At 43.3% G+C, this 576,716-nt stretch overlaps 1 protein-coding gene across 1 annotated transcript; it reads right to left on the bottom strand.

Annotated features, from left to right (window-relative positions):
• Positions 1-151,408: 151,408 nt before the first annotated feature.
• NPEPPS (aminopeptidase puromycin sensitive) lies at positions 151,409-550,161 on the bottom strand. Its single transcript, XM_070944668.1, has 16 exons — positions 550,081-550,161; positions 447,610-447,687; positions 406,370-406,491; positions 405,997-406,104; positions 385,437-385,637; positions 341,145-341,241; positions 341,001-341,034; positions 330,280-330,394; positions 322,697-322,861; positions 322,491-322,595; positions 186,099-186,159; positions 173,100-173,213; positions 167,076-167,135; positions 163,435-163,574; positions 151,490-151,624; positions 151,409-151,414 (listed from the first exon to the last, which is right to left on the bottom strand). Exons 2-16 carry the CDS (start codon positions 447,620-447,622, stop codon positions 151,409-151,411), a joined length of 1,476 nt encoding a protein of 491 aa, XP_070800769.1. The 5' UTR covers positions 447,623-447,687; positions 550,081-550,161.
• Positions 550,162-576,716: the final 26,555 nt, after the last annotated feature.

Below are 576,716 nucleotides of genomic sequence, written 5' to 3'. Positions count from 1 at the left end.
AAATATCCATTTTTTATCTTCCTCATTTTTATACAGTTTTTCATCATATCTCCAACAACTTCCTTTTTTCTCAAAATTAAAATCTATTTCCATCGTAACTTCTGCATGATCAGAATCCTTAAAAATTCCCACATCTATCTTATCCACATTATTCAACAAATCTTTAGAAACTAAGATATAGTCAATTCTTGAATATGTATTATGTATCTTAGAGTAAAAAGTGTACACTCTTTCAGTTCCTTTCACTTCTCTCCAGACATCCACCACACCGTTTTGAAACATCCATTTATTTAAGGTCCCCATTTTATTTGCTCCTCCACAACGAGTGGGGTTAGTACTATCTATTTTATCTCTAATTAAATTAAAATCCCCAGCCACAATTACTTTCCCTACACTTTCGATTTCCAAAATTTTAGTTATTTTTTCAAGAAATTCTTTTTGCTTCTCATTTGGTAAATATAAATTAACCAGTGTCACTTTTTCCTCGTTAATATTTCCCACAATTATTACATATCTTCCTTCTTCATCCACAATTACTTGTTCTTTTTCAAAATATACCCTATCTGATATCAATGTAGCAACTCCTCTAGCTTTTGAAGTTCCAAAAGATTTTTCATAAATTTGCATACCCTTTATATACATACGTTGTCATGGAACAGAACGGTGATATCTATAATCCCTAAACCAGATAAAGACTTTGTTATGATATTTTCAGGATCAGACTCAATAAATGAATTAAGAATTAGATATTCAAATAAAGCACTGTTTATTTACAGAAGGCATTCTATATTCACTGAATAATCACAGATAGAAGCACAGAAGGAATGCATACAGCTCCTTATATATACATGGGGTGGAGCTAGATATGGGAGTGGTTAAATATGAATATATTAAGTAGTGAAGAATAAGTTAACCCCTGATACCCTGGTCATGTACTATTTACATAATGAAGAATAAGGCATTTACTTGTGACAAATCCCCCTCTAAATGCCGATTCGATATATTACAACAATTACATTCAGATTCAGAACAATATAAAACTTGTAATTTAGAAGTCAAGTATTTATGCTGCTTAGAAGGCAAAGGCTTTGTCAATATGTCAGCTATTTGCTCTGATGTTTCGCAATGAACTGCTTTAATAAATCCATCCTGAGATAACTGCCTCACATGTTTGAATTTTATATCTATATGTCTGGACCTTTGTCCAATAGCATCAGATCTAGATATTTCAATAGCAGCCTTGTTATCTTCATGCATGATAAATGGTAATGAAGGTTTCTTCCAAGTGTTTGACAATAAGTCATTAAACCATATGAGGTTATTTGAGGCTTTAGACAGACAAACATATTCTGCCTCAGTCGTTGAGGGGGCTACTAAATCTTGTTTACCAGTGTACCAGTAAACTGGACAATCGTTAAGGAAAAATATATAGCCAGATGTGCTTTTTCTACATGTGGTATCGCCAGCCCAATCCGCATCGGCATAACATGTGAGGATGGGCTCTTTGACATTATTAGGTTCCAATAATAAACAGAAGTCTAAACTATTCTTTAAATATCTTAATATTCTTTTGACAGCTTCCCAATGATATAATAATGGTTTGCTGACGTGCCTAGACAACAAGTTGAGAGGCAAAGCAATATCAGGTCTAGTCCAATTGGAAATATATAGAAGGGAACCGATGACTGATCTGTAAAGTGTATTATCTTTAAATTCAGGGGATGACTCATCTGTGTTCCTCAAAAAATCAGTTTGCATGGGAGTGTCACAGGGCTTAGCATTATTTAAGTTACATTTGTTCAGAAGTTCTATAATCTTATCTCTTTGAGAAAGTTTGAATCCCCTTTTTGTTTTACTGATTTGAACTCCAAGATACTTATTTACCTTACCTAATGATTTCAAAGAGAAATGTTCATTTAGTTTTGTTACAAATGTCTCTCTCCTCTCTTTATGTTTACCTATATACAAAATATCATCCACATAAATTAACACAAATTCTAGAGAATCACCCTCTTTTTTGACAAAGAAACAGTTATCAGCAGTAGTAGCATTGAAATTCATAGTTTTGAGTACTTTGACTAAACATTCATACCATCGTTTGCCAGATTGTTTCAACCCGTATAAACTTTTGTTTAGCAACCACGTTTCATTTTTGTTTGTGTATTGACTATGAGGTGCTCTTACATATATTTCTTTATCTAATTTTGCATGTAGATATGCAGTCTGTATGTCGTATTGGAATACATCAAGGTTAAGTGCTGATGCTATAACCAGAGCTGTTTTAACACTCTCAGTTCTTACTGTGGGAGAGTATGTGTCTGTGTAATCCTCGGGATATTTTTGTGCATAACCTTGTGCAACTAGTCTAGCTTTGTATAAGGTGTTGCCTCCCTCTAAGTTTTTGATTTTATATATCCACCTGGTGCCAATAACAGTTTTATCTTTAGGTGCAGGTGTAGGTGTGAATACATTTAATTCTCGTAAACTATCCATCTCTTTAGTCATGGCTGATTCCCACTTTTTCTTTTCTTCGGGGGGAAGTTTTAACACTTCCTCGTATGTGTTTGGTGTTGATGTTTCTCCATCCATATACATTACATAATCTTTGTATTTGTTTGGCACTTGATTTCTGTTACTTCTAATCGTTCTTTCTGGTTTACTATCATTGTCATGTAAATACCTTGCTTCCTTTTTTGTTAATGAATCTGTCTTTATTTTGTGTTGACTGTTTGTCCATGTTTTGATTTTGTTTTTATGTGAGTTGTGATTGTATTCTTCTCTAGTCCTTTTTTCTTGACGTTTAGTGTCTGGATTAGTGTTTGGGAATATTTCATTAAGATGTATTTTAGACCAGTTGGCCTGTTCATGGAATACAGCCGTTCTGGAAACTATAAATTTGTTATTATTGTCGATAAATCTGTACCCTTTTGTGCCTGTTTCGTATCCCATGAACCTAAGTCTTCTGGATACGTTCTCACCTTTATGTCTCAGTTGCTTAGGTATGTGTACGTCTGCAGTGACTCCAAATATGTGCATGTGTGCTATTTTGGGTTTCCTACTATACATTACTTCATATGGTGTCTTGTTTACAATGCTGGACCAAGTTCTATTTTGTGTATAATTGGAATATTGTAAAGCTTCTGACCAGAATTGTTTACCTAAGCCAGCATCTTCTAATGTGCATCTAATCATGGTTTGTAATGTTGAGTTCTTTCTCTCTACCACTCCATTTTGGAATGCAGAGAAAGGGCTAGATGTGTAATGTAACATCCCTTTGTCTTTTAGCCATTGGGAGAATTCCTTTGACATGAATTCACATCCCCTATCTGTCATAATTTGTTTTATTCTAATATTATGTTGCGTTTCTACACGTTTGTAAAACTCCTTAAATTTCTGAAAAGTTTCATCTTTGTGCTTTAATGTATAGACAAACCCATAACGACTATAGTCATCCACAATGGTTAGAAAATAACGTTTTCTATATGTGATTGATGGTGTTAATGGACCAACTAGATCCATGTGTACCAAGTCAAAAATTTTGTTGGTTGATCTTGTTGACTTTCTGGGTTTGGGACTAGTTTTGAGTTTTGTAGATTTACATACTGAGCATTCCAAATAGTTTTTACAATTTTTTATTTTAACACCTTCAGCATGTTCAGTCATCTTTTGTACTACAGGAAAACTGGCATGTCCTAATTTCCTATGTAAGACATGAGCATACTCATCATGAATTGGTTTACCAATTTTAGGTTTTTTGTCATTGGATGTGTCTTTGTGATTATGAATTATCTCATGTTCCTCATTGTCACTATTACTATTGTCTCCATTATCTATGTCATTGTTATCTTCCATGTTGGAATCAATGTTGTGTAACCATCTCTCTTTTGTCATCAAATAAGGTAGACCTCCTTTGATAACCACAGTACCTATGTTTATTCTGTTTTTCTCTAATGTTGCTCTTCCTTTTGAGAACACAATATTTATGTCAGAATCTCTGCTTAGTTTTATTGCACTAAGTATGTTATGAGGTATTTCAGGTATTAACAATACCCCCTCTATTTTTCCTAGGCCAGGTAAGTTTATATTCCCTCTACCTATGACTTGGACCTTTTCTTGATTAGCTACTTTAATTACAAATTTATCTTCTATAAATGAAGATAATATATTTTTATTATTTGTAGTGTGATTAGTTGCTCCAGAATCGATAAGCCAATCGTTGTTCTCTGGCTGTTGTATGTTAGTGTTGTCATGTTTGTTTAACCCATTCAGTGAACCAGACCTTCTATCCTTTGAATTATCCCTGCCCCCTCTATGTTCTCTATAGTTGGGTGGACTTCTATATCTATGTCTATTAATGGATGACTGTCTGTTGTGGTATCTATTTCTATGGTCTGATTTTTGTCTTTCTCTGAGGAGTTTAGGACAATCTCTCCTATTATGTTCTTTGGATCCACAGTTGTGGCATCCAATTGGTTCATGATATCTTTCTTGAAATGCTACCTTCTTATATTGTTTATGTTCCATGTGATTGTTACAACGACTCCTCCTTGAATTATCTTCAGCTATTAGCTTATTAGATAGATTTTCTATGGATAAATATCCTAAATTGATTGTGTCTAAATGTGATATATAGTTATCCCACGATGGGTCTAGTGAGTTAATGATAACACTCTTCATTGTTTGATCTGAAATTATCTCCCCCCTTAAATGCAGTTCTGCTCTGATTTTGTTTAAAGATATTAAATGTTCACTTATGGTAACCCCTGGCTTTATCCTAGCTGAGAAGAAATCTTTAGACATTCTTGTTGTAGTGGCTACACTTTCACTGTGAAACAATTTAAACATGCATTGAATAATTTCTGAGACAGTCAGATTTTGCTTAATACTGTGGTACATGGCAGGAGATATACTGGAAATTAATAAGAAAAATGCTCTATGGTGTAGGCAGTCCAATTTTAGAGTCCAAGGTCTTTTTGGGGGGTTAGTAATAAAAAATAATAAGTTTTCTTTTAGAAAGACAACCTGGAGCTGCTGACACCATTCTTGCAAATTAATACCATCTATTCTCAGTTTTGGGAAGTCATTGGGCAAATTCCCAATATTGTTGGATCCATTACTTACAACTGGGGGTAGTCCGTGATCTTGTAAATGTTGAAAGTTGCAAAATGGCGTGGGTATGCTTGCAACGAGTCTGAATGGTTCTCTCCGTTCCTCATGTCCTCCGAAGCTGTCTGCGTAGTCTTGCACATGCGCGTTGTTTATTTCGCTCCTGAAGCCATCGTGAGAGGTTCTCGCTGCTGCAGCTCCCCCGCATTGCTCTTCCTCCGAGGAATCGGTCTCCGGCTCGATCTTGGGAGTCCTGGTGGTAGCAGGCGCTCGCTTTCTTTCGTTGAGGACGCTGGTCCCTGGGATCGTCTGTGGTGTGGGATGGTATCTGCAGGGCTCTCTGGGTTCAGGCGTCGGTGCTCTCGTCGTTTGGATAGAAGCGGGTAGATTCTGAGATGTTTGCTTGCTTGCTTGTCTTTTCTTTGTTTTTTGACTGCTGTCTTTCGTTGATTCTTTAGTGATTTTCAATTTTGGTCCAAATGCTGCAAAGAGCGTTTTCATTGCTGACTTTACCCACATATCTATTGAAGTTTCTTCGATTTCTGTGTCTGATTCTTCTGAGGTGTAAATTTTCTCCCTTTCATTTCTTGCATCGAGTAAGGCTTTTCGCGCCAGATATTTTGAATCCTGCTTTCTGATTGGCTCTGCTTCGCTCATCTTAGGGGTCTGTTGAAACCAAGATGGCTGCCATTCGAAATTTTGCGCGGGACTGTTAGTTTTCTTTTTCGCTGTATTTTTATCTGCAGGCAGATCGCTCACCGTTTTTGAGTCTTTAGATTCATCCGTAACGATGTGCTTCTCTCTCGCTGCTCCATTGTTTCTTAATATGTCTTGGAGGTTCGCGATGAGATTTTCATCGTTCTTTTGGCTTTTTAAGAGTTTTAGTATCTCTGACCTGAGTTCGTTGTTTTCTATTTCGTTTTCTTCTTGGTCATCAGTTTCATCCATTATTTCTTCGTTGTCTATAGTGCAGTCTTCAGATTCTCTCGATATTGCATTCGTGGATTCATCGATCATTTCTTGATCTGCTTCCATTTCTTTGCTGTATGCCCTGGTGTTGGGCCTTTCTCTTTTGTTTCTGGAGTTTTCTCTCTCAGACATATTTAAAGTTTTATTGAGTCAATTCAACCATCCTCTGCTACCAGATTGTTACGATATTTTCAGGATCAGACTCAATAAATGAATTAAGAATTAGATATTCAAATAAAGCACTGTTTATTTACAGAAGGCATTCTATATTCACTGAATAATCACAGATAGAAGCACAGAAGGAATGCATACAGCTCCTTATATATACATGGGGTGGAGCTAGATATGGGAGTGGTTAAATATGAATATATTAAGTAGTGAAGAATAAGTTAACCCCTGATACCCTGGTCATGTACTATTTACATAATGAAGAATAAGGCATTTACTTGTGACAGACTTAGAAAGGATTGAGTTCTATAGGCCCATCTCTTTGATTAATCAAGATGCAAAGATATTTACTGCCATTATAAGTAATAGATTAAGTAGATTTATAGATAGATATATAAGTTATAACCAAGTAGGTTTTTTTTTTTTAATAAAAAAGTTTTTATTTTCTGATCAAACAAGTATACAATATAAACAATCATTCATACTATCATCAGAAAAAAAGAAAAAAAAATCAATTTGGTAAACTCAATCTTCAACCCCTCCTCACCACCCCCCACCCCCGACTTCCCAGAACAAAAACAGGGCATAGATTTCACCAAACATTCGCTAAAATAAACTAGCTAACTGCAAGATTTAATAACTCCCAAGACCCCTTAACTCCCCTTTTACAATTTCATCAACCTCCCTTTATATAAACACAAAGTAACATGTAATCCAATAACTCTAAGAATTTTAAAACCATTAACAAATCTTAAACATTCAAACCTAAAAACATTTTTCCCCCTCCTACTTTTCTCAAAGTTCAGATATTTTGAAATCTCATAACAAAAAATAAACCTTAGATATTCACTAATTAAATTTCTACATTTTTATAATTAACCATTAGTACATTAACTAGAAAACCAAAAAAGATTAATCAACCATTAATACATCATATTTAAAAATCAATATTCAACTTTATACTTTTTCCCCCTCAGTAGTTATAACACCTAAAACATAATCAATTTAAACCATGAATAAAACAACTGCAAAGCCAAAAAAAAAAAAAAAAAATCTTCCATTCTTGGTTTCTTATTTTGAAATCTCATAACAAAAAATAAACCTTAGATATTCACTAATTAAATTTCTACATTTTTTAAGTTTCTAAATTTCCCCCCTTCATTATTCCTCCCTCCAATTTTTAAAATTTAAAAGATAATCAACAACATAATTAACCATTAATACATAAACTAAAAAACCAAAAAGGATTAATCAACCATTAGTACATCATATTTAAAAATCAATATTTAACTTTATACTTTTTCCCCCCTCAGTAGTTATAATACCTACAACATAATCATTTTTAACCATGAGTAGAACAACTACAAAGCCAAAAGAAAAGGTTAATCTTCCATTCTTGCTTTCTTTTTATATTTTTTCCAATCTTTCTGCATCCCTCCTACTTCTATTTTGAGGAGGTTTTTCATTTTAATTTGAGGTTGATATAACTGCAAAAATTGTCCCCTTTTTAAAAAAGTTTCCTCTGATTTAGAGCCCCCAAATCGCCTCTTCATGCTTATATAAATCAGTTCATTCCTTCGTCTGTAAAACCAAAGTTTGTCAAGAGTTTGTGAAGAAAAGTTCAATTGTTTCTTTTCTATTAAATGTATAGATGCCACTGACAAGTCTCCTTCATCTTCTGAAACTTCGAAAGTCTGGTCATTTACTACTTTTTTCCAAACCAAGTCATAATTTTGAAGGATTCTATCAATTTTTCCGAAAAGAGCAGAGAGTAAGCTCGAAAATTCTTGAGAAAATTCTTCCACCCTCTCTGCTGCAATATCTCCTGAGTTGTCATCATGCTCCGTAGTTGTTTTGATTTCCTCAGTCATTTCTGTTGTTATCCCTTTAAGAATTGCTATTTGGTTACTTATAGCTGCAGTATGATTATTCATGGCTTCTTTTATAAATTCTGTAAGTTCTGCATCAAAATCCTTACAACTCTGTAAATCAGACAACTGTTTCGTTTCTGACACCTCCAAATAGCATCCAGCACTTTCAAGATCTCCTTTCTTAGAAGCCATTTTATTTTAAAGAAATTTTCTTTCTTCCCACAACCATAAAATCATAAAGTCAGAGCCATCCTTTTGAGCAGCATTCAGCAATTTCTTTATAAACAATCTTTTCCCAAACAGCTCTTCAAAATCTATTCCAGCAACTTAAAGCCAGTCTCTGAGCACGAGTCTATTAGCAAAAACTTTTTCTAACTTTCCCTTTTAAAATCGCAACAAAGAAACGCCATCTTAACTTCCAGCTCAGAAAATCCAATTAGAAACATTGTATCCCCGGAGTTAAGTGTTATACTTGCAAAAAGCTTGTCCTCCTGCTTCTGTTCCGCCTGCTTTTTTGAAATCATTTAATCTTCTGTTTGACAGCAGAAATTGGACGCAACACCTAGCTCTGTAAAAAAAAACAGAGTCCCCCCCGGATCCGGAGCTTCAGTGGGCTGAACGGGGAGCTCTCACCCTCCTAACCCCTGGAATTAATCCAGGGGTTTTCAGGGAGCTCTACCCTCACCCACCTGCTCTCCTCCCCTTCTTTTCCCGAAGGGGAGATTTTCAAGCCGTTTGACAGCTGATTAACGCTGTCAGAACGGCTCAACGGAATCACGGGGGCGGCGGTCTAAAAAGACCGTCAATGGTGCTGCGGAGCCAACCCGGAAGTCCTAACCAAGTAGGTTTTGTGAAGGGTAGATACATGAGTGATATTGTCAGAAGAGTATTAAATATTATAGATGTTGCTGAATATAATGCTGATAAAATAGGTATAATATCATTAGATATTTTTAAAGCTTTTGACTCTGTACAATGGGAAACTATTAAAACAATTGTTGAGGTACTAGGTTTTGGTAATAAGTTTATACATGTTATTTCAAAACTGTATCAAAAAAGTAGTGCAAGAGTGAAGGTGAATGGAAGGCTGACAGAAGAGATAAGATTGGAAGCGGGTACAAGACAAGGATGTCCCCTGTCTCCAACATTATTTTTATTGGTTATGGAAATTTTGACTAAAATGATAGAAAAAGATGAAGAATTGGAAGGGTATAAGGGATATAAGATAAATCTGTATGCGGATGATACTTTGATTATTTTGAAAGATATAGAGAAAGATTTGAAAAAGATACATAAGCATTTGGAAGAATTTGAGGAAATGACAGGTTTGAAAATAAATTGGTCAAAATCTGAATTATTAATGAATAATAATGGTAAGGAGTGGGAGAATATGCAAGAACAACTTGGGATAAGGATTAAAAAAACATTGAAATATTTGGGCATAACACTTTCACTCAAAGTTAAAGAAATGAAAAAATTAAATTATGATGTGGTGATGAATGAAATTGAGAAAAAGATAGATAAATATAAAATGATAAAGTTGTCTTGGTTTGGTAGAATTGCAATGTGTAAGATGATGTTGTTGCCAAAGTTTAATTTTTTATTTGAGATGTTACCGTTAAACTTGACAGAGAAAGATATTGAAGGATATCAGAAGAAATTGGATAAATTTTGCAATGGTGGGAAAAGACCTAGATTAGTGAAGAAAATGTGGTATCAAAATCAAAAGGAAGGTGGATTAGGAATCCCCAAACTACTCAATTATTATTGGGCTTATGCTATTCGGACTGTGGTAAAAATATTTAAAGGTGAAGATAGTCATTGGAGAGATTTAGAATTAAAGGACATCAAGAGATTTGGCTCAACATGGTTTTTAGATAAAGCAAAATCAAAATGTGTAATTAATAGCTATTGGTTAAAGGGACTGAGTAAAATTTGGAACAAATTTGTTAAAATTTTAATTCCAGATATAATTTTCTTAGGGAAGACAATTGAAAATTGGCCGATTAAAACTAATATAAGTCGTGATAGGGTAATGGAAGATGAAAATATACAAACTATAATAGATTGGTTAAAAACTTCAGAAAATGAAAGGAGGAAAAAAGAAATCATTGAAAAATTGGGTTTAGGCTGGTTTGAAAAAATACAGATAGAAAAATGGACTAAGAAGGTAAGGGACAATTGTTCGATAAGTAGAAGTAAAACTGAATTTGAATATTTAGTATTCCAAATTATGAAAGATGAAATTGGGCTAAAGGGACTCGTTAGTAAGATATATAAGATTATAAATTTTGATGGAAAACCACAAAGGGTGATGAAGATGAATTGGGAAAAAGAACTTAATATTAAAATATCAGATTTAGATTGGAACGTGAATTGGAAGAGTAGAATTATGAAGATTTTATCTGTAAGGATTAAAGAGCATAATTATAAGGTTGTTTGGAAATGGTATTTGACTCCATTAAGATTGTCATTGATGGATAAAAAAATTAGTAAACAATGTTGGAGATGTGACATGGAATTAGGGACTTATGAACATATGTGGTACAAATGTGATAAAGTTAAAAAGTTTTGGCAACAATTGGAGGAAATGATATTTGAAATGATGGGGAAAGCAATAATATTGAGACCAGAAACTATATTACTATTGATAATTAAGGAAATAGAACCAACAAAATATGAGAAAGAATTGATTAGAATTATGATTATAATGGGTAGAATTATAATAGCCAGATATTGGAAATTAGATGTGAATTTTAGAATAGAAGAATGGTATTGTGAAATGTGGAAATTAGCTTTAAATGATAAAATGACATGTGATATTAAAATTAGAAATGGTGACTATAAAGAAGATATTTTCTGGAAAATTTGGAAACCATTTGTGGACTATGCGCTGGGAAAATTGGATGCTTCAGTACCTGTACCCCGAGAACGTGGATTTTGGCGATCATGAGGATATATCCGAAGAACCAAATCTTCCTTTCTTATGTATAGCACAGGGTGAAATATTGTATATGTTGTTTGTAATGTTAGTAATTTAAAATATAAAATGAATTAAAAAAAATTAAAAAAAAAAAAAAAGAGAGACGGATGTGAGTCCCTCCTCATGAGATGGGGACCGCAAGGTCAGTTGGCCCTGTTGATTACGTACCTATCTCCCAGCTGCGTATCAACGGCCCTGCCTGGGCTGCTAGATGCCATATCGGGGCTGGTGGTTGAGTTTCCCAGACTCATTGTGCAGGGGGACTTTAACCTACCCTCCCTGGGGGAGGCGTCGGGAGCTGCCCGGGAGTTCATGGCTTCCATGGCAGCCACAGACCTGACCCAGATAATACAGGCCCCGACTCATCTGGGGGGACACACGTCCGATCTAGTTTTTATCTCGGAGCAGTGACGGAGTGAGTTCGGTGGGGGTATGCCAGCTATTTACCCCCTGTTATGGACCGATCACTATCTCCTTAGGCTGGGCTTCCATTATGCCGCCCCCCGCCGCTGGGAGGCGGAACCGACCACCTGGTTCCACCCCAGGCGCCTGATGGACCCTGAGCGGTTCCAGACGGAGCTTGGGACTATAACTCTCTCTCTTTCTCACGCCCTGGTTGAGACTCTGGTGGATGCCTGGGAAAAGGCAGCTGCCGGGGCTCTCGACCGGGTCGTGCCTTTGTGACCTCTGACCTGATGCAGATCCCGGTTGGCCCCTTGGTTTACTGAGGAGCTCCGGGAGATGAAGCGTTGGAGGAGAGGCCTGGAGAGCTGTTGGAGATCCAGCCGTTCCGAGTCTGACCGAACACAGTTGAGATCCTTCACTCGATCTTATCTGGTGGCGATGGAGGCGGCGAAGCGTGTTCACTTCTCTGCCCTCATTGCGTCCACAGATAATCGCCTGGCCACCCTGTTTAGGGTGTCCCGCACCCTTCTGAAACAGGGAGCGGAGGATGACCCTATGTGGGGACAGGCCAAGGAGTATAGTCAACATCTGCGGGACAACATCGCTCAGATTCGGGATGGGTTGGACTCCGACTGGGCAGGGTCGGTCGGGGAGGTGGTGGTGGGACTGGTGATTTGGGATGAGTTCGATCCTGTTACTCCTGAGGAAGTGGACAGGATCATGGGGAAACTGAGTACCACCACGTGTTTGTTGGACCCGTGTCCCTCCTGGCTCGTTTATTTGGCCCGGGAGGTTACACGTGGCTGGATCCAGGCAGTGATTACTGCCTCCTTGGGGGAGGGGAGTTTCCCGGCCGCCTTGAAGGAGGCGGTGGTGAGACCCCTCAAGAAACCTGCCTTGGATCCAGCTATTTTGAATAACTTTCGTCCTGTCTCTAACCTTCGCTTTATTGCGAAGGTTGTTGAGAGCGTGGTGGCACATCAACTCCCGTTGGCCCTGGATGAAACACTATATCTGGACCCATGCCAGTCGGGTTTCAGGCCCAGGTACAGCACGGAGACGGCATTGGTCGCACTGGTGGATGATCTCTGGAGGGCTCGGGACAAGGGATATTCCTCTGTCCTGGTCCTATTAGATCTCTCGGCGGCTTTTGATACCATCGACCATGGCATCCTACTGCGACGCCTTGAGGGGTTGGGAGTGGGAGGCACTGTTCTACGGTGGTTCTCCTCCTACCTCTCCGGGTGTTCGCAAGCGGTGTTGGCGGGGGGACAGAGGTCTGCCCCGAGGCCCCTCACTTGTGGGGTCCCTCAGGGGTCGGTCCTCTCTCCCCTTCTGTTCAACATCTATATGAAGCCGCTGTTCTGTCCCCGTCCCACACATGCACTCCCACAGACGGCCCGGAGTTAATAAGCCACACGACAAAGACTTTGAAGATAAAGCTGGCAGCAACCCAGTGGCTAGCTGCCAATTCAAACTTTACTCACACAAAACAAAGATTAGACTGCAAGCATTCCGATAAAGCAGGCAAAGTTTCAGCAATACAAGGATTAGTCCAAATGCAGTCCGACAAGGCAGGCAGAAGTCCAGTAACGCAGAGATCATGGATTATTTCTAGTTTTTGCTTGTCACAAACTGAACCGGCCACCACACCCACATTTATACCCTGTGGGGTGTGGTCCAGTGACTCAGCTAATCTCTGGCATGCCTTCCCCTCTGCTGCGCACGCTTCTCCCTGCGCCGCTGTCGAGGATCCAGCCAGCACTTATCTCCTTCGTCGCTGTCCACCTGTGGCTGCGGGGACGTACTTGGCTCTGGGCCTATCTCTTGGCCTTCGTGTCCTCCGGAGGCATTGCCAGAGAGGAGGGTCCTGGAGAGGGAGGCCTTGCCAACTCCTCTCCCTCACTCTCAGAGTTTGCATCTGTCGATAGCCCAGGCTCAGGCAACGGAGCCACAACACTAACCCCCACCGCAGGGCCCTTCCCCCACAGCTGATGGTCGGGATGCGGTCGGGACGGGAACTGTTCATGGAAGGCCCGTACCAGGTCAGGGGCATGAACGGAGGAAGCGTCCACCCAAGAGAAATCCTCGGGCCCGTACCCCTTCCAGGCAATCAGGTACTGGAAATGCCCCTTCAGCCAACGGGAGTCCTGGATGCTGTCCACCTCATACATCGTGGAACCGTCCTCGGCGACAGTGGGCGGGGGAGCAGGTATCATCGGGCATCGGAGGTGGCACGGCGGGGCCTCAGGGACCAGAAGGGACCGATGGAAAACAGGGTGGAGCTGCATGGATTGTGGCAGGGTCAACCGGTAGGCCACCAAGGTGATGACTGCCTCGATGGGGAAGGGACCGATAAAACAGTGGTCGAGCTTCTTCACCGGCCGGTCCATGGGGAGGTGTTTCGTGGACAGCTACACCCGATCTCCAACCTCCAGCGGTGGTGTTGCCCGTCGAGAGCGGTCGGCGACCTGTTTATAGTCCTCCTTCGCCTGGTTCAGCTGTCGACGCACCAGCTGCTGCACCGCTTGCAGCTCCGAGAAGAAGTCCTGGGTCTCGGGAACACGGGAATCTGAGATGGACAGAGGGAACAGCCTTGGATGGTATCCCATGTTGGCATGGAACGGGGTCATCTGGGTGGAGGTGTGTTGGGAGTTGTTGAAGGCGAACTCCGCCAGGGGAAGGTACTTGGCCCAGTTGTCCTGCTGCTGATTGACGAAGCAGCGGAGGTACTGCTCCAGGATGCCGATTACCTTCTCCATCCCCCTGTCAGTTTCCGGATGATGCGCTGACAACAGACACACCTGCACCTCCAACGCGGCCATCAGGCTTTTCCAGAAGTGGGCCGTGAATTGAGCCCCGCGGTCCGAAACCACTCTGTCCGGCAGGCCGTGGAGGCGGAAAATGTGTTGCAGGAATAATTGAGCTGTGGTGCGGGCTGATGGCAGTCCACGGCACGGAATGAAGTGTGCCATCTTTGTAAGCATGTCCACCACCATGAGGACAGTGGTGAACGTGGCAGACGGTGGCAGGTCCATCAGGAAGTCCATGGAGATGGCTCCCCAGGGTCTCTCCGGTGTCGGCAGCGGCTGGAGAAGTCCAGGAGGTGGGCCTGACGCGGCTTTGGCCGGTCGGCATGTCACACAGGACGTCACGTACGCGTGCACATCGTGCCATACCCGAGGCCACCAAAACGTCCGCGTCACCAGATTCAGCGTCATAAAGAACCCGAAATGTCCCGCCCCGGGGTTGTCATGGCACTGGTTCATGACGAGGGCTCGGAGCGGACTCGTGGGCACGTACAACCGGCCTCGGTGCTTCAGTAAGCCCAACTCCAAAGTCCATGGGGAGGTGGGGCTGACATCCGCCTTCTGCTGTTGCGACCAGTCGTCCTGGCGCTGCACTTCCTGCACCTGAGCCCGCAAGTCCGTCGGTTCCTGGACCGCGGCAAAGGATTCCACTGGCAGCACCGTCCACGGAGGAAGGGAGTCCTTCGGGCAGAAGTACTCCGGCTTGAGGGACAAGGCATCCGCCCTCAAGTTGTGGCCACTCGGGATATAAGTCACGTGGAAGTTGAACCGGGCGAAAAACAATGACCACCGGATCTGCTGCTGGTTCAACTTCCTAGCGGTCGTGAGGTGCTCCAGGTTCCGATGGTCCGTCCACACCTCCACCTGGTGTCGGGCCCCCTCGAGATGATGCCGCCAAGCCTCAAACACGGCCTTGATAGCCAGCAACTCTTTCTCCCAGATGGTGTAGTTGCGCTCGGAAGGATTGAGTTTCCGGGAGTAATAAGCGCAGGGAAAAAGAGTGCCATCATCCGCCGGGGCCTGTAACAGCACCGCCCCAATCACCACATTGGACGCATCCGTCTCGACCATGAACGGACGATGTGGATTGGGGTGCCTCAGGACAGGTTCCGTGATGAAGGCCTGTTTCAGGACCTCGAAGGCCTGTTGCTGCGGGGGACCCCACTGGAACGGAACCTTCTTCCGAAGGAGCTGGGTCAGCGGCAAGGTCAGGGTGGCGAAGCCCGGGATGAAGGTTTGGTAGTAGTTGGCGAACCCCAACAGACACTGGTTGTCCTTCACCCGAAGAGGGGGTTCCCAACTACGCAAGGCCTCCAACTTGCGCGGGTCCATGGCGATGCCTTCAGGGGAGATGATGTGCCCAAGGAACTATTTATGGGACCACCTACTACCACAATCAACCTCCCACCGGCCGGTACGCTCTCATAGAGAGGGGCTCCTCCGGGTGCCGTCGGCCAAACAGTGTCAACTGGCGGCCCCCAGGGGGAGGGCCTTCTCTGTGGGGGCACCTACTATCTGGAATGAGCTCCCCCCGGAGATACGTAGGATCCCGGATCTGCGCACTTTCTGCCGCGCTCTAAAGACCTTTCTATTTCAGCAAGCCGGCCTGGCCTGACCTTTCCCCCCTTTTAATTTTTAATTTTAAAATTTTTAAATTTAAATTGAAATTTTAAATTTGTTCTAAATTTTTGGGATGTTTTAAATTGTCTTGGGCTCAAATATTTAATTTGTTTTTTTTTTTTAATTGAAAAAGTTTTCAAATACAGATTTTCCCCCCCTTTTTCCCCCCCCCTCTCCCTCCCCCTCCCTAACCCCCCCTCCCCACCCCACCCATCCCCCCCTGTGACTTCTTCATAACAAAAAAAACCTAATTCATAACAGATTACTTACTCCCTCCTCTAGATATTGACCTTTACTTACTAAAAATATTATTAATATTATAACATCCCCCTTTATCCATACATTTCAGAAAAGAGAAAAGAGAAAAGAAAGGAAAAAAAAGGAAAAAAAAAGACATTATACTATGACATTATAAAATAACTTCTCCACTTTAAAACTATACAATAAGTCCTACTTTAACATTTAATCTTCTATGTATATTACTATAACATTTCAAAGCAGCCTTCCCCATCAAATCTAGTTTAACATTTATTCCACTCTATCCATTTCCTCCACTCCCCTAAATATATCACTTAAAAATCCCTTTTCTTAAACTAATCAATCTAGTAACTAGCTTATTCACCCACTATCAAGCAAAATTACCATACACATTTCTTAATATCTTTGATTCACTGCCCACACTACTTAAAAATATATGTCTATATTTTCCATTATATCTAAATAAAAAAAGAAAAGACAATGACTTTAAATTTATAATCCATATAATATCTTCTTTAAGGTCTTTCCACTGGATTGGTAGAACCAACATCCATAATCAGGTAACATAACTTGCTGGTGCAACAGTTTATTCAAGATCTTCAATCATATCTGCCCCCATCAGTAGTAAATATCTTCTTATATATATAAAAGTAAAAACAACCACCCGAGTGACATTATAATTATATTCCATATAGTAATAATTGTGGGTTTCATCAGGATTATTAATTCCCGTCATCGTAGTGGGTAACAACCCGATCTTCTGCATGCCCCAGCATAATTCTCTTGCCTTGTAATTCAAGATAATATAATATATTTATCAACACACAAAAAAAAAAAAATTCCAAAATGGATAATTCAAATCCATCAGTTTAAGGCTCATTTCACGTCCCCAAATTACGGCCATGCAGAGATCTGCCACAATCTTCAGGATGATATTAACCAATACGTTGCCTCTTCTGTGTTTACACATAATCATTCATATTTTAAAGTCACTGGCTTCACTGTTGCCTGATTTAGAAATTTCTATTTTTATGCCACCTATTTCTTTTTTTCTTTACTTTTTGTGGGTTTGGTTTCCATCCTGGTTTCTTTTCTACAAATTGTGTATCATCTGGTTGGATTTTGTTCTGCTTTGTAGATTGGTCTTGTTGGTTTTGTTTTTGTATCTCATATTTCTTTTTTATCCCTTGTATTTCACCTAATTGGTTTCCATGCTTATCCTTGCCTTGATAAGTCATCACCTTAAGGTTAGATGCCACTTCTCTCAGATTTGTAGATAGTCCAGCTGGGGTATCCAATGAGTCCAAAGGCAATTCATCTGGTACAGTCTCTATATTTCGACATTTTACCTTTATTTCCGGCTCCTGCTTATCCTGTATTATACCTGAAGATGTTAAGTTCATTTTCAACCTATTTTGATAAAATTCTTCCGCTCTTTCAACAGTGTTTAGCTGATATCTTTCTCCTTGATATCTAAATATAATACCAACTGGGGCGTCCCACCTGAATGAGATATTTCTCTTTTTTAACTCATTCACCAGAAAACCAAATTTCTTCCTTTCCATCAATATCTTAGGTGGGAGTTCCTTGTAAATCCAAATCTTTCTTCCATGCAATTGCAACTTAGAATTGAAGGACTTTTGCACGATGTTATTCCTAATTTCTTTGTCTGTAAAATAAATCACCACATCTCTAGGCAATTGCCTTTGCTTGGCAATCCAGGAGTTAATTCGATAAACTCTGTCAATCCTACAAAACACTTCATCAGGTTGAACCTTTAGAATCCCAGCTAGAAATTCAGAAGATATTTTCCTTAAATCATCTCTATTATTTTCCTGCAAACCTCTTAATCTTATCGCATATTCTGTGAAATTATATTGTACCATTAAAATCTCTTTTTCAATCTTCTGTTGCAGATTTTCTGCATTACCATACTTTTGATCAGCATTCATTTTAGATTTTTCTTCTAAGCTATTATCCTGAATGTTTATCAAGTCATTTTCAATTTTTTGGATTCTATTGTCCAATTTATCTTGAATTCCTTCCATTTTAGACTCTAGTACATTAGTATTTGTGTCCAACTGCATCATAAATTCTGTAAAACCATTAGCCATTTTTGAGAATTTTTTCTCCAAAGAATCAAACTTAGATTTCACCAATTCTTTAATTTCCTGCTTAAATTTTTCAAATTGCTGATTCACAATCTCCTCCCTTCTTTCAATCTCTTCTATAAAAAATTCTATTATATTAAAATCAGGTTTCTCAGACTGAAGAGTTAAGACTTGTTCCTTTAAGTTGTTGGTGGGGGAATCCCCCCCCCTTCTTGTTTATCTGACTTTATGAGTCTCAGTGCCATGTTTCCGCCCAGGCAGACTTTGTTAAAAAAAAAAGCAAGAAAGACTTCTTTCCAATCAACAACAATATCAGGTCTCCAAGGGAGAGAAAAAGAGAAAAAAACACAGGAGCGAAGTTTTGTCTACAAATGTAGCCAGTGGTATTTATTCCGCTACATTGTAGTAATAAAAAACGGAAGGACTTTCCCTTTCTGCCTCTCCTCCAGCCGACGCCATTTTAAAAGGCTTTTTTTTTCCTCTTTCTTTTCCTCCTCTCTCTTAAGTAATTTCTTTTAAAAAATCAGTAAGATACTTGCGGTTCAGTCTTACAGGTCCAGCTCACATTTTCTTTAAGTAGTCTGTTAAATTTGCAGGCTTGCTTTTGACGCCTGGCTCTGCATCAGCAGAGGTCTCCCAAAGCCCGGAGCAGCGGCTGGGGATACGGGGCATCTCATCCGCTCCGTCCCAAAAGTAAAGAAAAAACTTTTGGGACTCCGCAGAGAGTTCTACCCACCCCTGCCGGCTCTATCTCCGTTTCCTCATGGAAACGGAGTTTTTTCGAGCCGCCATTCCGTTGTGAAGGCGGCTCTGACAGGCGATGGAAGCTGATGATCCCAAAGGAACGTCTGGCAGCGACAAGCAGCAAACCGGAAGTCCAAATATTTAATTTGGTTTTAATTCTGCTCTTAACTTTTGTATCTATGTGTTTTATTTTGTGCCTGTTCACCGCCCTGAGTCCTTCGGGAGTAGGGCAGTATACAAATTTGATCAAATAAATAAATAAAATAAATAAACTCTATGGAAGTCTGGAAGAAGAGACATTTCTCCAACTTCGCATAGAGTTGGTGCTCCCGCAGGCGCTGCAGAACCTGGCAGACATGCTGGATGTGGCTTTCCTGGGACCGGGAATAAATCAAAATGTCATCCAGGTAAATGACCACTAACCGATCCAACATGTCCCGGAACACATCGTTCATCAGATGCTGGAAGACTGCGGGGGCGTTGGTCAACCCGAACGGCATGATGGTATATTTGAAGTGACCGTATCGGGTGCCAAACGCCGTCTTCCACTCGTCCCCCTCTCGCATCCGCACCAGGTTGTAGGCCCCTCGGAGGTTGAGCTTGGTGAAAATCGAGGCCTCCCGCAACCTCTCCATCAGCTCCAGGATGAGCGGCAGGGGGTAGCGATTCCGCACGGTGATTGCGTTTAACCGCCAGTAGTCGCAGCACAGGCGTAAGTCCCCCGTCTTCTTCTTCATGAAGAGGACTGGGGCCAAGAGAGGGGAGGACGAAGGCCGGATGAACCCTCGGGCCAAGTCCCGTAGGGTGGCCAACTCGGGCTCGGACAAGGCATACAGGCGTCCCACGGGCAGTGGTGCGTTGGGCAACAGATCCACCGGACAGTCATAGGGTCGATGCGGGGGTAAGCTGTCCGCCTCCTTTTCGCTGAACACGTCGGCGAAGGGCGTCAGCTCAGGAGGTCGACGAGACTGCAGGCTCGGGAAGGAGATGGCATTCCTCGACCAGGCCACCTGCAGATCGTGGGCCCGAAGCCAGGCCATCCCCAGGACCAGCGGTCACATAAAATTGGATCGCCTCCTCATGGGCCCCAATGGTGAGGTGCAAAGGCTGAGTCGCGAACTTAATGGGCCCCGCTACAAGTTCCCGCCCATCGATAGACTCGACCCTCAACGGAGGGTCCACTGGAACCAATGGGACTGCAAAATGGGCCACAAAGGCCTGGTCTATAAAGTTTGTGGTGGCCCCCGAGTCCACCAGCGCATGTGCCTGAAGACCCTCCGACCGGTTGGCCAACAACACCCAGGTGTCCAGGATCAGGTGTCGAGGGGGCCCAGAGTCCACATCCGCTGAATCAGGCGGGGCATTGATACGTGCCTGGCCTAAGGTTTCCCGCAGGCCGGGCCTGCCCCGTTTCCTGGCTGGTCCCGCCGAGATTCAGGAACAGGCGTGAGTGCCCCACTGCGCTTCCTGGGGCATGAGGCAGTAAAATGTCCAGCCTCCCTGCAATAGAGGCACAATCCCCCTTGGCGTCTCCGCATTCGCTCCTGGGCTGTCAGGCGAGATCGGACTGCTCCCAGCTCCATGGGCTCCTCCGCGGTTGCCACGACACGCGGGGTGACCCGGGACGCTGTCAGTGCGGGACGCGGGTGTGCAGAAACGGTCGGGGGTTTCTGGATGGGCCAGCGGGTCTTGCGCCGTTGGAAGCGGGCGTCGATGCGCAGACACTGCGTTACGAGGGCGTCGAGGGTCTGAGGCGCCTCCACCTGAACCAGCTCGTCCTGCAGGTCGTCAGAGAGGCCATCCTGGAAAGCGTCCCTTAATGCTGCATCATTCCAGGGGGCGCTTCCCTTGACGGAGGTCCTTGAGGCGCCTGGCTGCCGTCTGAGTCTTCAGGGGGTCCTCGTACATCACCCTCAGATGTTGCCAAAAGCCCTGATAATCTGCCAACAAGGGGCTATTCTGCAGCAATAGGGGCGTGGCCCATCGGGCGGCATTGCCAGAGAGGAGGTTAATTACGAATGCCACCCGAGCCCGGTCATCCAGAAAGTCCTCCGGCCTCATAGCCATAAACAGTTGGCATTGTCCCATGAAGGCCGGGAACATCTCCTGCTGCCCAGAGAACTTATCTGGCACATTGATAGGGCATTTCCGACGGGGAGGAGGAGGAGGTGGAGGGACAGCTGCAGGAACATTTCCCAAAGCCAGCTGCGCAGTTAGCTGGCTGACTTGCTGCTGCAGGAGCTGATTATCAGCTTGTAATTGTTGTATTATTTGCTGCAGTTGTGGGTCCATCTTGGTTAGAGATGGGTTAACGTTTGGGGTGACGAGCAAGATGTTCTGTCCCCGTCCCACACCCCCACCCCCACAGACGGCCCGGAGTTAATAAGCCACACGACAAAGTCTTTGAAGATAAAGCTGGCAGCAACCCAGTGGCTAGCTGCCAATTCAGACTTTACTCACACAAAACAAAGATTAGACTGCAAGCATTCCGATAAAGCAGGCAAAAATTCAGTAATACAAGGATTAGTTCAAATGCAGTCCGACAAGGCAGGCCAGTAACACAGAGATCATGGATTATTTCTAGTTTTTGCTCGTCACAAACTGAACTGGCCACCACACCCACATTTATACCCTGTGGGGTGTGGTCCAGTGACTCAGCTAATCTCTGGCACGCCTTCCCTTCTGCTGCGCACGCTTCTCCCTGCGCCGCTGTCGAGGATCCAGCCAGCACTTATCTCCTTCGTCGCTGTCCACCTTTGGCTGCGGGGACGTGCTTGGCTCTGGGCCTATCTCTTGGCCTTCGTTGTCCTCTGGAGGCATTGCCAGAGAGGAGGGTCCTGGAGAGGGAGGCCTTGCCAACTCCTCTCCCTCACTCTCAGAGTCTGCATCTGTCGATAGCCCAGGCTCAGGCAACGGAGCCACAACAGCTGCTGGGGGAGATCATCCGTAGTTTTGGGGTGGGGTATCATCAGTATGCAGATGATACCCAACTTTTTATATCCATCCCGAATCAGCCCAGTGATGCACTCGACGTGATGTCCCGGTGCCTGGAAGCGGTGCAGCTCTGGATGGGGAGGAACAGGTTTCAGCTCAACCCTGCCAAGTCAGAGTGTCTGTGGATACCGGCATCTCGGTTCCAAGGGAATATTCCATCGCTGGTTATAGGGGGTGAGGTGTTGTCCCCTGTTGATAGGGCGCACAACTTAGGCGTCCTCCTGGATTCACGGCTGACTCTGGAAGATCATGTTACAACTGTGACCAGGGGGGCATTTGCCCAGATTCGTCTGGTGCGCCAGTTGCGCCCCTACCTGGACCGTGATGCCTTACGCACAGTCACTCATGCGCTCGTCACCTCCCGGATCGACTACTGCAATGCTCTCTACATGGGGCTACCCCTGAAGACTATTCGGAGGCTTCAGCTGGTGCAGAATGCGGCCGTGCAGGTAGTGATGGGAGTGTCCCGACACTCTCATGTTACACCCCTCCTGCAGGACCTCCATTGGCTACCAGTTGCCCTCCGGGTGAGATTCAAGGTGCTGGTAATCACCTATAAAGCACTACATGGCTTAGGCCCGGGGTATTTGGCGGACCATCTGTGGCCAGCGACAGCTCCCCATCGCCCGGTGCGTTCCCACAGGGAGGGCCTCCTTGGGGTGCTGTCGGCCAGACAATGTTGGCTGGCGACCCCTAGGGAGTGGGCCTTCTCTGTGGGTGCACCTACCCTGTGGAATCAGCTCCCCCCTGGGGCTCCGGGTGGCCCCTGACCTTCACTCTTTCCGCCGTGGCCTGGTGGCTCAGCAGACTGATAGCATTGTGATTAACACCAGCTGTCTGCAATTACTGTAAGTTCGAATCTCACCAGGCTCAAGGTTGACTCAGCCTTCCATCCTTTCTAAGGTAGGTAAATTGAGGACCCAGTTTGTGGGGGCAATAAGCTGACTTTGTATAAATATACAAAAGTATGAAGGCTATTGCTTAACTCATTGTAAGCCCCCCTGAGTCTCCGGAGAAGGGCGGCATATAAATCAAATTTAAAAAAAAAACAAAAAACATAGCTATTTCGCCTGGCCGGCTTGGACTGAAGGGGTTTTAGAGGGGATTTTAATGGTTTTTATAGTTTTATTGGGTATTTTTTTTTTTAAATGAACTTTGTGTGTTTTATTGTTGTGAGCCTCCCTGAGTCCTTTTGGAGATAGGGCGGCATATAAGTCCAAATAATAAATAAATAAATAAACCTCTACGACAGCTTGGTAAAGTTGGGAGTTAGCCACCTTCCCATCATTGGCCCCGTGGCTGTTGGTGTACGCCTTCTGGGACCACCTCCCTTATGTTTCAAAAGGAGTCAGGACCCCTGGGAAGGCACTCCGGTGGGGGAAAGGATGCGGGACCACTGGCAAGGGTGCCAAATGGAACTGACCATCAGCCCTCCTCAGAAAAAGCACGAGGACGTCAAAATCACCCAAAACATTTCCCCTTCCACATACAACCTCTACAGAAACAAGGCCACTTTCTCTGCTGGGCCGCAGCTGCACATCACCAGAAAGAGATTAAACTCCATGAAGGGATCATGTAAAACCCAGTCTGCAGCACCCAAATTCTTGGCTAAGCAGCAACAAAGTGGGCTCAGACTGTACTCCCTTTTCCTTTGGAAATGAGAGCTCCCACTATTTCCTGGAGCCTGGAGTTCCCTTTATCATTGATGTTATTATAATTGGACCATAATCCAATTATAATAACATGGAAAGGACAGAAGAAAAAGTATAGATGGACTTTGAATCAAGCAATTTTAAATGAAAAAGAATTCCAACAATTTATGGAAAAAGAACTCGAGTTGTTTTTCAAAATAAACAAAAAGGAAGACACATCACTTCAGAATGTATGGGATACGATGAAAACATATACAGTATTAGAGGCTTGGCAATAACATATTTGGGAAAAAAGAATAAAAAGAAAAGACAAACACAGAAGAAATTGGAAGAGGAATATAAAAGATTAGAGAAAGAATTACAAAACCCCCCACAAAATGATAAAGCTAAAAAGCAAATGGAATTGAAAAAACATGAAATAAATTTAATGGAACAAGAATTTTTGGCATATAAATTAAGATCAGCCAAACAGATTTTTTTTTGAAAACACAAATAAGCCAGGTAGATGGTTGGCATACAAATTGAAAAAAGAAAAAGAGAAGAAATTAATTAACCAATTACAAGATGAAAAAGGAAGTATATGTTATAGAAATGAAGAAAAGAAAAAAAAATTCAAAATTATTATGAGAGACTATATATTCAAGAGATGATACCAGATGGAAAGATAAAACAATTTCTAGAGAAATCTGATTTACCTAAAATATCTGAACAATATAAGGAAGCTCTAGAAGAAAGAATATCGATGATGGAATTGACAGAAGCGATTAAAAAGCAAAAAAATGGGGAAACACCAGGTTCGGATGGATTACCAACAGAACTATATAAATCATTCCAAGATGTGTTAAGCAATATAATGTTGGAATTATTTAATGAACTTTTAGTGAAGGCAAAGATACCAGATTCATGGACGGAGGCGTATGTCACACTTATACCTAAAGAAGATACAGATTTACAACAAGTCAAAAATTATAGACCAATCTCATTGTTGAACGTGGACTACAATTTTTTGCTTTAATAATGGCAAATAGACTAAAAAGACTGTTAAATGAATTTATTCATATGGATCAAAATGGGTTTTTACCTAAGAGACAAATTAGAGATAATATGAGGATAATTTTGAATACTCTGGAATACTACGAGATACATCCAGAAAAACAAATGGCAATGATGTTTTTAGATGCACAGAAAGCGTTTGACAATGTTAATTGGCAATTTATGATAGAACAATTACAGATGATCGATTTTGGAGAGAGATTTATAAATATGATAAAGACAATTTATAATAAACAATTGGCAAAAATAATGAATGGAGAGATGACAGAAAAAGTTAATATAATGAAAGGTACAAGGCAAGGATGTCTTGTTTTGAATAGAAATATAAGAAGAAATGAAGAAATAAAAGGAATGAAAATTAAGAAAGAAGAATATAAACTACAAGCTTTTGCAGATGACCTAGTTTTTATTCTGGAGGAACCTCAAACAATGGGTCCTAAATTATTAGAACAAATAGAAGAGTATGGAGAGGTTGCAGGTTTAAAAATAAATAAGGAAAAAACAAAGATATTGGTCAAAAATATCACAGAAAAACAGAAAAGAAAACTGACGGAGAAATTAAATATTCAAATTGTGAAGAAAGTAAAATATTTAGGAATATATTTAACCTCAAGTTGTGTAACAATAAAGGAAGATAATCATCATAAATTAAAAAAATTGAGGAAGATTTGGAGAAATGGAAAAATCTACAGTTATCATTAATGGGAGAGATAGCAATAGTAAAGATGAACATATTGCCGAGACTGTTGTTTCTATTTCAAACAATACCAATAAAAGTGGAAAATACATATTTTGAACACCTTAATAAAACAATAAAGAAATTTATATGGCAAGGGAAGAAAGTGAGAATAAACATAAAACTTCTACAGGATGCGACACTACGTGGAGGATTTGGACTACCGAATTGGGAGATATATTATCAGGCAGCAATGTTGACATGGATGAGAGAATGGATTGGACTAAGAAATACAAGACTATTAACTTTGGAAGGACATGATTTACAACTGGGATGGAATGCCTTTTTATGGTATGGCAGAAGCAAGATGCACACTTATTTTCAAAGACATTATGTAAGAAATGTATTATTATCAGTGTGGGAGAAGGTTAGAAATAAATATTATTTGAAAATACCAGAGTGGTTATCGACAATGGAAGCTTTAATACATCCAAATGTTATAAATATTAGAAATATTCTTAGATATAAGGATATTCTAACAGATAAGGGGGAATTGAAAGGGAAACAAGAAATAGAAGAACAAGGGATTGAGTTAGATTGGTATACTCATATGCAAATTCGAACAAGATATGAAAAAGATGCTAAATTATATGGTTTTTATTTAGAAATGATGGAACTGGATAAGATACTCACAGGAACAGAGGAACACATAATTAAAAAAAATTATAACCATTTACTTAATATTGAATTAGAATAAGAACAGGTAAAAGAAACAATGATGGTGTGAGCAAAGAATTTTGGATATACAATTGAGTTAGACAAATGGCAACAGTTATGGGAAAGAAATTATAAATTAACAATGTCCACAGCATATAAGGAGAATCAATATAAAATGTTTTATAGATGGCATATGTCACCTGAAAAATTGGCAAGAATGTTTAAAGATAAATCTGCAAAATGTTGGAAAAGTCATTAGTTACCAGGATCATATTATCATATGTGGTGGACATGTCCAGAAGCGAGAAATTACAGGATGAAAATTAAAACATGGTTAGAAGAAATGATACAACAAAATATAGATTTAAAACCTGAACTGTTCCTATTGGGTATCTTACCAGAGAAATTTAGTAAGGAAAATATATATTTGATTGTACATGTGATAACAGCAGCGAGGATAGTATTTGTGCAAAGATGGAAAGCAGAGAAAATCCCTATGGAGGAAGAAATAATTAAGAAAATATTGGATTGTGCAGAAATGAACAGATTGACTTTGATACTTAAAGAAAGAGAGGAATCGGAATATTTTCAGATATGGGGGCAATTTTATTATTGGTTGGAGAAGAAAAATACATAGAGTAATATGGTAAAGAAAGGGGAGGAATGTCATAAATGAAATAAATATTAAGATATGAGTAAGAATTGAGGAGTAGGGAGAAGACACAAAAGATGTACGCAGATGATACACTGATGGATTGATTATGTATTGTATGTTTGTTTATAAAAATAAAAAACTTTTTTGAAAAAAAAAGGAAAAAGAAACAAGGTCACTTTCTCTGCTGGGCCACAGCTGCACATCACCAAAAAGAGAGGAAAGTCCACAAAGGGATCATGTAAAACCCAGTCTGCAGCACCCAAATTCCCACTTTGGCTAGCAGTAACAAAGTGGGCTCAGACTGTGTTCCCTTTCCCTTTGGAAATGAGAGCTCCTGCTATTTCCTGGCGCTTGGAGTTCCCTTTATCATTGATGAAGTCCAGAGATATGAAGAACCTCTACTCCAGCCACTAACTGGCATGTTTCTGGCAGGGACTTTGGGGGTCTGGAATAATGAATACAGCTGCTTTCATGCTTTCTCCATGAGCATGGCAGTTTGTTTGGAAGAAAATGGGGTCTTCTTCCTGTGTGCGGGGAATGCATATGTATGTTTGCCTTGCTACTGGACTGGGATGTGTACTTTGGTACATCTGTTCCCAAAGATGGGTGTTGTTGCTGGGGAACAGGCTCTCCCAGTCCCGCTCATAGGACATGTGCAGAAAAGAGTGCCAATAGTGATCCTGTTCTGTCCCCGTCTCACACACACACACAAACGGACAGCCGGGGGTTAAATAAACTGGCAGACAACCAATTCTTCCAATAAGACACTTGGCAGCAACCCAGTAGCTGCTTGCCAAGAACTTTTACTCAATAAACAAAATACCCACAGTCAAGAATTATCCAGTTTGTAAAATAAATCCAAGGCTGATAATGTTGTTTCCAAAGATGCAATGTGACTCGATAGTAGTTAGTTTTCTCCATCACAGAGTCTGAATGGCCACCTCACCCCCTTTTATATCCTGTGGGGTGTAGTCCAGTGACGCAGCCTAATCTCTGGCACGCCTTTTCTTCTGTTGCGCGCGCTTATCTCTGCGATGCTGCCGGGGATCCAGCCAAGACTCATTACCCTCATCACTGTCCACCTGTGGCTGCGTGGACATACTTGGCCCTGGCCCTATCTCTTGCCCTTCGGCGGACACCGAAGGCATTGCCAGAGAGGAAGGTCCTGGAGAGGGAGGCCTTGCCAACTCCTCTCCTTCACTCTCGGAATCCTCTCCTGCCGATGACACAGGCTCAGGTAACGGAGCCACAACAGATCCTGCTGTTAGTGATCCTGGGGATAGGTACAGCAGTTGGGACAGGGGTGGGTGGCCTAGCTCACTATACAGTGCAGTTTAAGCAGCTGTCAGAGGAGTTCCAACATAGCCTAGGTCAGATCGCCTGGAGTTTAGTCGAAGTGCAAGACCAGATAGACTCCTTGGCAGCAGTAGTCCTGCAAAATTGACGAGGCCTAGACCTCCTGACAGCTGAGAAAGGTGGTTTGTGTTTGTTTTTAGGGGAGGAATGCTGTTTCTACATTAATAAATCAGGAGTGGTCAGAGAAGCTGAAAAGGACCTGCAAGACAGAGCATCCCAGATTGGACAGAGATTACTGGGGACAGGCCAGTGGTTTTCATGGTTGCCAGGAACAGCCTGGGTCAAACAGCTGTTATTCCTATTGTGTGGGGTAGCAGGATTAGCCTTCATCCCCTGTGTGATACCTCTACTCAGACAACTGGTTATGAGGTCAATAAAGCAAATAAGGATTGAAAAAGAATTGATCGTTTTAGGAGGACCTTTGGGAAGTAGACCTTCCCAAGGTCCTCGAGGGGGGAAAGGATCAGATGATGGAATGTATGTGCAGTTTAACAGAGTTGGAAGGGACCTTATAGGTCATCTAGTCCAACCCCCCGCTGAAGCAGGAGACCCTACACCAGTGATGGCTAACCTTTTTGCCGTCGCGTGCCAAAAGTGGGGGGAGCGCAGGGGGTTTGTGCACGTGTGTGCCCACAACCGTAATTCAATGTGCCCTGTCTCCCTGCACATGTGTGACCCCCTCCCTGTGCTCCCCCCGCTTTTGGCACGCTGGGCCCGATAAGCCCGTTTTTCACCCTCCCCAGGCTCCAGAGGCTTTCTAGGAGCCTGGGGAGGGTGAAAACTGCCTTCCCCATCCCTCCGAAGGCCCTCTAGAGGCTGGAAACAGCCTCTTTCCTGATTTCCAGTGGGCCCGGAAGGGCCGAAAATCAGGTGGCCGGCGTGCACATGCGTGCTGGAGCTGAGCTAGGGCAACACTCGCGTGCCCACAGATACGGCTCCGCGTGCCCACAGATACGGCTCCGCGTGCCACCTGTGGCACCCGTGCCATAGGTTCGCCATCACGGCCCTACACCATTTCTGACAAATGGCAGTCCAATCTTTTCTTTTTTTTTAAAAAAAAGAAGGTTTTTTTATTATTTTTAAAAACATAAACATAAAATACATCTTTCAAGAATGAAGCATTGATCCGGTCATAAATAGGTATAATCGCTTACCCCTCTTTATCTAGCTCTTTCCCAAATCTCCGCCATTACATCTTTTAAAATAAACACCAAAACATAATTTTTTCCCCACAATTATAATATCTTAATCAAAACATTTACCATTCTATTATTTCACCAAAAATCTTAATTTCCAATTAACACAACTCAGTATTTAATTACAATTATTTACCCTAAATTCTATCTATATGTCCATCCCATGACCCATTACATTAACTCTTTAAATCCTAATCTCTTTTAACCAGCACCAATATTTCTTAAACTTATCACATATTATACTCTTCATTGTACACAAAATCATTTCATTATCACACTCTTGTTATCTTCATTTTGTTATTCTTATCAACATAATCACCTTTATTTTTAGCGCTAGTCCCAACATAATCATTTTATTATTACTATCAATTCCACCTTAAATCATATTTGTTTTTACCTTTTTATCTCTTGATCATTTTCTTCTGGCTGTTTTCCAGCATATTCAGTTATTGATTGGCTGATTCCCAGCATAATCTTCTAGTATTTTGGCTGTTTCCCAGCATATTCATACTATTTTGGCTGTTTCCCAGCATGCTCTCCTTTGTTTTACTTTCATATCCAATATACACCTCTCCCTCTATTATTATGAATATTTCCCAACATATATCCATTATTTGTCTATTTCCAACATATTCATTTAACACATTTTTAGTTTTACAATTTATCTCTGTATAATCCCCTCTTTTGTTATACCTTCAATCTAGCTGTTAGTTCTATATATTTAATTTTATTATCATTCTCAGCTTTGTTTACAATTTAACATTGAGGCTTAGTTCTTACATTAAACATCACCACATATAGATCAATAAAATTTATTGGATTTTTCTCATATTCATATACAATCTTATTCACCTATAAGAAACTCCTTTTTATCAATACATTTCATCTTTACTACATTTTTTTATTTTAATCACATTATTTTATTTTCCATCATTATATCTCTTTAGACACCTTCTTTTATAATTAATAATCAAAACAATACAATACATTTATTAATCAAACTATTTTTGTATTCTTCTTTCCAGCCGTGTGTATTTTGTTTCTCCATTTCCTTGTCTAGCAATTTATAATCCATGTCAATTTCAATGTTCTCAAAATGGTTTCTTCATATATCAATTAAGTCTTTTTATTACTTCAGTTCTCTGCAAAGTGTATCAGCTTTCCTTCTTTTGTTCCTGCGCCATTTGACTTCTTTTATTCCTGCGCCAGTTAGTCTCAATTTATAAAAGTTCCATTGTATTTCCTCTTTTTTTCCACCAAAAAGCCATCTGTAGACAAAGGAAAAGCCTCTACCTCCAACCTCTCACGGCTATTATCAGTAATTTCATGCTTCTCCCAAACAAGCGGCAAGTTACAATGTTTCTTTTTAAAATGGAAGGTGTTGCTCTTCAATCCACACTTTCCCTTAGTCATGCCAGTCCCCATTTTGTTGTGATTATATAACAATCCAATTTAGCTCTTTTCTTCTTTTTGGTTTTAAAAGTATTAAATTCCTTTTCTTTTTTCCCTTTTTTCCAAGTCCAATTCTAATTTAAAAGTTTTTTCCAGGCTTTTCAACCTGCCTCAATGTTTAATTGTTCCAATTAATCCATTACCATAGTAATTTTCCCTGCGGGTCTTCTCCTTTTAAAATCACTTTTCAAGATCTTCTAAACCCCTCAAATCCACAGCCGCTGTTTAAGGCTAGGGGTCTTACAAATATCAATTATTGCTCTAGTGTTGTTCCAAGCCTGGGTTGGTGTCACTCACCTGGCTTCAGAGAGCTTCGTTCTTTTTCACTTTCCTCCTGCACATCTCTTGTTTCGGTTTGTCCCAGCTTTGTGGCAGCCGCCATGGCTGCCGCCCCCCGCCGCCGACTCACAGAGGGTTCCCTCCGATCTCCGAGGAACTTGCCTGTTCCTCTCAGTTGTCCGAGGCGCCCCTCTTCTTCCCCCGTCCCTGCAAGACGGGTTCGGTCCACAGACCCATCGGCGGCGATTCAGCAGCCAGTATTTTCGCGGGACTCATCAGAGCCCGCTATTTCCCCGACTGTCTCGCCGCGACGCCAAACCGGAAGTCTCGGCAGTCCAATCTTTTCTTGAAAGTCTCAAGTGATGAAGCTCCCACAACTTCCAAAGGCAAGCTGTTCCATTGGTTGATTGTTCTCACTGTCAGAAAGTTCCTCCTCATTTCTAGGTTGAATCTCTCCTTGGTCAGTTTCCATCCATTATTCCTTGTCTGGCCTTCAGGTGCTTTGGAAAACAGCTTGACCCCCTCCTCTCTGTGGCAGCCCTTCTGGGGCTAATACCTGGCAGGTATTACGGAGACCTGGTTGGGCCAGGAAGGGGGGTCCCCCTCGTCGAGATGTGCCCACCAGGTTTCCTCGCATTCCATCGGCCGAGGTTACAGGGCAGGGGCAGGGGAGTAGCGGTTATTATTAAAGAAGGTCTGAGACCGAGGGAGGCCACTGTTCCTCAGACGGCCATCTGTGAGTCCCTCCTCGTGAAGTGGGGTCATGGGGTTCAGATGGGTTTGCTGATCACGTACCTGGCTCCCTGCCACGTGGCAACAGCCCTGCCCGAGCTACTCAACGTCATCGCCGCGGTGGCGGTTGATACCCCCAGGCTTATGGTCATGGGGGATTTCAACCTGCCGTCCGTGGGTGAGGCGTCTGAGGTGGCTCGGGAGTTCATGGCTTCCATGACAGCCATGGACCTGACCCAGTTAATTTATGGCCCTACCCACACGGGGGGAAACACGCTGGATCTGGCTTTTGTCTCTGGACAGTGGCTGAGTGATCTTGAGATAGGGGATATAGTTACCGAGCCCTTGTCATGGTCAGATCACTCTCTCCTTCATCTCGACCTTCGAACCGCTGCACCCCGCCACAGGGAGGCGGAGCCGGTAAGATGGTTCCGCCCCAGGCGACTGATGGAACCTGATAGGTTCCAGATGGAGCTTGGGCCATTTCCCGAGGCTCTGGCACACGCCTCGACTGGAGACCTAGTGGCCGCCTGGGATAGGGCGGCCGCTGGAGCTCTGGATCGGGTCGTGCCTTTGCGGCCTGTGACCTGGCGCCCATCTCATTTGGCTCCTTGGTTCACTGAGGAGCTGAGGGAGTTGAAGCGCCGGAAAAGACGCCTAGAGAGTAGTTGGAGGGCCAGTCTTTCTGAATCGGACCGGACACTGGTAAGATCCCATATTAGGAATTACCTAGTCGCGATAAAAGCAGAGAAATGTAGTTATTTTGCTGCTCTTATTGTGTCATCAGATAACCGCCCGGCCACCCTGTTTAGAGTGACCCGCTTCCTGCTCCACCAGGAAGCGCGGGAGGACCCCTTGGAGGGTAGAGCCGAGGATTTTGTTCAGTATCTGTATGACAAAATCACTCAGATTCGGGAAGATCTGGACTCCAACTGGGTAGTCTGAGGGGGAGGGACTGGGGCAGGTCTTGAGAATGTTATCTGGGATGAGTTTGATCCTGTGACCCCTGAGGATGTGGACAGGATTCTGGGCAGACTGAACGCGACCACTTGTTTATTGGACCCATGTCCTTCCTGGTTAGTGCTGGCTTCCCGGGAGGTGACACGAGGCTGGCTCCAGGGGATTATAAATGCTTCATTGGGTGAGGGTGACTTCCCCGCTGCCTTGAAAGACGCGGTGGTGAGGCCTCTCCTCAAGAAGCCTTCCCTGGACCCGGCAATGTTGGTTAATTATCGTCCGGTCTCCAACCTTAGTTTTGTGGCGAAGGTTGTCGAGAGTGTGGTTGCGCAACAGCTTCCCCAGCACCTGGATGAGACAACGTATCTGGATCCGTTCCAGTCGGGTTTCAGACCCGGGTACAGCATGGAAACGGCATTGGTCGCGTTGGCTGATGATCTCTGGAGGGCTCGGGACAGGGGGTGCTCCTCTGTCCTGGTCCTGTTAGACCTCTCAGCGGCTTTTGATACCATCGACCATGGTATCATGCTGCACCGGTTGGAAGAGTTAGGGGTGGGAGGCACTGTACTACGGTGGTTCTCCTCCTTTCTCTCCGGCCGGTTGCAGTCTGTGTTGGCAGGGGGGCAGAGGTCGACCCCGAGGCCCCTCATATGTGGGGTGCCACAAGGGTCGGTCCTCTCGCCCCTTTTGTTCAACATTTATGTAAAGCCGCTGGGTGAGATCATCCGTGGTTTCGGGGTGAAGTACCACCAGTACGCTGATGACACCCAGCTGTACATCTCCACCCCGGACCACCCCAACGATGCCCTTGAAGTGATGTCTCGGTGTCTGGAGGCCGTGCGGATCTGGATGGGGAGGAACAGGCTCAGGCTCAACCCATCCAAGACCGACTGGCTGTGGTTTCCGACATCCCGATATAGTCAGTTGACGCCATCGCTGACTATTGGGGGTGAATCGCTGGCCCCCACGGAGAGGGCTTTCAACTTGGGCGTCCTCCTGGACTCACGGCTGTCTTTAGAAGAGCACTTGACGGCCGTGACCGGGAGGATCTTTCATCAGGTTCACCTGATTCACCAGTTGCGTCCCTTTCTGGATCGGGACTCCCTACACACAGTCACTCATGCCCTCGTTACCTCCCGTCTGGACTATTGTAACGCTCTCTACATGGGGCTCCCCTTGAGGAGCAGCCGGAGGCTCCAACTGGAGCAGAGTGCGGCCGCGCGGGTGGTTATGGGAGCAACATGGCGCTCCCGTGTGACACCTCTCCTGCGCGAGCTGCACTGGCTCCCGGTGGTCTTCCGGGTGCGCTTCAAGGTTTTGGTTACCACCTTTAGAGCGCTCCATGGCTTAGGACCTGGCTACCTACGGGACCGCCTACTACCACAAACAGCCTCCCACCGGCCGGTACGCTGTCATAGAGAGGGGCTCCTCCAGGTGCCGTCAGCCAAACAATGTCAACTGGCGGCCCCTAGGGGGAGGGCCTTCTCTGTGGGGGCACCTACTATCTGGAACGAGCTCCCCCCGGAGATACGGAGGATCCCGGATCTGCGCACTTTCCACCGTGCTTTGAAGACACTCCTATTCCAGCAGGCCGGCCTGGCCTAATTTTTTCCCCTTCTTTTAAATTTTTAAACTCAAATTTTAATTCGTTTTAAATTATTGGGAGTTTTAAATTGTCTCGGGCAAAAATTATTTAATTGGGTTTTAATCATGTTTTAACTTTTGTATTTATGTGTTTTATTTCGTGCCTGTTCACCGCCCTGAGTCCTTCGGGAGTAGGGCGGTATACAAATTTAATAAAATGAAAAAAATGAAAATGAAAACGTATTGGAAGATGGCTATCATGTCTCCCCTGGTCCTTCTCGTCACTAAACTAGCCATGCCCAGTTCATGTAACCGTTCTTCATATGTTTTAGTCTCCAGTCCCCTAATCATCCTGGTTGCTCTCCTCTGCACTTTTTCTAGAGTCTCAACATGAGGGCCTGGGGATCAGAGGAAGGGTCATATGTGGAGAAAGGACTCAGGTGTGGATGTAATGGACATGAGAGTGAGGAATATGAATTCTGATAAAAACATTTTTCTCATCTTCATTCTTTGCCTTAAAACAAACAAACAGCTTTGCTCTTTTCTGTCTCTCTATTTCTCTAGAAGGGGGGGGTTGAGGGGGAGGGGGGCTGCCTTGAGACAAAACTCTTCTTTTATTTTTCTCTGCAGAAGGAGGGGGTCGTGGGGGAGTTGCCTTAGACAAAGAATTAAAACTGCTTTTATTCTTCTCTCAAAAGTACGAAGGGGGCAGGGCTGCACAGTTGTAGCTAGCACCTTACCTGTTAGAAAACCACTAGCCAGGATATAAGAAACAAGAATAGCTTGCTTATAAAAAAAAAAACCAAAACCACATAGCTGGCACATGAAACTAGGACACTTTGCAAGATACCCATGACCTGGGGTGAAAAACAGGTGATGCGACATTTAGCTATTTAGCATAGCAAGGGTAAAGGTTTAGGGGGCTGTAATCCAAATAACCAATCAATATTATCTGTTTTGCATGCATTATTAAGGGAAGGGCAAAGGGTTAGATGGGACTGTTAAGGATATTGTTGTGTTACCAACCAGCAGAGTAAGTGCACAGAGAAACGGTACTGAGAGTAATGAATACAATACATACAAACTGGTTTAACAAAGCTTTTACTTTGTAGTGAAAAACAATTGCATAGTCTTTTAGTCAATCCAAGTCTTTAGCCATTCAAATCAGTCTGAAGTTACAGATATCTTCTTACTTACAGCAGTTGGTAATAAACAGCAATTCAATGCTGGTAACAAATCACGATGGTAACAGATCCATCCACTTCTTCACACACGACAGTAACAGTTTCAACCAGCAAGTCAAGCAATGATGAGAGCAGGTCCAACAATGACTATAGCTTGGCTCCCTGCTTATATACAGTTTACACTAGTAATTATCCACTTAAGATAAGTGAAGTCAGCAGTGCAATGACTCAATACAATTATGATAATTGCAGTCAGCATCCAGTCAGCAGTCATTAGTCATTACAATGACTCAGCAGTACAATTACTCAGCATTACATTTAAAGTTATAGCACACATATATTGCCTGGACAACTTGTTAGGTTTATACCATATCCTAACAGGGACCACCCTCTGACTATAAGAATTGCTGTAAGATTGTAATCAGCGCCTTGTTATATTCAACCTCATTTCTGGGCAACAGGAACTCTGAACCACTATATGAGGCTGGACAAGGAAGAAAGAATAAATTTGAGGTGAGATAGGATGAATGTTCTATAGAAAGTAGAAATTTGAATGATAAATTAGAGAAAATATCTGTGTATAAGATACATTTCAGAATTCTGCATTATTTGTTAAATTAGAAATACTGCAACTAAGAAATCCCAGAGCCTAAGCAATAATTATGCTTTATATCCACAACATCTAACATAGTTCTTTACTGACCAGGGTGGTTGACTGATCAACCTTGAAGAAGAGAAAGGCTCAGCCAGTTTTCAAGGGTAGGCAAATATTTGGTAACTTAAAAAATACATCTGGATTTTTTGGGAGGTGCTTTAAGGGTAACAGTAGACCATCAAATAAATGCATCAGCAAATAGAGCCTAGATTTCTGTCACATATTAAGTTTCTCAGGGTTGGAGTCTCCTCCCCCTCCCTTTTTTTCTAGGCTTGTTAACTTATTGTTAAATGACATTTATACACCATTTATTCTCACTTCTTCAGTTCTTAGGATCAGTGGTGGGATTCAATTTTTTTTACTACTGGTTCTGTGGGCATGGCTTGGTGGGTGTGGTGTGGCTTGGTGGGTGTGGCAGGGGAAGGATGCTGTAAAATCTCCATTTCCACCCCACTCCAGGGGAAGGATACTGCAAAATCCCCATTTCCTCCTGATCAGCTGGGACTCGGGAGGCAGAGAATAGATGGGGGCGGGACCAGTCAGAGGAGGTATTTACCGGTTCTCTGAACTACTCAAAATTTCTGCTACCGGTTCTCCAGAACTGGTCAGAACCTGCTGAATACCACCTCTGCTTAGGATCCAAGTCACAAAAAAGTGCCTTGCCTAATTTTAGCATAAGGTATGCTTCAGAATGGTACAACCAGTTTAGAGCAGCATTATTAAGTACTTAACTTAGAACCGTGATGACGAACCTACGGCACGGGTGCCAGAGTTGGCACACAGAGCCCTCTCTGTGGGCACGCACACTGTCGCCAGCTGCTCTTCTAGTTTCCAGCGTGCGCATGCATGCCAGCCAGCTGATCTTCGCACGTGCCGGAGCCCCAGAAACCCGAAGACCATGTGGCCAGTGCACAGCTGCTTCAGGTTTCCGGGGCTCCGGTGCACGCATGCGCATGCCGGAAGCCAGAAGATCAGGTGGCTGACGCGTGCATGCGCACCGGCCAGCTGGCCTCCGAGTTTCCGGGGCTCTGGTGCGCACGTGCACACATGCACACATGTGCGTTCCAGTTTGGGCACTTGGTGCCAAAAAGGTTCGCCATCACTGACTTAGAATGTGCATGTTTCAGAATCATGTGAAAAATGACAGCTGAATAGGAGAGGAAAGAGTTAGACCAATAAAAAAGAACATTTGTAGCTCAGGGTTGAAATGAGGGGTCCTTGGTGCTCTCTGAGCTTGGTTGTTTTGTTGCAGACATTTCATTATCCAAACCAGGTAACATCATCAGTGCTAGTAAGGGAGTGGGGTTTGCTCTCAATTTATATTCTAGTGGCTTGCCCTGTCAGTGTTGGTGGGAGTGGTCACATAGACATAAACCATATCTACATACTATGCAAAAGAGACAATCAACATGCCAAAAAGGGAACAAAAAGACCAAAACACCTCCCCACCAGCAATCAACACCCAGATGATAATAGATTAACTCCAAGGTTAACATCAGACCAACAATCAAGAAGTAAACAATACCCCAAGGAATGAAATCCATTTTCTGTTGGATGACTGCAAAACTTGCAACAAGCAATTACTCTGGTGAGGAGCCAGAATAAATTAGTTATATAGAATATTGCCCTGGAAGACAGCTGGTCTAAACACACTCTGAGATGCTTTTTCAGCGATGTTTTTTTTAATTAGAGGTACACATTTTTTTTAAAGTGTTAAAGGTTAGTTAGTTGACTAAGGGTTATACTTACCAGTAGTTGACTTTAAGTCCCACTGAAATCAATGGCACAGGACAGCCATAGTTTAACTTAGGCACCATTTATTTCAGCAAGATCTGGATATAATTAAAGTTTAAGTTTGAATCCAACCTAAATATCTCATATAGATCCCCTGTAATGAACATGAATTGCATAAAATAAATGCACAAGGACTCCACACACCCCACCCTACACCCCAAAATTAAAAGGGCAAGGATTAATTTTGGATTGTTCTAGTAACAATTCTACTGCAATGGATGTGAGCTGTACAAAAACACTACAATTGCAATGGGCTTAGGTAGAAAATGGCACAGGAAGTCAAATGTGTTTTAACGCTGACTACACTGTCCTTAACTAAACCCAGGTCTATTTCTGAATTTGAAGGGAAACATACCAAAATGCAGCTACAATTAAAAGAGGGAAACTCATGTACCACAATCCATTTCAATTGTTTCATAGCCATGGTCATACATACAAAAAAAAAATCTTATTATGCCAATATACACACACCAAAACCAAGACGCTTTAATTTCACATTGACTTTCCTTTTTATTAATGCCAACTTTTTTGTTTTTCTTTTAAAACATTAGAACAAAAACATGTTTCCAGGGAAGCAGTTTGACAGCTAGGGTCTGATGACCTTCTCCGATTAACAAAGCCACACCAAGTATGAATATTAGAAAAAGGTATTTTAAAAAGGGGAACTGTAAACATTTGTGGGAGGAGTGATGTTGGATATGAAATTGGTAAGCAGGAACATGCTACTCTATTCAGCAACTGATGGCACAAAGCTTAGATTTTTATCATCATGCCAACTAGTGTAAGTTTAAGGCTTCTGAATCAAACCAAACATTACCAAATAAAGTGGAATGGAAAGCTGCAATCACAAGGGGTTACGGCAGGGTTGTCAAACTTGCGGTGTCATGGTGGCATCATGTGACGTATCGGGACTTTTCCCCCCTTCACTAAACCGGGCGGGGCAGAGCCAGCACGTGATGCATCCAGCCTGCAGGCCAAGAGTTTGACACCCCTAGGTTACGGCAGTGTTTTGTTTTTGAAACAGAACACCTTTTTCAAACTACTGGGTTATGCATTCAGTGAGATGAGACTTTACAGTGGCCCAGAAGGATCCAATCACAATATTAAATCTTCCTTGCATGCAGGAGTCAGGTATAAAAAAAGACAGAAGGGGGAATAATTTCTTTTTAATGTGGCTGAGAAACATGTTTCCATACAAATTTGCAATCTCTGATAATATTAGCAAATGAAACAAAAAAGGGGGGAGAGAAAAGACAAGACACAGAATATTTTATTTATCAAAAGATGAGACAAGGGAGCCTTACAAGTCTTGAAAATCTGAACCAAGATCATGTTGTTTCCCAGAACCTTCAGCTAAGAACTACACTTAAAGTTATGCCAATCTGTCTTTCTTAATTGGATGATTCCACACAACTTGCACGTGCTTTTGCTGCCTTTCAGTATGTTTTCAGATGTGCTCAGAGGCAAAACTCACTTCTGCACTTTACTTGCTGTAACATTCAACTTGCCAAGAAAACTCTGGTTTCTGTTTTCCTTTTATTTTTTAGAAAAAAAGGGAAAGGAATGCTTAAAAAAATCATCAGAAGGTGTAAGGGAGGAGTGTATTAAATATTTTGACCACTGACAAGCCTTAAGGACATTTCACAGTTTTGTTATGCTCTATTTTATTACTATTATATTTACAGGGTGGCTGGTTTGTTGTTTCTTTGTTGCTAACTTTTGGTAACATTTTTAATAGAATTTACTACTGAATTTGAGTAGGAGCCAATAAACTACATTCATTGCCCAGTCCCCATTGGTGTGAGAAAAGACTCAACTTTCCTTGGTGCATTATCCAACTGTTGAATAGCAGCCCTTCCTCCTCATGCCGAAGCAGTTGGGCCACAGCAGCTGGGATGTCTGAGGTGGATGAGGATGAGCTCACACAGCAGTTGGTGATGCTTTGCATTGCAGGAGGTACTGGTGGACATTTTCAGCATCACGCTTCAGCCATGCAGCATTCAACAGGATGTTTTCACAGCACTGCTGGATGGTACGCTCAGCTGATGGAGCTGGGTGACTCTCAAAAAAAGCCTAGATGAAATGAAATAACATTCTCTGGGAGTATCACATCTGATGACATTTTCATATGGATGAATCAGTCAGAATATAGGGACTTAATTCCACAACATATAACAATTTGGATGAACACAGACTCTGCAAAAGTCTGCAAAAACAGGCTGCAGTGTTTGGCATTTTGGTGTTAAAGACAGTAGCACATAATCTACCTTGCATTAAGACAAGAATATTTTTTGCAATTATATACTTACAGTCATGTGAACAAGTAAGTACACCCCTTGTAAAGTTTTTCATTTTTAACGCATGTAGACATATTTTATCTTCAAACAATATATCAAAGTGATGTAACTGAACAAAAGAACTATGAAAAACTGACTTTGCAATCATTTATTCAACAAAAAATGAACAGATACCAGTATGCCATTTTCTTCTGTGGAAAAATTAAATGCACCTTTGGCTCCAATACCCGATATTGCCCCCTTTGGAAGAAATGATTTCAAGTAGGTGTTTCTTATAACTGTCTACCAGTCTCTGACACTGATTGGGGTGTATTTTTCCCGTCTTCCATGCAAATTATTTTCAGTTGTGCAAAGTTTGAGGGGCTTTTTTTTGGCATGCACAGCCTGTTTCAAATCACGTAACAGCATCACATCTGGGTTTTGTCTTGGTCTTTGTCTTGGCCATTCTAGAACTCTACATTTTTTTTTCAGCCATTCCTTGGTGGGTTTACTGTAATATTTAATGTCACTGTCATGTTGCAGGGTCCACTTTCACTTGTCCTTCAATCTTCTGAAAGAAGGTCTCACATTAACCTCAAGCCCCTCCAGTACAATGAACAATTATCAGTGGATTCTATGATGATGATCTGCCTAGGCCCTGATGCAGGAAAGCCACCCCAAACAATATTTCCACCACCATGCTTTAACAGTTGGTATCAGGTTCTTCTGGTGAAATGCTATCTTACGTTTTTCCCAAACACATCTGGTAATATGGCCAAATAATTCTATCTTTGCCTCATTTGTCCACAGCGCATTGTTCCGGAAGTCCTGGTCTGCCTAGGTATTAATGAGCAAACTTTAGTCTTGCCCTGATGATCTTTCCGGACAGCAAGGGTTTCTTCCTGGCACATGTAGATATAATTTCTGCAGCTTCTTTCTAATGGTAGACTCATTGACATCATGTTAACTCACTTCAACATCAATAGTAATGAGAGATACTGTAGCTCATGTGATGAAATTTTGGGGTTCTTAGAGACTTCTTGAGGCATCTTGCGTTCTGCTCTCATGCTGACCTTGCTGGGATGGCCTGATCTGGGCAACTGGGCAGTTGTTTGAAATGGTCCCAGTGTAATGACTGATTTTAAATTGTTTGACAATCTTTTTAGATGAACTACAAAATGTAAATTGAGCATTGTATTTGTTATATCCCCTTTATATCTATCAATTTTGTTGAAAAGATTATCAAATATCTGTAAATTGAAATATGTGGAAAAAGTCAAAAATTTTAGTGGGGTGTACTTGCTTTTTCTCATGACCGTACATTGCAAGAATGTGCAGGATTCACCAATTCAGGAACAGAGTGTTCTTGAGAATGTCACAGAATCATGCTGAACCCCTCTACACCATGCCATTCTGGGGGCACTTTGGTGGTTTTCAGAAGAATTCCATGAACCAGAAGGAGACATCTCAAACAAGGTTGGGGAATTTATTTCTGGAAAGTGCTGAACCATGCCCAGAACACCACAGTCTGGAATAGAAGTTTTGTACCAAAAAAAAAAAAAAGGGGGGGGGAAACAGACTTTGTAATTTGGACTGGACTTTAAATTGATTTGGTGTATATAAAGGTAAAAAAGAAGAGGGGAAAAATTAGTAAAGATTGTTAAAGTGGATTGCAAACAAAATGGATACTTTTTTAGGCTGCTGATTGGAATTGTGGATTGTAGAGAGACATCTTCAGGAGAAATAAGATCATTACAACAGTGAATTTTTGTTTTGGAAAAAACCTTGAACTTTGATAGTGATAACAGCTGTGAGAACTTCTAAGGAGGGTTTGTTTGTCTGCAAGCGGCTTGACTTTGATGATTAAGATCATTTACACGGGCCTATCTGGTGGAATTGGCGATGGTGAAACGTCGCTATTTCTCCGATGTCATCGCGTCCGCAGAGAATCGCCTGGCCGCCCTGTTTTGGGTGTCCCGCTCCCTCTTGAATCAGAGAGCAGGGGAAGACCCGATGCAAGGGCGAGCTGAGGAGTTTGGCCAGTATCTCCTGGACAAGATCACTCAGATTCGGGACGGCTTGGACTCTGACTGGACAGGGTCAGATGGTGAGGAAGTGGCGGGTCTTGTGCTTTGGAAAGAGTTCGATCCTGTTACCCCAGACGAAGTGGACAGGATCATGGGGAAGTTGAGTGCGGCCACATGTGTACTGGACCCGTGCCTCTCCTGGCTGGTTTATTCAGCTCGGGAGGTGACATGTGGCTGGATCCAGGCGGTGATAGCTGCTTCTTTAGAGGAGGGTAGCTTTCCTGCCGCCTTGAAGGAGGCGGTGGTGAGGCCCCTCCTCAAGAAGCCTGCCCTGGATCCAGCTGTTTTGAGCAACTTTCATCCGATCTCCAAGCTTCACTTCCTTGCGAAGGTTGTTGAGACTGTGGTGGCACGTCAGCTCCCGGTGGCCCTGGATGAAGCGGAGTACCTTGATCCGTACCAATCGGGTTTCAGGCCTGGATACAGCACAGAGATGGCATTGGTCGCACTGGTGGATGATCTCTGGAGGGCTCGGGACAGAGGTCATTCCTCTGTTCTGGTCCTATTAGATCTTTCAGCGGCTTTCGATACCATCGACCATGGCATCCTGCTGCGGCGCCTCGAGGGGTTGGGAGTGGGAGGCACCATTTTACGGTGGTTCTCCTCTTACCTCTCGGGTCGGACGCAAGCTGTGTTGGCAGGAGGGCAGAGATCGACCATGAGGCCCCTCAACTGTGGGGTGCCTCAGGGGTCGGTTCTCTCACCCCTTCTGTTCAACATTTATATGAAACCGCTGGGGGAGATAATCCGTGGTTTCGGGGTGGGGTGTCATCAGTACGCTGATGATACCCAGCTTTTTATATCCACCCCGAACCAGCCCAGTGATGCCCTCGACGTGATGTCCCGGTGCCTGGAAGTGGTACGGATCTGGATGGGGAGGAACAGGCTTCGGCTCAACCCTGCCAAGACTGAGTGGCTGTGGATACCGGCATCTCGGTTCGAAGGAGAGATTCCATCGCTGGCTATAGGGGGTGAAATTTTGCCCCCTGTAGACAGGGCGCGCAACTTGGGTGTCCTCCTGGATTCACGGCTGAGCTTAGAAGATCATATAACAATCATGACCAGGGGGGCATATGCCCAGATTCGTCTGGTCTGCCAGTTGCGCCCCTATTTGGACCGAGATGCCCTACACACAGTTACTCATGCGCTAGTTACCTCACACATTGACTACTGTAATGCTCTCTACATGGGGCTGCCCTTGAGGACCACTCGGAGGCTTCAACTGGTACAGAATGCAGCCGTGTGGGTTGTGATGGGAGGGTCCCGATACTCCCATGTTACACCCCTCCTGCGCGTCTTGCATTGGTTGCCGGTTGCCCTCCGGGTGAGATTCAAGGTGCTGGTGATGACCTATAAAGCCCTACATGGCTTAGGCCCAGGATATTTAGCAGACCATCTGCTGCCAGCAACAGCTGCCCATCGCCCGGTGCGTTCTCACAGGGAGGGCCTGCTCCGGGTGCCGTCAGCTAGACAGTGTCAGCTGGCGACCCCCAGGGGTAGAGCTTTCTCTGTGGGTGCGCCCACCCTTTGGAATCAACTTCCCCTGGGGCTCTGGTTGGCTCCTGACCTTTGCACCTTCTGCCACGAATTAAAAACATGGTTGTTTACATCGCCCAGCCTGGACTGAGAGGGTTTTTAGATTTGGGGGGTTTTAATATAAATTATATATTATGTATTTTATATTTTTAACTGGTTGTTTTATTGTTGTGAGCCGCCCTGAGTCCTCGGAGATAGGGCGGCATATAAATTTTATTAAATAAATTATTAAATAAATAAATAATAGAATAGTTCTGATCAAGATATTAGAATTCATGTTAAAAAAGTTTTTTTTTATGTTCTGATTTTCAATTTTAAAATATGTAATGGGAAATTGTGAATGGAGTTTTTTCTTTTCTTTCTTTTCTTTTTGTTTAAAAAATGTAAGCAATTGTACCTATCTGTGACCGGATCGAGACTTCGCTCTTGAAAGAGATATTTTATGTTTATGTTGGAAAAAAATAAAAAAAATACTTTTCAAAAAAAAAAATAGAGAGAATAAATACTATGGCAAAAAGGGAATATATAAATTGTGTTGAAATGATTAAAAATTGTTTAAATTCGTGAACCGGCCAATACTCTGTTCAGAAAAAATACATTGTATGTTTGTTTGTGTAAAAAATAAAATAAACTTAAAAAAAAAAAAGATCTGGCCCGCAGGGCTGTCCTAGAAACAGCGAAGGACCGGCCCGCGTTGCCTCTGCTAGAGAAAACGGAGCTCGGGAAGGGAGGCCGTCACAGCTGAAAACAGAGCTCAGGAGCTCCTTTTCACTGGTAGAGTGTTACAGGAGGCCGTCACAGCTGAAAACAGCTCAGGAGCCCGTTTTTGCTGGTAGAGTGCTCGTGCTACCACAGACACCCCCGACATGACTGATGTCGAGCTGGCCATGCCCACCCCAGCCATGCCCACCCTAGCCCCCTGAGGTCAAACACAATCCACCAGTACGCTGATGACACTCAGCTATACATCTCCACCCCCGACCACCCCAATGATGCCCTTAACGTGATGTCCCGGTGTCTGGAGGTCATGTGGATCTGGATGGGGAGAAACAGGCTCAAGTTCAACCCATCCAAGACTGAGTGGCTGTGGCTCCTGGCATCCCGATATAGTCAGTTGGTGCCATCTCTGACTATTGAGGGCTCGCAACTTAGGTGTCCTCCTGGATGCACGGCTGTCCTTAGAAGAACATGTGACGGCCGTGGCCAGGGGGGCTTTTTATCAAGTTCGCCTGATCCGCCAGTTGCGTCCCTTTCTGGATCGGGACTCCCTACGCACAGTCACTCATGCCCTCGTCACTTCCCGCCTGGACTACTGTAATGCTCTCTACATGGGGCTCCCCTTGAAGAGCACCCGGAGGCTCCAACTGGTCCAGAATGCGGCCACGCGGGTGATTATGGGAGCGTCATGGCGCTCCCATGTAACACCTCTCCTGCGCGAGCTGCACTGGCTTCCGGTGATCCTCCGGGTGCGATTCAAGGTATTGGTTACCACCTTCAGAGCACTAAATTGACTTAGGACCTGGGTATTTACAAGACCGCCTTCTGCTACCAATAGCCTCCCACCGGCCAATTCGCTCCCACAGAGAGGGGCTCCTCCGGGTGCCGTCGGCCAAACAATGTTGGCTGGCGACCCCCAGGGGGAGAGTCTTCTCTTATCCTGCCCTCTGGAACGAATTCCCCCCCCCCCCCGAGATGCAGAGGATTCCCGACTTACGCACCTTCCGCCAGGCCCTCAAGACGCTTTTATTCCAACAAGCCGGGCTGGCCTCATTTTTTAAATTTTTAATCGTTAACTTTTAACTTTTAAATGTCCAAAACGGGTAGTTTTATTTTAATTAGATATGGGCCAAATTATTTAATATTTCTTAAATTGTTTTTTAAATTTTATATCTGTGTGTTTTATTTTGACTGTACACTGCCCTGAGTCCTTCTGGGAGAAGGGCGGTATATAAATTAAATAAATAAACCCTGATGTGGCCCTCAATGAAATCGAATTTGACACCCCTGCTCTATTACATTTCATTCTTCTTTTTCAGTTCCACGAAACCATGTTTTAACAGACTAATTGGAAGGACAAGGTGTCCATTATTCAGGAATGTCCACTGATTGAGAAATAGAGCACTGTGGAGATATGTGATGTCATCACAGAAATAATTTATTTTTTATTTTATTTATAGGTTACCAAACTCCCAAATGACTCCAAGTGGCTTACCACTAGGAATAAACATATAAGAATGGAGAAATGATGGGTATTGTCACTTGTGTCATTTTATACCATGTGCATGACACAATTCTTTTTTTTTTTTTTATAAATACTTTATTGATTTTTTCCAAAATATAAAAATAGTATACAATCTCTTTCTTGATCAGAGGTACAGTGTTTATACAATTTGGTACATTGTACGTTGAATAAGATCATCTTTAACTATGCAGTGTTCTATACGATTTAATCCAATTCAAATGTATAGCAAGTCATATCCTATGCTCATACTTTTATTTTATTCTTCAACCAGTTATACCAATTTCCCCATACTTCATAATATTTAGCATTCTCCTCATTTTTTAACTCACTCGTCAATTTTGCCATTTCTGCGCACTCTAGAATTTTGTTTATTAATATTTCTTCTGAGGGTGTAGATTTATTTTTCCAGAGTTTCGCAAAGGCTAATCTAGTCGCTGTTGTAATCTGAATTATGAGTTGCGTTTTGTTGTTATTGAGGCCATCTTCAGTCATACCCAAGAGGAAAGATTCTGGGGATAGGGCTATCTCCTGTCCCGTTATTTCCGAGAGCCAGAGTCGGATTTTTGACCAGAACTTCTTGGTCTCAGGGCAGGTCCACCATAGATGATAGAAGGTGCCGACCGTTTTTTCCACATTTCCAACATATGTCTGGGAGATTTGGGAATATTTTCGCTAACGTAGCCGGGGCAAGGTACCATCTGTGTAACATTTTATAGTGGTTTTCTCTAAATGTTGCCGATTTCGTTATTTTATAGTTCCTATTCCAGGCCGTCTCCCAGTCGTTAAAATTAAGTCTGTATCCTAAATTTTTTTCCCAGATGTTTAGCTGATTTTTTGCTATGGTCTCCGTTCTATCCTCATCTAATAGGAAATTGTAAATTTTTGATAGCATTTTCTTATCTGTTCCCCAAATAATTTTATCAAAATGTCCATGTTTCGCTTCAATAGCAAATTTATCTCTGTCTTTTTGAAATCTGGAATTTATCTGGAGGTAGTTCCACCAATCCAAGTTGAACCCCTGGTCCCTCAATACATCCAGAGGTTTGAGCTTCCCTTCTTCATCCAAGATATCCTTGTATGTGCCCAATTTGTAATCATCTCTCCTATTGGGGGCCACTAAAGCTTCCATAATAGACAACCAGCAAGGTACCTTGGTGTAAACCCTCTGTCTAATTTCCTCCCACGTACGAATAAGTGTCTCCCTAATTTTATGTTTATGAAAGTAAGTTTTCCTCCTATTCTTTGTATCCCACAGGTGAGCATGCCATCCTTCACGGAGATCATGTCCTTCTAGTGTCAAAGTTCTCCCGTCTTGTAGCTTGATCCACTCCTTTATCCAGATTATTTTTGCCGCCTTTTGATATAGTTCCCAATCAGGGAGCCCAAACCCTCCGAGATTTCTTTTCCCTTGAAGTATCTTAAAGGAAATCCTCGATTTCTTGCCCTCCCACAAAAAGTTCCTAATATGTTTGTTCAGGTCCAAGAAGAATTTTTTATCTAGTGATATCGGAATGTTTTGGAATAGAAACAAAATTTTAGGTAGGGTATTCATTTTGATCGCTGCAATTTTGCCAATCAGGGGTAGTTTGAGCCTTTTCCATCTATCAAGGTCTTGGTAGGTTTTCTGCAATAGGGGGGTATAGTTATCGTCTTTTAATGAGGAGAATCTTGCGGTAATCCATATTCCCAAATATTTTGTTTTCTTAACTGTCTGGAGGCCTAATAAATCTTCTAATTCTATTTTTTGTGGATCTGTCATATTTTTCACTATTATTTTAGTTTTGTTCTTATTGATTTTAAGGCCTGCCACTTCTCCATAATCCTGTATTTCCTGCATTAATTTTAAACCAGATTCTAATGGGTCTTCTATTATGAGGGCAACGTCGTCCGCAAAAGCTTGGATTTTGAATGTTTCCTTCCTAATCTTTAAACCTTTAATATCTTTATTAGCTCTAATCTGTCTAAGTAGCACCTCTAGTGCCAAGATATAAAGTAAAGGTGATAGGGGGCATCCCTGCCTCAATCCTTTTTGTATCTGAAATACCTGGGTTCTGTCTCCATTTACTAATATGTTTGCCCTCTGATTTTGGTAAATATTCTCTATCATCTTCCTGAAGTTGGTTCCGAATCCCATTAGGTCAATTTGGTTTATCATAAAGGTCCAATTCAAGTTGTCGAATGCCTTTTGGGCATCGACAAACATTAAGGCCAGCTGTTTTTCAGGGTGTTGTTCGTAATATTCTATAGTATTAAGGACTGTTCTCAAATTATCTCTAATCTGTCTCCCTGGGAGAAAACCATTTTGATCTTTATGTATCCATCGATTTAAAATTTTTTTGAGCCTCTCCGCAATTATATTCATAAATAGTTTGTAATCTGCATTCAGCAATGAGATGGGTCTATAATTTGATATCTGCTTCGGGTCGGCACCTTCTTTCAGAATGAGCGTCAAATACGCTTCCCTCCAAGAGTCTGGGATTGTTATACCAGCAAGAGCATCATTTAGTATTTCTAGCAATTCTAGTTTCAGGACATCATCAAATTTTTGGTATAATTCCCCGGGGAGACCATCTGGGCCAGGGGTTTTGTTCTTCTTTATTTTAGATAGGGCTGTTTTTAGCTCTTCTATAGTAATCTTTTCATTTAACATTTCCTTTTCTTCTTCGGAAATTGGAGGTACATTGGCTTCCACCAGATACTGTTCTACCTTAGTTAACTCAATTCCTTCATTCTTATATAAACATTCATAAAATTTTCTTATGCTTTCTAATTTATCTTCTTCCTTCGTCAGCAGGTTACCCTGAGGGTCTTCTAACACTAATATTTGGTTTTTTTCCTTCTCTTTCTTTAATTTATACGCCAGCCATCTCCCCGACTTGTTAGCATTCTCAAAACAATAATGCTTGGATCTTTTTATTTTTTGCGCCATCTCCTCCTGGTCCAGTAAGTTCAGTTTATGTCTCATCATCAACCACTGTTGTTTAATCGCCTCATCTCCCGGGCGTTGCTGAAGTTCATCATCAACTTGTAATAGTTTTTGGGTGAGTTCTTCTCTAATCTTTCTTTTTCCCTTATTTTTGAAGGCAGTATATGAGATAGCTACCCCTCTCACATAAGCCTTCATGGTGTCCCACACGATTTCTTTAGCTGTCTCTCTATTCCCATTTTCTGTGAAGAAGCGTTTAACTTCTTCATTCAATTTAAGTGAAAACTCTTTTTCATTTAACAAATTAATCTTTAAACTCCATCTCTGGTGTATTTTTTTGGTGTCATGGAGCCAACTAATTTCAAGGAGCTTATGGTCTGCGCAAGTATTCGTGCACATGTTAACCTTTTTAATTTCTAAAGCCAATTTTCTGGTAGCCCAAACCATATCTATTCTGGACCAAGATCTCTGTGGCATTGAATAGAAGGTAAATTGTCTATCCTGGGGGTGTAAAATACGCCACATGTCTGCTAAATTTATCTCGTCCACCAAATCAAAAAAGGGCTTTGGTAAGGGAGATCTTTTATTTTTTTTAGTTATGTCACTCTTATAATCATACTTTGGATCCACAATTCCATTAAAATCTCCTAGCATACATATTTCAATGTGTGCCCATTTTGCCAGCTGTTCGTGGAGTTTCCAGTAAAATTTCCCTTGTTTTTTATTCGGGGCATAGACCCCTACCAATAACACCTTAGAGTTACCTCTCGTTATTTCTACTATAAGTATTCTCCCTTTTTCATCTTTGTATTTGCATTCTGCCTCTATTCCTTTCTTAACATAGATAGCTACCCCCCTTTTTCTTTTGTCGGCTAGTGAAGAAAATACATTACCAAATTTAGTATAGTTTAAGTGGTTGGCTTCATCTTTTTTTATATGGACCTCTTGGATACAGATTATGTCGGGGTTTTGTTTCACCAATTTTGACAATATTATCCTTCTTTTTTTATGATCATTTAAACCATTCACGTTCAACGATATGATCTTAGTATCGTTCATTCCTATAATTAATTTCTAGTCTCTTGTACTTATTTACCCTTTAAAGTTACTGCTCTCACTGGTCTAGATTTTTTCCCCCCTTTTTCTTCTGTGTCTTCCTTTTTCTTCTCCTCTTCTTCTATGTCTTCCCTTGTGATTTGTTCTTGGGAGGTCTCTTCTTCTGTATTTGCTATCTCATTTTCCTCCTTACTGGTTTGTTCCTCTTCTCCTCCCCTTAGTTGGTCTAGGAAGTCTTGAGCATCGCTTAAACAGTCAATTCTGAGTTTCCTCCCTTGCCAAGAGATTAACATTCCTTCTGGCAAAAGCCACCTAAATATTATGCTTCTCCTGTTTAATTGGTTTGTCAAGAATCTATAGTTTTTCCTCCTTTCCCTCACTCTCCTTGGAATTTGTTTCAGAATGTTGAGTTCTTTTCCCCCATAAATAATTTTTTCCTCCCGGGCTATATTGTACAGAATGTCTCTAACTTTTTTTCTAGCAAAGTGAACATGGACCTCTCTAGGGAGCCTATTTCTTCTTACGTAATTCGTTTGAACTCTGTACACCTCGTCAATCTCTCGAATTATGTCCTGCTTGTCTTGCTGAAGGGTCTCTGCGATCAGCCCAGCCATCTTATCTCCTAAGTCTTCTTCCTTATCTTCCACGATGTTTTGGAATCGCAGGTAAAACGAGGCCTTGTCCATCTCAAGATGAATCAAGGCGTCTTCTGTTTCTTTATTCTGTGCCGACAGCGTTTGGTCCACTATATCCAGTTTTTTCTCGTTTTTTTCAATCCTTTGTTCTGCTTTTTGGATTCTATTTTCATTGCTGGCAATAGCTGTTTGAATCTCATTCATTTTGGAATCCAGAGCTTGGATGTCTGATTTTAGTTCAGAGTGACTGTTCAAAAGTTTCTCTTGCATCGCAAGCATAGTTTCTTGTATTGATAGCAGAGACGATTGTACCGTTTGCAACGTAGGGGTTACAGGGGGTTTGTCTGTTTTCTGGAGACCTTCTACTGATTTCTGAATGGCTGGGGAAGACATTGCCAAAGTGGGGATAGATGGCACTTTTTTACCGGTTTTAGCAATTGTTGATGTCAAACTTGCCATTTCTTTCAGAACCGATTTTTGATCTCTTATTATCTCCTCTATCTTTCTCCAAATTATCATCCAGTGGCACTTGCCACGTTTTCTAGCTTCTATATTAGTTCTCAATACGCTCTCAATAAATTTCAATTAATGCTTGATTTCTAAATTTCTAACTTGCTATAGTAGGATAAGTAAACGTTTCCAGCAAGCAACAATCACTGATTATATAAGTCTTCTCTAATTAAGTTAAGCAATAATAACAATAAGTTAGTTAATTAATAAATTCTAAATTCAAATCTTAATATAAATATATATATACAGTATTAATATAAATAAGTTGCTAAGTGCTACCAATAGATATAATTATGCTATATTAAGTAAGTTAATAACAATGAATTGATAGGTTAATAGGTTTTAAATTCAGACCTCAATAAAAAGTTTTGATATAAATAAATTATTATTAGTATAGTATACAATATAGTAAGTTAATTAATTAAATACAAATCTAGGTTCTTATTTGTAATCAGTGCTTAATACCTTAATACCTAAATTTTGTATATCTATATTTGTATATTTCTATGTTCTTAACAATCAACTAGTCTAATTGATGACAGTTATATAAAAACCAGAGTTTAAATATTAAAGACACAGATACTCAAAAGGAGGATGGGGGAGAGTACATATAAGTGTAAGTATAGATTATAAATCTTCAGCTCGCCACTCTGGTGGGCTCCAATGCACCTCGATGGTAAGTCTCTCTGCTAGAACGTCTTCTTGTTCGTCCTCTGCTGTTTCTCTCTTCCGGCTCAATGGGCGCACTTCCTGTTTCGCCGAAGGTCTCAATAGGCTAATCACTCGTGCTTCCTCTCCACTCGTTCAGCAGACACAAAACCAACCACCCCAATAAACTTTTCTTTCTTTCTCTTCCCTCTCACCGCATCTGCCGGGACTCTTTAGAAACGCAATCCACTCCCTCCGCTTCACTCATCCGCTCGTCAGCTTGTCGGGCTTCCGCGGTTGCAATCTGCTCTATCTTCTCCGTCGCCGCCTCTCACCAATCTGAGCACTCCTCTCCCGACTCCACCGAACTCCTCTCTCAGCACACAATCACTTCAGGTATAGGGAAAAGAGTTTTAAATCTGCCACGGAACCTCTGATCTTCTTCTTAGCTTCCCGTCTTCCGGTTGGTGACTTGCAGCGACAGGGTGTTGAGTGAGTGCTCGCTGCTCCTCAACACCCCTTTTCACCGTGTTTTGGGGATCCCTTGGGGGGTGCAGGACCCGGAGAGTCCTGCGGACGAAAGAGGAAGCCAGGCGAGTGGGAACATGGGGTGCGACCACCTCTCGCTGGACCAGGCGGCTCTGTCAATCCAACGCGGTGAGCCAGCCACTGATGGCGGGCTTGAAGTTGCAAAAGTGCATGACACAATTCATTCAAATTGTCATTTGGTCATTTGTTTAATGGCTTCATTATGCAAATGAGGTAAGTGTCCATTGCATCAAGGTCCAGTAAAATGAGGTGTTGCTGTAATTTGTTCCTCTATAATCCCAGGAAAGCTATCTATTATTCTACTTTTTAAAAAAAAAAACATACTCCATTTCTACTTCTCCAAGTGCCCAGTTTACATACAGAATATGAAACAAGAGTTTAATAATTACACTGAGGCTCATTCAGCTACATTTTGAGGCAAAATGTACTTTGGATACTGTTTGTCCTCCAAATATTGCTAAATTCCAACTTGCAGCATCCTTCGTCACTGGCCACAGTGTAGGAATACTAGTAGCTGTAGTTCTGATACTTTGGACTACAACTCTCATACATCCTTGCTAGCCTGGTCAGGGATAATAGAAATTGTAGAACACCTATGGTAATACCATCAGATTGTCTATCCCTACAGTTTATTCTTGGAAGACATCTTGAATTTACTGGACTTATACAACAGGAAAACAGAAGTTAATAAGCAAGACAATTTTCTATAGCTACTTACTTAGGTATTTAGTCCAGAAACTATTACAGAACACCAACAATCAATTTATAGTCTTTGACTTAATTGCCCACTAAATGTGATCCATCTGGTAATTCTGTAGGATGATGGGACAAAAATGTACTGAGTCAGAGAACATAGTGCTGGTGTGTCAGGGACTAGAACACCCTCACCCCAATTCCCCCTTTCATTGAGGATGGTCCAACAGAGGAAAAGGAAAGAATCATCCCAATCATTGGCATGTAATCTTACCTTAACTTCTGTAGCCATTTTGTCAATTGCAAATCCATCGACTGACAACTGAAAATAGGAGCATAGAGCATTATAGATTAGGTGTGGATTTAAAAAAAGCTTTATTGTTTCAATACTGCCATAGCCAAGACTTTTTGTGCACACCTTTATTAGCCTGGATATTAAGAAACCCCCCTGGGGATTCTCCTCCTCCTCAAGGCAATCCAGTCTCTGATCCAAGTTAAGACAGCTGCCTGATGATAAAGCTCCCATTTAGGTAGGCCAAATCCTCCCCTGGAAGGGGATTCTTGAAGCATTTTCAATTTAATCCTTGGTTTTTTATTCTGCCATACAAATCTATGTATACACTGATCTAAAGAATGAAAAAAATTTGTATCTACTAAAACTGGGGCTGTCTGAAAGAGAAAAATCCATTTAGGCAGGATATACGTCTTAACTACTGCAATTCTACCTAATAATGATAGCTGTAAACTTTTCCATCCTTCCAACATTTCTTTAGTTTGACTAAGTAGTTTTTGGTAGTTGTCTTCTTTAATGGTCGAGCATTTAGATGAAAGCCAAATTCCTAAGTATTTTAGTTTTTTGACTATCTGGATCCCTAGTTCTTCCTCTAACTGCGCTTTTTGATTCTTCGTCATATTTTTAATTAGGATCTTGGTTTTATCTTTATTTAATTTAAATCCCGCTACTTTCCCGTAAGCCTCCAATTCCTGTAGCAGGATTGGTCCCGATTCCAAAGGTTCTTCCAAGACAAATATCAAGTCGTCCGCAAAGGCTTGGAGCTTAAACTCTTCCCCTCTGTTTCTTAGCCCTCTAATTCCTTGATTTCTTCTGACCTCATTCAATAATAACTCTAGGGTTAAAATAAATAAAAGTGGAGATAATGGACATCCCTGTCTAGTACCTTTACTTATATCAATTTTTTCAGACTCCTCCCCATTAATAAGTATTTTCGCTGTCTGTTTTGCGTATATTGTCCGGATTGCCCTGGTAAATCTTTCCCCGAATTCCATTTCGCTCAACTGTGCAAAGAGAAATTTCCAGCTCACTCTGTCAAAGGCTTTTTGTGCATCCACGGAGACCAGGGCCACCTGTTTATCAGAATTACACTCATAATATTCTAATATATTCATTATAGTTCTCACGTTATCTTTCAATTGTCTATGAGGTAGGAAGCCATTCTGGTCTCCGTGGATGTACTCATTCAGGAAAATTTTTAGTCTCTTCGCTAAAATCGCAGAGAATAATTTATAATCGGAATTAAGCAGGGAAATCGGTCTGTAATTTTTAATCAGAAGCGGATCAGTGCCTTCCTTCGGAATTAGTGTGATATATGCTTCAGACCAGGAGGGTGGCATTTGACCAAAGACCAGAACCTCATTAAATACTTGAGTCAAAAATTCCCCCAAAGTCTCAAGGAGGGCCTTATAAATTTCTACTGGCAGACCATCCGTACCTGGGGTCTTTCCCCCCTTTTGTTCCCTTAATACTAACTCTACTTCCTTCAAGGTAATCTCTGCATTCAATATTTCTCTCATTGGGGGTGGGACCTTCCGGGGATCCGCTCTAGCCAAATACTCTCTAATCTCCTGGTCCTGTTCATCTCCAGCTGAATACAAAGCAGTAAAATATTCTTGTATTATTTTTCCTTTCCCTTCCTTATCCGAAACACATCTTCCCCTTTGGTCCTTCAAACAAACTATCCTATTTCTCTCCTGTTGCTTCTTCAGTCTATAAGTAAGCCATTTTCCTGCTTTATTTGCATGCTCAAAATGCCTTTGTTTTGCCCATCTAATTTTAGTAGCCAATTCTTCCTGATCTAATAGGTTTAACTGGTGTCGGGTTATTTTCTTCTTCTCAACTAGTTTTAAGTTCCCTGGGTCTGTCTGCAACCTCGCTTCCACTTTCTCCAATTCACACCTCAATTTACTCCGTTTCAGTCTTTGGGTCTTCCTCTTTCCAATTATATGAGATGATACTACTCCCCTGATCACCTCCTTCGCCGTATCCCAGATAATCTGTGGACTAGTATCCTCTTTCCTATTGACCCTAAAGAAAAAAACCATCTCCTCTTTTAGCTTTTGGAGTAAATCTTTGTCTTTTAATACTCCTACATCCATCTTCCATCTCTTTATTCTGCGGGCTCCTCTCCATACTATTTTCAACGGGTTATGGTCTGCCCAGTCATTAACCTCAATTGCCACATCTAACACCTGGTCACATAATCCTACAGTCATCCAGGCCATATCTAATCTGGACCAGGAATGATGTCTGGGGGAGAAATAAGTACCCTGTTTCTTTCCCGGATTTCTATCCCTCCATATATCTCTCAACCCTGTTACCTCTCTAATCTGTTTACAAATTTTTGGCAGAGGTTTCCTCCTCTTTTTCCCGGCTTTACCTCTCTCTGGTATATAATCCAAGTTTGGGTCTATAACCGCATTAAAATCCCCGAGCAAACAAATATTGGCATAGTTAACCTCTAATAGCTTCTGATATAATTTCCTGTAGAAGTTTACTTGGCATCCATTTGGGGCATAAATTCCAACCAACAAACATTTCCTTTGGTCCATTGTTACCTCTACCATCAGGACTCTACCTTTTTTCCCGGCATAAATTAATTTAGATTCTAAGTGTCCTTTTACATATATCACTACTCCCTTCTTTTTTTGATCTGCCAGGGAGGCATACAAATTTCCCAGTCTTTTATTCTCCAGTATCGCTTTCTGGTCTCCTTTTATATGAACCTCCTGCAGGCATATCATATCATAATTTCCTTTTACCAACCGGTTAAACACTCTCTTTCTCTTACATGGATTATTTAAACCATTAATATTAGCTGAAAATAAAGATACCCCCACCTTTCCCTTTATCATCCTCCTTACTACTTACTTATTACTTGCTCTCTGTTTTGTTTTTAGTCTGTCGGGTTCTCCTTGGGGAAAGGGGTTCTTTCCTTCCACCAACTCCTTCCCTCTCTATCTTTCTCTCCTTCCCATCTGTTCGTTCCTTAAATTCTTCATCCTCCTGTAGGTCTTCTAAGCTTCCATTTTCCGCTTCCCCCTCAGTCTCCAATTCATTCGCCTTAAAGTTTAGTTCATAGAAATCTCGTGCATCTCTCAAGTTCTCAATTTTAATCCTCTTATCTCGCAAAGTTATTAGTAAACCTTCCGGTATCAACCATCTATATAGAATTGCATTTTTCCTTAATTGCATCGTCAAAAATTGGTATCTTCGCCGCTGCTCTCTAACTTTCCTAGGGATTTGCTTTAAAATCATAATTTGTTGTCCTTTATATGATATCACCTGGTCCCTTGCCTTCCTATAAACTTCCTCCCGTATATCCTTCTTACAAAATCGAATATGAATTTCTTGAGGCAAATTATGTCGCTTTGCATATCCCGTAAATACCCTATAGGCCTCATCAATGTCTTTCATTATTAACTCCTTATCTTTTTCCAAGATTTCAGTTAAAATACTTCCAACTACTTCTCTCACACATTCTTCTTTATCTTGAACCACATTCTGCATTCTTAGGAAAAAGGAGGAGCGTTCCATCTGTAAGAAAATTATTTCTTCTTCCATAATCCTCGTAGTTGCGGCCTGTTCACGTTCCAGTCCTGCCAAGCGTTCTTCATATCTGTTAGTACGGGCTTCCACTTCGTGAAGTCTTCCCTCTTGTTTAACCATTACCTCTCGCACTTCTGTCAATTGTTCATTTAATATTTTAATGTCTCCCCGCACCGCTCCCATTTCACTTCTCAAATTCATCGTTAAGTCCTCAAAATTTTTCATCATTACCTCTTGCATCGTCTGCATCATTCCCTGTAAATTCTGTAATGAGGGGGACTTTCCCAATGTATTTGCATCTTCTATAGGTTTAGATGACATTTGGGATGATAATACCGGCGATGATGCCGAGGGGGGCAGTAAAACTTTCTTGTTCCCTTTAGTAACGGTTGTAACTGCTGCAATGGACATCTCTCCTTGAGGTCCTCCTTGATTTTTATTTGGAGACCAAAAATTCTTCCAACCCAGCATACACACTAAGTTCTCTCCACTTTTCTGCTTACTTAATTTTCTCTTCCTCAAATTCTCTATTTATCAATTAATTTAAATCAGCTAAGTATATAGATATATTAATTATTTTCTACTGTAACAATAGTAAATCTTATTTAAGTTTCTATTCAGCCTGATATATCACTCAGGCCTGATCAGTAAATAAAGGTTGAAGAAAGGAGGGAGAGTACTGTCAAAGATTAACCAAAAAGGGGAGGAAAGAGGAAATGAGGAGGACCAAATCTTTAGATTTTAAATTTCCTCTAAGTACAGCACGAAGTTTCTTTTGGGGTTTCCAAGTCTGCCACTAGATGGAGTTGCTGATCTTATATTGCCGACAGTTCCAAGCAAAGACGTTTTCAGCTACAAACATAGAGTACCAGAAAGCTAGTGATTCAGCTTAATAAGGGAGATTATTGATAGTTTGTCCCGGATTTATAAGTTTATGATAGAAAAAGAAAAGTCCACAGCCAAATCCAATAATCCAATCAAGGAGATAGCAGATGCAAAGGAGAGAAAATTTACACTCTGTTACCAGCTCTTCCCCTATTAAATAGGCAGATTTCTTCACTGTCCGGGTTACTCTCACTCAGCCGCTGATCAAGTGAGGCTGTTTCGCCTCGCAGCTTGTCCCGGCAGTTAGAGCTTCACCCTCTCTCTCTCCACGTTCCTCACCTCCGAGTTCAAAAATCAGAGTTCTCCAATTCTCCAGCTCTCTGCAATCGGCTTCCTATCCAACACGATGAGTCATTCCTTTGGGGCCGCCATTCCTCGGCGCCCTCTCCTTGACTTCAGAGACCGAAGGAGGATCAAGCCTTCAGCGCGCGGGATCGCCACATCCACGCGCGCCCTGCACTCCTCACTCTCCCCGCTCCCTCCAGGGGCGGTTTCGGCAGAAAAAGAAGCCGTCTGAGTCAGGGAAAAGAAGATCAGGTCAGGAGTACTTTTCCTATCCTTCTTCTTCTTATGGTGACTTCTTGAGGAGGAGGAGAATCCTTAGCTTGGAAGGCCACAATTTGCAACAGGGGTGGCACTATTATCTGAGTCAGGAAAGGCCCAAAAAACATAAATATTTTATGGACCACTTTATTCGAAAGGTTTTGATGACCATATGGGATCGAATAAGAAATAAATTTTACCTGATGACTCCGATTTGGCTTTCCCCTTTAGAGGCAATGACACACCCGACTCTTTACAACAGAAATAAACCACTAATCTACCAAGCTCTGTTGGATCCTTCAGGCAAAGTAAAATCTCGAAATATGCTGGGGGAATTAGGCTATGAGCTAGATTGGTGGTCATACAATCAGATCCAATCCAGGACAGCTCAGGATAAAAATAAAGGAGGAATTTATAATTCTCTACAGGAACTTGATAAGATCTTGTTGGGGAAGGATGAGAAGGTATTATCCAAACTCTATCAATTCCTCTTAATGGACTGGATTGGAGAGGAGGTCATCAAAGACTCAATGATTGCCTGGGGGAGAAATTTGGGATACTCGATTGAACTTGAAAAATGGGAAGAAATCTGGGGGACAACCTTAAAATTAACAATGTCAGTTTCCTATAAGGAAAATATATACAAAATGCTATATAGATGGCACCTGCCCCCGGCTAGATTATCGAAGATGTTCCCGGGGACCTCTCCGGTTTGCTGGAAATGCAACGCCGCTATGGGAACTTACTTTCATAGTTGGTGGACCTGTCCCCGAGCAAAAGAATATTGGGTTAGAATTCAAAAATGGATTTTAGAAATCATAGGATGTAGAATAGATTTGAACCCGGAAACGTTTTTACTAGGCATGAAACCAGAGAATTTAAACAAATCTAATTGGTATCTCGCTCTCCACATCATCATTGCAGCCAGGATCTCGTTCGCGCAAGAATGGAAATCTAAAAATATCCCATCGGAGGCTACGTTAATTGCAAAGATCATGGACTGTGCAGAAGCAGACAAGCTTACTGGACTTTTGCGAGATAGACAAGAATCGGGGTTATATAGGAGCTGGGACAGATGGTATGCTTGGCTGCAAAAAAAGAAATCTTAAGAAGAACGAAAATATTAACCTTAATGTGAACGTGGGTAAATACTTCCAGGAGTACTGCATGATGATTGAGAATTTTTTTTCTGGTTAAACCTTCCTTTCTTTTGATGAGTTAGCTTAATGGAAGTTTGTACTTTCTCCAGGCGAAAATTGATACTTTAAAACTCTATATGTATTATATTACTCTCTGCAATTCTATCCATATTATTATATTTTTTTCTGTATTTTTTAATAATTTTCAATAAAAAATTAAAAAAAAAAAAAAAAAAAAACCCCTGGTAGCGATTGTATAGTTCCTCCCAGTTGTCTCTGACGAACTTCCAGGCAGCCTTTCTGCCATACTTGCTGCCTCCTGCAACTCCACCAATGACAGATACTGTGTCTTGGGGACGTATCTCTTCCTGCCAATGGAATAAGAAATGTAGTTAGTCAAGCTGATTTGAATCTATAAAATAAATGTCACATATAATCACCCAAGAGATACCTTTATTTTGTAAGTTTTTGCATCCATCAGACATGCTTTAACGATTTAGAGTGGAAGATTTCAGGCTTTGCAGCTTCATGGAACTTGTTGTATAATGATCAGTAGCTGGACTTACCATGAAGTACCATACTGACCAACAAAAGGTGCATTTGATTTAAAAAAGGATTAATTCCACTTCTTCTAGCCAGAAGACAGGGTTGAAGATTTATTCCTGTTTCATAGAGGATGTTCCTTCCTTTCAGTAACATGCACTGAGTAAGGCTGAAATTCTTTTGAGTAATTCATTGTAACAACAACAACAAAACCTTTACTGCTAGCAAGAAACAGGAAAATGGAAAAACAATATATAACAGTTGGCAAATATAGTACAGCAGTTAATGATTTGATTCCTAATTCTTTGAACTGTCTTGATTCTGTCTCCTTGTACAATGGAAACATTAGGCCCATTTTTCGGTGACCATAAAGATACTTCATTGTTAAATTCAACTACCATTCTCAGTTAACTGAAGATGGAGCTAACCAGAAAGGAGTATATTTCAGAGGTATTCCCAGGAGACAACTTGTAGTAAACAATATCTTGTAGTACCATGGACCTGAAGGCTGCCTCTACAGCAGTAAACTTATCTGATAATGCTTATTTAACATATCTGATTCTGCCCAGGTTGCCACCCTTTAAGTTTCTATTAGTGGAAGCCCCACATCAGAGCTATTGATATAGCTGAACTTCTGAAAGAATGAGCACTGATGCTAGAAGAGAGCTGTTTCTTGCTAAGTATGCCAACCTGTGATGGTGGATTATGTTATTTGTCATCCCATGTTAAAGATGTTCAAGGATCGAGCCCAATAACTCCATTACACAGGTATTCATTCAATCAGCAATCTTTATTCACAACGTGTCTCATCCTTACAGGTGCTGTTCTGGAACTGGCTCTGGACCGCATGGTTGGACCTTAAGTACCCCTGGGGCGGAGCTAAGGTAAGGAGGGGTCAATGGGTTAGGGTGGACCCTGGGAGTCAACCTGGCCAGCCCCCCTGCCTCCAGGCCTGGGCATGAGGTCAGGCATTTATTCGTGACAAAACCCCCTCTAAATGCCTGACCTGTGTGATTATGGATTGTGTGCACACAAGGGATTGTTTTTGAGAGGACGCCCAGTTTGGATGTTAGATATGTATGCTGTTTATTTTGTAAAGGTTTTGTTAGTATGTCAGCTGTCTGTTCTTCGGTATCACAGTGTATGACTTCTATGAACCCAATGTTGGAAAATTGCCTGACATGTTTGTGTTTTATGTCGATGTGTCTCGACCTCTGGCCCACTGCATCAGCTTTCGATATTTCAATGGCAGCTTTATTGTCCTCGTGAATAGTGATTGGGTAGGTAGGTTCGACCCAAACATTGGTGAGTAGGTCGTCAAACCAGACCAGGTTGTTGGCGGCTTTGGATAGGCATATGTATTCGGCCTCTGTCGTAGAGGTGGCTACCAGGTTCTGTTTACCTGTGTACCAATGTACTGGGCTGTTGTTGAGGAAGAACACGTAGCCTGATGTGCTCTTCCTACTTTTCACGTCCCCAGCCCAATCAGCATCAGCGTAGCAGGTTAGTGTGGGTCTTGTGGACATTTCAGGCTCCAGAGATAGGTAGGCATCGGCACTGTGCTTCAGATACCTCAGTACACTCTTGATAGCCTCCCAATGGTACACGGTGGGGTTACCTACGTGTCGGGATAATAGGTTAACTGGCAAGGCGATGTCGGGCCTTATCCAGTTCGCGATATACAGTAGTGACCCTATGGTGGATCTATAAAGTGTATTGTCCTTGAATGCTTCCGCTTCATTATACATATCCTTTAAAAAGTCCGGTTGCATTGGTGTCTCACAAGTTTTGGCATTAACCATGTTGCATTTCTGTAGGAGTTCCAATATTTTGTCCTTCTGTGAGAGCTGGAAGCCTTTGTCAGTTTTCGTGATCTGTACCCCCAAGTATTTGTCGACCTTACCTAATATTTTTAGTGAGAAGTGTTTCCCCAACTCATCAGCGAAATTATTGCATTTGCTAACCTGGTCACTGATGTACAATATATCGTCCACATATATCAGAACATATTCAATGGAGTTATTTACCTTCTTAATGAAGAAGCAATTGTCCGCTGAGGTGGCTGAGAACCCCATAGATCTCAAGATTTTGGACAAGCTCTCATACCAACGCTTCCCTGACTGTTTCAGTCCGTACAGGCTTCTGTTTAAAATCCAGGTTTCTCCCTTTGTTGTGATTTTGCTGGGGTGGGGGGGGGCCCTTACATAAATCTCCTTATCGAGCTCAGCGTGTAGGTAGGCGGTCTGTACATAGAATTGATGGACTTCTAGGCCTAGTAAAGATGCTATCACCAGGGCGCATTTCACACTCTCGGCCCTGACGGTGGGGGAATATGTCTCTGTGTAGTCCTCTGGGTACTTTTGAGCGAACCCTTGCGCTACTAGTCTGGCCTTGTATAAGACTTTGTTATCCTCCAATGTCTTAATTTTGTAGACCCACCTGGTGCCTATGGGTGTCTTATCCTTTGGGACTTCGGAAGGGGTGTATACTTTTAGCTCCCTTAGACTATTCATCTCCCGTTCCATGGCCTGTTCCCATTTAGCCCTTTCCTCCTCTGGTAACCTTAACATGTCATCGTATGTGTTGGGGGTTAGTTGATTAGTGTGCATAGATAGGACATAGTCCTCTAGTTTTTTTGGTGCTTTACCCCTGTTTGCCCTAATTGGTCTGGCTGGTGGTGTCTCAGTGTCATGCAGGTATCTGGTCTCCTTCTCTGTGAGTGAGTCCAGCTTAATGTTGGGGTGGTTCTCCTTCCACTCTCTGACCTGTATCTCCTGTCTCTTTGGTTTGGCCTTTCCCTGCTCTACGTTCCCTTCTGTGGTGTGTTCTGTCTCTTCTAGGCTGTCTTTGGGTCTATCCTTATTGGAGAACACCTCATTGAGGTGTATTTTGGACCAGTTGGCGTTCTCATGGAAAACAGCCATTCGGGATATTATGAATTTGTTGTTACTATCTATGAACCTGAATCCCTTTGTCCCCGGTTCATATCCCATAAACCTCAATCTCCTGGATACTTTGTCGCCCTTGCGTCGTAATTGCCTGGGGATGTGTACATCAGCTGTAACCCCAAATACATGTAGGTGTGCTACCTGTGGCTTTCTCTGGTACATTAACTCATATGGAGTTTTGTTTAGCACACTGGACCACAGTCTGTTTAATGTATAATTTGAGTATATGAGCGCTTCTGACCAGAAGTGTTGCCCTAACCCCATATCCTCTAGTGCGCACCTCATCATGGTTTGCAGTGTTCCATTTTTTCGTTCTACGACGCCATTCTGGAAGGCGGAGAACGGAGAAGAAGTGTAGTGTAATACCCCGCGTGTTTTCAACCAGTGTGAGAAGTCGCTTGACAGAAATTCAGACCCACGGTCTGTCATTATCTGTTTGATCTTAGTGTTATGTTGTGTTTCTACCCTTGCATAGAACTCTTTGAATTTTTGGAACACTTCATTTTTATGTCTTAGGGTGTATACAAAGCCATAGCGACTGAAGTCGTCAACTATGGTTAGGAAAAACCTTTTTTTGTACTTAATGGATGGTCTTAGTGGCCCCACTAGGTCCATGTGTATGAGTTGAAAGATAGAATCGGTGGTGCGTACCGATTTCTTTGGCCTGGGTTTCGTTTTTAGTTTAGAGCATTTGCAAACAGAACATTCGAGATAGTTCTCACAGTTTTTTATTTTTATGCCTTCGGAGCATTCCATCATTTTTTGTATAACTGGAAAGCTAATATGTCCTAATCTCCTATGCAGTAGGTGTGCACAGTTGTCATGTACTAACTTCCCTACTGATGGTTTCTTCTTGTCAGGTGACTCGTGATCACTTGGGTCGTTGGGTGTGTGTTCGTGGCTAACCCCCTCTGCTTCCTTACTGTGGCTTTCTCTGTCTCCGCTATCTGTGGTGTCTGACTTGACCCTTAGGTTGGCGTTCACCCTTGGGGGGGTGTCTCTATCTGGGTGGAAGTATGGTAGGCCTCCTCTGACTACTGTTCTCCCCACACTTTTGCCTCCTCTGGTTATGTGCACTTCCCCTTTCTTGAATGTTACCTCAACGTTGTTGTCCCTGCTCAGTTTCAGGGTGGCAAGAATGTTGTAGGGTATATTTGGTACGAGTAGCACCCCCTCTATCACTCCTATCCCTGGCACGTACGTGTTCCCCTTCCCTGTCACTTGAACATTATTTTGGTTGGCCACCTTTATTATGAAGCTTTCCTTGGTAAATGAGGTCAGTGATTTTTGGTTGTATGTGGTATGATTGGTGGCCCCTGAGTCTAGGAACCACGTGCCCTCTTTCTTGCCCTGATCAGTGGATTGTTCTTGGTCCCCCAGTCCATACAGCGACCTGGTTTGGCTCTCCCTGGAGCTATCCCTGTAGCCTCTTCTATCCCTGGGGCCGGGGGAATCTCTACGTCTGTGTCTGTTGTCGGGGGAATGCCTGTCAGGGAATCTTGCCCTTTGCTCTGGCCTATCCCTTTGATGTGATCTATCCCTGTCCCTTGCGTTTCTAGGACAGTCCCTCTTATAGTGATTTTTTTGAACCACATGTGAAGCATTCTGTCGCATTGTGGTTCCTACTCTGGGATTCTACCCTCCTTGTTGGCCTCTGTTCCCTGCGGCTTAGTGAGCGGTCCTTCCTTAGACTATCCTCAGCAATGAGTTTGTTGGTTAGTGTCTCTAGTGTGAGTTTTTCTAGGCTGAGATTGTCTATTTGTGTGATGAAGGTGTCCCAGCTGGGGTCCAGGGAATTGACAATGATGCTAATCATGCTTCTCTCACTTATGATTTCCCCCCTTTGTGTTAGTTCAGCCCTGGTGGCATTTAATGATAGTAAGTGTTCACTCATAGAGGCTCCTGCCTTGAGCTTGGCTGAGTAAAACTCCCTAGAAAGCCTGGTGGTAGTTGCTACGCTCTGACTATAGAACAAGCTGTGCATTTTGTGTATTACCTTTGAGGCTGTTAAGTGATGGCTAATGCTAGGGTAAATGCTGGGGGTAATACTGGCAATTACTATGTAGTATGCCTTGTGATGCATACAATCTAAATCAAAAGTCCATGGTTTTTCTGGGGGATCAGTAACTAGAAACAACAAATTTTCTTTTAGGAGGGTGACTTGGAGTTGTTGGTTCTACTCCAACAAATTATCCCCATCTAGCTTCAGTTTGGGAAAGTCACTTGGCAAAGTCCCTGAATTGTAAGTTAAATTACTTACATTGTGTCGCTGTCCATGGTTTTGTGCATATGGAAACTCGCAATAAGGCAGTGGGATGACTGTTGCGAGTCTGTACTGACTTGCTTCTATGTTCTTGTATTGACTTGTCTCTATGTTCCATTCTCTTTCTCTCGTAGGTGGATTCTGCTTATGCCCGGGCTCCATTCTAGTCCAGCAGCCGTGGAGTGAGGAGCTCGTTCCTGTAGCTCCCGGGTGAAGGCCCCATTTGTCCGGATGGGCCTTCGGTTCTTCTTTGGCTGGCCTCGCATGCTCGAAGGGCCTTTGGATTGCTGCCTGGATCCCCGGAAAGCTGTGCGGGTTGGCTGGGAAGATCGGAGGTCCTGTTGGAGCCGCGTGTTGTCCCGGATGGCCCGGCCTGACGTGGAGGCTGTGTCCTGGGGTCGGGCCGAGTCCCCTGCCCGCTGATGGTCCCGTAGGCCTTGGTCCTGGTTGCCGGTCGGGTGAGTAGTCCCATCGCCTTTGGTACTCCATTCCTGGTCCCGGTGCTTCCATGGGTGGGCCCCCTGCGGGTCGCGGCTGGCGTTGGGCCCACATCGCGGTGGTTGGTCCCTCTGGGTGGGCGTCGATGCCGATTCCCCTCAGGTCGGTGGTCCCTCTGGGCCTTCATGGGGTGCCGGAGTATGCGTCCGGTAACTTTATCTTGTCCCTGAAGGCCGCGGTAAGTAGTTTTATTACCCCATTGATCTCAAGCTCGGTAGGCGAGCTCGTGGGTTTTGGTTTTGGGTCGCCCCAATTGTTGTCGTAGTTCTGGGTGGTCGCCTCGGTGTAGGCCCCGATTCCCGCCATGAGATTTAAATCTCGGGAATCCATTAGTGATTGGTCGGCCATCTTTGGTGACGTCACCGTCCAAGATGGCCACTGCGAAAAGGGCGCAAATTCTTTTTCGGCCTTTTCGGTGGGTCTCTGGCAGGGGCAATCGTTTCTTACCGCATCTTCGGTGTTGTAGTCTGGCTCGTCCTCATCTTCCTCACTTGCTGCTTCGCAGTCCTCAACTAGGCTCCGAAGTTCCGTGATGAGGTCTGTGTTGTTCGGGGCTGAGTCTATGAGTTTGAGGAGTTTTCTTTTTAGGTCGTTCTCCTCGCGTGCTGGGCTTTCGGGTTTTTCTCCTTCCTTGCCACATCTGGTGGGGGTGCATGGGTTGGAAAGCCGGTCGCTCGTCTCTGGCGCCTCCCCTTGCATGGTTCCTGTCGATGGCAGCCGTTCTGCCATTTTCTTGGTGAATGCTCTGGTATTCACCCTGTTCATTGTAGTTGTCTGCTTTGAGTTCCTTGGCATATCCTGGAGTGGTTTTGGGCTATTTAACCATCCTCTGCTACCATTTTGTTAAAGATGTTCAAGGATCGAGCCCAATAACTCCATTACACAGGTATTCATTCAATCAGCAATCTTTATTCACAACGTGTCTCATCCTTACAGGTGCTGTTCTGGAACTGGCTCTGGACCGCATGGTTGGACCTTAAGTACCCCTGGGGCAGAGCTAAGGTAAGGAGGGGTCAATGGGTTAGGGTGGACCCTGGGAGTCAACCTAGCCAGCCCCCCTGCCTCCAGGCCTGGGCATGAGGTCAGGCATTTATTCGTGACATCCCAGGCTTCCCTCTTTTGTAGTAGACAAGTTATCAGTCCTCCACTCTCCTAGAGTACATTTCAGGTATAGTCTTAGCAGTGTACAGTATATATACAATTTGTACCAGGTTTGTTCTCCAGGGTGGGAATGGTCTAGCAGAAATTGGGAGACCACGAATTCTGGTGGTCAGTAAAATTAGAACATGGGCATAAGATAAATATTTGACCTTATCACCACACCTTGTCTTGTTGGAATACAAAGAGGTCTTTTCTTACAGCAAGAATATCTGTTCCAAGAGTCCTAAAAATCAATGACAAATTCCATAAAGGGAAATAGAGTATGACCAGGAGTACAAAGACATGTGCCTCTCAGGAAAGAATGTATCTGAGAGTGGCCAGAAGGGGATGCCCCTCACCTAGTCAGGGGTCAGAGCCCAAGGTAGTTGCCTGACTGTATAGTGAGTTTGCTGTTCACTCTCCACTTGCTTGTAGATATTCCAATATTTCAAGGACATCTGCTCATGGTGCCACAAATCTCTATCTTTTATACCACTTGTCAAATCAGTTGATAGGCAGTGGTGGTAGCTGGGCAACTAGAAGCTTATATGGAAGTGGGGTCCTCATTCCATCAGCCTGATGTCTGTTAATTACCTGATTCTTGATCAGCTCAAGGAATGCCAGATTTGCTGGAATCAGCCCTCAATGCAAAGGTTGGGCTACTTTGCTTGGCATTCTTTATGATCTGTCTCCTTTGCTTCCTCACAGGATACAATGACTCCTCCTCATCACTATGTGTGTTAAAATTGAGGAACCCAAGCATGTGATGCTGTTTTGGCCCTTTTCTTTTTCTCTGATGCTGCCTAGCCAGGACCCTCTTTTTCTGCATCTTTGTTTTTCTTATTCCCTTAGGTAGCCTTATTCTTTCTTCTTTCCCATATGTGCATGAAGAGGAACAAAATAGGTTGAAAAGTATGATTTGCATGAGCTTCTGGGAGTAAGGTAACTGGTGTTCCTCTCTTCTTGTTTGCTCTGGAACAGTTTTGGTTCCCTATGAGCTGGTTTATTATTGCACATCACTGAGTTTTGGAGCTTCCTCACTTTGGGAGGTGAAGCGTAAAATAGCTGGAATTCCCATGTTTGTATGAGTATAGTAGACAAAACTGTCTCTTTTCATGGCATTGAACCAACATGCTGAGCCTTGTTAGGTTTCTTTTTTACATCCCCCCTTTTCTATCAGGGATTGAGAGCGTTTTAACAAATTGCATCACTGTTTGGTTTGGTGGCTGCAGTGCCTCAGAGAGAAAGTCCATTCAGAGAGTGGTAAGGACAGTTGAGAAGATTATAGGAAGCTCACTTATTTATTTATTTATTAGTTCAATTAATATGCTGTCCTTCTCCAAAGACTCAGGGTGGCTTACAATGCACTTATAGCAGTGGTTCTCAACCTGTGGGTCGCGACCCCTTTGGGGGTCCAACGACCCTTTCCCAGGGGTCGCCTAAGACCATCGGAAAACCGGTTCTGGGGCCCCACCCACCTCCCGCGTTATTCTTACCTTTTATTTGGCCCCACCCCCAATCTATTGCTGCCTCCTGAGTCCCAGCTGATGGCTAGAGGGAAAAAAATCTGTTTAAACTCTTGCCGCGGGGCTTCAAAGGGCCGCCCTACAGCTGATCAGTGTTAAAAGAAAACAAATGAGTAGACCGGTGTCTGCAAAAATAAATGGGTAGACCCAGTGGTGGGATTCTACTTCGGTAGAACCAGTTATTAAGTACTTAAGTAGTTAAGCCAGTGGTTCCCAAAGTGGGCGGTACCATGCCTTAGGGGGCGGTAAGAGGCAAGGGGGGCGGCAGGGGGGCGCTAGAGGAAAAAGAGGGCGGCAGGGGGGTGCTAAGTGGCAAGGAGGGTGGCCCCCACCCTTTGGCCTGTGCCTCGCAGCAGTTACCTCCTTGCAAGCAAACAGCAAGAAAAAACAACTCCTTTCAGCTTCAGCATAGGCTAATTAGCCCGTTGATTAGATCTGCCTCCCGACTCTCAGCTGATTTGCTCTCAGCTGTTTTGCGCAGGGCTCTGCAGCTTGCTGCAAAGAGCTAAATTGCTGGAGCAGATTTTTTTTTCTCCTTATGCAAATCAAGCTGAAAACAAAACTGGAAGTAAAGCAGGCTTTAGCTGTTACGTTGGAAAATTAGGCAGAGGCAGATTTATTTTCTTTTTCCTCACCAAAAAAGGTAGGTGCGAACAATGGGAAATTTAGGGCAAAAGAGGAGAGTTCAAGATTTTAAAACACACAAAAAAAAGCTGTATTTAACTAGGGAATTGTAATAATTGAGATACTATTAATTGTATATTGTGTTGAAAGCAGAAATGGTTAAGTTGTGGTTTGGAGGAATATATGGGGGAAATTATTTGGTTTATTATTATTGGTAAATATAATTAATTGATTTGTAAGAAATTGGATTGCATGGAAATAATTGGAATATTCATGTTCATATTGATTAATATACAAAAAAGATAGTTATATAACTAATTGATTTATATTAAAATGTTGAATTTGTATTAAACAACTGTAATATTACATAATTAACCAATGTGAGGATGGATTTAAAAATAGATGACAATGGGAAGGGGTATAATATAGAATAGAAGGGAAAAATTGAATTTGATTAAGATTAGAGATGAGGATGAAGGGTAATATTGGTTTTTTAAAAAAATAGATGAGGAATAAATATGGCAAAAAGGAAATAGAGAAATTGTAAATTTAATTGAAATGACTAAACACTGTTTAAATTTGTGAACCAGCCAAATACTCTGTTCAAAGAAAATACATTGTATGTTTGTACGTCTGTTTCTAATTATTGCTATTTATTCATATTTGTTCTCTTTTATTCTTTAAAGTTTAACAATTCATTCTTTATCTTAATATCTTTATATTTGTTTGGGGTTGGCTTTCTTCCCTTTCATCTTTTTTATTGTAGAGCAATCTTTCTCCTCAAACCTACCACCTCTCTCTTTTCTTTCCTTCTTACTTTCTCTTCCCGCCTTCTTCTCCTCCCTACTTCCTATTCCTTTCTCCTTCTCCTCCTCTCTTCCTCCCTCTCTTACCCTCACTCTTACTCTAATTTCCCTTCCCTTCCTTCCTCCCTTCTCTTCCTTCCCTCTTCCATCTCTCTTCTCCTTCCTTCATCCCTCTCTATTGCTGTATTCATTTTCAATTTTATATTTTCCACTATGGAGTCCAGGCAACCCTGGTCTTCCTTTCATTTATCAAGTATATTTCTCAAAATTTCCCCTCATCTTTTTAATTATTAGCAGTATATTTCATCTTATTCCATTTTTTCTATTGAACCCAGTGTAATCATCTTTATCTTTTTTTTCAATTATTTCCTTTTCAATATTATCTCGTTTCTCTTGCTTCTCATTCATCTTTTCTCTTTCTTTTTTTGCAAGCTAACCAATTCTCTGCTTCTTTATTTCCCTTAAATGCCTCCCTTACTTTTTGAAACATCTCCCTTAGTGTCTCAAATTCATCCTCCCAATTCTCCATATTTTCAATTTTAAAAGGCTAGGATTTTTAAGCTTATTCTTTTTATTTACATATGTGGGGGGATGCTTTTCAAGGAGCCACAAAGGGGGCTGAGAGCAGAGTCATTTTAAGACTGGGATTGGTGACTACTGAAATTTAAGTATTCACCATTGGTCTCAGAAATCTTTGATTTGCGAGGACCTGTCAGAAATCACTTTTTTCAGCCTTCTGGGTAGTCCTTTTGTGCATATGGACTACTCAGAGGGCTGAAAAAGTTATTTTTGACTGGTCCTCGCACTTTTGACCAGTCCTCGGACTTACGACTGTCCTCACATTTTACGTTTTTCTCCCTATCTTGTCACCATAGTAAAGAGAAGCAATTGTGAAATGAGTGACATGGTTGTTAAGAAAGCTGCACGGGCATAAATGTGAGGATGGTCATAAGTGTGAGGACCAGTCAAAAGTGCGAGGACTTGTCAGAAATGACTTTTTTCTGCCCTCTGAGTAGTCCCTATACACATAATCATGGCCACCCGGTCACATGACCAGCTAGCAATGCCCACCCAGTCACATGACCTCCAAGCCACGCCTACAAAATAAGCCACGCCCACAGAACCAGTAGTAAAAAATTTTAGAACCCACCCCTGGTTGGGGGTCACCACAACATGAGGAACTGTATTAAAGGGTCGCGGCATTAGGAAGGTTGAGAACCACTGACTTATAGCAATAGCCTTCATTCTTTTGTATATACCTGCTTATTAGGGCTTTTGGCCCCCCATAAGCGGTGTTTCTACAAAGTCAGCTTATTGCCCCCACAATCCGGGTCCTCAATTTACGTACCTCAGAAGGATGGAAGGCTGAGTCAACCTTGAGCCTGGTGAGATTTGAACTCGCACTAATTGCAGGCAGCTGGCAGCTAAGTGCTACATAACAACACTTAGTCCGCTGCACCACCAAGGCTCTTCCCATTATTCAGGATACTGCTTATAAGCACTATATGCTTAGAGCTCGAAGCACTGTTAGAGACCCCACACACCCACTTCACGGTCTGTTTCTGTTGCTCCCCTCTGGGAGGAGGTTTCAAAGTATTTCTAGCAGGACTACCAGATTCTGTAACAGCTTTGTTCCCTATGCCATCTGTCTGGTAAACTCGCAATATTTGTTTCTCTCGCCATGTACATGTATACATCTGAACTAGACTGTGTTGTTTCTCCATGTTACATACAGTAATATATGTGAGTATATGCATAATTTTGTATTTATTTATTTATTTTGACATGTTTATGTAGTGTATATTAGAGGCGAGACCCTTTGAGAGCTGTATGCAATGAAATTTCATTTTAATGTATGCCGATTAGTGTACATTCAAAGTGACAGTAAAGTTATTCTGACTTCTAAGATCACCACACAGTCCCCTGACATACCACCCAATTTGGTGCCTCTTGGTTTCCCCATCACAATTTTAATGATGGAGAAAAGGAAGATCCAATTTGTGTACTCACTATAGTCTTAACAGCTTGAATGCTGATGCACCACCTTTTCTGGCCACTATGGCAATCCTTGCTATTGAAGGTTTCCTGCTGCTGGTGCTGCCTAGTCCTGGTTTGATTGCCAGAAGGCTGCTGAAGTTGGCCTTTCAAGAGGGAAAGAGGCTGCCAATGGGTTGCTGCAATTGATGTTGCCCAGTGTTTAGTCCACAGAAAGATTCAGCCACACCCTGGAAGGCTCGATGCTGGTGTCTTTCTTTTGCTTCAGTGCCTATGAGCATGCACACACAGTTTGTGCTACTGCTGCTGCAAATTCCATGATCGTTAAGCAAATCCAGCTTCCGTAATGGATGTTTTTGCCATGTTTTGCTGTAAATTGGCAAAAAAAGGTTGCAAATTATGATAACATGACCGCAGCATGCTGCAACTGGTCATAAATGTATGCTGGTTGCCAAGTACCCAAATTATGATCATGTGACCGTGGTGTGATGGTCATTAATTGCAGAGTACAGGTCGTAAGTCACTTTTTTTGAGGCTGTTGAAATTTCAAATGGTCATAAGTCAAGGACTACCTCTACATTCTTAGATTGGAGAAAGCCAGAACAATTTTGGATGAGTTCTATTGAGCTATTTAAACATGTTTTTCAACTTTCAACAGCCAAGGAGAAGGATTTGTACACAGTAAATCAAAAGTGGATTGACTGAAAAACAATGATTCTACTAAAACCGTGTTTCCATCCTATACTACATTCTCAATATGTAGCTATAGTAATATATGATGTCATCACCACCACTTTGCAAATTTTCTACCTGCTCACCTACCTCACTATAAATAGCCAATAATTCCAGCAGAAATGGAGGGAAGGAGGATAGCCCTGGTGGCGCAGCAGACTAAAGCACTGTTATTAACATCAGCTGCCTGCAATTACTGCAAGTTCAAATCTCACCAGGCTCAAGGTTGACTCAGCCTTCCATCCTTTCTAAGGTAGGTAAAATGAGGACCCGGATTGTGGGGGCAATAAGCTGACTTTGTATAAATATACAAAAGTATGAAGGCTATTGCTTAATGCATTGTAAGCCGCCCTGAGTCTCCGGAGAAGGGCGGCATATAAATCAAATTTTTTTTAAAAAAAAAACGTCATGGATAACTTCAGGTGCAATATTTCAACAGCTACATGTTACAAATTGAAGGAAGGGAATATGTCTATGTCAGAATATTCATGACTGGGAAGACATGGTAACAAGGTCAGCCAATGAATAGGCATAGCAACTAAGTCAGCCAATTGGGAGCTGAGACAGACTGGAGCCAGGCCGTGTCTTAGTCTGCAGCTTCTGAGTCTTTAAAGAGAAACTGAAACCAGTGAATGTGAACTTGCCTGCTGATCTGCTCTGCTGAATGAAACTGTTCTCTGCTGTTGGTATTGTAAATATATTCTTGTATATAAAGAAGTTAATGAATCCTGCTGAATCAGTTTATCTGTGTGTGCTTCTGGATTTTATTTTTGCAAGAAACTCTGACAGGTTATGGGCCCAGAGCACATAGAAGACTGAATTGTAATTAAGCTGAGGGACTGCCTGTGTTTTAAGGAGAAACCAGACAGAGAGAAAGATTGCAGGATGGCTGCTGTTGAATTTAAGGAGAGCTCCCTGCCTCGTTTGGGACAGAAGAATTATATTATTTGGGCTGAAAAGATGCAATGTTTCCTGAAGGCTAAAGAGCTCTGGGATAGGGTTATAAATCCACCACAGGCATTTGCAGCTGCAGAACAGAGGCAGCATGATAAAGCAATGCCTTATATCATCTTGAGTTTAGAGGATGATCAGTTTATCAATGTAGCTGATTTAAAGACTGCAAAGGAGGTCTGGCTGAAATTGAGAAGTGTGCATGTGAGTGTGTCAGTATGCAATATTGTTCAATTATCAAGAAAATTATACAGAGCCTGTGGGCTTCCGGTCTGGCTTCCGCCACCGCCAGACGGTCCTCTGAGACCGCCAGCCCCGTTGCCTGTAAAGAGCCGCCTTTACATCTGAAAGGCAGCTCGAAAAACTCCATTTCCTGAAGGAAATGTAAGACAGAGCAGGCGAGGGCAGGTAGAGCCCTCTGCAAGGTCCCCAGAGTTCTTTTTTTACTCTTGGGGACGAGCAGGTTGTGGCTCCCTATTTCCGCTCGCCGCTGCTCCGGGCTTCGGGAGAACTCTGCCTTTTTGCAGAGCCAGGCGCTGGGACTGGACCAATCAACGAAATTAACAGATGGTTTAATTAAAGAGGACGAGATTTGGACTTGGGACCCCAAATCGCAAGTATTTTTAATGATTTTACAAGCGTTTTTAAATGAAGGAAAAAAAAGTTTAAAATGGCGACTGCTGAGGCTTGAGAAGAAGAAGAAAGCCGAAAGCGAAAGTCCTTCCATAACAAGCTACAAAGTAGCGGAATAAACAGTGTTGGCTAGAATCTAGAAGAAAAATATCTATTTTAAGTTTCTTTTTTCTTGGAGATTTGTACTTGATCTTGCTTGGGGAAAAGTTTTCTTTCTTTAAAAAGAGTTGTTCCCCCATTTACAATTATGTGAACAAGTTCTGAGCTTACAGACTCAGCAGAATGGCTTTAATTTAAAAGAATTTGTCCTGGAGGAAATGGCAAGATATCACGAGACTGTGAACCAGAAACTTGAAAAATTTAGGCAGGAAATTAAAGAAATGATACAACTAAAGTATGATAATCTGCAACGAAAGATTGTAACAGTGACTAATGCTTTTTCAGAAATTGTTATAAAGATGGATACAAATATCAAGTTATTAGAGTCTAAAATGGAGGAAGTTGATGATAAGATTTATAATTTGGACAATAAAATACAAAGAATTGAAAATGATTTGATAAATATTCAAGACAATAGTTTAGAAGTAAAGTCTAAAAAGGAAGCTGGTCACGAGACTTACAATGCAGAAGATATAAAGCAAGGGATTGAAAAAGAAGTTACAATGATGCAATACAGGCTCACGGAATTTGCGGTTAGAATGAGAGGGTTACAGGAAAATAATAGAGATGATTTAAGAAAAATATCTGCTCAAGTTCTGGCCGGGATTTTAAAGGTTCATCCTGAGGAGGTATTGTCAAGTATTTGCAAGCCATTGGCACATATATCATACAGACACTAGTGGAGGCAGGAAGTGCCCCCACCCCTATGTGGAGAGGAGGGGCTTACACTGAGTATAAAACCCCCTTTAACCTTTCCACCATGCTCTCTTTTACGTTTGTTCTCCATGAGACATGATCTTTGATAGGGGTAGTCACACACGCTGTGTGCCCCCTACCCTAATGGATATTAAGACAGCCTTTGTATATAGTTAATATGTTTTGTTATATGAATAAATACATTTATCACATTTATTCATGCATCTGCCTTTGGACTCTTCTATGCTCCTGGGTGTTTTCTACGATCCCAATTTCCACAGAATGGTAGCAGAGGGAATGGTAGCAGAACTCCACTCCAGGAGCTGTTGAAAAGGCGAGATGCCCTCCAAAATAACCTGTGAGAGAAGCTCCCCTGTTGTGACCAGAGGCCTTCAACGGAGGAGAACTTCACAGCAGCCCCAGTCTGAATCAACGATGGAAAACATTGAAGGGGGTTTCCATCCTGCTACACCCTGGCAGCCAGAGGCCACCCAGATGCAGCAAGAGATCCCAGGGGCCGAGCCAAGCGATGCTGGAGAAGGCTTCTTCAGCACTGACGAAGAGGGGGCAGAAGGACCAGATGAAAGCCTGGACAGGCAAGTGGCTGAGATGTCAGAAGAGGAGTGCAGAGCAGCGCTCGCCTCCCTCCTGAGGACAAGGGCAGCAGCCAGAAAGAGGCCTGAGGAGGCAGCACCAGAGATGCCTGCCATCCCGGTAAGGACTCCCCTGCCTGATCTCTCCAAGATGGCGCCTGCCGCCAGAGAGACTGCCCCCCCACCCAGTTTCCCGCCAAACAAAATGGCCACCAGGCCACTTCCGGAGGCAACTTCCTCCAAGATGGCTGCTCCCCTGGGCACTTTGCCAGAACCACGAGCCAGGCCATCCCCAGCTCCACAGCCCAGGCCTACAACGCCAGCCAGTCAGTTCAGCCTTCCAGGGGCCCAGAAGACCACTCCGAGCCCACAAGGCCCTTGCCAGGCCCCGCCTGCCATGGCAAACATCAAAGAGGCCATAGAGGCCCTGGTCGCTGCCCTGCAACTAATGGAGCAACCACCCACTGGCCCCCCCGAGGTCCCAGACCCAGCTGCCCACTCAAGGAGGGCCCCAAATCCAACCTCCCACCCCCGGAGGAACCCAGATGGACCTGCAGCCTCCCACCCCCCACTGCAGAGGCGCTCACCATTCACTGAATGCTCCAGGGAGGCCCAGGCTGAGGCCTCCGCACCTTTCCGGCCCTGCTGGGATGACCCGGAGCTGCAATCCTGCTCCTCTGATGGAGAAGAGGAGATCCAGAGACATTTCCAGGCCTATCCAGCCCATGGACCTCATCTGATGGGCCTCCAGTCTCCAGAAAGACCTCCAGGCCTTCTTCCCACTCCTCCAAGGCTTCCCCACCACATCGCTGATGTCCGGCCCTATTCTGAGGCTCCAGCCAGACCTGACTTCAGAGCTCAGAGAGGGAGATCGGAGCTCCAACAAGAAAAGGCTTTGGAGCATGCTCCATTTCCTGCACGTGCCCAGTTGCTTCAAACTACAGAAGGACTACAAAAAGGAGCCAGACCTAAGCAATCGATCCCAGGCTTAGGGATCCCAATGCCATTCACATCAGGATCTTTTCAGCCATTTGAACAACTCCCCATGCAGTTTAATGGCAATAATTTTGTAACTTTGCCAAATAATTTTGAAAAATTACATTTAAGTGGTCAGAATTTTAAAAAATGGTGTAAAGAGATTCAGATAATTCTCTTAAGAGAAAATACTCTGGACATGATCAAAAGACCACCCCCTTTACCTTGGAGCCCTGAAATTGAGTTCCTGCATAAAAGAGCTTACACAACCCTGTTAAGTTCTATAGACACAGCTCTGTATGCCAGTCTTTCAGATGGCCTCACAGCTCAGGAAGTTTGGACTGCCCTATATAATTTGTTCCATAGTGACAATATGGCTGCAACCAGCAGATTGTCAAGAATTTTCCACAACTATAAACTCAAACCTGGTGTCAAAATGGGGGAACATTTGGCAACGCTTAAAGCCATGAGGGATGAGCTTATACAGAGGGGGGAGCCTGTTTCTGAATCCACTTTAATTAGTGTGATGTTGAACTCCCTAGACAAATCCTGGAGTCCCTTTATTATTTCTCTAGAAGGGGTTTCTAGGGAACAAAGAAATATAGAATACTTTTCTGGCCGCTTTATTGAGGAAGATTTAAGGCGCAGAGATGAGGAACAACAAGAAATGAAGGAGGCATATCACAGGCCTAGGCCTCAGAGGAGGCGCCAGGACACAAGTGAAAGGATTAATACCCTTCCCACCTGCTTTGACTGTGGTATACAAGGTCACTTTAAAAGGGAGTGCCCTCGCTCTAGGGCCAACACGGCTGGACTTAAGTACAATAAAAATAAAAGAGGCCGTGGAAGAGGGGGAGGTGGTCATAAAGGATACCAATACTGTAGTGTCACTAGTGACAATCACACCTCCCAGGTAAAGGATGCTGAGGGGCTGTGGCTTCTTGATTCAGGTGCATCAACGCATATAGCCAACACGAAGCAACGATTTAAGGTTTTACACCCACTCAAGTCCTCAGTAAAAGTTGCCACTGGGGCCAAGGCAGAGGTAACTGGGGAAGGCGTGATCAATGTGCCTGGTATAGGAGATGTCACAGAGGCACTGTATGTTCCCTCAATCAAGAACAACCTTTTAAGCATCTTAAAATTGACTGAGGATAAAAATGTAAAACTGGTTTTTGAGAAGGGTGGAGGTTATGTTTCCGAAAATGGGAGTGTTGTTGGCGATATTGTAAAAATCAACAATTTGCCTTATTTTTCCCCAAAAGCACAGGTCAAAAGGCACAAGAAACCTAACAAGAGGGCTCAGGGAGCTAACGCCCAGATAGAGCAGAAAGCTTCTGTGCCAGCCCCCAGGTTGTCCAAACTCAAGGACCCTGGACCTAAAACCAATGAAGCTTTTAAACCAGCTCCTAGGACATCCAAAGCCATTAAGGCTGAGCCCATTAAGGTCACAACTCCTCAGCCAACCCTGAGGAACTCTAAGGTGACCATTAATCCAGTGCCTACTCTCATTACTGAACAGACCAAGGCTTGTAATGGTAAGATACATAAGGTTGACAAAGTAAGTATGGGTAAACCTTTACATTTGGATTGTGCTCATATATTACACCGCAGGCTAGGCCATGCCAGCTTCCCGGTTATTAAGAAAATGCAAGATTTCTCTGATGGGCTTAAGATAAAGAATTGTAATACCTATTTGGAATGTGCCATCTGTAAGGCAGCAAAATCTAAAACTGCTGCTATACCTAAGGTCTCTTCCCGTCGTGCAAGGTACCCTTATCAGCTGGTACACATGGATTTGGTTGGTCCTTTTAGACCCTCCCTTGGTAGGGGGCGTTATTTTTTAACGGTAGTAGATGATTACTCTCGTTATGGCCATGTATTTATTTTAAAGGACAAAACTGAAGTCTTTACCAACTTCAAATATCTTTACAACCAGATCCAAACGCAACACAAGGTGTGCATCGCTCAGGTGCAGAGTGATAGGGGGACTGAGTTTACATCCAAGATTTTTGAAAAGTGGATGAAGGAGAGAGGTATCCTCCATTTTAAATCATCCCCTCGAACTCCGTCCGAGAATGGTATTTCAGAAAGGAGAAATGGCGTGCTGCAGAATGTCATGAACTGCCTACTTGCAGATGCTGACATGAGCCAAGTTTTTTGGGCAGAAGCGGTCAAAATGGCTAATTATCTAGTCAACAGGACGTGGAGTAGTGCCATTAACCAAACCCCATACTTCCTGGTCCATGGAAGGAAACCTAGTCTCTCACACTTGAGAATTTTTGGTTCCTATGCCTGGGTCCATATTCCCAAGCACCTCAGAAGAAAGGGGGGCAAGGCATCAAGGAGGCTCAGATTTATAGGTTATGCAACCGGCAGCAAGGCCTCTAGGTTTGTAGACAAAAATAACCTTGTCATTGTCTCTAGATCAGCTTCCTTTGAGGAGGGGTCAAATTGGTCAAAAATTCATTCCAATGAACCCGGTTATTCCCCTATTAGAAGCGACACTGAACAAGCAGCACCACCTGAAGAGGATGAACCAACAAACTCCAAGCAACTGACCAGCGAAGATCCAGATGGTGATGAATCCCTACCTGACTCTGACGATTCAGACAAGGAATCCCTGGGTGACTTCACACCTCCTGCCTCACCTAAACGACCATATCTTCGCAGCGCCTGGGACAGAGGCCCGCCCCATTTTGATTGGAAAGATACTTCCGGCAGCTCCAATTCTGACACCGATGCTCCGGATGACAATGATGATGGTGAGTGGCAACTTCCCAGACGGTCAAAACGCTCCAATAAAGGGGTGCCACCCAAAAGGTTGGACATTGGCTGTGTTGCCTCGGTCAACAGCGTTACCATGGCCCCTAAAACGTACTCAGATGTCCTTCAGCTTCCCGAGGAAGAACAGCGCAGGTGGAGGGTGGCAATGGAGCGGGAAATGGACAGTCTCAAAAAATTGAAAGTCTTCATCCCCATGGAAGTCCCCAAAAAGAGGAAAGCAATTGGCACCCGTTGGGTCTACAAGGTCAAGCCAATGCCCAACAACAAACTCCTCTATAAGGCCCGGCTGGTAGCACAAGGCTACGCACAGCGCTACTTGCAGGACTTTGATGAAACATACTCCCCCACCGTGAGAGCGGAAAGTGTGAGGGCTGCTTTGGTCACCGCAGCAGCACATGGGGAACACATTTTTCAATTTGATGTGCAAACTGCTTATTTACACGCACATCTAAAACAAGAAATTTACGTCAGAGGTGCCCCCGGATTTCAACGGCAGGAAGGCCACACCTGGCTTCTGAAGAAAAGTTTGTACGGCCTCAAACAATCAGGCAGACTGTGGTACAAATGCCTGACCAAAACTCTCAAATCACTGGGTTTCCATCCATCTCCAGCTGATAAATGTACCTTCACAAGGGATACCAAAGGGGGGCTGGAGAAAGTCCTAGTGTATGTCGATGATCTTTTATATATAGGGCCTGACAAGGGGGGAAGTATTATATTTGCCAGGACCCTACAAAAAAAGTTCACTCTAAAGTCTTTAGGATATGTGGACAAGTACCTAGGCGTACAAATCATCACCACACCAAAAGGTTTTGCTCTCTCACAAAAGGAAAAGATAGAGGAACTCTTGGTGAAATGTAAAATGGAAGATAGCAAGCCAACGGCTATCCCAATGCAGACCGACTATTATGGATTGGCACACAAGGATAGCCCAGAGTTCCAAAATAATACTCTATTTAGGTCAGTGATCGGCTCATTACTATATATAAGTAACTGGAGCCGTCCAGATATTGCCCTGGCCGTAAACCTGCTATCTAGACAAGTGGAACATCCTACCCAGTTCCACTGGTTGGCCATTAAAAAGCTATTAAGGTATCTCAAGACCACAGCAGATTACGTGCTTCGCTTGGAACCTGAGAATAGAGACAAGGCCCAATTAAAATGCTTCGCGGATGCGGACTGGGCCGGAGATACCAAGACACGTAGGAGTACTTCGGGCTTCTTGGTACTATTAAATGAGGCACCCATCCATTGGCATGTGGGGCAACAGAAATTTGTTTCGTGCTCCACCGCTGAGGCCGAATATGCATGCTTATCAGAGGCAGGGAACGATCTGATATGGTTTGATGCCTTAATTTCTAGCATCTGGACACCACCGACTTTGCCCATCCAAATTATAGAAGACAACACCGGGGCCATAGGCATTGCCAAAGCATATGCGGTGGGAAAAAGGTCCAGACATATCGATATCCGCTATCAAAATGTTAGGCAACTAGTAGAGATGGGGTTTATATCTTTATCACATTGTCAGACCAAATATCAAACAGCTGATATTTTCACAAAACCTCTACCAGCAGATAGGCACAAAGATCTGTGTAAAAAGTTATGTCTCACAGGGTAAAATCTGTTGTGCATTGCATTTGTATGTTTGCACGCCATTGGCTCGCAAGGAGGGGAACTGTCAAGTATTTGCAAGCCATTGGCACATATATCATACAGACACTAGTGGAGGCAGGAAGTGCCCCCACCCCTATGTGGAGAGGAGGGGCTTACACTGAGTATAAAACCCCCTCTAACCTTTCCACCATGCTCTCTTTTACGTTTGTTCTCCATGAGACATGATCTTTGATAGGGGTAGTCACACACGCTGTGTGCCCCCTACCCTAATGGATATTAAGACAGCCTTTGTATATAGTTAATATGTTTTGTTATATGAATAAATACATTTATCACATTTATTCATGCATCTGCCTTTGGACTCTTCTATGCTCCTGGGTGTTTTCTACGATCCCAATTTCCACAGGTATCTTGTAAGATTGACAAGGCCTATAGAGTAAATTCTTGGATTGCAAAGCAAAGGCAATTGCCTAGAGATGTGGTGATTTACTTCACAGATAAAGAAATAAGAAATGATATTGTGCAAAAATCCTTTAATTCTACTCTACAATTGTATGGAAGAAAGATCTGGATATATAAAGAGTTGCCGCCTAAGATGCTAAAAGATAGAAAGAAATTTGGATTTTTGGTGACTGAACTAAAGAAACAAAATATCTCATTCAGGTGGGACGTTCCAGTTGGTATAATATTGAGATATCAAGGAGAAAGATATCAGCTAAATACTTTTGAAAAAGTGGAAGAATTTTACTACAAGGTTCTCAAAAAGCAAAATCAACAAGAGATAGAAATTCAAGATAAGCAGAAGGAGGTGGAAGTAATGGAAAAACAAAAAGTTACAGAGGTCTTTGTAGATGAGCCGCTTCTGGATTCTCCTTCAGAAGTCTCAGCTGGACTATTTATAAATACAAGAGAGGCGGCTCTGGATTCTAATGTGATGACTTATCAAGTTACAGACCAGCATGGAAATCAATCAGTTGATATAAAACTCATAGAACCAGAATGGAGATTTAAGCCACAAAAGCAAAACCAACAAGATCAAGTTATAGATCAGCATGAAAACCAAACAGTTGATATACAATTTATAGAAAGGAAATCAGGATGGAGATCTAACCCACAAAAAGTCAAGAAAAGAAGAAGCAGGTCTCACAAAAACAAAAACTTTTAAACTAAACAACAGCGTAATGCCAGTTATTTAAGAGATGATTGAATATATGAAAAGATAGTTGAGGCAAAGTATTGGTTTATATTATCCTGAGGAGAGTGACAGACCTCTGCAGTGCTGTACTTTTGGGATGTGAAAAGGGCCTTAAACTGAATGGATTGGAACTATCTTTTTTTTTTGGATTCTTTGATAAATGTACTACGTTTATGCTGAGCTACAAGGCGAGAGAGCTATGGAATTGGGGCACGCAGATGATCTGGCTGTTACCCCATTACGGTGGTTGGAATTAATAATTTGGATGAAAGACACCACTATAGACACTATATGGAATACAAATATAAAGTCACTCGGGTGGTGGTGGTTGTTTTTTTTTTTTAGAAGATATTTATTATTGATGGGGGCAGATGGTAATTGAAGATACCGAACATACTGTTGGAATTAGGATGTGATGTTACCCTAACATGGGTGATGGAGTTAACAATCCAGCTGAAAGACATTACAGAAGATATCATATGGATTACAAGATTAAAGTCTTTTTTAAGAGGATTTTATTTACATAAGGGAATATTTTTTAGTGGTGTGGGCAGAAGAATAAAGATATTAAGAATTATTAAGTATGGTAGTCTTGTAGGAAAGTGGGTGGAGACAGGTTAGCTTATTGATTGTTTAGTTTAAGAAAAGGGATATTATGTTTAGATATGAACATATGTAAAAGATTTGAGTTAAGAGATATAGCGATGGGGGTGAAGGAAATGGGTAGACTATGAATTGAATAAATGTTAAATTAGGATTTATTATATAGTCTTATAGCGGAAGGTTGTTTTGAAATGTTATATTAATATACATAAAAGATTTGATTTAAGAGATATATATAATAATATTATTATGCTAAATTAGGAGTTATTATATAATGTTATAGTAGAATGTTATTTTGAAATGTATAGTATAAGGGGGATATAATAATATTATTAGAAAGAAAGGGTCAGCATATGGGGGATGGAGTAAGGGGATGGTAAAGTATTATATAATCTGTTATGAATTTGGGTTTTATTTTGAAGAAACCACAGGGGGAGGGGAGGGTAAGGGGGGGTTAGGGAGGAGGGGGGAAAAAAGGGGGAAAAATTTGTATTTGAAAAACTTTTTCAATAAAAAAAAAAAAGAAAATTATACAGAGCCTGTTTGCAGCTAGGAGAATCTGTGGAACAGCATTTTGTACAAATGCAAACTTTATTTGTGGAATTGAAACAGCGTGGCATGCAGTTTCCTGAGTCCCAAAAGGTGTTGCTAGTGTTAAACAGTCTTGATGAAACGTGGGACATTGTTTCTGCAGTGTTTGAGTGCAAACCAGAACAGGAATTGTGTTTGAAGGCTTTAAAAGCTTGTTTGATTGCTGAGGAGAACAAACGCCATTATAGAAAAAGCCACGAGGAGAAATCCCTGAGGTGGGGGCCCAAGGAGCAGAGACAGAATGGAAAATTCCACAGACTGGGTATCTGCAGAGACCCTAGCTCAGGGGTCGGCAACCTTAAACACTCAGAGTCACTTGGACCCATTTCCTACAGAAAAAAAACACACCAGGAGCCACAAAACATGGGTGGGCGTGGCCAACTCAATGTCACTCACTCCCACCCAGTCACCCAGTCCCACCCAGCCACGCCTACCCAGCCACAAAACCATTCTCTCCGTCTCACTCCCTATCTCCCCCTCTCCCCCCTTTCTGTATCTCTGTCTGTCCCTCTCCCTATCTTCCCCTCTGTCCCCCCCGTGTCTCTCTCCCTCTGTATCTCTCTCCCTCTCTTCCCCTCTCTCACCTGCTCTCTATGTATCACTCTGTATGTCTCTCTCTCTCTCTCTCTCTCTCTCTCTCTCTCTCTCTCTCTCTCTCTCTCTCTCTGTATGTGTGTGTGTGTGTGTCTCTCTCTCTGCCCTCCTCCCTTCAGGCGACCGTCCTCCTCTTTCCCCCCTCCTCTCGTAACTCCCTGGCTGGGAGGAAAGCACAACAAAGGCGTGCGTGGGATGAGTGGCCGCTCGCTTAAGGACGGTCTTAACAGGACGCGGCTTCTCTCCTGTAGTAATGCTCTGGTCATCGCCTTGCCGTGTCATCGCCCACCCCCGGCAGCTCTTCGGCTGAGCGCAGAGGGAGAGAGAGAGAACACGCATGTGTCTTTCCTGAGGGGGTAACTTTAACTGTGTTGAGGCAATTGAAAAGTTCATGTAGATGTGTAATAGTTGCATATTAGGAAGTCATGTGAATTGGCAAAGCAATATCTTACTCTCTCTCTTATACAACATAAATAGTAATTACCTTGGGGATTTGTATTGCCATTTCAAAGTGAGGAGTTTCCATTCCTGTCCCATCACTGGTTGGCCCTGCCCCTCTTATTTCTTTTTTGGACTCCAGCCCGAAGCGGCAGGAAGCGAAGGCTGCCTTACATGCAAATGTGGCGTGAAGGCAGGTACAGGGCAGCTTCGCTCCTGCACTCTCTGGCGACCCTCCTCCTCTCGTAACCCCCTGGCCAGCTGTGGCTGAGCTCGGAGCATGTGCACGCACGGGGAGACCCTCCTTAAGTGAGCTGCTGCCCACCCCGCGCGCGCCTTTCCTGAGCTTTGGCGCTCGCTTGAGGAGGGTCTCCCCGTGTGTGCGCACACTCCCAGCTCAGCCACAGCCAGCCAGGGGGTCACAGGAGGAGGAGGGGAGGAGAGTGCAGGAGCGAAGCTGCCCTGTACCTGCCTTCACACCACATTTGCATGTAAGGCAGCCTTCGCTTCCTGCTGCTTTGGGCTGGAGTCCAAAAAAGAAATAAGAGGGGCAGGGCCAACCAGTGATAGGACAGGGAGCCGCGGCAGAGGGCCCAAAGAGCCGCTTGTGGCACTGGAGCCGCGGGTTGCTGACCCCTGCCTTAGCTACAGACAAGATGTCTGCAAAGAGATAAGTACCAGCAGAAGAGATCAGATTACAGCCCAGCAACAACGGAGGTGTTTCGTTTGTGGTGAAAAAACACATTTAAAGAAGGACTGCTTGCAAAGACAGGAACTGTTTGCAAGGAAAATTGCAAGATGGACAAGTTTCTGTTGCAAAAGTTAGCTGTTGTAATAGCAGAGACAAATGGCTGATTGACAGTGGGGAAAGTCAAACAATTGTTAACAATTCTAAATTGTTTTACAGGTTGGATTCAGCTGCTGGAAATGCAGTAGCCTTGGTAAATGGCCAGAAGGCTAAAGTCATTGAGGCAGTGTGCAAATTACATATTTGGAAACAAGGTTTAATGATATATTATGTGTGCCTGAAATGGAGCATAATTTGCTGAGTGTCTTTAGTTTAGACAAGCAAGGATCTGAGAACACATTTGCAAATGGGAGGTGTCTCATAAAGACAAATGGGAATGTATGTGCACAGGGCATAAAAGAGGATAATCTTTATGTGTTGCAGGGACAAAAGGTTCAATGTGAACAAACATTTGGAAATGTGGCACAGCACAATTCATGTGTTCATGTGTTCATCTCTTGTACAGAAAGCTTGGCCATGCAAGTTTCAGAGTTTTGCAACAAATGCAACAGTTTGCAGAAGGGTTAAATTTAAAGGGATGTAAGGCATATTTGGATTGTGCAGTATGCAAATCATCAAAGTCCAAAGCATTCCCAGTAAGCAAGAGTAGCACAAGGCAGACAACAGGAGCTCTAGAGTTGGTACATGCAGATTTGGTTGGGCCAATGCAAGCTAGTTTGGGAGGAGCAAAGTATGCACTGGTGATTGTAGATGACTACAGCAGGTTTGGGTTCTGCTATTTACTAAAGAGTAAAACAGAGGTGCTTCAGAAATTTAAGCAATGGGTAAGCTTCGTAGAAAAGAGATATAAACAACAGGTATGTCAGCTGCAGACTGACAGAGGTTCAGAATTCATGTCAGGAAGTTTTCAACAATGGTTGAGACAGTTAGGTATAAAACACAGACACACAAATCCGTAACAGCAGCTGAGAATGGTGTTGTTGAGAGGTGAAATGGAGTCTTACAAACAATGAAGGACTCACTGCTGGAGGATTCTGGTCTGAGCAAGTCATATTGGGGTGAAGCCATGTTGACTGCTAACTATTTAATCAATAGGCTGTGGAGTTCATCAATTAATGATACTCCATATGCAGTGCTATATGGGAGAAAACCATCTCTAGCAGATTTAAGGGTTTCTGGAAGTAATGCGTGGGTGCATATTTCAAAAGCAGTTAGAAGAAAGGGACAACCCAAAGGCTAGAAAGCTCAGGTTTATGGACTATGAACCTGGTTCTAAAAGCTATCACTTTAGTGATGGGAGCAAAAGAATAGTGATTTCCAGGTCTGCTAACTTTGCAGAGCAAAATTGGAACAGAATTGATGCAAATTTTTGGAATGATTCGCTTAGTGACGGTGATCCACTTAGTGTCAGTAACTCACTTAGTGATGGCAATTCACTTAGTGACGGTGTCAGCATTCAGGGAGGAGAAGCTGAAAAAGATATGAAGCAAGAGCCTGTAGTACAGTGGACTAAAGCACTGTTATTAACATCTGCTGCTTGCAATTACTGCAAATTCAAATCTCACCAGGCTCAAGGTTGACTCAGCCTTCCATCCTTTCAAAGGTAGGTAAAATGAGGACCCAGATTGTGGGGGCAATAAACTGACTTTGTATAAATATACAAAAGTATGAAGGCTATTGCTTAATGCATTGTAAGCCGCCCTGAGTCTCCGGAGAAGGGCGGCATATAAATTAAAGCAAAAAAAAAAGAGAGAGAGAGAGGGTTGAAACACAGGAGCAGTCAATGCCACGTAGGTCAGAGCGATGGAACAAGGAGATAGATATTCTGCTAGTAAAGTTAAAGTGTGTAATGTATGGTATGAGCCAAGAAACTATAAGGAAGTATTGGCATTACCTAAAATTGAACAAATAAAATGGAAAGAAGCCATGGACAAGGAAAGAAATCCATGGGTGAACATAACGTGTTCACATCTATGACTTTGCCACAGGGTAGCAAAGCTGTAGGATGCAAGTGGGTATACAAGAAAAAAGTACTACCCAATAATGAGGTACAATATAAAGCAAGGTTAGTGGCACAAGGTTTTTCACAGATGAAAAATGTGCACTATGATGAGGTATTCGCGCCAACTGTAAAGAGTGAAAGCGTAAGACTCCCACTAGTGTTGGCAGCAGCACATGGCCATAAAGTTTGGCATTTTGACATAACTACTGCATTCCTCAATGCAGAATTAAAGGAAGAAATTTACATGGTTCAAGCACCAGGGTATGAAAGTTGAAAGGCCTAACACGGTGTATAAATTGAACAAGGCCATTTATGGGCTGAAGCAGTCAGCCAGGAATCAGAATATATGTCTAGATAAGGCATTGAAGGGTCTTGGGTTCAAGAGTTGCAAGGCTGATGGTTGCATATACACCGGAAAGTTACAAGGTGGGGATTGTCAACTTTAGCATTTGTGGATGATCTTTGTTTCATTGCAAAGGATGTATCACAGTAAAAGGGTTCTCAGGTATTTGCAGGGAACTGTGAATGTGGGTCTTCATATCAGGGGTGAAATCTAAAAATTTTTCCCTACTGGTTCTGTGGGCATGGCTTGGTGGGGGGGTGTCCTGTGACTAAGTGGGCGTGGCCAACTCAATGTCACTCACAGCCACGCCCACTCAGTCACAAGACCCCCCCACCAAGCCACGCCCACAGAACCCGGTAGGAAAACATTTCAAATTTCTATTCTGCCACCCGCTCACCATCCGCTCTCCCTTCGCTTTGGGTCGGCTGGGGCCCAGAGACACACCATTCACTGAAGCCCTGGAGCTGCTGCCTGCTCACCGCCTGCCTCAACCGGGTCGGGGAATGCACCATTCCCCGACTCCAGCCTTGACGCGGAGCCACCGCCCGCTCGCCCTTTGCCACGTGGCATGTCCTACTCCTTACCTTTCTCCCGCGGCTAGCTGCCAGGGAAGGCAAGCGCCCAAAAGTTACCGGAGCTGCTCTCCTTCTTGAATGTGCCATCGCCGCCCTGGTCCACACGCTGGCTGCGCAAGCGCACACCGTTTATTTCATTCATTCATCAGTGGCAGGGTGAGCGGGCGGCGGCTCTGCGGCAAGGCTGGAGTCGGGGAATGGTGCATTCCCTGACCCAGTTGAGACAGGCAGTGAGCAGGGGGCAGCTCCGGGGCTCCGGTGAATGGCGCGTCTCTGGGCCCCAGCCCCCAACCCAAAGCGAAGGGAGAGCGGATGGTGAGAGGGCGGGGCAAGGTCGGAGTCTCTTTCTGGGAGTGTCGCTTCTGCCTGTTGGGCCACTTCCTGAAGCTGGCAGCTCTGTAGCCAGCCGTTTTGCTTTTTCCCTCTTTTTCCTCATGGGAGGCTTGCGTGGTGGCACCAGCAGAAGCACTGCAGGGAAGTGGCCCAACAAGCAGAAGCGCTGCACTCAGAAAGAGAAGGGCAAGAGGGGCCAGTGGGCTGCAGAGGCTAAGGCGGGTGGGCGGAGCCTCCAGCTGCCATCGCTACCGGTTCTCTGAACTACCGGCCATCATCGCTACCCGGATCGGCCGATCCAGTCTGAACCAGGAGCATTTCACCCCTGCTTCAAATGCAGGTAGCTGAAGAATATTAAAGTAATTGAATTTAAAGCTTTGCAACTATCTTCATCTGCTGGTCTTTTATTTGAATCGCACAGACCCGAAGCAGAAAGGCCGAGACAAGTGACTGTCCAGTCTCTTCTTAAAAACCTCCAGTGATGAAGCACCCACAACTTCTGAAGGCAAGCCTTTCCACTGGTTAATTGTCCTCACTGTTAGGAAGTTTCTCCTTCATTCCAGGTTGCTTCTCTCCTTGATTAGTTTCCATCCATTGTTTCTTGTCCTGCCCTCTGGTGCTTTGGAAAATAGATTGACCCCTTCCTCTTTGTGGCAGCCCCTCAAATACTGGAAGACTGCTACCATGTCCACCCTAGTCCTTCTTTTCCCTAACCTGATCTGCTCTGCTGAATGAAACTGTTTTCTGCTGTTGGTATTGTATATATATTCTTGCATATAAAGAAGTTAATGAATCCTGCTGAATCAGTTTATCTGTGTGTGCTTCTGGATTTTATTTTTGCAAGAAACTCTGACAGTCCGTTATATTTGATTCTACCCTATATTGCTCTATAAGGCATGCAATACAGAATTACATACTGACTACTTCCAATAATTGTATCTATTTTTTTCTAATAACATTGTTATAGTCTTGCAATCATTTTACCAGAAAATACTTCATTTTCCAATGATGGCCTAATAATTCCACTGAAGGTACAATTATTATTTCTTTGTTATTTAATTAATGCTGGTCTGTGACCGAAATAAAATTGATTGTTATTTAAAACTGTATCGAGAAGATGGAATTGATTTCACAGTATCTTTAGTCATGGATAAATAAAACTGAGTAACATCCTTGGCAGTAAGCTAACTGCTACTTTTACAAACTTCTCTCAAGCATTTGAATTTATTTTAATGAAACAAGCTATTAGCTCTCAGAGCTTTAGATGAATATATGAAAATGTAATTAGTGTGCAATTTAATTCAGAAGGAAACCAGGACAGTTATTTCATTTTTACAACTCACTTCTGTTATTCTGTCTCATCCACTTTATATACAGGTAGTCCTTGACTTACAATCATTCATTTAGCAACCATTCAAAGTTACAACGGCACTGAAAAAATTAACTTACAACCAGTCCTCACATTTACGACCTTCCCAGCATCCCCACGGTCACGTGACCAAAATTCAGATGCTTGGCAACAGGCATGTATTTACGATGCTTGCAGCATCCTGGGGTCATGTGATTGCCATTTGCAACCTTCCCAGCTGGCTTCTGACAACCAAAGACAATGGGGGAAGCTGGATTCGCTTTACAATTGCATGATTCACTTAATAACTGCTGTGATTCGCTTAACCATGGCAAAAAAGCTGTAAAATCAGGCATGACTTAATTAACCACCTTGCTTAGCAACAGAAATTCTGGTCTCAATTGTGGTCGTTAAATTGAGGACTACCTGTATCAAGCTTACTCTGCATAATTTATTTTGGTCCTGCTAGCTTGCAGATACTGTAGGACCAAGGAACTACAAAGGGCAACTGCAACACCAATTGCTGTTCAATGTATCTCTAGTTTCTTTGATATCAAACCCTGCTGTATGTTAGCTCTAAGGAATATATTATTAAGGGGGAAAAAAGGAAAAGAAAAGCAGTATTCTCAGGATGCTGAAAATGATACTAAATTCCCAATTCCATTCTTATGTTGTTTCCAATGCACAGGATTAGTATGTGGCATCATACTCACTGAAAGTGCAAAAGTAAGAACTTTCTGTATTAACTCTGGCTGAGATATTGCACCAAGTACATGTTCTATTCTGTTCTTCTCTTCCTGCATATCAGCTTGCTTGTGGAGCTTCAGGAAACAAAACAACAATAACAAATGGCAAGTGAAACTAGACCTCTTCCCTGTCATATTCTGTTTTAAACTAGGACCAGACAAGCTAAATTAGAAACCTGCTCAGCTTCTGGGCATATGGCCAATGGGCATTCAACAAAGGAATATTTGCCACTTAGTTTAGTGGGGGTTCAAAATTTGGCCACATTACCGGGTACTGCAGTTGCAAGATTTATTTTACAGCAGAACCAATAGATAGCATATTATCTCTATACCAGGGGTGTCAAACTGAAGGACCGGGGACCGGGGCCGGCCCATGAGGTGCTTAGATCCGGCCCATGGGACCACCTTGGAAACAGTGAAGGACCAGCCCGCAGTGCCTCTGCCAGCGAAAATGACACTCGCGAGGGCCACAGGCAGCCCTCTGAAGCTCCATTTTCGCTGGCAGAGGGTTGCAGGAGGCCGTCGCAGCCGAAAACGGAGCTCGGGAGCCTGTTTTTGCTGGCAGAGTGCTCAGACCACCACAGGTGCCCCCATCATGAGTGACGTCAAGCTGGCCATGCCCATCCTGGCCCCCCGAGGTCAAACACAACCCTGATGCAGCCCTCAATGAAATCGAGTTTGACACCCCTGCTCTATACAATGGCTGTGGTAGCAATTTCCAAATCACCTACATTTATTTCACTAATGACATTTCTTTTCAATTGTGTTCTTTAAATATGCCATTTAGGTTGATACCCTTCTGCAGAACTTAGTACAACCACAAGTCAAGAAAAGATACTCTGTTGTAGGGACACATCTTTCTACCCTTGAATAAATGTGGAAAGCAACTAGTTTGGTTAAGCTGAAAGGAAATGTGTTTTAGAAAAATAATGGGGAACAAAACTTCCAGTACAATAAGATAGGCAAAAATTGTGAAAAGTTGTGATGAAAAGGTGGTCAATCTGCAACCTAAGATCTGCAAAAGGGCTAACAGCGACTCAGTCCTTTTTCCTCACTACAGGTAGTCCTTGACTTACAACAATTTGCTTTGTGACCATTCAAAGTTGCAACAGCACTGAAAAAAGTGATTGATCACTGGTCCTTGCACTTATGACTGTAACAGCATCCCCATGGTCACATGATTAAAATTCGACTGCTTGGCAACTGGCATAGATTACAGCATCCTGGGGTCATGTGATTGCCATTTGCAACCTTCCCAGCCAGCTTCCAACAAGCAGTCAATGGGGGAAGCCAGATTTGCTTAATGACTGTGTGATTCACTTAACAAGTGCAGTGATTCACTTAACAACCATGGCAAAAAAGGTCATAAAATTGGGCGCAACTCACTTAACAACCACCTTGCTTAGCAATGGAAATTCTGGTCCAAATTGTGGTTGTAAGTCGAGGACTACCGGTACCTGTAGTAGGAAAGCAAGCAATTTAATTCTTGCCAGTCAGCTCATCACCTCTGACAATGGAAATCACAATCAGCAGTAGTACACTGGGAGGAAGACAAAGTGCATATTGGGGAGTAAGGAACATATTTAAAAGGAAATATTTTGAAAATGAAAATGCCGGTAGTCAACAGCCATAGCAGTTGAAAGCAATTTCTCAATGGGATGGGATTCACTTAAATCACCTATAATTTCCAATGGCAACAATGTTTCAAAGGGTATCAAATTCAAATTATTGGCAGAAAAAAATAGATGAGATCATGCCATCTTTCAGATACTGTTGAGCTAAAATTCTCACTAGGCAAAACAAAGCTGGAAGTCCAGTATCATCTGAAAGGCCATAGATACCTTTGTTGAAATGGCCAATTTTGTTTTAAAATTTCAATAATGCACATGTGACAATTATATGCTGTGGCTTTTGGGGGTCATTAAGCAAGCCTTATTTAATGTATATAACTGATATATTCCCCATTCTCAAGTACAAATAACAGGGCTAAATATCAAAAAGAGAGAGGGATGGGGGACAGAAACTGAAAAATATTAACTAATATTTTAAATCTATTCCATTGCAATGTGAGGGATCGAAGCATAATTTTAAATCTCTTCCATTGTAATTAATAACATCTGAAACTGAATATTTCTAAGGCTATCTACTGTTCTTCACATGGGAGAGAGAAAATGGAAGGCTTACAGTAATCAAAATTGCAAGACAAGAAATCTGTGGTCATCTTGCACATTGGCACAGCATTCATCTGTATGTGGAGTATATTCTCCATAGATTTTTACATGCCCAGAAATACAAAGTAAACTTACCTTTAGCATAGTATCTAAGGTTATACTGTCACCATGTTTCAAAACAGTTACATATACCTGAAAAGAAAAAAATATTTTAAAGTAAAGAAAGCTATTTTCTGTCAGTTTATTCCTATCACTCAGTGTAAAGTATCCTTCCCTTTACATTTCAGTCTCCAAAAGTTCAACCTGTCTGTACTCCAAGCTGGTCTAAGGAATTAAAACAAAAATATGAAACTATAATACTAGAATTTCTCCTATGTAGGTAGTTTAACTTGTGGTTTTAACTAACATTTTAAGGAAAGGAAATTTCTGGCTATAGGCTAGGGAGAGTTAAGCCCAGGAGTTCATGGCCACCATGGGCCTATCCCGGATCATCCAAGGCCCAACTCAGGATAGTGGTCACACTCTGGATACGATTTTCTTGTCAGAAAAGTGGCAATGGGGATCAGAGTCAGACCATGCCCTGTTGCCTGTGAGATTTTCCAATGCCCCCCCTTTGCAGGGAGGAGAGACCTATTTGAATGGTCCACCCTCGGCAACTAATGGACCTGCTCGGGTTTCAGAAGGACCTGGGGGATATCCCGGGGGTTCTACTGCACCGCCCTGTGGCGGCAACTTGGAATCACAAAGAGGCTGAGGCCCAGGACAGGATTGCACCCATGTCAGTGTCCCACCTCCCCTTTCTAGGGAAGGTGGTGGAAAAAGTGGTTGCCTTGCAGCTCCAGAGGGTCGTGGATGAAACACATTATCTGGACCCCTTTCAGTTGGGTTTCAGGCCAGGTTATGGGATGGAAATTGCATTGGTCGCACTTGTGGATGATTAGAGTGGGATGGGGATAACGCCTCCATCCTTGATCTCCTTGACCTCTCAGCAGCTTTCAATACCATTGACCATGGTATCCTTTTGGGCTGGCTATGGGGAATGGGGATGGGTGGCACAGTATTGCGCCGGTTCAGCTCCTTTCTCCAAGGCTGGTCCCAATTGGTGTTAATAGGGAGCGAGAGGTCCACTCCTCGGCCACTCCTTTGTGGGGTGCCACAGGACTTGGTACTTTCTCCACTCCTTTTTAACATCTACATGAAACTACTGGGTGAGATCATCCAACACCATGGAATGAGTTATCATCAGTATGCTGATGATACACAACTCTACATCTCCATCCCTGGTGATCTACTCAATGCTGTGATGGCCCTTTCTCAATGTCTGATGACTGTAAGGGTCTGGATGGGGGACAACAGGTTTCAGTTGAACCCAGGCAAGACAGAGTGGCTGAGGGTGCAAGGCATCTCTGGATCTGATGGTTTATCATAATTAACTCTGGATGGGGTTGCACTATCCCAGAAAGATCTGGTCCGCAACTTGGGTGTCCTGGACTCACAACTCCTGCTCAAAGAGCAGGTAGTAGTTGTGGCTAGGAGGGCCTTTGGGCAACTTCGTGTGGTGCACCAGTTGCACCCTTACCAGGATCCTGAAGCCCTGCACATGGTCACACATGTCCTAGTCATCTCTTGGCTGAATTAAAGCAATGCGCTCTTCATGGGGCTACCCTTGAAGAGTATTTGGAAGCTGCAGCTGGTGCAGAATGCAGCAGCACCAGTGGTGGGTTCCTCCCGATTTGGCCGAGCTGGTAGCGGTGACGATATGACGTCACTGAACCGGTTCTGCCCCCCCCCGCCCCCTCCTCCCACCCCCCGGGTTATTCTTACCTTTTATTTGGCCCCACCCCCAATCTATTGCTGCCTCCTGAGTCCCAGCTGATGGCTAGAGGGAAAAAAAACTGTTTAAACTCTTGCCACGGGGCTTCAAAGGGCCGCCCTACAGCTGATCAGTGTTAAAAGAAAACAAATGAGTAGACCGGTGCCTGCAAAAATAAATGGGTAGACCCAGTGGTGGGATTCCACTTCCGTAGAACCGGTTGTTAAGTAGTTAAGTAGTTAAGCAGTTCGGAGAACTGGTTGTTAAAAGAAATCTCCTTTTGTTTTTTTCCACTTTACAGGGTTAATCCTGTAAGGATTAATTACAACATTTGGTGTTGTTTCCTAGCCTAATCTTTATTACAGAAACTGCCTTTCCGGCAGTATGCCTAGACTTACTGTCACTTCCGGTTCCGGAGGCTATTTTTTTGCTTGACTTTCTTAAAGGGGAAGGGTTGTTTTAAGCTTTTTACACCGCTGTTGGGAAGAAATACTGCCCTGTTGGAGTTCTTCCAGCCAGGGTGCAATCATCAGCACTTTGAAGAAATAATTGAATCCTTTTGTGCATATGGACTACTCAGAGGGCTGAAAAAGTTATTTTTGACTGGTCCTCGCACTTTTGACCAGTCCTCAAACTTACAACTGTCCTCACATTTCACATTTTTCGCCCTATCTTGTCACCATGGTGAAGAGAAGCAGTTGTGAAATGAGTGACACGATTGTTAAGAATGCTACAATGGGCATAAATGATGACCAGTCATAAGTGCGAAGACCGGTCAAAAGTGCGAGGACCTGTCAGAAATCACTTTTTTCAGCCCTCTGAGTAGTCCCTATACACATAGCTATGGCCACCCGGTCACATGACCAGCTAGCCACGCCCACCCAGTCACATGACCTCCAAGCCATGCCCACAAAATAAGCTACACCCACAGAACCAGCAGTAAAAAAATTTAGAACCCACCCCTGAGCAGCACACACAGTCCTGGGAGTTCCTAGGGCTGGACATATAACACCATTACTCTGCAAGCTGCATTGGTTGCGAGTTTGCTTCCAGATCCAATTCAAGGTATTGGTCATTATCTTTAAAGCTCTATATGGTATGGGTCCAGGATATGTGAGGAGCTGTCTCTCCCCGATGGGACAAGCCCGCCCCATTCATGCCAGCAGAAGAGGCCTGCTACGGATCCTGTCTGCTAAGGAATTGATGCTGTGGCCCCATCCCTGTGGAATATTCTACCAATGGAGGTGAGAACTGGCCCCTCCCTTTTGGCCTTCCAGAAGGGTATTAAAACCTGGCTTTGCCGGTTGGCCTGGGGCTGGAGGTAGCTGATGGGGTAAGATGATCTCATCCCTGTCTCATTCATCTCTTAGTTCTTATAGGCATGGTTTTAGTGCAGATTTCAGTAATATTTTAATGTTGATTCATTTTAATATTTTAACTGTTTTTTAATTCTTTCTATAATTTGTAAGCCACTCAGTCACCTTGTAGGGGAGATGGGTAGCATAGAAATGTAATAAATAAATAAATAAATAAATAAATAAATAAATAAATAAATAAATAAATAAATAAATAAATAATAAATAAATAAATAAATAAATAAATAAATAAATAAATAAATAAAAAGACATTACTGTTCTATCACCAGGAAAGTGCCTGAAGCACAGTAATTACATGTTAATTCAGCCCTACATGAAAGGCAGAATTTGAATCAAGAGGGTTATGTTAAAAAAACTCAGATAACTGCTAAAAACCAAGAAGTTTGAAAGCAACTTACAGAACTCCTCAGATCAGCAGACAGGATGTGCTTCCCTTCCACATGATCTTTAAACCGCCGCCAAGCTTCTTCCAATGTTGCCTTATGTCCAGCTTTTCCAAGCTTGGCCAAAACTAAATCTCTCAGAAGTGCAACTAGATGACCTGATGGAAAACAGTAAGAAATAAGAAAGTTGTGTCTTAAAAAGCTTTATATATACATATACATACATACATAGTATGAATTTACAAGATCACAGAATATGAATTGAAAAGAACTGCTAAGACCTTGAGCATGAAGTCTGTGAAATGTTCTATAAAATATTCAGTCTTTCACTCCTATACTCCCACCAATGCTCTTTCAGCAATTATCATTCTTATTCAACTTCAAAATAAACTTAAAAGCCAGCATCAAAGGTTTAGGTGCCAGATGTGCAAAGAACTTGACATACATATGAAATCCATGACTACTAACAGTACTGATACAGTAGAAGGTAATAGTTGTAGCTTAGGGTTAAACTGTGGGGTCCTTGGTGCTCCCCAAACTTGTTTTCTTGCAGACGTTTCATTACCAACTAGGTAAAAGCACTGACTAGGAGTTATGATGTTACCTTGTTTGGTAATCTGCAAGAAAACAACCAAGCTCAGAGAGCACCAAGGACCCCACTACTGACAGTATGTATGTATGTATGTATGTATGTATGTATGTATGTATGTATGTATCTGTTTGTTTGTTTAATTTATTGGCCACCCATCTTAACACAGGGTAACTCTGGGCGGCTTACAATATTAAAAAGAAAAAACTATACAAATAAAATACTACAAAAATACAATACACAACCCTAGCTAAAAGATGGGGATGGAGCAGGATAAGGGGAGGGGGATCTGTTATTAATCTATCAACCACCCCCAATGTGAAGACTCCCCTTTGGAGCCCCAAGTCAACTGGCAGAGCCAGGTCTTTAAGCTCTTGCAGAAAGTCAGGAGGGTAGGAGCCAACCTCTCTGGGGGGGCAAGATGTTTCAAAGGGCAGGAGCGATGGCAGAGAAGGCCCTTCTCCTGGACCCTACCAGCCAGAATACCCTGGCCAATGGGGCCTGCAGCATGCCTCCTCCTCCAGCATGGGTGGGGTGGGCCAATCCCAGTGAGATGAGACAGTCCCTCAAGTAGCCTGTACCCATGCCATGAAGGGCTTTAAAGCTGATTACCAACACCTTGAATTGCACCTGGAAGCAAATGGGTAGCCAGTGCAGTTCACAGAGCAGTGGGACACCCTTGGGGCAGCAAAAACTGCCCGTGCTGCCACACTCTGCACAAGCTGTAGCTTCCAAAAGCCCTTCAAGTGTAGCCCCATGTAGAGCGCATTGCGACAGTCCAAACGCAAGATGACTAGGACTTGAATGACTAAGCACAGGGACTCCTGATCCAGGAGAGGCAGCAACTGGTGCACAACCTGCACCATTCTCCATTTATCCAAAGCCATTCAGTACTGCCAGGGTTCAGTTGAAGTCTGTTGTCCCTCATCCAGGCCCCCACAGCCTCCAGGCACTGTGAGAGGGCAGCCACAGCATCACTTGGGTCACCTGAATCAGAATAGAGCTGGAAGGGACCTTGGAGGTCTTCTAGTCCAGCCCCCTGCTCAAGCAGGAGACCCTATACCATTTCAGACAAGTTGTCGAGCCCTGGCCGAGACTCGACACACTTGGGGGGGAGGAGAGTGGGGGACGCAGCGGCTACAGCTACCTGTAAAGAAGCTGGGACAGTGGTGGGAGGCCAATTCGGGTGGCGAGTGGATGGCCGGCATAGAGAGGCTGTCAGCAAAGCAGTGGGAGGCCGTTAACGACTGCGGAGAGGTTCCCGGCTCCTAGCATGGTTTGGCAGCTTGTGATGACGTCCCAAAGTGCCAGAGAGCCGCGGAAGGGCGGGAATTGTGAAAGACCCGGTGGACAGCTGATGGGGGGTGGCTTCGAACGCCGGATGCTGGCTAACCAAACTTAAGTGAATAAATAGCACTGAGAGGTGGTTGCTCTCAGCGCTGACTTTGACCCGATTACTCGCCTTGTCCTGCCTGTTGGCTGTGTTCGGCAATTAAAGCTTTCCAACTATCTTTGTCTGCTGGTGTTATGGAATAATAGGACCAAACAACATTCCTGGGTCAGCCAGAGACAGTTTTATTGCGCAAGGTTCAGAGCCAGTTTTGTACCTGAAGCTTTGAACAAGGAGAGAACTCTGATACAACGGTTTTTATACATTTCTAAGACGAAGGATTCAGTGAGATCATACATTTTCCATATATGGTTAACATGAGATCATACATCCGATTTTCCTTATATGGTTACATACATTGGATAATATGTTCATCTAATTACTTAAACCATTAATTTTAGTTTATAAAATTATCTTAGCCACACAACTTTTCTTAAGTGCTTGGAGTTGCTAATGGGAGAGTTACTGCTGTCCTTGGGTAAATTTATTGGATTAAGTAACTCTTTGTAACATATAGGTCTTTGTGTCATTCACAGTGAGGTCACTCAGATGTTTTCCATATGGCGGTCCTTTCGTGACATCTAGGTCTCATCAGAAGATATATTACCACTTAATGAGGTTTAACTGTTTGTTAATGTAATTTCCAACAAGCACTTTTCTATCTTATAATAATGTGAATACAGAGGTTCTCTCAGAGTTCATGTATCTAAGCACGTCTTCCCCTTATAATAATGTGAATAGAGAGGGCCCTTTAGAGCTCATATATCTGACTCTGAAGGCTTCCTTTCTTTTATCCACATTATTCCCCACTTTGAAAGTTTTTCCATGCAGAAACTTTCACCATTCCTTACATGTTCAACTCTTTAGTAAATATCATTCCATTCCTTTGGATAAACAAAGCTAACATATAATATCTAACAAAATATGACTAATCTAGGCAAGAGATAGGTATTTCTTGATCTTCACTCTATTAATCCTTGGAGGTACTCCCTCCATTCTTTTCCAGACTCCATTTCTACATATGTATCTGTTTCAGAGTTTCTATCTTCAAGAAAGCGCTCTGTCAAAACTAATTCCTTCTCAGTCTGTATCTCTTTCATTGCTCTGATAGATAGCTGTTTCAGCACAGGGATTGCACAAGGAATAAAAGCTAGGCCTGCCACAGCCATATCAACAAGAATAACATTTGTTTAATCCAGCCGGATCCAGGCAACCAAGAAAACCACCTGTCAGTTGTTTGTAACCTCTGACTTATCTTGGATGCCCTATCCTACAATTCCTTGGCAATTTCTCTGACCACACCTGATTTATTCATATAGAAACAACAGTCTTCTCCCAGAAATACACACATACCTCCTCTCTCTGCGGTTAGGAGGTCTAAGGCACGTTGATTTTGTAGGACCACTGCTGCCAATGAATCTATCTGGTCTTGGACTTCTACCAGGGTTCCAGCAATTTGGTTCAGGCTTTCTTGGAGCTCCTCTGATAATTGCTGAAACTGTATTACTGAGTGTGTTACCCCACCTATACCTGTTCCCACAGCAGTTCCTATTCCCATGATTACTAATAGTGGGACTAGGATTGGTACCCGTTTCTGAACCTGCCCCATGAGAGGAACAGGGATGGTATGTTCTCCACTGACAACACCTATTTTAGGAAAAAGGTGTACTAGTGTGCATGTTCTGGTCCAATTTGTTGGCAAACATAAATACACATCCTTCCCTCAGAAGAAGAAAAATCCTTTTTCCCTTACACATATGCCTATGTTCATGGAGAAAGCATGGGTCCGATGGTTCTTTTCATTAGTCCAGACCCTCAAAGTCCCCGCCACAAATATTCCAGCCAGTGGCTGTAATGGGACTTCTAGTGAAGGGTCTCTTTATACACAGGGAAGGTGACCCTATGATTTAACAAGGTTTCGACCCAATTCCAGTATCCCTGATATGCAATCTCCTCTTTTCAATTGTTGTAAGGGTCCGTTCTCCTTTTCTATTCCTCCCCTTACTGGGATTGTCAAACTTTTAACCTTAGGTCTAGGGGTTGGTTTAGGACTAAGGTACCCACTCCACCTTCTGATGCCACGTTGTTGGCGGAAGTGGACTTGACCCAAAGTGTCCCCATTCAGTGTCCTGATGCTGCTAGGTCCCCTGGGATTCTTGACATCTTCAAATCCTTCCACAGAGACAAGGGGGATTTCTTGGACACTGACGCAACATTGGGAACTACTGTTCAAGATAGTATCACTCACTAGACCTTTTAGCTAATAGTACCCAAAGCCATAAATAAATCATAATGACGTAATTCCTACACCCACAAGGCCTTAAGAGCGCAAGACCCGTAATTTATAAATTCACCACGTCAGGAAGAGGGTTAGGGATATGCGTAACTTGGGGTAGGGCAATATCAATCGTATTAAAACAATACCAACAGAAGGGCTAAAGTAGCTGTTGCCCAGAGTCCCCACACCCAATCTTCCTCAAGCATGAGTGTCTTTAAGTAGTGCACACTGGATTCTATTACAGTTAATGGATTTTACATTACAAACTACAGTCATGGAATGTTGTCTTCCTCTGTTCCAAGCTTCGGCCGTGCGCGGGGAACCAGCTTCCGGGGTGGTTCAGCAAGGCTGACGATCACCACCGTGCGTTGAGAGTCTGTTGCCGGTAGGACTCAGCAGGGTGTATTCTTCTTGAACTTCAGCACCAATGGCCTGTCAGTTTTTGTTACCTGGTATGTGACCGGATCACTCTGGTCTGCGGGCTTCAGTCTCGTCCAGTGGATCCAGGATCTTCCTTCTAAGGTCTTAAAAGCACAATTACAAAACCAATACATCTGGGAGAGCGCGCAATGGAATCTGATCAGTTGTAGTCCTCTTCAGTTGGGAAACAGCATAGGCAACCACTCAGTCCTAAGAAAGAAAAATACAAAAATAGTCCAGATGATGAAGAACGCTATTCCCACTGGTTACTGCCCACCAGTCCATTGGGTTCTTTGGATCGTCAACTTCAATGGATCTCCTTGGTGAGATTCCACCTTCCACTCCTTTGGGGCTGGCACGGGCCCTTTCACTTGGGGTTTAACTTCCTTCCAGCTCTGGATCAACATCCAATCATCGTGGTGGAATTTATGGACTAGAAACTTCAAAGGTGGTGTTTGAGCTAATAGTCCTTGTTTCCTAAAAACTTTAAAATATCTGGACAGTTTATACACATATTGTTTCAATACTTTGTCTCTGGTTTCCAGGGAATCAATGCATATGCTTCCTGTAGTGAAAACTACTCCAAACAACAGTTCATATGATGATAATCTTTCTAGGTTGGGTAAAACTCTTGACACCACTGTTGCTGTAGCATTACTGCAGAGAAAAGCTTCAACCCACCCTGTGAGGTGGTCCACTATGACCAATAAATATTTTACTCTCCCCACTTTTGGTAATTCTGTAAAATCCACTTGAATACATTGAAATGGCCTTAAAGCTGGTGGTCTCCCACCCATCTGTTGTTTCCTGACAGCTTGTTCATTCACCTTTTTACAAATCAAACATTTGTTTATAATTGATGTTACTAAAGGATATATCCCAATAGAACCATAGCATTTTAAAATTTCATCTACAATAGCTTGAATTCCCCAATGACTCCACCAATATTTTGCCAAATGTATGCACTATCCCAAATGCATACTTGGAATCTGCCTATTTTTCCTTCTAAGATGCATAGAGCACCCCCCCCTTTATTTATTTATTTATTTATTTATTTATTTATTTATTTATTTATTTATTTATTTATGTGCCACCCTTCTCCGGAGACTCAGGGTTACAATGTGTTAAGCAATAGCCTTCATACTTTTGTATATTTTACAAAGTCAGCTTATTGCCCCCACAAACTGGGTCCTCAATTTACCTACCTTAGGAAGGATGGAAGGCTGAGTCAACCTTGAGCCTGGTGAGATTCGAACTTACTAATTACAGACAGCTGGAGTTAATTTACAATGCATTTGTCTACTGAGCTATCCAGGCTCCCTATCCATAGAGCTTAATTTAATGAATACAATTCAAAGGTTTGAGCAGACCAATTTCGAGGCAAACCCCTTGTTTCCAGGATCTCTTTAGTGTGTCCTTTTATAATAGCATATCCGTTTTTCCGTACTCCCTCCTCCACCCTAGAGGAACCATTTATAAAAATTGCTTCTCCTTTCTCCAGGGGGTGTTCCTCCAAATCAGGTCCTATTTTTGTATGTAAATCAATTACTTCAGCACAATAATGTTCTCATCCAAACTGATCCATTGATCTGGTGTTAGCTAAGAACTGTGCTTGATTCAAATTGTGATCTGTAGTTAAAATCAAGTCTGTCTGCTGCATTAAAATTGTTTCATATTTTAGAATTCTGGAATCAGTTAACCACCGCCCCGCTTTTTGCTGAAGGATGGTTCTGACTTGATGTGGGGTGCTTACAATAAGGGCTCCCCAAAGGTCAATTTCCTACTTTCTGAGCCAACACCCTGTAGGAAGTTAGCACCCACCCCTTTCCTGGAGGAGTGAAATATTTTAGGAAATATGAAAAAGGCAGAATATTATATTTCCCTGGGATAAGCATATTTTGAAGCAGCTCCCATCTTCCTGCCCCCACCCATTGTCAATGGGCCATTAAGGCCTGGGCCAGTCTATTCTACATAACAAAGATCTACCTCCTTCAGGCAGAGCCATAGTAGGAATTGCCAAAGTTCCAACAAAGATAGGATTAGCTCTCTACACAATAGCAGCAGAAACTCACCACATGTGACCTGGGAAGCACATGTGACCATCAGCCAGCAAGGCTAGCTAAGACCCCCACCGCCTGGGAGTCTGACAACTAATCAGGATACTCTTTCGGGGCCCCAAGAAATGCAGAGCCAGAGAGAGCATAAAAACCCGAGGATTTACTGTATCTCCCCTTTTTCTGTTCAGGAACTCAAGCCATGTGATCCTGTCCACCATTAAACCATCTTTCCAAGCAGTCTCCATGTCTCCAGTGTCTTTTTCCCCACTTGGAGCAGAACCTAGAAGGATATTTCTTCCAACAACCCTGTTGCGATATTTTCAGGATCAGACTCAATAAATAATTTGAGAATTAAGAGTTCAAATATATCTCTCTTTATTTACATAAGGCATTCTATATTCACTGAATATTCACAGATAGAAGCGAAGAAGGGATGTATGCAGCTCCTTATATATACAATGGGTGGAGCTAGATATGGGAGTGGTGAAGTATGAATACATTAAGAAGTGAAGAATAAGTTAACCCCTGATACCCTGTTCATGTACTATTTACATAATGGAGAATAAGGCATTTACTTGTGACAAATCCCCCTCTAAATGCCGATTCGATATACTACACCAATTACATTCAGATTCAGAACAATATAAAACATATAACTTAGAAGTCAAGTATTTATGTTGCTTAGACGGCAAAGGCTTTGTTAATATGTCAGCTATTTGCTCTGATGTTTCGCAATGAACTGCTTTGATAAATCCATCCTGAGATAACTGTCTCACATGTTTAAATTTTATATCTATATGTCTGGACCTTTGTCCAATAGCATCAGATCTAGATATTTCGATAGCAGCTTTGTTATCTTCATGCATGATAAATGGCAAAGTGGGTTTTTTCCAAATGTCAGAAAGTAAATCATTAAACCATACAAGGTTATTTGCTGCTTTAGATAGACAAACATATTCTGCCTCTGTTGTTGAAGTGGCTACTAAATCTTGTTTGCCAGTGTACCAGTAAACTGGACAACCGTTAAGGAGGAATATATAACCAGATGTACTTTTTCTACATGAAGTATCGCCAGCCCAATCCGCATCGGCGTAACATGTGAGGATGGGCTCCTTGACATTATTAGGTTCCAATAACAAACAAAAGTCTAAACTATTCTTTAAATATCTTAATATTCTTTTGACAGCTTCCCAATGGTATAGTGTTGGTTTGCTGACATGTCTGGACAATAAGTTGAGAGGCAAGGCAATATCAGGTCTAGTCCAATTGGAAATGTAAAGAAGGGAACCTATAATTGACCTATAAAATGTATTATCTTTGAATTCAGGGGATGATTCGTCTGCATTCTTTAGAAAATCAGTTTGCATGGGAGTGTCACAGGGCTTAGCATCACTTAAATTACATTTATTCAAGAGCTCTATGATCTTATCTCTTTGGGAAAGTTTGAATCCCCTTCTGGTTTTACTGATTTGAACACCAAGATACTTATTTACTTTGCCCAAAGATTTCAGTGAGAAATGTTCATTTAGTTTTGTTACAAATGTTTCTCTCCTCTCTTTATGTTTACCTATGTACAAAATATCATCCACATAGATTAATACAAATTCTATGGAATCATCATCCTTTTTTACAAAGAAACAGTTATCAGCAGTAGTGGCACTGAAATCCATAGTTTTAAGTACTTTTACTAAACAATCATACCATCGTTTACCAGATTGTTTCAACCCGTATAAACTTTTGTTTAATAACCAAGTCTCATTTTTGTTTGTGTATTGACTGTGAGGTGCTCTTACATATATTTCCTTATCTAATTTTGCGTGTAAATACGCAGTCTGTATGTCATATTGGAACACATCGAGATTGAGTGCTGATGCTATAACTAGAGCTGTTTTGACACTCTCAGTTCTTACTGTGGGAGAGTATGTGTCTGTATAATCCTCGGGATATTTCTGTGCATAACCTTGTGCAACTAATCTAGCTTTGTATAGGGTATTGCCTCCCTCTAAATTTTTAATTTTATATATCCACCTAGTGCCAATGATGGTTTTGTCCTTTGGTGCAATTGCAGGTGTAAATACATTTAGCCCTCGTAAACTATCCATCTCTTTAGTCATTGCTGATTCCCATTTTTCCTTTTCTTTAGGAGGAAGTTTTAACACTTCCTCATATGTACTAGGTGTTGTTGATTCTCCATCCATATGCATTACATAATCCTTGTATTTGTTTGGCATTTGATTTCTGGTACTTCTGATTGCTTTTTCAGGCTTACTATCATTGTCATGTAAATACCTTGCTTCCTTTTTCGTTAATGAATCTGTCTTTATTTTGTGTTGACTGTTTGTCCATGTTTTGGTTTTGTTTCTATGCATGTTGTTACTGTGTTCTTCTATAGTCCTTCTTCCTTGGATTTTGGTATCTGTGTTGGTGTTTGGGAATATTTCATTAAGATGTATTTTAGACCAGTTGGCCTGTTCATGGAACACAGCCGTTCTGGAAACTATAAATTTGTTATTATTATCGATGAATCTGTATCCTTTTGTACCTGTCTCGTATCCCATAAATCTAAGTCTTCTGGATACGTTTTCTCCTTTTCGCCTCAATTGTTTGGGTATGTGTACGTCTGCAGTGACTCCAAATATGTGCATGTGTGCTAATTTTGGTTTCCTATTATACATTACTTCATATGGTGTCTTATTTACAATGCTGGACCAAGTTCTATTTTGTGTGTAATTGGAATATTGTAGGGCTTCTGACCAGAATTGTTTGCCTAAGCCAGCATCTTCTAATGTGCATCTAATCATGGTTTGTAATGTTGAGTTCTTTCTCTCTACCACTCCGTTCTGGAATGCGGAAAATGGGCTAGATGTGTAATGTAACATTCCTTTGTCCTTTAGCCATTGGGAGAATTCCTTAGACATGAATTCACATCCCCTATCTGTCATGATTTGCTTTATTTTAATATTGTGCTGTGTTTCTATACGTTTGTAAAACTCTTTAAATTTCTGAAAGGTTTCATCTTTATGTTTTAATGTGTAAACAAATCCATAACGACTATAATCATCCACAATGGTTAGAAAGTAACGTTTTTTATAAGTAATTGATGGTGTTAGTGGGCCAACTAGGTCCATGTGTACCAAATCAAAAATTTTGTTGGTTGACCTTGTTGATTTTCTAGGTCTGGGACTAGTTTTAAGCTTTGTAGACTTACATACTGAGCATTCCAAATAGTTTTCACAATTTTTTATTTTAACACCTTCTGCGTGTTCAGTCATCTTTTGTACTACAGGAAAACTGGCATGTCCTAACTTCCTATGTAAAACATGAGCACACTCATCGTGAATTGGCTTACCTATTTTAGGTTTTTTTTCATTATGTGTATCTTTGTGATTATGAGTTACTTTACATTCATCATTGTCACTGTTACTATTGTTTCCATTATCTATTTCAATGCTATCTTCCATATTTGAATCAATGTTGTGTAACCATTTCTCCTTTGTTATTAAATAAGGTAGGCCTCCTTTGATTATTACTGTACCTATATCTATTCTATTTTTCTCTAATGTTGCTTTTCCCTTTGAGAACACAATGTTAATATCAGAATCTCTGCTTAGTTTTATGGCACTAAGTATGTTATGAGGTATTTCAGGTATTAGTAATACCCCCTCTATTTTTCCTAGGCCAGGTAAGGTTACATTCCCTCTACCTATTACTTGGACTTTTTCTTGGTTAGCTACTTTTATTACAAATTTATCCTCTACAAATGAAGACAATATATTTCTATTATTTGTAGTGTGATTAGTTGCTCCAGAATCAATAAGCCAATTATTGTTCTCTGGTTGTTGTATGTTAGTGTTGTCTTGTTTGTTTAGTCCATTCAGTGAACCAGATTTTCTATCCTTTGAATTATCTCTGCCCCCTCTATGTTCTTTATAATTGGGTGGACTTCTATACCTATGTCTATCAATGGAAGACTGTCTGTTGTTGTACTTATTTCTATATTCTGATCTATGTCTTTCTTTTGGAATTTTAGGGCAATCCCTCCTATTATGTTCTTTGGACCCACAATTGTGGCATCTAAATGTTTCATGATATCTTTCTTGAAATGCTACCTTTCTATATAGTTTGTGTTCTATGTGGTTGTTAGAGCGACTCCTCCTTGAATTGTCTTCAGCTATTAACTTATTGGATAGACTTTCTATGGATAAGTATCCTAGATTGATTGTGTCTAAATGTGACATATAATTATCCCATGATGGGTCAAGTGAGTTGATGATAACACTTTTCATCGTTTGATCTGAAATCACCTCCCCCCTTAAATGCAGTTCTGCTCTAATTTTGTTTAAGGATATTAAATGTTCACTTATGGTAACCCCTGGTTTTATCCTAGAAGAGAAGAAATCTTTAGACATTCTTGTGGTAGTAGCTACACTATCACTGTGAAACAAATTGAACATGCATTGAATAATTTCTGAGACAGTCAGATTTTGCTTAATGCTGTGATACATTGCAGGAGATACACTGGAAATTAATAAGAAAAATGCTCTATGGTGTAAGCAATCTAACTTTAGAGTCCAAGGTCTTTTTGGGGGATTAGTGATAAAAAACAGTAAGTTTTCTTTCATAAAGACAACCTGGAGCTGCTGATACCATTCTTGCAAATTAATGCCATCTATTCTCAGCTTTGGGAAGTCACTGGGTAAATTTCCAACATTGTTGGGTCCATTACTTACAACCGGGGGTAGTCCGTGGTCTCGTAAATGCTGGAAGTTACAAAACGGCGTGGGAATGCTCGCAACGAGTCTGCATGATTCTCTCCGCGTCTCATGTCTTCCTGGGCCGTCCGCGTAGTCTTGCGCATGCGCGTTGCTCATTTCGTTCATGGAGTCGTCGCGAGAGGCCCTCGTCGCTGCGGCTCGTTCGCTTTGTTCTTCTTCCGATGAATCGGTCTCCGGCTCGATCTTGGGAGTCCTGGTGGTAGCGGGTGCTCGTTTTCTTCTGTTGAAAGCGCTGGTCCTTGGATCGGTCTGCGGCGTGGGGTGGTATCTGCAAGGCTCTCTGGGTTCAGGTGTCGGTGCTCTCGTCGTCTGGATAGGAGCGGGTAGATTTTGAGGCGTTGGCTTGCTTGCTTGTTTTTTGGCTGATTTTTTAGTAATCTTCAGTTTCGGTCCAAATGCAGCAAAAAGCGTTTTCATTGCTGACTTTATTTGCATGTCTGTTGAATCTTCTTCGTTCTCTGATTCTGATTCTTCTGAGGTATATACTTTTTCTTTTTCACTTTCTTTATCGAGTAATGCCTTTCGCGCCAGAAATTTTGAATCAAGCTTTCTGATTGGCTCTGCTTCGCTCACCTTGGAGGTCTGTTGAAACCAAGATGGCTGCCATTCGAAATTTTGCGCGGGATCGTTGTTTTTCTTCTTCACTGCGTTTTTGTCTGTAAGCATATCACTCACTATTTTTGAATCTTTTGGCTTTTCAGTAGCGATGTGCTTCTCTCTCGCTGCTCCGTTGTTTTTTAGTATATCTTGGAGGTTCGCGATGAGGCTTTCATCGCTCTTTTGGCTTTTTAAAAGTTTTAGTATCTCTGACCTGAGTTCGTTGTTTTCTATTTCGTTTTCCTCTTGGTCATCATTTTCATTTATTATTTCTTCGTCTTCTGTGGTGTATTCTTCAGATTCTCTCGAAATTGCGTTCGTGGACTCATCGATTATTTCTTTATCCGTTTCCATTTCTTTGCTGTATGCCCTGGTGTTGGGCCTATCTCTTTTAGACATATTTAAGTTTTTATTGAGTCAATTCAACCATCCTCTGCTACCAGATTGTTGCGATATTTTCAGGATCAGACTCAATAAATAATTTGAGAATTAAGAGTTCAAATATATCTCTCTTTATTTACATAAGGCATTCTATATTCACTGAATATTCACAGATAGAAGCGAAGAAGGGATGTATGCAGCTCCTTATATATACAATGGGTGGAGCTAGATATGGGAGTGGTGAAGTATGAATACATTAAGAAGTGAAGAATAAGTTAACCCCTGATACCCTGTTCATGTACTATTTACATAATGGAGAATAAGGCATTTACTTGTGACAAACCCCTTGTGCAATTCAATTTTCTGTGTTTACAAAGAGATTGAATGGCTTTTCCAAATTTGGTAAACTTAATACAGGAGCCTTGGTTAAAGCTTGTTTCAAATTTTCAAGGCTTCCTCTTTCGTGTCCCTCCCATTTCAAACTCCAAGGTCCAGATTCAATTAATTTTGCATAGAATTACCTTAATTCTTGCTTGTTTATAGATAGAGGCTGAGACGCCACCCCTTCTATTCTATCAGGAGTGATTTTCCTACTCCTGTTGGAAGGAAAAAAGAAGCCTTTTCCTTTAAGGATTGTTGAAAGGCAGAGCTTCCCCTTCCTGAATTCAAAACTCCCGGCTGGGAGATTACTTCGAAATGATTGGAGGTCAGCTGCTTGAGAGTAGAATCAGTTTATTGTTTCTAGGAAGGCAGGCAAGAAACAAATACAAGCACAGCGTTCCGAGGCTAGCCTGTCTTAACTGTAAGAGTAACCCTTTTTTTTATATCCTAAAACATCTTTTGATTTTCTATGTGACCCTTTAAAGTCTTTTGATTTGGCGTGTGAATTCTTTGATTTGTGTGTGTGATTGTTTTATGGTGTTTAAATCCTGTTTTTGTTTGTGATTAGGTTCTTCTGTCCTGGATCTGGCAAATAAGTAATTGTTTTATAGTCCATTCTCTGTTTTTCCTAGCCCTTTGTAGTTGTTCGTTCCCTATAATTATTCAGTTTGCTATTTCTGTGTTTTAGTGAATATCTCTTTTTTTTTTTTCTCCTCATGTGTTTAAATTACTTTGGCTTGATTTCTTTTCCTTTTTGGGTGTTTGTTTTTCTTTCCTGTGTCCCACATCTGTTTGGATGTTGCAGGCCCCTGTCATTCTTTTTCTTCCTTTGTTGTGGAAAATAAGGTGGCTTCAGCTTCTTAATGGCCCATTGGTAAAGGTGGGGGCTGAAACTGCCTGAGTTTCTGCTTATTTTCTTTAGGGGAATTTCCCTGCTCTTTTAATATTGAGCTTCTCATATCTTCCAACACTCCCTTCACTAATTAAGTGTATTCTAATGCTTTGTCCACTTAATCTGATCTCTGTCAATTAAAAACACCACTTCCTCTTCTTTGGATCGGGCAATCTTTAACGCTGTCTTCCCTGCCCATATCACCACTTCTTCCCATTATCACTTGGTTCCACTCTCACATTCCTTTCTTCCTTCCCCGTCCAAAGGTTATACAACATCCATAACCTTCCAAAAACAAATCACATACCTTCTCCCTTCCATCAATTCTACTTTCTCTAACTCCTTCTTCTTATAAAACATTCAATTCCTCCTACCACTGCCATCCTGATTTCCAAGTCAGCACAAGTCTGTGCAGACCAACTTAAAGGCAACTTTCTGACTTCCACTAAAACTTCCTCTCACCCTTCTACTATTGTAACCCATCTCTGTAACAATTTCTGTTTTTTTTTTAAATTTTTTATTGAAAAAGTTTTCAAATACAATTTTTCCCCCTTTTTTCTCCCCCCCTCCTCCCTAGCTCCCCCTCACCACCCATCCCCCCTGTGACTTCTTCAAAATAAAAACCTAATACATAACAGATTATATAATATTTTACCATCCCCTTACTCCCTCCTCCAAATACTGACCCTTACTTGCTAATGATATTATTAATATTACTTCCCCCTTTTACCATACACTTCAAGATAACATTCTACTATAACATTGTATAATAACTTCTGATTTAGCACAATATTATTATGACTCCCAATTTAGCAATAATCTGCCCTTTTTTCTCCTCCCCCATACTTATGTCTATATATTAATATAACATTTCAGAGCAATCTTAATAAATCCTACCTTAACATTTAATCTTTTGTATATATTAATATAACATTTCAAAGCAGCTTTCACTCTAAATTCTAATTTTACATTTATTCAACTCTATCCATTTCCTCCACTCCCATAAATATATCTCTTAAGCATCCCTTTTCTTAACCTATACAGTCAATAAACTAGCCTGTCTCCACCCACTTTCCTACCAAATTACCATACACAACAATTCTTAATATCTTTCTTCTTCTGCCCACCCTACTAAAAAGATATTCCCTTATATAAATAACATCAATAACTTTAAACTTATAATCCATATAATGTCTTCTTTGATGTCTTTCCACTGGATTGCTGACTCCATCACCCATATTAGGGTAACATAACATCCCGGTTGCAACAGAATATTCAAAATCCTCAGTTATCATCTGCCCCCATCAATAATGAATATCTTCGTATATATAAAAAAAGAAAACAACCACCCGAGTGACTTTATAATTATATTCCATATAATATCTGTAATAGTGGCTTTCTTCAGGATTATTAATTCCCACCGTCATAATGGGGTAACAACCAGATCTTCTGCATGCCCCAACGTAGCTCCCTTGCCTTATAGCTCAGCATAAATATAATAAATTTATCAATGAAAAGAAAACCAAATTAGATAATTCCAATCCAACAGTTTGAGGCCCTTTTCACATCCCAAAAATACGGCATTGCAGAGGTCTGTCACTCTCCTCAGGATAATATTAACCACTACTTCGCCTCAATTATCTTTTCATATATTCAGTCATGTATTTTTTTAAAAAAATAACTGGCTTCACTGTTGCTTAATTTAGAAGTTTTTATTTTTGTGAGACTTGTTTCTTTTTTTCCTTTCTTTTTGTGGGTTTGATCTCCATCCTAATTTCCTTTCTGCAAGTTGTATATCAACTGATCGGTTTTCATTCTGATTTATGACTTGATCTTGTTGGTTTTGCTTTTGTGACTCATATTTCTTTTCTATGAATTGTGTATCAACTAATTGATTTCCATGCTTGTCTGTGACTTGATGAATCATCACGTTAGAATCCGATGCCACTTCTCTCTTATTTATAGATAATCCAGCTGAGGTGTCTGAAGAATCCAAAGGCAATTCATCTACAGAGGCCTCTGTAACTCGATATTTTTCCTTTATTTCCAACTCCTTCTGCTTGTCTTGTGTTGTGCATAAAGATGTTAAGTTCATTTTTAAATTTTTTTGATAAAATTCTTCCGCTTTTTCAACAGTATTTAATTGGTATCTTTCTCCTTGATATCTCAATATTATACCAACTGGAGCATTCCATCTGAATAAGATATTTCGTTTTTTAAGCTCAGTCACCAGAAAACCAAATTTCTTTCTTTCCAATAACATCTTAGGCGGTAGTTCTTTATATATCCAAATCTTTCTTCCAAACAATTGCAAAGTAGAATTAAAATATTTTTGCACAATATTATTTCTTATTTCTTTATCTGTAAAATAAATCACCACATCTCTAGGCAATTGCCTTTGCTTTGCAATCCAGGAGTTTATTCTATAAACTCTATCAATCCTACAAAATACCTCCTCAGGTTGAACCTTTAAAATCCCAGCCAGAACTTCAGAAGATATTTTCCTTAAGTCATCTCTGTTATTTTCCTGTAATCCTCTCAGTCTAATCGCATATTCAGTAAAATTATATTGCATCATTAAAATTTCCTTTTCAATCCGTTGTTGTATGTTTTCTGCATTACAAATCTTTGGATCAGCTTCCATTTTAGGTTTTTCTTCTAAGCTATTGTCTTGAGTGTTTATCAAATCATTTTCAATTTTTTGTATTTTATTGTCCAAATTGTCCTCAATTTCCTCCATTTTAGACTCTAATAAATTAATATTTGTATCCAACTTGATCATAAATTCTGAGAAACCATTAGCCATTTTTGTAATCTTTCGTTGCAAAATATCAAACTTTAATTGCACCACTTCTTTAATTTCCTGGTTAAATTTCTCAAAGTTCTGATTCATAATCTCATCCCTTCTTACAATCTCCTCCAGAAGAAATTCAATTATATTAAAATCAGTTTTCTGAGACTGTAGGTTAAAAACTTGTTCATGTAATTTGTGGATGGGGGAATCCCCCCCCCCCCTGCTTGTTTGTCCGGCTTTGTAAGCCTAAACGCCATATTTCCACACAGACAAACTTTTTTAGAAAAGAAAAGAAAAGCAAAGTAAAAAGAAAAAAGCTTCTTTCCAAACAAGATCAATACCAAATCTCCAGGAAAGAAAACACAAAAGTGGAGCTTTATCTTCAATTGTAGCCAGGAGTATTTATTCCGCTACTTTGTATCTTAATAGGAGACGGAAGGACTTTCCCTTTCAGCCCTTTCTCAAGCCCGGCAGTCGCCATTTTAAAAACTCTTTTTTCCTTCTTCAGTAACTTTTATAAAATAAATAAAAATACTTGCGTTTCAGGGTCACAGGTCCAACTCTCATCCTCTTTAATTGATCTGTTAGTTTTCTTTAATAGGCTTGTTCTTGTCGCCTAGCTCTGCAAAAAGGCAGAGGTCTCCCAAAGTCCGGAGCGGCGGCAGGGGAAATAGGGAGCCTCATCTGCTTCGTCCCCAAAAGTAAAAAAAAAAAACTTTTGGGGCTTCGCAGAGAGCTCTACCTGCCCCCGCCAGCTCTGTCTCACATTTCCTAATGGAAATGGAGTTTTTCGAGCCGCCTTTCGTATGTAAAGGCGGCTCTTTACAGACAATGGGGCTGGCGGTCCCGAGGGACCGTCTGGCAGCGACGAGTAACAAACCGGAAGTCAGTAACAATTTCTAAAAGGGCAACCACTTATGCTGCTAACAAACAAACAAACAAACAAACAAACAAACAAACAAACAAACAAACAAATCTGAAATATATTTGGATCAAACTTTAGCATCAATTCTCTGTCTTTAGTAAAATGCAAGTCAGATTCAAAAAAATCTTACTCAGGGCAGAAAAGAAAATATATCTGTATAGCTTTTATATGCAAATTAAAGAGACCGAAACAGCTGCATGAGCCGATCACCCACATCCCGCTCCTTTCTCAGGCTTATTCAGCAGAGAGAGAGAGAGATGATGAACAGAACAAAAGCCCGTAGCCCACCCTTTTCCTGCTTCTCTCCTCCAAAGGAAGGGGGGAGGGAAAGGAAAAAAATGTTTTACAGCAAGCAGACAAGCCTCACTCCCCCTTCACTCAGCATTCTTCCAACAAAGCAACATTTTCTGCATTTCTCTCTAACCTCCACAACTCACAGACATTTTCCACAAATTTCTACTTACTTCACAATAGCAACAACAAAACCTTGCAACTTACAGTTTCTTTATATGAAAGGGAATCAAAGTACATTCACACCAACTTTTACCCTCAACACACTCACATTCGCGCTGCAATCAAACTGCTTGCATACACCAATCTCACATGCAAAAATCCCACTTCATGCAAACCAATCATTACAATTATTTCAGTGAGCTTTTTCACAAGCCACTATTATTAGAGGATTTCATCTTCCCTGCAGGTTTGGAAATGATTACATACATACACATGCACACATATCATCAAACATTTCCAGACCTGTGGAGGTTGTTTTTTTTTTAACAAAAATCACACCAAATTGATCAAGTCAAATTATCTGAGTCTTCCCATTTAGACAGGCTTTACCTTTTTACTGCCTGCTAAACCCCGGGTGGGAAGAACAGTAAACAATTTCTTCTTTATTCTTAGTTCTTTCTGAGTTCTCTGGATCTTTTAAGAATGGTCAATTTATCAGAATGTTTATTATACTGCAGTATATCATTTCTCCTACTCTGGGGTCCTACTTTTCTCTTTCATCAAACACACTCTCACACATTCCATCTGACATTTCTTAAGCCAAGGAGGAAATGCCTTTTGAGTGATCTACCACTGATCACTAAACGCACTCTTAAAATTGGCTAACTTGCATTGTAACGGTGTCCTGGGGACATTATTACAACCACCCATCCTAACAACACTACCCTTGGCTCACGACGCTGGACGTTCCGACAGTCGTCAATGAGAACCGCAAGGGTTTAACCACCCACACAATCCCACACAATCCTAACAGAGAGACTTGAAATCTCAACAGGAGACTTGAACTCCTCACTAGAGACTTTAGGACGACGCCTTGTCTCCTACGGGGGTGATCAGGCCCCCTCTTCACCACTAAATTGGTGGGTACTTCTTAACAGAGAGACTTGACCTCCCTGACTTATACTTACCTGTAGGCGTTTTCCTTCTTTTTCTTTTTCTTTTTCTTTTTCTTTTTCTTTTTCTTTTTCTTTTTCTTTTTCTTTTTCTTTTTCTTTTTCTTTTTCTTTTTTTTGAGATCTCTGTGTCTGGCTAACCTTTGAGGATCCTTGACTAGTCTGCTCGCCAGCAGGTTCACGGCAGCTCCTCACCGAAAGATTCCGTAGACTTCAATGGAGTCTTTGTGGCCGGCCAGTGAACTTTCCTTGGGGAGGCATCGGTTCCCGCTGGGGCAGGCTGTCTGGCAGAACAAATGTTCTTTGTTCCTTAGTCCCATCTGCCAGGGTGCCATAAATGTTATGGAATAATAGGACCAAACAACATTCCTGGGTCAGCCTGAGACAGTTTTATTGCGCAAGGTTCAGAGCCAGTTTTATACCTGAAGCTTTGAACAAGGAGAGAACTCTGATACAACGGTTTTTATACATTTCTAAGACAAAGGATTCAGTGAGATCATACATTTTCCATATATGGTTAACATGAGATCATACATCTGATTTTCCTTATATGGTTACATACATTGGATAATATGTTCATCTAATTACTTAAACCATTAATTTTAGTTTATAAAATTATCTTAGCCACACAACTTTTCTTAAGTGCTCGGAGTTGCTAATGGGAGAGTTACTGCTGTCCTTGGGTAAATTTATTGGATTAAGTAACTCTTTGTAACATATAGGTCTTTGTGTCATTCACAGTGAGGTCACTCAGATGTTTTCCATATGGTGGTCCTTTCGTGACATCTAGGTCTCATCAGAAGATATATTACCACTTAATGAGGTTTAACTGTTTGTTAATGTAATTTCCAACAAGCACTTTTCTATCTTATAATAATGTGAATACAGAGGTTCTCTCAGAGTTCATGTATCTAAGCACGTCTTCCCCTTATAATAATGTGAATAGAGAGGGCCATTTAGAGCTCATATATCTGACTCTGTAGGCTTCCTTTCTTTTATCCACATTACTGGTCTTTTATTTGAATCACACAGACCCGGAGCAGAAAGGCCGAGACAAGTGACTGTCCAGTCTCTTCTTAAAAACCTCCAGTGATGAAGCACCCACAACTTCTGAAGGCAAGCTTTTCCACTGGTTAATTGTCCTCACTGTTAGGAAGTTTCTCCTTCATTCCAGGTTGCTTCTCTCCTTGATTAGTTTCCATCCATTGTTTCTTGTCTTGCCCTCTGGTGCTTTGGAAAATAGATTGACCCCTTCCTCTTTGTGGCAGCCCCTCAAATACTGGAAGACTGCTACCATGTCCACCCTAGTCCTTCTTTTCCCTAACCCAGGGGTCTGCAACCTTAAACACGCAAAGAGCCATTTGGACCCGTTTCCCACAGAAAACACCTGGAGCCACAAAATCTGGGTGGGCGTGGCCAACTCCACATCACTCACTCCCACCCAGTCACATGAAACACCCCCCCCCCCAGCCATGCCTACCCAGGTTTTGTGGCTCCAGGTATTTTCTTTTCTATGGGAAACAGGTATCTCTTTCTCTCTCTCTCTCTCCCCCTCCCCCATCTCTCCCTCTCTCCCATCTCTCTCCCTCTCTATCTCCCTCTCCTTCCTGTTAGGGAATGGGGTTGAGGGGTACCCCGGACTGTGAACCAGCTCATGAGCAAACACACTGAGACTGAAATAAATCTGACAGAGGCGTCTTGTGTAAAAATATAATTTACTTTAAAACATTTAAAAAGCACTATGTCTTTAAAAAAGCACATTAGTAAAAAAGTCTTATCTTGGTTATGTGAAGCAAGGCTATCTCCCTAGATTCCTCTCCACAATACCGAAACAGTTCACAAGAGAAAAAAGTTAACATGACAATAAGCAGCTTCGGTGTCGATACATCATCGAGGCAGTAGAAGGGCGGCAGCACAAACTTCACAGCTAAAAGTCACCTGAAGTAAAAACAGTTCAAACAGCAAATGTAGCTTGAAGTTTGTGGGAGGAAGAATGTCCAGCAACAGCAGTCCCGATGATAGCTTGCGTGCTTCAAAACAGCAAAAGGCAAGCATCCGTAGGAGCTTCTCTGCAACAGCGTCTGGAGTCCTTATCTGTGCTTCTCCTCCCATCTGCGACCTTGCACTGAGCTCTGCTTGCAGCTTCCAGCAAGAGCTCTTGCATCTAGGCCTAAACAGCGTTAGGCCCAAGTAGCAAGCGAAAAGGTCCTTGCTTATATGGGGGGTTAACCTGCAATTAACTAGGGTGGGGAAGGCTTGCAGGTAATTACAAACAGGAGATGGCTTGATTGAAACCATACTGTTTGTGAGTAGGCAAGTAGCCACAGCAATCCTGGAAACACTCGTGACACCTCCCATCTCTTTCGCTCATCTCTTTCTCCCTCTCTCTTTCTCCCTATCTCCCTCCCTCTCGCTCTCTCATCTCTCTCTTTCTCTCTCTCTCATCTCTCTTTCTCTCTCTCTTCCCCCCCTCTGTCTTTCTCTCTCTCTTTCTCTCTCTCACTCTCTCCCTCCTTTCCTCCCTCCCCGGGCGCCCCCGAAGACACTTGGCAGGCAAAGTACGGGACGACTCCTCCCCCATCACTAAGGCAGTGTCGGCTGAATCCTTGCAAAACTGGGCAAAGGCCAGAGGGGAGCAGACAGAGCCAAATTGAGCCGAATCTGTCTCTTTGTCTCTCTCACTGCCCGACTGCCGCAGGAAACGGCGGGCAGCTACTTCTGGCTTTGTTGGTGCTGGACGCGTGACCTGCTCTCCACCCCGAGAGAGAGAGACCCAGTCTCCCCCATTGTGAAGCACGCTTTCATTGTGCTGCGCAAGGTGCTGCGAGAGCAGCAGGCAGGCCATGGAGGGGATATTGGGTCTTCCCCCTGCTCCACACCAAAAGGAAAGCCAGGCAGTCTTCTCCGAAACCCCCTTACCCTCCCCGTGCTCCCTCCCCCCTTCCCCCTACCCCCCCCCACTCAATTCCACTTCAGGACAGAGGAGCGTGTGCTGGAAACACGTCTTGGGGCGACCCTCCAGTGCTCTACCCGCCAATGGGGGCGCTTCTGCCGGGCCACACCCCACCCCCCCGCTGGGCTTTTGTGCTTGGCGCTCAGCTGGGCAGCACTTCCCCACACCGCCCCCTTCTTTCTCTTGGCCCCGCCGATGAGGGAGGAGGAAGGCCAGGCTTGGGGGATGGCCCCCACCCCGCAAGATCTGCCCCTGCCATTTTCTCCTAGCCCTCTTTGCTGGTGGCAACAGCAAATGTACCAGGTGGAATCCTGTTGCCACGCAAAGGCAAGTACAGGGGCACTTCGCTCCCGCAGTAAGGCGACAGGGCGAGAGCTCTTCCATCCCTCTGCCGCGACAGGGCCACAGGGAGCCGCAGCAGAGGGGTGAAAGAGCTGCATGCGGCTCTAGAGCCGCAGGTTGCAGACACCCGCCCTAACCAAACCCAAATCCTGCAACCGTTCTTCATATGTTTTAGTCTCCAGGCCTTTAACCATCTTAGTTGCTCTTCTTTGCAGTTTTTCCAAAGTCTCAACATTTTTTTGGTAAAGTGACCAAAACTGGATGCAGTATTACAGGCGTGGTGTTATTAAGGCTTTATAAAGCAATACTAATACTTCACATGATTTTGATTCTATGCCTCCGTTTACACAACCAAGGACTCTATTAGTTTTGGCTGCTGCTACACACTGCTGACTCATGTTTAAGTGATCATCTACTAGGACTCCAAGGTCCCCCTCACAGTTACTGTTTTTGAGCCAGGTTTCACCTAATCTGTACTTGTACCTTTGATTTTTCCTGCCCGGGTGTAAAACCTTGCTTTTCTCAACATTAAATTTCATGTTGTTACATAGGGCCCATTGTTCAAGTCTGTCAAGATCTTTTTGGATCCTGAGCTTGTCTTCTGGGGAGTGGCTACTCCTGCCAGCTTCGTTTCATCTGCAAATTTGATGAGTTCCCTTTCTATTCCCTCATCTAAGTCATTTATGAAGATATTGAAAATGTCTATCCCACATTTTTCTAGCTTACTAAGAAGTAGGTTGTGGTCTACTTTGTCAAATGCCTTGCTGAAGTCTAAATATACTATGTCCACAGCATTTTGTTGGTCTACTAATTTAGTCACTTTGTCAAAGAATGAAATAAAATTGGTTTGGCATGATCTGTTTTTAACAAACCCATGCTGGCTACTAGTTATAACTATTTGTTTCTAGATGTTCACAGATCTGTTTTTTTATTATTTTTTCCAGTATCTTCCCAGGTATTGATGTTAGGATGATTGGTCTGTAGTTTCCTGGGTATGGTTTTTTTTCCCTTCCTTTTCTGAAGATGGGTACCACAACAGTTCTTTTCCAATTCTCTGGTAGTTCCCCAGTGCTCCAAGATTTTTGAAACATATGGTACAATGGTTCTGAGATGACATCTGCCAGCTCCTTCAGAACTCTGGGATGTAATCCATCAGGTCCTGGTGATTTATATTCATCAAGGTCAGACAGGTGTTCTCTTACCATTTTCTTGCTTATTTTAATTTTTATTTCTAGTCTGTCTTTTACAGTTGTGTTTTTGGTAGGTTGGGCTATAGTTTGTTTTTGTGTGAAGACTGATGCAAAGAATGAGTTAAGCAGCTCTGCTTTCTCTCTACTGCCTGTTACTTCCTTGCCATCTTCTTGTCATTGGGCTATCTGTTGATATTCTGCCTTAGTTATGTGTCCCTCTTGTCAACTTGCAAAGCATTCCTGACCTCTCAAGTTGCCATAGGCAGGGGGATGGGGAATCGAACATCGCAGCTGCATTGAGGAACTTGCACTTCAGTCAAAACAAAGCACATTCCAGCCAGCGATGTGAAGGTCATATCCATGCAGACCCACAGTGGCCAGAGGGAGGGACCTCTACAACCCACAAAATTTCTTCATTGGAGAATGTGACTGATGACACACCTTGGGGGGGAGGGGGAAACAGGGTCAGAGCCGGGACGCGAATTAAGTAAGGTCAGAGTTGGCTTCACTTGGTCCGTGCCGACATGAAGCTAATAAATAACTTTTGAAGCTTGGCTTGAGGCTCATGATTTAATTAGGGCATCGGTTGGAACCCTGACACCTCTGTATAATCATTGTTTGATTCTGGTTAATCCAGTATGGCTGGTGTTAGGTTCAGCTTGCAGCGTACTCCTAACTTGTTGGTCAGGCAATATCTGTTTCTTTAAGAAACAACTGAGCCATGTAATCAGGGTTTGCTGAACCCTGTAATTAGGCTACAGTGCATAAATAAGCAGCACAGAGAAGCGTTCCTTCTTCCTGGTTCTTCCTGCTTCTTCCGGATTGATACCTGATTGTATCCTGTTGCTTACTGCGTATGGTACTGTATACCAAGAGTTACTAAAGTCTGTTTGCTTTGGTAAGGGAAGATACTTACTGGACTGATATTACTGTTTATGACCTTGGACTGTTTTACTTACATCGAGACTGTTTGTTATCTATAAAAGTATTTTTCTCACACGAGCTGGACGTTTATCTCCTTCCCTGTGTGTTTCTGCTCTGCTCGTTGCACAAGCAACAAATACTTTTTACACACACCCTAACATTGGTTATGGGCCCAGAACGTTCCAGGGCTCTTTAATTTGTTTTTGTGGAAGTGAGAAGTGCAGGCAGTGGGTGTAGTAGTCAAGATGATGGCTTTTGAGCAAGGTACAAGTTATTCTACTATAACCCGGTTGGATGGAACAAACTATGTTACCTGGTCCACAAAATGCTGTCTACTTTTGCGAAAAGAAGGACTGTGGGACATGGTTAATAATCCACCGGACATAACTGCATTGAATGCTGCTGACGAAGAAGATGCCAAAAAGATAGCGAAGTTTCACAGGGACAACGAGCGTGCTTTATGCATCATTGGCCTGACACTGGGAGACCAGCAACTTGTCCATTTCCGGGGCGAAGAGTCTGCTGCGAGGTGTTGGACAAAGCTAAAGAAGCTCTACGTTCGTGACTCTGTGGGTGTCCATATCTACTTGACACGGAAATTATTTCGCTTACATCTTCAGAAAGGAGGAGACATGATGGCTCACCTGGACTCTATGACAGGGCTTTTCCAGGAGCTACATGAGAAAGACCTTGTGTTTACTGAACTGCAGCAAGTTTATATTATTCTTTCATCGTTGGATGACAGTTATGACTCTTTTGTTTCATCATTAGAAGTATTGTCTAGAGATGAACTAACATTGGCCAGTATAACTGGTAGGTTACTGGATGAGGCCAAACGTAGGCAAGAACGAGACCAGTTAAGGATGCAACAGCAACCAAAAGTGGAAGCTGTATATGAGAATGTCAATATTGTTAAACGCTGTTATGCATGTGGGGCTAAGGGGCACATTGCAAAATATTGTAATAATAAGAAAGTATCTACTAGAAACTCTGCTAAACCCAGGAAAGGGTGTAATTTAGCAACCAGTTCATCTAATAATATAAAAGATGATTGGTGGGTGATTGATAGTGGTGCCTCTCAATCAATAACAAAAAACAGAAAACTGTTTCTAAATATGAAGAAAAGTACTAAAAAGGTCAAATTAGCTAATGGCTGGAATGTGACTGTAGCTGGGGAGGGACTTGTTCAATGTTCTATTAGTAAGCACCCTTTACCCATGCTTTATATCCCTAGTTTGAAATATAACCTTTTATCTGTAAAGTCATTACTACATTCTGGGTTTACAGTAACTTTTAAAAACAACAAATGTTTGCTGGAATGTGAAGGCACTGTAGTTACTGCAGAATTAGAAAACGACTTATTTGTTATTAGGGATAAGTCATTACTGTTAGTTCAGTCAAAAGCTAAATTTGGAAATGTAAAGCCTCATGATGAATGCGTACATTTACTACATAGAAGGCTTGGTCATCTGAATTTCAGGTTGTTGAATTTGACTGTTAAGCAGTCTAACGGTATAAAGTTAAGGGCTTGCAGCAAATACCTGAATTGTAATACTTGTAACCAGCATAAAAGTAAAGTTACACCTGCAAACCGCTGCAATGGGTTTAAAACAACTAAACCTTTGGAGGTAGTCTTTTTAGACTTAATAGGGCCAAAGAAACCCAGTTTAGGGGGAGCATGCTATATTTTGAGTATAGTTGATCACTTTACCAGATATGGTTTTTGCTACCTTATGAAGTCCAAAAGTGATACGTTCCAATGTATCACAAACTGGCTTCGTTTTGTTGAAAGGAAGCAGAGGTTTAAGGTGAAATGCATTGTTACTGACAATGGAACTGAGTTTACTAACCATCAGTTGGCTAAGTTTTTGAAGGAAGCTGGGATACAGCATAAACGTTCTGCCCCTTTTCGGCCGGAACATAATGCATATATTGAACGAAGAGGCCAGACCCTACAAGCTATGACTAGGACTATGCTGGCTGATGCTTGTTTACCTGATAAATTGTGGGGAGAAGCAATACTATGTGCCAATCATATTTTAAATAATGTGGTGCACTCCTCTACAGGAAAAATACCTTTTACTTTATGGCACGGGAGGAAGCCTGATTTAAGTTATATACATACTTTTGGTGCACCAGCCTGGGTGCATATACCAGTTAGTCAGAGAAGGAAGGACCAACAGAGAGCAAAGAAAATGATTTTTGTTGGCTATGAGGCTAACCATAGGTCCTATAGGTTCTGGGAAAAAGGAACAACAAAAGTTTTGTGTAGCGCTAGTGCTAAATTCCTAGAACATGAAGGCTGGGACAGGTTAGAAAAAGCAGACTATGGTTTTACAGATGTTGATGTTAAGATGGACCATATTCCTGATGATAGTTCATCTGAGATGGATGAGAAACCATCTATTAAGGTTGAAGAACAGGAACAGGAATTAGGGTTAGGGGAGGATGAACCCAATATACCTGATGTTAGTCCTGTTATGCCTAGACGATCTTCCAGGGACCGGCATCCACCAGATCGCTATAAAGCCACAGTGGTTTGCCAAGTAGATATCGAACCATCCAGTTATCATGATATAAAATTATATCCAGAAAAGGAGCAAAAAGCCTGGCAAGAGGCAATGGATAGAGAAATTAATTCTTTGAAGAGGCTTGGTGTCTATGAAGTTGTAAGAATACCACCAAATGAGAAACTTATAGGCTGTAGGTGGGTCTATAAGGTAAAGAAAAATGTAGATGGGGTAGTAACCCATAAAGCTCGGCTTGTTGCACAAGGGTTCTCACAGACAGATAGAGACTATGATGAGGTTTTTGCTCCAAGTTTACGAGCGAGCACTTTGAGAACGATGCTTGTTTGGGCAGCTAGAAATAAATGCTCTATTACTCATTTAGATGTCGAGACAGCTTACTTGAACGCTCCGTTGAGGCATACAATATATATGAAGAAACCTCCTGGTTATGATACACAGGATAGAACTGAGTGTTGGAGGCTACAAAAAAGCCTATATGGTTTAAGGCAATCAGGTTACGAGTGGAACCAATGTATAGTGCAGGAATTACATAACATTGGGTTCTATGAGGGCGTAGCAGATAAATGTCTGTTTAAAAAAGAACAGGATGGATATGTTTCATTCTTGTTACTCTTTACAGACGACATTGCCATAATTACCAGAACTGACGCTGAGGCCAGAGAGATTATCGGTCAGTTGCAAACAAAATTTAAACTTAGAAATCTAGGACATATACGGCATTATCTAGGGCTGGATATCCTAAAAACATCTAGAGGATTTAAAATATCACAATCTAATAAGATCTGCAAATTGTTGAAAAAATATGGGATGGAATTATGTAAACCTGCCAAGACTCCTATGGCACAGGAATTCCAGCAGGATAGTTTGCAGAGTCCACAGTTCAGTAAAGAACTGTATCAATCATTAATAGGCAGTTTGTCGTATTTGAGCAACTGGACACGGCCTGATATAGCTTTTAGTGTTAATCAACTAGCACAATATAGTTCAGAGCCTACTGATAGGCATTGGCAGGCTGCTAAACGTGTTCTTAGGTATCTTAAAAGAACATTGCATTTTGCTATGTATTTAGAACCAAATGCCAATATGATATTAAAGGCATATGCTGATGCCAGTTTTGCCAGAAAATCTACGTCTGGAATAGCAATCATGTTGGATAACTGCCTGATTGGATGGAAATCAATTCGCCAGAAACACATAAGTTTGTCTACCATGGAAGCGGAGTTTTCTTGTCTATCACTTACATGTACTGAATTGATTTATTATAAACAGTTGATGGAAGATATTGGATTCAAAATGGATTATCCTATTACGGTTTATGAGGATAACCAGGCAGCCATTAAAATGGCAACGAATCTTGCTGTAAAGACAAGGACTAAATACACTGATATACGTTATCTGAATGTTCGGCAATGTGTTAAGGATAACATGATTACATTGGAATATTGCGCATCAGAGGACAATATTGCCGACAATTTTACCAAAGCGCAAGGTGCCATTAAACACACCAATTGTTGTGAAAGATTTGGATTAAGAATCTGAAATGTAACTGATACCACTGTACAATGTATGATTTGGATGTGTATTTTTGTTTCTGTATCTATTGTGTATATTGTCCTGCCCAATGGGGAGAATGTTAGGTTCAGCTTGCAGCGTACTCCTAACTTGTTGGTCAGGCAATATCTGTTTCTTTAAGAAACAACTGAGCCATGTAATCAGGGTTTGCTGAACCCTGTAATTAGGCTACAGTGCATAAATAAGCAGCACAGAGAAGCGTTCCTTCTTCCTGGTTCTTCCTGCTTCTTCCGGATTGATACCTGATTGTATCCTGTTGCTTACTGCGTATGGTACTGTATACCAAGAGTTACTAAAGTCTGTTTGCTTTGGTAAGGGAAGATACTTACTGGACTGATATTACTGTTTATGACCTTGGACTGTTTTACTTACATCGAGACTGTTTGTTATCTATAAAAGTATTTTTCTCACACGAGCTGGACGTTTATCTCCTTCCCTGTGTGTTTCTGCTCTGCTCGTTGCACAAGCAACAAATACTTTTTACACACACCCTAACAGCTGGGATTTGCTGGTTTTTAATAGTCAGCACACTCTACAAGAAGGGTTCTTAGTACAGGTAATGCTCGAGTTACAAATGTAATGGAGCCTGCTGGGTAAGATGCACTGGGCTGGAGAAGTTTATGCTCCAAGCAAAGTTAAACTTTTGAGTACGCAAGCATGTTCCTTGACTTTTCCACCCCTTCCTTCTGGATTGGCGTTTTGAGGACTTAAAAGGGACATGTCAAGCACGGGAAAAACACGGAAGTCCAGGCAGTTCAAATGAATATAAAGGTTTATTGCAAGCTTAAGCTCTCTACAAGAATCTGAACTACTAATGGTCAAAGCAAATAGGTGGTAGATAAGAGTCAATGAAATTCAAGGTGGGCTGGACTTAGATCTCTTGTGGGCATGAAGGGACTAGAGCCGTGATGGTGAACCTATGGCACGGGTGCCACAGCTGGCACGCAGAGCCCTCTCTGCGGGCATGTGAGCCATCGCCCAGCTCAGCTCCACCGCACCTGCGTGTGTGCCTGACACCGGCCAGCTGTTTTCAGGTCTCTGCCGCGCATGCACGGGGGTGGGGCGCATGCGGGAAACACGCATGCATGTGCGGGGGGGATTGTGCATGCATGGGCGGGGGACGGGGAGCACGGGGTGCAGCGAGCCTCCCCGCAGCCTGTTTTTGATCCTAGGAAGCTGCAGGGAGGCCTACTAGGCTCAAAGCAGGACACGGGGGGGGAGGGGAGCGGCATGCCCCCTCACAGCTTGTTTTTGGTTCCAGGAGGCTGCAGGGAGGCCTACTAGGCCCAAAAGGGGCGCAGGGTGTGTGTGGCGTGCCCCTCCGTGGCCCGTTTTTGCACCCAGGAGGCTGAAGTGAAGCCTACTAGGGCCAAAACGGGGCACAGGGGTTCATATGCACATGTGCGGGGGTGGGGAGGCACAAGGGGGGTCATGCATGCATGCACAGGGGTGTGGGGCACTTGGGGCGCGCAGATTGCATTATGGGTGCCGGCACATGGGCATGCTGTTGCGTGCCCACGCGCACACTTTTGGCACACAACAACAAAAAGCTTAGCCATCACTGGACTAGAGACTGATGATGCATTTGACCCCTCCCTCGCGCTTAGCCTGGTCATCTCCTACAGGATGTGCGTTTCTCTCTTCCTCAAACGCTGCAAGTGCCTACCTTCCTTGACGTAAGGAACATGCTCGAGTCTTACCCTGCAAAGCCAGCCTGGCTCCTGTTGCTAGATCACACTGACAATTTTTTGCCACAACCGAGCTGAGAACAGCATACAAAGGCCTTGTTTGGGAATTTTTTTAATACTGCAAAGGGAATACCAGCAGAAACTTATTCTGTTTCGCCCATGTAGGAGTCCCCTCCCTGCAGAGTCTGGCCTCTGGTTTAGAAAAGGTCTTGGTCCAGAAGGTGCCCTTTAAATCCAGATTCTCCACAGAGCGAAGGGAAGCAGCCTGGATCCTCACAAAAGTGAAGGCTCCATTTGCACCGAGAGCAGGAAGAAATGCTGCTCTCTTTCATTTCAGCCAACAGGGCTTTGGGAAGATGCAATAAGAGAAGCCACTAAAACTTGGGGTGTCTCTTTCCCCTCCTTCATCCTGACAATGAAGGGCGTGGACAAAGCCTAAAGTGCACAGCTTCTCTACTCCTACTGCTTAGAAGTGCCAAAGCAAAGAGGGCTTCATGTTACAAGTGTATGCTAAAGCCTTGGGAAGGTTCTGACCAGTTCTGGAGAACCGGTAGCAGAAATTTTGAGTAGTTCGGAGAACCGGTAGTAAAAATTCTGACTGGCCCCACCCCCATCTATTCTCTGCCTCCCAAGTCCCAGCTGATTGGGAGGATATGGGGATTTTGCAGTAACCTTCCCCTGGATTGGGGAAGGAATGGAGATTTTACAGTATCCTTCCCCTGCCAAGCCTACCAAGCCATGCCACGCCCACCAAGCCATGCCATGCCCATCAAGCCATGCCATGCCCACCAAGCCACACCCACAGAACCGGTAGTAAAAAATTTTGAAACCCACCACTGGAAGGAAGGCAAACTTGCTTCTCTCTCCCAAATCTAGCTGTGTACTGTTATACTAATGCCTTCGGAAGAGAGAAAAAGGTTTCAGCTTATAAGAGATAGCTGCTTCTTTTTCCCAAAGTTTAGCTATGTATGTAATGACTTGGGAAGGAAGCTAGGGCTTCGCCAGCATCTCAGAAAAAGATGGCAGCTTCTGGAACTCTGCCACATGGCTCAGCAATGGAGTGGCTTGTCCTCCTTCTATACCCCAACCTCTTGAGCTCTGGAGATCTTGGAAAGGTAAAGTGAGCGATCTGTGATTGGGGTGGTGTGGGGAGGAGGTCTAAGCGGCTGTGGGGACCCCAAATGGTGGGAAGCAGAGTATGGGGTATCTTGGGGTGGGAGGAGACCTTGGGAGGCTGGAGGCAGAGTCAACCCACCTGAGGCACCCCATATTCCACATAACGACCTGTGTATTCATTTAATGAATGCATTGGGGAGTGCAGGGATGGGGGCTCAGTCATTTAACACGATTCACTTAACCTCCTCTTGACATACTAATGTAATTGGTGGGCTCCATTACATTCGTAACTCAAGGATTATCTTTATAAGAGGATCCTCTACTCCTGATTTTAAAATAGGGACAAGGTTTAAAGCAAATTTGGTCATAAACTGTACAGGTTTTTAAAAGTTAACATCTTAATCTTATATTAGGTTTGGAAATGTATGCTAAATTGCCAGTGGGTAACATACAGGAATTGCTAGTAATGTGAATAAAGTAGGAATCATACAGGGTCAGCTACATGAACACTAAAAGACCCTCTCTATTCACATTATTATAAGGGAGAAATGTGCTTGTTTGGAGATTACATTAAAAATCAGCTAAATCCCATTATTGGTAATATATCTCCTGATGAGGCCTAGCTGTCACGGAAGGACAGCCATATGGAAAACATTTAAGGGGCCTCACTGTCAAAGACACCAAGACATATATGTTACAAAGAGTTACTTAAGCCAATAAATTTACCTAAGGACAGCAATAAATCTCCCGTATTAGTAATTACAGGACTAAGGAAGGTTGTCTAGCTAAAGATAATTTTATAAACTAGAAACTAATGGTTTAGTAATTAGGAAGTGTCAATTATCATATAACAAGTGTATGTTAACCATATATGGAAAATGCATGAGCTCACCAATGCATGAGCTCACCAATGCGTGAGCTCACCGAATCCTTTGTCTTGGATATGTATAAAAACAGTTGTATCAGAACTCTTCCTCTGTTCAGAATTTCAGGTACAAATCTGGCTCTGAACCTGCGCAATAAACTGTATCTGGCTGACCCAGGAATGTTTTTCAGTCTTTCATTCCATAACACTAGGTCCATCTACTTTGTCACACCCCATCACTCAGATCTTCTCATTAGGAACCAACTGAAGTTTCTGTATTATCTTTAAAGATAGCTTGGTATAAAATATGTTACAGTATTCCATTCCAGATATCATTAGAAAATGGATACCTAAAGCAAAGTTCACTTCGTCCAGATGGAGCCACAGACTGCATACCAGCCTAAACTCCTGCAACTAATTTAGCTTATCCAAGTACTGTAAACTGCATTGTATTTTTCAAAGGAACTGAAAGCTTATTAAACAGTATTTGTGAATGCCTACCAGAGGAGTTCTGCAAATGACAGTAGCTCAGTGTTGCCTGTTAACATCCACTCAGACAGTTCAAGAACTCTACAGATTCTCCAGACTACATAAATGGAACCCAGAAGTATAGGTGAATAACATACATGTGCTAATAATGCTTCAACTCATGACCCAAGATGACTATCTCTAGCAATGTCATTACTCTGGTGGGGTTTTTTTAACAATTTATTTATACATTTTCATTTAATAGACCTGGTTGTTCTGCAGCCTGGACTGATGGGGTTTTTTTAAATGAATTTTAAATTGTTTTAAATTGGAATTTTAATTTTATATCGTTTTAATGAGGAACTATGCATCTTTTTACTGTTGTGAGCCACCCTGAGCCCTCGGAGATAGGGCGGCATATAAATTGCATAAAATAAATAAATAAAATAAATACATAAGTGCTTTGTGAACAGTGTATTGCCTGGGTCAATTTGCTTACATAATACTTTTCCAGCTCCTAATTTCTACCTTTATTATCCAACCATTTATAAAACTAGTTCCCTGTTCGAAAATACTCTGTATCTTCTTTTTCTTTTATCTTTAATGTCAGTCTGTCCATTTCTGCACTATCTAATATTTTTTTAATTACATCTTCTCTCGGTGTTTCCTCATTTTTCCAGTACTGTGCAAATACAATTCTTGCTGCTGTCAAAACATGTAGTATTAAATACAAATTCCCCTTGTCATACTTTTCTGGTATTATACCTAACAAAAATATTTCTGGTTTATAATTTATATGCAGCTTTAACATTTTTTCCATACTATCATCGTCTCTTTAACCTGTTCATCTTCCATTTTTAAGCTTAACAAAAAGTTATATAGTTTATTAACTTTTCATCTACCCCTAACATTATTTGATTAAATATTGTTTGCTCTTTGTAGAAGCCATATGCCTTAACATCGTTCTCACATCTCGATTGTATTTGCATATGTGGCCACCATGATAGGTCCACATCTTGATTTTGCAACTCCTGTTTAGTTTTAAGTTCCTCTTCCGCATTCAAAATATCTTTATATGTCATGATTTTTTCCAGATTTACTACATTTGGATGTGTAAATGCTTCCATTGTTGAGAGCCAAACTGGTATTTTCATATAAATTTTTGATTTCACCTTTTCCCATACTAAGAGTAGAACATTTCTTATATAATGTCTTTGAATATATCTATGAGTCTTATTTTTATCATACCATAAAAAAGCATGCCATCCTAATTGGAGATCATGACCTTCCAGAAACAGTAATCTTCTGTGTCTAAGAGTTATCCATTCTCTCACCCATGTTAATACAGAAGCTTGATAATAAGGCTCCCAATCTGGTAGTCCAAAGCGCCCATTGTTTTTAGATTCTTGCAACATTTTCAGTCTTATTCTTGCTTTTTTCCCTTGCCAAACGCATTTCAGAATTGTTGCGTTTAGCTCATCAAAGAATTTTTTTCTATTTTTATGGGAATCGTTTGGAATAAAAAAAGGAGCTTTGGCAAAATATTCATTTTTATAGTTGCAATTCTTCCTTACCATTGCTAATTGCAAATTTTTCCATTTCTCCAAATCTGCTTTAATTTGTTGTAGTAGTCTCATATAGTTATCTTCTTTAATTGTTACACATCTTGCTGTTAAATATATTCCCAAGTATTTTACTTTTTTAACTATCTGTAAATCTAATTTTTGTCAATTCTCCTTTCTGTTTTTCTGTGAGGTTTTTAGCTAACATTTTAGTTTTATCTTTGTTTATTTTCAGTCCTGTGACTTTTCCATATTCTTCTATTTTCCCCATTATCTTAGGGCCAATTTCCAGTGGTTCTCCTAAAATAAATACTCATTGGCATCCTTCAGTCTCAAGAGACTATGGTATCATTCTCTGGAAAGAGGTCCTAAAACAGCATCTAGTGTGACTAAAAAGGCCAATTCGAGAGTGGCAATCCCTTCCACACTGAGGGCAGATACATTCTGTCCCCTGCCCAGCCCCCAGATTTCGCTGGTTCCGGGACTGCCTCTTTGCCTCAGCCTGCCGAACAAGTGTCTCTTCGAAAGGCCATGCTACGTCTTTAGCCTCCAAGCTGAATGATCGGAGGTCAAGGTTTCCCAGTTGTTAATGTCCATTCCCAGGGCCTTTAGGTCCCTCTTGCAGATATCCTTATATCGCAGCTGTGGTCTACCTCTGAGGCGCTTTCCCTGCACTAATTCTCCATACAGGAGATCTTTCGGAATCCAACCATCAGCCATTCTCACGACATGCCCCAGCCAGTGTAGATGTTGCTGTTTCAATAGTGTATACATGCTAGAAATTCCAGCACGTTCCAAGATTGCGCTATTTGGAACTTTGTCCTGCCACGTGATGCCAAGAATTCGTCGGAGACAGCGCAAACTTTCTCAGCGCAAAGTTGACAGTTCAACTTTCTCTCCTGCCGTGTGTACAGGGTCCAAGACTCACTGCAGTACAAGAGTGTGCTCAGGACGCAGGCTCTATAGACCTGGATCTTTGTATGTTCCGTCAGCTTCTTATTAAGCCATACTCTCTTTGTAAGTCTGGAAAATGTCGTGGCCGCTTTACCAATATGTTTATTCAGCTCAGTATCTAAAGAGAGAATGTCAGAGTTAGTTGAGCTGAGGTACACAAAGTCATGGACGACCTCCAGTTCTTGTGCAGAGATTGTAATACAGGGAGGTGAATCCACATCCTGACCCATGACTTTGTTTTTTTCAGGCTGATTGTTAGTCCAAAGTCTTGGCAGGCATGGCTAAAACTGTCCATAAGTTGTTGAAGGTCTTCAGCAGAGTGAGCAGTGACAGCAGCATCATCAGCGAAGAGGAAATCCCGTAAGCATTTCAGCTGGACTTTAGACTTTGCTCTCAATCTAGAGAGATTAAAGAGTCTTCCGTCTGATCTGGTCCGGAGGTAAATGCCCTCTGTTGCAGTTCCAAAAGCATGTTTTAGCATGACAGCAAAAAAGATCCCAAATAAAGTTGGTGCGAGGACACAGCCCTGCTTCACTCCACTTTGAATATCAAAGGAATCTGAAGTTAAGCCATCAAAAACTACAGTGCCCTTCATTTCCTCATGAAAGAACGTGATGATGTTGAGGAGCTGAGGTGGACATCTAATCTTGGGGAGAATTTTATAAAGGCCGTCCCTGCTAACCAAGTCAAAGGCCTTCGTAAGATCTATGAAGGCTACGAAAAGTGGCTGTGTTTGTTCCCTGCATTTCTCCTGCAACTGTCTAAGGGAAAATACCATGTCAGTAGTGGACCTGTTGGCTCAAAATACACACTGTGATTCTGGATAGACTCTCTCTGCAAGCACCTGGAGCTTCTTCAGTACGACACAGGCAAGCAGCTTCCCTACAACACTAAGAAGAGAGATGCCACGGTAGTTGTTACAGTCACCCCTGTCACCTTTGTTTTTGTACAGTGTGACGATATTTGCATCCTTCATGTCCTGTGGTACTCCACCTTCCCTCCAACAAAGACAGAAGATTTCATGCAGTTCAGTGGAGATGTTCTCTTTGCAGCACTTCAGAACTTCGGCAGGAATGTTATCTTTCCCGGGTGCCTTGCCAGAGGCAAGGGAGTCCAGGGCCGCATTTAGTTCTTCTAAAATTGGTTCACTGTCAAGCTCCTCCAAGACAGGCAGGCACTCAATGTTATTTAATGCTTCTTCAGTTACCACATTTTCTCTGGAATATAACTCAGAGTAGTGCTGCACCCAGCGTGCCATCTCCTGTGCTCAGTCCTGGATAACCTCACCTGTAGCAGACTTCAGAGGGGCAGATTTCTTCTGTGTTGGACCTAAGGCAAAGACCATAGTAGCAGCAAATTTCTTCTGTGTTGGACCTAACGCAAAGACCATAGTAGCAGCAAAACTCCAGCAGTCGTTGGCCATTTTTGCTCATCTTTCCAACGCCGAACTGACCTAAACAAGTGGGCCAAGAACTATAATCAGCTCCAACTCTGGCATTAAAATCACCAAGGATAAACAGTGGTTCTTTCTCAGGGATTTTCTTGATAGTAGCAGCCAGATCGTCGTAGAATTTGTCTTTGGATTCTACTGAAGATGATAATGTCGGAGCATATGCGCTAATAAGAGTAACCAGCCCTGCTGATGAGTGGAGCTGCAAGGACAGAATTCTTTCACTTCCTGCAGCAGGTGGAGTAATGGATCCTAGTAGGGTGTTTCTGACCGCGAAGCCAACCCCATATTCCCTAGACTCGTTTGATGGTTTTCCCTGCCAGAAGAACGAGAAGTTTTTCTCCTTAATAGATCCCGAGTCTAACAGTCTTGTCTCTTGAAGGGCAATGATGTCCATCTGCAGTCTGCTCAACTCCATGTCAATGGCAGCTGTCTTATGTACGTCATCTATCTCTTGTAAATCATCAGAAAGGCCGGGGGTCATTGTCCGAACATTCCAGGTGCCCAACTTTAGGGCTAAAGTTTTCTTATGTTTGTTGCATGGTGCAAAGTTATCGATCTGCTTGTCGGCTTTGACCCTAAACCCCACGCACCCTGTGAGGTTAACAGACCGTGGCAGGGCAGCACCTTACTAGCTGGGGGCTGCCCAGCTTAAGGCAGGCGGTAGCTGTCCAATGAGGTACAATGACCTCTCCCACCGACGAAAGTGGCCCCTGGCGTCATGCTCTACGCCAATCAAGCAAAGACTTATAACCGGTAACTGCCACTTCCCGTGTTGTTTCAATGCGGTATGCAAAGCTGGAGTGTCCTCTCCAGAGCATGAGGCCTGGGTAGATTAATATGGAGGATAGACTGTTACCCAAGCAGCAGATCCCCCCTCTCCACATCGCTGAAATAGTCCAATGGAATGGCAAAGCTGATACGATTAGTTCCAGCTGCATCGCAGGAGTGACCAGAACGTGATTGTACACAGTCACAAACTGCTTCCGGGACTCCAGCTCCAGATTTTGCCTCGAGATTGACTCCTGAAGTCTTTTCCAGTAGTAGATATAGCCACAAGGCAGTGGAGGTTTGTAATCACAGTTTCCCTTCTCCTAGAAGATGGTTCTGCCGTTTCATCTGCCGTTGGGGCATAAAGCCCTCTTCCGCCTTCAAAACAGTTGACCATCTTCTCCTGTAACCCTTACAAGGTGCTACCAGCCGGGCCAGCTGGACCAAGGGTTTTTTTTAGAGAGGTATTACTCCTCTATCACTCCTCCTCACTCCAGGACTCCTGCTCCAGGTTTTGCCTCGAGGTTGACTCCTGAAGACTTTCCCATAAATGGGTATAGCCACAAGGCAGTGGAGGTTTGAGATCGGAGTTTTCCTTCTCCTACATAAGTTGCCTTCCAAGGCTAGCGGACACCATCTGTTTTTTCCCACGCATACAGCTAACAAGACTTCCCACTTACACTCAATCAAACAGCCACTCTCCCCTCCCCCTAGAAACAAGCAGATTTTATTTATTTATTTATTTATTTTTAAATTTGTATACCGCCCTTCTCCCTGAGGACTCAGGGCAGTGAACAGCCAAGTAAAAGCATAAACTACAAACATTAAAATACAATTAAAAAGATATATATACATTTGGCCCCATGATTAAAAACAATAACAAACAATTAAAAACATTTTAAAAAGTGTTAGGCCAGCCCGGCTTGCTGGAAAAAGAAGGTTTTAAGGGCACGGTGGAAGGCACCGAGGTCTTGGATTCTCCTTATCTCTGGGGGCAGCTGATTCCAGAGGGTAGGTGCCCCCACAGAGAAGGCCCTCCCCCTGGGGGTCACCAGCCTACATTGTTTGGCTGATGGCACCCCGAAGAGGCCCTCTCTGTGGGAGCGCACAGGTCGATGGGAGGCCGTCGGTAGCAGCAGGTGGTCTCGAAGATAACTAGGTCCTATGCCAGATTCATTCATGAGGTGAACTGGAGCACCTTCCTCCCTGCAGTCACATGATTCACTCACTCAAACAGACACCCCCCTTCCCCTTAAAACAAGCAGATTTACCCATGAGGAGAGCTGGAGGACTTTTCTCCCTGCAGTCACATGATTCACTCACTTAGACACTCCCCTTCCCCCTAAAAACAAGCAGATTTACCCATGAGGAGAGCTGGAGAACTTTCCTCCCTGCAGTCACATGATTCACTCACTCAAACAGACACTCCCCTTCCCCCCTAAAACAAGCAGATTTACCCATGAGGAGAGGTGGAGATCATCTGCAAATGATTGTAATTTATATTTTTCCTATTTTATTTCCATACTGTCAACTCATAAAGCATTCCAGGCCTGCTTTTAAGTTGCCATAAGCAGGAGGGGGGAGAACTGACGGAGCTGCTCAGCTGCCTCGACCGAAAGCACATTCCACACATGCCTTTCTCCAGATTGTATCCCAGGTTACCGGGACCAGCTGGAGGGGTGTGGTTTCTACAGCCCGTTGGAGAATGTGATTTATGACACACCCAGGGGGGAGGGGGGAGACAGGGTCATAGGGGGCCATAAATTACGTGGAAGCAGAGCTGACTCCTCTTGGGTAATTGCCGAAATGTTGTTCCTAATAAATAACTGGATTTCTTTTGAAACTTGGCTCGAGGCTCATGAATTAATTAGGGCATCCTTTAGAAACTTCACACATACCTTTTATTTCTAAATCTTGTCTAATATTTCTGTTTAGCACTTCCAATGTTAATATAAATAGTAATGGGGAGAATCGACATTCCTGTCTAGTGCCTTTTTTAATATTAAAATTTTCCGTATAATCCCCATTGACTATTACTTTTGCTGTTTGCCTATGATATATTATCTTAATCAAGTTTAGAAACTTCTTGCCAAAATCCATATATTCTAACTGTTGTATCATGAATTGCCAATTTACATTGTCAAAGGCTTTCTGTGCATCTAAAAAAATCAACGCCATTTGCTTTCCTGAGTGTGCTTCATAATATTGCAACACGTCTAGAATAAATCTTACATTATTTTTAATTTGTCTTTTTGGTAGGAATCCATTTTGATCCGGGTGAATAAATTCATTCAGAAATCTTTTTAATCTCTCTACCATTATTGATGCAAATATTTTATAATCTGCATTTAATAATAATATAAGCCTATAGTTCTTTATCTGTGTCAGATCAGCATCTTCTTTCGGAATTAGAGTAATGTTAGCTTCTATCCAGGTATTTGGTATTTTAGCCTCTAACAAAACCTCATTATAAACCTCTAACATTGACAAAGTCAATGTATCCTGTAGTTGTTTATATACTTCTGCTGGTAGTCAATCTGGGCCTGGGGTCTTGTTGTTTTTTTGCCTCTGTCAGCTCCATCATCGTTATTTTTCATTTAACATATTTTTAATGTTTTCAGTCACTTTTGGTAGTTTGGCTTTTTCCAAGTATTGTATTATCCTTTCCTCTGGGATTTTTTCTTTATCATATAATTTTTTGTAATATTCCTGAATTATTTACTTTTTAATCTCATTTGAAACTGTAGGTTTCCTTTCCCATCTTGTAGTTTACTTATCAGTTTCTTCTCTTTCTCTTTCTTCAATTTATAAGCCAACCATCTTCCTGGTTTGTTGGCATTTTTTTAAAAAAATGTTTTTAATTTTTTAATTGTTTTAATTTTTTGTGCCAATTCTTTTTTTATTAGGTTTAATTTGTGTTTTAATATTTCCATTTTTTTTTAGTTTTCTTTTGTGGATCTTTTTGCAATTCTAATTCAATTTTTTTATATTCTTCTTCTAGTGTCTTTCGATATTCTTTTTTCTTTTTCTTTTTTCTTGCTATGTAGGTTATAGCTAATCCCCTGATATATGCTTTAGTTGTATCCCATAAAATTTGTAATGAAGTAACTTCTTTTTGTTTTCTTTGAAAAAGAATTCCATTTCTTTTACTATTGTTTGCAAAAACTCTTTCTCTTTTAATATGGATTGATTTAATGTCCATCTCAACCTTTTCTTTTCTCCTTTCCAACTAACTTTTATTGGATTATAGTCGGCCCATAAATTAGTTTCTATCTCTATTTCTTGCACATTAGTTCTTAGTTCAGATGACATCCAAACCATGTCAATTCTGGATCATGATTTATGTCTATTTGAGTAAAATGTATATTGATTTTTCCCTGGGTTCATTTCTCTCCATAAGTCCTGTATACAAATTTCTTCTGCCATTTTAAAAAATGCCTTGAGGAGTATATTTCTTGCCTTTTTTCCAGTTGTACTACTTCTGTAGTCTAGTTTTACATCTACTATTGCATTGAAATCTCCTACAACACAAATATTTTTCACCTTTCACCTCATTATGGTTCTTCCTTGCTTCGTCTTTTTGTGAGACAATAGCTTCTTGAATAGATAGAAGCACCGATTGTATTTTTGGGGGGAAGGTATTCGTTTTTTCTTGTTGTAACATTGTGTCTATTGATCTTTGATTTGGTGGGCTGGATGCTGCAGATGCCGGTGTAGAAGATGCTTTCTTTCCAATTTTAGTTAGGTTTGGCACACTCATTCCCCCCACCCTTTTTTTTTCCTTTTATAATTGGTCTACAATCTTTTTCATAATCTTATATTCTTATAGTCTTGCAAATCTGTTCTTACAAATCTATATAATGATCAAGTAATAACATATAATACCTTGCTATCTGTAGTTACTCCGTCTATGCCATGTTACAGTTTATTTCTAAATTTCAACTTTATATAAACTCCAATATTAGAGTATTAAGTCTATTAGGAAAAGAAAAGAAAAGACACTTTGAAATAAGAGATTTTGTAGTCCAATTTTCCCTGTCAGCATTTTGTCCAGATCTGTGTATTTTGTTTTACTTTTCTTCTTTCACCTCTCAAAAATGTTGTATCAAACAATGTTCAAGTTTTTCTTCAAAATAAACAAAAAGGAAGATACAGCAATGCAAAACGTATGGGATACAATGAAAACATATATTAGAGGATTGGCGATAACATATTTGGGAAAAAAATTAAAATAAAAGACAAATGCAGAAGAAATTAGAAGAAAAATATAAAAGACTAGAGAAAGAATTACAAAAAAACCCCCACAAAAAGATGAAGTTAAAAAACAAATGGAATTGAAAAAACATGAATTAAATTTAATTGAACAAGAATTTTTGGCACATAAATTGAGGTCCACCAAAAAGAATTTTTTTGAAAATGCAAATAAACCAGGCAGATAGTTGGCATACAAAATGAAAAAGGGAAAAGAGAAGAAGTTAATTAATCAACTACAAGATGAAAAAGGAAATATATGTTATAGAAATGAAGAAAAGAAAAAATAATTCAAGACTATTATGAGAAATTATACAATCAAGAGAAGATACCTGATGGAAAGATAAAACATTTTTTAGAGAAATCTGATTTACCTAAAATACCTGAACTATATAAGGAAATATTAGAAGAAAGAATATCAATGATGGAATTGACAGAGGCAATTAAAAAACAAAAAAATGGGAAAACACCGGGCCCAGATGGACTACCAGCAGAACTATATAAATCATTCCAAGACATGTTGAGCAGTGTAATGTTGGACTTATCTAATGAATTACTGGTGAAAGGAAAGATTCCAGATTCTTGGACGGAGGCTTATGTCACACTTATACGTAAAGAAGATACAGATTTACTACAAGTTAAAAATTATAGACCGATTTCATTGCTGAATGTGGATTATAAGATTTTTGCTTCAATAGTGGCGAACAGATTAAAAAAACTTTTAAATGAAATAATTCATATGGACCAAAATGGGTTTTTACCTAAGAGACAAATTAGAGACAATATGAGGATAATTTTGAATATTTTGGAGTATTATGAGGTACACTCAGAAAAAGAAATGGCGATGATGTTTCTAGATGCACAGAAAGCGTTTGATAATGTGAATTGGCAATTTATGATAGAACAATTACAGATGATGGAGTTTGGGGAGAGATTCATAAATATGATAAAAAAATGTATAAAAAACAATCAGCAAAAATAATGAATGGAGAGATGACAGAAAAAGTGAATATAATTAAAGACACAAGGCAAGGATGTCCATTATCACCATTGTTATTTGTATTAACATTAGAAGTGTTAAATAGAAACATAAGAAGAAATGAAAATATAAAAGGAATGAAAATTAAGAAAGAAGAATATAAATTACAAGCCTTTGCAGATGACTTAGTTTTTATATTGGAAGAGCCTCAAATAACAGGTGCCAAACTATTAGCACAAATAGAAGAATATGGAGAGATTGCAGGACTAAAAATAAATAAAAATAAATAAAGACAAAACAAAAACATTGGTCAAAAATATAACAGAAAAGAAGAAAAGAGAATTGATGGAAAAACTAAATATTCAAATTGTGAAAAAAACAAAATATTTAGAAATATATTTAACGTCAAGATGTGTAACAATAAAGGAAGATAACTACTATAAACTAAAAAAACAGATTGAGGAAGATTTGGAGAAATGGAAAAATCTACAGTTATCATTAATGGGAAAGATAGCAATAGTAAAGATGAACATATTGCTGAGACAATTGTTTCTATTTCAGACAATACCAACAAAAGTGGAAAATACAAATTTTGAACACCTTAATAAAACAATAAAGAAATTTATATGGCAAGGGAAGAAAGCGAGAATCAACATAAAAATGTTACAAGTTGCAAGACTACGTGGAGGATATGGACTGCCGAATTGGGAACTATATTACCAGGCAGCAGCGTTGACTTGGATGAGAGCATGGATTGGATTGAGAAATACAAGATTATTAATTTTGGAAGGACACGATCTACAATTGGGATGGCATGCCTTTTTATGGTATGGTAGAAGTAGGATGGATACTTATTTTCAAAGACATTATGTAAGAAATGCATTATTATTGGTGTGGGAGAAGGTCAGAAATAAATATTATTTGAAAATACCAACATGGTTATCAACAATGGAAGCGTTAATACATCCAAATATTATCAATATTAGAAATATTCTTAGATATAAAGATATATTAACAGATAAGGGGGAATTGAAGGGGAAACAAGAAATAGAAGAACAAGGGATTGAGTTGGATTGGTATACGCAAATACGAACAAGATATGAAAAGATGCTAAATTATATGGTTTTTATTTAGAAATGACAGAACTGGATAGGATACTCACAGGAACAGATGATAAAATAATTTTAAAAATATACAATTACTTAGTACTGATTTAGAAGAAGAACAAGTAAAAGAAACAATGATAGTTTGGGCAAAATATTTTGGATATTCAATTGAGCTAGATAAATGGCAACAATTATGGGAAAGGAATTACAAATTAACAATGTCCACAGCATATAAAGAAAATCAATATAAAATGTTTTACAGATGGCACATGCCACCTGAAAAACTGGCAAAAAAGTTTAAAGATAAATCAGCTAAATGCTGGAAATGTCATCAGATACCAGGATTGTATTATCATATGTGGTGGACATGTCCAGAAGCAAAAAAACTATTGGATTAAAGTTAAAACATGGTTGGAAGAAATGATACAACAACATATAGATTTAAAACCTGAACTGTTCCTATTGGGAATCCTACCAGAGAAATTTAGTAAAGAAAATATACAGTCAGGTCCAGAAATATTGGGACATCGACACAATTCTAACATCTTTGGCTCTATACACCACCACAATGGAGTTGGAATGAAACAAACACAATGTGCGTTAACTGCAGACTGTCAGCTTTAATTTGAGGGTATGTACATCCAACTCAGGTGAACGGTGTAGGACTTACAGCAGTTTGTATATGTGCCTCCCACTTGTTAAGGGACCAAAAGTAATGGGACAATTGGCTTCTCAGCTGTTCCATGGCCAGGTGTGTGATATTCCGTCATTACCCCAATTACAATGTGAAGATAAAAGGCCCAGAGTTCATTTCAAGTGTGCTATTTGCATTTGGAATCTGTTGCTGTCAACTCTCAAGATGAGATCCAAAGAGCTGTCACTATCAGTGAAGCAAGCCATCATTAGGCTGAAGAAACAAAACAAACCCATCAGAGAGATAGCAAGAACATTAGGCATGGCCAAAACAACTGTTTGAAACATTCTCAAAAAGAAGGAATGCACCGGTGAGCTCAGCAACACCAAAAGACCTGGGAGACCATGGAAAACAAGTGTGGTGGATGACCGAAGAATTCTTTCCCTGGTGAAGAAAACACCCTTCACAACAGTTGGCCAGATCAAGAACACTCTACAGGAGGTAGGTGTATGTGTGTCAAAGTCAACAATCAAGAGAAGACTTCACCAGAATGAATACAGAGGGTTCACCACAAGATGTAAACCATTGGTGAGCTTCAAAAACAGGAAGGCCAGATTATAGTTTGCCAAACAACATCTAACAAAGCCTTCACAGTTCTGGAACAAGATCCTATGGACAGATGAGACCAAGATCAACTTGTACCAGAGTGATGGGAAGAGAAGAGTATGGAGAAGGAAAGGAATTGCTCATGATCCTAAGCATATCACCTCATCAGTGAAGCATGGTGGTGGTAGTGTCATGGCGTGGGCATGTATGGCTGCCAATGGAACTGGTTCTCTTGTATTTATTGATGATGTGACTGCTGACAAAAGCAGCAGGATGAATTCTGAAGTGTTTTGGGCAATATTATCTGCTCACATTCAGCCAAATGCTGCAGAACTCATTGGACGGCACTTCACAGTGCAGATGGACAATGACCCAAAGCATACTGCAAAAGCAACCAAAGAGTTTTTGAAGGGACAGAAGTGGAATGTTATGCAATGGCCAAGTCAATCACCTGACCTGAATCCCATTGAGCATGCATTTCACTTGCTGAAGACAAAACTGAAGGGAAAATGCCCCAAGAACAAGCAGGAACTGAAGACAGTTGCAGTAGAGGCCTGGCAGAGCATCACCAGGGATGAAACCCACTGTCTGGTGATGTCTATGCGTTCCAGACTTCAGGCTGTGATTGACTGCAAAGGATTTGCAACCAAGTATTAAGAAGGGAAAGTTTGATTTATGATTATTATTCTGTCCCATTACTTTTGGTCCCTTAACAAGTGGGAGGCACATATGCAAACTGCTGTAAGTCCTACACCGTTCACCTGAGTTGGATGTACATACCCTCAAATTAAAGCTGACAGTCTGCAGTTAACGCACATTGTATTTGTTTCATTCCAACTCCATTGTTGTGGTGTATAGAGCCAAAGATGTTAGAATTGTGTCGATGTCCCAATATTTCTGGACCTGATTGTATGAATAAACTAAACTAAACTAAACTAAACTAAACTAAAATGGCCCACCAAGTTCCCCAATGTCTCAATAATACAAAAAAGCCAAAGAACCAAAAAGCCAATTTGTTCAGTCTCAAAACAGTTGAAAACAATTCCACAAAGTCAACGATATTTATAATCCACAAAAGTTCAAAGAGCTTCAAAAGGTTCACTGTCCCCCTGTCCCCCAACAAGTAAAATGGCTTTGCCATCTTTTATATTTCCCAAATTCACTTCAATCTGTGTAGTATCTTTTTCCGCCAGTAGGTGTCATCCCAGCTCTCTCTCTTCCATCTTATACAGCGAAAGTTTAGCTTCTGTTTATCAAGTAGTTTACCTTTTTTTCCCCAGGTATTCAAAAAAAAAAATTTTCCAATATAATTTAATTTAATATTCTCCCATTAAAGTTCTAACTCTTTTCTGGATCTGTCATCTGTCTCTTAACATATTAACTCACTGCTTCTTTTTTAGAGGTGGGAATAAAATTCCTTCCTCTCTCCTTTAGAGAGTCTTAATTTTCAAGGAGTTTCTTTATTTGGGAATAAATCTCTAGAGTAGAAATTGGAAAAGTTCTCACCCAGTTCCTGCACGCTGCTCACAAAAAACCCTAGTTCGTGCTTCCTTTTGTCCTGGTTGTCACAGTTTCGGTCAGACCATAATGGCTCTCTTCTTCTGTTGGTTGGGAGGGTACCTTTGGATCCAGTGGGAGGACCACTGTCCCCCCGCGATCGACAAAGGATCCCTCCTTTCTCTGTCACCCATCCAGGGAGTCTTTGGCCCCTTGGGACCTCCTAATGGAAAAGAACCAGCCAGGTTTCGCGGAGCCCCACTAACCCGCAAATGTTTCACCGCGACGCCAACCAGAAGTCCCAATGTCATTACTCTCTTTAATGACTCATCGAATAAAGAGGAGAAACAAGGTTTGGAAGTGGTGCCAAGGAGAATCCCTTTGTTCAATGTTCAGACCCACTCAGGAACAGAACCTGATCTTACCTATTTCTAACCTACAACCCAGATACAGGGTAGACTTCAAAACCTTCAAGCCCACAAGAATGGTATCAATCATCTCAAGCTGGTGGAGCAATTTTAGAATGATACAGAAATGGAACCCTTCATAGCTAGATTTCTTAAGAGTAAAGGTTTAAAGAAACGTTTTTATGAGATCAAGTTGCATTAGGGGCTAATACGTATCTACTACGTTCAGGAAGAGTTCTCTGTCAATTATGCATAAAAGCATTAAATAGAAAACAGTTGCTGAAAATAGCATCTGTTAACAATCTTCTTGTGTTTCTGAATTCTGAATCTCACTCTAGTTTCTCACCAGGATTTCTGAATTTTGGCTTCCCTCCTGATTACTTTTAAGGCTACTCCTTCAAATCTATGGTTCTACCTCTGTTGCTTTGAACGTTGAACAAAGCTTTTTGCCTTCTTCTCATTGTAAAAATCTTCTGAATCCCTAAATTTGCCAGATTTTTGTCTTTACTTGCATCCCTTGAACAGGTCAAGCAATTTCAGACAGAAGTGAAAAAGCATCACCACTTCTTATACTATTGCCCTGGGAACAGTTTTCTGCCTCTTAAATGCAACTTAAGTAATTCATCCACCAATTAATGGCACCAATTCTGCTGAGAAATCTAGAAGTACCATGTGGACTTCAGTATATTCTAAATATTTCCAGTATGTTCAATCTACCTGTACATCACAGCTGGAACAGATGAAATGAAGGTGAAACAAATAACTGCCATAGGTTATGATTAGTAATAGAATCTTACTTTGATTAATTCTATTCATTTTGAGTCTTCTGCCTTACTCCAAACAGAGACCAGGCCCTCAGCAGTTTGACCAGCTAAAAACGCAGAAAAATTCATAACAGACCTCAGAAACCAGTCTCTGAGGGGAAACCATCTACGTTGTTCCCCTATTCCTATACCTAAATATTTTGGAAGTCTAAGTCTCTGACAACAAAAAGGGGCAAGATAAAAATAAAATACTGAAAGGCAAAAGTATTTATAAACCTTCATACCCTCACCAGGCCTGGGATCCCAGCCCAGTTTTTCTCCTATTGGTGAAAAGATATCACAGATGAATGCCTGAATCTCTTCATAGAAGTCTGTGTGGGACAAGAGAGTTGAGAGAATCCCCAGGTTACAGCTCAGGTCGCTCCACACGGTATAGTTGGGCTCATTCACAAATGATTTCATGACTTTTAGAACCTCTACAGTGCTAACAATTCCAGCTCGGGCCTGAGAGAAGAAAAACAAATAAGGTACACTCTAAAGTCAAAATCAAATGTTCAGCCTAACCAAAAAGAAAGCAATCTAGACTTTTCTTCATATGGATAGTAGGAGTAGGAGAACAGTTGGGTCATTGCTATAGGTTATACAGAGTCATGTAGAGTATGTCTAATAAGAGGTAGGGTTGAGGTAAACTAGTAAGTTAGGTGACAATACAGACCTGGAAACTTCTATTTTTTCAGACAAGCCATATATGAAAGTGGTAACTGTTAGAATATGGTGTAAACTTAACAAGTTGTCCAGGCAATATATGTGTTCTATAACTTTAAATGTATTCTGTAACTTTAAGATGTAATGCTGAGTAATTGTACTGCTGAGTCATTGTAATGACTAATGACTGCTGACTGACTGCTGACTGCAATTATCCAAATTGTACTGTTGAGTCATTGCACTGCTGACTCCACTTATCTTAAGTGGATAATTACTAGTGTAAACTGTATATAAGGAGAGAGCCGAGCTATAGTCATTGTTGGTCAGAATTGCTTGACTTGCTGGTTGGAACTGTTACCGTCATGTGTGAAGAAGTGGATGGATCTGCTATCATTGTGATTTGTTACCAGCGTTGAATTGCTGTTTATTAGCTACTGCTGTTTGTTTGGTAAGAAGATATCTGTAACTTCGGACTGATTTGAATGGCTAAAGACTTGAATTGACTAAAAGACTATGCAATTGTTTTTCACTACAAAGTAAAAACTTTGTTAAACCAGTTTGTATGTATTGTATTCATTGCTCTCAGTACCGTTTCTCTGTGCACTTACTCTGCTGGTTGGTAACACAACAATATCCTTAACAGTAACCAACAACAAAAGAATCTTACTGTTTCTATGATTTCAAAATCATAGTGCAAGTGAGGTAGGGGAAGGAATGTACAATTCGGAATATTCTACTTGCCAATCATTTACAGCTACAGGTAATTCTCAAATTATGGCCACAATGAATGCTGGAATTTCAGTTGTAAGTTGTTGTGGTCGTAAGTCAAGGCACCATGTGACCAGACTCAATTTTACTTTTACAATGGTCATGATGCAAGTCTCCACAGTTGTTACATGAATCACATGGTCATTAAGCAAATCATGTGGTTGTTAAGGAAATCCAACATATCCAATGGTGTTTTAGCTGAAAACTGGCAAAAAAACCCATTGCAAGTCACAGTCATGTGATCATGAGATGCTACAACCAGTCATAAATGCAAGTTAGTTGCCAAGTGACCTAAATGTAATCACATGACCACATTGGGGGGGGGGAGGGGGTATTGTAAGTAGCTTTTAAAAATTCTGTCATAACTTCAAATGTTTGTTAAGCAACTGGTTGTAAGTCAAGGACTACCTGCAGTGTATTTGTGGATGTGTACAGTTGATAATGGTTACTGAAGTGGTTCGGGAATAACGAGAGGCACAACCAAGCAAGTGACAACAGCTCTTTAATTTACAGTGAGACTTCAGCAAAAATGTCAAATATCAATACATAACACCCCTCCCTTCCCAGAAGGCACTAACATTTAAATATTTACATAAGTACACACAAAATCTTGCAGGTGCCCAGGCCGAGTTCTCGTCCTAGTTGACCTGCGCAGTTCAGTGTTTGGTGGGGCGTCGAGCTGGTCGGAGGGACTTTTTGTCTCTCCCGGCTCCGCCAATGGAACCTCCTGGATTTTGTCCGGGGCGTGGTTATCCCCGGTTGGGAGTGGCGACTCGCTGGGGCAGCGCTGGAACCAGGGCTTGTCAGCTAAGTATTCTCGCGAACCCGGGCTTGAGTTAGCTGTTTGGGGAAAGTTGTTATAGTTAGGCTCGGAGATATCTAAATTGATGTTTGCTTCGCCGACTACCCTTCTTCTCAGTTGGTCTATGTGGCGCTTCCAGAGTCTGTCTACTCCTACGTCTACCGTATACGATTTCGGGCCTGTTATGCCCACTATGGTTCCTGCAACCCATAGCGGTCCACTGGCATAGTTGCGAGCGAACACCGGGGACCCAACCTGGAACTGTCTTAGTCCAGATGTCTCTCCCCTGAAATTTTCGTGCGAGTAGTTGGGGTGAAGCCTATCTAACACGCACCGGAGCTTCCTGCCCATGAGGAGCTCGGCTGGGCTTCTCCCTGTGGCTGTGCAGGGTGTGGCATGCTGAACAGCTAAGAATTGGTCTATCCTGGCCTGCCAGTCCCCGTTATCAAGTCTGGATAGGGCCTCTTTGGCCGTTCTTACAAAACGTTCGGCCAATCCGTTAGAAGCCGGGTGGAACGGGGCCGATAGGGCATGGCGAATGCCCAGTCCGGCCAAGTAACCCTCGAACAGGGTTGCCGTGAACTGAGGCCCGTTGTCAGATACCAGAGTATCCGGTAGGCCATGTGTGGCGAATAGTTTGCGAAGGGCTTTAATAACTGCCTCGGCTGTGGTAGAGGGCATTAGAATTATTTCGAGCCATTTTGAGAAGGCATCTACTACAATTAAAAACGTTTGCCCATGGAAGGGGCCAGCGAAATCGATATGGATTCTCCCCCATGGCCCTTTTGGTTTCTCCCACTCTCGGATGGGCGCTACCGGGGGATCGGGGCGAGACTCCTGGCAGGGTCTGCACTTCCCCACCCACTCGGAGATAACTTGGTCCATGTTGGGCCACCATACATAGCTGCGGGCTAAACTCTTCATTCTGACAATGCCCGGATGCCCTTCGTGCAGCAATTCTAAAACCCTGGTTCGTAGCTTTGTTGGCACCACCACCCTGTCGCCCCACAACAAACAACCACCTTGCGTAAACAGTTCATTCCGTTTGTTTACAAAACCTTGGTATTCCCCCCCGTCCACCTTGACCGGCCACCCTTTCAGCACCCACCCCATCACAGTGCGAATGATCGGGTCCCTGGCTGAGGCTTTTGCCACTTCGGCAGAGGAAATAGGTCCCAAGGTTACTGAGTCCAGTAGAAGGACGGAGGCCTCTGGTGTTGGATTGGTCAGTAAGTCAGGCAGGGGGCAGCGACTGAGGGCATCCGCGTGACCCAAGGTCCGTCCAGGTCGATGCACAAGTTGATATGAATAGGCCGAAAGAAAAATGGCCCCTCTAGTCAAACGTGGGGAAAGGGCAGCGGGGGTGGGCCTGTCGCCTGCCAAATGTCCTAGCAAAGGCCGGTGATCAGTCACAAGTTCGAATTGCCGGCCATAGAGGTATTTGTGGAACTTTTTAACCCCCGCAATTGCAGCCAGAGCCTCTCTGTCCAACTGACTATAGTTCCGCTCTGCGCTTGACAGGGTGCGAGAGTAAAATGCAATGGGCGCCTCTAGGCCGTTCGGCAGTCTATGGCCTAGGACGGCACCAACTCCTACGGGGGAGGCGTCACAAACTAATACAAGCGGTAGCGCTGCATTGTATTGTATTAGGAAACTGTCTTCTGATAGAAGTTTCTTTACTGCCTCAAAAGCGGCAGCTTGTGGTTTCCCCCAGACCCATGGTACATTCTTCCCCAATAGTTTGTGTAGGGGATCTGCGACGGTAGCTTTGTCTTTCAGGAACATTGAATAAAAATTGAGCAGTCCAAGGAAGGCTTGGAGCTCTGCTTTGGTCTTGGGGGCAGGTGCGCTCCTAATAGCTCTCACCTTGCTTTCGGTAGGGTGGATGCCTGTGCCGTCCACCTTGTACCCCAAAAATTCAACGGAGGGGACAGCGATCATACATTTGTTCTTTTTAAGTTTAAGTCCCTGTCACATGTAAATGTCCCGCTTCCCTAAATCTAGACAGGACGTTCCTTACTCTGTCCCCTAGCTGACGTTCGTCCTGGGCGCTGACTAGAACGTCATCGAAATAGGGCACCACTCCGGGAAGCCTACAGTGGTTTAAAGCACCCTGTTATTAAGACCAGCTGCCTGCAATTTACTGCTGGTTCGAATCTCTCCAAGGCTCAAGGTTGACTCAGCCTTCCATCCTTTCTAAGGTAGGTTAAATGAGGACCCAGTTTGTGGGGGCAATAAGCTGACTTTGTATAAATATACAAAAGTATGAAGGCTATTGCTTAACGCACTGTAAGCCGCCCTGAGTCTCCGGAGAAGGGCGGCATATAAATCAAATAAAAAAAAAAAAAAAAAAAAAAAAAAAAAAAAAAAAAGCCCTTGCAGAAGGCGCTCCATGGTGCTTTGAAATAGGCCGGGTGCGACGCTCACCCCAAACTGGAGCCTGGTGCATTTAAATGCACCCCTATGAGTCACAATCGTTTGCGCCTCTGCCGTGGCATCATCAACTGGTAATTGTTGATAGGCCTGAGCCAAGTCTAATTTAGCAAAAATTTTTCCGGGCCCCAGGGAGTGTAGTAGATGATGCACGATCGGCACCGGATAGGCGCTCGGCTGCAAAGCCTTGTTGATCGTGCACTTGTAGTCAGCGCAGATCCTAATTGAACCATCAGACTTTACTGGGGTCACTATAGGGGTTTCCCACTTTGCATGGTCAACGGGAACCAACACCCCTTGTTTAATTAATTTGTCCAGTTCCGCATCGATCTTCGGTTTCAATGCGAAAGGCACCCGTCTGGCCTTGAGTCTTATTTGGGCTACGTTGGGGTCTAAATTAAGGGAGATAGGGGTCCCCACATACTTGCCCAACGTGTCCCCGAAAACGTCCTGGAACTCGGTCAGGAGACTGTCTTTTAACGATGACTTGAGCATCTGGTGGACGCCGGTGAAGCCCATGCCGAGGGCTCGGAACCACCCCATGCCGAGAAGGCTGGGAAGCTGCTTCGTGACGATGGTCAGCGGCAGGTCTCTTTCGTAGTCTCCGTAGGTGACTCGGAACGTGCCCACGCCTTCGAGGGGGACTCGGTTCCCCTGGTAGTCTAGGATGCGCAGTCTCTGTTTGGAGAGCTGGTCCTTCCGGAACGATGGCAGGAGGGTCTTTAGGGTCGCCCAAGACATTATGGAGAGAGCCGATCCGGTGTCGATCTCCATCGAGCATGGCTTGCCGTTGATTTCGACCACCGTGCTGACTTTGTCCTCGATTTCCGCGCTGGCCTGGTCTATGTGAATGCTGCGGCCATCTCGAGGTTCAAATTCGCGCCGTTTTTTCGCGCCGCCTTCTCTCGTTGGCTGTTTCTGGCGCGCTGATTCTGGTTGGCTGCGGCGCTCACGTGGTTGGTGTTTTCTGGGCAGAATGGCTCTACAGACTCGCGCCAAGTGCCCTTTTTTCTCGCAACGCCTGCAAATCGCCTCCCTGTACTTGCAGGACAGTCTGTCATGGTGCCCTCCACAGCTGGGGCAGCTTCGCCGCGGGCTGCCCATGTCTTTTCTCTGGTGCTCTGTTCGGAAGACGTCCTCATCCGACTCGGACTCCGAGCTGGATCCGGCGTCTTCTCTGTGCACCGGGGCAGACTTGGGGTTATCTTTGCTGGTCAGCGGACGCTGCAGCGTTTCTGCGGCTTTTGTGGAGGCTTCATGAGCCCTGGCCTCGTCTAGGGCTCCAGCAAGCGTCAAATCAGGCTTGGCGAGCAGGCGCCGTTGTAGCCTAATGTCCCGAACGCCACAGATAAGTTGCTCAAGCAACGCATCGTCCAAGTCCCTATAGTCGCAATGAGTTGCGGCTTTTCTCAGGCTGGCCATGTAAGCGCTGACCGGTTCTCCCTCTCGCTGAATGCGCTGTCTGAGTTGGTATCGTTGCACGAACTTGGAGGGCACGGGAGCATAGTGAGCCCGGAGCATGGCCATCAGGGTGTCCCAGGAGACGGTCTGGACCGGAGTTGGCTCACACAGTGACTCTGCCATCTCGAACACGTCGGGTCCACAGTGGCTTAGGAAGAGGGCTCTCTTCCGATTAGCGGAGAGCCCTTGCATGTCGCTGGCTTCGAGCGAGCATTCGAACCTTGTTAGGTACGAGACCCATTTTTCGCGGGTCGGATCAAAAGGCTTGGGCGGAACGTAGGCAGACATGTTCGGTATGTCTCCTGTAGTTCGCCTCGTCGCCTAGCTGAAGCTTGTGTCTCACTGGTTCGCTTCTTGTGCTCTCAATCCCACCTTCGTCGCCAATGAAGTGGTTCGGGAATAACGAGAGGCACAACCAAGCAAGTGACAACAGCTCTTTAATTTACAGTGAGACTTCAGCAAAAACTCAGAGGCTGCAGCCCTCCTTATATACAATCCTGGAGGGACTGTCAGCCAATCAGAAACATAGGCAGGTTTGAAACTCCCGCTCAAAAGTATCAATACATAACAGTTACCTGATAAACTTGAAAGCAATTCAAATCACCTGGGTGATTCAAAAGCTCAAACTGATTGACTGGTACTCTACATTAAATGAATGTATGTCCCAAAAATCCTTCACAAGCAGCTAAGGTTTCAATGTTGCATTACATTTTATCATTACCAATTTTAAATCATTAACATTTGAAGAATACCTACCATCTCTAAAAGAGCCAAATTAACTTTGAGTTGAAATTAACAGCCCTGAAATCAATCTACTCTTTTTCATCAAGGTAGTATAAAACAGAAAGGAAAGTTACTTACATCCTTATTGTGGAAGCCATTCAATTTAATATCCTGATTCTAATAACTTCACTGAAAACATGGGCTGTGAGCATGGTTTGTGAGGAACCTATAATAGTGACAAGATCATGTGTATTCCACACTGAACAAGGGCACAGTTTAGCACTTGGTGTGGAATTCCATACCTGTTCTTAAAAATAAAAAGTTACTAGCACAGCAACTGATGGCTACAAAAACCCAGGTATTGCTCATATGAGATATCAGAACATTACTTCTAAGAATCAAATGATGAAAAATAGTAGTTATAGCAGGAATCAACCTTTCCAAATTATGTAAAGAAAAATTTCTATTCAGCTTGTAGAATGCTTCCCAGGAGTGGTTTGGATCTCCATCTGGTACTTCATTTACTTAATTTATTCACACTTCAGCATGTTTAATATTTAAAGTTATTGACATGAAGTCAGAACCTATTTTACCAGAAAATGGCACTATAGTTAAATGTTTAAGACTGGGACTACAGAACTTTCTTATTACCTAAAATATATGAAGTTCATGAATTGAAAATGCATTGTGCCTCCAAATGTAATGTTTAACTCTTGAAGGAAAAAAAGAGACAAGAGAAAAGGGAAAGGGAAAAGATTAACAAAAAGAAACGCAGGCATCCACTTACCAAGGAAAAGAGATCATTCTGCAGCCCTAGCCTGTCCACGGGGAGTAAGGACAGATCATGGATAGCTGGAAGTAAGCCCTCCAGCATGTCAGGACTGTACTGTGTCCGATAAAATCCTACTGTTCCCAGGTTTAGCTGAAAACATTTGGGGGGGAGGGGACGATTCAGTTAGCAGTTGTAAACACAATGGCATCCACATTAAGCCAAATATACAGAACAGAATAACATGGCAAGGTTTAATAATGCCTAACTGTTCTGTCCTCACTACACGTTAGTCTGTGTGCAGCTTGACATGCAGCTAAACCCACCTATCCTCCAATAAAACAGACGGTGTGTGTAGATCTGGATGCTTTATTGAAAGAATGGGATATGGTGAAACGGGGGAAAATAGGAATACATACAATGAGAACCAAATACAAGATAGGCAGTATTGGGTTACTGCTGAACATAACAATTAATAAATACAAATGATTTAAATCTCACCAGCGATGCTCTGTGTGTGGGATGTGGGTTTGTCCTTGGATGGCCATGTGCCACAGATTAAGATGGATTCTTCTTTGTGCTTCTGCCTTCTCCAAATGCTAAAGGAAATGGAGTCTGGCTTCCCAACATGCACTTGTTTTGAGAGTGTGGGCTGATGGGTAATGGGGTGGGGTCAGCTTCAAACAATATACTTGGCATTTATCTCTCCGGCCACTAGATGGGGCTAGAGAGCAACAACAGTATATAAAGTTTGTATGTTGGGGCATATTTGTTCTTCTGGCCACTAGATGGGGCTAGAGAGGAACAACAGTATGCTGGGGCATGACACTCCCTTCCTGGTATCAACCGATACCACTATTTGAGTTCTGAGATGGTAGCATTAGGGGAGTTGCCATTACTTTTTTGCTGATATGGTTGTCAATGAGGTGGTGCCACTGCAGTTTCTGATGAGGCTTCTGGGAACTTGACAGTGATCTAAGTCCGGAATATAACATCCCATTTCTAGCTTTTCCCTTAGAATTGCTGAGGTCATCTGACATATATCTAGTACCGTTTTGTAGCAATGGGACCTGAGTCATGTCAGAAGTTATCTGGACCGTGACTTGGCTTTGAGGCTGGCACGTCGCTGCTTCTGTTACTGTGAGGCTGCCTTCAGATTCTGCGTTGGATGAAGGATCTCCATTCATGAGATGTTGAACATTCTTCCTTCAGAAAATGTTCCTGCTTGCAAGCCACGTTCATTAGCAGATGCAGATCAGGAGATTTGCCCTTCTGTGAACTGGTCTTTCTTTCTCTGTGTTTGGTTTGGACGGATGAAACTAAATCTTTGGCATATTTGCTGGGGGGACCCGCCTCTGAAACAAGGAAACCAGTTTGTTGTGAGGATGCAACAGTCTCTGATGTATTTGTTCCACACCTTGTGTCAGGATCCTCCTGTGACTGACCGAATGGAAGTTCCTTTTGAATAAATACCATGGAAGACACTGCAGAAGACTGGTTCAATTGCTCTTTGAAGCTTGCTGTTGTTTGTGGTGTGGCTATAGGCTGCTGCGCCGTTTGAGTTATGGTGTTGTCCACAGGTTCTGAGATATGAATGGCATAGATGGACTCTGGAGACTGTGGCAAGGAGCAGGCTACAGCTCATTCTTTGTTGTTAGGTAGGCAGTGTCTCTGTGGTCTGAAGGGAAGAGGGGTGATCCGGTTGTCACTATCTTCTTTGACTAATCCCTGCTCTGTATTTCCTAAAGGGAGTTTGTCCTCAGTAGATGTTGCCACCTGATTGTCATCTTCCATCTTTTGGAAGACTGTGCACCTTAAATGACCTTGGTCACTGTCACAGGCGAGGTTGTCACTAAAGGAGCCTGTGAAGGGACAAGGCAAATGGGTGACATGCGATGATTCCTGTAAGAGGAATTGGTTGTGGCTTGGCTGAAAAATAGAAGTATGTCTGTTCCCTAATGTGCGTGTCAGCATGCTGCTAACAGAAGTTGGTTTGTGCATGCTTCCTAAACAGACATCTCCTATAATGACCCACCCTAGGTCTAATTTCTGAGCGTAGGGAGCATTGTGGGGACCAGTGATCTGAGCTCTTGCCTTGTGGATTCGTAAAATATCTCTCCCTAGGAGCAAGACTATCTGAGCCTGAGGATCGAGCTCTGGTATCAGATGCGCTATGCGGTTCAAATGTGGGTGATGAATCGCTGCATCTGGTGTAGGGATTTCATATCTATGGTCAGGGATCTGGTTGCATTCGATAAGAGTTGGTAAAGTCAGGCATGTTTTCCCATCTACTGACTCGACTTGGTAACCAGATGCTCTTCTCCTCACCATCTCCACAATTCCTGCGCAAGTTTTTAAAAATATGGAGTGCTGGGGCCTTTAATGCCAAAGGCATCAAAGAAGGCTGAGCTGGCTAAAGACCTGTTACTTTGGTCATCTAGAATAGCATAAAGCTTAATGGCTTTGTCTCTTTGGCCTGCTGGGTAGACTCTGACTAAACAGATTTTGGAGCAGGACTTGCCGTCTGCAATCTCTTTGCAGACTTCTGTGCATTTTGTATTGATTTCTGTGGTGGTTGTAGCAGTGTGTTCTTCCTCCCTGCCATGCTCACTGCCACTGTAAGTGTGTTGTAAAGTCCATGGTGCTGGCCCAGGCAAAAAACAAGGACCACCCAATCTGCCACTGACTAAGCTTTCGAGCAGTCTTCAAGTGTTCTAGGTTCCGGCAATCAGTTCGCACCTTGATTTGGTAATGGACTCCTTCCAGATGGTGCTGCTAGACCTCAAAGGCCACCTTCACTGCCAACAATTTTGTCCCAAATAGTGTAATTGCATTCCACAACATTTAACTTGCGCAAATAATACACGCAGGGCAGGGGTGAAATCCAGCAGGTTCTGGAGAACCAGTAGCGGAAATTTTGAGTAGTTCGGAGAACCAGCAAATATCACCTCTGGCTGGCCGCAGAGTGGGGTGGGAATGGAGATTTTGCAATATCCTTCCCCCAGGCGTGGGGAGGGAATGGGGATTTTGCGGTATCTTTCTCCCAGGAGGGGTGGGAATGGAGATTTTGCAGTATCCTTCCTCTGGAGTGGGATGGGAATGGAGATTTTGCAATATCCTTCCCCTGCCACGCGCACCAAGCCACGCCCACAGAACCGGTAGGGAAAAAAATTGGATTTCACCCCTGATGCAGGGGAAGAGCACCGCTCCAACCACAATGTCCAAAGTGTCAGTCTCAATCACAAACGGCCATGATAGGTATGGGTGCTGGAGGATGGTATCTGTTGCAAAGGCCATCTTGAGGGCCACAAAAGCTTCCTGCTCCATTGGGCCCCACATGAACTTTACCCCCTTTCGAAGCAAGCAGGTCAAGGGGGTGGTCAGCACCATGAAGTGTGGAATAAACATCCTATAGTAGTTTGCAAACCCCAATAGCTTTTGCACGTTTTTCACCTGAAACTGGGTGGAAAGGAAAGTTACCTGCTGGGTCAGCTGGGAGTTGTCGGCCCGTAGTTGCTCCATAATGTCCAATAAAAAGGGCACTCCTCCTGGGGAAAATGTGGCTGAGAACTAACTGTGACACATACACACACCATGGGTGTTAGGAGTCTTTATTAAGGCTTCCAAGCCTGAATTAGTATACCCCAGCAATTCCCTTTGCCAGCTCCAGCACACCCCCAATGAGTTCAAATGGCTACTCAAAAGAAACCAGCACCAGTCCACAGCGCAAAGACAAGGCAAGTCCACAAGGCAAGTCCAGAGTTCCAGAGACACGATCCAAAGTTCAAGGCAAGAATCATGATGGCTGAAGAACACACAGCAAGGAAACAAACATGTTGTTCCCTGTATCGTTTCATTCTCCTTCAGCCCATCAAGAGACTCAAGGCTCCTGCCTCGCAAGTACCCTGAAGGACCTTGTGCCCGCCTCCTCTCAGCCCTCAGGATCAGGAGGAGGAGGCAGTTCTTCATCTCCACTGACCAGCTGCAGCTGTGTGCCCTCTCTACCCAAACCCTCTGGGCTTCCCAGCTGCAGCTGTGCCTCTCCTGTCCCTAGCTCAGCCGGCTGCTCGTCTGGTCGCTCCCCTGTGCTCAGCCCCTCCACTCCTGACTCGTAGCCTTCGGTTGCCTCTCCTCCTGACATGCCTGGGACCGGCTCATCCTCCTCTGAACTAGCATCTGGGGAAGCGTCCGGGGGTGTCATCACAGTGGAATTGTTCCAGCAAGAACAAAAGCAAAATGAAGGTTCTTTTATTCGAAGCTGACAATTTTCCAACTAACTCATTGTTATTATTGACAACAACTATGGAAAAGGATGTATATCCTACAAAAGTAAGTGGAGACTATTATTTTTTCAAATTCCTTGACAAAATCAGGAGGCTCTCCAAACCCAAGATCCAATGCAACTCCCTCATGTGGCCTCTCTTTTATCTTAATGAATGAAGAGGAACATTTGCAACTTATTCCTTTTTAACAGAATCTTGTTTATGGCCTATTAACTTTTAGGCCACATCATCCTTTACTGATTCTGTATATGGTTTGTATCTAAAGATAGCTGCTAATATTGAACTATTTAAAATTTATTGTATGTTACATATTTTTTGTGTTTATTTTCTCTGACAAACTTGCAAACTGAGTCAGAGTGGTGGGACTATGATTTGCCAAATTCAGTAAGATTTAAGTTTCAAAATGATCTGGGAAAAACTGAGCCTTAAGCCTACATTCAGGAAATTATCACATGAAGTCACTGGAGAATACTGACATACTGTATGTCCTCCCAGAATTATCTGTGACCTCATCTGTTAATAGAAAGGGACAGTAATATTGAGATGTACAACTAAAGACTCCCAATTTTGATAGCAATTGACATTTCCTTCAGTAACACTGTGACCAGCATCTTATCTATCAAATGTGCCAATAATTGTTTTCCTCTTCCTAACTTGGGTAAACAAAGTGATGATAACTTCTCTTATGCAATCAAAATGATGTGGACTGTAACCTATTTTCCAGACCTGTATCATTTAACCCAAGTGAAGGATACTGGATTACTTAATGTAGCATATCAAAGAAAACAATAGTACTAGAATACAGAACTACTATTGTTAATTGTGTTCGAGGATCGTGCCCAATAACTCCATAGACAAGTTCTTAGTAAATCAATTATTGTTTATTGATCATACATCTTATCGTTACAGGTACAAGTCTGGAACTGCAGCAGGACCGCATGGCTGACCCTTAAGTACCCCCGGGGCGTGGCTAAGGTAAGGAGGGGTTATTGGGCTAGGGTGGACCTTGGGGGCTGGCTTGTCCAGCCCCCCTGCTTCCAGCTCTGGGTCAGAGGCAAGGCATTTATTTATGACAAAACCCCCTCTAAATGCCTGGCCGAGATGTTTTTGCGTGGTGTGTACCTGAGGTGTCCTTTTCAGTAGGACGCCTAATTTTGATGTGAGATACGTGTGTTGTTTATTTTGCAATGGCTTTGTTAGAATGTCTGCTGTCTGCTCTTCCGTGTCACAGTGTATAACCTTCACAAATCCTATGTTCACGAACTGTCTAACGTGCTTGTACTTTATGTCGATATGCCTCGACCTTTGACCCACCGCTTCAGCCTTAGATATTTCCATGGCAGCTTTGTTGTCCTCGTGCATGATGATGGGGTAGCTTGGCTCGGCCCATATGTCAGCGAGCAGGTCATCAAACCAGACCAGGTTGTTGGCGGCTTTGGACAAGCAGATATATTCGGCCTCCGTGGTGGATGTGGCTACCAAGTCTTGCTTGCCTGTATACCAATGAACTGGGCTGTTGTTCAGAAAAAATATGTAACCTGAGGTACTCCTTCTGCACTTTACGTCCCCAGCCCAGTCAGCGTCAGCGTAACACGTGAGTGTGGGTGTTGTGGTGTTCTCGGGCTCTAATGACAGGCAAGCCTCGGAGGTTTGCTTTAGATACCTTAATACCCTTTTGATGGCCTCCCAGTGGTACACAGTGGGCTTACCCACATGTCTTGACAGCAAGTTAACTGGCAGGGCGATGTCTGGCCTGGTCCAGTTTGCAATGTATAGTAGGGAGCCTATGGTGGATCTGTATAATGTGTTGTCCTTGAACGCCTCAGCCTCATTATACATGTCCTTTAAGAAATCTGGTTGCATTGGCGTTTCACACCCCTTGGCGCTTGCCATGTTGCATTTATGAACTAGTTCCAAAATTTTATCCTTCTGTGACAGTTGAAAGCCCTTGCTTGTTTTCGTGATCTGCACCCCCAAGTATTTGTCTACCTTGCCCAATACTTTTAGTGTAAAATGTTTTCCTAGTTCATTGGCGAAGTTATTACATTTGCTGGCTTGATCACCGATATACAATATATCGTCTACGTATATCAAAACATATTCGAGGGAGTTGTCTGACTTCTTGGTGAAGAAGCAGTTGTCGGCTGAAGTGGCTGAGAACCCCATGGATTTTAATGTCTTGGATAGGCACTCATACCAACGTTTCCCTGATTGTTTGAGTCCATACAAGCTTCGGTTTAAAATCCAGGTTTCTCCCTTTTTGGTGCTTTGGCTGGGTGGCGCTCTCACGTATATCTCTTTGTCGAGTTCAGCGTGCAGGTAAGCGGTTTGCACGTCGAACTGGTGCACTTCTAGCCCTAGCAGTGATGCGATTACGAGTGCACACTTCACGCTCTCGGCCCTGACCGTGGGGGAGTACGTTTCCGTGTAGTCATCAGGGTATTTCTGTGCGAACCCCTGTGCCACCAGTCTCGCTTTGTAGAGCGCTTTGTTTCCCTCTAGTGTCTTGACTTTGTAGACCCACCTAGTGCCTATGGTTGTCTTTCCTGTTGGGACTTTGGAGGGAGTGTATACGTTTAGTCCCCTCAGGCTGTCCATTTCCCTTTCCATGGCTTGTTCCCATTTCTCTCTCTCCTCATCCGGTAACCCCAGTACGTCCTCGTATGTGTTGGGGGTTAGTTGGTTAGTGTGTAGGGATAGTATGTAGTCCCCCAACCTTTCTGGCCTTTTGCCCCTGTTTGCCCTGACTGGTCTGTCAGGAGGTGTCTCTGTGTCATGCATGTACCTAGCTTCTTTCTCAGTGAGTGAGTCCACTTTAATGTGCGGGTGGTTTTCCTTCCATCCCTTCACTGGTATTTCCTGCCCCTTGGGTTTGTTCTTTGCCTGTTCAGTGTCCCTTCCTGCTTGGTGTTTTATCTCCGTTTGATCATCCCCTGGTCCGTCCTTGTTAAGGGACACCTCGTTGAGGTGTATTTTGGACCAGTTGGTGTTTTCGTGAAAAACAGCTGTTCGTGATATTACGAAATTGTTGCTGTTGTCTATGAACCTGTATCCCTTCGTCCCCGGCTCATAGCCCATGAACCTCAGCCTCCTGGATACCCTGTCCCCCTTACGCCTGAGTTGCTTGGGGATGTGCACATCTGCTGTGACCCCGAATATGTGTAAGTGTGATACCTGTGGTTTCCTTTGGTACATTAACTCGTATGGAGTTTTATTCAGTACGCTGGACCATAGTCTATTTAGGGTATAATTCGAATAAATGAGTGCTTCAGACCAGAAATGCTGCCCTAGGCCGGCATCATCCAGCGCGCACCTCATCATGGTCTGTAGCGTTCCGTTTTTTCGTTCTGCCACGCCATTTTGAAAGGCGGAAAACGGAGAAGTCGTGTAATGGACCATCCCGCGTGCTTTCAGCCATCGCGAGAAGTCGCTTGATAAGAATTCAGACCCCCGGTCTGTCATTATTTGCCTGATTTTGGTGTTGTGCTGTGTCTCCACCCTCGCATAGAATTCCTTAAATTTTTGGAATACCTCATTTTTGTGTTTCAGGGTGTACACGAAGCCATAGCGGCTGAAGTCATCCACTATGGTCAGGAAGTACCTTTTCCTATACTTGATGGAGGGCCTTAGTGGTCCCACTAGGTCCATATGTACAAGTTGAAAAATCGAATTAGTTGTGCGTACTGATTTTTTGGGTCTTGGTTTGGTTTTTAATTTGGAGCCCTTACAAATAGAACACTCGAGATAGTTCTCACAATCCTTTATTTTTACACCTTCAGAGCATTCCAACATTTTCTGCACTACGGGAAAACTAATGTGTCCTAGTTTTCTGTGTAATAGGTGGGCACAGTTGTCATGCATCGGTTTTCCTATTGCTGGTTTCTCCTTCCTGGGTGCCCCCTGTTCACTGGGTTCATCGGTGGTGTGTGTGTGCTTAACCCCCTCTACTTCCTTACTTGCGTTGTCTGTGCTACTGGGTCTAACCCCTCGGTGATTGTTTACTTCTGGCTGTTTGTCCTTGGTTGGGTGGAAGAATGGTAGTTCCCCACTGACTACTACTTTCCCTATCCTTTTACCCCCTCTGGTTACCTGTGCCTTTCCTTCTTTGAAAGTCACCTCTACATTGTTATCCTTGCTCAGTTTTAGGGTGGCAAGGATATTATATGGTATGTTTGGCACTAGGAGTACTCCCTGTACCTCACCTATTCCTGGCACGTACGCGTTACCTTTGCCGGTTACTTGCACGTTATTCTGGTTAGCCACTTTCACTACGAAGCTTTCTCCTGTAAAGGAGGTTAGTAGATTGCGATCATGTGTGGTGTGGTTTGTGGCTCCTGAGTCCAGTAGCCACGTGCCCTCCTCCTTGTCTTGGCCTATGTGTCGCACTTGGTCCCCTATGCCATACAGTGATCCAGTGTGGCTCTCCCTGGAACTGTCCCTGTGGTCTCTCCTGTCCCTGGGGCTAGGGGAATCCCTACGCCTGTGTCTGGCCTCTGGTGAGCGTCCGCTAGTGTGTCTTGCCCTTTGCTCTGGCCTATCTCTTCTATGTATTCTGTCTCCTGTATTTTTGGGGCAGTCCCTTTTGTAATGGTTTCTTGACCCACATATATAACACTCTGTGTTGCTGTGGCTCCTGCCCTGTGGTTCAACCTTTCTGCTAGGTCTTTGCTCCCTGCGGCTTAGGGAGCGGTCCTTTCTGATGCAGTCCTCTGATATTAGTTTGCTTGTTAGTAAGTCCAGTGAGAGCCTCCCTGTCCCTAGGTTGTCTATCTGCGTAATGAAGGTGTCCCAACTGGGGTCTAGGGAATTTACTATGATACTTATCATGGTCCTCTCGCTTATGACCTCCCCCCTTTGTGTCAGCTGGGCCCTAGTATTATTTAGGGATAGTAAATGCTCGCTCATGGGTGTCCCTGCCTTGAGTTTGGTGGCATAAAATTCCCTGGAGAGCCTGGTGGTGCTGGCAACGCTTTGGCAGTAAAACAATTTGTGCATTCTCTGTATTATTTCTAACGCAGTCAGGTGGTGCCTAATACTGGGGTAAATGCTGGGGGTAATGCTTGCAATTACAATACAGTAAGCTTTGTGATGAATGCAATCTAACTCAAAAGTCCAGGGTTTTTCTGGGGGGTCTGTAACCATAGATAATAGGTCTTCCTTAAGCAGGGTGGCCTGGAGTTGTTGATTCCAGTCCAGGAAATTCTCCCCATCTAGCCTCAGATTGGGAAAGTCACTGGGCAAAGTCCCTGAATTGTAAGTTAAATTACTCACATTATGTCGCTGTCCATGGTTTCTCACGTAAGGATACTCGCAATAAGGCAGAGGGACGACTGTGGCAAGTCTGAACTGACTTGTCTCTATGTGTCTGCGTCGGTGTAGCTCTATGTTCTGTTCTGTTTCTTCTACAGGGGCGTGTTGCGCATGCGTGAGGTTCATTTCTCCCCAGTCGCCATGGAGTGAGGAGCTCGTCCATGCTGCTCCCGGGTGAAGGCCCCAATCTTCCGGATGGGCCTTCAGTTCTTCTCCGGTCGGCCTTGTTTGCTCGGGATCGTCGCGGATCGTCGCCTGGAGTCTCGGGAAGCGGTGAGGATCGCCGGTGGGTGCTGGGAGTCCCGTTGGGGCCGCGAATGGTCCCGGGTGGCCCGGTCTCGTGCGGATGCCGCCTGTGGGTGTCGGGCCGAGCCCCCTGCCCGCCGATGGACGTCCCCTGCCAGCGGATGGCCTCGCGGTCCACGGATCTGGTCCCGGTCGTCGGTCCGGTGAGTAGTCCCATCGCCCTTGGTGTCCCGTTTTTGCGGGTGGGTCCCTTAGGGGCTCTGGGTGGTCCTGGGTCCACGCGATGGTGGCTGCCTTCCCGGGGTGGGCGTCGGCGCCGGCCCACGTCGCGCTGGGGTCCCTTTTGTTTTTCGGCCTGGCACCGGGGTGTACGGTTGGTATTTTCACCTTGTCCCCTAGGGCCGCGGCGATTAGTTCGATGGCTTTATTGACCTCGGGCTCGGTAGGCGAGTCCGTAGGTTTGGGTTTTGGGCTTTTGTGTTTTTTGTGATATTTTTGGTCGGTAGTTTTTGAGTAGGCCCCGATTCCCGCCATGGAATTTAAATCTCGGGAGTCTATTGGTGGATGGTCGGCCATTTTTGATGACGCCGTCTTCCAAGATGGCCGCCGTGAAAAGGGCGCGAAGCCTCCTTCGGCCTTTGCGGTAGGTTTTTGGTGGGGGAAATTTTCCCTTACCGGGTCTCCTTCGCTGTAATCGGATTCGTCCTCATCTTCCTCACTCGCTGCTTCGCAGCCTTTGATCAGGCTTCGGAGTTCCGCGATGAGGTCGTTGTTGCTTTGCGACAAATCTATCAGCTCGAGGAGTTTTCCTTTTAGGTCGTGCGTCTCTTCCTTTGAGGTTTCGTGCTTCGTCCACCCCTCGTTGCTCCTGGCCGGGGTGGATGGGTGGTGGAGTAGGCCGCTCGTCTCGGGTGCCTCTCCTTGCGTGGTTTCGGGTTGAGCAGGTCGTTCTGCCATCTTCTTGGTGAATGCTCTGGTATTCACCCTGTCTGTCGTGGTCCCTTGCATGCTGTGGAGTATCAGGATTGGGCTATCCAACCATCCTCTGCTACCATATTGTTAATTGTGTTCGAGGATCGTGCCCAATAACTCCATAGACAAGTTCTTAGTAAATCAATTATTGTTTATTGATCATACATCTTATCGTTACAGGTACAAGTCTGGAACTGCAGCAGGACCGCATGGCTGACCCTTAAGTACCCCCGGGGCGTGGCTAAGGTAAGGAGGGGTTATTGGGCTAGGGTGGACCTTGGGGGCTGGCTTGTCCAGCCCCCCTGCTTCCAGCTCTGGGTCAGAGGCAAGGCATTTATTTATGACATACTATTACTGTTTTGAAATGGACATATAAATTACTGTATATAGTAGAATAAATTAACTTTTACAAAACTCTAGTTTGAGACTGACTAAACAACAGGCATTGAAAAATCTACTCTTAGAAATCAAATATTGGAAGTGGGGAAGTCAAGGACAATTGTTCAGATTATCAACAATGTGATAATCTCTGACAGAATTACAGCAAGATAATGACTTAATATCAAATTCTTGGAGAAGAACCTTCTTCTGAAAGAAGTTCAGCAATGAAACAAGAGAACTAAGTACTTAGAGATGAATAAAACTGTAAGGAATGCTCACATTTAACTATTTGCAATGGAAAGTCATTTTCATTGAAAAACTGTTAAAACAGGGAACCTTAACTGGATTACCAAGACAAAATCAGCTCCATCATGCATGGTCATTAGGTATCTTTCCTAATACCAATAACAATGAAAATGTTGCAACAGGTTTTCTACAAGATCATAGGAATATTTGAACATCTAATAGTGGGCAAAATAAACTCACATGGGAAGCTTACACTAAAGACATATACAAGTAAATCCTGCTGACATAATTCTGTCTGCAAACTGAATATGAAAGAAACAATTCCAGTGCCCTGGTATTTGGGCGCTTGGGTATTTGGTGGCATTACATTAAGAAAACAAGGCAGATTTGAAAGAAATGTAACTCCATTCTCCTGACTAATCAAGAAGCTGACCACGAAGAGTAACATATTCTATTTTAGGACAGTAGGTTGGACAATCAAAAATATAGTTAGAGAGGAAGATCTCCCTTTTCACAACTACTCACCTTAACCCACTGCTCTGGCTTCACATCTTTCAAAACTAAAGTTAACTCAGGCTTGTCCATTAATACTTCCATTTTGGCATGGGTTGGGTCATCACTTGTACAAATGGTAATGGGAATCATCCATAGAGGGTAATCTTCCCCTATATAAAAGAAGACAAGGATACAAACAAGGCATGATATGGTCCACTGCCCAGTCCCCAAAAACATATTTGACAATTTATAGAGTAAGAAGTAAAATCATAGCTGTTTTCACCCAGCACATTTGTAAAGTGGAAATCCAATCATTCTGCAAAGACAAATTTGTTCAAGGTCTATATTTTTCCTAAAACAATTTGTAATCTAACAATTTAAATTTTATGCAAAGAATGATAACACTGAGGTTGCTTTCTGGATCTAATGGAACTGTATATTAGGGTGACTCAGGCAGTCACCTATAAATCAAATCTGTTATTTAAATGAACACAGATATTTACATATTCACATGAACTATTACTCTTGTTCTCTACAACAAATGAGAAAGAATGTTGTTGTTAGTTGCAAAGTCGTGTCCGACCCATCGCAACCCCATGGACAACATTCCTCCAGGCCTTCCTGTCCTCTACCATCCTCTGGAGTCCATTTAAGCTCACGCCTACTGCTTCAGTGACTCCAGCCAGCCACCTCGTTCTCTGTCGTCCCCTTCTTCTTTTGCCCTCAATCTTTCCCAGCATTAGGCTCTTCTCCAGTGAGTCCTTCCTTCTCATTAGGTGGCCAAAGTATTTGAGTTTCATTGAGAAAGAATAAGTAGGAACAAATTAAAAAAACAAGTAGATAATGTTCTAGAACAGCCATGACATTCTAATAATGTAGGAGTTGTCTGGTATTTCAGTTGTATTCACAACTGGAGCAAAGAAGCAGTATCTCCATATAAAAATGTGCATTTTTCTTTTGATACAGCAGGTGCTACCATAACTAACAAAACATTGCGTATGTTGATCTTCCTTTTCAATAGATGTCCCTTTAAAAATCAATTGAATGAACTGCCTTCAAACTCAAACTCTAATCAAATGCCACTATTTTCATCAGAAGAGTAATTAAAACCCAGCTCCATTCTAGATTGGCAAATTACTGGTTTATTTTTTCATTTTGTGCTTTAATATGAAGCCTATGGTTCAACTTGTTTGTACAAGTCATCTAAGTAATTTGTTTTCAATGCCTTTTCCTCAACTGCAGGTACAGTATTCCATGACTGCATCCTGGATTACATGAGTTGATGCCACTGTTTTGCAATATATATTCCTCCAGAAGGTTCCCTGGCCCTTTCAAACTCTGTGACTAAGTACTCCGTTTTCTATCCACTACATGCCTGACAAGAACCATAAAACTGAAGGTTGGGTGTCTTCAATAATAAACAGAATGATTGCAATGATAAATCTACTTAATATTAGATGTTCATCTACTGTATATCTACTATTCAGTGAAGAAGTATTCATGCCTTCTAGATTTTCTGACTTTTTGCATAACTTGCCAATGAATGTAACTGGAGTTTCATATGAATCCTACTGATACATTAAGGGAACCTGAATGAACAAACGACACCAAAGTTTGGTGCTTTTTTTAATTTATTACATAAACACAGTATAAGCATGCAATGCACTAGTGTGAAAAAGTAACAACCCCCTTAGATTCAGTAACTGCTGAATCTAAGCAACACCTTTGACTGCTATAACTGCTTTCTGTAATTGGTGGTTAGTGTCTCATATCACTTTTTTGGGTTCATTCTACCACAGTGAACTGCTTCAAATTAATAAGGAATTGTTTATTCTGGTCCTGCCACAATATTTCTGTGGGGTTTAGTGTTTAAAAACACTGACTGTGTTTTTTTAAATTCATACTTGCTTGTATGTTTTGAGATTGTTCCCTTGCTACATGAACCACGTGCATTTCTGCTTATGGACAAATAGTCTAATACACTCCTGCAGAATTCAGATAGAAAGCATGATTTTAACAAAATGAGTACCTTGGTTAAGATTTCAAAACTATCACCAGAACTTTAGAAACCATTTTGTAACTTATTTTAGGGAAACAGGCATCAATAATAAATTGTATAATAATATAGGGAGATGTTTCTCTGCTATTTGGGGAGCATATAGATCATAGTCTTTCAAAAATTTGATTAAAATTAAAACGTTATTAAATCAATGTGGAGCTCTCTAAAAATACTATGAAATTTAGCTCTTCAAATCACATTCAATTTCTCATCACATGGATTCTAGATCACACCCTCCCAAAAGAAATTTCTGTAGATTTCTGTCAAAAAAGTTGTTGATACCTATACCAACTTTATAATGAATCAAGGAAACTACAACCCATTACAATTTATAATACAATTTATCCTAGACACTGGGAGACTGTGAGTTCTAATACTGCCTTAAGACACAAAGCCAGCTGGGTGACTTTTGGTCAGTCACTCTCTCTCAACCCTAAGAAGCAGGCAATGGCAAACCACTTCTGAAAACTGCAGGGACTAGCCCGGGCAGTCACCAGCAGTCAACACGTTCAGTCCAATGATTATTTAGAATTTTTCCTTAAAAATAAATAAGTGCCCTCACTTACGCAATTGTTAAATTCTAGGCCTAAGTTATAAGGCTTTGCTGTGTTCTGACTCAACAACAGAAGCAGGTAATTTACTTAATTAATGATATTTTCTTGCATTTTCAAATAGCATTTAATTATTTTATCTATTTATTAAATTTATATGCAACCCATCTTGTAGTTCGAGGTTTAAGTTTTACAATTTGGTCTTGGGCTATAATAAAATGTTCATTCCTGGATACTTCTAGAGGGCAGGGATGATCCAATCAATAGCCCTGTTTAATAAAGTAGTCACAAAACTGTCCCTTCATTTGATTGTATTGACTAAAAGCCAGTTTAGTCTAGTGGTTAAGGGACAAGGATAGAAACCAGGAGACTGTGAGCTCTAGTCCCACCTTAGGCATGAAAGCTGGCCGGGTGACTTTGGGTCAGTCACTCTCTCTTAACCTACAGCATCAGGCTTGGATGACAAGCCAGTCAGTCACTTCCTTTTGTAACCAATGGATCAACACTTGGTTGATCTGAAAAAAAGAGGACATTGCACTTGCAGGAAAATGCTAGAATTTTTTTTAATGTTTGACAGAACAAGGGGAAGCCATTACTTTTTCACACTGGGATATTGTATTTTGGAAGGTTTTACTTATAAATAAATAAAAAGAACCCCAAAGCTCAGTGTTACTCTCTTTAAATATCAGTAGGTTCCACATGAAGTTATAACAACTTTAACTGGTAAAGATATACAAAAATCCCAAAAGGGACAAATGCTTTTTCACAGAACTGTATTTCTACTGCCTTTCACACAGATACCACAAAGAAATATTAATGCTATGTAAAGTCATTTTAAAGAGTGTGCAGGTTTTCTAATTAAAATGTGCAGAATGTAAGATCACACAAAAAACTACAATGAAAAATTAAAATTTCAGACTTAATGGTTTGTTTCAAACACCTGAAACCTAAAAAGGACACCTGCCTGCACAAACTGACAGTGCAAGGGCTGTTTTGTGGAATAGTTGGTGTCACGTACAATATAATACGCTGCTTCCTCCTGCTATTAGCCATTGTCTTACCACTATATGGTCCACTGGCACAGAATTTCTTCTGGACTAGCTTCAGCACTTTGTTATCTTCTTGCTGGAGTAAAGAACAAAAGGCCAAAATAGCAGTGAGAGGCTTGAGAATACTTCTAATTAAGATGGTATATCCAGAGGACTTAATTCCTTGTCCTCACAGTGCATCATAGGTTTGTGAAGTCTGTTTTAACAATTTGCCAAACCACATCTTTTTGCCCACTCCCCATTTTCCCAACTGCCCCATTCTTTCATACCTTTATCTGCTACTCCTAACAGATTGGCCCCAGTCACAGATTAACTTTTCTTATGATACTGTATTACATCACAGTATTGTGGTTGAAATATGATGGCTAGGACTGAGTTATCAGTGGCTACCATTGCAAAGTCAAAGAAAGTCATAATTTGTTGAAATTAAATAATGTATTAATTTGGTCTGATCTATTACAATAATATCCCTAGTGCCGCGTAATGGGGTGAGCTCCTGTTACTTGTCCCAGCTTCTGCTAACCTAGCAGTTCGAAAGCACATAAAAAATGCAAGTAGAAAAATAGGGACCACCTTTGGTGGGAAGGTAACAGCGTTCCGTGTGCCTTTGGCATTTAGTCATGCCGGCCACATGACCACGGAGAGGTCTTCGGACAGTGCTGGCTCTTCGGCTTTGAAACGGAGATGAGCACCGCCCCCTAGAGTCAGGAACGACTAGCACATATGTGTGAGGGGAACCTTTACCTTTATTACAATAAACTGTGGTATTGGCTTAATCTGTTAACAAGATCTCTGTTCCCTAATCAGTCCTCAGATCATGAATTTAAGATAGCATGTGTGAAAAATATTTAAATAGTGATCTGTCAGAACTGCCACCTCACATTCACCTTACACCTTTGCTTTGGTGCCAGTCTGCCATGAGTGACAGGGAAGCCGAACAGGAGGGGGGAGGAGGATCCCACAGTTCACTGTACTGGCAGGAGACTCAAATTCAAGGACAACTGCTCGTGAAGGAATGTAGCCGCATAACAAGGATGACTGTTCTAACAACATCTAGTTTGAATATGATTGGACAATTGACTAACTGGGGGAGAGGATCCTGGGAAGGGGGAATTATGCTTGGGAGTTTGGCGCGCGAACCTTAGATCTGGCTTTGCATTACTGTACTACATTTGATCTTTAGTAAAGACTATCTTTCTCATAAAATGCAGTTGTAGATCATTCTTGCTTAGGGTTCAAGTTGAGGCAGGTGTGACATTAAGCCAGATCTGTGTTATCAATCCACCCGGAGAATTAACCTGCTACAGGGATTGTGCAACCATGCCTTTTCCCAGCAGGGAAAAGGAGGAGATGGAAAAATGGGAAGATGCCACATCGAAGGCAGAGGCAGCGGTGAGAGTCCTGAGCTGGAGGGAGAACTGGAATCTCAGCCAGTTCAGAGGAGAACCCGGTGTGGCCAGGCTGACCCCAGCATGTGGAAGCAACGCTTCTGTCCCGATCCCCTGAAGGGTAGCAGGAGCCCTCCCCAGAGACAGAGTGACCTCAATGATACCTGGGGGTTGGAAAACTGGAAGAACTCCCAGCAGGAGTAACTGTCACCCAAGGGTCTGGACACAGAGAACGGCACCCCAAAGTGCCAATCAAGCTGACGCTGACCAAGAGAGACCTCCAAACTGCGGCCATCGAGCAGGCAGTTGGCTTGTTCAGAGACCAATTTGTGGGACTAAGTCTTCACGATCCAGTGGAGCAACCCATCCAAGCCCCTGACTGGAGACCAGCATGCATTTATATGTGTGTGTGTGTGTTTACTTAGACATCATCCAACTCCAATTGACTCTGGTGGCTCACAGCATAAAAACAAGACAACAAATATACAGTCAGAACTAGAACATAAAACAGTAAACAAGGTGGTAAACTCAGCAAAAACTAGCATATCATATTACCAGCAAAGGTCTCTAACCACCCTAGCCCAAAGCCTGGGAGAACAGCCAAGTCTTTAAGGTCTTCCAGAATGCCACCAAAACCTCAAGGGGAACCTGATCCCAGAGGGCAGGTGCCATGACAGAGAAGGAACACTTCTAGGGTCCTGATAGTAACTGGAGGATCCCTCAAGCAACCAAGCCCTATGCCATAGGTCATAACCAGTACTAACCATGAACCATAAGTAGAAACCCCTTAACATAAATTCAGACAAGCTTCAAATCTCTAGAAAGCATCAGAGGAAATTATTTTTTTGTCTTCAGACATTGGGATTATATATTGGCTGATTTTGTTGTGGCCTGTTGGCTGCCAGCAGAGCTAGCAGCAGAGTCAGACAAGGAGGAGTTGGAGGGAGAGCCTGGGCCGGCTTTCGAGCCTTTGGAAGGCTCTGATAAGGAAACAGCATCAGAGACAAAGGCAGAGCCGGGGCCTTCCGTCTTCCCCCAGGTGGAGAGGCAGCTGTCTTCGGGGCCTGAGCTGAGTGAGGGGGAGGAACAGATGGGGCCCAACCCAGATAGAATTCTTTATTGGCCAAGTATGATTGGACACACAAGGAATTTGTCTTTGGTGCATATGCTCTCAGTGTACATAAAAGAAAAAAAATACATTCATCAAGAATCATAAGATACAACACTTAGTGATAGTCATAGGTTACTAATAAGCAATCAAATCATACTAGGAAACAAATAAAACAAGATAAATCATAAAAATACAAGCAACATGGTTATAATCATAAGTGGGAGGAGATAGGAAGGATAAGAAGAATAATAGCAATACAGTCTTACTAAATAATTTGACAGTGTTGTGGGAATTAGTTGTTTAACAGAGTGATGGCATTCAGGAAAAAAACTGTCCTTGTGTCTAGTTGTTCTGGTGTGCAGTGCCCTATAGCGTCGTTTTGAGGGTAGAAGTTGAAACAATTTATGTCCAGGATGCGAGGGGTCTGTAGATATTTTCACAGCGCTTTTTGACTCGTGCAGTATACAGGTCCTCAATGGAAGGCAGGTTGGTAGCAATTGTTTTTTCTGCAGTTCTAATTATCCTCTGAAGTCTGTGTCTGTCTTGTTTGGTTGCAGAACCAAACCAGACAGTTATAGAGGTACAGATGACAGACTCAATAATTCCTCTGCAGAACTGAATCAGCAGCTCCTTGGGCAGTTTGAGCTTTCTGAGTTGGCGCAGAAAGAACATTCTTTGTTGTGCTTTTTTGATGACGTTTTTGATGTTAGATGTCCATTTTAAGTCTTGAGATATGATGGAACCTAGAAACTTGAAGGTCTCTACTGTTGCAACTGTGTTGTCTAGTATTGTAAGAGGTGGTAGTATAGGAGGGTTTCTCCTAAAATCTACCACCATTTCTACAGTTTTGAGTGTGTTTAGTTCAAGATTGTTCTGGTTGTACCACAAGGCTAGTTGTTCAACCTCCCGTCTGTATGCAGATTCATTGTTGTCTCTAATGAGACCAATCACTGTTGTATCATCTGCAAACTTCAGTACTTTAACAGAGGGATCTTTTGAGATGCAGTCATTGGTGTATAGAGAGAAGTGGAGAGAGCACACAGTGATTTTGCCTAGCTTCACCTGCTGCTTCCTGTCTGTTAGGAAGCTTATGATCCATTTACAAGTGTGGTCAAGTACAGGTAGCTAGCTAGTTTAGTTAGAAGAATATCTGGAATGATGGTACTGAATGCTGAGCTGAAGTCTACAAAGAAGACCCTTGCATAGGTCTTTGGAGATTGAAGATGTTGTAGGATGTATTGCAGAGTCATATTAACAGCATCAACTGTCGATCTATTTGCTCGGTAGGCAAATTGCAAGGGGTCAAGCAGTGGATCCATGATAGTTTTCAGGTGGGCCAGCACTAGCCTTTCAAAAGTTTTCATAACTACAGATGTTAGAGCAACCGGTCTGAAGTCATTCAGTTCCTTGATGGAGGGTTTCTTTGGCACAGGGATGATAGTAGAGCATTTGAAGCATGAAGGAACATAGCACATCTCTAGTGATTTATTAAAGATGCGGGTGAAAATGGGGGCCAGTTGGTCAGCACAAGCTTTTAAGCAAGAAGGAGTTAGATGAGAAGATGTGTGTATGTGCAGAGAGGAAAGGAGAGGAGAGCAAAGGAAAACAATAAACCGGCTCTCAAGGAAAAACAAACATGGACGCTAGCCAGCCCCTCCATTGCTGGGAAATAAATACTAGGGGTTTGGGAGTGGCCGGTTATCATAGACAACTGTTCATTTTTAGGATACAGCAAGCAATTCAGATTTCTAGGCCAGAACCAGGTCTGTTGGGACTAATTACATTTGGTTTTTTGTTTATCCACGTGAATAAAAGACTGTTCCTACCCTGTTTGAAAAGGGGTTTGTGTTTACTCGTGAGTAAGCAGCTTATCATTACTTGCTAAGGCTGGGTCAGAACAGATTTAACAAAGTCAATGTGAAGTAAATGTGTAAGATTTAAGTACAGGTAGTCCTCGACTTGCAACCACAATTGAGCCCAAAATTTATGTTGCTAAGCAAGACATTTGTTAAGTGAGTTTTGCCCCATTTTACAACCTTTCTTGCCACAGTTGTTAAGTGAATCATTGCAATTGTTAAGTTAGTAACATGGTTGTTAAGTGAATCTGTTTCCCCATTGGCTTTGCTTGTCAGGAGGTCGCAAAAGGCGATCACATGATCCTGGAACACTGCAACTGTCATAAATGTGAGTCAGTTGTCAACTGTCTGAATTTTGATCACATGACCATGGGGATGCTGCAACCGTCGTGTGACAAATGGTCATAAGTCACTAAATGAAATGTTGTAAGTCGAGGACTACCTGTATACAAGAAACCAGCTACAAGGTTAATTAGAAAAGAGCTTAGAGATTCTACAAAGCATTTATTTTCTAACTCTGTATTAAGATGGTATTAATTTCACTTTTATGTTTTGTCTTATTTCCATTACTGTTTTCTAAGTCTAAGGGCTTAAAGGCAGGAAAGGAATGTTTCTGTAATATTTATGATGATAGATTAAAATTATAAATACTTATAATATAAATTGTTTCTATATTAAAATACTGGAAATGATATTGCAATATTTCAAGATAAATGTAACTTTCTAATTAAGAAGTGATCCTAGTGGGGCCAAAGGGTTTTAAGATCCATGAATCCATGTAAGTAAGTGCAGCAGACTAAAGCACTGAGATTGGTACACATTGATCTTTGAGAAGTTCAGTTTGCATTTTCAATATACCTAGAGTTTAGGCTATGAAGTTAGCATTGGAACTGTATGGGAGCAATGTTTCGTAAAAGAAGGGAAAACTGAATTTGGCCTTCAGTGATCACTACCTGCATTATCTGTTCACCTTTATTATGGACTAGACCCATGCAAAAATACAAAAATAATACTCAGTTTGTATAAGTCTTATTTGTCTTTTTAAATGCAGGATATATGCAGTCATATAAAATTCCTATCATCTATCTCTACAGAAATTACTCAGGACAGTGTATTCATCACAGTTTAATATCTGAATATATGCTTTATATATATAGCCTACTCACACTGTATGACCAGGAAAGTCATGCTGATTAGAAATATATTTTTTCTACTTTGGTCTCTGTCACATCTAAACTATCACAAAGTTGGTGATGTCTCCAGTCATGTGCTAAATGACACACATGTTTATGAAAATCTGATCAATTTATCAAAACTTACAAATATAAATTCTAAGCACAATTTTAAAGAAAGTAAGTCATAAAAAATCTTCCTCAATCATAATTCAAAAAAGTTAACTATTATTTCTGTATAAATGAACCCTGCATTGCAATAAGCAGAAAAATACAGTGAGGAACTACTGTTTCAAATATCTGCAAAATATGGCTTGCTGATGACTGACCTGAAAGCCATAGGTAAGTACTATTGGTCCAAGTGCTTTTTTTTTTTTTTGCTATGGAAACTGGGATACTGAGTAAACAGAAAATGGAAGCTCTATACCATAATATGCCTGTAATCTTGGAAGATTAAATCATTGGTTTGTATTCTACCTGAACTGAGTTTAAAGTCAGAAATCATATGCCTACCTGCTCCCCTTCCACATACACCAGTGGAAAACCCATTTGCTTGGTCCATGTATTCATCACAATAGCAACAGGTTTACTGCTAGCATGTTCCAGGCTTTCCCAAAGATCTTCTGCAAAAGAGAAAAACCCTCAATCTAAATAACCTGCATTCTAATGCTAAAGAAAATACTTCATACCCGTTTATTTATTTACTGAATTTATACAGCCACTCATTTCAATCATGTGACTCTAGGCAACTCACAATACAACAATCATAATCACAAATAAGAGGAATCAACAGAGCTACAGTTACAGGTAGACCGCATTTAATGAATGATTCAGGCACCAACCATTCAAAGCTATGATGGTGATTAATAGGGCGAGGAGTTCTATGACATGTCATATTTTTTCTGGAACCTTTATTTGAATTTATAAGTAAGTTAAAACATGTTTTAGAGTAATCTGGTGAGAATTAGATGCTTTTTAATTTGCCCGAAAAGTCATATTTTGACTTTTTAAAGGTGTTGTCATATTTCTGCTTAATTTTGGTCTTACTGTGGTCATTGGCAACCCTCCTGATAACCCAGCAAACTTGGGCCAGCAAATAAAGTGAGAATTTGCCTTCCTCCCCCCCTTTTTCGCTCCCCAACTCAGAGGGTGTGTGTGTGTGTGTGTGTGTGTGTGTGTGTGTGTGTGTGTGTGTGTGGAGAGAGAGAGGGGGGGGGAGATGGGAACAAAGGCTTCTCCCCTGACCAGGCCTGAAAAAAGGTGAGAATTTGCCTGTTTTGTTTTCTTTTTCTTATTTACTCCCCAACTCAGGGATGTGTGTGTTCAAGGTGATGGAGTCACATGAGAGCTGCAATCTGATTTCAACATGCCTAAATGTAGATGTTCAGCGAGTGTGAAATTACAGTATCTTGTTCTAGAATTTGGGGAGCAGATTTTCAGCAGCGATGGTGATGTTTTGTTTTGCAAATTGTGTGAAGTTAAGATATCAGCCCCAAAGTGTTTTAATATTCAACAACATTGTTGAACACCACAACACCACAAAACACAAGAGTTGTTTGGAAGTTTCATCAAATACTCAGTCAGAATTTTGTAAGGATCTCTGTACAATGATGGTTACTTCAAATATTCCCTTAAGGAAATTAGGTAGTGGTAGCCTCAGGCATTTTTGGGAGATTCCAAATGAATCAACTCCAAGGAAAAGTTACATCTCTGCCTGCTATGAAGATGTGTTAGGAAAGATAAGATCTGCTGCTGACAACAATAAGATACGAGTTTCAATAGATGAAACAAATGACGTAAACAGAAGATATGTAGCCAATGTTATTGTTGGCACTCTGAAATGTGACAAGCTGGGTGAAGTATTTCTTCTAACGTGAAACTCTACAAAAAGAAAACAATTCCACTATTGCTATGCTCTTTGATGATTCTATGAAACTACTCTGGCTGGATGGTATAAAAGGGGGAAATATCCTTCTCTGTGTAACAGATGCTGCTCCATACATGACTAAAGCAGCCAAGGGACTTTCTTTATCCAAAAATGATCCATATCACATGCCTTGCACATGGTTTACACAGAGTGGCCGAAGAGATTCGAAGCAACTATCCTGATGTAGATAAGATAATTTCGAATGGGAAAAAATGTTTATCAAATTTCCACTTCAAGTATGAAAGTTCAAAGAAATTGCTCCTACTTTAGCTCTCCCTCCCCAACCTGTTGAAACACGTTGAGGGACTTGGCTAAATGCAGCTATGTATTATTTTACAAATTATGCTTCCTTGCAGTGGATAAAGAATTTGACTGTTGTGAATCTCCCTCCATCAAGATTGTGCAAGATTCCTTTTCTGAAACCTTGACTGGAAACTTAGCATGTATAGGTTCTAACTTCAGTGGATTATCAAGACCAATCACCCGCCTTCATAATGTAGGAATGGAACTAAAGTGATGCACTGAACATTGTAAAACAAACTGAGAGTGATTTAAAGCAAGCAAAGGGAAAAGTGGCTGAAAAAAAAGTGATAAATTGCAGAGTGCTGCAATCTAATCTGGGTTATTCAACACTTTGCAAAATACAGGTAGTCCTCGATTTATGACCACAATTGAGCCAAAGATTTCTGTTGTTAAATGAGACATTTGTTAAGTGAGTTTTGCCACATTTTATGACCTTTCTTGCCACAGTTGTTAAGTGAATCACTGCAGTTGATAAATTAGTAACCTGGTTGTTAAGTGAATCTGGCTTCCCCACTGACTTTGCTTGCCAAGAGGTTGCAAAAGGTTATTACATGACCTTGGGACACTGCAACTATCATAAATATGAACCAGTTGCCAAGCATCTGATCACATGATCATGGGGATGCTACAAAGGTTGTAACTGTGAAAAATGGTCATAAGTCACTTGTTTCAGTGCCATTGTAACTTTGAACGGTTACTAAATGAACTGTTGTAAATTGAGGACTAACTGTAAGTAACATTCTAAGTGGACTTGAAGCAAAATTTGAAGACTTCAAGCCAGAATTTTCCCTAGATGAGTTTGCTCTTTCAAACTTGTTCCTATTGTGATGTCAAACAGAGTTTCTCCAGATACAAGAACGCACTGGTGGACAACAGAAGGAGTTTTGTGTTTGATAACCTCAAGATGCACGTGGTCATCCGATGCAATTCTGCTGTTAATGAAAACTAATCCAGGGATGACCACGAAGGAAATGAATAATAAGTTACTCTTTTATAGAAGTATTAAATGTATTAAAAAGCTATGATGTTCTTACTGTTGGAAACTGACCACAAATTGTAATTAGTAGAGACAATGTGTTATGACTTGCTAAAAGCTCCCTTGGAGACAGGAACCTACATCTTGGGCAAACCATTATCAGTAAAAAGGAACATCCGCCCAAGGTGAAGTTAAAAGTAAACATGATAACATAGTTGTTGTTAGGCAGGAAATGTCAAGTTGACCCTTTAAAGTGTAAAACAACTTGAAGAATGATTTAGGAGAATAAAGGGGAGTTGGGAGAGATTCTTAGGCGTGGCGTGCATTGTGTAGGAGTATAAGATGTGTAGCTTGAAAACTGCTTTTTGCACTCTTTGAACTCAATCCATTTGGGAAGGGTCTAAGAGGCCACGCTTGCAACCGCGTTTTATTTTTCTTCATTTTATCTCCAATAAACCTTTGATTTTGTGAACCAGACTTGTTTATGAATTGTGAGGATTAAAATATTTGGGTCTTATATCTCACAATCTTGGCGTTCAACGTGAGGCTCGAGGGCCTCAAGGGGGGGCTTTTCTCAGTAAATTCTGGGGGCGCGCCTGTTGATTTCATCTGCCTAGAGTTATCTGAGACCTAGCTTCCCATTGCGGGCTCCGAGCCAAACTAAATTAACAACTCTGGACTACGAAATCAAAGAAGAAAAAGAAAAGAAAAAGAGAAAGAGAGTCAACAACTGAGGCCCAGGACCAGGTAACCCAGTTGACTGGCCCAGGTAAGAAACTTTTGCCCCGAAGGAGGGAAACACGCAATTGTACCTGGGTGGTCAGGAGAGCGATTTTGGGAGGTTCTGCGATAATGGCAGTGTGTGTGTGTTGGACTGTGTTCTGAGAACACTGGTGAGTCCAAAGCAAGTGCAGACCTGAAAGGTTGCATTTCCTTATGCGGGGGGAAAGGCCAGCCTGAAGGGAAGCGAACTGGTGTTGTGGATTTTGAGTGGTTGTTAAATCGAGAATCTCAGGGAACCATAATCAGGGAAACTCTCAAGAGGATGGGCAATTGTTGTAGTTGTTGTAAACTTAAAGAAAAAAAATTGTAAAGCTAACAAATCCCTTCCAACAGTCTTTTAGGACAGTTACTAAATCAATGGATTGGAGGGAAGAGCCGAGGATTTTGTTCAGTAACTGCATGACAAAATCACTCAGATTAGGGCAGGTCTGGACTCCGACTGGATAGATCCAGCGAGGGTGATGGAGGCAGGTCTTGAGACTGTTATCTGGGATGAGTTTGATCCTGTGACCCCAGATGACGTGGACAGGATTCTGGGTAGATTGAACGCGACCACATGTTTGTTGGACCCGTGCCCCTCCTGGTTAGTGCTGGCTTCCCGGGAGGTGACGCGAGGCTGGCTCCAGGGGATTATAAATGCTTCGTTGGGTGAGGGTGTCTTCCCCGCCGCCCTGAAAGAGGCGGTGGTAAGTGTTATGTCCTTATAAGGACATCCGCCCAGATTGGCTGCCAGCCACCGGGCGGGAAAGTTTGAATCCCTGTCAGGGGCGGTGCGACTGCCGGAGCGAATATAAGGAGAGCTCCGGCAGCGCGGTTTCAGTCTTGTCTTGTCTGTTACTTGTAACTAATAAAGTTACTTAATGTATCGAGCTGGTCACATCTTCATTTCCTGCGCCTGATCCAACACTGGCGACGAAGGACTAGAGAAGAGAACCTGAGCAAGACTCGTGGCACGATCGCCAACCGAGCTGAAGTCACTAAACCACAGCGATCTTCAGAATGGCAACCCCGCAAGCTCCGATTGCCTCGCTGAACCCATTCGACCCGGCACGAGAGAAATGGAGGTCGTACATGGTCCGATTCCGGCAATTCCTGCGAGGGAACGGCTACCAGAACCTCAACGACGAGCGGAAAAGAGCCCTCTTCCTGGCTCACTGCGGATCCGATGTCCTGGAGATGGCAATTGACCTTGTGGCGCCCAGGGACATTGAGGAGATGTCCTGGAATGACCTGCAGGAAGTCCTACAGGAGCACTACGCACCCACAGGCACCCCGATCGCCAACAGGTTCACCTTCCAACAGAGAAACCAGCGGGAAGGTGAATCCATCAAAAAATTCGTGGCAGCGCTCCGCCAAATCGCTGCCAACTGCGAATTCGACAACGTGGATAATGCCATCCGAGACCGCGTTGTTTTCGGAATGCGGGATGTGGGCCTGCAGAAGAAATTCCTGAGCCGAAAGAGGATCCCGCTCAAGGAAGTTCTCGACGAAGCCACAGCGGCCGAAACGTCCGAGAAAGCAGCAGCCGCGATGGTAAAGGCAAGAGGGATCCACAAGATCCACAAGTCCGGCCTGAACTCATCAGATGACTCGACCACACCATCAGAGTCTGATGAGGAAATGGCCGTCCACAAGGTTTCCTGCCCCCCCAGGCGGGAAAACCCTCAACATGGCGACCGGGGAGAACGTTGCGGCAGTTGTAAAGGCGACCACCCCAGGGCAACCTGCAGATGGAGAGACGCAACCTGCCGCCGATGCCTGAAGAGGGGACACATCGCCGAGGCCTGCAGAGCAACAGATCCAGCCCCAGAACCGCCCAGGCCAAGATTCCGCGAGAACCGCAGAGAAACCCAGAGGACATCCAAATGGTCCTCGAACCAGTCCCGGCGCGGAGAAGAAGAATATCCCCACAACAGAGCAGTGCACCAGACCACCATCGCCCACACGAGCGACGAAGGAACCACCAAGTTCCACGTGACACTGTTGGCAGAGGGGTCACCGTGCAAGATGGAAGTAGACTCCGGGTCCACCTACTCCATCATGGACTGGCAGCATCTGCAGCAGCTGAAGCCATCCTGCAAGAAGACCCAGCTGAAACCCCCGAAGTCGAGGCTCGTGGACTTCAGCGGAAATCCCATTGGAGTCCTGGGCAGAACCACCATCCACATCCAATACAAGGACTTCCAAGGAGAGCTGCCCATCACAATCGTGGAGAACAGCCGACCGAACCTGTTAGGAGTGGAGTGGTTTAAGCCACTGGGGCTTTCCATCGAAGGCATCCACCAAATTCAAAGGGATGAACTCGACAACCTCATAGAAGAGTTCAAAGAAGTCTTCGATGGTAAGCTGGGGAAATTTGTGGGAAGGCCAATCTCCTTTAATCTGGACAAGGGAATCACCCCAATTAGACTTAACCCCGCCGGGTTCCGTTTGCCCTGCGGCCGAAAGTAGACAAACAGCTGGATAAGCTGATCGCCCAGGGCGTCCTGGAACCGATCGATCATGCCTCATGGGAGACCCCCATTGTGACCCCACTGAAGCATGATGGGTCTGTGCGCATCTGCGCTGACTACCGTTGTACCATCAACAAGGCGTTGGCACAGAGCGCATACCCAGTCCCAGTAGTGCAACATCTGCTGCATTCCCTGGGATCTGGCTCAATTTTTGCGAAACTGGACCTGGCCCAGGCTTACCAGCAACTGCCAGTGGACGAAAAAACGGCGGAGGCACAAACAATTGTCACGCACAGGGGGGCATTCAAATGCAACCGCCTCCAATTTGGAGTCAGCGCTGCCCCCGGCATTTTCCAATCTATGATGGAACGCCTTCTCCAAGGCGTTCCAGGGGTGGTGCCTTACTTTGACGATGTGCTTATCTCCGGAGACTCACGAGCACAACTCCTTGAAAGGCTCAGGCTTGTCCTGCAGCGATTCAAGGCTAAGGGCTTGAGGGTCAGGCGTGATAAGTGCATCCTAGGAGTACAGGAATATGGGCTATCTCATAGATAGTACTGGCATCCACCCCACCAAATCAAAAGTGAAAGCAATCCATGAAGCTCCAAGCCCAAAAAACAAAACGGAACTTCAGGCATTCCTTGGGTTGCTTAACTTCTATGCCATCTTTCTTAAACAGAAAGCCACAGTTGCTGAGCCACTCCACCGCCTGCTGGGGAAAGCGGCTTCCTGGAAGTGGGGCCCAGAAGAGGAAGCGGCATTCCGAGCCATAAAAGGACTATTAACTTCCAAAAGCGTCCTCATCCAGTACAATGAGACGCTACCCATCAAGCTAACCTGCGACGCGTCGCCCTACGGGGTGGGGGCAGTCCTCAGCCACGAACTACCCAATGGCTCAGAAGCCCCCATAGCATACTTCTCGAAGACCATGTCCGGCGCAGAACGTAACTACAGCCATAATAAATAAATAAATAAATAAATAAATAAATAAATAAATGGGATGATACTAACCTGGCTCCATGGACATGTAGATTAAGAAGGGTTTGGATTTTTAAAAATAGGCCAGTGCCGGCTGGGAGATTCAAGCTATAATCAGAAGGGACAGAACATCCCCAGGACAAAGACAGGTAGTAACAATCCAGTGCTTGAGAAGAAATGGGTGTAACTTTGAGTAAAAGTGAGAAGTTCACTAAAACAATTAGGAAGAATCCCAAATTGTAAATAGACCGGACTAGTCCTTTAGGGAAAAATACTTAAGAGGTTGGGGAAGCCCCTCCATACAGTAAGATGATTCAGAAGATGGGGCTAACCAAAGAAGATATGGTTAGTTTATGCTGTTATGTGTGGTAGGAACATCCAAAAGTAGAAGAAAAGAAATACTGCAGTGTTATAAGATTCTACTTTAAAGATCTATTGTTCTTCCCACCCGGGGTTTAACAGGTAATAAAAAGGTAAAGCCTGTCTAAATGTCAGATAATTTGACTTGATCAATTTGATGTGATTTCTGTTAAAAATTATTAGATGTGCATCTATAATAATAGCGTGTAGAATTGAATGGGATTGAATTGAGTGTGATATGTTTAGCCAGCTGGCCAATTAAGTAAACTTCTCAGCTTGGGCTTGAAGCTGTGGGAAACTGGCAGTAGTTAGGGCCCAAAATCACATTTGATTTTGTGAACCAGACTTGTTTATGAATTGTGAGGATTAAAATATTTGGGTCTTATAACTCACAACCATTTTACTCTCAAAATGTTCGTTTGATTCCTTCAATACTAGTAGCACTTCTGCACTGGAAGTGAAGAAGAATAATCCTTTTAAATTGTGTGTGTGTGTGTATGTGTAAGCAAAGATTTTTAAAAATTGGGTTCTAATTTCAGAAAAAATGTAAAGTCATATTTTTTGCTTAATCGGTCATAGTTAAATGATTTTAAGGTCATAAATGCTTGCATATTTCTAACATTTTAGGTCATAGAAATCCTCGCCCTAGTGATTAAAATTACCTTGCAACCAATGCCTGCATTTGCAACCTTTGCAGCTTCTTGCTCTTAGTCACATGTTGCAATTACAGTCAGTTAGTACATGCTGTCTTGTGCCTGACCCATTTTTCTTTTTTCCCCCTCACACAGTGGAGAGATTACCTAAACAAGTGATCTCCTCCTGAGGTTTCCTCTGCATCACAATGCTTCCACAAAAGATGCTTACAGCAAGTTGACAAGCTCAACTCTGTGACCTGAATTAAAAGTTAGTCCTTGGCTTATGACAATTTGTTCAGATACCGTTTGAAATCACAACAATGCTGAATGGACGTACAACCTGTACTTGTCTATGGAGATTCTTGGTCATCCAGGTCATGGTTGTCTCAAAGGTGCTTTTTCAAAAGGCAACTGGACTTTCTTTGTTTTTCCTTGAAGATGTTTCACTTCTCATCCAAAATGCTTCATCGGTCCTGCCAGAACGGATGAAGCTTTTTGGATGAGAAGCAAAATGTCTTCAAGGAAAAAAGAAAGTTCAGTTGCCTTTTGAAAAAGCACCTTTGAGACAACCTGTACTTATGTCTGCGCCAGTGCCCCACAGTCACATGATCACAATTTGGACTTGGTAATCTACCTGCCCTTTACAACTGACCACAGGGATGCTGCAACTGCCCCCACCTGCCTATCTCCCCCGCATCCTACCCTGCTGGGTCCCTTGGGCCTACTTCCAGGCAAGCTGGGTCCCCACAGTCCTCCTCCCTGCCCTATCATGTCTTGCTCCACTTGCTTCTTTTGAAGATCACCTGTTCTGACCCAGCCTTAGCAGAAACAAGAAACAGACTCCTTGTCATGAAAAACCCCTCTTTATTTACCTCTTGTGAATTGACTGCATTCACCCACCAAAAAGTCCAGGCAATAGTCCTTCAAGGAGTTAACTGCAGTAACAGACCTTATCAGTTCCTTGCGATAATTGCAAGACCATGAGCTCCCAGCCAAAAGGCTGCAAATTAAGTTCTGGCAAGTAGTCTTTGTGGCACGAAACACAATGAGCAAAATCTTCAGAAATACGAACTGTTGTCTCCTACGACAACCACTCCCCTTTTCTTCTATTTATTCCCCAGCCAGGGAGGGGCCATTCAGCGTCCATGTGTGCTTTGCTTCCTGAGTCGACTCCTTGTCCTCCGTTGTTCACCTCTCCTAACTGCTCTGCGCATATGTGCATCTGGAACAGGCCCCAGCTGTTTTTCCTTCTCACTCATATCAGCCTCCAAAGGCAGCTGCTTCTCCGGTGGCTGGGAAATGTCGGACGGCCCTGGCTCTATCTCTGCATCCGATGCAGAGCATCCATCAGAGCTTTCCCCAGACTCCAGAACTGGCCAAAGTTCCTCCCCAACCTCCTCATCGTCCAAGTCTGCCGCCAACTCCGCTGGCAGCTAGCGTGCCACAACAATCACCTTTCCAAAAGAGTGCCCAGCTAATGTGATACACAACCTTTCTGCAGAGCTGCCTCGCACCATTTTGGAAGAGGGTGCTTTTCATGAGATCTCTCAGAAGGGCACAACTGGAAAATTGCATCCTTCTGAGAGAATGCGAGAATGGTGGGTGCTTCCAGAATGACGCAAGGCAGACTCCATAAAAAGGCCTTGGAAAGATAATCTCTGGAAATTGCCTTTCTAAAAAAGCACCCAGCCAATTCACCATGTGGCCTTCCTATAGAGAAGCTGCCTTGTGCCATTCTGGAAGCAGGTGTCATTTCGGAAGTGGCCTCAATTCTTGAAATCTCTCAGTTCCCACTGACTGACCACATCACTTAGCAACGAAGTGGTCACTAATTGAGGACTACCTGTACTTAAATTACAAGATTTAGGCATTTATCATTGCATATTTGTGTTCTATACAAAACCTAATATACTGCTGTTGTTACACACAATATTAAAAACAACAGTGTTTTCACATTATCTACCACTTATCTTATTGAAAGAAATTTATCAAGTACTTAATATAATACAAGACTGGCTTACAAAAATAAAATACCTAGGAATTTGGCTCACCAATAAAGTATCATCCCTTAAAGAAGATAATTATAATAAATTGGCCAAACAAATTCAAAAGGACTTAGAGGCATGGAGTAAATTGAGACTATCACTATTAGGCAAAATCGCTTCAATCAAAATGACAATCTTACCGAAATTATTATATCTATTTAGAACAATACCGATAAACCCAGGAAAATCATATTTTAAAGATCTAGATAAAATGACATTAAAGTATATATGGCAAGGAAAAAGAGCGAGGATTAAACTGAAACACCTGCAAGATACTAGAGAGAGGGGTGGCCTGGGATTACCAGATTGGCAAATTTACTATAATGCAACAGCATTAACTTGGATTAAAGACTGGATAACACTCGAAGATAAACGCACGTTAGCATTAGAAGGATTTGACCTGTCGAAAGGCTGGCACGCATTTCTATGGGAGGAAAAACCCAGGCAACATGAACACTTCAGGAGACATTATATCAGAGGAGCATCGGCAAAAATTTGGACCGAAATAAGGAGAAAACACTACGACAAAATCCCAAAATGGTTATCAACCATGGAGGCCCAAATTTATCCAAACACAATGGATATAGACAAGATGAAAACTTACGATGAACTGTTGAACACAGAGGGAGAAATGAAAACAAGAGAGGAATTGAGACAGCAGGGCACGGACATTGACTGGTGGCCGTATTTACAGATAAAATCAAGATATAAAATTGACATGAAAAAATTTGGAATCCAAAAAGAAAGAAATGAATTAGATAAAATTATAATGCAATCAGACGATAAATTAATAACTAAAATATACAACTATCTATTAAAATACAAATTGGAAGAAGAAGTGGTGAAGGAAAATATGATTACTTGGGCTAAAAATTTTGGATATAATATTAATTTAGAAAATTGGGAGAAAATGTGGAAAGTAAATACTAAACTGACAATGTCCGTGCCCTACAAAGAAAATACATACAAGATGTTCTATAGGTGGCATCTCCCCCCTGCACGTCTGGCAAGGATGTTCCCCAATACTAATCAGAACTGTTGGAAGTGTAGAACACATAAGGGGACCTATTACCACATGTGGTGGTCATGCCCAAAGGTTAAAAAATTTTGGAAAACGATTCAAAATCAGCTGGAAGAAATTACCACCCAGAAAGTGCCCCTTCGACCGGAAACATACTTATTAGGAATACTGACAAAGGACTACAAAAAAGAGACACAATATTTGATAATACACATTCTGACTGCAGCTAGAATTACTTTCGCACAAATGTGGAAACTGGATGATACGTCATCAGAGGAAAAAATAATACAAAAAACAATGGAATGTGCGGAAATGGACAAACTTACCAAAGAAATACAGGGAAAAGAAGACTCAGATTACTACTTAATTTGGCAAAAATGGTACAATTGGTTAGATAAAAAGAACATGAAATAAGGGAATACCACCCAAGGACACAAAAATAAGGAAATAAAATGAAATATTGTTATATAAACATCGTTATATGATGAAGGATAAATATACATAGATACATAGATATATGAATTACCGAAGTAGCTCTATTTTCAAAGCTCAAGCTGTATGACTTGATTTTATTGTATAGTTAATGTATAGTTTGTTTAAATGTGTATGTCTGTATATGTATGTTTGTTTATTATTAATAAAAAATTGAAAAAAAAAAAGACTGGCTTACTTTGAAAAGTATTGAGGAAAGAAAAGGAAAAAGCTCAGATTTCACTATGGTACTCTATGATAGCAGATTACTACTGCACTGCAGTGCTCTAATACACCAAATAAAAGATTGTGGGAAGGGTCAAGTTAATTTAGAACATGGATGTCCAATCTTTTGCCTTGCCTGGGACACACTGAATGAAGAGGATTGTGTTGGGCCGCATATAAAATATATAATATAGTTAATGCAGGGGTGAAATGCTACCGGTTTGGACCGGTTCTGGCGTCTGGGTAGGGAAATTTTTGACTGGCCCCACCCACCTGCCCTCCCCCTCCTCTTACCTCTCCTATATTCTGTTTATTAGCTCAGCTGATTCGCGCGGCAGAGCGATTGCCGCCTCAGCTAAGAAACAGCAAATGAGTCTTAGTCTCATTTTCCCTCAGATACAATAATAAACGGACACTTTTTGCTGCTCCCCCCCCCCCCAGGGAAAGGAATATTAACTTTAATGAGATGTCTGGGTGTTCAGTCAAGAGCAATTATCACCTCCTTAAAATGTTGCAAAGCTGCAAACCACCTTTGAGAAATGGCTGTCCAGTCTTTTCTTAAAAACCTCCAGTGATCAAGCACCCAGAACTTCTGGAGACAAGCAGTTCCACTGGTTAATTGTTCTCACTGTCAGGAAGCTTCTCCTTAGTTTTAGGTTGCTTCTCTCTTTGTTCAGTTTCCATCCATTGCTTCTTGTTTTGCCTTCTGCTTCTTTGGAAAATACATTGCCTCCCCCCCCCTTCTTTCTGGCAGCCCCTTAAAAGCCTGTTGCCTATCAAACTCTTGGGCAAAGCATGTGAGCCATTTCCTCTTTTCAGTGGTCCATGAAAGTACATCTATAGTATGTAGATAATAAAGTCAAAAAAAGGTGAACAACATTTTTACAGAACTATAGATATGTTGAGGCTGGGTGTGACAAGAAATGGCTGGGAGGGGAGGGGCCAGGCGAGGCACCCCTTAACGTGAGTGACATTGAGTTGGCCACGCCCACCTGGTCACATGACCACCAAGCCACGCCCACAGAACCGGTAGGGAAAATGTTTAGATTTCACCACTGAGTTAATGTATATAAATAACAGACTCCCTTTATTTTATATTTTTTATTATCTTGTGGAGCCATATTACTAGCTGTCCAGGGCCACATGCGGCCTGCGGACTATAGGTTGGATATGCCCGATTTAGAGGAAACTACACTGCTGGAAAATTATGTCCCTTGTCTTTTTAGTTAGAGAAATTCAATATGGGATTATTTATAAATGTTATCCTCTTTCATAAATGGAATATTCTGTAGACAAAAGAAAATACAAAACCCACAAGCATCACAAATTACCTGTAGAAGCATTCTTATGCTGAAACTTGGTAAGATATAGGTGCATTCCTTTCCGGAAATCCTATAAAACAAGAATTTCAATAAATACAACATTTTCAAAATTAATGCACTTCTGCTTTAAATAGGAAGATAAGTATCCTCTCCCACAAAATAACTTTAAGAGCAGTTTTCTGGTTAATTGAAATTCAACCTAAGTACTTATTATAATTTTCACTTTGCTGTCAGAATACTTGTAGTACCATTTTGACCTTAATAACAAAACAAAGTTTAGTTCTTACTCTGAAACCCTGAGCCCAAAACAATTCTCAAAAGCCTTGGAGCTAATCCCAGGAAATCACCCAAAATGTTATTAAATTGCAATTCTGAATATGACAGACCAGAAAAAATGTTTAAATACATGACTGGGGAGTAATCATTAACTATATTCAATTTTAATTACATGTAAAAGAAATAAAATTAGTTTTTGCCATGGCCTCAATCCACAGCCCCTTTTTGCCTCCTCCTTCATAGGCCATGTAAAACCTCATTCTGGAAAAGATCTGCAAGATATTAAAAATGTGTAACTAAAAGATGAGTCTGGTTGGAGCACAAATAAGGCACTTAAACAATACTCTAGACCACGGGTGTCAAACTCAAGGCCTGTGGGCCAGATGTGGCCTGCGAGTTAGTTAGATCTGGCCTGTGGGGCCGCCCTGGAAACAGCGAAGAACTGGCCCACGGCGCCTCAGCCCAGGCCAACCGGGTGCTGATCTGCAACCTGGTGGCGGCCATCTGGGCCGGGCTGTGGCCAGCCTTAGATCCTGCAGCATTGCCTTGGCCTTATCCCCTGGGTGTGCGCACAGGAGGCGTCGAGTGCGCACCAAGCCCGGCGTCCCTGGGGACTAGTGTTTTGAGCGGTTCCTTTCGCCCAGGACACCAGCCCTCGTGTGCTTGCCGACTCCTGCATGCACACCCAGGGGGCGGGGCCAAGGCAGCACTGCCGATCTAAGGCTGGCCGCAGCCCAGCCCAGATGGCCACCACCAGGTTGCAGATCAGCGCCGCGGCCGCACCAGCATCTCCATGCCCTGTGTTGAGGGTAAATTGCCCTCTGCAGAGCACAGCGGTATACCATACAGCGTTGCAACACAGATACTTCCAAACTCTGAACGTTTTAGTAAAAAGTATAGTCTTTACTGTGATAGTTCAAACAAAGCTTCTCGTAAACAAAGATAAAGCTTTCAATACAAAACATTGTTGCTTACATTTCTAGTTCCGTAACTCCGACACAATATCTCTCAGCAATAACATCACGAGTAGGAGTGAGCAGTATCAGCAAAGCATAAGCGAGCAAGTGAGAATACTGCTGAGCTTACTGCCTTCCTTATATTTCCGTTTCAACCAATTACTCAATTAGTTACTTTACAGTAGTTAAACTCATAGTACACATTTTTGATATATTATCTACCCAAATGTAGGATACGGATCCAACATTCTCCCCTTTGGGTAGACTGATATATCTACGATCTTAAACCATATTGTTCACATGTATCTATATGCTTTCTACTTCCCTGTGCTTTCGTGAAATGATCTGCCACGTTATCTTCTGAAGCACAATATACAAGCTCAATCATTTTGTTCTTTATACATTCCCTGACATTAAGATATCGAAGATCTGTATGTTTTGTTCTAGTCTTCACGGCTATATTTGTAGCCATTTTTATCGCTGCTTGGTTATCTTCATTGACTATTATAGGATCTTGTATATCTATTCCTATATCTATCATTAGTTGTTTAATACTGATCAAATCTGTACATAATAAAGACAAACAAGAAAACTCCGCCTCCATTGTAGACAGACTCAGATGTTTCTGTGTTATTGAACGCCACCCTATCAAAGATTTTCCCAGAAATATGGCTATTCCTGACGTTGATTTTCTTGTATGAACATCTGTAGCAAAACTAGCATCTGCATAAGCGGTTAAACGCAATTCTTCTGCTGGTTGCAGATATAAAGCATGATGCATGGTGTTTTTTAAATATCTAAGGATACGTTTTGCACCTTGCCAGTGAAATTCTGTAGGTTGCATGTTGTATCTAGCTAACTGATTCATGCTAAAAGCGATATTGGGTCTAGTCCAATTACTAATGTATAATAAGCTGCCAATTAATGATTGATATATCCCTTTATCAAACACTGGACTTTGCACAGCAGTGTTGCAATAGTCTGGAATCATAGGAGTTTTTGTTGGTTTGCACAATTCCATTCTGAATTGTTTCAATAGATTGTTTATTTTATCGGTTTGAGATAGTTTAAATCCTCCCCTAGTTTTTTCAATTCTAACACCTAGGTATTGTTGTATCTCCCCTAGATTTTTAATTCTGACATGAGATGCTAATTCATTAATAATCTTATTGGCCTCTTGCTCATTCTTTGTGATTAAAGCTATATCATCTGTAAATAGAAGTAATAATGATATTGTATTATCTCTTTCCATTTTGAATAAACATGGATCTGCTAATCCTGCCCTAAATCCAATATTATTCAGTGTTTTTACAATGCACTGATTCCATTCATAACCTGACTGCTTCAATCCATACAGGCTTTTCTTTAACAGCCAACAGTCAGTGTCTCCATTTTCATCAAATCCTAATGGTTTCTTTAAATATATTTCATGTTGTAATGGAGCATGAAGATATGTGGTTTCTACATCTAAATGATGCACTAAATATTTATTTCTAGCCGCCCACACCAATGCTGCTCTTAATGTGATAGCTTTCAAGCTTGGAGCAAATACTTCATCATAATCATTGGACGATTGATTAAACCCTTGCGCTACTAGTCTAGCTTTATATATTGGTGTCCCATCTATCCCATTTTTTAGTTTATATATCCATTTGCTACCAATTATATTTTTACCTTTTGGAATTGGTACAGATTCATATACTTTTAGATTCTGTAAAGATTTTAACTCTTTAGTCATTGCACCTTTCCACACTTTCTGATCTTCAATTGGGAATGTGGTTAATTCATTATATGTAGTTGGGACCCTATTTACTTGATAGACTGTTGTTGCTTGATATCTATCAGGTGGTCTCGTCACTCTATTCGACCTTCTTGGGAGTTCAGGACTTACAGATTGCCTTTCTACCTTTACCTCTTCCTGTACTAGCTCTTTTTCCAACTCTTCGCTCTGAGTATCAGGCATTTTATTGTTAATCTGGGTTTCAATAACTAACTCATTTTCAGTATTTAATTTATTCCACCCTATATGTTCCATAAATTTGGCATTTGCACTGCTAACTATAGTTGATGTCCCTTTTTGCCAAAATCTGTAGGATCTGTGATTGGAATTATAACCAACAAATATTAATTGTTGTGCCCTACTCTGGCCCTTACGCCTTAATTGTGCTGGGATATGTACCCATGCGGGTGTTCCAAATGTGTGAATATAGCTCAAATCTGGCTTTCTTCCATGCCATACACTATATGGAATTTTATTAGTGGTTGTATTTATGATGTTATTTAAAATTGTGTTTGCGCACATAATGGCTTCTCCCCATAAATTAGCTGGTAAACCTGCATCAGCTAACATGGATCTCATCATTGCTTGTAGAGTTTGTCCTCTTCTCTCCACATAAGAATTATGTTGTGGCCAATAAGGGGCCGAACATTTATGCTTTATACCAGCATTTTCTAACATTGATTTAAACCTTGTATTGACAAATTCAGTACCATTGTCAGTTACAATGGTAATTATTTTGTGGTTTGTTTTCCTTTCCACAAACTTAATCCATTGAGTAAAATATCGGTAAGTTTCTGCCTTTGTTCTCAATAGATAGCAAAAACCATACCTAGAATAATGATCAACTATACTGAGAATATAACAAGCACCCCCTAAACTAGCTTGCATTGGTCCTATTAAGTCAGCAAATACCACCTCCAGTGGTCTTTTGGTTTTAAACCCATCAAACCTATTAGCAGGAATTGTTCTACTTTTCTGCTCATTACAAACATTGCAATTTAAATACTGGTTACATGGTTTCAGCTTCAACCCATTAACTAATCTAACAGTTTGCTGTAACATTTTAAAGCTGATATGTCCCATTCGTCTGTGCAATAGATGTATACATTCATCATGCGGTTTTACATTTGAATATACAACATTGGTAACATGGTTACTAGATAGTACATATAAACCATCATTCAGTTTCCCAACAATTTTGGTTTCACCTTTTTCAATTAAACAATCATTTTGTCTCAACAATACTGTATATCCCATCTTAACCAATACTCTAACTGAAATTAAATTGAAATTTAGGTTTGGTACATATAACATATGCATTTGTTCCTTTACATATGGACATATTGCCATTCCTTCACCACGTGCCTTTAGCTTCCAGCCATTTGCTAAAGATACCTTATTAGTACTAGGCAACATTTTGACAAAATAGTTTGGTGTTCGGACAAGACATAACGACGCACCACTATCAATAATCCACATATCGTGGTTAATTGGTTTCTTACCAAACATAGTTACATTACATTGTTGTTTATCTTTTATCTTACATTTAACCATGGTTTGTAGTTTTGGTTTTCTGCAAAACTTTGCTATATGACCCTTCTTTCCACAATTAAAACATTGTTTTACAGTATATACATGGTTATTTGCTTTTACATTTACATTAGTTGACTCAGGTTCTTCTCTTAATTGTTTTCTTTCTTCTCTCCTTCTGGCCTCTTCTAGTAATCGTGAAGTTACATTTGCCAAAGTTAGTTCATGTTGTGTGAGAACCTCGAATAATGTTACTATGTCATCGTAACTTTCGTCTAGCGATGATAACAGTACATAAACTTGCTGCTGCTCAGAAAAAACCACTTCTTTTTGATGTAGCTCACTAAAAATAGTTTTTATGCAATTAATGTGTGTTAACATATCACCACCCTTAAGTAGCTTTGTACGAAACAATCTTCGTGTAAGGTTAATTTGTGCTCCTACATTGTCACGAATATAAAGACGTTTCAAATTGTCCCAACATTTTGCAGCAGACTGTTCACCTTCAATATGAACAAGCTGTGTATCGTCTAGAGACAAACCAATAATACACATTGCATTTTCATTCTTCCTCTGGAACTTGGCTATCTTCCTGGCATCCTCGGCATTATCAGCATTCCAGGAGGTAACGTCTGGTGGATTCTGCACTACATCCCATAGCCCTTCATTCCGCAACAGGAGACTGCATTTAGTGGACCAGGATTTGTAGTTGGAGCCATCCAGCCGGGTAACCAACGATAAATTGGGAACTTGACCTTGTGCCATCATCAACAGGATATTAAATACGTATCAGAACGTTTGGAGCAATTACTGTGTGTCGCAGCTTTCTTAATGCTATAACTGGTAAATAAACTGTGGCTCTGGGCCCATAACCAGTGTTGAGGGTAAGTTGCCCTCTGCAGAGCACAGCGGTATACCATACAGCGTTGCAACACAGATACTTCCAAACTCTGAACGTTTTAGTAAAAAGTATAGTCTTTACTGTGATAGTTCAAACAAAGCTTCTCGTAAACAAAGATAAAGCTTTCAATACAAAACATTGTTGCTTACATTTCTAGTTCCGTAACTCCGACACAATATCTCTCAGCAATAACATCACGAGTAGGAGTGAGCAGTATCAGCAAAGCATAAGTGAGCAAGCGAGAATACTGCTGAGCTTACTGCCTTCCTTATATTTCCGTTTCAACCAATTACTCAATTAGTTACTTTACAGTAGTTAAAGTCATAGTACACATTTTTGATATATTATCTACCCAAATGTAGGATACGAATCCAACACCCTGCTTGCTGGCCTTTCACTGGGACAGCCCCGCCCGTGTGTGGGAAAGCCATGCTGCCAATCTCTTCCCCTCCCCTAGTCCCTTCCTGAGTGCGGAGGAAGGAAGGAGATGGGAATGAGACGGAATGGGACCTTTAGGCCATGGGGCTTCTGCCTGCCAGGTGCAATGGGTGATAGGCGATCGCTGGAGTTGTTGGGGGAACGCAGCAGGTGAATGGCGGTGGCATGCAGCTTCTGGCATTGCGGGGGGAGGGGGCAGAAGCAGAACTGCCCTCTCGGCATCAGGCATAGTCAGTGCAAGTGTGGAGGCAATGGAGGGGAGGATGGACAAAAAGGGAAGCCGCTGCTCCGCAGGTTTTTTTTTTTAAGCTGCCAGAGGCTGTGGGCAGAGGCTTCCCATTTTGTTCCCTCCCCCATCATTGCCTCTGCATGGCTCTCCACTCACTTCTCCCAGACCCCCACACGTGTTTGTCTGTGTGTACGTGCGTGGGGGGAGTCAACCAGGGGTGGGTTCTAAATTATTTTACTACTGGTTCTGTGGGCGTGGCTTCTTTTGTGGGCGTGGCTTGGAGGTAATGTGACTGGGTGGGCGTGGCTAGCTGGTCGTGTGACCGGGTGGCCATGGCTATGTGTATAGGGACTACTCAGAGGGCTGAAAAAAGTCATTTCTGACAGGTCCTCGTACTTTTGACTGGTCCTCACACTTATGACCATCCTCACATTTATGCCCATTGCAGCATTCTTAACAACCGTGTCACTCATTTCACAACTGCTTCTCTTCACCATGGTGACAAGATAGGGCAAAAATGTAAAATGTGAGGACAGTCGTAAATTTGAGGACTGGTCAAAAGTGCGAGGACCAGTCAAAAATAACTTTTTCAGCCCTCTGAGTAGTCCATATGCATAAAAGGATACAGCAATAGAGAGGGATGAAGGAAGGGAAGGGAAATTAGAGTAGGAGTGAGGGTAAGAGAGGGAGGAAGAGAGGAGGAGAAAGAGAAAGGAAGAGGTAGTAGGGAGGAGAAGAAGGGGGGAAGAGAAAGTAAGAAGGAAAGAAAAGAGAGAGATGGTAGGTTTGAGGAGAAAGATTGCTGTACAATAAAAAAGATGAAAGGGAAGAAAGCCAACCCCAAACAAATATAAAGATATTAAGATAAAGAATGAATTGTTCTTGTTCTTGTTCTTGTTTCAATAATCCAATAATCAGATAGGGGTATAGAGATGAACGATTTGAAAATAATATCCGTAAATGTTAATGGACTAAATGATTACAAAAAGAGGAAAAGAATATTAACAAAATTAGGTAAACAAAATGTTGATATAATGTGTTTACAAGAGGTGCACATAAAAAAAGAAGAGAGTAAATGTTTAGAATATAAAAAATTCGGTCAAACATTTGATTCGCTGGCAGAGAAAAAGAAGAGCGGGGTGGTAATCTACGTAAAAAAAGGAATTGAAGCAGAACTAAAATTCAAAGATACAAAGGGTAGAAGCCTCATGATTGAAATTAAGAGAGGGAATTCCAAGGTATTGTTAGTGGGCATTTATGCCCCAAATAAAAAACAGGGAGAATTTTTCAAGAAACTCCATGAACAATTAGTGAAAATGGCATATAATGAAATCTGTATGATAGGGGATTTTAATGGCATTGTCGATTCGGAGAAGGACCACAAGAGCAATAAAGTAAAAAAAAATAAAAGGTCAAATTTACCGAGAGCTTTTTTCGAGTTAGTTGATGAACTAGATCTAATTGATATTTGGCGTACCCTGCACCCAAACGATAGGCAATATACCTTCTTTTCAAATGCACAAAAGTCATGGTCCAGAATCGACATGGCTTGGGTCAGTAGGAATCTGGGGTTAGAAATTGGAACAGCTGTAATTAACCCAAACAATTGGGCAGACCATAATCCACTAGAAATTAGATGGAAACCTGTTCAGAGAAAACACCAATGGAGGTGGAGGTTTAATGCTAAATTATTGGGCGATAGAGACTGTATACAAAAATTCAAAGAAGAAATAAACTTCTTTTTCAAGGAAAATGAAAACAAAGGCACATCCCGCGCAATAGTATGGGATACAATGAAGGCCTATCTGAGAGGAGTCGTGATTTCATACACCGCACATAAAAATAAAGAAGAAAGGAAGACCCTGGAAGACTATTTAAATCATATAGGAGAATCAGAAAGAAAACTCCAAGATAACCCAGAAGATGAAGTAGCCAAAGAAAATTGGATGATGTGGAAGCATAAAGTAAATATCATGGAGCAAGAAGAGCTGGCACAAAGAATGAAAAGAACGAAACAATATCTCTTTGAGAATACTAACAAATCGGGCAGGTGGCTGGCCTATAAATTAAAAAAGGAAAATGAAAGGGGAATAATTCATACCTTAGAAGATTCTAAGGGCAAACTATTGACTAATGAGGAAGAAAAACTGGATAGGGTGAGAGAATACTACGAATCCCTATATAAAGAAGAGGAGGTACCGGATGACAAAATAGAACAATATTTGACAAAAGCAGAGCTCCCACAAATAACGGATGATGAGAAAGAAATGCTTAACAGAAAGATTACAATTGAAGAATTAAAAATGGCCCTTTCCAAATTGAAAAATAACAAAGCGCCAGGACTCGACGGATTCCCAGGGGAAATATATAAAAAATTAGAAGAAACACTCCAACCGAAATTAGTAGAAATTTTTAATGATGCACTGTTAGACTATAAAATTCCAGAGTCATGGAAAGAGGCGCATGTTACACTTGTGCCGAAAGAAGGTGCCGACCCAAAACAAATTCAAAATTACGGACCAATTTTGCTCCTAAATACTGACTACAAATTATTCATGGGTATAATGGCAGAAAGAATGAAAAAGATTTTAAATAATTGGATATACAAAGATCAGAACGGATTTCTTCCGGGGAGACAAATTAGGGATAATTTGAGAATCGTGCTAGACACTCTAGAGTACTATGAAGAACACCCCGGAAAACAGATGGCTCTGATCTTTGTCGATGCTCAAAAGGCATTTGACAATCTAAATTGGAAATTTATGACTAAACAAATTGAGATTATGAAATTCAGAACAAATTTTGAAATGATGATTAAATCTATCTATAATAACCAAAAGGCGAGTATCCTGGTGAATGGGGATAGGACCAAAACATTCCAAATTAGTAAGGGAGTAAGGCAAGGTTGTCCCCTATCCCCATTATTGTTTATTTTGGCCCTAGAAGTTCTTCTGCGGAAAATTAGAACTAATGAGGAAATAAAAGGATTGAAGATCAGGAAGGAGATTTACAAGACGCAAGCATTTGCGGACGACGTAGCTCTAATCCTTGAAGACCCCATAGAATCGGGACCAAAAGTATTAGAGGAATTAAGTAAATATGGAGAGGTGGCAGGCTTCATATTGAATAAAACTAAAACCAAAGTATTGATTAAGAACACAACTGAGAGCCAGAAAAACGAGATAGAAGAAGTACTAGGATTACAGGTTGCCAAAAAAATTAAATACCTAGGAATCTGGATTACAGCAAGATGTTCGACCCTGAAAGACGATAATTATACTCCCCTAATTAGAAAAATGAAACAAGACCTAGATAGTTGGAAAAAAATAAGACTATCACTCTTGGGTAAGATAGCCACAATCAAGATGAACATTCTCCCCAGAATATTATTCTTATTCCAAAATATACCGATAAATTTAGATAAAAAATTCTTTCTAGAACTAGACAAAATCATCAGAGAATTTATATGGGAGGGGAAAATACCGAGATTTTCCATTAAAATTTTAAGGGGTAAAAGAGATATAGGGGGATTTGGACTCCCGGATTGGGAAACATACTACAGGGCAGCTAAACTAGTTTGGATAAGAGATTGGATCACCCTGGAAAATGAGAGGATTCTTACCCTAGAAGGCCATGACTTGCAAAAAGGGTGGCATGCCCACATTTGGGACACGGAGAAGAAAAGGAAGACACATTTCCATAGACATAAAATTAGAGACTCCTTGATACAAACATGGATCCAGATTAAGCAAAAATATTATAAAAAAATCCCAAATTGGCTCTCAACGATGGAGGCCCTGACCCACCCCAATAGGTGGGAGAGGGAGAAAATGGGCAGATACAAAGATATTTTAGACGAAGGAGGGAGGCTTAAACCAAATGACACCTTACGAGAGCAAGGAATAATCTTAGTTTGGTGGACCTACTCACAAGTAAAATCCAGATACCAGAGAGACAAAGAACAATACGGTTTAGAACTTGGACCAAACGGATTGGATAAAGTCCTGATGGGAACAAATAAAAAGATTCTGGCAAAACTATACAATTATTTATTAGGCGATGATAAGTTCGAAGATGTCACAAAGAACCAAATAATTGCATGGGAGAAAAATATAGGGCACGATATAAATTTTGGGGAATGGGAGGAGGCATGGAACAGGAATCTTAAATTGACTAGAGTGGTGGCATACAAGGAAAACCATTACAAAATGTTCCATAGATGGTACCTAGCCCCGGCCAGACTAGCAAAGATATATCCCAATATACATCCCAACTGTTGGAAATGTGGCTATGGTCAAGGCACCTTCTTTCACATGTGGTGGACATGCCCGGAAGCGAAAGGATACTGGAATAAAATTAGGAGGTGGTTATTTGAAATAATTGACGAAGATATTGAACTAACACCAGAGATTTTCCTCCTGGGAATAATAAAGAAGCCATATGGAAAGGAAATGACACATTTAATGATCCATAAAATTACAGCCGCCAGATTGGCATACACACAGTACTGGAAAGAGAAAACTCAACCACCAGAAGAGCTTACAATTAAGAAAATACTCGAGTGCGCAGAGATGACTAAATTAACTTATGAATTAAATGATGAGAAGTCAGTTTATTATATGGTGTGGGAAAGGTGGTATAAGTGGTTGCATGATAAAATGAAAGAAAGATCCAAAGGTGTATCAAATATTGGTCAAAAGTGAGTTGAAATATCACCAAGTACTATTTATGTAAAAAGTTAAAACACTGCACATCCGATACTAATTGAAAATGTTATTATACTTATGTGTTTTATGTTTTTGTCTGAATGTTTGTTTTTCCTTTTTGTTTTACTTTTTTTTTGTTTGTAAAAAAAACCTCAATAAAGTTTCTATAAAAAAAAATAATGAATTGTTAATCTTTAAAGAATAAAAGAGAACAAATATGAATAAATAGCAATAATTAGAAACACATGTACAAACATACAATGTATTTTCTTTGAACAGAGTATTTGGCCGGTTCATAAATTTAAACAGTGTTTAGTCATTTCAATTAAATTTACAATTTCTATATTTCCTTTTTGCCATATTTATTTCTCATCTATTTTTTTAAAAAACCAATATTACCCTTCATCCTCATCTCTAATCTTAATCAAATTCAATTTTTCCCTTCTATTCTATATTATACCCCTTCCCATTGTCATCTATTTTTATATCCATCCTCACATTGGTTAATTATGTAATATTACAGTTGTTTAATACAAATTCAACATTTTAATATAAACCAATTAGTTATATAACTATCTTTTTTGTATATTAATCAATATGAACATGAATATTCCAATTATTTTCATGCAATCCAATTTCTTAGAAATCAATTAATTATATTTACCAATAATAATAAACCAAATAATTTCCCCCATATATTCCTCCAAACCACAACTTAACCATTTCTGCTTTCAACACAATATACAATTAATAGTATCTCAATTATTACAATTCCCTAGTTAAATAGAGCTTTTTTTCTTTTGTGTTTTAAAATCTTGAACTCTCATATTTGCCCTAAATTTCCCATTGTTTGCAGTTTTGCACTTACCTTTTTTGGTGAGGAAAAAGATAAAGAAATCTCTCTCTGCCTCATTTTATCACGTTGCAGCAAAGACCCTGCTTTACTTTCAGTTTCATTTTTTCAGCATAGCTAGGGGGAAAAAATCTGCTCCAGCACTCTTTGCAGTTCTGCGCAAAACAGCTGAGAGCAAATCAGCTGAGAGTCGGGAGGCCGATCAAATCAACTTGTGCTAATTAACCTATGCTGAAGCTGAAGCTGTTTTTTCTATTTTTGCAGGCACTGGTCTACTCATTTGTTTTCTTTTAACACTGAACAGCTGTAGGGCCTTTGAAGCCCCGCGGCAAGAGTTTAAACAGTTTTTTTTTCCCTCTAGCCATCAGCTGGGACTCAGGAGGCAGCAATAGATTGGGAGGGGTAAGCCAACAGTGACTGGACCAGGAACCGGTTCGGGGGCGTGGCCAGCCAATCTTATTACCGGTTCTCCGAACTATTAAATTTTTTTACTACCGGTTCTTGAGAACCGGTGTGAACCGGGAGCAACCCACCACTGCCGTGCAGCATTCTTAACAACCATGTCACTCATTTCACAACTGCTTCTCTTCACCATGGTGACAAGTTAGGGCGAAAAACGTAAAATGTGAGGACAGTCGTAAGTTTGAGGACTGGTCAAAAGTGTGAGGACCAGTCAAAAATAACTTTTTCAGCCCTCTGAGTAGTCCATATGCACAAAAGGATTCAATTATTTCTTCAAAGTGCTGATGATTGCACCCTGGCTGGAAGAACTCCAACAGGGCAGTATTTTTTCCCAACAGCGGTGTAGAAAGCTTAAAACAACCCTTCCCCTTTAAGAAAGTCAAGCAAAAAAATAGCCTCCGGAACCGGAAGTGACAGTAAGTCTAGGCATACTGCCGGAGAGGCAGTTTCTGTAATAAAGATTAGGCTAGGAAACAACACCAAATGTTGTAATTAATCCTTACAGGATTAACCCTGTAAAGTGAAAAAAAACAAAAGGAGATTTCTTTTAACAGCCAGTTCTCCGAACTGCTTAACTACTTAACTACTTAACAACCAGTTCTACGGAAGTAGAATCCCACCACTGGGTCTACCCATTTATTTTTGCAGGCACCGGTCTACTCATTTGTTTTCTTTTAACACTGATCAGCTGTAGGGTGGCCCTTTGAAGCCCCATGGCAAGAGTTTAAACAGTTTTTTTCCCTCTAGCCATCAGCTGGGACTCAGGAGGCAGCAATAGATTGGGGGTGGGACCAAATAAAAGGTAAGAATAACCCGGGGGGTGGGAGGGGGGGCAGAACCGGTTCGGTGATGTCATATTGTCACTGCTACCGGCTTGGCCGAACCAGGCTGAACCGGGAGGAACCCACCACTGGAGCCAACCCCCTTGCAGCCCCGTGCTTTGACATTGTTGAGGAAAAGAATGGGAGTAGAGAAGCTGGGATGGGAGCTTCTTACAGCCTTCCCCGGGGCTGGGGGCGGGACCTGGGGGGTCAGGGTGCGATGCGATTGGCGGCAGGTTGGGGGGAATGTGCAGTTCACAGTATCTTGAGCACACACCATTGAAGTGGTAATAGATGAGAAAAAGAAAGCACTCCACAAAAGCAGCTTTCATTAGTTTTTTTTTTTTTTTTTTTTTTAATTTGATTTATATGCCGCCCTTCTCCGGAGACTCAGGGCGGCTTACAATGCGTTAAGCAATAGCCTTCATTCTTTTGTATATTTTATACAAAGTCAGCTTATTGCCCCCATAAACTGGGTCCTCATTTCACCTACCTTAGAAAGGATGGAAGGCTGAGTCAACCTTGAGCCTTGGAGAGATTCGAACCAGCAGAAATTGCAGGCAGCTGTGTTAATAACAGGGTGCACTAAACCCCTGTACTATCAAGGCCTGTACTATCAAGTTTGCAGCCTGCCATTGCAAAAGGTCTCTCTTCAGGGCACAGGGCTGCAAGGCGGGGGGACATCCCCGCGCGCACACACAAACATGTGCGCGGGTCTGGGAGAAGTGAGCTGAGAGCCACGCAGAGACCCGTCAGGTACAGAGGGAACAACAGAGCTGCCAGAGACTCCAGGCAGAGGCTTCCCATTTTGATCCCTTCCCCACCATCATTCCCTGCCACCGATTGCATCACGCCCTGCCCCCCCAGCTCCCCCCCAATGTCCCCAATGAACATTTATGACAAAAAATGGTGGGTAGGCAACGTCATGGAAATTTCGATCGAACAAAATGATGCGTTGGTAACATTTATGCATCCGCGAGGCCCTGCTCATTCATTTTTTTAAAAAAAATATTTGTATTCAACATTTACATCTTTAAAATCTTAGTTACACTTTAACAGAAGTGTAGGGCGGAGGATTTCGGACAATACCTGTATGACAAAATCGCTCAGATCCGGGGGGATTTGGACTCTGACTGGGTAGATCAGGGCAGGGTGATGAGGAACAGTCTTGAGAATGTTATCTGGGAGGAGTTTGATGCTGTGACTCCCGATGATGTGGGCAGGATTTTGGGGAGACTTAGTGCGGCCACATGTTTACTGGACCCGTGTCCCTCCTGGTTGGTACTGGCTTCCCGGGAGGTTACACGAGGCTGGCTCCAGGGCGTCATTAATGCTTCGTTGAGTGAGGGTCACTTCCCCGCTGCCCTGAAAGAGGCGGTGGTGAGGCCTCTCCTCAAGAAGCCGTCCCTGGATCCAGCAATATTGGCTAACTATCGTCCTGTCTCCAACCTTCGCTTCATTGCGAAGGTTGTTGAGAGTGTGGTCGCGCAACAGTTTCCACAATTCCTGGAGGAAACATCCTATCTAGATCCGTTCCAGTCGGGTTTCAGGTCTGGGCACAGCACGGAAACGGCATTGGTCGCGTTGGTGGATGATCTCTGGAGGGCTCGGGACAGGGGTTATTCCTCTGTTCTGGTCCTATTAGATCTCTCAGCGGCTTTTGATACCATCGACCATGGTATCATGCTGCACCGGCTGGAAGAGTTGGGGGTGGGAGGCACTGTGTTGCGGTGGTTCTCCTCCTTTCTCTCCGACCGGTCGCAGTTTGTGTTGGCAGGGGGGCAGAGGTCGACCTCGAGGCCTCTCATTTGTGGAGTGCCGCAGGGATCGGTCCTCTCGCCCCTTCTGTTCAACATTTATGTGAAGCCGCTGGGCGAGATCATCCGTGGCTTTGGGGTGAGATACCACCAGTACGCTGATGACACCCAGCTGTACATCTCCACCCCAGGCCACCCCAACGATGCCCTTGAAGTGATGTCCCAGTGCCTGGAGGCTGTGCGGATCTGGATGGGGAGGAACAGGCTCAGGCTCAACCCTTCCAAGACTGAGTGGCTGTGGCTCCCGGCATCCCGATATAGTCAGTTGACTCCATCACTGACTATTGGGGGCGAGTCTTTGGCCCCCACTGAAGGGGCTCACAATCTGGGAGTCCTCCTGGATAGGCAGCTGTCTTTGGAGGAACATCTGACGGCTGTTACCAGGGGGACCTTTTATCAGGTTCGCCTGATTCGCCAGTTGCGGCCCTTTCTTGATCGGGATTCCTTGTGCACAGTCACTCACGCCCTCGTCACCTCTCGCCTTGACTACTGCAACGCTCTCTACATGGGGCTCCCCTTGAAGAGTACCCGGAGGCTCCAGCTGGTCCAGAATGCAGCAGCGCGGGTAGTGATGGGAGCAACATGGCGCTCCCATGTAACACCGCTCCTGCGCGAGCTGCACTGGCTCCCGGTGGTCTTCCGGGTGCGCTTCAAGGTGTTGGTTATCACCTTTAAAGCGCTCCATGGCATAGGGCCTAGCTATCTCCGAGACCGCCTGCTGCTACTGACGACCTCCCATCGACCCGTGCGCTCCCACAGAGAGGGCCTCCTCAGGGTGCCATCAGCCAAACAATGTAGGCTGGTGGCCCCCAGGGGGAGGGCCTTCTCTGTGGGGGCTCCCACCCTCTGGAATCAGTTGCCCCCGGAGATAAGAAGAATCCAGGACCTCAATGCCTTCCGTCGTTCCCTGAAAACCTACCTTTTTCAGCAAGCTGGGTTGGCTTAAGAAGAAATTTTTAAAATTTTTAAATTCTTTTAATTAGTCTGTGATTCTTAACTTTCGGGTCAAAATTTATATATATTTTTAAATGTTTTAATATTTGTATTCTATGTTTTTTATCTTGGCTGTACACCGCCCTGAGTCCTCAGGGAGAAGGGCGGTATATAAATTGGAAATTAAATTAAATTAAATTAAACAGTTTTCCAGTACCGGCATCTTTAGTAATATCCATTTTATCCTTCGGCCAATTATATACATATTCATTTTGTTTGTTATATACTTATTCATATAGTCACTACATAATATACATACCTACTACACATTAAATATTATCTTTTCATTATAATATTTTCTCTTAACAATCACTATACATTGATTTTAGATTTCTTTTCCAGCCAATTATACCACCTATTCCATGTTTCATAATAAATCGTTTCCTCTCTGTCTTTGAGTTCCATCCTTAACTTATCTGATTCTGCACACTCTAGCACCTTTTTAATAATCATCGTGTTTGAAGGAGCATATTGTTGTTTCCAGTTTTGGGCAAATGAAATTCTGGCCACAGTAATTATGTGGAGTATGAGGTATTGAATATCTTTACTTATTTTCTCTTTTATAATCCCCAAAAGAAATAGTTCTGGTTTCATGTCAATTTTTTGCTCGGTCATTTCCTCCAACCACTTTTTGATTTTTAGTCAGTAATCTCTGGTTTTGGGACATGTCCACCACATGTGGTAGTATGTCCCTTGTTGATGGTTACATTTCCAACAGTGTGTGTGGGTTATTTGGAAACATCTTAGCCAATCTCGCTGGGGTAAATGCCACCTATAAAATATTTTATAGATATTCTCTTTATAGGCGGCCAACGTCATTTTGTAATTTGTTCCCCATAATTTTTTCCAATACTCTAATTCTATATTGTATCCAAAATTTTTCGCCCAAATTATCATTCTTTCTTTCACCGTTTCCTCCTCCATTTTAGATTCATGGCTCTAACAGAGCTTCTCTCACCAGATGTCTCTGGAAGTACTTGTGGGCTTTGTCCTTTCCCTCCCAGATAAAGGCATGCCAACCCCTCTGTAAATTGTGTCCCTCAATCATTAATAATCTTCCATTTTTTAGATTTATTCACTCGTTGAGCCATGATATCCCTGCTGCCTGATAGTAGAGTTCCCAATCTGGGAGGCCAAAGCCACCCTTAGTTCTCAAATCTTGTAGAAGTTTTAGTTTAATTCTGGCCTTTTCCCCCAACCATATAAATTTAAGAATTATTTTGTTCAGTTTTTCAAAAAAAATTTCCCTAATTTAATGGGTACTGTTTGAAATAAATATAAGTTTTTTGGTAGGATATTCATCTTTATAGTAGCAATTCTTCCAATCAATGATATTTGTAGTTTTGCCCAACTCTCTAAATCTTTTTGAATTTGTTGCAATAATTTTAAGTAATGATCTTCCTTTATGGATGACGTTCTAGCTGTTAGCCACATGTCCAGGTACTTTGCTTTTTTCACTACTTGAATTCCTAATTTCTCCTCTAATTTCTTGTTTTGACCCTGCGTTTTGGTAATTATATTTGTTTTATTTTTATTTATTTTTAAGCCAGCAACTATACCAAATTTCTCTATTTCCTGTAATAGCAATTCTCCCGTTTCCAGAGGATCCTCTATTATGAATAGAATAGAATAGAATAGAATAGAATAGAATAGAATAGAATAGAATAGAATAGAATAGAATAGAATAGAATAGGTGCATATGCTCTCAGTGTACATAAAATAAAAGATACGTTCATCAAGAATCATAAGGTACAACACTTAATGATAGTCATAGGTTACAAATAAGCAATCAGGAAACAATATCAATATAAATCGTAAGGATACCAGCAACAAAGTTACAGTCATACAGTCATAAGTGGGAGGAGATGGGTGATGGGAACGATGAGAAGATGAGAAGATTAATAGTAGTGCAGACTTAGTAAATAGTTTGACAGTGTTGAGGGAATTATTTGTTTAGCAGAGTGATGGCGTTCAGGAAAAAACTGTTCTTGTGTCTAGTTGTTCTGGTGTGCAGTGCTCTATAGTGTCGTTTTGAGGGTAGGAGTTGAAACAGTTTATGTCCAGGATGTGAGGGGTCTGAATATTTTCAAAGCCCTCTTTTTGACTCGTGCAGTATACAGGTCCTCAATGGAAGGCAGGTTGGTAGCAATTGTTTTTTCTGCAGTTCTAATTATCCTCTGAAGTCTGTGTCTGTCTTGTTTGGTTGCAGAACCAAACCAGACAGTTATAGAGGTGCAGATGACAGACTCAATAATTCCTCTGTAGAACTGAATCAGCAGCTCCTTGGGCAGTTTGAGCTTTCTGAGTTGGCGCAGAAAGAACATTCTTTGTTGTGCTTTTTTGATGACGTTTTTGATGTTAGCTGTCCATTTTAGATCTTGCGATATGTTAGAACCTAGAAATTTGAAGGTCTCTACTGTTGATACTGTTTTTTTGTTTTTTTTTTTTAAATTTGATTTAAATGCCGCCCTTCTCCGGAGACTCAGGGCGGCTTACAATGCGTTAAGCAATAGCCTTCATTCTTTTGTATATTTTATACAAAGTCAGCTTATTGCCCCCACAAACTGGGTCCTCATTTCACCTACCTTAGAAAGGATGGAAGGCTGAGTCAACCTTGAGCCTTGGAGAGATTTGAACCAGCAGAAATTGCAGGCAGCTGTGTTAATAACAGGGTGCATTAAACCACTGTACTATCAAGGCTCTTAGTCTAGTATTGTGAGAGGTGGAAGTATGGAAGGGTTTCTCCTAAAGTCTACCACCATTTCTACGGTTTTGAGTGTGTTCAGTTCCAGATTGTTCCGGTCGCACCACGAGGCTAGTTGTTCAACCTCCTGTCTGTATGCGGATTCATCATTGTCTTGAATGAGACCGATCACTGTTGTGCCATCTGTGAACTTCAGTAGTTTAACAGATGGATCGTTAGAGATGCAGTCATTGGTATACAGAGAGAAGTGGGGAGAGCACACAGCCTTGGGGTGTGTATAAAAGCCATATCGTCACTGAAGGCCTGTGTTTTATATTCCTCTTTTCTAATTTTTAACCCTTTTATTACCTTATTCTCCCTTACCTGAATCAATAAGACTTCTAATGAAAAAATAAATAGGAGGGGAGATAGTGGACATCCTTGCCTGACCCCTTTATTTATATTGACTTTTTCTGTTAGGTCTCCATTTACCATAATTCTTGCTGTTTGATTTAAATAGATTGCCTTAATCATTTCTATAAATTTCTCGCCAAATTTCATCATAGTCAATTGAGTAATTAGGAACTGCCAATTTAGATTGTCGAATGCCTTCTGTGCATTCACCAATATTAATGCTAGTTGTTTTTCAGGGTGGGCCTCATAATACTTTAATATATTCATTATAATCCTTGTATTGTATTTTATTTGTTGTTTGGGTAAAAACCCATTTTGGTCCAAATGAATAATTTTGTTTAATATTATTTTAAGTCTTTCTGCCATTATTGTCGCTAAGATTTTATAATCGGCATTTAGCAGCGAGATTGGCCTATAGTTTTGGATATGTTGGTTATCTGTATTTTCTTTTGGGATTAATGTTATGTAAGCCTCTGTCCACGAATTTGGCATTTTAGCTCTCTCTAATACCTCGTTGTAAATTTCTAACATTATTTCCTCTAACGGTTCCTGAAATTTTTTATATACTTCCGCCGGAATTCCATCTGGCCCTGGGGTTTTATTATTTTTTTGTTTTTTAATTGCCTCTTTCAACTCTGTTAAGGTGATTTTGTTATTCAACATTTCCCTGTCTTCCTCTAATATATTTGGCAATTTCCTCTCTTGTAAATATTTTTGTAATATTCTCTTTAGCAATATTTTCTTGACAGCATAACTTTTGAAAATAATTTTGAATAATGTTTTTTTTCCTGTCGATCTTGTGATGCAAATTCTCTTGTTCGTCTTGTAATTGTTGTATCAACTTTTTGGCTTTTTCTTTTTTCAATTTATGGGCTAACCATCTACCGGGTTTATTTGCTGTTTCAAAGTAATTTTGTTTTGCCAGTTTTATATTCTGTGTCATTTCCTCCTGTTGTAATATATTAATTTTATGTTTCATTAGATCTCTTTCCTCTATAATTTTCTCATCCTGGGGTTCTTTCTGTAGGGCTATTTCTAATTTTTTGAGTTTCTCCAATATTGACGCTTGTTGTTCCCTTTTCTCTTTGTTTCTCTTCGCCACATACGCTATCGTTATTCCACTCATATATGTTTTGGTGGTGTCCCATAAATTCTGTGGTGTTGTATATTCTTTCCCTTTCTCCTTAAAAAAAATATTTAATTCCCTTTCCATTATTTGTGTATCAGATTTTTCTTTTATAATTCTTTGGTTTAAGGTCCATCTCTTCTTTTTCTCCCTACCTTTCCATTTTATTGTTAAGGGAGTATGGCCCGCCCAAGTATTTGGCAGTATCTCCATCTCTTCTAAATTATTGATCAAATCTGGGTTCATCCAAGCCATATCTATGCGAGACCACGAGTTATGTGGGTGGGAGAAGAAGGTATATTGTTTTTTCTCTTGCTCATTCATTTTATTGGCCTGAAAGACAAGATGTTTGTTGGGTTCCAGAACCACATCTTATTTGTGTGCTTCCAGCACCTTCAGTTACATCGTCAGGTCGACAGTATCAATTCCCAGAAGCAACGCTAAAGAACGTGGTGCGTAAATTCAATAATAAATAAGTGATTGTTGGAATTTGGCAGTTCATACGAACAGTACGGACTTTGGCTTGGGAACCATATAAGATACCCACTTTAGGCTTGGGAACCTAGGATAAGCTGCCCAATTGCCAGCTTGGGAACCGGACAGATACCCACACAAGGCTTTGGAACCTCGAGGAAGAAACCAAACTACAGGCTTGGGATCCTGAACCAAACTGACTCTTACTTATGATGGTCTCAGTGTCCCAGAGTCATGTGATCCCCTTTTGCCACCTGACCAACGAAGTCCACAGGGAAGCTGGATTCATTTAACGACCATGTGACTTACTTAAGAGCTGCAACTATTTGCTTAACAACGGTGGCAAGAAAGGTCGTAAAGTGGGTGAAAGCTCACTGAACAGCTGTCTCGCTTAGCAATGGAGATTCGAGGCTCAATGGTGGACATACAGTAAGTCGAGGGGTACCCTTACTCTTCCCTCAGGGGTGAAATGCTCCCGGTTCGGACCGGCTCGGGCGAGTAGGTAGCGATGGCGGCGGGCAGTTCGGAGAACCGGTAGCAAAAATCCCTGCCCCCGCCCCCCATGCCCAGCTGAGCCCCGCAATCATCAGAGCCTTTTTTCCCTTTTAAATGGCTCTGACCAGCCAAGCTCTGACGATCCCAGCTGAGTTGCCTGCTAATCAGGCAACTCAGCTTGGATCGCCAGAGCCATGTAAAAGAAAAAAAGTTTCTTTTTTTCTCCCCCCCCCCCCAGCCTCCAGCTTGCTTACCTTAGCTGCTGATCGCATGATGATCACAATCCATGCATCAGCAAGCAACTGAATCTCCCTGCCTGCAATCAAGCTCATCGGTAAGCAGCTCTTTCTGCCTGCCTGCCTTCCTGCCTAGATTGTGGACTTCAACTCCCAGCAAAGCTGGCTGAGGAATTCTGGGAGTTGAAGTCCACAAGTCTTAAAGTTGCTAAGGTTGGAGACCCCTGTTCTATTAGGTAAGTTTTTTCCCCCTTTGGGAGCTTTAAAAAAAATAGTTAATTGGGTTTTTTTTTAGTTGTTCTTTTTTTAGACCTAGCCATTTAAAGTTTAGGAAGTTTTAAATTTAGCTGCTTTTATATAAAAATAAAAATAAAATAAAATAAAATAAAATAATATTTGTGCAGCTTTCTGAGATTTAGTGTGTTTCTGTAGTGTTTCACTCTAACTACACAAACACACAAAATCTCACAAAGCTGTATGTGGAATTTTGTGTGCGTAAAGTGTGAAAGTTGGTTTTTTGGGCTTTTTGTGGCTGTGTGAGGTTCCTGCTTGTTGCAGGGGCCATTTTGGGTCTAGCACAGCTGCTTTTACATTGTGGGTGAGCCAGTTGTGTTGTGTTGTGTGTGTGTAAAGTATGAAAGTTGTTTTTTTGGGCTTTTTGTGGCTGTGTGAGGTTCCTGCTTGTTGCGGGGCCGTTTTGAGTCTAGCACAGCTGCTTTTACATTGTGGGTGAGCCAGTTGTGTTGTGTTGTGTTTTGTAGGTTAAAAAAGGGCAAAGAAGTGACATTGACTTGGCCACACCCACCCAGTCACCTTACCACCAAGCCACGCCCACTAATTAAGCCACGCCCACAGAACCAGTAGCAAAAAAAATTAGATTTCACCCCTGCCTTCCCTTATGAGTGTGTCAATCACCGGTAATCCAGCAGGCCTTTGCTATCAAATTCTCAATCTGGTCCACAGTGATTGACATCCACTGTTGGAGGATGGATTGTGTAAAATGCGTCGAAACTCACTTTAACAATGCTCTTGCTTAGCAACCAAAATATTGGGCGCAGTTGTGGTTGTAAGTCGAGGACTATCTCTGCCTTCCTCTGCATGGCAGCCTTGTCCTAGTAAACTCCTTCCCTTTTGTGGGAATTTTCCTCTCCATTAGAGGCACCAAAATAACCCAGATAATATAAGGTCTCCTGCTGGAGCAGGGGGTTGGACTAGATGACCTCCAAAGTCCCTTCCAGCCCTGGATTGCTGTGCTGTTTCAAAGTGTCCTCTGAAGCTGCGTCTAGTGCCAGGGTTTGTGGTTCTTACTTCCTCTCCTTTTTCTCTCCCTCCCTCCCTCCATATCTCATTCAGTTTCTTTCTTTCTTTCTTTCTTTCTTTCTTTCTTTCTTTCTTTCTTTCTTTCTTTCTTTCTTTCTTTCTTTCTTTCTTTCTTTCTATCTTTCTTTCTTTCTCTTTCTTCCTTCCTTCCTTCCTTCCTTCCTTCCTTCCTTCCTTCCTTCCTTCCTTCCTTCCTTCCTTTCTTCCTTTCTCTTCCTTTTCTTTCTTTCCTCCCTTCTCTGTCCCTTCCCTTCCTCCTTCCCCCTCTCCTTCTAAGACTAGGATACCCACCTGAAACAAAAACTCTGTTGGATGAAGCCAGCTTACTTACCACCACCCCCGCTCTTCCCTTCAAATCAAACCCGGGCGGCAGTCGCAGCAACAAACATTGCCCGTTCAGTGTCAGGGAGGCACGATCAGGTACAGGGGAGCTTCCATCACCTCCCCTTCCTTCTCCTAACAAGTGACTGAAGCCGTTTGGCTGCAGCACCTCCTCCAAAGCCCCCCAAACCCTGCGTTCGATCGCACCATGGCTTCTGACAGCCAGCATTGGCAGTTAGCCAGTTTGTCCTATGCGCCCAAAACCCTAAGTGTTGTGGCCCCGCCCTCTGAGCCTGTCCCATCGGAGGAAGAAAGCTCCGAGCATGAGGAAGAGGAGTCAGCCAGGCCTCCCTCTCCAGGCCCCTCCCCTCTGGCATTGTCTCAAGTGCCGGCCGAGGGAGAGGAGACAGCTGATTCGAGTCAAAGTGATAATGACACATCATTCCTGGACGCACGCCTCCGAAGGCGTGATAAACGTTTGCAGCAGCTTGGGAGGCGTGCTAGGGATTAGAACTGAGTCACTGGACCACACCCCAGAGACCACACCCCAGAGACTATATAATAGAGAGTGGTGGTCAAGGATCTTTTGTGACGAACAAAGCAAAACCTTGGACAGTCACTAAAGCCTCGTCCGGAACTGCTGGGAGGAATATTATTTCTGTTTGGACTTTCTTGAACGTTCGTATCTTATCTGTCTGTTTGTGAAAATAAAGTAACTTGGCAGACGGTGTGTCTATCGCTGCCAAGTCGGAGATAAGAACTGGGTGCGTTCCAAAGTGTTTCCTTAACCCTCGACTGGCTGTGTGTGTGTGTGTGGGGACGGGGACAGATCATCTTGTTCGTCACCCCATACTCCATCGTTAACCCACGATGGACCAACAGCTGCAGCAGCAGATACAGCAGATGCTGGAGGCCAATCAGCTTCTGCAACAGCAAGTAGCACAGCTAACTGCCCAACTTGCTTTGGGAAATGCTCCTGCAGCTCCACCTCCTCCCCCTCCCCGTCCGAGATGCCCAGTGAACGTGCCAGATAGGTTTTCTGGGCAGCAGGAGATGTTTCCGGCCTTCTTGGGACAATGCCAACTGTTTATGGCAATGAGGCCGGAGGATTTTCCGGATGACCGGGCTCGGGTGGCATTTGTTATCAGCTCCCTCTCGGGCACTGCCGCCCGATGGGCCACGCCCCTGTTGTTGCAAGATAGCCCCTTGCTCCTGGACTTTCAGGGCTTTTTACAACACCTGCGCACCATGTTTGAGGACCCCCTCTGGGTGCAGACGGCAGCGAGGCGCATCAAGGACCTCCGCCAAGGCAAGCGCCCCCTGCAGGACTATATTGCAGAGTTCCGACTGCTAGGCCAGGATTCGGCTTGGAATGAGGTGGCGCTGATGGACGCCTTCCAGGACGGCCTTTCCGACGAGATGCAGGACGAGCTGGTTCGTGTGGAGGCGCCACCGACCCTCGACGCGCTGGTGACCCAATGCCTGCGTATCGACGCCCGCTTGCAACGGCGACGGCCCCGTCGGGCTCTTCCGGAACCATCGACAGCGTCGGCACCCCCGCGTTTCGCACCGACAGCGCTCCGGACCGCACAGCGTTTTGTGGCGACGGCTGAGGAGCCTATGGAGCTCGGAGCAGCCAGACCTCAACTGACGGCCCAGGAGCGGATGTGGAGACGTCAAGGGGGGTTGTGCCTCTATTGCGGCGAGGCGGGACATTTTGCCGCCTCGTGTCCCCGGAAGCGGAGTGGACCGCTCAGGCCTGTTCCGGAGTCTCGGCGTGACCTGCCGGGAAACGGGCCAGGCCTGGCCTAGGGGAAACTCTGGGTCAGGCACGTGACCATGCCCCGCCGGAGTCGGCGGCTGTGGACTGTGAGCCCCCTCGGCACCTGATTTTGAACACCCGGGTGTTGTTGGCTAACCGGTCGGAGGGGCTCCAAGCGCACACGCTGGTGGACTCGGGGGCCACCACGAACTTTATGGACCAGGCCTTTGTGGCCCATTACAAAGTCCCCTTGGTTCCAGTGGACCCTCCGTTGAGGGTTGAAACTATAGATGGGCGGGAACTCGTGGCGGGGCCCATCAAAACCGCTACCCAGCCCTTGCGCCTCGCCATTGGAAACCACGAGGAGGCAATCCAGTTTTACGTAACGGCGGATCTGCACTTTCCCTTGGTCCTGGGGATGGCCTGGCTTTGGGCGCACGACCCTCAGGTGGCGTGGTCGAGAAACGCCATCTCGTTCCCAAGCCTGCAGTGTGTCGACCACCTTCGCCACACCTGCGCCGGCCAGGATGTCTCTGCCCCAAACGTCTCCTTGCCTCCGGAGCTGACGCCCTTCGCCGACGTGTTCAGCGAGAAGGAGGCGGACCGCTTGCCCCCGCACCGACCCTACGACTGTGCGGTGGACCTAATGCCCAACGCGCCCCTGCCATCGGGACGCCTGTACTCCATGTCGGAGCCCGAGCTGGCCGCCTTGCGGGACTTCCTGGAAAAGAACCTGGCCCGTGGGTTCATCCGGCCTTCGACCTCCCCGCTCTCGGCCCCGGTCCTCTTCGTTAAAAAGAAGACGGGGGACTTGCGCCTGTGTTGCGACTACCGGCGCTTGAATGCCATCACAGTGCGAAATCGCTACCCCCTGCCGCTGATCCCGGAGCTGATGGAGAGGTTGCGGGAGGCCTCGATCTTCACTAAGCTCGATCTCCGAGGGGCTTACAACCTGGTGCGCGTGAGAGAGGGGGACGAGTGGAAGACGGCGTTCGGCACGCGGTACGGACACTTCGAGTATACCGTCATGCCGTTCGGGTTGACCAACGCCCCCGCAGTCTTCCAGCACTTGATGAACGATGTGTTCCGGGACATGCTGGATCGGTTCGTGGTGATCTACTTGGATGACATTTTGATCTATTCCCGGACCCCGGAAAGTCACCTCCAGCATGTCCGCCAGGTCCTGCAGCGCCTGCGGGAGCACCAGCTCTATGCGAAGTTGGAGAAATACTACTTCTTCCAGACTTCCATAGAGTTCCTTGGGCACATCATCACCCCCGAGGGCATCGCGATGGACCCGCACAAGGTGGAGGCCTTGCGCAGTTGGGAACCCCCGCGTCGGGTGAAGGACGTCCAGCGTCTGTTGGGATTCGCCAACTACTATCGGACCTTCATCCCGGCCTTCGCCACCCTGACCTTGCCGTTGACCCAGCTCCTTCGAAAGAAGGTCCCGTTCCAGTGGGGGCCCCCGCAGCAGCAGGCCTTCGAGGTCCTCAAGCAGGCCTTCCTCACGGAGCCAGTCCTGAGGCACCCCAATCCACACCGTCCGTTCGTGGTGGAGACGGACGCGTCCAACGTGGCGATTGGGGCGGTGCTGCTACAGGCTCCGGTGGATGGCAGCACTCTTTTTCCCTGCGCATACTACTCCCGGAAACTCAACCCTTCCGAGCGCAACTACACCATCTGGGAAAAGGAGTTCCTGGCCATCAAGGCCGCGTTCGAGGCTTGGCGACATCACCTCGAGGGGGCCCGACACCAGGTGGAGGTGCGGACGGACCATCGGAACCTGGAGCACCTCACCACGGCACGGAAGTTGAACCAGCGGCAGATCCGGTGGTCGTTGTTTTTCGCCCGGTTCAACTTCCACATCACCTACATTCCGAGCAACCTCAACCAGAGGGCGGACGCGCTATCCCGTAAGCCGGAATACTTTTGCCCCAAGGACTCCCTTCCCCCCCGGACGGTGCTGCCAGCGGACTCCTTGGCCGTGGTCCAGGAACCGGTGGACCTGCGGGCTCAGGTGCTGGAAGCGCAGCGACGGGACGACTGGTCGCAGCAGCGGAGAGCGGATGTCGTCCCCGCGTCCCCATGGACTGTGGAGGAGGGCTTGCTCAGACATCGGGGTCGGCTGTACGTGCCCACGAATCCGCTCCGAGCCCTCGTCATGAACCAGTGTCATGACAACCCCGCGGCGGGGCACTTCGGCTTCTTTAAGACTTTGAACCTGGTGACACGGACTTTTTGGTGGCCTCGGGTACGGCACGACGTGCACGCCTACGTGACGTCCTGTGTGACGTGCCGACAGGCCAAAGCCGCGTCCGGCCCCCCTCCTGGACTCCTCCAGCCGCTGCCGACACCGGAGAGACCGTGGGGAGCCATCTCCATGGACTTCCTGACAGACCTGCCCCTGTCCGCTACGTACACGACCGTCCTCGTGGTGGTGGATGCACTCACGAAGATGGCACATTTCATCCCGTGCCGCGGCCTGCCCTCGGCCCGCACCACGGCTCGCCTGTTCCTGCAACATATCTTCCGCCTCCACGGCCTGCCGGACCGGGTGGTTTCGGACCGCGGGGCCCAGTTCACGGCCCGCTTCTGGAAAAGCCTGATGGCCGCGCTGGAGGTGCAGGTGTGCCTGTCGTCGTCGCACCATCCGGAGACTGACGGGGGCACGGAGAAGGTCATCAGCATACTGGAGCAGTACCTCCGCTGTTTTGTCAACCAGCAGCAGGACAACTGGGCCGAGTACCTTCCCCTGGCGGAGTTCGCCTTTAATAACTCCCAACACACCTCCACCCAGATGACCCCGTTCCATGCCAACGTCGGATACCATCCACGGCTTTTCCCGTTGACCATCATGGACTCCCCTGTTCCCGAGACCCGGGACTTCCTCTCAGAGCTGCAGGCGGTGCAGCAACTGGTGCGGCGGCAGCTGATCCGGGCGAAAGAGGATTATAAACGGTTCGCCGATCGCGCCCGCCGGGCGACGCCACCGCTGGAAGTAGGAGATCGGGTGTGGTTGTCCACGAAACACCTCCCCACGGACCGGCCGGTACGGAAACTGGCCCAACGCTTTATCGGTCCCTTCCCTATCGAGGCGGTCATCAATCCGGTGGCCTACCGGTTGACTCTACCCCGCTCCATGCGGCTCCACCCTGTTTTTCATCGGTCCCTCCTGGTCCCTGAGGCCCCCGCGAGCCATCTCCGCCGCCCGCCGACGCCTGCCCCCCCAGCCGCAGCCGACGAGGACGACGCCTCGACGTACGAGGTGGACAGTATCCGGGACTCCCGTTGGCTGAAGGGGCGCTTCCAATACCTCATCGCCTGGAAGGGGTACGGGCCCGAGGATTTCACCTGGGTGGACGCGTCTGCCGTTCAGGCCCCTGACCTGGTGCGGGCTTTCCACGAACAGTTCCCGTCCCGACCCCATCCCGACCGTCAGACCCGGGGGAAGGGCCCTGCGGTGGGGGATAGTGTTGTGGCCCCGCCCTCTGAGCCTGTCCCATCGGAGGAAGAAAGCTCCGAGCATGAGGAAGAGGAGTCAGCCAGGCCTCCCTCTCCAGGCCCCTCCCCTCTGGCATTGTCTCAAGTGCCGGCCGAGGGAGAGGAGACAGCTGATTCGAGTCAAAGTGATAATGACACATCATTCCTGGACGCACGCCTCCGAAGGCGTGATAAACGTTTGCAGCAGCTTGGGAGGCGTGCTAGGGATTAGAACTGAGTCACTGGACCACACCCCAGAGACCACACCCCAGAGACTATATAATAGAGAGTGGTGGTCAAGGATCTTTTGTGACGAACAAAGCAAAACCTTGGACAGTCACTAAAGCCTCGTCCGGAACTGCTGGGAGGAATATTATTTCTGTTTGGACTTTCTTGAACGTTCATATCTTATCTGTCTGTTTGTGAAAATAAAGTAACTTGGCAGACGGTGTGTCTATCGCTGCCAAGTCGGAGATAAGAACTGGGTGCGTTCCAAAGTGTTTCCTTAACCCTCGACTGGCTGTGTGTGTGTGTGTGGGGACGGGGACAGATCACTAAGATACAAAACCTGCTTTGGCGAATGGGCTGTGCCAAAGGGTTTTGGACAGAGGGACCGGGGCCCATTGGCCAGGGTGAACAGCTAGGGGTAGGTGGGCCAGCCGAGGAGAAAAGCTAGAGGTTAATGCGCAGAGGCAGGACGCTGGTGGAGAAGCAGGCGCAGCCAAGGGTAGGAGCCTAAAAGTCCCATTCCGTTTCCAGTGGGGAAAACAGCACAAAGCAGAGTGGGGGAAAATATTTTCTTTTACTATATTTCCAGTCTGAATTAGACCATGGCAGGGTCCCTACAGGAGAGCCCTTTTAAGTATTATGTATTAATAGAAAAGCAACAAAGTTACCTCTGTTCCTAAATGCTAAAGCTGTTGAACATAACAAACAAAGGAGTTCTGATCAACTATCACAGCCACCATTTTGACAGTTTTGCTGTACTGTTGTCTGTGGACGCCCCCACTAAATGCAAGCATGGGATAAACTGAGCCTGGTTTGTTCTCAGTCTTTTAAGTGGCCACAAACTACTAGCAAAAGTGGCATTTGATCACAGCAAGGAGGCATTGAGAAATGTTTCCCCTTTTGCATTTGAACATCAAGAAGAGACAGGAAAGGAGAAAGGGAAAGAGGAAAGACAAAAAAGGAAAGAGGGGAAGATAGCAAGGAAGAAAAAAGGAAAGAGAGGAAGGAAGAAGAAAGAAAGGAGAATGAAGAGGGAAGGAAAAAGAAGAAAAGGGAGGGAGGAAGGAAGGAAATTATGAGAGGGAGGGAGGGTCTGAGGAAAATCCAACCTTAGCAATTGGCCATCAGCAGCCCTGCTGCCCTTTCGCCATCCCCTTGTCCCCTCTTCCTGACCTCTCATGGTGGTCTCTCATCGTATTGCTGAGGATGCTCTGGTTACAAAGCCGGGTCTCCTTGCATGGAGAGGAAGTGGGACTCCCTCTGACCCACATACTTTGCTCTCCCGCACATACCATGAGCAACCTGGCCAAGGAGAACAAGCACAGCAGAAGCAGCCTCAAGGAGGAGGTAAACGCAGCTGGGTGGCCCCTTGGGGAAGGCTGGGCAGGGCTGGGCACTTGTCCTCCACTGCCCAGGGCTCCAGACAGCCTGCGCCTCCATCCAGGGGTCCTCCGCGTAGCCTGAGAGGGATAGCAAGGGTCCTCTGGTGGGCAAGGGTTTGGCGCTCGCCCTGTTCTCACCTTCCTCTGCTGGAGACAATGGATCCCCCTAGCCCCACCCGGGCTGCCACAGGCACCCCTGGCCACGAGCGATGTCGAGCTGGCCACGCCCACCCTGACCACACCCCCTGTGGTCAACCACAACCTTGATGCGGCCCTCAATGAAATTGAGTTCGACACCTCTGCTCTAGAGACTTGTGTACCTCCTGCTTGCTCTAGCACAGGGGTGTCAAACTTGATTCCATTGAGGGCCGCATCAGGGTTGTGTTTGACCTTGGGGGGGCAGGGGGCGTGGCCAACTCAACATCACTCGTGTCGGTGGTGCCTGTGGCTCTGCCAGTGAAAACGGGCTCCCGAGCTCCATTTTCAGGTGCGACAGCTTCCTGCAACCCTCTGCCAGCAAAAATGGAGCTCGGGAGGGCCACATCAGGGCGGTCCTTCGCTGTTTCCAGGGCAGCCCTGCGGGCCAGATCTAAGCACCCCGTGGGCCGGTTCTGGCCCATGGGCCTTGAGTTTGACACCCCTGCTCTAGCACAGACACCCCATACTGTCTTAAACCTACCCTCAGTCCATTTACACAGGGAAATTTTGCCATTGTATCTTGCTCCACTACAAAAGTGGAGTTTTTCCACTTCTGCTGACATATTCTGAGCAGTTTGCAATTAATTATCCCAGGGTGAGTTTAGAGGTGTTGGCTTGCTACTGGGCGTATACCCTCTCTATTTCCTGGCCAATGGTTTTGGAGGCTTTTAGCTTTTTAGCAGCAGGAAAGTCAAAATTCTCTTACTATGTGAAAAACGCATATCATCTCCATCTTTTGACAATCCATACATGAAAGAAGTGGGGAGACAAAGATTCAGTCTTTTGGGTGCCAGTTTTCCCAGTACAACACCCCCCCCCTTCCCTGCATGGAAGTTCTACTGTATAGCACCTACTGTAAGCTGTAGAGGACTTGTTTTATACATGTCCAGTGGTCACCTGGAGGACCACTGGAAATATCATTTTGACAAGTGTCAGCAGTGAAATGTATCAATAATGGCCTCTGCAACTATAGCAATATGGGCACAAAAGGCATGGGAGTAAGGGGTAGACAGCTTCATTGCAGGTCTGCCAATTGAACTGTTGCAGCCACCAGCCCCACGGCGAAGCCACAAACAGCCTTACAACAGGGTTGTCAGCTGCAACATCTGTGGATGTTCATTTGTCAAGAGATTTTGTAGCTGATCTTGCACTGAGCAGGGGTTGAACTAAATGACTTCTGAGGTCTTTCCAAAACTATATTTCTATGATTCTAAATTTTTGTCAAGATACAGCAGGAAAAAATGTAAATAGTTTAATAATATGTAAGATACAGTATGTAATTGAAATAGCCTTCATATGCTAGTTTGGGTGTCTGCAACCCGCAGCTCCAGAGCCACATGCAGCTCTTTCACCCCTCTGCTGTGGCTCCCTGTGGCCCTGTCGTGGCATAGGGATGAAAGAGCTGTCACCCTGTCATGGTGGTGGTGATGGGCGGAGCCTTAGTGCGGGAGCAAAGCGCCCCTGTAGTTGCCTTTGCGCAGCAACAGGATTCCGCCTTCATCATGGAATTTGTTGTTGCCACTAGCAAATAGGGATGAGAGAGAACAGCGAGGGTGGATCTTGAGGGGTGGGGTCCCCCAAGCCTGGCCTTCCTCCCTCGTAGGTGGGGCCAAAAGAAAGAAGGGGGCAGCGTGGGGAAGCACTCACCTCCCCCGGCCAAGCGCCGAGCACAAAAGCCCAGCGGGAGGGGGCGGCTGGCCTGGCAGAAGCGCCCCCATTGGCGAGTCAAATGGTGGAGAGGCCTGGCCTGGCTCTTGCAGCGGGACACTGTTCAGCACCTCCAGACATGAACTGCCACCTTTGAAAAGCGACACGCATTTGAGGAAGCCGGGCAGCGATGGCTGGGGCCATGGAGGGGGCAGCAGAGACATCAGGGCTGCTCCCCCCGTCCTCAGCAAGCCGGGCCTTGGAGGAGTGCAGAGAGTTGCAGGCCAAGCGCTGGAGGGTCAGAAGGCATGTACCGACGTCGCCCCAACATGTGTTTCCAGCGCATGCTCCTGTGTCCAAAAGTGGGATTGATTGGGGGTAGGGGGAAGGGAGCAGGGAGCAGACAGCGGTGTTTCGGTGGTGGCGTCGCTGCGGCACCCTCGTCGCGATTCTCTTTGTGACCCTGGACGCCTCAGGAATTTTTTGTAGGGGCTAGGGGAGGACGAGGATGACGAGGCGGCTGCGGTCGCAATGGCAGCCGCTGGGACGGAGGTTGGAGTCTGGGGCAGCAGCCTGAAGGCCTTGAGCGAGATGGCGGGGGATATTTTCGGCAGCTTGCTTCCCATCTGGAATTGCCTGGGTGACCGAAGGGTGTCTGGCCCACCTTGGAGGGCCGGCCCCCAGGTGGACCCAGAGTCCTCTGTAGCGAGCTGGAGGAGGCAGAGTTTGGGGACATTGTTGACTGATAGAAGACCTGAGGGTGGGTTGTGGGGACCGGAAGATGACTGTGGGTTTTTTTGCCCCTGGCGCCTTGCTGCCTGTGCCCCCCCATTCCCCCCCTCTTTTGGCCTGGTTCAGGCCTTGTTATGGTCGCTGTCACCCCTGCCTATTCCCGGCCTGCTGAATGGTACCTCCCTTCTTTCGGTTTCATCGTGGCCTCTCCGGACACTGCCGCTGTGCGGTTCCCGTAGACTGACCCCTGTTTTCTGAGCCTGAGGTCTGGTTAATTCTACCTTTCTTCTTAATCCGTATGGAGAGCTGCAACTTGGGATACAAGTTCTGAGGGAGTCGGTTTATGGCTGCCTTTTCACTACCGGCTTCACCAACACTTTGGACTATTCTTGTCGGCCAGCCACCGTGAGAGGGTGATTTGGTCAACTATTCCTGTGTGTCAAAACGCGCGTGTCTCCTCCCACTGCTTTGAGAGGGCAGTGGAGTCCGGTTTACTTGTACCTAAAACTGGCATTTTCTCTCCTCTGGACTTTAAATCACCGAAGTGGTCCCCCTGGCCATAGACTATTTTTCATCCCCCAGTGACCAGATGTATTCGGCGACTGAGCTCCTTGTACTGTGAGATTCCCCCCTCTCGCAGGTCTGGCCCTTTACTCTATCAAGGGCCTACCTTGATGACGGGTTTTGGAACCCTGAGAGGTGGCATGCGGCAAAGAGGAGGCTGCGGGTTTTTTTTTGCTAAATAATTAGTTAAGATTTGAAGGGGTTCCGGGAGGGGGGTGGTTGGTTATATGGATGGACCTGGGGGGGTCCATATAGCTACAGAGCAGCATAGCCTGTCTGACGGTCGTGGCGGGAGGGACGGGGATGGGAGCCTGGATGGGGTACAGGGGGACGAGGGTGAGGGCTATTTAATCAGTACTCTGGGTGTGAGGGGCAGATATGGCGGTAGCAGGGGGCCATATCATGTTTTGGGAGTGCGCACTCACTGTTTGCGAGCAATTGCGCACTCCAGTCCCCAATGCGTCTCTCATTCCCTGGGTTGCACAGATCCTCAGGGCCTGGGCCTCCAGCTGATATTGTGCAATGCCAGGTCTGTGATAAATAAAGCCCCACTCATTTACAACCTTGTTCAAGAGGGGTGTGTGGACCTGGCGGGTATTATGGAGACCTGGTTGGGCTGGGAGGGGGGGTTCCCCTCGTTGAAATGTGCCCACCAGGCTTCCGCGCATTCCATCAGTTGAGGGCTCAGGGTAGGGGCGTGGGGGTGGCGGCTATCATAAAGGAAAGTCTTTGTTCAAGGGAGGCCACTGTACCTCAGATAGCCGGATGTGAGTCCCTCCTTGTGAAGTGGGGTCGTGGGGTGCAGATGGGCTTGCTGATTGCGTAACTGGCTCCCTGCCACGTAGCGTCGGACCTGCCCGAGCTGCTCAACGTAATAGCCGGGGTGGCAGTGGATACCCCCAGACTTATGGTCATGGGGGATTTCAACCTGCCATCTGTTGGTGAAACGTCAGAGGCAGCCCGGGAGTTCATGGCTTCCATGGCGACCATGGACCTGACCCAGTTAGTTCAAGGCCCTACTCACACGGGGGGACACACTCTGGACCTGATTTTTGTCTCTGGTCAGTGGCTAAATGATCTAGAAATAGGGGATATAGCCATCAAGCCCTTGTCATGATCAGATCATTCACTCCTTCGACTAGACTTTCGAGCCGCTACCCTCCGCCGCAGGGAGACGGAACCCACTAGGTTGTTCTGTCAAAGGCACCTGATGGATCCAGATACGTTCCTGACGGAGCTTGGGCCATTCCCTGAGGCTCTGGCTCACAACTCGTCTGAAGACCTGGTGGCCACCTGGGATAGGGCGGCCACTGGAGCTTTGGACCGCGTCGTGCCTTTGCGGCCTCTGACCCGGTGCTGATCCCAATTGGCTCCCTGGTTTTCTGAGGAGCTGAGGGAGATGAAGCACCAGAAAAGACGCCTGGAGAGCGATTGGAGGGCCAGCCATTCCGAATTGGACCGAACACTGGTGAGGTCTCACATTAAGATCTACCTAGTGACGATAAGAGTGGCAAAATCTAATTATTTTTCCGCTCTTGTTGCGTCTGCAGAGAACCGCCCAGCCACCCTGTTTAGGGTGACCCACTCCCTACTTCATTTGGGAGCGTGGGAAGACCCCTTGCAGGGTAGGGCTGAGGATTTTGTGCAATACCTGCATGACTTCCGGCGGTGACCTCAGCATGTTAGGGACGAAGGGAACGGCACTCCTCTCTCGAAGTCCCTAATATCCTTGATTTGAGAGCCAATTTAGGCGCTATCGACCTTGGAGAGGTCGATAGAAGAAAGGGGAACTTCCGAGGACCTCAGGGAGCGCAGCAACCCCCCTGAAGGTTCAGGAAAACCCCCTTAACTCGGATTGAGGAAGAACCAGCCATTCCGGCTGGCCTGAAACGGTGACAGCTGTTTAGAGGGAAGTGAAAATCATATAAAAGAAAGCATCGGTGGAGATCGAAAGAGAGAAGTAGAATCTTAAAAGGTACATTCGTATTTGCAAGCTGCGGGGAGAAAGCAGGCGGAAGGAATCTCCAAGCAAGTGAGAAAAGCGGCGAGTGAAAGTGAGTGGAGGGGAAATCCATCTTGAAAGTGACAGTGCATAATTTGTCAGCAGGCGAAATCGGAAGAAATCCAGAGGATTGGATATTTAAAGAAGAAAAGACAGAGAAACCCCAGCTTATCTGGAACTGAGCGAACGCGGTGGGTATCGGATTTAAAACACTTTCGCTTCGCTGAAAGCTCGGCTTTCAGATTGCAACAGTAGCGGATGTTTAATGTGTATTGTACGCATAAAGAAAGAATGACGGAGAAGCCTCGTTTGGTTGGAACTAAGCGAACGGGGCGAGCACTGGACCTATAAAATTAACTTTTCTTTCGAAGATTTGGACTAAGAATTTTGGAACATTTGGATAACACTTGGACATTTGGAGACTTTGTTACTTTGGGAGGAGACTGCTTTGGACAGTGATTGGATATTTATTGGAACTTTACTGGATATTGACTATTTAACGTAAGGAACTTTGGGATTCGAGACACTCAAAGAAGGAGCGACGGAGAAGATTTCTTTATTTGGAATTAGGAGAGCGGGACGAGCGTTGGACTTATAATATTTTGTTTTTCTGAATGATTGGACATTGGAACACTTGAATAATATTTTTCAATATTGGAAACTTGGATATTTAGAGAACTGGACTGGACTGAAGGACACTTAAACTAGAAGGCACTGGCTGATTGGAAAATCAATAGCATAAAAAATCAGTAATCGAGATCGTCTAACACCAGTGATCAGGAAGTAATATATATATTGTTCTGAATTTTTACTTAAAAGTGGATGGTCTAATTTAATATATATCCTGTGAATTATTAGTTTATTATCTTGTTATCATATGTTTAGAGTTTAAGGATTTAAATTACACTACATTTATTATATCTATATATACTGTACCTATATATTTATACTATAAGAATTAGAAATTAATAGTACTTTATATTTATCTAATTGATATCTATTTAATAACGCAAGAGATATATTAGGTAATTAAATATTTAATAGTAACGATAACTAACTGATGAATTGTTAGAATATTATACTTTCCCCTCACTCCCTCATTTTAATTTTCCTTATTGATATTCTATATTGCTGAAAAATACTGAAAGAATATTGAAAAAAGAAGGATAAAATTTGGGTGGAAACTTGATAAACAGATTTAGAAACAGTGATCAGTATATGAAACTTTGGGAAATAATAAAACGAAGAATACTAATGGCAACCATAAGCTCAGTAACAACTACTAAAACAAGCAAGAAAACACCCTCGAGCCAGATGATACTTATGGCTTCCCCGGCCCAACAAAAGGTAGTTGAACCCACGGAAAAGGACAAGATGAGCCCCGCTCTTAGCATGCAAAATATCCATGCTGCACTAGCAATGATCCAGGAAGGAATGAACAGAATGCAAGAAACGATGGCCCACAATCATGAAGAGACAAGGAAAAACCACAAAGAATTGAGGTTGGATGTGGGTGAAATAAAAGACAATATTAAGAATATGGATGAGAAAATAGAAAAAATTCAACAGAATATAATGGAAAATGAGCAGAGGATCCATAAAGCGGAAGAAAGAATTGAGTACACGGCTAAGAGAATGGAGAGGATGGAACAAGATCAAGGGGCATTTAATAAGGAAACGGAGGATTCATTAACCTATCTTGAAATGGAGAAAGCATCATTTTATTTAAGGTTTCAAAATGTGGAAGAACAAAAGGATGAGGATCTAGGGGATATAATGATTGAGATATTGGCAAAGGTAACCCAAAGAGATAAGGAAGAGCTACAAGGACTTCCGGTTGGCGATCTGCAGCGACATGGTGCTGAGTGAGTGACCACTACTCCTCAACACCATCTGTCACCGTGTTTTGGGGATCCTTTCGGGGGTGCGGGACCTGGAGAGCCCCACGGACAATAGAGAGAGCCGGGTGAGCGAGAAAGCGAAGCGCAAATGCTTCTCACAAGACCGGACAGCTCTGTCAAACCAACGCGTGTGAGTCAGCCATTCAATGGCAGACCTGAAGCTGCGGTAGCCGGCAACAAGATGGGAAGCAAGGAAGATCGGAGGCTGCAGTGTCGAGATTGAAACGCGCTTTCCCTGCCTATGCGAAATCGGACATCAAAAGAAGGGGTCGGTGGAGTCGGGCGTGAAGGGCTCAGAGTGGAAAAGAGCAGCGACTGAGATCAGAGAGCAGATAGAAAGACCACAGAGCTCGACAAGCCGGTGCAGAGAATGAAAGATTGATGACGTGAGACTACCTGCGTAAAAAGAGGTTTGGCGGGCACAGCGAGTAAGAAGAATAAAAGAATCCAGAAGAACTCTTTTTTTCGTTGCCTATAGCAGTAAAACTAGCGGAGGGTGAAGCAAGTTGGAGATTTGACTCTACCTGACTGTACCAGAGAACAGGAAGTGCATAGAGATCTGACAGAGCAACAATTGAAAGGACTGGCATAGAGACAATCTAACAGCGAGAACTACCATAGAGCACTGACTTTGATTAATGAACCTGGGAAAAAGAAAGGCTTGGAGAAGATTGGAGGCTGAGTAATAAAGAACATTACATTTTCTAAAAAGGAAAAAAAAAAAAAAGGAAACCAAGGGGAAGATCTTCAGACTCCTACTGTAATTTTGATATTTTCTTTCTTTTTTTTTTGATAATCCTTTCTTCAATATTCTGACCTTCTATATATTAATATTAATATTAATAAGAACTGTTAACTTTTATATTAATTAAGTTTTCATCTTTTCTCATATATAGTATATATCCCTATACAGCCTATTAGATCTATATTTAACTACTTAACTATTTAACTATATTTACTTGCATTTACAGTACCTACTTATATTAACTTATTTATATATAGCTATATAAGATTTTGAATCTGAAATTAACTTTAAGAATTAAGTTGGACACAGAAAATTAAGTTATAGATTATAATTGTATTTTATTCAGGAAGTAGTGTGATTTAAGTTATTAAGAAAAATTAGATAATCATTGTGTGTTAGGAAGACTTGAATTAATTATTTGCAAGTATAACCAATTTCTATTAACTAATTAATTATTAACTGCTACATTAATTAAGTAGAAACTAACTATAAACTATAAATTAATTTCTATTACTAATACTACAAACTAAGTGATACTTGTCTAAGATATTGATTGGAAGCGACATAGACTGATAGATCGATATTGATTGATAAATAGACCTTACCCATATCTGAAGAATCAGAAAAGGCATTAGCAATATAAAACAACAGATAATATTAGACAAAAAGAGGCGGCAGCCAGTGTATGATAATCTGGAGAAACATTGAGAGAATAATTAGAAAACAAAGAATAATCCTGAAAGAAATGACAAGCATGTCATCAACGATTCTGAAAACAGGAAAAAAGACCCCCTCAAATCCCACCATAACTATGACCTCCCCAGCTACTCAGAAATCAACGGAAGGGCTATCCAAAACAGAAAAATCCATAGCAAGACCAACATTGCAAACCGTGCAATCAACATTGATGCTAATTCAAGAAACTATGATGGCTATGCAGGAAAAAATGTCAAACAATCATACCGAATTAAAAACAGATATTCATGCACTGGACCAGAAGATGAACGAGATTCAAGTCTCAATATTTAACAATGAACAAAGGATCCAGAAGGCGGAACTAAGAATAGAACAAAACGAGAAGAAACTAGATACGGTGGACCAGACGTTGACGATGCAAAACAGGGAACTAGAGGATTCGTTAATTCAATTGGAGATGGACAGGGCGTCATTTTACCTACGTTTCCAAAATGTTGTAGAAGACAAAGAGGAGGACCTGGGAGAGAAGATGGCAGAACTGATTGCGGAAGTACTCCAACAAGACAAGCAAGAGATCATCAGAGAATTGGACGACGTCTACAGAGTACAAACAATTTACGCAAGGAGGAATAGGCTCCCTAGGGAAGTCCACGTCAGGTTCGCGAGAAAAAAAGTGAAAGACATCCTGTACAATATGGCGAGAGAAGGACAAATAACATACAGAGGAAAAGAAGTGATAATTTTAAAACAGGTGCCAAGAAGAGTGAGGGAGGTGAGAAAGGATTATAGATTTCTAGCTGTGCAACTGAATAAAAGGAATATATTATTTAGATGGCTCCTGCCAGAAGGGATGCTAATCATCTGGCAGGGGAGGAAAATAAAAATAGACAGTTTGAGTACAGCGCAAGATTTTCTTGACCAGCTAAGAGGTGCAGAAGAAGAACAAAGCAGCAAAGAGGAAATAGAGGCAACAAATCTAGAAGAGGAAACCTCACACCAATGGAATACCAAGGAAGGAACCGCGGAGGAGAAGAAGATAGAAGAAGAAGCCAAGGGGAAAAAAACAAGACCAGTAAGAGCCGTAAGAACAAACAGAAACTAAGAACCGGACAAGGAAAACAGGAATGAATGATCTGAAACTAATTTCAGTAAATGTTAATGGATTAAATGATCGTAAAAAGAGGAAATTAACACTTACAAAACTAGCAAAAAAATATGTAGATATAATTTGCTTACAAGAGGTCCACATAAAAAAGGATGAGGGTAAATGTCTAGAGTACAAAAAATATGGTAAAACATTCACTTCATTAGCAGGAAAAAAAAAAGAGGGGGGTAGTAATTTATGTTAAAAAAGGAATTGAAGCAGAACTAAAATACAATGATACAAAGGGAAGAACTCTTATGATTGAAGTTACGAGAGGTAATTCCAAAATGTTACTAGTGGGTATTTATGTTCCAAATAAAAAACAGGGAGAATACTTTAAAAAACTTCACGAGCAATTAGGAAAAATGGAATATAACGAAATTTGTATAATAGGTGACTTTAATGGAATTGTGGACTCGGATAAAGACCATAAAAGTAATAAAACCAATAAAAATAAAAGGGCAACTCTACCAAAAGCTTTTTTTGACTTAGCTGAGGAATTGAATCTAATTGACATATGGCGAACCCTACATCCAAGTGATAGACAGTACACATTTTATTCCAACCCGCAAAAGTCATGGTCAAGAATAGACATGGCATGGGTCACCAGGAAGCTTGGATTAGAAATAGCAACAGCAGAAATTACCCCAAATACTTGGGCAGATCATAACCCCCTAGAAATAAAGTGGAAGAGTACAAAGAGAAAGAAACAACAGAGATGGAGGTTCAACGTGAAACTATTGAGTGATAAAGAGTGTGTAGAAAAACTGAAAGAAGAAGTAAAGTCTTTTTTTAAAGAAAACGAAAACCAAGGAACATCCCGTGCAATAGTATGGGATGCAATGAAGGCCTATCTAAGAGGGGTTGTGATATCATATAGTGCGTATAAAAACAAAGAAAAAAGAAAATCCCTGGAAGATCTTTTAAACCACCTAGGAGAAGCAGAAAGAAAACTCCAAGAAAACCCCGGAGATAAAGTAGCAAAAGAAAATTGGCTGATGTGGAGACATAAATTGAATATCTTAGATCAAGAGGAGCTAGCACAAAAAATAAAAAGAACAAAACAATATTATTTTGAGAATGCCAACAAGTCGGGCAGGTGGCTGGCCTATAAATTAAAAAAGGAAAATGAAAAAGGGACAATTCAAATATTAGAAGACGCTGAGGGTAACCTCTTAAATAAAGAAGAAGATAAATTAGAAAGAGCGAGGGAATATTACGAAGCCCTATACAAAGAAGAGGAGGTCTCAGAAGAAAAAGTAGAGCAATACCTGGTAAACGCTGAGCTTCCACAAATAACTGAGGAAGAGAGGGAAATGCTCAATGGAAAGATAACAATTGAAGAACTTAAAACAGCCCTGTCTAAACTCAAAAATAACAAATCGCCAGGCCCGGATGGATTCCCAGGAGAAATATATAAAAAATTAGAAGAAACATTACAACCAAAATTAGTGGAAATTTTCAATGAGGCTTTGATGGGTTCAAAAATCCCAGATTCGTGGAGGGAAGCGCATGTCACACTTCTGCCGAAAGAAGGTGCCGACCTAAAACAAATTCAGAACTACAGGCCAATTTCTCTTCTAAACACTGATTACAAATTATTTATGAGCATAATGGCGGAAAGAACCAAAAAAATATTAAACACTTGGATACACAAAGATCAAAACGGATTCCTCCCGGGGAGGCAAATTAGGGACAATCTGAGAATTGTGTTGGATATCTTAGAATATTATGAAGAACACCCGGAAAAGCAGATGGCCTTAGTCTTTTTGGATGCCCAAAAGGCATTCGATAATTTAAATTGGAATTTCATGACTAAACAAATTAAAATAATGGGATTTGGAACAAATTTTGAAAAGATGATAAAAACTATTTATGATAATCAAAAGGCGAGTATCTTAGTAAATGGAGATAGGACAAGAACATTCCAGATCAGGAAGGGGGTAAGACAAGGATGCCCCCTATCACCGCTATTATTTATTTTGGCCCTAGAAGTCCTGCTATGAAAAATCAGAAATAATGAGGAAATTAAAGGCCTAAAGATTAGGAAAGAGGTTTATAAAACGCAAGCATTTGCGGACGATGTGGCCCTAATATTAGAAGACCCATTAGAATCCGGACAAAAAGTATTAGAGGAATTAGGCAAATACGGAGAGGTGGCAGGCTTCAAATTGAATAAAACCAAAACCAAAATATTAACCAAGAATGTAACTGAGGTGCAGAAGAAAGAGATAGAAGAAACATTGGGATTACAGGTTGTCCAGAAAATAAAATATCTAGGAATCTGGATAACCATAAGGTGTTCATCCCTAAAGGAAGATAATTATACCCCTTTAATTAAAAAAATGAAACAAGATCTGGATAGATGAAAGAAAATTAAATTGTCACTTATAGGCAAGATAGCCGTGATCAAGATGAACATCCTCCCCAGAGTCTTATTCTTATATCAAAATATACCAGTGAATCTAGATAAAAAAAATTTCTCAGAATTAAACAAAAACATTAGGGAATTTGTATGGGAGGGGAAAAAGCCGAGGATCTCACTTAAAATTATACAGGGAAAAAGGAATATGGGAGGATTTGGACTCCCTGATTGGGAAACATATTATAGGGCAGCCAAGCTAGTATGGATAAGGGAGTGGGCCACTCTGGAAAATAAAAGAATTGTAACCTTAGAAGGCCACGACTTACAGAGAGGGTGGCACGCATACCTATGGGACACAGAGAAGAAAAAGAAAACATATTTCCATAGACATAAAATCAGAGACTCTCTAATACAAACATGGACTGGAATCAGGCAGAGATGCTATACCAAAGTCCCAAAATGGCTCTCCACGATGGAGGCTCTGATTTACCCTAATAGGTGGGGAATGGAGAAAATGTGTAGATACAAAGACATTTTAGATGGAGGAGGAAACCTTAAATCAAACGACGCCCTGAGAGATCAAGGTATAAACCTAGACTGGTGGACTTATCTACAAATAAAATCAAGATACCAGAAAGATAAGGATGAATATGGTCTAGAACTAGGATATAACGGACTAGATAAAATTTTGATGGGAACGGAAAAAAAAGTTTTGGCTAAATTATATAATTACTTACCATATTTTCCGGTAAGACGACTGGGCGTATAAGACGACCCCCGAATTTTCCTGTTAAAATATAGGGTTTGGGCTATACTCGCCGTATAAGACTACCCCTCTTCCAACGCACACCAAATAAAAATTAAAAAACATCAACTGGCTCACCCACAATGTAAAAGCAGCTGTGCTAGACCCAAAATGGCCCCTGAAAGAAGCAGGAACCTCACACAGCCACAAAAAGCCCCAAAACCCAACTTTCACACTTTACACACACAAAATTCCACATACAGCTTTGTGAGATTTTGTGTGTTTGTGTAGTTAGAGTGAAACACTACAAAAACACACTAAATCTCAGAAAGCTGCACAAATATTATTTTATTTTATTTTTATTTTTATATCAAAGCTAAATTTAAAACTTCCTAAACTTTAAATGGCTAAGTCTAAAAAAGAACAACTAAAAAAAACCCCAATTAACTATTTTTTTAAAGATCCCAAAGGGGAAAAAAACTTACCCAATAGAACAGGGGTCTCCAACCTTGGCAACTTTAAGACTTGTAGACTTCAACTCCCAGAATTCCTCAGCCAGCTTTGTTTTGCTGGCTGAGGAATTCTGGGAGTTGAAGTCCACAACTCCCTGCCTGCTTGATTGCAGGCAGGGAGTTGCTTGCTGATGGAATGGATTCAGGCAAGCGAAGCAAGGCAAGCGTTGTGACTAGCAGCTAAGGTAAGCAAGCTGGAGGGGGAAAACTTTTTTCCTTCTCCATGGCTCTGGCGATCCCAGCTGAGTTGCCTGATTTGCAGATCGTCAGAGCTTGGATCGCCAGAGCCATGTGAAAGGAAAAAAGTTTTTTCCTTTTACATGGCTCTGGCGATCCCAGCTGAGTTGCCTGATTAGCAGATCGTCAGAGCTTGGATCACCAGAGCCATTTAAGGCTCGTCAGAGCCTTTCGGGCTGGTCTGCCTGGTTACAGGAGAACTACACCCGGCGTATAAGACGACCCCCGACTTTTGAGAAGATTTTCATGTGTTAAAAAGTCATCTTATACGCCGGAAAATACGGTATTAGATGAGGACAGAGCTGAGGACACAGCTAAAAATCAATTGAGAGTATGGGAGAGAAATATTGGACATAGCTTAAACTTTAATGAATGGGAAGAGGCATGGAATAAAAACCACAAATTGACCAGAGCTGCGACGTATAAGGAAAATCAATACAAAATGCTCCACAGGTGGTACCTAGCACCTGCTAGATTAGCAAAGATGTTCCCCAACATGCACCCAAACTGATGGAAATGTAGCTATGGTCAGGGCACCTTCTTTCACATGTGGTGGACATGCCCCGAAGTGAAAAGATATTGGAGTAGAATTCGGAGATGGTTACAAGAAATAATTGGAGAAGATATTGAATTGACACCGGAAATATTTCTCCTGGGAATAGTAAAGAAGGGGTATGGAAAGAAAAAGATTCACCTATTAATACATATAACCACAGCTGCTAGACTGGCATACGCACAATACTGGAAAGAGAAAGCCCTGCCACCAGAAGAACTTATAATTAGGAAAATACTGGAGTGTGCAGAGATGAGTAAACTAACCCATGAAATAAATAATGATGAGAACTCAGATTATTATACTGTGTGGGGAAGGTGGTATGAATGGATGAATGATAAAATCAAAGAAGGAGTAAAAGGTGTGGTAACTAAATAGCAATAAACAGCATAAGTGACACCAGGTACATATCATGTATTCATGTATAAACACTGCATATCCGATGTTAAATAGAATTGTTACTATGTTTTATGTATGTATATAAAGTCAATAAAATATCTATATATATATAAAAAAAGGAAGAGCTACGAAACGGAATAGACGAAATTTATAGAGTCCACACTAACTATGCAAAAAGGAATAAACTACCAAAGGAAATACATATTAGATTTACGAAGAAATCGATAAAAGAAGAGATTTACAGGAAAATGAGAGAAGAGACAAAGATGTACAAAGGAAAAGAAATTTTAACTCTCAAACAAATACCGAGAAGAACAAGAGACCAAAGAAGGAATTATAATTTCTTAACTACGCAGCTGAACAAATTTAAAATAAAATTCCGTTGGCTACTACCGGAAGGATTACTTATCTCTTGGGAGGAAAGAAAGTATAGGATTGATAGTTTAGAAAAGGCTTAAGACTTTTTTGAACAACATTTCATCAGCGAAGAGGAGCAGGAAAGAGGAGAAAAAGTGGAATCCAGGAGACATGAGGCACAGCGGACAGAAAGAGAAGAAGAAGATCAAGAAGATAAAAGAAGAGCAGAGAGAGAAAAAATGGAGAGAGAGGGAGCGAGGGAAAAGACACAAAGAGTTACTAGAAACACAACAAAACTGAAAATAACAAACAGATATACCAATAGAGATGGAAGGAGAATTAAGAATCATTTCAATTAATATAAACGAACTCAATTCACCAATCAAAAGAAAATACATATTTACAAAACTGCAAAAACTTGATATTGACATTATAACATTACAAGAAGTTCATATCAAAAGACAACAACAAAAATTGTTGGAAAATCAAAAATTAGGAAGATTATACACGTCCCTAGGAGACCATAAAAAGAGAGGAGTCGTAATATATGTTAAAAAACATCTAAAAGCGAAACAAATATATACAGATACAGAAGGACGTATTTTAATAATAGAAATACAAACAGAATTGAAGACAATCTTACTAGTATCCATATACGCACCCAATGGAAATCAAAGCAACTTTTTTAAGAAATTGCATGACACAATTAAAGATTTGGAGTATGAAAACATCTGCATTGTCGGGGATTTTAACGCAATCACAAACATACAAGACGACTATCGAAGTAATAAAAGAAGCAAAACCAGAAAGAAAACTCTACCAGATACATTCAAGGACATGGTCGAGGAATTACACCTATATGACGTATGGAGGGAGGCAAACAAACAAGTTAAACAATACACATACTACTCGAGCCCGCATCAGTCATGGTCTAGGATCGACATGGCCTGGATGACGCCAGATCTCAGGAAGGAAATACAAGAGATTGAAATTACACCGAATACTTGGGCCAACCATAATCCCATAAAAATAACGTGGAAAGGGTATAGAAAACAAAAGAGATGGATGATGGACATAGGAATAATAAAGGACAAAGAATATATACAGATGATTGAGAAAGAAGTAAAAATATTCCTTCAAATAAATACAAAAGAACAGACATCGTTACAGAATCTGGGACACAACAAAAGCCTACATAAGAGGACTTACCATAGCGTATGCAGCCAAAAACAATAGAGATAAACAACAAACAAGGAACAACCTAGTGGAAGAACTCAAAACATATGAATTACAGTTGCAGAAATAGCCCGATAATAAAGTAATAAAACAAAAATTAAATTTGGCTAAACATTAACTGAATTTAACTATGCAAGCAGAAATTGTACACAAAATCAAACTGGCAAAGCAGAAATACTTTGAACATGCAAACAAAACAGGACATTGGTTAGCGTATAGATTAAAAAAAGAAAAAGAGAGGAGAATAATATACCAATTACAAGACGAAACAGGACAAAAATACCATTTGAATTCAGATAAAAAACACATAGTCAAGGACTTCTTTCAAAAGCTTTACACCCAAGAGGAAACTCAGGACCAAGATATTAAGGAATACTTAAACAAAACAAATATCTCGAAATTAGAGGAAGCCCACAGAGAGACACTAAACAGATCAATTACAATGACCGAGTTGATGGAAGCACAGAAAAAGCAAAAGAACAACAAAGTGCCAGGCCCAGATGGAATCCCAGCGGAATTTTATAAAAATTGCCAGTGTCTGATAGACGAGTTATTACTCCAGGTCTTTAATGATGCATTGTTAGAAGCAGAAACCCCTAAATCGTGGACGGAAACTATTATCTCACTCATTCATAAGGAAGACACTGAGCCAACACTAGTTAAAAATTACAGGCCAATCTCATTGCTAAACGTGGACTATAAACTGTTCATGACAATCATAGCACAAAGATTGAAAGCAGTCATTCACAAGTACATATACTCTGATCAAAATGGCTTTGTCCCAAGGAGACAGATTAAAAATAACATGAGAACAATCATAAATGTCCTTGAATACTATGAGCAAAGAATTGATAAACAGGTAGCCTTGATTTTTTTAGACGCGCAGAAGACCTTCGATAATTTGAATTGGAACTTTCTTGTATTGCAATTAGAGGCCATGGAATTCAGCGATAAATTTCTAAAAATGATTAGGAAAGTATACTCATCCCAAATAGCAAGAATTACAATTAATGGGGACATGACAGAAAAATTGGATATACAAAAAGGCGTACGGCAAGGGTGTCCATTATCCCCTTTATTGTTCATAATATCATTGGAAGTCCTTTTAAACGAAATACGGAAGGAAGAAGAAATAAAGGGCTTGAGGATACGGAAAGAGGAATATAAATTGCAAGCCTTCGCTGACGACATCGTGTTCATAGTGGAACAACCGGAAACAACAGGAACTAAGTTATTAGCGAAGATAGAAGAATATGGTAGAGTGGCGGGGCTTAAAATTAATAGGCAAAAAAATAAAGTCTTAACAAAAAACTTGACAAAGACACAGGAGGCACAATTAGAGGAAGAATCAGGAATACAAATTGTAAAGTAAGTAAAATACCTAGGAATCTGGCTTACCGCAAAAGCAACAACAATTAGAGAAGATAATTATATTAAATTGATGAAACAAATTAAAAATGATCTGGAAACATGGAATAAATTGCAACTATCATTTTTAGGTAAAATAGCGTCAGCAAAAATGAATATACTACCTAGATTGCTCTACCTCTTTCAAGTGATACCGATTGGCCCAGGAAATAACTTCTTTAAGGAGCTCAATAAAATAATAGCGAAATGTATTTGGCAAGGAAGGAAGGCCAGAATAAAAAATAAAATGCTTACAGGATACCCGTGAAAAGGGAGGCCTTGGTTTACCGGACTGGGAGCTATACTATAAGGCAGCATCGCTTAATTGGATAAGAGAATGGATAGAATTAACAAATAAGAGAATGCTATATCTGGAGAGATTTGATTTGAACCGAGGCTGGCACGCTTTCTTGTAGGAGGGCGCCGACAAGCAACAAAGATACTTCCAACAGCATATTATTAGAGGCTCACTGTATAAAACCTGGCAAGAAATTAACCAAATATAGGGGCCAAATTATTTAATATGTTTTTAAACTGTTTTTAAATTTTATGGATATGTGTGTTTTATTGTGGCTGTGCACCTGAGTCCCTCGGGAGAAGGGCGGTATAAAAATTTAAATAATAAATAAATAAATAAAGGGGGAAGGGTAGGGGGGCTTCTAGGTGGAGAAGCCCAGCTGGCTTTTCTTTTGGTGTGGGGAGGGGGGAAGACCCAATACCTCCTCCATGGCCTGCCCGCTGCTCTCGCAGTGCCTTGCACAGCACAGTGAAAGCATGCTCCACAATGGGGGAGACTGGGTCCCCTCCTCCTCCTGGAGCCCATTACAATGCAGAGCCACAATGCGACCCTGCTCCACTCGCCCCTGGCTACTCTCTCGGGGCGGAGAGCAGGTCGCACATCCAGCATCAACCAAGGCCGGAAGTAGCCACCTGTTTCTGCTGCAGCCGGGCAGAAAGAGAGAGACAGATTTGGCTCGATTCGGCTCTGCCTGCTCCCCTCTCTCTGCCTTTGCCCAGTTTTGCAAGGATTCAGCGGACACTGCCTTGGTGATGGGGAGGTCCCGTACTTTGCCTGCCAAGCAATTGGGGGTGCCCAGAGACTATTTTCCAGCCACTTTGGACCGAGTTGCAGGATGCGTATGCATGCCTGTGTGAGTGTGCTGCTGCTTGGGATGATGCTTCTCTGAAGAGCGTGCGGCGATCTAAGGCGGAAACCTCGTGGTGCTGTGATGTAACAGCCTGACAGTCACTCCTTTTGCAATGCAAGGTTTATTTTTGTATCTTTCCAGTGACAGAGAGAATGTGCCAAAATTTCCTTACAGTTATTCCTTGGGGGTGTGGATTGGGAAGTGGGGGTGGGGGAGAGGGAGGGAGTGGGAAAGAAAAAGGAAAAAAGAGAGAAAGAAAGAAAGAAAGAGAGAGAGAGAGAGATGAGAGAGAGAAAGAAAGAGATGAGAGGGAGATAGAGAGATAGAGGGAGATAGAAAGATGAGCGAGAGAGAGAGATGAGAGAGAGGGAGAGAGAGAGGGAGGGAGAGAGAGATACCCATTTCCCATAGAAAAGAAAACACTGGGAGCCACAAAACCTGGGTAGACGTGGCTGGGGGGGGTGTCATGTGACTGGGAGTGAGTGACATTGAGTTGGCCACGCCCGCCCAGGTTTTGTGCTTCCCAGTGTTTTCTTTTCTGTGGGAAATGGGTCCAAAAGGCTCTTTGAGTGTTTAAGGTTGCAGACCCCTGTGCTAGTTCAATACATTGTATATCAATAAGCCATATTTTAAAGGTCATAAAATAAAAAATGGTATAATAAAGCACACAATAAAAATCTATCTGCCATAAAAAAGAAAATGGCAGATTGTTTGCTGTTGTGAAATTTATATCCCATCTTACTGCTCAGGAACTCATAGCACTCCCTTCTCCTATTTTTCCCTGCCACAACAACCTTGTGAAGTTAAGTTGGACTGAGAGTGTGATAGCCCTAAAGTCACCCAATAAATGTTTGTTGCTAAGGAAGAAGTAGAACTTGGGTATTTACCTTAACCAATACACCATGCTGGCTCTTTTGTCCATATGATGATGCAGTATAGGGTTTTTGAAACTATTTGGGAGGTGTGTAAGGAAGAGTTCATTTGAACATAACCAATTTTTTATCACTTTGATTCTTGATCAGGAGCTGCAGGATTTTTGTTTTTAACTTACATGTTCCACTGCCTGAAAAAGTATGAAACTCCCTGTACATTGTTTCATTCTTATATTATTTAAACAAACTTTTAATGTCTTGGAATATGTAACTCCATTCATAAGTAGAATCCTAGTTAAGAATAACATCTGAGATTCCTAAACTCTGAGAAGTTTTTAAAAAGGACTGAATTTTTAGAGTAATTTGTATAACAATACACGATGACTGGTTGAGAATCTATAGGAGAACAAACCCATCAGGACTAGATTCAGCACTCCATCTGCATTTAAAAGACACAGGCCACTCTTTTGAAGACAGCAAAGTCCATATTTTGGACAGAGAGGATAGCTGGTTTGAAAGAGGGGTTAAAGAGGACATATATGTCAAAATTGAACAGCCCTCTCTCTCAACAGAGGGGGAGGGATACGACATCATCTATCTCCAATCTACAACACACTCCTTTCAACAGTTCCAAGAAGGCTCCACACCAATTTGCCCCAATCAGATGACCCTGATGACACAGATAAACCTCCAGGTGACCTTAATGACCTGCTAAAAGTATGCAAATGACCAGCTGTCTGCAAGGAGTATAAATCCCCACCATCCAGTCAGAGTTGAAGAAGCTTCTTGGTGGAGAAGTGAAATGTCTTCAAAGAAAAAACCACCACCACCACCACCAGCAGAAAGTCCAGTTGCCTCTTGAAAAAAGCACCTTTGGGACAACCATGACCTGGATGACTGAGAATCTCCATAGACAGAAAAGGGAATTAAAAAAGGAGAGAAGAAAAAAGATGTTGACTTCCAACCCTTTCCAACACAGTAAAATACTAATACATTTACAACCTCAACTTTTTACATTACCTAGGATTATTACAAGCCAGTTATATAAGTATATAATTAAACCTTCAAACTAAATTCTGAATTTCATTTTTTTTCTATTTCAAGCAAAAAAACAGGAGCAATATCCCAATAGAAAGAAGACCAAATAAAATCTTAGTTTAAAACAGTTTATATTGCCATCTTAACCAAATCCATTTTTCCCTTGTTGTGGGACGTGATATAGGTTGATAAAATGAGGACCCAGATTGTTGGGGGCAATATGCTGACTCTGTAAAGCGCTTAGAGAGCAGAGGTGGGATTCAACCGGTTCTAGCCTATTCGCTAGAACCAGTAGTTAATTTTCTAAGCAGTTCAGAGAACCGGTTGTTAGAAGAAATCTCCTTTTGTTTTTTTTCCACTTTACAGGGTTAATCCTGTAAGAAAAGCAGGAAATAAACATTCTGGTGTTGTTTCTAGCCTAATCTTTATTGCCCTGCTTACAGAAACTGCTTTAACCCTTATTACATTGCAACAGCTAAAGGTTCTTGGCAGTACACCTAGATTTACTGACTCCCCATGGTTTTGGGTTTTTTTGGGTTTTTTTCCTTTGCTGGTACTTTGCTGGGGCTTGACTTACTTAAAGGGGAAAGCTTTTTACACTGCTGTTGGAAGGAAATACTCCCCTGTTGGAGTTCTTCCAGCCGGGATGCAATGATCAGCACTTTGAAGAAATAATTGAATAACGAAGCAGAAGCTTTTAATGACAAGGAACCAAGATGAGTGACATTTAGCAAGGCTTATTGGCTAGATAGAAAGATTGACATTCAAACGTGAGTTTACATACCCTTTCTGACTTTTGGTCTAAAACTGGTTTTTGGTGAAGTTTAATTCTGTGCTTGGTGATGTTTAATCCTGTGTTTATTGATGGAATAATTTTCCCTATTCAGTTTTGTTTGGAAGGGAAAATGTTAATCTCTGTTCCTGAAAAGAAGCAGCTTCAGAAATCTGGCTAGTTCCTGTGTCTATTTGTTCTGGTAATCGGTTTAACAAGCAACAGCTACTGTGTTTGCTCCTTTGCTTCATTCTAAAGTTAATTGCTTTCTTTGTAGTTAGGCTTATCTCAAGTGTTTACACTTGAGCTTGCCTGGGGTGTGAGCTCTGGCAATGAGCTTGTGTTTTAGTTTTAAAACTAAACTGTTTTAAAACTAAAACTGTTAAAACTGATTTAAACTGTTGTGATTTAATTATTTGTATTGTGTTTCAATTTTTTCCTGCCTCATGGTTTCTTTTTCTATCTGGGGAGGGGGGTCTTCCTTCACTGTTTTAGTGGTTCTTGGCACTGTCCTTTTGGGGTGTACTTCCAAGAGGCAGGATGCACGTATGGCACTTATTTTTTTACTGCCTTTCTGCAGGGCATGTGATCTTTCCTTAAATCTGGATGATTTCTTTAGGATATCTTATTTATTTATTTATTTATTTATTTATTTATTTATTTATTTATATTTAAATTTATATACCGCCCTTCTCCCGAAGGACTCAGGGCAGTGAACAGCCAAAGGTAAAAAACATAAAAATACAAAAATTTAAAAGCAATTTAAAATATATTAAACAATTTGGCCCAACAATTTAAATACCCCATTTAAAATTAAAATTAAAATTAAACAATTAGAAAAGTTAGGCCAGCCCGGCTTGTTGAAATAAAAAGGTCTTGAGGGCCCGACGGAAAATACGTAGATCCGGAATCGTCCATATCTCCAGGGGGAGCTCGTTCTAGAGGGCAGGTGCTCCCACAGAGAAAGCTCTCCCCCTGGGGCCGCCAGTCGACATTGTTTGACCGACGGCACCCCGAGGAGCCCCTCTCTGTGGGAGCGTACTGGTCAGTGGGAGGTTCTCAGTGGCAGAAGGCGGTCTCGTAGATATCCAGGTCCTAAGCCATGGAGTGCTCTAAAGGTGGTAACCAACACCTTGAATCGCACCCGGAGGACCACCGGAAGTCAGTGCAGCTCGCGCAAGAGAGGTGCTCTTCAAGGGGAGCCCCATGTAGAGAGCATTACAGTAGTCCAGGTGGGAAGTGACGAGGGCATGAGTGACCATGCGCAAGGAGTCCCGATCCAGAAAGGGACGCAACTGGCGGATCAGGCGAACCTGATAGAAAGCCCCCCTGGCCACGGCCATCACATGTTCTTCCAGGAGGACACCCAAGTTGTGAGCCCTCTCCGTGGGGGCCAACAACTCACCCCCAATAGTCAGAGATGGCACCAACTGACTATATCGGGACGCCGGGAACCACAGCCACTCGGTCTTGGATGGGTTGAGCTTGAGCCTGTTTCTCCCCATCCAGATCTGCATGGCCTCCAGACACCGGGGCATCACATCAAGGGCATAATTGGGGTGGTCCGGGGTGGAGATGTACAGCTGAGTGTCATCAGCGTACTGATGGAACTTCACCCCGAAACCACGGATGATCTCACCCAGCAGCTTCACATAAATGTTGAACAGAAGGGGTGAGAGGACCGACCCCTGCGGCACCCCACATACAAGGTGCCTCGAGGTTGACCTCTGGCCCCCCATCAACACAAACTGCAACCGGTCAGAGAGAAAGGAGGAGAACCACCGTAGCACGGTGCCCCCCACCCCTAACCCCTCCAACTGGCGCAGCATGATACCATGGTTGATGGTATCAAAAGCCGCTGAGAGGTCTAATAGGACCAGGACAGAGGAACAACCCCTGTCCTGAGCCCTCCAGAGATCATCAACCAATGCGACCAATGCGACCAATGCTGTTTCCGTGCTGTACCTAGGTCTGAAGCCCGACTGGAACGGATCAAGATAAACCGCTTCATCCAGGTACTGGGGGAACTGTCGCGCCACCACACTCTCAACAACCTTCACCACGGACTTCCGGTTGACTCCGCGCGTGTCGCAGACGCTCCTCTGTGGGTGCCCAATCCCCGGCATCGTAAAAGCCGCTAGAACAGCTGAAAAACAGCTGTCTAGCGGCTTGGAAACTTTCTCCCCGGGCAAAGGGGAGAGAGGAGAGCAGACAGGTGAAGGTAGAGCTCCCCAAGTGCCCCAGGAAAAATTCTGGGGCGCGAAGGGTGAGAGCTCCCTAGCAGCCTGTCAATCTGCTCCGGACCTGGGATGACTCTGCTAATTAGCAGAGCAAGACGCCGTGACCACTTCTGCCAATAACAACTGAAGGGAACATTCTAAATTGCTGCAGACAGAACAAGCCAGGAGAAGTCAGACTGCAAGTATTTAAACTTAACTCCAATGTGTATTACCTCCTTCGGAAATAACAATTTAGTAAACTTTAAACAAAATGGCGATTGAGGCTTGAAAGGGCATGGAAAGTGAAAGTTAAAGGAAACTTTCGTTTCGCTGGTAGTCTCTTGCCTGAAAAGAACCTTTGCATTGAGAGAAGGAGGATTTTAAGATATTAATTTAAGATTGGGGGAAAAAAAAACCTTTGACTTTGCTGAACCTTTCTTTTTGGCTGCTGATTAAAATATAAGGATTAATTTAAAGTGAAAAATGGCCTTAAAACCTGTAAAGACTGCCCCTATCAAAGGAACTGGAAGTGCTGGAAGCTCCCCAGCCCACACTTCTAGAATGCAAGCCTCTGTTCCTCCAATAGATCCACAGATTTTAACGCTTGAAATGTTACAAGAAGGTCTAAAAGATACACAGGATAAACTTGCTACTGTGATTAATGAAAAAATACAGTCAATCTCGGGGACTTCCGGTTTGCCTCTTGCCGCCGCCAGACGATCCCTTGGGATCGCCGCCCCATTGCCTGTAAAGAGCCGCCTATACAACTGAAAGGTGGCTCGAAAAAACTCCATTTCCATGTGGAAATGGAGATAGAGCCAGTGGGGGCAGGTAGAGCTCTCTGCATAGCCCCAAAAGTTTTTTTTTTACTTTTGGGGACGAAGCAGATGAAGCTCCCTATTTCCCCCGCCACCGCTCCGGGCTTTGGGAGACCTCTGCCCATGCAGAGCTAGGCGACAAGAACAAGCCTACAAAAATTAACAGAACAATTAAAAAGGATATGAGCTGGACCTGTGACCCTGAATCGCAAGTATTTTATTTATTTTACAACAGTTATTGAAGAAGGAAAGGGAAAAGGAAAAAAATAATTTTTAAAAATGGCGACTGCCGAGGCTTGAGAAGGGGCTGAAAGGGAGAGTCCTTCCGTTTCCTATTAAGATACAAAGTAGCGGAATAAATACTTCTGGCTACACTTAAGATAAAGCTCTATTTTTGTGTTTTTCTCTTCCTGGAGATCTGATATTGATCTTGGTTGGAAAGAAGTTTTTTTTTCTTCTTTGCCTCTCTTTTCTTCTTTTGAAAAATAGTTTGTCTGTGTGGAAATATGGCATTAAAGCTTGCAAAGCCGGACAAACAAGCTGTGAGGGGGGATTCCCCCATTAATAAATTACGTGAACAAGTTTTAAAGCTCCAGTCTCAGAAAACTGATTTTAATATAATTGAATTTCTTTTGGAGGAGATTGTAAGAAGGGATGAGATTGTGAATTAGAACTTTGAAAAATTTAAGCAGGAAATTAAAGAATTAGTGCAATTAAAGTTTGATACTCTGGACCGAAAGATTATAAAAATGGCTAATGGCTTTACAGAATTTATGATCAAGTTGGATGCAAATACTAACTTATTAGAGTCTAAAGTGGAAGAAATTGAGGACAATTTGGACAATAGAATACAAAAAATTGAAAATGATTTGACAAACACTCAAGACAATAGCTCAGAAGAAAAACCTAAAATGGAGGCTGATCAAAAGACTTGTAATGCAGAAAACATGCAACAACGGATTGAAAGAGAAGTTTTAATGATGCAATATAATTTCACTGAATATGCGATTAGACTGAGAGGTTTGCAGGAAAATAACAGAGATGATTTAAGGAAAATATCTTCTGAAATTCTGGCTGGGATCTTAAAGGTTCAACCTGAGGAAGTATTTTGTAGGATCGATAGAGTTTATAGAATAAACTCCTGGATTGCAAAGCAAAGGCAATTGCCTAGAGATGTGGTGATTTATTTTACAGACAAAGAAATTAGAAATAATATTGTGCAAAATTCCTTCAACTCTACTTTGCAATTGTTTGGAAGAAAGATTTGGATTTACAAAGAGCTCCCACCCAAGATGTTATCGGAAAGGAAGAAATTTGGTTTTCTGGTGACTGAGCTAAAAAAAAGAAATATTCCATTCAGGTGGGATGCCCCAGTTGGTATAATATTGAGATATCAAGGAGAAAGATACCAACTAAATACTGTTGAAAAAGCGGAAGAATTTTATCAAAAAATTTTGAAAATGAACTTAACATCTTTAGGCACAATACAGGATAAGCAGAAGGAGTTGGAAATAAAGGGAAAACATCGAATTACGGAGGCTGCGGTGGACAAATTGCCTTTGGATTCTTTAGACACCTCAGCTGGATTATCTACAAATATGAGAGAAGTGGCATCGGACTCTAACGTGATGATTCATCAAGTCACAGACAAGTATGGAGCAAAAAAGAAATATGAGACACAAAAACAAAACCAACAAGATCAAGTTATAAAGCAGAATGAAAACCGATCAGTTGATATACAACTTGTAGAAAGGAAACTAGGATGGAGATCAAACCCACAAAAAGAAAAGAAAAAAAGAAATAGGTCTCACAAAAATAAAAATTTCTAAATTAAGCAACAGTGAAGCCAGTTTTTTTTTAAAAAATGAATGAATATATGAAAAGATAGTTGAGGCGAAGTATTGGTTAATATTATCCTGAGGAGAGTGACAGACCTCTGCAATGCCGTAATTTTAGGATGTGAAAAGAGCCTTAAATTGTTGGATTGGAATTATCTATTTTGGATTTCTTTTTTTTTATTGATAAATATATTATATTTATCTTGAGCTATAAGGCAAGAGAGCTATGCTGGGGCATGCAGAAGATCTGGTTGTTACCCAATATGATAATGGGAATTAATAATCCTGATGAAAGCCACAATTACAACTATATGGAATATAATTATAATGTCACTCGGGTGGTTTTTTTTTTTTTTCTTTTATATACATATGAGGATATTCATTACTGATGGGGGCAGATGATGACGGAGGATTTTGAACAAACTGTTGCACCAGGATGCTATGTTACCCTAATATGGATGATGGACTCAACAATCCAGTGGAAAGACATCAAAGAAGATATTATATGGATTATAAATTTAAAGTCATTGATTTTTTCTATATAATGGAATATATTTTTTTTAGCAGGGCGGGCAGTGGATTAAAGATATTAAGAATTGTTGTGCATGGCAATTTTGTAGGAAAGTGGGTGGAAATAGGTTAGTTTACTGATTGTTTAGTTTAAGAAAAGGGATGTTTAAGTGATATATTTAGGGGAGCGGAGAAAATGGATAGAGTTGAATAAATGTTAAATTAGGATTTATGGGGAAGGCTGCTTTGAAATGTTATATTAATATACACAAAAGATTAAATGTTAAAGTAGGATTTATTATATAGTTTTAAAGTGGAAGGTTGTTTTGAAATGTTGTAATAATATATAGATATAAGTATGGGGGAGGAGAAAAAGGGCAGATTATTGCTAAATTGGGAGTTATAATAATATTATGCTAAATTAGAAGTTATCATACAATGTTATAGTAGAATGTTTTTTTGAAATGTATGGTAAAAGGGGGAAGTAATAATATTAATAATATTATTAGCAAGTAAGGGTCAGTATTTAGAGGAGGGAGTAAGGGGATGGTAAAATATTATATAATCTGTTATGAATTAGGTTTTTGTTGTGAAGAAATCACAGGGGGGATGGGTGGTGAGGGGGGGTTAGGGAGGAGGGGGGAGAAAAATGGGGGAAAATTTGTATTTGAAAACTTTTTCAATAAAAAAAAATACAGTCAATCTCAGATGAGATTTCAGTTCGGAATCAGCAAATTAGGGAAGATATAATAATGGCATTTAAAGGTTTGGCAGGTCACATTGAAATTTTGGATGATAAAGTTGAAGAATTAAAACAATCTACTGAAATTTTGGATAATAAATTAGAAGAGGCTCAGAATAAAATTGAAAGGGCTGAAGTTGATGTAACAATGATTCAATACAGAGATATGGAATTTGCCTTAAGAATAAGAGGAGTGAAGGAGAACAAACAAGATAATTTGAAAGAGATGATGTCAGAGGCATTGGCACAGATGTTGGGGGAGAAGAAAGTTGAGTTAGGCTGGCAGATTGACAAGATATATCGTGTGAATTCGTGGGTGGCCAGACAGAAACATTTACCAAGAGACATTGTAATATATTTTACTACAAGGAGATTGCGTAATGAAATTTTACAAGCTACCTTTTAAAACAAGCTTCAAGTGGAAGGCCAGGAGGTCATGACAATGAAAGAAATCCCCCCCAAAATGCTGAGAGCCAGAAGGGATTATGCCTTTCTGGTGGATGAACTGAGAAATCGCCAAATACAGTATAGATGGGAAGTGCCAGCCGGCCTGGTGGTGAATTATTCGGGAGAGAGCTATCGGCTCAATACAGTATGGAAAGCAAGAGATTTTTATGCCAATGTGTTAAAGGCTGGACTACCAAAATCACCAGAAGTTAAAAGAAAGAAGGAAGTAATGGAGGGAGAGAGAGAAGAGCTGATGACAATAGTCCAAGGGGGAGCTTCAACAAGTCAAGAAGATTTGCTACAAATCCAGATTGCTGTTCAAGACTTGGATTTAATTCATGTATCGGAAGAACCTAAGAATCAAAGACAGACCAGAGCAGCAACAGCTAAACGCAAGGAAGAATTAAGATTGCAACAACTCCAGATAGCAACTCAAGAAACTACAAAAACAGAAGCAGTGGGAGGAGCCAGACCTAAGGGTCAAATGAGGCAAGACCATCAGCAAATGCTCCAAATGCTTCAGAGGCCCAAAGATGGGAACTAGATTTTTAACCTGGAATGTCAATGGTTTGAATTCTCCACAGAAGAGGAGGAAAATATTTCACTATCTTAAGCAATTTAAAAATGATGTAATTTGTCTACAAGAGACTCATATCAGAATACAAGATCACAAATATTTAATAAATACAAGACTAGGCACACATTATGTAGCAGCAGCACCAGAGAAGAAAAATGGTATAGTCATATATTTGAAAAGAGACTTAATTGCCAAACTAATTGAAGCAGTTGATCAAGGAAGATTTTTAGCGATTGAACTTTTAATAAAAGGAGAAAAATTACTTTTAATTGGATTATATGCCCCGAACCAACAACAGGAAAAATTTTATAATCTTTTACATTCAAAATTGATACAATGGGGATACAAAACTTGCATTCTACTTGGGGATTGGAATGGTGTTTTGGATCTTAAAAAGGACAAGAAAGGACCTAAGCAAAATGTTTTAACAAGAGCAAGATTGCCAAAATCGTTTTTTGAAATGATGGATGATTGGGAGTTGAGGGATATTTGGCGTGAAAGAAATCCAGAAGAAAAAGATTTTACCTTTTTTTCGGATAGACACCAATCCTTTTCAAGGATTGATTTTTTTTTTAATTTGATTTATATGCCACCCTTCTCTGGAGACTCAGGGCGGCTTACAATGTGCTCAGCAATAGCCTTCATCCTTTTGTATATTTATACAAAGTCAGCTTATTGCCCCCACAACTGGGTCCTCAATTTACCTACCTTAGAAAGGATGGAAGGCTGAGTCAACCTTGAGCCTTGGCGAGATTCGAACCTGCAGTAATTGCAGGCAGCTGGTCTTAATAACCAGCTTAATAACAGGGTGCCTTAGACCACTGTACTACCAAGGCTACTAATGATCTTTTTTCTAGGGTGAAGAATACGAAGATCTGTTCAAGAACATTGACAGACCATAGTCCAGTTTGGATGGAACTGGAGTATGGAAAGGGACTTAGGAGGTCCTGGAGGTTAAATAATAATTTGTTTAGATATGATGAAAATGTAAAAGAGTGTAAAAAATTTATGAAAGAATTGTTATGAACATGCAAAAGGGTACATCTATGGAAATGGTGTGGGATGCAAGTAAAGCATATATGCGAGGTATTTTGATATATTTGAATAATAAATATAGAAAGAAACAGGGGGAAAAAAGAAAGGAATTAGAAGAAGAGAGTAAAAAAAAAGAATGAGCTCTGATAGCTAGTCCAACCGATAAGAAAATTAAAGAGGCAATTAACTTACTGAAAGGTCAATTTAACATGTTAATAGCAGATCAAGTGGCAACTAATCTACAATATGCTAAACATAATACTTTTTGCAATGCTAATAAACCAGGCAGGTGGTTAGCATATTTGCTAAGGAAAAAGCAGAAATCAAGGACTATAGAGAAAATAAAATACAAGGGTAAAGAGGTTTATGAGCAAGAATTGATTAAAAAAATCTTTTTTAGAGTTTTATTCAAGGTTGTATACTGGTGATAAAATTCAAGATATAGATATAGATAGATATCTGCAGAAAGAGAACATTTACGCAACTTCAAAAGAGCAGAGGAATAGTTTAAATCAATTGATAACTTCCGAGGAAATTTTGCTTGCAATTAAACAGTTGAAAGTGGGTAAAGCCCCTGGGATGGATGGTTTGACAGCTGTTTATTATAAAAATTTACAGGAGGAAATGGTGGAACCATTGAAGGAATTATTTAACAATATACAACAGGGAGGAGAGGTACCTCCAACCTGGAAGATAGGTTTTATTTCTTTGATCCCAAAAGAGGGTCAAGATCATACAGATCCAAAAAACTATAGGCCAATTTCACTTTTAAATACGGAGTATAAGATTTTTGCTAAAATACTAGCAAATAGATTAATGACAGTTATGCAACAAATGATTCATCATGATCAAACTGGTTTCATAAGTGGTAGGCAAATGAAAAGTAATGTAAGACAAATTGTTAACTTACTAGAGTATTTGGGGAGGAACAACCAGGTCCCCGCAGTGCTAATATTTCTTGATGCTGAGAAAGCCTTTGATAGATTGAATTGGTAATTTTTATTGAAATTAACGGAAAGGATGCAATTTGGAGAATATTTTACACAATCTATTAAGGCAATATATCAGAAACAAACAGCACAAATAATAATTAATGGTGGTTTAACAGATATTTTTAATATAGAAAAAGGAACAAGGCAAGGTTGTCCCTTGTCTCCATTATTGTTTATTTTGACGTTGGAAATTTTATTGAGTAAAATACGTGGGACAGATAAAATAAAGGGGATTAAAATTAGACAGCATGAGTATAAATTACAAGCATTTGCGGACGACCTGGTTGTTACCTTAGCCCAACCAGCACAATCGATTACAGCCTTGATGGACATAATTAACCCATATGGACAAGTATCTGGTTTTAAAATAAATGCGGCCAAAACAAAGATAATAGCTAAAAATATGACTAGAAGTCAAAAAGAAGAGATAGAAAGGGTAACAGGATTTGAAATAGTAAAGAAGGTTAAATATCTAGGGGTTTATATTATGACTACAAATATGAAACTATATCAGCATAATTATGAACCGTTGTGGCAAAAAATACAGACAGAGATGGAAAATTGGAAAAAATTACAATTGTCTTTGCTGGGAAGGATAGCTGCAGTAAAATTGAATGTTTTACCAAAGTTTTTATTTTATCTTACCAAGATTTTTATTTCTTTTTCAAATGATACCTATACTTAAAAAAGATGAAAATTTGAAGGAATGGCAGAAGGGTATAAATAACTTTGTTTGGGCAGGGAAGAAACCGCGAGTACAGCAAAAGATAATGCAAGATACACGTGAAAGAGGAGGTCTTAAAATGCCCAATTTAAGATTATATTATGAAACAGCTGCCCTCTCAGCAGTTATTGATTGGATAAATTTAACGGAGGAAAGGATATTAAATATTGAAGGATATGGTCTGGTCTACGGCTGGCATGCTTATTTATTGTATGATAAAAAAGTAGATAAGACTTTTAAAAGTCATATATTAAGGAATGCTTTATTGCGTGTCTGGAAAAAGTATCAATACAAATTAAACGATAAGTTACCAATATTGACAGTACCCAGACACGCGATAGAGAATATAAATGTGGAGCAAAAACAAAATGAGATTACATACAAGGAACTCCTTTATAAAGAAGGAGGCAGATTACAATTAAAATCCATGGAACAATTAAGAGAAGAAGGAATAATTAGAACTTGGTTTCAGTATGGACAGCTGCAGGCCAGATGGAGAGAAGATCAAAAAACTGGTATTTTGCAACAGGATGAGAATTTGATAAAACAAATAAGAGATAAAAGTCAAATGCATATAAAAAGGTTGTATAATGTATTAGTGGAAATAGATTCAGAAACAGAGCTAGTCAAGGATTGTATGATAAAATGGGCACAAAATATAGGAGAACCAATAATGATGGAAACATGGGAAAAGATATGGGTTAGAAATGTAAGATTTACACAAGCCCAAAATTTAAGAGAGAACTTTTATAAAATGTTTTATCGATGGCATTTAGATCCTAAAAAACTAGCCTGTATGTATCCAAATTTACAACCTAAATGTTGGCGATGTGAGTGTCAAGATGCTACGTATTTTCATATATGGTGGACATGTAAAAAAATTAAGGCTTTTTGGATAAAAATATGGTGGATTATTCAAAATATTTTAAAGAAAAAGATTAAATTTACACCACAGTTTTTTTTTGTTGGGAATAGTTACGGATTGTACTGTAATAGAGACTAAGTTGGTTTTAAATTTAATAACAGCAGCTAGGCTACTGGTGGCACAGTATTGGAAGAAGGAAGATCCACCTACTATTGAGGAATGGACATTAAAAGTCGTGCATTTGGCAGAGATGGCAAAAATTTCATCATATCTCAAAGATCACTCAAACAAAAGATATATATCGGAATGGAGAAGATGGATTGACTATATTCAAAACAAGTATCAGACTAAGAAGTTTCATATAGCTTATGAATGAAACATTTCTAATCTTTAGTTTATGTTTATAGTGTTTTGAGTTGTAAGGAGTTAAAGACCTAGGGAGAATTTGAAGTCAACAAACTGTTAGCATATTTTAGTTTTATGTTTGTGAATGCTATACCCTGTGCTTGTTCTGGGAAGTCTAGGGAGGGGGGTGGGGGGGTGGGGGGTGGGCAAGGGGGGGTGGGATGGGGTGAGGTAGGACGGGTGGGAGGGAGGGAGAAAATGTTTGTATCTTCTATAAAACTTTTCAATAAAAAACAAAAAAACAAAAAAACAACCTTCGCCACGAAGCGGAGGTTGGAGACTGGACGATAATTTGCTAAAACAGCCGGGTCCAGGGAGGGCTTCTTGAGGAGGGGCAGGGGTGAAATGCTCCCGGTTCGGACCGGCTCGGGCGAGTAGGTAGCGATGGCGGCGGGCAGTTCGGAGAACCGGTAGCAAAAATCCCTGCCCCCGCCCCCCATGCCCAGCTGAGCCGCGCGATCATCAGAGCCTTTTTTTCCTTTTAAAAGGCTCTGATGAGTTGCTAATCAGGCAACTCAGCTTGGATCGCCAGAGCCATGTAAAAAAAAAAGTTTCTTTTTTTCTCCCCCCCCCACCCCCCCCCCCCCAGCCTCCAGCATGCTTGCCTTAGCTGCTGGTCACAATGCTGTAATACCTGCAATCTATTGCAGCAGCAAGCAACTGAATCTCCCTGCCTGCAATCAAGCTCATCGGTGAGCAGCTCTATCTGCAACTTTAAGACTTGTGGACTTCAACTCCCAGCAAAGCTGGTTGAGGAATTCTGGAAGTTGAAGTCCACAAGTCTTAAAGTTGCCAAGGTTGGAGACCCCTGTTCTATTGGGTAAGTTTTTTTCCCCTTTAGGAGCTTTAAAAAAAATAGTTAATTGGGTTTTTTTTTTTAGTTGTTCTTTTTTAGACCTAGCCATTTAAAGTTTAGGAAGTTTTAAATTTAGCTGCTTTTATATAAAAATAAAAATAAAATAAAATAAAATAATATTTGTGCAGCTTTCTGAGATTTAGTGTGTTTCTGTAGTGTTTCACTCTAATTACACAAACACACAAAATCTCACAAAGCTGTATGTGGAATTTTGTGTGTGTAAAGTGTGAAAGTTGGGTTTTTGGGCTTTTTGTGGCTGTGTGAGGTTCCTGCTTTTTCCAGGGGCCATTTTGGGTCTAGCACAGCTGCTTTTACATTGTGGGTGAGCCAGTTGTGTTGTGTTGTGTTGTTTTGTAGGTTAAAAAAGGGCAAAGAAGTGACATTGACTTGGCCACGCCCACCCAGTCACCTTACCACCAAGCCACGCCCACTAATTAAGCCATGCCCACAGAACCGGTAGCAAAAAAGTTTAGAGTTCACCCCTGAGGAGGGGCCTCACCACCGCCTCTTTCAAGGCAGCAGGAAAGCAACCCTCTCTCAAAGAAGCATTGATAATCCTCTGGAGCCAGCCTCGTGTAACCTCCCGGGAAGCCAGCACCAGCCAGGAGGGACACGGGTCCAATAAACATGTGGCCGCACTGAGTCTACCCAGAATCCTGTTCACGTCTTCAGGGGTCACCGGGTCAAACTCCTCCCAGATAACACTCTCAAGACCTGCCTCCATCACCCCACCTGCATCTACCCAGTCCAAGCCTTCCCGAATCTGAGCGATTTTGTCATGCAGATACTGCACAAAATCCTCAGCCCTGCCCTCCAAGGGGTCCTCCCGCGCTCCCGGATGGAGCAGGGAGCAGGTCACCCTAAACAGGGCGGCCGGGCGGTTATCCGCAGATGTGATAAGAACGGAAAAATAATTAAACTTTGCCGTTTTTATTGCAACTAGGTAGGTCTTAATATAAGACCACACCAGTGTTCGGTTGGATTCAGAAAGGCTAGCCCTCCAACCACTCTCCAGGTGTCTTTTCTGGCGCTTCATCTCCCTCAGCTCCTCGGAGAACCAGGGAGCTAAGTGAGATCAGCGCCGGGTCAGAGGCTGCAAAGGCACGACACGGTCCAAAGCTCCAGCGGCCGCCCTATCCCAGGCGGCCACCAGGTCTTCAGTCGAGTTGTGAGCCAGAGCCTCAGGGAATGGCCCATGCTCCATCCGGAACCTATCAGGATCCATCAGGCGCCTGGGACGGAACCACCTAGTCGGTTCTGCCTCCCTGCGGTGGGGTGTAGCAGTACGGAAGTCAAGTCGAAGGAGAGAATGGTCTGACCATGACAAGGGCTCAATCACTATATCCCCTATATCTAAACCATTCAACCACTGACCAGAGATAAAAACCAAGTCCAGAGTGTGTCCCCCCGTGTGAGTAGGGCCATGAACTAACTGGGTCAGGTCCATGGCCGTCATGGAAGCCATGAACTCCCGAGCCGCCTCAGACGTTTCACCGATGGACGGCAGGTTGAAATCACCCATAACCATAAGTCTGGGGGTATCAACCGCCACCCCCAGCTATCACGTTGAGCAGTTCAGGCAGGGCCGCCGCCATGTGGCAGGGAGCCAGGTATGCGATCAGCAAGCCCATCTGCACCCCACGACCCCACTTCACAAAGAGGGACTCACATCCGGCTATCTGAGGTACAGTGGCCTCCCTAGGACCTAGAGCTTCCTTTATAAGAACCGCTACCCCCCCCGCCCCTCCCCTGAGACCTCAGCTGATGGAATGTGTGGAAAACTGGTAGGCACATTTCAACAAGGGGGACCCCCCTCCTGGCCCAACCAGGTCTCCGTAATACCTGCCAGGTCCGCACCCCCCTCCTGCACAAGATCACAAATGAGGGGGGCTTTATTTACAATGGACCTGGCATTGCACAACATCAGCCAAAGGCCCAGGCCCTGAGGGTCTGAGCAACCTGGGGAACGAGAGACGCATTGGGGGCCGGAGTGCGCAATCGCTCGCAGATAGCGAGTGCACCCTCCCATAACACGATATGGCCCCCTGCTCCCACCATATTTGCCCCTCCCACCCACAGTACCGATGGACCATTAACAGCCATGGACGAGGTTGAGGTGAGTGAGACCAGCTGGCATCTTTAAGTGGTGCAAATGGATCTAAGGATTGCTTCTCCTGGGTGTGCTCTTTCTGGAGAGCTTAAATGACCTCTCTGCTAACTTTATGAGCTTTATGAGCTAGAGTTGGTTGTTGATAGTTATCATTGCTTAGTTAAATAGTTAAAATTTTAACTATTTTAATTCCTCAAGGTGCTCTGGCACCCTGCCTGATTTGTAACTCCTGCTTGCAGGTATTTCTAATCTAATGATTGGTATTTAGGGCAGCTTTTTGCAAGCAACGAAGCTTTTTTGTATTTTTGTACAGGTAATCCTTGATTTACAACAGTTCGTTTAGTGACCATTCAAAGTTACAATGGCACTAAAAAAAGGGACTTAAGACTGTTTTTCACAGTTATGACCGTTGCAGCATCCCCATGGTCACGAGAGGCCAGGCGAGATGAAGCTCCCCTCGACATGAGTGACATTGAGTTGGCCACGCCCACCCAGTCACATGACCACCAAGCCACACCCACCAAGCCACGCCCACAGAACCGGTAGTAAGAAAAATTGAATCCCACCATATCTGAACTGTCATAATTTATATTAACAAAAATCACTATATTCTTTCAAATTCTTTAACCTTAAAGGGAAAACTCTTTTATCTTCATTTTGAGACTCTAAACATTTCTTTAAAAATTTCATCTTTATAACTAAAAACAATTCTAATGCATCTTTTTAAACTTCCTTTTAACATGCATACTTTCAAATTCACTTTCAATAATATTTTGCATACTTTGAGAAATACTAAAGCATTATATACAATATATAAAAAAAGGAAAAGAAAAAAAAAGCAACCCATTTTCAAACCGACTTTATAAGCACAAAACCATGCACTGGAACTTTATTTTAATCAAATATGTCAAACCAACATAAAATCCATCCTAACTCCAAATTAACTTATTAAGTTTAAGTCACTCCCTCCAGTTTGTCCTCCTCATACAATAAAATATTTTTCTTCTTTGGAATGTCTATTAAATGAATATAAACTTCTCTCTCTCTCTTTTTTTTATTTGATTTATATGCCGCCCTTCTCCGAAGACTCAGGGCGGCTTACAATGCGTTAAGCAATAGCCTTCATACTTTTGTATATTTATACAAAGTCAGCTTATTGCCCCCACAATCTGGGTCCTCATTTTACCTACCTTAGAAAGGATGGAAGGCTGAGTCAACCTTGAGCCTGGTGAGATTTGAACTTGCAGTAATTGCAGGCAGCTGATGTTAATAACAGTGCTTTAGTCTGCTGCTGCGCTACCAGGGCTCTTTTGCTCAAGAGTCTATGGAGATTCTCAAAGTGGAGATCCCAAACTTGTTCTCTTGAGGATTGTAAATTTAATTGGAACTCTTCTTTCAATTGTGCTGGGGGGCTTGTAATTAAGCCATCTTCATAGTGGGTACTGTTTTGTGTCAGATTTATATTCCAAAATTACAGTTAAGTCCTTTGCATTGTCAAATGCAGTAGCCTCGGTTTGATAACTTTTAGCACTTAGTTGCATTTCTGAATTACTCATTTTTCTTCCAAATACTTGAATAATTTGTTCCTCTTGCTCCTCTTTTGTGACATCTTTGGAACATAGTTAATCTATAAAGTGAATTGTTTTGTTAAACTACTCCTCCAAAACAATTTTTGCAGATTCTTTCTGTCTTTGATGCCTTTTATGTTGTTTCATCTTCGGTTCTTTAGCTCCTTTTTGTGGTCAAAGAATAAATAGTTTTTTAAAAGGTTTTTGTAGATCAACTGGTCTCTCCTGGCCAAACAGAATCCATTAAAATTGTTAGATTTCAGTCTTCTGTGACTCCTCCCCAAGATGGCTCCTGAAGGGTGAGGGACTTTTTCTTCTCTTACCCACAATCTGTTGTGTTTGCTGCCAGAGCTGGTTCTTTGGAAGCCCTGCCCCCTGGATTTGAATGGGGGCATTTAGGAACCCAAGACGACTTTGTGGACCCACCTGGGAGGGGGAATCTTGAAGATTGTAGCTCCTTGTGTGAGCAGCCAGAAAGTTGCTAAGCGTGCGATCACCGAACCGGTTGTTAAACTGGGAGGATCCCACCACTGGATCTCATCTGGTTTTTTGGGGGAAGATAGATTGGTTTTAGAGATTCGTCTTATTGTATTTAATCAATCAGCAACTGATAAGAGATGGTATTAAGAAAGAAATGTGGATACTTGAGCCGAGACCAATTAGGGTTAATTTTGAGGATAATCTGGGATTGAAGCCATGGTAATTTTTTTTAGAAGTTGAATACAGTAACACTTTGTTAACAGAGGATTTTGGAATTTTAATCTTGTCTCTTATTATGAATACTTTTTATTACTTTTATACTTTTTTTTTTTTTATTGCAAAAGTTTTTCAATTACATTTTCACCCCTTTTTTCACCCCCCCACCTCCCTCCCCAAACTTCCCATCCTCCCTAACCCTCCCTAACCCTCCCCCCCCAGACTTCCCTATTACATACTCATAACTAATAACACTAATATATAAACCTGAACCCATCCCTCCCCCTATATAATTTTTCCTCTTTATCTCTTTACATTAAAATATTTCTAATACATTATTTTCAAATAAAAGCTATTTGATACTTTCTAGTTTGGTATTTGTTCTGAACATATTCTATCCACCTTTTCCATTCCCATTCATAAGTCTCTTGTGAACAATCTTTTAAATACGCTGAAATCTTCGCCATCTCTGCAAAACTGGCCATCTTCAAAGTCCATTCCTCGATAGTAGGCAAAGCTTCATTCTTCCAATATTTACCTATCAACAATCTTGCTGCTGTTATCATATACAATATTAGTTTTATTTCACCCCGTGTAAAACCCTTAACTATACCCAATAAAAACAATTGTGGAGAAAATTGAATTTTTTTCTTCAAAACATTCTGCATGACCCACCAAATTTTTATCCAAAAAGCCTTAACTTTCCTACAGGTCCACCATACATGATAATACGTAGCATCCAAACATTCGCATCTCCAACATTTTGGCTGAACATTAGGGTACATACATGACAACTTTTTAGGATCCAAATGCCATCTATAAAACATTTTATAAAAATTTTCCCTCAAATTCTGCGACTGTGTGAACTTAACATTCTGAACCCAAATTTTTTCCCATGTTTCCAACATCACTGGTTCTTCAAAATTTTGTGCCCACTTAATCATACAATCTTTAACTAATTCAGTTTCTGAGTCCCTTTCTAACAAAACATTATAAAGCCTTTTAATATGCATTGGACCTTTCTCTCTTATATGTCTAACTAATTCTTCCTCATGCAGTATAATACCAGTTTTTTGGTCCTCTTTCCATCTCATTTGTAATTGATTATATTGTAACCAGGTTAAATTAATCCCTTCGTCCAACAGTGTCTGCAATGTCTTCAGCTGCCATCTGCCCGCATCTGTAAAAAGAACCTCTTTGTATAAAAACCCCCCGAGTGACATTATATTTGTATTCCACAAGGTATGACCAAGATCCAGCCATAGCGGTATTTTATAATCCCATTTGAGTCGGTGCTTCTTCCAAACTCTCATCAAAGAATCTCTGAGTATATGACTTTTAAATACTTTATCAACTTTATCATCATAAAATAAGTAAGCATGCCATCCAAATTCAAGATCAAAACTTTCTGCATTCAATATTCCAGCCTTTTTATTTCCAAACCAATCACTTGTTAAAGTTAAAGCTGCTGCATCATAATATAACTGTAGGTTTGGGAGTTTAAGGCCTCCTCTTTCCGGAACATCTTGCATAATTTTCAATTTCACTCTCGGCTTTTTCTCGTTCCAGACAAACTTATTCACACCAGACTGCCAAACTTTCAGTTGTTTATCACTTTTAAGCACCGGAATCATTTGAAACAAAAACAGAAATCTTGGCAAAATATTCATCTTAACTGCTGCTATTCTTCCAAGTAAAGACAGTTGCAGCTTTTTCCAAGTCTCCATGTCTTTCTGAACCTCTCGCCACAACACCTCATAATTATTTTGAAACAATTTCATATTTGATTCTGCAACCTGAACTCCAAGATATTTTACCTTAGGTACAATTTCAAAACCTGCCTTCCTTTCAAGCTCATGTTTACGATCTTGTGTCATATTCTTAACTATCATTTTAGTCTTTTTTGAGTTCAGTTTAAAACCTGAAACTCTACCATAGTCTTGTATAATGTCGTTCATCAGGATTGTTGATTCCATTGGTTGTGATAGGGTAACAACCAGATCATCTGCAAATGCCTTTATTCTATAATCCTCTTGCCTTATCACTATACCTTTCAAAATTTTTGAGTCCCGTATTGTATTTAGCAAGACTTCCAATGTTAAAATAAATAAAAGTGGGGACAACGGACAACCCTGTCTTGTTCCTTTTTCAATTTTAAACTCTGTCGTCAAACTTCCATTAATAATAATCTGTGCTTTTTGCTCTTGATAAATTGCTGAAATCGCCTGTATAAATTGGTCCCCAAAGCCCATCTTTTTTAAAGTCTTTAGTAGAAAGTTCCAATCCACTCTATCAAAGGCCTTCTCCGCATCCAAAAAAACCAGCACTGCAGAAATCTGTTTATTCTTATCAAGATATTCCAATAAGTCTATTACTTGCCTTACATTGTCCTTCATGTATCTGCCCTCAATAAATCCCGCTTGGTCCTCATGAATCACTTTTTGGATTACTGGCATCAACCTGTTGGCTAATACCTTCGCATAAATTTTATAATCTGTGTTCAAAAGAGATATTGGTCTGTAGTTCTCTGGTTTTTTAGGACCAACTTGTTCCTTTGGTATCAAAGATATATAAGCAGTTGTCCAAGATGGGGGTATTTTACCCCCTTGTTGAATATTGCAAAATAAATCTCTAAGTTGTCCCACCATTTCAGCTTGTAAAGTTTTGTAATACACTGCAGTCAAACCATCCGTGCCAGGAGCTTTGGCTGTTTTTAGCTGCTTAATTGCTGCTATTATCTCCTCCTCTGTTATAGGATAATTCATTCTTTCTTTTTGTTGATCAGTAATTTTTGTAACTCTCTTATCCTTTAAATATTTTTCTATAAGTCCATTCTGCACCTCTTCTTTGGCATATAATTTAGTATAATAATCCACAAAAGCTTCTTTAATTAATTTTTGTTGAAAAATTTCTTTCCCTCCAATGTCAATACTATCAATAGTCCGTATACTTTGTTTTTTCCTCAGAGTGTAAGCCAACCATCTGCCCGGTTTATTAGCATTGCAAAATGTATTATGCTTCGCATATTGTAAACTTGTTGCAACTTGTTCCGCCATAAGCATTTGAAATTGGTCTTTCAAAAGTTTTATAGCACTTCGTATTCTTTCATCTGTTGGGTTTTTAATAAGTAACTGTTCTTTATTCTTTATTTCCATTTCCAACTCTAATCTTTTCTTTTGTCGGAACAGTCTATGTTTAGAATTCATGTAGATAAGTACCCCTCTCATATAAGCTTTACTAGCGTCCCAAACAATTTCAATTGGGGTACCTTTATTCAAATTTATTTCAAAAAATTCTTTCAAATGCTTTTTAAGTTCTATTGTATTTTTTTCATATCTAAACAAGTTCTCATTTAATCTCCAAGAACGTCTCTCAACCTTATCCATCTCAATTTCTATCCATACAGGGCTATGGTCAGTCAAAGTTCTTGGAAAAATCTTTGTTCTTTTTGTCTTAACAAGTAGATCATTTGACAACAGGATAAAATCAATCCTAGAAAAAGATCTATGTCTATCGGAAAAAAAAGTGTAATCCAATTCATTTGGATTATGTATTCTCCAAACATCTTTTAGTTCCATATCTTCTTTCATATCAAAAAAGGTCTGCGGTAGTCTAATTCTAGACTTTGCCAAGCTCTTTTTGTCTAATTTAGAATCAATTACTCCATTCCAATCTCCCATCAATAAAATAGATCTATAGTCCCATTGCAATATTTTAGTATGTAACATCTTGTAAAAATAATCCTGTTGTTGGTTGGGAGCATAAATTCCAATCAAAAGAATTTGACCATTTGCTGTGAGCAATTCAATTGCTACAAACCTACCATCTTGATCTACTTCTATAACTTTTGCTGTTAATTTTTTATTTACATAAATAACCACACCATTCTTTTTCTGCGAAGTTGAAGATATATAATGTATTCCTAATTTTGAATTTATCAAATATTTCTGATCTTGAGTTGTAATATGCGTTTCTTGTAAACATATTATATCATTATTAAATTGTTTCAAATATGTAAATAGTTTCTTCCTTTTCTGTGCTGAATTCAACCCATTAACATTCCAAGATAGACACTTAAGGGTCATCAGCCTGTTTCTGGAGCGCAGAGCAAAATATTTGAAGTTCATCCAAGAGCTTCGATCTTGCTCCTCCCATAGCTCCACTCTCTTGTGGGGTACTCTTAGCTGCCTTCTTGTCTTGTCTTTCCTGTTGTTGTTGTTGCTTTTGTTTAAGTAGCTTGGATTGAGCTCTAGTTATACGTTGATCTTTAACTTCAGTCAACTGAATCAAATCCAAAATTGGGGAAGAATCCAGCAAGGGCTCACTCAGAAAACCTCCTTCTGCACCTTGCACATTTTCTAATTCCTGCTTAGACTGTTCTTCCAATTGCCTCTCTTCACTCTCCTTAATCTCCAAAACTGTAGATGTACGTGGAGATGGTGTTCTTTCCTTAAGAATAGTACTATAAAAATGTTGTGCCTTCTCCACGGTATTCAACCGATATCCTTCTCCCTTATATCTAAAAATTATCCCAGCTGGTGCATCCCACCGGAAGGGTATCTGTAAGTCTTTCAATTCCTTAACAAGAAAACCAAATTCCTTTCTAGCTTTCAGCATTTTAGGAGGTAATTCTTTAAAAATTACAAGTCGTGAGCCCCCCACTTGTACAGAGGTGTGAAAAGATTTTTGGAGGATTTCATTTCTAATTTCTCTCTCAGTAAAGTATATGACCACATCTCTAGGCAGTTGTCTTTGTCTGGCCACCCAGGAGTTCACTCTATAGATTTTATCTATTTTATGAAATACCAAATCAGGATTAACTTGTAAAATCTTAGCCAGGGCTTCAGAGCAAACTTGTCTCAAGTCCTGTCTCTCCTCCTCTCGAATTCCCCGAAGCCGTATGGCAAATTCCATCGCCCGGAATTGTATCATGACAATCTCATCTTCAATTCTCTGCATTTTATTGTCAGCTTCTTCAATTTTATAGTCATTATCTTTCATCCTAACATTAACTTCTAATTTGAGTTCTTCAACTTTAAAATCAACTTTCCCAATAAAATTTGCCAGGCCAGACGCCACCTCTGATATTTTTTTGGTCACCATATTTTGATTCTGTTTCACCATATCTTTAACTTCATTAATTTCCTGCAAAAATTCCTCATGTGATTTTTGAAGTTTATGATCTATTTCCTGTTGAGATTCTTGAAATTTTTCATCCAAAGTTTTAGAAATAAATTCTTTTAAATCTCCCACATCAAGTTCTTTTTTCTGAGTTTGTAACTGCTGAGCAGGGGGAAGTTGCGTTTGATGTTTGTGTGTGGGGGATCCCCCCCCTGATGCCTTCCCTTCCTGCTTCTTTGAAGCCATCGTGCCACGTAAGCTAGTTTTTCTAAAGAGGGAAGTTCTTTTTCCTTTCCCTCTTCCACAGAAGCTTCTAAAAAAGTCCCCCAGATTTAATCAAGTAAAACTAAAGTAAAGCAAAGTCAAATTTTAGCAAGAAAAATTTTTTCCTTTAGGTAGAACAACTTTGTAGCAACTTTTCAACTTTGTAGCAAAGCAGAGAGGCTTCGCAAATCACTTTCACTAGCTCGTTAACTCAAGTGCTGGACGCCATATTTTTTCAAATCACTTTCACTCGCTCACTTTCTCTTTGATTTAAAAAGTCAATGAAGCACTAATACTTGCAGTTTTCAGGTTTCTGGATTCAAGTTGATATTTCCGCTATTTGTTAGAATTAGTTCCTCTCACTTTAAAAGTTTGCTGCTATCGGCTTGTTCTGCTGAAGGCAGAATCGTCCCACGCCGCCCGGAGTCTCCGCAGGTTGGGAGGGAGCCGCTCCTGTTTTCACCCCCAGAAGCGATTCCCTGGGGGGGTTACAGGGGCTCAACCTGTACCCTGCTGTCTCTGCTCCTGCAATCTTCAAGATTTCGGAGTTTTCGAGCCGCTCCTCGTTCGCGGGGCGGCTCTACAGGCGGCGGGGCTGGCGGTCTTTAGAAAATCACCGCCGTCGCCGAAGCTCGCAAACCGGAAGTCTTCACTTTTATACTTTTTATTTATTATTTATTTTATTATTATTTTTCCTGTTAACTATTTTGTTATTAATATAGTATATAGATGACAAGCTAACAATTTGTAAACAGATTTAGTAGTTTAGTAGTAAAACTCTTTTGCCTTGTTTTGCAAGGGGTGGGAAACTAACTTTGTTATATTAATCAACATTCAACTAGGGAAGATTCTATGTGTATAGTTAGTCTTTTTTTTCTAATACACTTTTTCTTTTTAATGTTTGTTGTGATGTTTTTCTTGTTTTTTTTTATATTTTGGTGTTTTGGACTTTAACCTTCTTTGAATAAACTAAATATTATATGAAAAAAGGAAGATTTCAGCCTTCCACAACAAGCAGTTCAAAATTGCTTATTATAACTCCCAACATCAAATAAAGGTAGCAAATTCATAAAAATAACAAAACTACAACTTTTTAAATCCTTATGTACCTCCATCAAAATTAAAGAAGGAAAAGTACCCCATGCTTCCTTATTTTAGCTGACATCTGGCAACCCTCCTCCTTGTCATACAACAATAACAATGTCCCCCAAATTATGTAGATCTTCAAAAAGGAGTAAATGAAAAGTGTGGCTGAAAAGAGCCTCTTTTAGCTTAGTAAAGATAATAATCAAATTAAGCGTTTAAGAAGTAAAAGGCATGACTTATTGTCCATTTGAAAAGTAGAGTTCCAAAATGGCTACTTTTTCAACAATGAAGTGTTTGCAGCCCTGTCCCCCAGCTGATTGGCTCACCCAGCTACTTCAGAATACCGTTGTATGGAGGACCTTGTGAGGTTATTCTGGGACTTGCCCTATACCAGGAGAGTCATATAAAGTTCCCTTGTTTGTAAATTGAAAAGAGCGACGCTGGAGGACCAGTAAATCCAAATCCGACCGAACACTTTTAAGAGCCTTTGTTAGGACTTACTTAGTGGCGATACGGGCGGGAAAATGTTCATATTTTTCCGCTCTTATTGCATCCGCTGATTCTCGCCCAGCCGCCCTGTTTAGGGTAACTCGCTCCCTCCTTAATATTGGGGGAATGGAAGAGTCCTTGCAGGGTAGAGCTGAGGAATTTGTACAGTTTCTGTCGGATAAAATCGCCCAGATTCAGATGGACCTGGACTCTGATTGGGCAATACCGACCGAGATGACAGGGGCGGGTCTTAGTCCTATTGTGTGGGAGGAGTTTGAGCCAGTGACTCCTGAGGAAGTGGACAAGACTGTAGGGGCGATGAGTTCCTCCACCTGTTTATTGGACCCGTGCCCCTCCTGGCTGGTTTCGGCCAGCAGGGAGATGACACGAGGCTGGATCCAGGCTTTAGTTAACGCGTCCTTGAGGGAGGGGTCCTTCCCGCAGCCCTTAAAGGAAGCGGTTGTAAGGCCCCTCCTCAAGAAGCCTTCCCTGGATCCAGCAGAATTAAAGAACTTTCGTCCAGTCTCCAACCTACCCTTTTTGGGAAAGGTTGTAGAGAAAGTGGTGGCACTTCAGCTCCTGCGGTCATTGGATGAAACGGATTATCTGGACCCTTTTCAGTCGGGCTTCAGGCCTGGCTACAGCACGGAACCTGCTTTGGTCATACTGATGGATGATGTCTGGCGAGCCCGAGATGGGGGTCATTCCTCCATCTTGGTGCTACTTGACCTCTCAGCGGCTTTCGATACCATTGACCATGGTATCCTTCTGGGACGACTAAGGGAGTTGGGAGTGGGAGGCACCGTGTTACGGTGGTTCTCCTCCTATCTATCTCTCTGGTCGGTCACAGTCGGTGTTGGTGGGAGGACAGAGGTCGACCCCTAGGCCCCTCATTTGCAGGGTGCCTCAGGGCTCAGTCCTCTCTCCCCTCCTATTTAACATCTACATGAAGCCGCTGGGTGAGATCATCCGACGATACGGGGTGAGATATCAGCAATACGCTGATGATACCCAGCTGTATATCTCTACCCCGCGTCAATTCAGTGATGCGGTGGATGTGATGTGCCGGTGCCTAGCTGTGGCTAGGGGGACCTTTGCACAGGTTCACCTGGTGCACCAATTGCGACCCTACTTGGATCAGGAGGCGCTCCTCACAGTCACTCATGCCCTTGTCACCTCACGGTTAGATTATTGCAACGCGCTCTACATGGGGCTACCCTTGAAAAGTGTTCGGAGACTGCAGCTTGTCCAGAACGCAGCCGCGCGAGCTGTTGTGGGTGCACCTAGATATACCTACATTAAACCAATTCTCCGCGAGCTGCACTGGCTCCCTATTGGTCTCCGGGCACAATTCAAGGTGTTGGTTATTACCTTTAAAGCCCTACATGGCTCAGGGCCAGGTTATCTTCAAGACCGCCTTCTACCGCATAGCTCCCAGCGACCGGTAAGACCCCACAGAGTTGGTCTCCTCCGGGTCCCGTCAACTAAACAATGCCGGCTGTCGGGCCCGCAGGGGAGGGCCTTCTCTGTGGCTGCCCCAGCTCTCTGGAACCAGTTACCTCCTGAGGTCCGGACCATCCCCACCCTACTGGCCTTCCGAAAAGCTGTGAAGACCTGGCTTTTCCGGCAGGCCTGGGGCCGTTGATCTCGCTTTGCAATCTGGCAAGATCCGGCCATGAATGGTGTGAATGCGTTCTAAGGTTTTTAATGTTTTTTAATCTTTTAAATGTTTTTAGAATGGTTTTTTAAAAATGTATTGTGAGCCGCCCTGAGTCTCTGGAGAGGGGCGGCATATAAATTTAATAAATAAATAAATAAATAAATAAAAAGCTTCAGTCTGGAAAAGGTTCCCTTTCCCAGAGCTTTCCCATGGAATGGTCAGTCGGCCATCTTCACTGGAAGCTGATTCTGCTTATCTTTAAAGGCTCATAAAATATAGTAGATATAAAAAGTCTACACACCCCTGTTAAAATGCCAGGTTTTTGAGATGTAAAAAAATCAGACCAAGATAAATCATGTCAGATTTTTTCCCACTTTTAATATAGCATATAAACTGTACAATTCAATTGAAAAACAAACTGAAACCTTTCGGGGGGGGGATAAAAAACTTAGAATAACATGGTTGCATAAGTGTGCACACCCTTAAATACTTTGTTGAAGCACCTTTTCATTTTATGACAGCATTCAGTCTTTTGGGGTAGGAGCCTATCAGCATGGCATATCTTTCCTCGGGAATCTTTGCCCACTCTTCCTTGCAAAAGAGCTCCAAATCTGTCAGATTGCAAGGGCATCTCCTGTGCACAGCCCTCTTCAGGTCACCCCATGTATTTTCATTTGGATTCAGGTTTGGACCAGGGGTGGGTTCTAAAATTTTTTACTACCAGTTCTGTGGCTGTGGCTTATTTTGTGGGCATGGCTTGGTGGGGGGTAATGTGACTGGGTGGGCGTGGCCAACTTTTTTTTTTTTACTTTTAAAAGCATTTTTTCTACAACCTTAAGAGGTTGCAGAAAAAAATGCTTTTAAAAGCCTCTGATGATCAGGCAACTCAGCTGGGATCGCCAGAGGCTTTTAAAGGCATTTTTTTTTCTACAACCTCTTCGGCCGAAGAGATTGCAGAAAAAATGCTTTCAGAAGCCTCTGACGATCCCAGCTGAGCTGCGTGATCATCAGAGACTTTTTTTTTTTTACTTTTAAAAGCATTTTTTCGGCCGAAGAGGTTGTAGAAAAAATGCTTTTAAAAGTAAAAAAAAAAAAAGCCTCTGATGAGGTGGGCGGGGTAAGCAAGCAACGATTGGGCCGGGGACCGGTTCAGGGGCATGGCCAGCCAATGTTATTACTGGTTCTCCAAACTACTACAAATTTTTACTACCAGTTCTTGCGAACCGGTGCGAACCGGGAGCAACCCACCACTGGTTTGGACTCTGACTGAGCCATTCCAAAACTTTGATCTTCTGGTAAAGCCATTCTTTTGTTGATTTGGAGGTATGCTTTGTTGTGTTGAAAGGTGAAATTCATCTTCATCTTTGGCATTTTAGCAGAAGCCTGGAAGTTTTGTGCCAAAATTGACTGATATCTGGAACTGTTCATAATTCCCTCCACCTTGACTAAAGCCCCAGTTCCAGCTGCAAAAAGGTGCTCCAAAGCATAGTACTTTTGGTGATGCACAATGTTGTTTTTGCACCAAACATATTCTTTGGAATTATGGCCAAAAAGTTCAACCTTGGTCTCATCAGACCATAAAATATTTTCCTACATGCTTTCCTCAGCCTTGATGTAGGTTTTAGAAAATGTAGCTGGGCTTGGATGCTTTTGTTTGTAAGAAAAGGCTTTCATCTTGCCACCCTACCCCACAGCTCAGACATATGAAGAATACAGGATATTATTGTCACATGTAGTACACAACCAGTACTTGCCAGAAATTCTTGCAGCTCCTTTAAAGTTGCTGTAGGCCTCTTGGCAGCCTCTCAGACCAGTTTTCTTCTTGTTTTTTCATCAATGTTGGAGGGACACCCAGTTCTTAGTAATGTCACTATCGTGCGATATTTTCTCCACTTGTTGAAGACTGTCTTCACTGTGTTCCATGGTATATCCAATGCCTTGGAAATTGTTTTGTACCCCTCTCCTGACTGATATCTTACAACAATGAGATCCCTTTGATGCTTTGTAAGTTCTTTGCAGATCATGTTTTTTTCTGTAAGAGGCAACTGAGTAAATGTCAGAAAAATCCTACCAGCACAGCTGAACTTTATATCTTGATCAGGGCTTGATCAGAGTCACTTTAATTGATGGCAGGTGTGTACTTACTATTAAACATCAGTTTGAATGTGATTGGTTAATTCTGAACATAGCCACATCCCTACTAATAAGAGGGACGCAACCATGTCATTGAAATTTTTATTGTTATTTTCCCCCTTGAAATATTTCAGTTTGGTTTGCAATTGAATTGTACAGTTTAGATGTTATATTAAAGGTGGGGAAAAAAGTATTAAGTGATTTATCTTGGTCTGATTTTTTTGACATATCAAAAACGGGGCATATTAACAAGGGTGTGTAGACTTTTTATATCCACTGTGTCAGTGTTCCAACCGATGCCCTAATAAAAGCAGGAGCCTCAAGCCAGTTTTCAAGAAAAATCCAGTTATTTATTAGGAGCACCATGTTGGCACAGACCTAGTGAAGCCAGCTCTGACCCCACTCAGTTCGCGCCTTGCCTCTGACCCTGTTTCCCCCTCCCTCCAAGGTGTGTCATCAGTCACATTCCCCAACAAAGCAACTTCGTGGGTCGTAGAAGTCACTCCCTCCAGCTGTTACTGGTTTCTGTGGAGATGGCCTTGACTTTGGCTGGCTAGGATGTGCCTTGTTTTGACTGAGGTGCAAATTCCTCAATGCAGCTGTGAGGCTCGATTCCCCATCCCCCTACTTATGGCAACTCGGGAGCAGGTTAGGGAAGCTTCGCGAGTTGACATTCAGCTTCCCTCACTTCCTGAAGGCAACCTGTGGAAAGCAAAAACAGTTTGAGTACAGGAATAAATTTTAGGGGTGTGATCCCCTCCAGGCTTTGTTGGGTTCCTTTCATGGAATTTAGCTATGAGGCGATGAGCTTGGATGTTTCTGCTCTTTACCCAGGATGCCTCTGATAGAGGGTAGCTCTCCCACTTGATTAAGTATTGGAGTTGCCCCCTGTGCCACCTAGAGTCAAGGATGTGTTGCACCTCATAATGGGTTTGGCCCCCTATGACCACTGGGTCTGGGGGCTCATGTAATGGTTTCAGAGTCGACCCGACCATGGGTTTTAAGAGGCTGCTGTGGAATACCAGGTGTATTTTTCCCCAGCAGTTGGGGCAGTTTCAATTGCACCATGACCGGGTTGATAATCTTTACTATTGGGAATGGCCCCATGAATTTAGGTCCCAGCTTCTTGCTGTTGAGTTTCAACCTTAAGTATTTTGTGGAGAGGTAAACCTTCTTCCCCAACTGAAATGGCCATTGTGAGGCCCGGTGTTTGTCTGCCTGTTGGTTATAGGTCTGCACTGCCTTAGCTTGCACTTTCTTGACATTTTCCCATGCCGCTTTTAGTGTTGACAGCCAATCCGTCAAACTGACTGAGGAAGCAGGTTCCCTTGGGTATTCCAGAATTGGGACAAAGTCCATACCGCTTACTACCTTAAATGGGGTCAGTCCCATGCTACTGTGAGCAGAATTATTGTACGCCCAATTGGACTGTTGGTAGTTCACGTAACACCTCAGGTACTGTTCTACCATAGCATTCAGTCTCTCTGCCCCCCTGTTGGTGCTCAGATGAAGGGCCGATCTAAGGCCCTGGGATGACCCAATGGAGCGCAGGAACTCCCTCCAGCACTTAGCTGTGAACTGGACCCCTCTGTCATAGATGAATTTGCGTGGTACTCCATGCAAGCGGTAGATGTGCTTCAGGAAGAGTTTGGCTAACTGGTGGGCTAAGGGCAGTCTGCTGCAAGGTATGAGGTGTGCCTGCTTGGAAAATAAGTCAATTACAGTCCAGATCACCGTGTTCCCCCCACTCTTTGGCAACTCAACTATAAAGTCCATTGCGATTTTCTCCCATGGTCTCGTTGGCTCTGCCATCTGTTGCAGCAATCCGGGGAGTTTTCCTGGTCGTTTCTTCATTGTGGCACAGATGGTGCAGCTTTTCACATAACTGTCCACGTCTTTCTTCATGCCGGGCCACCAGAATTGTCTCTTCACTAAGTGTAAAGTCTTTAGGAATCCAAAGTGACCCACCGATTTGACATCATGGCTTCTCTGGAGGATTGAGGTGCGTAGGGACTCGGGGACGTAGAGTTTCGCCTCCTTCCATGCTAGGTCCTCCCTTTTTGTCAAAATGTGTTGGTTGTCATGGAACCAGGGGTCTGCTCCCAGTTTGGTTTTGAGTTTCACGGTTAAATTATTTGCGGGTTGGCCTTGCCGGTTGCGCCGTTGTCGGCGGGTGGTCACTTGGGCTGCGGCTTGAGTAGGGTGTTGTGACCTAGGCCCAAGTAGATATTACCAGACACAATCAGTCCTAAACAAACATATTTTATTAGAACAGCTGAGAATTACTTCATTCTCAGCTTAGTCTAAATTAATTCCAAAACAAGTCCTTCAGAAAAAGTCCTTTGGCCTTATCACAAACCTTTGTCTTCTTTGGCACCCTGCCAAAGGCTTTTCTTGGCAAAGCCCCACGAAGTTCAGAAACAAGAGACGCCGACAAGAAATGAATGTAGCAACGTTGTTTTTGTACAAAAAGCCCAAGAGCCGTTGCTGCTCTTTTAAGCCTTATGGGAGGGGCCAATCATCTCCTGGCCTTAGTCCCAAGTCATCCTTTTTGCTTTAGCTGCTCTTGCCTTCTGGCAGCTCTTCGCATGTGTGCACTAGGAACAGGCTCCTCCTGTTCCTCTGCCTCTGCTGTCCACCTCTGGAGGCTCCGGAGTCCGCACATCGCTCCCAGATGGCCCTGGCCCCAACTCTGCCTCTGATGCAGAGCCCTCGTCCGGGCCTTCCCCTGACTCCAGGACTGGCCCATTGTCCTCCCCAGTCTCCTTACTGTCCGACTCTGCTGCCAGCTCCGCAGGCTGCTGGTGGACCACAACATGGGGGGATAATGGCGTCTACTACCTCCTCCCGCCCGCATTTGTATTGGGGTATGTGGGAGAGGGCATCCACTAGGAAATTCCTCCCCCTGGGATGTGTTTTAGCATGAAGTCAAATAGGTTGAAGTATTGAGCCCAGTGGACCTGCTTGGGCGACAGTTTCCGCAGGGTCCTAAGGGCCTCCACAGATTCTTGTGGGCAGTCCAGACTTCAAATGGTTTCTCCCCCACTTCCAAGAGGTGGCGCCAGGTTAGTAGTGCCCATCTTACCGCAAAAGCCTCTTTTTCCCATGCGGCCCATTGTCTTTCCGTGTCAGTGAGTTTACGGGAGGTATAGGCGCAAGGTTGTAGTTTTCCCTGGCCATTTCTTTGGAGTAGCACTGCTCCTACCGCCAGGTCACTGGCATCTGCTTGTATAACAAAGGGTTGTTTGGGGTCGACTTCCAGTTTGGCGTCGCAGCGAGACAGTCAGGGAAATAGCGGGCTCTGACGAGTCCCGCAAAAACCCCGGCTGCCAAACCGCCGCCGATGGGTCTTTGGACCAGAACCGTCCTGCAGGGATGGGGAAGAAAGAGGGGCACCTCGGACGACCGAGAGGAACAGGCAAGTTCCTTGGAGGTCAGAAGGAACCCTCTGTGAGTTGGCGGCGGGGGGCAGCAGCCATGGCGGCTGCCACAAAGCTGGGACAACCGGGCTAAGAAAAGTGCTGGAGGAAAGCGGAGTAAAACGGAGCTCTTTGAAGCCGGGTGAGTGACAACAACCCAGGCTTGCAACAACGTTTGGAGCAATATTAATATTTAGAAGACCCCTAGCCTAAAACAGCACCTATGCAACCAAGGGGCTTTGGAAAAATTTTTAAACTGCAACTTTAAAGAGACAAAGACCCGAGAAACAACTAATTTTGGAACAGAACTAAGGGAATTAATCATGGAGATATGGTAAAAAGATTAAATACTTTAAAACTTGAATTGGATTTTAAAAAGGAAAAAAAGAAGATTTGATCCTTTTTAAATTAAAAGAAGAAATAAATTGGATGGTTATATAATAGCAAAATGGAGTCTTGCATGACTAATGGAAAATGTGGATTATAGAGAGACACCATCTGGCCTAAAGAGGAACTTTGTAACTTCTCTTTGTTATGGGAAACTCTGAGCTTTACAGATAAAAGTTACTGGATTTTGTGGAGGAGGTTTTTTTTCCCCCTGTCTGCAGGCAACTTGATTTTGGTGAAAAGAAAAGGAATTTACAATGGAACTCCTATAGCTGAAATAATAATAATTCAAATACTGGCGCAGGAACAGAAGAAGGATTAAGCACATGCTCAAAAGAAAGAGATTTAATACATTATATCTGGAATAAAAATAAGAAAGAGAATTAATCTGATTTATGGAGAACAAAATTAAAAACTTGGAAAATGGAAGGAAATATATGTTTGCAGGCGAGGAAATGAAGATAATGTGATCAAAAATAAAATAAAGTAAAGGTGGATTGTAATAATAAAAGGGAGGTTTCTATAGAAATTAAGAATGTTAAAAGGAATTAATAAATATATGTAAAGGTATGTTTGAAGCAAGAATTATGTTTTAATGTTAAAATGTTAGGAAAAAGAATAAGGATAAATATGATTAAATGAAATTGTTAAAAGGAATTTATAAATATATCTAAAGATATGTTTTAAACAAGAACCATGTCTCAATGTTAAAATGTCATGAATGTCATGAAAAAGGACAAAGATAAATATGATTAAGTGAAAATAAGCAATGCATAGATGGATGGAAACAACAAAGAAAGGATTAAGTAGGGATCAATAGTTAAACCAACTATGAATATGCTGTGTTTAACAGCCAAAAAGTAAAAATAGATATGCTGTGTAACAGCTAGAAAACAAAAATATGCCATGTAACGGCCAAAAAATAAAAATGAATATGCTGTGTTTAACAGCCAAACAAAAATGGGCATGCTGTGTAACAGCCAAAAAATAAAAATGGGTATGCTGTGTTCAACAGCCAAAAACAAAATGGTTACACTGTGTTTAACAGCCAAGAAATAAAAATGATTGGTTTAACAACAAAGATAAAGATAACAATGCTGGGTTTTTTAGCAAAATATAAAATGAGGTGGGATAATTAAAGTGAGGAGGTGTATGTTGAGAGTGACAGTTAAAATAAAATGAAAAAGTTAGGTTTAATAATAGTAATAAAGAGTATAAATTTTGAGTTTAATACTAAAAATAAAATGAGTATTTTGAAATTAAATACTTTAAGAATGTTTATCATTATTGTATGACTTATATTGTTAAAATATATCCATCTAAGCAAATGAAAGAAAAAAATGGAATGATAATTGGTTAGGATTTAAGATTTAAGTAATGGGTTTTTGGGGATAATAGCATAGTTAAATAGACAGATCTGAGGGAAATATTTGTGTAAAATATTAAGTTGTGTTAATTGAAAATTAAGATTTGTTAGTGATTGGTATTAATTTGTGACCGGAGCAAAAGCTTCGTTTTGAAAAGATGTGTTTTATGTTTCTGTTTTAAAAATAATAAAAAACTTTTTATAAAAAAAAAAGGGTTGTTTGGGGTCGGGGTGTTTCAGTACAGGTTCTTTTGCAAAAAAGTTCTTTTAGTGTTTCGAATGCCTTTTGGCAGGTTAGGTCCCACTGTAGGGGTTGTCCCAGGCGGGGCTTCGTCCCTGGGCTCCCTTCTTTAGGAGGTCTGTCATGGGTTTGGCAATATTCGTGAAGGAGGGGATCAATTGCCTGTAAAAGTTTGCGAATCCCAGGAAGCTTTGTAGCTGTCTGTGGGTACGAGGGGGCTGCCACTCTAGGACGGCTTGTACTTTGGGTCCATCTCTATCCCCTCATTTGACAAATTCACATTTTGACAGCTTGACGTACAAGTTTGCCGCTAGGAGCTTTTTCAGTACCTGGTGGACTAGGGGTAATGTGGTCCTCCATGGTTTCAGTGAAGATGAGGATGTTGTCCAGGTAGACGACCCCCTTGTGGAGGTGCTCATGCAGTACCTCCTTTATTAACTGCATAAACACCGCCGGGGGGCCCTGAAGCCCAAAAGGCATTACTTTTTTTAAAAAAAAAAAATTGTAATTTTATTATAACACATATATGACATTCACATTTTACGGCCAAAATATTTAATTATTTTAAACTGCTTTTAAATTTTGTATGTATTGTTTTTTACTTTGGCTGTTCACCGCCCTGAGTCCTATTTTGGAGAAGGGCGGTATAGAAATTTAAACAAATAAATAAATAAAATAAACATAACATACAGCATATAAATATCTTATCATTTTTAAGCATCGTTTCATCATGGTCTTCCTTCTGTTACTTTGTCTTTTTTCCCCTATGTCTTCATTTCATTCCTCTTTCCCCCTGCCCCGTTGTCCTTTTTTTTTCTTCCCCCCTGTAGAGATCTATATATTTTACTTATATCTTTAATATTATACATTTCTACATTCTTGTTATATACATTTTTATTTCACTCCATACATTTGTTATATATATATATCTTATAGTCGTACTCTTCTCTCCTAATAATCTTTATTTTTTATTTCTAGTCTTAAGCCATTTATACCATTTATTCTATATTCTATAATAATCTGTCTCTTCTTTTTCTTTAATTTCTTTTGTTAATCTATCCATCTCAGCACATTCTAAAATCTTATCTATCAATTCTTCCTCATTTGGAGTTCTTTCCTGTTTCCAATTTTTTGCATTTACTATTCGTGCTGCTGTTAAGATGTGTAGCATCAAATATTTTATTTCTTTGGAATATGGTCTTGTAAAGATTCCTAACAAAAATGTTTCTGGTTTCCTTTCTATTTGTTGGTCTGTTATTTGTTCTATCCATTTCTTAATGTTCACCCAAAATTTTTTTGCTGCCAGGCACGTCCACCATAGATGGTAATATGTTCCTTGGGATTTCTTACTTTTCCAACATGTTGCGCTATTGTTCGGGTATATCTTTGCAAGTCTTGTCGGTGACATATGCCATCTATAAAACATCTTCAGCTGATTTTCCTTGTATGCCGTTGATAGTGTTAATTTTGCATTTACTTGCCACATTGTTTCCCACCTCTCCAGATCTGTTGTATAATTAAAATTTTAGAGTTATTTAGTTTCTCCGGTTTTTCGCTTTCTCCAGTTCTTTCCGTCTCATCTCGGGGTCTTAACTGTGTCACTGTTCCTCCTCTGATTCTGCTGACTCACTCCATGGGATCCTCCTTCCCTTGTGCTGATCTCTTTTTCTCTCCCTGTTACGCTTCCCTTTTAGTCTGCCGCCGCTTGTTTGTCCATCTCTTTTGCGCCCTCCTCACTTCGTGCTTCCTTCTTCTGGGTCTATTTCGGTCTGCCACTCAAAACTGCTTAGTTCACTCTTTGCTTCCCTCTATATGGCCACCATCGCTCCTATCCGCCTTAGAGGCTGATTTCCTCTCCACCAGATTTAAAGGGGTTTGTCCTTTTTCCTCTGGTCAATAGCGTAACCGTGTCCTTTTTCCTCCGGTCAATAGCATATCGCCCAGGGGCTTCAGAACTTCCTCTTTTATTTCCCGATCTCTATGGGATCAAGAAAGCCCTAAAAGAGCTTCTGCTACAGAGTTTTTTGGGTTCCAGAAATGGTGCCCCATTTCCTCACCCTCTCCACGATGACGTCACTGCCGGAAGTCAACCAAAAGGCATTACTTTTAATTGGAAGCTCCCTAGGGGGCAGTTGAACACCATTTTCCATTAGTCTCCCTCTCTGATACGGACTTGGTAATATGCTTCTCTGAGGTCTAGTTTAGTAAAGACCTTTCCCGTGGCTAGGTGGGACAGCATGTCCTTCATGAGAGGGAGGGGGTATAGGTTGTGCACACACATTTTACTTATTCCACAGAAGTCTACACATAAGCACATATTACCATCTTTTTTCTCTTTAAATAGGACTGGGGCTGCGACTCGTGGCTTGGTCAGCTCGATGAACCCCCTTGCTAGGTTCTTGTCTATGTATTTGCACATTTCTTGCATTTCCCAGGGTGCCATGGCATACAGTTTGGGTTTGGGAAGCTTGGCCCCGGGGATGATTTCGATGGCACAGTCCGTTGCCCGGGGGGGGGGGGGGAGGTTAGGACATTGCACACAGTTTCGCTGAACACTTCAGCGAGGTCTTGATATTCTCTAGGGATCTGTTCAGCCTCTGGAGTTTGTTCAGAGGTGGCTGCCAGTTGTTCTGGTGGGGCTCTTGGGGGGGGGGCTTCCTGTGTCGGCGATGTCGCTATTTGCACATGTGTGGGGGGGGTTGGGGCCCCCTTGCTATCCTCAGTCTCCGGTTGCCCCCTTGCCACCAGATGGTCAGGCCCCACTTGTCTAGCCAAGAGAGCCCTAGTATGACTGTCTCTGTCATTTTGGGAGCTATTATGAATCGAATTGATTTCCAGTGGTCTGCTAGCTCTAGCCTCACTGGTTCGGTCAGCATGGGCTCCCTCCAGTAGCGACCTGCTCGAACCTAATCGGGTGGGCCAATCTCTTCGCTCTGATCCCCAGTTTCAGGACCGTGGGTAAATTAATCAAACATCTAGTGCAGCCTGAATCTATTAGGGATTCAAAAGTGCCCTGGGTCCCTGTTTTGGGGGCTGTGAGATGTATCGGAAAGACGAAATGGTGGATGGGTTCACTCACCATCGGGTCATTTTCACCCTTGTCCTCACCGTTGTAGGGTTCCGGTGATTGGTCATCATCAGCTGGAGTCCCCCCCCTTTCAGCTGGGTGGGGAGGGACCTCTACAGCCTGGAGGGCTTTTCAGGACTTGTCGGCGGCACACCTGGGGCTTCGTCCCAGTCATGCCCTGGGTGGTGGCTCTGGCTTAGGTTTCAGAGCTGGAGTCATGCAAGCTGATGCAAAGTGGCCTGTCCATCCGCATCTGTAGCATTTCAACTGGCCTCAGGGGAGGGTTGGCCTTGGGGCTGGCTGGGTTACTGCGGCCTCCCATCGGCCGGGTGGTGTGCGATCTGGTTGCCGTCTCTCTCTGGGACCCGGTTGCCTGTGCATGTTGTTGGCACGCAGCGCGCAGTCCACCTTTATGGCTACTCAGAACGATTCAGGGAGTTGGTTTGGAATGTCCCAATAGGCAGTTACTTGGCTAATTTGCTTGTCCAGGCTTTCTCTGAAGAAATGGATTAGTAGCTCCTCCGGCCAGGGCGGTAGCTTTCCCATGACCCTTCTGAATTCACAGATGTGTTCTTTAATGGGTCACCCTCTCTGCTTTAAATTCTAAAACTCATTCTCCGCATATTGACCCTCCCCCATGTCCTCGAATCTGGCTTCTAGTTTTTGCAGGAAATCATTGACATCCTGCAGCTGGGGGGCTCTCCTTCTATGGAGGGCTATTAGCCATTCATTTGCTTCCCCCCCTAATCCCATGGCGATGGCGTTCACCATGGCTCTGTGTGATGGGTAGAGGTGTCCATAATGATCTAGGTGGACACCAGCAGAGTCAAGGAATAGAGCCAGCTGATTTGGGTCCCCATCAAATTTTCCCCTGAATCGAGGCGGTTCGTTCCACACTACCCCACCCTCGTCTTGTTGGGGCCTATCTGCCTGAGCCTGGTGCGCTTGGTGGTCTGCATTGGTTCTAGCTCGTGGATGGGGGGTTCGCCCTGCCTAGGCGGTTTGCTTGTGGCGCGAGGGAGCCACTGGGGGCAGCCTCAGGCTCAGCTTCCTTCTGGTGGGTGGAGAAGGGGGGCTGTGTTCTCGTCTGTGTCTTCATTTTTGGGCGGTTGGGAGCATGTGGGCATCCCGGGGTTGCTCTGAGGTTAGGCTCAGTTTAAACTTTTTTGTTAGTTGCGATGTCGTGTCTGACCCATCGCAACCCCACGGACAACGTTCCTCAAGGCCTTCCTGTCCTCTACCATCCTCTGGAGTCCATTTAAGCTCACGCCTACTGCTTCAGTGACTCCATCCAGCCACCTCGTTCTCTGTCGTCCCCTTCTTCTTTTGTCCTCAATCTTTCCCAGCATTAGGGTCTTCTCCAGTGAGTCCTTCCTTCTCATTAGGTGTTTCATCTTCAGGATCTGGCCTTCTAAAGAGCAGTTTAAACTTAGGGCTGGCTAATTGGAGCTTGGCGGGTTAGATGGGGTGTCTCCTCTCTTCATGAGTATCAACTGCACCCCCCATCTCTTTTCCCCTTTCTTTTGGGTGGCATGATGGCCCCTCATTGCAAAGGGTGGCTCGGTCGAATTCCTCTCTCAATTGCTCTAAGGATTCACCTAGGGGTCCCAGTAAAGTTTTTGGGTTTCTGACGTCTTCCCACTCCTTCATCCACTCCAGTCTTTCTAGCTTGCTTATGGGTTGCCCCAGGCGATGGGATGTTGGATGCTTATCCTACGGTTGAGTAGGTAATATATAGAAAACTATGTTCTGTACCTTTAACTGCTACAAGATGACTAATTGGCTGAGCTAAGCAGACATAAAAGAAGGCAGGAAGTTCATTCACTTCTGCTCCTGCTATTAGAAGGTTGAACTGCTGAAAGGAACTGTGTCTGTGTTACTGAGGAGAAATGGAATTGTAAGCAAACTATGTTTTTGTATTGAACCGTGATTATTTGAAGAAGTGTTATCTTTGTTTTGAGAAGCCAAGTTTGTTTTTTTACTACAAGTAAAGACTGTTTATTTTTCTTTAAATGTTCAGAGTCTGTGAGTATCTGTGTGTTTTGCTAAGCAACGTATCTATTCGCTGTCTGGTCCATTGCACCACTTTGCAGAGGGCAGTTTTACCCTCAACATGGGAGCTAGGGGAGGGGTGTGTAACCTCGACCGCTTTAGGGATTCTCTTCCATCAATACTCATCCCTTTCTGCTTCGGTCGCTGAGGCAGGCATCCCGGTATCTCAGCTTCCGTGGTCAGAGACGGTTGCCATTGAGTTCTGTTTGGGCTGCTGGCTCCTAGAGTTTCCTGGGTGGGCACAGGTTCTGTCTCCTTCTGGGTTGCCAGGAGCAGGCTTTCTTCAGAGATCCCACCCTCTGCCATGGTGGCCTGAGTTTCTCTCCATGCACCCCAAGTATCGGAGAGCAGGTGGAGAGTCTGGGGCTCAGGAATCCCAGTCGTTTTGGTTAGTTTTGGGACAGCAGGCTTGCTGTCAGGGTTCCGACAAATGCCCTAATAAAAGCAGGAGCTTCAAGCCAGTTTTCAAGAAAAATCCAGTTATTTATTAGGAGTGCCATGTCGGCACGGACCTAGTGAAGCCAACTCTGACCCCACTCAGTTCACGCCTTGCCTCTGACCCTGTTTCCCCTTCCCTCCAAGGTGTGTCATCAGTCACATTCCCCAATGAAGCAATTTCGCGGGTCGTAGAAGTCACTCCCTCCGGCCGTTACTGGTTTCTGTGGAGATGGCCTTGATTTTGGCCGGCTAGGATGTGCATTGTTTTGACTGAGGTGCAAATTCCTCGATGCAGCTGTGAGGCTCGATTTCCCATCCCCCTAATTATGGCAACTCGGGAGCAGGTTAGGGAAGCTTCGTGAGTTGACACACTGTATATGCAGACCTACCTCAGAACTGTCACTTACACCGACTGCCTGGAAACAGTATTGTTATAGCAACTAAAAAATGTCTGGAAATCACAAAAAAACTTTGCTATGACCATATTCATGCTCATATTTTCTTCTGATTATCTATTCATGCCCCCCAAAAGGAGTGCTGCTATTTGAAACAATGCAACTTTGCAACAAAGATTTCTTAGTCACACAAGCCAATTATTGAAGAGTGTTTATAGAAGATGACCAGGCTGAGCCTGAGGAAGAGGTTAAAGTTAAAACCATCATAACTCACAAGTCCCTGCATGCCCGCAAGAGATCTAAGTCCAGCACACCTTGAATGTCTTCTTATTCCCACTCATTTCACTTGAACATTAATAGCTCAAATTTTTGTAGACAGTTTAAGCTTGCAATAAATCTGTACACTCATTTGAACTGCCTGAATCTCCTGATTTCCCCAGCGCTTGACATCAATCTGACCTACTCCCCTCACCAAAAATTTTCTCCAGCTCTGGAATACTCTAGCCATGACCTCAGATACCAGAGCTGCAGCAATAGCAAATGAGCCAGAACTCCGCTCCACTGGCAGACACCAAGACAGCATTGAAGACGAAATCAGAAATCTTGCAGGCAATTTTCAACAGATGATACAGCAAATGCAGATCCTGACTCAACAAGGAATTCCTCTGCAACCACAACCACCTGCTTCACCAGCCCAGGCATAACTGCCTGTGCCTGCCATGCTCATCCCCAAGTCTCCTGGCTGCATACCGTAGAGATTCACTGGCGAGTCTGATGAGAACATTCCTAGCACAGTGCAATGTGTTCATCAGCACCTGACCTGGAGAGTTCCTGACAGACAGGTCAAGAGTCTCCTTCATCCTCAAGCTTTTAACTGACTCTTTGGATTATAAATTGGGCGATTTGAAAGTAAAGATTAAAATGAAGAAGCTACCACAACATTTATCATCACCATCAATAACAGCAGCACCAAGCTCCGCAGCACAAAAAGCAGCAGAAACAACAAGACAACAAGACAAAACCAACATGGAATTAAAAAGCATGATACAGGCAATGCATGATGACCTTAAGGAAATGAAAGAGATGATGGGAAAAAATGAACGAAGATTGATAACAGTGGAAGAGAAAACAGCAGCAACAGAGAAAAAGGTGGAGGAGATGGACTATAGGCTCACAACCACAGATAAAAGCCAGGAAAAGACAATTATACAGCTGGAGATGGACAAGGCAGACTTTTACTTAAGATTCCAAAACATAGAGGAAGAAAAAGGAGAGAATCTACCAGAAAAAATTGCTGAAATATTAGCGGAAGTTATGAAAGGAAGTCCAGAAAAGATAATTTTCATTTCATTTTTTTTCATTTTATTAAATTTGTATACCGCCCTACTCCCGAAGGACTCAGGGCGGTGAACAGGCACAAAATAAAACACATAAATACAAAAGTTAAGACATGATTAAAACCCAATTAAATAATTTTTGCCCGAGACAATTTAAAACTCCCAATAATTTAAAACGAATTAAAATTTCAGTTTAAAAATTTTAAAAAGGGGAGAAAATTAGGCCAGGCCGGCCTGCTGGAATAGGAGTGTCTTCAAAGCACGGCGGAAAGTGCGCAGATCCGGGATCCTCCGTATCTCCGGGGGGAGCTCGTTCCAGATAGTAGGTGCCCCCACAGAGAAGGCCCTCCCCCTAGGGGCCGCCAGTCGACATTGTTTGGCTGACGGCACCTGGAGGAGCCCCTCTCTATGAGAGCGTACCGGCCGGTGGGAGGCTGTTTGTGGTAATAATTAACGAGATAGATGAAATTTACAGAGTATATACAAGATATGCGATGAGGAATAATCTACCTAGAGAAATACATGTTAGATTTACCAAAAAAACGCTGAGAACAGAGATTTTGCAACTTATGAGGAACACAACAATACAATATAAAGGTAGAGATATAGTGGCATTGAAACAAGTTCCAAGAAGAGTGAGAGATCTAAGAAAAGAATACCAATTTTTGATGAAACATTTGATTAAAAAAGGAGTGAGTTTTAGATGGTTGATACCAGAAGGTATCTTGGTGAACTTACAAGAACAAAGGCGCAGATTGGATACAGTAGAAAAGGCAGAGCTATTTTATCGGCAATATATAGAACAAGAAGAAGGAGTGAAAGTGAGAGAAGAAGAAGGGGCAAGCTGCCAGGAAGAGAAAAGGGAACAACTAACGGAGACAACCAAGGAACAAGAGGAAAGAGCATTGAGAGAGGGGGCAAGAGTGAAAGAGATAAAACAAAGAGAAACAAGAGTGACTAGATCTACTAAACAAATAAACAAGTAAAAATGGAAGAAGTAGTAAAAGTAATATCAGTGAATATAAACGGACTAAATTCAGTAATAAAAAGAAGAATATTCAACAAATTAGAAAAATTAAAATTAGAGATTATATGTTTACAAGAAGTTCATATTAAGAAACAGCATAAATATCTATTGGAGCAAACGAAATTGGGAATACTATATACAACACTTGCCAGTCAAAGTAAAACAGGGGTAGCATTATACATTAAAAAAACAATTCAATCCAAACAGATTTTTGAAGATGAGGAAGGAAGGATATTAATGGTTGAAATAACTATGAATAAAAAAAACCCATTGTTAGTGGCAATATATGCTCCAAATGATAATCAAGAAGAATATTATGGGAAATTACATAAAAAAATAATAGAATATGAATACAAAGAGATATGTATATTAGGGGATTTCAATGCAATAATAGACAATGAGTTGGACTATAAACCTACAAAATTAAATAAGAAGATAAGAAAAACATTGCCAAAAACTTTTTTCACAATGATAGATGAATTAAGTCTACAAGATGCTTGGAGATGAAGCCACCCAAAAGAAAAGCAGTATACATTCTACTCAAATAGGCATCTGTCGTGGTCAAGAATAGATATGATGTGGATGTCAACAGAATTAATAGCTAAAATACAAGAAATTGATATTGGAACAAATGTATGGGCAGACCACAATCCAATAATAATGACATGGAAAGGAAAAAAAAGAAAAATGAGATGGACATTAAATCAAAAATTATTAAATGAAAAAAATTTCCAACAATATATGGAAAAAAAATTGACTTTCTTTTTTAAAGAGAATAAGAAAGAAGGTACATCTTTACAAAGTGTGTGGGATACCAGTAAAGCATACATTAGAGGATTGGCAATGACATATTTAGGAAAACGAAATAAACAGAACAGACAAATGCAAAAGAATTTAGATGAAGAATATAAGAGATTAGAGATGGAACTACAAAAAAACCCGCACAACAAAAATATTAAAAATTTGTTGGATTTGAAAAAAACATAAGATGAATTTAATGGAAAATGAAGAATTGGCAAATAAAATAAAAGCTACAAAGCAAAACTTTTTTGAAAATGCAAATAAACCAGAATGATGGTTAGCATATAAAATGAAAAAAGAGAAAGGAAAGAAATTAATAAGTCAATTAATAGATCAAGATGGAAAGATATGTTATAGAAGTGAGGAAAAGAAAAGGATAATTGAGAAATACTACAATGGATTGTATCAACAAGAAATAATAGAAGAAGATGAGATAGAACAATATTTGAAAAAAATGGAACTGCCTAGAATCCCGGAAAAGTTCAAAAAACTATTAGAAGAGAGAATATCTATGATGGAATTAATGGAGGGAATTAAAAGACAGAAAAATGGGAAGACACCAGGGCCGGATGGATTACCAGCAGAGGTATATAAAACCCTACAAGATGTACTAAGCAATGTGATGCTGCAAGTATTTAATGAACTACTACTTAAAGCTAAAATTCCAGACTCATGGATGGAGGCATATATAACTTTAATACCTAAAGAAGAGGCAGATCTGCAACAGATAAAGAATTATAGACCGATATCTCTATTAAATGTGGATTATAAGATTTTTGCATCAATCATGGCTGAAAGATTTAAAAAATTATTAAACGAGTTGATACATTTGGATCAAAATGGCTTTTTAACAAAAAGACAAATTTACTTATTTTATTTATTTATTTATAATTAAATTTATATACCGCCCTACTCCCGAAGGACTCAGGGCGGTGAACAGCCAAAAAAATAAAATATACATAATACAAACGTTAAAAACAGTTTAAAATACATTAAATACTTTGGCCAAATTTAAAACACTCCAATTATAAAACCAATTTAAAAACATTTAAAAAGGGAGGTTAGGCCAGACCAGCCTGCTGGAATAGGAGTGTTTTGAGGGCGCGGCGGAAAGTGCGCAGATCCGGGATCCTCCGTATCTCTGGGGGGAGCTTGTTCCAGATGGCGGGTGCCCCCACAGAGAAGGCTCTCCCCCTGGGGGCCGCCAGTCAACATTGTTTGACCGACGGCACTCTGAGAAGACCCTCTCTATGGGAGCGTACTGGTCGGTGAGAGGCTATTGGTGGCAGAAGGCGGTCTCGTAAGTACCCCGGTCCTAAGCCATGGAGCGCTCTAAAGGTGGTAACCAGAACCTTGAAGTGCACCCGGAAGACCACCGGGAGCCAGTGCAGCTCGCGCAGGAGGGGAGTCACATGGGAGCACCACGTTGCTCCCGTAACCACCTGCGCGGCTGCATTCTGGACCAGCTGGAGCCTCTGGGTGCTCCTCAAGGGGAGCCCCATGTAGAGAGCATTACAGTAGTTCAGACAGGAAGTGACGAGGGCATGAGTGACCATGCGTAACGAGTCCCAATCCAGAAAGGGACGCAACTGGCGGATCAGGCGAACCTGATAAAAAGTCCTCCCGGCCACAGCTGTCAAATGCTCTTCTAAAGACAGCCGTGAGTCCAGGAGGACACCCAAGTTGCGAGCCCTCTCCGTGGGGGCCAATGACTCACCCCCAATAGTCAGTGATGGCACCAACTGACTATATCGGGATGTCGGAAACCACAGCCACTCGGTCTTGGATGGGTTGAGCCTGAGTCTGTTTCTCCCCATCCAGATCCGTACAGCCTCCAGGCACCGGGACAAATGACCTGAGGAAGCTGTCGCGCTACAGCAACATATTAGAGTTGCATATTAGAGATAATATGCAAATTATATTAAATACATTAGAATATTATGAATTACACTCAGAGAAACAAATAGCGCTGTTGTTTTTAGATGCACAAAAGGCATTTGATAACGTGAATTGGCAATTTATAATAAAACAGTTGAAAATGATGGATTTAGGAGACAGATTTATAAATATGATCCAAACTATATATAGAGATGGTGAAATGACAGAGAAAATAGATATTAGAAAAGGAACAAGACAAGGATGCCCTTTATCTCCATTATTGTTTATATTGAGATTAGAGGTTTTAAATAGAAAAGTGAGACAGGAAAAGGAAATAAAAGGAATGAGAATCAAAAAAGAAGAATATAAACTACAAGCATTTGCGGATGATTTGGTGTTTATCATGGAAGACCCAATAGAGACAGTGCCAAAATTATTAGAGCAAATAGAAGAATATGGGAAAGTAGCAGGTCTGAAAATCAATAAAGATAAGACAAAAATATTAGTTAAAAATATGAGAGAAAATCAAAAAAAGGAGATGACGGAGAAACTGGACATCCAAATTGTGAAGAAAGTGAAATATTTGGGCATATATCTGACATCAAGATGTGCAACACTCAAGGAAGACAATTATTATAAACTGAAAAAACAAATTGAAACAGACCTGGAGAAATGGAGAACCTTGCAATTATCACTAATGGGAAGAATAGCATTAATAAAAATTAATGTATTACCAAAAATATTATTTTTATTTCAAACTATACCAATAAAACTGGAGAAAAAATACTTTGAAGAGTTGAAAAAAATAACGTGGAAATATGTGTGGCAAGGAAAGAGAGCAAGAATCAACATAAAAATGCTACAAGATGCAAGAATTAGAGGTGGGTTTGGCCTTCCGAATTGGGAATTGTATTATCAAGCGGCAGCATTAACATGGATTAAAGAATGGATTTCATTAAGGAATACAAAAATCAAAAACAGCACCACAAGAAACAGATTAGGAACACAAGTTAAAATAGGGAAGAAAATGGTAAGTGAACACCTGTCTACCCTAGACGAGTTCAAATCACCAGGACCAGATGGATTACACCCCAAGGTTCTGAAGGAACTGGCAGACGAGATCTCAGAACCACTGAACTATATCTTTCAAAGATCCTGGAGCACAGGGGAACTGCCAGAGGATTGGAAAAGAGCTGATGTAGTTCCCATCTTCAAAAAAGGAAAAAAAAATAGATCCAGGAAACTACAGACCTATCAGCCTGACCTCAATACCAGGGAAGATTCTGGAAAAGATAATCAAACAACGAATCAGCGAACACCTAGAAGCAAACCAAGTAATAACCAAAAGCCAACATCGGTTTGTCATAAAGAGATCATGCCAGACTAATCTTATTGCATTCTTTGACAAAGTGACAAAATTAGTGGACCAGAGGAATGCTGTCGATATAATTTACTTGGACTTCAGTAAAGCATTTGATAAAGTAGACCATAACCTACTACTAGATAAAGTAGAAAAATGTGGGTTAGACAGCATCACCACCAGATGGATTCGTAACTGGCTGACCAACTGCACTCAACGTGTAGTCCTCAATGGAACTGAATCTACATGGAGGGAAGTATGCAGTGGAGTGCCCCAGGGCTCTGTTTTAGGCCCAGTGCTCTTCAACATCTTCATCACTGACTTGGACAAGGGGATAGATGGGGAACTCATCAAATTTGCAGATGACACCAAGCTGGCAGGAATAGCCAACACTCCAGAAGATAGGCTCAAGATACAGAAGGATCTTGACAGACTTGAACATTGGGCGCTATCTAACAAAATGAAATTCAACAGTGAAAAAAGCAAGGTTCTACATTTAGGGAAAAAAACCAAAATGCACAGGTACCGTATATGTGGTACCTTGCTCAATAGTAGTAACTGTGAGAGGGATCTTGGAGTCCTAGTGGACAACCATTTAGATATGAGCCAGCAGTGTGCAGCAGCTGCCAAAAAAGCCAACACAGTTCTGGGCTGCATAAACAGAGGGCTAGAATCAAGATCACGTGAAGTGTTAATACCACTTTATAATGCCTTGGTATGGCCACACTTGGAATATTGCATCCAGTTTTGGTCATCACAATGTAAAAAAGATGTTGAGACTCTAGAAAGAGTGCAGAGAAGAGCAACAAAGATGATTAGGGGACTGGAGGCTAAAACATATGAAGAATGGTTGCAGGAACTGGGTATGTCTAGTTTAATGAAGAGAAGGACTAGGGGAGACATGATAGCAGTGTTCCAATATCTCAGGGGTTGCCACAAAGAAGAGGGAGTCAAACTATTCTTCAAAGCACCTGAGGGTAGAACAAGAAGCAATGGGTGGAAACTAATCAAGGAGAGAAGCAATTTAGAACTAAGGAGAAATTTCCTGACAGTTAGAACAATTAATCAGTGGAACAACTTGCCTGCAGAAGTTGTGAATGCCCCAACACTGGAAATTTTTAAGACGATGTTGGATAACCATTTGTCTGAAGTGGTGTAGGGTTTCCTGCCTGGGCAGGGTGTTGGACTAGAAGACCTCCAAGGTCCCTTCCAACTCTGTTATTCTATTCTATTCTATTCTATTCTATTCTATTCTATTCTATTCTATTCTATTCTATTCTATTCTATTCTATTCTATTCTATTCTATTCTATTCTATTCTATTCTATTCTATTCTATTCTACAAGACTATTGACATTGGAGGGTCATGATTTACAACTGGGTTGGCATGCCTTTTTATGGTACAGGAAACAAAGGATACATGGATCTTTCCAAAGACATTATGTAAGAAATGGTTTGTTATCAGTGTGGGAGAGAGTGAAAGAAAAACATTATCTGAATATACCAATGTGGCTTTCTACAATAGAAGCGGTGACATACGCAAATATTGTGAATATGGGGAATATTGTTAGATATAAGGACATCTTGACAGATCGGGGAGAACTGAAATAAAAACAAGAACTAGAGAGTCAAGGGATTGAGATAGATTGGTATACAAGACTGCAAATACAATCAAGATATGAAGCAGATCATAGACAATATGGCTTTAACTTGGGGAAATCAGAACTGGATGAAATATTGACAGGAACAGATGAGAAAATGATTAAGAAATTATATAATTATTTATTGCAGATTAGTCTAGAAGATGAAGAACTAAAAGAAACAATGATAGCATGGGCAAAGAATTTTGGATACACCATAGAATTGGAGAAATGGCAAAAACTTTGGGAAAGAAACTATAAATTAACAATGGCAACAGCTTATAAAGAAAATTTGTATAAAATGTTTTATAGATGGCATATGCCACCAGAAAGATTAGCTAAGATGTTTAAAGATAAATCAGCTAAGTGTTGGAAATGTCACCAGTTACCAGGATCATACTATCATATGTGGTGGTTATGTAAAGAAACAAAACAATATTGGGTGAAAATACAAACATGGTTAGAGGGAATGTTGCAGCAACATATAGAGTTAAAGCCAGAGATAATCTTACTGGGAATTTTACCAGAGAATTACAGTAAAGAAGATACATATTTGATTATTCATATAATAACAGCGGCTAGAATTGTATTTGCACAAAATTGGAAAGCAGATAAAATCCCGTTGGAAGGAGAAATTATAAAGAAAATTTTAGAATGTGCAGAAATGAATAAATTAACATTGAGAATAAAAGATAAAGAGGAGTCGATGTATTTCAAGACATGGGATAAATTTTATGATTGGTTAGAAAGAAAATATGAATAAGGATATAGAGATAAAATAGATAGAGACTAGATGGGAGAAAACAATTAGAAAAATAGATACCCAGATGATGCCAAGTAAAAGGAGAAAAGGGAGGGGGGGTAAAAGGGGAAAAAGTGAGATATTATAAAAATGTACACAAATGATGAAATAAAAATAAATATTAATTGAATAAGAAATTGAAATGGGAATAAAGATAATTAGAAAATTGTGGCTGCTTGAATACCACTTTAGATTGGACTGAAAAGGGAAACAACAAGAGAGAGGGGAAGGAGTAGAGAGAGAGGAAGGGAGGAGAGGAGAGGAGAAAGAAGAAAGGGAAAAGGAGAGGAAGAAAAGGGAGGGGAAAGAGGAGTAGAAGAGAAGGTTAGAAGGGGGAAGAAGAGAGGAGTGGGGGAAGGGAAGGGGAAGTAGGAAAGAGAAGGAGAGGAAGAACGAAGAAAGTAGGAGGAGAAAGAGGAAGGAAGAGAAGGGGAGGAGAAGAAGAAAGGTTGGAGTCAGGGGTGGGTTCTAAATTTTTTTACTACCGTTCTGTGGGCGTGGCTTATTTTGTGGGTGTGGCTTGGAGGTCATGTGACTAGGTGGGCATGGCTAGCTGGTCAGAGTCATTTCTGGAAGGTCCTCGCACTTACGACCAATCCTCGCACTTACGACCCGACTCATTTGTTTGCTTTTAACACTGATCAGCTGTAGGACGGCCCTTTGAAGCCCCGCGGCAAGAGTTTAAACAGTTTTTTTCCCTCTAGTCATCAGCTGGGACTCAGGAGGCAGCAATAGATTGGGGGTGGGACCAAATAAAAGGTAAGAATAACGTGGGGGGTTGGAGGGGTGGGAGGGCGGGGGGGAGAACCGGTTCGGTGACATCATATTGTCACTGCTACCGGCTCGGCCGAACCGGACCGAACCGGGAGGAACCCACCACTGGTTGGAGTAAAGGTAAAGGGTAAAAGAGCAGCCCCAAAAAAGTAAAAATAAAAATGAAAGTTAAAAGATAAGATGAATGAAAAATGATGGATAAATGACTGTACATGTAAATGTGTTTATGAGAAATAAAAATAAAAAACTTTTTTAACAAAAAAAAAGGACAGGATTGCACCTGGGTGGGCGAGTGGGCCAGTCCTCTGATTAGACCTCCGCAATGCTTACAGCCTTATTCAAATAAAAGTGTCAGCGTTCCAGAAAAACCCCAACTCCAAGTAAAGACACGTATGGCTTCCAAAGCTGACAAAAAGAAGGCCATGAATAGTTAACTGCCTTTCACACCAGATATGGCCTTTTGGTATGTGTATAGATAAACACTTCTTTGCCCAGCCAGAAAAATGTGCCTTTGATTTGCAACAACTAGACTTCTTGGGCTACCATATTTGCACAAGAGGCATCCAGATGGACCCACAGAAGGTCATAGCTGTACTTGAGTGGCAAGCCCCTCGCACAGCCAAAGACATCTAATGCTTCCTGTGGCTTTGATAACTTCTACAGGAAATTTATACCAGGATTTGCTCATAAAGCCAAACCACTGACCCAACTGACTAAGAAAGGAGTTATATTTGCTTTTACTCCTACACACCAAACAGCATTCAAAGAGTTACAGCAAAAATTTAAGAGAGAGACCGGCTGACGTCGCAGTTAGACGGTGTGGATCGTGAGGAGACAGCAGTCTCCCCACCCGAAAAAGAGAAAAAGACGGCCATTATGACCAGACCGAGGCTGTGACAGCCGGACCGAAGGAGGAATGAAGAAATGATTCTGTAACAGTGTGGCTGATTGGGGTGAGATTTTTCTAACTTCTGTTGCGGAATTTTCCCCAAAAAACAACTTTTTTTTTTGAAAGTAGGACTCAATAGAGGAGGAGGCAGGGTTTTTCCCCGTTTCCCTAAATGTTGTGGATTTAATAAGACAAACACAACTTTTAGATTAATCAGAGACAGATTTTATATATATATTGCGCAATAGGTTCAAGGCTCTGTACATGAAGCGTTGAACAAAGACAGGAATTAGGTACAATGGTTTTATACCCTTCTAGACAAAGGATTCTTTTGAAGTCAGCAGTTCATATGATCCTATACATTTATCAATTTTAATTGACATTACAGAGTTTCTTTGCAAAACAATCATAATTCTTTTTGTAGATTACTGAAGCATATCTTTTATCTTTTGACGATGGACAACTTTTAACTCATGTGGATCCCCTTGACCTAACCAACCTTTAAGCTGTATGTCATTAGGATGTTCCTTTCTTCTGACAACTTAGAGGCCTCCTAGAGGAACCAAAAGGATTTTGGCTGAGTTTGTACTCTTTCCAGCCGGATGCATTGCTTTTTAGAATAGAGTGAATAGAAAGTTATCCAGTGGTCATCCATCAGAGCCCGCTTCATTACATTATTCCCCCCTCTGAAAGTTTTTCAATGCAGAAACTTTCACTATTCTCATATAAGTTTAACTTCTGAGTATACAAAATTTCAATAAACAAATCTACCATATATAGGGTCTAACAAAAGATAATTAATAAAAGTAAAGGATAGGTAGTTCTTGATTATTTTTCTACTCTCTTGATTCTTGGGGAGATTCTCTACCTTTTTCTACAGGTTCCATTTCCTCATATGGGTCTGCCTCAGAATCTTTATGTTCTTCCACAGGATATGGACCAAGTTGATTAAGAAAACGTTCTATCAAAGCTAGTTCCTTTTCAACTTGAATCTCCTTTTACTGCTCTTATTTATAGATGTTTCAGCATAGGGATTGCACAAGGAATAAAAGCTAGGCCTGCCACAGCCATATTAATTCACCCGGATCCAGACAACCAAGAAAACCACATGTCAGAAGCTTGTAACCTCTGACCTATCTTGGAAGCCCTATCCTGCAATTCCTTGGCAATTTCTCTGACCACACCTGATTTGTTACATGTTCCTGTCCAGTTTGTTGGTAAACACAAATATGCATCCTTTCCACATAAGATTTATGGAAAAGGCATGCACTCAGTAGTTCCTTGCATTAGTCCAGACCCCTAAGTCCCTGCCACAAACATTCCTGCCAGTGGTTGCAATGGGACTTCCAGTGAGAGGTCCTTCTGTTTATCTCTGAGAATTGGTCCTTCAAAAAACATATCGAGAGGTAGTATTTCCAGGTGGAAAAAGGATACACAAATCTAATTTGGACTTCAAGTTGAACCAGAGTGGAAATTCTGAAGGTTGAAATGGTCTTGGACAGATTCCATCCACCCCACTTTCCCTTCTTAAAGTTTATTTCTGGTAGCCTTTGTTCTAACCCAGAGTTGTGGTTTGACAGGAACAGCATGATAAGATGTAGGGCTAGTAGATAAACATAAGCAGCATTTCTGACCTAGGGTAGGGTCATACTGTTTAACAAGATCTTGACTTTATTCCAAAATCTGTGATATATAGTCTCCTCTATGCAATTGTTGTAGAGGCCCATTTTCCTTATCTATTCCCCCCTCAGCTGGGAATGTCAATAGTGCAACCTTAGGTGGTGGAGTTGACTTAGGTCTAAAGTAAGAACCCCGTGCATAGACAATGCGTTTTTGGTGGTAGCGAACTTGACCTAAAGTGTCTCCACTTGGGGAATCAATGTTCATCTTATGTGCACTTGAGAGTCCTAGTGCGAATAATGTCCAAAGCCATAAACAAATCATAATCAACTATGGTGTGAAGCTCACTACGTCAGGGAAAGGGTTAGTGGTGCATGTGGTTTGGGAAACAGGAGTAGCAATAAAAATCCTAGGTCTACCACAAAACCGTTCCTTATATATGTAAAACAAAATTACTAGCAAGATTAGAACAACAAGTACCCACAAAACATACTCCCAAACTTCTAATAACATTAGCATGTGTAAGAAAGTGTTATATTAAAGCTAATAATATGTATATGTACAATGTGAAGGCAGTTGTCCTCTTTACAAATCTTCCGCCGTGCGTAGAGAATCAGCTTCCGGAGTGATTCAGCAAGGCTGATGGTCACCTGGTATCAGTCTCATCCAGTGGATCCAGGATTGTCCTCCTAAGATCTTAAAAACACAATTACAAAACCAATACATCTGGGCGAGTGCGCAAAGGAATCTGAGCAGTTGTAGTCCTTTTCCAGTTGGGAAACAGCATAGGCAACCACTGTGTCACTGCGTTATTTTATTTACCAGCTGAGCCAATTATTTCTGGACTATCTGACCCTCCGTAGCTTGCCAAGAATTGTTATCAGTAAGCTACGTGTTTCCGCATCCACCCACATTCCTTCACTTGCTTCTCACTTCTCTTTCCTTTGTTCTCCTGCCAGCAAGGTCCGGCTTTGGACCGGCAGGAGACCTCGTTTGCCAAAATGTAACAATTAACTTTTCTTAGTTAGTGAGGTGTTTTATTTTCTTTATAACAAATAAATGAGTTTTATTAGAAACCTTCCTCGAGTTTCTTTTCAGATTATTGACAACTTGGATTAAGCCACGACCCATCTCCTCTAAACCAGGGTAATTAGTCCCAGAGCCAAACATGGGATTAATAAACGCCCTGACAACTGCTAGCACGAGGATGGTCTGATTTATGGCTTTTTCCTTGTTTTGTTACTTCTGATAAGAGCGCATAGGCAATTAGTTTTTAGCTACTGAGGTACGCTAATTATATTGCTAAGATGCCGAAACAGAAGAAAAAAGGAAAAATGAAGCACAGAGCTTTATCCTCTTTGGAAGAAGAACAGGAGATAGTAACGCCCTCAAGATTCCAGCCTCTTGCTACGGCTACGCAATTGGAACAAGAAGGTGCCATGGGTGAAGAAGATCTGAAAATGCTTTCGGAAACACATCAAAGGACAGATATCAGAACAGCTGCTTTTGAAGATAATGAACATGAACTGCGACTGAGGTCGGTAGCTTTTTCTTCTCAATTTGCATGCTATGAATCTATTCTACCAGAGCCCACAGATTACGATGTGCATGGTGCCAGGCCAAGAAAGTTTCCACAAATGGCAAAGCTTTTTCACCCCCACGCAGAGAGAGAAGTAATTCATTACTCTTCTCAAAGCCCTGAGCTCACCCAGCGTGAGATGGCCATCAAATCCTATCGTGAGCATGTAAAATATTATGAAAATGAACTGTCTCGATTTAAGAGAGATTTGTTTATGCTTGAGCATGATAAGGAAGAATCCCGTGACTTAAATTTTTTAAAAAGCGCCATATTGCCTTCTTCTCCAGAGCCAAAGACACTCCCCCTGGTGGATTCTGTGTCAGGCCAATTAAGACAGAGAGCACTGCATACGTCACATGAAAGTCTCCCTGATCAAGTTACATATAAACATGCCACGTCTGCAAAGCTGCCCAAAGGTGTAGCACCATCTGCTGGCGAAAGTAATTTACTACAGGAAGCTGAAATGCCACAAGTGTTTCCACAGGCCCAAACTCAAACACCCCCTGGTGGTGATGGTGCCTTTTTAGATGGAACACAGGCAAACTTTATGCAGCAAAGGCAAATGACTGCATCTCCAGCAGGTCATGCCAATATTGCAGCTCAAGCACAAATGGCAACTGGAACACAGCAGATTCCAGTGCATCAGCCACAGCAGCTACAAATGCCTGCATATGTGCCCCAGCCACAAGTGCAAATAGGGCCACCTCCTGGCCCACCTCCAATGGCACAACCAAGACCATTTTTAGGTCCACAACAGGCACAGCAAATACCACAGGCATTTCTGCCAGCACAGCCAGCATACCAAGTGCAGGCTCCTTACCAGGCATTTTCTGTCTCTCCACTAACTGGTGAGTCAAAACTAAAAATGTCAGGACACAATTACAAAGCCTGGGTCAGTGAGATTACACTATTGCTTCTTAGAGAAGGCACGCATTTTATGGTTTTTAACCCTCCTGCACAACCATGGGACTATGCAATAAGAGATTTAGAGATAAGGGCTCGCACAACATTATTGATGTCCATGGATACTGAACTGCAGGTCACTTTTCCACCAAATACAACAGCCCGACAAATTTGGGCTGAATTGGAAAATTGCTACAGGCCTCTCTCAATTGAATCTTCATGTTTACTCATGTCTGAACTCCACGGTTCGAGATTGAAACCTGGTGAACAAATTGGAGGACATTTGACCAAACTGAAAGGTCTGAGAACAGAATTGAGAGAAAGAGGCCATAACATTGAAGATATTCAAATGATCAGCATCATTATTAACTCTTTGAATTATGAATGGAAAGATGCTGTTACAAAAATTAACCAAGTCCCAATTGCTCAACGCACAGTGGACAATGTTTGTAGACTTTTAATTGAAGAAGAGGCATTCATGCTAGCTACTCCACACTTGAGAGGACCACCCGCATCAAGAGCTCCAGCTAGGCGCCCCTTCCGAGGAAGAACCTACACTCCAAGGATGCCAAGATGCTACACCTGCAACCGTGTGGGACATGCCACCCGGGATTGTCCCCAACGAGTTCCAGCTCCCGTCACGTACCAGCCCAGAGGAACAGATTCCAGAGGCAGAGGCAGAGGCGGAAGACAAGGTCGTCGTGGTTCCCAGCGTGATCCACAAACTCCACTCGCCACATTGGCTTTAACCAATGATCCACAACCTCAACCAGAGTACGACAGACGACTCCTGTGGACTTTGGACAGTGGTGCAGCATTGCATGTTACCTACAGAAAGGAACTTTTCACAGAAATGCACGAGCCTGAACCAGAACTACGTGAACTTTATTCTTTTTCAAATCATTCTTGTCAGGTCAAAGGAAAAGGAACTGTTTATGTTGAAGAGCTCGATGCATTCATTCCTGATGTTTATTACATACCAACAGCAACCAGTAATTTGCTTAGTCAGTGTCACTTGTCTAGAATGTTAAAGTTTCAGGTTCACCACCTTGAAAAAGCAAGTTACATAGTTAAAGATGGAGATATTGTTGCTGAAACCATATTAATTGGTGGTGTTTATTACTTAAAGCCAAAGCCTAAACCGCAAACACAGGCAAGTATGCAAACTCCAAAAGGGCAGAGCACAGGCCCAGAGAGAGATGCTCCAGAGAGAGATCCTGTTGCTATTCCAAAGGCTCCTAAAGCCAACAAAAATAGAGTTGGTAAACAGGTTGCTCAGAGCAAGCCTGAGGTTCCGCATAAAAATGTTAATGTTGAGAATTCACTAACAGGTAAACCTTTGCATTCCAGGTGTATCCACAAATGGCATAGAAGATTGGGGCATGCCAGTTTCCGTGTTCTTAGGAAGATGCCGGAGTTCGCAAAAGGTTTGGATCTAAAGGGGTGTAAGGTGTTTTTGGATTGTGCTGTATGCAAGAAGGCCAAATCCAAAGCAGCAGCCATTCCCAAACACGCTACACGCCTGTCAACACGCATTTTTGATTTGGTTCACATTGACATAGTTGGTCCATTCCCGCCATCATTTGGTGGTAGAAAATATTTTCTAACAATTGTTGATAATTACTCTAGATATGGATATGTATATCCTATGAAAGAAAAATCAGAGACCTTTCAGATCTTTAAAGACTTTGCAACCCTTGTTTCTACCCAACACCAAGTTCGCATCGCCAGAATCCAGAGTGATCGTGGTGCCGAATTCATGTCTCAGCGTTTCCAGGACTGGATGCGTAAGAATGGAATTCTTCATCAGACTTCAGCCCCTGACACATCGGCTCACAACGGAGAGGTACTGCAAACCATGATGCGTTGTCTCCTAGAAGACACCAACCTTGATATGATATACTGGGGTGAAGCTATCAAGTATGCAAATTACATTGTCAATCGTACTTGGAGCAGTGTAACAAATCAGACTCCTTTCTTCATGTTGTATGGCTACAAGCCCGATCTTAAAAACATTCATATTTTTGGTTCATATGCTATGGTGAACATTCCCTTAGCTCAAAGAAGAAAAGGAAGTCCAGCAGCAAAGAGACTGAGATTTATGGGTATTGATGATAACTCAAAATGGAGCAAATTTATTGACTCTAAACATGCAATTGTGATTTCCCAATCTGCTAATTTTGAAGAAGACATTGACTGGTCCAGGATTCATTCAAATGATCCTGGAGTTTATTTTCCCAGAGATGATACTGCTGATGCTACGCAGATTGATGATCAAGATTCCACTGATTCTTCTCAACCCGATGTTCCGTCTTCGCAAGCCGCGGATGCTGACGCTAGCGACGAAAGTGAGGACGAGGACGAAGCAGAAGAAGACTGGACAGTTGTCCCGAGACGTTCCAAGAGGGCCACAAAAGGGATCCCTCCACAACGATATTCTTGGCAACTGACAAAAGCACCCTTGCCTTTGATTTGCAATGTTACACTTCCACCTGATAATTTCACACAAATCAAGCAGCTCCCTGATTCAGAGCAAGACAAATGGTATGAAGCAATGCAGGTTGAAATGGACAGTCTAAAGAAACTTAAAGTATTTACACCTGCAAAACCTCCAGCAAACAAAAAGGTCATTGGCACTCGATGGGTCTACAGAATCAAAAAGAAACCAAATGGTGAGTCACTGTACAAAGCCAGACTTGTAGCTCAGGGTTTCGCTCAACGTTATCCTGAGGACTACACAAACACTTACTCACCGACAGTCAGAACTGAGAGTGTAAAAATTGCTTTAGCAACTGCAACTATCCTTGGTTTAGAAGTTTTCCAGTTTGATGTTGACACGGCTTATCTACATGCAGACCTAGATGAAGAGATCTATGTGAGAAGTCCTCCAGGATTCCGACAGCAAGAAGGGGATACCTGGTTCCTAAACAAAAGTCTCTATGGTCTGAAACAATCTGGTTTAATGTGGTATTTATGTCTTACTGACAAACTAAATTCAATGGGCTTTATTAAGTCCGAAACTGATGAGTGCGTGTTCACAAAAAGATCTAACAATGCATATGAGATAGTTCTTGTTTATGTTGATGATATTGTTTATATTGGTCCAAATAAGCAAATGAGTGAAATTTTTGCCAAAGCTTTGCAGAGATACTTCACATTGAAATCATTAGGTCACATTAGCACTTATTTAGGTGTTCAGATTGAAAAGACACAGAAGGGGTTTAGTCTTTCACAAGAAGATAAAATTGAACAAGTTTTGCATCATTGCAACATGAAGGATGCTAACACAACAAAGACACCCATGCAAACAGATTTTCACAACTTGACACAAGAAGAAAGTCCTGAGTTCGAGGATCAAACACTTTATCGTTCAGTCATAGGGTCACTATTGTACATTAGTAGTTGGACCAGACCCGACATTGCACTTAGTGTTAATCTCTTATCTCGACACGTAGGTAAGGCAAAACAGTTTCATTGGACATGTATTAAGAAATTATTGAGATACCTAAAATACACTAAACATTTGAAGTTATTGTTAGAACCAACACATACTGATTATGCAGAATTATGTTGTTATGCAGATTCTGATTGGGCAAGTGATAAGAAATCACGTAAAAGTACTTCAGGTTATATGATGTTCTTAAATGGATGTCCTGTTTATTGGCAAGTACGTAAACAGAATTTTGTTTCTTGTTCATCTACTGAAGCTGAATATGCTTGTGTTTCAGATGCATGTAATTCCCTAACTTGGTTTGATGCTTTAGTCACAGATATCTGGACACACCCGATCCGACCAATCACCGTGATGGAAGACAATGAATCGGTGGTTTATATTTCTGAATCTCATTTTACAGGTTCCAGGTCCAGACACATTGACATTCGTTACCAAAACATAAAGCATTTAGTGAAAAAAGGTTTTGTCAAAATGCAATATGTATCTACACATGATCAAATTGCTGATATGCTCAACAAACCACTTCCAGCAGCTCAACACGAGTATCTGCGTGAGAAGATGTGCCTTATTTGATGATGAACTGATATTCGCTCAACTGGCAAAGAAGGGGAATGTTACTGCGTTATTTTATTTACCAGCTGAGCCAATTATTTCTGGACTATCTGACCCTCCGTAGCTTGCCAAGAATTGTTATCAGTAAGCTACGTGTTTCCGCATCCACCCACATTCCTTCACTTGCTTCTCACTTCTCTTTCCTTTGTTCTCCTGCCAGCAAGGTCCGGCTTTGGACCGGCAGGAGACCTCGTTTGCCAAAATGTAACAATTAACTTTTCTTAGTTAGTGAGGTGTTTTATTTTCTTTATAACAAATAAATGAGTTTTATTAGAAACCTTCCTCGAGTTTCTTTTCAGATTATTGACAACTTGGATTAAGCCACGACCCATCTCCTCTAAACCAGAGTAATTAGTCCCAGAGCCAAACATGGGATTAATAAACGCCCTGACACACTGAATCCTAAGAAAGAAAAAAATACAAAAATAGTCCAGATGATGAAGAATGCTATTCCCACTGGTGGCTGGATCCTTTGGATCATCAACTTCACTGGATTTCCTTGATGAGATTGAGCCCGTTCACTTGGGGTCTAACTTCCGTCCAGTTTGGATTAACATCCAATCATCGTGGTGGAATTTGTGGACTGGAAACTTCAAAGGTGGTGTTTGGGCTAATAGTCCTTGTTTCCTAAAAACTTCAAAATATCTGGACAGGTTATACACATATTGTTTCAATACTTTGTCACTGGTTTCCAAGGAAGTAATGCATATGCTTCCTGTAGTGAAAACTACTCCAAACAACAGTTGATATGATGATAATCTGTCTAGGTTGGGTAAAACTCTTGACACCACTGTTGCTGTAGCATTACTGCAGATAAAAGCTGCAACCCACCCTGTGAGGTGGTTCACTATGACTAATAAATATTTTACACTCCCCACTTTTGGTAATTCTGTAAAATCCACATGAATACATTGAAATGGTCTTAAAGCTGGTGATACATCTTACACATCTGTTGTTTTCTGACAGCATGTTCATTCACCTTTTTACAAACCAAACATTTGTTTATAATTGATGTTACTAAAGGATATATCCCAATACAATCATAGCTTAGTTTAAAAGTTCATGTACAATAGCTTGAAGTCCCCAATGACTCCACCCATATTTTGCCAAATGATGTCCAGAGACTAAGGGTTACAATGCATTAAGCAATAGCCGTCATAAAGTCAGCTTATTGCCCCCCACAAACTGGGTCCTCAATTCACCTACCTTAGAAAGGATGGAAGGCTGAGTCAACCTTGAGCCTGGTGAGATTCGAATTTACAGTAATTGCAGACAGCTGGTGTTAAATTACAATGCATTTATCCACTGAGCTATCCAGGCTCCCTGTCCATAGAGCTTAATTTAATGAATGCAATTCAAAGGTTTGAGCAGACCAATTTCAAGGCAATTTGTCTCCAGGGGGTGTCCCTCCAAATCTGGTCTTGTTTTTGTATGTAAGCCAATTATTTCAACACCATAATGTTTTCATCCAAGGTGATCCATTGATCTGGTGTTGGTTAAGAACTGTGCTTGATTCAAATTGTGATCTGTAGTTTAAAATCAAATCTGTGTTGCATTAAAATTGTTTTATTTTTGTTTAGAATTTTGAATCAGATAACCACCACTGAAGGATAGTTCTGACTTGATGTGGGGTGTTTACAATGAGGGCTCCCCAAAGGTCAATTGCCTACTTTCTAAGCCAACACCCCTCGTGCAATTCAATTTGTATGTGTGTGTGTGTGTGTGTGTGTGTGTGTGTGTGTGAGTGTGTGTGCCTACAAAGAGACCGAATGGCTTTTCCAAATTTGGCAAACCCAATACAGGAGCCCTGGTTAAAGCCTGTTTCAAAATTTTCAAGGCTTCCTCTTTCATGTCCCTCCCATTTCAAACTCCAAGATCCAGATTCAATTAATTTTGCATAGAATTGTCTTAATTCTTGCTTGTTTATAGATGGAGGCGGAGACGCTACCCCTCCTTTCTATCAGGAGTGATTTTTATTTTTTTTTCTGTGGGGGGGAAGTCTTTCCCTTTAAAGATTGCTGAAAGGCAGAGTTTTCCCCGTCCTGAATTCAAAACTCCTGGAATCAGTTTTATTGTTCCTAGTAAGGCAAGCAAGAAACAAACACATCTTTTATTCTTCCTTTTGTTGTGGAAATTAAGGCAGCGTCTCAGTTTCTTAATGGCCCATTGGTAAAGTTGGGGGCTGAACTCTGCCTGAGTTTCTGCCTATTTTCTTTAGGGGAATTTTCTTGTGCTTTTAATATTGAGCTTCTCAAATCTTCCAACACTCCCTTCACTGATTAAGTGTATTCAAATGCTTTGTTCACTTAATCTGATCTCTGTCAACAAAAAACACCTCTCCTCTTCTTTGGATCGGGCAATTTTTAACGCTGTCTTCCCTGCCCAGATCACCACTTCTCTCCTACTTCTTAGCACTTCCACATTTCAATCTGCCAACTTCCATAACTTTCCAAAAACAAATCACATACCTTCTCCTTTCCATCAATTCTACTTTCTCTAACTCCTTCTTATTATAACATTCAATTCCTCCTACCACTGCCATCCTGATTTCCAAGCCAGCACAAGTCTGTGTAGACAAACTTAAAGGCAACTTTCTGACTTCCCTTAAAACTTCCTCTCTTCCTTCAACTACCGTATATCCCTCTATAAACAAATGAGCTCCTCAGCACCAATTATCTAATCTCCCCGCAAACTGAAGTGAACAAAAACAAGCATACTCTCGAGGCAGAATCCAACATTTTAGACAAAAATGCCACTGAATCTCTCCCACCACACATCGCAATTTCCAACTCATCTCTGTGACAATTCCCAAAAAGGGCAGTAACTTGTGCTACTAGCAAACAAACAAATAAACAACAAACAAACATACAAACGAACAAACGTGCCATCTGTTAAGGATGCAGAATGCACGCAGACATAAAAACATTAAGAACAAACAATTAAATGGATCCGGCTCAATTTAAAACCCCAGAAATTTAAAACATCCGATTTAAAATTATGTTGCTAACCCAGCCTGGCGAAACAACAGGATTCTGAGTACAGGTTTAATGAAGCGTTTTTAAACCTCCAAAAATTTCCAGAAAAAATAAAATCAAAATTGTATTCAGAGCAAAAAAAGCTTTCATATGCAAATTAAAGAGACCTAGCAGCAACAGCATTAGCCGATCACCCACTTCCCCCTTCTTTTTCTGGCTGCTCCTCTGAGAGAAAAAAAAATGGTTAAACCGTAGCCCCCCCCCCTTTCGTGCCTCATCTCCCAGGGGAAAAAAGGAGGGGGTGAGAGAAAGGAAAAAAGTTAAAAGGAACTGTTTCTCTCTTACAAAGGAAAAGAGGGGGGGAAGAGGGAAAAAATGTACAGCATGCAAGGAAGCCTCGCTTCTCTCTTCCATTCAGCATTCTTACAACAAAGCAACACAGTATTATTACTATACTAACATTAGTATTTCTCTAATTTCTCACTTTATCAACACACAGGCTTTTCATATTTGTACTGCAATCAACTTCTTGTTTAAACCAATTTCACATACAAAAAATCCCACTTCATGCAAACCAACCATTACAATAATCTCAAATATCTCTCACAGCCTCAAGCACAAATCATCTCACTTTGCTGGCAGCCACATATATCACAATCAATTAAATTCCATTCAAATTTACACACTATCATTATATATATACATATATATTTAACAGAATTCACACCAAATTGATCAAATCATATCTGTTTTCCCATTTAGACAGGCTTCACCTTTTTAACTGCCTGCTAAACCCCGGGAGGGAAGAACAGTAAACTCTGGCTGTTTAAGAATGTCAGTTTATCAGAAAATTTATAACACTGCAATTAGTTCTTCTCTTACCACACATAAGATTACACACAATACTTAGTACTTAATTTCAATACTTAAATACTTAATTCCAGAGACTTCAGCACGCCAACTGGTCTCTCAGGAGATTGATCAGATCTCACTCTTCCACCCTTTTAATGGGTAGGTACCTCTAAACAGAGAGACTTTAACTCTCTGATTTATACTTACCTGTTTTCTTTTCCTCTTTCTTTCTTTCTTTTTTCTTCTTATGTATTTTTGTTGAGTCTCTGTTGTCTGATTAACCTTCAAGGATTCTTGACTGGCCTGTCTCCGTCAGCGGGTTTACGGCACCTCCTCACTGAATCTCCATGGACTTCAAAGGAGTCCTAATGGCCGGCCAGTGGATTTTCCTTGGGGAGGCGTCGATTCCCGCTGAGGCAGGCTGTCTGGTAGAACAAAAGTTCTCTGCCTTGTAGTCCCATCTGCAGGGTGCCATAAATGTTGTGGATTTAATAAGACAAACACAACTTTTAGATTAATCAGAGACAGATTTTATATATATATTGCACAATAGGTTCAAGGCTCTGTACATGAAGCGTTGAACAAAGACAGGAATTAGGTACAATGGTTTTATACCCTTCTAGACAAAGGATTCTTTTGAAGTCAGCAGTTCATATGATCCTATACATTTATCAATTTTAATTGACATTACAGAGTTTCTTTGCAAAACAATCATAATTCTTTTTGTAGATTACTGAAGCATATCTTTTATCTTTTGACGATGGACAACTTTTAACTCATGTGGATCCCCTTGACCTAACCAACCTTTAAGCTGTATGTCATTAGGATGTTCCTTTCTTCTGACAACTTAGAGGCCTCCTAGAGGAACCAAAAGGATTTTGGCTGAGTTTGTACTCTTTCCAGCTGGATGCATTGCTTTTTAGAATAGAGTGAATAGAAAGTTATCCAGTGGTCATCCATCAGAGCCCGCTTCATTACATTAAAAGAATAGCAGCTATTAAGACTTTTCTTATACAAAGAAAATTTGTATAAAATGTTCTACAGGTGGCATCTCCCGCCCACAAGATTAGTGAAAATGAACAGGAACTTATCACCATAATGTTGGAAATGCAATTTAGTGTCAGGATCTTTCTATCACATGTGGTGGTTATGTAAAAAAGCCAGGGAGTTTTGGTGCCAGATTAAGGCATGGTTGGAGGAGATATTAGAACAAAACATAGACCTGAAACCAGAATTATTCCTATTAGGAATTACAAAAGAGAAATATAGCAAAGAACTGATATACTTAATGCTGCATGTGATAACAGCAGCAAGGCTGGTTTATGCGCAATACTGGAAAAAGGAAGAAACACCCCACCCACCCCCCGAAGAAGAAATAATAAAGAAGATCTTGACATGTGCAGAAATGGATAGGCTGACACTAGAACTCAAAAACAAGGACGAGACAGAATACTATAAAATCTGGAATAAAGTGTACCAATGGTTGGAAAGGAGAAAAGGAGTTGGAACAAAAAAGATTTAGGGCTTGTAGAATTAATACTGGATAATATTTAGACAAATATGTAAATGAGGACAAGGGATATTGTCAAGAGTATTGCCAGGATTGCTGTGACTATAAAATTAGTTACAAACTGCAAAGATTCAAACAGGCCAATCTCCGTCTTGCAATTAACTACAAGCCTCCCCTGCCGTAGTTAATTGCTCACTGACTCACTATATAAGTAGGAGCTTGTTGCCTGCCAAAACGATTCAGCAAGCCAAGCCAAGACAGCCGAGAGCCAAGAAGCCCGAAGAAGCCTGGACTCAGAGAGCTGAGTAAAGAGACAGAGCTGGAACAAAGTCACTGCCTGATGCCTGAGCTAGAACTGAAGCTCAGAGCCAGAGAGCCAGAGAGAAAGGAGAAGAGAGCTTGCCTTTGCTGAGCTGAGCATGCAAGCCAGCATATGCCTGCAAGCTAGCATCTGCTGTTGTCTCTGAGCTGTAGTTGCCGCTGCTGCTGCTGCTGCTGAAGCCACGACCAAGAGGAAGAGCTGGAGAATTTCCCTGCTAGAAGTTTCCTGCCAGAAGCTTCAAACCTCAATGCTGATTGGATCAACTCTACAGGTGACTTGATTCACAGAAGCCCTCTACAGGACACTCTCACTCATCACTGCTGAGAAGCCTACGCTGCCGCTTCCCACTGCCTCGATGATATACCGATCCTGAAACTACTTAGTGTTGTATTAGCTTTTGCCTTTCCCTTTGGAAAGGGTTAAGAGGACTGGTTTCAGTATTGCAGGAGAGGAACTTGGAGAGACAGCCTGGCTTCAGCTAATGAAGATAAATGTTAGTTATTGATGTGTTTTAAAGACATTTGTCCTTTTTTTTAATGTTTCTAGTAAAGTATATTTTTACAAGACTCCTCTGTCAGTTTCATTTCAGCCCCAGTGCATTTGCATGTGAACAGGTTCACCGTTTGTTGGGACAAACCTCAATCCCCCATAACAGATATGTATATAAGAACAAAGTAGCAGTGTATGTTAAATAGTAATAATATTTGTTGTTATGTTAAAAATATGTATGGATATGACAAGACCAGGATGGTCACACTGTGTCCAATGTTTTTAATGTTTATTTAATAAAAAACTTTTTTTAAAAAAGACTTTGAGCTACTGACAGATCCGAAAAAGAGAGAAAAGAATTTTTAGAGAGAAGCAATTTTAAAGCTACAGGAAAGACTGGACTGGTTATTCTTAGTCATTTCAATTGATCCAAAAATATTGAAATATATTTTTATTGCTACTTTGACTTGAGGGACTTTTAAAGAAAGATTTTTGGACATTTTGGACATTTTAAAGTTCACAGTAAAATTGGAGAAAGAGAGCAAGTGAAAGAAAATGTGGATGTTTTGACTACCGCAGATAAGCTAGAGACTGAGTCTGATTTGATGTTTGGAGACAGACAGTGAAAACATTGAAATTCTCTGAACCTTTGTGGGCTATAAATATGCTTGCCAGTGTGAAACTGTGAAACAGCTTGGATTTGTTTTGAGACCAAGTGCACAGCCTTTTGATCTGCTAGGCACTGTGGATTACAAAATATTGGGGACTTGGTGGGCCCTTGTGGATTATAAATATTAATTGTCAAAGGAAGAAGAAACAACAGCTGTCTCCAAAGAAGCTTTTTATGTTGCTAATGGACTAGTCTATGGACTGACTTTGTGGATTACAAATGTAAAGGATTGCGAAGCTGGTTGGTGGCTGAAAAAAAAACCCGGGATCTTTGGTTAATTGCTTTGACAACATAAAAAAAAGTGGGGAGTGGAGTGGTCTGAGGATTTTGGATTATTGTTGTTTGCTTTTTAAAATTAATTTAATACAGGTTGAAATGACAAGTATTCCAAATTTAACTAAAATAGGGGGGAAAACCTCATCCACACCATCAGCAGCAGCATCTAGTCCATCAAGCCAAAGATCAATATAAAGTATGTTGCAACAAGAAAAAACGAATACGTTTCAAAAAGAAATGCAAACGATACTTCAATCTACACAATAGGCTATGGCAAAAAACCATAATGAGATGAAAAATGAGGTGGGAGAGATGAAGGAAAAAATACAGAATATGGATGAAAGACTAGAGAGAGGGCGGAGCTGATGTTGTGGCGAAACTGTGCTTTTCACGGGGCTTCGTGCTAAGCCGCCGAACTCCGCCTGCCAGCAGGTCCAATTGGATTCAATTGGACCCAAGCCACCTTGGAAAGGTGGTGAAAACAGAGGGGAAATTTCGTTGATCACAAGGAGTCAGCAAACTCCTTGTTCGATACGGAAAACCCCTCAAACTGGTGGGGGAAAAGACGGACATTAAACTGGCCGGACCGAGGCTGTGACAGCTCTAATGAAAGAGCAATGAAGGAGACAAGTGGATAACAGCGTGGTTGATCTGGGTGAGATACTTCCAACTTCTGTTGAGGAATTTGCCCCAGAAATTAACTTTTTCTTTGAAATGAGACTCTAAAAGGGAGGAGGTGGTCTTTATTCACTCAAGAATGGTGGCGACTAAGCTCATGAGCTGCTGACAGATCCGAAGTAATGAGAACAGAGCGCTTTTAAGAAATAGACTTTTAAGTGGCTGAGACCCTGGGCTGGTTGTTTGTGGACATTTTGCCGGATTTTTAGAGCACATTTAAGACATTTTTCTGAGTATTGAAAACTTTGAAAAGTGAATCTTGGACATTTTTAAAGCTTGCAAAAGTTCTTGAAGTGAAAGCTGTGTGGCAGTGGAGAAACAGAGTAAGGACGCCATCTACTGGTGGAATTTGACATCGGGAGGGAGAAGACCTGGAATTGTCTTGTGAAATGTGAATTGTTTGTGTTTGCCTGGAACTGAACTGATAAGCCTAACTTGTTGCTGACTTGTGGAATTAACACCTGCAAATTGTTTACATTTGACATTTGGAAGACACAGAAAATTTGTGACTGAAACTCTCTGAAGCTGTGTGGATTACAAATACGCTGGGCAGTGTGAAACCTGGATTTATTTTAAAGCTAAGTGGATGGTTTTCTGAATGGCTAGAGAGGGTGACTTATAACTATTGGGGTTTCTGTGGGCCTTGTGGATTATAAATACCATTTGCTATAAGAAGAATAAGTGGATTAAGAAGAAAACTGAAGAAACCCACTGGATTAATTCAGACATAGACTGTGTGGAATTTAAAGTTAAAGAACAGTGAAGTTGGTTGAGGACTTAAAGGGGAAAAAAAGTGGGGTGGGGAGAGCTATTGGTTAATATTAAAAAAGGGGACGAAAAGAGGGTGGAAGAATTGGGAGAATTTAGAATTATTGTTGGGCACTTGCTTCAAAGTTATTGATATACTGATATAGTTTAAAATGTGAAACTCAAGTTTATCTAAATTAGGGGGGAAAATCCCATCAGCACCATCGTCTACACCATCATCAGCAACATCAAGTCAAAGGTCAATAGAAAGTTTGATTCAGCAGGAGAAAATGAATACAATCCAGAAAGACATGCAGGCAATGTTTCAATCACTACAAGAGGCCATAGCCAAGAACCATAATGAAATGAAGAATGAGGTGGGAGAGATGAAGACGGAGATGGGAGAATGAAGGGGACAATGGAAAGCATGGATGAAAAATTGGGGAATTTTCAGCAGATGCTAGCCAAAAATGAAAAATGAATTGATAAAGAAGACAGATATTCAGATAGTTAAGAAAGTAAAATACTTAGGAATTCAATTAACAGCAAGATGTACAACTATTGAAAATAATTATACTAAACTAATGCAACAAATTAAGCTAGATCTGGAGAAGTGGAAAAACAACTATCGATGATAGGAAGAATAGCTACAATAAAAATGAAGATCTTGCCGAGATTATTATTTTTGTTCCAAACAATTCCGATAAAGTTAAAAAAAAATACTTTGAGAAGCTAAATAAAATGATGTTAAAATATATTTGACACGGGAAAAGAGCAAGAATAAGATTGAAAATTGTTGAGGGTAAAACTGCCCTCTGCAAAGTGGTGCAACGGACCAGACAGTGAATAGATACGTTTCTTATCAAAACACACAGATACTCACAGACTCTGAACGTTTATAGAAAAATAAACAGTCTTTACTTGTAGTAAAAACAAACTTGGCTTCTCAAAACAAAGATAACACTTCTTCAAATAATCACAGTTCAACACAAAAACATAGTTTGCTTATAATTCCATTTCTCTTCAGTAACACAGACACAGTTCCTTTCAGCAGTTCAACCTTCTAATAGCAGGAGCAGAAGTGAATGAACTTCCTGCCTTCTTTTATGTCTGCTTAGCACAGCCAATTAGTCATCTTGCAGCAGTTAAAGTTACAGAACATAGTTTTCTATATATTACCTACCCAACCATAGGATAAGCATCCAACATTCTCCCCTTTGGGTAGACTAATATATTTACAATCTAAAACCATACTGTTCACATGTATCTATATGTTTCCTACTTCCCTGTGCTTTTGTGAAATGATCAGCCACATTGTCTTCTGATGCACAATATACAAGTTCTTGTTCATTATACATTCTCTTACATTGAGATACCGAAGATCTGTATGTTTTGTTCTAGTCTTCACAGCTATATTTGTCGCCATTTTTATCGCTGCCTGATTATCTTCGTATACTATTATAGGATCTTGTATATCTATTCCTAAAAGTAGCATCAGCTGCTTAATACTGATCAAATCCGTACATAACAAAGATAAACAAGAAAACTCTGCTTCCATTGTAGACATACTTAAATGCTTCTGTCTTATTGAACGCCACCATATCAAAGATTTCCCCAGAAATACAGCGATTCCTGAGGTTGATTTTCTTGTATTCACATCTGTTGCGAAACTAGCATCCGCATAAGCGGTTACATGCAATTCTTCTGATGGCTGTAGATATAATGCATGATGCATGGTATATTTCAGATATCTAAGAATACGTTTTGCTCCTTGCCAGTGTCTTTCTGTAGGTTCTGTGTTGAATCTAGCTAATTGGTTCACGCTATAAGAAATATCGGGTCTAGACCAATTGCTAATGTATGATAAACTGCCAATCAATGATTGGTATATCCCTTTATCAAACAACGGACTTTTCACATCAGTGTTGCAATAATCTTGAACCATAGGTGTCTTTGATGGTTTACACAATTCCATTCTGAACTGTTTTAATAGATTATTAATTTTATCAGTTTGGGATAATTTAAATCCTCCCCTAGTTTTTTTGATCCTTACACCCCATTTTCAGTACCTAATTTATTCCACCCTACATGCTCCATAAACCTGGCATTTGCACTGTTAACTACCGTTGCTGTTCCTTTTACCCAAAATCTGTAGGACCTGTGGTTTGAATTATAACCAACAAATATTAATTGTTGTGCCCTACTCTGGCCTTTACGCCTTAACTGCGATGGAATATGTACCCATGCAGGTGACCCAAATGTGTGTATGTAGCTCAAATCCGGCTTCCTTCCATGCCATACGGTATATGGAATTTTGTTAGTGGTTGTATTTATGGTGTTGTTTAAGAGTGTATTTGCACACATAATTGCTTCTCCCCATAAATTAGCCGGTAAACCTGCATCAGCTAACATTGATCTCATCATTGCTTGTAGGGTTTGTCCTCTCCTTTTAACATATGAATTACGTTGTGGTCTATATGGAGCTGAACATTTGTGCTTTATACCAGCATTATCTAACATTGATTTAAACCTTGTGTTTACAAACTCAGTACCATTGTCAGTTACAATGGTAACTATTTTTTGATTTGTTTTTCTCTCCACAAACTTAATCCATTGAACAAAATACTGAAAAGTATCTACCTTAGTCTTCAATAGGTAGCAAAAACCATACCTGGAATAATGGTCAACTATACTGAGAACATAGCAAGCACCCCCTAAACTAGCCTTCATTGGCCCTATTAAATCAGCAAATACCACTTCCAGTGGTCTCTTCGTTTTAAACCCGTCAAACCTATTAGCAGGGATTGTTCTACTTTTCTGCTGATTACAAATATTGCAATTTAAATACTGGTTACATGGTTTCAGCTTCAACCCATCAACTAATTTTACAGTTTTCTGTAACATCTTAAAACTGATATGCTCCATACGTCTGTGAAGCAAGTGAACACATTCATCATGTGGTTTGACATTTGAGTATACAACATTTGTAACATGGTTACTAGATAATACATATAAACCATCTTTCAGTTTTCCAATAATCTTGGTTTCACCTTTTTCAATTAAACAATCATTGGTTCTAAACGTTACTGTATATCCTAGCTTAACCAATACTCTAACCGAAATCAAATTAAAGTTTAGATTTGGAACATATAACATATGCATTTTTTCTTTTACATATGGACATATTGCCGTTCCCTCACCACATGCCTTTAGCTTCCACCCATTTGCTAAAGAAACCTTATTATTACTAGGCAACATTTTCACAAAATAGTTTTGTGTTCTGACAATGCATAGCAACGCCCCGCTATCAATAACCCACGAATCGTGGTTAACCGGTTTCTTATCAGACATAGCTACATTACATTGTTTTTTATCTTTAACTATGGTTTTTTGTTTCAGCCTTCTGCAAAACCTGGCTATATGACCCTTCTTGCCACAATTAAAACAATGTTTTACAGCATATACATGGTTATTTGCCTTTACATTTACATTAATCGACTCGGGTTCTTCCCTTAGTTGTTTTCTTTCTTCTCTCCTGGCCTCTTCTAGTAGTCGCGAGGTTACATTGGCCAAAGTTAGTTCCTGCTGTGTGAGAACTTCAAATGATGTTACTACGTCGTCGTAGCTCTCATCTAGCGATGATAACAGTATATAAACCTGTTGCTGCTCGGAAAAAACCACCTCCTTCTGATGTAGCTCTCGAAAAATGCTTTTTATGCAATTCAGGTGTGTTAACATGTCACCACCCTTAAGGAGTAGTGTGCGAAATAACCTTCGTGTAATGTTAATTTGCGCCCCCACAGTGTCACGAACATAAAGACATTTCAAATTGCCCCAGCATCTTGCAGCAGACTGTTCACCCTCGATGTGAACAAGCTGGGTATCGTCTAGAGACAAACCAATAATACACAATGCACTCTCATTCTTCCTCTGGAACTTGGCTATCTTCCTGGCATCCTCGGCATCGTCAGCATTCCAGGAGGTCACATCTGGTGGATTCTGCACTACATCCCATAGCCCTTCTTTGCGCAACAGGAGACTGTACTTGGTGGACCAGGATTTGTAGTTGGTGCCATCCAGCCGGGTAACCAGCGATAAGTTGGGAGCTTGACCTTGTGCCATCCTCACCAGGATATTAAATACGTATCAGAACGTCTGGAGCAATAATGTGTGTCGCAACTCTCTTATTGCTGTAACTGGTACACACACTCTGGTACTGGGCCCATAACCAGTGTTGAGGGTAAAACTGCCCTCTGCAAAGTGGTGCAACGGACCAGACAGAGAATAGATACGTTGCTTAGCAAAACACACAGATACTCACAGACTCTGAACGTTTAAAGAAAAATAAACAGTCTTTACTTGTAGTAAAAACAAACTCTCAAAACAAAGATAACACTTCTTCAAATAATCACAGTTCAACACAAAAACATAGTTTGCTTACAATTCCAGTTCTCCTCAGTAACACAGACACAGTTCCTTTCAGCAGTTCAACCTTCTAATAGCAGGAGCAGAAGTGAATGAACTTCCTGCCTTCTTTTATGTCTGCTTAGCACAGCCAATTAGTCATCTTGTAGCAGTTAAAGTTACAGAACATAGTTTTCTATATATTACCTACCCAACCGTAGGATAAGCATCCAACAAAAATGTTACAAGAATCTAAAAACAAAGGGGGTTTGGGGCTGCCAGACTGGGAGCTATATTACCAGGCCTCTGTACTTACATGGGTGAAAGAATGGATAAATTTGAGGCATAAAAGATTATAAATTTTGGAGGGACATGTTCTTAAATTGGGGTGGCACACCTTTCTATGGTATGGGAAAAACAAAATACCGTATTTTTCAGAGTATAAGATACTCCAGACAATAAGATGCACCTACCTTTTTTGGTGAGGAAAACAAGAAAAAGAAATCTGCCTCTGCCTCCCAGCAATTTTGCCCCATTGCAGCAAACAGCAAATAGCCTGCTTTACTTTCATTTTCGTTTTCAGCATAGCTTGATTAGCACAAGGAAAAAAAATCTGATCCCAGCAATTTACCTCCTTGCAGCAAGCAGCAGAGGCCCTCACAAAACAGCTGAGAGTCGGGAGGCCGATCCAATCAACTTGTGCTAATTAGGCTGTGCTGAAGCTGAAACGAGCTGTTTCTTCTTGCTGCTTGCTGCAAGGAGGTAAATTGCTGGGAGGCAGAGGCCAAAGGGTGGGGGCCAGTGGGTGGGTGGGGCTATATTTGGTGTATAAGCCGCACCTAAATTTTCACCCCCTTTTAGGGGGGGGGGAAAGGTGCATTTTATACTCCGAAAAATACGGTACATAGATATTTCCAAAGATATTATGTCAGAAATGCTTTGTTGTTAGTATGGGGAAAAATCAAAGAAAAACATTATATGAAAATACCAGTCTGGCTCTCCACAATGGAGGCACTGATACATCTGAACGTTGTTAACATAGAAAAAAATTACAATATATAAAGACATTTTGAATGAAAAAGGGGAATTTAAAACTAAGCAGGAATTGAAAAATCAAGGGATTGATTTAGCATGGTGGCCACACATGCAAATACAATCAAGGTATGAGAAAGATGTAAACATGTATGGTTTCTATGAAGAACCAACAGCATTAGATCAGATATTATCAGGGACAGATGAAAAATTAATTTAAAAAAAGTATTGCTATCTATTGAGCATCAAAATGGAAGAAGAACAAGTGAAAGAAACAATGATAGTGTGGGCTAAAAACTTTGGATATATTATAGAGCTAGATAAATGGCAGAAACTGTGGGATAGAAATTATAAATTGACAATGTCAACTGCCTATAAGGAAAATGTATATAAAATGTTTTATAGGTGGCATTTACCACCAGCAAGAATGGCAAAAATGTTTAAAAACATGTCCACCAAATGTTGGAAATGTAATCTGATACCGGGTTCATACTATCATATGTGGTGGACATGTCTAAAGGCAAAAAAATACTGGACAAAAATACATACATGGTTGGAATAAATAGTAAAGCAACATATAGATTTAAAACCAGAAATATTTTTGTTGGGTATTTTACCAGAAAAGTACAATAAAGGGAATACATATTTAATTTTACATGTGTTAACAGCACCGAGAATTGTTTTTGCACAACAGTGGAAAAATGAAAAGATCCCTACAGATGAAACTGTAATCAAAATATATATATTAGAATGCACAGAGATGGATAGATTAACACTCAAAATAAAGGAGAAGGAAGAAACAGAATATTTTTAACATGGGATTTGTTTTACCAATGGTTAGTTAATAGAAACAGAAGTTAGAAACTCAAAAGTTTAAGAGAATGATCAGCTATACAATGAAGGTTTATTAGTATGGATAAGCAAATATTATCATTATGTGATTATCATTAATGCTATGAATATTAGTGTTATTATTATTATTCAAAATTAATTGTACCCATTTTGTTTCTGTTTGTATTTCAGTTATTAAAATACGTCCTTCCGAATCTGTATATATCTGTTTAGCTTTTAAATGGTTTTTGACATAAGTTGCCACTCCTCTCTTCTTATTATCTCCTAGGGATGTGAATAATTTTCCTAATTTTTGTTTCTCCAACAATGTTGCTGTCTTTTAATGTGTACTTCTTGTAAAGTTATCACATCTAAGTCCAATTTTTGCAATTTCGTAAATATATATTTCCTTTTCCTTGGGGAGTTGAGTCCGTTTATATTAATTGATATAATTTTTATTTCTCCTTCCATCTCTATCGAGTTTATCTATTTGTGATTTTCAACTTTGTTGTGTTTCTGGTAACTCTTTGAGTCTTTTCCCTCGCTCCCTCTCTCTCCATTCTTTCTCTCTCCAATCTTTTTGCCTCTTCCTGATCTTTTTCTTCCTTCTCCATCCGCCGTGTCCCGGGTTCCGCTTCTCTCCTTGTCTCCTGTTCCTCTTCCATTGTAAAGTGCTGGTCAAAGAATTCTTGAGCCTTTTCCAGATTATCAATCTTGTACTTTCTTTCATCCCAGGAGATAAGTAGGCCTTCCGGTAGTAGCCAGCGGAATTTTATTTTAAATTTATTTAGCTGGGTGGTCAGGAAATTATAATTTCTTCTTTGATCTCTCGTTCTTCTTGGTATTTGTTTGAGAGTTATGATTTCTCTTCCCTTGTGCATGATTGTCTCTTCCCTCATCTTCCTGTAGATCTCTTCCTTAATAGATTTTTTCGTGAATCTTATGTGAATTTCTTTGGGTAATTTGTTTCTTCTTGCGTAGTTCGTGTACACCCTATATATTTCATCCATTCCATTTCGCAGTTCATCCTTATCCACCTGGGTTGCCTTTGCCAGTATCTCAATCATTATTTCACTTAGATCCTCATCCTTCTGCTCTTCTACATTTTGAAACCGTAAGTAGAATGATGCCTTTTCCATTTCCAGATAGGTTAACGCGTCCTCAGTTTCCTTATTAAATGCCCCTTGATCTTGTTCCATTCTTTCCATTCTGTTGGTCGCATATTCTACTCTTTCTTCCACCTTTTGGATCCTCTGCTCGTTTTCTGTTATGTTTTGCTGAATTTGTTCTATCTTCTCATCCATATTTTTGATGTTATCTTTAATTTCACTCACATCTGACCTCAATTCTTCATGATTTTTCTTGGTCTCTTCATGATTATGTGCCATGGTTTCCTGCATTCTATTCATGCCTTCCTGGATCATTGCTAATGCAGAGTGGATGTTCTGTAGGGCAGGGCTCATCTTCTCCTTTTCTGTGGTTTCAATTACTTTCTGTTGAGCTGGTGAGGTCATAAGTATCATTTGGCCCGATGGTGTTTTCTTACTTATTTTCGCTGTTGTTGTTATACTTGTGGTCGCCATTATTATCTCTTTTTTTATTCTTTCCCAGATTTTCATATACTGGTCAATATTTCTAGGTCTGTTTTAAAATTTCACCCAAATTTATTTTTCGCTTTTTTCCAGGCTCCTTTGTACTTATAAATCAATCAGCATGGGAAGCTAAGTGGGAGGGTCGAGGGAAAAATGTAACGTTCTAGCAATCCATCAGCTAATTCTCCCTGGTATTAAGTATTTGAGTAAGTGGTATATTAGTAAGTAGGGAGTAAGTGCAATATGATTTCTCTCAGAAGGTAAAGGGATGTAGTTAATATAAATGTATCTAATATACTATGGACTAAATCTTTAACACTAACTATATATAGATCAAATTAATATATCACTTAATCTATTAATATACACTTCTTATAAATAAGGTCATACTATGCAATCAAATGTCAAACGTAGATTCCTTAAGCAATTGTCTAAATATTTATCTTACTTATCTAATTTATCCAATTTATTTTAATTTATATAACATACGTATATGGATATACTTTTGTAATTATAATATAGCTATGATAAGTATAATATAATCCGGATCTTTGATTCTAGTTGTATTAAGACAAATTAACAAATCATTGAGATTCTAACTATATAAAGACAAATTAATAGAAATTATATTTAGCTATAATAAAGTCTATATCTCTGATTCTAAATATATAAATATATAAAAACAAATTAATAAGGCAATAATTCACTTAATGGGTACAAGATAAGTATAAGGTAATGTTATGCAGTCATATAAGTATAGATTTCCAAAGCAGTGAGTATATATACACCAAATATTACTTCTTAGTCACTGTTGGTAATTAGTAGTTGGTCTTGGTAGTATCTTGTATTCTGGCAATCTTTATATCAAATATCCAATTATAGTTCAAGTCCACTTCCTTTCAACTGTCAATAGTTTCAATATAATATATCCATGTATTATCCACTTGTTCCGTAATCCTCAGTTCAAGTCCTCACCAGGATAAGCCGTGGCAGAAACAAAAATTATAAATCCAATGTATTTCACGTCTGATCGTACTTTTTCCTCCCTTTACTTTACTTTTTGTCCAATACACACCTATCGTGCGCCAAAAGTATCAAGCGTCTGCTTCCCCAAATAACTCAATCCAATAGCCCCGTTACTTTATTATCCAATTATCCAATTAACTCGATCAATAAACTCGATCCTGTTAAGAAAGCCTTTATCTGGATTGTCCAGGAAGTATCGGCAACAATGTTATAAGTTCTAAGTTGACTGTGTTCTCCCTGCCGTTGCTCAATATGGCTTCACCGTCCTTTCTTCTATGGATATCCGGGGCTCTAAAAGTCCTCCCGTTAAGTCTTTTAAGTTTTCAGAGACCTTCGCTCTCGCAGCTTTTTGTTATGAAGCTCTGGTTATCAATCATACACTTCGTTCAACCGTATTCCCTCTGGATTCTTTCGGATTCCACTGACTACCAGATTACGCGCTGTCACTTTCAATATGGATTCCTCCCCTTCACTCCACTTATCGGTCACCGCTTCTCTTTCTCCTCTTTACTCAAGGGTTCCTTCCGCCCGCTTTCTCCCAACCATTAGAAAATGCAGATATACCTTTTCAATCTTTAATCCTCACTTCTGTTTTCACCAATGCTTTTCTTTTTCAATCTTTGCTTCCCTCTTAACAGCTGTCAGCGTTTCTGGCCAGCCGGATGGCTGGTTCTTCCTCGTTCCAAGTTAGAGGAGTGATCCTGAAGCTTCGGGGGGATTGCCGCCCTCCCCGAGGTCCTCAGAAATTTCCCCTTCTTCTACCGACCTCTACGGGGTCGGTAGCGCCGAAATCAGTGCCCGCAGCGAGGATATTAGGGGCTTTGGAAATGGAGCACCGTTCCTTTCGTCCCTAACACGTTGACGTCACCGCCGGAAGTCCGCCGGAATATTGTTAGCTTCTATCTATGCACCTAATGGAAACCAGAGAGAATTTTACAAGAAACTACATGATACAATTAAAGATTTGGAGTACGAAAATATCTGTGTTGTCGGAGACTTCAACGCAATCGTGAATATACAAGATGACTATCGAAGTAATAAACAAAGTAAGACTCGAAAAAGAATCTTACCGGATACATTTAAGGATATGACTGAAGAATTGCAATTACATGATGGATGGAGAGAGGCCAACAAACAAACCAAACAATATACCTTCTACTCAAACCCACACCAGTCATGGTCTCGGATTGACATGGCCTGGATGACGCCAGACCTCAGGAAGGATCTACAAGACATCGAAATTATACCGAATACATGGGCCGACCATAATCCTATAAAAATAACATGGAGAGGACAGCGAAAGCAGAAGAGGTGGATGATGGACACCGGAATAATAAAAGATAGAGATTATGTGCAGATGATGGAGAACGAATTTAGAATATTTTATCAAATAAACACAAAGGAGCAGACTTCAGTACAGAATCTGTGGGACACTACTAAGGCCTATATAAGAGGCCTCACAATAGCATACACAGCAAAAAAAAATAAAGATAAACAACAAAAGAGGAAAAAATTAATGGAAGAACTCAACATATATGAGTCACAATTACAGAAACAGCCTGACGACAAAACAACAAGGGAAAAATTGAATCGTACTAAACATGAGTTGAACTTAATTACACAAGCAGAAATCGCACAGAAAATGAAAATGGCCAAGCAGAAATACTTTGAATATGCAAACAAAACAGGTCGCTGGCTGGCATACAGACTGAAGAAAGAGAGGGAAAAAAGAATAATATACCAATTGCAGGATGAAACAGGACAACTATATAGTATGAATTTAGATAAAAAATGTATAGTAAGGGAATTCTATCAAAACCTCTACACACAAGAAGAGACTCAAGACCAAGATATTATGGAATACCTACAAAAAGCAAATATCCAGAAATTAGAGGAATCCCACAGAGAAATACTGAATAAACCAATAACAATGATGGAGTTGATGGAAGCCCGAAAGAAACAGAAGAACAACAAAGTCCCAGGTCCGGACGGCATTTCAACGGAATTTTATAAAAACTGCCAGTCTGCAATAGACGAACTACTACTACAAGTTCTCAATGAGGCACTGCTGGAAGCAGAAACACCTAAATCTTGGGCCGAAACAATCATCTCACTCATCCCCAAAGAAGATACGGATCCGACTAAAGTCCAAAATTATAGACCCATCTCGCTGTTAAATGTAGATTATAAACTATTCACGACAATTATAGCACAGAGGCTGAAAACAATTATACATAATTATATACACCCCGACCAAAATGGTTTTGTCCCAAGGAGACAAATAAAAAACAACATGAGGACAATAATAAACGTTCTCGAATACTACGAGCAAAACATCAATAATCAGGTAGCACTAATCTTTCTCGACGCGCAAAAGGCGTTCGACAATTTGAATTGGAAATTCCTTATAGCACAACTGCAGATTATGAATTTTGGCGACAAATTCCTGAAAATGATTAAGTAAATATATTCTTCCCAGACAGCGAGAATTATAATTAATGGAGATATGACCGAAAAAATAAGCATCCAAAAGGGGGTAAGACAAGGATGCCCGATATCGCCTCTACTGTTTATAATCTCACTGGAAGTCCTTCTAAAGGAAGTAAGAAAGGAAGAAGAAATAAAAGGACTGAAGATAAGGAATGAGGAGTATAAACTACAGGCTTTCGCGGATGATGTGGTCTTCATAGTGGAACAACCGGAAGTAGCGGGAGTCAAATTATTAGAGAAGATAGAGGAGTATGGCAAAGTGGTGGGGCTTAAGATCAATAAACAAAAAACCAAAGTCTTGACCAAAAATATGACAATGACACAAGAGGAAAAATTAGAAGAAGAATTAGGAATGCAAATTGCGAAGAAAGTAAAATATTTGGGAATTTGGCTTACTACAAAAGCAACAACTATTAGAGAGGACAATTACATTAAATTGATGAAGCAAATTAGAAAAGACTTGGAAAGATGGAATAAGGTACAACTATCATTTCTTGGCAGAATAGCATCTGTAAAGATGAACATATTACCAAGACTCCTATATCTCTTCCAAGTGATACCAATTGGTCCGGGAAAAGATTTCTTTAAGGATCTCAATAAGACAATAATGAAATACATCTGACAAGGAAAGAAAGCTAGAATTAAAATAAGATGCTTACAGGACACAAAGGAGAAGGGAGGCCTAGGTCTACCAGACTGGGAGCTATATTACAAGGCGGCGGCGTTGAATTGGATCAGAGAATGGATAGATCTATCAAATAGGAGAACGCTATACTTGGAGGGATTTGATCTGAGTCGAGGTTGGCATGCCTTTCTGTGGGAAGGCACAGACAAGCAACATCCGTACTTCCAGAGACATGTAATAAGAGGTGCACTATATAAAACATGGCAAGATATCAGAAGGCAACACTATAGTAAAATCCCACGATGGTTGTCGCCTATGGAGGCGCTAATTTATCCAAACACTATAGAAATAGGAAAGATGCGGAAATATCAAGAATTGTTGAGTAGTGAGGGAGACCTACTTACGAGACAAGAACTGGAAAGACGAGGCATTATGATTGATTGGTGGCCATATCTTCAAATTGAGTCAAAATATACAGCAGACCGGAGACATTATGATTTTCAAAGCCAACCAAGTGAACTAGATAAAATTTTAAAAGGCACAGATGAGAAAATAATATCTAAAATTTATGGATATTTAATAAGGTATAAATTAGAGGAGGAAACAGTGAAAGAAAACATGGTAAGCTGGGCAAGAAATATAGGTCACAATATAGAGTTGGACAGATGGGACAAGCTATGGGCAGAAAATTATAAGATGACACTGTCGATTCCATACAAAGAAAATTTATACAAGATATTTTATAGATGGCACCTTCCTCTGGCACATTTGGCTAAAATGTTTCCAAACACATCACCAATGTGTTGGAAGTGCAAGACACAAATGGGGACATATTACCATCTCTGGTGGTCTTGCAGGAAGGCACAATGCTACTGGCAAGAGATTAAGAGAATAATCGAAGAAACAACGAGGCAAAGTGTAGAAATGAAACCAGAATTCTTTCTATTTGGAATGACTACACCACAGTGTACCAAGGAGATAAAATATCTTACCATCCACATATTGACAGCGGCAGGTATAGTGTACGCTCAGAATTGGAAATCCGAGATAATACCAACAGAAGAAAAAATAATAACAAAAATGAATGAATGCGCAGAGATGGATAGGCTCACAAAAGAGCTCCAAGATAAAGAGAACACTGACTTTTATTTAGTTTGGCAAAAATGGTACACATGGTTAGAAAGAAGGATAGAGCCAACAACATAGGACATTAGGAGAACATAACTCAAGAATTGTAGAAATAGATACATGAGATGAGCCGTAGGATTGTATAAATAAATGGTTAATATGTTTGTAGAAAGATACTGCTGAACTTCTATGAATGTATTAAGGTATAAGCAAGTAAATTTGTAAATAGTATGATTAAGGAAAATTGGTTAAATGGACATTAATCACCGATGCGAAGGTTTTCTAGAAGTTAGTCGATTGACTCTTTGTTAATGTATAAGTGTTTACATGTATTTGTGTTTTACGTTTGTTTATGTTAATAAAATTAAAAAAAAAAATTAATTGTACCCAGACAACACACTGTGCATGTGTCAGCATTTCAGCGCTGACATAGAAAGGGAGATAAGCCCTGGACTTTTGCCTGCTAAATCCCTTTGTAGCTCGGTCTCCGTGGAAATGAAGAGGGGGGGGACATTCCTGTGAAATGACGAGACAAGAAGTCAGGAGAGTGACTTGGAAGATAGCCAATGAGAAGCAGAGAATTGGGGATCGGAAAGGGAGGGACTGGGGGGCAAAAGGTCAGTCTTGTCCGCACGAGTCATGATCCGGTTGCTGTACTCGAATAAAGAGAAGATTTCCTAAAAGATTCGCAGTTTGGAAATTCATTTATTTTGAGATAGCATCGAAGTCTGACAGCATGTAGATATTGAGTTTTTATGTATTCTAAAGAAAAATATATAAATAAAAAAATATATAAAAAAGAGTTAAAGCAATTTTTTGCTTGCCAGCCCCTGCTTCAGCACCCAGACACAGCCAATAGATTTATTGTCCAAACACGCTTCAGATGTAGCAATTGGAGCTGTTCTCTTACAAGAGAGAGGGGGAGACAACAGCCTTCTACCATGCACCTTCTTTTCCATAGCCCTGACACCTCCAGAACGCAATTATGACATCTTTAATAAGGAACTCCTTGCTGTTAAATCAGCATTCCAGCACTGGAGATACTCCCTTGAATTTGCACACTTTCCTATAGAGGTCAACACTGACCACAAAAATCTACACACCCTGAAACAAAACAAGCCACTTTTGCCCAGACAAGTCAGATGGAGCCAATTCTTCACATGTTTTGATTTTTACATTAAGTACATTCCAGGCTCCAAGAACGTAATGCCAGATGCGCTCTCCCGCAAACCAGAATATTTCTTTGTTCAACAGATTCCAAAACCAATAACAATCCTGCAACCTTCCAATTTCCAGCTTCACCAATTACCACCAGCCACTGAGAGGTGGGGAGATGCCCAACTGCACCAGGACTTAATCACCAAGATAAAGGAACTGCAACGAGATCACTTCCCACGGGCCAGGATAGATGACCTCAAAGAGACCCCAGCTAGCAGGCCCTCCGTGGAGCACAGCTGATTTACAGCTGTCCGGTGGGCTTTTTGAAGCCGAAGCAGCCTTGGAGGGGCAGCAGGAGAAGAATGGCGACCTGTCAAACATATACGGGCGGTGGTCCATGTTGGAAGATGGAGAAAGCCTTCACGAGAGTGGACAGGGAAGAAGACAGCCAATAATGGCTGAATCGTAGAGCTGACAGCTGTTTGATGTAAGCGGTGGCAAAGTGGAACAACGGTGGACCAGAACTGGCCGGAATTTAGTTCCAACTTCTGGAAAGTGAGTGGAATGAAAAGGAAGTGATTCTGAGTGAAAACCCAAGTGGATTTAGGAGAAGGGGCTTCAGCCAGAAGGAGGGGGTGGATGTCACTCCCCCCCCCCATTATAGAAACAGCGAGGGAAATTGTGGAGTATTTTTAGGACCCATAAGGATAGAAGACCAAGGGGGAGACAAACTGGCAAGGTGGATCCGGGCTGGAGATTTTCGTGGGACTGCATAAAAGAAGATAGTGTGAAAGCTGGGGAAGATTTGACAAAATGTGGAGACAAAATGGCTTTTTCCTTTCTCTTTGGACACTGACAGTGCATTTTTGGAGCTGAGACTGAGATAAGATACAAGGGAGGCACCTACTGGGCAAAGAGGAGATATATCTGTAGGATTGGAAGGCTGGAGAGAGAAAGTTCTTTTTTGTGTGATTCTAGCTCTGTTTGCTGACTTTTGGACACTTAAGATTTTTGGTGGAGTGACAGCTCATAGCTTTGACTGATGAATTGGGGTTATAAACTGTAGCTGTACCTGATGAACTAAAAAGAGAGACTCTTTGTGGATAGATAAAACAGAACATTTAATTCAAACAGAGGGGCAATTTTGGAAAACTTTTGAACTGAACTACAACAGACACTCTGCTTGTTGAAAGGCACTGGTTGTCAGCTTTGGAAGCCATATTAGGCCAGAAGCTTCCATGCTGCCACCTTCTCATTTGTGGGAAAGTAGGAGGGGGGATTTAGTAGAGGGATTGTCTTTAGACATAATAGCATTTTTCCTGTCGGTCAAGGTCAGGCCGATCCTGCATCTGGAGAAGGAGTGGTTGGAGTGCTGTCTCGGGATGGGATGGATGGTGATTGGAGCATGTGATTGACTGAGGAGTGAGGGGATGGTTTTGGGGGTTTTGATTTACTGAGGGAAAACCCGGACCTCTCAGATTCGGGTTTTCCCAGATGTGCCAGATTACCTATTCTAGTAAATAGAACTTTGAAAAATGCTTGCTTCAGAGTTTTACTTGGAGTTGTGGGGTTTTCTGGAATGCTGACACTGGTGTTCCTATTAGTATTATTACTATCATTAGTACTAGAAGTACAGCCAATACTGTTATTGTATTATTGTGATTACTGTGATTATTACTATTGCTATCATTGTTTATCATTGTTTATATTAAGATTGTAATCTCTAACAGCACTGGTACCACCCTTATTTTTACTATCACTATTATCTTTATTGCTAATTTAACCAGTTAAAGTATATGTAGGCTAATATAGACAACAAAAGAAGTGGTTTAAAGAAAAAGTTGAAGTGAGATAAGTTTGACATTTCGTGGTTACTATTGATAGTCTAAACTGTGTTTGAGTAGTGGAGGGTTATACTGGTGTGAAAAGGAGGTGGGAGTGTTGGACAAAGAATAACTTTGTGGAAAAACTGTTAAATATGACAAGCATTACGAATTTAATGAAGATCGGGACAGGGAGGAGGCCAGCTGCGCAGACATTGTCAGCTACCTCTAGTCCGTCCAACCAGAGATCTATAGAAGATATGGTCCAAAGAGAAAGGTCAAATTTATTTAAAGATCTGCAGGCTATGCTACAATCAATGTAGAAAGCTATGACGAGGAATCATGATGAAATGAAGAAAGAGATAGGAGAGGTAAGAAATGATACAGGAGAACTTAAAGAAAAAATGCAAAAGATGGACGAAAAATTTGAAATGTTTCAACAACAGATTACTAAAAATGAACAGAAACTTCAGGAGATGGAAGAGAGAATGGAGAAAGAAGAAAAAAGAGTGGATGAAATAAGTGAGAAATTAATTCAGGCAAACAGAATTAGAAACTACCGTTATTTTTCTGGAATCTGAGAAAGCAGCACATTATTTATGATTTCAGAATATAAAAGAAGAAAAAGGAGAAGATCTACCAGATATCATGGCAGAGTTAATAGCGAAGGCATTAGGAACAGAGAAGGAGGAGATGTTGACAGAATTAGATGAGACCTACAGAATTCACACAAACTATGCGAGGAGGCACAACCTTCCAAAGGAGGTGCATGTTAGATTCGTGAAGAAATCGATTTGAGATGAAGTGCTACATAGGACAAGAGATGAACCAATAGAATACAGAAGGAAGCAACTAGTAGTCCTCAAACAGGTCCCAAGAAGAGTCAGAGAGATGAGAAGGCCTTATCAATTTTTAACATCATTGTTGACCAAATATAACATCAATTTTAGATGACTGACACCGGAAGGTATAATGGTCTCATGGAGAGAAAAGAGATATAGAGTGGATACTTTGGATAAAGCAGAGGAATTTTACAATCAACATTTTGGTAATGAGGAGGAACCAGAAGAGAGGGAAATAATAGAAGGAGAACTAAGAATACCTGTTGCAGAAGTAACGGAACTACAATCAAAGAAGAGGGAAAAAGAAAAAGGAGAAAGACCAGAGAGTAACGGGGAAAGACTTAAGGAACCGAGAGAGATTAGAACAACAAGGAGTATAAGACCTAGATATAGGTAGAGGAATGCAAGAAGAGCTTAGGATCTTATCAATGAATATTAACGGATTGAATTCCACCTTGAAACGGAAGAAAACCCTTAACAAATTACGAAGATTGAACCTAGATATAATAGCATTACAAGAAACACATATAAAAGAACAACATAAACAAATACTGGAACACCCCAAATTGGAGAAAACATTTGTATCATCATCACAACAAAAGAAGAGAGGGGTAGTGTTATATATTAAGAAGACAATTCTGGCCAAGCAAATTTATAAGAATGAGGAAGGAAGGATTCTGATTGTGGAAATAATATTAAATTGAAAACGGGTTTTATTAGTAGAAATTTATGCTCCAAATGGGGGACAAGAACAATTTTACAAAAAATTACATAATGTTATCCGTGGTATAGAGCGTGAAAACCTCTGCATTTTAGGAGACTTCAACGCAATAATAGATAAAAAATTAGACTACAAAAGCAACAAAGTAAAAAAGGGAACTAGAAGAATTCTACCTAGAAGCTTTTTTAAAATGGTAGAGGAGCTAAATGTAAAGGATATTTGGAGAGAGAGAAATCAGGGAAGGAATCAATATACATACTATTCTAATAGACACAAATCCTGGTCTAGAATTGACATGGTATGGATGTTGATGGAATTAAACTCCGAAGTGAATGAAGTAGAAATAGAAACAAATATCTGGGCAGACCACAATCCAATGAAAGTCAGTTGGAAAGGACAAAAGAAAACCATAAAATGGGCTTTAAATAGATCGATATTAAAGGACGAAGAATTTAGACTGACGATGGAAAAACAAATGGGTTTTTTCTTCAAAGAAAACAAGAAAGAAGATACATCCTTACAAAACCTATGGGATACTGCAGTAAAGAGTCTTCTTGCTGTTTCTCAATTAATTGAATGGAAGCCTCTTCCAGAACCTCTATTTTCGGTATAATAACCTCTGTTTTAGCCACAACAGTGTCTCTTTTATCTTCCAAAGTCGCATTATCCTGATTAATTTCTTCCTCTTTTCCAGCCAGCAAGTCATTATTATTCCCCAATTTAAAATCTTGAATAGTTCTTTTAATTATCTGTCTTATCTCAACAGTAAAAGATTTTAAAAAATCTTTTAAGTCCTTCGCAGTCACCACTTGTAAATTTGCTGACTCATATAATCCGTCTTTAATTTCAGCCATTTTTCAATTGTCTCTTTATGTTTGTATTAATTCGGCTATCAGGTCATTAAATCCAATTATTTTCCACGCAAATTAAGGATATGAGTTAGTTAAAATCAATACCACAGTCTTTTCCATTCCACTTCCACTTTAAATCTTTTTCTTGAATAACCCGATAGCTTTAACAATGTTACTGATGTTAACAAGGACTTTCACTTATAAGTTTCATTTTCACGCCCTAAGGCGCCATCTTTCCCTTTTTAAACGGAGTTAACATACAATACTTACATTTTTAGTCTCCTGGATTAACTCTGCCAGCATCCAAAATCCAAAATCCAAATTCTTTATAATCTTTCTAGTTGCTTTGCTGGTGTGGTCGCGACGCTTCGGTCTGCTTATTTTTAAGCAGACTCGTCCCGGCTCCGGAGCTCTAAAGGGCTTTCAGGGAGCTCTCACCCTGCAAACCCCAGGCTTAAAAAAAAAAAAGCCTGGGGGTCTAGGGGAGCTCTACCCAGACCCTTCTGCTCTTCTCTCCCCCTTTTTCCCTAGGGGAGAGTTTTTAAGCCGCTAGACAGCTGATTTTTGCTGTTCTAGCGGCTATATGGAGTCACGGGGCTGGAGCTCCTAAAAGGAGCTCCGTCGGCGTTTCGCGGAGCCACAGGAAGTCTAAGTACATGTTATAGATCTTCTAGTTTGAGAGATCTGGAAAATAGTATGCTGGTTTAGAAAGCGGTCTCTTGGTTAGAGATCATAGCTTGCAGAGAATACATGAGTATGCTTAGGGTAAAACTGGACTTTGGTTGCACATGTGGCATACTAATCAAAATGTGCCAAAGCCTGACCAGTTTTGCATCCTTACCATTAATGGCAGGGGTGGGTTCTACTTACCTTTACTACCGGTTCGCATCGCGCATGCGCAAATCACCTATGATGACGTCTGGGTCAGTGGGCGGAGCCTCCTACCGGTTTTACTACCGGTTCTTGTGAACCGATCCGAACCGAGGGCAACCCACCACTGATTAATGGGGAATGTGGCATGGATACAACTACAAACTTCGGCAGTGCTTATCTTACTAAAAAGACCAAGAAAAAAGAGCTTTGCTTTACATTCTGCTTGGTAACTCCTACTGGTAGCACCTGAGTTGCTGTTTGAACAACTCCCATTACACACTTGAGAAAAACATCCATAGTTAAATTATATTACATGTGTGTCTTTGTGTATTTACCTCATCCCCAATGTAATCATGTAACATTCGAATTACTGATGCTCCCTTGCTGTAAGAAATTGCATCAAATATTTCATCCACTTCAGATGGATGGCTTACATTGACCTAGATGTGAGAAAAGGAGTAAGTTATACAACAGTTTAGGCTTGCTGAAGAAACATGTGAGACTTTGTAAACTTCCACTAATTATTGTAGGAGGCACTCACTTCAACAGGATGACTGTTGTCTAATGCATCAAGCTCCTGAGCTCTTGTGTAATCAGCAGAAACAAACTGGGACCAGATATCATATTCTGGAAAGCAATGGTCTACACAAAGGTACTCAATCCAGGATGCAAAGCCCTCATTGAGCCACAGATGAGTCCACCATTCCTAAACAGAAGAAAGAAAATTACTGACAGTAAAAATATAGTTTTAGGCTGTATTTTACAGCACAATAATGTTTAGCTATCAAACTCTTGGATATCACATCTTCTCAATGGCTGATAACCCCAGTTCTAAGTCAACATGAAGACTATAACAAAACTCGATACTGATGGCAGATCTGCAATTCTACATCAAAGAGAAAAAACTGCATCCTAAACATAAATATTTTCTCTCTTAAACAGCAAGTTTCCAAACCCTATAAACAGCCTTCTTTGGCTTGTACAATCTACTATTGCTGGGAGAGGTAGGACAAACTTTTTCAATCTTTTTTTGTGGTTTGGGTGGATTAAAGGGTGATAAAGCCCAACTCACCTCACAGGGTTGTTGTGGGGAAAAGAAGAGGAAGGTGCATTGGCTATGCTTGCCCCCGTATTTGCAAACATAATAAAGGCAGGATACAAAGAAACAAAATGAAATAAATTATGAACACTCTTCTTCCATTAATCATCCTCCCTAAATATGGTCCTGTTTTTTTAAGGGAGAATCTAGACTTAAGCTCCCCATTTTAACGAATTCCCTGAGGCCCCCAAACAGGAAAAAGAATCTGAAGCTTTTGGTCCTATAAATGAAGTATTATGGAGCTTTGACTAGCCCACCTTTACCCTACAGCATGAAATAAATAGACAGGGGCCAATGAACTCTCAGAAGCAGCTTAGAAAAAAGCAGCTGATGTATACAAGGCATAAACAAATTGTGTCTTTTCTCCCTTTCTGTGATTTGACCACTGAAGTAATGCTTTGTTTAGTGAGTAAAATTTTATAATTGTAACTAAAAACAATACAAATATAGTCAGTTTTCTTTGTGACAAATAAAATATATTAGCTGTAGGACAGGGGTGTCAAACTGGATTTCTTCGAGGGCCAGATCAGCATTGTAGTTCTCCTCCGTGGGCTGGCGGGGTGGGGGGCGGTGGCGGCAGTGGCAGGGGGGGCGGGACGGATGCTTCCTGCAGCACCCTGCCAGCCAAAATGGGGCATGGGGGGGTCCACACGCGCCCCCCCGGCACCGCGTTTTCACCCTCCATGGCCTCCTGCAGCACTCTGCTGGCTGTTTTTGGGCCCGTTTTCAGCCGGTTCGGTGACGTCATATTGTCACCGCTACCGGCTCGGCCGAACCGGACCGAACCGGGAGGAACCCACCACTGGACTGGCCTAAAGTCACCCAAGTACCTTCCATGGCTGAAGGCAGACTAGAACTTTGGTCTTTTCAGTGTTGGTTCAACACTTTATCACTGTAGCACACTGTTTTATCTTGTCCCTGACCTATAATGAAATAGTGCACATTGCACATTGCATTTACAATGGAAAAATGAAAATGAATTATGCACTGCATGATTTGTGTAATTGTAATATAAAATTAGAGCCTTGGTAGTACAGTGGTCTAAGGCACCCTGTTATTAAACTGGTTATTAAGACCAGCTGCCTGCAATTACTGCAGGTTCGAATCTCGCCAAGGCTCAAGGTTGACTCAGCCTTCCATCCTTTCTAAGGTAGGTAAATTGAGGACCCAGTTGTGGGGGCAATAAGCTGACTTTGTATAAATATACAAAAGGATGAAGGCTATTGCTGAGCACATTGTAAGCCGCTCTGAGTCTCCGGAGAAGGGCGGCATATAAATCAAAAATTTAAAAAAAAATGTGTTATTTAGTGTTGCCATAAAAATACTAGGAAGAACTATCAAGGAGTTTTGTTTGGAATTCCAGAATAGATTTAATTATTTTGCCTGCAATTCTTTTCTCTCCTCTACTGTGAAATGAGCTGATGAACTAATGACTGTGCTCTCTGTTAACATCTCACATTAGCACAGCAGTGATAACACCAGTTCTTCCTGCTCAGGGTATCTGTGTGCCAATTGTTACCAAGTGCAAACATGTAGGAAAAAAGAAGTCATAGTGATAAATGTGAAAAATAAAGAAATGCTTTGGTACAATCAGGACTATTTAAAAAAATGATCAGCTTTCTCCAGGGCCCCTCCCACGTGATAGAAAATCTATTTGGTAAGGTTATGTGGTGTTTTGGAGTTGACAAAAAAGTACTCTGGAGTGCATGGGGTCATGCATATAGGAACTGTCTGCAACTTCTTGCAGCTATATGTGTTCCCCAGGATCATGCAGCTGCATTTTACTGCTACAGAAATTCTGAGAAAGCAACAAATTTAGTTTAAGGAGTTGTAGACAGGCTCTATATGTGCCCCTCCATGTGCTAGAACAGGGGTGTCAAACTGGATTTCTTCAAGGGCCGCATCAGCACTGTAGTTCTCCTCCGTGAGCCGGCAGGGGAGATGGGACAGACGCCTCCTGCAGCACCCTGCCAGCCAAAAACGGGCCACATGGAGGCCTTCCCTCCTGGGAAGGCTGAAAACGGCCCGTTTTCAGCCTTCCCAGCCTCCAGCAGCACTCTGCTGGTCAAAAATGGGCTGCGCGGAAGCCGGTCCATTGATATTTCCAGGCTGGCCCTGTGGGCCGGATTTAAGCACCCTGCGGACTGGATCCGGCCTATGGGCCTTAAGTTTGACACCCCTGTGCTAGAAGTTACTTTTTGCTTTTAAATAGAAAACATTGTGCAATCTTGCTAGTCACACAAAGCTGTTTCTCCCATTTTCTTCACTGTTCTAATGTAAATCAAATGCTAAAAACACATGGTTCATGGTTAATACTTTTCCGTTTCAACAATGACTACAGTACTGTAGTAACTGGTAAGTATGTGACAGCTGAGGAAAGTTGGCCTTATCAGTAACATACAGCAGGCAAAATCCCCCCAAAGCAAATGCTTTGGAAAGAGGTCACATGTCTATTCTATTTGTACAAATTATTTCCAATTTTGTATGTGTCAAAGGGACTGTGGGAGTAAAGGAAGGTCAAGTAAAACATTAAATCTCTTAAGCTCTTATCCTCTGTGGCAAAATGTATACGGCAGCTGAGCTTCTTGTTCTGCGAGACTCCCCCCTCTCGCAGAATTGGCCCTCCACTCTATCGAGGGCCTACCTCGATGACGGATTTTGGAATCCCGAGAGGTGGCATGCGGCGAAGAGGGGGTTGAGGGGTTTTTTAAAATTGTCGTTTGCCAATCTTTTAAGGGGTTTTGGGAGGGGGGAGGGTTGTTTGGCAAAGGATAGGGAGGGTGATTTGTTGGGGAGGGGACCAGGCCCGACACAGGGTCGCGCTAGGGGAGGTGCGGAGCGGGGATCGGAGGGGGTTGGTGTTGGTAGGGAGGAGGGCGATGTCATCAGGACCGTAGGTGGGAGGGGCAGGTATGGTGGGAGCAGGGGGCCATATCATGTTGTGGGGGCACGTATCCGCTGTCTCCAAGCGGTGACATGCTCCGGCCCCCAATGCTCTTCTCGTTCCCTGGGTTGTCCGGAGTCTCAGAGCCTGGGTCTTAGGCTGATGCTGTGCAACGCCAGGTCCGTGGCTAATAAAGCCCCCCTCATTTGTGAGCTGATTCAGGAGGGGGGAGCGGACCTGGCGGGTATTACTGAGACCTGGCTGGGCTTGGAGGGGGGGGTCCCCCTCGTAGAAATGTGCCCACCGGGTTTCCGTGCATTCCATCAGCCGAGGGCCCAGGGTAGGGGTGGCGGGGTGGCGGTTATTATAAAGGAAGGTCTTGATCCTAGGGAGGCCACTGTACCTCAGATAGCCGGTTGTGAGTCTCTCCTTGTGAAGTGGGGCCATGGGAGGCAGATGGGCCTGCTGGTTGCATACCTGGCTCCTTGCTGCGTGGCAGCGACCCTGCCCGAGCTCCTCAATGTTATAGCCGGGGTGGTGGTTGATACCCCCAGGCTTTTAGTCATGGGGGATTTCAACCTGCCGTCCATCGGTGAGGCATCTGAGGTGGCTCGGGAGTTCATGGCTTCCATGACGGCCATGGACCTGACCCAGTTAATTCAGGGCCCCACTCACATAGGAGGAAACACGCTGGACTTGGTTTTCGTCTCTGGTCAGTGGTTGAATGGCTTAGATACAGGGGATATAGTTATCGAACCCTTGTCATGGTCAGACCATTCTCTCCTTAGACTTGATTTCCTGACCGCTATGCCCCACCGCAGGGAGGCGGAACCGATCAGGTGGTTCCGCCCTAGGCACCTGATGGATCCTGATAGGTTCCGAATGGAGCTTGGGCCATTTCCTGAGACTCTGGCGCGCGACTCGACGGAAGACCTGGTGGCCGCCTGGGATAGGGCAGCCGCTGGTGCTTTAGATCGGGTCGTGCCTTTGCGGCCTCTGACCCGGCACCGAATCTTCCCAGCTCCTTGGTTCTCCGAGGAGCTGAGGGGGATGAAACGCCGGAAAAGACGCCTAGAGAGTAGTTGGAGGGCCAGTCGCTCCGAATCTGATCGTACACTAGTGAGGTCTTATATCAGGACCTACTTAGTGGCGATAAAGGCGGCGAAGTGTAATTACTTTTCCGCTCTTATCGCGTCGGCAGAGAATCGCCCAGCTGCCTTGTTTAGGGTGACTCGCTCCCTTCTCCATCTGGGAGCGCGGGAAGACCCCTTGCAAGGTCGTGCTGAGGATTTTGCGCATTATCTGCACAATAAAGTCGCTCAGATTCGGGAAGGCTTGGACTCTGACTGGGTAGGTACAGGCGGGTTGTCCGAGGTCTGTCTTGAGAATGTTATCTGGGATGAGTTTGACCCTGTGACTCCCAAGGACGTGGACAGGATGCTGGGGAGGTTGAACGCAACCACATGTTTATTGGACCCGTGTCCCTCCTGGTTGGTGCTGGCTACCCGGGAGGTTACATGAGGCTGGCTCCAGAGGATTATAAATGCTTCCTTGAGTGAGGGGTTCTTGCCTCCCGCCTTGAAAGAGGCGGTGGTGAGGCCCCTCCTCAAGAAGCCCTCTCTGGACCCAGCTGTTTTAGCAAACTATCGTCCAGTTTCCAACCTTCGCTTCTTGGCGAAGGTTGTTGAGAGTGTGGTTGCGCGACAGCTCCCACAGTACCTGGATGAAACCGTCTATCTAGATCCGTTCCAGTCCGGCTTCAGGCCCGGGTACAGCACGGAAACGGCATCGGTCGCGTTGGTTGATGATCTCTGGAGGGCTCGGGACAGAGATTGTTCCTCTGTTCTGGTCCTATTAGACCTCTCAGCGGCTTTTGATACCATCGACCATGGTATCATGCTGCGCCGGTTGGAGGGGTTGGGAGTGGGAGGCACTGTTTTACGGTGGTTCTCCTCCTATCTCTCCGACCGGTCGCAGTCTGTGTTGGCTGGAGGGCAGAGGTCGACCTCAAGGCACTTGGTTTGTGGGGTGCCACAGGGGTCGGTCCTCTCGCCTCTCCTGTTCAACATTTATGTGAAGCCGCTGGGCGAGATCATCCGTGGTTTTGGGGTGCAGTGCCATCTGTACGCTGATGACACCCAGCTGTACATCTCCACCCCAGACCACCCCAACGATGCCCTTGAAGTGATGTCCCGGTGCCTGGAGGCGGTGCGGGCCTGGATGGGGAGGAACAGGCTCCGACTCAATCCCTCCAAGACTGAGTGGCTGTGGCTGCCGGCGTCCCGATATAGTCAGCTGGTGCCATCGCTGACTATTGGGGGCGAGACATTGGCCCCCACGGAGAGGGCGCGTAACTTGGGTGTCCTCCTGGACGCACGGCTGTCTTTAGAAGAGCATTTGACGGCCGTGGCCAGGGGGGCTTTCTATCAGGTTCGCCTGATACACCAGTTGCGCCCCTTTCTGGATCGGGACTCCCTATGCACGGTCACTCATGCCCTCGTTACTTCCCGCCTCGACTACTGCAACGCTCTCTATATGGGGCTCCCCTTGAGGAGCACTCGGAGGCTCCAACTGGTGCAGAATGAGGCCGCGCGGGTACTTTTGGGGGCGACATGGCGCTCCCACGTGACACCTCTCCTGCGCGAGCTGCATTGGCTTCCGGTGGTCTTCCGAGTGCGCTTCAAGGTGTTGGTTCTCATCTTCAAAGCGCTCCATGGCTTAGGACCCAGCTATTTACGAGACCACCTTCTGCCTCCGATAACCTCCCACCGGCCAACACGCTCCCACAGAGAGGGTCTCCTCAGGGTGCCGTCTGTCAGGCAATGTCGGCTGGCGACCCCCCGGGGAAGAGCCTTCTCTGTGGGGGCACCCGCCCTCTGGAATGAGCTACCCCCAGGGATACGACTAATCCCGGACCTCCGGACCTTCCGCCGGGCCCTGAAAACTTTTTTATTTCAGCAAGCCGGGCTGGGTTAAAAATTTTTAATTGGGTGAATTTTATGGGTAACGGGGTTTTAAATTGGAGAAGCCTAAGATAATTTAATTTTGTTTTAATGTATTTTAATATTCGTATTGTGTGTTTTTAATTCTGGCTGTTCACCGCCCCGAGTCCTTCGGGAGAGGGGGCGGTATAAAAATTTAATAAATAAATAAATAAATAAATAAATAAGCAGTACACAGTGAATGAACATCCAGAAATCACTATGAAATTCATCAATAAGCATCTATTCCACAAGTTACTAGTATTTACTGAATTATCTATAATCAGTCCTGCATCTGTGATTTCATCTGAATACCACAAAAGAAAAGTGTGTAACTTAGTTTCCCTCACAAAACTACTTTATAGATAAAGCAAAAAGCCCATGTGAGCAATGAAGTGGTTCACCACAGAAGCTGGATAAAGCATCAGTTTCTTGCATAGCCCCTCTTCTCCAGATGACCGAAATACAATGAAAAATATACACAAATGGGATTAAAAACTGACTCATACTAATCTGCAACTTTATTTGTACAAATATTTTTATCTTGATGGAACAATGTGAAGGAGTGCTTTGAGTTGCACCAAGCTAGTCTCCTCCATAAATAATAAAAAAATGACTTGCTCCAACTATAAAAGGAGGACAAGTCAATCCAAAGCCTGTAGTAAATTTGGGCAAAAACAGAGGAATGTCTATTAGAAGAGATCAGGTGTATTAAAATGCCCAGCTGATTATTCTAGTAATGCATTACTGGGATAGCTATCACAAATAGAAAATTATCCTGAGTGGATACTTGGATTTAGCTGGGGTGGATAACTCCCAGCCTCCCCACAGCACCCAGCATGAATACAAAATAAACACTAAAGTTGATACATCCAGACAAATTAATACTGACCTCAGATTTCATCTTGATTTTACTGGGGACACTCTGGGTAACATTTACCATTTAATCTACCCTAATGTCTCCATATCTTCAGGCCTGGTTTCTCAGGTGACATAACATGACCTGGGTCTGCCTACACTACTATACAAATGCAGATATGCCCACCCTCAGTAACAAATAAAGGGAGCCTCCAACAATAAAGATTAATGATACCCAGGACTATAGAAGTGGATTTAGCTATAATTTGAGTAATTTTGACTTAAATATACTTCTTAAATACCATAGTTACAAGGTTTCCAAACCACTGGTGAGCAAGTTCATGGCCCACAACAAGGGCTACCCACTGGCGAGACGAAGAACAAGAGTTTTTGGGATCAATCAGTAGTGCAGTTTCCCTGCATAGGAGAAAGAACATAGATGGAACAGTGTGACATCAGAAAAGTGAAATTTAAAAGCTTAGTCAAGTTTGAGAACTCATTTAACCCAAACTCATGTGGAAACAGTAAAATTGTTCTTCCATATCTACCAAGATGCAGCAAGGAGATACATTTTTCAGAGCACTCATAAGAAGAACACATGCACTCCTCAAAAGACAGTTAGTCCATTAAATGACTAGGTAGAAAACTCCCAATTGAGTAAATGTGTGTCTCTATGAAGATAAAAGGTTGCTATGGTTATTTGAATTGTAATACAAGGAAGTTTCTTATGGTCAGTGACCAGTCCAGTTTTAATTATAATAAAACCATTACATTTTTTCAGTGATTTAAGAATTCACTCCAAAATACTTCTATTAAGAACTCCATATCATGATTTCAGCACATTTTATAAACTGACATAAATCAAGAATAAAAGGATGTTTTATGTGGTTCCATAATTCCATACTATTCATAATGAAAACTTTTTTCTCAATTTTCATTTGAAATGATATCTTCACTGCTGTATACAATAGTAACTTATTACCCAAACCTAACAATGTGATCCTCATTGCCTTGCTAAATTTTAAACGCAAGGCAAGGCAGACCTCTAGAGAGTCCTTTATTGCTCTCAATAAATGTTCCAGCAAACGGCCCTCCAACAACCAGTAAGGCTCCACCCCCACGCTAACCTGAAGGCAGCCACCCTCAGTCCCCCAAACAACAGCCCCTATATTACAAATAAAGTCCACAGAGTAGCAGCATGCTCACAGGGCAAGGTCCAGGGTTCCAAGTCCAGTCCACCTGGCTACACAAGTCTACAAGGCAGAGTCCAAGCAGAAGACAAATGGCAGTCCTCAGGGCAAAGACAAGGTACAAGGCAACAGGCAGTTTTAAAGGCAGGGCAGGGCAGGGCAGGGCAGGGCAGGGCAGGGCAGGGCAGGGCAGGGCAGGGCAGGCCCAAGCCAAGGACCAAAAGCATCCAACAAGACAAGGGCAAGGTCCAAGACAAGGCAGAAAGCGGACCTTCTCTTGAGTAGCCTTGCAGCCTTTCTCTGAGCTTGCCTATGCTCCGCTCTCTGTGCCCTTGGATCGAATGGAGGAGGCAGCTGTTTCTCATCAGAGTGGATCTGCTGCCTATCAGCACCACTGCCTGTCAGCAGCCGATCCTACCCTGTGTCTGTGAAAGCAGGCAGCTCTCCATCTGGTCGACCACCTCCCCCAATGCCCGAGGGGCGTGGGATAGCCCATCCGTCCCTTCCTCATACCCATAACCCTGACACCATTACAGGGGCCAACACGAGTACAACATGAAGCCCTTATTGATTCTGGGTGTACAAGGTGTTTGATAAGGCGAACTGTAGCCACCCGTTTGGGTATATGGTATACGGTTACAGTATACGGTATAAACCTCAATAACATTCGAACAGATGGATGGATCTACCTTAGGGGGAGCCCCAGCAACCCAAGTGACAGAATTAGTACAAATGGAGATAGGAGCTCACTCGGAAATTATACGGTTTGTGGTGGTGGACACAATGATCGAACCCGTGATTTTGGGATTGGCTTGGTTGGATAAATGGAAGCCCATGATCTGGTGGGAGGGGGTTTCAGGAAACTCTGTCTGTCGATAGGACCAGATCCGGGTAGCTCACAGAAGGTTCCGAAAGAGCAAGGAGTTTCATTGGGGCTGGATAGCGATATATGTCCCGTTGGAGTACCAGCAGTATATGCAGATCTAGCGGCAGTGTTTGATGAAGGGGAATGTGATACGTTACCACCACACCGTCCCACTGACTGCGCTACTGAACTAATACCTGGGGTAAAGCTGCCAAAACCACGCATGTATGCCATGACCCCACGTGAGGTGGAAGGATTACGTAAATACATTGACAAAAACCTAGCCCGTGGGTTTATACAACCTAGTCGGTCACGTATGGCCGCTCCGGTGTTGTTCCGTGAGAAAAAGGATGGAGGGCTTCGTTTATGTGTGGACTATCGAGGTTTGAACTCAGTAAGCGTAGAACCATTATACCCGTTACCCTTAATGAAGGACCTGTTAGCTGCATTAGCGACCGGAAAGTATTTTACAAAATTGGACTTATGGGAGGCCTACTATAGGGTACGTGTAAAACAAGGAGACGAGTGGAAAACCACCTTTAACTGCCCGTTGGGCAGTTATAAGTTTTGTGTTATGCTGTTTGGATTGCAGGGCGCTCCCGCAGTCTTTATGCAATTGATTAATGAGGCATTACATGATTATCTATACCAAGGGGTTCTAGTGTATCTAGACGATATCTTAATATACACCGAGTCTATGGAGGAACATATTAGTTTAGTCCGTCAGGTATTGGAACGGTTGTTAAAAGCCCGCCTGTATGTTAAGGTGTCCAAGTGCGAATTCCATCGCACAGAACTAGACTATCTCGGATATAGGATATCCAAGGACGGTATAGCGATGGATCCAACAAAAGTAAATACTGTGTTGGAATGGCTGGCCCCTACAACAAGGAAAAAGTTACAAAGCTTCCTTGGGTTCGCCAACTTCTATCGTCAGTTCATCCCAACATTCGCACATATTGCTCTGCTGTTAACAAACCTGCTATGCACAAAAGGGGAGGGGCCTCCGCGACCTGGACGGCGCTTGGATTGGACGATGGAGTGCCAGACAGCTTTTGAAACCCTGAAACATTGTTTTGCTGAGGCACCCGTACTACAACATCCTGATCAATCGAAACCATTCATAGTACAAGTGGATGCAAGTGATGTTGCGGTAGAGGCCGTGTTGTTACAAACCGATGTCCAAGGTCAGTTACACCCGTGTGCGTACACCTCCAAAAAATTCAGTCCCACAGAAAGGGGTTGGGCTATCTGGGAAAAGGAGGCGTTTGCTGTTTGTTGGGCTCTTCTCACCTGGAGGCATCTTTTGGAAGGAGCACAGGTACCATTTGAGGTGTGGACGGATCACCACAACCTTATAGCATTACAAACTCCCAGACGACTGTCTCCTAAACAAGTCCGGTGGGCACATTATTTTCAGCGTTTCCAGTTCACGCTAAAACACATGCCCGGTGGCAAGAACTTCTTGGCCGACGCTCTCTCTTGGATACCTCAATTCCAGAGCAAACGGGATGAGATAGTACAAGCTATGGTGCCCAACGGTGGTAGGACTGCAGCAGCCGTAACCACAGAGACTACAATAGACTGGAAAGAGCAGGTGCAAAGGGAGTTAAACACTGATAGCTGGTTTAAGGAAAACAAACACCTGCTCACGCATAGGGATGGGTTTTCCTGGAAAGGGGACAAAATGTATGTACCGGAAGGGGTCTGGGGCCTGGTGTTACACCGATGCCATGATAATAAATCGGCTGGGCATTACGGTTTCCTTAAAACTCTGCATTTAACACGGCGTCAGTTTTGGTGGCCACATATGAGGAAAGATATAGAAACATACACACAAGACTGTTCCATATGCGCCAAGGCCAAATCCCACCCTGGAAAACCTTTGGGAGTACTACAGACTGTAGCCACACCTACCCAACCGTGGGAGGAGATAGGGATGGACTTTATAGTCGATTTGCCAGACAGCAATGGGAACACGGTTATTTGGACTATTATCGATTTATTTTCTAAACAAGCTCATTTCATTCCATGCCGAGGATTACCCTCAGCTCGTAAGCTATCTAAGCTATTTATACAACACATTTATAGGTTACACGGGGTACCCCGTCGTATTATTTCTGATAGAGGGGTGCAATTTACAGCCCGCTTTTGGAGGAACTTCCTCTCGGCTATTGGATCAACGCAAGGCCTCAGTTCGGCATTCCACCCTAGTACCAATGGGGCTACAGAGAGAGGAAATGCAATGATAGAGCGATACCTTCGTTGCTATGTTTCATATCAACAGACCGATTGGTCTTCACTGCTACTGTTTGCGGAGGTCGCCTATAACAATGCAGTTCATAGCAGTACGGGTCTCACTCCTTTTCGGGTGGCAATGGGACGAGACTTCGTAGCGATACCCGAGTTAGATCAACCACCGACAACATCGCCAATGCCCCATGAGTGGGCCGATAAGATGAATACGGTATGGCCCCAGGTCAGAGAGGCATTAGAAAAAGCAACTCTCGCATATAAAAGCCAGGCGAATAAGAAACGAGCACCGTTTCAACCATTCAAGGTAGGGGACATGGTATTTCTCTCTACCAAATACATCAAATTAAGGCTTCCTAGTAGGAAACTGGGACCAAAATATCTGGGCCCGTTTCCGGTGATACGAATAATAAATCCTGTGACTGTAGTACTAAAGTTACCTCCGTTATTGGGGAAGATCCACCCCGTATTTCATAGTTGTCTTCTCAAACCCGCCAAACATATCCAAGTATTCGACCGTCCTGGTCCGGTAACGGAGGGCCATTATGAGATTGATGAAGTCCTAGATTCTAGATGGACAAGGGGGGTCCTCTCTTACCTTGTTAAATGGAAGGGTTATCCAGTAGAAGAGGCTTCTTGGATACCGCATAGTAATGTAAAAGCAAACCAACTGATTCGACGGTTTCATAGAATGTATCCTCACAAACCACGGTGATCTACTAATACGTGTAACTTATCTCTTACAGAAGGGCACGTGGTGAAAGGGGAGCCGCCTGTCGAGCCTAGCAACCTGCTCGACATCGCTAACGCGTGCTGAAAGCATCGAGGGACATATACATACTTGGTGGTGGTGGCACTGGGTGAAGGCAGCCGTATGCGGGGTGTGGGGTGGTGGTATCGGGTGCGACAGGATTAGGGCCGTTCCGGAGGACACAGCGGCAGCACCTTCCAGAACACGCTGAAGACCAATTACGCCCCTAAAAGAGGGGCGTGGTAATAAACAAGGGCACGGTCTACGCCCCTAAAAGAGGGGCGTGGTAACAAACAAGGGCGCGGTCCTAATGAGTTAATGGAAAGATGGGCTATATAAACGCCCCATTCTTGGTGTAACATAGCACCGATTTCAATCGTGTTTACGAATCACAGTGTGTAGTCGGATGCGGATGCGAATAAACCAGCGTGCCAAAAGTGCTGAATAAGGCTGTAGCTGTGTTTTGATTGCATCTCGCACGGCATTCCTGAGAGCATCATCCTCAGCCCCTGGCCTCTCTAAACATGCCAAAGGAGATGTGCCATCCCTGTTGGACGGTCCAGGTTCCAACTTCTCCTCCTCTGAACCGTGCTCTGATGGGGCCATGACAACATGTGCATGATGACACTGTTATTTTGGTAATAAGACTAGAATAAGTTTTTGTTTTAATTTTTTGTTGTTTTGGAACTAGTAAATACAAAACGGTGATATTATTACCAGCACTGTACCAATGCAGACAGGTGCCAGACTACACTTGCATTTAAAGGTGGGGAAGGTTTGTTTTACACACACACACACACACACACACACACACACACACACACACCTCTATTTTACAAGGCATTTATTCTTTTTTGGTTGTAAAGGCAGGAACTTGTAGCTCAACAATTTTACTATCTGCAGTGTGAACTCTATTGGGCCATTTTTTTTAAAGGCTTGGGGACCAAATGTACTGGGCAGATAGCCAATATGATCTATTATGTAGAGTCTAATTCATGTACCTTTGTAAAGTGTAACAAAATGCAGAGAAAAGGGATAAACAGCCCACAAAATTATTGGAGAATTGTATTGTTGCAAAGAGTTCAACATTTTAAAAATATGTAGATAACAACTAGAACTAAAATATAATTATTATTTCCTTGTTGTTAAAAACCATGACTTTTACTCTTTCTCTTATCTTTTCTTGAGAGAATTCACCCTAAAAGTGATCGCAATTATAAGTAGTCAAGATTTGAAGCTGGAACTGTGATTATACTTAAAGCTGTATACACTTTCATTAAAGAATGCATTCATTTCTAAGAAAAATTATGGAAGAAAATGTCAATTTTCACATCTTATATATACATTCTTAACTGTTGTTAACAGAGCAATATATGTACATTTTATTGAATTCGTGCTTGTGTGCTCCCCATATCTCCTTTGATAATGCCATGAAGAGACTGAAAGCTTTCACTTACAGTGGAACTGTTCTAGCTTCTCCAATGCTAGAAAACAGAACACTCTTAAGACAAAACCAAGCAAAAAGCCTTATGACTTAGTGTGTTTTGTTACTATAGTTTGTAAACCATGTTTTACAGCTGGCATAGTTGAATCCAATCAACTGTGATTTATTCAACAAATCATGGCTGATAGTGCAATTTCACTATACGTGGTCCCTGGAATTTCACCTCCAACAAAAGCTGCCATATTGATGTAGCAGTGGCACAATTTTCATGCATTTGGGGACAGGAAATAGAAAACTGTAATGCAACCTTTGAAATAAACTTAACATAGTTTTTTTAAAAAAATCCTCAAACTTCCCCCCCTTCCCAGAAAAACAAAAATCATCCCTTCCTCCTCACCACTTTGTATCAACTGCAGCCCTTAAGCTCTCACAAAAGGTTACCCACTCCAGCTAAACACAATGACTCTGTACGTCCAATACAGGTAGTCCTAGACTTACAACCATTTGTTTAATGACCATTTAAAGTTATGACAGTGGTGCAAAAAAAATGGCTTATGACTGGTCCTCACATTTATGACTGTTGCAATGTTCCCACAGTCACACAACCAAAATTTGGGCACTTGGCAACTGGCATGTATTTACGGCAGTTGCACCATCCCAGGATCATGTGGTCACCGTTTGCAACCTTCCTAGAGGGGTCTAGAACGACTCACAGCGGCCAGGTTGGCATGGATGGGTGGGCGTAACAGGGTGGGTGTGGCTGGGAGGGCATGGCCAGGTGGGCACAACCAGCTCAGCCCCGCTGACTCGGCACAGCTGGCTCGGCATGGAACAAGTTGCATGGGCTAACTCAACATGCTTGGCACCCTACCAGATCCTCGCCTCCCCAAACTGCAGGCAGCCAAGCCCATGCACACACACACACACACACACACACACACACACACACACACACCATTCCGAGTTTGGGGACTTTTATCCACAGAGGAAGGAGAGGTCGAAGGAGAGGTCCTTCTCCCCAAGCCCAGGCACAATTGGTATCTTGCCACTTTGGATGTGGATAGAAGTCCCCAGCCTTGGAATGGTACATGTGTGTATGTGTGCATGCAGGAGATGTCCTTCTGCCAAAGCCCGGACATCCGAGCATTGGTGCTTCCCTGTCCGGTGCCCCCCCACCACCCCGAGGCAAAGCAGGAGGTAGAGGGCAATGCTGCTGCACATGGAAGTGTGGAGGAAAAAGATCGCAAGAAGCAGTTTCCTCAGAGTCCAACTTCTGCCTTGACAGAGAGGAGGAGGATTGGCAGCTTGCCTTGGGGAGGTCCTTCTCCCCAAGCCCGGGCAAGATTGGCAGTTTGCCAGCTCAGAAGTAGATAAAACTCCCCAAGCTTGGAATGGTGTGTGTGTGTACGTGTGTGTGCGCAGCATGCCAAAAGAGGTGTCTTTCTCCCCTAGCCTGGATAGCCGAGCATTGGCGTTTCCCTGTCCGGTGCCCCCCAGTCCTGCACAAGGGGGATGGCCAGGCCTCTCTAAAGGGAATCCCCATTTCCAAGCATGTGTGGTAAGGATGCTGGCTTGTTGGGGCAGCATTCTAACCTGTCAGTGGACCAAATCAATAGACCAAAACACAGGTTTGCACATGGGCAGGGGAGACTTGCGTGCTGTAGGCTGTTCCCGAGAGGCCAGGAGAGAAGCAAAAGGATGGTCCCAGAGTGACTCCTGCCCCAACAAACCTCCCTCGCACAAAACTGGGATGCCCTGCTCTCGTGCCTCCTCCTCCTCCTCTCTAGAGATCTGTCAAGGCAGAAGTTGAACTAGGAGAACACTGCTTCCTGCAAACTTTTTCCTCCATGCTTCCACGGGCAGCAGTGTCACCCTCCGCCTCCTGCTTTGCCTCGCCAGCCTCCATCACACAGCTCCCCCGCCGCCTCCTCTCCAGAGATCTGTCTAGGCAGAAGTTGGGACTCAGAGGAAACTGCTTCCTGCAAACTTTTCCCTCTGCATTTCCACATGCAGCAGTGCTGCCCTCCGCCTCCTGTTTTGCCTCTGGGGGAACACCAGACAGGGAAACGCCAACGCTCGGATGTCCGGACTTGGAGAGAAGGATGTCTCCTTTGGTGTGCTGCACGCACGCGCACACACCATTCCAAGCTTGGGGACTTTTATCCACATCCGAGCTGGCAAGCTTGGGGAGAAGGACCTCTCCTTCCTCTGTGGATAAAAGTCTCCAAACTCTGAATGGTGTATGTGTGTTCATGCGCAAGCACCTAGAACACCAAAGGAGAGGTCCCAAACGTGGAATGGTGTGTGTGTGTGTGCATGCGCTTGGCTGCCGGCAGTTTGGGGAGGTGAGCTGGTGGGGCACCGAGCTGTCCCCATGTCAAGTTAGCCAGTGCGGCTTGTTCTACACTGACCTGGCTGCACTGAGTCAGTGGGGCCAAGCCTGTGCACCCACCTGGACACACCCACCCAGCACGCTGACCAAGCCACGCCCACCCTGTCATGCCCACATTTTGCAAGACAATGGGCTAAAAGGAATGGGAGGCTGAAAAACAAGACTCTCCATGATAGAAATCACTGTGGAGGCCTGGCAACACAATATACTTCCAAGAAATTGGGTAGCAGCCAAGCCACAATTACTGCTGCCTAACAGAACAATTGGGAAGAGGTTAGCAATGTAATGAAAGTGTCTCTGTACTCTCCTGGCCCAAGGACTAGAGAGGTTAAGCATAGCTGGGAAATTTTGTATGGAATAAGTCTCTGTTCCCCAAATTGTGAATTTGGACACAGTTTATGTGATTGCCTACTATTGATAAGGGATATGACTGGCTTTGCAGATTGGTTAAACTTGTTTTTGGAATAAGGCTGATATGTAACCAAGTTGCTAAATGCTCAACTGTCAGGCGCAAAAGATCAGGACCACACGTGAAGGTCCAATTAAACTAATGTATTGCTACTCAAACCTATGCACAAGAAATCTTCTCAACTAACAGTTAACACCTGCTTGGGGTTAGATGAGGGTCAACAGATTCAAGGTTAGTTGGACTTAGTTCACTTGTGGCAATGTAGGGATTCTAGGCTGATCCCTCTTTTAACTCTGCCTCCAGGTTCTGCCACTCCTCCTCCTCCTTCAACAGAAACTGTGTTTTATTAATAGAAGCCAGAATTTTTAAGCACAGCTTAATGCTTGGCTGCTTCAATAAATCATCATTAGATCTAAACACAGTAGGATAGTTTGCCATGCTATGGTAAAGGCTGATTTAGCAGCCAACACATCCAAGTACACCTAAGCCAGCTATGATTTGGTTTGCTCAGTTTAATATGTAAATATTATGCCCTGGCTCTATCTGCCCAGAAAGAAACAGAAAACAACGCTATTAACTAAAAGTAAACCATGGTGTCAGACTTTGGTGCTAGTGAATGGATGGTGCCAGGGGGACTTACATTTATATATTACACTAATCTTTACACACACGTCACAGATTGCTCCAAAATGATGCGCACATAAGCACACGTCCACTGATCATGCCTTAACTTACATTTCTGAACTACAGGAAGTCCTCGATTTATGACCACAACTGGGACTGGAACCTTGATTGTTCAGCGAAGCGGTTATTGAGACATTGCGTGATTGCTTCATTCAACGACTGCAATCCTGGCACTCACGGTTGCATTCATTAAACTCTGCATCTGAAAATCCTCTGTACTGAAATCCAACCGGGTTTTTCAGCCCCAAAGTGGAAAGGCAAGTTTCTCAACTCTGGGTCTGGAAATCCTGCTTGAATTTTGGCATGGAAGATTTGCAGCACCACAGTGGAGAGACTTGCCTCAACCCCACTGACTTTCTGGGGAAGCCAACAGGGAAGATTGCAAATGGCAATCACTAGATCGTGGAGTGTTTGGCAAAAGGCTGTAAATGTGAATGGGTTGCCAAATCGCAATCATGTGACTGGACTGAGGGGGTGCTACAATGGCTGTACATTCAAACACAGGTTGTAATTCCCTTCATTTAGCACCATCATAACTTCCAATGGTCACTGAACAAATGGTCATAAATCGAGGACTACCTGTAGAATGATATACAGAATCAATAAGCTGGGGTCAAGAATAAGGAGGAAAAAAAGGTAAATAAAATGGAAACAAACACTTAGGTTGTTTTCATGACCATGCTGGAAAAAAAACAAAGAAAGTACATGGCTCTCATGTTTATAGTTGTAATACTATGGTGTAGCAATGGATGTGAAGGTAGTTTAGTTATGTCCAGGCAGATGTTATTAAAATGCAAAAGTATTATGATTCTTGAATCATTATTCATATTTATTTCTGCAATGATCTTCCAAAGGACATACTTGTTCATGCTATCCAAGATGGAACACAGTTCAAGTTAGCTACTTCATGCTAATCATAACAAAACCCAATTCATTCCAACTCTTTACAACTCACTTGATAAATTTGGGGAAATTAATGAACATGGAAACATGAACATAAGAATATGGAAAGAATATAGTATTTTAATATCATACCTATAAGTAACAAGGCCCCAGTTCTCCATGGCACCTTTTAAAATAAATAAAAAGTTTTATTGATATTGATGCACACAACATTCTTCTGAAGTGTATTATAATGTAAAGAAAGCTCAGGACTTCAGAAAAATATAAAGTATTTACCTGCTGCAAAGTCTGCAATAGTTATGAGATCAATTTTTGGGAGAGGGTAAGGAACACTGAAGTAGTCTTTATAAAAAGGCAAGGTTTTAGCAGCAACCTACAGAAATGAAAATATAAAAAATTATAATAATGGCCCGTTTGACTTTATATTACCTGTCTGTTAGTAACTGACCATGATATTGTAATTCAATCTTTACTTCTAGATAGCTTGAAGCATTTTTGAACTTCTAACTAAATAAAGATACCATAACTTAATGATTTACCAAATTATAAGGCATCATAAAATTTATGTCTATTGTATGTATGTATGTATGTAATTAGATTTATATGGCAGCCCATTCACTCTCAGTGATTCTGGGAGGCTTACAAACAATAAAAACCCAATATAAAAAGAATAAAAACAATAACACCCCCACACCAGGGGTGAAATGCTCCCGGTTCAGACCGGATCGCCCGATCCGGTAGTGATGGCGGTGGGTGGTTCGGAGAACCGATAGCAAAAATCCCTGCCCGCCCCCCATGCTCAGCTGAGCCACGCGATCATCAGAGGCTTTTAAAAAAATTTTAAAAGCATTTTTTCTACAACATCTTCGGCCAAAATAAATGCTTTTAAAAGTAAAAAAAAAAAGCCTCTGATGATCGCGCGGCTCAGCTGGGATTGTCAGAGGCTTTTAAAAACATTTTTTCTACAACCTCTTCAGCCGAAGAAGTTGTAGAAAAAATTGTTTTAAAAGTAAAAGAAAAAAAAGTTGGCCAAGCCCACTCAGTCGCATTACCCCACCACCACCAAGCCACGCCCACAGAACTGGTAGTAACAAATTTTATATTTCACCACTGTCCCCCCACACACCCCCGGCGACAACAAGCAATCAAACAAGTCACTTAATGGGCTCCATCCCACTCTGGGTTCCCCAGGCCCGTTGGCAGAACCAGGGCTTCAGGGCTCTGTGAAAGAGTGTGAAAGTAGGGGTCAGTCTAATCTCTGCAGGGATGATGTTCCAAAGGAAGGGAGACACCAAGGGGAAGGTCCTTCTTCTGGGTCCCGCCAGATGTACCTCCTTAGGAGACAGGACCCATAACATTCCCTCCCTTCCCGCTCTGGTGGGACGGGTGGATGTAACTGGGAAGAGACAGTCCTTCAGATAACCTGGCCCCAAGCCATGTAGGGCATTAAAGATGACAACCAGCACCTTGAATTGTACCTGGAAGCAAATTGGCAGCCAATGCAGCTCCCACAGGAGAGGTGACACATGTGCACACTTAGGTATGCACAAAACCATGCGTTTAAGGATGTACCTTAGCTACCTTCTCAAGAAAGTAAAACTCTTGAAGCGGTTTGCATTTCAAAAGTAACTTTTACTGAGAGATAGTGATTTCAGAGAAGTCAGGCGGAGTCTGAAATTTGCACGTGAAGTGTTAGGCTAACTTTCCCCTTCAACCCCCACCCCAATACCCCATGTCCATCGGTAACCAATAAAATGCCGCAAAGGTGTTTTGGAAACTCCGAGGCAGGATGGTGAGAAGAGGTCGTCCTTGGGATGCCGCAACCTTAAATACCAGGCTGGAACCAGTTGAGAGGGAGTCTGTACAGATGACTAGTTCTCCCCCCTCAAACTCCCAAGCAGTTACAGCAAAAGCAAAAGCATACAAAATATTCAACCCACAAAGCCTCCTCCCCTGCTGAGAATGGTAGTGTTCCAACAGGGACCTGACATGCTGCCCCCCTTTGAAGGAGATCCACACCTGGAAGAGAAAAAAAAAAGACAGGGGAAGAGAAGGCAAAGCATAGAAAGGTTACAATTACTTTGGTTTGTCAGGATATTGACCATGAAAATGTTTAAGTAACTTAGGGGCTTTGACATGACATTTATCAACCCACTCATTTTGGGAGCTAGGGAAATCCTTCCATGCCACTAAGTATTGAACCTTTCCCCTGTGTGTGAGTCAAGGATCTCCTTAATTGAAAAATGTTGTTCCCCCTCTATCATAAAAGGTTCAGGAACAGGAGGGGGTGGTGGCCTCAAAGGAGACATGTTTTCAGGTTTTAACAAGCTGCAGTGAAAGACAGGGTGACCTTTTCTTAGCGACTTTGGTAATTCCAGTTCTACAGTAACTGGATTAATGATGTGTTTGATGGGAAAGGGCCTAATTTTTAGAGAGTTGTAAGGATTGGAGGAATCGTGTGGACAAATATACATGATCCCCAATTTTAAACTACTTAGGTTCAACCCTTTTTTTATCAGCCTGGACTTTGTAAGCATTCCTAGCTTCAGCAAGGGCCTTTCGTATAACGGGCCAGGTGTTTTGTAGTTGAGAGATCCACTCTAACAACGATGGAATTACAGGATTTTTTTACTGGCAATTCAGACATAGGTTTAAATTATTGTCCTGTAGCTACTTGGAATGAAGTGAAACCAGTGCTACTGTGCACCGCATTGTTGTAGGCCACCTCACCAAACAGCAGGAGGTCGGTTCAGTTGTCTTGTTGATAGTTGATAAAGCATCTCAGGTACTGTTCCAGAACAGAGTTGGATCATTCAGTTCCGCCGTTAGTCTGGGGATGGTGACTAGAATTTAGTCCTTGCTCAGTTCCAAAAAAATCCCAAAAGGCCCTCCAAAATTTGGAGGTGAATTGGACCCTGTCTGAAATTATTTGCTGCGGAGCACCACGTAATTGATAGATGTGGTGTAGGAACAACTTTTCTAGTCCTTTAGCCGCGGGAATCTTTTGACAAGGGATAAAGTGGACCTGTTTAGAGAAAAGGTCCGTTACAACCCAAATTACTGTGTTCACTGAGCTTTCAGGAAGTTCTGTAATAAAGTCCATACAAATCTCTGTCCAGGGTGCTGAAGGCTCAGCTACCGTTTGGAGGAGGCCTGGTGTCTTCCCTTCACTTTGCTTTGCTGACACACAAATCGGGCAGCTGGAGACATAGCTTTCAATGTCCTTTTTGAGGGAAGGCCACTAAAATTGTCTTTTTATGAGATGTAAAGTTTTTACAAATCCAAAGTGTCCCACCTATTTGGCGTCGTGGCACACTTGCATAACTTTAAGTCTTTGACTGGCAGGCACATACAGCTTGGCCCCTACCCAAGCCAGTCCATCCTGAACGGAACAAACATTTTTATGGGAATTAAACCAGGTGTCATCCTTTAGAGCGACCTTAAAAGCAGCTGCTGTGGCCTCATCCACAGCAGGTTTTTCTTTTCCTTGTGCCCTCGTGGTCACTTGGGCTGCCATCTGGTGCAATGGGAGCGTAGGTTTGACTATTTCTACTTTAGAGCTGTTGTACTGAGGCATCCTTGACAAAACATCAGCCAGGAATTTTTTTTCCTCCTGACAGGTAGTGCAAGGTAAAGTTGAAGCGATGAAAGTATTGGGCCCATCGTGCCTGTTTAGGAGAGTTTCCAAGGGGTTTTCAGGGCTTCCAGGTTTTTGTGATCGGTCCAAACCTGGAAAGGGAAATAACTTCCCTGCAAGAAATGCCTCCAGGAAAGGAGTGCCCATTTAACAGCATAAGATTCTTTTTCCCACACAGTGCAGCGCTGTTCGGTTTCAGTTAATTTTTTAGACGTGTATGGACAAGGCTGTAACTGTCCATTCTCATTCTCTTCCATCAGTGTGGCCCCCACTGCTACATCACTGGCATCTGCTTGGATAACAAATAGATTGTCTGGGTCCGAGTATTTTAGCACTGGCTCAGCAGAGGAGAGCCGTTTGAGTTTTTCAAATGCTGCCTGGCACTCCACAGTCCATTTCAGTGGTTGGCTGGGTCTAGGTTTGTCCCCCGTCCCCCCACCTTTCATGTTCAGGAAGTTCATGATGGGGAGGGCAATTTGTGCAAAAGAAGGAATAAACTGTCTGGAAAAATTAGCGAACCCTAGGAAGCTCTGGAGTTGCTTCCTGGTGCGGGGCAGTGCCCATTCCAACACTGCCCGCACTTTCTCTGGGTCCATTTCGATCCCTTCATGGGAAATTCTATAGCCTAAGTAGTCAATTTTGTCCTGATGAAACTCACGTTTGGATAGTTTAGCATACAATTTAACAGTATGAAGCTTCTGTAGGATAGCCCTAACTAGTTTTACATGTTCAGCTTTTGTTTCTGAGTAAATCAAAATGTCATCAAGATACACCAGCACCCCTTTGTACAGATGTTCATGCAGGACCTCATTTATTAGCTGCATGAATACTGTGGACGCCCCTTGCAGCCCGAACGGGAGCAATCTGAACTGGAACAGCCAAGTGGGCAGTTGAAAGCAGTTTTCCACTCATCTCCTTCTTTGATTCTAACACGGTAGTACGCCTGCTGCAAATCCAACTTTGTGAAAATCCTCCCCTTCACCAAATGGGCCAGTATGTCTTTCATGAGGGGAAGGGAGTACATATTTTCCACGCAAATGGCATTCAGACACCTATAATCTACACAGAGATGCAAAGACCCATCCTTTTTTTTCTTTAAATAGGACTGGGCAGTCATCCGGGACCTAGATGGTTGGATAATCATCTAATTCCCTGGGAGTCGAGTAGAGCTTTGGTTTCGGTAACTTGGCCCCTGGAACAATTTCTATGGCACAGTCCATCAGCCAATGGGAAGAGTTTGTTCGACCCCTTTTCGCTGAAGACATCCCTCAGGTCCCAGTACTCCCTCAGGATGGCCCGTAGGGGTCTCTCTTGCATTGCGGCTCCCACCTCCTGGCATAAGACTCCCTTAGTCAAATGTTCTCGGTTACACTGGGGCTTGCCACCTGGTGAGAATTTTAATAGTCCCTTTCTCCAGTCCACCCTTGGGTTCCACCATTTCAACCAGGCTAGTCCCAGGACAAGGGGCCTCTCCATCCCCGGGGTGCCTATAAAGCTTAAGGTCTCTGAGTGGGCACCCATCTGCATCCCTAAGGGTTTGGTGACGAACATGGCAGGAATGCCTCCCACAACGGAGCCATCAAGCTGGCAAAATGCAATTAGGGTTTTTAGCCTCCTCAGGTGAATCCCCAGTTTCGCCACCAGAGCCGAACTCACCAGGCACCTGGTGCACCCTGAGTCTAGAAGGGTTCTTAAAGAGGCTTTCTGTCCAGTTCCTGGGAGTTGTAATTTTATGGGCATGGTTATGGGTGCAAGGGGGCCACTTACCAAGGGGTGGTCATCCGAATAGCTGTCGGTCAATCCCTGGTCTTCCTCCTCTCATTTGGGGAAGGGAGTGAACTCCACGACCTCCAAGCCTTTTTAAAAAATATTTTATTTTATAACATAAAAAATCCATCTTCAGTTAAACAGTGCGTTGTCTGGGTACAAAATTTTTTAGGAAATAATAATCAAGGTGTTTACAACAATGTTCATTGCATTGGTATTAATTCTATAATTGTTCTGACCCAGCCTTAGCAGAAGCAAGAAACAGACTCCTTGTCACGAAAAACCCCTTTATTTACCTCTTGTGAATTGATTGTATTCACCCACCAAAAAGTCCAGGCAATAGTCCTTCAAGGGGTTAACTGCAGTAACAGACCTTATCAGTTCCTTGCGATAATTGCAAGGCCATGAGCTCCCAGCCAAAAGGCTGCAATTTAAGTTCTGGCAAGCAGTCTTTGTGGCACGAAACACAATGAGCAAAATCTTCAGAAATACAAACTGTTGTCTCCTACAACAACCACTCCCCTTTCCTTCTATTTATTCCCCAGCCAGGGAGGGGCCATTCAGCGTCCATGTGTGCTTTGCTTCCCGAGTCGACTCCTTGTCCTCCATTGTTCACCTTTCCTAACAGCTCTGCGCATACGTGTATCTGGAACAGGCCCCAGCTGTTCTTCCTCCTCACTCAGATCAGCCTCCAAAGGCAGCTGCCTCTCCGGTGGCGGGAAAATGTCAGACGGCCCTGGCTCTATCTCTGCATCCGACGCAGAGCATCCATCAGAGCCTTCCCCAGACTCCAGAACTGCCCCAAATTCCTCCCCAACCTCCTCATCATCTGATTCTGTCGACAGCTCCGCTGGCAGCTGGTGGGCCACAACACTAATAATAATAATATTTACTTATCCATTTTAACAAATCTCCCTTATAACATTAGTCCTTTTCTTATATTTCCATGTTTCTAACTTCTGTTTTTATTAGCTAACCATTGATAAAATAAGTCTCATGTCAAAAAATATTCAGTTTCTTCCTTTTCCTTAATTTTAAGTGATAATTTATCCATTTTTGCACATTCTAATATTTTTTAAATTACATTTTCCTCTTTAGGGAACTCTTCACTTTTCCTTTTTTTTTTTTATAAATAATTTTTATTAAACATTTTTTAAAAAGACTCTTTAACAATTTTTTCTTTCCAACAATTTCGCATCGGTAAAACATTTCTTACTTATCCATTTTTTCTCCCTTATTTCAATGTATTCTTTATACATATAATTCTAATATTAATTTATTTACATATATACATATAAATAACAGTGTACACAATTTCATTTCTACAATCTTCATTTTTTGTTTCCTCTTATTTTATTATTACATTTCTACACCTATATCTTCCTTATTTAATCTTTCCTTGCCTTTTATCTCTTATCAACTATGCGTTGCGTGTCCGTGTGAAAAGGAGAAAGGAGCACGCGTAACCATGGCTTGCTGCAACTTCTTTATTGGCACAATCCTTCACACGCTGCACGGCAAAGCTGACGGTATGCGGATACACAAAGTCGGCGTTGGGAGCGGCTGCCTCCCAACGCCTTTTAAATAGCACGCTAGCGAGGTATTAATGACCACCACCCTTCCGGGTCTACTGCGCATGCGCCGCCGTCCTTGAACCCAGTACAGCGAGAAGGCAGACAATAATCCCTTTCCCCGGCCGCCACCGTGACCGAACACCTATGTTATCTAAAGCACCCCCACCACCGTGTAGCAGTGTAGACAGTCTCCGACACTCCCGTCGCTAAACCCCGCCCCTGGTTGCTGTTGACCGTAGCGGCTGAATCCTCGATCGTAGCAGCGAGGTGAGGTGTCGAGTGGATTGCGACATCTCTCTTGTCTAACCACTCATACCATTTCTCCCACACTATATAATATTCTGTTTCCTCTTTTTCTTGTATCTCCTTTGTAAATTTGTCCATTTCGGCACATTACAAAACTCCCATTTATCTAATTCATTGTTATATCTGATTTTTTTTGCCCAAATTATCATATTTTCTTTAACTACCTCCTCCTCCATTTTACAGTATATCTTAATAAATAATTATAATTTTTTAAAATCAATTTATCTTCTGTGCCTTGAAGAATTTTATCTAATTCGTGTATTTCTCTTTGGAATCCGTATTGTATTAAATCTGTCTTATATCTAGATTGTATTTGCATGTAAGGCCACCAATCAATGTCTGTACCCTGTTCTTTTAATTCTTGCCTTGTTTTCAATTCACCTTGGCTAATTAGTAAATCCTTATATCTTTTAATTTTGTCAATGTCCAGTACATTTGGATAAATTAGTGCCTCCATTGTGTCAGGGTTCCAAGGAACACCCCCAACAAAATAAAGCTCTGAGGCCTGAGGTTCCTCAAAGTTCCAATTTATTAGAGATGTCATGTTGGCACATATGGGAAAACCTGAATCTGAAGCTTCCAGGTTTTCCCCACCCAGCTAAGAGTTCACAGCCCTGCCCCACACCCACAAGTTCATCACATTGTCCAATCAACTCTTCACACTCCACCGGATACAATCTTCAGGCAGTCCCCATCAGACGCAGGCAAAAGTCCTTGAATACGGAATGCTATTATGACTAACTTTCTACTGCTCCAACAGCAACCCCCTCCCAACTTCCCCAGCTAAAATATGTGGCAGTTTAGAAGCAAAAAGAAAATTGTCTTCCAAAACTGACAGGCTTCCCCCCCTCAGGAAATGAATGCATCCTGGGACAAGACTGAAGTCAGGGGTTAACACAATTAGCACATTAACCCCCCCCCCGGAGGACCCTTAGGCTTATCAGGGAATTTATCATGAAACTGCCTAACTAAGGTGTCTGCCTGAACATCCCAACTCTTCACCCACGTGGCTTCAGACAAGGGGTACCCCTTCCAATGAACCAAATATTGTGTCAGGTTTCGATGCTATCTCAAAATAAATGAATTTCCAAACTGCCGATCTTTAAGGAAATTTTCTCTTTATTCGAGCACAGCAATCTGATCCTGACTCTTTCGCGGTCAGTACTGACCTTTGCCCCCAATCCCTCCCTTTCCGATCCCCAATTCTCTGCTTCTCATTGGCTATCTTCCAAGTCACTTTCCTGATTCCTTCTTTGTCAGATCACAGGAATGTCTCCCCCCCTCCCCATCTCCGAGGAGACAGAATCTTCAAAGGGATTTAGCAGGCAAAAGTTCAGGCTTCTCCTCCCTTTATTATATGTCAGTGCTGGGACGCTGACATCCGGCCCCTCTCCCTTCACTCTCCCAGTGAGGCCTGCACAAGACACACAACAAGTTTACTACCTTTACCCCATCCGAGGGTGTGTCCCACCCCCTCCCGGTTTGTCCGGGTGATCTGCATGGAATTTAGCTATAAGGCGGTCAGCTTGGATGTTTGTGCTCTTCACCCAGGAAGCTTCTGACAAGGGGTAACCCTTCCACTTAATTAAGTATTGGAGGCGCCCCCTGTGCCACCTTGAATCAAGAATCTGCTGTACTTCATAGTGGGTGTGGCCTCCAATAATTAAGGGCCCTGGGGGATCACGTGGCACCGGCCTTAAAGTTGACCCTACCACAGGCTTCAGGAGGCTACTGTGAAAAACGGGGTGTATCCTCCCTAGTAACCAGGGCAACTGCAATTGTACTGTAACCGGGTTGATTATTTTTACTATCGGAAATGGTCCTATAAATTTTGGGCCCAGTTTCCTGGTCGGGAGTCTGAGTCTTAAATACTTGGTGGAGAGGTAGACCTTCTCCCCTACTCGGAACGGCCTTTGGGGGGCTCAGTGCTTATCTGCTTGTTTCTTATAAGACCGTGCCGCCTTGTCTTCTTGACATTCTCCCAGGTTTCTCTCAGCATTGCCATCCAGTCGGTCAAACTAACTGAGGAAGGAGGTTCCCTTGGGTACTCTGGCATGGGGACGAAATCCATGCCGCTCACTATCTTAAATGGGGTTAGTGCTGTGCTACTGTGGACAGCATTGTTATATGCGACCTCCACAAACGATAAGAGGTCCGCCCAGTTCGATTGTTGGTAGTCAACGTAGCACCTCAGGTACTGCTCTATCATGGCATTCAATCTCTCCGCCCCCCCATTGGTGCTCGGGTGAAACGCTGAGCTGAGGCCTTGGGATGATCCTATGGATCGAAGGAATTCCCTCCAGAACTTCGCTGTAAACTGGACACCTCGATCGGAGATGATTCTTCTGGGTACTCTGTGCAGGCGGTAGATGTGTTTCACGAACAGTTTGGCCAATTGGCGGGCTGAGGGTAGTCCGCTGCAGGGTATGAAATGTGCCTGTTTGGAGAATAAGTCTATTACAGTCCAGATCACTGTGTTTCCACCGCTCCTCGGCAGTTCGACTATGAAGTCCATAGCAATCTCCTCCCGTGGCCTTGACGGTTCAGCTAGTGGCTGCAGCAGCCCCGGAGGTCTTCCTGGTCCTGCAAATGTCCCCTCTGCAATCTAGAGTCCAAAATCTTCTTCACCTCATAATGAGTCTCACCCTGCACCACAATTGGCTTTGGGGAAGCAGCAGGTTGAGGTCTCAATTTAGATCCCACAGCAGGCTTTAACAGGCTGCAATGGAAAACAGGATGAATTTTTCCCAGTATGCAGGGGAGATTTAACTGTACAGTCACTGGGTTAATCACTTTTACTATGGGGAAGGGACCTAAATATTTCGGTCCTAACGTCTTACTCTTCAACCTCAAACGTAAGTATTTGGTGGAAAGATACATGCGATCTCCCACCTGAAAGGGGGGTTGGAGAGATCAGTGTTTGTCTGGTTGCCTTTTGTATGCTTCGGCTGCTTCATTCAGGGCTTTTTTGGTATTCTCCCAGACTTTCTTTAATGACTCCATCCATTCATTCAGAGTCATGGAAGAAGGCTGTTCTCTCGGCAGTTCTGGCATAGGGACGAATTCCATGCCGCTTGTAATCTGAAAAGGCGTCAGTCCCGTACTACTATGCACTGCATTATTGTAAGCCACTTCTGTGAAAGGAAGCAAGTCAGCCCAATTATCTTGCTGGTAATCTACATAACATCTGATGTACTGTTCCACCATGGCATTAGCACATTCCGCGGCTCCGTTCGTACTCAGATGGAAAGCCGAGCTAAGCCCCTGAGATGACCCAATGGACCTCAGAACTCCCTCCAGAACTTAGCGGTGAACTGAACTCCTCGATCGGAGATCACCCGTCGTGGAACTCCATGCAGCCTGTAGATCTGTTTGACAAACATCTTGGCTAATCTCTTAGCTGAGGGAGGTCCAGAACAAGGAATAAAATGGGCCTGTTTGGAGAACAGGTCTATCACAGTCCATATTACAGTATTTCCGCCACTTTCTGGGAGCTCTACTATAAAGTCTATAGCTATTTCTTCCCATGGGCGGCTGGGCTCAGCTACCTGTTGAAGCAAACCGGGAGGCTTCCCTGGTCTTGTCTTATTGCTGGCACATGTGGCACAACTTTTTACATAGTCCTCCACATCAGCTTTCATCTTTGGCCACCAAAACTGCCGTCTAATCAGATGAAGGGTCTTTAGAAATCCAAAGTGACCAGCCAATCGAGAATCATGGCTATGCTGGAGCACCAGGAGTCTCATGCTGTTGGGGACGTAATTTTTTTTTTTTTTTTATTGAAAAAGTTTTAAAAACAAACATATTTTCCCCACAACCCCCCCAACCCCCCCAACCCCCCCTCCCCCTCCCCGACTTCCCAGAGCAGAACACAAGGTATTTCTATTGATCTTTAACAATAATCTAAATTGCATAACCAATCATTAAACTAACACCCCTATAAGAAAATTTCTTAACCCCCCATATATAAAATCCTATTTCTTAAACATAATACATCTAATATCACTTATATAACACTTATACAAATAAAAAAAAAATCATTCATAAGCTATTTGATATTTTTTGGTCTGATACTTATTTTGTATATAATCAATCCATCTTCTCCAGTCCTATATGTACCTTTCTTGTGTGTGATCCTTCAGATATGCTGAAATTTTAGCCATTTCAGCTAAATTAGTTACTTTCAATATCCAATCTTCAATAGTAGGCAAAAAGTCCTTCTTCCAATGTTGTGCTACCAGCAATCTTGCTGCTGTTATCAAGTTCAAAATCAATTTAGTCTCTGCAACTGTACAGTCCATAGTTATACCCAGTAAGAACAACTGTGGAGTAAATTTCAATCTCTTTTTAAGAATATTCTGCATCACCCACCAAATCTTTATCCAAAATGCTTTGATTTTTCTACAAGTCCACCATATATGATAATAAGTTGCATCATCACAGTCACATCTCCAACATTTAGCTTGCACATTAGAATACATACATGATAATTTTTTAGGATCTAAGTGCCATCTATAAAACATTTTATAAAAATTTTCTCTTAAATTTTGTGCTTGTGTAAATTTCACATTTCTAATCCAAATCTTTTCCCAAGTTTCCATCATTACTGGCTCTTGAAAATTTTGTGCCCATTTAATCATACAGTCTTTAACCAATTCAGTCTCAGAATCTATTTCCAGCAGGGCACTATACAACCTTTTAATATGCATTTGTTTTTGATCTCTAATTTGTTTTACCAAATTCTCCTCATTTTGCACAAAGCCAGTTTTTTGATCTTCCTTCCATCTAGCTTGAAGTTGACCATACTGAAACCATGTATAAATTGTACCTTCTTCTCTCAGTGTATCTAAAGATTTCAAATACATTACCCCCCTTTCCATAATAAGAAGCTCTTTATAAGTAATCACCTCCTGTTTTTGTTCTATACTTATATTTTCTATTGCATGTCTAGGATTTGCCCATAAAGGTATCTTATAATTTAACTTATATTGATATTTTTTCCAAACCCTTAACAAAGCATTTCTTAATATATGAACCTTAAATACTTTATCCACTTTTTTATCATATAACAAATAAGCATGCCATCCATATAACAAATCATAACCTTCTAAATTCAAAATTCTCCCCTCAGTTAAATTAAACCAATCACTGATTTGTGATAAAACCGCTGCTTCATAATATAATCTTAAATTAGGCATTTTAAGACCCCCTCTTTCACGTGTATCTTGTATAATTTTCATTTTTATTCTGGGTTTTTTCCCAGCCCAAATAAAAGTATTAACACCTTTCTGCCATTCTCTCAGATTTTCATCTTTCTTAAGCACAGGTATCATTTGGAACAGAAATAAAAATCTAGGTAAAACATTCATTTTAATTGCTGCAATTCTTCCCAATAAAGACAACTGTAATTTTTTCCAATTTTCCATATCCCTCTGTACCTTCTGCCAAAGTACCTCATAATTGTTTTTATATAATTTTGTATTTGAAGCTGCTATGTATACCCCTAGATATTTAACCTTTTTAACTATTTCAAAATCTGTTAATCTTGCTAGTTTGTCTCTTTCAAATGTAGTCATATTTTTAACTATCATCTTTGTCTTATGTGAATTAACTTTAAATCCTGATACTTTCCCATATTGATCAATTATATCCAATATATATGGAGCCGACTCTATAGGTTGAGATAAAGTAATAACCAAATCATCTGCAAAGGCTCTTAATCTATAATCTTGTTGTCTAATTACAATACCCTTCAATTTTTCTGAATCACGTATCTTATTCAATAGTACCTCCAAAGTCAAAATAAATAATAGTGGGGACAGAGGACACCCCTGTCTTGTTCCTTTCTCAATTTTAAAAGCCTCTGTTAAACCTCCATTAACTATGATTTGTGCTGTTTGCTGCTGGTATATCGCTCTAATTGATTGTGTAAAATATTCCCCAAAGTGCATTTTCTCTATTATTTTAAACAAAAATTGCCAGTTCAAACGATCAAATGCCTTCTCTGCATCCAAAAATATAAACGCTGCAGGGACTTGATTATTTTTTTCCAAATATTCCAGTAAGTTTACAATTTGTCTAACATTGTATCTCATTTGTCTACCTTTTATAAACCCTGATTGATCATTGTGAATTATTTGTTGCATAACTGGCATTAATCTATTAGCTAATATTTTAGCAAAAATCTTATAATCAGTATTCAGAAGTGAAATTGGCCTGAAATTCTCCGGTTTAATGGAATTTTGATCCTCCTTTGGAATTAGTGAAACAAAGGCTGTTTTCCAAGAAGGTGGTACTCCTCCTCCTACTTGTATTTTATTAAATAAAATTTTAAGTGGTTCTAACATTTCGGATTGTAAATGTTTATAATAAACAGCTGTTAGTCCATCTGTTCCCGGAGCCTTACCTATTTTTAATTGTTTAATTGCCCCAACAATTTCCTCAGAAGTTATTGGCTGATTCAATCTCTCTCTCTGTTCCAGCGTTAATTCAGGAATCTCCATCTTTAAATATCTATCAATATCAACATCTTGAATTGCATCTTTAGCATATAATTTTGTATAAAACTCCCAAAAAGCCTTTTTTATTAAATTCTGTTGATAAATCTCTTTACCTCTAAATTCTATCTTGTCTATAATACGTGATTTCTGTTTTTTCCTCATCGTGTAAGCCAACCATCTCCCAGGTTTATTAGCATTACAAAATGTGTTATGTCTGGCATATTGTATGCTGGTTGCTACTTGCCCCGCCATTAACATATTAAATTGCTCTCTTAAAATATTAATCATATCTTTTGCCTTTTTATCTCCCGGGTTAGTTATAAGCAATTGTTCTTTCTTTTTAATTTCCTCCTCTATCTCTTTCCGTCTATTTTGTTGTTTTAATCTATATTTATTATTCAAAAAGATTAATGTTCCTCTCATATAAGCCTTACACGCATCCCATACCATCTCCATCGAAGTTCCTTTGTTCATATTATTAATAAAAAATTCTTTCATTTGTTTTTTAAGCTCACACAAATTATCTTCATATCTGAATAAATTCTCATTTAACCTCCAAGACCTCCTTTCCCCTCTCTCCTGCTCTAGTTCCACCCAAACCGGGCTATGATCAGTTAAAGTTCTTGGACATATCTTCGTACTCTTCACCCTAGAAAAAAGATCGTTTGTAGTTAATATAAAATCAATCCTCGAAAAAGATTGGTGCCTATCTGAAAAAAAAGTAAAATCGCTCTCCAATACGTTCCTTTCTCTCCAAATGTCTCTAAGCTCCATATCCTCCAAAATATCAAAAAAAGATTTAGGCAACTTGGCACGCATGGAGATCTTGGAAAGACTTTTTTTATCTTTCTGGGTATCTAATACCCCATTCCAATCACCCATTAAAAATAAAGATCTATAGTCCCATTGTAATATTTTGGTATGTAAAAGTTTGTAAAATTTATCTTGTTGTTGATTAGGTGCGTATACTCCAATTACAAGCAGCTTCCCACTCTGTGTTGTTAATTCAATTGCAATATATCTACCTTGAGTGTCAGCCTCAATTAAATTGGCCACTAAGCCTCTTTTAACGTATATTACTAGGCCATTTTTCTTTTCTGGTGCTGATGCCACAAAGTGTGTACCTAATTTCGAATTTATCAAGTACTTTTGATCTGAGGATTTGATATGCGTTTCTTGCAAACAAATAACATCGTTCTGAAATTGCTTCAAATAGTGAAATATTTTCTTTCTTTTTTGTGGAGAATTTAAACCGTTAACATTCCAAGATAGAAATTTATTTGCCATCTCTGGGCGTTCCAAGCTTTGAGAGCATCAGCTGAACCTCCTCCGCCATTTTAGACTTCGGCCTAGCTCCTCCCACTGCTTGTGTTTTTTGGGCTTGTTGAGTTGAATCTTGAGGCTGTTGTGCCAAATGTTGTTTATAGGTAGCTCTTGTCAGTCGTTGATCTTTTGGCAGCTGTATCATCGTTAATGACTCAAGGGTTGGTGGTGGACCCCCACTCAATAATGGATCTTCTTCCAGAATAGCTCCTCCAGCTAGTGCTTGAGCATAAGTTTGTGGTTGCCCTCCATCTTTCTCTTGTTGAGTAATTTCCAATTGCTTTTTAGCACCCCCTGGTGAGGGTGGCCTTCCAGCCTTTAAAACATTGGCATAAAAATCTTTTGCCTTTCCAACTGTGTTTAAACGATGTCTTTGCCCAGCGTATGTCACTATTATCCCAAATGGGACATCCCATCTGTACTGGAGTTGCTGGTTTCTTAGTTCATTCACCAAAAAGCCAAACTGCTTTCTGTCTCTTAACATTTTAGGAGGGAGCTCTTTCAGGACCACCAGCTCTTGTCCTTCCACTTTAATCTTATTTCTATAAGACGCTTGCAAGATATCATTTCTAAATCTCCTTGTTGTAAAATAGATCACCACATCTCTTGGTAGCTGCTTTTGTTTTGCCAGCCAGGAATTGACCCTGTAAATTTTGTCCATTTGAATTGCCACGTCTTCTGGCCTTTCTGAAATCAGCTCTGCTAAAGCATTGGAGCAAACATCTTTTAAATTTTCACCACTCTTTTCTTTCAAGCCTCTCAGCCTCAGGGCAAATTCCATTGACCTGTATTGTAACATAACCATCTCATCATCCACTTTCTCTGTCTGTATCATAACCTCTCCTAGTTTAGTTGCAAGCTCCAAGTTGGCATCATCAATTTCCCGCACTCTCTCCTCAATCTTTAACATATGAGTAGCCAATCCTGAAACTGCATAAACAATGTCATCTCTTATTTCATCATGTTTTTCCTCCACCACACTTGTAAGTTTCTTTAACTCCTCTGAAAATTCTTTCATCATTTCTGTCTGATTATTCAGGGCACCCATTATAAATTCTTTAAGGTCTTGTGACTGTGTATCAGCCAGAAGTTGTTGTTTTTGAGTCACTACAGGGGAACCTCCTCCCCCTTTAGAAGTTGGTGGCTTTAGTTGTTTAGCAGCCATTTTATTTTAAAAAAAGTTTTCCTTTTACAGCCAGAAAATCTTATAAACAGTCTTAAAAGGTATATTTCAAAGTTTTTCCAAAATAAACAATCCTCTCTTCAAACTATACTCAATTCCCAGCAGTTTTCTCTTCAGGCAGAGGGCTATTAACAAGCAGTTTCCTTTTAACTTTCACTTTCCCTTCCGCCCATAACAAAGGCTTCCTCACAGCCTCCAGCTCCAGAGAGCTCCGTTTGCAACAATGTATTCACAGAGTTAAGTTCTGTTTCTCTTAAAAAGCTTGCACTCTTGCTTCCGCTCTGTCTGCCTTGTTGGAAATCATTAAAACTCACTGTTTGCCGGCAGAATTGGACGCAGACGTCTTGCTCTGAAGACAGAGGCACCAGCGATCCGGAGCGATGGGAGGGGTGAACTGGGGAGCTCTCACCCTCCGAGTCCCTGGAATTAATCCAGTGACTTTCGGGGAGCTCTACCCACCCCCTCCGACTCTCCTCTCCTTCTTTGCCCGAAGGAGAGTTTTTTCAAACCGCCGGACAGCTGTTTAGCGCTGTCAGGGCGGTTTTAACAGATCGGGTGGCTGGCGGTCTATGGAGACCGTCCTCGACGTCTGGGGATGTAAATTTTTGAACCTTTCCAAGCTAGTCCATCACGGGTCGTCAAAGTGTCTCGATTGTCGGCTAGCCACGGATCAGTAGATAGTGCTGCATTCAAGTCGGCAGTTAGCTTCCCATCGATGGCCTGACTCTGTGTAGTCACTTGTGCCGCACTCTGCATCTCTGGGATAATGGCATGGATGACGTCCTCCCTCTGGCTGTCATATTGGAGTTTCCTTGAGACGGCATCTGCAAGCAGGTTCTTCCCCCTGGGATTGAAATCCCAGCTTGAAATCAAACTGCTTGAAGTACTGCGCCCAGCGAACCTGTTTGGGGGAGAGCCGTTGTGGGGTCTTTAAGGCTTCGAGGTTTTTATGGTCTGACCATACCTCAAAGGGGATCTTGGATCCCTCTAGGAAGTGCCGCCATGATAGAAGAGCCCAATGAACAGCAAAGGCTTCCTTCTCCCATACTGCCCATCTCCGCTTGGTGTCCGTGAGTTTTTTGGACACATACATGCAAGGAAGCAGCCACCCTTGGGGGTCTTCCTGGAGGAGCACTCCTGCCACTGCAACGTCGCTGGCGTCAGCCTGGACAATGAACTGCCTATCTGGTTCTGGGTGCTGAAGGATGGGCTCCTCTGCAAACAGCTGTTTCAATTTTTCAAACGCTTTTTGACAGTTTAGCGTCAAGGCTAACTGCTGCGTCGGCCGCGGCTTTACGGGGGAGGGTCCTATCTTTAGCAATTCGGTAAGCGGCAGGGCCACTTCCACAAAGGCTGGGATGAATTGCCGATAGAAGTTAGCAAACCTCAGGAAACTTTGCAGCAGTTTCCTGGTGTGAGGGGCCTGCCAGTCAAGTACGGCTCGCACTTTCCCGGGATCCATCCCTATGCCTTCGTTCAACACTCAGTAGCCCAGGTAGTCCAGAGAAGTTTTGTGAAACTCACATTTGGACAGCTTCGCATAAAGTTTTGAGGCTAACAGTTTCTTTAGTACTTGTCGGACTAGTTTCACATGTTCTTCTAATGTCTCACTGAATATGAGAATGTTGTCCAAGTAGACTAGAACCCCCTTGCATAAATGTTCATGCAGCACTTCGTTAATCAATTGCATGAATACAGCAGGGGCTCCTTGGAGACCAAAGAGCATGACTTTGAATTGGAAGCTACCTAATGGGCAGTTGAAAGCAGTCTTCCACTCATCCCCTTCCTTTATGTGCACCCTGTAGTAGGCTTCTCTCAAGTCAAGTTTAGTAAACACGTTGCCTTTTGAAAGGTAGTTCAGTAGGTCTTTCATGAGGGGAAGGGGGGAGGGGTTTTCCATGCATACCATATTTATGTCATGGAAATCCACACAGAGTCTCCAACCCCCCCCCCCCCCCATTTTTCTTTTCCTTAAACAGCACTGGGGTGGCTACTCTGGATTTTGCAGGTTGGATGAACCCTCGGGCTAGGTTAGTATCGATGTACTTCCTCAGCTCAGCTTTTGGGGTCATTGAGTACATCTTTGGTTTAGGGAGTTTGGCCCCGGGCTCCATCTCAATTGCACAGTCAGTGTGGCGATGAGGGGGAAGGATATTGCATTCCTCCTCACTGAATGCTTCGGCCAGGTCCCTGTATTCCTTGGGGACCTGGGGAGTCCCAGGTAAGACTTCAATGGCCGTCGTGGCCGCCTCTCATTGGTGGGGCCCCTGAGGGCTCGTCTCAGTGGGTTTGGCTTCAGGAGGGATGGGTGGCAAAGGCCCCACCCCTATTATGACTTTTTGGTAGCCGTCCTCCCATTTAATTGTAGGGGCCCATTTGTCTAGCCAGGCGAGTCCCAGGATGATTGACTCTGCCATTTTTGGGGCTACTATGAATTGAATGAGTTCTGTGTGGATCCCTAGTTCCAATCTGAGAAGCTCAGTGACCCGTGTAGCAGGGGTGCCACCTATTAAGATCCCATCTACTTGCTGAAAGCGTATGGGGCGGCTTAAGAGGTGTGTCGTTATGCCTAGCTGCTCAACAATGGGGGAGCTAATTAAGCAACGGGTGCAGCCGGTGTCTATTATTGCTGCTACCTCTCTATGCATCCCTGTCTCTGGCACTGTCAGCTTGTCTTTGACCGCAAAGGGGTGGATGGTCCCAGTTACCATCGGGTCGTCTTCGCCGCTGCTACTGCTGGCCGGCCCAGGCGGCAAGTCTTTGGTCGAGGTCTCTTCGCTCTCTCCAGGGGGAGGGGAAGTCTTGACTGCCTGCCAGGCAATTCTGCTGGCATCTGGGGGCTTTCGTGGGTCCCTTCTGCCTTGGGCTGACGTGGCGGGGCGCAGTTGTGGAACCGGTGCAGGTGCCAGACACTCCGGAGCTCGATGACCCACTTGTCTGCAATGGTAGCATTTGATTACCCCTGTAGATTGAGCAGGAGGGGTTTCAGTGGGGTTTGTCAGAGGATGACTAGCCAAAGTTCTCCCTGGGGGCCTCTCAGTTGAGGGGTTGTGGCGTGGGTGAACTTCTCTATCAAGAGCTATTGACATGGTATACCAGTCTTGCAGTCGCTCTGGCACCCCCTGGATTCCACAGGCGGTTCTGACTTCTTGATCAATGGCTTCTTTAAAATAATGCAGAAGTATTCTGTCCGGCCAATGTCCAAGCTTCCCCACGACCCGTCTAAAGTCCCATACGGAGTCCTTTATGGGTTGATTTCCTTGACTTGTCACCTTTATCTCGGCTTCACTCTTGTTGATTTGGTCTCGGTCTTCGAATCTGGCCCGGAGCAGCTCAACAAAACCTTCCGCATCATTTAATTCAGCAACCCCGTCATTATGCAGCTGGGCTATCCAGTCAGCAGCATCTCCCTCATTCATCCCCTCTGAGATCGCAGATACCAAGTTGCAATCTGTTTTGTATTGCTTTCCATACTGGTCTATATGAGCCCATACTCGGCTGAGGAAATAGGCCAGTTTTGTAGGCTTACCATCAAACATCGCTCTAAACCGTGGTGGCAGGGCCCTTGCTGGCGGAATCGCCACGGCGACTGGAGGTGGGGCGAATGCCGGCGGCTGAACTGGAACCTGCGGCGGCGACGCTGCTGGCTGTTGGATTAGACCCCACGGCAGTGCTGGGATCGTTGGGGCAAATTGGGCCCATGGTGATCCCGTAAGAGGGGGAGCAGCAGACACTGGCACCCACTGGCACTGGACCCACCCCTGGCTGGGATAGAATCCCCAGCCTGGGGGAATAAATTCTGCAGGGGGTAGCATGAAGGCAGGTTGACGAGGGCTGGATACAGGACAACATCCAGGTGATCGTTCTTTCGGTCCCATCTCTGGAGTTGGATCAGGCTGGCAACTTTTCCCAGAATCCATCTCCCTGGACCGAGCTCCTAGGCTTTGCATCACCTCTGCAGCTTCAAGGGCTCGTACCACACCTTCAGAAGGAGAATACCGGGTCTCGATAAACCTTCCGGTATGTGCTCCCATGGCTCCCTCTGCAATCTTCTCTCTCCCTTCCATCTTCGCTGAGTCTTCGCACCACCCAAGCTTTAGGTTGGTGCTGGGGCTCAGCACCCCATTCAGCCCCCTTTCGGGGTGCCGCTTAGTTTTTTAGCAGATTTGGGTTAATGTCAGGGTTCCAAGGAACACCCCCAACAAATAAAGCTCTGATAAATTGAGTTCCAATTTATTAGAGATGTCATGTTGGCACATATGGGAAAACCTGAATCTGAAAGCTTCCAGGTTTTCCCCACCCAGCTAAGAGCTCACAGCACTGCCCCACACCCACAAGTTCATCACATTGTCCAATCAACTCTTCACACTCCACCGGATACAATCTTCAGGCAGTCTCCATCAGACGCAGGCAAAAGTCCTTGAATACGGAATGTTGTTATGACTAACTTTCTACCGCTCCAACAACAACCCCCTCCCAACTTCCCCAGCTAAAATATGTGGCAGTTTAGAAGCAAAAAGAAAATTGTCTTCCAAAACTGACACATTGTAGATAGCCATTCTGGAATTGTATCGTAATGATTCTTTTTTATCCCTTGCCATGTTTGTAGTAGTGCATCTCTAATTAAGTGTCTCTGAAAGTAACTGTGTTGTCTATTTTTTCCTTCCCATAAAAAAAGCATGCCACCCTCTCTGTAAATCGTGCCCCTCTAATGTTAGGATTCTTTTATTTCTTAATTCCATCCAGTCTTTGATCCAAATAAGTATTGTTGCTTTGTAGTAAATTTCCCAATCTGGGAGTCCAAAAACCTTCTCTTTCCCTACTATTTTGTAATGATTGTATTTTAATTCTTTATTTTTCCCCCTGCCAAATATAGTTCGCTATTAATTTATTTAGATCTTTAAATCATTTTTCCCCTAATTTTATGGGTACTACTTGAAACAAGAATAATATTCGTGGTAAAATATTCATTTTGATCGATGCTATAAGAGGGATAATTGTAATTTTCTCCAAATTTCCAAATCTTTCTTTATCTGTAGTATTAATTTATTATAGTTATCTTCTTTAATTAACGAACATTTATTTGTTAACCATATTCCTAAGTATTTTATTTTTTTAGTTGTTTGGATGCCCATTTTATCTTCTAATTCTTTCTCCTGATTCTTGGTGAGATTTTTCGTTAATGCCTTTGTTTTAAGTTTATTAATTTTAAGTCCCACTAGTTTTCCATATTCTTCTCTTTGTATTATTAATTTGGGTCCTGTCTGTATTGGTTGTTCTAAAATGAAAACCAGATCGCCAGCAAAGGCTTGGACTTTATACTCTTCTTTTTTTGTTTTCAATCCTTTTATTTCATTTTCACTTCTAATTTTAATTAACAATACTTGTAACGTTAAAATAAATAATAGGGGGGATAGGGGACATCCTTGTCTCACTTTTTTTGCTATTGTGAATTGTTCAGTAGTGTCTCCATTTATTATCTTTGCCGTTTGAATTGAGTATATTCTTTCTACCATGTTTACAAATTTATCTCCGAATTTCATATTTTCTAATTGCAAAATAATAAATCTCCAATTTAAGTTATCGAAGGCTTTTTGGGCATCCAAAAGTATTAATGCCACTTGTTTGTCTGGATTTGCCTCATAATATTCTAATACATCTATTATGGTTCTCATGTTGTTTTTTATCTGTCTTTTTGGCAAAAAGGCGTTCTGGTCAGGATGGATATATTCATTTATTACTTTTTTTAATCTTTCCGAAATTTTCAATGTGAATAGTTTATAATCTGCATTTAATAGTGAGATGGGTCTATAGCCGTGATGGCGAACCTATGGCACGCGTGCCACAGGTGGCACCCGGAGCCATATCTGCAGGCACGCGAGCCATTGCCCTAGCTCAGCTCCAGTCAGCTGATTTTTGGCTTTCCATGCAGCCCGTTTTGGATGCCAGGTAAGTACAGGGCTCACAAGGAGGCTCTGGGAGGGCGTTTTTGGCCTCGGGGGGGGGGGGAGGGGATTTTTACCCTCCCCAGGCTCCAAGAAAGCCTCTGGAGCCTGGGGAAGTGTGAAAAATGAGCCTGTCGGGCCCACCAGAAGTTGGGAAATGGGCCGTTTCCAGCCTCCGGAAGGCCTCTGTGGGGCGGGGGAGGCCGTTTTTGCCCTCCCCATGCTCCAGAGGGTTTTTGGAGCCTGGGGAGGGTGAAAAACAGGCCTTCCAGGCCCACCGGAAGTTGGGAAATGAGCCATTTCTGACCTCTGGAAGCTTCAGGGAGGCCTGCTAGGCCCAAAATGGAGCGCAAGGGGGCATTGAATTACACGTGTGGGCACGTGGGCATGAGACCCCCTGCACTGTCCCCCGCTTTTGGCATGCAACGGCAAAAAGGTTAGCCATCACTGGTCTATAGTTTCTGATTTGTTGTTGATCTGTATCTTCTTTTAGGATAAGGGTAATAATGGCTTCTGTCGAAGAGTTAGGTATTCTGGCCTTCATAAGTGCTTCATTAAATATTTCTAACAGAGTTTCATCTAGTGATTCTTGAAATGTCTTATATAATTCTGCCGGGAGTCCATCTGGGCCTGGTGTTTTGTTATTTTGCTGTTTTTTTCTCGCCTCCACTAATTCCGTCATGCTAATTGTCCCATTTAATATCTCCCTTTGTGTCTCCTCTAATTTTGCTATATTCATCTTATCTAAGTATTGTTTAATATCTTCTTCGGGTATATTCTCTTGAGAGTATAAGTTTTGGAAAAAAGTTCTTGCTATATTTTTTTTCTTCTCTTCTATAATGTATCTCTCCTTTCTCATCTTGTAACTGCTCTATTATTTTTTTCTCTTTTTCTTTTTTCAATTTGTATGCTAGCCATTGTCCTGTTTTATTTGCATGTTTGAAGTGGTTTTGCTTTGCTAGTTTAATTTTCTGTGCCATAACAGCTTGTGAAGCCAAGTTTATCTTATGTCTTATTAAATCTCTTATTTCTTTTATTTTTTTATTTTGTGGTTCCTTCTGTAAATCTAGCTCCAATCTTTTGAGTTCTTCTTGCAAATTATCTTCTTGTTGTTTTTTATTTCTTTTCACTGTATATGAAATTGTAAGCCCTCTTATATATGCTTTTGCAGTGTCCCATAAATTTGGGAGAGATGTTTCTTCTTTTGTATTTATCCTAAAATATATGTTCATTTCTTTTTCAATCATTTGTATATATTCTTTCTCTTTTAATATTTCTTTGTTCAGCATCCATCTCTTTCTTTTCTTCTGGCCTTTCCATATCACCATTAATGGGTTATGGTCCGCCCATATGTTTGTCATTATTTCCACTTCTTCTGTTTCCTTTCTGAGTTCTGGCGTCATCCATACCATATCTATCCTAGACCACGATTGGTGTGGATTTGAATAGAATGTATATTGTTTTCTTTTCCTTGTTTATTTCCCTCCGTGTATCGTGTAAGCATAGTTCATGTGTCATTTCGTGAAATGTATCTGGTAAAGTCTTTCTTTGTCTTATTTTTCTTATTGCTTTGATAATCTTTTTAAATATCCATAATCATGATAAAGTCTCCAATTAAGCATATGTTTTCATATTCTAATTCTCTTATTTTGTTGTGTATCTTTCTATAAAATTCTTTTTGATTATCATTTGGTGCATATATTGAGATCAATAATATTGTTTTTTGTTCTGTTTCTATTTCAATCATTAAAATTCTTCCCTCCTGACTTCCGGTGGCACCGTAGGCATTGATGGTCGCTCCCTTCGGAGCTCTAGCCCCACGATCGCGTTAAAGCCGCTAGAACAGCGAAAATCAGCTGTCTAGCGGCTTGGAAACTTTCCCCTCGGGAAAAGGGGGGAAAGAGAGCAGCCAGGTGTGGGTAGAGCTCCCCAAGAGCCCCAGGAGTAATTCTGGGGCTTGAAGGGTGAGAGCTCCCTGGAAGCCCAACAGAGCTCCGGATCCGGGACGCTTCTGCTTTAAGCAGAACAAGACGCCGCGACCACCCCTGCAACAATCTTTCAAAATACTGGATACAAAAGCAGGCAGAGCAAAGGCAGGAGTGATCATAATTGCAAGTACCAAACTTTAACTCTGAATGTGTATTATATACTTCCTTCTGGATTATTAAGGGAAGAAAGAGAAAGGAAATGGCGCTGGAGCTTTAATGGGGCGTGGAAGTGAAAGTTAAGAGCAAAGTATCGTCTAGTGCTGACAGCCCCTGTTTAAAATTATTGGATTTTACTTTAAAAGAATGAAGATTTAAAATTGACTTTAGACGAATCAAAAAATTTACCGAGGACTGGAAATTAACTTGATTTAGTGGACTTATTGTTTTGGCTGTTGCAAAAGTTTAAAATTAAAATTGAAAATTAGAAAATGGCTTCAAGGCAAATAAAAACTGTTGCGGCTAAAAGTGCTGGGGGATCACCAGCCCAACTATCTAAATTGCAATCTTTGTCAGCTCCAATGGAACCACAAATATTAACACTGGAAGCTTTGCAGGAAGCTTTAAAGACACAAGCCTCTGTTTTAGAGGAAAAAATTACTTCTGTCTTTGAAGAAAAAATGTGGGATGTAGCTGAAGAGATGGCAGAAATTAAAGAGGTAATTCAAATTCAAAATAAGGAAATCAGAGAAGATATTGTTTTGGCATTTCAGGGTCTGGCAAGCCATACTGAAGGGCTGGATGAAAGAGTGGAAGAAATTAATCAATCCAATGTGGATTTGGAAAATAAAATGGGCGAGGTCCAGACAAAGATGGAGAGGGCAGACTTAGAAGTGACAATGATACAATATAGGGCGATGGAGTTTGCCTTGAGAGTAAGAGGCCTGAGAGAAAATAATCAAGAGAATTTGCGAGAGATCTTTGCAGAAGCCTTAGCACAGATAATTGGAGAACAAAAGGCAGATCTTGAATGGCAAATTGACAAAATTTATCGTGTTAACTCATGGGTTGCGAGACAGAAACATTTACCAAGAGATATTGTAATCTACTTTACAACAAGGAGGATACGAAATGAAATTTTACAAGCTTCCTACAAAAATAAACTTCAAGTGGCAGGGCAGGAGGTTTTAATATTGAAAGAAATTCCCCCCAAAATGCTGAGAACCAGAAAGGACTATGCTTTTTTGATGGAAGAACTTAGAAATTGCCAGATACAGTACAGATGGGAGGTTCCAGTTGGATTAGTGGTGAATTACTAAGGAGAAAGATATTGCCTCAATACAGTTTGGAAGGCAAGAGACTTTTATACAAATGTATTAAAGGTTGGATGCCCACTGTCCCCAGAAGTTAGAAGAAGAAAGGAAGCAGAGGAGGCAAGAAAGGGGGAGAAAGAAGGAATGCAGGCACAGGCCCAAGGAGGGGTTTTGATTACTCAAGAAGACTTTTTTTTTTAATTTGATTTATATGCCGCACTTCTCCGGAGACTCAGGGCGGCTTACAATGCGTTAAGCAATAGCCTTCATACTTTTGTATATTTATACAAAGTCAGCTTATTGCCCCCACAAACTGGGTCCTCAATTTACCTACCTTAGAAAGGATGGAAGCCTGAGTCAACCTTGAGCCTGGTGAGATTCGAACTTACAGTAATTGCAGACAGCTGGTGTTAATCACAATGCTATTAGTCTGCTGAGCCACCAGGCTCTCGGGCACTGTTCAAGCTCCGGTGTTATTGGAAAAAATAGAGGAACCAAAGGATCAGAGACAGACCCGAGCGGCAACTAAGCGCAGAGAAGAATTAAAGGTGCAGCAAATTCAGATGAAAACTCAAGAAATCACAAAGACAGAAGCAGTGGGAGGAGCAAGGCTGAAGAGGAAAATGCAGGAAGATTTTCAGCTGATGCTCCAAAAGCTTCAGGGTGCCAAGAATGGCAACTAGATTTTTAACTTGGAATGTCAATGGTTTAAATTCACCGCAAAAGAGGAGGTAAATATTTCATTATTTGAAACAGTACAAAAATGAAGTAATTTGTTTGCAAGAGACACATATTAGAATGAAAGATCAAAAATATTTGATAAATGCAAGATTGGGAACACATTTTGTAGCATCTGCACCAGAAAAGAAAAATGGCATAGTTATATACTTAAAAAAAAGACTTAATAGCTAGACTAATTGAAGCAGATGATCAAGGAAGATATATAGCAATTGAAATTTTAATAGAGGAGGAAAAATACTTTTAATTGGAGTATATGCACCTAACCAACAACAAGAAAAATTTTACAAGCTTTTACATACCAAACTAATACAATGGGATTACAAATCGTGTATATTATTGGGTGATTGGAATGGAGTTTTGGATATTAAAAAAGACAAAAAAGGACCTTCGCAAAATATTCTTTTTTAATCATGTTTTGCTGATACACCTCTTTACCTTTATATTCTATTTTCTCTATAGTACGTAGCTTTTGTTTTTTCCTTAACAAATATGCTAACCATCTACCTGGTTTGTTAGCATTACAGAAAGTATTATGTTTAGCATATTGCAGACTAGTTGCAGCCTGATCTGCCATCAACATATTAAATTTTTTTATAAATGGGAGACAAATGAAAAGTAACGTAAGGCAAATAGTTAACATATTGGAATATTTGGGGAAGAACAACCAAGTCCCTGTGGCGCTTATATTTTTGGAAGCGGAGAAGGCATTTGATTGATTGAATTGGAATTTTTTATTGAAAATAATAGAAAAGATGCAGTTTGGAGAGTATTTTACACAATCTATTAAAGCAATATACCAGAAACAAACAGCACAAATAATAATTAATGGTAGTTTAACAGAAACTTTTAATATTGAAAAAGGAACAAGACAAGGATGTCCTTTGTCTCCATTACTGTTTATTTTGACTTTGGATTTTTTGCTGAATAAAATACGTGGTTCAGATAAAGGGAAAGGGAATTAAAATTAGGCATTATGATTATAGATTACGATTGTTTGTAAAAATTGTTTGTAAAATTTTTTTAAAAAACTTTTCAATAAAAAAAAAGAAAACAAATAAAAAAGAAATAAAATTCTTCCCTCCTCATCTGTGTATATTTGTTTCGATTTTAGTTGTTTTTTGATATATACTGCGATTCCTCTTGTGTGTGTGTGTTAATGATGTGTAAAGTTCGCCTATTCTTGGGTATTCTAATAACTTTCTGTGCTGTTTCTTGATGTGTACTTCCTGTAAATTTATAATGTCCATATCTAATTTTTGTAATTTCTTTTTTTTTTTATTTTTATTAATAATAAAAAAAACAAACCAACATAAATACATTAAAACAACATACAAAACGAACAAACATCAATTCAGTCCAATGACTGACTCTTAGAAGTTACTACAACGGTGGGTTATTTTCATATTTCTATTTGTATCTATATCTACATTCACATGTTTACATGGTTATATATGTATATATATAATTGACTCCTTGTTTACTTCTATGCATTTCTATTGAATAGTCGAAAATTATCTTTATATTCTTATTTTTGCCTCCAGCCAGCTGTACCATCTTTGCCATACTAAATAGTAATCAGTATCGTCTTTCTCTTGTATTTCTTTTGTGAGCTTATCCAATTCTGCACATTCTGTAATTTTGGCTATTATTTTGTCTTCTGTAGGTAACTGTTCAGATTTCCAATGTTGGGCAAAGAGTATATGTGCTGCTGTGAGGATATGGATGATCAGATATTTTATTTCTTTGGTATATTGTGCTGTGATTATTCCCAATAAAAAGATTTCCGGCCTCATTTCCAGTTTTTGTTTCGTGATTTCTTCAATCATTGTTTTAATTTGTTGCCAGTATTGTTTTGCCCTTCGGCATGACCACCAGAGATGATAATATGTCCCTTTCTGTGATTTACATTTCCAACACATTGGAGACGTATTTGGGAACATCTTGGCTAGGCGCGCCGGTGGGAGGTGCCATCAGTAGAACATTTTGTAAAGGTTTTCCTTATAGGGTATAGACAATGTCATCTTATAATTTATCTTCCACAAATTTTCCCAACTGTCCAGTTCAATAGTATATCCTATATTTTTGGCCCATGTTATCATATTCTCTTTGACAACCTCCTCTTCTAATTTGTATTTTAGTAGGTACTTATAAATTTTGGTAATCATTTTCTCATCTGTACTTTGTAATATTTTATCCAATTCATTTGGTTCATTTTGGAATCCGAATTGTGCCCGATCAGTTTTGTATCTTGATTCTATTTGCATGTATGGCCACCAATCAATGTCTATACCCTGATTTTGTAATTCTTGTCTTGTTTGTAATTCTCCTTCACTGTTCAGTAGTTCTTTATAAGTCCTCATTTTCTCTATGTCCATGGCATTGGGATATATTAGTGCTTCCATTGTCGATAACCATCATGGAATCTTGGTATAGTGTTTTCTAATCTCTTGCCATGTTTTGTACAATGATTCTCTGATAATATGTTGCTGGAAATATCCATGGTGCTTGTCCTTTCCCTCCCACAAAAAGGCGTGCCATCCGCGTTGTAATTCAAAGCCCTCTAGTAATAGCATTCTTTTATTCTTGAGGTCTATCCAATCCCTTATCTAGTTTAGCGATGCTGCTTTGTAATATAACTCCCAGTCCGGTAGGCCTAAACCTCCTTTTTCCCGAGTATCTTGCATACACTTTATTTTGATTCTGGCCCTTTTCCCATTCCAAATAAATTTTGTTATTATTTTATTAAGGTCCTTAAAAAAGTTCTTTCCTGGGCAGATTGGGGTTACTTGAAAGAGGTAGAGTAATCTAGGCAGTATATTCATTTTTATGGATGCGATTTTCCCTAGAAATGACAGTTGTAATTTGTTCCACGTTTCCAGATCTTTTCTAATTTGTTTCATTAATTTGTTATAATTGTCTTCTCTAATTGTTATTGCTTTAGCAGTAAGCCAGATTCCTAGATACTTTATTCTCTTTACAATTTGTATTCCTAATTTGTCTTCTAGTTTTGTCTCCTGTACCTTTGTCAAATTCTTTGTTAATGCTTTAGTTTTTTGTTTGTTAATTTTAAGCCCTGCAACTCTTCCATATTCCTCTATCTTCGCTAAAAGTTTGGTTCCTGTCAAGTATTTGCAAGCCATTGGCACATATATCATACAGACACTAGTGGAGGCAGAAAGTGCCCCCACCCCTATGTGGAGAGGAGGGGCTTACACTGAGTATAAAACCCCCTCTAACCTTTCCACCAAGCTCTCTTTTTACGTTTGTTCTCCATGAGACATGATCTTTGATAGGGGTAGTCACACACGCTGTGCGCCCCCTATCCTAATGGATATTAAGACAGCCTTTGTATATAGTTAATATGTTTTGTTATATGAATAAATACATTTATCACATTTATTCATGCATCTGCCTTTGGACTCTTCTATGCTCCTGGGTGTTTCTACGATCCCAATTTCCACAGTTCCTGTTATTTCCGGTTGCTCCATTATAAATACCACATCGTCAGCAAAGGCTTGCAATTTGTACTCTTCTTTCCGTGTTCTCAAACCTTTTATTTCCGCATCTTTCCTAACTTCATTTAGTAATATTTCCAATGAAATTATGAACAGTAGTGGGGATAAAGGGCAACCCTGTCTCACACCCTTTTGTATATCCAGATTTTCAGTCATATCTCCATTAATCATAATTTTGGCCGTTTGGAGGGAGTATACTTTTCTAATCATATGTAAAAATTTGACACCGAAGTCCATGGCTTCTAGTTGCAATATGAGGAAATTCCAATTTAGATTGTCAAATGCCTTTTGTGCATCTAAAAAGATTAAGGCTACTTGTTTGTCAACTCTTTTCTCGTAATATTCCAGGACGTTGATAATTGTTCTTATGTTGTTTTTGATCTGTCTTCTTGGGACAAAACCGTTCTGATCTGTATGTATGTATTTATAAATAATTATTTTCAGTCTTTGCGTTATAACCAACATGAAGAGTTTATAGTCTACATTGAGCAATGAGATCGGCCTATAATTTTTAACTTGTGTGGGGTCCGTGTCTTCTTTGGGGATGAGTGTAATAATGGTTTCGGTCCAGGATTTGGGAATTTCTGCTTCTAATAATGCATCATTGAGGACTTGGAGTAACAGTTCATCCATTGCATTTTGACAGTTTTTGTAAAACTCCGTTGGTATTCCGTCCTGGCCTGGAACCTTGTTATTTTTTTGCTTTTTCCTTGCTTCCACCAGCTCAGACATCGTAATTGGTCTATTTAATGCTTCTCTATGGGACTCCTCTAATTTTGTAATGTTTGTTTTACATAAGTATTCCTTAATGTCTTCATCCCGAATCTCTTCTTTCTTGTAGAGACTTTGAAAAAAATCTTTGACTATACGTTTTTTGTCTAGATTGGTATGGTATATTTGTCCTGTTTCATCCTGCAATTGAAATATTGTTCTCCTTTCTTTTTCTTTTTTCAGTTTATACGCTAACCAGCGCCCCGTTTTGTTTGCATGCTCAAAATGTTTCTGTTTTGCTAGCTTGATTTTCTGTGCAATTTCTGTCTGGGTAATCAGATTGATTTTATGTTTAGTAAGATTTAATTTTTCTTTTATTGTTTTGTTGTGGGGCTCCTTCTGCAATTCTAATTCGTATATTCTAAATTGTTCTAACAGCTTATTCCTTGACTGTTGTTTCTCTTTATTTTTTTTTTGCCATATACGCAATTGTAAGACCTCTTATGTATGCTTTAATTGTGTCCCAAAGGTTTTGAAGCGATGTCTGTTCTTTAGTGTTTATTTGTAGGAACATTTTAACCTCTTTCTCAATCATCTGTATGTATTCCTTATCTTTTATTATTCCTGTGTCCACCATCCACCTCCTTTGCTTTCGATGTCCTTTCCATACTATTTTAATGGGGTTATGGTCTGCCCAGGTGTTCACTGCTATTTCGATATCTTTTACCTCCTCTCTGAGGTCTGAAGTCATCCAGGCCATGTCGATCCTAGACCATGACTGGTGTGGGTTCAAGTAATATGTATACTGTTTTGTTTGTGTGTTTGCCTCTCTCCATACGTCATGTAGGTGTAATTCGTTGATCATGTCTTTGAAAGGTTCCGGTAGAATTTTCTTTCTGGTTTTACTTTGTTTGTTATTCCGATAGTCTTTTTCTATGTCCATGATTGCATTGAAGTCTCCTACCATGCAGATAGTTTCGTATTCCAGGTCTTTGATTATATTATGTAGCTTTTTAAAAAAGTCATTTTGGTTTCCGTTGGGTGCATATATAGATATTAATAATATTGTTTTGGATCCTGTTTGTATTTCTATTATTAAGATACGTCCTTCTGTGTCTGCATATATTTGTTTTGTTTTTAGGTATTTCTTTACATATATTACGACTCCTCTCTTTTTTTGGTCTCCTAGAGATGCATATAGTCTTCCTAATCTTTGATTGTCCAATAGTTTTTGATGCTGTCTTTTGATATGTACTTCTTGGAGTGTTATGATATCTATTTCTAGCTTTTGAAGTTTTGTAAATGTCTGTTTTCTTTTGGCTGGTGAATTAAGTCCGTTTATATTGATTGAAATAAGTTGTAGCTCTCTTTCCATCTCTCTTTATTTATCTATTCGTTGTTTTCAGTCTTTTTGTGTTTCTAGTAATTCTTTGCGTCTTTTCCCTCGCTCCCTCTCTCTCCATTCTTTCTCTTTCCAAACTTCTCCCCTCTTCTTGGTCTCTTTCTTCTTTCTCTGTCCGCTGTTCCTCTTGCCTCTTAAGTTCCTCTTCTTCTCTGCTCTCCTGCTCCTCCTCCAGTACGAAGTGTTGGTCGAAGAAATCCTGTGCTTTTCCCAAGTTATCAATTCTATATTTTTTGTCTTCCCAGGAGATTAGTAGACCCTCCGGTATTAGCCAGCGAAACTTTATTTTAAATTTATTCAACTGTGCCGTTAGAAAGTTGTAGTTCCTTCTTTGGTCCCTTGTCCTTTTTGGTATCTGTTTGAGGGTTAAAATTTCTTTTCCCCTATACATAGTTGTATCCTCTCTCATCCTCCTGTAGATCTCTTCTTTTAAAGATTTTTTTGTAAATCTAATGTGTATTTCTTTTGGTAACTTATTTCTCCGGGTGTAGTTCGTGTGAACTCTATAGATTTCATCTATTCCACTTCGTATCTGTTCCTTGTCCCTCTGGGTCACTTCAGAGAGTATCTCAGTCATGATTTCTCCCAAGTCCTCCTCCTTTTGCTCTTCTACGTTCTGAAACCTTAAATAGAAGGATGCCTTTTCCATCTCGAGATATGATAACGAGTCCTCTAGGTCCTTATTTGTGGCTGCTTGGTTATATTCCATCTTCTCCATTCTCTTATCCGTATATTCTATTCTCTCCTCCACCTTATGAATCCTCTGTTCGTTTTCCTCTATTTTCTGTTGTATCTTTCCTATCTTCTTATCCATGTTCCTAATATTATCCTTTATCTCTCCCACATCCGTCCTAAGTTCCTCATGATTTTTCCTTGTCTCCTCATGGTTGTGGGCCATGGTCTCTTGCATTTTATTCATTCCTTCCTGGATCATCGTTAATACGGAATGAATGTTTTGCATACTAAGAGTGGGGGTTGCTTTATCTTTTTCCGTAGTTTCAACTGTTTTTTGTTGTGCTGGAGAGGCCATGAGTATCATCTGGTTTGATGGTATTTTCTTACTTGACTTAGTAATTGTTGCTGAGCCTATAGTTGCCATTAGTATTTCTTTTGTTATCTTCTCCCAGAATTTCATATACTGATTACTATTTGGGCTGTTATATTTCTTTTGGTATTTGTATTCGATTTGTGGCTTTCAGTAATCCCAGGGAGATAAACAGCTAGGATAAGTTTCCTTGTCACACAATCACTATCTATATATAAATTTATCTATAAGTTCTATCTTTCACTTTTCAATGTTTTACGGAGTCCTTCAGTTCTTGATGGCTATTTAGCCTATATTACTCTCTAAACATGGGGGTGAAATATAGAGGGAGGGAGTGAGGGAAAAGTCTAATACTTCAGCAATTCATCAATTAACTGTCCCTATAATTAATTACTTACTATCTTATTTAAATTTATTATTAATTACTATTTATCGATATCAATTACCCTTAATTACAATACTAGATTCACTTAGTCTGTCTAATATAATTTTCCAAAACTAAACATACAAAACAATATGATATTTAACTACCAAGATAAAATATAGAACTAAGATAAGTATAAATATATATTTAAAGTAAATATGAAACTAAGTTAACAGTTATATATGTGGTATATAAGGTTATATATGAGATTTCAAAAACAGTACATTTAATATTAATACTTTTTATGCTTATTAATCACTAATTTGTTATCAGCTTTTAATACAATTAATTATACTTTACAATTGATTCTTCTTCTTCTAGATCACTCTCTTCTTTTTTTTTCAAATTTGTATCCTTCTTATTTATTGTCTATTTACTTCCAAGGTCTAATGTCCCAATACTTTTAAGTTGAGTGTCCAGTGTCCACCAAAACTCCAAAGCGTCCACCTTTCAAAAAGAGGAAAAAAAAAATCCAAGTCCAAATGTCTAAATGCTGTCCAAATTTCGTCCAAATCTCCAAATATCCAAAAGTCCAAAGGAAAATATTCCACTTAGGTTGGTTTGATTTAGCTCCAAAAGCCCCTAGCTTCCACTTTAAACGGAGTTTTTCTGCCAACCCCCCCTCTTCCGGTGTCGGCTGCTTGTTGAGTGCTTCGTTGTCACCTCCACAAAGGGCAAAGTCTGTCAAATTTATCCCTTTCTCTCCTTAACTTCCGTCTCTCCTCTGTAGCAAAACATCCAAAGTCCAAGTTTCTCTGGGATCACTTCCTCCTCCTGGGTTTCCTCTGGATTTCCTCCGATTTCGCCGGTTGTTAATTTGTTCGCTGTCACTGTCAAGATGGAATCCGTCTCCGCTTATTTCTCAGTCGCCGCTTGTTTAGCTATAGTTTGCTTCTTAGTTGGAGTTTTATCTTCTCCCGCTTTCGATCCTCACGTTATGGATTGTAAATATACCTTTTGAACTCTTTTTCTTCCCGATCCTTCCACTGAAGTCTTCTTTATTTGATTTTCGCTTCCCTCTTAGTCAGCTGTCAACGTTTCTGGCCAGCCGGGGTGGCTGGTTTTTCCCTGATCAGGATTAAGGGGGATTTCCTGAACCTTCGGGGGGATTGCTGTCCTCCCCAAGGTCCTTGGAGTTTTCCCTTTTTTCTATTGACCTCTCCGAGGTCAATAGTGCCTAAATCGGCTCCTAAATCGAAGATATTAGGGACTTGGAGAACGGAGACCGTTCCTTTTGTCCCTAACATGCTGATGTCACCGCCAGAAGTCCCTAATTTTTGTAATTTCATGAATGTCTGAGTTCTCTTAGCTGGTGAATTTAGACCATTTATATTTATTGAGATCATTTTTATTTCTTCCTCCATATTCTTTCTTATTTAGTCGTTGTTCTTAATCTTCTTGTATTTCTTGTTTCTCTTTGTATTTTTCCTCTTGCTCCTTCTCTCTCTATTCGTTCCTTTTCCTGTTTCCTCTTTTCTTCCTGTTCCCTGTCGTTCTCCTCCGTTTGGTATTCTTCCTGGCTTTTGCTCACAACTTCATCTCTGCTCTCTTGTTCTTCTTCCAATGCAAAATGATGTTCAAAAAATTCTTGAGCCTTATCTAGTGTACAGGTGAAACTCGAAAAATTAGAATATCGTGCAAAAGTTCATTTATTTCAGTAATGCAACTTAAAAGGTGAAACTAATATATGAGATAGACTCATTACATGCAAAGCAAGATAGTTCAAGCCTTGATTTGTCATAATTTTGATGTTTATGGTTTACAGCTCATGAAAACCCCAAATTCACAATCTCAGAAAATTAGAATATTACATGAAATCAATAAAACAAGGATTGTACATAGAACAATATCGGACCTCTGAAAAGTATAAGCATGCATATGTACTCAGTACTTGGTTTGGGTCCCTTTTGCATCAATTACTGCGTCAATGCGGCGTGGCATGGATGCTATCAGCCTGTGGCACTGCTGAGGTGTTATGGAAGACCAGGATGCTTCAATAGTGGCCTTCAGCTCTTCTGCATTGTTCGGTCTCATGTCTCTCATCTTTCTCTTGCAATGCCCTATAGATTCTCTATGGGGTTCAGGTCAGGCAAGTTTGCTGGCTAATCAAGCACAGTAATCCCATGGTCATTGTACCAGGTTTTGGTACTTTTGACAGTGTGGGCAGGTGCCAAGTCCTGCTGGAAAATGAAGTCAGCATCCCCATAAAGCTCATCTGCGGAAGGAAGCATGAAGTGCTCCAAAATCTCCTGGTAGACGGCTGCATTGACCCTGGACTTAATGAAGCACAGTGGACCAACACCAGCAGATGACATGGCTCCCCAAATCAACACAGACTGTGGAAACTTCACACTGGACTTCAAGCATCTTGCAGTGTGTGCCTCTCCATTCTTCCTCCAGACTCTGGGTCCTTGGTTTCCAAATGAGATGCAAAAGTTGCTCTCATCAGAAAAGAGGACTTTGGACTACTGAGCAACAGACCAGTTCTTTTTTTCTTTAGCCCAGGTAAGATGCTTCTGACGTTGTTTGTTGTTCAGGAGTGGCTTGACAAGAGGAATACGACATTTGAAGCCCATGTCCAGGATCCGTCTGTGTGTGGTGGCTCTTGATGCACTGACTCCAGCCTCAGTCCACTCCTTGTGAAAGTCCCCAACACTTTTGAATGGCCTTTTCCTGACAATCCTCTCCAGGCTGCGGTCATCCCTGCTGCTTGTGCACCTTTTTCTTCCACACTTTTCCCTTCCACATAACTTTCTATTAATGTGCTTTGATACAGCACTTTGGGAGCATCCAACTTCTTTTGCAATTACTTTTTGAAGCTTTCCCTCCTTATGGAGGGTGTCAATGATGGTTTTCTGCACAACTGTCAGGTCAGCAGTCTTTCCCATGATTGTGATTCCTACTGAACCAGACTGAGAGACCATTTAAAGGCTCAGGAACCCTTTGCAGGTGTTATGGCTTAATTCGCTGATTAGAGTGGGACACTTTGAGCCTAGAATATTGAACCTTTTCACAATATTCTAATTTTCTGAGATTGTGAATTTGGGGTTTTCATGAGCTGTAAGCCATAATCATCAAAATTATGACAAATCAAGGCTTGAACTAGCTCGCTTTGCATGTAATGAGTCTATCTCATATATTAGTTTCACCTTTTAAGTTGCATTACTGAAATAAATGAACTTTTGCACGATATTCTAATTTTTCGAGTTTCACCTGTATCTATCTTGAATTTTTTCTCCTGCTAGGAGATCAGGATACCTTCTGGTATTAACCATCAGAACATGACATTATATTTATTTAGTTGTGATGTAAGGAATTGATAGTTTTTTTCTTTGGACTCTCACTCATCTCAGGATTTGTTTAAGGGTTATTATTTCCTTTCCTTTATATAATATTGATTCTTCCCTCATGTTTTAATATATTTCATCTTTTATCTTTCTTTTTTTTGGTAAATCTAACGTGTACTTCTTTCGGCAGCTTATGCCTGCGTGCATAGTTTGTGTGTACTATGTACACTTCGTTGATGTCTCTCTGTATGTCTTGTTTATCTCTTTGTACTGCCTCTGCTAAGATTTCTGGCACAATCTCCCCTAAATCTTCTTTATTTTCTGTAATGTTTTGAAATCTGAGATAGAAGGATGCTTTCTCCATTTCCAGAAACACTATTGATTCTTGTAAGTCTCTATTAGTTGTCATATATTTTTGTTATTGAAATATTGAGTCTCAATATTTCAGCTCCACCATTCGACAATATAGTTGTACCTCCTTTTTGGGGTTTTCTCTCCTACCGATTGCAGTTGTCAGGTTTCGATGTCATCTCAAATAAATTGCACTCCCAAACAATTAATCTTTGCTGAAGTATTCCATTTATTAAGTACGACAGATCTGGCCCCGACTTAGTCGTAGCCGATACTAACCCTCTGACCCCCCAAACCCTTCCCTTTCCGTTCCCCAATTCTCATCTTCTCATTGGCCATCTTCCAAGTCAGTCTCCTCAGCTTCTGACCTCACCCCACAGGAATGTTCCCCCCACCATCCCATCTCCTAGGGGATATTATCTACAGAGAAATAAGTAGGTGAAAAGTCAAGCCTCGTCTTTTTATGGCAGCATCAGAATGCTGACAGCAGTTATGTTGTTTTCTCAATCTTCGCTTCCTACTCCGTGGCTGTCAGTGCTTCGGGCCAGCTGAAATGGTTGGTTTCTTCCCTGCTGGAATCAAGAGGTTTCTCCTGAACCTTCAGGGGAATTGCCTTTCCCCCCGAGGTCCTTGAAGCTCCCCCTTTTTTCTATCAATCTCTCCGGGATTGAAAGTGTCTATTTTAGGCTTCCTGGCTGGGAAATTAGGACTTCATGAATGGAGCCCCGTTCCCTCGCTCCATTCATGCTGACGTCACCGCTGGAAGTTCGATAACTAGCCTCTTCACTTTTCCATTGTTGTGCAAATCTCTCCAAGGCTCAAGGTTGACTCAGCCTTCCATCCTTTCTAAGGTAGATGAAATGAGGACCCAGTTTGTGGGGGCAATAAGCTGACTTTGTATAAAATATACAAAAGAATGAAGGCTATTGCTTAACGCATTGTAAGCCGCCCTGAGTCTCCGGAGAAGGGCGGCATATAAATCAATTTTTTTAAAAAAATAAAATACAATTCTAGCTGCAGTTAGCACATACTGTATGTTAAAAGTCCTTTTCCTTTTCATAGGAGAATTCAGTCCATTTATGTTGATTGACAGCAATTTTATTTCTTCTTCCATCGTTTTACTTATAAATAGGTCTTGTTGTTCTAGTTGTTCTTATTTCTCTCTGTTCTTTTGCCCTTGCTCCTTCTCATTCTGTTCTTTCCTTTTGCTCTATTTCATTTTCCTCTTGTTCTGTTTCCCCCTCCTAATGGTTCCTCTTGTCTTTTATCATCTATTTCCTCTCTTCTTCCTTTTTCCTCATACGACCCAAAATACTGGTAATAAAATTGCTCTGCTTTGTCTATTGTGTCCAATCTGTGTATTTTTTCTATCCAAGTCATCAATATTCCCTCAGGTGTCAACCATCGGAAGTTTACTTCATGTTTAATTAATTGTCTTGTCAGAAATTGATATTGTTTCCTTATGTCTCTTACTCTTCTAGGTATCTGTTTCAGAACGACTATTTCTCTCCATTTGTACTTAATTGGTTCATCTCTTGCTCTTTGAAGTATTTCTGCTCTTATTGCCTTCTTAGAAAATCTCACGTGCACCTCTCTGGGGAGTTTATTCCTTTTCGCGTAGCTTGTATGTATTCTAAATATTTCATCCATCCCAGCAAGCATTTCCAGTTTATTCACCTACAGAGCATCCGCCAGCAACTCTGCCATTTTCTCAGGAAGATCTTCCCCTTTTTCTTCCTCAACATTCTGAAAACTCAGAAAATATTCTGCTTTATCCATCTCCAACATGATTACAGTTCTTTCTAGATCCTACTCTGCCTGCGTAAGTTTATGGTCCATCTCTTCCACTTTTTTCTCTGTTTGTTCTGATTTCTATTTTCTGAATCCGTTGTTCATTTTTAGTTATTAAATTGCTGGATGTTCTCCATTTTATCATCCATCTTTTGCATTCTTTCCTTCATGTCGTCATGGTTCTTTGCTATAGCTTCTTGTAGTAATTGGAACATTAATTTCATTTCTGTTTGGAGGGTATTCAGTTTTTCCTGTTGTAACATGCTATCTAATGATCGTTGACTTGCTGGACTGGATGCTGATGTTGCTGCTGATGGCGTGGACGTGTTTTTTCTCCCTGTTTTGCTTAAATTTGTATTACTTGTCAATTTGGGTTATTTTAGGGAATTTAAAGTATTTAACAGAAATGATCAACAATAAATCAAATAATACACAACAATCTCCAACCAGCTCATCCCCTTATTAAAGAATATACAAAAAACAATCCACTACAAAATCCCCTTTTCTTTTCCCCTCCTCTTGTTCTCAGTCTCCAGGCAATTTCACGCTTTTTGCTCTTGTAATCCACAAAATCAGTTTGTATATAATCCAAGCATTTCTTCAAAAACTGTTCTCTTCTTAATAAATTTGTAATCCACAAAGGCCCACCAAACCCCAATGTTATACCACAAAGGCTTAAAAGTCACCAAAAAGGAGAACTAAAAAATCTTCCACTTAATCTGAAAGCAAATCCCTGTTTCCCAGCTTCAGTTTACTCAGTTTGTTTGAAGTCCATATAGATTCAGAGAGCTACAATGTTTAAAAAGTTACAGTGTTTCCACTCTCTGTTTCTGCAATTCAATATAAAAAATTTGCAGGTGCAAATAGCTTGCCTAGTACTTGCAGCAAACAGTCTAATCAACAGCAGGTGGTCAAGGTCAGTTCACTTAACTTCACTTTCACTTCTGAGTGTCTTTCTCCACCTGTAGATGTCGCTGTTGCTCTATTTCTCTCCTTTTTCTCTCTTTTTAACTCATGTCATATTAGCCAATCCAGAACTTTTTAGGGGTTCCAGGAGTCAAATTTTATATTCCAAAAAGTTTTCAGTTCAGTTAATATTGTTTTTGAAATAACCAGTCCAATTTTCCTAGCTTTGAACTCATTTCTTTCAAACAGTTCTCTTTTCCTTTGTCTGGATCTGTAATCAGCTCTCAAGCTTGCTCACTGCTATTCTTGGGGGGTGAAAAGCAAACAATTCCACCCCCTCCTCTTTGAGTCCCACTTTCACCCAAGCCGAATATTAAGAGGACAAGTTCCACAACAGAAGTAGGAAAATTCTCACCCAGATCAGCCACACTGTTCTTCAGTCTTTAGTTGTTGCTTCTTCGGTCAGGCTGTCACAGCCTCGGTCAGGCACACAATGGCCATCTTTTTCTTCCCACCAGTTTGAGAGCTTCCTCCGGATCGAACAAGGAGTTTGCAATCTCCTTGTGATCAACCAAGTGTCCTCTCTATTTTTGTCAACCCCTCCAGGGTGACTTGGGTCCTGAAAGACCCCCTGGCAGGCAGAATTCGGCAGGCTTCCACGGAGCCCCGTGGATCCACACTGTATAGCCATGACGTCAGCCCTGCCTCCCAACCTCTGAGCCTTTGAGGGCTGTCTCCTTCGCCTGGGGTTGTGGTTTTGCTGCTTTTCCTCCTGGAGCTGTTTCTTCATTCTTGATGGAGTGGTTTTTGCCAGGCACTCTGCTGCTTGATGGCTTTTGTTTCTGTACTTGAAGCAGGCGGAGGAGAGTGGTGGCTGGGCTTGGGTTTTGGCGGTCTCCCACTTTCTCTCCAGGGGTGATCTCTTCCATGCTTTGCCGCTACGATACTTGTTTTGGTTTTGGTCGATATCCACCTCCTCAGCCAGCACACACCAGTCATAGAGATGAGCAGTGGGGGCGGGGGGAGGGCTCACAATGCATGCAGTGTACAGGTCGTCGTTCAGCCCATCCTTGAAGCAACTCACAAGGATGTCCTCTGGCCAGTCGAGGCGACAGGCCAGATCTTGAAACTGCTCAGTGGACTCTGCTGCCAGTCTATGTCCCTGTCTCACGGTTTTGATGCGGTCTTTGGCTTTCCGGTCAGCTAGGGGGTCTTCAAATCACTGTCTTAGGGCAGTCATGAATTGATTGAAATTCCACAGCTCAGGGGCATCAGTGTTGTGGAGGGTTACCATCCACCTGGCTGCGGTTCCCTCTAGTGCCAGAGTAACAACTCTGACCTTAGCCCCCTTGGTATGGGATTTCATTGCCATATTCCTGCATGTAGGTGAGGATCTGGGCTAGGAAAAACCCCAGCTGCTAAGGATCTCCATTGAATTTTACATCGGGGGGGAGCTTCCGTCTGCGAGGAGCTGTGCCGTCTCCCAGCCTCGGGGCATTCCCTGCCCCTGCATTTCTCTGTGGGGTCCCCGCCATTGTTGCTGCTCCTGCCGGGGTGGCCATCACTGCTGCCATGGTGTCCAGAGATGAGGTTTTCCCATCTCCCTCCTCTGGCTGGTTCCGACGCCTGTCGCCCCCTGACATGCGAGCCAGGGCCTCTCATGCCTTCACATTTTGAAAGGCATCCATCATGAATCGCATGGCTTGCTTCATGAGGAGATTGGCATGGTCGGGTTCATCTCCTTCCTCCTCCTTGTCCTCCAGTGCTTCCAGCAACCTTCCATCCTTTCTGGCGACTGCCTTGGGTAAGGGTGACTCCCTTTGTCCTCCCTTCCCAGTTGTCCTTCTTCTCAACGCCTATGGACCATCTAGGCTTGGCTGAGTCTTCTAGACTGGCAGCTTCCTCCATCCATCCAGTGGAGTTCGTGCCTGACTGAGGTTTGGCAGAGGCTTTGCCCCAGCTTTCGGTTTCTTCTTGATTGCTGCCTTGTGTTGTCATTGTTTGCACAGTCCCCATGGTAGGGCAGGTGCCTCTCCAGGTTGACCACTTTGCAGACTCTGCCTAATGCAAGGACGTGCCTCAGCGACCTTCTCAAGAAAGTAAAATTCTTGAACTGGTTTGCATTTCAAAAGGAACTTTTACTGAGAGATAGTGATTGCAGAGAAGTCAGGCAGAGTCTGAAATTCATGTGTGAAGCGTTAGGCTAACTTTCCCCTTCAACCCCCACCAGTCTAATCTCTGCGGGGATGATGTTCCAAAGGAAGGGAGACACCAAGGGGAAGGTCCTTCTTCTGGGTCCTGCCAGATGTACCTCCTTAGGAGACTGTTCTGACCTAGGCTCCCTTAAAAAGCAGGAAGCAGGAATTGGTCCCGGCAAAACCTCTTTCATTTACACGACTGTGAATTACTTTCATTCACAGTCAGCAAGGTTTGTCCAAACAGTTTTTCAAAGGAATAGTATCAACACACCTTATCTCGCTTGGCAAGCTGCCACGTAACTTGTTTCCAAATGCAGAGTAAGGCAAAACGTGGCACAGAGTCTCTTAGAGTCACGAACAGAACTTTTCACTCTTGAAACTACCGAACAAATGAACTGTTTCCTGCAAAAGCCCCCTCCCCGTTCGCTCCTCTTTTGTTTCCTATGGGAGGGGCCAATCATCTCCAAGGTGTGGCTTTACTCCCAAATAGACCCTGCTTTCTGAGTTGTTCTTGTCTTCTGGAAGCTCTGCGCATACGCACACTGAGAACGGGCTCCAGCTGTTCCTCTGCTTCACTGCTGTCTATCTCCCTCTCTGCCTCCAATGCAGAGCCCTCGTCCGAGCTTTCTCCAGCCCCCAGGACTGGCCCATGTTCCTCCCCAACCTCCTCACTGTCTGACTCTGCTGCCAGCTCTGCTGGCCGCCGGCGGGCCACAACAGAGACAGGACCCATAACATTCCCTGCCTCCCTGCTCTGGTGGGTCGGGTGGGTGTAACTGGGAAGAGACAGTCCTTCAGATAACCTGGCCCCAAGCCATGTAGGGCATTAAAGATGACAACCAGCACCTTGAATTGTACCTGGAAGCAAATTGGCAGCAAATGCAGCTCCCACAGGAGAGGTGACACATGTGCACACTTAGGTCTGCACAAAACCATTCGTGTAAGGACGTACCTCAGCTACCTTCTCAAGAAAGTAAAACTCTTGAAGCGGTTTGCACTTCAAAAGGAACTTTTACTGAGAGATAGTGATTGGAGAGAAGTGAGGCAGAGTCTGAAATTTGCGCGTGAAGTGTTAGGCTAACTTTCTCCTTCAACCCCCACCCCAATACCCCATGTCTATCGGTAACCAATAAAATGCCACAAAGTTCTTTTGGAAACTCTAAGGTGGGATGGTGAGAAGAGGTCATCCTTGGGACGCCTCGACCTTGAATACCAGGCTGGAACCGGTTGAGAGGGAGTCTTGTGCAGATAGCTAGTTCTCCCCCCTAAAACTCCCAAGCAGTTACAGCAAAAGCGAAAGCATGCAAAACATTCAACCCACGAAGCCTCCTCTGCCCACTCAGAATGGCAACGTTCTGACAGGGACCTGACAATGCGGGCCGCTGCATTTTGAACCAATTGGAGGTTCCAGATGCTTTTCAAGGGCAGCCCCATATAGAGCGCATTGCAACAGTGAAGATGGGAGGTGACTAGGGCGTGAGTGACTGTGAGCAAGGATTGTTGGTCCAGGAAAAGGCATAACTGGCACACAACCCAGAGTTGCACAAAGGCCCTCCTGGCCACAACTGCCACCTGCTCCTTGAGCAGGAGTCGTGAGCCCAGGAGAACCCCCAGGTTACGCACTGGGTCTGTTTGGGGCAGTGCCACCTGATCCAAAACCAAATTTTCCATTGACCAAGGAACCCCAAACCCAGAGTCACTCAGTCTTGCCAGGGTTCAGTTTTAGCCCGTTGCTCCCCATCCAGTCCTTAACAGCCTCCAAGAACTGCGAGAGGGTGGTCACGGCATTGCTTAACTCACCATGGGCTGAGACATACAGCTGAATATCATCAACATATTGATGATATCTCAGTCCATGGTGGCAGATGATCTCAACCAGTGGTTTCATGTAGATGTTAAACAGAAGCAGAGAAAGTACCGAGCCCTGCGGAACCCCACAAAGCAGTGGACAAGGGCTGGACCTCTCACTTCCTATCAACACCAACTGAGAGCGGCCACAGAGGAAGTAAGTGAACCATGACAACACAGAGCTCCCCACCCCCAACCCCCAAAGCCACTCCAGAATGGTTGATGGTATCGAAGGCCATTTTATAAAAAGGTATCTTTTTATGGGGGGGGGGGATTCTTAAGATATAAGAAGTTCACTACCTAATATCCTATCTCTGAATTTTTTGTGTTCTAGATCCCAGTTCTACCTAAGCACTTGAAACCTGTAACACTGAGGCCCTTAATTTCAGAGTTATGGGAATCATTTTACAGTATTATGAATGAATTGCTCAGTAGAGAGATGGGCATCATACAAATTTAATAAATAAATAAAACCTGACCTCTGTGAGATTAATTTCTATGGCAAAATATACCCTACATTCTGACGAATTGTGGCACATCCCACCATGAAACACACTGGAAGCTGCCCATTTATGTGGTCTGTTTAACTCAATGCTTTTGGCACTGCTTAGTCACAATACTCATGGCTTCAAATAAATTTTTGCCCCAGATTTACCCTAAAATGCCAGAGATTAAGTTTCGGTCCATCGATACGTCATCTATATATTCTACAGTCCATAGTAATGTTTGAGATTGTTAAAATTATCTATATTTTACATATAAGCATGCATTAGAAGTTGAAAGTTAAATGAAATTAAAGTATTTTTAACACTTTGGTTTTGTTTTCCAGCAACTGCCATACAGAAATAGATATAAAGATCTTTAAGCCTATCTTACCTCTAATGCAAACTTCCCTTGTTCTGCTTTGCCAACAGGAGTGTAAACACGGATTAACACACCATCAGTGGTCCTGGTCTCAAGAAAGTCATATTCTCCAACCACAAAAGCAACCAGATACGTTGACATCACAGGAGTACGGGAAAACTTCACTTCTACCAGATTTTCATCATCAGGAGAGGGCCTCCGATCAGTGATATTCTGTCCAACAAATAATGAAGAGGCTCATTATATAGAATGTGAAGCAACACTAGATTTTATAAAGTGGAAATGGTGCATTCTAGCACCAAATTACAATAACTTGGTCTCAACTCTCCCTTATGTTCATCTACTATACGCTTCACCTCCAATCTCATTCTAGGCTACAGTTCCACTTGCTTTCTCTTTTAACTTACAGTAACTTTTTATTTTATTATTATGTATATATTAAAAACAACACAAATTCTGAAAGAAAAAAGTAAGGAAAGTAATCAGTAAATGAAAAACGGTGCAAGGAAAGGAAGGGGATAGGAAAACTTATAAAGAAGCAGTTTTCGATCTTCTTAACAGCAGTTACATGTTCATTTATATTTTACCCCCTTTCTTTAAGGTTGCAACATAATTTCCTTCTTTCCATAGTCCTTGACATACAACCAGTCATTTAACAGCTGCACTTATGACCAGTTGGCAAGTGCTCTGCAGTCATGTGTTGGCCATTTGCAATCTTCTCTGCTGGCTTTCCCAGAAAGTCACTAGTAATGGCAGGGAAAGTTGCAAGCTGCTACCACCTGCCACAAAGCTGAGATTTCCTCCTGTCCTGTCTCAGGCCAAACACATGCACACACCCAAGGGGCAATTGCAAACTTTTACTTATAACATGCAACAAAAAGCCATGTGCCAATGCATGCAAACTAACCCTGTTTTCCACCAGTCTAGCAACTTGCATGAAAAGTTCCAAGACCATGGAGTCAGGCACAAGAGGGGTTAAACGGTCCTGGAGTCCAAGACATGGAAGAGGTTGTCAACCGGTCAGTTCCCAAAAGCACGAAGCAAAGGAGCGAGGCAAGACAAGGCAAGACAAGGCAATGCGACACGAAGCAAGGCAAGGCAAGGCACACAGAGTCAGAGTAACAAACAGTTGTTTCCGACATTAGTCCTAACTCTAAGCTTCTCTTAAGTAAGAACAGCCCAGTGTGTCTCATTTGGGAAGGGGGGCTGCTTCCTCACGAGTAGCCTCGCTGACCTCTGCTGCTGTTCCCTATGCTCTGCTCTATGTGCCCTTGCATCGGGAGGGGGTGGCAGTTCATCTCCCTCATTGCGTAACAGTGGCAGCTGTTCATCTTCCTCATTGCATAATGGCGGCAACTGTTCCCTCTGCCTGCTGGCCGGGCCTACCTCCTCTGCCTGCTCAATCCTCTGCTCAACTGGTGCTGACTGCTCATCTTCCAAGGACATCTCAGGAGATGGCTCACCATCATCGTCAGACTCAGAATCCAAAGCCTCCATGACACCTCCTGTTATGACCCAGGTCGCCTAGGCAGAGGCAGGCATCGATGGAGTAGTTGCTCTGATTAAATGCCACAACAACCGGCCCTACAATGGCCAGTAAGGCTCCACCCTACACTACCCAGAAGGCAGCCACCCTCAGTCCCCCAAACCAAAGCCAGTAAACAACGAAGAAAGTCCAAAGAGAAGGTGCAAGCTCACAGGGCAAGGTCCAGAGTCTGGGTACAAAGGGCAAGGCAAGTCCACAGGGTAAGGCAAGTCCAGAAGGCAAAAGGCAAGTCCACAAGGCAAGGCACAGGCAGAAACATGAGTCAAGGCTGAGTTTTTCTAAAGCTGGGGGAGTGTATGCCAAAGCAATCAATTGTTCCCGACAATCTCCCCCAGCTTCTGCTTAAGTCAACCCATGCCAGGTGTTCCTTATGAGGAGGGGCGAGGCGACCTTCTCTTGAGCAGCCTTGCAGACCTCCTTTGAGCTTGCCTCCGCTCTACTCTCCGTGCCTTTGGATCAAGTGGGGGAGGCAGCTGTTCTTCATCAGAGTGGATCTGCTGCCTCTCAACACCAGTGCCTGTCTGCAGCCAATCCTCCCCCATGTCTTGGAGGGCAGGCAGCTCTCCATCGGGTTAACCACCTCCCCCAATGCCTGAGGGGCCTGGGACAGAACCATCCTCAGCCCCTGGCCTCTCCAAACATTCCAAGGAAACAAGCCATCCCTCTTGGACGGTCCTGGTTCCAACTCCTCCTCCGAACCCAGGCTCTGATGGGGCCATGACACCTCCTGGCAGGCAAGTCTTTGAGAGTGAAAGGGCTGTCTACCAGGAGGGAATCTCAGCCAGGAGGAAATCTCAGCTCCACATGCAGCTGAGATTCCCCTGTCCCCACAGGCAGCCCTTTGAAAAGAAATGAGCTGCCTGCTGAGGGGAGGGAAACTCCTCAAGCAGGCTGCAGAAAAAGTTTCTGCTGTCCTCTGAAAGAGTTCCCCTCCATGCACAGAGGGGAGGGGAAACTCCTCCAAAGGGCTGCAGGAACAGAGTTGGGTTCTTCAGAAGTTCTCTTCCATGCACCGAGGGGAGACTAACTCCTCTGGTGGGGTGGAAAAACAGAGTTCAGATCAGGGGTGAAATTCACTTACCTTCCCTACCGGTTCGCAAATGTGTGCGTGCTCAATTTGCTCGCACACACCACTGCCCGTGCATATGCAAAGCCTTCTGCGCATGCGCATAGGCTTAAAATCGTCACAAAAAAGCGACGTCATGACGTCTGTGCGGGTGGGCGGAGCCTCCCACAGCCACCGCTACCGGTTCGCCCGAGCCGGATAGAACCGGCTGAATTTCACCCCTGGTTCAGATCCTGAAGATCCCAGCTCCATTGCTGCAGCCCACCAGAACAGTTCCCTTCCATGCACAGAGGGGAGCTGAACTGAGCAAGCAGCTATTTCATTCCATCTGTTTAACCCAGGAGATCGCTTAATGGCCACAACTGGGAGTGCTGGGATTGTGGTTGTTGAGCGAAGCAGTCATGTGGACATCTCACTTATGATCACTTGGCTCAATGACTGAGATTCCAGTCACAACTGTGGTCATAAGTCATCAAACCCATAAACCACAAGTTCATTTTTTCTTTTTTCAGCAAAAAGTCCATAAGGGTTTTCCAGTCACTAATAAATGTAGTTTTTGTATTTTTTATAATCAAACCAGTCAATTTTTCCATCTCTGCTAAATTCTGTCATCTTCACCAGTAATTCCTATGTTGGGGTATTTTAAAAGTCTTTCCATTTTTGTGCATATAGTAATCTTGAAGCAGTTACCAAATATGGAAATAATCTTCCATAACTCTTTTCTACTTCTCTGTACGTTAGTCCCAACAAGAAAAGTTCTGGTTTCAATTGAATATTAATCTTTAAAATACTTTGCATCATTGGATATAGCAGAACAACAGAGTTGGAAGGGACCTTGGAAGTCTTCTAGTACAACCTCCTGCTCAGGCAAGAAGCTCTATACCATTTCAAATTGTTGTCCAATCTCTTCTTAAAAACTTCCAGTGTTGGAGCATTCACAACTTCTGGAGGCAAGTTGTTCCACTGATTAATTGTTTGAACTGTCAGGAAATTTCTCCTTAGTTCTAGGTTGCTTCTCTCCTTCCTTGATTAGTTTCCAACCATTGCTTCTTGTCCTGCCCTCAGGTGCTTTGGAGAATAGCTTGACTCCCTCTTCTTTGTGGCAGCCCCTGAGATATTGCAACACTGCTATCATGTCACCCCGGTCCTTCTTTTCATTAAACTAGACATACCCAGTTCCTGCAACCGTTCTTTATATGTTTTATCCTCAAGTCCCCTAATCATCTTTGTTGCTCTTCTCTGCACTCTTTCTAGAGTCTCAACATCTTTTTTATATTGTGGCGACCAAAACTGGATGCAGTATTCTAAGTGTAGTCTTACCAAGGCATTATAAAGTGGTATTAACACTTCACGTGATCTTGATTCTATCCCTGTTTATGCAGCCTAGGACTGCGTTGGCTTTTTTGGCATCTGCAGCACACTGCTAGCTTAAATAAGTGATTGTCCATTAGAACTCCAAGATCCCTCTCACAGTTACTACTATTGAGCCAGGTACCACCTATACTGTACATGTGCATTTGGTTTTTCTTGCCTAAATGTAGAACCTTACTTTTTTCACCATTAAATTTCATTTTGTTAGATAGGGCCCAATGTTCAAAGCTGTCAAGACCCTTCTGTATCTTAAGTAAATTATATCCACAACATTTCTCTGGTTCACTAATTTTGTCACTTTGTCAAAGAATGCAATAAGATTAGTCTGGCATGATCTGTTTTTGACAAACCCATGTTGGCTTTTGGTTATGACTTTGTTTACCTCTAGGTGTTCGCACATTCATTGCTTAATTATCTTTTCCAGAATCTTCCCTGGTATTGAGGTCAGGCTGATAGGTCTGTAGTTTCCTGGATCTATTTTTTCCCTTTTTTGAAGATGGGAACTACATCAGCTCTTTTCCAGTCCTCTGGTATTTCCCCAGTGCTCCCGGATCTTTGAAAGATATAGTTCAGTGGTTTTGAGATCCCATCTGCCAGTTCCTTCAGAACCTTGGGATGTAATCCATCCAGTTCTGGTGCTTTGAACTCATCTAGGGTGGACAGGTGCTCTCTTTACCATTTTCTTGCCTATTTTAACTTCCTAAATTTAACTATTCCTAATCTGTGTTTTACAGTACTGTTTTCTCCTTTTGTGGAAAGACAGAAGCAAAAAATGAGTTAAGCAGTTCTGCTTTCTCCCTGTTGCTTGTCAGCTTCTTCCCATTTTCTCCCATTAATGGACCAATCGTTTCCTTGACTTTTTTTCTTGTTTTTTACATGTTAAAAGAAGCTTTTTTTGTTGTCATTTTGAGCCTTAGCTTTTCTCACTTCATCTTTGCAGGCTCGGGCTGTTTGCTGATATTCTGCCTTAGTCATGTGCCCCTCTTTCCACTTTTTATACTTTTCCTTTTTGTCTTTCAATTTATCAGAGAGTTCTTTGTGCAGCCATGCTGGTTTCTTTTGAGAGCTGTTATTTTTCTTCTTCATTGGCATTGTGCTAGACTGGGCTTTTATAATCTCACTTTTCAAAGTTTCCCAAGCTTCTTGGGTTGTTTTCCCCTTGAGAAATCTCATCCATGGAATCCTTCCCAAGTTCTCTCTAAGTTTATTGAAATTAGCTCTCTTGAAGTCCAAGACTAGTTTGACTTTGTTCTATTGCTTGTGCTTCCATAATGTTGAATTCCAATATTGCATGATTATTCCCCCACAAGGTTCCTACAACCTTTTTTTTAAAAAAAAATTTGATTTATATGCCGCCCTTCTCCGGAGACTCAGGGCGGCTTACAATGCGTTAAGCAATAGCCTTCATACTTTTGTATATTTATACAAAGTCAGCTTATTGCCCCCACAAACTGGGTCCTCATTTTACCTACCTTAGAAAGGATGGGAGGCTGAGTCAACCTTGAGCCTGGTAAGATTCGAACTTACAGTAATTGCAGACAGCTGGTGTTAATCACAATGCTTTTAGTCTGCTGAGCCACCAGGCCCTTAACACCGTCTATAATTTCATCTCTGTTAGTGAGGATTAAGTCCAATATGGCTGATCCCCTAGTTCCCTTCTCTACTTTATGGGAGACAAAGTTGTCTGCTAGGTTTGTCAGGAACCTGTTTGATCTTCCACTTGGTGCAGTTTGTCTCCCAGTTAATGTCAGGGTAGTCCCCCCTTACTATTGTGATGTGCTTCCTCCACACCTTAGTTAACTGACTAGCAAAACATTCATCTATTTCCTCTGTTTGGTTGGGTGGCCTATAGTATACACCTATGGCAATGTTATTTTTCCCTTTTATATTGACCCAAATAGTTTTCATCATTGTTCTGCTCTATTTCTGTAGAGATGTAGTTATTTCTTATATATAGTGCAACTCCACCTCCTCTTCTATTAGTTGTTTTTTAAAATAATTTTAATCCCTCTAGGTGTATATTCTATTCATGGGTTTCATCCCACCAAGTTTCCGTAATGGCAGTAATATCATATCTACCCTCATTACTTGAATTTATAGTTCACCCTGTTTATTCCTCATACTTTCTGTGTTGAATTGTGCATTGATATATTTGAATCAAAAATTTTCTGGCTTTTTTGCAAGTTCACCAGGCTTGATAAAATGATCCTTCATGTTTTCCACTTTTCTAACATAAACTTGAAGTACTTTTATACATTCTAAATAATTTTTCTAGAGGTATATACCAACAGTACACCATTTTACAAAAGTTCTCTTTCAAATTGTAGCATAATGTAAATTTCAGTCCTTTTGGCCACATATATATATATATATATATATATATATATATATATATATATATATATATATATATATCTGATGAGAGCTAAATAGCTTGAAATAGATCTATACTAGTCTCCCTTTATTTCTTTATCAGCAAATATTAATTTGATACAAAATAGTTTGTCATGAAAGCGACTGCCTGAGGGCTCCTGGATTGGAGCTGAAAGGCGAAAGGGAAGCAGTATGCTCCCTCCCATGTTTGGATAGACCAGGTGCTTCGACAGAAAAAACACTTCTGAGGTTTTCGCGGGTGTTTGTATGTAGGTCTTTGGTTATTCAGGTTTTCTCCCGCGTAAAATTGGAGGTGTCTTGGCGACGTTTCGACGAAGTCTCATTCATCATCTTCAGGCAGGTGTTTTCAGCTTCATGCTTCTAGGAGCAATGTGTGATCGCAGCTGTTTCTTCCTTTTAACTGCCAGTGGGGGTGTGAACTGATTGGGTGGGAGCTTGGCTGTGTTCTGATTGGGTGGAGGTGTGTTCTGATTGGTTGGGGGTTTGGCTGTGCTCTGATTGGATGGGGGGTTGACTGCCGTGATCAAAATTTAATCCCCACATGCTTCCAATTGAAATACCACTCCAACTCTGCAGCCACCAAACGCATCCTGAAAAGAACAGAATTGGCCCTAATCAGAAATGAACTTCACACAAAAAGATTCCTCCTAGACCGAATCAACAAAGATCTCCTCACACTTCACCTCAAACTCAGCAACAAGATCCACCCTGCACTTTGGGACAAATCCAAACAACTCGCCGTCTGGAGAGCTGAAACACAGACCACCCTCAAGACAGACACACACACCAACAAACTCCGAAGACTACAAGAACGCCAGAAACAAACCCCTCCCCCCTCACAGCCACACATGAAACAAACAGTGCATAACATCTCAGATAGGATCCTCACCAAAGCCGAAACCAATGTCCTTTCCAAAGGATTCAACTTTGCAATTGCTCCCAAACACATCCCCACTGAAACTATTATATGCGGAGTTGAAACCAGCCTGACCAAAATCAACCCCGACGACGCTAACAGAATCAGACTCGAAATCACCAACATCCTCTGCACCAGCAAGCCACCCAAAAGCAACTTACCCAAAGAGGAACAGAGCACTACTTAACCTGAAAGAAGACACCAGCATAATAATCCTACCAGCACACAAGGGCAACGCCACGGTGGTTATGAACACTGACTACCAAACCAAGTTAAACAACTTACTCCAAGACGCCACATACAAACCCCTAAACACAGATCCCACCACCTACCTGGAAAAAAACACTAGATCCAAAATAAAAGCCTCCCCCATCAGCGAAGAGATCCAGCAAAGAATCATTCCCAGAGAGAAATCATCCAGATGCCCCAAACTCTATGGTCTCCTCAAGATACACAAAGAAGGAACCCCACTTAGACCCATAGTCAGCTCCATAGGCTCACCTCTACAAAACCTAGCCAAATTTCTCGCCAAACAACTACAGCCTGATGCAGAATCCATCACCTCACACGTAAAAAACTCATTCCAGTTCATAGAGATCATAAAGAAACAAAACTTACAGCCCAGCGACCTACTTGTGAGCTTTGATGTCATATCCCTCTTCACCCAAGTGCCAACCAAAGAAGCCTTGACAGCTATCCAAAACAAATATAACCCCCCCAAGCACATCCTAGATCTGACCAACCACTGCCTATCCAACACATACTTTATCTATAACGGACAAAAATACAAACAAATAGAAGGAGCACCCATGGGATCACCCCTCTCACCTGTCATTGCAAACCTCTACATGGAACACTTAGAAACCCAAGCTCTAGAAAAATCTGATCACAAACCCAAACTCTGGCTCAGATACGTAGACGACACCTTCATAATCTGGCCACACGGGAAAGAAAAACTGGACAACTTCCTCACAGACCTCTCTCTCTCTCTCTCTCTCTCTCTCTCTCTCTCTCTCTCTCTCTCTATATATATATATATATATATATATATATATATATATATATATATAGGGCTGAAGAACAACTTAGCTTACATAGGTGGCTAGAAAGAATATGCATATATATATATATATATATATATATATATATATATATATATGTATGTATGTATGTATATGTTTTCTGAGGTTTTCGCGGGTGTTTGTATGTGGGTCTTTGGTTATTCAGGTTTTCTCCCACGTAAAATTGGAAGTGTCTTGGCGACGTTTCGACGAAGTCTCATTCGTCACCTTCAGGCTGGTGTTTTCGGCTTCTTGCTTCTAGGAGCAATGTGTGATCTCAGCTGTTTCTTCCTTTTAACTGCCAGTGGGGGTGTGAACTGATTGGGTGGGAGCTTGGCTGTGTTCTGATTGGTTGGAGGTGTGTTCTGATTGGTTGGGGGCTTGGCTGTGCTCTGATTGGTTGGTGGTGTGTTCTGTTTAGGTGGGGGCTTGGTTGTGCTCGGGTTAGTCTGAGTTGCAGGGGGATTTGAGCTGGTGAGCTGCGTTGCTGTTGTTTGGCTTCGCGTTCATGGTCATGCCACATCTTCATGGTGGGTGTCAGTTTGCTTCATGACCCACACTCACAAAAACCACACAGGATGTCACCACCACACATCCACGCAAAAAACAAACCCAAATCCACACCGATGAGGTACGACCACAAACCAGAAGCCAGACCACAGCTGCATCATTAGCCACTTTAAACCACTCCAATCCATACATGAAGCAAACTGACACCCACCATGAAGATGTGGCACGACTACGAACGCGAAGCCAAACAACAGCAACGCAGCTCACCAGCTCAAATCCCCCTGCAACTCAGAATAACCCGAGCACAACCAAGCCCGCACCTAAACAGAACACACACCCAACCAATCAGAACACAGCCAAGCTCCCACCCAAACAGTTGACACCCCCACTGGCAGTTAAAAGGAAGAAACAGCTGCGATCACACATTGCTCCTAGAAGCAAGTAGCCGAAAACACCAGCCTGAAGATGACGAATGAGACTTCGTCGAAACGTCGCCAAGACACTTCCAATTTTACGTGGGAGAAAACCCGAATAACCAAAGACCCATATATATATATATAAATATATATATATATATATATATATATATATATATATATATATATATATATATATATGCAAGTTTTGGCGTATTCGGGTCTTTTCCCATGTAAGATTGAGAGTATCTTGGCGACGTTTTGACAAGGTCCCATTCGTCATCTTCAGGCTGGTGTCTTCGGTTTCGTGCTTGTGCGAGGAAAGCGTGATTGGAGATGCCGTCTCTCTATAAATACTGGTGGGGAGGTGTGGAGTGCTGGCTTTGTTGTTGTAAGCGGGTTGGTTGCCTGTGTTGTTACATCGATTAGTTGATGGAGTTGATGTTTGCAGATTAGTCGGCTGTTTCGTAACATCCTGTGTGGGTGAGGTCCTAGCTGTGTGCCCTTTAGTCTTTTGTGTTTTAACGACCTGGGTAATGGGTTGTGTGGTAGCATCCTGGGTTCTATTGTTGTGACATCCTGAGTCCTGTGCTGCAACATCCTGAGTAGTTGGCTGTGTTGTAACATCCTGAGTTCTGTGATGTATTGTCTTGAGCATATGGCTGTGATGCAACATCCCGGGCTTTGGTTTGGCTCCGACTCTGAGGTCTTGTCATGTGCTCATGGCGTGTGTTAGTTTGCTTTGTGTGGGGATCGGAGGGGGGCACAGCAGCTGGCGATGCCGCCGTGGTCCGGCCCCTGGACAGTGGTTGCATTTTGTCTATGGGATGGGTTTTTGTTTGAATCTGGTGAGGATGATTGGTGGTGGCATCATATGTTATCCTGGGTCCGGTGTCAATGTTTGTGGCTGGAGCTCATTTGTTGACTAGGGCTAGTTTCCAGATGTCTGGTAGGTGGGAGGTATCGTCACGTTTATTCATGTTATGGGGGTGTTTCTCTATTTTGATGGCTTCCATCTCTTGTTGAAGTGTTCAGTTTTGGAGATTATTTTGGTTCCTTCAAAATCAATTTCATGTCCTGTTGTTTTAAGGTGCTGGAAAAGGGAGGAAGTTTTTTCTTCTTTTCTGACTGCGTTCTTGTGTTCTGCGATGCGTTCTTGTGTTCTTACATGGGAAAAGACCCAAATACGCCAAGACTTGCATACCTGTACCCGTGAAAATCTACGAAAACATATATATATGTTTATATATATGTTTATATACCAACCTAATCCAAAAAGAAACCCCCACTAAAATCCAAGACAGAGAACAAGAAAACGGCAAAGCCCTCCTCCCATACATAAAAGGCACCACAGACAGAATCAGCAAGATCCTCCACAAACACAACATCAAGACAGCATTCTGCACAAACCGAAAAATATCCACCATCCTAAGAAACCCCAAAGACAAAATTGAGTTAGAAAATCAAGGAGTATATGAAATCCCATGCACCGCCTGCCCCACCACATACATCGGACAAACCAACAGAAGAATAAGTGCACGCATTGAAGAACACAAGAATTCAGTCAGAAAAGAGGAACCAACTTCTTCCCTGGTCCAACACCTCAAAGCCACAGGACATGATATTGACTTTAAAAAGACCAGAACTATCGCCAAAACTGAACACTTTAACAACAGAATAATCAGAGAAGCCATCGAGATAGAAAAACGTCCACACAGCATGAATAAACGAGATGATACCTCCCACCTACCAGCCATTTGGAAACCTGCCCTTATTGACAAACGAGTCCATAACACAAAGAATGACACCAGACCTACACTCACAGAAACCACACAGGATGTCACCACCACACATCCACGCAGAAAGCAGACTCAAAACCACACTGATGATGAGGCCCGACCACGGACCAGAAGCCAGACCACAGCTGCATCATTAGCCACTTTAAACCCCTCCAATCCATACATGAAGCAGACTGACACCCACCAGGAAGAGGTGGCACGGCCATGAACATGAAGCCAAACAACAGCAACACAGCTCACCAGCTCAAATCCCCCTGCTACTCAGACTAACCCGAGCACAACCAAGCCCCTACCTAAACAGAACACACACCCATCCAATCAGAGCACAGCCAACCCCCCATCCAATCAGAGCACAGCCAAACCCCCAACCAATCAGAACACACCTCCACCCAATCAGAACACAGCCAAGCTCCCACCCAATCAGTTCACACCCCCACTGGCAGTTAAAAGGAAGAAACAGCTGTGATCACACACATTGCTCCTAGAAGCACGAAGCCAAAAACACCAGCCTGAAGATGACGAATGAGACTTCGTCGAAACGGTGCCAAGACACCTCCAATTTTACGCGGGAGAAAACCCAAATAACCAAAGACCTACATATATATATATATATATATGTCTTTTTCTTTTTCGTAGGCTTTTATGTGCATATTCTTTCTAGCCAGGTTTTACCTACGTAAACTAAGTTGTTTTGCAGCTCTGGTTGTGTGAAATCTCATTCACAAGCTTCAGGGCTTTTTTTCTGTTGACAAAGTGCAACTCTGTGTTGCTCTCTGGGAGACTCAGATAGCTATTTCTGCCTTATAAGGCTTCGTCGGTGAGCCACACCCACTTCTCAGATATTCCCCCTGTAAAGGTATAATGTGTCTTTTTCTTTTTTGTAGGCTTTTATGTGCATATTCTTTCTAGCCAGGTTTTACCTACGTAAACTAAGTTGTTTTGCAGCTCTGGTTGTGTATATATATATGTTTTTTTTCTTTTAGCCAGGTTTTTCCTACATAACCAAGGTTTTTCTGCAGCCCTAGCTCAGTGGAGTCACATTCACTTGATTCTGGGCTTTTTTCCTTCTGGCAGCCTGTTAAGGATGTTCAAGGATCATGCCCAATAACTCCAACACGCAAATATTCTTTGAATCAACAGTCTTTATTTACATGGCATCTTATCATTGCAGGTACATATCTGGAACTGAGACAGGACCGCATGGCTGGACCTTAAGTACCCCCTGGGCGTGGCTAAGGTAAGGAGGGGTCATTGGGTTAGGGTGGACCTTGGGGGTTGGCCTGTCCAGCCCCCCTGCCTCTGCCCCAGGATCTGAGGCAAGGCATTTATCCCTGACAAAACCCCCTCTAAATGCCTGGCCGAGGTGCCCTTGGATTGTATGTACCTGGGATGTTGTTTTTGAGAGGACACCCAATTTTGATGTCAGATATGTATGCTGTTTGTTTTGCAATGGTTTCGTTAAAATGTCTGCTGTCTGTTCTTCTGTATCACAGTGTATAACCCTTATGAATCCTATGCTTGTGAACTGTCTAACGTGTTTACACTTTATGTCAATATGTCTCGACCTCTGGCCAACTGCTTCGGCTTTTGATATTTCCACAGCGGCTTTATTGTCCTCGTGTATGGTAATTGGGTAGTTGGGTTCCGCCCATATGCTTGTGAGCAGGTCATCAAACCAGACCAGGTTGTTGGCAGCTTTGGACAAACATATGTATTCGGCCTCTGTTGTGGATGTGGCTACCAGGTCCTGTTTGCCTGTGTACCAATGTACTGGGCTGTTGTTGAGGAAGAGTATGTAACCTGAAGTGCTCTTCCTACTTTTCACGTCTCCAGCCCAGTCAGCATCAGCGTAGCATGTGAGTGTGGGTCTTGTGGCGTTCTCGGGTTCTAGTGATAGGCAGGCGTCGGCACTATGCTTTAGGTATCTTAATACCCTTTTGATGGCTTCCCAGTGGTATACGGTGGGATTACCTACATGTCGAGATAGCAAGTTAACTGGCAGGGCAATGTCGGGCCTTGTCCAGTTCGCAATGTATAATAGAGAACCTATGGTGGATCTGTATAATGTATTGTCCTTGAACGCCTCAGCCTCATTGTACATGTCCTTTATGAAATCTGGTTGCATTGGTGTCTCACACATTTTGGCGTTTGTCATGTTGCATTTATGTAATAATTCCAATATTTTGTCTTTCTGTGATAGTTGGAAGCCTTTGTCAGTCTTTCTAATTTGTACCCCCAAGTATTTATCCACTTTAACCAATATCTTCAATGAGAAGTGTCTCCCCAGCTCGTTGGCGAAGTCATTGCATTTGCTAGATTGATCGCCGATGTACAGTATGTCGTCCACGTATATTAAGACATATTCGACAGAGTTGCCTACCTTCTTAATGAAGAAGCAGTTGTCGGCTGAGGTGGCTGAGAACCCCATGGATTTCAGAGTCTTGGACAGGCATTCGTACCAGCATTTCCCTGATTGTTTGAGTCCATACAGGCTTCTGTTCAGGACCCAGGTTTCCCCCTTCCTGGTGCTCTGGCTAGGTGGCGCCCTTACATATATCTCCTTGTCGAGCTCAGCGTGCAGGTAGGCAGTTTGTACATCGAATTGGTGTACTTCTAGTCCAAGTAGCGATGCAATCACCAATGCACATTTTACACTTTCCGCCCTGACTGTGGGGGAGTATGTCTCTGTATAATCATCAGGGTATTTTTGGGCGAACCCTTGTGCCACCAATCTGGCTTTGTAGAGGATTTTATTTCCCTCTAATGTTTTAACTTTGTAGACCCACCTGGTGCCTATGGGTGTTTTATCTGCTGGGACTTCGGAGGGGGTGTATACATTTAGTTCCCTTAGGCTGCTCATTTCCCTCTCCATAGCTTGTTCCCATTTTGTTCTCTCTCCCTCTGGTAACTTCAGCACATCCCCATATGTGTTGGGGGTTAATTGGTTAGTGTGTAGAGATAACACGTAGTCCTCTAATTTTTTTGGCGCTTTACCCCTGTTTGCCCTGACTGGCCTGGCAGGGGGTGTCTCGGTGTCATGCAGGTACCTAGCTTCTTTCTCTGTGAGTGAGTCTACTTTAATGCAGGGGTGGTTCTCCTTCCATTCCTTCACTTGCACTTCTTGCCTCTTGGGTTTGCCCCTTTCCTGCTCTGTGACCTTTCCTGTGTTATGCCCTGTCACCTTTTGGTTATCTCCTGGTCCGTCCTTGCTAAGGGACACCTCGTTGAGGTGTATCTTGGACCAGTTGGCATTCTCGTGGAAGACAGCTGTTCGTGATACCACAAATCTGTTATTGCTGTCTATGAATCTGTATCCCTTCGTCCCTGGTTCGTATCCCATGAACCTCAACCTTCTGGATACCTTGTCTCTCTTATGTCTCAATTGCTTGGGGATGTGCACGTCGGCTGTGACCCCGAATATATGTAAGTGTGACACCTGTGGTTTCTTCTGGTACATCAACTCATATGGAGTTTTATTCAGTACACTGGACCACAGCCTGTTTAACGTGTAGTTTGAATAGATGAGTGCTTCTGACCAGAAATGCTGCCCTAAGCCGGCATCCTCTAGTGCGCACCTCATCATGGTCTGTAGGGTTCCATTTTTCCGTTCTGCGACGCCATTTTGGAAGGCAGAGAACGGAGAAGATGTGTAATGGACTATCCCACGTGCCTTCAGCCATCGCGAGAAATCGCTTGACAAAAATTCAGACCCCCTGTCTGTCATTATTTGTCTGATCCTAGTGTTATGTTGTGTTTCCACCCTTGCATAGAATTCTTTAAATTTTTGGAATACCTCATTTTTGTGCTTCAGGGTGTATACGAAGCCATAGCGGCTGAAATCGTCCGCTATGGTTAGGAAGAACCTCTTCCTGTACTTAATGGAGGGCCTTAGTGGCCCCACTAGGTCCATGTGTATGAGTTGGAAAATTGAATTGGTTGTGCGTACTGACTTTTTGGGCCTGGGTTTGGTTCTTAGTTTGGAGCTTTTACAAATAGAACACTCGAGATAATTCTCACAATTTTTTATTTTTACACCTTCGGAGCATTCCATCATTTTCTGTACCACAGGGAAACTGATGTGCCCTAGTCTCCTATGTAACAGGTGTGCACAGTTGTCATGCATTAGCTTCCCTATCGCTGGCTTCTCCTTCCTGGGTGTCCCCTGCTCACTTGAGTCACTAGTGGTGTGTGTGTGACTGACCCCCTCTACTTCCTCACTTGTGTTGTCTGGGTTGTCGGGTTTTGCCCTCCGGTGGTTGTTTACCTTGGGTTGTGTGTCCCTGACTGGGTGGAAAAATGGCAGATCCCCACTGATCACTGTTTTCCCTATGCTTTTGCCCCCTCTAGTTACATGTGCCTTTCCTTCTTTGAATGTCACCTCGACATTGTTGTCCTTGCTCAGTTTTAGTGTGGCAAGGATATTATAGGGTATATTTGGCACTAATAGCACGCCCTGTATTATCCCTATCCCTGGCACGTATGCGTTACCTTTCCCTGTCACTTGCACATTGTTCTGGTTAGCCACTTTTATTATAAAGTTTTCTTTTGTGAATGAGGTCAGTGAATTCCGGTCATATGTGGTGTGGTTTGTGGCTCCCGAGTCCAGTAGCCATGTGCCTTCCTTCCTGTCCTGATCTTTGTGTTGTTCTTGGTCTCCCAGTCCATACAGTGACCCAGTCTGGCTCTCCCTGGAGCTGTCCCTGTAATTTCTTCTGTCCCTAGGGCTAGGGGAGTCTCTGCGCCTGTGCCTGTCCTCTGGTGATCGCCTGTCACTGTATCTCGCCCTTTGTTCTGGTCTGTCCCTCCGGTGTGACCTGTCCCTGTCCCCTGCGTTTCTAGGGCAGTCCCTTTTGTAGTGGTTTTTTAAACCACATATGTAGCACTCTGTGTTACTGTGACTCCTACCCTGTGGCTCAGTCCTTCTGTTGGGTCTCTGCTCCCTATGGCTTAGTGAGCGGTCTTTCCTAATGCTGTCTTCAGCTATGAGTTTGCTTGTTAGTAATTCCAGTGTGAGTTTCCCTGAGCCGAGGTTATCTATCTGTGTGATGAAAGTGTCCCAGCTGGGGTCCAGGGAATTCACAATAATGCTTATCATGGTTCTCTCACTTATGACCTCCCCCCTTTGGGTCAGTTGGGCCCTGGTGGCATTTAAAGACAACAAATGCTCGCTCATTGGGGTCTCTGCCTTGAGTTTGGTGGCATAGAACTCTCTGGATAGTCTAGTGGTGCTTGCTATGCTTTGACAGTAAAATAGTTTGTGCATCCTCTGTATTACCTCTAGAGCAGTTAAGTGGTGGCTAATGCTAGGGTAAATGCTGGGGGTAATGCTAGCAATAACAATATAATAAGCTTTATGGTGAGTGCAATCTAATTCAAAAGTCCAAGGTTTTTCTGGGGGATCAGTGACTAGAGATAATAGGTCTTCCTTCAGCAGGGTGACTTGGAGCTGCTGGTTCCAGTCCAGGAAATTCTCCCCATCTAGTCTTAGTTTGGGAAAGTCACTTGGCAAAGTCCCTGAATTGTAAGTTAAATTACTTACATTGTGTCGCTGTCCATGGTTCCTCACGTAAGGATACTCGCAATAAGGCAGGGGGATGACTGTGGCAAGTCTGAACTGACTTGCTTCTATGTGCTTGCGTCGGTATAGCTCTATGTCTCGCTCCGTTTCTCTTGCAGGGAGGCACTGCACATGCCTGAAGTTCATTCCAGTCCAGCCACCATGGAGTGAGGAGCTCGTCTTGGCAGCTCCCGGGTGAAGGCCCCAATCTTCCGGATGGGCCTTCGGTTCTTCTTTGGCCGGCCTCGCTTGGTCGACGTCGCTGCGGATCGCCGTCTGGAGCCTCGGAAAGCGGTGACGATCGCCGGTGAAGGTCGGAAGTCCCGCTGGGGCCACGAATGGTCCCGGATGGCCCGGCCTCGTGTGGATGTTGCCTCCGGGTGTCGGGCCGAGTCCCCTGCCCGCCGATGGACGTCCCCTGCCTGCGGACGGTCCCGCGGATCCTGGATCTGGTCCCGGTCGTCGATCCGGTGAGTAGTCCCATCGCCCTTGGTGTTCCGTCCCCATGGGTGGGCTTCCTGGGAGTCTTGGGTAGTGTTGGGTCTGCGCGGTGGCGATCTGCTCCCCTGGGTGGGCATCGGCGCTGGTTCCCCTCGCGTTAGTGTCCCCTTTGCGCTTTGGCCTGGCACCGGGGTGTGTGTCCGGTAGCCTCATTTTGTCCCCTAGGGCCGCGGTGATCAGTTCTATTGCTTGGTTGACCTCGGGCTCGGTAGGCGAGCTCATAGGTTTTGGCTTGGGGTTTTCCTGTTCGTCGCGATAGTTTTGAGTGGTTACTTTTGAGTAAGCCCCGATTCCCGCCATGAGATTTAAATCTCGGGAATCTATTGGTGGTTGGTCGGCCATCTTTGGTGATGTCACCTCCCAAGATGGCCGCCACAAAAAGGGCGTGAATTCTTCTTCGGCCTTTTCGGTGGGCTTCTGGTGGGGGCAGTTCTTTCTTACCGCGTCTTCGTCGCTGTAGTCGGACTCGTCTTCATCTTCCTCACTCGCTGCTTCGCAGCCTTTGACCAGGCTTCGGAGTTCCCCGATGAGGTCGGTGTTGCTTTGTGACGAGTCTATTAGCTTCAGGAGTTTTTCTTTTAGATCGTGCTTCTCTCTTGTTGGGCTCTCGAGTTCCTTCCACCCCTCGTCGCATCTGATTGGGGTGCATGGATGGTGGAGTAGGCCGCTCATTTCGGGTGCCTCTCCTTGCGTGGCTTCGGGTTGGGCAGGCCGTTCTGCCATCTTCTTGGTGAATGCCCTGGTATTCACCCTGTCCGTCGTGGTCCTTTGCATGGAGTCCCCTGGCATGTCCTGGAGTATTAAATTTGGGCTATTTAACCATCCTCTGCTACCATATAGTTAAGGATGTTCAAGGATCGTGCCCAATAACTCCAACACGCAAATATTCTTTGAATCAACAGTCTTTATTTACATGGCATCTTATCATTGCAGGTACAGATCTGGAACTGAGACAGGACCGCATGGCTGGACCTTAAGTACCCCCTGGGCGTGGCTAAGGTAAGGAGGGGTCATTGGGTTAGGGTGGACCTTGGGGGTTGGCCTGTCCAGCCCCCCTGCCTCTGCCCCAGGATCTGAGGCAAGGCATTTATCCCTGACACAGCCAGCAAGCCCTTGCTGCCTGGTGAGAGACTTATATAGATCTACTTCTGGCTTGTTAGCCATCATCAGTAAGCCACACCCACATCTCATGTATCCTCCCTGTAAAGGAACAATGTCTATTTTCTTACTTTTCGTAGGATTCTTACTGATGATGGCTAACAAGCCAGAAATAGATCTATATAAGTCTCTCACCAGGCAGCAAGGGCTTGCTGGCTGCCAGAAGGAAAAAAGCCCAGAATTGAGTGGATGTGACTCCACTGAGCTAGGGCTGCAGAAAAATCTTGGTTACGTAGGAAAAACCTGGCTAAAAGAAAAAACACACATAAATCCTACGAAAAGTAAGAATATATATATATATTCGAATCCCCCTGCTACTCAGACTAACCCGAGCACAACCAAGCCCCCACCTAAACAGAACACACACCCAGCCAATCAGAGCACAGCCAACCCCCCATCCAATCAGAGCACAGCCAAACCCCCAACCAATCAGAACACACCTCCTCCCAATCAGAACACAGCCAAGCTCCCACCCAATCAGTTCACACCCCCACTGGCAGTTAAAAGGAAGAAACAGCTGCGATCACACACATTGCTCCTAGAAGCACGAAGCTGAGAACACCAGCCTGAAGATGACGAATGAGACTTCGTCGAAACGTTGCCAAGACACCTCCAATTTTACGCGGGAGAAAACCCGAATAACCAAAGAACTATATATATATATATATAGTTGTTAGTTGCAAAGTTGTGTCCCACCCATCGCGACCCCATGGACAACATTCCTCCAGGCCTTACTGTCCTCTACCATCCTCTGGAGTCCATTTAAGCTCACGCCTACTGCTTCAGTGACTCCATCCAGCCACTTAATTCTCTGTCGTCCCCTTCTTCTTTTGCCCTCAATCTTTCCCAGCATTAGGCTCTTCTCCAATGAGTCCTTCCTTCTCATTAGGTGGCCAGAGTATTTGAGTTTCATCTTTAGGATCTGGCCTTCTAAGGAGCAGTCAGGGTTGATCTCCTCTAGGACTGACCAGTTTTATCGCCTTGTGAAATGAGTGCAATGGTGCGATAGTTTGAACATTCTTTGGCATTGCCTTTCTTTGGAATTGGAACGTAAACTGACCTTTTCCAATCCTGTGGCCACTGTTGAGTTTTCCAAATTTGCTGGCAAATTGTGTGTAGCATATGTGTGTGTGTATAAGACCCTGTCTTATATTTTTTTTAACCCCTAAATAAGTGTTTGGCCTTATTTTCGGGGAGGTCTTCTTATTTTGGGGTGCATGGAGCAAGATGGGGTTCCTCTTGCCATCTTACCTGATTTCCAGCTCTGCATTTAAATATTTTCGGGGAGGGCTTATTTTCAGGGGGAGGCTTATTTTAGTGCATGCGCTCAAAAGCCCGATTGGGCTTATTATCAGGGGATGTCTTATTTTTGGGGAAACAGGGTATATATATGTATATATATATCATCAGCTAGCCATACCCTTCTGGGATTCGAACCTGGGCTTGCTTGCATATTAGGCAGATGTATTAACCTCTAAGCCACAGGTTCTCCTCGCTTTGTCAGCTTGTACCAGGGAAGATTAAATGGGGTTTCTATCTATGGCTAGCTGATGAGAGCTAAATAGCTTGAAATAGATCTATACTAGTCTCCCTTTATTTCTTTATCAGTAAATATAAATTTAACACAAAATAGTTTGTCGTGAAAGCGACTGCCTAAGGGTCCCTGGATTGGGGCTGAAAGGCGAAAAGGAAGCAGTATGCTCCTTCCCATATTTGGGTAGACCATGTTGCTTCGATAGAAAACCCATATATATATATATATATATATATATATATATATATATATATATATATATATATATGCAATTACATGTTCATTATTTGTACGCAGTTCAATTTCAAATTATGACTTGTGCTGTTTAATTCCAAATGTCCAGGTATCTACTTCAAATCATTCTCTTAACTGTGCATATGAAAACCATTGAAAACTAAATCCCTCCGCGGTCAGTTTATCTCTTGATTTCATCTTACATTCTCTATGCTCTTGTTGTAACAATTCTCTATATGTTAACCATCTCTGTTTGCCTGATGTTTCTTTTCTTTAAAATGCTTTTTGTGCTGAGACCCATAAAGTTATTTTGGGGCACAATCTGGGTTAATATCTATTCCATATTCTCAATATAGCACTTCTAACAGTGATTTTTAAAAGCTACATTAACCTTAACATTATCGAACCATAGAAAGCCATGCCATCCAACCCTCAGGTCATGCCTTGCAGTAACTTCTTTCTGTTTGTCAAGCCACTGTAATATGATTTTAAGTTATTAAACTATTTACCATATTTGACAAAGCTACCCTGTCTTTGGGAACCACCAATGAAATATCAAAAGTTGCCTTGATGGCTGGCTCATCCCAGCAAGGAAAGGCCCTGCGAGCATCAGTGGCCTGCAAGAAAGAAAAGAGCAGCATTAAATAGCCAAAAAAGGCTAACTGAGGCATTCTGACAGATCCATATAAGAACTATCATATTCAATATTCAAAAGGATACACGTATATATACAATCAAAAGGGGAAAAAACATATTTTTAGCTTTGTAAAAAAGAAAAGCAGAACTGCAAAATGGAAGAGATTTTTTTTTAAAAAAACCCAGGTTGCTACATCCAATTATTATTAGCAGGCCACATAAATTACAAATCAAAGGATTTCATACCTCAAATTGGGTAACAGCAGCAAACCGAGTATCTCCAGAAGGGGTGATGTATTTACTTCGATAGAATCCTTTCATTTTGTCATTCAGTTCTCCAACAAAATCTATCTTTAATGTTCCCATCCCTGTGTGATTTAAAAAAAGCACACAAGTATATATATTATGATGCCTTACAGAAAAGATGCTAAACCCAGCATATTTAAGCAAAAGTAAAGTAAGAATATGGCAAATTCCAAAAGTATGCAGACTCTGGGGCTCTGAAGATTAGCTTGAATAATTGAGGACTGATAAGGGGCGTACAAAAGAGGAACAAAATGAGGATCAAGGAACAATAAATGAGTAAATGATAGATTTGAAATATTCATGAAAAGAAACTAATTTTAATTCTTTGAATACTTAACTACAAATTCACACACATAAGTTACATGCTTGTATGTTTGGAGTCTTTTAGAACTCACAAAATAGTTTAGTGGGAATGCTGCTCCCCATGTGTACCATATAGCTAGGCACAGCTCTCAGTAATTAGTTCTTAAAACCAACACCACGTACCTAAAGGAAAAATGAGGCCATGCAGAGAAGAAAGGCAGGTTACATAAATTCACAGATTACCATTGAAATAACTGCATTACAGGATAATAACCAGTTCTTTTTGTGGTCTTAATAATTCATATAGATGAATGAAGCTTGTTAAAGCTTTTTACCTGAGGAACAATCTGGTCATCATAAGTTGACTGGAGAGACAGCAGTACCTTTCTAGAAGCAAAAGTCTAGTCTACAGTGTTGAATGAACATACAGCGCTGACCTTAAGTGGTTGCCCAGCCTAACTCCAATATGGAAAGCAGATCAGAAAGGAGCATGGCAGTTTGGCCAAACTTGGGGGAGGGGCAGGCATTATGCTCTTTAGATGGGTTTTACAAGAATACAAACGGTGCTGTCCATTCCCAGTTAAGAAGTGAGAACACAATGAAAAATCACAGAATAAAACAATATTTTCAATGATGTTGAAGGGTTAGAAAAAAGGTGGCATGGGGATTCAAGAGAATGGTCAAGAATGACTTTGGAAGCAACTAAATATCTGAAACATGAGTACTTTGCTCCTATGAAAAGTACAGAAGGGTTTCTTCATAAGGCATTGAGTTTTCCAGCTCACTGAGCCACCATAAAAGTTATCTCCCATGACAGAAGGTGAATCAGGGTGAAGACGTAGGCTAACAGAGTTCAGGTCATACTTTCTAATTTGCTAATTTATTTATTATTATTCAAATTTCTATACCGCCCTTCTCCTTTCGGATTCAGGGCGGTGAACAGCCAAAATAAAAACATAACATTACAGTTAAAAAATAGAGTTAAAATAATTTATAAATTTGGCCCGTAATTTAAAACTTGTCAATTTAAAATCAATATTAAAATTTTAAAACTAACCCTAAAATCAAGACAGACCGGCTAACTGAAAAAAATAAGTTTTTAGGGCCCGACGAAAAGTCCGGAGGTCGGAGATCACTCGTATCTCTGGGGGTAGATTGTTCCATAGGGTAGGTGCCACCACAGAGAAGGCTCTCCTCCTGGGGCTCGCCAGCCGGCATTGTCTGGCCGACGGCACCCTAAGGAGGCCCTCTCTGTGGGAGCGAACCGGCCGGTGGGAGGCTATTGGTGGCAGAAGGCGGTCCCGTAAGTACCCTGGCCCTAAGCCATGGAGCGCTTTAAAGGTGATCACCAACACCTTGAAGCGCACCCGGAAGTCCACCGGAAGCCAATGCAGCTTGCGCAGGAGAGGAGTCACATGGGAGCGCCCCGTCGCTCCCATAATCCCCTGCGCGGCCACATTCTGCACCAGTTGGAGCCTCCGGGTGTACCCCAAGGGGAGCCCCATGTAGAGAGCGTTACAATAGTCCAGACGAGAGGTGACGAGTGCTTGAGTGACCGTGCGTAGGGAGTCCCGGTCCAGAAAGGGGCGCAACTGGCGTATCAGGCGAACCTGACAAAAAGCCCCCCTGGCCATGGCCGTCATATGCCCTTCTAAAGACAGCCGTGCATCCAGGAGGACACCCAAGTTGCGGGCCCTCTCCGTGGGAGCCAATGATTCGCCTCCAATAACCAGCGATGGCGTCAGCTGGCTATACCGGGACGCCGGCAGCCACAGCCACTCGGTCTTGGAAGGGTTGAGTCGAAGCCTGTTTCTCCCCATCCAGACCCGCACGGCCTCCAGGCACTGGGACATCACTTCCAAGGCATCATTGGGATGGTCTGGGGTGGAGATGTACAGCTGAGTATCATCAGCGTACTGATGGAACTCCACCCCAAAACCACGGATGATCTCACCCAGCGGCTTCACATAAATGTTGAACAGGAGGGGTGAGAGGACCGACCCTTGTGGCACCCCACAAACAAGGCGCCTTGGGGTCAACCGCTGCCCCCCTGTCAACACGGATTGCGACCGGTCGGAGAGATAGGAGGAGAACCACCGCAAAACGGTGCCCCCCACTCCCAGTCCCTCCAGCCGGCACAACATGATACCATGGTCGATGGTATCAAAAGCCGCTGAGAGGTCTAATAGGACCAGGATAGAGGAATAACCCCTATCCCGGGCCCTCCAGAGATCATCCACCAATGCGACCAATGCCGTTTCCGTGCTGTACCCAGGTCTGAAGCCGGACTGGAGCGGATCCAGATAGACAGCTTCATCCAGGTACTGGGGAAGCTGTCGCGCCACCACACTCTCAACAACCTTCGCAATAAAGCGAAGGTTGGAGACTGGACGATAGTTAGCCAAAACAGCCGGATCCAGGGATGGCTTCTTGAGGAGAGGCCTCACCACCGCCTCTTTCAAGGCGGCCGGCAGGACACCCTCACTCAAAGAAGCATTGATAATCCCCTGGAGCCAGCCTCGTGTAACCTCCCGGGAAGCCAGCACCAACCAGGAGGGACACGGGTCCAATAAACATGTGGTCGCGTTCAGCCGTCCCAAGATCCTGTCCATGTCCTCGGGAGCCACAGGATCGAACTCCTCCCAGATAACACTCTCAAGGCCTGCCTCAGTCATCTCGTCTGAACTAACCCAGTCGGCGGCCAAGACTTCCCGAATCTGAATGAAGCTCTAATGAAGAGGTTCATGATAGACCTAGCACATCCCTATCCTCGGAATGGGATAGATTGCCCCAGCCATTTCACCCTGGCCATCTCGTCACAGTACAACTCGCCATGGGACAATTCAACATGTGATAACTCAAGAGAGGGACAAGTGAATTGCAGCAGGACTTGTCTTGCTTTAGGTTTGAACCTTTTCAAGTTAGAACTCCTCAAGGCTGGGGTGAGTCAGAGCACTGAGTAACTTGTCCCTCTTGTCCCTCTCTTGAGTTATCCCACATTGAATTGTCTCGTGGCAAGTTGGCCAAGGTGAGTTGTACCGTGGCGAGATGGCCAGGGCGAAATGGCCGGGGCAATCTGTCCCATTCCAAGGATAGAGATGTGCTAGGTCTATCATGAACCTCTTCATTAGCAAAATAGAAAGTATGACCTGATGAAGGGAAAAAAAAGTAGAAGCTTATATCTTTACTGAACAGTGAGCCAATACTTGCCACCTCAGGTGCAAGGAAAGGTCAATTACATGATTGAACTAATTCTGCATGGGATTAATTTGCCGTTTGTAGCTAGTTCCTCAAAAGATTTCCATTTGGCCATGCAGGAAGCTCTTGTGGAAGGTTTCCAAGAAACCAATTTCTGTTTCCATACAGCTACAGATGCAGTTTCGCTGAAAACCAGAAGTGCCAGTTTGGGGCAAAAGCATAATAAAACACAGCCATGTGACCATAAGCATCTCCCATAAATCATGAGGCGGCAAACTGGGAATGCCAGATGCAAAAAAGAAAACATCTCTCACCAACAGTTTGAGAACAAATCTGAAATTTGTTTTAGTAAGATAACAGGCTGTAGCTAAAAAGCCAAATTACTTATATCTCTATAAATCAGGCTGATTTAGCAGATTCCCTTCATCTAAAGACTGATTTTCCCACATTTTGCTATAGTTGATGAAGCAACTGTTCTCATGTCCATTTATCTTTTCTGAAACCTGACAGTTAATTTAACTTGACTCTCCATGTATAACTCTGCTGTTCCTTTTAAGATCTTAAGCAAACTTTTGCTTGCATGATGAATTACTGTAAATTTAGTAATTTATGTACCCTTTTAACTTCTGCCTTTTTTCTCATACAGGCATACATTCACCAATTTTTTCCAATCTGTAGGCCACACTCTTGTTCCATATTTGTTGACACAGAGCTACCACCTTAATTGCCTCAACTATTTAAATAGCTCAACCGAGTTTTCATCCACTGTACTTCCGATACTTTCCAATTTCACAACCAGTCTTCTGCTTTGCAAATGGGATTACGGAAGGATTGAGTATTAAGTATTTTTCCTCATCCTTTTTAGCTTGATGTTGAAAGTTTGCATTCAGTTGTCATGTATCCTTCTTGTTACCCTAGGGTTTGCTTCTTTATTTTTCCCATGCTATCATGCATTAGATATCATCTAATTCTGAAACTCACTTGGAGCTTTTCTTCATTCAAATCTTGAGAATGCTTCTTGTTTTCTTTTTTTAAAAAAACATTTTTATTGAGTTATAAAGTATTGTAAAATACAAAATACAAAAGTAAATAGGAAAGCAGTGGGGAGGAAAAGGGGGAAGAGAAGTGAGGAAAGATAGGGAAAAAAAGAAAAAGAAGCATTGACTTCCAACTCTCTCTATTACAGTAAAATAAGGCATTAACATCAAATCACAACTTTTTGCTTTTCCATAATAGTATGAACAAGTCATTTCTATAAAGATCTATCAGTCTAATCTGTAAAACCCAAAGTCAGAGTTTCATTCTTTTCCACATCAATCACAAAGTTCAGAAGCGGTCTCCATGTGGAAACAAAAGTACTTATGTTCTTTTCTTTAATCAAAATAGTCAATTTTGCCATTTCAGCCAACTCCATTAACTTCTGCAACCATTCTTCCATGGTAGGTATCAAAGTGTCCTTCCATTTTTGTGCATACAATAGTCTTGCTGCTGTCAACATATATAGTAACAAAGTTCCAATTTTTTTCTCCAGTTCTTTTTCCATTAGCCCCCCCCCCCAAAAAAAGTTCTGGTTTCATTTTTATCTCCATTATCAAAATTTTCTCTATTAAAATATGAATCATACTCCAAATTTTTGTTTGCTTTATCACATGTCCACCATAGATGATAAAAAGTCCCTTCTTTACTTTTACACTTCCAACATTCATTTGACATACCTTTATACATCTTAGATAACTTATCTGGTGTTAAATACCAACGATACATCATCTTATAGAAATTTTCTTTTAGATTATAATTTAATGTACATTTTAAACCCTTCGTCCACATATTTTCCCCATTGTTCAAGCAACGCATTATATCCAAAATTCCTTGCCCACTGAATCATACAATGTTTTACATGTTCATTTTCCAAATTCAATTTCAATAACATTTTATAGATTTTAGGAATAATATGTTCATCATTGCCACATAATGAAATTTCCAATTCATTTTTAACAAAGTCAAATCCATAACACTTTTTATCTAGTTTAAACCTTTCTTTCAGTTGTTGATAAGTAAACCAATGGCAAATGTAACCTTCTGATTCAAGTTCTTCCCTCGGCTTTAATATTGGGTCATTGGTGCTTTCCTCTTAAAGCCAAAAGCACAGGATTATGGTCAGGGAAAATTTTAGGCAGAATGTCCACTTTCAGAATTTTATTTGCGAGATTTTTAGATATCCATATCATGTCAATCCTTGAAAAAGATTTATGTCTTTCAGAAAAGAAGGTATATTCTCTGGCATCTGCATTTTTATATCTCCATGAATCTATTAATACTAGATTATCCGTCTTCTCAAAGAAAGTCTTAAATAATTTACCCTGTGAGGGTTTAACCCCTTTGATGGATGTTCTATCCAAAGCTGATGTAGTCACTCCATTCCAATCCCCCAACATAAGCCAGTTTCCATACGAGAAAGGCAGTAACTGATCCATTAAATGATAAAAAAAATTGCTTCTATCATCATTTGTCCTGTACGTGCCCACCACTATTGATTTTATCCCATTAAATTCTATTTCCACTGCTACAAATCTACCATGTTCATCTGCTATAAGTAGCTTTCAATTTCCATTTTGTTTTCCCCTTTATTAACTGGGCCAAGGCCTTCACCATCTTTGAACTGATATCTTCTCCTGGTTGTTCAGGTATTCCATGAAATCTTAATTGAAATTCTTTAATCCAAGCTTCCAGAATTGTTATCTCATCCAGTTCAGCTTCGCATAAGGCATTTGTCTTCGCCAATTCATGCTCCATACCAGGGGTCACCAACCTTTCGGACCTCAGGGACCACTAAATTCATAAATTTAAATCCTGCGGACCAGTAATATGATATGCCTAATGACCGGCTGGGTGGCGTGGCTGGGTGGGCATGGCCAACTCAATGTCACTCATGTCAAGGGGTGCCTCGCCAGCCTCTACTCACCCCTCCCCTCCCAGCCACTCCTTGAGTGCCCGGCCAGGCTCCTTACGGCCCCAACAGGAAGCAGTTGTTGGAGCTAAGCAGCCACCATGAGAAAGAGTTGGCAAAACAGCTCAGTTCAAATTGAATCTGACCGAGAAGGAGGCTCAACAGAAGCACCTCACTGAGGACTACAATCATAGGCTTTCCAAGCAGAGGTAAGACCTGTGGGAATGCAAGGCCAGGTACCGATGCCTGGAGGCTCAGTTGGCTCAGAGGGCCACTGGAACAAGGCCCTCCGGCTCTTCGCCACCAGCGGCACTTCCCTCCAGCCTTCGCCCAAAGCCCCACACCAGGAGGCTGAAGCAGACCCCAAGTCGGAATTTCTGTCCCCCTCCGACCCGCACAAAAAGACTCCGAAGGGGGAGACTCTCTGCAGCAACACAAACATTCATTGCATGTATCTGGCCCAGGGGCCATAGTTTGAAGACTCCTGATTTACTGCAATATAAAAAATGCAAATAATTTTTCTGCAGACCACCAAAATTTTCTCATGGACCACTGGTGGTCCACAAACCACCAGTTGGTGACCGCTGCTCCATACAATCTACTCTGGCTTTCACCTGTTTCATGTCTCCTTTCAGACCTTTAATTTCTTCCTGGAGTTCCCTTATGAGCGAATCAATCTTGGTTTCCAGCTTTAATCTGACATTTTGGATATGCTCTTGCATTTTTAACATGTACTCATCCATAAATGGCTTTAAAAGTTCTGTATCTCCTGATAATTTCTCTGTCTTCTTTCTTGTAGACATTTTTTTGTTTTAAAATTGAAAAAAATAAAAATTATAAGTTACAGATTTATAGGCTTGAAGCCTATATTTCACTGGGTTTAATAAAACTAAGAGTATTCTAAAGGAGAATCAGCAATATTATAGACTTTTGGCTCCCTTTTGTGGTGAATCAGCACTATTATCTGAAAGGGTCTACAACACCCCCCCCCGAGCTTTACAGCACATGACCACAAATGACCAATCAAAAGTTGTTAAAAATGAAAGTGTTCAACCCCCCCCCCAGCAATCTCCGCAATTCATACGAAAAGTTCTTGTTTAGACTCCAAAAGCCAAATCTATTGAGTCAGCTAATAATATAAAATTCACTAAAAAGCTTAAGCCCAAGATTACAAAAATAGTTTCAGAAGGGAAACTCTGATAACAAACCTCCACTGCCTTGTGGCTATATCTACTACTGGAAAAGGCTTCAAGAGTCAACCTCGAGGCAAAATCCGGAGTCCCGAAAGCAGTTCATGACTGTGTACAATCACGTTCTGGTAACTCCTGCGACGCAGCTGGAACTAATCGTATCAGCTCTGCCGTTCCATTGGACTATTTCAGCGATGTGGAGAGGGGGGATCTGCTGCTTGGGTAACAGTCTATCCTCCATACTAATCTACCCAGGCCTCGTGCTCTGGAGAGGACACTCTAGCTTTGCATACAGCATTGAAACAACATGAGAAGTGGCAGTTACCGGTTATAAATCTTTGCTTGATTGGCGTAGAGTGTGACGCCAGGGGCCACTTTCGTCAGTGGGAGAGGTCATTGTACCTCATTGGGCAGCTACCACCCACCTTAAGCTGGGCAGCCCCCAGCCAGTAAGGTGCTGCCCCGCCACGGTCTGTTAACCTCACAGGGTGCGTGGGGTTTAGGGTCAAAGCCGATAAGCAGATGGATAACTTTGCACCATGCAACCAACATATAGCAGCATATATAGCATGCCCAAAATGGTGGCTCCCGACGGAGCTCCGGTTTACTGGGGTAATGTCCCAACTTCTAGGGGGACCCCCGGGGCCAGACTGACTATCTATGGCCCGTGCCCGATGAGAGGAGCATCTTGCCAGTCTTTTGAGAGCATTTCGGCTCTCCGGAAGGTCTTTTGAGAGCACTTCGGCTCTCCAGAACGCATTGAGCAGGAAGGGGTGATGTTGGCGGCGATGCAGGATGGCGGGATCGGCCTGAGGCTCCGTGGCGCCCGATTCTGCGCCCGTCGGCAGCTGCCAGAGTGGCGGCGGTGGCAATGCAGCGGCGGTGCCCATGTGGCACCCTCAGCGGGACTTCGCTGGACCCTGGTGGCAGCAGGGACTGCCTGTGGAGGCCAGTGGTGGCCGGAGTCGGTGCTGAGGAGGTTGATGGCGGCGGCAGTGGCATTGACAGCGGCGTCTGGAATGGCGGCTGCTAAGACAGCGGCAGTGGGAACGGCGGAAGCCAGAAGGCCGTGAGTGAGAGAGCTGGGGCTTGCCTGGCAGATATTCCAGCTGAACTCCCTGGGTGACTGCAGGGTGCTGACCCATTTTATGAGGGTCAGCCTTAGGCCATCCCAGAGCCCACCCCCCCCCCCCCGTTTCAGGATTGGGGGGGCTGAGCCGGAGGTGTTGCGGACTATGGAAGAGCTGAGGGTGGCTTAAGGGGACTGAAAGATGGCTGTGGTGACTACCTTGGGGTGTTTTGCCCCGGATACCTCACTGCTTTGTTCCCCCCCCCTCTTTATGTCATCTCTTCTGCCCCTGTTTTGGCCTGGTGTCAGGCCTTACTGTGATCACCTGCCATCCAGGTTTGTTTCCTGTTTGCCAGAAAAGAGTCCTCCTACTTTTGTGTCATCTTGGTCTCTCGGGCCTTGTCTACTGCGTGGCCACCATGGACTGTCCTTGTTCCTGAATTTAATGACTGGTTTATTCCATCTGTCTTCAGATGCATCTCATGCACCTCAAGATGCATCTTGAGGTGCAAATATTGAAGGAGCCGGACCAAGACTGCTGTCTCTCTTTCCTTATTCAGCCACCATGAGAGGGTGGCTGACGTTTAAATCTGAGTCCGAAACGGCATAAGACTCCTCTCACTGCCGTGAGAGGGCAGTGGAAGTTTAATAACTTGCACCTGAGACTAGCATCTTCTCCTTGGGACTTTAGATCACTGGGATGGACCCCTAGCCATGGACTATACCCAGTTACTGAATGTATTCGTCGGTAGAACTCCTCAAACTGCGAGATTCCCCCCTCTCGCAGGTTTGGCCCTCCACTCTATCAAGGGCCCATCTCGATGATGGGTTTTGGAACCCCGAGAGATGGCACGCAGCAAAGAGGAATTTGAGGGGTTTTTGGCAAGAGGGTGTTAGGGTTTTAAAGAAAAAGGCTTTGTATTCTTTTTTAACCAAGTTATTAGGGGCACCGGGGAGGGGGTGGGGTGTGGGTTTGGGGGGTAACCCACAAGGGATTGGGCTTAGCCCGACAGAGGGCTCTGTGATTGGGGGTGTGGGGTCAGGGGTTGAGGAGGGGGCTAGCTTCCATACGAATGAGGGCTGTTCCATTGGCACTGTGTGTGGGAGGGGCAGATATGGCGGGAGCAGAGGGCCATATCATGTTAGGGGAGTACGCACTCGCTATCTCCGAGCAATTGTATGCTCCGGCCCCCAATGCTCTTCTTGTTCCCTGGGTTGCACAGATCCTCAGGGCCCGGGCCTCCGGTTGATGTTGTGCAACGCCAGGTCCGTGGTAAATAAAGCCCCCCTCATTTGTGATCTCGTTCAGGAGGGGGGAGCGGACCTGGCAGGTATTACAGAGACCTGGTTGGGCCTGGAGGGGGGTCCCCGTCGTTGAAATGTGCCCACCTGGTTTCCGCGCATTCCATTAGCCAAGGTCTCAGGGGAGGGGTGGGGGGTGGCGGTTGTTATCAAGGAAGGTCTTGAACTGAGGGAGACCACTGTGCCTCAGATAGCTGGATGTGAGTCCCTCCTTGTGAAGTGGGGCCGTGGGGGGCAGATGGGCTTGCTGGTCACGTACCTGGCTCCCTGCCACGTGGCGGCGGCCTTGCCTGAGCTGCTCAACGTGATAGCCGAGGTGGCGGTTGATACCCCCAGGCTTATGGTCATGGGGGATTTCAACCTGCCATCTATTGGTGAAATGTCTGAGGCGGCTCGGGAGTTCATGGCTTCCAAGACGGCCATGGACCTGACCCAGTTAGTTCATGGCCCCACTCACACGGGGGGACACACTCTGGACCTGGTTTTTGTCTCTGGCCAGTGGTTGAATGATTTTGATATAGGGGATATTGTGATTGAGCCCTTGTCATGGTCAGATCATTCTCTCCTTAGACTTGACCTTCAAACCGCTACACCCCGCCGCAGGGAGGCGGAACTGATTAGGTGGTTCTGCCCCAGGCGCCTGATGGACCCAGAGAAGTTCCAGATGGAGCTTGGGCCATTCCCTGAGGTTCTGGCTCATGACGCGGCTGAAGACCTGATGGCCGCCTGGGATAGGGCGGCCGCTGAAGCTTTGGACCGTGTCGTGCCTTTGCGGCCTCTGACCCGGTGCCAATCCCAGGTGGCTCCCTGGTTTTCTGAGGAGCTGAGGGAAATGAAGCGCCGGAAAAGATGCCTAGAGAGCAGTTGGAGGGCCAGCCGGTCCGAATCTGACCGAACACTGGTGAGGTCTCATATTAAGACCTACCTAGTGGTGATAAAAGCAGCAAAGTCTGATTACTTTTCCGCTCTTATTGCATCTGCAGATAATCGCCCAGCCGCCCTGTTTAGGGTGACCCGCTCCCTGCTCCATCTTGGAGCGCGGGAAGACCCCTTGGAGGGTAGAGCTGAGGATTTTGTACCATATCTGCATGACAAAATCGCTCAAATTCGGGAAGGCTTGGACTCTGACGGGATAGGTTCAGACGGGGTGATAGAGGAAGGTCTTGAGAATGTTAACTGGGAGGAGTTTGACCCAGTGACTCCTGAAGAAGTGGACAGGATTCTGGGTAGACTTAGCGCGGCCACATGTTTATTGGACCTGTGTCCCTCCTGGTTGGTGCTGGCTTCGCGGGAGGTTACACGAGGCTGGCTCCAGAGGATTATTAACACTTCTTTGAGTGAGGGTTGCTTTCCCGCTGCCTTGAAAGAGGCGGTGGTGAGGCCCCTCCTCAAGAAGCCCTCTCTGGACCTGGCTGCTTTAGTGAATTATCGTCCAGTCTCCAACCTTCGCTTTGTTGCAAAGGTTGTTGAGAATGTGGTGGCGCGACAGTTACCCCAGTACCTGGATGAAGCTGTCTATCTTGATCCGTTCCAGTCGGGTTTCAGACCTGGGTACAGCACGGAAACGGCATTGGTCACATTGGTTGATGATCTCTGGAGGGCTCGGGATAGGGGTTTTTCCTCTATCCTGGTCCTATTAGATCTCTCAGCGGCTTTTTTTTTTTTTATTGAAAAAGTTTTTCAAATACAGATTTTTCCCCCTTTCCCCCCCCTCCTCCCTAACCCCCCCTCCCCCTCCCCTCCCCCTGTGACTTCTTCATAATAAAACCCAAATTCATAACAGATTATATAATACTTTACCATCCACTTACCCCATCCCCCTATGCTGACCCTTTCTTTTTAATAAAATTATCATATCCCCCTTATACTATACTATACTATACATTTCAAAGTGACATTCTATTATAACATTATCTAATAACTCTTAATTTAACATAATAATATTATTATACCTCCCAATTTAACTATTACTGCTCATAAACTACCCTTTTACTACCTCCCATACATATATCTCTTAAGTCAAATCTTTTATATATATTAATATAACATTTGAAAGCAACCTTCCACTATAAAACTATATAATAAATCCTAATTTAACATTTATTCAATTCAGCTACCCATTTCCTTCCCCCCCATCGTTATATCTCTTAACTCAAATCTTTTACATACATTCACATCTAAACATAATATCCCTTTTCTTTAAGCTAAACAATCAGTAACCTAATCTGTCTCCACCCACTTTCCTACAAGACTACCATAGTTAATTGTTCTTAATATCTTTATTCTTCTGCCCACTCCACTAGAAAAAAAATTCCCTTATGTAAATAAAATCCTATAAAGACTTTAAACTTGTAATCCATATAATATCTTCTGTAACGTCTTTCAGCTGGATAATAAACTCCATCACCCATGTTAGGGTAACATCACATCCAAATTCCAACAATATTTTCGGTATCTTCAATTACCATCTGCAATAAGTTATAGACTTATTGGAATATCTTGAGAAGAATAAACAGATCTCTGCAGTGCTGGTTTTTTTGGATGCGGAGAAGGCCTTTGATAGAGTGGACTGGAATTTTCTACTAAAGACTTTAAGAAAAATGGGATTTGGAGACCAATTTATACAGGCGGTCTCAGCAATTTACCAAGAACAAAAGGCACAGATTATTATTAATGGAAGTTTGACATCAGAGTTTAATATTGAAAAAGGGACCAGACAAGGCTGTCCGTTATCCCCATTGTTATTTATTTTAGCATTAGAAGTCTTGTTGAACACAATACGGGATTCGAATAACTTGAAAGGTATAGTGATAAGGCAAGAGGATTACAGAATAAGGGCATTTGCAGATGATTTGGTTGTTACCCTAACACAGCCGATGGAATCAATAATCCAGATGAAAGACATTATACAAGATTATGGTATAGTATCAGGTTTTAGATTGAATCAGAAAAAAACTAAGATGATAGTTAAAAATATGACACAAGATCGACGACATGAACTTCAAAATAAGGCAGGTTTTGAGATTGTACCAAAGGTTAAATATCTAGGAGTTCAGGTTGCAGAATCAAATATTAAATTGTTTCAAAATAACTATGAAGTACTGTGGCGAGTTGTACAGAAAGATATGGAGATGTGGAAAAAACTGCAGCTGTCTTTACTTGGGAGAATAGCAGCAGTTAAGATGAACGTTTTGCCAAGATTTCTTTTTTTGTTTCAAATGATTCCGGTGCTTAAAAGTGATAAACAATTGAAAGCTTGGCAAACTGGAGTGAATAAGTTTGTTTGGAACGAGAAAAAACCGAGAGTGAAATTGAAAATTATGCAAGATGTTCCAGAAAGGGGAGGTCTTAAACTTCCAAACCTACAGTTATATTATGAAGCAGCAGCCTTAACCTCAGCAAGTGATTGGTTTGGAAGGAAAAAGACTGGAATACTGAATATAGAAAGTTTTGACCTTGAATTTGGATGGCATGCTTATTTATTCTATGACAACAAAGTGGATAAAGTATTCAAAAGCCATATACTTAGAGATTCTTTGATGAGAGTTTGGAAGAAGCACCGATTCAAATGGGATTATAAAATACCGCTATGGCTGGATCTTGGTCATATTATGTGGAATATAAATATAATGTCACTCGGGGGGTTTTTATACAAAGAGGTTCTTTTTACAGATGCGGGCAGATGGCAGCTGAAGACTTTACAGACACTGTTGGACGAAGGGATTAATTTAACTTGGTTTCAATATAATCAATTACAATTGAGATGGAAAGAGGACCAAAAAATTGGTATTATGTTGCATGAGGAAGAGCTGGTTAGACATATAAAAGAGAAAGGTCCAATGCATATTAAAAGACTTTATAATGTTTTGTTAGAAAGGGACTTAGAAACTGAACTAGTTAAAGACTGTATGATTAAGTGGGCACAAAATTTTGAAGAACCAGTGATGTTGGAAACATGGGAGAAAATTTGGGTTCAGAATGTTAAATTTACACAGTCGCAGAATTTGAGGGAAAATTTTTACAAAATGTTTTATAGATGGCATTTAGATCCTAAGAAATTGTCGTGTATGTACCCTAATGTTCAGCCAAAATGTTGGAGGTGTGATTGTACAGATGCTACATATTATCATATTTGGTGGACCTGTAAGAAAGTTAAGGCTTTTTGGATAAAAATTTGGTGGGTCATGCAGAATGTTTTGAAGAAAAAAATTCAATTTTCTCCACAATTGTTTCTTTTGGGTATAGTTAAGGGTTCTACAGTGGATGAAACAAAATTGATTTTGTATATGATTACAGCAGCGAGATTGTTGATAGGTAAATATTGGAAAAATGCAGCTTTGCCTACTGTTCAAGAATGGACTTTGAAGATGGCCAGTTTTGCTGAGATGGCGAAGATTTCAGCATATTTAAAAGACCGCTCGCAAGAGACTTATGAATGCGAATGGAAAAAGTGGATAGATTATGTGCAGAACAAATATCAAACTAGGAAGTATCAAATAGCTTTTCACTGAAAGTAGTATTATATTAAGATAGTATTATATTATATTATATTATATTATATTATATTATATTATATTATATTATATTATATTATATTATATTATATTAAGATAGAAATATTTGAACTATCTGAAGATGAAAAATGATATGGGGGTTGGGGGGGGGTTTAGAGTTCAAGGTTTTTTTTTATATAAAGGGGATAATGATGGGGTACATTCTATGGAAGTCCGGGGGGGAGGGGAGGGCTAGGGGGGGCTAGGGAGGGGGGGTTTGGGGAGGTTGGGGTGGGTTAGGGGGGTGAAAATGGGGTGAAAATGTAATGGTAAAACTTTTACAATAAAAAAAAAAAATTACCATCTGCCTCCATCAGTAACAAATATCTTCATATTAAAAAAAACAACAACAACCACCCGAGTGACTTTATATTTATATTCCATATAATGTCTATAGAGGTGTCTTTTGTCCAGATTATTAATTCCAACCACCATAATAGGGTAACAACCAGATCTTCTGCGTGCCCCAATCCAGTAACTCTCTTGCCATATAACTCAGCATAAACGTAATATATTTATCAAGAAATCCAAAAAACAAAAAAAGATATTTCCAATCCATTCAATTTAAGGCCTTTTTCACATCCCAAAAGTTCGGCACTGCAGAGGTCTGTCACTCTCCTCAGGATAAAATAAACCAATACTTTGCCCATTATCTTTTCATATATTCAATCATCTCTTAAATAACTGGCATTACACTGTTGTTTAGTTTAAAAGTTTTTGTTTTTGTGAAACCTGCTTCTTCTTTTCTTGACTTTTTGTGGGTTAGATCTCCATCCTGAATTCCTTTCTGTAGATTGTGTGTCAACTATTTGGTTTTCATACTGATCTATAACTTGATCTTGTTGGTTTTGCTTTTGTGGCTTAAATCTTTCTGGTTCTATAAATTGTATATCAACTGATAGATTTCGATGCTGATTTGTGTCTTGATAAGTCATTACATTAGAATCCGGGACCGCCTCTCTTATATTAAATAGTCCAGCTGAGACCTCTGAGAGAGAATCCAGAAGTGGCTCATCTGTGGAGACCTCTGTAATTTGTTGTTTCTTCATTACTTCCATCTCCTTCTGCTTTTCTTGAGTTTCTATCTCTTGTTGATTTTGCTTTTTAAGGACCTTGTAGTAAAATTCTTCCGCTTTTTCAACAGTATTTAATTGATATCTTTCTCCTTGATATCTCAATATTATACCCACTGGAGCATCCCACCTGAATAAAATATTTTGTTTTCTTAGCTCAGTCACCAAAAGTCCAAATTTCTTTCTATCTCTTAACATCTTAGGCGGCAATTCTTTAAATATCCAAATTTTTCTCCCATACAGTTGTGGAGTAGAATTGAAGGATTTTTGCACAATATCATTTCTTATTTATCTGTAAAGTACATCACCACATCTCTAGGCAATTGCCTTTGCTTTGCAATCCAAGAATTTACTCTATAGGCCTTGTCAATTTTACACGATACCTCCTCAGGATGAACCTTTAAGATCCTAGCCAGAACTTGAGCAGATGTTTTTCTTAAATCATCACAGTTATTTTCCTGTAAACCTCTCATTCTGATCGCAAATTCTATAAGCCTGTATTGCATCATTACAACTTCTCTTTCAATTCCTTGCTTTATATCTTCTGCATTATAAGTCACGTGACCAGCTTCCTTTTTAGACTTTACTTCTAAACTATTGTCTTGAATGTTTGTTAAATCATTTTCAATTCTTTGTATTTTATTATCCAAATTATAAATCTTATCTTCAACTTCCTCCATTTTAGACTCTAGTAATTTAATATTTGTGTCCAACTTTATAACAACTTCTGAAAAACCATTACTCACTGTTACAATCTTTCGTTGCAGATTTGATCTGTCCCCGTACCCACACACACACAAACACAGCCAGTCGAGGGTTAAGGAAACACTTTGGAACGCACCCAGGTCTTATCTCCCACTTGGCAGCGATAGACACACCGTCTGCCAAGTGACTTTATTTTCAAAGTAAAACAGAAAGATAAATACTCAAGAGTCCAAATGTCCGACACTTTAAATCTTTCTCTCAGCAGTTCTGGACGAGGCTTTAGTGACTATCCAGGGTTTGCTTTGTTCGTCACAAGGATCCTTGACCACTACCCTCTATTATATAGTCTCTGGGGTGTGGTCCAGTGACTCAGTTCTAATCCCTAGCACGCCTCCTAAGCTGCTGCAAATGTTTATCACGCCTTCGGAGGCGTGCGTCCAGGAATGATGTTTCTTCATCACTCTGATTCGAATCAGCTGTCTCCTCTCCCTCGGCCGGCACTTGAGACAATGCCAGAGGGGAGGGGCCTGGAGAGGGAGGCCTGGCTGACTCCTCTTCCTCATGCTCGGAGCTTTCTTCCTCCGATGGGACAGGCTCAGAGGGCGGGGCCACAACACTATCCCCCACCGCAGGGCCCTTCCCCCGGGTCTGACGGTCGGGATGGGGTCGGGACGGGAACTGTTCGTGGAAAGCCCGCACCAGGTCAGGGGCCTGAACGGCAGACGCGTCCACCCAGGTGAAATCCTCGGGCCCGTACCCCTTCCAGGCGATGAGGTATTGGAAGCGCCCCTTCAGCCAACGGGAGTCCCGGATACTGTCCACCTCGTACGTCGAGGCATCGTCCTCGTCGGCTGCGGCTGGGGGGGCAGGCGTCGGCGGGCGGCGGAGATGGCTCGCGGGGGCCTCAGGGACCAGGAGGGACCAATGAAAAACAGGGTGGAGCCGCATGGAGCGGGGTAGAGTCAATCGGTAGGCCACCGGATTGATGACCGCCTCGATAGGGAAGGGACCGATAAAACGGTGGGCCAGTTTCCTCACCGGCCGGTCCGTGGGGAGGTGTTTCGTGGACAATCACACCCGATCTCCTACTTCCAGCGGTGGCGTCGCCTGGCGGGCGCGATCGGCGAACCGTTTATAATCCTCTTTCACCCGGATCAGCTGCCGCCGCACCAGTTGCTGCACCGCCTGCAGCTCCGAGAGGAAGTCCCGGGTCTCGGGAACAGGGGAGTCCATGATGGTCAACGGGAAAAGCCGTGGATGGTATCCGACGTTGGCATGGAACGGGGTCATCTGGGTGGAGGTGTGTTGGGAGTTATTAAAAGCGAACTCCGCCAGGGGAAGGTACTCGGCCCAGTTGTCCTGCTGCTGGTTGACAAAACAGCGGAGGTACTGCTCCAGTATGCCGATGACCTTCTCCGTGCCCCCGTCAGTCTCCGGATGGTGCGACGACGACAGGCACACCTGCACCTCCAGTGCGGCCATCAGGCTTTTCCAGAAGCGGGCCATGAACTGGGCCCCGTCGTCCGAAACCACCCGGTCCGGCAGGCCGTGGAGGCGGAAGATATGTTGCAGGAACAGGCGAGCCGTGGTGCGGGCCGAGGGCAGGCCGCGGCACGGGATGAAATGTGCCATCTTCGTGAGCGCATCCACCACCACGAGGACGGTCGTGTACGTAGCGGACAGGGGCAGGTCTGTCAGGAAGTCCATGGAGATGGCTCCCCACGGTCTCTCCGGTGTCGGCAGCAGCTGGAGGAGTCCAGGAGGGGGGCCGGACGTGGCTTTGGCCTGTCGGCACGTCACACAGGACGTCACGTAGGCGTGCACATCATGCCGTACCCGAGGCCACCAAAAAGTCCGCGTCACCAAGTTCAAAGTCTTAAAGAAGCCGAAGTGCCCTGCCGCGGGGTTGTCATGGCACTGGTTCATGACGAGGGCTCGGAGCGTACTCATGGGCATGTACAGCCGACCCCGGTGTCTGAGCAAGCCCTCCTCCACGGTCCATGGGGACGCGGGGCCGACGTCCGCTCTCCGCTGCTGCGACCAGTCGTCCCGTCGCTGCGCTTCCAGCACCTGAGCCCGCAGGTCCAGCGGTTCCTGGACCGCGGCCAAGGAGTCCGCTGGCAGCACCATCCGGGGGGGAAGGGAGTCCTTGGGGCAAAAGTATTCCGGCTTACGGGATAGCGCGTCTGCCCTCTGGTTGAGGTTGCTCGGAATGTAGGTGACGTGGAAGTTGAACCGGGTGAAAAACAACGACCACCGGATCTGCCACTGGTTCAACTTCCGGGCCGTGGTGAGGTGCTCCAGGTTCCGATGGTCCGTCCGCACCTCCACCTGGTGTCGGGCCCCCTCGAGGTGATGTCGCCAAGCCTCGAACGCGGCCTTGATGGCCAGCAACTCCTTTTCCCAGATGGTGTAGTTGCGCTCGGAAGGGTTGAGTTTCCGGGAGTAATATGCGTAGGGAAAAAGAGTGCCGCCATCCACCGGAGCCTGTAGCAGCACCGCCCCAATCGCCACGTTGGACGCGTCCGTCTCCACCACGAACGGACGGTGTGGATTGGGGTGCCTCAGGACTGGCTCCGTGAGGAAGGCCTGCTTGAGGACCTCGAAGGCCTGCTGCTGCGGGGGCCCCCACTGGAACGGGACCTTCTTCCGAAGGAGCTGGGTCAACGGCAAGGTCAGGGTGGCGAAGCCCGGGATGAAGGTCCGATAGTAGTTGGCGAATCCCAACAGACGCTGGACGTCCTTCACCCGACGCGGGGGTTCCCAACTGCGCAAGGCCTCCACCTTGCGCGGGTCCATCGCGATGCCCTCGGGGGTGATGATGTGCCTGAGGAACTGTATGGAAGTCTGGAAGAAGTAGCATTTCTCCAACTTCGCATAGAGCTGGTGCTCCCGCAGGCACTGCAGGACCTGGCGGACATGCTGGAGGTGACTTTCCGGGGTCCGGGAATAGATCAAAATGTCATCCAAGTAGATCACCACGAACCGATCCAGCATGTCCCGGAACACATCGTTCATCAAGTGCTAGAAGACCGCGGGGGCGTTGGTCAATCCGAACGGCATGACGGTATACTCGAAGTGTCCGTACCGAGTGCCGAACGCCATCTTCCACTCGTCCCCCTCTCTCACGCGCACCAGGTTGTAGGCCCCTCGGAGATCGAGCTTAGTGAAGATTGAGGCCTCCCGCAACCTCTCCATCAGCTCCGGGATCAGCGGCAGGGGTTAGCGATTTCGCACTGTGATGGCATTCAAGCGCCGGTAGTCGCAACACAGGCGCAAGTCCCCCGTCTTCTTTTTAACGAAGAGGACCGGGGCCGAGAGTGGGGACGTCGAAGGCCGGATGAACCCACGGGCCAGGTTCTTTTTCAGAAAGTCCCGTAAGGCGGCCAGCTCGGGCTCCGACATGGAGTACAGGCGTCCCAAGGGCAGGGGCGCGTTGGGCATTAGGTCCACCACACAGTCGTAGGGTCGGTGCGGGGGCAAGCGGTCCGCCTCCTTCTCGCTGAACACGTCGGCGAAGGGCGTCAGCTCCGGAGGCAAGGAGACGTTTGGGGCAGAGACCTCCTGGCCGGCGCAGGTGTGGCGAAGGTGGTCGACACACTGCAGGCTCGGGAACGAGATGGCGTTTCTCGACCACGCCACCTGAGGGTCGTATGCCCGAAGCCAGGCCATCCCCAGGACCAAGGGAAAGTGCAGATCCGCCGTTACGTAAAACTGGATCGCCTCCTCGTGGTTCCCAATGGCGAGGCGCAAGGGCTGGGTAGCGGTTTTGATGGGCCCCGCCACGAGTTCCCGCCCATCTATAGTTTCGACCCTCAACGGAGGGTCCACTGGAACCAAGGGGACTTTGTAATGGGCCACAAAGGCCTGGTCCATAAAGTTCGTGGTGGCCCCCGAGTCCACCAGCGCGTGCGCCTGGAGCCCCTCCGACCGGTTAGCCAACAACACCCGGGTGTTCAAAATCAGGTGCCGAGGGGGCTCACAGTCCACAGCCGCCGACTCCGGTGGGGCATGGTCACGTGCCTGACCCAGAGTTTCCCCTAGGCCAGGCCTGGCCCGTTTCCTGGCTGGTCACGCCGAGACTCCGGAACAGGCTTGAGCGGTCCACTCCGTTTCCGGGGACACGAGGCGGGACACGAGGCCTCGCCGCAATAGAGGCACAACCCCCCTTGACGTCTCCGCATCCGCTCCTGGGCCATCAGTTGAGGTCTGGCTGCTCCGAGCTCCATGGGCTCCTCAGCCGTCGCCACAAAACACTGTGCGGTCCGGAGCGCTGTCGGTGCGAAACGCGGGGGTGCCGACGCTGTCGATGGTTCCGGAAGAGCCCGACGGGGCCGTCGCCATTGCAGGCGGGCGTTGATGCGCAGGCATTGGGTCACCAGCGCGTCGAGGGTCGGTGGTGCCTCCACATGAACCAGCTCGTCCTGCATCTCGTCGGAAAGGCCGTCCTGGAAGGCGTCCATCAGCGCCACCTCATTCCAAGCCGAATCCTGGCCTAGCAGTCGGAACTCTGCAATATAGTCCTGCAGGGGGCGCTTGCCTTGGCGGAGGTCCTTGATGCGCCTCGCTGCCATCTGCACCCGGAGGGGATCCTCAAACATGGTGCACAGGTGTTGTAAAAAGCCCTGAAAGTCCAGGGGCAAGGGGCTATCTTGCAACAACAGGGGCGTGGCCCATCGGGCGGCAGTGCCAGAGAGGGAGCTGATAACAAATGCCACCCGAGCCCGATCATCCGGAAAATCCTCCGGCCTCATCGCCATAAACAGTTGGCATTGTCCCAAGAAGGCCGGAAACATCTCCTGCTGCCCAGAAAACCTATCTGGCACGTTCACTGGGCATCTCGGACAGGGAGGGGGAGGAGGTGGAGCTGCAGGAGCATTTCCCAAAGCAAGTTGGGCAGTTAGCTGTGCTACTTGCTGTTGCAGAAGCTGATTGGCCTGCAGTATCTGCTGTAACTGCTGCTGCAGCTGTTGGTCCATCGTGGGTTAACGATGGAGTATGGGGTGACGAACAAGATGATCTGTACCCGTACCCACACACACACAAACACAGCCAGTCGAGGGTTAAGGAAACACTTTGGAACGCACCCAGGTCTTATCTCCCACTTGGCAGCGATAGACACACCGTCTGCCAAGTGACTTTATTTTCAAAGTAAAACAGAAAGATAAATACTCAAGAGTCCAAATGTCCGACACTTTAAATCTTTCTCTCAGCAGTTCTGGACGAGGCTTTAGTGACTATCCAGGGTTTGCTTTGTTCGTCACAAGGATCCTTGACCACTACCCTCTATTATATAGTCTCTGGGGTGTGGTCCAGTGACTCAGTTCTAATCCCTAGCACGCCTCCTAAGCTGCTGCAAATGTTTATCACGCCTTCGGAGGGGTGCGTCCAGGAATGATGTTTCTTCATCACTCTGATTCGAATCAGCTGTCTCCTCTCCCTCGGCCGGCACTTGAGACAATGCCAGAGGGGAGGGGCCTGGAGAGGGAGGCCTGGCTGACTCCTCTTCCTCATGCTCGGAGCTTTCTTCCTCCGATGGGACAGGCTCAGAGGGCGGGGCCACAACAAGATTATCATACTTTAGTTGTATCATTTCTTTAATTTCCTGCCTTAATTTTTCAAATTTCTGGTTCAATGTCTCATAATATTTTGCCATTTCCTCCTGAAGAAATTCTTTTAAGTTAAAACCATTCTGCAGAGTCTGTAGGCTCAAAGCTTGTTCAGACAATTGTAAGTGGGGGAGCACCCCCCCCCCACTGCTTGTCTATCAGGCTTTATAAGTTTTAACGCCATCCTCACTCATCCCCTCGTCACTTCCTGCCTGGACTATTGTAATGCTCTCTACATGGGGCTCCCCCTGAAGAGCACCCGGAGGCTCCAACTGGTCCAGAATGCGGCCGCGCGGGTGGTTATGGGAGCGTCATGGCGCTCCCATGTAACACCTCTTCTGTGCGAGCTGCACTGGCTTCCGGTGGTCCTTCGGGTGCGATTCAAGGTATTGGTTACCACCTTTAGAGCGCTCCATGGCTTAGGACCCGGGTATTTACAAGACCGCCTGCTGCTACCAATAGCCTCCCACCGGCCAACTCCCTCCCACAGAGAGGGGCTCCTCCGGGTGCCATCGGCCAAGCAATGTCGGCTGGCGACCCCCAGGGGGAGAGCCTTTTCTGTGGGGGCTCCTGCCCTCTGGAACGAATTGCCCCCTGAGATGCGGAGGATTCCCAACTTGCGCACCTTCCGCCGGGCCCTAAAGACGCTCTTATTTCAACAAGCCGGGCTGGCCTAATTTTTTAAATTTTATTCTTCTTAAATTATTTAAATTGGGTTGTTTATTTTAATTACGGGCCAAACTAATATTTTTAGACTGTTTTTTAAATTTTATATTTGTGGGTTTTATGCTGGCTGTACACCGCCCTGAGTCCCTTTGGGAGAAGGGCGGTATATAAATTAATTAATTAAATAAATAAATAAGAAAAATTTAGCCCTAAATTTGGGCACCTGGAATGTTTGGACAATGACCCCCGGCCTTTCTGACGATTTACAAGAGATAGATAACGTACATAAGACAGCTGCCATTGACATGGAGTTGAGCAGACTGCAGATGGACATCATTGCCCTTCAAGAGACAAGACTGTTAGACTTGGGATCTATTAAGGAGAAAAACTTCTCGTTCTTCTGGCAGGGAAAACCATCAAACAAGTCTAGGGAATATGGGGTTGGCTTCGCGGTCAGAAACACCCTACTAGGATCCATTACTCCACCTGCTGCAGGAAGTGAAAGAATTCTGTCCTTGCAGCTCCACTCATCAGCAGGGCTGGTTACTCTTATTAGCGCATATGCTCCAACATTATCATCTTCAGTAGAATCCAAAGACAAATTCTACGACGATCTGGCTGCTACTATCAAGAAAATCCCTGAGAAAGAACCACTGTTTATCCTTGGTGATTTTAATGCCAGAGTTGGAGCTGATTATAGTTCTTGGCCCACTTGTTTAGGTCAGTTCAGCATCAGAAAGATGAACAAAAATGGCCAACGACTGCTGGAGTTTTGCTGCTCCTATGGTCTTTGCGTTAGCAATACATACTTTAAAACAAAGCCTCAACACAGAGTCTCTCGGAGACATCCAAGATCGAAGCATTGGCACCAGCTCGACTTGATTCTTACCAGGTGCTCCAACCTCCCCAATATTACAATCACACGCAGCTATCAGGGTGCTGATTGCGATACAGACCACTCCTTGGTGTGCAGCAGAATAAAACTGCAAAGAGATTGCATCACTCGAAAAAGGAAGGAAGACCACAAATTGACATCAACAAGACCCGCAATCAGGGCAAAGTGGAGGAATTTGCACAAGCACTCAAGGAAACTCTCCCAAGCCCGGCTGAAGTAAATGCATCTGAACGATGGGAATATTTCAAGAATGCTGTTTATAACACCGCCTTGTCAATATTTGGTAAGGAGATCAGAAAGACAGCAGATTGGTTTGAAGCCCATTCGGAGGAGTTGACGCCAGCCATCGAGGAAAAAAGGAGAACTCTAATTGCATATAAAGCCTGTTCCAGTGAGCGCAACCTACAGGTTCTGTGAGCTGCTCGTAGCAAAGTCCAACAGACCGCCAGGAGATGTGCTAACGATTATTGGCTGCAGCTTTGCTCTCGGATCCAGATAGCAGCTGACATAGGCAACATCAAGGGGATGTATGATGGCATCAAGCAGGCCTTAGGTCCAACACAGAAGAAATCTGCCCCTCTGAAATCTGCTACAGGTGAGGTTATCCAGGACTGAGCACAGCAGATGGCACGCTGGGTGCAGCACTACTCTGAGTTATATTCCAGAGAAAATGTGGTAACTGAAGAAGCATTAAATAACATTGAGTGCCTGCCTGTCTTGGAGGAGCTTGACAGTGAACCAACTTTAGAAGAACTAAATGCGGCCCTGGACTCCCTTGCCTCTGGCAAGGCACCCAGGAAAGATAACATTCCTGCCGAAGTTCTGAAGTGCTGCAAATAGAACATCTCCACTGAACTGCATGAAATCTTCTGTCTTTGTTGGAGGGAAGGTGGAGTACCACAGGACATGAAGGATGCAAATATCGTCACACTGTACAAGAACAAAGGTGACAGGGGTGACTGTAACAACTACCGTGGCATCTCTCTTCTTAGTGTTGTAGGGAAGCTGCTTGCCTGTGTCGTACTGAAGAGGCTCCAGGTGCTTGCAGAGAGAGTCTATCCAGAATCACAGTGTGGATTTCAAGCCAACAGGTCCACTACTGACATGGTATTTTCCCGTATTGGTTCCACGTATTGGTAAAGCAGCCACCACATTTTCAATACTTACAAAGAGAGTATGGCTTAATAAGAAGCTGACGGAACATAAATTAGCTTTTGTGCATGCCCAAGATGGCGGCTCCTCGCTGAGCTCACAATCTTGGGGGGGTGATGCTTTGGCCTTAGGGGGCTTTGGGGGGGCCAGATTGAACAAGGAGCTCCTACCAGCCATTTGGAGAGTTTTCTCGCTCTCCGGGGACGTTCTGGCTGAGAAGAGGTCGATGCTTGCGGGGGCGATGTGGATGGCGGGCTCAGCTTGAATGGCGGCTGTGACAGACCCTGCATCTGCCGGCGGCTGCCGGAGCAACGATGGCAGTGTTTTGGCAGTGGCGTCACTGTGGCGCCCTCGTCGGGACTCTCTTCGTGACCCTGGAGGCCTCGGGAATTGTTGGGGCTGGGATGAACACGAGGACGAGGACGAGGAGGCTGGTGGTGATGGCGGTGGTGGCAGCGGCGGCGGTCGCAATGGTGGCCACTGGGATGGAGGTTGGAGGCTGGGGCAGCAGCCGGAAGGCCTTGAGCAAGATGGCGGGGATATTTTCGGCAGTGTGTTTTCCACCTGGAATTGCCTGGGCAGGTCTTGAGAATATTATCTGGGAAGAGTTTGATTCTGTGACTCCTGAAGACATGGACAGGATACTGGGCAGACTGAGCGCGGCCACATGTTTATTGGACCCGTCTCCCTCCTGGTTGGTGCTGGCCTCTCAGGAGGTTACACGAGGCTGGCTCCAGGGGATTATAAATGCTTGCTTGAGTGAGGGTGTCTTCCCCGCCACCTTGAAAGAGGCGGTGGTGAGACCTCTCCTCAAGAAGCCTTCCCTGGACCCGGCAGTGTTGGCTAATTATCGTCCAGTCTCCAACCTTCGCTTTGTTGAGAAGGTTGTTGAGAGTGTGGTAGCGCGACAGCTCCCTCAGTACCTGGATGAATTGGCTTATCTGGATCCGTTCCAGTCGGGCTTCAGACCTGGGTACAGCACAGATATGGCATTGGTCGCATTGGTTGATGAAGTCTGGAGGGCTCGGGATAGGGGTTGCTCCTCTGTCCTGGTCCTATTAGACCTCTCAGCGGCTTTTGATACCATCGACCATGGTATCATGCTGCACCGGTTGGAAGAGTTAGGGGTGGGGGGCACAGTGTTGCGGTGGTTCTCCTCCTTTCTCTCCGACCGGTTGCAGTCTGTGTTGGCAGGGGGGCAGAGGTCGACCCAGAGGCCCCTTGTATGTGGGGTGCCACAGGGGTCGGTCCTCTCGCCCCTTCTGTTCAACATTTATGTGAAGCCACTGGGTGAGATCATTCATGGTTTCGGGGTGAAGTACCATCAGTACGCTGATGACACTCAGCTGTACATCTCCACCCCGGATCACCCCAATGATGCCCTTGAAGTGATGTCCCAGTGCCTGGAGGCTGTACGGATCTGGATGGGGAGAAACAGACTCAGGCTCAACCCATCCAAGACCGAGTGGCTGTGGTTTCCGACATCTCGATATAGTCAGTTGGTGCCATCACTGACTATTGGGGGCGAGTCGTTGGCCCCCACAGAGAGGACTCGCAACTTGGGCGTCCTCCTGGACTCACAGCTGTCTTTAGAAGAGCACTTGACGGCTGTGACCGGGAGGACTTTTCATCAGGTTCGCCTGATTCGCCAGTTGCGTCCCTTTCTGGATCGGGACTTGTTAAGTATGGTCACACATGCCCTCGTCACTTCCTGCCTGGACTACTGCAATGCTCTCTACATGGGGCTCCCCTTGAGGAGCACCCAGAGGCTCCAGCTGGTCCAGAATGCAGCCGCGCGGGTGGTTATGGGAGCGACGTGGCGCTCCCATGTGATCCCCCTCCTGCGCGAGCTGCACTGGCTCCCGGTGGTCTTCCGGGTGCGCTTCAAGGTTTTGGTTACCACCTTTAGAGCGCTCCATGGCTTAGGACCGGGGTATCTACGAGACCGCCTTCTGCCACCAGTAGCCTCTCACCGACCAGTATGCTCCCATAGGGAGGGGCTTCTCAGGGTGCCATCGGTCAAACAGTGTCGATTGGCGGACCCCAGGGGGAGAGCCTTCTCTGTGGGGGCACCTGCCATCTGGAACGAGCTCCCCCCGGAGATACGGAGGATCCCGGATCTGCGCGCTTTCCGCCATGCCCTCAAAACATTCCTTTTCCAGCAGGCTGGCCTGGTCTAACTTCTCTTTTAAATTGCTTTTAAATTTTAAATTTGTCTTATAAATTGGGGTGTTTTAAATTTGTTTTCTGGGCCAAAGTATTTAATATGTTTTAAATGGTTTTTTAACATTTGTACTATGTGTATTTTATTTTTTGGCTGTTCACCGCCCTGAGTCCTTCGTGAGTAGGGCGGTATATAAATTTAATAAATAATAATAATAATAATAATAATACAAAGATCCAGGTCTATAGAGCCTGCGTCCTGAGCACACTCTTGTACTGCAGTGAGTCTTGGACCCTCTATGCACAGCAGGAGAGAAAGTTGAACACCTTTCATATGCACTGTCTCTGACGAATTCTTGGCATCACCTGGCAGGACAAAGTTCCAAATAGCGCAGTCTTGGAACGTGCTGGAATTTCTAGTATGTATACACTATTGAAACAGCGACGTCTACACTGGCTGGGGCATGTCGTGAGAATGGCTGATGGTCAGATTCCGAAAGATCTCCTGTATGGAGAATTAGTGCAGGGAAAGCGCCTCAGAGGGAGACCACAGCTGCGATATAAGGATATCTGCAAGAGGGACCTAAAGGCCCTGGGAATAGACATTAACAACTGGGAAACCTTGACCTCCGATTGTTCAGCTTGGAGGCTAAAGACACAGCATGGCCTTCTCCAATTCGAAGAGACACTTGTTTGGCAGGCTGAGGCAAAGAGGCAGTCCCGGAACCAGAGAAATCTGGGGGCTGGGCAGGGGACAGAATGTATCTGCCCTCAGTGTGGAAGGGATTGCCACTCTCAAATTGGCCTTTTTAGTCACACTAGATGCTGTTTTAGGACCTCTTTCCAGAGCACGATACCATAGTCTCTTGAGACTGAAGGATGCCAATGATGAGTTTCAGAAATAGTTTCCACATGCTTCAGTTTCAGATTGTATCAGGCTTCTTATTCTGGCTCAGCTATCTCAGCTCCTCCCTCTCGTCATCTTGAATGATAAAGTCTCAAAAATGATGGAAATTCCACAAAAAAAGGAAACAGCAGATTGCAACTAGAGAAAGCCTCTTTCAGCATGAAAGGTAAATATGCAAAAAAAAACCCTAGTGCCTAAGAAGCGGAGGCACCTTTTATTGTCCGTTAGAATGGCTGATTCTTCCACAGTGAACTTGCTTGGTTGCCCCGCCCCAGCTAGGGACTCACCTGATTACTTCTTTTTCTTCAAGAAGCAGTCTGAGAGCGCCCGGCTTCCCAGGGGAGGCAAAGGGGTCGATTTCCAAAGCCTCCTCCTATACTGGGGGGGGGGGGGGGGGGCTTCTGGATTAGAAAGCACTCTAAGCCTTGAACTGTGGAGAGTCTGTAGGGGAGCTGAAAATCTCCCTGCTGTCAAAGGTGAGGATCCTGCTGGAAGTGTTGTTTTCATGTTGTCTTTTATTCTTTTCCCATAACCCCTCCAATTCACTTTTCCATAAAGCGTTCTAAATCTGTTCCTTATACTGATCTGACTGCATGTTTTCTCAGATCTTATGTCAGTGGCCAGTTCCAGTAGGCCTTGATGCAGGAGGGAGAGGTGGCATCCTTTAGCCCCTCACTTTGTGGAGTGCCTCAGGGATGATCCTGTCCTGTTTGAATTCACAGGGGGAGAGTTGGGTGGCATACAAATTGAATGAATGAATGAATGAATGAATGAATGAATGAATGAATGAATGAATGATCAATCCACCAGTTTGGTTTCCAGTATCATCAATATGGGGATGATACCCATTTGAATAACTTGACTCCAGACCAGCCAAGTGATGCTTACAATATCCTGTCCCAGTGTCTGGAGGCTGTGTGGGTCTGGATGGAAGGAACAGACTCAGGCTCAATCTTGCCAAGATCAATTGGCTGTGAAGTTTTGGATGTCCCAGATCTGGAAATTTTCCATCTTTAGTCTTGTATGAGATTATACTCCCCCATTCAAGAGTGTGTAATCTGGAGGTTTTCTTGGACTCACAGCTGCTGCTTGAAGAGATGGCAGCTGTGGCAAAGAAAGCCTTTGCACAGCTTCATGTGGTGTACCAGCTGCACTCATTCCTGGACTGGGAGGCCCTTCTGACAGTCATTCATGCTCTAATCGCACTCTATGTGGAGTTGCCTTAAAGACCACTCAGAAGCTACAGCTGGTTCAGAATGTAGTGCTGTTGATAGTAATGGACATGCCTATGAGACATCACTGCTCCACAAGCTGTCCTGGTTGCTGGTGAGGTTCCACGTACAATTCAAGATACTAGGTATCAGTCATAAAGCTCTTTGTGGCATAGGACCAGGTTATTTGAGGGAACTGCCTATTTCCCATGATTTCTGTCCACCCCACCCAGTAAGATCAGGCAGAGTTGATGTAGTTCACGTCCCTTTAATCAAGCAATACCACCTATCAGAACACAGGCAGCATGTCTTCTCTGCCATGACACCTGCCCTCTGGAATTATATACCCTCAGATATCCATGTAACTCCTACATTGATGATGTTCTGAAAGTCTTAAAAATGTGGTTTTTCACCATGACCTTGGTATAGGGAACTTGTGAAGTCCTGTTTTTTTTATATGGAATGTGGTTATCCATATTTTCAGTTTTTCTTTTTATTGTTTTTCTGTTTTTAACTATCAGTCAAACTATTATTGCATAAGATATAGTTTTCATGCTTTTCTCATCAAGACCTCACCAAGATAATGGAAAGCTACACTAAAAAAACCCTAGCTTTTTACGACCCTGTAATCCCTTAATTTGGGGTAAAGTCAGGACGACTGGATGGAGCTGACCATTTACTGGCTGAATGCTCTTCCTGACGCCACGCAGTGTTTGCAATTTTTTTCTTTGCGCCCTAGGAGAGAAACATCTGTCACTACCTAGCATTGAACTCTCAACCTTCTGAGTGGGAGGTGAGCGTCTTCACGACTAGGCCACTACGCCACTAATGGAAAACTACACTGATTTTTTATAAGTACTGCTGAAATTCACTAGTATTATCTGAGGAAAGGCTATGCTGCCCCAGAACTATGAATTGCTCATCTCTGGCCTAGATGTTTATTTGACTGATATTAGAATGAAGTCTCAACTTAGATCAACTCTGGCTAATGTTTCCTAGGGAGGAACAGATTGTCTTCTCTCTCTCTCTTTTACCTTCAATGCATAGATTCATAGATGTAAACAAATGAGCTGACAGACCAGATTACCTTTTAATTATTTTTTGTTTCTTCCCATTAAGGTTTCAACTCATTTTCTTATATACCTTTTGCCTATAAATTGGGGGGGTTCTAAAGAAACCAACTTAGATAAGCAAGAATCCATACTAAATTTATTATGAAGCAGCTTTCATAAACTATTTTATTATCTGTTATATAAGTCACCCTTAGACTGCATTCTCCAAATGGTAATGAATTGATAAAACATGATAGATAGTAAACAAAGGACAACCTTTGTTTCTGATAACCATTCTAGCCTTTATTAAATACCTATTCAGTAAATTAACATTAGACCTTTGAAAATTCTGTATTTGAAATATAGAAATGTTCTGTAACATTAGGTAGACAGATATGCTGCTGAATGTCAATTGTCACTGATTATTTTCCAGTGTAAACAGAATCTACTCCAGCTATGAAAATAATGAAAATATTTTAAGCATATGAGGACATTCTTCTAAGAAAATTTAGCTTTTTAAAAAAAAAAAATGTTACAACACAGCTGGCAAAAATACATACACATAGTGATGTGCCATAATACTTTGTGCTAGTCTCATGCCCGCTTCTGACTTCAAAAATTCTAATGGAAAAGTGTCTGCTTTAGATGCAGCAGACAAATGTCAGTCTTAGGAATTCAGAAGCAATCAATGACCTGAGCCTGACTCTCTATCAGCTGTCACAGGAAAAACTGGACTTGAAATCAAATTATGATAGCCCTGATCCCAAGCAGCCACTCAGTCCGAGGGTTCTTGATTTCATAATTATCTAAAATAATCATCTCAAGCCATGCTAAACATCTACTGATCTGGAATTGGATTTATTCATAGGCAGGCTCTCGGGTTCCTGTAAACTTTTCTGAAGCATGTGTGTGACTACACACATACCCATTCTGTCTGTCATTTCTTATAAGCTCCTTGCAACACAAATTAAAACTTTTGAAACCCCCTATCCATCTATGCATGCTTGGCCTGGAACAACTTTGATCTTTGAATCCATCTATTATGACTTAGCTCACTATAGCCTGATCTTTTACTTTTCTACTCAAAAGTTCCACTGACCATAACGCCAACAAATTCACGCTCTCCCATTTTAGATAGAGAGGCCTTTTAAATAAAATGTGCATTTTCGTGTTAAACTCAGTTAACAATCCATGTAATTTAATTTGCTCATTAGACATTCAGACCAAAATGATTTATATTTTTAAAGTGCCAGGCAAACTGCTGGAAGAGGAAACAAATAATCCTTGCTATTCTAAAACTCTACATCACAGGTGTCAAACTCGCGGCATCACGTTGCTGCCACATGACATGTCATGACTTTTTCCCTTCATGGAGCTAGGGTGGGTGTGGGCTGTGCGTGACGCATCCGGCCCATGGGCTGCCAGTTTGACACCCCTACTCTACATGGCACTTCTATGGCAGTGATCTTACTTTCTGATAGGAGCGGTGGTGGCACAGTGGTTAGAATGCAGTATTGCAGGCTAATTCAGCTCACTGCCAGGAGTTTGATCCTCACTGGCTCAAGGTTGACTCAGCCTTCCCTCCTTCTGAGGTTGGTAAAATGAGAACCCAGAGTGTTGGGGGCAATATGCTGACTCTGTAAACCACTCAGAGAGGACTGTAAAGCACTATGAAGCAGTATATAGCAATAGCAATAGCACTTAGACTTATATACTGCTTCACAGTGCTTTACAGCCCTCTCTAAGCAGTTTACAGAGTCAGCATATTGCCCCCAACAATCTGGGTCCTCATTTTACCAACCAAGGCTGAGTCAACCTTGAGCATGGTGAGATTCAAACTGCCAAACTGCTGGCAGCCGGTGATCAGCAGAAGTAGCCTGCAGTACTGCAAACTAACCACTGTGCCACTGCGGCTCTTAATATACCGTACTTTTCGGAGTATAAGACACAGTTTCCCCCAAAAAAGTGGGTGAAAATTGCGGTGCGTTTTATACACCGAATGTTGCTAAAGCCCCACCCACCCACCGGCCCCCACCCTTCGGCCATTTTCGGCCTCTGCACGTCACGTTTTCGGCCTCCGCACACTCCATTTTTGGCCTCTGTGCGACACATTTTCGGCTGGTTCCAGGTGGTGGGGAGCGGCGGCGGCAGCAGAGGCCAAAAACAGAGCATGCGGAGGCCAAAAATGTGACGCACAGAGGCGATGTACTGTGGCGATCCCCGCAGCCTGGAACAGCTGATTGGCGGTATTCCAGGAGGCCGATCCAACCACCAATCAGCTGTTCGTGCTAAATCAGGCTGCAATAACGTGCTGAAGCTTACCAGGCTGTTTGCTGTTTGCTGCAAGATGAATACCAATGGATGCTGGTAGGCAGAGGCAGATTTTTTTTTTTCTTCTTTTCCTCTCCAAAAGCTAATGTGCGTCTTATACTCCGGAGCGTCTTATACTCCGAAAATGGACTTCAAGGGTGGCTGGACTTAGAGGTCTTTTACAGGGGCATAGTGACTCCAAACTGAGGATGCATTTGACCCCACCCTCGGGCTCAGCCTGGTCATCTCCTACAAAAATGCTTGACTAGTTTATAACTTGCTGCTTTATGCAAAGCTAACATATGTTTAGTTTAGAGTTCAGTGTGTTACGCAAACTCTGGCAACTGGATTCAGTAAAAGTGAATTAGAGTTTGTGTGAAGACAAATATATTAAGATTTTTAAAATTCTGGGAACAAAACTAAGTTTAATTTTGCTTCAAATATAAAATATTCTTGGAAATGTAGAGATGGGATGAACTCCCAACACATATCCTAAGTAATCAGGGAAAAGGAAAAGGGGTGTTGGCTTACCTGAGACGCACCTTCTCGTTGAGTGGAGACAGCAGCCAGGCATGGGTTGTTCTCATCTGTTCAGATTGGAGGACTGAATCTGCTAGTTTTTAAGTCCCGCCCTCATTGCTAGGGGCTTCCAGCTTTTGGCAAAGATGAAGATACAGACTCGACGTCTGGGAGAAAAAAGTTAGCAAAGAAAGACCAGATTGACTAACAGCAGGGCTGGCTGCTGTCTCCACTCAACGAGAAGGGTCTCAGGTAAGCCAACGCCCCTTCTCCATATTGGTGGAGACAGCAGCCAGTCATGGGACATACCAAAGCTTACTGTCCCTAACTACGGGCGGGTGCAGTCTGGTCAGAGGACTCCCCACTTTCATGAACCCTCTGCAACACCCATCGGCCAAATGCCGCCTCAGCCAATGCAAATTTGTCTAACTTATAGTGCTAAATAAACAGTGAAGGGGAAGTCCACGTCACCGCCCTGCATATTTCAGTCAATGACGCCTGTGTGGCCCACGCCGCCACCGTGGCCGCACTGCGAGTAGAATGCGCCATCAAACATGAGGGTCTTGGCAAAGAACAGAGCTCATAAGCTTTAGCAATCGCTTGACGAATCCATCTGCCTATGGTAGAAGGAGTCACCATGGCACCCAGTGAAACTGGAAGAAAGGAGATAAACAAAGACTCTGTACGACGTAAAGCAGCCGTTCTTTTAAGGTAAATATGGAGAGCTCTCCAAACGTCTAGAGTATGCCAATGGCGCTCCAAGGTGTGAGCCGGGTGTGAACAAAAATCAGGCAGGATCAATTCTTGCATCCAATGAAAAGGAGTATTAATCTTAGGAATGAAGGGGGGATCGAGCCAAAGGACCACGCGGTCAGCATGAAACACGCAGAAGTCACTCCTTACAGAGAGAGCAGCAATCTCTGAAATACGCCTGGCAGAGGTAATAGCCACCAAAAAGGCAACCTTACATGTTAAGAGGCGAAGGCTAGTAGTCCGCAATGGCTCGTACGGAGCTCCCGTGAGGGAGTTCAGAACAATGGACAGATCCCAGGTGGGGTATCTTGTGTCCCCCTTGTGCAACACGGGGGGACACAAATTAGTGGCCCCTTTCAGAAACCTCCAAATGGTGGGGTGCTGAGATAAGGAAGTAAATGACCCACAAGTCAGCCGCCACTTGCCTCCTAATGGTGTTTGCAAAAGTCCCCTGTCCAGACCGTCCTGCAGAAATTCCAGGATCTGAGCTATCGAGGCCTGGAGTGGAGAACACTCCCTCGGTCACACCAAGTACAAAACGTCCGCCAAGTGGCAGAATAAATGCGTTCCGTAGAAGGCCTTCAAGAAGCTTGAATAGTCCTGATGACTCTGGAGGAAAAATTCGCGCCGCTCAAGCGCCAGGCGGTCAGTTGGAGCCACTGAGGGTCCGGGTGTACCAACGCCCCCTGGCTGAGAGAAGTCATGCCCTGAGGAATCCTCCAGAGTGGGACCACCAACAAGGCCTTGAGATCTGCAAACCAAGGACGCCAAGGCCAATGAGACGCTAGAAGGACAACCTCGGCCCGCTCCTCCAGAATTTTGCACACCACCCTCGGGAGAAGTGGAATAGGTGGAAATGCAGGAGCCCCCGCTCGAGGGGCCGGAAAACGGGCAAAAAAGTGAGGCAGTTGGGCATTCTGTGGGGTCGCAAACAAATCCACCTTTGGGAGACCGAAGTGGTCCACCAGGTCCTTTAAGAGGGAAGGGTGCAGGCACCACTCTGCATGGTTGATGACAGTCCAGCTCAACCAGTCCGCCTGCACGTTGGACACCCCGGATATGTGCTCCGCTGACAATGAACGTAGATGGCGCTCTGCCCAGAGTCCCAGTCTCTTGGCCTCCAGCATGAGACCGGCCGAACTGGTGCCTCCTTGATGGTTGATATGCGCTTTTGTGGCCACATTGTCGGTAAGTACCAACACATGGCTGTCCGTGACCAACTGTCGAAAATGTAGAAGAGCCAGATAAACCGCTCGCAGTTCCAGCCAATTGATGTTTCGTTGCAGATCACGGCCCGACAATCTGCCTTGAGTCATATGAGACTGAAGATGCACCCCCCAACCTAGGAGACTGGCGTCCATCGTCAACACCAGACATTGAGACTCGTGAAACATCCACCCCTGGGAAATTGCCGGAGACCTCCACCAGGTAAGGGATCTGCTGACGCTGGGGGTTATCTGGACTTTGGATGTAGACTTGCTCCTGCCCGCCTTCTGAAAAGGCAAAAGAAACCATTGAAGGTCTCTGGCGTGGAGTCGTGCCCATGGGGTGACATGAATGGTCGAAACCATTTTGCCTAGGAGCGTAGATAACAGTGCTAAGGGAACCTTGCGTTCACTTTGAATCTTACCTATTAATTCTCGAAGGCTTGCCTGCCGTTCCTGAGATAAGTAAACTTTGCCCTCTATAGAATCTATTACCGCCCCAAGATGCACTAAACGGGTCGAAGGATTGAATTGGCTTTTCTCCATGTTAATAGAGAAGCCATGCTCCCTAAGACAAGAAATAGTTACTTGGAGATCCCTGATGGAAAGTAGCCTCGAAGAGGACTGAATTAAAATGTCATCCAAATAACAATGGACACGGATAGGTATGGCTCTAAGGTGGGCAGCCAAGGCCGTGAGCACCTTAGTAAAGGTGCGGGGTGCAGAGGAAAGCCCAAAGGGTAATGCCCGGTACTTATAATAAGTACCTGCATAATAAAATCTAAGAAATCTACGATGAGGAGGAAATATGGGAATATGCAAGTATGCCTCAGTAAGGTCAATAGAAGTGAGGAAGTTGCCCTTTCTAATGCCAGCCAAAATGGATTGCAAAGACTGCATCTTGAATTGTTTATACACAATGTATAGGTTCATCCTTTTGAGGTCAAGAATCGGTCTCCACCCCACCCCACCCCACCCTGAGGACTTTGGAACAAGAAATAAGAGAGAGTAGAAACCGTGCCCTGCCTGATCCTCAGGTACCTTCTGAATAGCTCTAATGTCCAGAAGGTGTTGCATGGCCAAATCCATGAGGATCTTTTTGTGAGGCACTTTAGAGACCGGGCAACGAATAAAGAACCTTGGGGGAGTGGAGAGAAATTCAAGGGATAGACCAGATCTTACCGTATCCCTGACCCAAGTGTCCGATGCAAGTGAATCCCATCAGTCAGCAAAAAGAGCTAAACTGCCCCTGATGGGAGGATGAGACTGGCCTTTAACGTTGGCAGCGGAATGAATGACTTCCTCCCCCTCGAAAGGGCCGTTTGCCCAGGAAGGATCTACCTGGTATCTTCTCTGCCTAGGCCCGAAAGACCCATGGGGATGGGAAGGTCCAGCACCCCAATCTGATTCCCGAAGAGGCAGTCTGCGAAGAAGGGTATTCAGCCTTGCATTGAGAAGAAGGCAGAATCTTCCGCTTGTCTTTTGTCTCCACTAACAAGGGATCCAATGAGGGTCCAAACAATTTCTCCCCCGCAAAGGGAACCGAGGCCAAGTGCCACTTGTGATGGGCGTCTGCCTGCCAATGTCTAAGCCAGACCATGCAACGTGCCGCCACCGCCAAAGCCATAGATTTGGAGGTGAAGCGGGCCGAATTCAGAGGGGCGGCTGCCAAAAATTGTACAGCCGCTATGATCTTATTAAGATCCTGTTGAATCCTGGTGTCATCCGGCGATAATTTGTCCTGAAGTTGGCGCAACCAAAGCAGAGTTGCCCTGTTGAAAAACGATACTGTGGTGGCTGAACGAATAGCCCAAGCTGCTCCCTGGTGCACCCATTGAAGGACCTGGTTGGAACGCCGTTCTTCCGGGTGCAACCCTTCCTCCGAATCGCCCGGAATGGCTGAGTTCAGTAACAAGGCAGCTATTGAAGTATCCACCAATGGCACCTGAAGCAAAGCGGTCAGTTCCGGCGCTACGTTGAAGAAACGCCTGTCTGAAGATGAAGGGGCTGGGGCTGTACCCAGAGAAGACCATTGACGCTGGATCACATCAAGAAATAAGCGAGGCGCTGGAACAGCGTCCACCGGTTTAGTTGGTTCCGAAAGCAGCGGGTTCCGCACCTCGCCAGAGGAAGGAGAAGGCTCATCTCCTGCAGTAGGAGATCCAAGCTGTGCTGCATTCGATGCCTTAAAGAGCAATGACTTGAAAATGGCCGGTGGAAACAGACCAGTGAATGCCAGTTGTTCCGGCGAAATCCCTTCATCATCAGAAAGTTCAGGATCTTGACGGTCAACATCCTCCAGGAGCAATGGTCGACTCTCATGTGAAGGATCTGGGGACTCAGGATCCTGAAGAGACAGTAGATCATCCTGAAATTCGTGACCAGTAGACGCAGAAGCGACTGACATTTTTATTTATTGATTTGATTTGATTTGATTTTTATACCGCCCTTCTCCAACAGGACTCAGGGTGGTGAACAGCCGAGATAAAACATAACATATAAAATTTAAAAACAATTTAAAAGACATTAAATAATTTCGACCCTCAATTAAAAACAACCCAGTTAAAACCAATTTCAAATTAAAACCGAAAGGATGGGATGAAGCCAGCCCGGCCATATGAAAGGGATGTGTTTTCAGGGCCCGACGAAAAGTCTGGAGGTCTGGTATCGTGCGTATCTCTGGGGGTAGGTCGTTCCAGAGGGTAGGTGCCGCCGCAGAGAAGGCACTCCCCCTGGGGGTCACCAGCCAACATTGTCTGGCCGACGGCACCCTGAGGAGGCCCTCTCTTTGTGAGCGAACTGGACGGTGGGAGGCTATAGGCGGCAGAAGGCGGTCTCGTAGATACCCCGGCCCTAAGCCATGGAGCGCTTTAAAGGTGGTCACCAACAGCTTGAAGCGCACCCGGAAGACCACCGGAAGCCAGTGCAGCTCGCACAGGAGAGGTGTCACATGGGAGCGCTCCGTCGCTCCCATAATCCCCCACACGGCCGCATTCTGGACCAACTGGAGCCTCCGGGTGCAGCCCAAGGGGAGCCCCATATAGAGAGCATTGCAGTAGTCCAGGCGGGAAGTGAAGAGTGCCTGAGTGACCGTGCGTAGGGAGTCCCGATCCAGAAAGGGACGCAACTGGCGTATCAGGCGGACCTGATAAAAAGCCCCCCTGGCCACGGCTGTCATATGCTCTTCTAAAGACAGCCGTGAATCCAGAAGGACGCCCAAGTTGCGAGCCCTCTCCGTGGGGGCCAGTGATTCACCCCCAATAACCAGCGATGGCACCAGCTGGCTATATCGGGACGCCGGAAGCCACAGCCACTCGGTCTTGGAAGGGTTGAGTCGGAGCCTGTTTCTCCCCATCCAGGCCCACATGGCCTCCAGTCACCGGGACATCACTTCAAGGGCATCGTTGGGGTGGAGATGTACAGCTGAGTGTCATCAGCGTACTGATGGAACTCCACCCCAAAGCCACGGATGATCTCACCCAGCAGCTTTACATAAATGTTGAACAGAAGGGGCGAGAGGACCGACCCTTGCGGCACCCCACAAACAAGGCGCCTCAGGGTCGACTGCTGCCCCCCTGCCAACACAGATTGCGACCGGTCAGAGAGGTAGGAGGAGAACCACCGCAAAACGGTGCCCCCCCCACCCCCAACCCCTCCAACCGGTGCAACATGATACCATGGTCGATGGTATCAAAAGCCGCTGAGAGATCTAACAGGACCAGGATAGAGGAACAACCCCTATCCCGAGCCCTCCAGAGATCATCCACCAACGCGACCAATGCCGTTTCCATGCTGTGCCCAGGCCTGAAGCCAGACTGGAGTGGATCTAGATAGACAGCTTCATCCAGGTACTGTGGAAGCTGCTGCGCCACCACACTCTCAACAACCTTCGCAATAAAACGAAGGTTGGAGACTGGACGATAGTTAGCCAAAACAGCCGGATCCAGAGAGGGCTTCTTGAGGAGGGGCCTCACCACCGCTTCTTTCCAGGAGGCCGGTAGGATACCCTCGCTCAAAGAAGCGTTAATAATCCTCTGGAGCCAGCCTCGTGTAACCTCCCGGGAAGCCAGCACCAACCAGGAGGGACACGGGTCCAATAAACATGTGGTCGCGTTCAGCCGTCCCAGAATCCTGTCCACGTCCTCAGGAGCCACAGGATCAAACTCCTCCCAGATAACACTCTCAAGACCTGCCTCAATCATCCCGTCTGGATTTACCCAGTCAGAGGCCAGGCCTTCCCAAATCTAAGCGATCTTGTCATACAGATACTGCACAAAATCCTCAGCTCGACCCTGCAAGGGATCATCCCGCGCTCCCAGATGGAGGAGGGAGCGGGTCACCCTAAACAGGGCAGCTGGGAGATTATCTGATGACGCTATAAGGGCGGCAAAATAGCTAGATTTTGCTGCTTTTATCGCCACTAGGTAGGTCTTAATATGAGACCTCACCAGTGTTTGGTCGGATTCGGAACGGCTGGTCCTCCAACCGCTCTCCAGGCGTCTTTTCCGGCGCTTCATCTCCCTCAGCTCCTCGGAGAACCAAGGAGCTAGGTGAAGAATCTCTGTAGAATTGATGGTACCCCGCAGCAAGTGATTGTTGCACGGCAGCGGAAATAAGCTGCTGAATGTTTTCAGGCAAAACAAAGCCGAGATGTTGCCCAGAAGCAGTATTAGAGTCTCCTGGTAAATGAGTAGGAGGCGGTTCAGCCACCTGGAACGGAGCAGAAGTTCTCGCCCCCACAGGAGGAATGGAAGGTGCAATAACCGGTCCCCACAAATTGGCTGTGGAAATAGACAAAGGACAATCTCGTAATGAGACCTGGTCGGTAGTCACACCAGGAGGCTGCTCCTGAGAAGTTGTTCTGGCAGGTGTAATAGACGTTCCCACAGGTCCCAATTCAGAAGCCAGAGGCCTGCTGGCCTTGTCGCAGATCTTCTGCAATGTCTGATGTCTACGCTGCTCATCGCGACTAGAAGTCTTAGGGGGACCGAGGGACTTATGTTGGGAACGTGAGCCCTTACTAGCCGTGGTTTCATGCCGAGGAGCAGAAGTTGGAGGAGGCCCTGAATCAACGGCCACAGAGGCCTTTTCAGCTAGCTTGGCTGCTGCTGCCTTACAGCCATGTTTCGATTTACTCAGCGCCTTAGGTATTATGCTGCGCTCAACCAGAGTAATCCCAGACAAGGGATATTAACAATTCAATTAGAGAAGGCAAACTCTCCCTTATGATGTTTTATTTTTTTTTTGTAATAAAATTCAGCCTCAGCCCAGATGTTCTATTAAACGACTATGAGTGTCCGCTGAAATGATAGCTAGTCGCCTGCCAAGATAATGAGGAAACCAAAGACCAGTAAATTGGCCTGTCCTCCTCAGTCGTTCTTCAAACGACAAACATAAAGAATGGAGCGCGAAGCTCCTGCTGGTATAGCCACCACCTAATCAGGCAGAAAGGCTGAAATGACCGCAAGGCCAGAGCCCCTACTGCTCACAAATGGGGCCGACGATGTCATCCATAAGGCTCTATTAGGGCCGATAAACCAATCCAGCGCTACGTGGATTCAAGAGGCACAGTACTCCGGACGCCTCTGCTGGTAACAAAATGGCGCCCATCAGAAAGTGGAGTGCAAGACTCCTGGAAACGCCCAAACAAAATGGTGATTTGGCGGCAAATGGAGCGCGAAGCTCCTGTTCAAATCATCCGAAATTTGGTCTGGAAAAAAACCCCGGTTGCGGCCACAAACACAGGGAAGTTCTGGGCTATCACCTCTAAGGCAGGCGAACTGGAACGCGAAGCTCCTGTAATCAAATCGCCGAGCGGCGTTGCAGCAAAAACAAAATGGCCACCCGACCAGCCCTCTCTGGAGCGCAAAGCTCCTCCAAGTGCTCAATCAAAGAAAACGGTGCTCAAAGCACCCCAACCACCAGTTCCAGCCCCCCGACGGAGCGTGAGGCTCCTCCGCGACTCCGGAATGCCTGCTATCAATGGAGCGCACTAAACAGATGGTATAGCAACGAAGGGCTGGGACGCCCTGTAAAGGGCAGACAAAATGCGAAGAGCTGCTGCAATTACCAGCTGGTAAAGCAGCAAATCACTCACAAACACAGTTCTAGAAGATAGAAAGTAGAAGAATCCAAATTTGAAGATCGGTCAGAATTTTGAAGACAGATGCTCCCACACATCTGTCCAGTCTGATGGACTGAGTCAAAATCTGGAAGCCCCTAGCAACGAGGGCGGGACTTAAAAACTCTAGCAGACTCAGTCCTCCAATCTGAACAGACGAGAACAACCCATGCCTGGCTGCTATCTTCACCAATACGGAGAAAAACTGTGTTGTGATAACAAGATATATACTTCTTTTATCTCAGATGGGCCCCAACTAACTTCTACACAATTTTACCTTTCTGAAGCATGCTGGGAAAAGAAAGAGTCACTTTCTCATCTTCATTCTGGTAATTGAACCCTGTGGCATGGATTTCTGAAAAAGAAAAAACATTGCTTAAAAACTCTAAGTAGTCATAAGCACTTCCTGTGATATGAGGACTGAAACACACCCAGATCTAGATTAAAGTATTATGCAACTAGTGCATACACAAGTAACCATTTATAATTTAGTTTTAATTTAAATTAATGTTAATCTGATTTACAATTTCAGCATCTTCCAGGGACTAAAACATGACTATTCAACTGTATCCAATTAATTTTATTTCTTTATATGTTGTCTTACTAGATATGCTACTTACAACATCTCATTTTCAAAAGAATACAGGTAGTCCTCGATTTATGACCACAATGGAACCCAAAATTTTTGTTGCTAAGTGAGACATTTGTTAAGTGAATTTTGCCCCATTTTATGACCATTATTGTCACAGTTGTTAAGTGAATCACTGAAGTTGTTTGTAACACGGTTGTTAAATGAATCTGGCTTTCCCATTGACTTTGCTTGTCAGAAGGTTGCAAAAGTTGATCACACGACCCCAAGACACTGCAACCATTATAAATATAAGTCAGTTGCCAAGATCTAGTGAGGAAGCTATTACTAAGTCTAAATTTGTGGCCAGAATGTAGGAAATGAGCAGGCTGAGCCCAAGGGAGGGGTCAAGTGCGTCATCAGTCTTGAGTCCTTTTGTGCCCACAATCGATCTAAGTCCAGCCCACCTTGAATTCCATTAACTGTTATCTACCACCTATTTAGTTTGACTGTTAGTAGTTCAGATTCTTGCAGACAGCATAAACTTGCAATAAACCTTTATATTCATTTGAACTGCCTGGACTTCCTGATCTTCCTGCACTTGACACAGAATTTATAAGCTGTTTTCACTTAGAATAACAGAGTTGGAAGGGACCTTGGAGGTCTTCTAGTCCAACCCCCTGCTTAGGCAGGAAATCCTATACCATTTCAGACAAATGGTTATCCAATCTCTTCTTAAAAACTTCCAGAGTTGCAGCATTTACAACTCATGGAGGCAAGTTGTTCCACCTATTTTCTGTCTTGTTAAAGAGCAACAAGTCACCTGGCTTTTCACCTCACAGTTACTTTAGCTGCCATACGCTGCAGGAGGAACAAGCAAGAGTAACCAGGCATTATACAAAAATGCATCAATAGTAAACCAGAACTCTCCAGAATGTATGTGAATCTGGTTGTGGTAATTCTACAAAGAAAATTTACCAGCTAAAAAAAGCTTGGCTTTAAATGGCAAAATTAAACTCCAGAAAACATCAATTCATTTTGTAATGCTGGCAAAATTTCCAGGGTATAATGGGATGTGAGAATAACCTTGGGAGAAAGGAAGAAGAGCCACAGCCAGGGCAATGATCAGACAAGAGATATCTCAATCCACAGAAGGGAGTAGAGAAAGCATCTCAGAAGGGACCCTCCTTCATTCTTTGGAAAGTAAAGGCAAGGAATGGAAGAAGTACTTTCAGTCTTGCACTATTTCTGTTACTATAACCTTACAAATAAAGGTAGTGTTAGTAGTCATGGTTTTGGTTTCCTGTCTGAACTATTAATTGATTTATCAAATTTATATGACCACCCTCAAGGAATGTGACTCTGGGCAGCATACAACAATCCAGTAAAAACAATAAGATATTCATTAGTTAAAACTATTATATAATAATGAATAAAAAGAATTAAAAAGAATAAAAGCATAACTAAAACAGGAAAGAGAGTAATAGACAGAGGAATGTTAATAATGAGTCTCGTCCTCACAAGTTCACCCATCCCTCAGGGTCCCCAGGCCTGCTGTCTTAATCAAGTCTTGAGGATCCTTTGGAGCTCAGGAGTAATGACACCAACCTTATCTCTGGAGAAAGAATATGGGCACAGCAGAAAAGAACTGCTGGCTAGAGCCTGCCAAATGTAGGTCTCAAGACAAAGAAACCCATAACATACCCATTCTGTGAGATCTGGTGGGACAGGTGGTCCCTCAAATAACCCGGTACCATGCCATGTAGGGCTTTAAAGGTCAACACCAGCACCTTGAATTGGACCTGAAAACAAAGTGGCAACCAATACAGTGCATGCAGCAGAGGTATAACATGTGCACTACCAGAAACACATAACATTTTGTACTAACTGAAGTTTCCAGATACTCTTCAAGGTAAGCCCCATGTAGAGCACATTGCAACAGTCCAAATGGGAGGTGACCAGGGCATGAGTGACTGTGAGTAGGACCCCTTTATCCAAGAATGGGCACAACTGGCATACAATACGAAGTTGTGCAAACGCCCTCCTAGCCATGATTGCCACCTGCTCCTTAAGCAAGGGTCATGAGTCCAGGAAAACCCTCAGATTGCACAAAGGGTCTGTTTGGGGCAGTGCAACCCCATTCAGCACCAAAGATGATAAAGTCCTAGAACCAAAGGACCCCAAAACCAAAAACCACTCAGTCTTGCCAGGGTTCAGTTGAAGCCTGTTGTTCCCCATCCAAACTGTCACAGTCTCTTGATTATTCTCTACCATTTACATGGCATTCAATTGAACAAGGCTCAAAGTGACTATCCATATTTAACAACAAACCAATATAAAATAAAAACCATCAAAATTGGGCAACGATGCCCTGAGGAACAGCTACGACTCCAGTCCATAGGAGATTCCTGAAGAGTGATGCCAGGCAGAACGTACAATGATGTTCGTCCATCGTGTTCAAAGAGGACCTTCACATCTAACAGGTTGTGGGCTGTCCATGATGTGTCCGCAGGTGGCTGGTAAGGCCTATATGGGCACGAAATGTTCTGCCACATGTCGGGCAGACATGTGTGGGCACCATTGTTGCAGCATTCGCAGCTCTGGCTTTGCAGAGTGCTCGCTTCTCTTGTGCTATGGTTGTTCTTCTGTCCTCAGATGTCTGGCAGCCTTGATGGATCAGCATGCGACATGTCGATCGATCTTGTGCCAGGGTTTCTCAGGAGGTGGTGTCGATATCCAGGGACTTGAAGGAGGCTTTCAACGTGTCTTTGTATCGCTTGCTTTGTCCCCTGTGTGATCGCTTTCCTTCAGACAGTTCACCATAGAGAAGCTGTTTAGGGATGCGATGGTCTGGCAACATGGCCTGCCCAGCGTGTCTGGGCTTTCATCAGCAGGGTGTGAACTGATGGCAGGCCTGTTCTGGAGAGGACTTCTGTGTCTGGCACCTTGTCCTGCCACTGGATCCTCAGAATTCTATGGAGCCAGGTCATGTGGAAGTGGTTCAATTGCCTAGCGTGCCTCCTGTATACAGTCCAAGTCTCACTGGCATACATCAGGGTAGTTAGCACTACTGCTCGGTAGACTTTGAGCTTTGTAGCAAGGCTTATTCCACGGCAGTCCCACATGTTAGTTAGTCTGCCAAATGCAGTGCTGTTCTGCCCCAGCTACGGACCCAAAGAACGCAGCACACACAAAGTCTGTACAAACCTTAGTTTACTAAATTAAATCAGTCTTTTTCAAACAAAGGCTGTTAATTAACTTTCTTAACAGCCTACAAGAATCCAAAGAATAAATAATCGTAATCTTACTAGGATTGGCAGAAAGCCCAGAAGCAATTTGCAGGACACTGATAAAAGAACTAAGATCCAGACGTGAAGGAGAGTGAACTAAGTTGTTCCCTGCAAATTGCTTCAGTTGCCGTCCGTCCTTAAATAGGCTAAGGGAGTGGCCAATTAGCCCCAAACCTTACTCTCAAGGAGACCTCCTCCTGAGGAGCCACTCCTGCCTTTTGGCAGCTCTGCGCGCTCGTGCATCGAGAAGAGGCTCCTCCTCTTCTTCCTCTTCACCCATGGAAGCTTCTGGAGGTTCTGAAGGCCCTGGCTGAACCCCTGCCTCTGGCACCACATCTTCTCCAGCCTCCTCATTGTCCGACTCGAGTGCCAGCTGCACAGGCTGCTGGCGCAGCACCACACCAGCCTCCTCGCTGTCGGAATCAGCTACTAGCTGCACAGGCCGTTGATGGGCCACAACAAGTGCTTGCCTTGGCAATTCTGCAGTTGACCTCAATGTCAATTGTCACTGCACAGGAGAGGGTGCTGCCAAGGTATGTAAATTGGTCCACTGCTTGCAGCTTTTGTCCCTTCACTATGATGGTGGGCTCTTGGCGTTGGGCTTTCGGAGCTGGCTGATGCATCACTTTGGTCTTCTTTATGTTGATGAGTAGGCCAAAGTTGTGGCATGTTGCTGCGAATTTGTCCACACTGGCCTGCATTTCCTGCTCTGATCCAGCATTCAGGGCACAGTCATCAGCAGAGAGGAGGTCACATAGCACAATCTCCTTTATCTTGGTGACAGCCTGGAGTCTTTGCAGGTTGAACAGTTTCCCATCGGTCTTGTATCTCAGGCTAACTCCCAAGGAACTATTCTGGAAGGCGTCTGACAGCATGGCTGAAAACATTATGCTGAACAAGGTCGGTGCCAACACACACCCTTGTGTCAACTTGCAAAGCTTTCAAGTTGCCATGAGCAGGAGGGAGGGAGAACTGATAGAGCTGATTGATTTCCCTAACTGAAGTGCATTCCATACATTCTTCCTGACCGCAATCAGAAGGAGGGTGTTGGATTTCACAGCCAGCCAAAGTGGTTAATTGGAGAATGTGATTTATGACATGGCCAGAGAGGAGGGGAGAGACAGGGTCATAGGGGAACGTAAATCTACGTGGGATTAGTTCTAACTGCATCCGAATATTGCCGAAATGGTGCTCCTAATAAAGGACTGTATTTCTTTTGAAGTTCGGCTCATGGCTCATGAATTAATTAGGGCATCTTTCGGAAACTTCACAGACAGTTAACACTAATTTTTTTATTATTATTATTTTTTATAAACAAACATACATATACAAACGTAGACATTAAAACAAACTATACATAAACTAACTATACAGAAAAATCAAGTCTTACAGCTTGAACTTTAAAAGTAGAGCTACTTCGGTAATTATATATCTATGTATCTATGTATATTTATCTTTCATCATGTACCAATATTTATACAACGATATTTCATTTTATTTCCTTATTTTTGTGTCATTGGGTGGTATTCCCTTATTTCATGTTCTTTTTATCTAACCAGTTGTACCATTCCTGCCAAATTAAATAATACTCTGAATCTTCTTTTCCCTGTATCTCTTTGGTAAGTTTGTCCATTTCCGCACATTCCATTGTTTTTTGTATTATTTTTTCCTCTGATGGCGTGTCCTCTAGCTTCCACATTTGTGCGAAAGTGATTCTGGCTGCGGTCAGGATATGTATTATCAAGTATTGTGTCTCTTTTTTATAGTCCTTTGTCAGTATTCCTAGTAGATATGTTTCCGGTCTGAGGGGCACTTTTTGGGTGGTGATTTCTTCCAGCTGATTCTGAATTGTTTTCCAAAATTTTTTGGCCTTTGGGCATGACCACCACATATGGTAGTAGGTCCCCTTCTGTGTTTTACACTTCCAACAGTTCTGATTCGCGTTAGGGAACATCCTTGCCAAGCGTGCGGGGGGAAGATGCCACCTATAAAACATCTTGTATGTATTTTCTTTATAGGGCACGGACATTGTCAGCTTAGTATTTACCTTCCACATTTTCTCCCAATTTTCTAAGTTGATATTATATCCAAAATTTTTAGCCCAAATAATCATATTTTCCTTCACCACTTCTTCTTCCAATTTGTATTTTAATAGATAATTATATATTTTAGTTATTAATTTATTATCTGATTGCATTATGATTTTATCTAATTCATTCCTTTCTTTTTGGATTCCAAATTTTTTTAATGTCGATTTTGTATCTTGATTTTATCTGTAAATACGGCCACCAGTCAATGTCCGTGCCCTGTTGTCTCAGTTCGTCTCTTGTTTTCATTTCTCCCTCGGTGTTCAACAATTCGACATAGGTTTTCATCTTGTCTATATCCATTGTGTTCGGATAAATTTGGGCCTCCATAGTTGATAACCATCTTGGGATTTTATCGTAATGTTTTCTCCTTATTTCGGTCCAAATTTTTGCCAATGCTCCTCTGATATAGTGTCTCCTGAAGTGTTCATGTTGCCTTGGTTTTTCCTCCCATAAGAATGCGTGCCAGCCTTTCGACAGGTCAAATCCTTCTCTCTGTCCATGATTTGGGAGTTTTGGCTTCTAGAATTGCTTCATTCAAGACTTGTAGTAAAACATCACCTATTGGCTGGTGCTCAATTTTGTAAAATTCCGCCGGGATGCCATCTGGACCTGGTGTTTTATTGTTGTTCTGTTTCTTCTTTGCTTCAATTAATTCTGACATCGATATTGGTCTGTTCAAGAGTTCTCTTTGAGTTTCCTTTATTTCCTGAATGTTGGTTTTATTTATATACTCTTTAACTTTTTCCGATTGGACTTCTTCTTGTGTATATAATTCCTGATAGAAGTTCCTTACGATTCACTTTTTTTCCTCATCCATATGCGGCAATTGCCCTTGTTCATCTTGTAGTTGATGTATTAGTCTTTTGTCCTTTTCTTTCTTTAATTTATAGGCCAACCAACGTCCTGTTTTATTTGCGAATTCAAATTGGTTTTGTTTTGCCATCTTGATTTTCCTTGCTATTTCTGTTGTTGTTATTAAGTTTATTTCATGTTTAATAAAGTTTATTTTTTCCTTGATCTCTTTCCTGTCGGGTCTATTCTGTAATTCTGCTTCATGTTTTGCAAGGTCAATCAATAAATTGTTTCTTCTTTGCTGTTTCTCTCTATTTTTCTTCGCCTTAAATGAAATTGTTAGTCCTCTTATATATGCTTTTGTGGTATCCCATAGAACTTGCAATGATGTTTGTTCCCTATTGTTGATTTGGAAGAATATCTTCATCTCTTTCTTTATCATCTCAATGTATTCTTTATCTTTGATGATCTCTCTGTCCATCATCCATCTTCCTCTTTTTTGCTGGCCTTTCCAGACTATTGTTATAGGACTATGGTCTGCCCATACATTCGGTGTAATTTCGATTTCTTTTATGTTTTCTCTTAATTCTGCAGTCATCCAGGCCATGTCTAGCCTGGACCAGGACTGGTGGGGATTTGAGTAATATGTATATTGTTTTTTAGTTTTATTCAATTCTCTCCATGCATCTTTCAGTTGTAACTCTTGAATCATCTCCTTAAAGGTGTCAGGTAGTGTCTTTTTCCTAGATTTTTTTTTTTATTACTTTGGTAATCATAATCCGTATCCACGATTGCATTATAGTCCCCTATTATACATATATGTTCATAATCTAATTCTTTAATTTTATTATGTATTTTTTTGAAGTATTCTTTTTGGTTCCCGTTTGGAGCATATATTGATATCAGTAGCATATTTCGGGCCTCCATCTTAATGTCTATCATTAGTATCCTGCCATCTCCATCTGTGTAGATTTGTTTTGCCTGAATATGGCTTTTAATGTATATTGCAATGCCTCTTTTTTTTTGATCTGATAGTGAGGTGAATACTGTTCCAAGTCTTCTATTTTCTAGTAGCTGTTGATGTTGTTTTTTGATATGTACTTCTTGTAAATTGATAATATCTATATCTAATTTTTGTAGTTTTTTGAAAGTGTGTGTTCTTTTAGTTGGTAGATTAAGGCCATTTATATTGATTGAAATTAATTTCACTTCTCGTCCCATTTCCCTTAATTTTTCTTTGTTAGTCTAAGTCTACTTGTGTTTCTTGTTACCATTTGTGTTTTCCCCCTAGCCCCTTCTCTCTCCATCTTCTCCCTTTCCCTAGACTCCTTCTCTTCCTTTTCTTTTTTTGTTTCCCCTGTGGAGTGTTCCTGATTTGTGTTTTCTGAGTCACGTCTAGTTTCCTGTTCTTCTTCTATTATAAAGTGAGTGTCAAGAAATTCTTGTGCCTTCTCTATCGTGTCGATTTTATATTTTTTGTCGTCCCAAGATATTAGAATTCCCTCTGGCACCAGCCAGCGGAACATTATTTTATGTTGATTCAGTAGGGTTGTCAAGAAATTATAATTTTTTCTGTATTCTCTTATTCTTCTTGGAACTTGTTTTAGGGTTATTATTTCTTTTCCTTTATAACAGGGTTTTCCCTCTCTCATTAATGTGTAGATCTCTTCTTTTACAGTTTTGCGTGCGAATCTAACATGTATTTCTTTTGGTAGTTTGTTCCTACGAACTGCATCCGAATATTGCTGAAATGGTGCTCCTAATAAAGGACTGTATTTCTTTTGAAGTTCGGCTCATGGCTCATGAATTAATTAGGGCATCTTTCGGAAACTTCACAGACAGTTAACACTAATTTTAAAATCTATCAAGATTACCAGGTTTCCTGAATCCTGGACTCTCCAACCGCTCCCCAATGTCTAGGGTGCTGGGAGGGAAAATCAGGCAACCATGGCCAAAGACGGGCTATCTGAAGAGAGCCTAATTGCAGCCAGAGTGCAGCCTCCCTTAGACATCAAAGCTGAAATGCCTGCTCCAGCGGCAGAAGCAAGAAAAGATGAGTATTGGTGGGAGTTAATCCCTAAGGCAGCTGAGGTCGAGTTCCCCTACCCCAATGCCTGAGAAAAGGGGAAGCCCCTGAGCGAGCTGGGAAGAGTGGAATGGAGGTTGGACTGGAAACAAGCCAGGCTCCCAAAGCCCCTGGGGAGTTCCAGAGAGCAGCCGAGGGAGGAATTTGACCAAGCCACCCTTCCCGATGAGGGGCTGTCATGCAGGCCAAAGGAGAGGGGAGGAGCAGTGGATTCCTTTGAAGTGAGGAGAAGCAGACAGGAGCACAGCCCCCCTTCTCCACCCATAAGAAGGAGGCCGCAACCAGTGTCTTTCCCATGCAGCAGGCAGGCTGCCCAGGGCAGACAAACCCCTCTCTCCCTCCAAACTAGAGCTGAGGAAGAGGGCCAGCTACATCAAATGCAAGCATACAGAGGCCAACAGGGGGAGAGAGGAGCAGTGCTGAATGAACTGCCCCAGTTCAGAGGAAAGTTTGATGGGGACTCAGACCAGCTAGCTCTATTCCTTGACTCAGCTGAGATCCACCTAGAATGTTATGGACACCTCTACCCATCCCCCAGAGCCATGGTGAATACCATCGCAGAGGGGCTAGAGGGGGAAGCAAAGGAATGGCTAGCAGCCCTCCACAAGAGGAGAGCCCCCCAGCTGCAAGATGTAGATGACTTCCTACAACTGCTAGAGGCCAGATTCGAGGAGGCAGAGGAAGACCTGTATGCAGAGGATGAGCTCAGCTATCTAAAGCAGAGGGGCCGTCCCATTAAAGAGCACATCCGCGAATTTAGGAGAGTCATTGGGAGGCTACCCCCTTTGCCAGAGCAGTTGCTAGTGCACTTTTTCAGAACAAGCCTGGACAATCAAATTGCCCAGGTAACCACTTACTTGGACATCCCAAACCAGCTCTCTGAGTGGTTCTGAGTAGCAATAAAAGTCGACAGTGGATTGCGCGCCAACAACATGAGAGAGCAACCAGACACAAAAGAGAGGGGGCAACCCGACCTGAAATCAGCCCTCCCTCAAAGCCTGCTGAAGTGCTACAGATGTGGGGGGAAGGGCCACATGGTATCTGTGTGCACGACCCCAGCCCCAAGGCCTACGCCAGAGCTACCACCTAGGGCACGACGAGGCCCCAAACGAGCCACCAACACATCCCGGAGGGCCCTCCAGGCTGAAGAGGTCCCTTCCCACCCAGCCGAAGGGGGAGGAACACCAGGCAACGATGACCAGTTGCCAGAATCCTATGATAGCGAGGACGAGGGCGAAAATGACCCAATGGTAAGGGGACCAGTCCACCCTTTCGTTTTCCCAATACGCCTCACAGCCCCAAAAACAGGGACCCAGGGGGCCTTTCAAGCCCTGATAGACTCAGGCTGCACTAGATGCTTGATCAACCTAACCACAGTCCTGAAACTGGGGATCAGAGCAAAAAGACTGACCCACCCAATCCGGTTCAAACAGGTTGATGGGTCCCTAATGGGGGGAGCCTATGCCACTCAACTGACCAAACCAGTGAGGCTAGAGCTAGCGGATCACTGGGAAGTAATTCGATTCGTAATAACCCCCAAAATGACAGATCCAGTCATACTGGGGCCCTCCTGGCTAGACAAGTGGGGACCGACCATCTGGTGGCAAGGGGGTACCCGCAGACTGAGAATAGCAAGGGGGCCCCAACCCCTCCCACACCAGCGAGCAGAAATACCGCCCATGCAGGGAACCCTCCAAAAGAGCACACCAGAACAACTGGCAGCCACATCCGACAAAACCCCAGAGACTGAACAGATCCCGAGGGAATATCAGGACCTTGCAGAAGTATTTAGCGAGGCCGAGTGCAACGTCCTGCCTCCCCACCGTGAGGCAGATTGCGCCTTCGAAAACATCCCTGGGGCAAAACTACCCAAACCCAAGCTGTATGCCATGACACCTCAGGAAATGCAAGAAATGCGCAACTACATAGACAAAAACCTAGAAAGGGGGTTCATCGAGCCAGCCAAACCATGGATCGCGGCGCCAGTCCTCTTCAAAGAAAAAAAAGATGGGACTATGAGATTGTGTGTCGACTTTCGAGATTTCAATGCAGTGTGTGTACACAACCTATATCCCCTCCCCCTCATGAAGGACATGCTATCTCGCCTGGCCAAAGGAAAAGTCTTCACCTAACTAGACCTCAGAGAAGCATACTACCGAGTACGCATCAGGGAGGGAGATGAGTGGAAAACAGCATTCAACTGCCCCCTAGGGAGCTTCCAATTCAAGGTGATGCCTTTCGGACTGCAGGGAGCCCCAGCAGTGTTCATGCAATTAATAAATTAGGTGCTGCATGAGCACCTCTACAAGGGGGTTCTTGTCTACCTAGATGACATCCTCATTTACACTGAGACCATGGACGACCACATATCCCTTGTCCGCCAGGTACTGGAAAAACTTCTGGCAGCCAACCTGTATGTCAAGCTGTCAAAATGCAAATTCCACCGTGCACGGCTAGACTACTTGGGTTATCGAGTGTCAAATGAGGGAATAGAGATGGATCCAGCCAAAGTGCAAGCCGTCCTAGGCTGGCAACCCCCTCGCACCTGTAGACAGCTACAAAGCTTCCTAGGGTTCGCGAACTTCTACAGGCAATTCATCCCCTCCTTTGCAAAGATTGCCAAACCCATGACGGACCTCCTAAAGACAGGGAGCCCAGGAACAAAACCCCGCCCGGGACAACCTCTACAGTGGGACCTAACCTGCCAAGAGGCATTTGAAACACTAAAAGAAATGTTTGCGAAGGAACCGGTGTTGAAGCATCCTGACCCCGAACAACCCTTTGTCATCCAAGCAGATGCCAGCAAGGTGGCAGTTGGAGCAGTGCTACTCCAAAGAAACAGTCAAGGAAATCTACAACCCTGCGCCTACACCTCCCGCAAGCTCACGGACACAGAGAGACTATGGGCAGCATGGGAAAAGGAGGCATTCGCAGTGAGATGGGCACTGCTAACCTGGCGACACCTGCTGGAAGGGGGCCAGAAACCGTTCGAAGTCTGGACTGACCACAAAAACCTGGAGGCCCTCAGGACCCCGTGAAAACTATCGCCCAAACAAGTCCATTGGGCTCAATACTTCAACCGCTTCGACTTCATGCTAAAGCACATTCCAGGGGGGAGGAACTTTCTAGCCGATGCCCTCTCCCGCATGCCCCAGTACAAATGTGAGCGGGAGCAGGTAGTGGATGCCATCGTTCCCCTTACCCAAATAGCGGGCCAAGTAACCACCAGACGACAATGCCACAACCGGCATGACCGACCAACAAGCGATCTAACAGCAAAACTCAAAACTGAACTGCTGGCAGACCCCTGGTTCCGAGACAATCAACACATTCTGACAAAAAGGGATGACCTCGCATGGAAGGGGACAAAGCTCTATGTCCCGGAATCCCTACTCACCCTGATCCTCCAGAGGAGCCACGACGTTAAACCGGCAGGCCACTTCGGATTCCTAAAGACTTTACACTTAGCGCGGAGGCAGTTCTGGTGGCCCAGCATAAAGAAAGACGTGGACAGTTATGTGAAAATTTGCACCATCTGCGCCATGATGAAGAAGTGACCAGGAAACCCCCCCCGGACTGCTACAATCAGTAGCAGAGCCTACAAGACCATGGGAGGAGATTGCAATGGACTTTATAGTGGAGTTGCCAAAAAGTGGGGGAAACACGGTGATCTGGACTGTAATAGATTTATTTTCCAAACAGGCACACTTCATACCCTGCAGTGGACTACCCTCAGCCCACCAGTTGGCCAAACTGTTCCTGAAACACATCTACCGCCTCCATGGAGTACCAAGAGGAATTATCTCTGACAGAGGGGTCCAGTTCACGGCTAAGTTCTGGAGGGAGTTCCTACGGTCCATTGGGTCATCCCAGGGCTTTAGCTCAGCCTTTCATTCGAGCACCAATGGGGGGGCAGAAAGACTGAATGCCATGGTAGAGCAGTACCTGAGGTGCTACGTGAACTATCAGCAGTCCAATTGGACGGACCTCCTGTCTTTCACTGAGGTCGCGTATAATAATGCTGTTCACAGTAGCATGGGGCTAACCCCATTTAAGGTAGTGAGCGGCATGGACTTTGTCCCAATGCCTGAGTACCCAAGGGAGCCTCTCTCCTCAGTCAGCTTGACCGATTGGATGGCGACACTGAAAGGAACCTGGGAGAATGTCAAGAAAGCGCTAGCTAAAGCAGCACAAACCTATAAGAAACAGGCAGACAAACACTGAGCTCCCCAAAGGCTATTTCAATTGGGGGAGAAAGTTTACCTCTCCACAAAATATTTGAGGTTAAAACTTCCTAGCAAGAAATTGGGACCAAAGTTTATGGAACCATTCCCCATAGTAAAGATAATCAACCCAGTCACAGTGCAATTGAAGTTGCCCCAACTGCTAGGGAAGATACACTCGGTATTCCATAGTAGCCTCTTAAAACCCGTGGTCGGATCGACCCTGAGGCCACTACCCCGTGAGCCCCCAGACCCTGTGGTCATAGGGGGCCAGACCCATTATGAGGTGCAGCAAATCCTCAATTCGAGGTGGCACAGGAGACAACTCCAATATTTAATCAAGTGGAAGGGTTACCCCTTATCAGAGGCATCTTGGGTAAAGCGTTGAAACATCCAGGCTGATCGCCTTATAGCCAAATTTCATGCAGAAAATCCAAACAAGCCAGGTGGGGGGTCACGTCCCTAAACTCTGCATCTGTACTCAAATTGTTTTGCTTTGCACAGGTCGCCCTCGGGAAGTGAGGGGAGCCGAATGTCAACTTGCAAAGCTTTTAAGTTACCATGAGCAGGAGGGAGGGAGAACTGATAGAGCTGATTGATTTCCCTAACTGAAGTGCATTCCATACATTCTTCCTGACCGCAATCAGAAGGAGGGTGTTGGATTTCACAGCCAGCCAAAGTGGTTAATTGGAGAATGTGATTTATGACATGGCCAGAGAGGAGGGGAGAGACAGGGTCATAGGGGGATTAGTTCTAACTATATCCGAATATTGCCGAAATGGTGCTCCTAATAAAGGACTGTATTTCTTTTGAAGTTCGGCTCACGGCTCATGAATTAATTAGGGCATCTTTTGGAAACTTCACACCCTTGCTTGATGCCGTTTGTAACAGGAAAGGCATCTGAAGCTTCTCTGTTGTCCAGAACACGAGCCATCATACTGTCGTGGAACTGACATACCATCAGGATGAATCTATCAGGGCACCCAAACTTCGACATGATGCACCACAGACCTTCGCAACTGACAGTGTCAAAAGCCTTAGTGAGATCCACGAAGGTGGTGTACAATTCACGATTCTGCTCTTGACACTTCTCTTGGAGCTGTCGGGCTGTGAAGATCATGTCCAAAGTGCCACACTCTTTATGGAAACTGCACTGTGTCTCGGGTACTAAACCCTGTTCCAGGTGGTCAGCCAGGCGGTTCAGAAACACTCGTGCAAGGATCTTGCCTGCGATGGAAAGCAGTGATATTCCTCTATGATTATCACAGCCTTGTCGATTCCCTTTCCTCTTGTAGAGGTGTACGATGGAAGCATCTTTCAGTTCCTGAGGAATGGATCCTTGATTCCAGAAAGACTGGAACAGCTGAGTGAGTTTGTCGACAAGCACTGCACCGCCATCCTTATAGACCTCCACTGGGATCACAGACCCTGGGACCTTGCCACTGGACAGCTGGCTGATGGCCTGTAGGGTTTCAGTATTTGATGGTGGGGCGCCCAGGCTGTGGTTGATATCCACCTGGGGCATTCTGTTGATCGCCTCGTTGTTGATAGAAGATGGGTGGTTCAATACGGATTGGAAGTGCTCATCCCATCGCTGTAGAATCAGAGTCTTCTCAGTGATGAGAGTTGCACCATCTGAGTCCAGTAGGGGGGAGCTCGCTGAGGGCTGTACAAGGATCTGAGGGCTTCGTAGAACTGTTTAGCATCATTTCTATCAGCAAACTTCTGAATTTCATCTGCTTTGGTACGCAACCAGGAGTCCTGCATCTTGCGAAGCTTGCTCTGTATGGTCCTGCGAGTGTTGTTGAAGGCATTTTTCTTAGCTGTTGACGACGGGTCATTCTGATAAGCATGGTGAAGGTGGTGCTTTTCAGCAAGTAAGGCCTTGATCTCTTTATCATTTTTGTCAAACCAGTCCTACTGTTTCCTGTGTGAGGGTCCAAGAACCAAGAGGAAACAGCAAGAACATACAATACAGTACTGAACAAAGCAAACAGATTCTTTGACTTGGTAAGACAGCTTTTCATGTTTAATGCTTCCTTAATATTTCCATAGATGGTCATGGAGAAAAATCAACCCACGATTGCTAAAAGTAAAAAATGAGTTCATGGCACATAATCAATAGAAATATTTCCAAGAAAAGAGTTCCCTTTCTATTCTTCCCAAAGAGCTCATAATATACTATAAATCTATATACTACTAAAACTCTGTCTGTTTCTCCTGTTTGTCACCTTCAGTTGGGTAAAATGTTGCACCATAGAGCAACAATTTTTGAATCAAGGTACCTCAAAATGGCTAACTTAAAGATTGTATCCAAAATCCAGGACACATTAGTCCTGTGTAAATGAAATTTCAAGGATCTTTGCACCAGTTGTGGCCATGATTTCAAACTACACTTCCCAGAAACCTGCTAGTTCCATGGTGTAAGGGAAGATGGGAAGGGCATGTCCCCACTTTCTTTTCTGTCTCCTCTGGCCTCTGCACCCAATCAGCTGGAAGCAAGGCACGGCAGACAAGCAGCAATTGGCTGCTTTGGAACCAAGGCCGAAATTTCAAACCTCTTAACGGTGGTAGATGGTGAGGGAAGGACAAGAGAGTGTTTTGGATGTCTCCTGGCAAGGTAGGGATGACTGGGGGGCACCGGTGGTCAATGGGTGAGGCTTTTTCCTCCCTGGAGGGAGAGGGTTCTTGGGGATATGACAGGATAGGGACCAGGGGTGCAGTTTTCATGGTCCATGACTCCCTTTTTTACCCCTCCTCCAAAAAAACTGACAGCCAGTTCTGTGATCAGCCGAGGAGGAGGAGAAGGAGGCAGCTTCACTGGGGCTGTGTTGTGGGTCATGAAGGGAGGGGAAATGGGGCTAGCCTGTATTATATGTGGAAAGAAGGATGACCTAATGGGTCATGGGTTGTCTAGGTTAAAATAGGAACCAATCAAAAAATAGTTAACTGAACTTCTTCCCTGACAAATTACAAGATAACACCATGTCGATAACCGTTTAAAATATGCTGGCCTATTCATTATGCTTACAAGAATTCCAGAGTAAATATAACCTCTAAAAGTACACACATACACACACAAATGGCATTACTGCTATCTGCTTCTATATACAGCAATTTAATAAACAAAAGGTTGCAATGACTAGATGTTAATTTAAAAATCCTTTACATCAGGGGTGTCAAACTCGTGGCCCGCAGGCCGGATGTGTCACATGCTGGCCGTGCCCACCCTCGGTTTAGTGAAGGGGGAAAAAGTCACATGACAATGATACGTCACGTGACAATGTGACGCCACGAGTTTGACACCCCTACCTTACATTATGACATCTTTTTCAGCATATTCTGAATAATGTTAAATTATTACTTTAAAACTACATGTGTAGTTTTTAACAAACCCGTGCTGGGTTTGTGTAGTTTTTAACGGAACTAAATCCACATGTAGGGAGGTGGGAAGTGGGGTACCTCAGGGTTCCATTTTAGGCCCAGTGTCAACCTTGAAGCTGACCTGACCAAGGCCATTTTCAGGCTTCAGTGTTGCCACACTGGAGCTGAGGGATGGGGAGGGGGAATAGTGATAGCTGGGGTTTTGTAGCCAAAACAAAATACTTTCTCCTGGGAACCAAGGACATTCCCACCGGTGACTGGAGAGAGGAGGAGTGAAATTACCAGGCAACCAGAGAGCACCTTGATTGGACCATGTGACTGATTGTTTCGGGAAGGGGAAAAACTTTTAATTTTAATTAGCAATAGCAATAGCACTTAGACTTATATTTTATTTATTTTATCAAATTTATATACCGCCCTACTCCCGAAGGACTCAGGGCGGTGAACAGCCCAAAAAATAAAACACATAAATTACAAAATTTAAAAGACAGTATAAAACCACATTAAATAATTTCGCCCGGGACAAATTAAAACACCCCCAATATTTAAGACAAATTTACAATTTACAATTTAAAAAGTTAAAAAGGGAAAAGTTAGGCCAGGCTGGCCTGTTGAAATAAAAAAGTCTTGAGGGCGCAGTGGAAGGTGCATAGATCCGGGATCCTCCGTATCTCCGGGGGGAGCTCATTCCAGATAGCAGGTGCCCCCACAGAGAAGGCTCTCCCCCTGGGGGCCGCCAGTCGACACTGTTTGGCCGACGGCACCCGGAGGAGCCCCTCTCTATGAGAGCGTACTGGCCGGTGAGAGGCTACTGGTGGCAGAAGGCGGTCCCGTAAATATCCAGGTCCTAAGCCATGGAGCGCTCTAAAGGTGGTAACCAAAACCTTGAAGCGCACCCAGAAGACCACCGGGAGCCAGTGCAGCTCACGTAGGAGAGGTGTTACATGGAAACGCCATGTCGCTCCCATAACCACCCGCGCGGCCGCACTCTGCACCAGTTGGAGCCTCTGGGTGCTCCTCAAGGGGAGCCCCATGTAAACAGCATTGCAGTAGTCCAGGCGGGAAGTGACAAGGGCATGAGTGACCGTGCGTAAGGAGTCCCGATCTAGAAAGGGACGCAACTGGCGAATCAAGCGAACCTGATGAAAAGTCCTCCCGGTCACAGCCGTCAAGTGCTCTTCTAAAGACAGCTGTGAGTCAAGGAGGACGCCCAAGTTGCGAGCCCTCTCTGTGGGGGCCAACGACTCGCCCCCAATAGTCAGTGATGGCGTCAACTGACTATATCGGGATGTCGGAAACCACAGCCACTCGGTCTTGGATGGGTTGAGCTTGAGCCTGTTCCTCCCCATCCAGATCCGTATGGCCTCCAGGCACCGGGACATCACTTCAAGGGCATGGTTGGGGTGATCCGGGGTGGAGATGTACAGCTGGGTGTTGTCAGCGTACTGATGGTACTCTACCCCGAAACCACGGATGATCTCGCCCAGCGGCTTCACATAAATGTTGAACAGGAGGGGCGAGAGGACCGACCCTTGCGGCACCCTGCATATGAGGGGCCTCGGGGTCGACCTCTGTCCCCCTGTCAACACAGACTGCGACCGGTCAGAGAGAAAGGAGGAGAACCACCGCAACACAGTGCCTCCCACCCCTAACTCTTCCAACCGGTGCAGCATGATACCATGGTCGATGGTATCAAAAGCCGCTGAGAGATCTAACAGGACCAGGACAGAGGAGCACCCCCTGTCCCGAGCCCTCCAGAGATCATCAATCAACACGACCAATGCCATTTCCGTGCTGTACCCGGGCCTGAAGCCCGACTGGAACGGATCCAGATACGTCGTTTCATCCAGGTGCTGGGGAAGCTGTCGTGCAACCACACTCTCAACAACCTTCGCTACAAAGCAAAGGTTGGAGACCAGATGATAATTTGCTAACATTGCCGGGTCCAGGGAAGGCTTCTTGAGGAGAGGCCTCACCACCGCCTCTTTCAAGGCGGTGGGAAAGTCACCTTCACCCAATGAAGCAATTATAATCCCCTGGAGCCAGCCTCATGTCACCTCCTGAGAAGCCAGCACCAACCAGGAGGGACACGGGTCCAACAAACAAGTGGTCGCGTTCAGTCTGCCCAGAATCCTGTCCACGTCATCGGGAGTCACAGGGTCAAACTCTTCCCAGATAACATTCTCAAGACCTGCATCCACCATCCCCCCTGAATCTACCCAGTTGGAGTCCAGGTCTTCCTGAATCTGAGTGATTTTGTCATGCAGATACTGTACAAAATCCTCGGCTCTACCCTCCAAGGGGTCCTCCCGCGCTCCCTGGTGGAGCAAGGAGTGGGTCACCCTAAACAGGGCAGCCAGGTGATTATCTGATGACGCAATAAGAGCAGCAAAATAATTACATTTTGCTGCTTTTATCGCCACTAGGTAAGTCTTAATATGAGTTCTTACCAGTGTTCGGTCAGATTCAGAAAGGCTGGCCCTCCAACTGCTCTCCAGGCGTCTTTTCCGGCGCTTCATCTCCCTCAGCTCCTCAGTAAACCAAGGAGCCAGATGAGACCAGCGCTGGGTCAGAGGCCGCAAAGGCACGACCCGATCCAAAGCTCCAGCGGCCGCCCTATCCCAGGCGGCCACTAGGTCTCCAGTCGAGGCGTGAGCCAGAGCCTCAGGGAATGGCCCAAGCTCCGTCTGGAACCTATCAGGCTCCATCAGGCGCCTGGGGCAGAACCATCTCATCGGTTCCGCCTCCCTGTGGCGGGGTGTGGTGGTTTGATGGTTAAGGCGAAGGAGAGAGTGATCCGACCATGACAAGGGCTCAATCGCTATGTCCCCTATCTCGAGATCACTCAGCCACTGTCCAGAGACAAAAACCAGGTCCAGCGTGTTTCCCCCCATGTGAGTAGGGCCATGAATTAGCTGGGTCAGGTCCATAGCTGTCATGGAAGCCATGAACTCCCGAGCCACCTCAGACGTCTCACCTACGGTTGGCAAGTTAAAATCCCCCATGACCATAAGCCTGGGGGTGTCAACTGCCACCACAGCTATAACATTGAGTAGCTTGGGCAGGGCTGCCACCACGTGGCAGGTTGCCAGGTATGTGATCAGCAAACCCATCTGTACCCCATGACCCCACTTCACAATGAGGGACTCACATCTGTTCTGTCCCCGTCTCACACACGCACACAAATAGTCAGCCAGGAGTTAATAAAACCAGCAGTCAGGAATTCCTTTGAGATAACAGAATTGGCAGCAACCCAGTAGCTGCCTGCCAAAAACTTTACTCACAAAGGGAGGTTTTTCTCCTCCGTCTGATAAACCAAAATAAGTCCCCAAAGCCAAAGAATTGTCAAGTCCAGTCCATAATAAATCCAAGGAGGGCATATAACGAAGTTTCAGAAACACAGTATGACTTGCTAGCTTTTCAGTTTTGTCCGTCACAAGGCCTGACTGGCCACCACACCCCCTTTTATCCCCTGTGGGGTGTGGTCCAGTGACTCAGCTTAATCTCTGGCACGTCTCCTTCTCTGCTCCGTGCGCTTGTCTTTCCGACGCTGTCAGGGATCCAGCCAAGACTCATCTCCGTCGCTGTCTAACTGCGGCTGCTCGGAAGTGCCTGGCTACCTGGCCTATCTCTTGGCCTTCAGAGGACACCTGAGGCATTGCCAGAGAGGAGGGTCCTGGAGAGGGAGGCCTTGCCAACTCCTCTCCTTCACTTTCGGAGTCTTCTCCCTCTGATAAGACGGGCTCGGGGGTTGGAGTCACAACAACATCCGGCAGTCTGAGGAACAGTGGCCTCCCTCGGCCTAAGACCTTCTTTAATAACAACCACCACCACCACCCCGCCCCTCCCCTGTGACCTCGGCTGATGGAATGCGCGGAAACCTGGTGGGCACATTTCAACGAGGGGGACCCCCCCTCCTGGCCCAACCAGGTCTCCGTAATGCCCGCCAGGTCCGCTCCCCCCTCCTGAACAAGATCACAAATGAGGGGGGCTTTATTTACCACAGACCTGGTGTTGCACAACATCAGCCAAAGGCCTGGGCCCTGAGGATCTGTGCAACCTGGGGAACGAGTTGAGCATTGGGGGCCGGAGCGTGCCACCGCTCGAAGACAGCGAGCGCGCGCTCCCACAACATGATATGGCCCCCTGCTCCTGCCATATCTGCCCCTCCCACCCACAGTACTGATGGCAAAAACATCATCGGAACAAGCTCTAGCCCCCTCCTCGACCCTGGGTCCCCCAGCCCTCATGCCGCACCCCGCAGCCAGACCTGGCCCTCTCCTCGGTGGGTTATCCCCCACACCCACAACCCTAATTCTAGTCCGACCCTCCCCCCCTGGAACCCCTTAAAAATTTAGCTAAAAATTTATGTAAAAAAACCCTCAACCCCCTCTTCGCAGCACGCCACCTCTCTGGGTTCCAAAACCCATCATCAAGGTAGGCCCTCGATAATGTGGAGGGCCAGACCTGCGAGAGGGGGGAGTCTCGCAGCGCAATTAGTTTGGCGGCTGAGTGGATCCAAAGACCAGAAAAGGTGGAGATGACATCTGGCCAGGGTTCTAAAAAGTCCTGGAAACGGAGAGGCAGGCAAACTCAAAAGTGAGTAAACTGGACTCCACTGTCCTCTCATGACAGTGGGAGGAGTCTCGTGCCATTTCAACAAACTCAGAGGGTGCCCCTCCAAGCCATCCTCTCACAATGGCTAGCCAAGATGGAAGTGGCTATGGAGAGTTCGATAGTCTGTCCTCTCTGGTAGGGAGACGGCAGTAGAAAACCGGATTCCCTCAGAGCCCACATCATAGCTGTCCATTCTCCAAACAATCAGGGGCACTAGTGGAATAGAGCCAGTCCAGAAGGCAGAGTAGCAAACCCGGGGGAAAATAGATGATACACGGAAGGAGATGGCTTGCAAGGCAGAAGGCAGCTGGGGTGATGACCATGATAAGGCCTGCACAGGCCAAAAAAGGGAGGAGAGGGGGAACGGCCTGAGGCAACCAAAAGGCCAACCCTTGGCCGTCCTCCAACCTCTCCAACTCCCCAGGTCTTCCAACGTTTGGTCATTCATACCCCCAGTCTGCAGCCCCAGTCTCAAACGGGGCCTCCAGATTCCTGCAGGAATGGGCCAGCAGAAAATGAGCCAACCCCCTAACAGGTCCAGGCTGTTCCAGAATGGAAGCCAGCAGCCTCTCACCACGTCGTTGGTAGTCGCCGGCTGCCGCCCCCCTCACCTCCACCATCGTCCAGCGACAGTCGACGCCTCCGCAGCCACCGCTGCCGACATCGCCGCTTCCACCAGGGCTCCCACCACACTCTAGAGTCCCTAGGAGCTCCAAAGAAGCCCCAGAGAAGCCAGAGATCCGGGGAAAGCCATTGTGTTGTCACCGCCGCCACCGCAGTGTAGCCGCCGCCGCCCCGACTGCCGCCGGCTCATGGTAGAAGGAGAGGCCGCCGCAAATCAGGCCGCTACTGCCGTCACCCCGCAGCGCCTTCAAATGGCCGTTTCTTCCCAGCCCCGATGTCCCGGAGGGCGAAAAACCCCTCAGGAGGCCGGGAAGAAGTCCCCTTAGTTGGGACTGGGGGCCAGGATGGTCAAATTGGCCCCACGAGCCCCGGAAATTGCCAGAAATCACCCATCCTCCGGGAGCGTCTCAGGCAAGGTCCGCCATCTTGGGCATGCGCAGAAGGTATCTCCTGAATTCAGTGCTTTACAGCCCTCTCTAAGTGGTTTACAGAATCAGCATATTGCCCCCAACAATTTGGGTCCTCATTTTACCCACCTCGGAAGGATGGAAGGCTTAGTCAACCTTGAGCCTGGTGAGATTCAATCTGCCAAACTGTTGGTAGCCAGTGATCAGCAGAAGTAGCCTGCAGTACTGCACTCTAACCACTGTGCCACCGCGGCTCTTAGGTGAAAACCGTGGGAATATTCATGTCAGCCCCGGACCTCCAGACGGGCCGGGGCTGCCATTCAGGAGGGGGAGGAGCGGACACGCGCACCACCCAAGAGACCCGCAGATTGCTTCGCTCTGCCATCCACAGAGCTGCCGCCTGACTAGCAGAACCCTGGCTGTACCCAGCTCAGTGAAAAACAGCTGATTGTTGGAGTGTGGGTGGCAGCAGGAAGCCGGGCAGGATGAGCCGGGATGGGCAGCTAGGGGCATGGCCTGACTACGGAGGCTGTCTAAGCAGTCAATTGGAGTGGGGAGTATACACACAGGGGAGGTGGGGCACAATATAAGGGGCAGGTGAGCTAACCACGGTAGCACAAACTTTGATTCCTTTCAGATGGTCGCTTTGTGCCGGGTCCGCGTTTCCAGATAAACAATCTAACATCAACTTGTGTTTAGTTTATAGTTTATTTGATTTGTATACCGCCCTACTCCCGAAGGACTCAGGGCGGTGAACAGCCAAGCAATAAAATACATAAATATACAAAATTTAAAAACCAGATAAAATCAAATTAAATCATTTTGGCCCGGACAGATTAAAACACCCCAATAATTTAAAAACAGATTAAAATTTACATATTAAAAGAGGGAGGAGTGTCAAGTATTTGCAAGCCATTGGCACATATATCATACAGACACTAGTGGAGGCAGAAAGTGCCCCCACCCCTATGTGGAGAGGAGGGGCTTACACTGAGTATAAAACCCCCTCTAACCTTTCCACCTTGCTCTCTTTTACGTTTGTTCTCCATGAGACATGATCTTTGATAGGGGTAGTCACACACGCTGTGTGCCCCCTATCCTAATGGATATTAAGAAAGCCTTTGTATATAGTTAATATGTTTTGTTATATGAATACATACATTTATCACATTTATTCATGCATCTGCCTTTGGACTCTTCTATGCTCCTGGGTGTTTCTACGATCCCAATTTCCACAAGGAGATTAGGCCAAGCCCGCTTGATGGAATAAAAAGGTCTTCACAGCGCGGCGGAAGGTGCGCAGATCCGGGATCCTCCGTATCTCTGGGGGGAGCTCATTCCAGACGGTAGGTGCCCCCAGAGAGAAGGCTCTCCCCCTAGGGGCCGCCAGCCGACACTGTTTGGCTGACGGCACCCAGAGGAGTCCCTCTCTATGAGAGCGTACTGGCCGGTGGGAGGCTATTGGTGGTAGTAGGCGGTCCCGTAAATATCCAGGTCCTAAGCCATGGAGCGCTTTAAAGGTGGTAACCAAAACCTTGAATCGCACCCGGAAGACCACCGGGAGCCAGTGCAGCTCGCGCAGGAGAGGTGTCACATGGGAGCGCCATGACGCTCCCATTACCACCCGCGCAGCCGCACTCTGCGCCAGTTGGAGCCTCCGGGTGCTCCTCAAGGGGAGCCCCATGTAGAGAGCATTACAATAGTCCAGGCGGGAGGTGACGAGGGCATGAGTGACCGTGCGTAACGAGTCCCGATCCAGAAAGGGACGCAACTGTTGAATCAGGTGAACCTGATAAAAAAATCCTCTCAGTCACGGCCGTCAGGTGCTCTTCTAAAGACAGCCGTGAATCCAGGAGGACGCCCAAGTTGCGAGCCCTCTCCGTGGGGGCCAATGATTCGCCCCCAATAGTCAGTGATGGTGTCAACTGACTATATCGGGACGTCGGAAACCACAGCCACTCGGTCTTGGATGGGTTGAGCCTGAGCCTGTTCCTCCCCATCCAGATCCGTACGGCCTCCAGGCACCGGGACATCACTTCAAGGGCATCATTGGGGTGATCTGAGGTGGAGATGTACAGCTGGGTGTCGTCAGCATACTGATGGTACTCCACCCCAAAACCACAGATGATCTTGCCCAGCGGCTTCACATAAATGTTGAACAGGAGAGGCGAGAGGACCGACCCCTGCGGCACCCCACATATGAGGGGCCTCGGGGTCGACCTCTGTCCCCCTGTCAACACAGACTGCGACCGGTCAGAGAGAAAGGAGGAGAACCACCGCAACACAGTGCCTCCCACCCCTAACTCTTCTAACCGGTGCAGCATGATACCATGGTCGATGGTATCAAAAGCCGCTGAGAGATCTAACAGGACCAGGACAGAGGAGCACCCCCTGTCCCGAGCCCTCCAGAGATCATCAACCAACGCGACCAATGCCGTTTCCGTGCTGTACCCGGGCCTGAAGCCCGACTGGAACGGATCCAGATACGTCGTTTCATCCAGGTGCTGGGGGAGCTGTTGCGCGACCACACTCTCAACAACCTTCGCCACAAAATGAAGGCTGGAGACCGGACGATAATTTACCAAAATTGCCGGGTCCAGGGAAGGCTTCTTGAGGAGAGGCCTCACCACCGCCTCTTTCAAGGTGGCAGGAAAGACATCCTCACCCAACGAAGCATTTATAATCCCCTGGAACCAGCCTCGTGTCACCTCCCGAGAAGCCAGCACTAACCAGGAGGGACACGGGTCCAATAAACAAGTGGTCGCGTTCAGTCTACCCAGAATCCTGTCCACGTCCTCAGGGGTCACAGGATCAAACTCATCCCAGATAACATTCTCAAGACCTGCCCCAGTCCCTCCCCCTGAGACTACCCAGTCAGAGTCCAGATCTTCCCGAATCTGAGTGATTTTGTCATACAGATATTGAACAAAATCCTTGGCTCTACCCTCCAAGGGGTCCTCCTGCGCTTCCTGGTGGAGCAGGGAGCGGGTCACCCTAAACAGGGCGGCCGGGCGATTATCTGATGATGCAATAAGAGCAGCAAAGTAACTACATTTCGCTGCTTTTATCGCCACTAGGTAATTCCTAATATGAGATCTTACCAGTGTCCGGTCAGATTCAGAACGACTGGCCCTCCAACTACTCTCTAGGCATCTTTTCCGGCGCTTCAACTCCCTCAGCTCCTCAGTAAACCAAGGAGCTAAATGAGATCGGCGCCGGGTCAGAGGCCGCAAAGGCACGACCCGGTCCAGAGCTCCAGCGGCCGCCCTATCCCAGGCGGCCACTAGGTCTCCAGTCGAGGCGTGTGCCAGAGCCTCAGGGAATGGCCCAAGCTCCATCTGGAAACTATCAGGTTCCATCAGGCGCCTGGGGCGGAACCATTTTACCGGCTCCGCCTCCCTGCGGCGGGGTGTAGCAGTTCGAAGGTCGAGACGAAGGAGAGAGTGATCAGACCATGACAAGGGCTCGGTGACTATATCCCCTATCTCGAGATCACTCAACCACTGTCCAGAGACAAAAACCAGATCCAGCGTGTTTCCCCCCGTGTGGGTAGGGCCATGAATTAACTGGGTCAGGTCCATAGCTGTCATGGAAGCCATGAACTCCCGAGCCACCTCAGACGCCTCGCCCACGGACGGTAGGTTGAAATCCCCCATGACCATAAGCCTGGGGATATCAACCGCCACCGCGGCGATGACGTCGAGTAGCTCGGGCAGGGCTGCTGCCACGTGGCAGGGAGCCAGGTACGTGATCAGCAAACCCATCTGAACCCCGTGGCCCCATTTCACAAGGAGGGATTCACAGCCGGTCGTCTGAGGGACAGTGGCCTCCCTCAGTTTCAGACCTTCCTTAATGATAACCGCTACCCCCCCCTCCCCTCCCCTGTGACCTCGGCTGATGGAAAGCAAGGAAACCTGGAGGGCACATTTCAATGAGGGGAAACCCCCCCTCCTGGCCCAACCAGGTCTCCGTAACACCTGCCAGGTCCGCACCCCCCTCCTGAATAAGATCACAAATGAGGGGGGCTTTATTTACTACGGACCTGGCATTGCACAGCATCAGCCGAAGGCCCGGGCCCTGAGGGTCTATGCAACCTGGGAGATGGGTGGAGCTTTGGGGGCCGGAGCACGCCATTGCTCGTAAACAGCAAGTGCGCGCTCCCCTAACACGATATGGCCCCCTGCTCCTGCCATATCTACCTCTCCCACCCACAGTATTGATATTCAAAACACTATCCGGATGAACTCTAACCCCCCCCCTCGATCCTGGGCCCACCCCCCCACCATGCTTCGCGGCCAGACCCGACCCCGACCCTCCCCCTTGTGGGTTTTCCCCCAAACCCACAACCTGAGTTCTAATTTGACCCTCCCACTCCCTGAGACCCCTTAAAAATTTAACTAAAAAAATTGATAAAAAAAGCCCTCAACCCCCTAGTTTTCACATGCCACCTCTCTGGGTCCCAAAGCCCATCATTGAGGTGGGCCCTCGATAATGATGAGGGCCACATCTGCGAGAGGGGGGAATCTCGCAGTGCAAGAAGATCCGCAGTCGTATACATCTCCAAGATACAGCGACGGAGGCACGGAGCTCAAACAGGGGACTTCACAAAAGATGTAACACAGCCATTTGTTCATTGATGTACTATTGGTATCTCTACTGTCCTCCCACGACAGTAGGAGGGTCCTGATTATCTCATCCAATGGGAACGGCCTCCGGCCCGCCCTCTCACGGCAGGGCCCCCAAGGGGCCGTAGATTGAAAAAACTTCTCCGACAGACGAGATTCATGATGTAATAGAGGACCCCTCAACAATTGCATCAATTGGCTGACCCATGGTCAGAGGAAGAGTTTATCAGTCTATCAGTCAGTCAGTGAGTCACTTCAGGGGCAAAGATGGGAAATCCTTGGCATAGTCTTATACTCAAGATCACATCCGAGTAAGTCCCGATGAAAAAAGGGGGGGGGGAAGAAAGGAGGGGGAAGAAGGGAAAAGGGGAAGAAAGGGGGGGAGAGAGAGGACTCACTCAGGGCAAATAATGAGTCCATTTAGGCGGACACAGTACCCGGGAGGGGGACTTGGCTGTTGCTGGCTTTTCTTACGCAGGACACCGGAATGTGACAATTCAGAGTCGGTTTTCACCAGCCTGAGCCAATATGATATGTCCAATGAAACTATTCTTCGATGAATCTGCCTGCCTCGGAGTTCTGTTTGCTATGGGCATATTACTTGGAACCCTGACATTAAACCTACTCTCCTAATTTTCAACTCCAACCAGAGCAGCTCTCCAGGGTCCTGAGCCCCGGCTGCTACCCGGTCTACCCTGGGAGCAGGAAGACTCAGGGAAGACGAGATGGAGAAGAGAGGGGGTGAGACTGCTGGAGCCTGCGGTGGGGCCCTGGGGAGCTCAAAGGACCCCTCGGAGACCCAACGGGTGGCAGAGATCACATGACAGGTGGGTGCCCAGCCCAAAGGCCTGTCTCTGGAGACCTGTATCAGGCGCAGTAAGACCTTGGCAGCCGAGGCTCATTCCAGGAGCTGGTGAGGGAGCGTCCCATGACATCAACCAGGGAGTCGAGGACCACGATCCTCAAACGGAGGGTGATGGGACCGCTGGACCCGAGTGACTCCAGAGACTGTAGATACTGGACTGCAGTGCGCAGCCAGACCTTAGAGGAGTTGCCAGAAAGGTTCAACCGGCTGAGCCTTGGCAGCTTGGGATGCTCACAACAGCCTGAACGCACGGGGTTGATCCTGAACCAGACAGACTTTGATGTTTCCTCCCCAGCAGGAACAGTCCACCACTGCAGCATCCCGAACAGCCAGCACTCCGCCTCTTCACCCAGCGCTGTCGAGCTCAGAACTGTTTCTTCCCCAGAGGGACTGAGCTACTGTTGCAGCGTCCCAGGCAACTAGCCCTCTGCCGCTTCCTTCAGTGCAGTCGAGCCTAGGACTGCAGTGGAGCCCACCAAGGCACCAGAGAGAGCCAGCCTGCCCAGCCTGCCCCAGCTTCCACCGAATTGGCAGGTGCCACCCGGCTGGGCCCACAACCCAGGGCATGGCTGGGTCCAAGCCCGGTGGACCCCTGCCCCTGCGCCACCACCGCCAGCCCGGCCTGCTGCTCTGCCATGTTTCAAAGCTACTTTCAACAGAGACCCAGACAAGTTGGCATTCTACCTGAACCGGGCGTGGACCCACATTGATGAGTACGGAGACTACCCCAATGACATAGCAATAATCCAAGCCATCACTGACAACCTAACGGGTGAAGCAGCAGAGTGGGTGCCCCAACTACATGACGAGGACACGCCAGAGTTGGGAAACATCGATGTTTTCCTGCAGGAGCTGAGGGCGAGATTTGAAGGTGAATCCCAAGCCCAGGAAGCTGAGGAGATCAAGGGGATCAAACAGAGGGACCGCCCAGCCAAAGAGTATGTCCAAGAGTTCAGGAGAGTTGCTGGCAAGCTACAGCACTGGCCTGAATGACTCCTGGTCTACTTTTTTAAAGAAGGCTTGGACAAGGAGCTGCTTCACACCTGCGTCTGCTGAGGGGTCCCTGACTGAATCCACAAGTGGTACTGGATGGCAGTGGCCATGGACCTTGAGCTCCACCAACACAAGAAGGCTCAGCCAGCAATCCAGCCCCCACCAAGCAGAAGAGCAGCCGAGGGGAACCCCAGCAATTAAATGATTCCGATGCAGCCAGCAAGGCCACTGAATGGCTGAGTGCCTGGCTCCCTAACCCAAACTCTAACCCACAAGCAAAAGCCTCAGTTGACCAAGCCTAAAAAGGCACCGCGAAAAGCCCCAAAGAAGGGAAAATTTGCCCAAGCCGTCAAGGTCCCCCCTCCCCTCAGCGGAAGCCCAGCTGCTGGCAGCCTACAACAGTGATGACGATCGGTCAAGGATGACTCGATGGTAAGTGAAACCATCCGTTCATTTGCCATTCAGTCGAAGCTAGTGGTACCCAAGACAGGGGCACAGGGGGAGATAGAAGCAATCATAGACATGGGCTGTACCCGTTGTCTGATCAGTCTGCTCACAGTCTTGAAGCTAGGAATTAAGATGAAGCCGCTAGCCAACCCCATATGCTTTGAACAAGTTGATGGGTCGCTTATAGGGGGAGCCCCTGCCACGCTCCTCACTGAACCTGTAAGATTAGAGATGGGCCGGCACTGGGAACTAATCCGGTTCATAGTGGCACAAAAAATGACAGAAGCAGTGATTCTAGCCCTGGCATAGTTGGACAAATAGGACCCCACCATCTCATGGGAAGGTGGCTATAGAAAGCTGAAGCTGGGAATAGGCCCTCTCCCTCCGGCTGGGGGAGGAGCTGTCCAGTGACTGAACAGCACTAAGTGAGGTGATAGAATGCAGCCGCCTCACAGCCACCCCCAAGCACCCCCCAGATCCCCAAGGAATACCAGGACTTGGCCAGGGCGTTCAGCGAGGAGAATTACAACACTACCCCCACCACCACCCAACAGACTGTGCCATAGAAACTGTACCAGGAGCAAAACTGCCCAAGCCAAAGATGTACTCCATGACCCCCAATGAGATGAGAGAACTGAGAGAGTAGATCAACACCAACCTAGCCCGGGGATTCATACAGAGTGGCCACCCCAGTCCTCTTTAAAGAGGAAAAAAGACAGGTTGATGAGGCTCTGTTTTGATTTTAGGGGAATTAACACTGTATGCATGGAGAACACGTACCCACTCCCCCTCATGAAAGACATGCTAGACCACCTAGCCAAGGGGAAGGTGTTCACCAAGCTAGACCTACGAGTGGCATACTACTGGGTGCAAATCAAAGAGGGAGATGAGTGGAAAACCATCTTCAATTGTCCCTTAGGGAGCTTCCAATTCAAAGTAACGCCCTTTGGACTACAGGGAGCCCCTGCAGTCTTTACGCAACAAATAAATGAGGTGCTACATGAGCACCTGTATAAAGGAGTCCTGGTGTACCTGAACAACATTCTCATTTTCACTGAGACCCTAGAAGAGCACGTTAAATTGGTGCGCCAGGTGTTGAAAAAGCTCCTTGCGGCCAAACTACACGTGAAGTTGTGAAAATGCAAATTCCACAAGATGAGCCTGGATTACCTGGGCTACAAAGTGTCAAGCGAGGGTGTAGAAATGGATCCAGCTAAAATTAAAGCAGTCTTAGACTGGCAGCCCCCTCGCACACGAAAACAGCTTCAGAGCTTCTTGGGATTTGCTAACTTCTATAGGAAATTCATTCCCTCCACAGGGTCTGGGCAGGGTCTGACGAGGAGACAGGAGCAAGTCTTGAAGGTAAGTTCTGGGTTGACTTTGACCCTGTATCCGTAGATGAAGTGGACAACATTGTTGGTAGATTGGGGGCCTCCACGTGTTTGTTGGACCCATGTCTGTCCTGGCTTGTTGCGGCAACCAGAGAGGTGACTGGAGACTGGATCCAGGCGATTGTCAATGCTTCGCTGAGGGATGGGGTCCTCCCCTCCACCCTTAAGGAGGCGGTGGTTCGACCCCTTCTCAAGAAGCCTGCCCTCGATCCGGCCTCCTTGAACAACTTTCGTCCCGTCTCCAACCTTCGCCTTATAGCAAAGGTTGTTGAGTCCATGGTGGCAAACCAACTTCCACAATTCCTGGAGGAAACGGATTATCTAGACCCGTACCAATCGGGCTTCAGGTGCGGACACAGCACGGAAACGACATTGGTCGCTCTGGTGAATGATCTCTGTCGGGCCCGGGATGGGGGTTATTCCTCCATCCTGGTCCTACTTGACCTCTCAGTGGCTTTCGATACCATCGACCATGGTATCTTACTGCGACAACTCCGGGGATTAGGGGTGGGGGGCACTGTTTTGCAGTGGTTCTCCTCCTACCTCTCGGGTCGTACCCAGTTTGTCTGAGCGGGGGGACAGAGATCCTCCCCGAAGCCCCTCACTTGTGGGGTGCCTCAGGGGTCGGTTCTCTCCCCCTTGCTCTTTAACATCTATATGAAACCGCTGGGTGAGATCATTCGCAGTTTTGGGGTGAGGTATCATCAGTATGCTGATGATACCCAGCTTTACATCTCCACCCTGGACCAACCTAGAGATGCCCTTTCCATGATGTCTAAGTGCCTGGAGGCGGTACGGGTCTGGATGGGTAGGAACAGGCTCGGACTCAACCCCTCCAAGACAGAGTGGCTGTGGTTGCCGGCATCTCATGGTCCAGTGGCCCCATCACTTTTGATGGGAGGGGAGTTGCTTACTCCCTCTGAAAGGGCTCGCAATCTAGGCGTCCTCCTGGTTTCACGGCTGTCCTTAGTGGACCATCTGACAGCCGTGACCAGAGGGGCTTTTGCACAGGTTTGCCTGGTGTGCCAGTTATGCCCTTTCCTGGACAGGGATGCCCTCCGTACAGTCACCCAAGCTCTTGTTATCTCTCGTTTGGACTACTGCAATGCCCTCTACATGGGGCTGCCCTTGGGGTGCACCTGGAGGCTCCAGCTGGTCCAGAATGCGGCTGCGCGGGTTGTTATGGGAGCTTCCCGTTACTCCCGTGTTACACCTCTCCTGCGCGAGCTGCACTGGTTACCGGTGGTCCTTTGGATCCACTTCAAGGTGCTGGTACTTACCTATAAAGCCCTACATGGCATGGGCCCGGGGTATTTGCAGGATCACCTTCTGCCTGCCTCCCACCGCCCTGTGCACTCACATAGGACTGCCCTCCTCCGGGTGCCTTCGGCCAGACTATCAGCTGGTCGCGCCCAGGATGAGGGCATTCTCTGTGGGCGCACTGACCCTCTGGAATGGGTTACCCACGGGGCTCCGGACGGCCCCTGACCTCCGCTCCTTCCACCGTGACCTGAAGACATGGCTTTTTCAACAAATTTGCTGATCGGATGGTGTGATTTTTAATTGGGAGATTTAAATTGAGTGTTTTGGTAGTTATTTTATTGTTTTTATTGTTTTTAATTTTTGTGAGCCGCCCCAAGTCCTTTGGGAGAAGGGCGGCATATAAGTATAATAAAATAAATAAATAAGAACCTAGAGGCACTTAAGACTCCACAGAAACTCTCCCCAAAGCAAGTTCGTTGGGTGCAGTATTTCAAACAGTTCAATTTTGAGCTAAAATACATCTCTGAGGGGAAAAACCTCCTGGACCATGCCCTGTCATGCAAACCACAATACAATAGTAAACGTGAGGAGGTGGTCCATGCTATGATTCCCCCCTCCCAAACTGCCTCTCAAGCCACAACCAGGGGACAGGCTAAACAATGGAGGACTGCAGACAGAGCAGGGGGGGATTACCCAAAGACTAAGAGACGAACTGCCAGCTGACCCATGGTACAGCGACAACACAGAAGCACTAACCCTGAGAGATAGACTAGCCTGGAAAAGCTCCAAATTGTATGTGCCCAATAGCCTGCAACTCCAAGTACTCCAGCAGAGTCACTATTCTAAGCAGGCAGGGCACTTTGGCTATTTGAAAACTCTGCATCTGGCCAGAAGGCAATTTTGGTGGCCAAAGATGAAAAGGGACATTGAAGACTATGTAAAAAGCTGTGCCACTTGTGCAGCCATGAAGAAAAGGCCAGGGAAACCCCCAGTGTTGCTTCAACAGGTGGCAGATCCGTACCGACCCTGGGAAGAAATTGCCATGGACTTCACTGTCGAGCTCCCTGAGAGTGGAGGGAATACCGTTATTTGGACCGTAATAGACTTGTTCTCAAAGAAAACCCACTTCATAGCTTGCCCAGGGCTCTTGTCAGCAAAAAAGCTGGCCAGACTGTTCATAAGGCAGATTTATAGGTTGCATGGCGCTAAGTTCTGGAGGGAGTTCATTAGGTCCATTGCTTCTTCGCAGGGGCTTAGCTCAGTGTTTAATCAGAGTACCAATGGGACAGTGGAACGTGTGAATGCCATGGTGTAGTAGTATTTGAGGTGTTATGTCAACTACACTGTGTGCACAATTATTAGGCAAGTGAGTATTTTGACCATATCATCATTTTTATGCACATTTCGCACCTCCAAGCTGTATAAACGTGAATGCTTATTGGATATAAGCATATCAGGTGATGTGTATTTGTGTAATGAGGGAGGGTGTGATCTAAGGAAATCAACACCCTATATCAAGGTGTGCATAATTATTAGGCAGCTTCTTTCCTCAGGCAAAAATTCATATGTCCCCTTTTGAAATCCAAATTGTGCCAAATCTGTCTTCTATCTAGATTTTATTTGCATATAGGGCCACCACTGCAGATGGACATCATTGCCCTTCAAGAGACAAGACTGTTAGACTCGGGATCTATTAAAGAGAAAAACTTCTCGTTCTTCTGGCAGGGAAAACCATCAAACGAGTCTAGAGAATATGGGGTTGGCTTCGCGGTCAGAAACACCCTACTAGGATCCATTACTCCACCTGCTGCAGGAAGTGAAAGAATTCTGTCCTTGCAGCTCCACTCATCAGCAGGGCTGGTTAATCTTTTTTTTTAAAAATTAATTATTTACAGATAAAAAAACATATAGTGTAATTTTTGAACAAATATAAGTTATATATGGGTATACAACACAACACATAAAGACAACCACAGAGAAGGACAAACCGGGGGTCGTATCGAACCCCCAAATACTTATTCATAGTTACATCCCGGTAAATACTTTTGTTCAATTAGCGTTGACTATTTTAAATACTAAACGCTATCTCATTATAATTAAATATATATTTAATACTATGTTATTTATTCTATATTTGTCCTCTTCCTTAACCATAAATACCAGCGTTCCCAATTGCTGTAATAGATGGATTCTTTTTTGTATCTTAGGATATACGTTAATTTGTCCAGTTCGGCACAATTCAATATCTTGTGTATTATAAATTGATCTGATGGTGTATTTACATTTTTCCAATGTTGGGCAAGTGCCATTCTCGCAGCTGTTGTAATATGGATGAATAAATGCCAGTCTTGTTTGCCCACGTCTTTTAGTTTGATTCCAAGTAAGTAAAAATCTGGAGTTAGGGGGAAACTTGCACCTATTATCTCATTCAACCATTTTTGAATCTTTTCCCAAAATTTCCTGATCTGAGGGCAGGTCCACCACTGGTGAAAGAAAGTACCCCTGGCCGAATTTCACTTCCAACATTTATCCGAGGATCCAGGGAACATTTTAGCTATCCTATCTGGTGGGAGGTGCCACCTATAGATCATTTTATAAAAGTTCTCCTTAAATGCCGCTGATAATGTCAATTTCATTGATCTATTCCATATTCCCTGCCATTCTTCAAGTTGTATCGGTCTTCCTAAGTTTCTTCCCCAGGCAATCATCGTATCTTTTACTATCTCTTCAGCTGTATAATTTGATAACAAAAGATTATAGGTCTTAGATATAAATTTTGTTTCAACACCCAGAAGGAGTCTATCTAACGGTTGTGTCGTTTGGTAAATACCATACTCTTGTTTGTCTTTTCTGAATCTAGCTTGAATTTGGGCATATGACCACCAATCTATATCTATTCCTTTTACTTGAAGTTCCCTTCTTGATATTAAGTTCCCTCCTCCATCCATCAGGATGTTGTAGGTCCAATTTCTTTTTATATTATAAACCGTTGGGTAGGTTGCTATCTCCAGTGGGACCACCCATTTAGGAACTTGGGTATAAGTTTGTTTCTTCACCTTTTCCCATATTTTTATTAAAATTCTTCTAATATAGTGGTTAGTAAAATATTTAGATTGTTTTCCTTGTTGTGCCCACAAAGCTGAGTGCCAGCCTTGGTGAAGATCAAATCCCTCAAGCGTTAATATGCGTTTTCTTGAAAGGGATACCCAGTTTCTTATCCAAAGAAGGGACGAGGCTTGGTAATATAATTCCCAATTTGGGAGCCCCAAGCCCCCCCTCGTTTTGTGTTCCTGTAACATTTTTCTCTTAATTTGTGGTTTTTTCCCTTGCCAGATAAATTTGCTTATTGCCTGTTCCAATTTTCTAAAGAAATTTTTATCCAAATTTACAGGAGCCGTTTGAAATAGAAAAATCCACCGTGGGAGAATATGGGCTTTGATTGCAGCAACCCTGCCCAAAAGTGAAAGCTGTATATTCTTCCATCTATCTAGGTCCTCTACTGTATCAGCCAATAGTTTGAAGTAATTGGTCTCTTTAATATTAGAGCATTTGTTTGTCATACAAATCCCTAGATATTTTACCTTCTTAGTAAATTTAAGTCCCATAGCTTCCTGCACCTTATTTTTTTGATCCTCTGTTAAATTTTTGGAAATCATTTTAGTTTTATCTTTGTTAATTTTTAATCCCACAACTTCTCCATATTCTTCAATTCTCCTTAGCAGTATCGGACCTGAAGTTAGGGGGCCTTCCAAGATGAACACAAGATCATCAGCGAACGCTTGGAGCTTGTATTCTTCTCCCCTAATCCTCAGGCCTCTAATATCCTTATCTTGCCTGATTATATTGAGAAGTGGTTCCAAAGTTAAAACAAATAATAACGGTGAGAGAGGGCAACCCTGTCTAGTACCTTTGGTGATTTTAATCTCATCGGAGATTGTTCCATTAAATAGCAACCTAGCCGACTGTTTAGTATATATAGCCTGAATTGCATTTATAGATTTAGAGCCAAATTCCATAATTTTTAATTGTTGTGTAATAAAATTCCAATTGACCCTATCAAAGGCCTTTTGGGCGTCTACAAATACCATTGCCATACCTTTGTCTGAGTACCTTTCATAATACTCCATTGCATTTAAAATTACTCTTAGGTTATCTCGAAGTTGTCTATAAGGTAGAAAGCCATTTTGGTCCTGATGGATGAAGTGGGAAAGAAATATTTTGAGTCTTTCTGCTAGTACTGTCGTAAAGATCTTATAATCGACATTTAAGAGCAAGATTGGTCTGTAGTTCTGCAAAGTGAACATCTCCACTGAACTGCATGAAATCTTCTGTCTTTGTTGGAGGGAAGGTGGAGTACCACAGGACATGAAGGATGCAAATATCGTCACACTGTACAAGAACAAAGGTGACAGGGGTGACTGTAACAACTACCGTGGCATCTCTCTTCTTAGTGTTGTAGGGAAGCTGCTTGCCCGTGTCATACTGAAGAGGCTCCAGGTGCTTGCAGAGAGAGTCTATCCAGAATCACAGTGTGTATTTCGAGCCAACAGGTCCACTACTGACATGGTATTTTCCCTTAGACAGTTGCAGGAGAAATGCAGGGAACAAAGACAGCCACTTTTCGTAGCCTTCATAGATCTTACGAAGGCTTTTGACTTGGTTAGCAGGGACGGCCTTTATAAAATTCTCCCCAAGATTGGATGTCCACCTCAGCTCCTCAACATCAGGTCCTTTCATGAGGAAATGAAGGGCACTGTAGTTTTTGATGGCTTAACTTCAGATTCCTTTGATATTTGAAGTGGAGTGAAGCAGGGCTGTGTCCTCGCGCCAACTTTATTCGGGATCTTTTTTGCTGTCACGCTGAAACATGCTTTTGGAACTGCAACAGAGGGTATTTACCTCCAGACCAGATCAGACGGAAAACTCTTTAATCTCTCTAGATTGAGAGCAAAGTCTAAAGTCCAGCTGAAATGCTTACGGGATTTCCTCTTCGCTGATGATGCTGCCGTCACTGCTCACTCTGCTGAAGACCTTCAACAACTTATGGACAGTTTTAGCCATGCCTGCCAAGACTTTGGACTAACAATCAGCCTGAAAAAAACACAAGTCATGAGTCAGGACGTGGATTCACCTCCCTGTATTACAATCTCTGCACAAGAACTGGAGGTCGTCCATGACTTTGTGTACCTCGGCTCAACTATCTCTGACACTCTCTCTTTAGATACTGAGCTGAATAAACGTATTGATAAAGCAGCCACGACTTTTTCCAGACTTACAAAGAGAGTATGGCTTAATAAGAAGCTGATGGAACATACAAAGATCCAGGTCTATAGAGCCTGCGTCCTGAGCACACTATTGTACTGAAGTGAGTCTTGGACCCTTTACGCACGGCAGGAGAGAAAGTTGAACACCTTTCATATGCGCTGTCTCCGACGAATTCTTGGCATCACCTGGCCGGATAAAGTTCCAAATAGCGCAGTCTTGGAACGTGCTGGAATTTCTAGCATGTATACACTATTGAAACAGCGACATCTACACTGGCTGGGGCATGTCGTGAGAATGGCTGATGGTCGGATTCCGAAAGATCTCCTGTGTTAGGAAATGATTATTCAGTCTATCATATTTGAGTAATTGGTCTAGGCCAGATATATCTTACAGTGTAAACCAACTGGCTAGATACAGTATAATGCTGAACCTACTGAACAGCACTGGTAAGCTGCTAAGCGAATACTTAGGTATCTGAAGCAAACAATGTATTATTTGTTATATTTGGAGCCTAGTAGTGACCTAGTTTTAATGGCATATGGTGATGCAAGTTTTGCAACTGATCTACCTACTCGTAAATCAACATCAGGTATCGTGGTAATGTTGGGTAATGCTTTGATAGGATGGAAATCTATTAGGCAAAAGCACATTAGTTTATCAACTATGGAAGCCAAGTTTTCATGTTTATCCTTGATGTGTACTGAATTAGTATGCTATAAACAATTGTTAATGGATATGGGAGTAAATGTGAATGATCCGTTTGTAGTTTACGAAGACAATCAATCTGCAATCAATATGGCTACTAATTTAGGTGTACGAACATGGTCTAAGCATACCGATTTGTGATACTTAAATGTTAGACAGTGTATAGAAAGTAAATTGATTCTGTTGGAGTACTGCATGACTGAACTCGGGACAGGGGTTGCTCCTCTGTTCTGGCCTTGTTAGACCTCTCAGCGGCTTTTGATACCATCGACCATGGTATCATGCTGCACCGGTTGGAAGAGTTGGGGATGGGGGGCACCGTGTTACGGTGGTTCTCCTCCTTTCTCTCAGACTGGTCGCAGTTTGTGTTGGCAGGGGGGCAGAGGTCGACCTCGAGGCCTCTTATATGTGGAGTGCCTCAGGGGTCGGTCCTCTTGCCCCTCCTGTTCAACATTTATGTGAAGCCGCTGGGTGAGATCATCCGTGGCTTTGGGGTGAAGTACCACCAGTACGCTGATGACACCCAGCTGTACATCTCCACCCCAGGCCACCCCAACGATGCCCTTGAAGTGATGTCCCGGTGCCTGGAGGCTGTGCGGATCTGGATGGGGAGAAACAGGCTCAAGCTCAACCCTTCCAAGACTGAGTGGCTGTGGTTCCCGGCATCCCGATATAGTCAGTTGACTCCATCACTGACTATTGGGGGCGAGTCTTTGGCCCCCTCGGAGAGGGCTCGCAATCTGGGAGTCCTCCTGGATACGCAGCTGTCCTTGGAGGAACATCTGACGGCTGTGGCCAGGGGGACTTTTTGTCAGGTTCGCCTGATCCACCAGTTGCGACCCTTTCTTGATCGGGATTCCCTGTGCACAGTCACTCATGCCCTCGTCACCTCTCGCCTGGACTACTGCAACACTCTCTACATGGGACTCCCCTTGAAGGGCACCCGGAGGCTCCAACTGGTCCAGAATGCAGCTGTGCGGGTAGTCACGGGAGCTGCATGGCGCTCCCATATAACACCACTCCTGCGTGAGCTGCACTGGCTCCCAGTGGTCTTCCGGGTGCACTTCAAGGTGTTGGTTATCACCTTTAAAGCGCTCCATGGCATAGGACCTAGTTATCTTCGAGACTGCCTGCTGCTACCGACGGCCTCCCATCGACCTGTGTGCTCCCACAGAGAGGGCCTCCTCGGGGTGCCATCAGCCAAACAATGTAGACTGGTGACCCCCAGGGGGAGGGCCTTCTCTGTGGGGGCACCTACCCTCTGGAATCAGCTGCCCCCAGAGATAAGGAGAATCCAAGACCTCGGTGCCTTCCGCCGTGCCCTTAAAACCTTCTTTTTCCAGCAAGCCGGGCTGGACTAACACTTTTTAAAATGTTTTTAATTGTTTTGTTTATCGTTTTTAATTAATGGGGCCAAATTTATATATGTCTTTTTAATTGTATTTTAATATTTGTACTTGATGTTTTTACTTGGCTGTTCACCGCCCTGAGTCCTCAGGGAGAAGGGCGGTATACAAATTCAAAATAAAATAAATAAAAAATAAATAAACATAATATTGCAGATCATTTCACAAAGGCTCAGGGTGCAGTTAAGCACAAAGTGGTTTAATGATGTAAGGTGTTATATATTGTCCTACCCAAAGGGGAGAATGTTAGGAAATGATTATTACCTACCTTGTTGGGTTGGCAATATATAAACCATCAATATAGCTTTAAGAATGCTGTATTGCATCATACTGTGTCCTGATTGGTTAGCTCTGTAGCCAATCTCCTTAAGAGGGAGCTAGAAACATGGTTTGTTTCTCTTTGCTGTTCTTGTTCTCTGATATCTCTGTATGCTACTGTTTGCAAATCCAGAAGAACTGTTTATTGTGAATGACTATGATGACTGGTAAGAAGACTTTGTTATTGGATTATCCCTGGACTGTCGTTTTTCTATCTCCTGCTTTATATGTGTATGACCTGGACTGTTTATTGGACTGTGCCTTACTATTTCCTGAAAGTAAACACAACTCAGTGTATCTGTGTGTTGACTGTGTTTATTCGTAACTACTCTCAATAGCTTTCATGTGTACACCCTTGCTATTCAAGGGTTACTCTGCGAATTCCTTAACATCCTGTATGGAGAATTAGTGCAAGGAAAGCACCTCAGAGGGAGACCACAGCTGCGATATAAGGATATCTGCAAGAGGGACCTAAAGGCCCTGGGAATGTGTTGTGGCTCTGTTGCCTGAGCCTGGGCTATCGACAGATGCAGACTCTGAAAGTGAGGGAGAGGAGTTGGCAAGGCCTCCCTCTCCAGGACCCTCCTCTCTGGCAATGCCTCTGGAGGACACCGAAGGCCAAACGATAGGCTCAGAGCCAAGCACGTCCCCGCAGCCACAGGTGGACAGCGACGAAGAAGATAAGTGCTGGCTGGACCCTCGGCAGAGGCGCAGGGAGAAGCGTGTGCAGCAGAGGGGAAGGCATGCCAGAGATTAGCTGAGTCACTGGACCACACCCCACAGGGTATAAATGTGGGTGTGGTGGCCGGTTCAGTTTGTGACGAGGAAAAAGTGGAAATAATCCATGATCTCTGCGTTACTGGACTTTGCCTGCTTTATCGGACTGCATTTGGATTAATCCTTGTATTGTTGAAACTCTGCCTGTTTTATCGGAATGCTTGCAGTCTAATCTTTGTTTTGTGTGAGTAAAGTCTGAATTGGCAGCTAGCCACTGGGTTGCTGCCAGCTTTATCTTCAAAGAGTTTTGTCGTGTGGCTTATTAACTCCGGGCCGTCTGTGGGGGTGCGTGTGTGGTACGGGGACAGAACAGAATGGACATTAACAACTGGGAAACCTTGACCTCCGATCATTCAGCTTGGAGGCTAAAGACGCAGCATGGCCTTCTCCAATTCGAAGAGACACTTGTTCGGCAGGCTGAGGCAAAGAGGCAGTCCCGGAACCAGCGAAATCTGGGGGCTGGGCAGGGAATGGAATGTGTCTACCCTCAGTGTGGAAGGGATTGCCACTCTCGAATTGGCCTTTTTGTCACACTAGATGCTGTTTTAGGACCTCTTTCCAGAGCACGATACCATAGTCTCTTGAGACTGAAGGATGCCAAAGATGAGGGCCACCAATCAATGTCTGTACCCGATTCTTTCAATTCCTGTCTTGTTCTTAATTCCCCTTGATTATTCAACATATCTTTCTAAGTTTTCATTTTACCAATATCTAAAGCATTTGGGTAAATTTGTGCCTCCATAGTGGATAACCATTCCGGAATTTTATCATAATGGTTCTTTTTTATCCTCTGCCATGTCTGTAGCAATGCTTCCCTGATCAAATGTCTTTGAAAATATCTGTGCTGTCTACTTTTTCCCTCCCACAGGAAAGCATGCCATCCTCTTTGTAAATCGTACCCCTCTAATGACAATATTCTTTTGTTTTTTAGTTCCATCCAATCCTTAATCCATATCAATGAAGTTGCTTTGTAATAAGTTTCCAGTCTGGGATTGCTAATCCTCCTCTCTCCCTAGTATCTTGTAAATGTTTTATTTTGATCCTTGCTTTCTTGCCCTGCCAAATGTAATTCGTTATCTAGTGGTTGTTGACAAAACTTCTGCCAGGATGCCATCTGGACCTGGAGTTTTATTGTTTTTCTGTTTTTTCCTTGCCTCCATTAATTCAATCATACTAATTGGCCTATTCAATATTTCCCCATGTGTCTCTTCTAATTCCCTTAAATCTGATTTGTTTAAATATTGCTTAATCTTCTTCAAATATCTCCTCTTGCGCATATAACTTTTGAAAAAAAAATTGCTATTTTTTTAATCCTCATTTCTATAATGTGTCTCTCCTTTCTCATCTTGTAATTGGTATATCATTCTTTTCTCTTTTTCTTTTTTCAATTTATACGCCAACCAACGTCCTGTTTTATTCGCATATTCAAAATGGTTTTGCTTTGCTGACTTAATTTTCTGTGCTATCTTTATTTGTGTGGTCAAATTAATTTTATGTTTTATCAAATTTATTTTTCCTTTGGTCGTTTTATTTTGAGGATCCTTCCGTAGGTCAGATTCGCATTCTTTAAGCTCTTTTAGCAGATTGTCTCTGTCACATGTAAATGCCTTATTCTCTAATATGTAAATAGTATATGAACGGGATATCAGGGGTTAATTTATTCTTCACTTCTTAATGTATTCATACTTCACCACTCCCATACCTAGCTCCACCCATTGTATATATAAGGAGCTGCACACACCCATTCCTTGCTTCTATCTGTGAATATTCAGTGAATATAGAATGCCTTGTGTAAATAAAGAGAGATATATTTGAACTCTTAATTCTTAAATGATTTATTGAGTCTGATCCTGAAAATATTGCAACAAGCTGGTAGCAGAGGATGGTTGAATTGACTCAATAAAAACTCAAATATGTCTAAGAGAGATAGGCCCAACACCAGGGCATACAGCAAAGAAATGGAAACGGATCAAGAAATAATCGATGAGTCCACAAATGCGATTTCGAGAGAATCTGAAGAATACACCACTGAAGACGAAGAAATAATAAATGAAAATGATGACCGAGAGGAAAACAAAATAGAAAACAACGAACTCAGGTCAGAGATATTAAAACTGTTAAAAAGCCAGAAGAACGATGAAAGCCTCATCGCGAACCTCCAAGATATGCTGAAAAACAGCGGAGCAGCGAGAGAGAAGCACATCGCTACTGAAAAGCCAAAAGATTCAAAAATAGTGAGTGATACGATTACAGAAAAAAACGCTGTGAAGAAGAAAAACGGTGATCCCGCGCAAAATTTCGAATGGCAGCCATCTTGGTTTCAACAGACCTCCAGGGTGAGCGAAGCAGAGCCAATCAGAAAACTTGATTCAAAATTTCTGGCGCGAAAGACATTACTAGATAATGAAAATGAAAAAGAAAAGTCAAACACCTCAGAAGGATCAGAATCGGAAAGTGAAGGTGATTCAACAGATACACAAATAAAGTCAGCAATGAAAACGCTTTTTGCTGCATTTGGACCGAAACTAAAGATTACCAAAAAATCAACTAGAAAGCAAGCGAGCAAGCCAACGCCTCAAAATCTACCCGCTCCCATCCTGACGACGAGAGCACCGACGCCTGAACCCAGAGAGCCCTGCAGATACCGCCCCACACCGCAGACCGATGCAAGCACCAACGCTCTCAAGAGAAGAAAAAGAACAACCGCCATCGTCAGGACTCCCAAGATCGAGCCGGAGACCGATTCATCTGAGGAGGAGCAGAACGAGCGAGCCGCAACGACGAGAACCTCTCACGACGACTCCAGGAACGAAATGAGCAACGCGCATGCGCAAGACTACGCAGACGGCCCAGGAAGACATGAGTTGCTGAAAGGATCGTGCAGGCTCGTTGCGAGCATTCCCACGCCGTTTTGTAATTTCCAGCATTTACGAGACCACGGACTACCCCCGGTTGTAAGTAATGGACCCAATAATGTCGGAAACTTGCCCAGTGACTTCCCAAAGCTGAGAATAGATGGCATTAATTTACAAGAATGGTATCAGCAGCTCCAGGTTGTCTTTATGAAAGAAAACTTACTGTTTTTTATCACTAATCCCCCAAAAAGACCTTGGACTCTAAAGTTAGACTGCTTACACCATAGAGCATTTTTCTTATTAATTTCTAGTGTATCTCCTGCAATGTATCACAGCATTAAGCAAAATCTGACTGTCTCAGAAATTATTCAATGCATGTTCAATTTATTTCACAGTGATAGTGTAGCTACTACCACGAGAATGTCTAAAGATTTCTTTTCTTCTAGGATAAAAACAGGGGTTTCCATAAGTGAACATTTAATATCTTTAAACAAAATAAGAGCTGAACTGCATTTAAGGGGGGAGGTGATTTCAGACCAAACGATGAAAAGTGTTATCATCAACTCACTTGACCCATCATGGGATAATTATATGTCACATTTAGACACAATCAATCTAGGATACTTATCCATAGAAAGTCTATCCAATAAGTTAATAGCTGAAGACAATTCAAGGAGGAGTCGCTCTAACAACCACATAGAACACAAACCATATAGAAAAGTGGCTTTTCAAGAAAGATATAATGAAACATTTAGATGCCACAACTGTGGATCCAGGGAACACAATAGGAGAGATTGCCCCAAAATTTCAAAAGAAAGACATAGGTCAGAACACAGAAATAAATACAACTATAGACAGTCTTCCATTGATAGACATAGATATAGAAGCCCACCAAATTACAAAGAGCATAGAGGGGGCAGAGATAATTCAAAGGATAGAAAATCTGGTTCACTGAATGGACTAAACAAACAAGACAACACTAACATACAGCAAACTGAGAACAATAATTGGCTTATTGATTCTGGAGCAACTAATCACACCACTAATAATAAAAGTATATTATCTTCATTTGTAGAAGATAAATTTGTAATAAAGGTAGCTAACCAAGAAAAGGTCCAAGTAATAGGTAGAGGGAATGTAACCTTACCTGGCCTAGGAAAAATAGAGGGGGTATTACTAATACCTGAAATACCTCATAACATACTAAGTGCCATAAAACTAAGCAGAGATTCTGATATTAATATTGTGTTTTCAAAAGGAAAAGCGACCTTGGAGAAAAATAAAATAGATATAGGTACAGTAATGATTAAAGGAGGCCTACCTTATTTAATAACAAAGGAGAAATGGTTACACAACATTGATTCAAATATGGAAGATTGTATTGAACTAGATAATGGAAACATTAGTAACAGTGACAATGATGAATGTAAAGTAGCTCATAATCACAAGGATGCACATAATGAAAAAAAACCAAAAATAGGTAAGCCAATTCATGATGAGTGTGCTCATGTTTTACATAGGAAGTTAGGACATGCCAGTTTTCCTGTAGTACAAAAAATGACTGAACACGCAGAAGGTGTTAAAATAAAAAATTGTGAAAACTATTTGGAATGCTCAGTATGTAAGTCTACAAAACTAAAAACTAGTCCCAGGCCTAGAAAATCAACAAGGTCAACCAACAAAATTTTTGATTTAGTACACATGGACCTGGTTGGTCCACTAACTCCATCAATCACTTATAAAAAACGTTACTTCCTAACCATTGTGGATGATTATAGTCGCTATGGATTTGTTTACACATTAAAACACAAAGATGAAACTTTTCAGAAATTTAAAGAATTTTACAAATGCGTAGAAACACAACACAATATCAAAATAAAACAAATCATGACAGATAGGGGATGTGAATTCATGTCTAAGGAATTCTCCCAATGGCTGAAGGACAAAGGAATGTTACATTACACATCTAGCCCATTTTCTGCATTCCAGAACGGAATTGTAGAGAGGAAGAACTCAACATTACAAACCATGATTAGATGCACATTGGAAGATGCTGGCTTAAGCAAACAATTCTGGTCAGAAGCCCTACAATATTCCAATTACACACAAAATAGAACTTGGTCCAGCATTGTAAATAAGACACCATATGAAGTGATGTATAATAGGAAACCAAAATTAGCACACATGCACATATTTGGAGTCACTGCAGACGTACACATACCTAAACAATTAAGAAGAAAGGGAGAATATTATTGATAATAATAACAAATTTATAGTTTCCAGAACAGCTGTGTTCCATGAACAGGCCAACTGGTCTAAAATACATCTTAATGAAATATTCCCAAGTAACAACAAAGATACAAAACCCCAAGAGAAAGGGACTATAGAAAAGCAAAATGACAACAAACATAGAAACAAAACCAAAACATGGACAAATAGTCAACACAAAATAAAGACAGATACACTAACAAAAAAGGAAGCAAGATATTTGCATGATAATAATAGTAAACCTGAAAAAACAATTAGAAACACCAGAAACCAAATGCCAAATAAATACAAAGATTATATAATGCATATGGATGGAGAATCAACAACACCTAATACGTATGAGGAAGTGTTAAAACTTCCTCGTAAAGAAAAAGAAAAATGGGAATTAGCAATGAAGAAAGAAATGGAAAGTTTACAAGGATTAAATGTATTTACACCTGCAGTTGCACCAAAGGACAAAACCATTATTGGCACTAGGTGGATATATAAAATTAAAAATTTAGAGGGAGGCAATAATCTATACAAGGCTAGATTAGTTGCACAGGGTTATGCGCAGAAATATCCGGAGGACTATACTGACACATACTCCCCCACAGTAAGAACTGAGAGTGTCAAAACAGCTCTAGTTGTAGCATCAGCACTCAATCTCGATGTATTCCAATATGACATACAGACTGCGTATTTACACGCAAAACTAGATAAGGAAATATATGTAAGAGCACCTCACAGTCAATACACAAACAAGAATGAGACTTGGTTATTAAACAAGAGTTTATACGGGTTAAAACAATCTGGTAAACGATGGTATGATTGTTTAGTAAAAGTACTTAAAACTATGGATTTCAATGCTACTACTGCTGATAACTGTTTCTTTGTTAAAAAGGGTGATGATTACATAGAATTTGTATTGATCTATGTGGATGACATTTTGTACATAGGTAAACATAAAGAAAGAAGAGAAACATTTGTAACTAAGCTAAATGAACATTTCTCATTGAAATCTTTAGGCAAAGTAAATAAGTATCTTGGTGTTCAAATTAGTAAAACTAAAAGAGGATTCAAACTTACTCAGAGAGATAAGATCATAGAACTCTTGAACAAATGCAATCTAAGCGATGCCAAACCCTGTGACACTCCTATGCAGACAGACTTCCTAAGAAATGCAGATGAATCATCCCCTGAATTCAAAGATAATACATTCTATAGGTCTATCATAGGTTCCCTTCTTTACATTTCCAATTGGACTAGACCTGATATCGCTTTACCCCTCAATTTATTGTCCAGACATGTCAGCAAACCAACAATGTACCATTGGGAAGCTGTTAAAAGGATATTAAGATATTTGAAGAATACCTTAGATTTTTGTTTGATATTAGAGCCTAATAATGTTAAGGAGCCAAACCTCACATGTTACGCAGATGCAGATTGGGCTGGAGACACTTCATGCAGAAAAAGTACATCTGGTTATTTATTCCTCCTTAACGGTTGTCCTGTTTACTGGTACACTGGCAAACAAGATTTAGTGGCCACTTCAACGACAGAAGCAGAATATGTTTGTTTATCTAAAGCAGCAAATAACCTTGTATGGTTTAATGATTTAATTTCTGATATTTGGAAAAAACCTGCCTTACCTTTTGTCATGCATGAAGATAATAAAGCGGCTATCGAAATATCTAGATCTGACGCCATTGGACAGAGGTCCAGACATATAGACATAAAATTTAAACATGTGAGACAGTTATCTCAGGATGGATTTATTAAAGCGGTGCATTGTGAGACATCAGAACAATTAGCTGACATATTAACAAAACCTTTGCCATCTAAGCAACATAAATACTTGACTTCCAAGTTATATGTTTTGTATTGTTCTGAATCTGAATGTAATTGGTGTAGCATATCGAATCGGCATTTAGAGGGGGATTTGTCACATGTAAATGCCTTATTCTCTAATATGTAAATAGTATATGAACGGGATATCAGGGGTTAATTTATTCTTCACTTCTTAATGTATTCATACTTCACCACTCCCATACCTAGCTCCACCCATTGTATATATAAGGAGCTGCACGCACCCATTCCTTGCTTCTATCTGTGAATATTCAGTGAATATAGAATGCCTTGTGTAAATAAAGAGAGATATATTTGAACTCTTAATTCTTAAATGATTTATTGAGTCTGATCCTGAAAATATTGCAACAGTCTCGTTCTTGTTGTTTGTTTTTATTTTTCTTCACCATATACGCAATTGTTAGACCTCTTATGTATGCTTTTGCTGTATCCCATAGATTTTGAAGAGAAATTTCCTCTTTTGTGTTTATCCTGAAAAATATGTTCATTTCTTTTTCAATAATCTGAATGTATTCTTTATCTTTTAATATTTCTTTATTCATCATCCATCTTTTTCTTGTCTGTTGGCCTTTCCATATTACTTTTACTGGGTTATGATCTGCCCACATATTTGTCATTATTTCCACTTCTACATCTTTTCTAAGTTCTGTCGTCATCCATACCATATCTATCCTAGACCATGATTGATGTGGACTAGAATATAATGTATATTGTTTTTTCTCTTTATTTACCTCCCTCCATGTATCTTGAAGACATAATTCCTGTATCATCTCTTGAAATGTATCTGGAAGTGTGTTTTTCTTAGTTTTGTTTTTCTTGTTACTCTGGTAGTCTTTTTTCACATCCGTAATTGCGTTGAAATCACCTATTGTGCAGATGTTTTCATATTCTAATTCTTTTACTTTGTCGTTTATCTTTTTATAAAATTCATTTTTATTATTATTTGGTGCATATCCTGGTGGTAATTTTGGATCTGGTAAACTCAGTGGCTTGTAGCCTGCTAACTCTGGGGGAACTGTCAGCCACTTCAATGTCGGAGGACAGCTCAGAATCTGCCATTTTGACACACACACCTGCCGCAGTATACGGACCAGTCAGGAGTCTTCCGTCAGGATTAGTCCACAAGGACTGTGGATGTCGAGGACAGCTGCAAACTAGGAACCCAGATGACTGAGCCCAGCTCCTCTGCACTGGTCAGACACCCTGATTGAGATGATAATATACGTGAGAGCTAATTAAGCCCTCCTAGCGCCACTGCTGCTGTCTGGAGGCAGCTCTCACTCTGCAACTGCGACAGGAACATGCGAACAGAAGTTGGCCCTCAGCGCTGCCCCAGCATCCAGAGATGCAGGTTGCCACCAAATTGCGGTTTTAATGCCTGCTCAATTCAAAAGTTGTGACTGGAGGCGCGGGAGCGGAGCCCCAACTCCCTCAGCACCACTTCACTGCAGGTCCTTCCCCTCTGGTTAGGCGAGAAGGTGCGAGAAATTCACCCTAGCCACGCCACCTCTGCACATATGACCACCATGTTATCTCAATCCCTTGCTCACTCAGTTCCTGCTTAGTTTTAAGTTCCCCCTTTTCATTTAAAACATCTTTATATCTGGTAACATTCTCTATATCAATCACATTTGGATAGAACAGTGCCTCCATTGTGGAGAGCCAGACTGGTATTTTCCAATAATGTTGTTCTTTAATTTTCTCCCATACTAATAATAATGCATTCCTAACATAGTGTCTTTGGAAATAGCTATGTATTTTGTTTCTTCCATACCATAAAAAAGCATGCCAACCTAATTCAAGATCATGTCCCTCCAAGTTCAATAGTCTTTTGTTCCTCAAGTCAATCCATTCTTTCACCTAAGTAAGTATCAAAGCCTGGTAGTACAATTCCCAATCTGGTAGACCAAAACCACCTCTATTTTTAGAATCTTGCAACATTTTCAAACTTATCCTTGCTTTATTACCTTACCAAATATATTTTAATATTGTTTTATTTAATTCTTCAAAATATTTTTTTCCAGTTTTATTGGTATTGTTTGAAATAAGTATAAACTTGGCAAGATGTTCATTTTCATAGTGGCTACTCTTCCCATCAATGATAATTGTAGATTTTTCCACTTCTCCAAATCCGTTTTAATTTGTTGCACCAATTTATAATAATTATCTTCTTTAATCATTACACACCTTGCTGTTAGTTGAATTCCTAAATATTTAAGTTTCTTGACTATCTGTATACCTATTTTCCTCATTAGTTCTTTTTTCTGTGTCTGTAACATTTTAAACTATTATTTTGGTTTTTTCTTTGTTTATTTTCAGTCCTGCAACTTCATCATATTCTTCTATTTTCCTAATTAATTTAAGTCCATTTTCTTGTGGGTCTTCCAAGATAAAGACCAAATCATCTGCAAATGCCTGTAGTTTATATTGTTCCTTTTTAATTTCCATACCTTTAATTTCTATATCTTGTCTAATATTTCTATTTAACACTTCCAATGTCAATATAAATAGTAAAGGAGATAGTGGACATCCTTGTCTTGTGCCTTTTTTTATATTAAAATTCTCTGTTGTATCTCCATTTACCATCACCTTTGTCATTTGTTTATGATATATTGCCTTTATCATGTTAATAAATCTCTCACCAAAGTCCATAGATTTTAGTTGTAACAGCATAAATCGCCAATTTACGTTGTCAAATGCTTTCTGCGCATCTAAGAAGATCAACGCCATTTGTTTTCCAGGATGTGCTTCATAATATTCCAATGTATTTAAAATCATTCTCATATTGTTTTTAATCTGTCTCTTAGGCAAAAAAACCATTTTGGTCTGGATGTATAAATTCATTTAGAAACCTTTTTAATCTCTCTGCCATTATTGAAGCATCTATTTTATAGTCAGCATCAGTAAAGATATGGGCCTACAGTTTTTTATCTGTGTTAAATCCAAGTCTTCTTTCGGAATCAGAGTAATATTTGCTTCCATCCACGAATTTGGTACCTTTGCTTTAAACAATACTTCATTATAGACTTCCAACATTGATGGGCCTAGAGTATCTTGTAAGCATTTATAAAATTCTGCCGGTAGCCCTGGTGTTTTATTGTTCTTTTGTCTCTTAATCATTTCTGACAATTCCATCATTGATATTCGTTCATTTAACATAGCTTTCACTGTTTCTGGTACTTTAGGTAGTTCCACTTTTTCCAAATATTCTTTAATTTTCTCTTCTGAAACTTTCTCTTGCTCATACAGCTTTTCATAATAATCTTGAATTATTATTTTTTTATCCTCATTCTGGTAATATAAAGTTCCTTTCTCATCTACCAGCCTATGTATCAATTTCTTCTCTTTTTTCTAGCTTTTTTACTTACTTTACTACTTTTGTAGTCCAATTCTGCATCTACAATTGCATTGAAATCTCCTACCACACAAATATTTTCATATTCTACCACCAATAGCCTCCCACCGGCCAGTACGCTCCCATAGAGAGGGGCTCCTCCAGGTGCCGTCGGCCAAACAATGTCAACTGGCGGCCCCTAGGGGGAGAGCCTTCTCTGTGGGGGCACCTATGATCTGGAACGAGCTCCCCCTGGAGATACGGAGGATCCCGGATCTTCGCACCTTCCGTCGCGCACTTAAAACGTTTTTATTTCATCAAGCTGGCCTGGCCTAAATCTTCTCCTTTTTAAATTTAAATTTTAAACATAAATTTTAATTTGTTTAATTATGGGTTATTTTAAAATTCAGCCTAAATTATTTAATTCGTTTTAATTCATTTTAAATTTTGTATTTCTGTGTTTTATTTTCTGGCTGTTCACCGCCCTGAGTCCTTCGGGAGAAGGGCGGTATAGAAATTTAATAAAATAAAATAAATAAATAAAAATATTCCAATTCAATAATTTTCTTATGCAGTTTTTCATAAAATTTTTCTTGTTTATAATTTGGTGCATATATTGCTACCAAAAGTATTTGTTTATAGTTCATTGTTACCTCCACCATCAATATTCTCCCCTCTTCATCTGCATAAATTTGTCTTGCTTTTATTGTTTCTTTAATATATAATACGCCTGTTTTGTTGTTGTCGAGCGTCAAGAAGCACTCGACACCGTGTCCATGCACCAGCAGAACATGGATACCCGGCTGGAAGGGGGGGGCTGAGCCACATGGGTGATGGTGGTGGAATAGGCTTCCGAGTAGGCGTTTATGTGCACGGGTGCCTTAAGGGATCGCGTGGGATTAGCTTACCACTCTGAGAATGCTCTAGAAAAATGACGACATCCCAGTAAGCCCGGAGGAAATGAGGACGTACGAGACCTCCCAGATGAGTGTAAACGGGAAGGCGCTATATAAGAACTCGATTGCAAGGGCGTGACAGCTGCGTCTGATCTGTCCCCGTCCCCACACACACACAACACAGCCAGCCGAGGGTTAAGGAAACACTTTGGAACGCACCCAGTTCTTATCTCCCTCTTGGCAGCGATAGACACACCGTCTGCCAAGGGACTTTATTTTCACAAACAGACAGATAAGATACGAACGTTCAAGAAAGTCCAAACAGAAATAATATTCCTCCCAGCAGTTCCGGACGAGGCTTTAGTGACTGTCCAAGGTTTTGCTTTGTTCGTCACAAGGATCCTTTGACCACTACCCTCTATTATATAGTCTCTGGGGTGTGGTCCAGTGACTCAGTTCTAATCCCTAGCACGCCTCCTAAGCTGCTGCAAACGTTTATCACGCCTTCGGAGGCGTGCGTCCAGGAATGATGTTTCATTATCACTTTGATTCGAATCAGCTGTCTCCTCTCCCTCGACCGGCACTTGAGACAATGCCAGAGGGGAGGGGCCTGGAGAGGGAGGCCTGGCTGACTCCTCTTCCTCATGCTCGGAGCTTTCTTCCTCCGATGGGACAGGCTCAGAGGGCGGGGCCACAACAGCGTCTTTGTTTTGCTATGTTTTGCATTCCGGTTTCTGTAAGAGCTGTTTGCCACGATTAAACGAAGATACTCAAGCCTTGGTAGTACAGGGGTTTAAGGCACCCTGTTATTAAGCTTATTAAGACCAGCTGCCTCCAATTACTGCAGGGTTCGAATCTCGCCAAGGCTCAAGGTTGACTCAGCCTTCCATCCTTTCTAAGGTAGGTGAAATGAGGACCCAGTTTGTGGGGGCAATAAGCTGACTTTGTATAAATATACAAAAGGATGAAGGCTATTGCTGAGCACATTGTAAGCCGCCCTGAGTCTTCGGAGAAGGGCGGCATATAAATCAAATTTTTTTAAAAAAAAAAGCTTGGCTTTAAGCGTATTCTTTGGACGTGGACACAGTCCTAGGGGAGCTGAGAGGAAGACGCAGCTCTCCCTTTTCCCAAGCCGTTTGGAGCCGCCCCGTGAGGGAACGGGATGGCGGAGGGTGTAGCGGGCGACCCGTTGCCGGAGGATACAGCGGAAACCGTGGGCGAGGCAGAGGAGGAGGTCGACGCCGGGATGGACGGGGCGGGCAGCCCGCCGGTGGTGCGGCCGAAACAGCATGAGCCCGGGGTCGATGGCGCCCCCAGTGAACGGAAGGGACGCGAACGCAACGCCCGGGAGACGCCCGGCCCAGAGACAGGTGGGATGCGTCTTCAAACCCCGCCCTATGCCGGTTCCCAGTTCCAGACCTGGAGAGAACGACGGTGGCTGGAAGACGAGGAAGGGGACTGGAGCCACTCCACTGGCCTGGGGGCTTCCACCCTAGAGATCCTGCGCGACCGTTTTGGCGAGGCGAGCTTCCGCGACGCGCCCTCCTGGCAGCCATGGGCGCCCAGCATGGAGGCCGCCACCTCCTGGTCGGGAGGCAGTATGGCGGGTGGGAGTTCTGACAGCAAATTCCGCTTTGCCAGCCCAAAGCTGAAGTTGGAGGGGCGTGAACAAAGCTGGGTGAGTGGAGAGCGGAGACAGGCTGTACATTCATACGGTGGGGGCGAGGGCAGCCACGCGACTCCCGGTGCCGCTACGCAACCCGGGAGAGAGAGGAGAGGAGACCCCGTGAGAGACGCCCCTCGACAGCTACCCGGCACAGAGAGTAGGCCATCGCAACAGCATTACGGAGACCTGCTGCCGGCATGGGGCCACGGTCCCTGGGCACCCCCCCTCCAGCAACATCCCTGGGGATTACCGCCTGTGCAGACTGCATTCGATGGAACTGCAGGAAAGGTGGCACTGTTCTTGAGTCAGGTAATAAGCCATATGGACCTTTATGGCAGATTATATCCTTCGCAGTGGTCCATGGTCGTTGCGGTCACAGCAGTGCTAATGGGGGAGGCAGCCGAATGGGTTGCCGATTTACATAGTGAACACGCCCGCGAGTTAACGGATCTGGGCCTGTTCCTTGAAGCGTTACGCAATAGGTTTGAGGATGAAACTCGGACCCAGGTCATCGAAGGTGAATTAGTCAACCTACGACAGCGTGGTCGCCCTGCCAAGGATTATGTCAAGGAGTTCCGTAACCTGGCAGGGAAACTCCATTCGTGGCCAGAGCGCTTACTTATCCACCAATTCCAGGCAGGGTTGGATAGAGAAATAAAGCAGGCCTGTGTCTACCGGGGTCTAGGCCCGCGATTGTCCGAATGGTACAAGGCAGCGGTGAGCCTAGACGTTGGCTTACGGGAATTCAGGCCTCGGAACACACCACAGCTCCAGTCCTGTCGTGGTCCAGGTGGCAGATCTAGTGACCGCGGGGTGTTTAGAGGAACCCCGGCATTCGGACCGGCCACTACTGAAGCGAACAGATGCCCGTTCCGGTGCTTTCGGTGCAACCAGGAGGGTCATAGAGCTGCGGACTGCCCCGTCGCAGCCCCGCGACTGTCAACTCCCCGGCCACCCGTCCCGACTACCACACCACGTGACCGAACCCTACGAACACCAGAACGCTCTAGGGCGGCCACGCAGATGCCCTCGTTAGAACCGACAACCAGTTCCAGCAATAGCAGGCCAGGTACGGCTCGTGTCCCTGACGCATCCGAAGAAAGCGACAATGGAGACGAGCTTCAGGATCCTATGGTAAGTGACCCTGTACACCCCTTCCTGATACCGGTGACCCTTAGACATCCTGTCACTAAGAAGGAGTGTGAACAAAAAGCCTTAATTGATACAGGCTGCACTCGGTGCCTTATACGGCGCTCGGTAGCTGAGGGCTTGGGCCTTCGGATCCTGACTCTTCGTACCCCCATTAAATTCGAGCAAATGGATGGGTCCATCCTGGGAGGCACACCTACCGCCAATGTTACAGAACCCGTTTTCCTGCAAATAGGAGCCCATCAGGAAATGATCCGGTTCATAGTAGTAACCCAGATGATCGAACCCATCATTCTTGGGCTTGCGTGGTTAGACAGGTGGGAACCACACATTTGGTGGGAGGGGGGTTATCGTAGGCTCAGACTTCCATGTGCAAAAGAGAGGGTGGCTCTCCAGCAAGAGGCAACAAGGCAAGGCACATACCCCCAAGCCTATAACGACCTCGCCCGAGTATTCAGCGAAGAAGAATGTGACATCCTGCCCCCCCATTGGGACACGGATTGTGGTATCGAAATACTCCCCGGAGCCCGGTTGCCAAAACCCCGTATGTACTCGATGACACCACAGGAACTGAAGGAATTGCGAACGTATATAGATAAAAACCTGGCCCGGGGATTTATTCGTCCCAGTCGTTCGCATTTAGCGGCACCCGTCCTCTTTCGGGGTAAGAAGGATGGTGGCTTACGTTTATGTGTTGACTACCGGGGATTGAATGCTGTCTGCGTAGAACCGTTGTACCCCCTGCCGCTGATGACTGATTTGTTGGCTACCCTGGCGTCAGGGAAAATCTTCACGAAATTAGACCTCCGTGAAGCCTATTATCGGGTACGGATATGTCAGGGAGACGAGTGGAAAACCACATTTAACACTCCCCTCAGCAGCTACCAGTTCCTGGTGATGCCCTTCGGTCTCCAAGCAGCACCAGCGGTGTTTATGCAGCTTATAAACGGTATTTTACATGAACACCTATATCGGGGTGTACTAGTCTATCTGGACGACATTTTGATTTACTCTGATACAATGGACGAACACGTCCAGCTGGTTAGACAAGTCCTGACCAAGTTGCTGGATGCACATCTTTTTGTAAAACTCTCAAAATGTGAGTTCCACCGGGAGGAGATCGATTAACTAGGTTTTCGAATTAGTCGTACTGGTATCCAGATGGACCCAAAGAAAGTAGCAGCGGTTTTAGAGTAGAAAGCTCCGCAAACCCGTAGACAATTGCAGAGTTTTTTGGGTTTTGCAAACTTTTATCGACATTTTATTCCGTCCTTTGCAGCAACAGCATTACCATTAATGGAGCTATTGCGAACAAAAGGTGTGGTGGCCCCTGGGAAAAAACCCAGGCCGGGATACAAACTACAATGGTCATCTGAATGCCAATGAGCCTTTGAAAACCTTAAACGGGCTTTTGCCACTGAACCCGTATTGATACACCCTAACACGTCACAACCGTTCATAATATAAGCAGATGCTAGTGACGTGGCAGTAGGAGCTATTCTAATGCAGAAAGATGCAAACGGTATGCTAAGGCCTTGTGCATACACCTCCCGAAAGTTTACAACCGCAGAAAGGAACTGGGCAGTGTGGGAGAAAGAGGCTTATGCCATAAAATGGGCGTTACAAACATGGCGGCACCTACTGGAGGGTAATCCCATGCCGTTCGAGGTTTGGACAGATCACAAGAATCTACAGGCCCTCCAAACGCCTTGCAAACTATCCCCAAAACAGGTGAGGTAGGCACAATATTTCCAGCGGTTCCGTTTTGCCCTTGTATATAAGCCAGCTAGAGGAATGTTTTTAGCGGATGCATTGTCAAGGATGCCGCAATATCATAGTAAACGAGATGAGGGTTTACAAGCAGTGATCTCACCCCTGAAAGCGTACATATTGACAGCCCCGCAGACCGAGGATTGGCTGACGATCTTACGGAAAGCCATTCGGACGGACGCATGGGCACAAAACAATGCGGCGTCCCTAACCCATCGTGATGGCCTAGCATGGTGGGGAGATAAACTGTATATTCCAGCAACATTGAAACAGCGAGTGTTACTCCAGTGCCATGATAGAAAAACCGCCGGACACTTCGGGTTCCTCAAAACCCTACATCTGACGCGCAGACAATTCTGGTGGCCTAAAATGAGGAAAGACATCGACCAATACGTCCGGGGATGCCACACGTGCGCGGTATCCAAACCACAACCAGGGAAGCCACTGGGCTTATTACAAACCGTAGACGAACCAAACAGACCATGGGAGGAAATAGCCATGGATTTCATTGTAGACCTTCCCAGTAGCAGAGGTTATACCGTTATTTGGACAGTAGTCGATCTTTTCTCAAAGCAAGCCCACTTTATTCCATGTAAAGGTTTACCTTTTGCCCGACGCCTGGTACGTTTATTCCTACAACATATTTACCGTTTGCATGGAGTGCCTAAAAGGATAATATCAGACAGAGGGGTACAGTTCACCGCCCGATTCTGGAGAGGTTTCCTTCGTGATATAGGGTCAACCCAGGGCCTTAGTTCACCTTATCACCCTAGTACGAACGGTGTTGCTGAACGCACGAATGCCATGGTAGAACGATACTTACGTTCCTACGTTACCTACCAACAAAACGATTGGGTTGATTACCTTCTATTTGCTGAAACGGCATACAATAACGCAGTACATCGGAGTACGGGATTTACGCCGTTCTGGGTAGTCATGGGGAGGGAATTCCCTGCTATCCCGGAATTAGACCTTTCCCTCCCAAAACCTATGACTCCCAACGACTGGTCTACTAACGTGAATGCTGTGTGGCCTCACGTGAAAACTGCTTTGACACAGGCAGCCAATGAATACAAGCTCCAGGCAGACAAAAGGAGGGCTACATGTCCACCGTTTCAGATCGGAGACCTGGTTTATTTGTTGACAAAATACTTAAAGCTAAGATTACCAAGTAAAAAGCTAGGACCCAAATATATAGGCCCATTTCCTATCACTAGAGTAATTAACCCCGTAACATTCATGCTAAAACTACCCCCCTTATTGGGAAAGACCCATCCGGTATTCCACTCTAGTTTGTTAAAACCAGCCACTACACCCATTACAGCACCAAAACCACCTCCTGGCCCGGTAACCGGCGCCCACTATGAAATACAAGACATCATCGATTCCAAACTACGTAGAGGCCAGTTATACTATTTAGTTCGCTGGACAGGGTATCCTGATAGTGAAGCATCCTGGGTACCTGTAAAAGATATAAATGCCCCAAGATTACTGAGAAAGTTCCACAAAGCAAACCCCCAGAAACCACATCTAGTACCTGACCATTAATATTATCCCTTTTTGTCTCCTCCTCTTAGACGGACGCCTGGTAGGGGGAGCCGCCTGTCGAGCGTCAAGAAGCACTCGACACCATGTCCATGCACCAGCAGAACATGGATACCCGGCTGGAGGGGGGGGGCTGAGCCACATGGGTGATGGTGGTGGAATAGGCTTCCGAGTAGGCGTTTATGTGCACGGGTGCCTTAAGGGATCGCGTGGGATTAGTTTACCACTCTGAGAACGCTCTAGAAAAATGACGACATCCCAGTAAGCCCGGAGGAAATGAGGACGTACGAGACCTCCCAGCTGAGTGTAAACGGGAAGGCGCTATATAAGAACTTGATTGCAGGCTTCCGGTTGGTGATGCGTGGTGTCATGGCGTGGTGAGAGTGCTTTCTCCCTCTCCCACTGCCACCTAACGCACCGTTTTGGAGACCGTTCGAGGCGTGGAAGCTTGGAGGGCTTCGCGGACTATAGTGGGGCTTCGGTGAGTCGAGTGGCGGTATGCAAACCCACCTGGCGCGACCGATTCCCGCTGTCAAACCAACGGGGCGCGTCTGCCCTTTAACGGCAGACCCGAAGCCACGATAGCCAACAAGAGGGGAAGCAAAGATTCCGGGAAGTGAGACAAGAACATCGGTAACCACCTACCCCAGAGCGCGCTAGACATCGGAGGAGCGAATAAAGCACTGCTGGCTGGATCGGAGCGGAAGGGCTCAAAGAGGGAAAAAGCGGCGATTGAAAGAGAGGAGGAGGAGTGACAGCGTGATCGCAGATAGGCCGGCAAGAAGGCAAGAAGGAAGGAAGGGAGATCGGCAAGCGGACCAGCGGCACTAGCCTTTTTTTTGGATTTAATTTGCTGCACAGATCGAGCTTGGAGGACGTGGGGAAGAGATTCTGCTGATTGAGGAGAGCGACCGGAAATTTAGGACCGGAAGTGCAACCATACTTGATACCAACGAGAAGAACAGCGAAAAGCTAGAGAGGAAAGAAGAAGCACCAGGAAGAGAATTAACAGAACAATTAAACTAACTTTTACAAGGAGTTGAAGATTCTGAAGAAGTAAGAAGTAGAAGGGTGCAGTAATTAACGTACTTTACAACAATAAGCTTTAATAAAGGTGGCACTCGAAGGGACTAAGAGGACTAGAATTTAAATTTATATTAATACATTTTGTTATTATTTTAAAAATAGTCTAAAACCACAATATATATATACTTGTTCCTCTTTTTTTTTCTTTTTTTTTTCTCTTCTTTTTCTCTTTATGCATTTAAAGTATGTATAATATTTATATAAGTATTTTAAGGATTCAAAGTATTTAAAGCATATAGAAGTTTAGGGTATCAGAAGTAGTAATATAAAAAAAAAAACGAATTAATTAATATATATAATATATTCTATTAATATATATAAATATTAGCATAGCTATATTAGAACGCACTATTTTTTATTTCTTACTTATTTATCTATTGACTCATTTATATATATACCTATCTAATCATTTACCTATTTACTTATTTATATATCTATCACTTAGTTATTAGCTATTTTTTTTTTCTTCTATGGTTATTGATTGATTATGGTGTCTAAGATTACTAATATTCTTAAGGACAAATTTTTTATAAAACAGTGATTTAATTTATAACACCAATTAATTAAGTGCTTAATGACTGGATATTAAGTATTATTCTAACGATCATATGTATTGGTATTGAAAGGCCTTTAAGATTCGAGAACCCAATTAATTGCTAATTAAGAATTGAGCTAAACTAGAAACGCTGCTTCCAAATAAGGAATAGTTAATAAAGCCAAGTTGTGGGTAGCATAGTGGAGGAAAGGTCAAAACCTCATCTCTACCTGTCTGGTGAATTGGGAATAGCCTCAAAAACTCTTTTCTCCTCAGTATTGTTAACCAAACAAGGGAAGGTAACTAGTGGATGACAGTGTGGAGGAACATAGAAAGGATAGTCAAAGAACAGGCGAAGGTCCTCAGGGAGATGACAAGTTTTGCATCCACTGTGGCGAAAACAGGAAAGAAAATAACTCCTAGCGTTTCAAGCCCTACAATTACAATGTCGTCTCCTGCAACTCAGAAATCGATGGAAGGGCTATCAAAAACGGAGAAGGCATCAGTGATCCCAACAATGCAAGCGATGCAGGCATCACTAGTAACGATTCAAGAAACAATGCTTCTAATGCAAGAAAAAATGACCAACAACCACCAGGAAATCAAAATAGACATACAAGGCATTGACCAGAAAATAGGTGACATACAACAAGCCATTTCAAATAACGAACAGAGAATAGGTAAGATAGAATCTAAAGTCGAACAACAAGAGAAAGACCTAGAAACAGTGGATCAAAAATTAATGGCCCAGAATAGGGATCTGGAGGAAGCGATTATACAATTGGAAATGGACAAGGCCTCTTTCTACTTGCGCTTCCAAAACGTGATAGAGGACAAGGACGAAAATCTAGGCCAAGTAATGGCCGAAATAATAGCGGAGGTGCTCCAACAGGATTCAAATGACATAATAAAAGAGCTGGACGAGGTGTATAGAATACAAACTAACTATGCTAGTCGGAACAATCTACCCAGAGAGGTGCATATAAGGTTCGCACGTAAGAAAGTGAGGGATATCTTTTATAAAATGGTAAAAGAAGAACCGATTAACTACAAGGAAAAAGAGGTGATTGTCTTGAAGCAAGTGCCGAGGAGGGTGAGAGAACAAAGGAGAGACTACAGATTTCTGGCCTCACAGCTAAATAAAAGGAATATACTTTTTAGATGGACCTTGCCGGAGGGGATGCTGATCACCTGGCAAGGAAGGAGGATTAAAATAAACAGCTTGGTGGAGGCACAAGAATTCCTTGACTATCTGAGAGGGTCAGAAGACGAACAAAGTAGTAAAGAGGAACTGGAAGCTGGCACTACAGAAGAAGAACTCACCCAGAAAAGCTCCCAAGAAGAGGCTTTGACGGGGAAAGAGAGTTTAGGCGAGAAAGAAAAGGAAGAGAAAGAAAGAAGAGAAGCAGGAAAGAAACAAAGGCCCCAAAGAGCAGTTCGAGCTAATACTAACATCAAATTTAAGTAAATCAACAGAAAGTAAAAAGAATGGACGACTGGAAAACTATATCAATTAATGTAAACGGACTTAACGATCATAAAAAAAGAAAAATTTTCTTTAACAAATTAGTTATACAAAATGCTGATATTGTATGCCTCCAGGAGGTACATATTAAACAAGAACACATAAAATATTTGGATAATAAAAAACTGGGAAATCTGTATACCTCTTTAGCTACGAAGAAAAAGAGAGGGGTGGTACTATATATTAGAAAGGAGATGAAGACGAAATTGAAGTATGCAGACCCCAAAGGGAGATTACTAATTGTCGAAATCGAGAGAGGCAATACAACAATTTTAATAGTAGCGATCTATGCCCCAAATAAAAATTTGAAAGAGTTTTATAGTAAAACAAGAGATATAATAAGAGGATTGGACAATAATAATGTTTGCATCATTGGAGATTTTAATGGAGTGGTCGATGCGCATAAAGATCACAAAAGACCCAGAGGTCAAAAGAAAATGAGGAAAAATCTACCAAAAACCTTTTTCGACTTAGTCGATGAATTAAATCTTGTGGATATTTGGCGAACACTACACCCCAACAAGAGACAGTATACCTTCTACTCTAATCCCAACAAATCATGGTCCAGAATAGACATGATGTGGGCAAGCAGGAACTTGGGTATGGACATTGAGTCAGTGGAAATTCTACCTAACACCTGGGCAGATCATAATCCACTGGAAATTAGATGGAAGAGTACATATAAGAGAAAAAACACAAGGTGGAGAATGAACACACAATTTTTACGAGACAAAAAAAATATCGACAAAGTCAAGAGGGAATTAGAAATCTTTTTTGAAGAAAATGAAAAAGAACCAACGAACCCGGGGATAATCTGGGATACGATGAAGGCCTATTTAAGAGGCCTAATGATATCTTATGGAGCGTTCAGAAATAAAGAGAGGAGAGAATCTCTAAGAATATTACTAGAAGAACTGGCAAAGGCAGAGAAAGAGGCCCAAATAAACCCTGACAATGAAGTAATAAAAGCAAATTGGATGAATATTCGTCATAAATTAAATATAATGGATCAAGAAAAACTTGCATTTAACATTAAGAGAACAAAACAATATTACTTCGAGAATGCCAACAAGCCAGGAAGGTGGTTATCTTACAGAATTAAAAAGGAGAAAGAGAAAGGAATCATTTTTCAACTTGAAGACACCGAAGGTCATACCACAACTAAGGAAGAAAAAAAATTGGAGATAGCATACAATTTTTATGCGTCTTTATATAAGGAAGAGGATATATCCAAAGAGAAAGTAAAACAATATTTATTGGAGGAGGGAATGCCACAGATTGGAGAGGAGGAAAAAGAAATATTAAATAAAGAGATTACACTAACAGAGGTAAAGACTGCAATTGCCAAACTGAAAAAGAACAAATCCCCGGGCCCGGATGGATTCCCAGGGGAACTATACAAAAATTTAGAATTAGAAGATATCCTACTCCCAAGAATGCTACAAATTTTTAATGAGGCCCTAATGAAAAACAAAATACCAGAATCCTGGAGAGAGGCCTATATTATACTTTTACCAAAAGAGGGATCGAACACCAAATTGATACAGAATTACCGGCCAATTTCACTTCTTAACACGGATTATAAAATATATATGAACATATTAGCGGAAAGACTAAAAAAAATTCTAAATAAGATAATACATAGTGATCAGAATGGATTCCTCCCAGGGAGGCATATAAGGAATAACACTAGGACGATCCTGGATGTGCTAGAATATTATGAGGAACATCCGGAAAAAGAGGTAGCACTAGTCTTTTTAGATGCACAGAAGGCCTTCGACAATTTGAATTGGGAGTTTATAAAGCAACAATTGAACATAATGGGATTTGGACAAAATTTTACAAATACAATAAAGACGATCTATGAGAAACAAAGGGCCAACATTCTAGTAAATGGGGAACTCACCAAAACATTTCAGATCAGTAAAGGAGTAAGACAGGGATGCCCAATGTCACCACTTTTGTACATACTGGCACTAGAAGTGCTATTGAAAAAGATTAGAGAGAGCGGTCAAATTAAAGGGCTCAAAATAAGGAAGGAAATATATAAAGTTCAAGCGTTTGCGGATGACGTCGTCCTAATCATGGAAGAACCGGTTGAAACAGGTACACATATATTGGAAACACTTGATAAATATGGAGAAGTAGCAGGACTTAAATTAAACAAATCTAAAACTAAAATGCTCACTAAAAATATGACGAAAAATCAAAAAGAAGTCCTGGAGGAATCTATGGGAATCCAAATTGCGAAAAAAGTAAAATATTTGGGAGTATGGATCTCAACAAAGTATTCGGCCCTTAAAGAAGACAATTATATACCCCTGGTAAAAAGTATAAAACAAGATTTGGAGAAGTGGGGGAAGTTGCAAATTTCCTTCCTCGGGAGGATAGCGACCATTAAAATGAGTATCCTACCCAAATTGCTGTTCTTGTTTCAAACAGCGCCAATCAAATTGGATAAAAAATTTTTCAATGAACTTAATGCCATTATCAGGAAGTTTATATGGGGAGGGAAAAAACCAAGAATAGCAATCAGGAGTTTACAAGATAAAAAAAATAGGGGAGGGCTAGGATTACCTATTTGGGAAACTTATCACAAGGCAGCAATCCTTGTATGGTTAAAAGAATGGGCGACGTTAGCGAACAAAAGAATTCTAACATTAGAAGGGCATGAGCTTCAGATGGGATGGCATGCCTATCTATGGGAAACCGGGAAAAAAACCAAAACATATTTCAATAAACATAAACTGAGGGACATACTAAAATCTACGTGGGACGAAATAAGACGGAAACATTACACTAAAATTCCCAGCTGGCTCTCAACCATGGAGGCGATAATCTACCCAAACGTTCTGGACTATGGTAAAACTGTAAAATACAAAGAAATTCTAGATGAGGCAGGGAACCTCAAAACATTAGAACAATTAAAAGAACAAGGCATTTGTATTGAATGGTGGACATATGCGCAGATAAAATCAAGACACAAAAAAGATAAAGTACAATATGGCATAGAAATGGGGAGCAAAGATTTTGACAAAATCTGGATGGGTACAGACAATAAATTATTAGCTAAAATATATAACTACTTAGTAGAATATGATCTGATGGAAGAAGTAGTTAAAGGCCCAATGTTAGCATGGGCAAAAAATATTGGGAAAAATATAAATTTGGAAGAATGGGATCAATTATGGAATATTAACATAAAACTCACCAAGGCAACCACTTATAAGGAAAACCAGTACAAGATGATTTATAGGTGGCATCTAGCACCGGCTAGAATTGCTAAGATCTTCCCTAACTCTAACCCAAGGTGTTGGAAGTGTGCACACCAGCAAGGTTCCTTTTACCATTGCTGGTGGACGTGCTCCCAAGCAAAAAAGTACTGGAAGACGATTTGTAATTGGCTCTCAGAAATAATAGGTGAAACTTTCGAATTAGATCCTAAAATACTTCTCCTGGGAATTCTTCAGAAGGAAATGACAAAAAAGAAGAAATATTTGGCATTGCATATAATAACAGCAGCAAGAATTGCCTTCGCCCAACAATGGAAAGAGAAAAAAATCCCGAATGAGGAACAAGTAATCGGCAAAATAATGGAGTGTGCCGAGATGAACAAATTAACATTAGAAATCAATGACAGAGATGATTCGGATTATTACAGCGTATGGGACAAGTGGTACGGGTGGCTAGAGAAGAGGAAATTGAAATAAAAAGGGAAGAGACCAGAACAAGAAATAGTAAAACGAAATAGTAAGAGAAGATGTAGAGAGGATGGTAGGAAAGATAAGATGGCAAGGAGAGGATACTCGGATAAGTAGGAGACAAAAATCTATGTATTCATTAATGTATAGTAGAAGATTATTATAGATACATAATATACGACCTAAATGATATGAGAACACAATTCTCCACTTTTTCTTTATTTACTGCTATGCACTACTATGTATCTGGGCTGGAAAAATCACTCACTTATGTTCAATATGTAATTTGCATTTATTTCTTTTTCCATACTATGTAACCGGATGGAGAAAAAATTGTATTATTATAACTTCTTACAATAAAACACTTAAAAAAAAAAAAAAAAAAAAAGAACTCGATTGCAAGGGCGTGACAGCTGCATCTTTGTTTTGCTATGTTTTGCATTCCGGTTTCTGTTTGCCATGATTAAACGAAGATACACTAGCTTGGCTTTAAGTGTATTCTTTGGACGTGGACACAGTCCTAGGGGAGCCGAGAGTTGTGCTAATGAGGAATATAGTTTCCCAATTTTAGGATATTCCAATAATTTATTGTGTTGTTTTTTGATGTGAACCTCTTGAAGACAAATAAAATCTAATTTTAACTTTCCCTAATTTGTTAAAAGTCCTTTTCCTTTTCATAGGAGAATTCAGTCCATTTATATTAATTGACAGTAGTTTTATTTCATCTTCCATAGTTTTACTTGTAGATAGGTCTTATTGTTCTGGTCACTCTTATTTCTCTGTGTTCTTTTGTCTTTGCACCTTCTCGTTCTGCTCTTTCCTTTAATTCTGTTTTATCTTATTTTTATTGTGCGTTTTCGCCTCCTGATGCTTCTTCTTGTTTCTTGTCATCTATCTCCTCTCTCTTTCTTTTTTCCTCATATGATCCAAATTGCTCATCATAAAATTGCTCTGCTTTCTCTATAGTATCCAATCTATGCATTTGATCCATCCAGGTCACCAGGATTCCCTCAGGTATCAGCCATCTGAAATTTACTTCATGCTTAATTAATTGTTTTGTCAGAAATTGGTATTGTTTTCTTGTGTCTGTTACTCTTCTAGGAACTTGTTTCAGAACTATTATTTCTCTTCCTTTCTATCTCAATGGGATATCTCTTGCTCTTTGAAGTATCTCTGTTCTTAGTGCCTTCTTGGTAAAGCTCACATGTACATGTAGTTTATTTCTTGATGCATATCCTGTGTATACTCTAAATATTTCATCCATCCCAGCAAGCACCCCTTGCTTGTCCCCCTCCACAGCTTCTGCCAACAATTCTGCCATTATCTCTGCAAAGTTTTCCCCTTTTTCTTCCTCAATATTCTGGAATCTGAAGAAGTATTCAGCTTTATCCATCTCCAACATAATTACTGTCCTTTCAAGATTTTTGTCTGCCTGTGTAAGTCTATTATCCATCTCTTCCACTTCTCTGTTTGTTCTGATTTCTCTTCTATTTTCTGCATCCTTTGTTCATTTTTAGTTGTTTGTTGAATGTTCTCCATTTTATCATCCATCTTTTCTATTTTATCATCCATCTTTTCCATTCTTTCATGTCTTCAAAATATTTTGTTGTGGCTTCTTGAAATGTTTGGAACATTAATTTCAACTCTGCTTGCATCGTATTCATCGTGTTCATTTTTTCCTGCTGCAACATGCTATCCAAAGATCTTTAATTTGCTGGACTAAATGCAGCTTCTGCTGCTGCTGAGGACGCTGATGCATTTTTTCCTCCCTACTTTGCTTAGATTTGAGGTACTAGTCATTTCGAGTAGTATTGAGATCCTCAAAAGATTTAAAAGGAATAATCAGCAATAACACAAATAATATTCTAATATTCCCTCAATCCCCCACCAATTTCCACTTAAAGAGAATTTTCACAAATCAAGCCACCACCAAAATCTCCAAATAGTTACAAACTTGCTCTTATGTAGTCCAAAAGAGAGGAAAATAGAAAAAAAAGAAGAAATAAAGTTCCTTGTTAATCTTCAGGTTCTTCAAACCCTAATCCTTTCTTCTCTTGATAGATTTAATAAGTTTGATAAATTTATAATCCACTTAGGCCCACCAGGCTCCAAAATTCAACCATTCAGGTTCATAAATCACCCAAAAGAAAAAAAAGTTCAAACAGGAAGGAAAAAAGAAAGTTCTTTGCTATTTCCCAGCTTCTATTTACTTTATCTGTTTAGTTTTCATCTAAGTTCAAAGAGATACACTGTTTAAAAAGTTACAGTGTTTCATTCTCTGTCTCTGCTGTCTCATATAAACAATTTGCTAGAGCAGGTGCTATTGTAACAAACAAGTTAAACTTCAGTCAAGGTCATACTTTCTGTTGTGGTCCGCCAGCAGCCTGCGGAGCTGGCAGCGGAGTCGGACAGTGAGGAGGCTGGGGAGGAACATGGGCTAGTCCTGGAGTCTGGGGAAGGCTTGGACGAGGGCTCTGCATAGGAGGCAGAGATGGGGCCAGGGCCATCTGGGAGTTATGCACAGACTCCAGAGCCTCCAGAGTCGAACATCAGAGAGGCAGAGGAACAGGAGGAGCCTGTTTCTAGTGCGTGCATGTTCAGAGCTGCCAGAAGGCAAGAACAGTTAAAACTAAAGGGACAACTCAGCAGTAAGGCCTGGAGATGATTGGCCCCTCCCATAAGGCTTAAAAGAGGAGCAAAGGCACGTGGGCCCTTCGCAGGAAAGCAACGTTGTTAATTCTGTTCCCAGGCAGCATCTCTGTTTGATTCTGGACTCCGTGTGGCTTTGCCAAGTAGGTCTTTGGCAGCGTGTCAAGGGAGATAAAGGTTGGTGATTATCCCGAAGGACTTCTCCCGAAGGACTTTTTGCAGTTAATTGGGACTCAGCTGTGAATGAACGTAATCCACAGCTGTTGCAATAAAAGAGGTTTTTGGGACTACTTGTGTGTTTTAATGACTCAGGAAGCCTAGATCACAACACTTTCATTACTTTCACTTCTCTGCAGTTTTCTCCAGTAGATGTCACTGTTGCTCTATTTCTCTCCTTTCTCTTTTGTTAGCTTAAATTGTATAATCTGCCCCAAAGCTTTTTTTAAAGTCCCAGGGGTCCAAGTTTCACATTCCAAAAAGTTTTCAACTTAATCTATCTTGTATTTTAAATCCCCAGTCCGACTTCCTAACTTTTAAATTTCTTCTCTTTTGAAAAAGATTTTCTTTTCTCTGCTTCCAGTTCTATAAATAGCTCACAAATTTGCTCACCACTATTCTTGGGGGTGGAAAGCAAACAATTCCACCTCCTCTTCTTTGAGTCCCACTTTCTCCCAGGTTTATTTTAAAGGGGTAAATTTCACAACAGGAGTTGGAAAAATCTCACCCAGATCGATCAAACTGTTCCTCAAATTCTATGCTTGCTGCATCAGTCGACTGTCACAGCTCCAGTCAGACACACAATGGCTGTCTTTTTCTTCCCGCCGGATTGAGAGCTTCCTCCGCGTCAAACAAGGTCTCCGGCAGGACTCGACACAAGGAGTATGTGGTCTCCTTGTGATCTTCTCTGTCTTCATCACCCCTCCAGGGTGATTTGGGTCCCTCAGAACCTCCTGTCAGGTTGAATTCAGCGCGATCCCACGGAGCCCCGTGGAGATGCGTCATATTGCCACGATGTCAACCTCGCCTTGGGAAAAACTTTTACTTTTAATTAGGTGAAAATTGCGGGAATATTCAGAGTCGGTTTTCACCAGCCTGTGCCAATATATGTCCAATAAAACTATTCTTTGAGGAACCTGCCTGCCTCAGAGTTCTGTTTGCTATGGGTATATTACTTGGAACCCTGACACCCAGTATTCTTCGATATCTTCATAAATGATTCAGATGAGGGAATAGAAGGGGAACTAATCAAATTTGCAGATGACACTACGCTAGCAGAAATAGCCAACACCCCCCAGAAGATAGGCTCAAGAGCCAGAAGGATCTTGACAGACTTGAACACTGGACCCTATCTAACAAAATGAAATTCAATGTGGATAAAAGTAAGATTTTACACTTAGACAAGAAAAAAACATTTGTACAGGTGAAACTTGGCTCAATACCAGTAACTGTGAGAGGGATCTTGGAGTCCTAGTGGACATATAAAAGATGTTGAGACACTGGAAAGAGTACAGAGAAGAGCACCAAGAATGAATACGGGGCTGGAGGTAATAACATAGGAAGAACGGTTACAGGAATTAAGTATGTCTAGTCTAGTGAAAAGAAGGACTAGGGGAGACATGATAGCAGTATTCCAGTATTTGAGGGGCTGCCACAAAGAAGAGGGGGTCAACCTATTTTCCAAAGCACCAGAAGGCAAGACAAGAAACACTGAATAGAAACTAATCAAGGAGAGAAGCAACCTAAAATTAAGGAGAAATTTCCTAATGGTGAGAACAATTAACCAGTGGAATGCCTTGCCTTCAGAAGTTGTGGGTGCCCCATCGCTGGAGGCTTTTAAGAAGAGACTGGACTGCCACTTGTCTGAAGAGTGGAGCTGACAATCTGTCTCAAATATTTCAGTGACTAAAAAATGTACACATGGCAACTAGGAGAATCTTTAAAATGTCTTCATAGTGAGTCTTACTGTAACCAGACTGGAGAAGTGTTAAAAAGCATGTAGCCAATGGCAGGGCCAATGGGAAACTCTACTTCTGTGGCTGCTTCATAACAGTTGGTAATACACAGACACACACACAACAAATGATTTATTGTAGGTTTGTAATAGTCATTCTTTTTTAAAAAAATGCATCTGAACAATCATATTATGATAAGTTTTTCCCCTCTTTTAACACTTATTTCATGAAAAACAAAGTATGAAGGAGCAGGAACAACAAAAGCCATGGAATCCTTATAAATGTTATTGTGCTACTATCCAGAGTCTGGTTAAGTCCAAGAATGACAACACAGCTGCTTTGAAATGCAATCATTTTACTTTTGTAAGGAAAACAATCCATATATTATTCATTCCTGAGAGACAGCAATGTCTTTTTTTGAAATCTAATATATTTCTTATGCATGGACAGGAAGAAGTGCTTTCTCAAACAACAAGGTCTTGGGCCATCTAATGAGGCTGACTGAAAGGAGATTAATAAGAAATGAAAGAAAACATATAATCATACAGCACACAGTTAACTAGTAGAATTCATTAGCATAAGCCATGTTGACTGCCAATGACTCGGATGCCTTTAAAGGGGGATTAAATAATGGATGACAGCTATATTAAGGACATTGTTTCATGAAGATGCCATGTTACTTCCAGGTTGGAAGCAGCAAGCCTCCAAATACCAGTAGCAAGTGAACCCAGAACGAGAGGGTATGTCTCTATCTGATGCTTGCAAGCACCAAGAGGCATCTGGCTGCCCACAGTGAGAAACAAAGTACTGGACTAAGCTGGGTCTTGATATGATTCAATAGGGCTGTTCTTGTGTTCTTATGACAAGGAGTAATAGCATTCCTCACACAACTCCAACTTATATGTCATGCTCTTAACCCTTCCATCTTCCCACAAAAGGTGTAATATTAATGCAATGACTTTTTAATGTTGGTCCAATTCCAATATTGATATTTTCAAAAAGTAAAGCTGGACTATGGTAAGAAGACCATGAGGAGAAGGAAACTAGGGAATCAGAAATTTAAAAAATGACAGAAATACTGTAAGTGGAAAAACAATGTCACAATAGGGTCTCTACCTAAACTTGCCTCCAAGAGAAAAATAATTACAATGTGTAGCGAAGAATAAAATAACATTGTCTGTAACAGTAACTGACATAGCAATTCAGCATCTGGAGGTTAAAAGACATTGTTGATTGCTCAACATAAGATGGATTCACACATCAAACTATGCTATGGTTTGTTGACCATGATTTCCTGAAATTGTAATTGTTTGGTTTTAAAACCAGTTCAACCAATATGGTCCTGAGCTTTCTTTTGCCAATTGGGCCCACAATACTTGCTGAAGTCGTCAATCCATCTTGTTTTAGGTCTCTTTCATGGACACTTTTTATCAAGTGGGATCCATTCTATGACTGCCTTGGTCCACCTGCCATCAGTTCTTTTTGCTATGTGACCAGCCCACTTCCATTTCAATTATTTTACTCTCTTGATGATATCATACACTTTCATTTGTTCTCTAATCCATGTGCAGGTCTTTCTATCTTGTCTTGTAATGCCGAGCATATATCTTTCCATAGCTCTTTGCACCGCTTGTAGCTTTTGTATTGATTGTGAGGTTAGTGTCAACCGTCCCATTGGCATATGCAGCAAAAGAAACTCCTGGGACATTATTTTACCGAGTATAACTTTACTGATAGATCCATATAGGCACAGTAGAAAGCAAAGCCAGTTCTGATTTTTCGCTTGAAAACTGCATAGTTAAAATCCCCTTCCCCCCCCCCCCGGGCCACCCACTGTCCAGTGTCCACCAATCCAGTGCATTCTCTTTGTTTTGAGAAACAGTCTGCTTGGCTCAGAAGGCTCTCATCGTTTGACCTTGAGGTGTCAACATTCTCCCAGGCCACAGACAGTGCACATGAATTCCTCAATTCCTCCCAGACACCCATCATTCCTCACCCCGTTTCTGTTCTCAGCTGTGAGCTAAAGTGTAGAGCGGGTCGGCCTTCACAGGCCGACCTTCCAGAAAAAAGATTAGTCCTACAAAAGAGCAAACATACATGAGGTTACATTACACACAATTTCCTGTTTTGACATCCTACGGGGGCAGGGTCGGATGTTTGGCATGGAACTTGTGAATAAGTCTAGATGCCCTAACATATTTTGCCACCACCCACTCTGCATCTGCTAAAGGGTATCCCTTCCATAATACTAGGTATTGCAACTTCCCTTTGTAGTACCTGGAGTCGAGCATTTCCTTGATCTCAAAATGTTCCTCTCCCTTCACTAGGATGGGAGGGGGAGGTGGCTTCGTAGCAGGTCTTAACACCGAGCTACAGAAAGGTTTCAACAGACTATAATGAAACACTGGATGGATGCGCCTGAGTCTTTTAGGCAGCTCTAATTCCACTGTCACAGGATTTAGGATCTGAACAATTGAGAAGGGTCCTATGTACTTGGGTCCCAGCTTTTTGTGGGGTGGCTTCAGATTCAACCCCTTCATGGATTAATCCCTTGTCGTGGCGAAGAGGCTTGCGTAGCTCAATGAAGCTATGAGCTATGCTGTGCAGGGTCACCCAAGACGGACAGGTCATAGCAGAGAGCTCTGACAAAGCGTGATCCACTGGAGAAGGAAATGGCAACCCACTCCAGTATCTTTGCCATGAAAACCCCATGGACAGTACCAAAAGGCAACAAGATAAGACGCTGGAAGATGAGCCCCTCTGGTCGGAAGGTGTCCAATATGCTACTGGGGAAGAGCAGAGGGCTAGTACTAGTAGCGCCAGAAAGAGTGAAGCGACTGGGCCAAAGCCGAAAGGACGCTCAGCTGTGGATGTATCTGGTGGTGAAAGGAAAGTCCGATGCTGTAAAGATCTATTCTGCATAGGAACCTGGAATGTAAGATCCATGAATCAAGGCAAGCTGGACGTGGTCAAACAAGAGATGACAAGACTGAACATCGACATCTTAGGAATCAGCAAACTAAAATGGACAGTAATGGGTGAATTTAATTCAGATGATCATCAGGTATACTACTGCGGGCAGGAATCCCTCAGAAGAAATGGAGTAGCCTTCATAGTCAATAAAAGAATAGGAAAAGCAATACTGGGATACAATCCCCAAAATGACAGAATGATCTCAGTTCGAATCCAAGGCAAACCATTCAATATCACAGTAGTCCAAGTCTATGCCCCAACCACTGGTGCTGATTTAATTAATAGATTTAAGGAATTAGATCTGATAGACAGAGTGCCTGAAGAACTATGGACGGAGGTTCGCAACATTGTACAAGAGGTAGCAACTAAAACCATCCCAAAGAAAAAGAAAGGCAAGAAAGCAAAATGGTTGTCTGAGGAAGCTTAGCAAATAGCTGAGGAAAGAAGGGAAGTGAAAGGCAAGGGAGAAAGAGAAAGATACACCCAACTGAATGCAGAATTCCAGAGAATAGCTAGAAGTGATAAGAATGCCTTCTTAAATGAACAGTGCAAAGAAATAGAAGAAAACAATAGAATAGGGAGGACAAGAGATCTCTTCAAGAAAATTGGAGATATGAAGGGAACGTTTCATGCAAAGATGGGCATGATAAAGGACCAAAACGGCAGGGACCTAACAGAGGCAGAAGAGATTAAGAAGAGGTGGCAAAATTACACAGAAGAACTATACAAGAACGAGCTTAACCTCCCTGATAGCCACGATGGGGTGGTCACTGACCTCGAGCCAGACATCCTAGAATGTGAAGTCAAATGGGCCTTAGGAAGTTTGAGCATCAACAAAGCTAGTGGAGGCGACAGTATTCCAGCTGAGCTATTCAAAATCTTAAAAGACGATGCAGTAAAAATGCTACACTCAATTTGCCAGCAAATTTGGAAAATTCAACAGTGGCCACAGGATTGGAAAAGGTCAGTTTACATTCCAATGCCAAAGAAAGGCAATGCCAAAAAATGTTCAAACTATCGCACCATTGCACTCATTTCACATGCTGGTAAAGTTATGCTTAAAATCCTACAAGCTAGGCTCCAGCAGTATGTGGATTGAGAACTACCAGAAGTACAGGCAGGATTTCGAAGAGGCAGAGGAACTAGAGATCAAATTGCCAACATACGCTGGATCATGGAGAAAGCTGGGGAGGTCCAGAAAAACATTTACTTCTGCTTCATTGACTATGCTAAAGCCTTTGATTGTGTGGATCACAACAAATTGTAGCAAGTTCTTAAAGAGATGGGAGTACCAGACCATCTTATTTGTCTCTTGAGAAACCTATACGCGGGTCAAGAAGCAACAGTGAGAACTTGGACATGGAACCACTGATTGGTTCAAAATTGGAAAAGGAGTCCGGCAAGGCTGTATACTGTCGCCCTGCCTAATTTAACTTATATGCAGAACACATCATGAGAAAGGCGGGGCTAGATGATTCAAAAATTGGAATTAAGATTGCCGGGAAAAATATCAACAACCTCAGATATTTCATTTCATTTCATTTATTCGAATTTCTATACCGCCCTTCTCCTTTCGGACTCAGGGCGGTGAACAGAGATATGCAGATGATACCACTTTAATGGCAGAAAGTGAAGAGGAACTAAAGAACCTCTTGATGGGGGTGAAGAAGGAGAGTGCAAAAGTTGGCTTGAAACTCAACATTAAGAAAACTAAGATCATGGCATCCGGCCCTCTCAATTCCTGGCAAATAGATGGGGAAGAAATGGAGGTAGTGACAGATTTTATTTTCCTGGGCTCCAAGATCACCGCAGATGGGGACTGCAGCCAAGAAATTAAAAGATGCTTGCTCCTGGGGAGGAAAGCTATGGCAAATCTAGACAGCATACTAAAAAGCAGAGACACCACCCTGCCAACAAAAGTGCATATAGTTTTGGTAGAAAATTTATTCAAGCCATAGAAGCCATATATCACAAACAGCAAAAGTAATGATAAACGGAGAATTGACAGAGTCTATTGAAATAAAAAAAGGAACGAGACAAGGTTGTCCACTGTCACCTCTGTTGTTTGTGTTAACATTAGAAGTGCTAAACAGAAATATTAGAGAAGAAAAAGATATAAAGGGAATGAAAATTCAAAAAGAAGAACAAATTGCAAGCATTTGCAGATGACCTGGTTTTTATTCTGGAAGATCCATTAGAAACAGCAATTAAACTGATGGACAAGATAGGAGAATATGGAAAAGTAGCAGGGTTGAAAATAAATAAAGACAAAACGAAGATTTTGACAAAAAATATGTTAAAAAGAAGAACTGGCGGAAGTATTGAAGATGCAGGTCACAAATAAGGTTAAGTATTTGGGGATATACTTGACAGCAAGATGTAGTACACTCAAAGAGAATAATTATAATAAACTCAAACAACAGATAGTGGCAGACTTGACAAAGTGGGAAAATTTACAACTATCATTAATAGGGAGAATATCAACGATTAAGATGAATATACTACCTAGAATTCTATACTGGTTCCAGACAATTCCAATTAGGTTGGGGAAAGATTATTTTGAAGATTTAGATAAAATAGTGTTGAAATATATTTGGCAGGGGGAAAAAAAGGATAAAATTAAAATTGCTGCAAGATGCTAGAATAAGAGGAGAATTTGGCTTGCCTAATTGGGAATTATACTATCAAGCGACAAATTTGACGTGGATCAAGGAATGGATAATGTTAAGAAATACTAGATTATAGACTCCAGAAGGACATGACTTGTTGGGCTGGCACGCATTTTTATGGTATAAGGGAACAAAAACGCAGGGGTATTTTAGAAGACATTTTATACGAGAGGCCTTGCTATTAAACTGGGAGAAGATTAAAAGACAACATTATTTAAAAATTCCAGTCTGGTTATCAACTATTGAAGCATTCTCATATTCAATAACATTTAGAAAGGAACAAATTGTTAGATATACAGGTGAAACTCAAAAAATTAGAATATCGTGCAAAACTTCATTTATTTCAGTAATGCAACTTAAAAGGTGAAACTAATATATGAGATACAGTAGACTCATTACATGCAATTACTTGCATTACTTGAACTATCTCGCTTTGCATGTAATGAGTCTATCTCATATATTAGTTTCACCTTTTAAGTTGCATTACTGAAATAAATGAACTTTTGCACAATATTCTAATTTTTCGAGTTTCACCTGTAGTGTAGCTTTACAGGCTCAAATCAGGCAGGTCGCTGGCACTTCACCTGTTATGGAACCATCCAACTGAGAAAACGCCATGGGCTGCCTCAGTCTCCTCAGCCTCATCCCTAGCTTCTCTATCACCTGGGGGCTAACCAAGCACCTGCTGCACCCCGAGTCCAGTAGGGCCGTGAGGACCCCCTTCCGAGGACACCAAAATCTCCACCCTGGCTGTCATAGGGATGATGGTGCCTCTTACCATTGGCTCATCTTCCCCCTTGCTGTCTTTTTTGTAGAACACTGGGCCCGGTTTGGTGGGGGTTGGAGTTCCCTCCTCCTCACTGGATTGAGGAGAAAACTCCACAACCTGCTGTCCCTTGCATGTCTTCTCTTTTGGCTTTGTGGAGGGCTTTTTTTTCGGCTGGCACAGAGGTGGAAAAGCTGTGGCTGGGCGCAGCACAAGGCACTAAGCTGCTCAATAGTCCTCCTTTCCACAGTGGAAGAAAGCTCCTGGGCTTTGGCAAAGTTTCCCTCCTTTGATTGGAGGCACACATCCCTTTCCTCCTCTGGGGCCCAGTTGCTTCTCAGGCGCTCGGCAGGGCTGGCTTTCCTGCATAGTGTGGTTCGCAATACTCCATTAGGTCAATCTACACTTCAGTAGACAATCGGTACCATGCCCACAGGTTGTGTGGCACTCCCCGGGGTAGGCAGTTGTGGTATTGCTCTTTGTTTAGTCCTTTCCGAAATTGGTAAATCAGCATGCACTCAGGCCAGTCTCTCAGGTGGCTGGCCAGACTGTAGAAGTCTTGGATGTACTGTCACCAGTCACTTGCCCTGCTTTCGGGTACAGATGCAGGCCTCTGCGTGTTGAGCTGCCATAGGATCTTCAAACTGTTTTTGCAGTGCTTGCATGAAGGCATCCACGTCAGTCAGCTCCAGAGCGCTCTCATCATGCAGAGACACCAACCATCTTGAAGCACTCCCTTCCAGATTGGATATGACGGCATGAACCCTGGCTGCATCGTCTGGGTACATCACTCTGTAGAACTCCATAGTGCCACATCTGAGCCAGGAAATGGACCAGGTGGTCTGGGTATCTATCAAAGTGGACCACCAAGGGCATGGGGCGCTCCTCCCACACCAGGATGTACCCTGGTGGCCAGCCAGCTGCTTTCGCCAGCACCAGCACCAGCCACCGCTGGAACCATCAGGACCATCCACTGCAACGCCGGAGGTGGGGTGGTGGGGCCGGTTGCTGCCTCCATCTACACCATAGCTCCAGCTGTCCCTGTTGACATTGGCATGGTCATTTGCAGGAGAGGGGGAGACAGGGTAGCCACCACCAATGGCGGCTTCACTTCTCCCACCCCAGTTATCGCTGCCGCAGTCCCCGGTGATGAAGCTGGCAAAATCTCCAAATGGCCAACTTCTCTCAGCTGCTCCGTTGATGGGCTGTGGGTAGTGACCAGAAGCTGGTTCATCCCACTCGAATGGGGGGCGGGGGGGCGGACGCGACTCTCAGCAGCAGAAAATGATCAGAGGCACAAAGAAGGCTTGTGCCTGTACTGCAAAGGCCCCAATCACTTAGCCACTAAGTGCCCCACGAAGAAAACTGTGATGACAGGAAACTCCCCACGCCCAATTTAAACGGCTCACCAGGTTGGGCGATTTCACCAGTTAACACCATAGATTACACCAACCTGGCATTTGGTGGTGGCCGTGACTTTTCCCGGAGGTGAGGAAGTTCTCACACAAGCCAACATGAGATAGATCCAGTGGTGGGTTCCAACCGGTGTTACCACCAGTTCTCTTCGCGCACACGCTTGGCTTGCTGAATGCCTGCCAACAAATTAAAATTCAATTTCCTTTATTGTATCACCTTCCGTTGAGATCCGTTAGCCAAGGTATATGTAGTGGTCTACTACATCTAGTTCTTCACCAGATTTAAAAAAAATTCTTTCTTTGGTGAATTTATTAAACATAACCTGGCTCTTTTTCAAGTTTATTTTTAAGCCAAATGGTTCTCCTGCTTTGTGCAGCTCTTGTATGTGTCTTTGTAGATCTTCTGGATCTTGTGAGAAGAGAACATCATCCGCAAATCTTAAGTGATTTAAATAGGCGCCACTGATTTTTATTCCATCTTTTGCCCGGTCTAGTTTGCTAAATACTTCTTCAAGGGAGGCTGAGAAAAGGATAGGTGATATTGTATCACCTTGTCATACACCTTGTTCTATGTTGATTTCCACTTTAAGATATTAAGGCAAATTGTCGCCATTGTTTTTTCATATATATTGATTGTAGTAAGTTTATATAAGCAGTGTCTATGCCTTGGTTGAGCAATGCATTAATTAATGCTTGCTGGAATACTGAGTCAAATGCCTTTTCATAGTCAATGAAAGCCATGCACAGAGGCATGGTGTACTCATTGTGCCTTTCAATGACTTGCTGAATGTCAGGGCGTTTATTAATCCCATGTTTGGCTCTGGGACTAATTACCCTGGTTTAGAGGAGATGGGTCGTGGCTTATCCTTGTTTGCAATAATCTGAAAAGAAACGCGAGAAAGGTTTCTAATAAAACTCATTTATTTGTTATAAAGAAAATAAAACACCTCACTAACTAAGAAAAGTTAATTGTTACATTTTGGCAAGCGAGGTCTCCTGCCGGTCCAAAGCCGGACCTTGCTGGCAGGAGAACAAAGGAAAGAGAGTGAATGAAGAGCAAGTGAAGGAATGTGGGTGGATACGGAAACACGTAGCTTACTGATAAGAAGTTGGCAAAGCTACGGAGAGTCTGACAGTCCAGAAATAATGAAGCTCAGCTGGTAAATAAAATAACGCAGTGACATTCCCCTTCTTTTGCCAGTTGAGCGAATATCAGTACATCATCAAATAAGGCACATCTTCTTGCGCAGATACTTGTGTTGAGCTGCTGGAAGTGGTTTGTTGAGCATATCAGCAATTTGATCATGTGTAGATACATATTGCATTTTGACAAAACCTTTTTTTCACTAAATGCTTTATATTTTGGTAACGAATGTCAATGTGTCTGGACCTAGAACCTGTAAAATGAGATTCAGAAATATAAACCACCGATTCATTGTCTTCCATCACGGTGATCGGTCGGATCGGGTGTGTCCAGATATCTGTGACTAAAGCATCAAACCAAGTTAGAGAATTACATGCATCTGAAACACAAGCATATTCAGCTTCAGTAGATGAACAAGAAACAAAATTCTGTTTACGTACTTGCCAATAAACAGGACATCCATTTAAGAACATCATATAACCTGAAGTACTTTTACGTGATTTCTTATCACTTGCCCAATCAGAATCTGCATAACAACATAATTCTGCATAATCAGTATGTGTTGGTTCTAACAATAACTTCATGTGTTTAGTGTATTTTAGGTATCTCAATAATTTCTTAATACATGTCCAATGAAACTGTTTTGCCTTACCTACGTGTCGAGATAAGAGATTAACACTAAGTGCAATGTCGGGTCTGGTCCAACTACTAATGTACAATAGTGACCCTATGACTGAACGATAAAGTGTTTGATCCTCGAACTCAGGACTTTCTTCTTGTGTCAAGTTGTGAAAATCTGTTTGCATGGGTGTCTTTGTTGTGTTAGCATCCTTCATGTTGCAATGATGCAAAATTTGTTCAATTTTATCTTCTTGTGAAAGACTAAACCCCTTCTGTGTCTTTTCAATCTGAACACCTAAATAAGTGCTAATATGACCTAATGATTTCAATGTGAAGTATCTCTGCAAAGCTTTGGCAAAAATTTCACTCATTTGCTTATTTGGACCAATATAAACAATATCATCAACATAAACAAGAACTATCTCATATGCATTGTTAGATCTTTTTGTGAACACGCACTCATCAGTTTCGGACTTAATAAAGCCCATTGAATTTAGTTTGTCAGTAAGACATAAATACCACATTAAACCAGATTGTTTCAGACCATAGAGACTTTTGTTTAGGAACCAGGTATCCCCTTCTTGCTGTCGGAATCCTGGAGGACTTCTCACGTAGATCTCTTCGTCTAGGTCTGCATGTAGATAAGCCGTGTCAACATCAAACTGGAAAACTTCTAAACCAAGGATAGTTGCAGTTGCTAAAGCAATTTTTACACTCTCAGTTCTGACTGTCGGTGAGTAAGTATTTGTGTAGTCCTCAGGATAACGTTGAGCGAAACCCTGAGCTACGAGTCTGGCTTTGTACAGTGACTCACCATTTGGTTTCTTTTTGATTCTGTAGACCCATCGAGTGCCAATGACCTTTTTGTTTGCTGGAGGTTTTGCAGGTGTAAATACTTTAAGTTTCTTTAGACTGTCCATTTCAACCTGCATTGCATCATACCATTTGTCTTGCTCTGAATCAGGGAGCTGCTTGATTTGTGTGAAATTATCAGGTGGAAGCGTAACATTGCAAATCAAAGGCAAGGGTGCTTTTGTCAGTTGCCAAGAATATCGTTGTGGAGGGATCCCTTTTGTGGCCCTCTTGGAACGTCTCGGAACAACTGTCCAGTCTTCTTCTTCGTCCTCGTCCTCACTTTCGTCGCTAGCGTCAGCATCCGCGGCTTGCGAAGACGGAACATCGGGTTGAGAAGAATCAGTGGAATCTTGATCATCAATCTGCGTGGCATCAGCAGTGTCATCTCTGGGAAAATAAACTCCAGGATCATTGGAATGAATCCTGGACCAGTCAATATCTTCCTCAAAATTAGCAGATTGGGAAATCACAATTACATGTTTAGAGTCAATAAATTTGCTCCACTTTGAATTATCATCAATACCCATAAATCTCAGTCTCTTTGCTGCTGGACTTCCTTTTCTTCTTTGAGCTAAGGGAATGTTCACCATAGCGTATGAACCAAAAATATGGATGTTTTTAAGATCGGGCTTGTAGCCATACAACATGAAGAAAGGAGTCTGATTTGTTACACTGCTCCAAGTACGGTTGACAATGTAATTTGCGTACTTGATAGCTTCACCCCAGTATATCTTACCAAGGTTGGCGTCTTCTAGGAGACAACGCATCATGGTTTGCAGGACCCCTTGTCTTCGTTCTGCGACTCCATTATGAGCCGGTGTGTAAGGAGCCGAAGTCTGATGAATAATTCCATTCTTACGCATCCAGTCCTGGAAACGCTGAGACATGAACTCGGCACCACGATCACTCTGGATTCTGGCGACGCGAACTTGGTGTTGGGTAGAAACAAGGGTTGCAAAGTCTTTAAAGATCTGAAAAGTCTCTGATTTTTCTTTCATAGGATATACATATCCATATCTAGAGTAATTATCAACAATTGTTAGAAAATATTTTCTACCACCAAATGATGGCGGGAATGGACCAACTATGTCAATGTGAACCAAATCAAAAATGCGTGTTGACAGGCGTGTAGCGCGTTTGGGAATGGCTGCTGCTTTGGATTTTGCCTTCTTGCATACAGCACAATCCAAAAACACCTTACACCCCTTTAGATCCAAACCTTTTGCGAACTCCGGCATCTTCCTAAGAACACGGAAACCGGCATGCCCCAATCTTCTATGCCATTTGTGGATACACCTGGAATGCAAAGGTTTACCTGTTAGTGAATTCTCAACATTAACATTTTTATGCGGAACCTCAGGCTTGCTCTGAGCAACCTGTTTACCAATTCTATTTTTGTTGGCTTTAGGAGCCTTAGGAATAGCAACAGGATCTCTCACTGGAGCATCTCTCTCTGGGCCTGTGCTCTGCCTTTTTGGAGTTTGCATACTTGCCTGTGTTTGTGTTTTAGGCTTTGGCTTTAAGTAATAAACACCACCAATTAATATGGTTTCAGCAACAATATCTCCATCTTTAACTATGTAACTTGCTTTTTCAAGGTGGTGAACCTGAAATTTTAACATTCTAGACAAGTGACACTGACTAAGCAAATTACTGGTTGCTGTTGGTATGTAATAAACATCAGGAATGAATGCATCGAGCTCTTCAACATAAACAGTTCCTTTTCCTTTGACCTGACAAGGATGATTGGAAAAAGAATAAAGTTCACGTAGCTCTGGTTCAGGCTCGTGCATTTCTGTGAAAAGTTCCTTTCTGTAGGTAACATGCAATGCTGCACCACTGTCCAAAGTCCACAGGAGTCGTCTGTCGTACTCTGGTTGAGGTTGTGGATCATTGGTTAAAGCCAGTGTGGCGAGTGGAGTTTGTGGATCACGCCGGGGACCACGACGACCTTGTCTTCCGCCTCTGCCTCTGCCTCTGGAGTCTGTTCCTCTGGGCTGGTACGTGACAGGAGCTGGAACTCGTTGGGGACAATCCCGGGTGGCATGTCCCACACGATTGCAGGTGTTGCATCTTGGCATCCTTGGAGCGTAGGTCCTTCCTCGGAAGGGGCGTCTAGCTGGAGCTTTTGATGCGGGTGGTCCTCTCAAATGTGGCGTGGCCAACATGAATGCCTCTTCTTCAATTAAAAGTCTACAGACATTGTCCACTGTGCGTTGAGCAATTGGGACTTGGTTAATTTTTGTAACAGCATCTTTCCATTCATAGTTCAAAGAGTTAATAATGATGCTGATCATTTGAATATCTTCAATGTTATGGCCTCTTTCTCTCAATTCTGTTCTCAGACATTTCAGTTTGGTCAAATGTCCTCCAATTTGTTCACCAGGTTTCAATCTCGAACCATGGAGTTCAGACATGAGTAAACATGAAGATTCAATTGAGATAGGCCTGTAGCAATTTTCCAATTCAGCCCAAATTTGTCGGGCTGTTGTATTTGGTGGAAAAGTGACCTGCAGTTCAGTATCCATGGACATCAATAATGTTGTGCGAGCCCTTATCTCTAAATCTCTTATTGCAAAGTCCCATGGTTGAGCAGGTGGGTTAAATACCATACAATGACTGCCTTCTCTAAGAAGCAATAGTGTAATCTCACTGACCCAGGCTTTGTAATTGTGTCCTGACATTTTTAGTTTTGACTCACCAGTTAGTGGAGAGACAGAGAATGCCTGGTAAGGAGCCTGCACTTGGTATGCTGGCTGTGCTGGCAGAAATGCCTGTGGTATTTGCTGTGCCTGTTGTGGACCTAAAAATGGTCTTGGTTGTGCCATTGGAGGTGGGCCAGGAGGTGGCCCTATTTGCACTTGTGGCTGGGGCACATATGCAGGCATTTGTAGCTGCTGTGGCTGATGCACTGGAATCTGCTGTATTCCAGTTGCCATTTGTGCTTGAGCTGCAATATTGGCATGACCTGCTGGAGATGCAGTCATTTGCCTTTGCTGTGTTCCATCTAAAAAGGCACCATCACCACCAGGGGGTGTTTGAGTTTGGGCCTGTGGAAACACTTGTGGCATTTCAGCTTCCTGTAGTAAATTACTTTTGCCAGCAGATGGTGCTGCACCTTTGGGCAGCTTTGCATACGTGGGATTGTATGCTTTAGAGTAGGAGTGGTTATGTAAGACATGTGTAACTTGATCAGGGAGACTTTCATGTGACGTATGCAGTGCTCTTTGCCTTAATTGGCCTGACACAGGATCCACCAGGGGGAGTGTCTTTGGCTCCGGAGGAGAAGGCAATATGGCGCTTTTTGAAAAATTTAAGTTATTTCCCTTATCTTGCTCAAGCATAGATATAGCCATTTTTGCCTGGGATAGCTGCTGTTCATAGAGTTTTATACGGTCACGATAGGATTTGATGGCCATCTCACGCTGGGTGAGCTCAGGGCTTTGAGAAGAGTAATGAATTATTTCTCTCTCTGCGTGGGAGGAATTTTGCTCAGCAGTGTGCTTCAGCCTTGCATCGAGCATTACAAATTCAGAAGGTTCTGGGAAGACTTTTTCAGAGCTTGGAAGATCAGAAGAAAATGTTACTGACCTCAGTCGTAAATCATCATCTTCAAAAACAGCTTCTGTCTTATCTCCGTCCATTTCTGTTCCCACGGCTTTTTCTTGTTCCAGGCGTGTGGCTGTAGTAAGGGGCTGGAAATCTGAAAATCTCCTGTCTGCCACCTCTTCGTTGGAAAGATCAATCAAATCATTTACGAAGAGTGGTCTTGGTTTCACTTTGCCTTTTTTCTTCTGTTTCGGCATCTTAGCAATATAATTAGCGTACCTCAGTAGCTAAAAACTAATTGCCTATGCGCTCTTATCAGAAGTAACAAAAACAAGGAAAAAGCCATAAATCAGACCATCCTCGTGCTACCAGAATGTCAGGGCGTTTATTAATCCCATGTTTGGCTCTGGGACTAATTACCCTGGTTTAGAGGAGATGGGTCGTGGCTTATCCTTGTTTGCAATAATCTGAAAAGAAACGCGAGAAAGGTTTCTAATAAAACTCATTTATTTGTTATAAAGAAAATAAAACACCTCACTAACTAAGAAAAGTTAATTGTTACATTTTGGCAAGCGAGGTCTCCTGCCGGTCCAAAGCCGGACCTTGCTGGCAGGAGAACAAAGGAAAGAGAGTGAATGAAGAGCAAGTGAAGGAATGTGGGTGGATACGGAAACACGTAGCTTACTGATAAGAAGTTGGCAAAGCTACGGAGAGTCTGACAGTCCAGAAATAATGAAGCTCAGCTGGTAAATAAAATAACGCAGTGACACTGAACAACCTGGATGTGATCCTGTAGCCACTTCTGAACCCTGCCTGCTCCTTTGGCTATGCATCATTTAATGTTCTCAATATTCTTTTTGCTATTATCTTGGTGAAAACCTTGTAGATGCCTGAAAGAAGGCTTATTGTGTTGTGGCTCCATTACCTGAGCCTGTGTCATCGACAGGAGAGGACTCCGAGAGTGAAGGAGAGGAGTTGGCAAGGCTTCCCTCTCCAGGATCCTCCTCTTTGGCAATGCCTTCGGCGTCCGCCGAAGGGCAAGAGATAGGGCCGGGGCCAAGCACGTCCACGCAGCCACAGATGGACAGTGATGAGAGTAATGAGTCTTGGCTGGATCCACGCCAGCGTCGCAGAGATAAGCGCGTGCAACAGAAGAAAAGGCGTGCCCGAGATTAGGCTGAGTCACTGGACCACACCCCACAGGGTATAAAAGGGAGTGTGGTGGCCAGTCAAACCTTGTGACGAACAAAGCTGAAAGCTTCCACGCCATTCTGCATTGCCGGACTTTTGCTATAGACTTTGCTGGATTATCTTTGGACTTGATTGACTCTGTAATTATTGAGCTTTTTACTTTGATGTACCAGAAGCGGAGAGAAGTTATCTCTTTCCTTTGTAGTAATAAACTCTTGGCAGGCAGCCACTAGGTTGCTGCCAAGTTCCGTTATCATAAGGAAAAGGATTTTGTCGGCTGGTTTGGTCTTTAACTCTTGGACGTCTGTTGGTGTGTGTGCATGTGAGACGGGGACAGAACATATTGGGTGATAGTTCTTTAAATCATCTTGGGGCCCTTTCTTGTGTATAAGAATCACTTCAGCATTTTTCCATGCATCAGGTATTTTTTCTTCTCTGGGGCATCTTGAGTATAGTTTTGCTAGTATCTTGTGTAAACTGTGACCACCAGCTTTCAGCATTTCAACTGTAACAGTCATTTCCTGAAGCTTTGCCATTTTTCATTAATTTTATGGCACTTGATACTTCCTCCATTAGGATATCTGGCATTTCCTCTTTCGTGTTGTTACTTTTGAGTGACCTTGAACTTTGTATAGCTCTGAACAGAATTTTCCAATTATTTCTAACATTTCCTGTCTTGTTCTACAATCTTCACGTTTTAATGCAACAACCTTCTTTCTATAACCTTTCTTTTTTTATAAGCTTGCATTTTGCTCTAGTAATCCCTTTGTTTTCTTCAATTGCCTTTTTTACAAGCTTCATGTTAAACTGACGTGTTTCTTCTTGGATATGTTTTCTTATGGTCTTGCAAAGTTCAACGTACTCCAGTTTATTAGTGAAACTTCCGGTATTCTTCATTGTACATTGTTTTTTCATTAAATCAATAGTTTCATCATAGAGTTTTGACCGTACAAAGTGTTTTTCTGGTGATGTTATAGATGTAGCAGATTCAAGGATGTTTTTGACTATTTTTTCATTTTGGTCCGTAATTTTCATCTCTTCCAAATCTTGCAATAGAGCAAAGAAATTTCACAGATTAATCTGAAAATTGCTATTCTCCTCTAATAGCTTATCACTCTTTATTTTTGTTTTTTGTGACACCTTTTTCATTTTCGTACACTCTTTTCGACCGTTTATCTTCACTTTAGCTCGTACCATTCTATGGTCAATTCCCATGTTAAAACGATTGATGACAGTACAATTACAGAATATGGTTTTATCATTTGACATGACGTAGTCAATTTCGCTTGTGTACCCAGATGGACTCTTCCATGTCCATTTTCTGTTAGCTTTTTTCTTGTAAAATGAGTTCATGATATAAAGTTCCTGTCCTTCAGCAAAATCTACTAGTCTGTCACGTCTATTATCTTGTTCACCACTTCCATACGGGCCAGTCACTTTTTTTCCAGGTATTGTTCTTCCTATTCTTGCATTAAAGTCACCCATTAGTATTTTGTGTCAGCATTTTTCTTTGTCTTGAAGGTGGGCCACATCATTGTAAAACTCTTTGACCTCATCATCACTATAGCTTATTGTTGGTGCGTAAGATTGGAAGATTTGAAGCTTGTATTGTTTGTTCAATTGAATGATGCACTGGGCTACTGTCTGATATACTTTCAAACTTTACTACAAAGTCTTTCAGCTTTTGGTTGATGAGAAAACCAACTCAGGAGTGATAATTTATACAGTGGATATAAAAGGTCTACACATCCTTGTTAAAATGCCAGCTTTTTGAGATGCAAAAAAAATCAGAACAAGATAAATCACTTCAATTTTTCTCCACCTTTAATATAACATATAAGCCGTACAATTCAATTGAAAAACACAAATCTTTGGTGGGAGGGATAAAAACAAAAAAAATCCAATAACATGGCTGCGTCCCTCTTATTAGTAGGGATGTGGCTATGTTCAGAATTAACCAATCACATTGAAATTGATGTTTAATAGTAAGTACACACCTGCCATCAATTAAAGTGACTCTGATCAAGCCCTGATCAAGATATAAAGTTCAGCTGTGCTAGTAGGATTTTTCTGACATTTACTCAGTTGCCTCTTACAGAAAAAAACATCGTCTTCAAAGAGCTTACAAAGCAGCAAAAGGATCTCATTGTTGGAAGGTATCAGTCAAGAGAGGGGTACAAAACAATTTCCAAAGCATTGGATATACCATGAAACACAGTGAAGACAGTCATCAACAAGTGGAGAAAATATGGCATGATAGTGATATTACCAAAAACTGGATGTTCCCTCCAACATTGATGAAAAAACAAGAAGAAAACTGGTTTGAGAGGCTGCCAAGAGGCCTACATCAACTTTAAAGGAGCTGCAGGAATTTTTATTTTTTATTTTATTTTTTTTATTTTATTTTGAATTTGTATACCGCCCTTCTCCCTGAGGACTCAGGGCGGTGAACAGCCAAGTAAAAACATCAAGTACAAATATTAAAATACAGTTAAAATATACATATATAAATTTGGCCCCATTAATTAAAAACAATAAACAAAACACTTAAAAACACTTAAAAAAATTAGGCCAGCCCGGCTTGCTGGAAAAGGAAGGTTTTAAGGGCACGGTGGAAGGCACCGAGGTCTTGGATTCTCCTTATCTCTGGAGGCAATTGATTCCAGAGGGTAGGTGCCCCCACAGAGAAGGCCCTCCCCCTGGGGGTCACCAGCCTGCACTGTTTGGCTGATGGCACCCCGAGGAGGCCCTCTCTGTGGGAGCGCACGGGTCGATGGGAGATTGTCGGTGGCAGCAGGCGGTCTCGAAGATAGCTAGGCCCTATGCCATGGAGCGCTTTAAAGGTGATAACCAACACCTTGAAGCGCACCCGGAAGACCACTGGGAGCCAGTGCAGCTCGCGCAGGAGCGGTGTTACATGGGAGCGCCAGGCTGCTCCCGTCACTACCCGCGCTGCTGCATTCTGGACCAGTTGGAGCCTCCGGGTGCTCCTCAAGGGGAGCCCCATGTAGAGAGCGTTGCAGTAGTCAAGGCGAGAGGTGACGAGGGCATGAGTGACTGTGCACAGGGAATCCCGATCAAGAAAGGGCCGCAACTGGCGGATCAGGCGAACCTGACAAAAGGTCCCCCTGGTTACAGCTGTCAGATGTTCCTCCAAGGACAGCTGCCTATCCAGGAGGACTCCCAGATTGCGAGCCCTCTCTGTGGGGGCCAACGACTCGCCCCCAATAGTCAGTGATGGAGTCAACTGACTATATCGGGATGCCGGGAGCCACAGCCACTCAGACTTGGAAGGGTTGAGCCTGAGCCTGTTCCTCCCCATCCAGATCCGCACAGCCTCCAGGCACTGGGACATCACTTCAAGGGCATCGTTGGGGTGGCCTGGGGTGGAGATGTACAGCTGGGTGTCATCAGCGTACTGGTGGTATCTCACCCCAAAGCCACGGATGATCTCGCCCAGCGGCTTCACATAAATGTTGAACAGGAGGGGCGAGAGGACCGACCCCTGAGGCACTCCACATATAAGAGGCCTTGAGGTCGACCTCTGCCTACCTGCCAACACGAACTGCGACCGGTCGGAGAGAAAGGAGGAGAACCACCGTAATACGGTGCCCCCCATCCCCAACTCTTCCAGCCGGTGCAGCATGATACCATGGTCGATGGTATCAAAAGCCGCTGAGAGGTCTAACAGGACCAGAACAGAGGAACAACCCCTGTCCCGAGCCCTCCAGAGATCATCAACCAACGCGACCAATGCCGTTTCCGTGCTGTGTCCAGGCCTGAAACCCAACTGGAACGGATCTAGATAGGATGTTTCCTCCAAGAATTGTGGAAACTGTCGCGCGACCACACTCTCAACAACCTTCGCCAGGAAGCGAAGGTTGGAGACAGGACGATAGTTGGCCAATATTGCCGGATCCAGGGACGGCTTCTTGAGGAGAGGCCTCACCACCGCTTCTTTCAAAGCGGCGGGGAAGTGACCCTCACTCAACGAAGCGTTGATAACACCCTGGAGCCAGCCTCGTGTAACCTCCCGGGAGGCCAGTACCAACCAGGAGGGACACGGGTCCAGTAAACATGTGGCCGCACTAAGTCTCCCCAGAATCCTGTCCACATCATCCGGAGTCACAGCATCAAACTCCTCCCAGGTAACATTCTCAAGACTATTCCTCGTCACCTTGCCCTGATCTACCCAGTCAGAGTCCAAATCCCCCCGGATCTGAGCGATTTTGTCATACAGGTATTGTCCGAAATCCTCCGCCCTGCCTTCCAAGGGATCCTCCCGCGCTCCCGGATGGAGCAGGGAGCGGGTTACCCTGAACAGGGCGGCCGGACGATTCCCTGATGACGCAATAGAGGCGGAAAAGTAGTTAAACTTTGCCGTCTTTATCGCCACTAGGTAGGTCTTAATATGCGACCTTACCAGTGTTCGGTCAGATTCAGCGAGACTGGCCCTCCAACCACTCTCTAGGCGTCTTTTCCGGCGTTTCATCTCCCTCAGCTCCTCGGTGAACCAAGGAGCCGCGAGGGATCGACACCGGGTCAGAGGCCGCAAAGGCACGACTCGATCCAAGGCCCCACCAGCCGCCCGATCCCAGGCAGCTACCAGGTCCTCGGCCGAGTCGTGTGCCAGATCTTCAGGAATTGGCCCAAGCTCCGTCTGGAACCTATCAGGATCCATCAGGTGCCTGGGGCGGATCCATCTAATTGGGTCCGCCTCCCTGCGGCGGGGTGTAGCGGTTCGAAGGTCCAGACGAAGGAGTGAGTGATCTGACCATGACAAGGGTTTCATGTCTATATCCCGTATAATAAGACCACTCAACCACTGGCCAGAGACAAAAATCAGGTCCAGCGTGTGTCCCCCCCTGTGAGTGGGGCCATGAACTAACTGGGTCAGGTCCATGGCCGTCATGGAAGCCATGAACTCCCGAGCCATCTCTGACGTTTCACCAACGGACGGCAGATTGAAATCACCCATGACCATAAGCCTGGGTGTATCAACTGCCACCGTGGCTATCACGTCGAGTAGCTCGGGCAGGGCCGTTGCCACGCGGCAGGGAGCCAGGTACGTAAGCAGCAAGCCCATCTGAACCCCATGACCCCATCTCACAAAGAGGGACTCACACCCGGCAATCTGTGGCACAGTGGTCTCCCTCGGACCCAGACCTTCGTTAATAATAACCGCCACCCCCCCCGCCCCTCCCCTGGGCCCTCGGCTGATGGAATGCTCTGAAGCCTGGTGGACACATCTCAACCAGAGGGACCCCTCCCTCCGGGCCCAACCAGGTCTCCGTAATACCCGCCAGGTCCGCTCCCCCCTCTTGAATAAGATTGTAAATGAGGGGGCCCTTATTTACCACAGACCTGGCGTTGCACAGCATCAGCCGGAGGCCCAGGTCCTGAGTATCTGAGCCACCTAGTATCCGAGGGGAGCCTTGAGGACCGGGGCGTGCAATCGCTCTCAAGTAGCGAGTGCGCACCCCCGGCACAAGATAAGGTCCTCTGCTCCCGCCATATCTGCCCCTCCCATCCACCGTGCTGATGACATCCCCAATCCCTCGTCCTGCGCCCTCCAGACCGTTACCCTGTGCCAGGCTGGGCCCTGACCTAGGTGGATTACCCCCCCCATCCCCTTTGGTCGCCCTCCCAGTTCCCCTTAAAAGATTATTAAAAACCCTAATTAAAAAACCCCTCAATCCCCGCTTTAAAACATGCCACCTCTCGGGGCTCCAAAGCCCGTCCTTAAGGTAGGCCTTCGATAGAGTGGAAGGCCATCGCCGCGAGAGGGGGGCATCTCGCAGCGCAAGCAAATCTGCCGAGGTATAAGCCATACAAGTATGATGAGATGGAAAAGGGGAACCTTGGATGTCAGCGAAATTTAAAGATAGTCATTGAGGTGAGAGATGGCAAAAGAGGCTGGCCAGGATGAAGCTGGGGCCCCTTCACTCTCTCACAGTGATGGGGCGACCAGATCAGATGGTTGCAGTGCAGGCGGATGGCCACAGCCGTTCTCTCACCGCGGCTGGATGTAAAAGGCCAACAATAGTCACTTTCTCCCTGCAGATGGAGCAGCAGTCCTTGACCTGGACTCTCAGCTTCTCCCTCCAGCCTGCAATCTCTCCTCCCCCGAGCCAAGGCCTAAAGGTGGAAATCGGGCGGCAGGAATAAACTAGCCAGCAGCAGGAGGAGATAGAGAACAAACATAAAAATCCAGGAGGGTGATAATAAAGTCCCAGAGTCAGTAGTGATGGAAAAATGGGCCGACCTAATAGAGAGTCCAGGTAGCAACGGGGGGGAGGCCATTTTCATAGGGGGGGGCGAATCCAAGGGGGAAACCAGATGGTAATTGGAATCCCCCTCTATCACTCCCCAACTCCCTTCGATGTTCCGGGCCAAATCCCCCCAATAGTCCTGCCAATTTTCTCCGAGCAAATTCTGCCACGATCTTCCCAGGTCTCGGTCCATGTAGGGGGTTTTCAGGCGCAGCTGACCGCTGGGCCATACACCCCGGGCCTCAAATCTGGGCTAAATAACTGTTTAAAGCGGCCAACAGGCCTCCGAGCCTCCGGGTGCGGGTCCATCGCCTTCCCGCCTTCCCGCACATTTCTGGCAAGTACTGGTTGTGTACTACATGTGACAACAATATCCTGTATTCTTCGTACTGTGGGGTAGGGTGGCAAGATGGAAGCCTTTTCTTACAAACAAAAACATCCAAGCCCAGCTACATTTTCCAAAACCTACATCAAGACTGAGAAAAGCATGGCAGGCATCGTTGACGGTCTCTTTAGACCGCCAGCCCCGCGATCTCGTAAAAGCCATTTTGACAGCGCTAATCAGCTGTCTGACGGCTTAAAAACCTCTCCATCGGGAGAAGAAGGAGAGGAGAGCCGGTGGGTGCGAGTAGAGCTCCCCGAAAGTCCTCTGGAAGGACTCCAGAGGCTCGGAGGGTGAGAGCTCCTTGGTCAGCCCACTAAGAAGCTCCGGATCCGGGACAACTCTGTTTTAAACAGAGCCAGACGCCGCGTCCGATCCTGCTGTCAGAAGTGAGTTTGATTGAATTCAAGCGCAGGCAGAGCGGAAACAGGAGAACAAGCTTTAAAAGTAACTGTGCTTAACTCCGGATTTACATTGTTTCTAACTGAATCTCTTTGAGCTGGAGGCTGAAGATGGCGCCTTTGTTATGGGTGTGAAAGTGAAAGTTAGAAATGAAAGTGTTTATTGAGAACTTTGCACCTTGAGAGTGGATTAAAGCTGCTGGGAATTGAGAGCTTGTGGAGAAAAGACTATTTTGCTTGATAAATCATAGATTATAAATTACAAGCTTTTGAAAACTGCTCAAGGGATTTTGTGGCTGTGAAAGGAAAAAAGATTTTTTTTTAAAAAAGATGGCTTCTAAACAAGTTAAGCCAGGAGCTCCTAGAGGCGGAGGGAGTTCCCCAGTAGTGTCAGTAGTGACACAGAAAGCACAACTTCCGGCTGATTCACAGAGCCAGGAGGCTTCTTTTAATGAACTTAAAGAATTTATAAAGGAAGCCATGAATAACCAAGCTGCAGCTATGAATAACCTAACAGTAATTATGGAAGGGAAATTAAAGAAATTTGAGGAGGATATAAAGTCAATTAAAGAAGTTGTTGCAGTAAAGCATGATGAAATAAGAGATGATATTGTTTTTGCAGTCTCAGGATTGTCAAAACTTATTATCCAGGTGGAAGAGAGAGTGGAAGAAATTAATGAAGCCAATCTGAACCTGGAAAACAAAGTAGGAGACATTATGACTAAAACAGAGAAGGCGGATGATGAACTGGTAATGTTACAATACAGATCTATGGAATTTGCTCTGAGACTGAGAGGGTTAAAAGAAAAGAGCCAGGAAAACCTAAAGGACATTTGTGCAGAAGCAATTGCAGGGCTAATTAAAGAAAGTCCAGATGATGTGGCAAGTCGAATTGATAAAATCTACAGGGTTAATTCTTGGGTGGCAAGATAAAGGCAGTTACCAAGAGATGTGGTGATTTATTTTACAACCAGGAGGATCAGAAATGACATTTTACAAGCTTCTTACAAGGATAAGGTTCAAGTGGCTGGACAAGAAGTGGTGGTTCTGAAAGAGATCCCTACAAAAATGCTAAGAAGCAGAAAGGATTTTGGCTTTTTGGTAAATGAACTGAGAAACCAACAAGTGCAGTACAGATGGGATGTGCCAATTGGACTAATAGTGAATTATAGTGGAGAAAGATACCAGTTAAATACAGTTTGGAAGGCAAAAGATTTTTATGTCAATGTTTTAAAGGCTGGACATCCACCCTCACCAGGAGGGGGTAGAAAGAAAATGGAGATGTTACAACAAGAAAAAGATGGAAAGCAGATACAAACCTATGCTGAAGTTGCAGCTGGAGGAACCACCATGGAAGAAGATTTGGATCTTGGGGGCCCACCCCTAACTCTGGAGCCACTTAAGAAGGAAGAGCCAAGAGAACGACTGACCCGAGCAACTTATAAACGTCAAGAACAACAACTAAAAGTGCAACAACCTCAAGATTTACCTCAAGAAGTTCAAAAAACAGAAGCGGGGGGGGGGGGGGGGCTAGGCCGAAGAGTAAGGTGGAGGAGGATGTTCAGCTGATGCTCTTAAAGCTTCGAAAGGCCAAAGATGGTAACTAAACTCCTATCTTGGAATGTAAATGGTTTAAATTCACCACAAAAAAGAAAGAAAGTTTTTCATTATTTGAAACTATTCAAGAATGATGTTATTTGTCTGCAAGAAACACATATTAGATTCTCAGACCAAAAATATTTGATAAATTCAAGATTAGGTACACACTTTGTGGCATCAGCGCCAGAGAAGAAAAATGGGCTAGTTATATATGTAAAGAAAGGATTATCAGCTAATTTAATTGAGGCAGATATTCAAGGAAGATATATTGCAATTGAATTATTGACTCAGACTGGAAAAATGCTTTTAATTGGAATATATGCCCCAAATCAACAACAAGATAAGTTTTATAAATTTTTACACACTAAAATAATACAATGGGACTATAAGTCTTTTATCTTAATGGGTGATGGGAATGGAGTAATAGATACACAGAAAGATAAAAAAACTTTATCAAAGATTTCAACACATGCGAAATTACCTAAATCCTTTTTTGATATGATGGAAGATATGGAATTGAGAGACATTTGGAGAGAACGTAATGTTGAGGAGAGAGACTTTACATTTTTTTCCGATAGACATCAATCCTTTTCTAGGATTGATTTCATACTAATTACAAATGATTTTATTTCTAGGGTGAAGAAGACGAAGATATGTCCAAGAACTTTAACTGATCATAGTCCGGTTTGGGTGGAACTGGAACAGGAGAGGGGAGAAAGGAGGTCTTGGAGGCTAAATGAAAATTTATTTAGATATGAAGAAAATGTGAATGAGCTTAAAAAACAAATGAAAGAATTTTTTGCCAATAATATGCATAAGGGTACTTCTATGGAAATAGTTTGTGATGCAAGTAAGGCTTATATGAGGGGAACTTTAATATATATGAATAATAAACATAGATTAAAACAACAAAAGAAGCGGAAAGAGATAGAGGAGGAAATAAAAAAGAAAGAACAATTACTCATACTTAATCCAGGAGATAAGAAAGTAAAAGAAACAATAAACATATTACGAGAGCAATTTAATATGTTAATAGCTGATCAAGTGGCAACTAGTTTACAATATGCTAAACACAATACATTTTGTAATGCTAATAAACCAGGCAGGTGGTTGGCCTATGTGTTGAGGAAAAAACAGAAATCACGAGTTATTGGTAACATAGAATTTAGAGGTAAGGAAGTTTATCAACAGAATATGATCAAAAAGGCTTTCTTAGAATGTTATACAAAGTTATATGCTAGAGATTCAATACAAGGTATAGATATAGATAGATACCTAAAGGAAGAGAATATTCCTGAATTAACGTTAGAACAGAGGGAAGGGCTGAATCAGCCAATAACCTCTGAGGAGATTATTGCAGCAATTAAACAGGTAAAAACAGGTAAAGCTCCGGGAACAGATGGATTAACAGCTGTTTATTACAAGAATTTACAGTTTGAAATGGTAGAACCGCTTAGAGCATTATTTTGTAAAATTCAATCGGGGGAGGAGTTCCACCCTCTTGGAGAACAGCTTTTGTGTCACTGATCCCGAAGGAAGATCAAAACTGTACCAAACCTGAAAACTTTAGGCCAATATCACTTTTGAACACTGACTACAAAGTTTTTGCCAAGATATTAGCGAATAGGTTAATGCCAGTTATGCAACAAACAATTCATAATGACCAATCAGGTTATATAAAAGGGAGGCAAATGAAATATAATGTTAGACAAATTGTAAATTTATTGGAATATTTGGAAAAAAACAACCAGGTCCCTGCAGCATTTATATTTTTGGATGCAGAGAAGGCATTTGATCGATTGAATTGGCAATTTTTGTTTAAGATAATAGAAAAAATGCATTTTGGAGAGTATTTTACACAATCAATTAGAGCAATATATCAGGAGCAAACAGCACAAATAATAGTTAATGGAGGTTTAACAGATGCTTTTAAAATTGAGAAAGGAACAAGGCAGGGCTGTCCTTTGTCTCCATTGTTGTTTATTTTAACTTTAGAAGTTTTGTTGAATAAGATACGTGACTCTGATAAAATAAAAGGAATTGTAATTAGACAGTAAGATTATAGATTAAGAGCGTTTGCAGATGACTTGGTTGTTACTTTATCTCAACCTATAGAATCGGCTCCACATATGTTGGACATAATAGGCCAATATGGTAAGGTGTCCAGATTTAAAGTAAATCAACATAAAACAAAGATGATAACTAAAAGTATGTCCATATCTCAAAGAGAGGATTTAGGAAGGATAACGGGGTTTGAAATAGTTAAAAAGGTTAAATATCTAGGAGTATATATTGCAGCTTCAAATACGAAATTATTTAAAAACAATTATGAAGTTCTTTGGCAAAAAGTGCAGAAAGAAATGGAAAATTGGAAAAAAGCTACAATTATCTCTACTGGGAAGGATAGCAGTAATAAAAATGAATGTATTACCTAGGTTTTTATTTTTGTTTCAAATGATATCAGTGCTTAAGAAAGATGGAAATTTGAGGGAGTGGCAAAAAGGGGTTAATACCTTTATTTGGGGCAGGAAGAAACCAAGAGTGAAACTGAAAATTATACAGGATGTATGTGAGAGAGGAGGTCTTAAAATGCCTAATTTAAGATTGTACTATGAAGCAGCTGTTTTATCACAAATTAGCGATTGGTTTAATTTAACTGAAGATAGGACGTTAAATATGGAAGGTTATGATTTGTTATATGGATGGCATGCTTTGTTATATGAAAAAAAAGTGGATAAAGTGTTTAAGGGTCATATACTTAGAAATGCGTTGCTGAGGGTTTGGAAAAAATATCAATATAAGTTAAACTACAAGATACCTATATGGGCAAATCCCAGACATGCAATAGAAAATATAAGTATAGAACAAAAAATGGAGGTGATTACTTATAAAGAGCTTCTTTTTATGGAAAGGGGTAAACTGCAATTGAAATCTTTATTTTTTTTTATTGCAAAAGTTTTACAATTACATTTTCACCCCATTTCCCCCCCCAGCCCATCCCAAACACCCCAACCTAACCCTCCCTAACCCCCCCTAACCCTCCCCTCCCCCCCGGACTTCCACAGAGTATGCTCCCATCAAAAACCCCCTTTATATAAAACTTGAACCCCTCCATCCCCCATATAATTTTTCATCTTCACAAAATTCAAGTATTTCTATCTTAATATAATACTATCAATGAAAAGCTATTTGATACTTCCTAGTTTGATATTTGTTCTGCACATAATCTATCCACTTTTTCCATTCCCATTCATAAGTCTCTTGTGAACGATCTTTTAGGTATGCTGAGATCTTCGCCATCTCTGCAAAACTGGCCATCTTCAAAGTCCATTCCTCGATAGTGGGCAAAGCTTCATTTTTCCAGTATTTACCTATCAATAATCTCGCTGCTGTTATCATATACAATATCAACTTTGTTTCACCCAATGTAAAACCCTTAACTATACCCAATAAAAACAATTGTGGAGAAAATTGAATTTTTTTCTTCAAAACATTCTGCATAACCCACCAAATTTTTATCCAAAAAGCAATTGAAATCTTTAAATGTATTGAAAGAAGAAGGGATAATTTATACTTGGTTTCAGTATGGTCAGCTTCAAGCTAGATGGAGGGAAGATCAAAAAATTGGTGTCATGCAAAATGAGGAAAACCTGGTAAAACAGATTAGAGATCAAAGTCAGATGCATATTAAAAGGTTGTATAACGCTTTATTGGAAGTAGATTCAGAAACGGAATTGGTTAAGGATTGTATGATAAAATGGGCACAAAACTTTCAGGAACCAGTGATGATGGAAACGTGGGAAAAGATTTGGGTTAGAAATGTTAAATTTACGCAAGCACAAAATTTGAGAGAGAATTTTTATAAAATGTTTTATAGATGGCACTTAGATCCTAAAAAATTATCATGTATGTATCCAAATTTGCAAGCTAAATGTTGGAGATGTGAATGTGATGATGCAACTTATTATCATATATGGTGGACTTGTAAGAAAATCAAGGCATTTTGGATAAAAATTTGGTGGGTGATGCAGAATATTCTGAAAAAAAGGTTGAAATTTACTCCTCAATTGTTTTTATTGGGTATAACGACAGATTGTACAGCATTAGAGACTAAACTGATTTTGAACTTAATATCAGCAGCTAGGCTGTTGGTAGCGCAATACTGGAAGAAGGACTCTTTGCCTACTATTGAAGAATGGACATCGAAAGTAGCGAATTTAGCGGAAATGGCAAAAATTTCAGCATATCTGAAGGACTATACACAAGAAAGATACATATCAGAATGGAGAAGATGGGTTGATTATATTCAAAATAAGTATCAGACAAGAAAATATCAAATAGTTTATGAATGAATGTTAAACTTTATTTTAGAAGTATTATGTTATCCATAGTGGAGTTAAGGTTTCGGTGGGGATTAGGTAGTTTAAGAATAGTTAGGCTAATTTAGCTTATGATTGTTAATTGAAATACCCTGTATTTTGCTCTGGGAAGTCTGGGGGGGAGGGGGGAGGGAAAAAGGGTGGGGGGAATACTGGGGGGGGGGAATTTTCTTTGTAAAACTTTTCAATTAAAAAAAAAAAGACTGAGAAAAGCATGTGGGAAAATATGTTATGGTCTGATGAGACCAAGGTTGAACTTTTTGGCCATAATTCCAAAGAATATGTTTGGTGCAAAAACAACACTGTGGCATCACCAGAAGTACTATGCTTTGGGGCAGCTTTTTGCAGCTGGAATTGGGGTTTTAGTCAAGTGGAGGGAATTTATGAACAGTTCCAGATATCAGTCAATTTTGGCACAAAACCTTCAGGCCTCTGCTAAAATGCTAAAGATGAATTTCACCTGTGAACACAACAGCAAACCAAAGCATACCTCCAAATCAGGGGTGAAATGCTCCCGGTTTGGACCGGCTCGGGCAAATAAGTAGCGGAGATTGAGGCTAGTTCGCCGAACTGGGAGTAATGGCTGGCTGGCCATGCCCCCGAACCGGTCCATGGCCCGCAGTCCTGCCATGCTTGCCTGCCTTCCATGCTGCCTTCCTGGCGTCCTGGTGGCCAGCTTGCGAAGGCAGGCAAGCAGAAGCCCACGTGGAAGGCAGGCAAGCATGGCAGGGCTCTGGGGAAGGAGCTAGCAGCTTACTCGCCCCCCCACCCCACTCAAGCAGTGGCTTCCCTGCTCAGCCCCAACAAGCTATGCATCCATAGCAATGGGGTGGTTTTGTTCGCCGCGGTGGTGCTTCGGGAGGGCAGGTGGACATATTCATTATAGTTGTCAGCTGCAGACATCTGCCTGCCCTCCCGAAGCACCACCGTGGCGAACAAAACCACCCCATTGCGCCACGCCTCCTCCTGCAGCCAAACGCACCCAGTCGTCTGTGCCCTTTCCTCAAACGGGCTGTGCATGGGGTGCTTGGAGAGAGAACGAGCAAGAGAGCTCTCCAACCTCTGTTTGTGTGTATGTGTGTGTATTTGTGAGGGAGGGAGCGATCTGAAGCCGAGGCACCCAAACTTCTGGCACCGGCGGGGGCGGCTTCTGAGCAGCCCTGAGTCAGCCAGCTCCACCTGACCTACTCCCTGAGTCTCGCCGTTCTCCTCGCCCCCCCCCCCCACCCCACTCAAGCAGCGGCAGACTCTGCGGGACAACAGGACCTCTCATTTTTCCCACAGCACGGTGTACGCTTGCTACCTCTGCTTGTCTGCTTGCAAGCGATGATCTTCTCTGCTTCTCTCGGGATGCTGGTGCGGGCACCATGGATGCATAGCTTGTTGGGGCTGAGCAGGGAAGCCGTTGCTTGAGTGTGGGGGGGGGGGGGCGAGGAGAACAGCGAGACTCAGGGAGTAGGTCAGGTGGATCTGGCTGACTCAGGGCTGCTCAGAACCTGCGCCTGCCGCTGCCAGAAGTTTGGGTGCCTCGGCTTCAGATCGCTCGCTCCCTCCCTCCCTCACACACACACACACACAAACACAAAAACAGAGGTTGGAGAGCTGTCTTGCTTGCTCTCTCTCCAAGTGCCCCATGCACAGCCCGTTTGAGGAAAGGGCACAGATGGCTGGGCGCATTTGGCTGCAGGAGGAGGCCCAGGTCGAAGGCGGCTTTTTCAGCAGCATCCCTCTCCCCTCTTTGGATCGCCCTGTAAGGGGGAGGCTCTGCCTTTGCAGAAACGGGGTGGGCGGTTTGTACGGAGGATTGGCCAGGTGGGATGCGCGGCCCTCCAGGATGAAGAGCAGGGCAAGAGAAGGCTCCGAGGTTCGCCTGGGCAGTCAAGCCAGAGGGAAACTCAAAGTGTTGGGGGCTTCAGAAAGGCAGAATGTGCTTTTGTGCAGCTCCTGGCTTCTGTGGCTCTAACAGTGAGTGACGTGAGTGACGTCAAACTGGCCACGCCCACCCAGTCACATGACCACCAAGCCATGCCTACCAAGCCACGCCCACAGAACCGGTAGCAAAAGAATTTAGATTTCACCCCTGCTCCAAATCAACAAAAGAATGGCTTTACCAGAAGATCAAAGTTTTGAAATGGCTCAGCTAGAGCCCAAACCTGAATCCAATTGAAAATACATGGGGTGACCTGAAGAGGGCTGTGCACAGGAGATGCCCTCGCAATCTGACAGATTTGGAACTCTTTTGCAAGGAAGAGTGGGCAAAGATTCCCGAGGAAAGATGTGCCATGCTGAAAGGCTCCTACCCCAAAAGACTGAATGCTGTCATAAAATCAAAAGGTGCTTCAACAAAGTATTAGTTTAAGGTTTTGCTCACTTATGCAACCATGTTATTTTAAGGTTTTTTTATTTTCTGAAGAAAGTGCTGATATAGAGTTCATAAGAACAAACATTCTGGATATATGAAGTCCCACTTCCAGTTCATAATACCTTAAACTTAAAATTTAACTAGATAAGAATAAAAGACCTCCAAACTTCTGAAAACAAAATCAATGAACAAAGTGAGCTCTATGAAGTATACCGTACTTTTCAGAGTGTAAGACGCACTTTCCCCACTCCCCCAAAAGAGGGTGGAAATGTTGGTGCATCTTATACACCGAATACAGCCATTTTTGACCTCCCGAAACCCCACCCCACGCGTCCCGTTTTCAACAAAAACAGGCCCATTTTTCACAAAAATGGGCTGTGCAGAGGGTTTGGGAGGCCTGCAGAGTGCTCCTGGGGGCTGGCGAGGGCAAAAAGGCAACATGTGGGGGGGTTGGGAGGCCGAAAATTGGCCCATTTTTCACAAAAACGGGGGCGATTTTGCCCTCCCCAGACCCCAGGAGCACTCTGCAGGCCTCCCAAACCCTCTGCAGGTCCCATTTTTGCGAAAAAACGGCCTCGTTTCCCCAAAAAACAGTTTTTGGCCTCCCAAACCCCACCCCACGTCATGTTTTTGCCCTCCCCAGCCCCCAGAAGCACTCTGCAGGCCTCCCAAACCCTCTGCGCATCTTGTTTTTGAAAAAAATGGGCCTGTTTTTGGCAAAAACGGGACGCACAGAGGGTTTGGGAGGCCTGCAGAGTGCTCCTCGGGGCCAGGGAGGGCAAAAACTTTTTTTTTCTTGTTTACCTCTTCAAAATCTTGGTGCGTCTTATACTCCGGTGCGTCTTATAGTCCGAACAATACTGTAGTTATTTAACAAATTTATATGGCTGCTCAACTTACACATGGAGCCTTTGGTTAATTTGGTTATCAACTCTTACCCTGAATGTTAAATGGTAAAACTATTATTGATGTTCATGTGATACCTCTTCGAAACGCCAAAAAAATGACTCTTGGTATTCTCAAGTGGGATACTGATGCAGCTAAAACAAGATCAGCAGATTTTAAATGATTCTTGATATAAAATTACAAACTGAATATAGCAAGATTCACATAGAGCTCAACTGGGGAACAGCAGATTTTATTTTAAAAAAGCATTATGCCCAATTCACAAACAATAAATTTACACTATTGCAGTTTAATATTTTGCCATCAGCAGTGGTCTGGGGTAAATACTGCAAAATCCCCTATGCTGAAAGGCTTTGTCCTTGTAAAGATAGGAGCGGTGAATCACGTCCTGCTTTACTGTCATATTTACTGAGTTAGATGTCAGCTCTGGTGGGCCAGCCGGCCTGGAGCTGCCATTCGGAGGGAGCCACGCGTCCAACGTCCAGCACAGTCACCATCCCACCAAGCCCAGCCGAAACATTGCCACGACATCAGGAGATGTAAACTCTGTGGCCACGCCGAACCCCTCCTGTGTCAGAAGCAACCGGAATCCGACCGGCCCGAGAAACCCTGCCGAACTGCCGGGATGCCACGTGGTTGCTAAACAGCTGACGGGCATGGCGATGACATTACTCAGGACAGCAGAGAGGGCCGAAAGAGGCCTGAAGGGCAGTGGGTGGGGGCTGGAGGAGGGAGAACCCAGCCGATTAGATAGGAGGTTTTGGCAAGCAGGCAAGCTGGGGGTGTAACTATTATGCTGGCTTAATGCCGAGAGCAATTACTCTGGGACACGTGGGAGGAAAGACGTGCGTGATTGGGTGATGAGAGGGGTGGTGTTTATTGTATAAAAGGTGGCATGGAGCATGGGCATGTAGCCCTAACAAAAGATTCAACAGAGATTGTCAGTACGTGCCAGGAAGTTAATAAAACAAGGCAGCAACTGACCAGGTTTGTGTCCTTTCTTTTGCATTCTGTTTGGAACCTGACATTAGAATGAGTTACTAATACTTTGTAGCCATTTCCAGGTTGGACAAGATTCTACATGCAGGTTTTTTTGGTGGATAAAGATCCCAAGATAACGCTTGCTGTTGCAAAGTGTATATTAGCAGCCTGTAGAATGTATGTGTTGCTGATGGTAATAGACTAAGAACTATTATAGGCCTTTTTACCATGCATGCTACATTGTACTTTGTAATATACAACACATTTTCTTTCATGCCAGGCGTGTCCAATCTGTGGCCCCTGGACAGCTAGTAATGCCACCCCACAAGATTGTTAAAAAAAAAAATTAAAAATAAAGGAAGCTTGTTATTTATATACATTAACTATATTATATATTTTATATGCGGCCCAACACAATTCCTGTTCACTCAATGTGGTCCAGGAAAGCCAAACGGTTGCACACCCATGTTTTATGCAATTTGGGCCTATGACCTATAATGAAGTTTCAGTGATTGAAGGATTGTCATATTACAGGATAAAAATGGTAAGTTCCTTCTTAACCATATTTTCTTTTTATTAATAGATTTTGCCATCAAGTCTTATTACTTCAACACATATTTAAAAGCTCACTACATTCTTATTTTTAATATCTACAATGCAGCAAAATGTTGCTATTCAAAATGTAGCAGATAGGCTATCTAATGTGAAATAAAGCTGAAAATGCTTACTGCAAATTAAAAGTATTATTAGAGTGATGTTATGTTTGATGACAGAACATGCCGAAGCTGCATCAATATTCCATCCTACTGTAGGAAGTTAGCACCCACCCCTTTCCTGGAAGAGTGAAATATTTTAGGAAATATGAAAAAGGCAGAATATTATATTTCCCTGGATGAGAAATATGAGAAGCATATTTTACAGACAAAGCAGCTCCCACCTTCCTGCCCCCCACCCTTTGTCAATGGGCCATTAAGGCCTGGGCCAGTCTATTCTACATAACAAAGATCTGCCTCCTTCAGGCAGAGCCATAGTAGGAATTGCCAAAGATGGGATTAGCCCTCTACACAATAGCAGCAGAAACTCACCACATGTGACCTGGGAAGCACATGTGACCATCAGCCAGCAAGGCCCCCACCCCCTGGGAGTCTGACAACCAATCAGGATACTCTTTTGGGGTCCCAAGAAATGCAGAGCCAGAGAGAGCATAAAAACCCGAAGATTTACTGTATCAGCCCTTTTTCTGTTCAGGAACTCAAGCCATGTGATCCTGTCCACCATTAAACCATCTTTCCAAGCAGTCTCCATGTTTCCAGTGTCTGTTTTCCCCACTTGGAGCAGAACCTAGAAGGATGTTTCTTCCAACACTACCTTCATCTCCTTCTGGTGCATAGGAAGCTGTAATAATATCAATGTCAGCACAATTCAACACTATCTGGTTGGTCACCTGCTTCACCTGCAAGAGAGAAATTTACCTTTATTACTGTTAATGTTAAATATGATGCAAACAAAGATCAATAACAAATTGGAAAACAGTTGAACCTTGCCTAGTATCTTCAATGCAAATGGAAAAGCAAAGATTAATATTACTATATTTTGCATTTCACAGTACAGTAATAATTGATTATATCCTACAAGAGGAATAAGAATGAGGAATAAGAATGAGATTGCAACATCATAATGAACATGTCATGGTGATGGATCTAGCCCAATAACTCACAAGATGAATTCTCTTTCTTAATTAAATTCCTTTATTGTAGGCCTAGATAAATCCTAGGCCTTATGGAGCCAGAGGTCACTGACCTTGGACCTTTCTCTTTCAGGTACACATCTGGAACACACAGAATGCCTCGTGGAGGAGGGGCTAGGAGGTAAGGAGTGGTTATGGGAGTGATGGGATATGTGGTTAGTTAACCCTTACAGAGCTGTGTGCCCATGGTGACAATACAGTTAGGCATTTACCATGACAAAACCCCCTCTAAATGTCTAACTGGGTACAGGTATACAATGGTTACATACATATAAGTTATATACATGTATATGCGTAGGTTACATATGAACACATATTTTTGACATGAGGTATGTATGTTGCTTATGTGGTAAGGGCTTTGTGAGTATGTCTGTGGTTTGCTCCTCAGTATCGCAGTATACGGCCTTAATGAAACCTATCTCTGAGAACTGCCTGACGTGTTTGCATTTGATATCAATGTGCCTTGTCCGTTGACCTACGGCATCGGCTCTTGATATTTCTATTGCTGCTTTGTTATCTTCATGAATGATTATTGGGTATGAAGGTTCAGTCCAAATACTGTTGAGCAGGTCGTCGAACCATACCAGGTTGTTTGCGGCCTTGGATAGGCAAACGAATTCCGCTTCAGTGGTTGAGGTGGCTACCAGTTTCTGCTTCCCTGTATACCAATGAATGGGGCAGTTGTTAAGCAGTAGTACATAGCCAGAAGTGCTTTTCCTGCTTTTTATGTCCCCAGCCCAATCAGCGTCAGTGTAACAGGTCAGCTTTGGTCTTTCAGATATTTCTGGTTCGAGGCAGAGCTGTGCATTTATGCTGAATTTTAGGTACCTAAGCAGTCTTTTGATGGCGTTCCAGTGGGATATGGTAGGTTTGCTTACGTGCCTGGACAGTAAATTGACGGCTAAGGCGATGTCGGGTCTGGTCCAGTTGGCTATATACAGCAGAGACCCTATAGTGGACCTGTACAACTTATTGTCAGTGAAGGGTTCTGATTCATCGTACATACTCTTCAGGAACTCTGGCTGCATGGGAGTTTCACTGGGTTTCGCCTCAGACATGTTGCACTTTGATAGTAACTCGATGATTTTTTCTTTTTGGGAAAGTCGGAACCCTTTGTCAGTTTTTATCACGTGAACTCCTAGATACTTATCGATTTTGCCTAGCGATTTCAAGGAGAAGTGGCTCCCCAGTTCAGTGGCGAATTTGTCACATCTGTCCTTATGTTTGCCTATGTACAAAATATCGTCCACATAAATGAGTACGCCTTCGAATGAGTTATTTTCCTTTTTCGTAAAAAGGCATTTGTCGGCTGAGGTGGCTTCAAAACCCATGGATCTGAGGGCCTTGGCTAGGCAATCGTACCACCTCTTGCCCGACTGTTTAAGTCCATATAGACTTTTATTCAGCAGCCAAGTCTTGTTCTCCCCTTCGTTATATCCGGGTGCTTTGACGTATATCTCTTTATCCAATTCGGCGTGAAGGTACGCAGTCTGTACATCGAATTGGAACACTTCAAGCCCCAGGATGGTGGCCACCACCAGGGCACTTTTGACACTTTCAGCCCTGACAGTAGGTGAGTAGGTGTCGGTGTAGTCTTCAGGGTATCTCTGGGCGAAACCCTGTGCCACCAGTCTCACCTTGTACAGGGCCTTGTTTTCCTCTAGTGTCTTGACCCTGAACACCCATTTGGTTCCTATCGGCTTTTTGTTTTCTGGAACTTGAGCGGGCGAATACACTTGCAGGTTCCTGAGGCTCTCCATCTCTCTCTCCATGGCTGATATCCATTTTTCTCTCTCTTCCTGGGGAAGGCCAAGTATGTCCTCATATGAATTGGGTGTGGTGTGGTTGTTGTGGATGGTCATGATGTAATCTTCTAGTTTCTTTGGTAGTTTGTTCCTGTTCTCTCTGATTGGTCTACTGGGGGGTGGTTCGGTCTCTTGCATGTGGTCTGCTTCTTTGTTTGTTAGGCTATCTAGCTTCAGAGAGGGATGCCCTTCTTTCCATTCTTTGATGTTTATTTTGTGGTGGTTGGTTTTGTGTGCTTCCACCTTCTCTCCCCCCTGACCATGCTCAAGCTTGTTTCTATTGGCGAGGGTGTCGTTGGAGTGGACCCTTGACCAGTTTGTGTGTTCGTGAAAATTAGCAGACCTGGATACGACAAACCTGTTGTTGTTGTCGGTGAACCTGTAGTCGTTAGTGCCTGGTTCGTAACCCACGAACCTTAGCCTCTTTGATATTTTTTCTCCCTTCTTTCTCAGTTGCCTGGGGATGTGGACATCAGCTGGGGCACCGAATATGTGTAGGTGTGCTATGTTGGGCTTTCTCTTGTATAGCATCTCGTATGGGGTCTTGTTGATGGAGCTTGACCACAGTCTATTTAGAGTGTAATTGGAGTAGTGCAATGCCTCTGACCAAAAATGCTGCCCCATCCCAGCATCCTCCAAGGCGCACCTCATCATCATTTGTAGCACCCCGTTTTTTCTCTCTACGACCCCGTTCTGAAAGGGCGAGAACAGCGAGGTGTAATGCGCTATGCCCTGCACCCTCAGCCACCTTGTGAATTCCTTAGCCATGAACTCCGAACCCCTGTCTGTCATTATTTGTCTTATTTTCATATTGTGTTGCATTTCTATCCTTTTGTGGAATTCCTTGAACCTTTGGAACACCTCGTTTTTGTGTCTGAGGGAGTAGACATACCCATATCTGGTAAAATCATCCACAATGGTGAGGAAGAATTGTTTCCTATGCCTGATAGATGGCTTCAATGGCCCTACCAAGTCCATATGCACTAATTGAAAGGGGGACCTGGTGGTTCATTCTGATCTTTTGGGTATGGCTTTAACCCTAATCTTTGAACGCTTACATATTGAACACTCCAAGTAATTTTCGCAGTTCTTTACTTTGAGGCCTTCGGTACACTCGGGCATTCTTTTTACAATAGGAAAGCTAATGTGTCCCAGCCTTCTGTGTAGGAGGTGAGCGCAGTTATCGTGCATTGGTTTCCCAATGGATACAGAATTATTAGCATTTTGCTTACGTTTGGTTACCCCCTGCTGTACCCCCTCTGTTTCTGAGTCTCCATCTGCCTCATGGTTTGCACTAGTGTTAATGCTTCCTTCCTCTCTTATGTTGGGTGTGAAGTAGGGTAGGCCCTCTTGCATGGTTACCTTTCCTATCTCCTCCCCTTGCTTAATCATGCAGGCCTTTCCATCCCTAAACACTACTTCTATGCTTGTGTTCTGTGTCAGCTTGGTAATGGCCAGTACGTTGTGGGGTATCCCTGGCACGTACAGTACCCCCTCTATTCTTCCTATTTGTGGGATGTATGTGTTTCCCCTTCCTACTACTTGAACTTTGCTTTGGTTTGCTACCTTTAATTCGAAGTCTGCTTCTGTGAGTGAGTCTAGAAGTTTTGGGTTGCAAGTTGTGTGATTGAACTCGCAATAAGGCTTTGGGATGTCTGTTGCTAGTCTGTATTTACTTGTCTCTATGTAACTTGCTTCTCTTGTTACAGGCGGCAACTGGGCATGCACGAAGCTCATTTCGCACCGGAGTCCGTCGAGTGAAGGTCCTGCTGCTGGAGCTCCCAGGCCTAGGCCTAGGCCTGTCGGGGGAAGGCTGGACTCACCCCCGGTGAGTCCGGAGTCTCCTCTGGATGGTGGAAGCCATTGCAGGACGGCTGGATCTCCGGCGAAGAAGGGAAAAAGATGAGGAGGCGAAGCGGTCGCAAGTTGAGGACTTCTGTGGATCGGCGGCGCAGCGGCGGTGGAGGTCGTAGGTCGGGGATCTCCTGTGCTCGGCAGCGCGGCGGCGGGGGCGGGTCCTGCATTGTGTTCATCGGTCCCCAGTCGTGCGAAGAGGCCTGGCGGAGGTCGTGGGATGGGTGAGTAGCCGGTTCTTCTCCTTGCCCTTGGGTCTCGCGTAGTTGGTGCTGCGGGTAGTGGGTTCGAATCCTGTGGTTGATCGTTCCTGCAGGTAGCCGGGTTCTGGTGCTTGTTGTTGGTGCGCGTGGTTTCTCTGGGTGGCTGTGGTTCAGTCGCCCGGTCGTTGTTGGTTGTCCTGATGTCTTTTTGGCTTCCAGGATTTCTTTTTTGGCTTTTGTTTGCTGCGGGAGGCTCGAAAGCGGAGCCAAACGCGGCGGTGAGGGTTTTGATTGCTTTTTGCACCTCAAGATCGGTAGGTGATTTTTTGTAGGGTTGTGCATGCTCTTCGTGGTCACTTTGTGGGTGCCCCTCGTCTGTTTCGGGGGTCGGGCTTTTTTGCGCCAGGGAATTCAAATCCTGGCTTCCCATTGGTTGGGGGCCATCCCAAGATGGCCGCCGGGAAGAAGGTGCGAAAATGGGTTCGGCCAGCTCGAAGTCATCGGACTGGTATGGCCTACCCCTTTCTGGTGGTATTTCTTCCTCAGATGTCTTTGGGGCCTTGATCGCTGCTCCTTGCTGCTCGAGTAGGCTTTGGAGATCCGCGATGAGGTTTTCCTCATCGTTGCTTGCTTCCATCAGTTTCAGGATGGAGAGTTTAAACCTGTTTATTTTCTGTGTCGTTTTTTCTTCTAGGCTGGTGGTCTTTTCGGGTGACCTCTCCTCATCAGATTGTGAGTCCAGACTGGAGTCATGTTCACTCTCAGCTGGCGTTTCCTCTGCTGTGGTGCCCTTGGATGCCAGTTGTGCAGCCATCTTTTTGGTGAGTGCTCTTGTCTGTACTCTGTTTGTTTCTTCAGGGCAAACATTGGGTTCAGTCATCATTTGGAGCTATGGGCAACCGTCCTCTGCTACCATTTTGTCATGGTGATGGATCTAGCCCAATAACTCACAAGACGAATTCTCTTTCTTAATTAAATTCCTTTATTGTAGGCCTAGATAAATCCTAGGCCTTATGGAGCCAGAGGTCACTGACCTTGGACCTTTCTCTTTCAGGTACACATCTGGAACACACAGAATGCCTCGTGGTGTGAGCTTTTATACCCAGGAGGAGGGGCTGGGAGGTAAGGAGTGGTTATGGGAGTGATGGGATATGTGGTTAGTTAACCCTTACAGAGCTGTGTGCCCATGGTGGCAATACAGTTAGGCATTTACCATGACAGAACAGCTTGCTCAAGTACTGTAACCTTTGCATATCTAACTTGTAGCAGACTCACTGTCATGTTATTTTAAAGCAGATGCAAATAGGACAAAGTAGACAACTTTTGTTTGCCTGGGTCTGTATTTTTTTATTTTTGGCTTACAAGGGGCTACCATGGGAATTGCAATAACATTACAAAAGGAAATGAGACAACACATTTGACCCTTTTTTGTTTTGGGAAATTTGAGGAACTATATTAACTCAAAAAAGGTGTTAATTCCTCAATAGCAATACCACTTAGACTTATATACTGCTTCACAGTGCTTTACAGCCCCCTCTAAGTGGTTTACAGAGTCAGCATATTGCCCCCAACAATCTGGGTCCTCATTTTACCGACCTTGGAAGGATGGAAGACTGAGTCACCCTTAAGCCCATCAGGATTGAACTGGACGCTGCCATCTCGTAAACACAGTGCCAGGCTTCCTGGCAAGCCCCCTGCGCCTTTGCTGCCTCGGTCGGAGCCTGATTCCTGAAGCAACCTGGGGAAGTGCAGAGGTTGGGACTCTGTAGGCGAAGCAGGAGCTGCGCAGGAGCTGCGCAGGAGGCATAAGGCAAGGTGGCTCGCCACTTGGCCTGCCCCTTCTCCAGATGACACAGGGGGAGGGTGGTCGGCTTCTGCTCCTGGCCCAGGAGACAGATCTGGCCAGGAGGAAAGAGAAGGCAAGTCTGCGGAGAAGGAGGAGGAGGGCGCGCGGCTCTGCTATATGCATCGGGGAACCGGGGTGGAAAGCGTATGTCAGGTTTCGGTGTTATCTCAAATAAACTTCATTCTCAAACGCAAAGTCTCTGATGAATCTTTTCTTTATTTAAGAATAAAACGTCATTCCTGAACTCTGGGTTGCAGCCAAAACTGGCAACTCCTTCCAAACCCCTCCCTTTCCGTTCTTCATCCCCAATGTCTCATTGGCCATCATGCAGATCCATCTCTCCGTCCCAAGCACTTTCTATTCACAGGAATTCCCCCCTCCCTCTATCTCCTAAGTAACGTTATCTACCAAAGAGCAGGAAACTAAGTGAAAGTTAATCTCAGCATTAAAGCAAGGCTTCTCCCTCTCTCATTCATGTCAGCGCTGGGGGAGATCACAAATTGGAACGCTGACATCCGGCCCCTCTCCCTTCATTTCTCCAACGCGACCTGCCCCAAAGGGAAAAAAAAACCACAACAAGTTAAGTATCATTATCCCCTCCTTGGGTGTGACCCTCCCCCTCCCGGCTTGCCCGGGTGGTCTGCATGGAATTTTGCTATAAGGCGGTCAGCTTGGATGTTTGAGCTCTTCACCCAGGAAGCCTCTGACAATGGGTAGCCCTTCCATTTAATTAAGTACTGGAGGAGCCCCCTGTGCCATCTTGAGTCAAGAATTTGCTGCACTTTGTAGTGAGTTTGGCCCCCAACAACCAGGGGCCCGGGGGGGGTCACGTGGCATCAGCCTTAAAGTAGACCCCACTACAGGCTTCAGAAGGCTACTGTGGAAAACGGGGTGAATCTTCCCCAGGAGCCGGGGCAACTGCAGTTGTACTGTAACCGGGTTGATTATTTTTACTATAGGGAACGGTCCTTTAAATTTCGGGCCCAATTTCTTGCTCGGGAGTCTAAGTCTCAAGTACTTGGTGGAAAGGTAGACTTTCTCTCCCAGTTGAAATGGTCTTTGGGGAGTTCGGTGCTTGTCTGCCTGTTTCTTATAAGATTGGGCTGCCTTGGCCAGCGCCCTCTTAACATTCTCCCAAGTTTCTCTCAACATTGCCATCCAGTCGGTCAAGCTAACTGAGGAAGGGGGCTCCCTCGGGTACTCTGGCATGGGGACAAAATCCATACCACTCACTACTTTGAACGGGGTTAACCCCGTGCTGCTGTGGACAGCATTATTATATGCGACCTCCGCAAAAGATAGGAGGTCTGCCCAATTGGACTGCTGGTAGTCGACGTAGCATCTTAAATATTGTTCTATCATAGTGTTCAGTCTTTCTGCCCCCCCATTGGTGCTCGGGTGAAATGCTGAGCTGAGCCCTTGGGATGACCCTATGGATTGTAGGAACTCCCTCCAGAACTTTGCTGTGAACTGGACCCCTCGGTCGGAGATGATTCTCCTGGGGACTCCATGCAGGCGGTAGATGTGTTTCAGGAACAATTTGGATAACTGGCGGGCTGAGGGCAGTCTGCTACAAGGAATGAAGTGTGCCTGTTTGGAGAATAAGTCTATTACAGTCCAGATCACTGTATTCCCACTACTGCTCGGTAGGTCTACTATGAAGTCCATCGCAATCTCCTCCCATGGTCTTGTCGGTTCAGCTACTGGTTGCAACAGTCCAGGAGGGCACCCTGGTCTTCTCTTCATCGTGGCACAAATGGTGCAGCTTTTTACATAACTGTCTACGTCCTTTCTCATGTGGAGCCACCAGAACTGCCTTCGTACTAGGTGCAGAGTCTTTAGGAACCCAAAGTGTCCCGCTGGTTTAACGTCGTGGCTCCTCTTGAGAATCAGGGTGCGTAAAATCTGTGGGACATAGAGCTTTGTCCCCTTCCATGCTAGGTCATCTCTTTTTGTCAAGAGATGTTGATTGTCTCGGAACCAGGGGTCTGTCAGTGTTTCATTTTTTAGTCTTACAGTTAAGTCACTTGCAGGTTGGCCCTGCTGATCACGTTGTTGCCGTCTGGTGATCACTTGAGCCACTGCTTGGGTGGAGGGGATGATGGCATTCACTACCTGCTCCCGCTCACTGTTGTATTGGGGCATCCGGGAGAGGGCGTCAGCCAGGAAATTCCTCCCTCCTGGGATGTGCTTAAGCTTGAAATTGAAACGATTGAAGTATTGAACCCACCGGACTTGCCTGGGCGACAGTTTCCGTGGGGTTTTTAGGGCCTCCAGGTTTTTATGATCAGTCCAGACTTCAAACGGTTTCTGGCCTCCCTCTAGTAGGTGCCGCTAGGTCAACAACGCCCATCTTACTGCGAACGCTTCCTTCTCCCACGCCGCCCATCGCCTCTCCGTGTCGGTGAGTTTGCAGGAGGTGTAGGCGCAGGGTTGTAGATTACCTTGGCTGTTCTTTTGGAGTAACACGGCTCCTACTGCCACATCACTTGAGTCTGCTTGGATGACGAAAGGCTGTTCAGGATCAGGGTGTTTTAAGACAGGTTCTTTTGCAAACATTCCTTTTAGCGTTTCGAATGCCTGTTGGCAGGTCAGGTCCCACTGTAGGGGTTGTCCTGGGTGGGGTTTCGTCGTTGGGCTTCCTGTCTTTAGGAGGTCCGTCAAAGGTTTGGCAATTCTCGCGAACGAGGGGATGAATTGTCTGTAAAAGCTTGCGAACCCTAGGAAGCTTTGCAGTTGTCTGCAGGTGCGAGGGGGCTGCCATTGTAGAACTGATTGGACCTTGGCTGGGTCCATCTCTATCCCCTCGTTTGATACTCGGTAGCCTAGGTAGTCTAGCCGTGATTGGTGGAAGTCGCATTTTGACAGTTTGACATACAGGTTTGCCCTCAGCAGTTTTTTCAGTACTTGGCGGACGAGGGGTATATGTTCGTCTATGGTCTCCGTGTAGATGAGAATATCGTCCAGGTAGGCGAGGACCCCTTTGTAAAGGTGCTCATGTAGGACTTCATTTATCAACTGCATGAACACTGCCGGGGCTCCTTGCAATCCAAAGGGCATTACCTTGAACTGGAAACTCCCCAGGGGGCAGTTGAATGCTGTTTTCCATTCAACCCCTGCCTTGATGCGTACTCGGTAATAAGCTTCTTGAAGGTCTAGTTTGGTGAAAACTTTTCCTTTAGCTAGGTGGGCTAGCATGTCCTTCATGAGGGGGAGGGGGTATAAGTTGTGTACGCAAACGGCGTTGATACTTCACAAATCAACCACCAGCCTCATAGAGCCATCCTTTTTCTCTTTAAAAAGGACCGGCGCCGCTACCTTTGGTTTTACTGGCTCAATAAATCCCCTTCGTAAGTTCTTGTCTATGTAGTCCCACATTTCCTGCATTTCACGGGGCATCATGGCATACAGTTTAGGTTTGGGTAGTTTCGCTCCCGGAATAATCTCGATGGCACAATCGGTCTCACGGGGTGGGGGGGGGGTAGAATGTCACACTCGGCCTCGCTGAATACCTCTGCAAGGTCTTGGTACTCCCCTGGGATCTGATCTGTATCACAAGCGCTGTCGGGTGCGGCTGCCAGTTGCTTCACTGTACCTTCTGGGAGGGGCCCTTGTGTTGGCGGTGTTTTCTTCTGCAGTGGCAGGCGGCTTTGGGGTCTCTGCATGGGGGGGAATTCTCCTGATCGGGGGGGTAAGGGTTGGGGGCCCTTTGCTATCCTCAGCCTGCGGGTCCCCTCTTGCCACCAAATGATTGGGCCCCATTTGTCCAACCACAAGAGTCCCAATATGACTGGGTCTGTCATCTTGGGGGCTATTATGAAGCGGATCGTTTCCCAGTGATCTGCTAGTTCCAGCCTCACGGGTTCAGTCAAGTGTGTGGCGTAAGCTCCCCCCACTAGGGACCCATCAACTTGCTCAAAGCGAATTGGTTGTTTGAGCTTTTTAGCTCGGATCCCCAATTTTAGAACTGTGGGTAGGTTAATTAGGCACCTTGTGCTACCAGAGTCTATTAGGGCTTGGAAAGTCCCTTGGGTCCCTGTTTTGGGGGCTGTTAGGCATATGGGGAAAAGGAAAGGATGGACGGGTCCACTCACCATCGGGTCGTCCTCGCCTTCATCCTCGGTGTCATAGGATTCGGGGGACTGATCTCCCTCATCTGGGATTCCTCTGGTTTCGGTCAGTTGAGCGAAAAACTCCGGGCTTTGGGGAGCTTTCCGTGGCACGTGGGTGGTGCGTTTGGGCCCTCGTTCTGGTCGTGCTTTGGGTGGTGGAGCTGGTCCCGGTCTAGGGGTTCCAGATCTTGCTGCTACGTGGCCAATCCCCCCACATCTGTAGCATTTCAGTGGGTTCCGTGGGGCGGCTGGCCTCTGGGTGGGCTGTGATGTTGGGGTTTCTCGTCTGTTGGGTGGTCCCTGGTCCGGTTGGCCTCTCTCCTTTCTATCTGGTTGTTTCGACATGTCATTTGCCCGCAGCCCTCTGTCAACTTTTATCGCTACCCGGAACCATTCAGAGAGTCGGTTTGGGATGTCTTGATAGGCAGTCACTTGGGCAATTCTCTTATCTAGGCTTGTCCTAAAAAAATACACCAGCAATCGCTCTGGTAGGGGAGGCAGTGTCCCAATGACTCTCCTGAATTCACGGATATGCTCTCTGATGGGCTTCCCCTTCTGCATTAGGTTTCTGAGCTCGACTTCCACATAGGGGTCCTCCTCCACCTCCTCATAACGGGCTCTCAATAGTTGCAAGAACCCGTCTGCATCTTGCAGTTGGGGGGGCCTGTTTTTGTAGAGGGATGATGACCACCTCTTTGCTTCTCCCTCCAACCCTTCTGAGATAGCATTCACTAGGGCTCTGGGGAAAGGATAGAGGTGTCCAAAACGCTCTATGTATATCTCAGCTGAATCGAGGAATTGGGCGAGATTGTCTGGGTCACCATCGAACTTCCCTCTGAACTGGGGTGGTTCCTCCCTCTCTGCCCTCTCCTCTCTGTGCTGAGCTCTGTAGGGCCGGCCTTGGTGTTGATAGTCCTCTTCCTCGTCTCTCATCCTGGGGTAGGGAGGTAATGCCTCATCTAGGCTTCTCTGCTTGCTGGGAGGGGGGGAACCCATGGATGCGTCGTTGGGCTCCTCCTCCTTCTGCTGTGGAGGGGGGGAAGGGCTGCGCTTCGGCCTACGGCCTCTTGGATCAACAGCCCAGACTGGTTCTCTCTTTTCTTTGGGTCTGCAAGATGGCCCCTCCCCCTGAAGGGTGGCACGATCAAATTTCTCTTTCAACTCATCTATGGGGCTTTCGAGTGGCTTCTTTAGAATTTCTTGTTGCCTGGCTTGCTGCCATTCCCATAGCCAGGTCGCCCTCCCCAATTCACTTAGGGGTTTCCCTTTATCTTTCACGTTTGGAAAGCGAAATTCAGCCGCGGAGGCTTTTGGCACAATCCCCAGGTACTTATCTGGCTTCTGTTTCTTGGCTTGAAGTTCTGCCGAGGGGGAAGGCAGGGAGAGTTGAGCCTTCGTACTTTCCAAACTGGCTGGAATCACGGCCGGTTCTCCTCCTGTCGCTTGAAGTAGACTTTCCTCCGAAAGCTTGGCTTCAGCCATCGTGTCCGGCGATAACCTCCAGTCCGCCCACACGTCTGGGAGGGAGCGGGATGATTTAAAATCAGCCACCCTGGCTTTGGAAGAGTTTTGGCTGTCTGTCAGGTTTCGGTGTTATCTCAAATAAACTTCATTCTCAAACGCAAAGTCTCTGATGAATCTTTTCTTTATTTAAGAATAAAACAACGTCATTCCTGAACTCTGGGTGCAGCCAAAACTGGCATCTCCTTCCAAACCCCTCCCTTTCCGTTCTTCATCCCCAATGTCTCATTGGCCATCATGCAGATCCATCTCTCTGTCCCAAGCACTTTCTATTCACAGGAATTCCCCCCTCCCTCTATCTCCTAAGTAACGTTATCTACCAAAGAGCAGGAAACTAAGTGAAAGTTCATCTCAGCATTAAAGCAAGGCTTCTCCCTCTCTCATTCATGTCAGTGCTGGGGGAGATCACAAATTGGAACGCTGACAGCGTATTTGGGCAGCAGAGCTGGCTGGAACCACCTGCCGACTGAAACACAATGCTTTTTTTTGGCCTCTGCACGCCTCGTTTTTGGAATCAGGGAGGAAAGCGTTTTCAGGTGGCAGAGCGGGCTGCACGCCCCGTTTTTGGAATCGGGGAGGGGATTGTGGCACTGCCACCTGAAAATGCTTTCCTCTCCAATTCCAAAAACGGGTCATGCAGCCGGCTTTGCCGCCCAAAAACGCTTTCCTCCCTGATTCCAAAAACGGGGCGTGCGGAGGCCAAAAAATAGCATGTTTCAGGTGGCGGGCGGTTCCAGCCAGCGCTGCCGCCCAAATACTCTTTCCTCCCCGGTTCCCCGATGCATATAGCAGAGCCGCGTGCCCTTCTCCTCCTTCTCCACAGACTCACCTTCTCTTTTCTCCTGGCCAGATCCATCTCCCGGGCTAGGAGCAGAAGCCGATTGCCCTCTGCCTGGGTCGTCTGGAGAAGGGGCAGGCCAAGCGGCAAGCCACCTTGCCTTACGCCTCCTGCGCAGCTCCCGCTTCGCCAACAGAGTCCCAACCTCCACGCTTCCCCAGTCTGCTTCAGGAATCAGGCTCCGACCGAGGCAGCAAAGGCACAGGGGGCTTGCTGGGAAGCCCAGCACTTTGTTTACAAGATGACAGCGTCCAGGAGGACTGAAGTGCTGCGTCTCTATCGGGCCTTGCTGCAAGAAAGCCAGGCTTTCAATGCCTACGGCTATAGGTAGGAAGACAGGGATGTCTCGGGAGCGGAGCCTTTGGTGCCAAGTCCCTCTTCTGCCCCCATGAAAACCATCCCCCACCCCACCCACTCCAGTAAAATGCGCGTAGGGTGATAGGGTTTGTTTTAAATGGATAAAAAGATCTGTGCTGCTCGTTATCAAAATCCAAGTGGAAGTGAGGATCCCTGCCGCCTGGAACCACCCGAAAATGTGACACGCGGAGGCCAAAAACATCCGAAAGGTGGGGGTGGGCAGGGCTACATTCGGTGTATAAGACGCACCCAAATTTTCACCCTCTTTTAGGGGGGAAAAAGGTGCGTCTTATACTCCGAAAAATACGGTAATTGTGCTGTCCTTTGTCATCCTTTCTATCTTCTCAAGTGTTTCATGCAGGTCACAGAATTTATTTTTCCACATGGAGCTTTCTTGAAATTCCAATAGCTCCATTTCCAGATTTTCCAAATCTAACCAGTGTAAGCAGGAAAGATCAAGTTCTTCAAATTTGGCTTTATCTGGAGAAGTAAGAAAACACAGGGTTGTCTCCATCTTACGGAACTGTAAAAACCTGTTACTAAAATTCACCTTTGCAGCTGCTACAATGCTAGAAAATACCTTGTAGATTTCCTGATGGCTTGTAGGACTGTCTGCAAATGTTGTAAAATTTTCTATATGCATTTTTAGATTTGGAAAATATTTCAGCTGCCCACTTTCAAGGTCTCTTTCAAAAACCTGCAGTTTTCTCTCAAATGTTTTGATATCACAAAACATCCTTTCTGTTGTTTTCCCAAAACCTTGTAGTTGTTTCTTCAGTACATTGAAGTGTGTTGTAAAATCTATAAAAAACATGAGGTTGGTAACCCAGGCCATATCAGTGAGCTATGGATATCCCTGCCCTTTTTCATTCATAAACAGCCTAATTTCATCCAAGCAGGCTACAAATCTCTCCAGGACTCATCCTCTGCTCAGCCACTGGACATTATTGTACATAAGTAAACCATTATACTGTGCATGAATCTCCTCAAGAAGTGCTTTAAACTGTCAATAATTCAGAGCATGAGCCATGATGAAATTCACCATTTTTGTGACATCTTTGAGGACATCTTCAAATTTTTTGCTGCTTTCCCTGGCACAAAGAGCTTCTTGATGTATAATACAATGGAACTGAATGACTTTATGCTTTATTTCTTTAACAAACAACTGTATGAAACCAGATGTTGCCCAACCATAGAAGGTGCCCCATCACTAGTAATTGAAACTACTTTTTCTGGTCTTTTGTCTTGTGACAAAAAAGCCTCCATCACAGCATTGAAGATATCTATCCCTTGAGTTCTTTCAGGCAAAGACACCAGTTTCACCAGCTCTTCTCTCATGATGTCATCAACAGCATAACACAAAATTACTGCTAGCCTTGCATGATTATTTACATCTGTGCTTTCATCCAAGCACATGGAGTAACAGGCTGTCTTTTGTAAGTCAGCGGTGAGTTGCTGACCAACATCACTTGCCATGCACTGGACTTGATCTTTAACAGTATTTCTGCTAAGTGGTACCTCAGAGATGCGTTTCATAATTTTATCCCTGTTTGGGAAATCATAAAAAAGGGAATTACTCCCAGAAAACATGGCCATTTTGAAGGAGCCTTGGTGGCGCAGTGGACTGAAGTGCTGTTAAGTAGCACTTAGCTGCCAGCTGCCTGCAATTACTGCGAGTTCAAATCTCACCAGGCTCAAGGTTGACTCAGCCTTCCATCCTTCCGAGGTAGGTAAAATGAGGACCCGGATTGTGGGGGCAATAAGTTGACTTTGTATAAAAAGAACACCGCTTGGGGGGGCCGAAAGCCCTACTAAGCAGGTATATACAAAAATATGAAGGCTATTGCTTAACGCATTGTAAGCTGCCCTGAGTCTCTGGAGAAGGGCGGCATATAAATCGAACCAATAAATAAATCGAACCAATAAATATCCCCAGCAGAGAGGGGCTTACCATGTTTTGCTAGGCACAATGAAATTTGAAAACTGGCAGTTGTCAGATGATTTGTTCTGGACAGATAGTTGGAAAAACTAAGAGACTGGGAATGATAGCTCCTCAATTTCCCTTCAATAAACTCTTTTCTTTCAGTTGCACCAAGTTCAGCAACATTTTTGTGGTTGGTGTCAAAGTGCCGTCTGACACTTGATGTGCGACACACAACACTTTCATTACACAAAGTACATAATGCTTTCCCACTGCGTTCAATCACTCCAAATGACTCTGTCCAGGCCTCTTGGAATGATCTTCCACTATCTGTTTTTGCCTTTTTTGCTGCACCCATTTTTGGGTATTCAAGACTTGGAGTCTACAAAAACACAACATTAAAAAAAAAAAAGAGGCATCCCATACAAATCTATCCCTGTACCAAAAATAGCTAACACTATTAGTTAACACTAAAGAAATCCCCTGAATCAACCAATCTACAGCGGTGATTCTCAGATGGGGGTTCCTCTTTTTTTTTTTAAAAAAAAAATGTTTTATTTATTTTTAAACATAAAACATAAAATACATGTTTTTAGAGCAAAGGTTTGATCTGGTATAGAATAGGTATAATTGCTCACACTCCCTTAACCAATTCAATTCCAAATTTCATCCATTTACATCTTAAAAAATAAAAAATCCAATCCCGGTTTTTTATCACACATTCTAACATCTTATTCTAAACATTTGGCATTTCACTGTATCACCCTAAATCTTTAACTCCAAATATACACAGCTCCTTCTTATATTCAATCATTTCCAAATAAACATCATTCTAAATCTTTATCATTTTAACAATCAGTATTTCATATATATTCCTTAATCCTAAAACTCATTACGTCAAATCTATATTTTACCTCTCTTAAATGACATCTAGTGTCCATAGTCTTAACATAAAATATTTTTCTCCTCTCTTAAAGTCATTTCAGAATCGATTCATTTTAACATTCATTCAACATTTCCATCTATAATTTATTACTCCCAAAATATTTTATTTTTGCTTACTTCAGACTTATTCTCCATTACTACTAAATCTAGTATTTAGCTGGTTTAACTGGAGAACAGTTAAAGCAAAGCTGTGAACCAGTTAAAAAAAAACAGAGTTAGGAGTGGAGGAAAGCATGATGCTGGAGAACAGTTAAAGCAAAGCTGTGAACCAGCCAAAAAATAAAAGTTAGGAGTGGAGGAAAGCACGATTGTGGAGACCAGCTGAAACAAAGTTGTGAACCAGTCACAAAAAGAGGTAGGAGTGGAGGAAAGCATTGCTGGAAAACAACTAATTGAGTTGTGAACCAGTTTAACAATAGATTTAGGAGGAATGGAGGAGATAATGTTGGAGAGCAGTTAAAGCCAAACTGTGAACCAGCCAAATAAGTAAGGTTAGGAGTGGAGGAAAGCACTGCTGGAAAAAAGCTAATTAAGTTGTGAACCAGCCAAAAAATAAACCTAGAAGGAAGTGGAGGAGATAATACTGGAGAATAGTTAAAGCAAAACTGTGAACCAGTCAAACAAACAGAGATAGGAGTGGAGGAAAGCACTGCTGGGAAATAGCTATTTAAGTCATGAACCAGATGGGGGAACCCATCTGGGTCATGACTTAAACCCATCTTGAATTTGCTGACCACCAGGGAGTGGGAGAAAGCAATTTCACAGAAGAGGGGATGGGGAGGGCTGTGGGATGGTTTGTCTGGGGAAATGACCCATTTCATCTTTTTCCACACTAGGTACAAATAGTGGATAATAACAAAAAACCCAATACAGTTCAGTATGAATTGGCTTTCCAGTCCTTCCTTGATGTACTTTTTTACATTGGATATCTAGTTTAAATGCCAAAGAAAAATCAATGATATATTTTTCAGACCTTTGGAGGCTTACACTGTCAATCGTTCACACTGCTCAAAGCTATTTGTTTAAAGCAAAACTAACAGGTGTGAATTAAGTTTTAGCTAAAAAATGGATCTTTAATTCCAGAAGGCCATTCTTTAAACTTGGACTTCTGGAATTAAAAGGCTCTGGATTAAATGGTACTCCAGACAAAAGATGAAGAAGAGTATCTTGCTTTTAGACATGATAATAGCTGTTTAGAAAGGTGAGTTATGAGCTATTTTTACATCATCAGAAATTTAATTTCTTACCTGGTAAAAATGCAAAGACAAGGAGTTCAAGGAACAAATAAAAGACCTTCATGTTGGGATTGGTTCTGGACCAAATATTACTTTTGGGACAGAAACCAGCTCTCAGCCCCCCTTGTGGTTCCTTGAAAAGCATCCCCCCCAACATGTTCCAACACCTGAGGAGGCAGGGGAGGGCTGCAGGTGTCCTGGTTGATCCCAAGCAGGTCTGGGAGTGGGTGTGACTTCTAAACACTTGCATTCTCTACACTTAAAATTTCTAGATATTTTAAGTGTAGAGAATGCAAGTGTTGAGAATGACCCATTTCATCTCTTTTTCCACACTTGTTTCTAGATCAGAAAAATTAGCTTTTTCCATGTACCTGCAGGCGTGGTGTGGCGCCTGAGTGAGCGCAGGGCTGGGCTTCTTCATTGGCACTTCCCGGGGCAGCGGGTGAGGGGTGCAGGGGCACCGGCTCCTCCTCCTGCCAGCCTCATGCTCCGGGCAGTGTCCAGCCAGCCATGCCTCCCCCCCCCGCGACAGCCCACGTGCATCCCAGGCAGCGCAGCTTCGGGGCCTTTCCTAATGACAATGGCGGCGGCAATGGCAGCGGTGTCCAGCCAGCCAGCCAGACATGCCTGCCGCCCCCCCCCGCGACAGCCCACGTGCATCCCGGGCAGCGCAGCTTCAGGGCCTTTCCTAATGGCAACAGTGGCGGCGGCGTTGAGGCAGGCAGGCAGAGGGGAGCAACTGGCGGCAGCGCTCCTGGCTGGCAAGGGGGTGGGTGTCCTGGGGCTGCATGCGGGCGTCAACTGCAAGCAAGTGGTGGGGGGGCACAGAGTCACTCAGACAGCAACTTACCAAAAATTAGGCAGGCGACGGCAGCACTTATTAAGCAATTGGAAATTGTGGATTGCAGACAGACACCATCTGGAGTAAAAAGGAACATTGCAACTTGCTTCTTTGTTTTGGAAAATTGTGAACTTCACCAGATAATAAACGTGGGAACTTGTGGAGGAGGATTTTCTTGTCTACAAGAGGCTTGACTTTTGGAGGAATAAAAAAAGAAATAGAAGGGAATACAATGGAACTTTTATAATTGGAGCAAGTATGATGATTATATGGAGATTAATACTGAATGATAAAAGAATAAAAGGTTGGAAAATATTAAGAAATTTAAAGAAGTCCAGGACTTGGATTTATAAAATGACTATATTGAGATAAACAAATATGAGAAGAATTATGTTACAGATATTTAGAAATGAAATAGTGATTGAAGCTAAAATATATGGAAAATAGATTACATTAAAAGAAATATAGCAATGGATATAAAGAACCAATTTTTAATTAAGATGTTAAAAGATATTATTTGAGGAAATTGATGGTTATAATAACTGGGATATTGGTTAAATACCTATAACAATGGTTATAATTTGAATATTTTTAATAATATAACTATAAAAGTAGAAGATGATTATGTTGGGAGTAACAGTGGGAAAAATAAAGATAATTATACTGGGATTAACAGTAAATAAAATGATTACACTGAGATTAATAGTGAGAAAAATAAAGAAGATTACACTGGGATTAACAGTGGAATAAAGATGATTACATTGGTATTAACAGTGAGAAAAATAAAGATGATTACACTAGGATTAACAGTGAATAAAGATGATTACACTGAGATTAACAGTGAGAAAAATAAAGATGATTACACTGGGATTAACAGTGAATAAAGATGATTACACTGAGATTGACAGTGAGAAAAATAAAGATGATTACACTGGGATTAACAGTGAATAAAGATGATTACACTGATATTAACAGTGAGAAAAATAAAGATGATTATACTGGGATTAACAGTGAATAAAGATGATTACACTGAGATTAACAGTGAGTAAAATAAAGATGATTACATTGGGATTAACAGTGAATAAAGATGATTACACTGAGATTAACAGTGAGAAAAATAAAGATGATTACACTGGGATTAACAGTGAATAAAGATGATTACATCCAGTTCAGGTTCCCCTCGTTGAAATGTGCCCGCCAGGTTTCCAAGCATTCCATCAGCCGAGGTCACAGGGGAGGGGCGGGGGGGTAGCGGTTATCATTAAAGAAGGTCTGAGACCGAGGGAGGCCACTGTTCCTCAGACGGCCAGCTGTGAATCCCTTTTTGTGAAATGGGGTCACGGGGTTCAGATGGGTTTGCTGATCATGTACCTGGCTCCCTGCCACGTGGCAACAGCCCTGCCCAAGCTACTCAACGTCATCGCCGCGGTGGCAGTTGATACCCCTAGGCTTATGGTCATGGGGGATTTCAACCTGCCGTCCGTGGGTGAGACGTCGGAGATGGCTCGGGAGTTCATGGCTTCCATGACAGCTATGGACCTGACCCAGTTAATTCATGGCCCTACCCACACAGGGGGAAACACGCTGGATCTGGTTTTTGTCTCTGGACAGTGGTCGAGGGATCTTGAGATAGGGGATATAGTTACTGAACCCTTGTCATGGTCAGATCACTCTCTCCTTTGTCTCGACTTTCGAACCGCTGCACACCGTCGCAGGGAGGCGGAGCCGGTAAGATGGTTCTGCCCCAGGCGCCTGATGGAACCTGACAGATTCCAGACGGAGCTTGGGCCATTTCCTGAGGTTCTGGCACACGCCTCGACTGGAGACCTGGTGGCCGCCTGGGATAGGGCGGCCGCTGGAGCTCTGGATCGGGTCGTGCCTTTGCGGCCTCTGACCCAGCGCCGATCTCATTTGGCTCCTTGGTTCACTGAGGAACTGAGGGAGTTGAAGCGTCGGAAAAGACGCCTAGAGAGTAGTTGGAGGGCCAGTCTTTCTGAATCGGACCGGACACTGGTAAGATCTCATATTAGGCATTACCTAGTGGCGATAAAAGCAGCGAAATGTAGTTATTTTGCTGCTCTTATTGCGTCATCAGATAACCGCCTGGCCACCCTATTTAGGGTGACCCGCTCCCTGCTCCACCAGGAAGCGCGGGAGGACCCCTTGGAGGGTAGAGCCGAGGATTTTGTTCAGTATCTGCATGACAAAATCACTCAGATTCGGGAAGATTTGGACTCTGACTGGGTAGTCTCAGGGGGAGGGACTGGGGCAGATCTTGAGAATGTTATCTGGGATGAGTTTGATCCTGTGACCCCTGAGGACGTGGACAGGATTCTGGGCAGACTGAACGCGACCACTTGTTTATTGGACCTGTGTCCCTCCTGGTTGGTGCTGGCTTCCCGGGAGGTGACACGAGGCTGGCTCCAGGGGATTATAAACGCTTCGCTGGGTGAGGGTGACTTTCCCGCTGCCTTGAAAGAGGCGGTGGTGAGGCCTCTCCTCAAGAAGCCTTCCCTGGACCCGGCAATGTTGGTAAATTATCGTCCGGTCTCCAACCTTCGCTTTGTGGTGAAGGTTGTTGAGAGTGTGGTCGCGCAACAGCTCCCCCAGCACCTGGATGAAACGACGTATCTGGATCTGTTCCAGTTGGGCTTCAGGCCCGGGTACAGCACAGAAACGGCATTGGTCACGTTGGTTGATGATCTCTGGAGGGCTCGGGACAGGGGGTGCTCCTCTGTCCTGGTCCTGTTAGATCTCTCAGCGGCTTTTGATACCATTGACCATGGTATCATGCTGCACCGGTTGGAAGAGTTAGGGGTGGGAGGCACTGTGTTACGGTGGTTCTCCTCCTTTCTCTCCGACCGGTCGCAGTCTGTGTTGACAGGGGGGCAGAGGTCGACCCCGAGGCCCCTCATATGTAGGGTGCCACAAGGGTAGGTCCTCTCGCCCCTCCTGTTCAACATTTATGTGAAGCTGCTGGGCGAGAACATCCGTGGTTTTGGGGTGAAGTACCACCAGTACGCTGATGACACCCAGCTGTACATCTCCAGCCTGGACCACCCCAACGATGCCCTTGAAGTGATGTCCCGGTGCCTGGAGGCCGTGCGGATCTGGATGGGGAGGAATAGGCTCAGGCTCAACCCATCCAAGACCGAGTGGCTGTGGTTTCCGACGTCCCGATATAGTCAGTTGGTGCCATCACTGACTATTGGGGGCGAATCATTGGCCCCCACGGAGAGGGTTTGCAACTTGGGCGTCCTCCTGGGTTCATGGCTGTCTTTAGAAGAGCACTTGACGGCCGTGACCGGGAGGATTTTTCATCAGGTTCGCCTGATTTGCCAGTTGCGTCCCTTTCTGGATCGGGACTCCCTACGCACGGTCACTCATGCCCTCATCACCTCCTGCCTGGACTATTGTAATGCTCTCTACATGGGGCTCCCCTTGAGGAGCACCCGGAGGCTCCAACTGGCGCATAGTGTGGCCGCGCGGGTGGTAATGGGAGCGACATGGTGTTCCCGTGTAACACCTCTCCTGCGCAAGCAGCAGTGGCTCCCGGTGGTCTTCCGCTTCAAGGTTTTGGTTACCACCTTTAGAGCGCTCCATGGCTTAGGACCTGGTTATTTACGGGACCGCCTACTACCACCAATAGCCTCCCACTGGCCGGTACGCTCTCATAGAGAGGGGCTCCTCTGGGTGCCGTTGGCCAAACAATGTCGACTGGCGGCCCCTAGGGGGAGAGCCTTCTCTGTGGCGGCACCTACTATCTGGAACGGGCTCCCCCTGGAGATACGGAGGATCCTGGATCTGCGCACCTTCCGCCGCGCTCTTAAGACCTTTTTATTCCACCAGGCGGGCCTGGCCTAATCTTTTCCCTCTTTTTAATTATGTAAATTTTAAATTGGTTTTTAAAGGATTGGGGTTTTAATACGTTTGGGCCAAATTTGTTTAATTCGATTTTACTTTGTTTTTAAATTTTGTATCTATGTATTTTTACTGTTTGGCTGTTCACTGCCCTGAGTCCTTCGGGAGTAAGGCGGTATATAAATTAATTAAATAAATAAATAAATAAATAAATAAATAAATAAATAAATAAATAATAACAGTCAATACCCAGTACAAGTTTTCATGCTATTTTGCTTAATTGTGAAATATTTTAAAGCAACTGATCAATATTTTCCAATGACAATGCATAAAAACAGAAAAACAAACATATTTCTAACAGTGATGTCATTCACTAAATGCTTAATATGCAATTTTAGGCTACCGTAGGCTATTTTAAGCCATTGCTGCCACCCACATTATACTAATTTAAAAGAGAGGGCTGCACAGAATCGTTTAATAACTATCTAGAAGACTATGGTACCCAATACCATTATTCCAGTTACAGCTGAAAAAACTCAAAATAGTGGTAATACAAATGTGTAAAACCCTTGAAACTAATATCCAGAAATAAAAATCATGTTTAGGAAGTTATTTTTTTAACCTAAGCCTTAGTGACACTTCTAGCCCACATGCTCAGATGCACTATTTTTTTAAACAACAATTGGTTCTCAACACAGTTCCATAGTATCTGGTTGTACTGAATCCAACCTGGTACAAATATTTAGTATTCAGGCCACAGATGTACCATAAATCTGTATAAAGGCATTACAATATGGGCATTTTTATTTTCAATCCTTTTCCTAATAATCCCCAGCATGGAAACTGCCCTTTTCACTTTTCAGCAAACTATCCACTAAGGCCCCATTTTTTTCCACATATAACTCAGATCCAAACACACAAAACATAAAGTCAGATTTTCCCCCCAATATGCATCACTTTATTCTTACTTAAATCGAACTTTATTTGCCAATTAGTTGACAATTGACCAATTTTTTTAAAAAAAAATCCTTCAGGAACTTTTCAGTTTTAGTTTTTACCTCTCTAAATAATTAGTATTATCTCCCACTTGGGACAGCTCACTACTATTTACTCCTTAGTCAAAAGCAGCATAACACAATAACAGAGTTGGAAGGGATCTTGGAGGTCTTCTAGTCCAACCCCCTGCTCAAGCAGGAGACCCTATACCAGGGGTCTGCAACCTTAAACATTCAAAGAGCCATTTGGACCCGTTTCTCACAGAAAAAAAAACCACTGGGAGCCACAAAACCTGGGTGGGCATGACCAACTCCACGTCACTCACTCCCATCCAGTCACATGACCCTCTTGCCATGCCTACCCAGCAGGTCATTAGGGCAGAGAACTGGTTGTTAAAAAAAACAAAAACACACACCGGGAACCACAAAACCCTTCTCTCTCCCCCCCCGTCTCCCCCTCTCTCTGTATCTTCCCCTCTCTCCCCCTCTGTATCTCCCTCCTGTATCTCTCTCTCCCACTCTCCCTATCTTCCCCCCTCTCGCCCTCTCTGTATCTCTCTGTCTGTCTCTCTCCCTCTATCTCTCTCTGTATATATATATATATATCTCCCTATGTCTCTCTTCCCTCTCCCCCTCTGTATCTTCCCCTCCCCCTCTCTGTATCTCTCTCTCTCTCTCCCTCTCTCTCTCCCACCCTCTCCCCCTCTGTATCTCTCTCTCCCTCTCTGTATCTCTCTCCCCCTTGTATCTGTGTATCTCTCCCCCTCTCTGTGTATCTCTCCCTCTCTCCCTCCCTGTCTCTCCCCCTCTCCCTATCTTCCCCTTCTCTCCCCCTATCTCTCTCTCTCTCCCTCTCTCTCCCCTCTGTACCTCTCACCCTCTCCCTCTCTTCCCCCCTCTGTATCTTGCGTGTGTGTCTGTCTCTCTCCCCCACTCCTCTCTCCCCCCTCTCTGTATCTGTCTCTCTCCCTCTCTGTATCTTTCCCGCTCTCTCTGTGTGTCTCTCTATATATGTCTCTTTCCTCTTTCTCCCCCCTCTATGTATCTCTGTCTCTCTCTCCCCCTCTCAGTATCACTCTCCCCCTCTCCCTATCTTCCACTCTCTCCCCCTCTCTCTGTATCTTTCTGTGTCTCTATGTCTCTCTGCCCCTCTATCTCCCCCCTCTCCCTATGTGTGTGTGTGTGTGTGTGTGTGTATGTGTGTGTGTGTATATCTCTGTATCTCTCTCTCTGTGTGTCTCTTCTCACTCTCCCGGAAAGCCCATCAAGCTCTCCTTGGGGCTCTTTGGTACTCCTTTTCTTTCTTCTTGGCAACATTTTGGAAATTCGGGCTGGCTGAGGAACAAGCGTGAGCCGCGGCAGAGGCTTCCCTCCTCCTCCTCCCCCCTCCTCCTCCTCCCCCCTCCTCCTCTCGCGATCCCCTGGAAGCCCCTCCTCAAGCAAGCGGCCGGGCTCGACCAAAGCGCAGCAAAGTCATATGAGGGGCAGCCAGCCACTTGCTTGAGGGTCTTCCCGCTTGTGCGCACACTCCCAGCCCCACCACAGCCGGCCAGGGGGTCTCAAGAGTAGGAGGGGGAGAAGGCGCTTGCCAGCTGCTCACATGAGGAGCTTCGCATGCATGCGCACTTGCCCGTCACTCATGTGAGTGGAACTTCAAACACACCACGACCCAGGGGTTGGGGACCCCTGCACTAGGGCTCCTAGATTCCTCTCACAGTTACTGCTATTGAGCCAGATACCACCTATACTATACCTATGCATTTGGTTTTTCTTGCCTAAGCATAAAACCTTACTTTTCTCACCATTGTATTTCATTTTGTTAGATAGGACTCAGTGTTCAAGTCTTTCAAGATCATTCTGGATCTTGAGCATATCTTTTGGGGTTTTGGCTATTCCTGCCAGCTTGTTGTCATCTGCAGATTTGATGAGTTCCCCTTCTATAGCCTCATCTAAATTGTTTATGAAGATGTTGAAGAGGACTCCTCCCCCAAGATGGCTGCAGAACGGTAGGAGGATTTTTCTCTCCTGTCGACCATCTGCTGATTTTGCTCCCTGGATTTGAATGGGAGCACTTAGGAATAACCCAAAATGACTTTCAGACCATGGGACCCAACCAGGAAGAGGAATCTTGAAGATTACAGTTCCCAGTGTGAGCGGCCAGAAAGTCAGGTCATCCATCCACCCTTCCTCTCGGCAGATCGTTTTTTAAAGCACATCTGGTGTAGGAGAGGACCAGGCTGAACCCGAGGGAGGTGTCAAATGCATCATCAGTCTCGAGTCTCTTCACACCCACAAGAGATCTAAGTCCAGCCCACCTTGAATTCCATTGACTCTTATCTACTGCCAAGTTGCTTTGACCATTAGTAGTTCAGATTCTTATAGAAAGCTTAAGCTTACAATAAACCTTTATATTCATTTGAACTGCCTGGATTTCCTGATTTCTCATGCTTGACATCAATCTGAACTACTCCTTCTAGGCCAGGGGTGTCAAACTCACATCGCCACATCGTTGTCATGTGACGTATCGGGACTTTTTCCCCCTTTGCTAAACTGGGGGCGTGCATGGCCAGCATGTGACGCATCTGGCCTGCGGGCCATGAGTTTGACACCCCTGTTCTAGACCAAAAATTTTCATGGACCGCAGAATACCCAAGCCATGGCTTCAGATCCCAGTGATACAGCAACAGCAGAAGAGCCAGATGTACACTCTTTCAGCAGGTGTCAAGATGGCATAGAAGATGAAGTGAGGAATTTGGCAGCCAGTGTTAAAATGTTCACCAACTGATTCAGCAAGTACAGATCCTCACTCAACAAGGGCCTTTGCAACAAGTACAACCTCCTGCCCCACCTGCCCAGGCACAACTGCCAGTTTCTGCCATACTAATCCCCAAGACTCGCAGCTGCCTACTGTAGTGATTCAAAGCTTTGAACTCAGTGACAGTAAGAGACCATTATCCACTGCCATTAATTTCAGAAGTCTTAGACTGCAGAAAGCACATGTGTCCGACCTGGAAGCCATCTTTTACATTTCAGCCTTCAGGCCTGCCACATTTTCTACTGTGGGAAACTGGGAGGGGTGATTACATAGAGTATGGGTGATATGTAGTCAAAATAACATTCCTTTCTCAGAGAGTCAAGGACGCCTTGCCCTGGCACCTGGAGTTGAATGACTGGGAGGTATCTCCAATTTGGACGGTGGATGATTGGGCCATGTGATGGATATGTGGGTGCTGGGCAGGGACTTGGACTTTCACTTGGGTGGGGAAAACCTGGAAACTTTCAGATTCAGGTTTTCCCAGATGTGCCAATATGACATCTCTAATAAAATGGAACTCTGAGGAATTTTCAAGCCTCGGATTCTTCTTTCATTAGGGGTGTTACTTGGAACCCTGACAACATGTTTTTATGAGACTGGACCTCTGTAATGCTTATAACCTTAACCGGAATACTTAACCGCCTTTGATACCAGAGACATCAAATTTGACAGTGACCCCATACAGACTAGTTAATGCAGGGGCCGTATTTTCCAGATTTATGAACCAAGCATTCTCAGACCTCATAGATACATTTGTAGTGCTCTATCTAGGTGACATTCTGGTCTACTCTGAGAATGAGGCTCAGCACACAGACCGCGTGCACACAGTTCTCCATAGACTAAGAGATAACAATCACTTTGGCAAGCCAGAAAAATGCACCTTTAACCTGCAACTAGACTTCTTGGGTTACCGTATTACTACAAAAGGCATCCAGGTGGACTGACTAAGAAAGGAGTTTGCTTGGACTCCTACACACCAATCAGCATTCGAAGAGTTAAAGCAGCTTTTTGCTTGCCAGCATCTCCTTCACCAGGAAACATCAAAGAAATTTGTTGTTCAAATGGATACTTCAGATGTAGCCATCAGAGCTGTTCTTTTACAGAAGAG

This window comes from Pituophis catenifer, unplaced genomic scaffold (assembly GCF_029215685.1).
Source record: "Pituophis catenifer annectens isolate HBS135680 unplaced genomic scaffold, rPitCat1.0.hap2 SCAF_5, whole genome shotgun sequence".
In the NCBI taxonomy this organism is placed as follows: domain Eukaryota; kingdom Metazoa; phylum Chordata; class Lepidosauria; order Squamata; family Colubridae; genus Pituophis; species Pituophis catenifer.
Note: the sequence above shows the minus strand (reverse complement) of the source record. Positions and strands in the feature narration are given on the sequence as shown.

What these genes read in the sequence shown, in the direction of transcription:
- NPEPPS (XM_070944668.1), bottom strand. An exon ending in TTGGAAACCTTGTAACTATG is followed by an intron (nt 322,862 to 330,279) that starts GTATTTAAGAAG and finishes TCTTCTGTTTAG; the next exon opens with GAATGGTGGACTCATCTGTG. An exon ending in AGCCAGAGCAGTGGGTTAAG is followed by an intron (nt 151,625 to 163,434) that starts GTGAGTAGTTGT and finishes AAATGTTTTCAG; the next exon opens with CTAAACCTGGGAACAGTAGG.